Below are 576,716 nucleotides of genomic sequence, written 5' to 3'. Positions count from 1 at the left end.
CTCCCAATTTTTACTGACCCATCAAGAGGTGGGACAGCTGATATAAAAAGGATTGCCAAGAACATGACACAAAACACGAGTACTAGGGGCCCAGGGAACCACAGTCTGACACAGACCGAACAGTGGATATAGCCAGCAAACCTGTGGGCCATTTGATAAGTTCGGAGAAGAAAACAGAAGACAGTGTTAAAATTATTCTCTACTGGCTTTTGTCCAAAGCACAACACTGAGCACAGAGGCCCTTTGCTCCTGAGAAGGCCATGCGACTATAAGCTTTATTTCAAATCCCTGAGGAAACAAAGGACTACCAAGCTGATTTTTTGCAAAACAAACAATTTCAAGGCAAAATTTCAATACACTCCAAATAGCAGCTAAAGGCATATTTACAAACCTGGCAGTTTTCTGAATTTGGCTTATATTATAGCTCTCAATAGATATCAACACAGATATAGACTATATCTAAATCCAGCTGAAATCCTATCTTTCCAGTACCCATATTAATAGCATTAAACCTTAACCTGTGATACCATTTAAGACATACAAGAAAGATACAACTCCAAGAGATGGTTTAATAATATGCAAATTTGTAGCTCCATACAGGAAATGAAATATCCTAAATCTTTACATCACATCAGATTCATATGTGCATTGAAAGCAAATAAATCATTTAAACCATGATACAGAGAACCTTTTTAAATTTGCATTTATCTACAGTAAATACTGCCATGTTCTTCAATAGCTTGCTAGTGCAATCTTAGCAAACTAATGATTCATGGTTTTGACATTTTAAAAATCAGAAATCTGTCATTTTATGACATCCAGTAGAAAGTCAGCTCAAGTTACATTTTTTAACTCAAATACATGAAACACACATAGCAAAGCACTGTACCATACTGTCCATTTCATCATCCCAGCAGTTTCCTCCCTAGCTACACTTCTAAAAGTTATCTAACATTTTTATTTGAATTTGCAAGAATATTTTTTTTCAGGATCCAGACACACGTAACTTCATCAAACACAAAACTTTTTGTCAAGTCTGGAAATAATCACTCATCAGCAAACAAAAACAATCTGCTATACGCTGAGAGAAACAGACTAACCATACCTCAGTCACCAAGCTGCACAGGTCTGCATCCTGTCCTATCTTAATCCTTCCTCTGAAGGAAGGAGCCCAAAAGATAACATTTCTAACATCGTATGAATCAACAACAAGTCCAGAATAGGGAACAAACCATAGTCGGGAAGACTTTACAGAGAATGCCTTGCTTGCGCCTACCTCCCTCAGTCAGGTCATTCGTGTTGTATGCTGCAGGCAGAAGAAAATTCATTCTGCCCATAGGCCAAATCACAGGGGAAAAAAAAAAAAAAAAACAAAAAAAACAACAATACAACAGTGACACCATGCCTGAGCAAATATAACTGTAAGTTTACATATACTTAAAAATAAGGGCCTACACAGAAGTTAGACAGGTAGCTTAAATGAGCAAAGTAGATTGACTCTCACTCCCAGAGAACAGTCTTCTCTTGCAATGAGAAGCGAAAGAAAAAAATTTCAAGTCCAATAATACATTAGGATACACCTAAAAAAACCATTTACCTGAAACAATTTACCCAGGCTTTCTTGTCATTACATTACTTTTTTCTAACCTGCTTAGCATCTGAAAAACTAACAGCTAGCTTTTTTTAATTACTTAAATGTAAAAGATTACCAAAGAGATGTTTTCCTTCAACCAAACTGGTGTGCAAAGGCAGGAATAATAATTCAGTAAGAAACCACTTTAAGATCCTTCCTTTAAACACTTAGTTTTATTAATGACTCAATTAATGATTGAATCTATTTCAATTTGACAAGGAAATCACAGGTGTAATACGCCCCTTCCAATTATAAAGAAGTACACACAATTACGCAATTATTCTTATGTGTACCACATATACTGAACAGGAATACTTCTAAAAATATATATATACACCAATAACAGGTTATTAATGTACAATGACATAATATATTTGACCTGAAAATTGCAGCTTCCTAAGCTATGAAAACTAGAAAAAAAATGTAAAATAATTCTCAAAAAGTCTCCCAGTTCATCCAAAGTGAGGTACGTGCACCCCAGTGGGTATGCAAGACAATCCTCTGGGGTGCAGAAAGAAAATATTTTTTGTATCATCACTAAATAAAATTTAAAAATTAAAAATAGTTTTTATTTTATCTTTATCTCACCCTTTTAAATTTTTATTTCTCTATGGTTTATAATGCCCATAATATACTAATGGAGCAGTACATGTATATAGTTTATAAATAAATAGTTACATATTTATTGGGGGTGCATGCTCAAGAATTTTTTTACTGATGCAGGGGAGGAAAGCCACCACTCTTTACAGAATCTGATGTTTGCATCCTGCAAGTCTTATACAAGCAATCCTTCACATAAGTTTATAACTTTTGACTTAAATTGGATATCTAGTTTGTAATACTTGCAAATTACATCATTAAAAAACCGTGCAACAATGGAATTCTAGGAGTAAAACAAGGTTATTAGTTTATCTCAGGAAACATGTTTGAAAGTGTTTTGCCAGCTTGTAGAGACTAGGGGATAACAGCTACAAGTAAGGGAGAAAGGCAAAAGGAGCAAAGGAAATCACAGAAGAGGAACAAAATAGAACATTTTCCAAGCATGGAATTGTATAAGAATAGCAAAGAATAACCTTACATAAGAAATAAAACGAAGCTCAAAAAGCCACGAAATAATACAAGATGAAGTGAGTTATCAGTTTACTTATAAAGCTCTGGCAGGTTTTATCACATTTAGCAACTATAATGTTAAGTATTTCCTCTCCCACTGAAAATCGCACATGCTAGAAGCAAATGTGTGCCAGCTCCTCAACTGCCATTGCATTTCATAGCTCAGTAGATTAATTGCAGAGAACTTCAGCACAACTAAAGGCACTGGGTTAAAAATTCCAACAGATACCAAGAACCAGCACATCTGTTTCTGTCATTTCTGACACTGCCTCAATCCAGAACAGCCAGAAGGCACTTGCCTTCTCAGAATTGGCAGAGATTGCTGCCACAGCTAAAAGAGAGATGGTTAAGAGTTTGGATGTAAGAAATACTAAATGACATGCTACAGGAAACTTAACACTCAGCTTTCCCTGTTGCCATTTTTTTAATTTTCTGTAGCTGTGATCAACATGGAAGAACCATGAAGATGATCCTGGCTAGAATAGAAGGGTGCCTAGAACAAGTAACAGCCCTTCATTTATTCTTACCAAGAAATGACTTTTTTTTTTTTTCCTTCAGATTCCACCCACCACCCCCCTCCAAATATGTGAGTACCTTGTTTAGAGTTTAAAAAAATATACTACTGGAAGTCAGTGTATTAAGTGTATTGAAATAATAAGTATCTTAAAGAAGGAAAGCACAAGACTCAAGTAGTATATCAGAAGTATTAAAAGATTCATTTTCTTACCAAACAGCAAATCAGTAATACTTGACTGAGCTCAAAGACCCACTACCAGCACTGGCGCTCAATTCCTTTTTTCGATCTAAGCCATGTCCACACACAAGCAGTCTAAACAGCATATCCATATTGCTCAGGGGAGCAAGAGCGAATGCAGCTATCAAACCCACTACAACTAGGTTCAGATGACCTCCATCCACCTGGGCTTTTATAGCAGCAAGACTGCCATGGCTAAACTGATGCTTTCTACTAACTACTAACAAGAAAAAGGTGCCTTTGTGAGAACAGATACATCAGTAAAGCCTCCACGACTAGCCCATTTTTCCTTTTATTTCATTCAATGCCCACAAAGCAATACTGAAAGCAAGGACAGAAGTGTGACTCCACCACTTAATGTTTGTTACAAGTGGCTTATGCTTCTATGTTTGCAAAAACATTTGAAAGCTTCCCTCCCCGCCCTGATTTGCCATAACACTGTTTTCTGATGGGTTGGGGTTTTTTCCCCCTAGTACAGAAGCTACTACTATTACTCTAAGGCTCTACCCCACCTTGATTTCTCTCTGTCCCTTTTGTCAGCATGTGACTGAATGGAAATTGTCTCCAAGGAATAGTTACAACAGTAAAGGAGAGAAAAAACAAACAAAACACAAAGAAACAAACAAGACAAAGACTACTAGTGTTGCACGTTATCACTATCGCCTACAAATATACCCTCCTGTTTATAACGTCCCCACCCTTCCCCTAATAAATTCCAGTTGTTCTCTTGATCACCCTGTTTGACAACTCTTTTTCCCCTTGGCTCTTTCCATTTCCACAGAAAACAACATAATTCTGACTGAGCTATATGACATCTGCCTATACATTTAGCTAAGCAGCTCTACCCATTCAGTTCACACCACAGTTTCCCAGTTCCTCTGGGACAGCCACCTCCTACATAGGCCAGCGTGCAAACTACTTATGCAACACACCATATGCACAGAGGGGGATTATGTTATGACCAAGCTCATTTTAACTGTTGACCAGAGCTGTAATTGAAGTTAGACCAAAAAAGACAAAAGCATCCTCAGTTTACACAATTGCAAACTATGTTCTGTTTGATTTTTTTTAAATTTTGCAACCAAATACCACCAACAGTAACTGTCACGTATTCTTCAGAAAAGCTGGCAAGACTCTCCCACTCCCCTGTGACTGACTGCAGTTTAGACCAGAGGAAAGCAACAACTGTTAGACAAAAGGGGTTTGAATTGCAGATTGAAGCAAGCATTTAGCCAGTAAAGCTACCACTTGCTAAGGCTTGGCCTCTGGTATTTTTAACTTTAAAAGAATTTTTTTAAACACCAAATTCAACAGATTTGTCAAAAATTCCAAGAAAAACACAGCACTAATGGAGTTCTCAACATTCCTTCATCAACATCGCCGCATCATGTATTTGGACTTCTAAGACAAAAAGGCTTGTTCAGGAATTACTGCACTTGTAGGGATTTAAGAATTTAGAAGGATGCTTAAACACCTTCCCCACACACAAATCTGTGAATTAAAACTAAATTATTATCCATGAGTGATGATACACATATCCTGAAAAAGGCTACATGCAAATAATGTAGGAGTATGTGAAATGGTGTTTCTTAGAATACTCTGTGAAAAGTGTGATTAACTGAACAATAAGTCTTGCTTCAGCGAGACAGTGAAGGAAAGAACATCTGCTGCTACAAAAAGCTACTCAACTTGAACACAAAGAAAGTATCATTATAAAAGGAGAGGTTAATGCCATCAAAACAAAGAACAGTATAATCTTTTTAGCACAACCCTCCATTTCATTCCATATCCAAATTATTTTTGTTTTTTATTTAATGTTAACAGCCACTGTAGTCCTACATAATTTCCTTCAAATTCTGTAAGTAGTAAAAACCCACAAAAGTAGAACAAGTAACCATCTTCCTAGTTTCTTAAAATCTGTCCCTCCTATAAAAATTGTATTTATTTACTAAAACAAGTTTCAAAGAAACCATGTAACATCCATCATAGTCATGGATTCTGGGACTGCAAAGGTAACTACAGAATTCATAAATAAAAAACCCTTTGGAAAGATAGAGGAGTTCAATATTTTTCATCTAAACAAACAAATAGAAAAATATCTTCAGCTTGTAAGTAAACCATTTTGATTTAAATTCTAAACCTGGAGATTCACTGAAGCCTCTAACAGAAGAACCATTTCGTTTTCTTTCCTTCTACTGGCCCATTATCTCTAGAAATAAAGTTTTGCCAAGCAAATTCAGCACTATGAAGAATCACAGGCACATTCCTCAATGTTTATCAAATGAAGCTCTTAGTAACAATATTTCCTGTGGCTTTCCACACATGTAAATATTTATTTATAAGAGCAAGTTTTCCCAATACAACAGAAAGAGTAATTACCACAGAAATCATGAAACAAGAAACAAGTTTCAAGACAGCAACCCGATAACACAGTGAACTGTGGTCTCTCAGGTGTGAAGCTGAAGACTGGCACGAGTACCTCCATTATCTCCCTGCAAATATCAGAATGTCTTGAATCCACGAATACATGGGGGGGGGTAGGGTGTGTAGAAAAGAAAAAAAGGTGAAAAAAAGCCTTTAATCTTAGAAGTTTCCTTTTCCTTTCAATCAGTCTACACATTACCTTTTGTTCCCGTGTAACTTTGGAGAACAAAGCCAAAAGAGCACTACTAACTACCATCTGCCCTAGCAAAAACACTGGTGTGTACATATATGCTCTTCTGCATAGTTCACCGTACTTTTCCAATTAGAAAGACAACTTTAAAGTGGTAGCTGTAACAATGAGATTTAATTACCGTTAAAGTTATACCAACTTCACCTATACACTAAGCTTTAGGGGGGTTTTTTGGTCAAAGATTAAGACATACAGCACTGTTCCAAAACTCCAGAGTTGTTATAGTGTGCACATTTCTGTCTAAAGCATATCCAAATTCACTAGTTTCTTTCACACCACACATTCATCCAACATACATTTCTCTACTCCCCTTAATTATGCAAAGTATACAGCTCACAGTATTTATAGTTTTTGCACTCTTCTGTTTCTGCACAGAAAACATATGTTAAAAAAAAAGTCATTTGATCAGTACTATTTCTGTTGCAGTTTCGGAATTCAGAAAATTCTTCCCAAAGACAAGACAAATGCAATCCTGAAACTTACAATTCCACAATCTTTTCCCACCACTTTGGAAAAACCAATTATAGGGAGGAAAAGAGCATTGCTAACTGAAGTTGATACCACCATTGCCACATTTTCTGCTGCTCATCATTGACGGAATTACAAACTTGTCGGAGATAACAGGCCTGGTTTCCTGACATACTGCCCAGGAGACACCTGAGGACCCTACAGTTCTTAGACTCTTCAATTGTGAAAAAGTTGCAACACATGCACTGAAACTGCAGTCCATAGGACTTCCAAACTCCCAGGCTAACCAGCTACTTTGAAACCCAAAGTTCAGAGCTGCAGATTGCCTGGGTTCAGTCTCTCACAGAAGGGAACAAAAAGCTTTGCAAAAAAAGAAATGCTTTTAAGTCACTAGTGATCCATCAGATAAGCTGGAACAAAATCACAGAAGTATTTGATTACAGTGGTAACCCTGTCAGATTGTCATCACGCATTTTTTCTAAACAGAAACATTTCTTTTTGTCAGAAAAGTCAATTCATCTATGACTTGCTTCATTATAAAATTCTGAAGTGCAACGGTGAAAATAACTCGTAACAGGCTGTTGCATATTTAAAGCTTAATTTCTATACTTTAAAAAGTGGAAGAATCCACAGTCTCATCTCTATTACTGAAAAACAAAAGTTAAAATGGGTATAGCAAAAATCAACTATTGCAAGTAATCAATTGTTTTTCAAGCTACACAATATCCTGTTGTAGGGAGGTATTACCAAAAGCACTTTTTTTATAAAGTAACAATAGTTTAAAATGGTTAAAAACAAACTTACATCAAACTTGAAGGATTCCACACACAAACTCGAGTCCAGCTATCCACCTCTGCTACCTGTGCTAGTTCTTCCATACAAGTGATCAGCTTAAGCTTCTATTCATGCAGTTAAACTGTAATGCAATGGCAACCAGAGTAACTGAAAAAAAATCACTTTGTACTGTAAAGAATTAAAAGCGGAAACTATCAAGTTCTATGTAATGTTCTCCCGCACCCCTTTTTTAATTAACCAATAATGGTAAGATGCTTCATCCCATATCCAAATTCCTCTAAAACTTTAAGCAGAAAGTGTATGTGCCATTGTATTTCAAACTTCTATTGCCAATATAAAGTTATGTGGTCCCTCTTATTCTTTTTGTCTGTCTTGCAACTTTCCTAGTGTCTCGACACAATGTTTTGTGTTTGTGTGGTGGGGTTTTGGTAGCAGGGGAGGGAGCTACACGGGTGGTTCCTGTGAGAAGCTGCTAGAAGCTCCCCTGACTCCAAGTCGGACCTGCCTCTGGCCCAGGCCGACCCAATCAGTGACACTGGTAGCACCTCTGGGATAACATATTTAAGAAGGGAAACCTGCAGCGAGTAGGGAGATTGGAATGTGAGAGGAACACCTCTGCAGACACCGAGGTCAGTGAAGAAGGAGGGGGAAGAGGTGCGCCAGATGAGGGGATGCCCCTGCAGCCTGTGGTGAGATGGTAGGCTGTGTCCCCCCAGCCCATGGAGGTGAACAGTGGAGCAGATGCCCACTTGCAGCCCATGGAGGACCACATGCCAAAGCAGGTGGATGCCCCCAAAGATGGCCACGACTTCATGGGAAAGCCCGTGCTGGAGCAGTCTGTGCCTGAAGGACTGCAGTCCACAGAAAGGACCCATGCCGAGAAGTTCATGAAGGACTGCAGCCTGTGGGAGGGACCCCACGGTGGAGCAGGGGAAGGGTGAGGAGTCCTCCCCCTGAGGAGGAAGGAGCGGCAGAGACAAGGTGTGATGAACTGACCCCAACCCCCATTCCCCATCCCCCTGCGCCACTGGGGGGAAGAGACAGAGAAAAATCAGGAGTGGAGTTGAGCCCAGGAAGGAGGGAAGAGTGGGGAGAAGGTGTTTTAAGATTTGGGTTTTACTTCTCATTATCCTTGTTTTGATTGGATTTGTAGTAAATTAAACTGATTCTGTTTTTTCCCCAAATAGAGTCTGTCTTTTGCCTGTGACCGTATGTGGAGTGATCCCTCCCTGTCCTTGTCTCAACCCACAAGCTTTACATTTTCTCCTCCTCATCCCACCGGGTCAGGGGGAGAGATGAGTGAGCAAGCAGCTTTGTGGTGCTTTGCTGGGTTTAAACCACGACACATAGTATTAGTTTAATACCTGCAAAAAAAGAGAAATAAGAGGAGGTATCAAAGAATTATTAGTGAAGTGTCACATGTGGTCAAATCCACAGAGAAACTTTTTTTTTCTTTTTAAAAATACTGATTAAAAAAAAGGTACTGTACCAGCAGGAAGGAATACAAATTGCAGAAAATAAGTTCAAAGAAACAAACATGAACCTGATTAATTTACACACTGTTTGAGGTGTAGGGAGAACTACAAGGTCTTTAAATAGGTTTCCTAAAAAAAGAGTCAGTTTAATATATATAGATGACACAATCAGGATGTAGTACACAAGAAACTGGTACTACCAGCATACTATGATCCTCTTTATACTCATTTTTTATTTCCTCTACTATAATAATTTAGTCACACTATATCATGAAAATATTTTTGCAGTGGACTAACAAAATGCACACTCACTCCTAATTCACGTATTTCTTAAAAGTCACAGTCACTCATAACTTCTAACAGCATGAGGTTGTAGCAGGTGGGTGTCAGTCTCTTCTCCCAAGTAACAAGCAATAGAACAAGAGGAAGTGGCCTCAAGTTGCACCAGGAGACGTTTCAATTGGATATTAGGAAAAAGTTCTTCAGCAAAAGGGTTGTCAAGTGTTGGAACAGGCTGCCCAGCGAAGTGGTTGAGTCACCATCCCTGGAAGTATTTGAAAGACATATAGATGTGGTGCTTGGGGACGTGGTTTACCAGAGGACTTGGCAGTGTTAGGTTAACGGTGGGACTCAATGATCTTAAAGGTCTTTTCCAACCTAAACGATTCTACGGTTCCATGTAGTCTAAACAGAAAATTCTGCCATTTTAGTTTTTTACATTTTAAACTGCTGAAAAACATTATTTAATTGGTAGTGAAAGATCCCCAATCACTTATTCTACACCTGCTTACCATGATCCCTCCAAAAACTAGACAGGCTTGAAATCAAACACATAGGTCAGATGCTTTCTCTGTTTCTCAAAAAAAGAAGCAATTAATGCTGACAGCTGAGTACAGGCATAGTGGTTGGAATAGCAGGTTAGCTGCCCTTTCAAGGAGTAATAAAACATTAAATTTCAGGATACTGCCTTCAAAAATTAGTTACTTTAGTAAGATAATAGTTCATTTTAAATAGTAAGAATAATCATTTGCTGTAACTAGGACAACACTGTTTCACAACTGGCGAACAGGATGGGGCTGTTGACTCCAAACCCTACTTTCACATTAACTACAACACATTATATGCATTGTTTCTTGCAAATGTTTGAATCATGGAAAAAAGCAGTTCTTAGTGTAAAGCAAAATCCACACAGGTACTTCAGCAATCATTTCAGTGTATAGTAGTTATCTTAATGTACAATAAAGAAAAAGTGCAAATCATGTATTTACATTCCCACAAAACTTAAGACTTTGTGTCTTAAGATTTAGTCTTAAATTTAAAACTTCTTCATCAGTTTAGTAAATGGTGATTTTTTTCAGACAATCTGTTTATTGATTATGGTCCCACAAGTTTACATACAGGAAGCTTTTTGCTTGTTTGTTTTACATTTTTCTGTCTTTTTTCCATTTGTATGGAAATGTCCATACAAACAATCCTGTGTAAACAGCGTTGCATTCTAGGCTGTGTGGTATTCCAAGCTGTGAAACATTCATTTCCTCAGAAGTACAACTGCTGTCTTCTTAGAAGAATTATTGAAAGACCTCTGGCTCTCTCTACACTCTTCTATGAGAATGAAAATAGTGATTCCTGGGGAACTGCACTTAAACTTAATTCTCTGAAAATGTACTTTCTTGGAATTCTTCAAGATGAGATTTGTACTCTGAGAAGTATCAGTATCTGACGGAAGATGAGTTTTACTGGGCCATGAAATAAAAATACTTTTTGGAATAAAAACAATTCCTATAAACATCATTTTTAAGAATGTCAAAGTGGTTTAGGTTCAGAACTTGTGTTTTTATCACATGAGTTATAGGCCCACATTCTCCTCACTCATACTGGCCCTACTTCCAGCTGAGCTATTTTTTTCCTGACACCAACACAGCAATCTCCAGGATTTCTTTCACAGTCTATCTTGACTCCTTCCATAATCAGCAACCTCCCTGAAGCACCGTAGCATTATTTCATGTTAAATGAAACATTCCAAAATGAAATCTTCCAATTCAGTTTTCCCAAATGAAAATTCAATCAGAAATTTTCTTCCTCCACTTGAAATTCTCTGACCTAGAATTGGCACAGCTTGCTACAAATAAAAGCTAAAGTAATTCCATAATGAAGTATTTTTTTATTTGAAGAATTAGAAGTATAAAGATATACAAGACTGAAGAGGTGGCAGACAGGAAAACATGCAAAGAAGTAAAGGAGAAAACAACAACAAATCTGAAGACTCAAAGAAAAAGTAATTATATTTAAGGGAGAATAAGTAGAATAAGAATTACAGACATTCATCTCAGTGTAACAGTACGTCGAGAAGACTAAATCTGAAAGCAAATTCTCTAGGTTCTGCAGAGAAGCAAAGTATGCAGGACACAAAGGGTTTTAAGGGAGCAAGGCTGGAGTCTGAAAACGAGAAACTAAGACTGCTTTTCTGGAGAGTTATCTTCTGTTTGTACCTCTCCCTGGTTTCCTCTTCTGCGTACAGAGGTACTTACCACTCCTAGCTTCATTCAGCCTTTCCATAAATGTTCTTACAGCAGAAGTCTCCTTTGTATAGGCTTGTTTGCTCAGTGTGAAGTAGGGTTAGAAAACCATTTGTTCTTAACCCCCTTTTTCATCCTTAAATAATATCTGATCTTCAAATACCACTCATTGACATACATTATCATCCCAACACAGATGATTCAGCATCAATACACAAACGATAAAATTTCTTTCACCATCAACATTATCAAATTGAAAATAGCCAAAAAGACTTTCAGAATCCTCCTTGCTCATCTCTCTCAGTCTCCAGTAACTACTATGCAATGCATCATTTTGGACTGTAATTTGGCATCATTCTAGACTCTTTGTCCCACTCACTTCAGGATATCCAGAAGATGCACAAATCCTTCTGTTCCAGGTGAAGTTAAACATTTCAAAACTATACCTTTTAATTTCCTTTTCCCAAAGGAAATTCAGCCAGAACTTTCTATTATTTTTTTTCTTTTTCCCCTAAAAAAGGAAGAAACCCCACTTTTCAGTTGGTACTTGTCTTTAGTTTCCTCTTTGTACAATGCTGCATCCACTGCTGGTTTTGCCTCCATTTTCTGTCAAGGTGCTTTTCTCTAAGCACTTTAGTATCTTCTATTCTGTGCTGTCCTAACACTGCTTTCAGCAGTCACTGATAGAAAAGAACATACAGGCAATCATAACTGAAGTTTCTTATTTGGTCAACGCTATAGTCGTTTGAAAAAGAAGCAAAAAGCCTATAAAACACACAAAAGAAACATTGATCATAGCACCATTCATAGTATTTGGAAGGGAAAAGAAGTTTCCAGAGGAAATAGATTTTCCTCCATCCTCTTGGTCTGATCTAATTGGAGCAGCCTGTACAAAGACAATCTTTGTACAAAATCAATCTTTGAATACCTCCACTAGATCAACTCATCAAGTTTAAAGCTGTCCTCATTTTCAGAAGCCTGTAATCTCTGCTAATAATACTTAGCAGATACTTTATTTGAATGTTGTCTTAGCTTAGCCAATTATAACAGTGGTGCTAGTCACTTCAGTTTTCATACAACCAACTCTTGTTTTCATACCTATCTATCAATACTGATAAATGAACTCCCAAGGAAGGAGTTATGTCAGTTTTGTTCTCTTCCCCCCCGCTCCCCTAGACCATTCAGGTTACTCCTCTCAAAATACCAATAACAGTCTGAAACAGAATTTGGCTCTACTGTGCTGCAGCCTGCTATAGGTATTTCTGCAACCTTACTTCAGAAAGAAGACATTATACTCTAATCTCTTGCTCTTATTTTGCTATTTTTCTCCCCATCTTGCATCAGAAATTACATAGTACACTCTCAAAAAATGGCACTGGAGCTTCTAACACTGTGAGTCTAGCTCAAAAAAGTGTGTCCTCCCTGCCTTAGTTAATAAGAGTTTAACATTTCTCCCAAGGCCCATTATTCTGTGTTGCTTGTTATAGACTGTCTGCATAAGTCAAGGGGAAAACATAAACAAATCAAACTACTGAAACTCCCACAGAAAGACATTATGGAACAGAACACACTACTGTGGATTAGTAGCAGAATTTTTCTATAAAGAAAATTTTCATGGATCTTTGAGAAAAACAGAAGGAAATAAAGCAGCCTTTTTATCCTTTGGCTATTTAGAAACTCATTTTTAAGAAAGAAAAATTAAGTGGTAATCTATAATTTGTGTAAATTAGCATCAAATCAATCTTCCCAAAGATGAGCAGGGATATCAAAACTGTTTTTACTTCAAAATAATATAGTAATAGGTATTTTGTATATTAATTCAAGATATTGTCAGTTGTTTTTTGTTCTTTTTCTTTCTCTTAGAAAGACAGCAATGCTAACCACTGCATTCTTACTCATAAATCAGAACTATGCACACATCTGCTGCTACACAAAAACAAGACTGATGAGCACCATCTCATGGGCATTTCAGGTAACAGATTTTTAATAGAAAAAAGAACTTTTTGAATTCTCCAGTATATGGATCTATCTTCCAAAATAAATACATTGAAATTGAATGATACACAAGCATAACTTCAAAGTTTCAGATGCTTAGATGTGAAAATATGGCACAAGTTAAGGACTCTTCTAAAAATTAGTCACTGCAAATATATCTGACAGGAATATTGTCACATCCACACAGAAAGAACTTTAGAAGTATTTAGACACCTAAAATAAGTACTTATGAGCAGTTATGTACATACAATTAACCCCACTCCCATCCTGAAGAATGTACTTTCTTGCACAGGGACTCTAAAATAAGTTTTTAAAAAATAAGATGAGCGCAGTACCAACAGAACTCATATTTTCCCTTTTAAACCAGTACGTAATTAAAAAAATAATTTTAAAAGCATGATTGCACACTTCTATATTTTCTTTTCGACTTTACAATAGTCAAAGAGATTCTAACATTGTTTACATCCATTCCTGCAGATCCTAGGATGACTAAAACATGACTCCTTAAAAACAAACAATCTTATGGACCATATTACCTCAAGTCCTTGACATTCAACAATACAGTTCCTCTGTGACCTGAAATTTTACTCAGTAATAGTCATACCTCAGAGAGAACATCCCCTTTCACTTGTCTACTAGTTCAGGTTACAAAGATACTCCTGTTATAGCACACAACATTTTGATGTTTCTTCAGTTAATCGAAAAGTTTAATACCAAATAAATTTCTGGACAACTAACCTCATTAAGCACATTTCTGATAACTAACAGTTTGTTCGTTATGGTTTCTCTAAGATTTATTGGTAAAACATCTTGTAATAATCAGCCACAGTCAAACTAGCTTTACTCCTTTGAGTGCTAGCTTTCACCAGTCCTGCACATCAAATTAAGCTTTGCTTACTGGTTTTTATTTATTGGATACCACTAACAAACAAAAAAAACCCCAAACCAAAACAAAAGACTAATCAAAGCATTTTAAGCTTCACTGCAGAAATAAAATTAAGAGTGAATGCAGATTCTGCTAGCACACACAAAGCTGCTCCTGGCAAAGTACTCCACTACGAAAACTAGATTGTTAATTCTACACCAACATCATTTTTTGAAAGATAGAAAGCACTGTTGTGTCCCTCCCTGCCCTGAGCACAATCTAATCTAGCTCTGGGAAAGGCATTAATTAGAACAGCATGGTCTGCACCTGGAAGAGGCCACAACTCTCCAACCAGACACTATATTGTGTCACTTGCCTGCACCTTTGCAATCATTTCATAGCAGCTGAGGGTCAAACCAGATCTAATATTTCAGATGCAGATCAGCATGACTCTGTGTAATCCTTCTGAGCAAACCCTACAGTGTTTCCTTGGCTTCCTTCCAAAACTCACTACAGTGGTCTCTATACACAGCCTTCTCAGCACTGAAGCTCAGCCAGCTCCCACTCACAATATATTAGTAAATTAGCCAGTCTAGATCCTCTGGAATTGATATGAAGGAGGATAATATGTTATAAATTCCTGTTACCCAATTTGTCTTGCTACCACATGACTCTCTCTGAAACTATCAGAATCAAAACAGGCGTCTTTTTCCGAAGTTCACTTTGACCAAGACAAATGTATAAACTCTCGATCAGCTGAAATAATTCTCCTACTTAAGACAGTAGTCAACACATAGCAACCTACCTGTAGAAATTCGCCACAGAAGAAACTACATTTGGTCACCAACCCTGCCTATCAACAACGGTTACCTGCCTGTCAACAAATATTTCAGCTTCATCCCAAGATTCACATATCACATTAAAAAATTAACACTAGGGCAAGACATAATTTGTATGAAGCAGAACACAATTATCACAGCCAAGACTTTTCAACATCTTTCTGTTACTGACCCAGTCAGGTCCATACCAGTTCAAATATCACATTACTGAGGTTTCCAGGTTTCCCTAACAAAGATAAGAGATTACTGTAAGGCCAAACACACAAAGTAAAGTTCCACCTAATGTATCAAGTCAGTTTTAGCATCTTTGGTTGGGCTTTCGTTACAGCACTGAATTTTTTTCCCTTTGCAATCAAAGTTTATGCATTTATTGCAGTATTTCACAAAACCCAGCTTTTCAAGGTTGAGCTGCACTCCCTAAGACTCAATAGTAATCATTTTAGTACAGCATTTCCAACATCTTCAAATCTCTAGCAGAACCCCTCATGCAAGAAACACTTTACTATTTTTAAGTTTGTGCACTGTTGAACTACTGCCACTCAAACCTAAATGACTGCGGCCTTATTGGCAATTGTTCTAAGCTGTCCACCAATCCACTTTGTAGAGATTTATTATTTACACTTAGTCTGTAGACTAACTGCGTAAAATATTAGTTGGCCTTATGGCTGATGTTATGCAGGAGGTCACATTAACACATTGATTGCTTGGTCTTATATTCTATACTTGACAGCGTTTCAAGGAAAGCTTTTATTGGCAACTGTAAATTTTTAAGCACTATTCCAAGATAAACCTTTCAGTATCTGAATTTTAGGAAGAACATTGCTCTTCTCTCAAACATTTGTATCTTGGTTTTTAACACTTTACATATTTGATTGGTCCACTATTACAACACAACAGCTCCTGCCTCATAAATTTTTATTTTAACCACCACAGTTACGTCACAAAATACTATACTTCTAACTTGTACCATGCTTCTTCAATGGAATTCTAGTAACTGGTTTTGTTATCCAATATTATAGTTCTCTTCTACTTCTATGTAGGATGACAAATTTTTAAAACCCATAAGCATACCTATAGACAGCATAGGTGTGCAACACTATAAAGACTTGCATCATATGCAAGAAGAGTATTTTACAGAAGACCAAAAATTGAGACATGAATCAAAGGGAAAAGAAAAACAGAACTGAGCTGACACTCAAGAAAAATGTAATAAAACAGATATATACTGTAGAGGTAAGAGGAACAGGAAGCCCAGCAGCAAATCATGCAAAATTATCTAAGATGAGAAATCGATGTTAAAGGTATATAGCTCTGCAGACCTACAGCTTTACAATATAGCCCTTGCAAACTCAATTGTGGGCTTTTGCTAATAAGGCAAACTTAAATATAAAGCTAAATAATGTCTGTAAAACATACTATATAAGTTTTTATCTTAAATTCATAAAGTTTGAAAATAAATACTTTCAAGTGCCAATTGGTATGTCTAAATGCGCACTAAGTACATAGCTTTTATACACTTCACTGCAAACCTAACTGAGGTTGGTCTCTAAATGTAAACATCCCCATTGTGTTTTCCAGATTCAGTTAACATAAAAACCCAAGGTAAACCTCTCATGCCCTGGCATTACAGGTGAGCACACAATTTTTATTACAGAACACTTCAATGTTTGCAACTGAAAAATGAAGCAAGAAATACAAATACGGGTTTTGGCATAACCACCACATTATTTCAGCTCCATCAATTGCTAAGTTAAAAACGGCAAGAAAAGAAACCCCGCCTCTATTTACTCAAACACTGGCAGTAAGTGCAATGTGGTCTTGAAAACCCAATTATACTTACAAACCCAAAGTTTTCTGCAATACCCTTAAGATGTTTGGAAAGTAAGGTATTTTCTGCCTAGCAAAGTCTCAATTTGCCTTCTGAAATTCATTATATAGCTGACTTTTTCCTATTTAGTATTTACTTAAGACTGAATTATGCAGTATGAGTAAAGCACATTAACATTTTATCCTCATTAAGCCCTCTTCAAGGGAATAAGTCTGTGGAGGCACATGGGTGCCTCATGTATGACTACTTAGGCATACAATTGTAGCATTCTTATTTTATACATTGACATCACTACTTGAAAATATATATACTGTGTAGTGTTACACACTTACTTTCAAAAGATCAGGTTGTTTTGTTTGGTTTTTTTATCACATGTAAACTGAAATACTGAAAAAAATCACCAACATTGGGGAAAATACAGTGACAATGGATGGAAGATGAAAGGAAAAATTGTATGATTTTCTTCATGTATAATTTTAAAAATGGGTGGGATTGTCTGCTTTTTGTTCATTATTGGATTCTTTTTGCAAAGCATTCAGCACAGAATACAACATTTGCTTAAGAAACCATTCTTATTTCAAGATGAACCTAAAACTTATTTCATCCTTGTTGCCATTCACCTGTTATCTTTTACGTGCAACGCTGTCTTCGGCAACACTTTTAGCTAAACACAACTGGTCAGTGACAGATCTGGAATACGAAAGGCTGCCATGATACAAATACAGACACTATTATTCATAATTTGAAAAGTACTTCAATGTAAAAATTTTAACTCTATCTTCTTTCCTTCCTCTCATGCAAATTTTGAGACAAGAGACAGGAAGAGGAGTTGTGGAACACGTTTATGTTCAGCACAACCAAATCCTAATGAAATGTTTAAGGAAACATTCAGGAAGGAAAGTAAAAGTTACAGAAAGAAGAAACTCAAGTTACCCTCACTTGTAACCTTATGAAAGTATAAAGCTATACTCTAACAAAATACTGTTAGTTAAAGTTTGTAACCTTTGTACAAAGCAATTTACAGACAAGCCAGAAAAGGAAACAGCTTTCAGCATCTAGAATAGTTCTAAGAAATAAGCATTTGACTGCAACACTGACAAAAGAATTTTAATAACTACTCTGTTCCAGTGATTCTACCAATTCATTCAAAGATTCCTTTTTTTTAAATAAGGTAAACAAACCTTTAAGAAGAAATCAAAATTACTTTCAACGTAATTGCCAATCTACTCCATTAGTGAATCACTAATAATTGCTGAATGTCACCACCCTTCAAACTCAAAAGGTAATATTAAGCAAGGTTCTCTTTGTTTTAAACATTTCCCATTAAGACAACTAGCTAGAGTGCTGAGCCCTATATTCATCACCTAGTTTCTTAAACAGTCCCTGTGCTGCTTGCAAAAGTTTGGAGCTAATTTAGCTGTTTAACTCTGGAGACTGATACAACTCCTGATGCCACTACAGTAAAGAACAATCATCGCAGTTGATCTCTCTGCTGTATGTGGGCACTCCAAGCCAAGAGGAGAGCCTGCAGCAAAGGACAGCTAAAGCCATAACACAGTTCTTTACAGAGCAGAAAATACAGATGAAACAGACAGTAACAACATTCTCTCAGAGAAAACTTACCAGTGGCAATCACTTAATTGCCACCATAGTTCTGCACTGAGATAACCAAAGAGGAAAGCAGTGGGTTATGGAAAATAAAGCTACAGATAAAAACCCCTCTCCACAGAAGACTCTTAAACTCCTAAAATATTATATACTCTTTTGCTCAGCGACCATTTTTAATTTAACTGCATTTATCCTCAGCATCTATTATACCACTTTAACTGTGCTACACACTGCACTACAGATGGTGCTAAATGACTCCAGGTAATCAGAAGAATACTTTTGTGAGATAATAACATTTAAGACGTGACAAAATTAGATGTCTTTTTCTTATTATGTTCCAGTCCCATTTCTCACTGTGTTTAATACAAAACTAATTTCAGATTTATAGAACAGTAACATTTTTGGAACCCAAAAATATGTGAATGAAGTCATACAAAAAAACAATACTTCATAAGACTGTCAAAATTAAACTGAGAAATGCATCCATTTAAGGGAGAATTTTAAAGAGTTTGGTGGGGAGACAGGAGTAAATTTCTCTGCTTATGCCTCCTATTACTCAAAAAATTAATAATAGTTTTTATTCATACTGCATAAGAATGTTATATTTATGAAATCACCCAATTTACATATTTCAACATTTAACATGCATTTGGTCCATGAATCACCCTACTAGATTTAATTCTTTCCATCAAATCCACAAGTAGATTCTCATAAATTTAAGATCACCATCCTAGGGGACAAGAGTTCTTAATTTTTTCAAATTACAAGCACTAGTCCAGTTACCAGTTTAAGGAGTTTTACACATTGGGAGTATATAATATAAAAGCTGTTGTTTCTAGCCTCAAATGGTTATTGGCAGTAATCATGGTTATCACCATCTGCGGTGATGGCAGTGACAACAGCTGCACCCACAGCAAAGCAAGCCAGATTCTTCAAATTATAACACATCTATTCTTCCTTGGACATCATCTTTCACACTTGGAGTTTGCTGCACAAAACCAGGCAACTTACAGATTTGTCCACAACCTATCTCTGCCTCAGGTAATGTACAGGAACTCTAAAGAGCTTTAGCTGAAAATAATTACACATTTCTGGCTTTAGATTTGAAAACCTTAGAATTTTCATTTCCATCTTGAGATATTCCTCCATGCAAAGCTTCCTCTTCAGTACATACATTCCAGAGATTTATCAGATAAAATAGAAAAACAATTCCCACTGTCATTTTTAGGGTGTAGCAAATAGGACCGCCTCAGTATTTTCAACATGCTTTCTTTAGTTGCTCTTTGTATGGAAAAATAATTACTATTATTTCTACTACTACGTGTTATTATTAACTTTTTTTCAATAAAAAGAAACATTTTGCATTCATCCAGCTACTATTACTTGGTTTCAAGCAAGTAAGGCACTGAAGTTCTAGCATGAATTGACTTCAGGTTTTAGGACATCCTGCTTCAGAAACTTCTGTCTGCACAACACAGCCCATCTCCTGACTTTACAGAAACAAGCCTCTCACTATATACTGTCAGTCACCAAGAACAGCTTTTGTGTTCATTTCCTCTTTCATAACTAAGCATTATGTAACATAGCAGTTGGCAATGAGGTCTCAATATGTAAAGATGCCAACATTTTCTCATCAATCACTGCAGTTAGCAGGAGGTTAACTTTAGGGGAGAAGAGATTATTTCAACAAAAAAATGGAAGTTTGTCATCTTACTAATAGTTTTAAAAAAAAAAAAGAAAGTTGTAGCTCCTCAGCGCCAATACCAGAGGACTTGAGTATTTACAAATTTTCTGCAGTGAGAACTGCTGTTATGAGACAGGTCAGAACCATACCAGGTCAAAACCCCAGATAACACAGCTTCATATTCCACTGTCTAAAGTTGTAGAACGATACCACCCTCACTATAGCTTTAATATCTATGACCTCATTTCGGGTTTTAGGTCATTGCTGATTCAGCTAAATAATACTTTTCTGAAGAGCTTAAGTCACAGTTGTAACAGTTTACAAACAGCTAAAAAAATACCTATATAGTAAATTACATGCCTTAAAACCTAATCTCTTTTTTTTTTTTTTTCCCTCCCCCCGCTTCCCTTTTATAATATAGGGCAACTACAGTATTACCACAACAATGTCCTACTGGTAAATTGGCTTTTCAGGAATACTGTTGTTATGTTGTTCAGGAGGTGATCAATATAGACACCCAGACTGTCTTAGAACACTAAGTTTAGCTCATTTGACAGTTTCTCAATTTCTAGTTTGCTCATTTGATAGTGTCATTTCAGTTTTAAGACTTTATTTCTTCATTCTAGTTTTCTCATTTGACAGCTTCACTTGTTACTTTCTTGGTTTTAAGCAGGTTTCTACTTTTTGCCATACACTCTGCCCCAAGAACTGGAAAACAAACATCTAAATGGCAACTTACACATACCAAGTACCCCTCAGTGATGTTTCATGACTTTACCTAACAGCAGTGGAATCATGGAATATATCCCGAAATTATATTGACAGATTATCCTGAAATATGTTTAGAGATTCTCTCATTATCACACGATCAGTAAATCATCCCACTTGGTTAAAACACAGGGAGACTAGAAGAGAAGACAAGGAAATCAGCCCTTCATAAGAAAGACAGCTTGATACTCTTTCAGAACGAGAACCCAGCTTCAGCCTTCTAGCTGCCTGCTAGCAGCAATCCTGCTCCTACAACACGCTTCACAGTAGAAATGGAAGGCATTCCTTGTAGACAAGGTACAAGAAAGATGGATGATGCTGCAATTTTATTATTTCATTCCAGTTTGTAAAGGTTCTGTGGCTATTTATTGGAAGAGTCATGTTCTGAGTTACCACAAATACAATTAGAGCCTTAATTCAACATCAGCCACCAAATTCAGAAAGGTACCAGCACGATTAGTTTATTTCTCTTTCAAAAAAAGATCAAGACTGACACTACTCTGCTCGTGACTTGTAATTAGGAATTATAACTACTTGTGACTTCTAATTAGGATAATTTTTATGCTACAATTTCTTTTGGTGAAACACAGGAAGACCAGTTTACTAGGACAAGCACACTGAAAAAATAAAAAGATAACTTTCTCAAAAATCAAATTAGTCTTTGTAATACAAATGCACATATAATGGGTAACTGACAACACTTTCAGCTGTTTCCAGAAAGAACAGGTTGTTTCTAAGGAAGGTTGACCAGTTCTTTCTTCAAGCTTCAAAAACTACACTGGAAGATGAGGATCACCTCATTCACTAAACATTTCAAAATATGAAGATACTTCCATGTCTTTGCACATACAGTGAGGATGAAGAGTCCAATTCCCTAAAAAGGGCATTCTCCCTGTCTAAGCAAAGTTGTCTTTCTCAATACTATTTGGAATGACAAAGAGTACTCTGCTGCAGTAATATGAAATGAAGACGGTAGCAAAAGGCACACAGAGGCTACTATTGGCTCATGGAAGCAGCAAAGCTATCAAAATTTTTAAAATATGACAGGACTCTGGAATGAAACTTAAGTCGGGGTTTGAACCCTTTAAGTGCCACTGGAGCTACAGAAACAAGCACCCCAGCAGATAACAGGACAAAGATAACATCCCAGGTATCACTGGGATCAGACTGTATCATGGTAGGTCCTGCCTCCCTCTCTCTTCTCAGGAGTCGAGGCAACTGCAGAAGAAGGAAAGAGAAACATTAATAGAGCTACACATTATCCCACAAAGATGGCTGTAAAATGCCTGAATTGGATATGATTTCCCTTCTTCCTTTTAAAGGGAAAAGGAGTTCAAGCTTCACATAAAAACACAATGCAAGAAGCATAATGAGGCAGCTCTAGAGCATGGTACTAAACAGTCTTAACTCTCCTTGATTTCCAAGTAGGAAGCATAGTATAACCTGCTGGGCAGAGAATTGGGAAGCCCAATACAATTGCCCTCCTTTTCTAGTTCCCAGCTCCATTTCCTGGGCACCTGACTCCACCAAGCACAAAACACACATTTGCTGCTGCTGCTGCTCTGAAAGCAGCAAGACTCTGTGCATTAGAAGAGTTTATCTAACAAAGGCTGAACTCACATGTGTCTGCGGCACAGTATCATACAGTGCCTGCAAAAAATTAGAACTTCAGAGAAAAACCTTGAAGATTGCTTAAGACAGAAGACATCAGGTAATCTTAATGTATGAATCACGGATTCTTGAGAGCAGCTCTTCAATTATTTTAACATCTTTTCTAGTTTTCATTTTAAAATCCTGAAATTCCATCTTGAGGAACCAAACTGATTCTTCCTCATTTTCAGCGCTTAATCCTGAAGATTTGTAATTTAACCCAAGTGATGCAGTCCAGTAGAAGTAAAGATTGCATTGACTTACATCTGGACCGGTTCACAGGGAGAAGAAAATGGACATCAACTTTCCAAATGTTTCTGCTAAATAGTTTATTCATGAACTTGTAAAAGCTTTTGAAGCTTAAGCTTTTTATTGCCAACACTGAATCTACATTGTGGATTGTAAGAACAAATGATATAAAAATGCAAAGACAGAACTTCTCATTGACTTATGTTGCCATTAGAACGAAGGAGCGACTGTGAAATATCTCTTGATGGAGCAGCACAGAAAGCACAGCCCAGGAGGAAGGTATCTCCCAAGAGCAGTGACTGCTGCATGCAGTTGCCTTGAGACACTGTAGTTTGCATGACCTATCCAAAATTATCACTAGCTTCAGTTCTGCTAATTCTCTGCAGTCCTACACATGAATGCTTCCAAAGCAGCTAGCTCCTGTACTGTAGAAGTAGCTTTTTCTAGTCCTTTGCTACTCTATGTATCCTTACAATCTTGTAGGAAAATCTGGACCTTCATTCCTCTTCCTAGGAAACTTAAATTTAATTAAATGTCCTATATCAGTCATGACCACCTACCTGGAGCAAGTAAGGTTTGATCAAGTCCGCAGAAACTTCATTGCACTTAATGGATGAAAAGGGAAGAGCCCAGCCTGAAACCTAGGGGCCCTGCTACATTTACAGAATTAGCAAATAAAAATAACACTTTCTTCTTGCTTTTATACCACCCATCTTTGTCATGGAAATTATTCAAGCAAGATGCATGAATATATCTCAAAGAGGAATATGCTACTTCATAATACCAAAGACAGTGACTGTATAAATACCTTACTGGTTCACAGCACCAGAACATGGAACCACACCATACAGAGATCATGACTACAGCATTACACATAACAAAGCACTGCCTGAAGACAACAGAAAACATGCTTGGGTAACTAATATTTAATTAATATAGTTGCCATACATACATTTTATTATTGTGTTTTCTTTGACACCACAGTTAATTTAATCAGAGATAGTTAGCTTGCATGCTGGTAATGGACAACAGCTCCTCTTGGTCAAACTATTAACATTTTTAAAACAAAGGCATCTTGGCCTTCAAAATACCGGATTAAGTTTGAAGTTCAGGCATTTTTTAATGCAGGAATTTGCACATACAATTACTGCAATTAAGAAATCCCTTACTCTGCTTCAATCTCATTGTTATAGTGATCAATACCTGTTTTAAGAATCCGTATGTGCTTTCAAGCATTCTTTCCAATGCACACGGTAAGGCCACAGGCAAACCAACCCATTTAGAGGTATCCTTGATAAAAAAAAACTCCTAGACAGAGTTGAGAAACAGAATTCTAACTATATCTCTAGCCTCATATACATAAACAATATATCTATAGGAAATATTAAAGCTGACTCTTAAAACTTGTGAAACTGAGTACTCAGCTGGAAGAATATAAATAAACATTTAAAGCTATTAACCTCCTTCCCCATATACCTACCTTTAACAGGAAATTGAAGCATCAAGATCACTTCTAACTCAGTGCTACAGAAGTCAAAAGCACTGCCAACCCACAGAAGACATACAGTAAGTGTATTCCAAAACCAAAGAGCTATTCCATAAAATAGGTGTCACACATGCCAGAAAATGGTCATTAAGCCTGTGTCTGACTAGTCCTATTGTCAGTAATATGCGACATTAGTACATTGAAATGCATGGAAATATCCTGTTCAGGATGACACTGGGCTTCAGCTAGCAGAGCAGGAACTTTAACAGGAATGAGCCATGAAATTCTCATTAAACCCTACATGTCAGTTAGCAACAGCTACAGGACTAATGTACAGTGTCATGCTACAGAGCAAATGAAAACACAGATACTAAACAATACATGACAGAGACAGGACAAGTTAAAATTCACTGAAATAATTATCCCTCCCCTCGCCTCCAAATATAAGTTTAGTTTAAATTTCTGGCTCTCTCATGTACATCAAAGTGATTTTTTCCCATAGAAATGAACAAAGAATCACAAAATAGTTTGGGTTGGAAGGGACCTTAAAGATCATCTAGTTCCAACCCCCTTGCCATGGGCAGGGACACCTTCCACTAGACCAGGTTGCTCAAAGCCCCATCCATCTTGGCCCCGAACACTTCCAGGGATGGGGCAGCCACAACCTCTCGGCAACCTGTTCCAGTGCCTCGCTACCCTCACAGCAAAGAATTTCTTCCTTATATCTAATCTAAATCTGCCCTCTTTCAGTTTAAAACCATTACCCCTTGTCCTACCACTACACTCCCTGATAAAGAATCCCTCCCCATCTTTTCTGTAGGCCCCCTTTAGGTACTGGAAGGCTGCTATAAAAGGTCTCCCTGGAGCCTTCCCTTCTCCAGGCTAAACGACCCCAACTCTCTCAGCCTGTCTTCGTAGGAGAGGTGCTCCAGGCCTCTGATCATCTTTGTGGCCCTCCTCTGGACCCACTCGAGCAGGTCCATGTCTTTCTTATGCTGGCAGCCCCAGAGCTGGATGCAGTATTCCGGGTGGGGTCTCACCAGAGCAGAGTAGGGGGGCAGAATCACCTCCCTTGACCTGCTGGTCATGATTCTTTTGATGCAGCCCAGGATGCAACTGGCTTTCTGTGCTGCAAACGCACGGTACCGGGTCGTGTCGAGCTTCTCGTCAACCAACACCCCCAAGTCCTTCTCCTCAGGGCTGCTCTCAATCCATTCTCCGCCCAGCCTGTATCCATGTTTGGGATTGCCCCAACCCATGTGCAGGACCTTGCACTTGGCCTTGCTGAACTTCGCGAGGTTCTCATGGGCCCCACCTCTCTAGCCTGTCAAGGTCCCCCTGCATGGCATCCCTTCCCTCTAGGGTAGTAACCACACCACTCAGCTTACTGTCATCTGCAAACTTGCTGAGGGTGCACTCAATCCCACTGTCCATGTCACCGACAAAGATGTTAAACAGTGCTGGTCCCAATACCAACCCCTGAGGAACGCCACTCGTCACTAGTCTCCACCCAGACATCGAGCCGTGGACCGCAACTCTTTGGCTGCGACCATCCAGCCAATTCCTTATCCACCAAGTGGTCCACCCGTCAAATCCATGTCTCTCCATTTTAGAGACAAGGATGTTAGGTGGGACAGTATCAAATGCTTTGCACAAGTCCAGGTAGATGGCGTCAGTCACTCTTCCCTTATCCACCAACGCTGTAACCCCATCGTAGAAGGCCACCAAATTTGCCAGGAAGAATTTGCGCTTAGTGAAGCCATGTTGGCTGTCACCAATCACCTCCTGATTTTCCATGTGCCTTAGCATAGTTCCAGGAGGATCTGCTCCATGATCTTGCCGGGCACAGAGGTGAGACTGACCGGCCTGTAGTTCCCTGTGTCTTCCTTTTTTCCCTTCTTAAAAATGGGGGTTGTTTCCCCTTTTCCAGTCAGTGGGAACTTCCCCGGACTGCCATGACTTCTCAAGTATGATGGATAATGGCTTACCAACTTCATCTGCCAGTTCCCTCAGGACCCATGGATGCATCTCTTCAGGCCCCATGGACTTATGCACCTTCAGGTTCCTTAGGTGGTCTCGAACTTGATCTTCTCGTACAGTGGGCTGTTCTTTGTTCTCCCAGTCCCTGCCTTTGCCTTCTGCAACTTGGGCAGTGTGGTGTGGCTGGAGCACTTGCCGGTGAAGATTGAGGCAAAAATGTCATTGAGTACCTCAGCCTGGTTACCTCCATATCCCAAGTAACCAGGTCTCCTGTTTCCTTCTGGAGAAGGCCCACATGTTCCCCAGTCTTCCTTCACTGGTAACTTTACCAGTCTGCTGTGACTTTTCTAGTATGATGGATAGTGACAAGATCATGACATTTAGACAGTCAGGATTTGGTTTCAAAAGTTTGAATTTGAAACAAATAGTTTATGATCTAATTTTACTACAGAACAGTTACAGTGATTAAACTGTTCATTTGTGATGTTATTTTAAGATAATTTCTCTGGGCAGAGTTAGGTTGCTCCTCTAAAATTTTACCTCTACCTCTATTCATACGATGAATTGAAAGAGATCCCAACAAGTCTTTGCATATCTAATTAAAAACCCCTACAGACACATCCATCTTTAAATTGCTAAGAACAACAGCAAAGGCATCAAGATTATGTTAACTCTCAAGTAAAACTTCAATTATTTTTTTTTGCACAACTTCCACTTCTGTCCTCATTTTGGCTGGGATAGAGTTAATTTTCTTCTAGTAGCTGGTACGGTGTTATGTTTTGTGTTCAGTATGAGAAGAATGTTGATAATACACTGATGTTTTCAGTGGTTGCTAAGTAGTGTTTATACTAAATCAAGGATTTCTCAGCTTCTCATGCCTAGCCAGCAAGAAAGCTGGAGGGGCACAAGAAGTTGGGAGGGGACACAGCCAGGACAGCTGACCCAAACTGGCCAAAGGAATATCCTATACCATAGGACATCATGCCCAGCATATAAACTGGGGGGAGTTGGCCTGGGGGGAGCGTATTACTGCTCGGGAACTAACTGGGCATCGGTCAGCAAGCGGAGAGCAACTGCATTATGCAACATTGGGTTTGTATATTCCAATCCTTTTATTATTAATAATAATAAAATGACAATAATATCATTATCATTATTATTTTCTTCCTTTCTGTCCTATTAAACTGTCTTTATCTCAACCCACAAGTTTTACCGTTTTTCGATTCTCTCCCCCATCCCACTGGGGAAGAACGAGCAGGTGCCTGGTGCTTAGTTAAACCATGACAACTTTGTATCCAGTTTTCCAGGCTTCTCAATTTGCCACACAAAACTTAACCTGAGCAAAAGCCTGAATGGACAAGTTTCCTTGTTACAGTCATCTACATCATCTGACAATGTGAAAATTATTCCCCCCCACCCATTTTTGGGGGGGGGGGGGGAAGGGGGGGGAAGCAGACAATACAGAATACTGACTTGTATCTAGAAGTGTTACATGACATTTTTTCAGCTTGCTCATGGTTTCTCTCAAGACAGGACACAGAAGTACTAAGCACGCTCCTAAAACAAGATCTAGATGGAAATAGGGATAACACTTTCCTGCAAAATGACAGCACCATCCAGAAGCAAGAAACCCAAGCTTCTGTCATCTAAATTCTATCTTTTTGAAATATGTCTAACCAACTCTGGTGATCTTTCAGTCACCAGACAAACCCCTCTACCTGAAGGATATCTGGATTCTGTACACCATAAATAAAACTTTACTAAAAGCCCTAACACGTGGGCAAGAAATCCAGTCTCCCAGCTCCAAACCTTTCCTGTCATATGTGAGTGACTGGAGAATGTTATTCAAACACCTTAACCACAAGGTCTGAGACTTGTTTCTTTCTGTGCCTTCTCTCCATACCCATGAATCTGGCATTCTTTGCTGTATATGAGCCTAGTCTTTGCAGAAGAGGTGTGAGAAACGTCCCCTTACAAGTCACTTACAACACCATCACTATGCACTCCTGACAAATGGCAATTTGAATCTCTTCCTACTAAGAATAGAAATCAGGGTGGCTTTCATTTCCTGCATAGGTGAGACTTTACTAAGCCAGCAAAATTCCCAAAGAGCAATATGCATTTCACTCTAAAAGCAGTACGCAGGAAGGGCGCAAGTCTTCAGTGCCAGGCCTCAGATGAGTCATGGAATAAACATCTCCCCAAAGGCAATACCAGTGCCAATCAGCTGATCCATAGCAACTGCTGCACACAGTGGCATTCACAGCAACCCAGCCCACTACAGAATCCAGCAAGCACTCAGGACTCACTTTTTCAGCCCAGGACGAAGGCAGCAGGTGTCAGGTCACAGAAGAGAGGGGGAGCAGCACAGAAAAGGACATGGCAGAGTGTCCTGGTGTGAAGTGAAACAGTAGATAATCTAGCATGGCACAAGATTGGAACCTTAATTTTGAGGAAGAAATGGGCAAGAAAACAAGGCAATATTTTCCCCATGAGCATTTACTGATTTGCATAAAGACAGGAAGCTGCTGGTGCAGCTTCTGTGCCTGAGAAGCCTTTTCACAGCACTTTATTGTTGAGTTGGGACACCACTGCTACCACATTTAAATCAAGGAAATCTGAAGTGTTAAGAACATCATAGCTTCAGGCTGTAGATTGCAAAGTGGACAGAGAACTTTTTGCAATCCCAATTGAAATATCCATTCCCAGCATCTCAGTGTTCTCCCATTCTATAACATCAGCAATATATTAAACATACATAGCTCCCCATCTCACTTTAGTTATTTGGAAACACATTCTAAAAATGCAGTCACAGTTACTCAGTTTTATACTCCATGTCAGATACCTAAAAGTCAAGCATTATGTTACCTAAATTATACACTGGAACCAAATCCTACAGTATAACTAAGCTCCCACTAGCAGGAGCTGGGGGAGGAAAAAAGAAAAGCTTGCAAGTTCTTCTCAGTCAAGTTCACAACCAAAACTACAGGCAAATCACATGTGTAGTTTCAACAAAAACATTAGGAGGAGGCAGATGCTGACTGGACTGATAGTTTCCATTTGTTTATTTAACAGTCATGCAGCATTACCAACGTTAGTCATTTGTTTCCTATTGTCCCCCCAACTGCAATGCTTTAAGGCTTATCAGCAATTCTACTTCTGTATCATTGGCCATTTTTTTAACTTATTTCTATGATTCCACTTAAAGAACCCTGGGGATGGGGGCAGGTGGGAGGGTTAAGCACTACTTGATTCCAAGGTCTACCTGAATCATTAATAATCCCGCAAAAAACAATTGTCCTTAGGAATGCAGTTTTAATCCCGAGAAGAGCACGCAGCATAACTTAAAGACTTCTCTAATAATGGACTACTAAAACTTAAAAGTTGCAGGAGCTGCAAAGCCTTTATTCAGCAATTCTACAGCAACAGGGTTTACCTTATTCTACCAAACAGCTCCCCACCCACCCCCATCCCAATCATATTTGGGAAAGCAACCAGTACAATTCCCACCCAAACCTGCACAGTTTGATATAGGAACCAATTTGTGAGAAATTTATCAAGCAAACATTCAGCATCCTGGACTCCATAATCACATACTTCCCAGTCCACTGCAAGATGCTACTGGCTCTCCTGCTGCTCTTTTATAAGAGAAATTGCTCTCCCGCTGCAGTGACCATCTTACCTGCTGCTTACTGGTGCCTCTAGCCTTTCAACATTCCCAAAAGAGAGAATAAATAAGCTAAAGGTCACCCTCTGCATTGTTACAGTTACTGTTTTACAGGGCTAGTCCAGTATAAAAGTAGAAATTTGGAGTATCTAAGTGGGGCAAATAGCATAGACTTAATTTCATTAATTTATTTCTGTAACTTCCATCCAACACCACAGAGAACAACTGATGATGGCAAAGGGGGGAGGCGGGGGGGGGGGGGGGGTGACATGAACACCCATAACACTTCAATAGAACAGATAAGTCCTAAGTGGTTACTCTGGTTTTGATTTTCAGTTGCAAAGGAAAGCTAACCCAGTAGAGCTCTAAGTGTTGCTTTCTTCAGCTGCATCAACAAAATAGAACAGCTTTTTGCCTAGACAACTCAATTCCAGCTTTCCAGTCACATCAAAAATAATCTGAATTTGCTGTATAGTGCATATGAAACTTTTTGGCTAGATGTATGTAGAATACAAAAACATCAACAGAACTACTCACATGCAGGCTGCAGTAAAGAGACTTGCAGCTCAGACTCACAGAGCATTTTACAGGAGGCAACAGAGCACATCCTATTCCCACCAGCTATTCTCATTTAAATATCATCTCAAGGTAGCTATTAATAAGAAAATCATGCCTGGGGCGTAGCTGCTCCCAGCTCCTCAGTTATTACTAGAGGAACCCAGTGCAATGAAAGGCATTAGGCTTTCTTCTCCACAAATTAGTTTCTGTTTAGAAACTACTTGTGCCTATTTGTGAAGTTTTGGAGTCTAAAGCACTGTAGCAATGCAAGCTCTTCACAAATTACAGGAAGCTTCCGGTATCAGCACAAAGACTACAGTGTCTCAGGAAAAGGTACCACTGCGACTCATGCAGCATCATTATTTAGCGAATTTGATTACAGCAGTTGTGCAAGGATGCATCTCGATTGCTATCTGCTCTACATATGGAGCACTGCGTACTGGAAACTACAGTCTCCACTGGCCACACGTGGTATTAAAAAAGCAGGTGGCAATAGTATCCTGGTTTATGCAAATTAATTAGAGCCCTTAGACTCCTGGCAAATGGCCAGAGCTCCTAGACAGACAAAGTCTGAAGGTTTCCCAGAGGGAAAAAAATGACCAAACTAGTTTTTGGAGAGGCAATAATATGCCCTAGCATGATACCAAGTCTAAGAGAAAAATCCAGAATCAGTTAAAGCAGAAATGTAATCTAAATTAGGACATCAGTAATTAGGTCAAGCTAATACCAAAAACCATCATGCAAAAATGTTATGAAGAGGGAATGTCTATGGGGAAGACACTTGAATAGCAGAAAGTTAGCTATCTGTAATTAGTGATTATGAACAAAAACTGTCTTCCAGATTGACCCATTTAAAATAAATAGAAGTTCTTTAAAAAAGATATGCATAAATTTAATGCATGCAAGACTGCATTTGACAGAAAAGATTCTTGGAAGGGTTTATACACAGAAACACCAAAGGTAGCAAGTAGCTATTTCACACCCAATGACTAAACTGTAGAGCTTATTTAATCTGTGCAAGAGGCTAAAGCTTCCTCCTTAAGGTTCATAAAGAACTTCATGACCGCAGAAGGCAGAAGCTATAAATGCTTTAAGTTACCAATTTATCTAGTAAAAAAAAAAAAAAAAAAAAATCAGAACACCACATCAAGTGGGATACAGTTCAGAATGACTGCAGGTTCCCCAACAGATGGTATAACAAATACACAGATAGTGAAAGAAACCACAGAGAAAGCTGATTTTTATCTTTCATCAGACTTGAAATCTTCACACACACACAAAAAAAACAAAAAAACAAAAAACCACCACACTTGATTTTCAGAAGACTGGGACTTCTCAGCAAGCTTCAGCATCTGAATGTACAATTGACTAGCCACTGAGTACTGAACACTGTACCAAACCAACGCTGCTTTAAAAAAGAATTAAACAAATACCTCATCTCTGATTTTTCTCAACCTCCAGTATTTGCCCAATACAGCCACTTCAAAAAACTTCTCTTTACTCACACTCTTCTTGAATCTGCACACTTCGGTTCATCCCCCCAATAATCTCTTTCAACAGACATGAATAATTACCTTTTTTATCTCACTCTGCAATGTCCAGCCTTTGTAGCAAGCTTGACATGCCATCTACCTATTTCCCTGATGCTTTTGACTAATTTCATTCTATTCCCTAATCTGCAAATGCTTTTCCTGAGCCAGTCCATATGGCCACTACATTACTGTGCTATCTGCACTACTGGGTCAGGCCAGTGGTCCATCTAGTGCACTGACAGAGGTGATACAAAATACTACCTGGAGAAAGCAAAGCAACAACAACAGATACCTGACACCCTCTCCTTTGTTACAGGACACCAACTAGAAAAATCTGTCATTGAACAGATGTGTTCCCCTCTAAAGGGGAATTCTAAAGTATGCTATGAACACATTTTAAACTGGCTTACTTGTAGAACAGACTGCTAATTAAAAATTGTCTATCAAATATTGCATTATTAAGACATGATATATGTAAATGCCTGGTTCAACCTTGCTTTTTTAGCTTTATTTTAGGTTTGTACAGAGCCTACTAATGGCAGTATGGGATGCCTACGCTTCTAGAAAGCACAGAGCGTGTGTCGTTGTCCTAGTTTCAGCTGGAATAGAGTTAACTGTCTTCCTAGTAGCTGGTACGGTGCTATGTTTTGAGTTCAGTATGTGAAGAATGTTGATAACACCGATGTTTTCAGTTGCTGCTAGTAGTGTTTAGACTAATGTCAAGGATTTTTCAGCTTCTCATGCCCAGCCAGCGAGAAAGCTGGAGGGGCACAAGAAGTTGGCACAGGACACAGCCAGGGCACCTGACCCAAACTGGCCAACAGGGTATTCCATACCATGTGACATCCCATCCAGTATAGGAACTGGGAAGTGGGGGCGGGGAATCGCCGCTCGGGGACTAGCTGGGTGCCGGTCGGTGGGTGGTGAGCAATTACACTGTGTATCATTTGTACATTCCAATCCTTTCATTATTGCTGTTGTCATTTTATTAGTGTTATCATTATCATTATTTGTTTCTTCTTTTCTGTTCTATTAAACTGTTCTTATCTCAACCCGTGGATTTGCTTCTTTTCCCGATTTTCTCCCCCATCCCACTGGGTGGGGGGGGGGAGTGAGTGAGCGGCTGCGTGGTGCTTAGTTGCTGGGTGGGGTTAAACCACGACAGTCGTCCATGGGCTTTCACAGACACTTGAAACTTCAGATTGGTCATGAGAAGCTATAAAAATTGGCCAGTTAGAGGAAGAGTGAGAAAAACTGAACATTTTCCTGCGTGGTCTTAAGATTTTGTTCTCAATATTTTGTCATCCTACAGTGTGTTTTAAGTTGCAGTCACAGAAGTTGATACCACAGCCGAAGTACAAATCAGCTCCTCTTCAGAGTCTAGACAATTTTCTTCTAATCGTCAGCATGTCTGAGTCAAGACTGCCGTTACCATCCCACTTACTACATTCCCTGCCTTTCTCAACTGACCACAAAATTTCCCTGAATTCCTACACTTACTATGCAGGGTGATATTTCCACTAACTACAAAGTAATGTCCAAGTTGCATCAATACCTGAAAAAAACCCCAATACACATCACTGCAATAGTAAGTGTATCCATAACTACTCAGAATACATTCTAACAAGATGGAGGTCTGTAATTCTTACTTTAAGTGAAGGACAAGTGACTTCTGTTACTCAACAATTTTGAGCTAGGTGAAGTCTGGTGAAAGGCATCTCTCAGCCTCATTTAGACAGCTAAACTTACGAAAATCATCATTTACTGTTACCAGATCCCAAATTAGATGTCTTCAAAAACATGAAGATGACTTGGAATCAAGGAGTCTAAATTCATTCATCAAACTGGGTACAAGCCCCCTACCGTGAAGGGGCCAGCAAGAAGTAAGTTTGCATCTGATGTATTTTATAAAAAGGACACTGAGACAGATTTGGAAGCATTACAGATCTTTTGCTGAATTCCACTCATTCACAAAGAGTAAAACCATGCATGATCACTAAGACAGCTGACTGTCCAATTTACTATGTTTTGGTTTGGGGTTTTTTTTTTTAAACTACAAGCTTGACCCAGCTAAAGCCACAGACTTACCTTATCATCTATACTGTAAATGGACAGAAGTGACTGAACTAGGGTAACTGTAGCCAGAGTTGTACTTACTGGGAACCTACTAGGGAAGACTGCATATATTAGGAAATGCACAATATTCAGTGATACTCTAGAAACTATTTGGTTACTCTCACTTATCATCAGCGTTGATAAGTTTATATAGAAAATTAATCCTAGCATTCTCTAAAAACATACAGTAAGGTGATGAAAACAATGCATTGTTACGAAGACATTTATGGTGCATTTTTACTACTGTAATACATTTAATGCTATCAGCATTAGCTTTGGGGGTCTTCTACAAGAAGGTATGTGCAAAAAAATTCTGTGACCAGAGATGAAAAAAGGGGAATTTCTACTTCATAAAATCCATTGTACTAGTGTTTCAGAAGCACTCATACCAAATTAGAAACCTGTTGTATCAGCAGGTGATGCCATTAGCTTTCAATATGAATAATGATAAAGAGTTTATAGTGCAGAAACCATAGCAATGGAGACATGACAAAAAAAGCAGAGGGCACATGAGCAGAAGGCAAACAAGTGGCAGTCCTGACATTTGTCTCAGATTTGTTCTATCAAACAAGCCAAATAGGGTTGGGAAAGAAAGTTACTTTAAAAAGCAGAAACAAGGAAAGTAAACAGTAAGAATTTTAATAAATTATGTTGATTTTTGTTTGTGGTTTTAGTAAAGTCTGGCAGAAGTGAGTGAGGTGACAAACAAAGTTTCTAAATTAATTTTAGTCTTTGCTCCTCAGATCTCGTTATTTTTCCTCCAAAGGTGATAAAAGCTTCTTTCTCATTTGCACTTTGTCACTAGAGGACTCTTGGTGAGGACCTTATAATCCATGAACAGAATCGGAAGCAACAGCACATTCTCCTCACCAGAGAGACAGACAGAACATTAAAAGTCTTTGCAACACACACTGAGGAGGGGAAAAAAAAAAAGGAAACAAAACAAATAACTGAATCTATTATTATAGTCAATAGAACAATTAGAAGTTGTTTAAGCTAAAGCTTTTTAAAACAAAATCAGCTTAAAGCAAGGCATGGCATTTCTTTAGAGAAGAGCAGAAAGTCTAGATTATCTGTTGTCTCTATACACTAGTCAACCTGAGACCTGAGTAAATTCTGGCATGAAGTCCCCAAACTGAATTATACCAACACCACAGAGAAAGACAATAGTTGCACAGTCATCTGCTTGAAGTATAGCAGAATTTTGCCAAATACGCATTTCCCACTGCAAGCCTAATAATGCAGCACAGTTAACCCCTGCACATACAGCATTCATTATGAAAAAAACCACTTGTGAGAGCCCTTTACCTATGGAAAGACAAGGATATCTAGTGACCTACGTTTTATATATAAACAAGAAACTTGCAATAACTTGGAAACAAGATGACATTGACATATGATACAAGACAAGCCTATTTAGAATGGAGTAGACCAGAAGCTCCACCGAGAATTTTCATCTAGAAAAGACTTTGCAGGACTTCCTATATTTCCAATGCAGGTTGTATAGCCTTCAGAACAGAATTCGTTCTCGACACCTGAAAACTTCAGATCCTAAAAATCTTCCTTGACACTAGTAGCCCAGTACTGTAACTAATTTCATATATACATATATACATATGTTTTTAAGTTTTGCCAATTGCTGAATTATTTCTACTACACTATCTGAAAGTTTCTTCATTAGGAGAAGGTCAACTTGTCTTTCTGTTTTACTATGAAAAACGCATAGCTATTTTAAGTTAGTAACAGATCCCACTGTAAATAATTTATTTTTCCATTCTATCATCTTCACCTACCAGGAGGTTTTTTATTTTAATAAACTAAGGCAGGGGGGGAGCAGATATGAGGTAATGAACAGGAATTCACCTGATTTGTATACAAAGGAAATTCAAGGAGTTATTGCTGCCCAAAGTCAATTAAAAATATAAATCACAATGCATGAGCAATATATACCCATAGTTTAGCCTATTGTCTGTCAGAAAAGTAACAGAACAGATTACTACTTGAACAAGCATGTGCTTTCAAAGGTTTTCACAGACTAATAAACTTCTTTAAAGTCAGTATTTTCCTTCTCAATTTTAAGAAGTGCTGAAATACACAAAGCCATATAAAACATGGGCTGGAAAACTAGGTTCTCAGAGAATACTGACCAAAACAAAGCAGATCAATTTGAGTATTTTTAAGAGTAGAATTTCCGAAGACAATAAAATGAGACTACTAGGTTTTTGATGCATGAACTCACTAAGCACGCTCTGTTATACTGCTGGACAGAGAAGATGTTATAGGTAGTTCTCAGCTCCAAGATCCAACACTGCTGGACTGAACAAGTTATTTGCTCAAGTAATCAGTACTACAGAAGCTTAAATTTATTTAATAAGCAGCAGGTCTATTACTGTGCACTTTAGATTTTTGACCTTCTGAGTCTTTCACATATAAAGCATGACCATCTCTTAAATCCTGAAAGATGAGGAACATCAAGACAGCACTTTGGGCTGCTCTTGACTCTCCATCACAAAGAAATTCACCATAACCTCCATATGCTACAGCAAGCTTGAAGAGCACAAAGAGCAACATGTTTGCTCAAGAAATAAGAATTAGGTCAGCTAATCTCCCTTTGTAAAAAATAAACTCGTCATGTTTGAGGATGGTAATGCTATGAAGAGTAAGAATGTAAAAACACCTTTCAACACAGATTTGCCCAGTCCTCCTTCACTCTGGTCTAAAGATGTCTCACTTTAGTGATCAAAAAATCCCCCAAATACCGTACGCCTCCTCCTTTCAAAGTACAAGAAGCGAGCCAGCTGATTTCTGCGAACACCACTGAAGTAGCGCAGTTATGAGTCACCAAACTAAATGAAACCCAATGGGAGGTGATACGTTGGGCTTAACCCCATTACTAACAACAGATCACAGCACGATTCTCATACCCCCCAACTGAACCTGCACACACATGAGTAAACTCGCTCCAAAAGCTATTGGGAAACAAACTACCAGAAAAGCCATAGCTAAGAATTACTTTTTCATAAAAAAGTTAAATCCTTTCTGCATACACACACAGAAGAGTAAGTACACCATTGCTAACCAATACTTCACATGCCTTAAATTCTGATCAGTGTGATTTCAGAGGTATTAACTGACAAAATGAAGAGGTCACAGCTAACGACTGAACGGAGACAGAACCCAATGACAGATGGGTGAGTACTGCTTTGTAGGGAGACCTCATATCCCAGAAAGGTATCCTAAAAAGTCAGCTTAACAGTTTTTACCAAAAAAAAAAAAAAAAAAAATCCAGAAAATAGATGCTTTCTGTAACAAAAACTGTAAGTTTGTTGGCTGGTTTGATTTTTTTTAAGCATTCCAGTTTCAATAAAACCACACAACATCAAGACATCTTCTCTTTCCAAATTAGTCACTAGTAGTTGATATGTTTTCCAGGACTAGAGGAACGAAGGTACCTCTTTTTTTTTTTTTTTTTTTTTTTTTTACATTGCCCAAAAATTTGGATTTTGTTCTCACATAATCCAGGTAAAGTGTCCTTGCTACCAAACTATTGGTTGTTTCGTGATAGCTATCAACTGACTATTTCTGCTCTGATAAAATAACGTGGTGCAGGAGCATGAACTTCAGCCTCCCCCACCGTAGGCGTGTGATGGAACAGTTGGGGAATCTTCTCAGAGAGGTCAGGGATACCGTTTCACTTGCAGAAAAAGTGAAAACAGAGTTTCAAAAGTTTCCAGGGCCAGAAACTCTCCTCTACTTCTATTTGGGAAATGAAGATCCAGGAGAATGCAGTCCACAGGTCGAATTCTCCAGACCTCTGAAATCTAAAATAGAGGATTCTCTGAACCAAGCTAAATTTTTTGTTACTTTCTTGTCCAAAATGGAGCAGAAAAGGAATCCCAGGATCAAGGAGCTTTTACATTTTTAATTATTCTGCTGAACCTCTTTCCACTGCTGCCATAAAGTACACCTCCCATACACCACTCAAAAGACGATGCTAGAAACAAAGTAAAATTTAACACACTCATGAACAATTTCCCCTGACACAAGTGTCCTAAATCGTAAACTATCTACCAGAATTTCCTTTTGAACCTCATGTCCATATATCTGAGCCCTGGGTTTTGTCAAGGACAATTGTCAAGTGGACTCTAAGTACCTTAAATCACTTTCTCATACTTGAAGCATCCATGAAACCTCTGATCTGCACTTCATTTTGCCAGTATTGCAATTCCTCTGTATTGAGACTTTCATCCAAACAATTTAGAGCATTACATTCTGTTAATATGAAAATATTCAAAAAATAAACATTTATTATAACCCAAGAAGATAACATCAAAAAACATTAAACAGACACAGCACACATAAATATTTAGCAACCATTAAAACCTGCATGTAGCAAAGAATACTACTAAGAAAATAACTGAAATGCCAACAGCTTTTAAAAACCAGTATGCCTTTGCTGTCAACTTTCCTTGTTACCGAGCTTTATACTATTACATGCTCTCACTTCCTGGTTTGTCAGAAACCACGCTGTTTTAAAGTCAAAGGTGCTCACTAAAAGGAAGAAGGAGAAACAAATAGTATTTTTAGCAATGTTTCGAGACGTCTGATAACAGCAGAGTATCTTTGTAAACTTAAAAACAGTTTTTCTCCTAATGTTTGGTCTCCTTCGACAAGCAAACATTAACAACCAGCCTACTTGTTTTAAGTGTGGCCCAAGAAGTTCAACAGTATATATTACGTTTGCAGCTTCAACAGGAAAAGTTGTATCCTCAATTTTTAGTGAGATCTGTTATGAAGTACTAAATACATCCATAATGTATTCAAAAAATAGCAGCTGACTACCTAATTCATTAATAAAAAAAGGACATTGAAACCATGTTCTACTCTTCCCAATAAGCAAAGTAAAGCACTTGAATGAACTGCTGCCTGACACCCTCTCTCCCTGTAAACGGAACATGAAAGTTCTGCCTACTTCCAAAGTAAATGGGAAGCAAAAAGGGACATAAACATCTTCATGGGAAAAGTTGTTTTGGCTTAAAACAACAACGTCTGTGTTTTGATGACAGTTTCAGTTGCTAAGTCAACATTTAACTTTCTTGTTAAGTACACCTGTTGAATGTTTAAACATAACAATACACTTCTCAGTTCTAAATAAAGCAACAATTTCTCTGAGGCAAACTAAGGAGGATGCTGTTTAGAGTTGTTCGAGTTTAAATGTGTATATAGAGGCTAATACGCTTTATTTTCAGCTTTTGTGATCCATAAATAAAAAGAACCTACCTGAAACCTAGTATGGTGAAAGTGTAAACATGTAAAAAAACACTGACAAAAAAATAACATCAAAAAAGCATGGGATTCTTCTGCACACGTATACTGTTCTTTTCTCTCATGCCCAACTTACCAGATTAAACACAGTTTCAACTATGTCTCTGTTGGACACTTCACCAACTTCCACCAGTCCTGTCAGCACAGCAAATTTCATCTTGATGCCTCGGATGGGGACTCCTGGATTCAAAGGCTGCAGCACACTTCCCCCTTCAGCAGCATTTCCTTCTTTTCCCGCTCCTCCTCCACCATCACCTGTTGGCTGAACAACTTGTTTGTCTTCACTCGCCATGGCTAGTTCACTTCAGGTTACGACTCGAAACGCCAGCGGCGCGCTCGCCGCTCCGGGAAGAAGGAGCGACTTGGGCTGCCGGGAAGGTAACCAGCGGCCCACTCCTCCCCTTCAGCTCAGGCTCCTGAAGAAAGCCGCGTCCGGCGGGGGAGGCAGGCAGGCAGGCAGGGAGGACGCGCCCTCGGAGTCCCAGCTCTGTCCTCAGCAGGAGGCGTCTGTCAGCAGCTTCCTGCCCTGAGGCAGGTATTTACAGCCTGAAGGACAACCCGAGGTATTTTTCAGTCGGCGGAGAGTGAGGCGCTCCCCACAAGCCCGAGGGTCCCACCTCCAGCCAGCGGCCCCCTGCCCCGCGCCGGGGAGGCGGCAACGGCCGCTGCAGGAGCGATCCCGCCTCTCCCCGCGCAAGTTCTCGCTCCCCCGCAGAGCCGCGCTCCGAACACGGTCGTGAGGGGTTTAATTTTTTTTTTTTTTTTTTTTTTTACTTAATTAAAGGGAACACGCTCCTCCTTCCCGCCCGGCTCCTTGTCTGCCGCGTCTCCGGCTCCTGCCCTTGTACCGCCGCCGCCCCGAGTTCCGGCACGGACAGGTGCAGCGACCCGCCGCCAAGCAAGTTCTCACTCACCGCTCGCTGCCCGCCGCCGCCGCGGAGGGGGCGCGGGCTGCCCTGACGCCCGGCTCCGGGGCCGGGAGGCGGCTCCTCTGCCCCGCTCGCCGGCTGCGGAGAGCGGGCTGCGCAGCGCCAGCCGCCCCTCTCTCCGAAAGGCGCCTGAAGTTTCAGCCGTCGCCGCTTCACGCCGCGGTTTCGATTAGCCCCATCTCTTCCTGCCGACGCTGCCGCTCTCTGCCGCCATGACAGCGCTGAGCCCCCGGAGCGCTGCCGGGCGAGGAGCCGTGCGCCTGCGCGGCCGGGCGCGGGCGGGGCGGGCCGCCGCCGCGCGGGGCGGGCGCCGCCGGCTCGCGCACGCCCAGGTGCGCCCAGGTGCGCCAGGTGAGCGGCGCGCGCGCCCGCGCCCGCGCGGGGCGAGGACGGGAGAGGGAGGGGCCGCGGGGCGGGAGCGCTCCGTCTTCTCCCCTGCGCCTCGCGGTCTGCTCGATCCCCCCGCCCTGCCCCCTCGGCAGCGCCTGCGGGGACCCGGCTGCTCCTAACGCTGTATGCAACTTGTCCCAAACTCTATTGGACCGTTCTATAACTGTCCGAAGTCTACCGTTCCTGAAGCAATGGTTCTTTCTTTTTTTTTTTTTTTTTTTTGGGGGGGGGGGGGTGGTTTTGGGTTTTTTTTCTTCTTCTTCTTTTTTGTAAAGAATAAAAGAAACCATACGCGAACAGCAGAACGGGCGTGCAGGAACGACACTGGCTGCGCGCTCTGCGTTCACGACCCCAGACCGGAGGAAAACCGCAAGCGGGCGGCACAGCAGGTAGCGCCTTTGCAAGGGGAGGGAGAGGAAATTTAAAGGCTCACGCTACAGCTCCTGCCGCCGCAGGGGGGAGCGGGGCGGCTGGGGCGGTCGCCCCCCGTCAGTAGTGATCCTGGGGCGGCGGATGAGCCGGTTTCCCACCCTGACCTCCGGCCTGGGCGGGCGGGCTGGCGTCCTTCCTCCTCCTCCTCGTCCTCCTCCTCCAGGCGCTGCTCTCTGGGGAGCGCAGGGGGCGCGAATGTAGGTCATGCGAGACGCCGCCCAGATTTGACGAAGTGAGGTAAAAGGGGTGCAAGAGGAGGGAGGAAAACTCTCCCTCTTCCTTCAGATTAAAAGCCTTTAAAGGCAACGCTGGTCGTTTCGGGTTGGCGTCGGAGGCAACTCGGTTTACTGAAGGGCTTGCGGCGTCCCCAGGGCTTGCCCCCGAGGAGGTGTTTCGCGGTCGTACCCCCCGGGCTGCCCGCTGGCTTGCAGGCGGTTCCTCTCAGCGACTCGGTTTCTCGGCTGCTCCTGTCAAAGCCCGCCGGGGCCCGACGCGGCCCCTTCGAGCCGCCGGAGGGCTGGTGTCACACCCGGGCGGCGGTCCCCCGCCCAAAACGCCCTCCCGGTCCCAGCGAAGGGGGGCGGCGATGTTAAAAACCGGCGCCCCTCAGCCGCCGCCGACTACCGACGTCCGCTGGCAGCGGGACCGTGCCCCGAAGCGGGGCTGTCTCCGTCCCGGGCGGGCGGAGGCGCGGCCTGCCCTCCCCGCCCCTCGGCCGGGCTCCCGCGCCGCGGGGTGGCCATTTCTAGCGGGTAGCTATCGGGAAAGCGGCCGAGGTAACCCTCCTCCGCTCGCCCAGCGGCGGCTCGGCGGGCCCGGGGCGAAGGGGGATTTCCCGCCAGGCGGTCGCGGCCCGCGCGAGCTGCCGCCGTAGGCCGGCCGGGGTGCCGGCGGCGGCTGGCCGTCAGAGGGGAGCGGAGGAGCTGGGGTGGCGGCACCGGCCGGGCAACGGGGAGCGAGCCTGCGACTACCTCTGGAGGGAGGGGAAGGCCGGGCGTGTGGGCCTGGCCGCGAGGTGCCGCCCCTCCCCGGCACCGCTGCTGCTCCGCGCCGGCCCGGGCGCCGTTCCCGCAGCATCAGTCTCCTCAAATCCCCCTCTTCCCTTGTCCCTCCGTTCCGCTTCTGCCGGGACCTGCCGTGAAGGTGAACTAGTAATTCCGATCAAATGGCATCGGAAAATAGGTCGGATGCACGCTACGAAAGGAAAAGGAAAAAAAAAAAAAAAAAAGTCACGTTTTTAAACGTGGGGACCCGTTTCTGGATGCAGTACCTGTACCTGCCATTGCGTGCGTAAGTTTGCACATGCAAATTGTTAGCCGTTGGTAACCTCCACGTAAAACTGCGGGTCCTGCTTCCTGGTAGTTGTAAAGCACGAGAATTGGTGCCCTTTCTGTGCTTCCTTCTAAGGTGACTTGAGCTGCAAATATGCGCCTATGTTATATCAGACACAAGGAACCTTTTGTTTGACCTTTTAAATGAATCTATTTGTCTGATATTAATCTGAGTATCTGCTAATAAAGATTTAAGAGGGTCTGCTCCTCCGAACTCTTCCTTCAAGGAGTCTTCAACTCTGCACTTCTAACAAGACTGCTTATGTTAATAAGGATTATACATCCTCCCAAGGACTGCGGGATCTCGTACCAGCTGTTTAACAGACAGGCAAGTGTGTGAGTTTAATTAGTAAAGTAGCACAGCAACATGACAGCATCAAAGGTTTCCAAAGGAAGGATCGTTTCAGGGATGTGGGCATAACTTGCAGATAGACAGATAGGTAGAGGAAAAGAATATAAATATATGTACATTTTAACGCTTCAGAAATATGCTTAACATTCTCTGTGACAGAAAGAGCTGTCATTTATTTAATTCTATGGAGGGAAAGGGAAAAGTTCTGTTTTGAAGTCTGACTCTAGTGTAACTCCGAAGAGGCCAAGGGGTGCTTTGTCTGGGAAATAAAAATTGCACCTTATTCTTGATATTGTACCATGTTTGGGACAGAATTGTTTGCATGTATGCCTCCCTGACTGTGTTTACATAAAAAAGGCACAAACAAAATCAAACCACAGTTTTTCTGGAAAATGGCTTTCTGAAGTGACGTGCAGTGTTCCTGATAAGCATGCTAAAGAAGACTGTAATTATTAAATATTAACTATTATTCCAACTGGATGTATTATTATTAAATAATATTTTAACTTGTCTGTGGCCTGATTTGGGAATGCCATACTTTGTGCATGTCAGTATCAAATTTACCATGGTTTTCGGGCAAAAAATAAAAGACACTTTGGAACATGTTCCATTATAATGCTTGTTCCATTCCCTTCCTACATAATTTTCTTACATTGTTATGTTTATCCATAGGATGTATGTCAAGACTAGAATATTTCATAGCTGCTTTCTTGTTTGAATTTCCAAGTCCTAAGAAAGGAGTAAGCTCCTTTTTTTTTTTCTTTCTTTCCTCATCTCAGTTACATACATACATTATTAGGAAGAGATTATAATCTCTAATTTGAGTAGCAAACATCTGCAGTTTCTTCCTCAGAATTAGAAATGTTTACAACTGTAATGCTGACACATTCAGTCTCTACAAAGCTACAGTGAGCTTATGTGGTTATACACGATATGTAATCTTGACATTTTAATCTTAGAGTTTCCTGACACCAGCATTTCTTATGCATGTTTTAGATTTCTCACATCTATTGCTTGAGCTTCCCTGTCTGAGTCACCTGTAGTTTCCTAAAGTATTGTCTTCCGCCTTATGAGGAAGATAAAATTTTTATTTGAGCCTTTAAACTGGCTAAGTACACATTTTCACACATCAGTTTTACCTGCGTGCTTTTAAGTTTTCTCTGCCTCCACGGTTGGCCTTTATCTTTAAGCTCTTTATCAGGCTATCCGCCACCAGGCAAAAGCAGAAATGAAATAATGTTTGGAATTTTTTCTGTACCTAGTGACTTGGAGTATGAGTTCTATTTGTAGCCTCTCCTGTTATCTGTGTAGAATGCAACATTTGTTGTTAATCTTTTTCTGCTTTCTTCTTTGTTTTAACATCACACTAGAAACAGAATAAATAGAAGAAATTGAATTGCTAAAATCCAGCTTAATGGATTTCAGATGTTTTCATCCAAACTGCATACTCCAATAGCCAGCAAATCCAGTTTGCCAGTGAAGACAGCACTGTCACATTGAATCCTGTCAGATCTTCCTATATTTTCTTACGGATAAATGAATACTTCTTGACTGGTCTTGATTGTTAAAGGCAGTGGGGTATGTGCATCAGTCAAGGCAAGTAATGTTCAGCAGACTGCCAGTTTAGGGTTCCAAAGGCAATTGTTTTAATTTGATTTTTCAGCCAGGTAGAGCCAACATTAAATTCTCCAGGTGATCTGTTCTCCATTTGGGCTGGTTTTATGTTCAAGCAACCATCGTACTTGCCAAAAACCCACCACCCAAGATCTGGAGAAATAGATGACATTAGATAAAAGTTATTTAAAGTATAGCTGAGAACTGGGAGTAAACTATGTCTTAATCCTTTGCCCTGAGCTTCCCAAGTGTGGTTACAAGTCTAATGCTGGTTCTGCCTTCCGCAATCAAACTGGAAGTGTTGAGCTAAGAGAATAAAAAACGACGGTTTTCTCTAAACCTTACAACCCAAAAGAATATCACAAAGCATGGGTTAAAATTAATTTAAACTCCAGATTGGGAATGAACTCCGTAAGAATTTATGGAAAGTAACAGTAAAGTCTCTGAACTCGTTTTTAAGAAAAATATACTTTCTGTTTAAATAACCTTTTAAAGTATTACCATGCATGCTGGTTTAGAAGCTCTATTAAAATCTTCTGAACCCTCTATCCAGCACTGATCAGACCCCATCTGGGATGGTGTGTCCCATTCTGGGCTCCCCAGTACAAGAGACACATGGGCATACTGGAGTGGTGTCCTTGTTTCAGCTGGGAGAGTTAATTTTCTTTCTAGTAGCTGGTATAGTGCTATGTTTTGGATTCAGTATGAGAAGAATGTTGATAACACACTGATGTTTTCAGTTGTTGCTAAGTAGTGTTTATACTAAGTCAAGGATTTTTCAGCTTCTCATGCTCAACCAGCAAGAAGGCTGGAGGGGCACAAGAAGTTGGGAGGGGACACAGCCAGGACAGCTGACCCAAAGTGGCCAACGGAGTATTCCATACCATGTGATGTCACATCCAGTATATAAACTGGTTGGAGGGGGTGGGGGAACTAACTGGGTGTTGGTTGGCAAGCGGTGAGCAATTGCATTGTGCATCACTTGTTTTGTATATTCCAATTCTTTTATTATTATTATTGTCATTTTATTATTGTTATTATTATTTTCTTCCTTTCTGTTCTATTAAACTGTTCTTAACCCACAAGTTTTAATTTTTTCCCCGATTCTCTCCCCCATCCCATTGGGTGGGGGTGGGAAAGTGAGTGAGCGGCTGCAGCCCCAGTTTATATACTAGGCATGACATCACATGGTATGGAATATCCCTTTGGCCAGTTTGGGTCAGCTCTCCTGGCTGTGTCCCCTCCCAACTTCTTGTGCCCCTCCAGCCTTCTTGCTGGCTGGGCATGAGAAGCTGAAAAATCCTTGACTTAGTATAAACACCACTTAGCAACAACTGAAAATATCAGTGTGTTATCAACATTCTTCTCACACCGAATCCAGAACATAACACTATACCAGCTACCAGAAAGAAAATTATCTCTATCCCAGCCGAAACCAGGACAAGCGGGTTCTGTGATGGGCCACAAAGATGGTGAAGAGACTCAAGCATCTGATATAGGAGGAGAGGCTGAGAGAGTCAGGACCATTCAGCTGGGGGGAGAGAAGTCTCGGGGGTATCTTTTCAATGTGCATTAAAAGCTAGTGCGGGGAGTGAAGTATAGCAGCTAAGGAGCAGACCCACTGCTAGCTTCATTGCATCTGTTGCAAGAAGAGTAATTTTTGGCAGCTGGAGTCATTAACATTTTTAATTGCTGCAGCTAAATCTGAACAGTGCTCAGGGATCAGATCCTTTATGTAAAAAAAACCATTTAGTTCATATAGGATAAGAAAGCAAGTGTCCATAATAACTCACAACTTCCTTCTGCTTACACAGTCCAACTAAAATGATGTGTTCGGTTTTGTTGGGGTTTTGGGGGCGGCCTCATGACATCCAGCAATGTCAGAAGAAGTTTTGAATTAAGTACATTTTAGCAATAAAATAACAAATGCCTTTAAGCAAAATGAGGGAAAAGAAATAATATATAACTTTTTATGACAAAATGCTCCTTGATCTTGCACTTTGGATGAGAAGAAATGGCCTCAAGTTGTGGCAGGGGAGGTTTAGATTGGCTATTAGGAAAAATGTCTTCATCGAAAGGGTTGTCAAGCATTGGAACAAGCTGCCCAGGGAAGTGGTTGAGTCACCATCCCTAAAGGTATTTAAAAGATGTGTAGATGTGGCACTTAGGGACATGGTTTAGTGGTGGACTTGGCAGTGCTAGGTTAACAGTTGGACTTGATGACCTTAAGGGTCTTTTCCAACCTAAATGATTCTGTGGTTCTATGACTAAGAGCTGCTTTAAAAATCCTTGACTAGAAATTAAAACCCAAATAAAAAAAGCTGCTTATAAATGCTGTTGACCTTAAATGAGAGGTCCTCTCTCTTTCTACAGAGAACATAATACTTCAAAAGAGCAATGTAATCCCAAAATAAAGATTAGCCTTGCCTAAAGAGGAAGTTTTCTTTTGATATGTGTGAAGGCTTTTGCAGTACATGTTAGATGGTATTATTTTATTTTTAAAAATATACTTCAGTGCATGTAGAAATTTTACTTTTTTATAAGGTATTTTTTAAAATGCATATGGTGAATTTTACTTTTGCTTAGAAGTGTAATCAGTATATCTCTTCATTTGATTGCATCACATGTTCAAGATTGGTGGATTGCTGCTATCAGTGTTTTTAAAAGCACTGAATTAAATGAATGCTTAATGAGTCCCAGCTAGGTAGCATTAGAAAATGCTTTTCCATTCTCTAAGAAAATTATGCTGGTACTGAGCTGAAGAAGCTGCTTTAGCTCATTTCTTCAATTCCTTTAGCTTAGAAAGGATCTTCAAAATGTCAGTGTAATTCCTTACACTATCCAAGCCACGCCAGGAAATATCTTATCTCCATCAAAGGAAATATGAACTTTTACCACAGCAAATTCTGAATAAACTTATGAAACAACTCATTGTGCACTACTTTTAATGAGCACTCCTTTCTTTTCCTTTTGAGTCATACACCCTTATTTTGTTAGCCTTTTTTCCACTCCCTCATTTGTACTAATAGATGTAATTGTTGTGAAAGTCCTCTTAAGAATCCAGCTTCTGGCAGTACTGTAAAGACATGTTTACTTTGTTTTCTGCTTTGATAGTGAACCCTATCCTGTGTTTGGGCAAAACAAAGGCGTATGACATTAGCACACAGAAGACACTACAAATCATGTTTCTTCACTAAGGCCCTACTCACCGAAACCCGAGTTTAAATGCCATATTCATCAGATCAGACACCTGTACACTTGCAGAGTGTGCAGGAGGGAGGTGGCCTTGAGCCTGCGCTTACCTGCCTTGCTGTGCTTGACCCAAAGGATTCTGTGAGTTTGTGGAAGCAGCTGCTCCTGGCCAGGCAGCAGCTGTACTCACCCACCTCATTACACCCAGCTTGCACTGCAGTCATTTCTCAGGTACTGTTCAAACTCTCCGGCCAAACCCAGTTTTGCTATGTATAAGTCAAGAGTTGAATGCAAAGAGTCCAAAAGAAGCAAAAGACCTAGAAATAGCTCCATATTAGAGTTTTGAGAGGGATTATGAGAGGTTTTCTGCGTACAACTCTAGTATGATCTCAGAGGATGTTTTGAAATCCCCAACAAATCGCTTTTAACAGAGGCTGGATTAAGATCTGTGGAGTAAATGCAGTCATGGGCCTGTGCTACATCACAGAAAGGAATGAGTAACAAAAGATTGAAATATTATTATTACTATTACTACTGTCATTATTATTACTATGGAAACAGCTCACTGTTGATAAGTATTGTGATGCTTCAGTCTTTCAGCTCTATTGTATAGTTGCAACTACAAAGATTAGAGATGCTCCTATAATGAACATGTAAGATATATAATCTCCCTCTGGCTTTTAGTACTTCTCTGGATCACAATGTTGAAGTAAAAACAGTTAGAAGAGAACAGACAAGCCTGAGGATTTCAGCACTGTTTCCCAGAGACCACGCAGCAACTAGTGGCTACACAGAAAGAAATTGGGGGGGGAGGGGGGCTGCCTCTGAGAATTCATGCTGTATTTGGTTTTCTTCTTTTTAAATAGCTTTTATACATTTTGGATGCTGTATTAATTTTGGCTCACCTGAAACTTTTATATTATAACTACTAACTTTTATTTTAATCTGTCACACATATTTTTTTATTATCTCATTTTCTTTTCAATATAGCTCCCCCTGAAGAGATACTTGGGTAGGATTCAGAGGGAGGAGGCTCTGTTGGACGGAGAAAAATTCACAGGGCTGTGTGTAGGAGGATGAGCAGGACAAGGACGAGGGGGTGATATTCATGTTTTGGAAGGAAGGAGAAGGACTGTATCAAAATAGTGAGGTGAATTAAACAGAACAAGAGAGCAGAAGGTGAAAGGAATGGGGACTAAGAGACTGTTTTAATAGAAACAGGGATCAATGGCAAAGAGGTGTACCAGGGAGACAGTCCATACAGAGCAGTAAAGAATCAAGGGAATCAATGTTTTACGAATGGAATGAAAACAGGAAGAAAAGATTTAGAAGATTGCAGCATTTACCAGGCTCTTCCAAACAGCAGTGTCTTTCATTAGAATATTATAGTAGCCGTGTACCAAGGAACATTCTTTTACGTATTTTCTTACTTTAAGAAATCACAATAAGCTGAAGTGATCAAGGATTGTCTGAATAGATTAGCTGTGGTATTTTACATATCAAGGCACTCAAACTGACTATTTTGCAAGGCAGCCAGGTGCTGGAAGACAGTAGCTTACTGTTAAGCATCAAGCACTGTGGAAGTTAGTAGTTTTCCTGAAGATAAAAAACCTTTTGCATAATCCTTTCTATATTATCCCCTACATCCTATCCGCACTACATTTAAGAAACCAGAGATCCACCACTGATCCAATTACTCCAGTTAGCACCAACTGAAAACAAAAAAATCATACCTCCACCACAAAATGCTGTGAGCATCTAGCTAACTCTGGGGAAATAGGAGCTCCAGAGAAAATCTGGAATCTGGCAGCAGGGGTTGGCTGTGGTGTTAGGACATGGTAAAATTTTGACTGAATTTAAGAATATAATTGAGCAAAGGTAGATCTAAACAATTTCCATGGCATTATGTCCATCTTGGTTTGGTAACACTTGACCAGATGGTAATACGTTGATAAGTGGTGCTACTTAGGACCGTTATAGCAATTAATCTGTTGGAAATGCCAATATAGAACACAAAGCCAGTCATGGCTATTACCTAGATGATTACTCTGTGTGAAATCTATTTTCTTTATGTTAATAAGAGGTGAATTGTAGACAAGTCAAATGAGTTCTGTAGTGACTTGAATATGATATCAAATTATCACCCACAACTGTTGATTATAATGTTACTAGTAAAAGCTAGACCACTACATCTCTGCAGCTGCCAGCCACCTACTCACCTACCTAAAAGATAAGCTGATCTGTTTCTGTTAATGAGGATTAGCCACCATTATGGAAACTATTGATTTGCATATGCACAGATAAATGAAATTAAACTTGTGATATGCTGTTGTACTTTATTAAAAAAAAATCAGCAGTATGCTAGCACTTGGAAAGCTTGCAAAAATTCTAAGCCAGACTTTATATGCTGCAGCCACGTTGTCTTTGACTGAGTATCTGGAATTATCTTTCATTACTGCTACCTACTGCAGAGTTTCACGTACATACTTAAGGATTGTTCCACTGCTCTGGTGCTACAATCCTGATAAATGCAAAAAGGCCCCAAAGATCCAGAGTTTTTTCAAAACTTAGTCTAGTGCGTCTCATAAATGCTAAATTCATACTGAAATTTTCAAGAGAAAACGTGCCTGGAAGACTTTGGTATTTAAATTCATGTCTGGAAGGCTAGAGAGATGTTCAATAGGATTGTTTTAATCAAGGATCTGCATCAAATGAAGAAGCTGTACACTTCAGATCAGTGAAAAATGCCAAAGGAGGAGTAAAAAAGAGTAGAAGGTTAGCAATGCACATCTTTCTTTATTTCTGGTCCATTTAGGAATGGCTATTTTTCATATGGGAGGAGAGATGGGAGAACGTTGCAGAAATAATCGCACAGTTGTGATTATCTAACAGATGGGTAGGCACTGGAAATCTTTAGACAGAGCTTCACAAATCGTGGCATATGCCAGTGGTGGCACGTAGACCATTGCCAAGCAGCGTGCCGTCCAGGAAAGAGCCGAGAGCTGCTGCTGCGGTGGTGGCTTTCAACAGCAACTTCAGCTATTGCACTTCCTCCTCTTCAGGCCTGGCCAGGGTCCCCAGAGCACACTACCAGAGGTCTTTGTATAGGTACTTAGTGAATCCTCCTTTGGTTAACACTGTATGTGTGATCCACTTCCAGATACCTCACGTATCTGAAGGAAGATTAACAATCGTCTAGGCTATTCCATGTTCTACACTTAAATAATTCTGAGGTAAAATCATTATGCCCAAGGTAGGGTGGTTTTTTTCAAGTATAGCTAATGTTGCACTATAATAATATTTTTTATTATTCTTAATTAAGACTCTTGCCTTTTTTTAATTCTAATTTTTTAATTACTCTGTCAAATTCACCACTAATGGGTTCCCTTTATCATAAAAAAGCTAGCTTTCTTCTTCATGTTTCCATTCCTTTGTTATGTTCTTATGAGCTTGCAAATCTGTAAGCACTTTTCTCCATTTGCAGGCCAATGCAGGGAGGTCAGGATGTTTATAAGGACCTGGAATTCCAAAAAAATTCATTTTGTATTTTAGTTTTGATTATTGCCACTTAAGCATAATGACAACATCCATCCAGTTAAAAGTTCAGTTTCATTGGAAATTGCTTTTTTTTTTCAGTGAACCACTGCTAATCAAAAATGTATGAGCAATGTTTTCATAAGTAAAAAAAATAGTAAAATAGTCTCATAAGTAAAATAAAATAAAAAATGAAGAGTGAACAACTTTCTATTCTAACGTGGCCATCTGTCATTTATAAAGACATCACCCCATTAACCTGTCTAATCAACTCCATTCTTTTTTCAAAGTTGGTTAAGTAAGTTTATGAGGAGATGTAGATGTTCTCTTGATTAAATCTGTTGTAAAACGGCCTCCCTGGTGTTCTGCTTTGTGTGCATTTACACATATAAAGGTAATTACAAGTACATATCACTACTGTAAATTCCATGCTTGTCATATTACAGTACATGACATTTTCATTTCCTCCTGGTGAAAATGAAATCTGATCTTTTCTGTTCAAGCAATAATGACCAATTAGAATTTGTTATTAATGTTTGTCCTAAAGTGCTCCAAGTCATGAGGTGGTTTCCTCCTAGGCAGTTGAATTTATAATGTGGAAAAAAGGGGGTTGACATGTTGCTGTACCACCTTCAACCATTCCCTCTCAAGCCTGGTTATTCCTTCAACAAACTGGGAGATCCCTATGGAAAACCCACAATGTAGGGAAGAATATCACTGAGCTCAAGTTTAAAGTGGAGAGTTGAAATAACTGATTCTCCTGAGCCGAAATTTCTGAAGTCTGTCTCTGACCTTCCCTCCCTGAAACTTTGCTTTTACTGCAGGGACCAGAGCTTAGTTCTCTTGCAAGTGAATGTAGCTCTGCAAAAGTCAGAGTCAGTTAAGTTACATCAGTTCTGATGCAATGTGGTCAGCTGTCTTCATTGGGATTTCTTCAGTGCCTTCAGATTCTACCAGTAAGGAGGAAACTATTGGAAACCGACCCTTTGAAGAACTGCCCAGGGAATGAATTCAAATAACTGCACTATACCTAGGAACCACAATAGAAAGGCTTCTATAATACACAGTCAAAGTATGTAAATAGCTGAAATCCTGAATATGTTTTAAATGCTTTACTATTCACTTCGATAAGTTCCAAATAGGTTATATTTGATAAAATGCCAGTTTTATCACTGCTGATTTCAGCATCTGGATAATTTTTTTATTGCCTGAATCTTCTTTTATTTAAAATAAAATACGTGTCCTCAAATCCTGAGATGAGTAGATTTACATGTATGGAGAATTTTTGTAAAGACCCTTCAATGGTGATGGAAAGCACATTTATTTTAAGAGGAGTACTAACCGCTTGGTTTGAGAACCAAATCTCTACATTATATGTGAAATCTTCTCTCTGGAAACTTTCCTCTCTAGAGGTAACTGCAGAGACAGGCGACACACAAATGCACAATGAAGAGAGGAGGAAAGATGATTCTGTATCATATGTGGAGGGAGAGAGGGTTAAAAAAGAGCAAGCAGTTGGAATTATGTCGTGACACATCATATGGTAGAAAGCAGATGACAACTTTTGGGGCGCTCCATTTGGAAGATGAAAACAGATCTGCTCTGTTCTCACTGAAATGCCGTGGAGGAGGCTGGTAAAGAATTGGCTGGGAATTATTACAACTCAGGGAGTGGCCAGCACATCTCTTGACAGATCTCAGAGTATTAGAAATTCAAAGGCAGCCTAAAAATACTCAGGAAAAAAAAAAATACCCACAACCATGTCTCAAGCACAGACACAGAAGAATGGAGGATTTCTTTCTGAATCTGGCTGGCCACTTTTTCCTCTTTACCAGTTCATAAGCACCTGTAGCATAGTCACAGACATAAAGTGGCAACTGTTTCATCACCTTTTTCTCTCCTTGAAGAAAACTGACACTTTGAAAAACAAGGAGTAACCTTATGCCACCTTTTCAAGTCTGAAGGCAACTGGATGTAATACCATGAGGCAGCTAAAATTCTAATCCAGTGTTGGCAATTTTAAAAATTGAGTGGTTTTGCCCAGTTTGATATGTACTCTACTGGCTCTTGCCTTACAATTTTTTTTTTTTTATTTTTTTTTTTCTGAAAAGCCAAGGGAGCTAGTAGTAGCAGTAGCAGAGAGTGGAAGCAGCAGTGGCAGACAAAAAACTCTGAACTTCAGCTTATTCAGGCAGCTAGCAGGCAGGATCTCATGGGCGGGTGCTCTGAAGGGCAAATGGCCACAGAGAGCTGGTCAGTCTTTGAGGCCAGCCTCCTGGAAGCACAAGGACAGTCCACCCTGAACGGCAGGAACATGGATGTGCATAGCCGGCGGCCAGACTGGCTGAACAGGAAACTCTTAATTGAGTTCAAATGCAAAAAGGAACTGCATGGGGCTGGAAGTGGGGATAGGCTGCGCAGTAGAAATAGAAGTATTGTGGATATGCAGGGATGGAGTTGGGTGTTACATTCTGTTACATGTTGCCCAGAGAGGCTGTGGAGTCCCCAGCTGTGAAAATTTAAAAAACTTGAATGCATAAGACCCTAAGCAACCTGACTGAACTTTGAAACTACACTTACTTTGAGCAGGAAGCTGAAGCAAATGGCCTCCTGAGGTCCTCTCCAACCTAAAGTGCTCAATGACTCTATATTCTTCATAGAATCAAGAGTCATACAGGCCAACCTAGACCAATTTGCTCAGGGCACTGTCCATCTGAGTTTTTTGCTATCTCTACAGAAAGGCTACTCGCAATTTTAACTTAGACATATGAATTGAACCTAATTTAAACTTAATCCCTACTGTTTCATTTCTGGCAGTCTTTCTTTTCAAAATGTGTGAAATATATGTACCACTATGTGGGTTTCTTTCTTGGAGGGGATGTCAGTTTTCAAAGCAGAATCTGCATTGTCATGAGGATTTTAAAGATTAAATCAATTAACAGCCTGATTTAATGTAGGCTAAAATTGTTTTCCGAAAGAAATACAGACCAGAGGCTACCTTTTAGTTGTTTCTTTCTATGTGTATAGACAGTTTATAAAAGTATAATGTGATATTTTGAAATGAGGGGTACTTCAGGACATTGTTAAAGATTGTCTCGTTTTGAACATTGGTAATTATAAAAAAAGTTTACAAATATTTTCTGATTCTCGGTCGTATCAGAGGAAAAAAAAAACATGTCTTATCATAATGAAGGATACATGATAGGAGAGTAGCAGTGATTTTCTACAACATTCAGTGCACTCTTTATTCAAAAAGTTATATAAATAGGTCTAAAAAATATTTATAGTAGGTAAGTGGACTAGATGACTTCTTGATGACCTGTAAAATATTTCTGTAATTTCTTTGTCAGGATATCACATTATAACAGATGTGAGCCCAGGGTTAAGAAGTCTTTCTGCATAAGCCCATGCCTATTGAAATGCACTGAGGTATCTTTAGTCAGAACATCATATTTAGCTGAAAGACATCTAAAAAAGAAGGGGTAGGTGCAGAAATAAAGGGTTACATGTTCTTGTAGTGCAGCTGGACTGGTTTTGATGAGAATGCCATGGGTGGTTTTTTTCCCCCTCTTTTTGAGTACACTTCCAGTAGAATGGCAAGGGTATTTATCCATTTCAGAAGGATCTCTTTTTCAACTTAAGTTTGTACCTTAAAAGGATACAAAATTAAAATAGGTGTTATCATTCAGTTACATATAACCTCACTGTTTGAATTCATAAATACTGCAAATGGGAGTCTTGCTTAAAGAAAGGAGCAAAAATTAAATAAAGGGTTTGGGATTCAGCTGTAGAAAATAACCATAAGTATCCACACGTTTTTAGAGGCTTGAATCCCAGTGTTACAAGAGTGTGAATGTCATTAAGAACTGGATATAGTATTATTCTAGTGATAAATCTATTTTCTGCTTTTTGAAAAAGAATTTTCCACTAAGATTATGACTGCCAGCTTTCCTACACCTTTTGCTACCCTCAAATATTTTGGAAGTTCCCATCATCTTAATACAAGATGTAAAAGGGATGATTTGGCCCTGGGACCACGTATGCGCCAGTTACTACGACACTTCAGACAGCTGGTAGTCTGAAGATCACAATTTGAAAACCCTAATGTGAGCAAATAACCATGTTCTCCACTTAATTAATTTAACTAACCACACTGTAAAATTATACCGCAAGCCATTCATGATCCTTGAGATGAAACATGTTACTCTTCAAATAATGCTTTACAATGAAATATTTATTCCTTGAAGGAAAAAAAAAAATCACAGAAGTATCCTAATTTAACTGTGGTATCTGATCTTTCATATTATTAACATATCTGCCTAGTAGAACTGATGATTGGGCAAATAGACATTCAGCCATATGCCTTTTAGACAAAAACTTTTAAAGTCACATTTTCTTAATTTGAAGTGGGTGATGGATAAAATGCATGAGGAAAGTCAGATTTTTCTGCCAACTACAGCATAGTGGAAATCTTCTTGCATAATGAAGTGTTAACTAAGTCATGCTTTTGCAGAATGATTTAAAGTGTGATTCCACCACCAAGAGACTGTAAAAAAAGCAGGGCTCCATGGTGTCTCAGTAATTTCAGCAGAAGATATGCTGAGTTTGCAAGGAAAAAAGGTGGGAATGTTTCATTTGGGAATTTTTCCCCTCCTAATTTCCAGTCCCCCAACCTCCTCCTTTGGGCTTTTTACATCTCATGCATCATTAGCTGGAATAAATTATCATCAGACTAAGTTGCATGATTAACTATAGCTGAGTTGGCAGTAGAGGGAGAGAGACTTTAACCTGCACCATAGGCAAATTTGGTAGGAAATAACCGATAAAGAAAATACTCAATCACCTCACTAGGGCACTTTTACAAAATAATCTTTTGTAGAAGAATCAGAGCTTTAAGAAAAGCATAATAATGAGATAAAACAACCTTGTATAAAAAGATGCATGATATCCCAGTTTTGGGAAAACTCACTACAGTCAGAAAATTACCAGGTTTATGGATAAATTTCAGACTGTTATATAAAACACTGGGGGGGGATCAGAGAATTGAGAAACACGCAGATAAATAAAATCTTGATAATCAATTATTTGCTTAGCAAAAAAAAAAAATATGTAGAGAGAATAGATGTGCAAATAGTTTACACAGAAATGTCCTAAAACAGGTAAATCTGAATAATCCACTGAAGTATAATCTAAAAGGGCAGAAGATTATAGAGCACAGGCACTATCTGTCCCCCACACACTCTATTTAATTTGCAGAAGTAAAAAATTAAGAGGCAGCATATAACATCTGGTCTCTATTCCCTACAGAGAACGGATTTAATTGTACTTATATAGAGAGACCATGATTTTTGTCTAAACAGCTTTCTGCTCTTTAAAAACCTCCAACTATAGTACACTTAGTATCTTGGCTCTGCCTGTGCAGAATCTCTCCAATCCACCCTTCAAAGCAGCAGCACTAGCAGATGGAAATGAACGGTGATTTTCTGGGAGGAGGGCAGATATGGCCCATTGGCACCTCCTTTCCCTGCCCATTCCCCACTGCTGGGGCAGGGGGAGAGCCACAGCAAGTAAGACAAGAGGTGAGAGGGACTGGAAGTGCAGTGTGCTACCCTGTTATTATGAATGCTGGGAAGTGATCCATGCTAGCAGTAGCTTTTTCTTTGTAATTTATGTGTTATGCCATGATGTTTTGCTACAGTGGGATTCAAACTATTCAAAGTATTTTTAATTAATGAGGACCCACAAAGGAAGAAAACTGTATTTGTACAAGGAAATAGGACAACAGAGAGGTTCTCATGTGAGCCAGGGTTCTAAGGAAAATATTGTCAATGAGGCATAAGGCTGCCTGCATCTGGACTTACACTGTGGTGTAAATACTAAGAGCTAGCTATATAATGTAAATTTGAAGCAAAATCAAAAGCAGAACATTAAATAGGCTATAGCAGTGCTATGAAAAAGCATATAACCACCAAGAATGAACACTGCCTGGCAAAGCACTCAGACCCTGATTTATTCTGTCTAATTTACACCTGAACTGTTGACTAATGTTACTCCAAATGAAATTTAGGTTTGATTAATCTATTCCTTAATATCTGCTTGTTGTAGGCAAAAGTATAGAGTTATACAGAACAAACCTAAATATTTTTCCTAAATTAGAGGTTTTTATGTATAAAGTTAACATAAGTGAATTTGCCGTGGAAGCAGGCCAGCAGGCTCTAGCACGCTGTGCTGAGATACAGAGTTGGTTTTGCTTTTTTGCTCTGCAAGTTATTTCTGTAGATTTACCTTGTCTATAAGATTTGCTAAACTGGAAGTGCAAAAACAGCTGTAGGAGTTATCTGAGAAGGGGAGAGGGGAATTTGAAACAAAGAGCTTGTGTTCTACTTTGCTTGTAAGGTAGAAGCAAAGGGAAATTTGGGGATAGTGTGTATTATGTATGCGTTATGAAAACTAAAACAAAAGGGAAGATTGCTTTTTTACATCTAGAGAGAATAATTTTCCTGATTTAGATACTAAGTAAATGCTAGTAATTCCATCCTCAAACATGAGTACATAAATAAGTCATATAAGAATACTTATTTTGTTGTGCAGTATATTCATAAATATTAGATAGAAAAAAATCTCAGTTAAAGAAAGCAACAAAAGCTAGCGAGGTCTCTTGAGTTTTGCTTTTATTAAAATAAATCAGTAGTCTTGCTTGGATTCTTAAAAATAATTTATGTCCAGAAGTTAAACATGTTTCAATAAATTCACTGCATAGATCTTCCAAAGAAAAAAAGGCCCAACACTACAGTCAGATTTTTGGAGAAAGTTTCTTGGTTTTATTCTGGTGGGTTAAAAAGTATATGTTAAATAAAGCATGGTTTCTGTTGATTACTTGATAATAGTTTGTACGGTCTGTGTATAAAAAATTGCAGGTTTCTGTGAAAGAGTCTTTTAGTAGGTACTGCTAGTTTTCACTGGTGGTTTCAAAAAAAAAAAGGTACCACAAGGGTAAATTTCTTAGGAACACTTTAAAAAAAAATCTTTGACACATGTAGCAAGAAGAAAGTGTTATTAAAAGGATGATCATTCAAATAGAATTAATAGAAATCCATTTTGTTTAGACTGGAAACCTGAAAGAACAAGACTGAACAAGACCCTCATGCCATTTTTTTAAAAAAAGTCATACCCTGAAGTGCTGACTGAGCTGTATGCTGTTAGCTCTTCTTGACTTTAAAGGTGCCCTTCACTTTGTCTGCACTGTGTGTCAAGAATAGTGACTTCTCCTTTCTTCTAACCTGTAGAAAGATCCTTCAGACTGATTTGATTTAGGGACGCTGAGAACAGACAAGTTTCTGATACTTAAATTGTCCTTATCTTATGTAACAATTAGTAGAAAAGGGTACTACAGAACCCCTTCTGAGGAAACTGATTGCAAAGGCCAGTAATGTTGGGTGGTAGAGATAAAATCTCAAAACGGTTAAGCAGTTTCATGGGAAATGGAGAAAGCTAGCGAAGGAGACCAGAAATGTTGCTTCCTCTATGTTTCCAAAGATTTACAGGGAGCTACATAAAACGTCCTGGCTTCTTAATTATGAAACCACATTTACTCCCAAGTGGGGGTTCCAACCCCTTATAAGGAGGCAAATACTCCCTTTACCCACAAAGCCTTCCCACTACAAATAGAGATGCTAGACCTTCATAATTAAAGTGAGAACTTCTTTCCACATATCTTTCAAACCCCGTTCTACTACGGACAGACATGTCTTTCATAACCAGTTCTGGCCATAGGAAATTATTTCATTTTACAAGGAGGATATAAAAACCATGTTGCACAGCTCACCTCCTCTTCCTCTGTCTCCTGCCAGTTGCCAGGCATCTCCCTTGTGGACCAGTCTGATGGGACAGTGGACAGGAATACCTTCGCTTCTTTTACAGTCTCTGGTGAAGTCACCTTGCTTGGGGTGGTAGCAAAGTCTAATGATCCTTCTCCTCTGCTCAGCACTGGCGAGGCCACACCTGAAGAACTGTGGCTCAGCTTTGGCCAGCAGCAGGTCCCTCTTGTAACCGGCTGGAACTGGCTCTGTCCACCATGGGGACAGCTCCTGGTGTCTTCTCACAGAAGCCATCCCTGCAGCACCACCACTACCAAAACTTTGACACACAAACCCAATACAGAAACACAGAAAGAAAATTTAAAAAGCAACAGGCAAAAAGAAATAGCAGGAGGAATTCATCAATGATCTGGATGAGGGGATCGAGTGTACCCTCAGGAAGTTTATGGATGACACCAAGTTGGGAGGCAGGGTTGATCTGCTCAAGAGTAGGAAGGCTCTACAGAGAGACCTGGACAGGCTGGATCAATGGGCTGAGGCCAATTGTATGAGGTTCAACAAGGCCAAGTGCCGGCTCCTGCACTTGGGTCACAGCAACCCCATGCAGCGCTACAGGCTTGGGGAAGAGTGGCTGGAAAGCTGCTTGGCAGAGAAAGACCTGGGGGTGTTGGTCGACAGCCGGCTGAATATAAGCCAGCAGTGTGCCCAGGTGGCCAAGAAGGCCAACGGCATCCTGGCCTGTATCAGAAATAGTGTGGCCAGCAGGACTAGGGAAGTGATCGTCCCCCTGTACTCATCACTGGTGAGGCCGCACCTCGAGTACTGTGTTCAGTTTTGGGCCCCTCACTGCAGGAAAGACATTGAGGTGCTGGAGCATGTCCAAATCTATTAGGTTTGTGTGGCAAGGTTTTGGTAATGGGGGGATTACACGGGTGGCCTCTGTAAGAAGCTGCTAGAAGCTTCCCCTGTGTCCGACAGAGCCAATGCCAGCCGGCTCCAAGACAGACCCACCACTGGCCAAGGCCAAGACCATCAGTGACAGTGGTAGCGCCTGTGTGATAACATATTTAAGAAGGGGAAAAAAAAGTTGCTGTGGCATAGAAACTGCAGCCAGAGAGAGGAGTGAGAACATGTAAGAGAAACAACCCTGCAGACACCAAGGTCAGGGAAGAAGGAGGGGGAGGAGGTACTCCAGGCGCCGGAGCAGAGATTCCCCTGCAGCCCGTGGGGAAGACCGTGGTGAGGCAGGCTGTCCCCCTGCAGCCCATGGAAGTCCATGGTGGAGCAGATATCCACCTGCAGCCCGTGAAGGACCCCACGCTGAAGCAGGTAGGTGTCTGAAGGAGGCTGTGACCCCATGGGAAGCCTGCACTGGAGCAGGCTCCCGGCAGGACCTGTGGACCCATGGAGAGAGGAGCCCACGGTGGAGCAGGTTCGCTGGCAGGACTTGTGACCCCATGGGGGACCCACGCTGGAGCAGTCTGTTCCTGAAGGACTGCACCCCGTGGAAGGGCCCCATGCTAGAGCAATTTGTGAAGGACTGTCTCCCCATGGGAGGGACCCCACGCTGGAGCAGGGGAAGATTGTGAGGAGTCCTCCCCCTGAGGAGGAAGGAATGGCAGAGACAACGTGTGATTAACTGACCCCAACGCCCATTCCTCATCCCCCTGTGCTGCTGGGAGGGGATAGGCAGAGAATCTGGGAGTGAAGTTGTGCCTGGGAAGAAGGGAAGGGCAGGGGGGGAAGGTGTTTTAAGATGTAGTTTTACTTCTCATTACCCTACACTGGTTTGATTGGCAATAAATTAAATTTTCCCCAAGTTGAGTCTGTTTTGCCTGTGATGGTAATTGCTGAGTGATCTCTCCCTGTCCTTGTCTTGACCTATGAGCCTTTCGTTATATTTTCTCTCCCCTGTCCAGCTGAGGGGGGGAATGATAGAGTGCCTGCATGGTGCTTAGCTGCTGGCTGGGGTTAAACCAGGGCAGCAAAGCTGGTGAGGGACCTGGAGCACAAGTCTTATGATGAGCGGCTGAGGGAACTGGGGTTGTTTAGTCTGGAGAAAAGGAGGCTGAGGGGAGACCTTATCGCTCTCTACAACTACCTGAAAGGAGGCTGTAGCGAGGTGGGTGCTGGTCTCTTGTATCAAGTAACTAGTGATAGGATGAGAGAAAACGGCCTCAAGTTGTGCCAGGAGAGGTTTAGGGTAGCTATTAGGAAAAATTTCTTCACCGAGAGGGTTGTCAAGCACTGGACAAGCTGCCCAGGGAAGTGGTTGAGTCACCATCCCTGGAGGTATTTGAAAGACGTGTAGACGTGGCGCTTGGGGGCCTGATTTACCGGTGGATGTGGCAGTGTGAGGTTAACGGTTGGACTCGCTGACCCTAAAGGTCTTTTCCAACCTAAACGATTCCGTGATTCTATGAATCGGGACGTGGCCAGGGAGCTCCACAGGAGACACCGGATGACAGATTCACTGCCGCAGGGCCGCCTTTCGGCCACCAGGCGGCGCCGGCAGCAGCGCGCACCCGGCGGGCGGCGCTTGCCCGGGGGCGGCACCGGCGCTGCCGTTCCGCGCTCTGCAGGCCGAGCGCCGGCAGCGAGCAGCCGCTGACACCGCGACCGTGGGGCGCCGGTGGCGTTTCCTTACCGGGAGGCAGAAACGAGGGGGGCGGCGTCGTCGCCTCGCAGGCACCGCGGCACCGCATTGCCGTTACCGGCGGACGGCGACGTGGAGCACGGCGGTGCCTCCACGCATGCGCACCGTCCCTCCTGCAATACCGCCCTTCCGTCGCCAGACGGCAGCAGTGAGCGAGAAGGGCGAGACACCGCCCCCCCCCAGCATGGCGTTTCGGTGGCCAGGCGGCAACGGGGGGCGACGGTGCGCGCCACTGCGCATTCGCTCGGGGGGGGGGGGGGGGGCGGCGGCGGGAGGGCCGCAGAAAACCACGCGAAACCGGCAACAAAACCACACCGGGGGCCGCGGCCGTAGCCAAGACTACGCATCGCCGCACGCGCCCGAGACCACCACGGCCACCCGGCAGCCAGGTGCCGGAAACCCGCCCCTGCCGGCATGCCCCGGCAGCCAGCACGGCCGCCCCGAGCCCCGCGCCCCGGGACTACAGCTCCCGGCATGCCGCGGGAAGCAGCCCTGCCTGCTTTCTGACCCTGCTGGGACACCGTTGTCGTTCCCCGCCGCCGCCCGCCTCGGGGCTTTCCCCCGGACCGGGCGGTCGATCGCGCGGCCCGGCTACCGGACCCAGAGCCCCACCCCCCCCCCCCGCCGGCCATCCCGGCCCCGCCCCCCCTTCTCCCTCGGTGCAACCGCAGCCCCGGCGCCGCTGGGCCCGGCGATCAGCCCCGGTCGGGGCCCGGCCGGCGCTGACAGCTGCCAGAGCGGGGCGTCTCCGTGTTGCACTGGTGACCTTGCCCGTTCGCACCGCTGCTCCCAGTGAGAAGGAGAGTATCAGAAACCGGCCGTTAACAGCAAGAATTTAACCTGCAACAGCCTCTAGAAGGTGCTGCACTAACCTTGTCGCGGAAGTGCATTACTGACGAGAACTGACGCATGGAGCTGGTTCCAGCACCCCGCCGCAGGACATTAAATGTCAGTTTCATTCACCTCTTTGGGGCAGGAAAAACTTCCGGGACCCCAGGGCCAAGACAAGAGGCAAAAAGAATGAAGTGCAGGTTTCACGGTGGTCGCATAGCTCAAGTACGCTACAGGTAGCTTTGCTGGGCAGCATTAAGGGAAATAAATACAGCCTGGTTTCAGAAAGATGCTGCTTTTCGTCCTGTGTTAACAGGTTACTGAGAAAGCTTGCTTTGCGGTACTAGGGAGGCACTGCAGAAAAGCAGCGTCTCAGCCATTTCCTTTTCCTTCAGAATACCTAAGCAAGGCAGACAAGCGTTACAGCACTAAAGGCAGTTCTTACATGGTAATTACTCTGAGATACTTAACTTACTATTACGGTCTTAGTCCCTTTCCCACCTAAGGCGTTGAAAAATTCCTGTTTCTACTAGAGTATCATCAAGCACTTCTTTATAAACTGCTCCTTGGTACAGAAGCACACCACAATGCTGCAGGAGCCCTGCAGTGTTGTTTCTGTCCTGTTACTTTACTTGCTGCGGAGTTTTGTTCTCCACCTTTCTTCCGTAAAGCGGGCAGCGCAAGATGTGCCATCCAAGCAACTTTTTGGGGCTTACCTCAGCTTTCTCTTGTCTTCGTGAGCCAGCTGTGTTGGGATATGGACCCTACACGTGCCTCCAATAGACCAGAAAGCCTGCACGCAGAGGTCACTGTGCAGCAGCCGACCATCAGATAGCTTCTTCCCAGGTGACACAGCATCTTGCACTCACCTGTCCTTAGACCAGTACTTACTAGTGCCGGGTGCGATACAGGGATCTGTGCTTCTGGGTCAAACATACACCTCCAGGGGTTGGCACAGTATTCCAGCCTCCTCACACCTGTGAGGATGGCTTTGGGCCTGCAGTCCAGAGAAGGAAACCTTTTTCAACCTAATCCATAAAAAAAAAAGACAGAAAATAACTACAGGTGGTAGGTACCACTATTACTGGATATTCTTAAAATAAAAATGGCTGGTAGATGTGTATTAATGACCCCTAACAGTCTATCTCAGCACATCTGTATGGACTGAAACGCCTCATTCCTTCAGGCCAGAAAATGTTTTTAGTCTCAAAATGAAGACCTAGCCCAGTCCACCCATATGGAGATGTTCATCTGGAGGCATGATGGTGTTGGCTTTCTCGTGGACTGTTTTCTCCAGAATAAGTGTGATCCAGTCAGCAATGACCAGCCGGTGTGCAACCTTCCCCTTTCTCAGCAGGTCTGTTTCATGACTATGTGCCATCAGCCTATAGCAGTCTCAGAGGCTCTATCAGGGAAGCTCCAAGCTGCTGGCCTGCGAATCCAGAGCCCGTGTGGTCCAGAAATGCCTAAGCAGTCAACCCCACTTCATAGGCTGCTTGACTGATATTTATTTGCCCAGCCGGGCTTTGTAATGCCAAAAGGCCTGCTTGACTCAACATCAGCGTGCCGCTTCCCAGCACAGTAGTTTGCATCTCTAGCCAGAAATCGGTACTTTTCTCCATGGGGCATGGCACAGCACTAAGCTTTTCATTTGGCTTAATGCAGAGCATGCAACCTCACGCTGAAAACACAGCAAGACATGCAGACCAGGAATAAGTTTCCTACCTAGGAGGCATAAGGGCTAATAGCATGGCAAGTGCTGAGAGTGCTGTTTTTCCTCCTTCATTACTGAGCTGCAGTTCAACTGAAGCCACTGTTGGACTAGGAAACAGGCTCCCTCTTCAGCTATTCATGGATGGTTCAACGTGGACTCAAAATCCTGCATGATACAGGCCACAGGTTTGACCTATTTGCCCCCTGTAGTGAGTCAATTAATTTCCATGCAAATAAAATGTCTCTTCGAAAAAGGCATCCAATTTATCTGTGAAGAGGGAGAGAAAAGCTGGCATGCATCTGTAATTTTGTGAAACAAAAAACAAGTGAGAAGCTCGGGAGCGTGTAACACAATGCACCATCTCAGCACGCACAGGTAACATACCTGCTCCTTCCCAACCTATCTGCCAGAGAGATTTTAGTATGAAAAGCTCATTATTGCTATGATTAGCAGTACTTAGGGTTTGTTACAGGAATCATGGATTCTGTGACTTTTTAAACATCTGGGATTTTTATAGAGTGCCAAAAAATGGTACTTTACTACCAAAGCCAGGATTTTATTTCAAATCTTTTGGCAGAAATCATTGTCAGCTGGGCTTTTTGCATGTTTTTTTTTTTTGCATGTTTTTTTTTTTTTTCATGTTCCATGAAAATGCAAAAATTCCAAGTGATCACCTAGTGGTGTTAGCTTTTTTTTTTTTTAAAAAAAAAAAAAGAGTCCACGCTATTAGAGTAGGAAATGAAAGGGCCTATGAGCTAGATGATAGTTTTACCTCTGTAACATTTTTTAATGAGTTTGAGTAATTCCTTCTTTAAGACATGGAGCAGAAATACCACAAGTTACAGACTTTCCCCTCTTGTGGTTTTGCAGCAGGCAACTATGCTGAGGAGAAATTGTGGTCTGACTCCCCTTGGGGAGGACTTGCACCACCTCCAGCCGCTCTGAAGGAGAACAATACTGGACTTCTATGAAGTCAAACGTTTACATCAAACTATCCCAGAGAAGAATCTCGGTTTCAAGCACTGGACAAGTAATCATCTTCTATGAGAACCCAAACCCAAAGGCAAATGACTCCCTGACTGGACTGGCACTTATCCAGGGAGTGGTCCAAGGCTCTGGTGCCACCAAAAAGCACTGCTGCTGAACATCAGGGATGTTTCTGCTGCACCTGAAAAGCAGCAGGAGCAGGTCAATGCACAATACTGCTTCTCCCCAGGTTTGCAAAACTGATCACAAAATGAATCTCAGTTCAGTGAAGCAGCAGCCAGCAGTGTCAGCGAATGCTGGGTATCTTACCTTTGCACAGGAAACCCAAGGAAGTAAAAACATGTTTGAGTGCCACAAAAAAATCAACTCACACTGGGAAGAGTGAGCAGGCAGTCTCTGACTCCCTTGGGTCTGTATGCTGCTGACTGAGGGATCCCTTCTGGACTCGGCTCGCCAAGTTTTCAGCAAGCCTTGAGCCAACCTCGAGTGTTCTGCTGACTTGGTCTGTCTGTCCCTGTAGGACAGGCTTGAGCACATCCCAGGACAGGTTGTGTGAAGCGGCCCGCCCACTGTATTTGGGTGCCCCAGTGGACAGGAATACCTCTGCTTCTTACAGTTTCTGGTGAAGCCACCTCGCCCGGGGCAGTAGCAAAGTCTAATGATTGCCCTTACCCAGATGGAGACCTGAAGCACAGGTTTTGCTGAGGCAGAGTTGTCTAAGAATGGGGTACCCAGGGAAACCAGACACCCGAACTACTGCTGCCTGTGGGCAGCACTACTCCAGCACCACCCTGGGGGTATTCCTCAGAGACCAAACTGGAGCAGGGAATTTAAAAATGGGTTTTCCAACTGTTGGCTCGTGTGGCACTGTATAGTCTCCTTATGAACACTGCTGGGGGGGGGAAACCACAGCCCTAGTGAGGCACAGGACACAACACCAGAGGTCTTGTATGTCACCCATGGGCTGCAGAGAGTCTCAGCAGGACTTGGCTGGTACTTGTGCTTTGTGCTGTTTTCTTCGTGGAGTTTGCATTCACAGAGTCTTTCCAATAAAAGGAAAATAGCTTCTAGTACAAATCCGTGCAATAGAAATTGCAGTGCGACTTATTTAACTGACATGCAGGTCATGTTACATGATTTATTTCTGTACTAGATTCCGAGGTTATATTTAATGTGCCCTTTGGATTCTCTCTGGGAACGAGGAAGGCAGATGAGCGGACACACATCTTAGAAGAAATGCTGTTTTCAGAGCTGGTCTCAATGACTAGCAGCAAGACACAAAAGTAATTTTGTCAGTAATGCATTTACAAAAATACTGCGTTTTCAGTAGAGCAGGCAATGACTCCCCTGTACAGACACGGGAACAAGGGAGGATAGCTCTGTGGGGAGACAGATTGTTGGCCATGTGATGATTCAGGGAAAAGGTATTAGAATAACTTTGCAGCCCATCTGCCATCTCACCCCCAGTTTTTGCTATTGCCCAAGGTGTGTATGGGCAGCAAATACTCAGATACACCTTACTGCAGGTAAACCCATCAGTTTCATTTTGGTGAAGTGCCAAGGACCAGCCTTCAGACTAGCCAGGGAGCACTTACTGAATGGGTAGGGAGGCATGCAATGAAAAGCTGACTCAATGCCACAGTGGTACTGCATTTGTAATTCTATGCCTGGTTCTATGAAAGGCCCCAATTCTTGAGAAGAAAGTGCAAGGAGGTCCCCTAACCACAATGTCCTAACTAAACCTACTCTCCTTTAGCACCCTGCAAGTAAAACCAAATGGGTAAGTTACCTGAAAATCTCCACAGCTGCCTAGTCATTCCAGATAAACACCTGCACAGCACAACAGACAGGTTTTCTTAGTGTCAGGGAATTAAATCTCTATTGAGGTATGAATCAAAACACCAGCTTACAAATTATCATCATAAAACGTTGCTGCAGGTTATGTTTCCCTGTTTTCTACAGTTTACTAACATTGGATCTTGCTGGAATATGCTCTCTTAGATTTGTCAGAGAGTAAGTAAGTCAGAAATTGAATTCAGGTATATGAATGAGTCTTAAAATCTTGAAAATAATATTGTGAACATTTGTTGAAGCTGCTTGTTCTTTCATTGGTTGGATATTATATTCACTTGAATCCATTTCATGTTATTATGTGGATGTATGCACAGACATAAAGCTATTAGATGTGTTACAGCTACTCATTGTGTTTGCCTTTGAAGTGTCTAAAGGTCTGTCCAGTCAGCTGGATTGTCCACCTGTGACTGATAGCCCTCCTTCCCTGATTTATATGTGTTGGGAAAGTACCCAACAAGGACCTGGGCCATCTGCAAACAGGTGTCTCGTCTTGATTTCTTACTGTCATAGGCTGAGGTCTGTGAAATTCAACTTTGCTGCACTACAGAATTACTTAAGTGCATTACCTTGCCCTTTGAGACAAACAAATTAAATTTGCTGCAGATGAGGTATATTGTGTTGTACTGGGCACTCTGCCTTTTCTTTATTCCATCCTTACAACATGAAAGCATTCATTGAAAGAAGGTGGAATCACACTGTCTGCATTAAGTGACGTTTTACCGTGCAGGTCATGCTGGAGTCCTGTTAATTTCCATCTCTCTTATGTTGTTTCTAGTCAGATGTTTTAGAAATGCCAGTAATAAATAAGGATAATATTTTGTATGGCTTTTTCATATATTTTGAATGTTGTTTGTGCAAAGGTCAAGCATTCCTATGTGGTCAACAAGTGATAAGCAACATTTAATAACATGCCATTTAAAATGAGTTAGTTAAAAGGCAGTCTAAAAGTGCTGCTTTTCTAAAGGTTCACAGAGTAATACACTGAATTCAGAAACAGGTACGTTGTGACTGCTGTGGTAAGTGGAGGCCTCAGACAGTGCAGAGGCTAAGCAAAAAGAGACAAGAGGCGCCTGTGGAGAAGAGGAGGTACAAATCTTGCAGAAACAGCAGGCAACTCAACTTACCTTGAATAGGGTATTAATGGTGACCCTAACAGCTGGTCTTCTGGTCTTGGCTCCCCTGAAATGAAGACCCAGGGTCCATGTCTCCTGTGTGCTTGGAGTACTGGTTATCAGCCCCTGCTGAGATGTCTTGGGGAACGGCAGGGTCTCCTTCTCAGCTGCCCAGTGTCTGCTTAGGGACGCTGCAGCATGTAGAAAGGATCCTCTGCTCTGGCTCTGCAGTTTCAGCCCAGACCTAAAGCAGCATATTGGAAAAGATGCACAGTAGCATCTCATTCACTGTTCACACTGTGATTTAGGATTGACAGCTGTTAAGAGAGAAGCAGCAGCATGTGTACATGTTTCTGTTTGTTGCAAGGGCATTTAAAAACAGACCTTGTAAATCCTCAAACAACGGTGGTGATGGCAGCGTGCAACCGCAACGCACTCTGCTATGTGTAAGAGGGAACTCTGTCCAACCATAGCTGGAGCATGATGAATGCAGGGAGGAAGGAAATGGGGCCGGAGGGGGGGAGATTTAATAAAAGTTAAATGTACTTTCATGGAGCATCTTGGCTGGTTCTGTTCTATAGTAAAAACTTTACTGGTGTCAGTAAGAAAATTTGCATTCATTTCACTGCTATGAGACACCCCCTCCACCAAAAAAAAAGTTCTGGAAAAAAACAGGAGGTACTGAGTGTCATTAATTCCCCATGGAAGTACATTGTTGAAGAAACATCATGGCTTGTGGACTCAAGTGCTCAGAAAAAGCACTATACTTAGAGTTAAGCAAGATACACTGGATGCGCCTGACAGTACTGTGTTTTGCTAAAGAATGGTTGCACTTCAATGCACGTCCTGCACCTCTCCAAGATCTTACCTGAATATAGGCTGACCCATGCATGCATTTTCTTATTTGTGGCACCAAGCATAAACATGTTTTTGCTTATTTCAATACATGGATCAAGCCATATTAGAAAAACAGTTGTTTCATGGTGGTGTAGAAAAAGAGGAGCTCTTAAATACAGGCTGGGGGGCAACCTGAAACCCCAAATGAGAGAAAGAACATAATCACACGCAGATGCAACTGCACAAAATTACTCACCTGGAAGGCAGAGACAGAACAGGCCAAACAGCTCACAAGGGTCTCCAAGAGCAAAGACCCAAGGTGCGTGGAGTTAGGACTTGTGAGAACCCGCGAGGGAACACTTCTGTTTACCCAGCTTTTCCCAGTCGATTGAATAACGTCCGGCGTTTCGTTATTCACCCAGGACTACATCTGGGCCAGGCCTGCCCAGATTTAGAATACAATAGGTGACAGACTGAATCAGGATTAGCATTCCCTTAGCTAGATGCAAAAAACAGGTAAGCTCTGCCACCTCTTGTCACAGTAGAGCCAAGAATTAAGGAGCTATTCTTCATTTTTGTTTTCATCAATATTTACTGTTGTATGTGCAACTCTTTTCAAAACTGGCTTCCGAATTACCCTCCACTTGGTCTTGAAAATATTCAAATAATATTCCTAAATATCATGCTAGATAGTTAATCCTGCTCAGGTGAATAGATGCAAGCAGAGTAAGCACAGTCTGACATTTAACAGTGTAAGCATGGCACCTCCACTCCTTGAACAAAGCTAAATGCAGATATTCTCTCCCTCTCCCTGAAAACTAAACAGACCTTTTCCTTCAAATGTTGACAATATAATTTGTTTCTTTGTGCTGAAGAGATTACATGAAAAGACAGAAGCAGGATTAATTTACTGCTGAGGTAAGGGGATGGAGTCCTGTTGATTTCAGCTGAGCTGTGTGCTCTCTTGCATCAGTGGAGGATTTGAACCTGAAGCTGAAGATGCATTTTTGAAGATGAAACTGATCTTCTGAAAATGGGGAAATGCTTCCATAGAAAATTAACTAACTGCATGGGGCTTGATGACTTGGACTTGCCATCAGCAAATCCTTCCAGCTTCAAAACATTTTCAGGGATTTTTTTGCCCATAAACAATCATTATTACTTACTACCACAATTACCGTAACACCTTGAAGACTTGGAAGACCATTGTCTTCGGCACTGCACAGAAGACCCGTCGGAATAAATCCCAAGCTAATGCCTGCTCACTGCCATCCATCAGGATGACAGCAGCTCCTTTTTGTAAGTTTTTTCCATGTGACACTATGCCTTTCTAGCAGGAAAGGGTTGTCTGTCTGGCCACAGCTGGAGAAGGCTGGGACAGTTTTGTGTTAGTGAGCACCAGGGAAGGATCAGCACAAATGGTGCTCCAGGCAGCTCTGGTGGGTTGACCCTGGCTAGATGCCAGGTGCCCACAATTTACACACAATCCACCCCTAGTCCCTTCACCACAATTACAACAACATAAATTCCCCACAATCACTCTGCTCTTTGCTCTCTAGCTGTGTTCAGTCCATGTTTTGCCTGTTACCTCTCCCAGTTACTATCCTTATCACGAATTCCTCATGCTCCACATTGGGTGCCAAAAAGGACCATGATTGACAATGGTTGGATGCCAGGTGCCCACCAAAGCCACTCTATCATTCCCCTCAACTGGCCCAGGGAGAGAAAATATAACAAAAGGCTCATGGGTCAAGATAAGGACAGTTTAATAATGCAAAAGCAAAGGTTGCACACAAAAGCAAAGGAAAACAAAAGATTTTATTCCCTACTTCCCATCAGCAGGTGATGTCTGGCCACTTCCCAGGAAGCAGGGCTTCAATACGCATAGCAGTTGCTCCAGAAGACAAACGTAAATAATGAATGCCCCCCAGCAGCGCAGGGAGACAGGGAATGGGGGTTGCAGTTAGCTCATCACATGCTGTTTCTGCTGCTCCTTCCTCCTCAGGGGGAGGACTCTTCACAATCTTCCCCTGCTCCAGTGTGGGATGCCTCCCACGGGAGACAGTCCTCCACAAACTTTTCCAATGTGAGTCCTTCCCACAGGCTGCTGTTCTTCACAAACTGCTCCAGTGTGGGTCCCCCATGGGGTCACAAGTCCTGCCAGCAAACCTGCTCCACCGTGGGCTCCTCTCTCCATGGGTCCACAGGTCCTGCCAGGAGCCTGCTCCAGCACAGGGGGGTCACAGACTCCTTTGGGCATCCACCTGCTCCGGCATGGGGTCCTCCATGGGCTGCAGGTGGATATCTGCTCCACCGTGGACCTCCATGGACTGCAGGGGGACAGCCTGCCTCACCATGGTCTTTCCCACGGGCTGCAGGGGAATCTCTGCTCTGGCACCTGGACCACCTCCTCCCCCTCCTTCTTCACTGTCCTTGGTGTCTGCAGGGCTGTTTCTCTCACATATTCTCACTCCTCTCTCCAGCTGCAGTTTCTGTTGCACAGGGGAGGTTTCCCCCTTCTTAAATATGTTGTCACAGAGGCATTACCACCATCACTGATGGGCTTGGCCTTGGCCAGCGGCGGGTCTGTCTTGGAGCCGGCTGGCATTGGCTCTGTCGGACACAGGGGAAGCTTCTAGCAGCTTCTCACAGAAGCCAGCCCTGTGCCCCCCCCACTACCAAAACCTTGCCATGCAAACCCAATACAGCCATACACATTAGGCAGGGCACTCCTGTAATCCTCCTCATTCTTGAAGGAAACCAACAGTGGCAAGAAAGGTGCCCTCACATTTCCACAAAGCTTCACATTAGCTATGCACAACACTGACAATATAGGGAGTTACGTGCGATGCAGTAATGAGCTGGCTGCTCAGCCTTACACTGCTCGTGGTCCTGTACCCTCCTTGACAGCTAGCCCAGGAGCTAGTCCAGCCTTTGCTGAACTCATCACAACTGCTCCTGTGATCACCCTTACAATGCTCCCACTGACACTGAGACGCCTTCTTGCCCCCGCTTTGCAGATGAGAAGTGATGATAAAGTCATGACTATGAAGTAAAGCAAGGACTCAGCCACAGGCTTGGGTCATCTCGCTGAAAAAGCTTTAAGTTGATGCTTCACACCTCTGATATCCTAGAGAAAGAGCTTGTTATTGCAACTGAACTGACAAAATAACCAGTTTCTGCATCTTACCTCAACCAGTAAAAAGTGCAATTCCCCATAGTCTCTCAGCAGTAGACTCAGTTGTGGTTGTTCTCAGCATCCTTACTCCATGTGCATCTAGCTGTTTGTCCCTACCATCCACCTTGTCCCCCAGGGATAATAATCTGATTCATGCACTAAACTGATCTGAGTTTTAAAATAACAGAAAATGGCAGACGATGTCAGCAGCAGAGAGTCTGCAAGTGCAGAATCCCAGCAACTACGCTGCACCCCAGATTCCCACTAACTGTAACAGGCCCATACAGAAGGTAGATGGCAACGTAGGCAAAGATCACACATTGAATGCAGCAGTATGTTGCTTACACACGGTACTTCTACATGATGCTCTCATGCCAAAAACAAACAAAAGATTACACACTGCTGAAGCTTTCATTCCAGTGCTGGACGTGATTTTGAACACATCCATCTTCCTGTGGACCCAATGCAGTCCGTGCTAAGTCAGCATGAGGATTCTCAGAAGTTTCCGTATGCTTTGGGTCAGACCCTATAAGCTGACAGGTTCACTTGTAAACACAAGATTTCATGGAATCATCTATATTACAAAATGATGCTACAGGATTTCATTTTGCATGTGGGCCCTGTGCTTTTTGGTTTTTTACAAACACACATTTTAACTTGAGTATTGCCTCAGTTTTTGTCTTACAGAAGAGGCATGGATTTATAACACTGAATGCCTATTATCCTATTCTTCCTATTTGCTCTTAGAAAGAAGTAGTAACCCTTTCCATAATAGCAGGCAGTGGTTGTATTAACAACAACTAAGCAAAGAGGAGTACACCATCAACAGGAAATAAAAACTGCTATTAAGTACAATAATGCCATAGACTGGGTAACACATGAGCTGACTTCTGCATGATTTCTACCTTCAGAAATTTCTGCTGATTTCTGCCTTCAAAACCACAAATACAAAGTAGCAACCACTGTCAAAAAGCACTCTCTTTTTCTGTGTAAGTTCTATAAAAGCCTTTCTCCTGAGAGTTACAGAAAGCATGGCCAAGCAAGATGATATTCCTACAGAGCAGACTTACCTAAAGAAACACAAGTATCAGAATACTCTTAAAGGATGCTTGCCAGGGATTACCTCACTTTACCGGCCTATTTTCCAGGTCACCCAAAAAAGGCCACCACAGCCCAGCACTGAAGGTCAACAGGCTATTTCAGACCAACAGTGCCGTGACTGTCAGAGACATGGGCACTGGCAGTCCCTCTTTTTCCCTCTTGAATACTTGCTCCAATTTTAGCTCAGGCACAGAAGCCAGAGAAGCTGCCTGTCTCTCAAGGCAACACCCTGCTTAGTTCATTTAGGAGTCTATTGGTAGGACTTGGCACTTCCCACCACACACAGAAACCCAGACCTCCTGGGTGCCAGGATAGAGTGAAAGAACTCGCCATATTCAGCACTGTACGCACTGAGGGCACAGCAGGCAGTTTTCAAGTGCTACGCTAGGTCTGCCTCTGTGCCTCTGAACCGTTTTAGAGAGAAGCCTCACATAGAGGCTTTGCACTAACCAAATCCCAAGATAACAAAGGCATAAAGTGAGAAGGCATCAGGAGAAAATGACCCTTACTCCTTCTTATTCTATGGCTGCAGGAACAAGCTCTGACCTTCCAGCCAGAAACAGAGAGAAGTCTGCCCCCAGAGACCCCAGCAGTGCTGGGGCATCTGATCAGGCTCTCACAGGGCTGATGACAAATGCCAGGTGAATGCCCTCCATTAGGATCACTGTTAAACACATTTCCCCTGAGCAGTACTTTAAGATTCTCAGGCCAGTTCTGCTAAAGCTGCCTTAAAGCCCAGATGTCCATAGCAAGTAGGGAAGGCAACCCAAATCAGAATAAATAAATAACTGTAAAGCTTTGGAGGAGAGCAGAAGAGGTGCTTCTTTATATTAATGACACCTCCCCAGTCCTCCACCATTAACCCGGCTAATGGCTTTACATTCCTGTTGATCATAAACACTGAATATGGGATCAAAGGATAAATTATCTGATGCCCCAGACACTTGAGATAAAAGACCAAAAAAAAAGAATATGAGCTGTGCTCAGTTAAGAGCTGTGCTTGATACCTCTTTAAAAGGGAATCACAAGTCACTAGTATTTTCTTGGGGCAGGGGGCGGAGGGGTAGATGAATGAGAAATAAAAACCCCCACTCCTCACAGTTGCTGGATGAAAGAGCAGCCAATAGTGAGCAGGGCCAGCTCCTCCACCCATCGGGGCACCTACGCTAGCTCACCACCAAGAGGTGTGTCCTTGCATGTCTGGAAAAAAGTCTGGCAGGCAGCAAGCTTCCCTCTATGCTCCCCTGGCTGTTGGACGGCAAGGAACTGTGCATGACCTGGCAGTGTATTAAACAAGTGTCTTTAATATTGCAAAGCTGATCTGAACACAGCGTGATACTTAATAGCATGGGTTGATCTCTAATGAAGAGTGGTTGCTACAGAAACCACTTAAAAGCCTGCTTTAAAATATTTGCCACATACTCAAAAGCCAGAATAATTTCCTGCTGTCACATTACAACAGCTCTTCAAAGGTCATTAGGAATATTCTTTAATCATTAAGATAGAAATATGCTTGTGGTTCCTCTCAGCAGACAGATGACTGAATTCTGATCTGGGATATTATCTTTGCAAAACTGAAGTCGCGTCACTGAAACAAAATCAGCTGTGCTACTGCACAGCCATTCTAGATATCAGATTTTTCAGCTACGTATTTCTAATACAAAGTTACCATGTCTGACATCCTAATGTTTTGAAGTATCACAACTTCTAACTTACAATACTTCACAATGGTTCAAGTTCAAGGACAAATTCAATTTGCACAGCTAAAATGCTGTAAATGGAGAATGCCAAAGGCACAATGTGGAGGGCTAGGAACATTCTCTTCTAACTCACTTTTTCCTGCATTTAAGAGGACAGATTCTTCACTAGGGGCACAAAAAGCTCAGGAAAAACCTTTTTTCTGTTCCCAGATAAACTGCCTGAATACTCAGAAGCCATTTAAAGTTTCAGGATAAACAAAACTACCATTTTTTTAATTTTCAGAAAACATGGTATATTGGGTCTGGCTGGGATGTAGTTAACTTTCCCCATAGTAGCCCTCATGGTGCTGTGCTTTGTATTTGTAGCTAGTGCAGTGTTGAAAACACACCAGTGTTTTGGCTACTGCTGAGCAGTGCTGGCACTGCTCACTGGGGAGGGGAAGTGATAGAGCAACTTGGTAGGTACCTGGTGGCCAGCCAAGATTAACCCACCACACCTGGGATCACTAAGTACAGAAACCTGACTTTTGTTTTAATGACTACAGCTAATCCTCTAGGCATGCTTTTGATCTGACTGTCCCAGAAAGTATACAGTGTTTAGATACAGGAGTTTATTTTCCATCTTTACTGGGACAGAAGCAAGCCATGTCATCTGAATTGAGAGGAGTCCTGTGGCAACAGATGTGCAGCTGACTCCTGTCTTTCCTATGAAAGAGAACTGGTTTAGAGTGAGCAGTTTGATCTGGGTGCTCCTGTGAATCTGCTCAAGTTTCAACAACCGTCCTGTTTCAGAATGCCTTCTGTCTCTGTGTAAGTCAGTCATGGGTCCCAAATGAGACAGAAACTTGTTGAGTAAGGTAACAAGAGGAAACGAGACTATCATATCCTAAAGTCTAAGCACACAAGGGAAGTCACATCACCCATAAAAATATAGAGGATGAGTTTGTGAATTAGGCATTGCGCATCATTTGAACAGTGCCAAAAATAATACGGTTTCACCTTTCTGTTTCTTGTTTCTACTCAGAACGCTTAATAGCTTTCTTAGTCATGTTTCAATGTTAACACTATTATTATTTATGCAACGGCAATACCTGGAAAGAGTGCCAAAAAGCGCATTTCCCTGGAAGAAGGAAGCTGCTTTTCATCAACACCCCGAGGACTGTGTGCAGTCCTTGTCAGCAAGGAGAAGCATGGCTGCTCCACCAGGGCAGGCAAGCTGGGGATAAGGGTGGTGGTGAGGCAGGCAGGGACCTCACTGACAGCCTCATGGCACCCGAACAAGGAGATCCAGGCCAGCTGGTGACAGCAACAGGGGTCAGCCACAGTCCAAGGACCACCAAGCCTGACCATAGAGACAAGACAGGTCTGAGGTCAAGCCAGGAAGTTACATTAGCCAGGGAAGCCCAGGATCAGTGAGGTACATGGCCAGGCACAGGCATGCCTACAGCATAGTTCAGGCAAGGGCCTGAGCTTAAATCTGGTTCCTGCGCCAAGGGACAGAGATCTTCGATAAGGTTTCCCGCAGCTCCTTTCCCAGCACCAAGGTTGGTGCTGACAGCCGTGCCGTGCCAGGACTGGCCATGAGCGCAGGCAGCCAAATGCCCACGGCAGGGGTAGAGCCTGTGGAGCTTCTCGGCGCATTTAGGGTCTGAGAGCAGCCATGCATGCCTTTCCCACATTAGCTCACCTGATTTTGAAGGGCTGCCTTTGAAACGTGCCATGAAAAATGATAGCTGTTGCCAATTATTTGAAGGTCAGTGTTAAGAGGATGGCTACTTCCCTTCACCACACCCATGGGATGTTTTCTGGTCTCTTCTGATCTGCTAGCAAACCTAGAGAGTAGAGAGAGATAATTAGCTAGGAGTGTACCATAGGGAACAAATCTTCACTTATGAGGATAGAAAGCATGGTGAAAAAGTAAGTTTTTCCACTTGTAATATCAGGCATTGCAGAGCACGTCGTGCTGGTGAGAAAAGCAGGGTGTTCAGAACCAGTTTGCTCTGCGTTTCTAGCTTGATATGAGATCTAATACATGGAGATTACAATGGACATTTCCACCCACCCAAGAATCACAGCTGCTGTGTGTCCAGTTACAACGCTGGGCAGGACAGCATGCTAGCCCACTGGCAGCCGATCTCTCCCTGCCCCGGGGTAGTTTGGTTTGTTTTCCAGTCACATGAGGCAGTCAATTAAGGTTTTAGAATCCAAAGATGGAAGCATGCAGGAAAGAACAATGAGTAAAAAAGGGAAAATAGGTAGCAGGAGAGAAATAATGAGGAAAAAAAATGCAAATTGTGAAGGAAAAGGAGAACAAAATAAAGCAGAATGGATGGCAGGAGAGGGAAAGGTCAGGAACATGATGGAGAAGCAAAACCAGAGGCAGTGAGACAGAAAAGAGCAAGAAAAATAATCTTGCAGGAGCCGAAATTCCTTGTTAGGAGAGCTGGAATCTAGAAAATTTAACTCATCCTTTAGGGAAAAAAAATGCAAGGGGAAAGTCCAAATTAACTGTTTGCAGTCGAAAACAAATGTTTCATAGTACAAGTACTTGCCCTTCCTGTTTGTGAATTTTTTTGCCTTCTGTCCTCTGAGTGCAGTCAGAGGCCCCTCAAAGTACCAAGTGCTGCACCATGGCCTATCCCCCCTGCCCTGCTCCCCCACCTATTCCCCTGTGGATCCTTGCCGTTGTGCCCTGGCCTCGTCTTCAAGCCTGCTGCCTTCTCACAAAGCTCGTCTTACGCCTGCTGCCTCTTTCCTCCTGCCACCTCGAATTCCTGCTGCAGCCTCTTCAGCTGCCTTGCACTTACTTTCCAAAACCCTGTAAATATAAGAACAGTTCCACTGCACATAAAGGCTTAGCATGAAACATTTATAATTTCCGTGCTGGCCTTCACTGTAAACTATCAAGGGCAGAAATTGCCTCTCAGCACTTGTGCCTAATAGCATAGAGGTTCCTGACACTTCCGGGAAGCCCCTGCTGGTACTGCTCTGTAAACAGCAATACCTGGCTTACAGGGTAACGTACTGTTTTCATTCTCAGTAAATCACTGGGCTAGTTTGGATACAATTCTGTATGGATCACTCCTGCTCAGGAGAACTGCCGCTCTTTACCTCATGCCAGGGGAGCTGGTTTCCACGGAGCATTGTTTTTCCTTTGTCTCACTGAGGACAAACAGGAACCAGGGAACAACCTGCAGTGACAGATGACAGCATTGCTATCCCCAAAAGACTCATAGGGTCAAATTTCATTCTAAATGCTGAGTGGGACAGCACACATCTGGAAACCAGAACAATCTGGTAGGTGCTACCATGCTTACCTACCTAACCCCTTCTCCTACAAGTAGACCCGTCCAGTGAGAGTTCTGAGGGGTTTTCTTGGTGCTTTTCTGGCCAGAAGCCGATGGATTTTGCAGTCAAGGCACATTGTGCTGTGGGCACTAGGACTGCTTAGCTGTCCCCTACTGAATACAAAAGAGAGACAGCTGACATCAAGCTTTGCTCAGAACACAGTAAAGATGGCATTGCAGCGGATGATAAATATTAATGGCAGGTTTGACTGATTAAGGATGCCACCTAATAACAGCACTAGGTATGGATACATAGGTCCAAGTTTTTAAGAATCTGTACTCACAGTCAGGAGACTGAAGAACTTGGTTTCCTGAAATATTGGTGCCTTTGTAAAGTCCCTAGTTGGGAAACTGAAATCATCAGTCTGTAAACCTACAGGTCCAGTATCCCATTTTACAGGGCTTTTTATAAGGTAACGTCAATCACAAAGAAAAGTTAGAGGAGATAATGCTCTTGAAATTTAAACAAACAAACAAACCAACCCCCCCAAACTTCCTTACCTCACAAATATCTGGGATAAACTTGACAGTGAGCTCTTCAGGCTCCTATGGAAACTACGTCGGCTCCTGCTTTTCAGGTTTCTGTTTTCAAGTAGCCTTGTCTCTAGCGGACAGCAGGAGGTCAATGGGAAGGTGTGTTTCAAAGGCTTTTGTAATTAGAGTCATCTGATTTGCCAAATTGCGTCAAAGGTCAAAGACTGTGTCAGTAGCACAGCGCCACGCAAATGATCTCTTTAAACTGCCATTTGGACACGGGTCAAACAAGAAGGAGGCGGCAGGGTTTTTTTCATAGAAACAGCTGCCTCGGAGCAGCACGCTCAACTATATGTTAAATCTATTGCCGTATTTTTCCTGAACAACATGAACACTTTTTTCTAAGGCCCTCTTGAGAAGCCCATGGGCCGTAGCTGCAGAGACCGCCTGCCTGTCCTTGCAGTCGGCCTTGCCACCTGGCCGGCACTGGCTTCGCGGCGCGAGGAAGGCGGCGAGGAGCGAACGGGGGGGGCTGTGCAGGGACACCGCCGGGGCAGCGCCGCAAGCCCGACGCCTTCGCCTCGGCCACGGCCGTACCGGTCTCCGTCTCCATCTCCCTCCTCCTCCTCCGGTCCCTCGCCCCTGCGAGGGGGAGGAGGGAGACAAGAGCCGCCTCCGCTGGAAAGGCGTGGCGTGGCGAGAAGGCAGGCGCGGGGCCGCCACAGCACCCCCGCCAAGAGCCGCCTCAGGGCCTCGCTCTCCCCCGGCCCGCCGGCTGCCGGCCTCCCCTGCCGCGCCCGGCGGCAGCGCCGCCCCCCCGGGCCCCTGGCGGCTGGCCCGTCACCGCCAACGGCCAACGGCCAACGGCCAACGGCCAACGGCGGGGCGGGGCGGGGGCGGGGGGGGAGGCTCGGCCGCCGCGGCGGCCGCCATTGGGGGCGTCGGGGGGGCAGGGCTGCGGCGGGACGGCCCCCGCCGCCGCCAGATTGGCCCGGCGGGCTCCGACCGGTCGGCGGGGCGGGGCCGGGGGAAAAGGCAGCGGGCGGCAGCGGGCGGCAGCGGGGCCCGCGGCTCGGCGGCTCTGGTCGGGGGAAGCGCCGCTCTCGCACCGCTGGGGCGCAGCTCGCCGCCGCCGGCTGTCCGGGCGCGGAAGCAGGTAGGGGCCGCCGCACCCTCGGACCGGTGCCCCGAGGCGGCCCGGCGGCCGCGCCGACGTTTAGCGGCGGGGCCCCTTCACGGCCCAGTCTGCCCGGGGCCTGGGGTGAGGGGAGGGCGCCCCCGGCCGCCGCGGGGAGCGGGGTGGGGATCCAGGGCTCGGAAACTTCTCTCCCCGCTCGCCCGTTGCGGCGAGGGGAGCGGGATGGGCGCGCAGGGCTCCGGGCGGCGGCTGGGGCCGGGCCGCGGGGCGGGGGCAGCGAGCCTGCCCTGGGGAGGAGGCGCGCTCCGCTCCCGCTTACCGACACCGGTCCCTTCCGCCGGCGGCGGCGGCGGCGGCGGCAGGTGCAGCCCCCGGGAGCCTCGGCGGGGGAAGGCCGGCAGCCCGGCCCCGGCCGCGGCTGCGGAGGGAACGGCGGGCGGGAGGGAGGAAACCAACGGACGCCGTCGGTCTCCGGGGCGAGCGGCCGCCGGGGCAGCGTCGCGGGCTGCTTCGCAGGGCTGAGGGCTTACTTGCCTTCTCCTCCAGGCGCGGCTGCTGCGCGGGGGTTCCGCTCTGTCAGCCCGCGGAGGTGTGGCAGCCGGGGCTGGGTCCCGGCGCGCGCTCCCGCCGTTAGGCCGCACTCCGGTCGGGCAGCAAGGCGGCAGCGGAGCAGTGAGGAGTAGCCGCCGGCCTGCCGGGTCTCTCTGCCGACCCCTTCACCGCGGCCGGGGGGGAAAGACTGCAGCAGAGACACCTCTGCCATCGTGGAGGGGCTTGCAAGAAGGGATCGGTGCCGGTCACATCGGTCTTTCCTCAGAGGCTCGAAGGGCGCTGCCTAACGTAACTGCACAGCTTTTGTAGGCGTAGAATAAACCCGTCCTAGCCCAGTCGGTCGATCGTGTACAAATTCGTAAATTAGCAGCAGAAACCTCTTTAAATTGCTGCGGTCTGTGCCGTTTATTATCCAGGCAGGGGGTGAGATTATATTGTCACAGATTAAAAAAACCCTCTGATTTAAGACGAGCTTAATGTACAGAAGCATACAGTACTGCCCACAGCTGTGGGGTTCGGAAAGCATGCAAGGCAAATGCACTTATACGTGTTCAGAGTTTTGGATTCCTTTTTAAATACGTTTAATCCCCTGGGGCTGCAGGCATGCCTTCTCTTTCTTCCGGGTTTCTTTTTTTTTCCCTTTTCTTCTCGCGGTCTGGAAAATTTCCATCTGCCAAGAAGCAGCCAGCCTGTAATAGGGGCACAATGCGTGTTGAACTACAGTTAAATCGTTCACTTTGTTCGCTTTAAGCTTTGTATTTCTGTGTCTGTCTGCAGGAACTATTTCTTTAAGTTAAATGTGTACAGATTAACAGGATCAGATGGAGCACCTCAAAACAGATTTCCATTGACAACTGTCTATCTTGGACTTTGGCTTTAACACCAGTGTCCCCTTTTAAACAACTCGGCCTTGTTTTGCCCAGATAGGTTTGCCCTCTGCAAACGTATCAGTTAGGAAAGCACAGACTGTTTTACATCCAACTGAAAGCATAACTATTTAGATCACAGAAACTAAAGATCAGGTTCCTACTCCTGCCCTGCAGAGACACTTGAAAAGCAAAACCATTGTCAGTATTTATACGTGCCTGGAAAAAAAGGCCTTTTGAGAATTGAATTTGATAGGGAACAAACGCATTGATTAGCTTGGGATTTTGGATTAATCCTCTGATTCATGCTGTGGATACCAGGAAATCTAAATATAGCTAACATTTCATGTCCTCCTTTCAAGCTGACAGAAGTGAAACCAAGTGTGGGTTTTGATAATTGGCAGGCTTTCAATTTGGTCGTGCTGTGTTTCACAGAAGGAAGTTAACATACTGTTGTTATGAGTTGAGGGTAACAGAAAAGAAAAAGCAACTCAAGAAAGTAAATCAGTTTTTAAATACCTCTAAGTATGCTGAAATAAGGGTGTGGTGTTGCTGTCACCCCACAATAAAATGGAAAATATTAAAATTCCAAGTGTTTGGTTCCACTCACCTGGTGGCCTAGCCCACATTCATCTGGTGCAACAACAGTGATTCCCAGCATGTTCGGCCTTTTGCCAAGTTGACAGTTACTCACTAAGTGCTAAGTAAAGAAACATTTCTTCATCTAAGAATTGCATGAAAGGTAAACCAAGAGCTTCTAAAGCAACATTCTTCGAGCTGTGAAGAACAAGTTTAATGGCAGCCTCCAGAAAGCTCATGTCACAGCCATTGTCTACTGAAGCAGCCACTTAGTAAGTTACCTTTGACTGTGTGTTTTTGCAAGCACCCAGATTTTGTCTAGTAATTTAAAATGTAGTTTTAACAAATATTTCAGATCTACAGATGCAATTGTGATTGGCATGGGGAAAGTACAATGGCAAGGCACTCCAGCACAGAATTACAGCGTCTCTGGGGTACATGTATTGCTCTTTGCCGCTCGATTATGTCAGACCACCCTGCTGTCTTTTTTTTTTGGCATTCACCGTTAATCCCTTTATTATGGCATATAATACCTTTCACTCATAATTTTGCTCTCAGCAAACTTTGAGCAGTTAAGTTAGAAATCCCTCACTTAAAATTTAGTGTGGTTAGTTACAGTGATCTAATGGTCCAGTTCAAATTACTCTGGTGTAACAGCATGAGCTTACTACAGACTGCATCCCAGCCTATTGGACTTTCATCAGGTTGGGTGTTACTCTACAAAAGGTTAAATAAGCCAATCTTTCTACATTTTTCATCATGCTAGATGAATCATCATTAGTGAATTTTTATCTGTGCTGAGCCAAGTGGTGTGTTTACTTTATCTGGGCTGGAAAAGAGATCTGAGAAGCCAGTAAAAGATCTTGCTTGCCAGTGTTAACCAAGGGAGTCCAGTTCATGGCTAGGTGACAGAGAGCTTCAGGCCAGACAAAACAGCAAAGAGCTGCATGGGGTTTTTTTGTGGGGAAGTTTGTGTGTGCAGTTGTGTATGTCCATGGATACACTCTTAGTGGTCGTTCTTAGATAGCCTAAGAAAATCACAATTCACTTCACAGGTCTGTGTTGAAAAGTATTGTTCAAGTCCTCAATAAATGTGACAGAACCAAATATCATGTGCAGATGAAAAAACTCTTTAAAATCGAAGCAAATACATTTCTCTCACCTTTCCCCGTGACAGCCACAGTGCAAATGTTTCAGCAGTTGTTTGGAGAGCATGCATTGAACATGCTCATTTTCACGACCTTACCTCATATTTTCACATATTCATATTTTAGCTGACATGGAGCAAAGTCATCACTCTCGTTTGCTCCATCACAACTTCTTCAACCTTTGAAAATTCAGGATATCACTATGCAGGTGGCCAGCAGAAATGCCTTGCCTTGATCTATCTGCAGTACTCCCAATTAGATGTGGTCTGGTCTGTGTAGGATTGTTTCTCAGTGAGTCATGCAGATTGCTCTGTAGTTTCTTCTAGGCAGTGCTGTACTATGCATGATTAGCGGGCTCCGAGGGTGACATTGTTTCCTGAATGATGTAACTGAAAATTCCTCTTCCTGTGCTTCTTGTTTCCTGATCAGTTTTCTTTTTGTTCTTGAAGACATTCCAGCAGCTGCATATCTTTTCTTCCTGATCTTTTATTCCTACGAATCTCTGTGAAGACAAGTTATGTCAACAGCTACTTTAATTAATTTGGTACGAAACGGAGGGTATCAAGTAAGAAGGAGAGCCGTACTGACGTCCCGCCTCTTGCAAGACGAGAAGCGTCCGACAGCCGCCTGCTACAGCTCCACCTCCGAGCGCCGTGCTTCCCGCTTTGATCCAGACGGGAGCGGGCGACCTACCACATGGGACACCTTTGGCATCTGGGACAATCGCATTGACGAACCTATTCTCCTCCCACCAAGCATAAAGTATGGGAAGCCAATTCCAAAAGTCAGCCTGGCCAACGTGGGCTGCGCTAGCCATATTGGGAAGCGTAAGGAAAATGAAGACCGGTTTGATTATGCTCAGCTGACGGAGGATATCCTATACTTTGCAGTATATGATGGACATGGTGGGGCAGCAGCAGCAGACTTCTGTGATAAGTACATGGAAAAATATATTAAGTAAGTGTGCATCAGGTGAATGTGTATCAAATGAATTACAGTAGTGATTCCTTCCTTAGGACTGAAAGGGAACCGGTGGGTCATACATTGTCACTCCTAGGTTATATGGCCACCTAGCCCAACAGGACAGCAGGAACACTGGACTGGAACAGTCCATTACAACGGACACGCTATGAGCTGCTTATTCTGTATGGTGCCTGCCCCATTGAGCAAGCTGGCAAAGACAAGAGAGGAAAATATGATTGTACCCACCTTCCAGGAAAGGGCTGGGAACACAGAATTGACTCTTTTCAGATGGGGTCACTGTGATCGCTGACCAATGGCTTGCTTACACTCTTCTGTATCTCTGTGTCACACTCCTGGGTGTTGGAAGAGGAATTCTATCTATTTGCAAAATTACAGGATTATGCTGCCAGTGCAGGTCATTAGTAAAATCATATTACCTTTTCACTGAAATCCAGCATTATTCAATGCATGCAGGGAGGAGATAAGGCTATGGAAGATATTGATCAAGATGTGTATTTCTTGGAAAGAAGTTTAATTTTTTTTGTTTGCTTGTTTGTTTCCAGAGAATTTCTTGCTGAGGAGGAGAACTTGGAAAATGTTTTGAACAAAGCTTTTCTAGAAATAAACAAAGCATATGAAAGGCATGCTCATCTGTCTGCTGATGGTAGGTAAAAAAGTATTCTACTTGTATGAGTGTGAAGAATAAGGTTTTTCTTATTTGCTCAGTTGTTTTTTAGTGAAATGTCCAGAAAAATACTTGAAAACTGTTTTACTTAACATAGGATTTTGCTCTGAAATGGCAAATGAAACAGTTATGCTTTACGTCCTTAAAATGAAAAAGCTATAAAAAGTCTCAATCAACTTTACTGGGGGAGTTATTAGTCTGAATGTTAGCATAATCATCAATGAATTTCTCTTAACATGATTCTGTCAAGGAAAGTTAGCAAAGAGCTATTTAGATTTGCAAGGAACCTAACTTCATTGTGCGAGAAACCTGGAGGGGGGGTTTGGTTTGGTTTTTTTTTTTTTTTTTAAAGCTGTTATTCCTATGTGTTAGAAGCAACAGTGTCAAAAGTTCCCCTTTCTAACTTGGCTGCTGCACCTGAGGAGGAGTAAGCCAAAATTAATACAATTGATAACTGCTCCTGCACAAACAGAATCACAGGAGTAGCGGAGCGTGAAAGGGAAAAAAGCAGTGAAGAGGAAAACGAGGTTGGCTGTGGTAAAGTTCGCACCAGCCCTTTTAGACTCAATAGTTCTGGCTGTTAATCAAGTTCTTGTATATGTGTCTAGCGACTAAGTACATCTGAAGTTCCAGTTCCAGCAACTCAAGGTTATAGAGATTATGGAGAGTAAATTGGGAAGGAGATAGAGGTCCCCATCCCAGTTTTGTCACAGGAGTTTCCTCAGCCATGAGATAGAATTTTAAGAGTCAGTTTGGCCAGTCTTAAAAAAAAAAAACCCAACAAACCAAACCCAATTAAAAAAAAAAACAAACCAACAAAAACCTGTCCCTTTGCTGGTGCAGGTGATGGCAGAATGACTGAGGTCGTTTCAGAAGAACATAAACTGTAAATGTATTCTCTCCCAGAAGGACTTGAAACGAACAAGCCCTCTAGGAACTGAAGTGATACTGTATTCTCAAGCTACTTTTCTTAAGAAATGAATGAATACAATCAAGTAATGGAGTGGCTTCCTGCACTTTAACTGCTAGATAAATCTAGGTAGACTCAAATATTTCCTTGCAGAACAGGTAGCCTGACTGTTGCAGCACTATGATGGATACACACCTTTACTCCTACCTGATACAAGCTAAGGTATCAGGGGTATCAGGAAAAAAGTCTTAAGTCCTGAAATGCAGTCCTTAAAAAAGGGAGATTAAATCTATAAAGCTCATTTCCCCATTATATCCCATTTTATTTTTTTATATCGAAAGCCTTTAAAAAAAAAAAGATATGGTAAAAAAGTCCAGAGTCACTTTTGACCTACACGGTAAATTTTAACTGAGCTCATGAGAGACACATCAGTAGAGCAGATGTGCTTTTCATCCAAGAGCCTCCTTGCAGATATGTTTTCTTAAAAGCCCACATTCAAGAAAGTATCTGAATACAGGCTTATGTGCTTTCCTGGATCAGGACCTTTCATTTTCACTAACATGAAGATCTGTTATATTTGTCCCCCTCCCCGCCCCTTTGTTAGTAGGACAGCTTTTGGTTTGGCTCATTGAAGTGACCTCTGTTAAGTGTCAGAGCAGCTCCTTGAGGAGAAGGGTTGGGAACTGTACTTGGCATATATACTGCTATTCTGCAAATGGTTTCTGATTATAACATTTCGTACATGAGACTTATGGAACTGTGTGACAACAATATTTGACAGACAAGTTGTGCAGCAAGCTGAGCACTTTGGAACCGCATATAGGATTTTTTTCATATCATTTAACTAACTGGTGCTGCTTAATGAAATATAATGCAAATGCCAGCAAATTTACGTAACAGTTCCCAAGATACTGGACAAACCCTCTTCATTAAAAAAGCATGAGGTCAAGCAAAATAGAGGGCAAAAGTGTTGTGAAACATCCACAGGGCCCACACTCTGGCAAGCACTCAGTGTTTCTCAGGTAGGCTGAGCACCTGCAAGCTCTTGCAGGAGCCAGTTGGATCTAAAAGTGCCCAGCTCTCTGCTCTTGACTGGTTTCCCAGCTGAAAATCAAGATATAAGGCAGAGTGGAGTAACAGGGTGCAAAGACAAGTAGGGATTTCTGAACAAATTAAACTTTTTGCATATCTGTTGTTAGAATAATTCAATACTATGTTGACTGCTTGGTGTTGTTATTTTTGTTGTTGTTGCTGTTTTGAAAGTTACATAAAATTTCAATGCTTGGCATGTATCCTTGCTAGAAGCCTACTTCCAAACTGATTCAGTTTGCCAGCAAAATTTCTGATTAATTGTGGCTATTCTAGATGTGACAGTCAAAACTGTTGCTAAAGTATCTTGAAAATGGTGGCTGGTTGTGTAACATTGGGTATCTGAGATACACTGGACATTCCCCAAGACTGACCTCCTTTTGAAACCTGGCCATAGCTGATGAAGTGGAAAATGATAGCTTAGTCTTGTTCAGTAGATGACCCTGCCAGGGTTTGCTCCTTTCACTGTATCTGAAAAAAAAACAGTGCATGTTCAGGATGTTCAGGTTTTTACCCTACTAACACACAACCAGCTTTGAAAATGTGTGCCTGGGTGTTTGAAGTAACATAAGTCCTGAGACAAATCCCTGTAGCCAAAATTGCATGGATATTGTCTGATGCATTGTTTATAGTACTATTTAAGGGGTAAAAACCTCATATAATGGCACAAATTTAACAGGACTAGAGATGTGCCTTGTTGGAGCACCTAGCTATGTTTTCAAGGGCACAGCCCTTTGTAGGTCACTTTACAACTACAGAATATTTGAAATTATAGGTGGAAAATACATAGCATAATAGTTTCTGTGAGCTTCCAATAAAAAAAAAGTATGTGTATGTGTTCCAGGTACTGCTACTGTGTCTGGCGTGCAGTTCACTAGTATTGTTGGAGTGCTGTACTGGCCCTCTGGAGACTGGTCCAGTATCTGTACCTGTTGTTTCACACAAAAGCATAAGAAACTTGCTGTAGGCAGATCTCGGATAATTTGTCCTCCACCTAAATCCTTTCTAATAATTAATAGCTTAGAGATATGCCTGAGCTCTGAAGCATGGTGTTTGGTATCTCTTCAAAAACGCATTTTCATTCACTTCCATGCATTTAAATATATTCAGTCAATTTTAAATCACTGCTGAACTTAGGTATAGGACACAGTAAAGGAAGCTTATGCCCAACAAATGTGTTGTTATCCACGGGACAACTGTTGACACAGATGGACAGAATTTTCTGATATTTTTGACCAGCCATAAAAACTGAAATGTAAAGGCTGAATAGCTTTGCTCAGCAAGGACAGAAATATGGAAGTGAATCATGTGCTTGAGGAAATTTGAGCACCTCTCTGGAGAAATGTACGACAAACCCTCTCCTGGCCTAGTGCGGTCCTAGAAGGTACTGCTACTGCTTCTGTTGACTGAGATCCACTACTTAGAGAAAACAACACAGAGTCTTTCCATCGACCTCCACATTCGGTGCATCCAACTCCAATGACATTGGCCACTCACTTCTGGAATAGCCACCTTAGTAAAACATAGCCAGGTATTAACTGATATATCTATGTTTGAAAGGCACTTCTAGAATCTTACTATGCTGAGCAAACAGCAAAAGTTATTTAAAAATATCTAAATTTAAAAAGTAGTGGGTTTTGGGTTTGTTTTTTTTTTAAGTTACCATTCAAACATATGATTTTTCTTTCTTTGAATATGTTACCTGCAACACTGAGGAAAAGGGAGAGCTGCAGAAATTGTACTTAAACATTTCATAAATCTGCCAACATTACAAAGGCAGCCTTTTTATCCAAGGGCCCTGATTATTATCTAATGAAGTTAGAAGATACTAATTACAATATTAAAAGAGTGTTTATTATGCATATTTTCCCGTGGGTCAGAACAATTCATATACTTCTATCCAGTGCCTTTAAGATGGCCCCATTTTATTTGGCACAGGTTTGAACTCCCCATTTTTGTGTTATATAAAAATATATATATATATAAAAATAAATAAATTACCTTGAGGAAACAGATGGGGCCATATTCTGTACTGAAGATGTTCTTCCGAGTGGCCGCTCTTGCCATATGTGAGGCAGGTGGCCCTCTAGCACTGATAAAATTCTTTAGTTGATTTGTTGGTTGGTTACTTACCTCCACGGGGGAGGGGGTAGCTTTTATTTAATTTAAAGTGGTTTTGTCACACAGTTTTAGCGAGAAGGTGAGAATGGTGGCAATTCCCCAGAAATACCAAGGCTGATTTATCCGTGGCCAAAGATGCATGTGTAAACCTCAAGTACTTCCTATACAACTGCAAAATACAGTGCAGGCAAAACCAAGAGTGACCCCAGTTCTGCAGCTCTTATTCTTTCATCTCCAGTGTTGCAGGTTTATTTTGTTTGAACAAAGTCCCTGGGTGAATTTCCTATTTGCCTCTGTGTGCGTGTTATTTGTGGCAGACACTGTACCTGGTCAGCAGCTCTAGAACTGGAGGCCCTGGACACTATATGCTGGGCTTCAGTGGAAAGAGAGATCTGCTTAATTTTGTCCCAGGTGAAGGAGTCCGGCGGTTCCTAGCCTGGACTACTGGAAGGTTCCCACATCCTCTTTGTCACATTAGTTGACATGACTTGCAGTAGAAGTTGTCCAGTGAGTGTTAAGAACCTATTGAAAGATTTTAGTTTTATAGTGATATTGTTAGGAAAACAAAATAAACTCTTTAATTGTTAAAACCAATATATATGCTGATGCAACATATTTTGATATTATTAAATAACCTAGTAGCAGTTGTAGTAAAGCATTAGAAATGTTATCCCATCATCATTCCTGTGTTTTTGAGCTGTGCTAGAAATCACATAATGCTTGTAGTCTAGCTACATCCATGTTCTTGCACCCCTACCCAGATCATGAACTGGTTCCAAGGAAGAGAGTGTGAGCAGCATTTATTTTTCTAGGAGTGCTATTTAACTAATAAATATATATAAAACTCAAGTCACTGTGACCATTACTACAATTCTGGACAATATCTTGACTTGTTCTTTAGTACCATCCCTTGATTTTGTGACAGCAGCTCTTTGAGAGTTTGCACTTGAAAGATGCAGATTCACCTGAATGTCCAAATGTTTCCAGTCATTTATGAATTCAAGACTGTGGATCTTAACTTTTTCAGAAACTGCTTATGTTTGTCAGCATAGTTCCAAAACCAAGGAATGAAATGGGAGAGTAGTGGCGGTTTTGCATTAATTTTAACGTCTAAATAAAATGTATTTTCTGTGAAATAAAAAGGTAGTTTTACATAGGTTCTTCATTTCACTTCTTTTAACTGTTGGCTAAAACAGGTATTTTACTGGTTCTACTAAAATTTCTAATTGCACTGGTACTTGTTAGCATCTTACTTTCATAATGTGTCTCAAAGTGAGCCTGCACTGGACTAGTCCTTGCTTCAAAGTAGAAACAGGATGTCAGTGCTTACCTGAATAGTCAGCAGCTACCAGCATCTAAAGTTTTGAGTATAGTAGCCTGCATGGCAGCCATAACATAGTCCAAGGTTTGACTTAGGTCACCATGGTCGGTGTTCACGACTGACACATTGGTTAAGTGTATAGCTAAACCAAGTCCTCACTGCGGTAATAATACCTGTTTTAAATAATAACACAAGCTTAGACTGTTTTGTGAGTTTTCTTGTATTCATCAACTCCCTGCTTTTGCTGCACAACAAGGCTCAATGCATCTTTCAGGGCTTTGTGCACTTCAATTTACTCCCAACCCTGTTTTACTTACAGGGTGCTGAGACCTTGCAGGGTTGGGGAAAGAGGTTGCCAAGATCCCAGAGCACTTGCGCTTCTGTTACTGTAGTACTCTGCGTGTAGTTTGCTGGCAGCTGGTCAGAGATGAGGCTGGCTGGCATTCCTTGGGCTCAAACGCTCAGTCCTGTGTCAGATCCATCCTGCCTCCCTGGGGTCAGGGCTGCAGGGCCAGAGGTAGGAGCGTATATAGTGGTAGCTGAGCTCTGCAGAAGCGGTGGTGGAAAGATCATTAACTGTTAGTCATGTGAAAACAGGATTGTAACTGGGGATTGTCATTCCTAAATTAGCCCAAAACTCCTCTCGAATTGGCTTGCTTTTAAAACCTGGAAAAACTGGAAAATCCCAGAATGCAGGAGACCTACAGAGGGCCTTTCAAGGGGATTTGCATTGGCTGTGAATGCAAATGTGTTCCAGGCAATAGCTTGTCCTGGCCAGACGTTTTACTGTAATAGCTCAAGTCAGCAGGAGTTACTGCTTTCCAGGCACCTCTCACTGGGTTACCTTTGCATAATTTGCAGGAAGGGAAGATACTAACTGTAAAATGGGACTGCTCCTTTCAAAAAGCAAAAAAAAAAAGGAAAGCTGGACAGTTCTGGCATTTCCTTCACCGCAGATAAAACTGCAGATCTTTTCTGAAATATGCAGACTCACATTTCTCCTTTTCAAGCACTTCTTTTTTTTCCAGAGCATTGTAGAAATTGAAATGAGAAGCCGTTAAATTTACTTGCACCAGTTAATCTGGCCAGGTCCCTGAACACAGTCAGTCAGCTCAGCCTACTCCCTTACCTGTAAGAGAAGGAAGACAGCACCTAGGTTCTGTTTTGCCCTCTAGGCAGTCACTGTACACCCCTGTCAAGTGATCCCGCCAGTGGCCAGGGCAGATTGCCTGGAGAGCCACTGGCCAGCTGACTGCATTGGTTTGCAGGCACAAGGCAAGGCAGAATTCAGCTTCACCTTTGCAGTGGGACCTCCACCAAGTTCACGGGGTCTGAAGGGAGCAGCATCCCTTTCTGAAAAAAGCCAGCAGCCTGCTGGCTGAACACTTCCTCTCTTGCCAAGGCTGGGGGGAAGCAGAAGGAGATTGTAACAACTCTTGACAGTAACGGGAGGATGCCACAGACTGACGTAAAGGAGTGATCTAGTGTTTCTCTTGTGGTGAACTACACAGGGCTACTGTACTCACTGTTACTCAATTGCCCACTTCACCACCTAAGAGAAGGGAAGAGCCACCAGTTTTATGGTGGGCTACCCGTGCAGTCACTGTGCCCAGGGATAAGGACAATAACCCTGTAACTTGAGGTGAGCTAGTGGGACAGAAAAACTATTTGCTACAGGCTGAAAGGAAGCCACTGTACCTTGTACCGCTTTTACTCCACTTGCCCTCTTTGCATAGAGCCATGTTGTTGCACAGACATACTTACGCCTTCCACTTCCTCTCTCTCCCTGCAGTCCTACATGCATGTGTGTTTGCTGTGGGGTTTTTTTTATATGTAGATTTAGTTTAAACTTAAAAGCAGTTACTTACTGGTAATGTAGAGCACAAGTTGTCTTCATTTTACCAATTCAAACTGTTGCTGTTATAAATGGTCCCATGCTTCAAGGCAGTGCTAAAACCTCTCTCTTTGATATGATGTTTATAGCAACTCTGATGAACTCTGGGACCACTGCAACAGTGGCTCTGCTCCGGGATGGTATTGAGCTGGTTGTGGCAAGTGTGGGAGACAGTCGTGCCCTGCTGTGTCGAAAGGGAAAGGCCATGAAACTCACCATTGACCATACTCCAGAAAGAAAGGAGGAGAAGGAAAGGTACCTGTTGGCTGATGATGTGGCTTCCCAGGGCACAGGCTCGGCCAGGGTGTGCTTGTGTTCTGCTGTTGGGTTGGGCCTGGAAGAAAGCAGAGAGTTGAACATAACACCCTGAGACCACCTCTGAGCTGGCAGAAAGTGGCACAGCTCCAGTTAATTCATTTGGTTCCATTTAGAGGACTTGCATGAGCATAAATTGTCTTGGCAGTAAAGTCAGCATAGCTAGGACTTGGTACAGAGCCGTAACCACATGGTTCAGACTTGTCCAAGACTGCCAAGTTAGAGCCAAGACCTGAAGAAATGCACTGTGCTTCCCAGGTCGGGACTCAGCCCACCAAGCCACATCCTGTCTGTGGAGCCCTTCAAACAGCAAAAGCCAACCCTCAGTCTCCCACCTTAGGTCCTCTGTACCCCATTCCACATCAGTAGCTAGTGACAGAAATTGTAGATAGAGACAGGTGTGAAGTGTGAATGGTGTGAAGCAATAACTCATATTTGCTTTTTCTTTTGTGCCTCTGGACAGGATTAGGAAGTGCGGTGGCTTCGTTGCCTGGAACAGTTTGGGACAACCTCACGTGAATGGTAGACTTGCAATGACGCGGAGCATAGGAGATTTGGATCTTAAAAACAGTGGTGTGATAGCCCAGCCAGAAACAAAAAGGGTTCAGGTAAAAGATGGCCTGCTTAACAGGGACAGCAACATTTGGGCTAAGGGGCATCATAGATATTTGATGCAGGTGGCAGTACCCACATGACATGTGCCCAGGTGAAGCCTGATGGCCAAGCATTGTCTTTTATTTGTGGTGAAGTAACCAGAGACCAATTCTAATTAAGTCATTTCAGATTAACACTAACAGGACAGAAAAGAATAGGGCCCTGATACTAAATTCAACCAGATCAACTTCTAAATCCCATTTATCACAGTACAATATAGGATGAGGGAAGAAAGATAACACGTGATATCCATTACTGAAATACAAAGGTGTTAGTCTGTTTGGGGCTCGTGGTCAAATGAATAATTTTGAGGTTAATCCTGATACAAAACCATCCCTGGAACTAGGTGGGGTATGGATGGGCTGTCATCGCAAAAAGTAGAATACATAGAGGCTTGCACACTTGGGAGGAAGGGAGGAGGAAAGGGCAGTTGCATGCATCTTACTGTAGCTCTGTAGTTGTCTGGAAGACAAATTAACCACCCAGAAGGTATTCAGCACAGTTGCCTTCACTTCTGCAGGAAGGCTCTCCTCTCAGCTCATGTTCTGTTTGTTGCTTTTCCCCAGTGCACCTCCCAGGGTCTGGGGAACTTATATTCAGTTGGTCCTAATTAAACACCACCAACTAGGCCTGAGGGGTTTAGGGAGATGACCGCAGTGCTATCATGTCTTCCTTGAAATCCTCAGTTTATGGAAGCATTTTATTTACTGGGTGATGTACAGACCTGGTCTTTTGGCCTCAGTGTATTCAGAGGGCTGCTTCCTAGAACTGAGAGCACCTTAAGACACTCTCCTCCAGTACAGGGAACACAGTCTGCGTGGCTGATGGATATACTTGAAGGCTCGAGGGGCAGCCTTTGGCTAGCCGAGGGTTTGCGGGTTCCAGTTAGTCCTTGCACAGAAAGGAGGGCACACAGGACACCCAGAAAAAGTGCTTTGCAACAGAGTATAAAAAAAATGAAGGCAGCTAATTTGCCTTGTGGCACTCACTCCATCATTGTGCATACTGTGTGCCTTTATTGCAGTTGCATCATGCAGACGACAGCTTCCTGGTCCTTACCACAGACGGTATTAATTTCATGGTGAACAGTCAGGAGATCTGCGACTTCATTAACCAGTGCCATGATCCTGCTGAAGCTGCCCATGTTGTTACTGAGCAGGTAATGCCAGGGCTTCTCTTGGCACTAAATACTTGTTGTTGTTTTTTGTTTGGTTTTAAAAAAATGAGTATACAACCACACGTTCAAGTGAATTGAACTATGCTGGTTGAGACATTCACTAGTCCTGCCAGCTAGCCTTTTCTTTACCCTGGGTCTTGCAACATCCTTGCCAGGCATTATTTCAATTAACTTGCTTAGCTCATGATCCACTGAACTGCGTGGGACCATAATTGCAGTTTATTCCTGTGCTGAATATGTCATCAGCATAGACAGAAATGGCCAGTTTCTCACTGGGGTTCTGGATGGTGGCATATCCTATGGAAAGCTCTGGGGCATACCAGAACGCAGCATCAGGGCTGGGAGGGGGCAAGGAAGTCTTGGGCCTCAGGGCATGCTGTCCCATGTGGAGCCAGACACTTGTTTCCTTTTCCAAGCACGATGATGATGCTGACAATTTGTTTCTTCTCTCAGGCAATGCAATTTGGCACTGAAGACAACAGCACAGTTGTCATAGTGCCATTTGGAGCGTGGGGAAAGTACAAAAATGGTGAGATCAACTTCTCCTTCAGCCGCAGTTTTGCTTCCAGCGGGAGGTGGGCGTGAAGACCTGCCACAGCTATCTTTTCCTGCCATAATCTGGACACAGTCTGCTACAGGAGAACACATCCATCTGTTCATAGGTTGACTTGGTGTCTTGTCCATCTCTTCTGTTCCCAGTGTTACAGAAGATGCCACTGCTCCCTTGGTGCGTAATGCCCCATTGTTGCTTACGCCTGATCACATTTTGCTGCGTTTATTTATTCCAGTCAGCATTGTGGCAGCTATTTCTTTGGGTTTGTAGTCCCAGCAGCTCTGCACATCACTTTGTTCACATAGACAAGGCTCTGGGCTTTCACCTAAGGCTGGAGGTGTTGCACAATTTTTTCATACCTACTTGTATTACCCAGGACCCTTAGTTAACTGGCAGCTGTGTAAGTCTGAGTCTCTGAGCCACATGCTTGCTTCTTTGTACGCGGGGGAACAAACGCACAGTGTTCTTAGGTGGACAGAAAGTGGGTTTGTTGTTGTCCTCTGCTGTGCAGCCACTGAAAACTCCCCTGTGCTTCAGGAGAAGCTGGTGAAAAACAAGGGAGAAGTTTCAGATGTGTTTAGGTTCTGATGCCAGTGGCATTTGGTGTAGCCGAACAACTTCTGAGACAGTGCTGCTTTGCAGGGCTTTGTGCTCTCACCACCATCATCTGTGATCCTCTATTTCCAAGGAGACAGAGCAGGCTGGAGCCACATGCTGTTGGACAGAGGGGAACGTTTCTCCATTGGGTCTGAAGCCTGTATGGTCTCTGTGGACCATGCAGCAGCCCCTTGCACTGTCTTCTCTTTGGTGTGCCAGTGCTTGAAAAGAGCACAGAGGAGGGAAAAAGCTGCACATTTTTGATATCCAGAGACTTTCATCAACTTGAATTTCTTTTTTTTTTTTTTAAAGAAAACCAGCTAATTTCAAAGAGTTTACTAATCAAGATTCTTTGGATGTGTAAGACAGGAGAGTGTATTTCTTCATGAATATATGAGGATTTTCCTGCCCTCTGCTGAAGGTTTCTTTCAGTTAGTCATGATCTCCTGTGTCTCTTCATGGTATACAGGGAGCTGTAAAATGCCCAAAGCAAGCAAGCTAGAGAAAGGAGAGAGCATTATAATAACGTAAGGTAATTTTTATAAGTTTTGGGTATTGTTTCTCATAGGTGTCAGATATTCAGACACCAGAAGGTAGTTTTGTACTTAAAGGAAGCGTTTCCAGTTCCCTTTCCGGAGGGAGTCTGCGTCCAGTGAGGCATGGGGGGCCAGAGCTCTGAGCCAGCTCTTATCATTGCTGTGACATGGTCTGCAGGTGACATGTTGGCAGCAGGTGAAGATCTGTCCCAGCATGCCTCGTTCAGACCTCCTTCTTCCTCTGCTCCACATCAGGTATGCAGCTCCTGTGGCCTCCGAGTCACCCTGTTGCAATGAAATACAGACAGAGAAGAATTGGGCTCTTCTCAGGCTTGCCGCAATATTTTTCGTTACATGGATGTTTCCAACAGCACAATTATAAAAACAAAACAAAACAAAAAAGTGAAAGAGAAGTTGCCTGATACTAAATCACCTTGCAATAAGGAAAAATACTTCTGAGATGCCTGGCCTGATTCTCATTTTCCAGTGTGAAGTATGCATCTTCATTACTTTTAGCCCTTTCCTTTTAGCCCAGGGTCACACCTTAGGCAGTCATTCCATATGTTTTTCCTTGCCTCTGGTTGAAGGCCTAGCAGCACCTGGCAGAGCACAGTGTTGTACTGACAACATTAAGTACTAGGTGTTTAGAGAGTACGCTGGTTTTGTCCCATCACCAGGTGTATTACGTGGTGTACACAGTGTGTATATTTGGTTTGTAAGTACAAAGAGCCTGTGAGTCAGTATATGTAAATCTCTGTTGTATTGGATGCTGTTGCCCAGGCCTCCGTAAGGAGCACATCACTCATTTACAATAATAATCCCTTCTCTCTCCCCAGATTTTCCCCAGGGTTGGGGTTCAGTCTTCACCTGAGGTCAGAATGTTTGCTGGTCGTGGTCCTGGGCTCAGCTTTGCTTACCTGAGGCAGAGGGGCACTTTTAGTTGTTACCAGCGAGAGCAGGTTCTCAGTCGGTGGCAAGTTTGAAGAGTCCCACAACCCATGTGCAGCAAAAATGGCAAAACGTAGCCTCTCTCAAGCACTTGAGGAGAGGTCGCACCTGACAGAGGTTCAGAGAGCTGCTTGGGGAACATAGTTATGACCAGTTTGCACTGCAGCATGAACAGCTGACAGCCTTTCTCCTGCCAAAGAAGTGACCTGCTAAAACAGCAAGTCTGATAGTTCCTAGCGAAGGGTTAACCACAGCACACAGGAGTCTTACTCTGGGCACAGCGAAGGGTTAAGAGTAAAGCTCTGGAGAGGGAGTTGCTGTGGGGTGGCTTTGGTATCAAGTGTCAGACAGGCTTGATCGGTGCTGGTGCTGCCGGGATTTGGACAAGCTCCATCGACGGTGTCCTGTTCCAAATGCTGCTCATTTCTAATCGGCTGGCTAGCCTTCTATCCAGACAGAAGATATTAAGGGCGCTGGGGGTTTTTGTGACACGTACACACTGATTTTTTTGAGCAGTGCTGGATACTTGCTGAGCTGAAGACATGGTATTAAATGCAGGCTGCTAATCAAAAACATTGCAAATGAAAAGCAGGTGCTCAGAGGAATGACCTGGCGGTTGGAGTAGCTTCTAAACATTGACCCAGATGTGACATGGAATGACAGGTTTTCTTCTCATTGGAGGTTTTGGGGCATATTTTTGTTTTATCCCTATCTTGTTGCCTGATGGCATAGAGAACAAAAGTGGTTGAGTGCTTTTATTTCTTCTAACGGAGTGGTTATCCTCTCAGAAGAAAGATCCATCCATAACTTCTTCTAAGTTTTATAAAGGAAGGGATAAGACAAAGCTTTGCAAAATAGGAGATGATTAGAGAAAGATGTATTGGCAGTTGCTATTGCTGCCTTTATACAATCACAGAAAAACTTAGATTGGAAAGGACTTCTGGGTGTCATCTAGCCTAGCCTCCTGCTCAAAGCAGGGCTAACTTCAGAATTGCATACTGCAGTGAAGGGATGTCTCCTGACATGGAAATGCAGTGCCTGAAAATGCATGGGAGAAAGAATTTAGCATGCAGTGTGGTTTACCTGTGGAACCACTTAATTATATTGAAGTTGAAAACTTACCAGTATTTCACAGGCACTTTGTATAGCTACCAATAAACTTCACAAATAAATTAGCACGTACATAAAACTAACATATGACCCATTTTGCTCTAAGCAAAAACGAATCAGTAACTGACAGGAAATTACAGAGGTACATTTCTTACGTACAAGTTATTCCCTGGCTGTCCACTCTAGTTTTCTGCATCTCATTCTGAAGTAAATGAGCTACTAATGAAGAGGAAATGCTTTGCCAAGTGGCCCAATAGTCTGCCTGTTCCTTCTTCCATTAAGGACAGAGGTACCTGTGGATTCCCTATTTCCTGCTGCACATGACAAGACTCTGAGTGCCAGCTTGAAAAGCATAGTGTTTTGTAGAAATGCCATTACCAGCACTGTTCGTCTCTGCCTCCTGAACCACAATGCTGCTTTTTCCTACCAAGATGACAGTGAACTCCCCTAAGATTTAGTGGCAACTGCACCAAACCTTGTTTTATTCCAAGAAGTCGGGAAAACCCTGCAATTTCTTGGGTGATGGTTTTTTCGTGATTTGACACTTCTCACTGAAGAGTCAGAATAAGTCCCTGCCCTTGCATCAGATTTTGTTTTGACACTGATACTGTGTTGGCACAGTGAGCTTTGCCCACGCATTCATGTGTTGAGACAGAGGTGTATGGCACTGAATTTGGAGTGTATGGACTATGAATTCAGTGGAGTAAAACCATCTTGGGGAAAATGGAAGTGGTTTGTCGTAGTGGTAACAAGGGATCAAATTAGCAGTGCTGTGGTAACATCTGGCCAGCAAACCTCTTGGCATAGGGGCATAGTACCACCAGAGCTAGCTACCGCTCTGCTGTGATGAAGCTGTACTTTGTGGTGGGTTGACCTTGGCTGGCCGCCAGGTGCCCACACCAAGCTGCTATATCAGTTCCCTCCTCAGCAGGATGGCGGGGGAGAAAATAAGATGGAGAAAAAAAAACCTCATGGGTCAAGATAAAGACAGTTTAATAAAGCAGAAGCAAGGGAAAACAAAAGATGTATTCTCTACTTCCCATCAGTAAGCAATGTCCAGCCACTTCCTGGGAAGCAGGGCTTCAGCATGCACAGCAGTTGCTCCAGAAGACAAATCTCATAATAACGAATGCCCCCCTCACCTTTCTCCTAGCTTTTATTGCTGAGCAGGCGTCATATGGTATGGAATATCCCTTTGGTCATTTTGGGTCAGCTGTCCTGGCTGTGTCCCCTCCCAAGATCTTGCCCACCCCCCAGCCTACTGGTGAGGGGGGGAATGTTGGAGAGACAGCCTTGATGCTGTAGGAGCACTGCTCAGCAGTAGCCAAAACACTGGTGTGTTATCAACACCTTTCTAGCTACCAATACTGTGAGGGCTGTGTGGTGGGGTTTTGGGACCAGGGAGGGGACTGCAGGGGTGGCTCCTGTGAGAAGCTGCTAGAAGCTTCCCTGGCTACAAGTCAGACCTGCCTCTGGCCCAGGCCGACCCCATCGGTGACAGCGGTAGCACCCCTGGGAGAATGGATTTTATAAGGGGAACCTACAGTGGCAGAGGAGATTGGAATGTGAGAGAAACCCCTCTGCAGATACCAAGGTCAGTGAAGAAGGAGAGGGAGGAGGTGTGCTGGAGGAGCTGATACCCCTGCAGCCCGTGGTGAGACGGCAGGCTGTCACCCTGCAGCCCATGGAGGTGAGCAGTGGAGCAGATGCCCACCTGCAGCCCATGGAGGAGCCCACGCCAGAGCAGGGGGATGCCCCCGAAGATGGCCGTGACTCCATGGGAAAGCCCATGCTGGAGCAGTCTGTGCCTGAAGGACTGCAGCCCATGGGAAGGACCCATGCTGGAGAAGTTCATGAAGGACTGTCTGCTGTGGGAGGGACGCCACGGTGGAGCAGGGGAGGAGTGAGGAGTCCTCCCCCTGAGGAGGAAGGAGCGGCAGAGACAAGGTGTGGGGAGCTGACCCCAACCCCCATCCCCTGTTCCCCTGTGCTGTTGGGGGGGGAGAAGAGGTGGAGAGAACCGGGAGTGGAGTTGAGCCAGGAAGGAGGGAAGGGTGGGGGGAAGGTGTTCTAAGGTTTGGTTTTTACTTCCTAATATCCTTGTTTTGATTTGACTTGTAGTAAATTAAATTGATTTTGTTTCTTCCCCAAGTTGAGCTTGTCATTTGCCCGTGACCGTAATTGGTGAGTGATCCCTCCCTGTCCTTGTCTCGACCCACAAGCCTTTCTTTACATTTTCTCCTCATCCCACTGGGGCCTGGGGTGGGGAGGAGTGAGTGAGCGGCTTCGAGGTGCTCTCTTGGGCTTAAACCACAGGCTGCTATAGGGAAAATTAACTCCACCTCAGCCAGAGCCAATACATACTTGTAGGTTTTTTTCTATCATCTAGTCAATAAGCCTCCTGCTGCCTATAGTAGCTCTGTAAGCAACCAGCTTTACACCCCAGGGACCAGCAAAATTCTCTTGCCTAGCAGAGAGCTCCTTTCAACTTGAGGACAAAGAACAAATTGTCCTAACGACAGCAGTTGCTTATCAGAGAGGTTTATTATTGAAGGATCACTAGACATATCTTACACTTTGAATAAAATGAAACAGAATCTCAGTTTGCTCTCTACCTCCCTGTCTTTTCCTGGGCACCTGTTTCAATGGAAAGAATGGTATTTTTGTTTATTACAGACTGAACATTAAGGGTGACCTACTGAGCAAAGTGTAACAAGGGTTTGCTTTTTTCCTGCCTTTTAGAGATGGATTCTGAACTCCACTGGATCTGGTAAGAGTATTTTCTTGCCTGAAGACTGCCCCTGGAGCAGTGATCTCTCTTACTGTGCAGGCACTGCAGGAGGGTGGGCTGTAGGTGGAGAAAGGCAAAAATGCTGTCCAGCTAGATACTAATTTTTACTGTGAGGATATGGAAGGTACTGGGGGTGCCTGGTGTTGCTGGAAGATTTACTAGGAGAGGGGTTGAGCCTGCAGCTGGAGTTCCAGCTCGGTCTTTCCACCACCTGGAAAGAGCAGTTTCACGCTTTGCAGAGGGAACTCGCTAAAATGTCATTTGCAGCCTTGATTTAGGACAGTTGGTATCTCTGGAAGGTGAACATAGTGCAAGAGATTGAAATGGGGATGAGATCTAATAGTTTGTTTAATACAGGGTCCTCGATACAATCAGTCCCTTTTGGCTGGAGAATAATCAGGGAGCACACTTTGTGGTTGAGAACGGGGGTGCAGAGAGAAATCAGCAATATTACTTCTTTTTACATACTTGGGGGAAATGAAAATTGTGATGAGCTTAGAGTCTCTGGACGATTTCTGCTGACTTCCACAGGATCAGGGTATCAGATCACCTTTTCTTGTCTCAGCAGTTGGATGTACTGTGATCAAAGGCATTGGGATTTCTAGCTAAGGGAGAAGCACAAAACAACAGATACCAGTGAAACTGGTTTAATATTAATTTTTCTTAAATAAATTAATTTGGGCACTGCTAGGTCCATTGGTTATTCGCCCAACAAACCGAATGTATGGTATAGCAACACTCTGGGTACTCCTTGGTTCTGAAGCTGCTGTTCTCAATGCAGAGATACCCAGTGGGGTGTCCTTTTGACCCAGGATATCCAGTGGTTGGGCAGCAGTGCGTGTCATAACCTACTACAGACTTCAATGCAATTGCATACCTTCATTACATAAGTTTGCCTTAGGACTGTGTATAATTCCTGCAGTCTGAAGTTTATGTTTGGTGTAATTGGTGTCCATAATTCATCTACTTCCTAATTTTATAGTGGTGTCCATTTTGCCTTTTTTTTTTTTTTTAAATGTTTGTTTGTCTTCATCAACTCAATGCTACAGTGGAGCAGATAAGTCTGTACTGGAATGCTTAAAAGATCTTTTAATAAAGAATTGGCTTCTAGAGTTGTGTCACTACAAATGGATTTTGCTTCTTCCACCACGCTGCAAACTACCAGAAAAGTTTCTGCTTCTCAAGCTGTGTCGTGACTGTCGTGTTAGCTCCAGGCCTCAGTCCCTGCCATAAAAAGCTTCTGATAACCAAGGCTTTGCCTACAAACACATTCACCCAGTGATAACCAGTGCAAAGTACCTTCTATCTCTGTGCTCCATCAGCATCCAGCATCACAGCAACATGTTCTAACTTGCTATTTTTGTCTTTTATATTTTGAAATATTACAATACCAAGAAACTGGAAAGCCCTCTCTCTAAAACAAGTCCGTCTTAAAAAAATAATTTTGTGAAGCAGGGAAGCACCCTAGGTAGCTGTCATCCTGTGACAGAGTGGAAAGAAACAAATTGGGCCTCCTCAGTAAAAGAATATATTTTGGCTTCTGCATGGATTCGAGACTTCTCAGTTATTTTTCTCCTTGTCATTTCTTTTAAGATAACAGCTGAGGGTTTTAACTCATCTACAGAAGTAACACTGAAATCACTTATTTTGAATTACTACTGCTTTTACAGCTGAACTCAAGCCTACTTTTACTCTTTCTCCCTTGAAAGGAGCAGACTTGACGTCAATGAAGTCCTAGCAGTTTCCTACAGCTGAGCCCCAGCCCTTCCTTTTAGGACTAAAGCGAGCCTGTTTTTGTCATCCTTTGTTGCCAATCCACTTCTCAGTTCAGTTCGGAGCTGATCAGCTCTTAGATACATGCATATATCCCGTGGTGGTAAGCATACAGTAATCACTGCTCAGGTAGGTGAATTTTAAGAGCTGGGGTAGTGTGTTGGGAAACCCGCTGGACAGCTTTGCCCTCTCCTCACGCCTGCCCTTTCACAGTAGTTGGGAAATGCCTCCCGGGTTACTGTGCAATCGGAGCATTTGTCCTGTACTGAGCGTCCCTGTGACCTGCTGGTTCATGGACGCCTGCAGGAGAGGAGGAGGGCAGCTGAGGCCCCGCAGCACCGCGGTGGCTCCCTGTCCGACTTCATCAGGATGGTCTTGGGAGAGCAGCCAAGCTTTTAAGAAAAGCAGTCCTTGCTCCCACGTGGGGCGCCCACAGAAGCTGTCCCCCTCGCCAGGGCAGGGCTGGAAGCTTGTCCAGGAGCTGAGGGCAGCTTGTATCACACCCCCCCCCCCCCCCCCCCCCCCACCTACCTGCTCGGGGCGGGCGTCGTGTCTGATGACACAAAGTTTTCATCACTGTTCTTGGGCAAGAGCCTTGCTCTGCATGCATGAACACACAAACCATGCATCAGTAATTACATTCAAAACATACTCTTGCCCAGAGGTCGTCTGCGCTCTTGATCAGTGCTGTAGCACTTCAAGCCCCCTGCAGCTCTGCCCAGCAAAGCAGAGCAGGAGGCGCAGGACACAGTGGCATCGGAAGAGGGGAGGGAGCATTCCCTCCTCCCAGGGGAAGGTGCTGGTGGGACAGCCGAAGGCCCAGCACCTGAAAAGTGAGCTGGATTTGAGCTACCACTGGCTCTTGGCAGCCTGGTTTTACCCTTTATTTTATGTGGTCATTACATTTTTTGGTCATTCCCTTCCATGCAATAATAACTTCACAGCTTTTTCTAGACATCCACACTTCGAGAAACAATGTTGCTTCTCCTGCTGGACTGCCTGCCCCACAGCACAGAGGGCCTCAGCTGCAGCAGCCTGCCAGGGCCTGTGGCAGACTCTTGAGCAGGCACAATTGCACTTATGTTCATCAGCAGCCTTGTTCAAGTTTTGGTCCCATTTCTTACAAATTCCCCTTTTTTGGGGCCAGCCATGCACCCAATCCAATGTCACTCAACTCCCCCAGGAAGATAGAGCAGGATTTGGCTCCCAACACATCAGCCCTGTTTCTGTGCTCACTTAGCCTGTCCTCCTCTCTTCATTGTGTGGCACACTAACCTCACTAGCGAATCAGCACCATGTCCTGACACGGAGACAGACATGTTGCACTGCCAATTCTTTAAAAATACATACACATTTTTTACAATGGTATACAGCATAAAACACTTCTGAACCTAGAAAGCAGACTCCGAACCTCACCTTTCTGAACTGTGAAAGTCATCCCAACTGTGAAAACAATTTGGTCACAGCAAATTGGCCACAGATTTGGTAACAACGGACTGGGCTACGGCACTATCACAGAATGAAATGCTGCAATTTTTAGTGCATAACAACTCCTCCCACCCCGAAACCAGACCTCTGCACACCTGTGAACAACAGGCACAACCAAAAGATGTGTTGGAAGACCTGGCCATTTGTTTTAGCTGCTAAATTGAATACCTGGCCCCAGGAGGTACTTCTGCCTGGCAGAAGCTGTGGTGGAGCCGAAGTGAAAGGCTGGTGCACTTGCAGTGAACTGCCCTATCACTCACTGACTACCTCGTTTCACTCCAAAACTGGCTGCTGGCCTGTCTGATGCCTGTTGGGGATTTTACGGCTCCAACACTGACATTTGAGCTGCCATGAATTTCACAGGGCACCGTTCTTCCTTCTCCTAGACCCAGGTTTAGCGCAGGAACCTCACAAAAGGCTATGGCTTTCCTAATTAATCACCCTTTTGTTTGTCTGGACAGAAAGCAGCCAAACTAACTCTCTCAACACCTGATTTACAACAGGGACTCTAAATTGCACTATCTTAATGTCAACACTGAAACCTGTGCTCCATCAGGCAGGAATGGGACTGATTTGACTTTCCCAATCAAAAGGTCTGTTAGGACTGTGGCCCCTGCTGCTTCCCCGTGCTTGCTCCTGGCACCTCTACTCTCCACCATGCCTGGGGCATGCCAGAAGCAGCAGTGCAGCCCTGCCTGCTGGAGTTCGGCCACAGCACTCGGCCTCTGGCTCCACAACCTGCTCGGAAAACTCAAAAGGCAGGTTTTTTTGTTTCATCAAGGCAGGCTACAGAGAGACCTGTGGAAGGGAATTTTTGGGCACACCACAGGCTGGCAGAGGTAGAGAGGAGCACGTGCACATTGGGGTGCTGAGGATACATAAAGGGGCACAAAACTACCCTGTGAGGCTGGCTCACCTTCCCAAAGCTGAGCAACGCCCTCCATCAGACATCGCAAGCTGTGCAGACAAGGTGCTGCAGTGCACTCTGTAGGCAGGATGTGACATTAATTGCAAGTTCCTTGTGTCATTCAAAATACTGTACCAAGTTAAGCACAAGTTAGCTAACTTAATATGGCACAGATCAAAGAAGTTGGCAGTCACTTTTTTCCCATGGAAAAAAATGATGCACACTGAACGATCCAGCTGCACAGACCAGTCTGGAGCTACTGTTAGGAGGGCCTCTCTCCCTGCAAAGACTGGGCAGCAATGCCAGACCCTACACCCCACAGTTGGCATGGTTTACTGGCTCAAAATGCTTTGAGGAAGTTAATTCATGACCTGCTCTCTGACAGCAGAATAGCATGCTGGGCTGCAGCTGTCAAGTGTCTGCAGGTATGCTGAGAAGTACAGTAATTCCCCCATACCTGTTAAAGAGAAAACATTTTTTTCAGTGTATGTAAAGATTTAAGATACAGAAATCCCTGAGTGAGAAATACTTGAACCTGGGACTCAGGGGGAAAAAAAAAAAAAAGGAAAAAAAAAAAAAAAAAAAAAGAGAGAGTTTACCATCTTTGGAAGAAAGGGCAGGCAACTCAGGAAGAGTACAGGGGTCTTGTTAGGTCATGCAGAGAGGAAATTAGAAAGGCAAAAACTCACCTAGAACTCAATCTGGCCACTGTCGTAAGAGACAACAAAAAAATGTTTTTACAAATAAGTTAACAATAAAAAGAGAGCCAAGGAGACTATCTATCCTTTATTGGATGCAGAGGGGAACTGCCACCAGAGATGAGGAAAAGGCTGAGGTACTTAATGCCTTCTTTGCCTCAGCCTTCAATAGTGAGACCAGTTATCCTCAGGGTACTCCACCCCCTGAGCTGGAAGGCAAGGATGGAGAGCAGAATATACCCCCCATAATCCAGGAGGAAATAGTTAGTGACCTACTACGCTGTCTGGACACTCACATATCTATGGGACCAGATGGGATCCATCCGAGAGTACTGAGGGAGCTGGCGGAGGTGCTTGCCAAGCCACTCTCCATCATTTATCAGCAATCCCGGTCAACAGGGGAGGACCCAGATGACTGGAGACTTGCCAGTGTGACGCCCTTTTACAAGAAGGGTCGGAGGGAGGATCCAGGGAACTAGAGGCCTGTCAGCTTGACCTTGGTACCAGGGAAGATTATGGAATGGTTCATCTTGAGTGCGCTTACGTGGCACGTGCAGGACAACCAGGGGATCAGGCCCAGCCAGCACAGGTGCATGAAAGGCAGGTCCTGCTTGACAAAACTGATCTCCTTCTATGAGGAGGTAACCCACCTAGTGGATGAGGGAAGGGCTGTGGACGTTGTCTACCTGGACTTTAGTAAGGCCTTTGACACTGTCTCTCACAGCATACTCCTTGAGAAGCTGGCGGCTCATGGCTTAGACAACTGTACTTTTGCTGGGTAAAAAACTGGCTGGATGGACGAGCCCAAAGAGTTGTGGTGACTGGAGTTAAATCCAGTTGGTGGCTGGTCACAAGTGGTGTTCCCCAGGGCTCGGTGTTGGGGCCAGTTCTGTTTAATATCTTTATCAATGATCTGGATGAGGGGATTGAGTGCACCCTCAGTAAGTTTGCAGATGACACCAAGTTGGGAGGCAGGGTTGATCTGCTCAAGGGTAGGAAGGCTCTACAGAGATCTGGACAGGCTGGATCGATGGGCCGAGGCCAATTGTATGAGGTTCAACAAGGCCAAGTGCCGGGTCCTGCACTTGGGTCACAGCAACCCCATGCAGCACTACAGGCTTGGGGAAGAGTGGCTGGAAAGCCGCCCAGCAGAAAAAGACCTGGGGGTGTTGGTCGACAGCCGGCTGAATATGAGCCAGCAGTGTGCCAGGTGGCCAAGAAGGCCAACAGCATCCTGGCCTGTATCAGAAATAGTGTGGCCAGCAGAAGCAGGGAAGTGATCGTCCCCCTGTACTCATCACTGGTGAGGCCACACCTCGAGTACTGTGTTCAGTTTTGGGCCTCTCACTGCAGGAAAGACATTGAGGTGCTGGAGCGTGTCCAGAGAAGGGCAATGAAGTTGGTGAAGGGTCTAGAAAACAAGTCTTATGAGGAGCAGCTGAGGGAACTGGCGTTGTTCAGCCTGGAGAAAAGGAGGCTGAGGGGAGACCTTATCACTCTCTACAACTACCTGAAAGGGGGTTGTAGCGAGGTGGGTGCTGGTCTCTTTTCCCAAGTAACAAGTGATAGGATGAGAGGAAATGGCCTCAAGTTGCACTAGGGGAGGTTTATATTGGATATTAGGAACAATTTCTTTACTGAAAGGGTTGTCAGACATTGGATCAGGCTGCCCAGGGAAGTGATTGAGTCACCATCCCTGGAGGTGTTCAAAAAACACGTAGATGAGGCACTTCAGGACATGGTTTAGTGGGCATGGTTGATGGTTGGACTCGATGATCTGAAAGGTCTTTTCCAACCGAAATGATTCTATGATTCTATGAAAAGTGGACATTACCAATGCTATATAACCAAGATATGGCTTAGGAAGGCCATGACAATTGCTTCTATAACTACTGCTTGAGAGCACACTTAAATATAACTAAAAACCCCCAAAAGTTCACGGAAGGAGTTAACGTTAAAGGCAGTAAGCATAGATAGTTAAGTTCACTGGTAGAAGTTCCTTTCCTTTTACAACCAAAGAAATTACTTACTGTCAAATACCAAGAATGCAACATCAGTTGTGGTGCTCATCAGCCAAGGAACAGGGTAGGCCCAACTGCATCAAAGCCTGTTTTTTAGTTAGAGAAAAACTGTTAGCCAGCAGAATTGGCGCGTAATGAACTGCCAACATGAAAACCCACATTCTTTAGCATCACCAGGTTAGAAAAAGGGTATAAAAATGGATTGAATAAGTAGTAAAATATTTCAACATTTGGGGATCTTAGGCTGTTTTCTCACCAGATAAGGTCAAGTTCTGCTCTAGTAGTCATTCTCTCCTTGAGGAAGATGATTTAAATTGGATTTTGATACTTCATCCTGTTCCACTGTCCTCATCCAGCACGACTTAATCATTCTTTTCTGTCTGCTTTCTCTATATTGGTACAGCCTATTCTTCTACACGCTGTCAAATTCTGCTGGCTTCGCACTCTACAATGACACTTACAAAGCAAAGAAGAATAAACAAAGGCACATAATTTCACACTGCATCATCGTGGATGACCGTACTCATGTTCAGAAAGCGAAACCATAACAAGCAACAAAAATTTACTCCTTGTGATGATATAGAAACACGTTACTCATTAGTTACCACTCCCATGTTAAAAATGTTTATTCAGCTGCAAATGTTGCGTCTTTCCAACAAACGCAAAACAGCTTTTTTGGTGGTAAATAGCAGGTATTTATTTGAAATGAAAAAAATACTTCAGTACCTGAACTATTGCATTTAATCATGTATTGTAATTGTGTTACTCTACCTTTTTGCATTGGAGACAAATATACAATGAACATTCAGATATCACAGATTGCACACTAGATAGTAAATCGCCAGGCCTTTTACGCAACCACCAAAAAACAGATATTGGATTCTGCAATATAGTACAAAATTCCACACTCCAGTCTTAGCCAGTTATCTTCAATTTACTCCTGATGCTGTACAAATAAATGGCCATTTAACTAGGGCTTACAAGTTAATAACAGGACAAAAAAAAAATATACATTGCACTGACACAAAAAGTCAGCTGTGTTAATAGTCATGCAACAAGTAACCAAACTTGCTGAAATTAAAAATACTTTCTAAAAACAGTTTTAACTGCATAAGTATTTTATACACAGTTCATTTACTGAAACAAAAAGAGTCTTTAAATGATACAAAGCAAATATAAGTTTCTACCAATTTTATACATAAGAAAGTGCAAAATAACTTATCTAAAGTGTTTCGCTATTGAACTGATGAATGTTGGCTGGAGGCAGCCAACCCCCTCTCATAAGCATGACATTACAGTTGCACACTACATACGAATGTTAAGAGTACATGAATAAGTATACTACAAAGAACAAGGCAGGAGAAGACGTGAGGTACTTGCAGAGAATACAGTCTACTAATGTTAGTGTACATGAGTATATTTTTGCTCAACAGATTTTTACATGGAAAACAAAGCAAGAATTTGCATTAGAAGCTTGAAAGAAATGGAAAAAAACCCACTCCCAAGTAGTCAAAACAGTTGCCCACAGCACCAGCTGCCAGAGAAAATATGAGCAGGTGTGTTTCTTTCCCCTCCACCTCCTACAAGCAAGAAAGTGGTTTTTGGAACAGCGCAACCGAAGAATTAAGTCAGAGGGCTGTGGTGATTTGTTTGCAAAATGTAAACTGGGACTAACCTCCGAACTACAGACTTTGTAAAGAATAATGACCTTGATTTTTTCAGTAAGCTGCCAAACATCAGAAGCATAGAACAACACCCGTACAACGTGCTGATGTAGCTGAACACAGTCAACTACCTCTTTACTGACGGCCCACTATCTTCATGACCCCACATTAGTACTATATGCCAACTGTTTGCTTTAGTGTTTAGTTTATGTGAGTGTTATTGTCATAAACCTTGTTTTTATTAGGGTTTAATTATATGGCTGTGCAAGTTCCAGTCCATAGAAAAGATAACTTCCTTAAATTTGGTTTTGATTTGAAATCTGGAGGCAAGGGGAAGAAAACTCTGTGGACTCAAAGACATTTAAAAGTTGTTAAAAGAGCCTTTTCTTCAAACTGAAAACGTTAAGGCCACTAGCCTGTCTTCTGAATTATGCTGGTTTCGCATCATTTTGGGAAGGGTGAAGGCAACGTTAGAGAGAACAGCTGAACACAGAAATTCCAGTGCTCCGCACATGCTTACTGAGGACCTCTTCTTGTTTTTAGGGACAAATCTGTCAGGGTAGCCATGCAGCACGGCTATTTGATCATCACTCTTTGGATCCAAATTTGGGTCAGCTAATCTCAACAAACCTGCATTTACTCAACAGTGTGCAAGGGCTCTAGAAAAGCCTTTCTGTTCATTTGGGGACCTAGTATACATACCAAAACAGGAATATATCTCATTTTACAGACCAGCACATATATAATAAACAAACATGTATCAAAATACATATTTAACCTTCAGTGCATAAACATGTGATACCAGGGTAAATAGTAAGTGGTCAGTATTAACAAATTATTCACTGCTAGAAGCTCAAATCAAGAGAAGACAGGTGTGCCCCCGCAGTGCCAAAGACCTTCTGGAAGAAGCTCACACCACCGCAGAGGTTCTGACATTTTTGATGGTTCAATTCTGATGACAGTGCCGGTTTTAACCATCTGCTGTCCCAGGGCCAGAGTCTGTTCAAATCATTCTAAGTGAAGGATAATCTCGTCTTGAGTGAAGACACTTACAGAAGTACTAGCAAAGCAAAAGTGGGACCACTTGTCTTCTGTTGGTTTGGGTCATATCCTTAGTGCTATTTAAAAGAATCCATTGTGAATATACCTAGATCTAGATCAGTTTGTCACCCATTTACAAAATATATACACATACGTTAAAAAACAAAACCAAACCAAACACCAGCCTGCCCCCTGCCCCCCCCGCCCCCCCCACCCTAACCAAAAACCCACTGGCAAGACCTCATTCAGAAATTAAGTCCATGGGCCTATCTGATGCACATGTTCCAATCCCAGTGTCTCTACTTCATTCCACATGTAGTGCAAAATAAATGACAGAGTAGTAAAAAAATACTGCAATTAAATTCATATTGGAACTTAAAAACCATAATGGAAATCTACTGCTGTCCTCAAGTTGATGCCATGTGCTGAAACACAAAGATAGCTCTTAGAAGCATTTCTGACATGACTAATATCACCCTGTTTTAGAGCAATGCCTGTTGTTCCAAAAGTTTTTTGCAAACAAGCTACAGGACAGCAGCGGTTAAATTCTATGCACAAGGAATTCATTCTGTACCTATATGCAAGCCAATTGCCATTGACTAAAGAAGGTAAAAGCTGGTTCTTGCACTGCATGAATCAGCTGCTAATGAACATTAAGTAATATTAAGTAATTAACAAAACTGTAGCTCTGACATGTATAAAAGAGGCCTTATTAAATATGAACAACACTGAGGTGGTAAATAGTTTGGTATAAAATGCAACACAAGTGTACAATTTAGTTCCTGGTTATCTTACAGCTAGAATAAAATACTCCAAGTCCTATTCTCAAAAATGTTTTCTTTTGAAAAAATCCATGTAATTCTATGAATAGCCTTACTTAAATTAAGATACTGTGGGCAACTGAAAGAACAAACATGCACAGACTGGATTTTTAACAGAAATACGCATAATGCCTTCGAGTTTTCTGGTTGGTTTTTGTTTTTTTGGGTTTTTTTTTGGTTTTTTTTGGGTTTTTTTTTTTTTTTTTAAACATTCATATTTAAATTGATAGATGAGATAAAGATGCCACACAAAGTATAGTGGTTAATCTGAAGTCCCATGTAACAGGCAGTTAAGTTCATATTTAGATAAAAAGGCTGTTACACCTATTTACAATATACACAGTTGCTTGCGAAGAAGGCAGATTTACAACTATCTTCTAAAAAGCCTTCCCCTCCCCCTCCCCCAGATAAAGATGACTAGATCTACAAAAACAAGACAAGAACGGGTGTTTAGGATAAGTGAGGACTTTCTTGATAGCCACGTCAACATAGGCTTAGGGGTTGACAGTTCTATTGGATTTGTGGTTATTAATCACGTCTTCCTGGGCTTTGCTCTTCACTTAATTATGCTGTTAGCCTCATTTACCTTCTGTCAACACAAATCAATTCAATGATCCCTTTTTACTTTTAGTGCTTAAAACTCAGTATAAACTTAAGTGTAAACAGACAATATTCTAATCCCTTCCAATCACTGCGTGATACTCTCACTAGTTCTTGGAGTGATGGCAGGGCTGGATGGGGTCTCCATTTGCCAGGACCCCATCAATTTCTGGGCCCCTCCTCGGAACCCCGCTCATGCTGCAGGTTGTAGAAGCAGTTCTGGCAGACTCTGACTGGTGACGAAATCTTCAGACGCTTGATTTCAGACTGAAACCTACTGCACCTGTAGAGGAAAACAAACATCACTGTGAATACAGGTCTTCTCCCAATCTGGCTATTTTCTATCCAGGTGTGGAAATTATCATCATGACTTCAAATACCAGAAAACTGTCCAAACTTATCTTGACAAAGAAATAAAATGCAGTGTGGCAGAAGCAGAATTTAACTTGCATGATCACTACAGAATCAATGCAATGACTCTGTGCGAGAGGTAACTTAAAAACAGCTATTGTCACCAGTTTAGACTCAAAGTATAGCTACTTGTAGACTGACAAGAACAACTAGTTGCTGCAAAAGAAGTTTGGGCTTTTTTTGTTGTGGTTTTTTTTTCATTTGTTTTGGGTTTTTTTTGCTTTTTTAAAAAATTTCTTTGCTAAGTTCATTTGTCTAGAGTTTTTCCCAGATGGGCGACAGGGAGGTTTTCAAAGCTGCAAGCAGATTTCATTCCCTCCTGATACCTGTCTTGCTAACTGAATTTATAAAGGGGCTGGTCTGTCTTTTCTAATTCTTCCCTGGAAGTTTTGAGAGTTTTGACGCTTTTTCTTCATCAGTTCTGTTTTGGTAAAGGAAAGCTCAGTCTTTCAGCAGAGTTCTGCAGTATGCAACAGCTTTACCCAGCTTAAAATTCTGTATGGAAGAGCCCAAAAAGAGACTGTTGGCTGACTTACTTCTGGCAGAACAGCTGTCCACAGTTCCTGCAATGGTGACGCCTCTCAGTGAGTGAAAAACGGACTGCACAGCCCGAACAGCTGTCTCCCCCCTCGTCCTTCACCCAGTGATCAGCTGCAGATCGGCCAGGCTGATCACTTACGGACCAGCTGAATACTCTGCCTCGACCATCTCCAATAAGAATTCTGCTGTGATCCCTGCAAGAAAAAAGCAAAAGCATTCCTGCAACAACTCTGGCACAGTAACGTGCAGACATTGATGACCAATTTTACATGTCAGAATATGTAATACGTTAAACTACCGGCATAGTAACTAATGCGCAAATTAGCCTGGTCTGACTGAGATACGGAGCTATAACAACACTCTATGTAACATAGTGCAGCTGAGTGAGTCTACTTATTTTATGATTTTTTTTAAACTCAGTCCTTGAACAAGGCTGCCCTACACAGAAGGACCACAAAACAGCATTATGCAAAGAACAATAGCTGGTTTGTACCACTTCCCACTGACAACATTGTAAAGAAACGTTTTAAGCAATCGCTTGCGAGCTACTCACTTAGAGATGCCAAGTGCAGTGATTTCTGCTGGATGTGCGTTGTCTTTGCGATCAAATGCTGTGTGCATAGTTAGTTTGCTTCTAAACACCAACTGACGCTCCCATCTGTATCCTAGAAATGAGTGGGAAATAGGAGGGGAAAAAGCAAATTTGCTTATTCTCATTTTTGTTCCTTTCTCCCCCAACATATCTGTATGTGTGACTTCGTAGAAAGAAAAAAATCTCCGCACCCAAGATAACTTTCTATGACTCAAGTTTCACTCAGGGAAAACACATTTTTCAACTACTCCCCAGTGCATGTAAGAAAGGAGAGGATACAAAACAAGGCACAGAGCCTCCAATTTCTGTAAGTCCCACTGTAAGTGGGAGCTGCAGAGAATGGTGACATACACAGGGAAGTCCTGTACGAAAGCCTGACAGGGCTGGGATAGCTTCATTTTTTTATTTTTTATTTTACTTTAATTATTTAATTTTATTTTTAAAGTCAAGACTCAGATTTCCAACTGTCATTAATTTTCTTCCTAAATGCTCGTTTTGGGTATTGACTAAAACAGTTTTGATGACATACCAGTGTTTTGGCTGTTGTTCAGCAGTACTTGCAGAGTGTCAATGTTTTCTCTTTTTCACCACTCTGCTTTGCACCCCAAACCTCATCAGGAGTTTGGAGGTGCGCAGTAAGTTGGGAGGGGACACAAGCTGGACAGCTGACTCGAACTGACTGAAGGGTTATTCCACACCATGTAACACCATGCTCAGCAATAAAACTGAGAGGAGGGGTTTTGCGGGAAGGCAGCCATTTGCTCAGAGACTGGCTGATCATCATTCTGCTTATGGGAGGTGGTGAGTGATTGCCTTTGCATCACTTGTTTTGTCTTCCTCTTTCCTTCCCTTCTTAGACTATCCTTATCTTGACTCATGAGTTCCCTTGCTTTTGTTCCTTCTATTCTCTCCACCATCCTGCTGCAGGGGGTTGTGGTGGTGATGGTGAGTCAGCGGGTTAGCTGCTGGCCAGGGTAAATTGACCACAGCTTCTCAGGAAAAGCTTGAACAACATGCAACGTTTGCACACAAATTTTTCTCTTTGCTGACCATTTTGGAATTTGTCAGCCAACCCTGCTCAAAGCTGCACAGACAGAGAGACGCTGCCTTATGGGTCAGTGCTGACAGCACATTTATCTGACAGAGGAAGTGTGCCCAATTTCTTTTACCTGGTTTAAGCTTGCTGTAGTGCCGCGCTTCAGCATAGCTAGGGTGCGGGTGGTTAACCTGAGCATGGGGATGCACTTTTGCTTGTCCCTCAGAATAATTCACAAAGATAAAGCCATCTTTCTCATCCAAGCTGAGCTGGTCTGACCAACGCCTGGAGTCATCAGAGCCGCTGTCTGCTGACCATGCTGCTGCTGCTCTGTTTGATGATGACCTAGGCCTGTGGCTGGTGCTGCTTGGTTGACTCTGGCTCTCCTGCAGTTTCGTGTCCCGGCCTATGCATGGATCATCTGCCTCGGATTCACTGCTGTCCTCTTCGTGGGCTTCCTGCCCTGGATTCACCCAACAGGAGAGAAGACATTGTTAGCAAGGCTGCTTATAACCTGAGCTTTTTCCCTGTTCTGCTGTTACACTACCTACAACCCAATAGGTACCACCACAGCATGACTAGAGGGGAACTGCATGCAGGCATCTCAAAGCCTTTGCAAAGATTCAGCTCCTGCCAGGAATCACACTATTCATCTTTTTTGCACTGGCCTGTCAGAAAACAGCACTCCTTAGCTGAAGCTATTTCCTATGATAGTCCATCTGAGGTAGGCTAGGACAGACATGAGTAAAATTTTCAAAAATGCTCAAGTTAGCAAAACCAAATCTTGCTGCCTTTCAGCAAAACTTACACAAGTAAGCACAGTCAGCTATGCTGAAACTCCGGCTGACTGAGAAACACAATGCAGACTTGCTAATAACAGGTTTTCTTAATACAAAAAAGCAACTGCCGAAGATATTTATATTCCTAGTGACACCAAAAAAAAAAAAAGAGCTGTATTTATATAATAACTATTAATGAGTCTCATGCAATCCAGATCCAAATCCAGATCGTATCTTCAATATGAAGAGGGCAAGAGGAAGATGACATGGCTAAAAGAAACACCCATCAAGCACAGACCAAAATCTTCTGACCAGGGAAAATGTTATGTCCAGCATTGCCTATCTAAACAGCATGCTGTTCCATCAGTAGAGTTTTTTTTTAATTCTTCTGTTATGTTATAACATTTGGGTTCACCGATAGCAGAAACAACCACACACAGAAAAGTTCAGTCTTCACAGAAAAAAAAAAAAGCTATAATGGGCATGATTTTTTCTTACTCATAGCAGTATGAAACTCCCATAAGCAAGGTGGTGAACAAAGAACTCGGATACTCTATTTATTATGCCCACTGGATGTCTACTGTCTTTTGAGACAAAGTCTCCATCGTCCATTCTGCACTGTATAACCATAGGATTTTACCTACGTATAGCAAAGATCACATAAAAGACAAATGCAAAACACTTGTCAGGAGACATACGTATTTGTGCTTCTTGACAATCCTCTTGCATTTCCAGCATCTCCACAGGCTCTGGAGCTGGTGTTTCTGGTACTTGCAAGAACTCCATCCGCCAGAACTGGAGGGACAGGGGATAAGCAAAGTGGCACGTACTGAACTCTTAGCTTTCTTCTGAGCTACTTCTAGAGTTAAGATGGCTTATTAGAACTGTGCCTTTGCACTGGTAGCACAAGAGGTAGGTTACATCTCCATACTAAGCCCTGTTTTCGGGGGCTAGATACTATAAGAGCACATCTGTGTTCATGCCTGAATCACAAGTGAACAAGTCTTGTGCTGTTATTTAACACCTTAGCTGTTCAAATAAAAAAATCCACTCCACATAGCAACCTGACCAGCAGACTCTGGTTAAGGCAGACCCAGGACTGCACACAGCAAAGTACTGAAAATCAGGTTAGACTCGCAGTGATCAGAGATGCCACTAAGTTCCTCTTTTCTTTCTAGGCAGCAAAATGAATTGTCTCAAGGTGTGTAGAACAAAAACGGTGAACAAAGACTACAGTCTTGAGGCATGAAAGCTAGTGACCAAAAATTGACCAAAATAGAGCAGGAAGGAAAATGTATGCTGCTGATTATTGCTAGTTACCACATCACAACAGGTGCCTCAAAAAGGAGAAAGAAAACTGAAAGACTGCATAGGAATGTCAGCTCACAAAGAGTTTTCCATGAATCTTCAATGTCCATCTAACTTGTGGACAGGATACAGTGCACCACCCTGTGCAGAAATGACACAGCTGGTTCCAGCATCAAAACCAGTCTGCATCATCTACCCAGCCTGGACTCCTTACTTCCTGCAACACTAATTGTTCAGGTAGAGCAACCAAGTATAGCAGGACTGCTTTTGGTACCGGCCAGGACACTGTGTGTTGGATAAACATGACTTCTGTAACTACTACTACTACTACTACTACTACTAAGGTGTAAACTTATTTTTCCAAGCAGTGACTCCTGGTACTCACCCGGACAACTCCATCTGAATGTCCCGTTACAATGACATTCTGGGTATCCCACTCATTCATCTCTGACACAAAGCAACACATTATTTGCTGGCTTCGGCCAGTGAAAGTGTTTACGCTTGCAGTAGGGCTGCCATTAATGCTCCATACATGGATGTAAGTGCCAGCACATGATACAATATCCCCCTGCAAAGACAAATAGCACCTTCGTATTTCGATAAAAGTCTCAGGTTTTCTTCAGCAAAAATATAAACCAGGCTTATTTTTAAGCCAAGTTCAGCCATCAAGGCTGGCACTTTTCAGGATGTTCTATTCAAGCTGAGTTTGGCCACCTAACAAATCTTTAGGACGATACGCACTTTTTTTAAATTGTGCATAGAAAACTAGACTTAATAGCAACCTATTTGTTGTATTTACAGCATACAATGAGTAGACCAATTCCTCCAGTTTTCACAGCATAACAATCCAACAGCGTATTTTCAGTACTTTCCCTTCAGTTTTCAAAGACTCTGCTCATGTTGACTCAAGTCTTTTTCACAAACATGTATCAGCAGTCTAGAACACTGGCAACACTACAACCATCAGACTACTAGCAGCTAATAAACTGTGCCTCTTGCTACCCCCTCCTTGCATTACAGCCCCATTTTGTCTTGATTTCAACCACTACATCTGCTCCAGTTGCAGCACGGTCCATCCAGCCCTGATGGATCAGCTACATAAAGTTTCAACTCAGGCAAATTCTTTGACATGCATGGTAGCTGGATAAATGGCAACCCGTAACTTATAGGACCACCAGGAAGACAAGCTTTTTTAGGATATGTCTGTTTCCACTACAATTAACCTTGCATGAAGCTGCAGTGACATCTTCTGCTTCCTTTAAAATAAGCGTAAAAGAACAGAAGTCAACCAAGGTCACATATCAAATCTTTTGTTAGCTCCTATGGCAGGTCTGACAACCCACTTTGAACACCACACTAGCTATACTGCTGCCAGCACTGTTAATAAACCCTTCTGAGCTCAAGCTGCTCTGCATGGAATAAACCCACATGCATCTCTGGACAAAAGATGCAAATTATGCTCTAAACCAGCTAAGTCGTTTTCAGATGAGTTATACAAGTTTTGCCAAACTAACAGAAGAGCCTAGTTTGTTTTTCTTCAGTTTAATGATTTCTGACTCTTACTACTGTTCCCACTGCACATTGGTGAATGGTATTTGGTTCTTACCGTTAATTCATTTATACAGAGTGCTGAAACTGGAGCCCTGTGACCTCGAAGCTGTGTTAGAAAAGAGAGTTTATTCAAATCCCAGATGATGCAGGTGCGATCCCGTGATCCACTCACAATTATGTGATAAGCTAGTGATGCTGTTAAGCATGTGACAGTGTCAGTATGACCCAGTAATGCCTGCAAAACAAAAGTCAGGAGGAACAAGCTGCTATCAGGAGAGAGCACAAAAATTACTATATTAAACCCACTTACGTGAAAAGATAATTGTAAACATGAATATCCTATCAGAAGATCCAACTGACTTACAAGTTTCCAGTTGGCAACTATTTTCATAATTGAAAATGATAGGAGCAATATTTTTTTCCATTTAAAAAGTACTCTCACAAAACCATATTTCAAGGGTCTAATGTTATATAGCCTTCTACTGAAAAAAACAACCCCAAAATAAATTTCCAACCCATTCTGCATCCTCCATCTGCATCAGTAGCCTATTTATAGGGTCAGTGTGTGTTCCAAGCTGCACCTGAAATTACATTCTGAAAACAGAAATTCTTTGTAAATATAAAATGGCTTCTATATAAACTTCTGTTGATGTTTGAGAAAAGATAAGAGAGACAAGAAAGAGCTGCAACCAAAAAGGCAAAGTCAATTGCAAGGAGGCGAAAATTACAAACATCTACTTGTATTAGACCCCGCTTTTACATTTTAGGCTTCACCTAACCCCTGGAACAGGAGTCTGTTTACATACAACACTACAATAAAGCAGATGATTTCACAAAACATACCTGAATAATTTTGTTAACATCACCACCAAATTCCCCATCTCTCCAAAAAACTCCTGGTAATCAACTATCCTTAAAAACGATGCAATTTTAAAGATGCATTTTGCCCACTTTCAATGCAGATCAGTACCTTGACAACTCAGTTCTCCAAAGGTCTGCTGGACTCATGGTTTCAAAGCTTACTATGTGAGCAAAACCTCTTTCATAATTCCTTTGATCTTGAAACATAATTTATGTAAAAGGCATCTTTATTGTATTTTACCTGTTTCAGTGTGAGGGCTTTAGCTTTTTCTTTGGAAATGCCCATTTCCCACACACACACCGCTGTGCTTGTTCCTCCAGTGATAACTAGTTTGGGGCTGGGGCAAATGGCACACAGTATCTGACCCCATTCTGACAAACATTCATAAACAATTACTGCCTAAAAATAAAGAAAACAAAGAAGAATTACTTGAAGGATTAGTGTTTGGTAGGTTAAAAATAAAAACCTGAGTGCTACCCTGCACGCTGGACCATTAAAGTAACTAAGATATCGCTGCTACCCCCTTATGCAGTTTTTCCTCAAACAGAAGCAATTCCAGCCTCTGCCACAAGATGCCTCCCGAGAGAACATGAGAGATGAGCTTTAACTGCACAGATTTAATTCATTGATGTTTTGCAGACCTGGTAAAAAATTATTATTAATTGGTTTATGTCATTCTGCCAGCATTCTGATGAAGCCCACCAGATAGGGAGCAATAAAACATACGCAGTACAAACTTATTTCATTCACACGTGAAATAAATCTCCATTGTTAGCTTTTTCACTACTGAGTACTAACTGCTTTTGGTACATCCAGCGCTGAAACAAATCTCAGATTACAAACCTTGTCTGACTCATAGGTACCCAGTCTACAGCTGAGGTCTGCGTAGCCCCAGGCAAAAGTTTTATTCCATGTAGGTGGGATGAGAACCTTATTCTGTTCTACTGCCAGAATGCCTTTATCAGTACACACGATCTGTCCCACAGGCTCCTTGAGCTCTAAAAAAAGAAGACGGGGTTATGTTTTACTGCTAGTACAGACAAATACTATCTCACCCCATTAAATAACTGATGCTCTGCAGAAGCAGGATATCTGTATTGGCTATGTTATACAAATCTTTGTTTCAACTGCAACGATGGCAACTTTTGCTACATTCCTAACAAATGCAGTGCTAAGCACCATCAGTAGTGGTGAGAACACTCTGAGGATCACAGATAGCTCTGATCCTACCTGTGATGCTGTACAAGGTGTTCTTCAGACAAGATGGCTGTGGTCATTAAAAGTGGTTGTACACCATTTCTGGCACAAGTAAAAATAAGTTTTTGGTACAGATTCCAACATCTCGGCTAAGCGTTCCCAGAGGTTACATTCCTGACTACAGCCCGTGGTGTCCTACCTGTTTCCCCCCCAAGCTTTGCAAATACAGATTAGTGCTTTCTAGTTTCCTGTCTTAGAGTGTAGCCCTGCTATGTCCTGTGTATTAGTACATCCTTCTCTCTTTACAGCAGGCAGGCACAGATTCATTTAATCAACTAGTTAAGAAATCACTGTATAGCATTTGCCTGCCTCACAGACAATTAACTTTTTGTTCAGTCCAATGTCAAATATGAAGTCAAACCCCATCTTTTTTCATCTCAGTGCAGCTACCAACACCACCCTTTCCTGCCAACATTTCTCAGTATTTCTTGGCACTGTGATAAAGAATCCTTCTGCTACAAAAACCACAAATATTGAGGCTATCGCAGGCCCAGAAGCAATGTACCCTGAATATTGTTTATTAAATTAAAACTTTAAAGAGGTGCCTGGGCCCAATTTTATCCCCCCATTTTAAAAAAGATACGTTAAACTGGCACAGATTTGGTGCTTCCCAAGCATACTTTAAGGTAGCTAAGAACATAATGCTGTAATCCCTACAGCATTAGGATATTTTAAATTTGTTTTTCTCACAGAAGTACACCCATTAATAACATTAGAACTAAGCAAAACATGGAAAAGGACGATCTTGCTGAAACTCTGAATGCTCTGGCAAAGAAACAGGTGTAATTACCATGGTTTTGCAGTTTACCTTTCACTGGAGCAAGAGATGGCCGCAGGTTGTCCAAATGATGGAAAAAAATCTTGTCACTTGTGGAACCAGGGAGCACAGAGGTTCCCACAGCCTCTCCATTCAGTCGGCTTCTAACACGCTTCGGTGGGTGTGGTTTTTTAAAGAGCTGAAATTCATCAAGAAATTAATTATCATCAAAAATTACAGGTTTACAAGAACACAAGCTTAAAAAGATCATCAGTATGTCCAATTTACCATCTAAAAGTTCTGCAGGTCAGAAAACGTTACTTAACTGTTCTCAGTATTCACTAATAAGTTATGGCAACCATTTCAATAAGACTTCAACAAATAATACAAAATCCAACAAGGACATAATGAGCAAAGTATTTTTAAAGCTACCTCCAGCTGCAAAAGCAGTTGAAGTGAAGCAAGCAAAAATTGGAGGTGGCCAGGCTACCAAAGAACAGAGTAACAGCATAGGTGGGCATGTAATTGGATCGCATATGATAATCACGCACAAGAAACACGTCTTAGCACCTGATCATCTTCTGCCTAGATTTTCATTATGAGTGACTGAATTTCCATTTTACTGCTTCAGTGACCATTCCTGGTATCTCAGTGTTAAACAAGCTGATCATTGCTTCTAATAAGCCATGATCATCAATGATACACACTAGCTTTGCCACGTGATAAATTCATAATAAACATCATCTTGGATGGTAGATGCTATGTATTATAATATGTAAATGACAAATATAAACATTGAGTGCTATTTTGTAAGATTTCAATTACTCTTTCACAGAGAGGCTATTACAGCACTGAAAGAAGAACTGAAATTCCAAGGCCGAAAGTTATTTTTTCCTTACAGCCCTTCGACATGTGTTACCTGTTGGCCTATCCATAACAGAGGGAACATGCATAAGCGTGAGGTAGCTGAGCTATGAGCATGCATACACATTTCTACAGCTCACACCTACGCTCTGGGTACAAAGGATAACAACAGGCCTATGTACCACAGCTCTCCCTGAACTATAGCATGCCTCCCGTCTGGCTGCGCTGTGAGAAGATAGAGAGAGAAGGCACATCATACAGTGTCCACATGGACAACCGATCTCAAAAAATGCCAGTTCCAGCAAGAAACCCACTCCTCCTTTTCTCCTTTGAGCGACTGTTTCTCTTGCTTGTACATTCTGCTCTGCCCCCTCCCAGGCTGTGGCTTCTCAGGACCCTTGCAGAGTTTGCAAGAGCCCTCTTCCAAATGCAGTACCAGCTCTGGAATGTTTTGCAGCACAACTTTTTAAAATGGGAAACAGTGGTGGAAGAGATGGGATAAAGATGTAGTCCTCATGTTATGCATCCATGCAGCAAAAGAGTGAAAAAGCGCACAGCAGCCACGTCACTGAGATAGCCTGCCCTAGATCCCCTGTGGAAAGTCACAGAGGGTCATAGCAAAACTCTACAATTACACAGAAATGTGCTGCAAGAGCACTCACCATCAAAAATGACTTAAGGAAGGAGTAAGTTTATTGCTGTCTGCCTATTTGCTCTAGCAAAGCATCATGCAATTTCTGGTAGAGATGATGAGATCATCATAGGTTTGTACCTATGCCTAAACATGCCTAACAGGCATTTGAAGATTCAGGGAGATCCTTGGACTCAGCTGCAATGCTCTTCCATTTCCCTGCTCTCAACCCCAGTCTTTATCTGTTCATCTGGCTTTAGCTGGGCCATGTCTGATTATCATCACAATGCAGTGATTGATTATTACTTAAGAGGAGAAATGCCCACAGCCACTACATATTTAGATTACTGAGACAGCGTAAGAAAGGAAAAGGAGAAAAGCAGCCACAGAAGCGTGGTGGTGCATTTCTTCCCCCTCTCTGGGCTAATCTATGAACTCGGGAAGTCTTGCTAGGCCTTAGCATAAGGAGTTGGGTGGTTAAGCGTCCCTTGACTATACCAGGAACTCTTGCATGGTTAAGACAAGGAGCTGCACTGACCGTACCAAGGACTCCTGTTGCCTGGCGGAGGCTGGGGACGGGAGTAGGGATAATTAGTCATTTCCTGACAACCTTGGAACATATCTCAGTCCTCTCCTGACAGCCTTGGAGCATCCCCTATCTGAATCTTAAGTCATTCTCCAACAGCCTTGGAGCCTTCCTTATCTGAATTGTAACTCATGCGAAACAGTACCACCACAACTGGAATCCCAGTAATTTGCTGATGATTAAAGCCAGTCATCTCCCAAACCTATAAACAATGGTACTAAGTGAGACCCTTTGATCTCTCCTGGACTGCAGCAGGCTGTGACCAGCATCTTCTTCTGAGTGGGACACCTCTCAGAGCTCGCAAACTCTTCAGTTTGCAAAGATCAGAGGTCTGTCGCTGAAAACCAACAAGACTTGGGCTGATACTCTTCGCTCCTTGAGGCTCAACCCTTCGCCCGTTGAGAAAGATGCCGAAGCATTTGATGTAAATATTTTCACTGAACTTGAGGGGAATTTTTTAACAGGCGTATCTATTTTACTTGCTTATGTATATCTCTTAGTGTCTTTCTGCATGTCTGTGTGTACTAACCTGAATATTCTATAGCAAGTATATTACAAATACTGCTTATCAAACCTATACATAGGTTACTGTCGTGAACTTTATTCAACTGTGAATGAATCTCAGGCTGCTGTTATACTCATATTCCCTTTAGATATAAACTGCTGACCAAGTCTGGGACTAGGACTTGATCCAGCTGCACCTAGACTCTGACAGGAGTTTAGAAAGCAAGGGGGTCTTCTCCAAACCTTGTGACTCAACAGGAGGGTCTCCCCTACCTTTTTACATTCCTGATCTCTGTACAAATCACGAGAAATCAATTCTAACTTGATTTTCCTTTGTATGTTTCTCTTCTACTCTACTGTGTCTTCGGTCTCTGCATACATAATTTTACCTTGATTCTAACTTAATTTTCCTTTGTATGTTTCATCTGTGTATTAAGTAATAGAGTGAACCCTGCTATCAAATTCTGTGAAGTCGCACTTTTATAAATTCCTATTAAATAATTTTTGCTAATACCCTTGAAGGTGATTCTTTAAGTGGTCTAAACCACTCCTTTTTGCAACAAGAGGATAGATGAGCAGTTCTTAGCCTTCCTTCCAAGCAATGAGAGACAGATAGCTGTTAGTGGGTCCCCACAGGAAATACCCTCTGACTGTCCAGAAACATTATGTGCTGCTGTAGTCTAGAGTCTCCAACACGTGGGTTAGGTTCCTAGTGAATTGTTGAAGGTATCTGTGGTTTCAACTATACCTAGGATTGGAAAAATTCACTGACAACATTTAAAAGTTTCACTGGACAGCAAAAAAACCCTAAAGAAATGCCTAATTAAAAAAAAAGGGGGGGGGGGAGAGAGAGAAAGAAACCCTCAACTGCCTCACAAAACTAAAAACCCACGCAGTAAAACTTTAGATTTAGTATTACATTTAATAATTTAATGTAATCTCTTAAAGAGAACACAAACTTTAAAGCTGCACCAAAAATGTGTCTATATAGCTCCTTAACTATAGCTGTCCCACAAGAGTCAATCTTCTTAATTTAAATTTTGAGGGTTTTTTCAACAGATTCTTCAAATAAAACATGTGGCCAAGCCCTGCAGAATGCCATGAGACTGGTGTAAAAAAAATAGAAAGCATAAGTTATTATAGAAATTATTTCATTACAGGATAACTTAAAATACCTAAACACTAGGCATTACTTCAAAGTTGCACTTTCACTGCTCCCCTCTGACTTTGCAGCAGGAACATACATTATTTTTTTTCTGATGCTGATTTTTAGAGTTGAACCATAATTTATTTTGCCTTTATTTTAAGGGTGCAAAGGGGAAAAAAAAGACACTTCTAATCTCACAAGCAAAGCCCAAAGCTGACCTTCGTTGCATTTATGATGGAAATGTAAAGGATTTCACACCACTGGAAGAGTATTTATGGAAAGACACTCCCAGGAATTTTCACTCCTAAAAGACTTTCCTGTTCTATATTAACACATTTCAATTTGAGTACCATCTGGCAAATAAGAATTCTACAAACGGTATACCTGCTTTGGTATCTGTCCAAAGTTATTAATGAATCCTATGGTAGCTGTCTCTTTTAATGGATCATTGATGTTATATATGTCCACTTGCCCCTCATAGAAGAGATGGTGAAAGACATTTACAGCTTCTACTGCAGCAGGACCTTGCTGTTTATAGCCAAAGATCAAGTCAATCCACTCATGCAGATGTGCACTCACAAAGTCACATTCCAGAGCCTGAAATTCAAAGGGCATGCATTAAAACTATGTATACTGGTCATCAGTTGAGTCTGCTATACCTGCCAGAAAGAAAAATGCAGAATAGACTTTGACATATTCTTGTTATGTTTTGATAAAGCTTTTCATTGAAGGAACTCTTGCCTCAACATACTCCCTAGCCAAAAAGGAAGGGGAGGAAACACTGGTTCTACAGATCTTTGCAACAATTAGCCTTCAACCCAGAACTCATGGACTGGCTAGTAGCGGTGACTGCGTGGACCGAGCTTAGATTAATATGCAGTACAAAGTCCCAACTGACGTTTTCTTTTGTCATTATTAAAATGCAAATTACCTCCCGATGAACCCTGATAAATTCACGAGGATCTCCTTTTGCCCATGGAGGGAGTATTACATCGCCGAGTTTAGTGCCATTTTGTTTGCAACCTATTAAAAAAAAAAAAGAAAAGAAAAGAGAGAAAGAAAAATTTGGAGACAAGCACTGAAACTGCACTGCAACAGCAATGGTGACACAAAATTATAATATATAAAAAAATCAAATTCTAACACCTTTCCTTTATAAAGCAAGCCATATCAGTCTTTTCTTTAAAATATAGTGTAATTTTTAAAAGTCAGGCAATAAAACATGAAAAATTCTGCCTCAGTTGTTCATGTAAGATTGCTTGCAGGATGAAGAATTCAGATATTCCTTGCTAGGACTTTTGAAGATGATGATAGTGTTTCAGCATATGCTCTTCAAAACAAACATTACCCTTCTAGCTAGAGGCATTGATCAGATTACTCCTCCTCAGTCTTCACAACTTCATAATGTACAGTCTGAACTCAAAACTTTTATGTTTCCCCATCAAGTGCTCTTGGAATGTGATTATTTTGCCTTTATGCTTCTATTTAAGTAAATTTCTGCTTTTCTCTCCCTGTCATGGGAAAGACCCACTGCAGTGCATGAAAGTTAATGAAAACAACAGCCAGTAAAATAGCCTTCCGCAATCACTGCACAAGCAGAATCTTGTTATATCAGTATAGCTTGCACCTAAGCAGACAACCCTGCTACCATAGCAGCTCTCCATTTTGCACCCAGAGGAATCAGCACAGCAAGGTTCATTTCCTTATCTCTTTTCAACTTCCTTGTTCTTATTCTATGAGGAACACTGGAATAAATGTGCTAGCCCCAATTTAAAAGAAGACAATTTCCTGTATTTGGCATCTGTTTAGCATGTATACAGTAATGGCATGTCAACTGAGTGTATTCTGAAGAAAATAAATCCCAGTACAAGACAGCGTAACAGCAAACTGTACTGAGAAGCCTTGGTGGAACAGTATTTCATCCCAGATTTATTTTATCTGTATCATTCTGTATCAAGGAATGGAATTATTGTTTTACCCATGAGAATGGCTACACATCACAGGAGTACAGACTAAATATTAATTTCATAACAGTGAAGAGCTAACTGCTATCCCCCAAAACCTTCACACCTAAGGACATTGGTGATTTGCCTGGGCATGGTCTGGCCACATACATTCATCTGTGTCCCGGACAGCCCCCTTTCCACTCTGAACATTAAATGGTGGCATGTTACCATTACTTAAAATGTATTTGTTACAACTTCCCAATTATATTCTTGTTTTGTCATTTGTTGCCAAGAGACAGTTCCATGCTTCCTATTAGCTCAGAGGAACATCAACAAATTTCCAAGTTGACAGGGGTACACAAGTACTAAGTACATTGCTCCAACAGAAACATTGCTTGCATCACCAGACTTTGAATCATCTTCTCTCTTTATCTGAGGGGAAGGGGAGCGGGATTTGTATGAATTAACACAATCAAAAAATATCACATGGTGTTTGACAGTTGTTCATAACAAAACCTTTTCTACTGTTGTTCCAAATGTTCAATGAGAATTTCTAGAACTCTGATGGTCGCAGTCCAAAATTATCAGATACAAAGCTAAGTGGACGAGACCTCAACATTTTTCCGGTAATGGCTGTACTCTGAAATACACTTGGGAGAGGTTTTGCAGGGTCTTCTTTTGGTTTTGCTTTTGTTTTTGTAAGGTTGTGCTTCCAGTCTTTTACAATACATTTTGAATAAAAGATTTGAGGCCATTAAAACCTATGACTTGATTAATCTTTATTATTGCTATTAGATTCACAGCACAGAGCTCAGAAAATAAGAGCTTAATGCCACTGTTAAGAGTGACAGACATAGTAAGGAACATGTATCTCCTATGGCCAATAGGTCTGAAATTTGACTCCTGTTGAATAATCACTCTCACAAAAGCTAACTGCGACATTTCAACAAAACCTTTAGGAATACTTTAAGAGGAAGTTCTAAAAATTAAGACTGTCAAACAGATTTTGCAAAGCTTAAAAAAATATGCAAAAAAGATGGCGAACACTGTCATGGAATAGCAAGTTGCATGGATTAAAATGCAAACCAGAGAAACTCCAAGTAAAACCTGATTATCTGTGTGTTTTGAACTGGTAAAAAAAACAAAAATCAACTAAACCACACTACTCCAAACAAAAATCCTTTTTGGGTATTTCAGTGTCTTGTTCAGCGATTCTAAGAAAAAAGTTTGCATTAACTGCTTAAAACAAACACTCACTGCTTGAGAAAATATCTTAAGTCTGATAAATCTGAAAAAGTAAATCTGACGTATCACAGAGGAAATAAGAATTCCTGCTACACTCTTCCCAATAAAACAATGAGTTCTGAATCATTCAGACTTTCAAACATAATATTGAATAAACATGTAGTATCAGGAAATACCAGAATTAGTCCTGCTTATGCTTTCATATCAGAACATGCAAGTCATCTATCATTTTCTCATGCAGTTAAACAGATCTTTTTCTGCCCATACTATGAGGACGCTTTTCTCATGCTGCACTGTCTGGCACTGCTCTCGCACCCGTACCACTGCAATCAAGCTCCTTCTCCCTACCTAGGTCAAAATTGTTGGAATTGAGCAGGAACTCGGGGAGGTAGAAGAACTCTGGGATGAGTTCCTTCACATCTGCCATGTTGTGCTTAGACGCTGAATACCAAGCCTCCCGTACGCTGTGAAACATTCGGTCAGCCAGGTCAAAGTGACCACCCTGTGGGACACAGTGAGAAGCATGTCAGCATCAGAGTATCTCTCAGCACAGCAGATTTTGCCAAGGTGGCAAATCAGAACATCCTCTGCCTAAAAGACACTACAGAGCATAGCATGTTTCTTTCTCTAACACAATGGATTTAAACAGCTGCATTACTTTTTGATACACAGTAATAGTAAACATAAAGCACTGAGATACAGATATACAGAATTTTAAGAGGAGAGTCATCTAGTCCTATTTCAAAGTTTGGTCTCTTCCAGAGAAACACAAATCTTTTTGCCTAATGGCTTCTGTCTGGGAAAATATTTGACATGTAATGTTACAAACCCCATCACCCATCAAACTGGCAAACAATTCCAGGCTCTGCAAATGTTTGTTTATTTTAACACTCAGTACTAAAATGGCTCTTTGGATAGACATATTGGTTTAAAATAACAATCTTTCAACACCTCCAGCACAGAACTAAACAACTGGCATATGATCCTTTCAACAACAGACAAATAAAGCATGATGAGCAAAGCGTTTTCCACAATAAAACTTGCTTTGGTTTTTGTCTGCTGATATTTTGTTCTGCCTACACTTAGAAAAATGTTCAAACTACTAGAAAAAAATGTGAATTCCATTACATCTTTTACAAAGAAACATCAAAAACCTCCCAGGCAATAACAACTCTGCTAAAAATATTTCTTCTACCATATTTGATGAAAACAAAGCCAATTGTTCGTATTTGTCACTTAGGTCTCAAATGTGCTGCAGGCAAGAAACACAAAGTGAGGTGATGTAATTTTTACCTGTAACCGTAAGAATATCTGAGTAAAAGGCTCCATCCGGACAAGATAGGAAGCCACTATCATGGCCGATGAATAGTGGGTCCCATAGTGATAAGCTGGGGTTTCCCCTGCAGAAGATTAAAAACCATAAACATAGAACAAATAAAGCAGTTCAGTGACAGAATCAGTACTAACTGAAAAAAAATTAATTAGTGCTGCATTTTAATTACTCTGTGACCTTGGACGCATTTAAAATTCAAATTTGTAATTTTCATTCTCAAGAATCTGAAAGCTTTATGTTTTGTCACGGACACCACTTGAGTTTTGGCTGCAGTCCAGTAGCCCTAATTCAATGGCCTTCTGCAGAGCAATAGTGAAAGGTTAGTCATTTTTTATTTTAACCAATTGAAATGTTGCAGCTCAGCTATGGTGATTTCTGCTGAAGAAACTTTTTTTTTTTTTTTTTTTTTTACTTTTAGTCTTATTGCTTACTGTGGAATTAAAGGCTTGGGCAGAAATATGTCTCAGAATTGTTGGTTACAGATTTTGTACAGCTTTTACTTTCTTAATTTCCTGGCAAAAAGTCTGCATAAATACACTTAGAACATACTGACTCATTTCTAGAATTGAATGTCTTTGCCACCTGCTGTTGTTTGATACAGAACAGCACCGCAGTAGTTAAACAGGCTTGTGTCTTCAATAAAAACACACAAGAAGAAATGTATCATATAATAGCTGGCTTGCCAAACACACAAGTTTCATTTTCAATATATAAGGAAGCTCTAAATTCAAGAATACGTAACTTATTTGCATCTCATTCTGTGGGTTTTTTTAGCTAAGAAAATGCTGTTTCCTTAGCAAAAAAGCACTTAAGATAAGAAATGAAAAAGCTAGAGTAGTGCTAATGCAGAAGTACTCCCATTCCTTTGTACAACTTATTTTCTTGCAGCAGCACTCAAACTGTGTTAGGAGCGACAGCTGGTTGCGTGCCTCATGTCCCTGCCCATTCTAGCCTTTAGACAATGTTAAACTGTTCTGAATGTGCACCTGTTTTGTCTTTATTTTTACATATAAACAAAAGCTGTCATTCGGATTTAAAACAAACAACACAGCAAGAAAACCAATGCCCCTTTGCTCTAATTTAGCATTTGTTAGAGAGTCGCTAAAAACCACAGTGGAGTTCTGCATATCCACATCCAGACCTCTTGACCTAGAATATAAAAATCCATGACTCCCTCCCATCATGTGACAGGCACATATACCCCCGCTCCTCCTGCAGGATGTATCATTACTTACCATTGGGATCTTCCCAATCTTTGTACCGCTTCTTGTACTGGGCTAACCTGTCTTCTGTTTGAGCTCCCATGGGCTTGGCCAGGTTTCTGAATGTCTTGGGATTGGTAAGATCCAGTTCCTTTAAAAATAAAACAGACACCAATTTTATAAAAAAAAAAAAAAATCAAAGACCAAAGAAACCCTTTCAACACTGCTGATTTAATATTTAATACCACATACCTCCTAAGGCTGTCATCTTTGCTTTCTATACACACAGCAGATGCAATGTTGGATATGCTTAAAACAATCCTTCAGTCCCATCTAAGAAGTCAGTGTTTCTTATTTGAAGTCACATCTGGGCTCCGGATAATTTTTGCCCTGCTCCCCTCATCCTGTTCCCCAATTCCCTCTAATTCTGTTCTTGAATATCCGACATGCACGCTAACAATATTTTATGTTATGGTCTGGCTGATAGCAACAGCTGCCCACAAAAGCATTAATACAATGTTTCATCTTTTTCAAAAACAAATTTTTTCACTGTGGGGCCAGATTTCATAGTAGCCCCTACCACAGCCTTCTCAACAAGCATGCTTTCTCTGTGGGCATAATGGCCCTCAGGATATTCAGTAGAAAGCTAATGCAAAGACTTACAGGAACTGCTGCAACATAGAGAGGCAACTGCCTTAGAACAAACTATGTATCCTGGCCCTCACCTGGCCAGTAACATCCGTAAAATCAGCACAGGCAAGGACCTGCCCACATGGGACAGCCAAGAATCTCTAATATCCTACTCACTGGTAAGTAGAAGGAACATGACAAAATAGATGAATGCAAACAACTGGCGATAAAGATCAGCCTCAGTTTTACTAAGGCAGTATGAGCCAGCTGTAATATTTGCAAAACTTCCAGCATATAAAAGATCACTGACAAGGCTGACAAGATATTTTATTTACCTCTGAATCATAGTCTGCGAGGATCCAGGGAAAGACAGGGTACTGCATGAGATCATTATAGGATCTGCCCGCCAGAGTGTTTAAGTGCATCAGGTACTGGAAGTTACTGATTTCTCCTCTCTTAAGGAAGACAGATAACAGCACTGTAAAGTGTTCACTTTACAACAGTCAGATGTCTACACTGCCAGACTGTCAAAGCGTTCAGCTCTCCCCAAACATACAAAACTTACTTCAATATTACAATGCTCACTCTATGTTTACTACAGTCCCTCCCCTTGCATTTTCAACAGTAGAACCATTTCCTATTTGATGATGATATAATGAATTACTACAAACTAAAATGCTGAGATACACTTTCTATAGTACTATATTCCACCTGTTTGAATAAGAGGATGCAACTTACGTGCACTGATTAATTACATATCACTACAAAATGTGGAATTTAATTAAAAAAAAACCCAACCAAAATTTACATACTTACTTCCCATCTTTGAGTAACAGATTTTTCTCCCACTAACGTGCTAAGCAAGCCAGACCTAATGGGAAGAAGGAAGTGCATTTTCTGACTTAGCAGTAAGATCTGGGTTATATCTTCACAAGACAATCCAAAGTTTTAAGATTAAAACTTGTAAACTGTCAGAATTAGAAAAACAGGGCTTTGTTCCTTTTTGCTTTAGCAGTGCCTTTTTTAAATTTCTAAACACAGAGTTAAAATGATGCACATTAATTATGTGATTCAGGGCAAGTACAAATGTATCTAACAGGCTGCTGATGAGGAAAATATCTTCTACAACTTGGACAAATCTAATGGCTTCGGCATTCCAATACCTTTCAGAATGCATTTGTATACCGATAATGTTAATCCTGATAGCATATATTAATTAGTAAAAAGATATACCAATGCTGCCAACAATATTAGCACGTTTAAAATAACTGGAGCACAACATCACTAGTTATTTATTTTGGTAATGCCCAATTTTAAATTGAGGTTGCAGTACTCTCCAGTGAACCCCGACCTTAATGCAAGCATCATTTATTTGAAACTGATGAGCTATAGAGCTTGTGAGGAACAGAATCACCTACCCTTGCTCTACACTCGTGTTTGGCCTCTGCCCAGACACCGACTCCGAACTGTCAGTTAGAGATGGCACCACAGCCAAAAACCTGCATCAGCAGTTAAAAGGAGATTAAGATCAGTGTTTCTGTCCTCGGTATGTCTTCTCCTTAGAAACAGAGTGCATTTAGTACAGTTACAGACTTTGTTTTGAGCAGCTACGTAACATCTTCAACAAAATTTTTCCCACTGAACGCATACCACAAGTTTTGCATGCGGGCATTAGCGCTTCCTAGTGGTTCTTTCATGCAGCACTAAGTTGCTATCAGGTTATAAACTGCCTAACATCCATCACTCTTGCAATCTGCTTCTGGTTGTTAGGTCACCATAGGCTCAAATACAGCTCAACACAGGTATTTGCAAATATTCAGATTAAATGTTCTAACTCATTTTACAATACCTTTGATAAACTTTGTTTCTAACCCCTTTTTGGAAAGCTAGAAGATAGTTCCGTCCGTCTCCTGAGAAAACTTCAATTGCAATTGGCTGAAAACAAGAAGGACAAACCCATGTCAACACTAACACATTTGCTCGTCACCTCTGAAGGTCAGGTGCGGACCAGTTTAGTCATACTGTACTACATCTGACATCAAATTGTGGTGAAGCAGACTTTGCTTAGTGTGGCCAGATATTTTATTTTCCGAACATTAAAATTCACTAATACGCCCAATAAACTAAACCACAGTAAGCCAAACGTTCAAACAAGGGTGCCCAACTTAGGCACTTCAATTTCAACACAGTAAACAGCTTCACTTTCCAAATACTGATCAGTTATGTATTTATTTTACTTTTTAAAAATGATATCATCGTCAAAAAATTCCAAAGTTGGCCCCCCAATCCAAATACAACATACAAGTTACCTGCAAAAGGTATCTCCTTTTATGTACTTCCTTGATATCTTCATATGCAAAAATACTGCATGTTCTTTTGAGTTGACTTGGACCTTGCCTTGCTCCCCTAGGTATGATTGGCTCATGCATCCTGTAAATGAGCATAAACAGGCAAGAGAGAAGTGATTAAAAAGAAGATAAATTAAAAGAATTATTGTCTTAGTTCATATGACAGCCCAGTTATAGAAACAGCTGATTTTCACAATATACCACACTACACTGAGCAATTTGCGAGCACAGAAGAAACTCCTCCTGAGGTCTTTCTGGATCTGACATTATTTATTTTGGAGTTGAATCCTCAAAAAATCTCATTAAGTACTTCTTGTTCAGCTATTAAAGATTGAGGAAACTCTATTAATCTACTCACTTTGGAGGCAGCGTCTCAATATCCCGTATTTCTCTGGTAGCTGTCATGGTAAATCCATCAATGACATAGAAGTGCTCTTTCCCAAAGAGAAGCAGCCCTTCACTGGTGTCAAGGCCCTGAACCCGAGCACAGCGGTACATATGCTGAATCTGTGATGAAATGCAGATGCTTAGCAAAAGCAGGTTAACAAGTTCAGGCTCAGACCATTGCTTTGTTAGAACAAGCCCCAGACACTGCCTTATCACTTGTAGATACAGCAAAAATTCTGCTATTTTCCCCCTTAATCAGAGATATACCTAATGCCTGCATTTAGCAATTGGGAAGGGAGTTAAATAAAGCCTCCTCTGTATGATATAGATTTATATATTTACCAACTTATCCACTCACACCATGCTTCTTGAGCATATTTTAGAACCTGTAGCCCACTCGACTATGATCACAAATGTACTTACTGGTATACTTCAGACAGACAAAGTCTGAAATACCAAATACGCAGCGTGGTCGTTAACACTGCTCTTGGGGATAAAATACTAGTTATCAAGTTTTTTCATTCTAATGAAGAGAACAATTAATTATTGACAGTCTGCCAAGTTCAGTATTTATATTTTCAATGTATATTTTCTGTCTGGACTAATTAAGCTGACAGGATAATAATCCAAGCACAAGACAGCTCATAGCTTTCATTTCAAGACAGGTTCTTTTTTCCCTAGCAGGCGGAAGGAAAGAAAAAGAATGTTTCCAGTACAGGGTTTTCAGCTCAGGATCTCTTTGAACCAGAGCACACATTTGGTTTCCAGGAAGAAGCTGACAAAATATTAAGCAAATTCACCTGTAGATCAGGGAAGGTATCTAGGACATTTATTCATGCTTGTGACATGTAATGGAGAAATTCCAACACAGTAAGTGCTTAGCGTGTTTGAAGCACACAGTACCTTCTCTCCTTCTTCAAGAAGTCGAAGCAAAGTTGTATTGTCAGTCTTCTCCTCTTCATCAATCGAACTCCCCTCAACAACCTGATCCTGCGATTGGTCCTGGTTCTCATCATCTCCTCCATCAGGAGCAGAGCGAGATCGTTTCAGGGGAGGCTTGACCAGGCCTGGAAAAGAAGAACAGAGATAGATAAACAAAAACCTGGCAAAAAATTCACTTCGCAAAACCTACTGAACTTTGAAATTACTGATCCAATACTAAGAAAGAAAACCAAACAAGAGTCCTACAAGATCCTTATGCTTATCTTAATGCAAATGTATGAGAAGATATAAAAGCAGATAAATTTAAAGAAAACAGTTCAGGACAGAACAAATGATCTAACCTTTGACTCTTGCAATAGTGTCCTCCCCATGTTCTGGCTCCTGCTGAGTTGTTTCACCCACTGTATTCTCTTCTATAGGATCCTGAAAGACTGCAGGGTTTCCAGAAGCCAGGCGCATGTAGTACTCCTTACTGTCGTAACTTACAGCTCTTCGGTAACGAGCAGGTTTCTTAGAAATAATTGAAGAAATTGCTTGGTCAGTCAACTGCTCACTCACTTCAGTGAATGTGTTTCAGGAATACTGTGTGCAGCACAGTGCATGCCCATCAAGTGTTTTATGCGTGCTCAGTCACACACCAACACATACAGAAACAGAGACTCTTCAGTAGATCTGATCTATCAGCTAATTTGCAAGGGAGATATTCAGCCACTAAAGTAATAACGGGGTTGCAGAAATGCCTGCAGATAAACCTACAACATGGGAACTAAGAAGTGTGGCCAGAACGTTATGAGCTGTCACAAAAGGCTGGGATACTTGCACTTAAGATTGATAGATGAGATGGCCTTTTTATCATCTTTCATAACTCCCTACAACATATGCAGCTTATTCATTAGCCAACTGACTACTTTGCTAGGCAATAGTTTGAATAAAAAATTGCCTCAAGATACAGATATGTGGAAGCTGATATGAACTAAAAGCAGCCCGGGACTGGCTTTAAGGCTCAGAAATTCATAATTAATTCAGTTGTTTCTTTTTTAGTAAAGATTCTGACAGTTTGTGGGCAGGAGACCAGCACAAGAGTATCCATTTAACCAAAGTAATTCTTCAAGCAGCATTTGTACCTTTAGGTGATGACAACGTATTATGATACATTTCATTATGGTGGTGGTATGGTGGGGTTTTTTTGATTTGGGGCTTGGGTTTTTTGGGGGAGGGGGGTGGTGGTGTTGGTTTTGTTGAGGGTTTTTTTTGCAGTTTTTTTGGTTGGGTGTTTTTTTTCCTTTGCCCATCCCGTCCCCCACCACAGGCTAATACTTATGTTCCTCACTTGATTATGGAGGCAACATTTGAAATAGAAGTAAGAAATAAATGAGGACAATAAATATGTCAGAATGATCACAGGAGATACAGGTGAAGATAAAAGAGGTATGAAAGAGCCAAGAGCCCTTCCAAAATTAAAACACTTGATACACGTGGATGGATGAAAACCTGCTGATTTTATACTGCAGTTGAAAACGTTCTTCTCCAACTACTGTTTGACCCCACCCTCTAACTTTAGAAAGCTTTGTGAATATGTTCAGTTCTCCATCACAAACTTTTTTTTGTGTAGCATTATTTCCCATGAATTTCAAAATTAGGTTGGGATAATTACAAAATATTATTATTATAAATCCAGTTCAATGCTTTTCATTATGTAGAATTGCAGAATATCACTGCCATTTCAGTCAAGATTTTCCCTTGCCCACTTCTGCAGTAATAACTGGAAATACGTAAAAGGTGATTTTTTGTTGGTTCATCTGTATGACAGTATAGTGGGAAACTGAATGACCCATAAAATCAAACTAGCTTTATTACAAGTGGATGCTCCAGATGACAAAGAGATTAAGATCAACAACATGGAGATTTATTATTTCAGGTCAAATTGGCTGCCCCCAAAATAAAAAATTTAAGGCACTGTGATCTAATTTGATGCTTATGTTCAACTAAGTCTTCACTCCTTATCACCACAAAAATGCCACTTAAATGATGCTTAAAACTCTGTGGAAACAACTATGTATAGCCTACAAAGAGAAATCCTAACTAGCACTGCTAACATGAAGAAAGGAAAACAGTAACAATTTATATTGGATATTCTGTATAATAGCATTACTTTCACTTATATGTATTAGTTTATTGTTGAATGTAATTCAAAATGAGTGAACGCACATTACACATTGTACTTAGTGATGGGCAAGACAGCGAATGTAATTAACAGAGAAGCAGCATAATACTGAAATGCTTGCAGAGCAGCCACTTCCAAACAAGTCTGTTATTTTCAAGGCAGGATTCGTATTTTTTAAACAAATGTGTATATTTCTTTAATAGTAAAAATGAGAGGAAGAGTCAACTAAGACAAAATTAATCTGGGCTCTAACAAAAGTAGGCCTGTTACAGCCCATTAGGGCCAAAAAGGAGAAAAAACTGCTCCCCAGATCCTCTCTTGGAAAGAAACACTTACTTTCCCAGTAAGTGCTTCCAAGTGATAGTGTTGCCCATTACTAAACATGTTCCACCAACCATTAGTTCAGATCCCAAAGCCACAACAGTTCACACAGTGAGAACAGTGATAACACAGCCCAACGCAGCCGGTTAGTGTGCAGCAAAGAACATAAGATCCACAGAAAGTTTTATTAGGTGAAGGCTGAGGAGAGCACAGTAACATCTTCTAACATGATTACTGAAAAAGCCTTTAGGCCTGAAAATATTTATTGAAAGAGTAAGTTGAAAGCTGAACGTAGAAGCCTTGTTAAGATTGCCTAACATGCAGGAGGAAAAAAGAGTTGTATTTATTTCACATTCTTTCAGTGTACTTGTTTCTTTACCTTTTGAGGAATGGTATCATCAGATGTCTCAGGAACTCTACTTGAGAAGTCAGACTGAAAACAGGGCATCAATTACATAAGCATCAGAGAAAGAACACTTTTGAGAAGAATGTATGATGGCATGTTCTCCACTTTGTGTAAATTAGACTGTCACTACAGCTATTGTGTGTCAGACTGCAAGCAGACAAATATACCTCATGGTTTAAAACTGGCTGAATGCTATTTTTTGTTTGCTTGTTTTAAGTACTTTGACATTCATGCTTAATTTGAGGGAAAAAAATCCTGCACGCATACATGCATGCCTAAAAAGACACAATAAAGACTGCTCCATTTCTTAAAAATGGTGTTCCAAAATTAACAGGAACTAACTGCCAAGCTTTCAAAGGCCACGCACATTGCTGCCACACAGCCCATGTTCATATTCGTCGATGGATGAAAGTACATTTCACAAATGCACCCAAACAAAGGCCCATAGCCTGTTTGTTTTTCTTTTTTTTCAGATCACTGTTTACCACATTATCTAGCATAAGGCCAAGAACTCTCACTGAAACCTCCCATAGTTATGGTACTTCTCAGCCTCTAGAGGCTTGTGAAGATGCCTCTGCTGTCCACTGGCATGATCACTTAGCTGATGCAAGCACACCTCATCTTATGTTGCAACTGCTAGTCTTCAAGTTCACCTAGTTTTGAGCTGAGTGATTCAGTCCCTTCCCTAAATATACTATGAGGAACAACTGGATCTTACCAACCATTTAGGACATACAGACAGGATACGAGGTAATACCAACAGAGTAAAATATGTTTCTTAAGAAAAACTTCCCAAAAAATATGGATTTTACAACAGGGTATAAAATTACTCATCACAAAATCTTGAATACTTACCAGCAAGTTTGTTTCTTGCTCAGCTTCAGGCATGTAGGGATACTGAATATAAAACATGTCATTTCGCACCATCTTTTTCCTCATTCTGCAGGGACCCTCAGTCATCTCCAACATCCACTTGTCAAGATGGGAGCCAATGGGGGGACCCCACAAACCTCGCTCTCGCAGTAACTCGTATTCAATTTGAGACCACTCTTCTGTCACGTATTTTAATGCATTCTGCTGACGCTGAATACAAAAACATATGTATATGCCTCAAGAGTGATGCTTTCAAGCCTGTCTCTGATGTGAACAGAGACATTTTCACTACACTACAGAAAAACGTGTAATAATTCATAATTCTAGTAGCATTGTCTAGTACACCTTAATGAGCTTTTCAGTGTCAGTTACCACAAGAGCAGGGTTCATATTGTTATCTTCTCAACAAAAAAGGAAAAAAAAAAAAAAGAAGTTAAAAATTCTGCTTTTGGTTTGTATCATTAATTCAATGTATTTCTAAATAGCAAATATGAAAGAAATGTAACTTAAGAATGAAAACAAAAATTGTTTTAGAGGCCTTCCCTGCCTGTATTTACACTGGGGAGAGAAGTTAAATGCAGCAAAGTTTGGTGGTTGATTTTTTAACTAATTGCTTTCAGTGACTTGTTTCTCTCAGAAGCTGATTTCTTAAGATTTATATCACGCAGCTCAACAACTAGTTTGAAACAAAGGTCTTTAGGGATGTTTGGAAGAAACTGCAGGGTGCAAAGATATCATTCTAGAAGGCACAGAGTAGCCACTTTCTATCACTGCATAATTTGGGAAAGGTACCATAAAATTTTCTTTGTGTTACGATAAAAGTAGTTTGTACACAATGCTTCTCTGCATATACTCAAGTTTTTGTACCATGTTTTAGAAAGACAGCATATTCTAGCATATTTTTTTCTTTACACTTCTAAGGAAAAACTACTTAAGCTTGTTGAAAAAAACATGTCATATTGCTACAAAAGCTTTCATCTACAACTAGATCAAAATTAGTTTCCTCATTTGTTTATTTGATTGCATTTTAAGAACCCTTAAAAATAACAACTGTATCTAAACATTCAAGCAACCAATGACAACCTAATATTTCACAAGCCCCATACTGAGAAATAGGATTAGTATAACCTAACAGGTCAAAATATCAGTGTCAGGTTAATTAACGCTCTGAACCATACCTCCTGATATTCCTTATACTGCATATCAACCAGGTCCCGAACCACTGCAATGTGAGTAAACATCCACTGGGAAATTTCCTAATACAAAGGTAAGAGGACAGACAGAATGACACTTTATAAAAGAAGATTTTGTTTGAATGAAGAGCCTATGAATGCATCACCTTGTTAAACTTGCTCACAAAGGATAGTTTCTTTAAAAACAAAAAACAAACAAAAAAAGAGATGAATTTCAAAATACTGCATGCAACAGTATTTAAGGTTTTGTTTGGTGTTTTCTTCTTCTCTTTTTTTTTTTTTTTTTTTTTTAAAAAGGCAGTAGATTCATGTATAGGAATACCCTTTAAAGGAAACTAGCAAACATTCGGAAAATATTCCAAACACATGACTAACAGTTCAAAACATTCCCAAAGAGCCAAAGACTAGCACTGACAAATATTACTACTTTTCCCTATTTCCTTTTAAGTAGTATTTTGTGGATGCTGCCTAGTTTGTTGGAAATCCTCAAGACACCCATCACTCCTCATTCTGTACCATGCTATACCTATTTTCACTTATTGCTCCCTCTACCGATAGAGCCAGCAACAGTTCCTGTCAGCACAGTTGGTGAGTTTCTTCCTTTTCATTTTAATGCATATGCCTGCTCACCAGGAAAAGGACTGAGAGCACTGAGAATTCTTTACTTTATCAAAGCCACCAAATAATTTTCAGATCAGAAAAAGAACTGGCAATGTATTTTTTTCACAGGACACAAACTCCCAATTAAGTCAACAGGAGTTACACATTTCCTTGTGGCAGGAATACACCTGCCGCCGTTGACCCAACATATCCCCAATGTTTCAACTGCTAAATACAGTAAGAACTCAATCCTCCAAAACTTTCAAACCCTTCTCTTTCCTTCGTTTTCAATGCCTCAAATACTTTATACTAACTCCTTGCAACGGCCCACCAGGTACTGTCCTACTGAGAGCACCACTGCTGTGCTACTCTGGTCTAACTCTTTTTTAAAAATTTTTTTATTTTTTTTAAGCAAGCAGGTTTGTAAAACGAATATCCAGTTCTACCATCACATACTGTTTTGCTGAACTTTTCTCTGTAGTACCATAAAATCAGTGCAAAGCAGCATTTGTTTAGTCATGGTACAAATACACTCATATAGGGATTTTCCTAAACCACATTATCTTGGGGGCAGGATGAAAAAAAGGACAAGCATCTATCTCACAGCTTCCATTTCAGAGCACTAATGCAAACTGACTTTAAGAACCAGACTAGCAAAGCAATAAAGCATATATGTAAACAGAAGCAGCTGAGCAGTCTCAACAACAACGAAGAGTTTAACCCTTGGCTTAACGTTACAGATACACAGATGCACCTAATAGATTAGGACACACAGAAGCAAGATGTCCATTCTGGATATTCAAAAAGGGGAAGGAAAACCAAGCACCAGATACCACTTCACACACTACAGGACTCCTTACATTGTGATATTTACCACAAACCCTGAATGTACATTGCTGGATTTTAGACTGCATGTTATTAATTGACATAAATTACCTGTGTAGAGAGGTTGTGTTTATTGAGCCCACTCTCCTTGCGGTTTCTCCTGGAACCAGTTAGTTTAGAGAGGCCAAACCCACTGCTAACTCGTGAAAGTTTGGACTGTGTGGTTGGAACCAAAGCCTCCCCTCTACTGATGCATTTCTTCTCATGAGCTGAAAAACAAAGAGAAAGTGTTTGGAGCACTTTTTAGGTGGGGTTTTTTCCTTCCCCCATTATAGCTGTTTCTTTAAATAGAATAACCTTTTCTGCTGCTTTAAAAAGGCAGGTGTTTGGGGGATTAGGGTTTTTGTGTGTGTGTGTGTGGTTTTTTTGTTTGTTTGGGGATTTTTATTGTTTTGTTTTTTTAAGAGTACCCAGCAGCACTCACATTCATGTCAAACATTTATGACTTGTATGAGGAAAGATCCCCAGGTGAAATCTGGGAATTGCTCACATTTTGAAATGAAGCATGACAAATAGATTTGTTACTCCTTTTTTTAATTATCAAAATTGGGCTCCATGAGCTATGAATTCTGTCCTCATCTGAAGAGGTGAAAACCAGCTATGTATAAACAAAATCATCACCTAGCCTCCCTTTACCCCTGCCAACCTTTATTTTGCTGATTTACATCCCTTAAAGAACAAGTGGACATTCCAAAGAAGGGAGACAGCATCTGGAGAAATATTTTTTTCTCAAAACAGTTACAAAGATAACAGGATTTATATAATTTATGTTATAAACAGTAGATACTAGTGAAAAAATTGCAGCTGAGCACCGTATGTCTACCCAAAAAGGAGCTACAACATGACCCCACTAATCAATCTGGCAGCAAAATACGCTGTATTGAGCGGAGAAGCTAGGTGGGCCTACTGCACCTTTTTGTACACATACAGCCATCCCAGGTGATAGTCAAGTCCACAAGACTGGTGTGCTTACTTTAAAACTGAATTAAAAAAAAAAAAAATCACAGTTTAGTTCAACTCTCTCAACAGTTTAATGTTCTTCCAATATTCAGCTAATGGATCGTACTGTATATCAGTTACCTTTGACTTCAGAAGTACATGCTCACATTCCTCACTATTGCTTTAATTCACTCCACCTCTGAGCTTTCTTTTCTTCTTTTAATACCACTACTACTTTCTTATAGCAATAATTTCTCTAAAGGTCCTTCACTCTACTCAAAACATTTCTGCAAATATACTGACTATCAGGGAGATACTGGAAACTTGAGCAAACATCAGTCAGGGACAAAGCACATCTAGAAATACAGAAACTGCAAAACCAAGTATTCTACGTTTCCAAAAATGCTTTCTGTACATCCAGGTTAACCTTAATTGCTTTAGAGCCACGTAATCTTCAAAGTAGTTAGTCATGTGTATGGAATTTTATTATCTGCCGTCTAAAGTCTCACTAATTCTGTCCAGCAACAGTTGGCCTTCTTTATTACACAGGCGCAGAGCTAACTTGTGGTTAACTTGCTGTCCACCAGGATTCCCGGGTCGTTTTCCTGCAAAGCTGCTTCCTATGCTGAACAGATTTCCCAGCCAAGAAGGAGAATTCATAGTATCACTGCTGGTTAAAGACAGCTTGGTCACACATTTCCAATCGTATCACCAGACCAAGAGTTTGCAGGTTGCACCCACACATGCTGAAGAATGGCCCCCGTCCCTGCCTGACACATTCAATCCTGAGAATGGTTACACAGGTCACCCCAATCCAAGTGTTCATGGGAAGGAGCTAAATGACTCCATCACTGTAATCCATAATATGCTGTTTGGTGCACGCTGACTCACACACACAGGACATTGTTGAGACCACCAGTAGTGTTGAATAAAAGCCCTGCGTGCAGTGGAGCGTAAGTATATCCTACAAACGGTACAGTTTCTGAATGAGATGTTAAATGGTGACAGTTTAGAATGCTTAGCTACACAAAAGCTAAACCCATATTAAAACATCCAGTGCATATGGTTCACTTCAGGGAAATCTACCATTCAGGACAGATAAATCCTCAGTTACACTTACCCAAATGATTTTGCCAACACTTTAAACTTGCTTCCTCAATAAAAGGTCTTGCAACAGTTATATCCACTTGGCCACGATCATTGACAGGTAGCGTCACTTTGAAAACTTCTTCTAAAACCTGTTTTTTGCTATGGATCAGTTCTGTCCACACTCTGTTTATAGCTTTTAAAAGAAGCTGGCGACCTGCATAGGTACAAGATCACAAACAATAGGCTCTCTACGGTGCTTACAGAATTGGTATTTTTACAGTAATGAACTGAATAATTTCTTCAATTATACTCTAGTTTCTTCCCCTCTTGCATGACTTGTGAAAAGCCTTTGGCCAGGCTGTCTTTTCTTGCCATTTATATGCTATCAGGAAGCATCTAACAGTTAATTTTGGCATTTTTTTCTCTGTGAATCTGAAGTATCAGCTCTGATTAGTTGTGATTCTTCTCCTACATCCACCTATTCACAAAATGAGATTCAAAAAAATCTTACAGAAGTAGGTCTATAACCACATATAGAATTCCATACATACATTACGCTTTAATAGTTTTACATATGACTGTGTGCATAAGTACATGCCTGCATATTAAATATACACATGTAAGAAAAAAAAAAAAAAAAAAAATCACTGAATCCTTTCTTCCACAACTACTTCATAAATTTCCTTTGAGTGAAAGATCCTGAGGATGCCACTGAGTAATAATTTTACAGTTTATGCCAATTATTTCTTACCTATGCTCATTTAAGATCCAGCTGATACAAAACCATGGTGCACACTTAAAATGACCCATTTCTACTACATTCAACTCAGTGCATATAAAGCAGTATTTTTAATTCTGATGTGTGTACAGAAAACTATGAAGAGCTCTTGGTATTTTAACAAAACAGTAACTTTCCTGGATATGTCTGTCTTGGTATCTCCAAGTGTTTTTTTCATCTATTTTTTATATATTTTTATACACGCGCTCCCCAGCCCTAAGAGTAACTGGGGTAAAAGATTAGTGATGACAACACAGAAGTGGCATTAGCAGACATCTGTGGCTTTGTCACTCTCAGATTACCTTCACTGACATCTTGATTGTAGACTCCATCTGGTTCTATATCAGAGGGGATCATAATGTGCCAAGTTGTCATCCTGGCTTCTGCTTCCAATCCAAACCCATCAACGTTGCTACAAATACACAACGAATTAACAACAACCTGGGGGGGGGTGGGGGTGGGGGAAGTGGGAATCAACATATAAACCCCGCCAACAAGCTAAAGCATTTGATTCCCTGTGACAGTATCACAAAGATTAATAAGTGCTACTACAGCACCATATCTTCACTTCTGTCCACTTGAGTTCTGACAATCTGTGGTCACAAGCTGAACTGAAGGTTTATGAAAAATAACATGCCATGGACACGTCACTAGAGAAAGTTGGTAATATTTGAAGAAACGCAAACCAGATGAGGCCACAAATGGAGAACATTAGGGTTTCTGCTGATGATGCTTCCCAAGTGTTTTTGGATGAAACAAGTTGTACATCTTTTTGGAAAGAAAAAATGAAAATGCCAGGCAGGCATTTGCAGCAATGCAGAAAAGTGGGTGTCCACAGCATTTGTCATGGGCATCTGATTAAATGCCTGACATTACTCAATGCTATACATCCAAGTACTAAGATATGGAATTTGTATGAAATGATTCAACAGACAATAAATCTAGTGACAGATCCCTTTGACTATTAATTACTTAGCACCAGTGTTTCTTTCTACCTTCAAAACATTTCAAATTATCAAATCATAACAACAAAATGATTAGAGAAGCACTTGTGTCAGTATTTTGAACACCCCTGTAAAAGGAGGTAAAAATGTCCTCCACACCTGGGCTCTTCAAACCTAATTTTGTTTCAAAATGAATCACTTAAGCTTGCTTATATTTCACTGGCCAGTAAGTTCTGAACAGTTATCCAGAATTTGCTGACTTATTTGCAAAGGTGAGTGTCATTGCTCAGAGATAACAGGTCATTTTAATACTTCACAGCCCTGGCTCTGGAATGAACTTCTGTCTGAGATATTTACCTTCCCACGTGCAGATTAATCAAGCAGTGAGCGAGGCAGCTGATGAACTCTTGATCATGATTTCCAGGTCCCAAAATTAAGTTTCTGTTCACAGTAAGGACCCTTAGGGAATCAAGGAGAGCCACTTGCTGAGGAACAGTTTTGTGCGCCCTTGAGAATTGATACAAGATGGTCCTGTTCAGGCAGTGATAAATAGCATCCAGCGATAGTCCCTGAGATCTTCTTTTTGACTGATATGAAGTAAAAAACCATGATCAGATAGTAGCAGAAAATCAGTTTACTGGCACACAATCTTACCTTGAATTGACCCATGCTCATTTTTCAAAATCAGCATTATTTTACTAAAAGCATAAATTCCATGAATTTCAAGGACCAAAATGACATTAATACACGATGATACACTTACAATTTTAACATCTACAAAGACACTGCTGACTTCTAACAGTAAAAGTCTTCTAACTATCTCCAATAAAAGTACATGAGGAAGCTTCCCAAAAATGTCAAGGTAAATTTCGGAAGCTTCCCAAAATTCACGCGAGGTAGATTTTGTTGTTTATTTTGGGGGATTTCTAAAAAATAACGTCATCTGAAAGCAGTTTTTATTCAACAGTCCCATACTAAAGCACTCCACACTAACAAGATGTGCTAGGAAAGCTCACTAAAGAGAGAGAAAGCATGGGGAAGAAAAGCATACTTCTATGCTGACCTGACATGCATCACTAGCAGATTGCTTAGTCACATCACTCCATGGATTTTAACGTAACCTGCAAAAATGTTTTCACAAGCAGGCTAACGGAAGAACACTATTACCTGTGCAATAAGCTGGATTATGAAGTCCACAAGAAGTTTGGATTCTTTGTTGAACATGCCCTGCCAAAGCTTATCTACCACACGCTGTGTAAAATAAAACACATTGTTCACCAGCACTTGGTAGCTTCCTCCACTCGTTATAGGCAGAGATGCATCTTCACCTAGGCAACAAAAAAACCCCAAAGTTTTCTTCATTTATCAAAAAACCACATCTGCATAAATATATTCATATTAGTCTGTCCTTTCTAGACTTCTGTAAAAGAGAAAAAGACGCAGTCAAAGGAAAAGCTGAAACTTCATGGCTTTCTTACAATGATCTTTGATGGTAAATGAACATTTGAAATCAACAAAGACCAAAAAAGGCGGGGCTGGGGCAGGAAGAGTCCAGAAGAAATGGTACTCCTGTGGATCCTGAGGTATCATATTTATGTAGGGTCCTCCTTTTCAATTGGAGCTGCATGTGTACAGAACCACCTGTAGGTTCTTTAAATTATACTTTTGCTTTTTCAAAAAGAAAAGAACCTTTTTAAACACCTTGAGATGTCAAGTGATACCAGCTGGCATCACTTCTCCCTCACTGTGCTTCACTCAATAAAACCAAGAGTCAATGGGCATCAGCTGCATGTGTCTGCGTGTAGGTAAATGTCAGCCCAGCTTTATTAAGAGAAGCTTGAAAAGTGCAAGTGCTTTCATAAAACAAACAAACAAACAAAACCATCAGTGGTGTTGATTTTGCCAGAAGTTCACCTACATTTATTCATTTGTTGCCTCATCTGCACATAAAGCAACTGATAGCACTGCACCTGGAGGAGGCTGGCAAAACCTCAAAGAAGGAATGCCTGGGGAAACCAAAGTCCTGCTCCTGGGCTGCACCAAAGTACATGTAAGCACAGGAGACTCTTCTGAGAACCTGACTCAAAGCTTCACGCAACATGATTCTGGATTTATTTTATTAATGCAGTGCACCCAGAGAAAGACAAGTCATTGCTGTGGCAAGAAAGGGGGAAGCCTTACAAGCACTTTTGAACAGAAACACATGCTGCCCCATGACATCTAGGATAGAGATAGAGCAGACCGAGAGCTCCTGGGAAGTCCAGCAGGCCACTGTGAAATCCAACTGAGTACCTGAGCAGCAATATTCCCGCAGGCCATTCCACAATCATCTAAACCCATGCTCTGGTGGGACAGCCTACCATACTGACATCCAAGTTACAAGCTTCTAATTCTCTTCCTATCCATTTATTAACTGGATCAATGGAGTGCTAATCCCAGAGTTTTTTTTCTGGGATGCTGCATTCATAATAAAACTACAGTAGGAGGAAATGGAAACAAAGCTAACTTAAAAACCAAAGTCCCACCCATGATAAATTGACAAGAGCTCCAGATCCTCTACCAAGGCAAGAAGGACAAGAGAGATGATGCAAGATCCAGTTTCAGTTCTTTTTGATGTGATTGCAATTTGTCTGGCTTACATATCCAAAAGACTCATGCTGTATAGTTTTTTCGAACAACCTATTTCACAGCTTTGGCACAGTCAAGCTAGTGAGGGAACATGCAAGCACAGCCACACCATTTACACATCAAAGGAAAGGAAAGGGCAGAGGAAAAAAAAATAAAGACAATCAAGTTGTAACAAAACAGGACAGTAATAAAGAAAAAGTTAAATAGTGAAAACCTTTTGCTCAAATCAATAGATTGATAATTAAACTTTGCTATATTACCCAATAAAACATCAGCTGCAAGTAAGTGGTCCATCACTCCATCCAAAACATATGTCTGAAACTCCTTCTGCTGTGTTCGTGTTGATCTTTCAGGGGAAGCCTGATAAAAGAAATACAATGTTAAGATAATTAATATCTCTGAGCAAAAAGAGGGAGCAGGAGGGTGTTCTAGGTGAATTTCTCTTAGCTCTCATGAACTATGTTTTTTTCTCTTAACATTCTGTCTTGAGTAAGATGTCTTGGCTTTATCTAAAAATTTAAGATGCATGCTGAGTATACATTGGCTGTATGCAGTCTTACAGAGTAGGCATTATTCCTATTTAAATCCAGTAAATTTATCTTCTGCCATAATAGGAACTGGAAAAGACTACATTCCAAAAAGATGCACAAATCTCTAACTAAACATAGGTTTAACACAGGTTAAACTGTGATCTCCTCAGTTCACACAATCACTTCCTTCAGTATAAAATGAGTAAATGGGACAGATCAAACATATAAGTTGATAATCACTTCTGTGTGGGGTTCTGCATATTACTACAGCAGCCTTGGTATAGTCATATAATAGGTGAATGTGCTGAACCTTTATAATTTCCTTTGCGCTTAAAGGGGAAAACCACTTTATCACCTTGTGTTGTTCAATGCATGCATAATCATACCTAACTGAATAATCCACTTAAACAGTCCTAGAAAGCCATATAACATTAAGGCAACCTGCTTTGTCTTGCCCTGTAACAGTTTAGCAGCGTGTACATACCCAATGCTCTGTTTATGCTGAGGAGCCAGTAACATTGACAAGCGAGAACAGATTAAACCAGCAGTAAAGCAACTGCAACCAATTGAACATGGCCTCAAATATGCTTCCTGATGTTTGTGTATAACTGCACCTCTTGGCAATTCATTTTTTGCTTTGTGACACCAAAGAGATGCTCAACTGCTCCAGGAAATTTTTTAGGAAATATACAAGCACGGTCCAAAATTCCTGCAGCTATCAAAAAAATCAGGGAGATTCAGCAACACATAGGATGAGGTAACAAATAGGTAGGTCAAGGGAGAATGTGAATTGACATGAACCAAACATTCAAAATACACTGTCTGAAGAAGGTGTGGGCAGTTAAACAGTAACTGAACTCATTCCTTGCCTCACCATTAACAGAAGGATGCTTTCTGCAGGTGTCACAAACTTTTAAAGGTAATGTACAGGAAGATAACACAGTTATTTTGTGAATTTTTATAGCATATGGCACAATATGTCCTGCCACTTTTTACCTAATATGAATAAAACAGAAACCTTAATGTTTCTGCAGGGATTTGCAGGGATTTTATATTTTCAACAAAGCCAATACAGCTGTCATGGTCTGAAAGGTGTTTAACAAATGAATCATACTCCACAAAAGTAAAACTTGAAGAAAGGTACAACTTCTCATGCTGCACTGTTGAACATCTAGTGTTGTGAGCCACTACCTCTGTTTCCAGACAAAAGGACGTATTGGCTAAGATGCCAAAACAAGATTATGGCTGCTCGAAAGTGAGGACAAAATAGAAATAAAACAATGACACTGCATGCTCAGCAACTAACAGAGCCGTTTGACTGGCCAAATGAAAGTTAAGGAGCCCACAAAAAAAAGCAGTAGTACGGCTGTGGTGTGGAGGGGAGAACAGAGCACAGCAAGAAAAAAAGCCAGGTAACCAGCGCATAGACTGTCAGCTCAAGCACCTGAGATGGTCACAAATATACACAAATGCCGGGGGGTGCAGGGAGGAGAAGTCCAGAAAACATTCTCAAAGGAAAGCTGAGATAAACCCTCTGCATTTGCTTTCTTAGGTTTTTCCAAGCTGTTAAAGAAAGGTGAGCAAACTACTATTTATGAGACACTAGTGTTCCTTCCCCCCCTCATTTCAGGACAATTTACAGGATTCTACTGAATCCCAGGTCATCAGTCCTCTAACTTCGAAAGGTAAGTGGAAGTAAACATTTTAGGGGACAAAGTGTCACAATAAGTTCAAAAGATAAAAACAAAACACAAAGAAATTGTACCTCTAGCAGAAGATCTACTAGTGGAGTCTGTTTGCTGGCTGGTGTGAGACATAAGTTATCAATTATCAGCACACGCATGAAGTCAAACACAAACTTCTTGGCAGGATGGTTGGTTAGGTATGTCTTGGTGCCAACATTGCAGTATTCTGATTGGCTCCTGTTCATGCCAGAATCAGCTGCAAAGGCTTTAAACTCTTCAGCTGGGGACCCAACTTCATCATCAAGATCAGTGACCTGTGAAAAACAGCATGTTAAAACTCAAGATCAGCAAATTAACAGCAGTCTTTTCGATACTCTGTTCTTTACTTGTTTTTCAAAGGCTACTCAATTCACATTCTGCTTCATAAGAAGCCTTTTTACAAGATTATGTTGAGGATCAGTTCCCTAATACACAACAGGAGAAACAACCAAATTCTAGTTTCAGATTCCCAAGGCGAACAATAATCAGTGAAGACTGGCATGAGTTACAGGAGCTAGAAATCACATTTCACATTTACTTACCAACAAGAAATACTTGGGCAATTTCTAGATACTTTGCAAAAATAAATGTTCTCATTGCAAAAAAGAAAAGTTTTGAAAAAGTTATTAACTAAAGCAGTTAAAAAGGAACAGAGCCTTTTCTTTTTTTAATATGATATCTTCATCAGAGTGCAGTATGGGTAAGCCAGTTTCCCAAAACCTCTTAAAAGAAAAAAAAAAAAAAAAAAAAAAGGGGGGGGGGGGTGTCTCTACAGCTTTCCTGTTTCTGACAAACAAGAACCTTTGAGGGGCTAGCTCTTAAGGAGGACTGTAACAAAAGCGCAAACAGTCATGGAAGCTGTCAAATCCAAAAGACTGTCTGTTTTTATGTAACGCCCTCCTCCAAATGCAAGAGGAGACAACATGATTTCCCTCAACAGGCTTATCGCATCACCAGCTTATATGTGAAGTAACCAAATGTTTTGAACATTTGGTCTGCTTCAGTAGGAGAGTTTTCCCAAAAAATTAAGAGAAGCCCAAATGTGTACTCTTTCTGATTTTAATGGCAATCTCAGAAGGGCTGAAAGATCAGTTAAGAATTTTCTCTCAAGGCTGAATTTGGGCTATAGTATTTTGTTGCAGGAACCTGGCTGTTTTTCATCTATTTCACAAGGGATTGATTAGTTCTACACACTTGGGCAGAGGGAAATACTGGATGAATAAACCAATTTGGAGTCAAGACAGCCTTCAAATACCGAAGAGCTCAAGTTGTCAGGCAGCTACACAAAGTTTCAAGGGACTTAGTAGTTAAAGTAAAACCTGCTCAGAGACACAAGGCTCCTCTAAAAACTCTATACAGGTGAACACCAAATCAGGTTTACCAGTTTATAAATGGCACTTTTTTGAGAGAGAAAGCACAAGCTCCTAGCATCTAGTTCAAGTGCAAGTTTAACTTAAAAGCAAAATAAACTATCTTTAGCAGATGCTCATCAGCATGCCCCTTTAAAAACTGATCTCCCACTTTTATTGACAACAGAAAAGATAGCATGCCACCAGTAATTCCTGAAGTATTTTATCATACCCTCCGTAGTTCTAGCATTTGCCAACCTGTAGCCTAACTACCCTTCCATATTCTTAGTAAAATTATTTTTAGATGTTGGCTAACAATAACTGTTTGTTTCCTTTCCATTCATATTCTAGAAATAGTATCATTTTTAAATGACACCAAGCTCAAAGATACTACAAGCAGCAATGCATGCAAAGTTGAATTCACACCCTCTCCTGGCTTGAACTCAGTAGTTCCAGGTAATACAAGAACACTGTTTTGTGGTTAAGGCACAAAAGAAGAAATAGGTAGTGGGAGGAAAAAGAAGTTTTAGATTTTATCATATCCTCCAGAGCAGAGGGCTGAAAGCATAGGCAGACTCCATTTCTTTTGCTTTTGTAAATCTGAGCTAAGATTGTTCATATCATTGAAAATAACGGTCCACTAGAAAATAAATAAATCATGTACATTCCCCCTAAAACACAGTTTCAGATGTCACTGCACAGGAACTGCCCTTCAGTTGAACATGCACTCCTCTCAGTTCCAAAACCCAACTGCAAAACGTCCAGACCAGCCTTTAAAACGACCTCTTTCTGCAGGGTAAGCAGAGCTTTATCTTTGTATGACTGCTAATTCATAAGTCCTTAAAAGTAACATTTGGGGGAAAAACAAAACAGCTAACTAGTTGGATTTCCTACCATCTCAGAGTACGGTCGTATGTTGAAAGGAAACACTGTTGCTGCCAGCGCACACAGGAACTCTGGACTCATCCACAAGGAAATGAGGTCCGGCACATTGTGATACAAATATCGAAAGAACTGCATCAAGGTGACTGGATATTCTCGAAGCCAAGAGCCTTCTTCCTCTGACTGCCAAGGCTGAGTTGAAAAACAAACAGCACATTAGCACAGATGGCACTAATTGAAGAATGCTCATTTCAGAAAGGAGCTGCAGGAAGAGGAGCTGTAAGGTCAAATATGCAATCAAACGCATTGTCAAACATGCAATGAAACAGATGATTATGACAGGTGATCAAAGATGAGGCCAAATGTGACCAACCACATGGACAAGCACTTGTTCAAGCAGAGCAGAAGTGACTGAACATGTGGCCAACCACATGACCAAGTGTGAAAATCACATCCAGAACATGTCAAATGTGTCAGAGCACTTGTCAGAACACATGACCAAACATGTGTCTAGAACACATGACTGAGGACACAGTGTTGGAACATGTGACCTAGTATCTGACCAAACAAGTGACAGAAAAGGTGTTCAAGCACATCACCAACAAACCTGGCCCAATGTGACAGAACTTGTGCCTGAGCATGTCACCGTACGATGAACATCTGAACAAACATGTGACCAAACACATGGCTAATCTTGCTTCCAGAATGTGTGACAATTGAACAAGCTACCAACTTCTAACAAACACATAAACCACATATCCAAACCATGTGCCTGCAACAGGTGACAACAGAACATGTGATAAGAGAATATGTGTCCAAGCCATCACAAACATGTGACTGAATGCATGGCAGCATGTCACCTTATCATAAATACATGAGAAACATGTAGCTGAACATGACAAACACTATGATGATATGTCATGATAAAACAGGCTGGAACAAGTTGCAACCGCATGATGAAATGTAACCAGACACATGACCGAACATGTGATAAACCCACAGCAATAACACACAGCATCCTAACACATGACAGTAACCTATGCCTCAGCATGTGTTTGAGCACATCACAAACAGGACACTGACCACATTTACAACACATGACTGACCATAAGACAAAACGTGTCCTAACACATAATGATTCAAAACATGTTGGTAAACATGACCTGACTCATGTCAACCCAAAATGTGATGGCACATCTGAACATACACCTGATGACACAGCACAAGATAGCAAGGCAAGAGATAGCGCCTGTTGCAAATGTGTCTGAACGGGTGAGGACCAAACACATGACAGAACAGGTCACCAGCAAGAGACAGAACACGTGATAACAGGAATGTGTACAGCAGCAGGTCATGAACATTTAACCAGTACGCATGTCCAGAAGACACTTCTGGACATGTTAACATGGGAGAGACATGCATGTAAAGCAATGCTTCTCAGAGCATATCACAAACACATGATGACCAAACAGGCAACAACCAAACAGGTGCTGCTTTCCAAACAATTCATGAGATAATTTTCGGCAGATAACATACTATGGCTCCAAGGAAATACAAAATTTTCCCACTGAGAAACCAACATTCACTACTCTTAACATTAGATTCAAAGATGAGAAGATGACACGTTTTTCTGGCAGTAAATTAATTTCCTCCAGCATGTGGCTATTAATAGTCAGGGGACCTCTCTGCATGTGGAAGGTTCATGCACGAAATCTGCAACTCACATAGCTCTAAGCAGATGGGATAGAGAGTCTCAAACATTGCCCCACGATGTTAATCAGGAAAGAAATTCAATGATCTCTGCCAAGGGCATTTTATCCTTCTGCTTTCTTGTTTTGTTTTAATTGCAGCAAAACACAAAGCCCAGCCTTTTTGTGAAAAAGCAGCATTAATTTTGTGGCTACTAATATTTATACAGATACTGAAAAATAAAGTAAGATAGAATAACCCACTGACACTGATGGTTTTCACCCAAGTATTATGAGCCTAACTCACAGCTGGGTTTCTCGTGACATTAACAAAACCTCAACTTTTTTAATTTGGCTTTTGACCACATGGCAAACTTGAACAATTCTGTATATTCAAATATGAGCAAAATTTTTTATGCTTACAGAATTCAGCATGCTCCTCAGCATTCCCAATAACAAGAAGGCAGCTTCTGTGCAAACACTATGTATTGAAGAGGTAACGGTGCCACAGGAGGCAGGAACTCCAAATATGAATGTCCAAATAGAGTCTAAATCAAACTGTAAGAGGTGAAAGAGAAGAAAGAAGACATGACATAACCCCTTTCTCCTGTACAATTTGATACTGCTTTTTATTATACCTACAGCATGCTCATTTGGCAGTATCTAAAAAATGAATTGTTTCACATCCTCCAAACTTTGTCCCCAAAAAGCTTCATATGAAGGTCACATGTCACTGAAGAAAATTCCTTCTGACCCTGGGCTAACGTAACTGCAACTCTCACCTTCTCTAAGTATTTAAGTGTTTTGAAACAAGAAGAGACCTGTCAGCACAAATGCTGCACAATCACCTCAGTTTACTTCACTCACATCTAGCAGTAAAACCCACATAGTATCCTAAAGGAAAAAAAAAAAAAAAAGAAAGAAAAAGAACAAAACAAACAAACCAAGTTTGCATTTTCCAGCAAGTCCAAAAAATTAAACCAATTAAAAAATAAAAAAGGACAAAGTGCCCACTTCTAGCATTAAGAGCTCTACTGCTAAATATTAAGTCGTTGAATTTAGTTTTAACAGTGCCATACTTCAATGCTTTAAGCAGGAGGTGAGCTTCATGCCTCTACTTCACTGTAGCACAGTGCTGAATGTGCTGTCAAGTATTCCTCTTGAGAAAAGAGGCAGGCAGAATACCTTCTGGTCTGAAATTTTTACTTTCCAGTTGGCACTGATAAATAAATGTTAGCACTGCATCCATTCTCAACAGGCATCTTGTCTACCTGGAGTGTGGCTTTTCTGCATAAAGCACTACATTAAGGCTTCCCAGGACTCTGTTGTAGACCATGTAATATCTACTCATTTACATACAGTTAAAACATGTCCAAAATCAACCTGTTCAGAATAAGAACAATAAACGTTTTCCAACTACAACTGAGATGCCTCCCTACAAAACCACAGAGACCTTCTGAAATAAAAGCTACCTTGTTTTGTCTGTAACTCCACGATCTCTAACACAGCAACTCCCCACTCCTTTAAAAAAACAAACAAAAACAACAACAAAAAACCAAAGCAAGCAAGCAGGCAAAAAATTATGTCCCCTTCAATGCCCATACCATGTCACCTTGAAACAGGGATCTGCTTCTCATTTGACCCCAAAACAGACAAGAAAGACACCAGCGACAGCTATGCCCTAACAGGCTGGCTTCCACATACTCCCGTGGTACCTTGTCCTCCCACCCTAAACAGCTCAGCATTAAACACATCGTGACTCTGAGTCAGCTGCAGAGAAAAAGGAGGGGGCCTGGTTAATCTGTTATTTTCTTTCATGACAGACAGAATTACATTTACATTTTACTAGATAATCCCTACCTGGCAACCCTGATTACATTGGGTGCTGCTGACAGGTGCACTGACCTGCAGGTTTTCGGGCAGTTCAGTGACTGGCTGCTGCAGGAAAAGGGCCATGAGGAGGAAATAGAGTGCAGGTACGTTAGTGTGCTTCGGGAGAAGGGACTGCAGAACGGGAAAACCTGGGAAGTGACAAGCATCCCGGTTAATCTCCCGGACTGTTGATCTGCCACCAGCGCTCCTGCCGACATTGAACCCTAAGATGAAAAAAAAAAATACAAAAAGCCAATAATGTTAATAGGTAAATGGCTGTGAAGCTCGCTCTTATTCAAGTAGTGGACTCGAGAGGGTACCTCCTCAGAAATTAACACTGCAAAAAATGAATGTGTGCATACAGGCTATCACACACACATTATGCAATTCTGCTTCAGTTGTCTAATATTTTTAATCAATTAAAAAAAAAAAAAAAAAAAGGAAATTACTGCCTTCCAGTACCACAGAGATGACACTGCTCCATACAGACTGCCTAATGCTACTGCATACACACAGAGATCCATTTTCTGACTATGACCACAATTTCAGACTTTTAAAACACCCAAGCTTCTGAAAAAAGATATTTCACTGGCTGAGAGGGAAGTACCACCTTAATATCAGTTACAGATTTATATTACCAAGCAGCAGTCCCATGGCCCATTTAAGTCAATTGACTGCTAATTTGTTTCCAAAGATGTCTCAGGGGCATCTTGTTTCAGCTGTTTTTTTACTGATTAATCAGCTGGTATGAAGCATTAAATGCTCTTACTTTACCTTAAGTGCTGCCAGAGGCACAAAACTCACCTTTTCTGACCCTGCTTCTACCTAGGTATTACATTTTCCTATTTAAAAAAAAAAAAAAAAAATGCACCAGGGCAGCAGAAGCGTTTATTTTCAAGTGAGGAAGGAGGCCGAAAGAGTTCAGTCTCTGCATCAGCACAGAGAGTGAGCCATTCTTCTGACACTGACAGAGATCAGGTTGTTTTTCTGAGGCTCTAATACAGATATCCTTTCCACCAGAAATTGACCTTTTAAACAGAAGACATCTACCAGGAATCAGACTAATGAAATCTTTGCTACAAAGTTGCAGGAAATCCATCAGCAATCTTGAACAAAAATGGCTCCTATTTGGTTTCATGAGAAATCTTGGAGCCGATATGTTGTAATTTATTAAAAAACACAGGGTGTGAAAAATCAGATAATCTGTCACTATCATTTGATGAAACACAAGTTTAAATATATCTGTTTGGTCACAGTCTAGCTTGGATTCAATTAAAGTGATACTATAATAAGAAAAATAGGAAAACTCTATAAATGCTCTCCAAATGTGATTGTAAATCACAATCTTATTCAGAAAGATTTTGTGACTGAAAAAATTGTTTATGTTACTGGACATTTAAAGTAGATACTGAATAAACAACTGTCAATTCCCTAAAATATCAATGGTTTTCAAATTTTAAGGAACATGCATGCAAGCCACATGCATATGCAAAAGTTTTTCTTAAATAAAATACAGGACATTACTCAGAGTTAGCCAAACAACAGATGCTATAGTATGTTATAAAAGTTTGCATGTATTATATGGTTTCAGAAAACCTGTTTTCCTTAACCTTCCTAATTCATTAATAACACAAAGAACCATCCTATGTTCCTAGTTGAATATCCTGAGGGATATATTATGGGCAATCACTGTAAATAGACAGACTTAATAGACAGTTTTATTTATGCAAAAAACAACAAGATCGCATAAGATACTTTGATAGATTTCAAAGAGACAAAGCAGAAGAAAATGGACTTCACATTTTCATTTCAGGAAAAGCCCTCTTCCTGAAATAAGATCACTTCAACAACACTACACAACTATTTCCTTATAATAAACCAATTCGGAAAAATCTTTAGTGCAGAAATAGATCATATACTGCTGCAACACAGAGAAGTGGCCCCTTGCACAGTCATTTTAGGAACAACAATTAAGTTGAAAGTACTATTAATACCACTGCCTCGATCTAAGGCCTACTCAAGCTTGTGAAAGACTCCCATTTAATGTCAACGGGTTTGCATCAGGATCTGAATGGACACTCATCTGTAAAGCACCATCTTATTTTGGCTAAAAAAAACCAGGTCCATGGGAAATCTCCACTACACCTGTCTACACAGAATTGATATCCATTTTTTTAGACACTTGGAGATGCATTTCAGACAGCTTAGAGATGCTCAAAATGGGTCCTGTAGAACTAAAGCCTTATACACTGAATTCTAGATCACACAGGGTAACAGGAAGGTCTGATAACCTAGATAAATGAAGCTGCTTTAAGAACCTGCAAAGAAAGTCTTGACTAAGAGAGAGAGCGTAAGCATGCGTGCGTGCAGAAGAACACAGGAGAGGGAGAGGAAAAGAAAGGCTGAGATGATAACCGTGAACACAGAAATTTCCAAGATAGCAAAAATCCAAACTGGTAAATCTAATTGGCATAGAACTCACTAGACAAAGCAGCTCAGGTGTAACACTGCATGATGCTCTAACTAATAAAAAGTAAACAAACAAGTAAATTTTACTGAATCTTTATTTGCTGTGTACGTAAGGTACTATGCTATGCTACCTCTTTATCTAGCTCAGATGTGCCTGCCCACAGGACATACTTAACTGTACCATGATGGTAACAGAAAAAAACCAGTTAGTACACAGCCTTCATGCAGATGATGAGGTAATACTGAACTACAATGAAATTCACGTAATGTCAACTGAAGGGCTGTTTCGTAAACCCGCTCCCTTTTGCTTAGGAAATCTAACTCTTAACAGTATTTATACAATAACCTCCACCTCGACACATATGCACACGTGCTCCCACATAATCCTTCAGTCATGAGGGGGCTGAGATGCCATACCTAGCACAGTACCAATCTTATTGGTCAAGACAGAATCCGTCTGATCGAGCCAGCCTCCACCACTGAGACCCTCCTTAAATTTGATAAGGATGGACTGATTACTCAATAGGACCACAAGAATTCGCATGGCTGCTGTGACTGTGGTGGAATGCAGATGTTCTTCCATAAACATCATAATCCAGTCAAAACCCAGTGTCTTGACCAGTTCTTCACAAGCCCTAATTAAAGAGAAAAAAAAAAAAAAACAAACTAGTCATATTTTACAGCATTTGGTTTCCTACTACATAGCAAAAATGTCCTCCACTACAGGGCAAACCTCAAGATCAGAGAAAATTCAGATCTATTGAAGAGTTAACTGAATTCTTAGGTAAGTTTGCTACACAACAAGAAGTGTTGCTCACCAAATCTTGTTAAATGGAACAGGTACAGTGTATTTGTTTAGCAGAAAGGGAAGAGTAAACAGCTTCTGGGACTATTCCATTGCATGAGATTTCTCCAATTGCTGCTTTTGATAACAAATGTGGAATGCTGAACAGGAAACATTTGTCCACAAATTATAATTTCCAAATACTTTCTGTTGAGCCATACATAGGTAAAGAGTTTTCACAAGCCTTTTTAATAAACTGGCATTACAAAATAAAGGTTGTTTGGGTTTGGGTTTTTTTATTAAGAGAAGAGTTGCTTGGGAATATTTGAAAGAATATGGTCTTGTTTTTTTTTTTTTTAAGCAGTATTGCTGAAAAGCTCAAACAGGCTCCAGTTGTATGTCAACCAACACTCAGTCAATCACCACATAATCTATATATGCCATACATCCACAAAATGCTTCCAACAGACTCAGGACAGCCCAACGGGCAGTTGCTTGAAAGTTGGATTTTGTCAAGGTTTAACGTGACAGTGTTTCGAAGTCTCTTCTCCAACTCACCATATGACTCCAGTGCCTCATTAAACTATAATATCATGTTGCCTCACGTGCAATTTTAAGGAACTAAGGGGCATTCTAGGGTTAATGATCCTAATGATAACCCCTACTGAACCCATTTGATCTTAACCAAATGAGAAGCTGACTATCCCACTTCTTTAAAACTACAAGTTTTCTCTTTCGACAGATTTTATTTTCTCTATAGCCATGCATGACGTTATGAGAAAACAGCACCAAGAAGTACTTAAGAAGAGCAGAGGGTTAAAGAACTGGCTCTCCAGATAACAAAACTTTAAAACTCAAAGTAGCCAGACATCCACACTTGTTCCCACTGCGTCCTATTCACTCGTGATCCTCTGTCCCTCAAAGTTTTAAAACTAACAATTTTACAAACACTGTCTTTCTTCCATGAAGTAACAATAAGAAGCAAGCAATCTCCCCCCAAATCTACCACACAATTTCCTCTCCTGCTAATATTTACTTCTGTTGTTCCTAACTTGAAGCATAAGTTTCTACTAATGCTGTCAATCACAGTCTTAAACTTTTTTTTTTTAAAGATTCAAAACAAAAAAGAGTTACTACAATAGCTGAAAGATACATGTTAAGTTTCACAGACATCTGCTTAGTACTATCATTCTTACTACCACAACTGACAGCATACAACTCAATAATCATGCATTCCATTTCTGCTAGCATACCCAAAGCTAATTCAGTGACATCTGCATAAATCATTCAATAGTTCCTATAAAATTATGCAATTAAACTAGTGAATCGAATGGGGGCTGTGTAATTCTCCCTCTTGAACTAAAAAATTATATCCTTTCTCTACCTCAAGTTTTTTTGTACTTACTGCAAATTAACGGTTGTCTTTTCTTTAGATGTATATAGAAGTTTCAGAAGGATATCTAAAAGCCTGTTCCGCAGCAGAATAAGATTAGCAGAAACAAGTCCTCCAAAATCATCCTCTGTTCCTAAACATTAAAAAAAAAAAATTAAAAAAAAAAAAAAGCAAAATTAGGGTTTTGGAACTCAGACATTTTAAAGGCTATTCATAAATCCCACACATAAGCAAATGCAACCTGATCGCCCTGCTAAAGTGCAGGCAGCCTGCTATACACTGCTAAGAAATGCTTGATGCCCCATTAGCACTGCCACACAGAGCTCAGTCTGTTTGAAGAATGGGTAAAAGGGAATCCCAGCTTCTCAGACAATAATCTAAACTGAGGTGGTCCAAATTAAACTAGTCACTCCTGGCAGGTAGAGACATAAAAACAATCAAACACGGCCCTGCATCCGCACAACATGGTAGATAAACATTTTGCATGATGCAATCGGGGCAGGTTGGTGGAAGGGGGTGGGGAATTGCAAGAAAAAAACGTGATACTTCCCAACTGCCTCCAAATCTATGAAATGGAGAGAAAAATTAGTTTCCTTTTCTTTCAACAGATCCCTAAACTCATCATCAGTTGAAAAACACTTACTGCAAAACAAGCCAATGCATGCAGCTCAAGACTAGCTTTACAGTTACTTTGCAAATCTCTCCTATTGTACCTTATGCTGTCAAAGGAGGACCATGTTTTTACATTATTCAAACAAACAAACAAAAAATCAGAACTTGAAGCAACATGCAAAAATGTAGACAGATAAATGGACACCTTCTGGGCCAAGGTTTTGTGCACAAGTCAAATACAAAGCATCTTCTATGGCAGAAATACAGCAGAACTGATGGAAGACCAGGGATCATGATAAATCCCATGACATAAAAATCTCATGTCCTTTGCCTCAAAAGCTTCTCTCTCCATTCCTGCCACAGCCTGAATTTCTCCCCAAGGTTCTTCAGTCCCCCAGGTAGGCAAAAAGCAGCTCAGGCTGTGGTTAGCCTGGGAAAAAAACCACTGCTGGCCTGTAGTGAGAAAATCAGGCTGGATCTCTCTCCAATACCAACTCCCTCTTTTTCACTAGAAAGCTCGAAAGTTAATCATCTTCGAGACCGCAATAAGCAAAAGTATTCAGAAGGAACAGGAGAGACACAGGGGGATAATGATGAATGTGAAGACTGCCCAAACCTTGTTCTTCAGGAAACCAAACCAATAAAGCCAACTTTAAAGCAGAAACACTTCTCTCTCACTTGTCCCTGTGCACCAGTATATTCCCAGGAGATGCAGAAACACACAGTCTTCAGGAGCTCCCTTCTAGTTATTTGGGTGACATCCAAATGTGGGGCTAAAACATTTCTGTTCAGGGAGACTGATCAAAAATGCAATTGCATAAGCCTTTTTTCTTTAGGAAAACAAAGGTAGAAATAGTCTCAAAACAATTCAATATAAGCATTCTTGAAGGACAGTATAACTTTTTTTGCCTAAAAAAATAACTAGGCTGTCTTAGTTAATCCTTTTACTTCCTCCACACCTGGATGGCAGATGCACCTAGTAATCCATTTTTTGTCTTTTTTCCTCTCCCCACAAAGAAGCAAAGATGCACAGCTGATTTGAAGGAGCAAGCGGAGGAAACAGAACAAAACCATGAAGTGTTAATGGAAGGAAAATGAAGAGTACGTGGGTTTTGCACTGCTTTGCACACAATACTGAAAACTAAAGTAACCACAACTAACTGGCAGCCAGGTTATAACAAAATTATAATATTGCTAATGACACTATTTCTGCATTATTTAAGTGCAGAAGAGATCGCAAAGTATTTCTCTTCTACTGCTTCTAAGCTGTGCCATCACTTACCACTGTCAAGCTTTTCTTCACTGTTTATTTCCATGACTACAAACTTCTCACAGACTGCAAATGTAGGTAAAGTGGAAGAGATGAACTGTCCAAACCTTGTTGTACAGAGAAAAAACATCATTCATTGATATGACAGATGCACTCTCATCTATCAATAATTCACCCTAAATATAAAAGTGTAACACTAGCGAGAGGGAGATACCCAAAAACGTCAACTTTCTCACATCTGAAGATTGAGGAAAACGGTCTCCATCTAAAGTTACTAGCCAAAACCCAAATTAACATGTAGTAATTAATGGAATCTTTGCATGCAAGTCTGCAGGTGAGGGACCCTGAAAATGCTAGGATTCAAGAAAGGAAACTGGGAGATACCACCAAGTCCTAGTAAAAGGAACATCACAAGTTAAAGAAAGGAGAACAAAATATTATTCTCAAACCATTACAGCGGAACAAGTATTACATCAAAACCAGTGATTACTCAACTGGTATAACATTTATGCCAATAACTTGAGGAGATGTAAAACAAGGTCATGGCTTTCCAAGACAAGACGATGATGTGCTACTCAAAGAAAGGAGATGCAATATATTCCTCTTTCCTCTGGAACTAACCTGAAATGGTCCCTAGCCAGTATAACTTTACCCAAGTTAAACAATATTTTTTATTTTTGTTTCCAGGAAGGAGAACAAGAAACACTCAAGATAGGCATTCTACAATCTGTTCTGTAACCATTTAAGCATAAAATCAACAGTTTTATTCTTGAATAATTTTTTTGTCCTGTATAATTAAAACAAAGACAGGTAAGATGTTCAGGTTGATGCTTCTGATACCTTTAATTGTACTTAAAGCAAGAAACTGAAAACATGACCACTCCTATGCGAAGAACTCACAAGCTCTGCAATATTTTATCCATTTCCATCATAATGAAATGGGAGATGAGAAAAATTAAGTTATCAAGGAGTTGAACTCATTTAAAAGCATTTCAAATATTCCTGTACATATGAATTACAATTATTTATGTAACTTTCGTCAGTCAGAATTAATAGTACTATATCCGACAGCCTTAAATATTTTTTTTTAATACAGTGATGATTAAGAAAAAATTTTGAACTAAACCTTTCATGCAGAAGAGTAATCAAAGCTGCATTTTAACCAGAAGTATCATCTCAACCAATACTAAACAGTATTTAAGAAAAGTGCTCAGTGCTTCACATGAACAAGGGAGCTGCAATACAACACCTTTCGCCTGCAGAACATTAAGCCAGTTTAATCCCTCAGTCATACCTGGTTAGACACACAGTGAATTTAATATGCAAATCAAGGCATTAACAAAATTATTGCCTATGTCTCATTCAGTCTAGCTCTTAGAAGAAAAAATTCAGCACATGAGCATTTCATGTTACTTGCTCCACAGCAGTATGACCATTCAGTATTTTTGACCAAGATCACCAAGATAATAAAACCAAGAAAGCCAGAATTATCACAGGTGTGGGCTACCTGAGCAAGTCATAGCTGCTAGGGAAGCCTTGAAGCAAAAAGCTCAGCACATTACTAATCGCAGCAATAGTAGGCTGGGACAGAGACATATCTCGAAGAGTCAAGAGCAGTCTTGGGATGAGTTGAAATTCCCTCATTAACTTAGCGTTCTTTGCCGCTTCGCTGGAAGAAGGAAAGAAAGGAGGTGGCAATTTAAAATTGGAGCATCCTCTACATATTACCTAATCCTTTAAGTCTCATTACTAGGCTGGCATTGGCTCATACCTTGACTCAGTGAGAAGTTCTATGAAGTGCTCAAATAATGACAGATGAAGCTCATAGGGTGCATGAAGCCAGACCTGAAATAGAGAGTAAACAATGATACATTTCGTACACAAATCCACTTTAAGATTAAAAACTGACATTAATATACCAACGGTTATGAAAGGCTTTAAGAGATTAAAACTGTTCATCTACGTAACTGTTTACCTGACCATTGCACTCAAAAGCTCACTGCAAGGTTCTCAACTCTTTATTCTTCAACTTCAGATAAGTATTAAATATACTAGTGAAGACTGAAGAAACACACATTGGTACCAAACATATTCTCTGTAAGCATACCATGCTGAAAACTTTTAAAGAGTTCTAGACAAAAAAGGTACACACTATCTGGAATTTTTCTTTAAACAGATGGTGCAATGACTCCAAAGGAGATACTGGGGTTTGCAAGGCTGATGTGAAATGCTGTGTTAAGTTTATTTGGCTTAAGTGAAGATTTTCTCTTTGTAAAATTAGCTTACTATTTTCTGCCAAGATTAAACTCAAGGTCTTCCCTGATTTTGCTTTTTTATTTTTTTATTTTTACCCAGCATTTCCTGCACAGTTTTAAATGACTTAGATCCTCTACAAAAATAAAAAAAAAATAATCAATTTTTAAATCAAAAGAAGTAATAAAAGATATAAAAGCCAGAAAGCTCACAGTTACAGCTGCAAATCTTAAAATTGGCTTGCTATTGAACAAAGCATAATTAATACTTGTGCACTGGTGTACAAAACTGGCTTAAATGAAAAGCTTTCTAGCTTTTGCTTTTCTTCTATCTTATCATCTAAAATGATCAGAACAAATCTTTTCACTTCCCTGTTTAGCAAAAGAGTAAGAATATCTAATCTATCCAATTTAAGTGAAATGTTTGGGTCACTGATTTCTGAATACAGAAATAAAATAAATAATTATTAAAAAAAAACAAGCCAAAAACTGAGGCTTTTGGAAGGTTTCTTTTTAGGGACTCACAGACCAATTACTTGCACTTTAAAAAATTTTTTTTAGTCTCTTAACTGTGTTCCTTCTCCAGTTGTTCTTGGGCTTCAGGAAAAAAAAAACAAACAACCAGACAGACAAGAACTAAACAATATGAAATTGGATCTTTTGTACAGTAGTTGCTGTCTGAGTGACTATATACCAGTGATGAAATTTCTCAGCTGGTTCCTTTATGGGGAAGAGAAAAAAAAAAAAAAAAAAAAAAAAAAAAAAGAAGAAAAAGAGAGAAGAGTATTCTTCAGCAGAATTCAAGCCTCACTGTAAAAGGAGCTGGGCTGTGATTCACACTCTTCTCTCTGCTAAATAGTTCATCTACTTTAAGAACTCTACCACAAATATTGCCTCTTGTAGATGTAATAACTTCTTTTAAGTCTATGTTTAATTTTGTGAGCACAAAAGGAAGCATTATTGTTATTTAAAAGGTTTGTTAAAGAATAGCTGTTTACATGATACTGAAGAATTTATGTTTAGACACAGCACAAACTTATTTCTAGTTTTAACATTACACCTCAAGAAAAAAAAAAAGAGGAAACTTTGGTTGGTGACAAGTTTCCTCTGTATTAGAACTCCACTAAGGTTAAAAAAAAAAAAAAGGAAAAAAAAAAAGAGGCTTAGGTCTGCCCTTTTCATTTCCTCTTTCTTAGTGCCATAATTATAGCATATCGTTGATCTTGGCAAGAGGGGCAGGTAGTGGGTGCATTAAAGACGTTTATGTTCTTGAAAAAACGAAGTTGACAAGACCTGTTAATTTTATTAAAATGAAGGCTATAGTAAGCAGCAGAAGTTTTTTAATAGGTGAGACCCTTAAATAAAAGTTTCCAGGAGTGCTATGAAACACGCAAATAGAGATCTAAAAAAAGGAAACAGGTAATTCCATAAAGCCATTTGTGCAAGGCAGACTTGCACTATTAAGTCACTATCTTATAGCTGGACTACCAGTGGCAGTAATATATTTATTTATTTATTTATTTTAGTATATATGAACCAGAATACTTTTAACTCAGTCTGTGTCACGTACAGATAATGCCAAAGGAGAAAACACTAAACGATGAGCTCTACGCATTCTTTATCAGCCGTTATTACATTAGCAATTCCTTCTGAACTTCTCTACTTTCCTTAGTTTAACACAACAACACTTAAATATTTCATAGGTCGTGCAAGCAGAATTTTAACTGCCTTACTATTAACTTGGCAGGAGATATATGATAAAATGATTCCTATGTGCTATGTTGAAAGTTTACCTCCTACTGTTATTTTCAGTACATCTTTCATGCCTCGATATATGTACTGCAGTAGAACACACAGGTTAAAAGAAAATGCTGAACAGAAAACTACAAAACGTATCTTCTAGAACAACAAAAAGCACAAATGTCTGTGGTACCCATTCATTGTTTCTACAGTGATTCAAGCCATTTCAGCAGGAAAAGTTACTAATAATCTTGCTGTTCAGATGCTTTACTGTACTACATAAGAAATAGTAAGTTCTCAGGATAACAGCCTAGTTCAATATTTAAGGTACGCTATCAGCATCTGAATTAATCCCTATCCAACTTCATCATCACTTTTCTGTGCAGCCATACATACTTCAAAATCGCAGAGCAGATCCTGGAAGGCAGCAGAATTTGGAATAATGGACGTTTCATGCCCACTATCGACAGTTCCCACCAAGGAAAAGGTCAGATGGAGTATGTGGCTGTTCAGAAGGGATCGTTTCTTCTTTAACAGCATTGCCAGCAACTTCAACAAGTAAACAGAAAAGGAATTAGTAGCCTATGAACACACCGCAACATTGTCTAAGCACAAGCACAAAGAAGCATGGATGAAATGTCTGTGTCTCTTTAGAGAAGGCTCTTAAAGTATGTCTGATAGTTGATACTCTTGATGAAAAAGCTTCAAAGTGGCATTAGGGTTGATTAGAAAAGTGGCACGTCCAGGACACCCTCCAGCTCATAAAACATCTGTTCTACACTACAAACAGTATCTAGGCCCTGAGGATTAGGCACACACACCCCCCACCCTCAGCTCTCTGGTAGTCAGTCACAGTTTAAGACAGCGTATGATACAATCTCAGATAGTTTTATTCCTGGACAGCAACCATGGATATGGCAGACAGAGCGCCCCTAGAGTACTGCATGCACAAACGAGAGGTATTCTGGCACTGAACAAAAGTAGTCATGATAATGTAAATCTGAATAAGCCCGACTTTCTTTTATCTTGCTGCCCTTTGTTGCCCTAGGCATGACCATAGATGTTGACCTTTCAGGCCTCATTTCTGCTCTAACTTCTTACAATCTGGGTTGGGAAAGAACCAATTGCCAGATGTACTACTACTATTTCTCATCTTCTGATGCGAACTTGTTAAACTCTCAACATACTGGCCTGTTCCTCCTTGAAACATTACTGAAGCAATACAGATTTCTGGAAATCTCTCTCAAACCATGCTATTTGCTGAGGTCGATACAAGTGGAAAGTAAGGTTGTATGTGATGATCCACTGACTGCTTATGGTGCAAGGAGGACACTATCTAGATTTATTTGGTCACAGTAAGCCAAGGTCTGCAACAGGCTACATGGAATAATGTTTTGATGTAACTATACTAGCCATTAGAATTACAAGGTTTGTAAATATACAGCCCAAACCACAGCACAAACTTCCTGCTTCAGTAAAGCAGTCTTCATGAGAAACGTAAAATGCATTGGTCATGTAAAGATCTTCTCAAGTCAGTCAACCAATCCTTCTGCATAACTGATTGCACTTTCCCCATTCCGATGGAGAATTAAGAATTCTTCAGCTTGAAAGCAAACAGTATCACTAACTATAAAGTCTGTGCAGTCTCCTCAAAATGATGATTCTAGGAGTCCACTTGTTTGGTTTTCTTCATGTGTCCCTATCCTCCTCTCTTGCTGGCAGACCATGCAGACAGACGCTCCCAGGCTTGCAAGGGTGGGTTCACAATCACAAAAAAAGAATCATCTAAGTGCCACAGTCGTGCTGTTCCTTGCTATTAATGAAGGCTCAGTTTCAGCAAAGCAGCTAAACATGCACAACTGCTTAGCAAAACCTTCCACCCTCTCCTGTAAAATCCATCCTAAATAACTCAGTTATGCTAATTAGCCAAGAGGTCATTAAACTTAAGAGCAGAAACTCAGGTTACCACAACACAACAAGGAATTTCCACGGGAACTGCTACGACAGATAGTGAAATTCAGTCTGCATGATCTGTTTTAAGACATTTCTTACATACCTGATAACCTCTGATTCTTTCCATTTCTTTGCTGGCTAGTGGATTGCTCTTTACCACACAGACCAAGGCCTTCACAGCTGCATACAACCCTTCTACATCTGATGCCATAGCTACAAGTCCCAAAATAGCAGCAGCTCCACCAATGTACTGCAGTGTAGTGGCAACAGGCTTGGGGACAAATGTTCTTACTCCTGAGCACAGGCACAGAAAACACATTAAAATAGAATGAAATCTAATTCTTGTAGAAATCATTGTGAATACATGCAAGTAATTTGCATTCTAGCATTGCTTGAATTATGAAAATAGTATCACTAGAAGAACTATGACACCTCAGATGAAGAGGTGAAGGAAATATTGCACTGGAAAATAGTCTATGACCTAAGGTAACTAAGTTTATTTTCATAATGATTACTCATATAAACTGAAACAAGCACCCCATATCAATTTTTCTTCAAAAAAGAAAAAAGATAATAGTATGTCCATAAAATATAACAATGTTGAATAAATTTAACAATGTACCATTAACATTCATCAATTACATGATTTATCTTCTAGACCTAAGTTCTTATTGACAAGTAATTAATCATTTTTAAACAGAGTGATTCTCAAGTACTCAACTCACCCAAATATCCTATCAAAGCTGCACCAATGGAGCGCGCTGGCCCATTCAAATGCCCTGCTGAGTTATGTAGCAGCTTCACAGGTGTGGCATTTTCATGAGAAGAAATTGCCAGCTGAACAAAACAAGAAAAAAAAAAAGCAGGGGCTAAAGGGAAGAGGGTTTTTTTATGCAAGCCTGAACATAACTTGTGTATTTTCCTCCTGTGACAGAGTAATAACGTAAAACAAAATAGAACTATTCTAGACTCATTAAGACAGTCTCTAAAGTAAAGAGAAATCTCTAGTCTCCAAAGTTTAAGGAAGATGAATCTAACTTTAAAAATAATCCCACCAGATCATAGAATGATTTGGGTTGAAAGGGACCTTTGAAGATCATCTAGTCCAATCCCCCTCTTGTGGGCAGGGACATCTTCCACTAAATCAGGTTTCTCAAAGCACCATCCAACCTGACCTCAAACACTTCCAGGAATAGGGCATTCACAGCTTCTCTAGGCAACTTTTTCCAGTGTCGTGCCACCCTCATCGTAAAAAGTTTCATCCTTATGCCCAATCTAAATCCACCTTCTTTCATTTTAAAACCATTGCCCCTTGTCCTGTCACTACATGCCCTGGTAAAAAGTCTCTCTCTGTTGTTCTTATAAACCCCCCACACGTATTGAAAGGCTGCAATAAGGTCTCCTCAGAGCCTTCTCTTCTTCAGGCTGAACAACCCCAACTCTCAGCCTTCCATCATACATGGTTCTTTGAACAAATAATTCACTGATTTTAAAGTACTTTGAAGAAAAATATAAACCGATATTCTGGTTTCCAAAGCTGAATCATAGTCAGAGGACTAAGCTATCAGCTTTGTTCATCTGCAACAGTAGAAATACTGTTCAGTGATATAATCTTAACTGGTTTTCAACGGGCTTACAACTGCCATCTACATTAAAAAGCTGAAATACTTCCAAAAGGTGCTAAGATACATAGCTACGAGTAATCTCAAGAATGCAAATAGAATCTAGGAGTGCAATTTCCCCTCAAGTTTTTTTTTAAAACCATGAAAATGTTTATGGGCAACGCTTCTGCATGTACACTATTGTTCCTGGTTGCATTGAGCAAATTGCCTTGAAAGAAGTTAGAAGAAAGGAACCAACAAGTAGTACGTATTAACCAACTCATTTCCCAACATACCTGTTTGGCAATAGCTTTACTATCCAATTTGTTGTAAACTTTCCTTATTTTTGCCACTGTAAATGAAGAAACTGACAGTGCATAGAGACCAAAAGAAACCTTCTCTTCTGGTACCAAAGATACTGGGGATGGGTTGATTCCTTCAGACTTCGAATCTTTGCCTTAAAAACAAAATAGAAGTTCATTTCAGTAATAGAACTGTTTTTCTTTTCAGTTTCAAGAGTAAAATCTTAAGCAAATTATATTTCAGAATAGGTATAGAAGAAAGGTTTCACAAATAGCTGAGATGTGATATTGTCTTTGCATACTTGCTTGCTCTACCGAAGAGTAGTTTGATAGCACACGAGTCGTGGAATAAATCTGCTGTTTAAGATAAAAAGGCAACGCACAGCAAACATTTCCTTTCAAGAAGGTCTACAATATTAACCTGTAATGGCAACTGGCAGCCTATGGCTTGGCCAAGCAATAGAAGATGTGGTGCTTCCTCATCTGAATTTTTGGAAGGCAACATAACTCCTGTACTCAATTTGCATACAGCCTAAGGGACGTTCACTTCCCTTCCCACCTGAAGAAAAACAAAGTAATCAAAAAACAGAGAAGTATTTGGTACATCTGCATCTTTGCCTGTGACAACAGGCTTTTTTACAATGGTTTGCTAGGAAAACCACCTTAGCGAATGGTACAAGAGATGCAAGACTGAATACAGACCAAAAGGCCCAGGCATCGAAGAGAATATATAACTGTATCTTTAATATTTTGTATCCACTGCTCCAAAAGTGGATGCTTCTTGTGAGGTACTGCAAACACTATGATTGACAGCTGTCTACAACGCTCAAAGGAAGTGTGAAAAATTCAGCACCTGAAAGCTCAACATAAAGATTCACTTCTGCATCTTCATTCCAGGTCAAAAGGTGTCCGCAACTCCAGTCAAACACATTAACGGAATTAAAGCATGAAGGCTGTTCACCTAACACTGAAACAAGTGAGAAGCTGGGTGTCTACATAATTTGTTGAATCAGGGTCAAGTCTCTGTCAAGTCTTACTTAAGAGACAATTTCAGAAGTCTTGGCTTCCCCATAAATGAATTCCTTATTGGATCCTCTGCTCACATGGATGCCCTGAGAACATTCCTCCTTTTCAGCAAACAGACAAAGGAATTCCTTCTCCTGAATTAGTAACTGCTCTCTGAGGGGTCTTTCCAAGACTTAAAAGACTATCAGGTTTTTCATTTTGTTTAAACACAGGACAAATTCTCAGAAGATGGCAGTCTTGCTTACTGAAAAAACAGGGACAAAATTCCAAAAGAAGCATTGCATGGGCAAATGGCAAGTCAGACACAACTTCCCTGTAAAGGACAACAGCAGAAGACTACAAGGGCTCTTCCCTTCTCCAGTGTTCCCACAAATAATCATTAAACTAAGGAAAAACAAGCATTTTGGAAACAGGGGCCAAGATAAAATGGTAAGATACACAGTTCATACTGCACACCCTATCAAACTCCTTATGGTTTGGCATAGTGCACATGATGTGAACAGAAGCTTAGCCCCAAATAGAAACACGCCTTTTTTTCTGGAGCAGACTGCTCCTGAAATACAACGAACTGAGCAAAGCTTGTGCAAGAGAAATACACCGCTACACTGGAAAAAGTCAGTATGTTAAGAAATGAAGAATTTTTTTAAGTTACTGTGAGCTTCCTGGTGAACATGGCTTTAGCATAAAGGCAGGAAAATCTTTAATTCTTGGAAGTGAATGAACAAATTCACATTCACAGAATTTCCTTTGGCTAATTCGGTACTTAAAACTTGCACATTGCCAGTCAAAATGCCTTGCAGGAGAAATTATAATTGACTAGCAGATACCTAAATCTACCGTTGCTCACCAGGTTTGTCTAGCTGTCAAAAAAGCAAGTATGTGGCACAGATCTGTACATGACAATTCAATTCCCAAAGTTTTTCACTCAAGATGGGCAAGGAAAGCTACATTCTTTTTCATGATACTTCATTCTTTCACAGCCTGAACATCATCTACATTTGGGGGGGTGGAGGTGTCTGTCACCACTCTAGGGAAAGCTTTCACCATGAAAGGACTCTGTGCACTGCCTGTACATACTTTTGTTTTCCTACCACTCTCATCACTCACTGCCTCTTTCCTTGAGATGGTGACAGTTTCTCTCCAGAAGAGCTGGAAAGCATTATGGTCCTCGTGGAGAAAGACAGTGCAAGGACAAGACGGCTTGGATATGTTCCCCATTTTTATTTATATTTCACTGAAAAGCCCTGCAATAGCCAGGTAAAGCAAAGAATATCTTCTGACATAATACTGATGTTAGCGAGGAGGTACTCTAACTGCGCAGAAAGACAGGGAGCTCTACAGAACAGGAAATTCTCGCTAGTGACAGAGCATCTTACCAGAGCTAATGAAGAATCCATTGCCTGAATATTTAAAAACTGGGCTATGGACACACACTTCTAACAAGGTTATTTACATCTTTTAGTGTTGCACTCCCCTCGATTTCAAACACGAACACTTAAAAAATGTAACAGAATTGCCCACATTTGTTCGCAACAAATGCTTAAAGACTATCCACTGCACCACAATCCCTCAGTTTTATTTTTTTTCCTCTCAGTTGATCTATTTAGGCCCTATAAACAATGACATTTCAAGACAGCTGTCTTTAAAGTACAGAATACATTGCAGATTTGCAGATGAGTGCTATCACTAGAAACTGACAAGTTGAAATGCCTTTCCAATTTCACTTTCTACAGATAAATATAATATATAGTATGAATAATGACAGCTTTAAGCTTTTCTAACTAGTTTAAAACCAAAATGAGGAATACAAGCACTTCTATCATACCTCAGTACAAGAGCTACCAGAAGTATGTTAAAACAGTAATTTGGATTTCTATCATCCTCTTCAATAGCAGCTACTAATCTTCTCCCTACGAACAGCTAGCTTTTCCTCTCTCCTACCGCATACTCTCCTTTCCCACCTCTTCTGTCAATCTGCACACAAAAGATTCCACTACACCCGGGGAAAGTTACTAGCTGCCATTTCATTTGTACTTACATGGTACATATACTGCTTGAAAACTTCCGACGTAATTTGGTCCCAGCTCATAAATGGTGCTAATACCTGGGGCAGGCAAAACTTCCTCCAGGAAATGCGTAGGGCCCAAACGCCACACTAATGAAGAGAGCTGGCGCTGTGCGGGTGGCGTGCCAATATAGGCATAAACAGTGCTGACTACAGGTGGATTGGCAGAACCAGACCCACTAGGACTACTATGAACATAGTGAAGCTGTAAGGGAGAAAAACATGGTGAAGTTATTGAGAGAGCATAGGTACCGTGAAAAGAAAGTAGGCAGACTAGAAATTCAGGAAAGCATTTTGCAAACCAGGGGATGTACCAAACGACTGCTATGTAACACACAGTATTCTGATACTGTACAGCAAAACTCAGTGAAGAACATTAATCAGAAGGTAAATGCAAAGATCAGAAGTTAAGTGGCTTTCTAAAGATGAAGGTGTGTATGGAAACACAGGATGAGAACATGCGAGTTCTGTGCTTAAAAACGCTAAAGAACAAGGCTGTATCTTGATTCTAAAAACATGGTGCTCTATGACGGTCATTATTTTTTGCAAAAGCAGTAAGACGATCTCATAAACTTGTGTTCTTCCTTCTCCTTTTTCAGCCAGTGAAAATATGCCTTTGGTAATCATACCATTTCGAGCTAAAGTGCAAATGTGATTAATTCAATCTGATAAGATTTTCGGACAGCAATAAAACAAATACACGAGTAAGATGCTGGCCTATATATAACGACAATAACAATCTCACAGGCATTTTCTATCTACTTTGTAAAAATTCTTTTACCAGCTATTGAATGTAGTCATGTATGGCCAGATAGATGGCCAGATACATGCTCAAGTATTACAGCTATTAGCATAACAAAGTTACCATAGTCCTCTTTCTGCAAAAGGAATACTGAAAGGTAAACTTTGAAAGTTGAAATATTGTTCTACCTATAGCAGTACAGTAACGCTAGCTAATTTACAGCCCACCCCAGGTTTAGCTTACTCCCTTAAGGCCCACACCTGCCAGGTGTCAAATGCTCTTTGGTTATTGGTTACAGGTCAGGAATACTTTCTGCTGAGTGGACAGGTCCACAGTGCTCTTTACTGCTCTCTGCTTTTGGCCTCCCAGTTTCTTCCACCTAATAACAAAATATTGACAACTAAATGTGTACCATCAACTAATAACATCTCAGTGACTATCACTGACAAGTTCTGGGGTGGCAAGAGGGTTGTGAAAGGAACAATCTGAATAAATTGGCAAAGCTGTCTTACTCTGTAATCTCCCTATTATTCAACGTTAGATCTGCTATGTGGTCCTGGGATAAGTCTTCTTCAGCTTTTTATGATCCTTCTAATTAATCTAGTCAGCAGCATCTCTGTGCCACACTTGCCTCACATTCAATGCAACATGTCTACTTCACTTCAGTGTTACTATTGCTCATGCCTGAGAAAGTATTCATTATCTTCTCCTCTGAACAGGACTAGGGCTGGCTCCAAGCTGTGTATAGTGAGCGAAGACCCCTTTTTGCAAGGCTCCTCATTTTGTGGGGCTTTTGTTTGTGGTGATTGGGTGGGTTTTTTTAGGGGGGGAAAGGGTGCATTGGTTTGTTTTCTTCTTGTTTTGTGTGGGTTTTTGCACATATATATGTGCAGAGAGAGAGAAATCACTCCAACCAGTAAAAATGAGGATATAAAGGTTTATTTTACCTTAACAGTGTTAACAAGCTGTCCATCAAGGTAGAGTGCAGCTGTGCTGTTCTTTAGCATGCCTTTACTCATGACCAGAACTAGGTGATGCCACTGGCCTTCCACGATGAGGTCACCACAGCGGAAACGGGCACAACAGGGAAGAATTTCATAAAATGATGATTCCTCACTGAAGTCATCGACTAAAGGAAAATTACCAGTTAGTGGGCACCAGTAGAAATGTTATAAGAAGCTTAAAACAGACAAATATGTCATTAGACTTTATGTAAAACAATCTACAGCAATACATTAAACCCAAATTTTTAGAAAGCACATAGTTAACAAAAATACAATTAACAAGATATGAATAAAGTCATACGATTAACAAGAATAAGTTTAGACTTCCAAATACAAGAACTGAAAGAATGAAATCACATTTTTTGAGAAGTGTTCAGACCAAATTGTCACAGTTTGACAGGCTAAACGTACTTAAATACTTGCACACTAACAAACTAGTATAGTTTTGGTAGTATCAGTGACAGGTCTCTTCTTCCTTTGCCTTAATTCTTCTCTAAGAAAATTCTCAGGATACTTTTAGACTTTTGATAATTATGTTTTACTTCTCCCCTTTTATCCTCCCTCTGAAATTTTAGCTGGAATGACAAGTTTGCTCAAGTTTTTACTAACTTTCTCATGCCACCATGCAAGTCACAAAGACCTTTCATTGTTTTTCTAAAAAAGTTTTTACAGCAGTAGTCAGCAAGAAATAACAGATGTCTCTCCAAACCTACAGAGCTGTTTTTCACTTTTCTCACACCGTGGAGAGAAAGTTACCCATATTTCCCAGACTTTCTCTTCACACTTTTCCCTGCTCCACCATGGTCTCCTCCACAGGCCCCACTACCTGATCCAGTGTGATCCTCTCCAGGGGCCACAGGGGATCTCTGATCTGGCCCCCTCCCCTCCTTCTGTTCTCACCTTCATGTCCTCAGGGCGCTTTCTCTCACATTTTTTTCCCTTACTCCTCACTCCATGCAGCGTTTCGCCCCTCTTACATGTGTTTTCCCAGAGGCACCACAAGCCTGGCTGCTGGACTAAGCTGTGTCCTGTAGGGGGTCTGCTGCAGAGCTGGCTGGAAGTGGCCATGTCTGGCACGGCGCAGCCCTGGCCTCTTCCCACAGAAGCCCCCTCTTGCTTCCCAGCACCTGCCCACAGACACTCAGTATAAGCTTGCCACTATCATGCTTAAACAATTAGGTCACACACAAAAGAAGACACAAGTAAAAAGATTGCCTTTCAAAGCATCTGTGTCAGAATCATGCTAAATTACAAAGCATAAGTGAAGTTAAAGATGAGGATGAAAACCTAAAACTTTTTTCCTTAATAAAAGCCACAAATACGAAGTCTGGCTAGCAAGACACACATCAAGCACAGACTGGGGGTACTTGTAACTCAAGCCTCAGCACAGTGGCTTCTCTTCTTCCCTTTTTGCAGTTCTAAGGAAAATTAATTTTCTGAAGTGCTGCTAGTGAAGGGGTAGTACAGGGCTGAGACATTTCTGCCCAAGTCAAAACAAAGACTTCACAATGTCTTGCCTGTTCCATTTCAGTACTGTAACCGCAGTGAGTCGCCCTTGCCTTCCCTTCACCCTATCAGCAGTGGAGCCTGGGATGTAAGGCCACTGACCTGACATGACCACCAGCTGCTGTGGGGTGAGGCGAGCTGCACCCGTGGCTCCATTGGCCACCCTCGCACCAACAGTGAGAGCAGTCGGAGACAGATGCCTGCCTTCCAGACACACGGCCAGAGGAACCCACTCCCAGCCTCTCTGCAAGGGCTGCAAACCACAAGCTGCTGACCACCCATCCCCAATTCACCCACCTATACTCTTCAAGTATTTCCCAGGTCTTTCTTCGCTAATGGGTGCTGAATTATCTTCTGAATGTTGAAATACACTTTAGTTCTCAGCACAGAATTCTTTAATTTCTCTAACAGGCATCATTTGACTTCATACCAGAGGGCATGATCAGTCTGCAGGTGCATTAGCTTCTCCATCGCAAAGCAAAATGACCCACACTCTCTTCATTCTTTTATATTGAAGGAAAAGAAACCATAAATCCTCTTACCTCAGCAGCTGCCTACACAGAGAGAACACTCATTTCTTTAGAAATAGCACAAGGAAAATGATAAAAGCAGAGTACTTGGAACTAACTTTCAGATACAAAAATAATCTCAAGTTCTTTTTCTCAGCCAAACACCTCTGAGCACAATTCTCGCTCACAGAAACATCCCTAAACCACCCCATTTATTCTTACAATAGACCATCAGCACTGGCAGGCCTGCCATCTCAGTTCTTCAGGTTCTTACCTGCTCAGCACTTGATGGTACACCACCGACTACGACTTAGCCATGACAGGGTGGCACTCCAGTAAAGCAAAGTATCCCGTTCAATTAAAAACCAGTCTCTGTAGTCAGAGACCTTCAGATCTTCTCTGACAAAGCCTCTTCAAATCCAACCTCTTTTAAAGAGTTGGATAATACGGGCTTACAAACTAAAAACAATCTATAGCTCCAGTGCAGGCTAAAGCAATTAATATGAAGATAAACTTACATAATTCTCTTATAAGAATTTGGTGCAAGAAAACACTGTCAGTGTGTTTGTAATTTAAGAGGTTTAGTTCCTCCCTTATAGTATGGCTCTTCAGCTCCCAAGTTTTCGGTTTTGAACCTGACTTCCAGTAAGAGAAACTACTGCAGTTAATGATGCAAACGACCACTTATCGTGAAAAGAAGGAATATGCTATAATAGTCTGCTTCGCTGTTTTTTTTTTTAAATAACAACAGTTGTACAAATTCTTTATTAGTGCCTGCTACTCAAAAGGAAAGAACAGAAGCAGGAACAGATTTTTGATAACCACTTGTAACCCAGCATGTTGGTTTGGTAAAGAGCTGTTACGGGTTTGTATGGCACAGTTTTTTTGGTAGCGGGGGAGGGGGCCGCAGGGGTGGCTCCTGTAAGAAGCTGCTAGAAGCTTCCCCGGCTCCAAGTCGGACCTGCCTCTGACCAAGGCCGACCCAAACAGTGACGGTGGTAGCACCTCTGGGATAACGCACGTAAGAATGGGAACCTGCAGTGAGTAGGGGGATTGGAATGTGAGAGGAACACCTATGCACATACCGAGGTCAGTGAAGAAGGAGCGGGAGGAGGTGCGCCGGAGGAGGGGATGCCCCTGCAGCCTGTGGTGAGACGGCAGGCTGCCCCCCTGCAGCCCCTGGAGGTGAATGGTGGAGCAGATGCTCCTGAGGATGGCCGTGACTCCATGGGAAAGCCCACACTGGAGCAGTTTGTGACTGAAGATTGGCCCGCGGAAAGGACCCACACCAGGGAAGTCTGGGAAGAACTGAAGCCCACACAAAGGACCCACGCCAAGGAAGTTTGTGAGGAACTGCAGCCCGCGGAAAGAACTCACGTTGGAGAAGTTCATGAAGGACTGTCTGCTGTGGGAGGGACCCCACGGTGGAGCAGGGGAGGAGTGAGGAGTCCTGCCCCTGAGGAGGAAGGAGCGGCAGAGACAAGGTGTGGGGAGCTGACCCCAACCCCCATTCCCCATCACCCAGCGCCACCGGGGGGAGGAGGTGGAGAGAACCGGGAGTGGGGTTGAGCCAGGAAGGAGGGAGGGGTGGGGGGAAGGTGTTCTAAGATTTGGTTTTACTTCCTAATATCCTTGTTTTGTTCTGATTTGTAGTAAATTAAATTGATTTTGTTTTTTCCCCCAAGTTGAGCCTGTCTTTTGCCTGTGATCATAACGGGGAGGGATCCCTCCCAGTCCTTATCTTGACCCACGAGCCTTTCTTTATATTTTCTCCTCACCCCACTGTGGTTGGGGAGGAGAGGAGTGAGCGAGGGGCTGCCTGGTGCTTTGTTACTGGCTGGGCTGAAACCACGACAAGAGCTAAGCCTGAAACATATGCAGAAGGCTGCCCTGCTCTTCTCAGCTCTTCCACAGCCACAGTGCATAAAAGGTCTGTCAAAACTGACCATTTTTGGAGGCTCTGATGGAGGACAAGACAGGAGACAGGAGATGGCTAAGCCTGAAGCCCCCAACTGCACTGACAGCACACTCTAGCAAATTCACTGGCCTCACCAACTTCACTTAGATCTTCACTGCACTTCCTGTAATTCCACCTTTGATCACAGATACTGAATGAAGCTACAAACTCTTTCTGAAAACTGATCACAGCATTAAAACATGAAGCAAATGACTGATTGCCTTCAAATAGCCCTCCAGCATTGGGACTAGTCAGATTGAAAAAGCCTTCACAACCTGTTAGTTTACTATTTCCAAACTTCTTCAAAGCAAAGATAGTTATATTTACACCTCAAGAAATGATGTCTAAAATGAATAATACAAGATAAATAACAGGCAAAAACCTTTCAAAAACAATGATGTAATCCCCTCCTTTAAATTTATAATACTTGGGGTTTGGGCAAAAAATTTTCTTTATATGCAGATACTGAATCTTGTTTAGAAATTGTAAGAGCTCCTTAATTTCTACAGGAATGTTTACATTTTGCATTTTTCCATTGACAAAACCCATTAGGAGCTGGTGAAGCTGCAACTAAAAGTTCCATCACACTCAATTCTTCTAGATACTAGGTTCAAAATAAACTTGCTGTAGCATCCCCACAATATTGTCAGGATCAGCTGATGACATGACACAGCTCTTACCATAATTTTGAAGCAATTCTTCTTTAGTTGAAACAATCAGTGACCGGTCTTTTGCTGAGAGGACAATGGCAAGGCATACATAATGCTGCTCCGAGGAGTTTGCACGCCGCACTACAGTAAGAAGTCTCACAGGATGGTTATTAGGAGGTGTACTAAAATGTTCAATACAAAACCAAGTTGAGTAGCTTAAACCAGATGGCGGTGGGAAAAATCTTTCACCTAAAAACAAAAATGAAAGCCCATTATATAGCTGCAGTAGCCAGTACTTAGGCTACCCTACTTGTTCCTGTTCCTTTTTTCCTATCAGCTCAGTTGATACCAGCTGTGCTTTCTCAAACTTTTCCTTCATGGACTTCAATGTTACTTCTTTCATTTCTGACTCAAGCTTGGAGGAAAAGTCACATAAAGCTAGCTCAGAGGAGCTTTGTTTCAAAACAAAGCAAAGCAAGAATTGCATACTATTGCCTCCTATTCTAAAACCAAAAATCAACTCTGAAGGTGTTCTTGGTCAGAACAACCCAGTTTCAGTTCCCTAGACAAAAAAAGTGGAAACGGATCAGGCCCTCAGAAACTGCTAATATCATGATGAGATGCTTCTTCCATAGGTGTGACTTGCTGAAGAAGCCTTTGTTGAAGAGCTCTTCACCACATACACCTGACTCCATTTCATCTCCTGGGGTGCTCCCACAGAACAATGAGCTCACAGACTTCAAGTACTGCCTAACACTAATTCCGTCTTACTGCAGTAAACCTTCAACTTAGTTTTTAGACTTAACACGTTTTTTAATTAAGTGATCATGTTCAATTTGCACCACAGCACATCAAGTTCCTGTAGGGTGAACAGCCCACAGTGGACAAGTATAAGGGACAGCAAACACATTAGATGAGATTTTTGTGATGATGTGTGTAACTACACCTGTAACAAATTCAGTTAAGAATTCAGCAGAACAAAGCCACAAGTACAGCTTTACAATTCCTTCTATGTTTACTATAGTCTTCACACTACTACCTCAACTTGTTCTTAATCCATCCAGGTTCATTATTCATACGTTTCTCTTGATTACAACTTAACCTGCTGAAAGCCTTGTATTTTAAAGCAATCACACATTTGTATTTTATATTGCTTTTCATTGACTTGGGGGCAAAAAGCAACAGAAACACAAAGAAAAAGTTCTCAATTATGAGTGTACAACATCCAACACCATACTATCACTTCATGGCTAACAGAGAAATATAAGAAAACTAAACATCAGACACAAAACACTGCTGTTACAGAGTAACAGTCATACTCAAGTACTTACCAGTTCCAATTCCACTGACAACTGCACCGTCAATAAGTCCTGTTGTAACAGCATTATTTGTAGGTGCATTATGGGGAGCCAAACTTGGCAAGAACAGGCAGCTGTTAAACAGAGGACCAGTAACACACTAGAGTTTAAGGAAGTCAATATAACCGAAGTTCAATACAAACAAAATATAGCCTAGGAAAACATACCATAAGCACACCATCACTCTCCTTAACTGTACGTATTTATGAGAAGTAGAAGTGAATTCTCAAGATTTCTCCTTGTGAGGCTAAATTATCTCCAGCGCAAGGAGCTTTGGCAGCATATATCTTTGGCGCAAAGGTGCAGGGACTTACACCCACATGGCTCCATAGCCTAAGATGCTCCCTTGTGGGCAATCATAACTCACTGCAGACTTTGAGATGTTCTGGACTCTATTTAGAGACAGATTAGCTAAATATTCAAAGGATCTGGTAATTGCATATTATGTTGTTCTTATTTTAAGTACGTATGCTCTCACAGTAACATCATACTTCACCAAATTAGCTACATTTGGTCCTTACAAGAGCCACCGATGCTGTGGACACAATGGAACAGATATAAGGAGTACCTCCCTTAAGTACTAAAAGATTTTAAGAGCCCAGACCATTTCAGTGACCAGCCTAGCCAAAGTAGAGCAAAACCCCACAGGAGTTCAGCTTCCAGTTTGTATAGATTGTCCTACTAGAGGCAAAATGACGGCTTTTCCACTTGCTGAAGAATCATCATTTTATTGACATTTACACTTCAGCAGGCTACTTTAAGTATACTGTAGCTGAGTTGCCCGACAAAGCTAGGAGTTACTTTGTTCTCCTGTAAGCTATGAAGAGTTAACTTGACCACCCATCTTGAAAGCAACAGCAGTCCATGGTTCTGGTCACTACTATCTTCCTTTTGATTACAGTTCTCATTATATACTTCTTCCTCCCTCTTGAAAATGTTCTTCTCTGGGTGAATCCCCCATGGTCAATGGTGTTACAAGCATGTTCTCTTTAAGCAGATAACTTGCAAGGGTCCACCAACTGTTGAATTCATGAAACACCCTGGTACTTTAAAACAGACCAAGAAGTTTTTAGATTTTTTTTTTTTTTTATTGATTATAGCAGCCTTCTTAGGTGACTTGTTGAAATTACATGAAGTCACAGCTGCATTATGTGGATTACTTCTAGACACATTACCAGCACCTACAAATCTCCTGGAGCAACCAGAGTAACAATTCATTTTGCTAGCCTATTTCAAGTTCTTCTTAGGTCCAAAACATTTTCTTTTCTCTTATGAAGCATGTAAAACAGAACTTTGAGCACCATTTGTTTTCAAATAAAAGTCTGTCCCTGACTACATTGGATATGAAGGCTAGATGCAAGACAGGTGCTGCATCCTTGCTTTGCAAAGCTGAAAAGAGAATGCAGAGCAGCAGAGCTCCCAAATATCCAGGCTGGCTCTACTCTCAGACCAGTTATCCCAAATAAACTGGAACAAGTGCACTAAGATGCAACTGGCTCTGTCAAAGGCCACATCAGAACAGAAATAGATTTAAGAAACACAGTAGTATAAATATAAGGTCTGGAAAGAAAAAGACAAGATGAACGATTCTGTCAGGTGGAGCTGTTTCTGTTTGTATGAAATTATGGTACAGCTGTGGACAACAGATCTACCTCTTCTCATGATTCTTTCAAAAAAAGAGACCAAAAAAAACCATTGAGGAGCTACTCATCTCATACAAGAATTTGTCAGGCTCCTTTGGGCTTCACAGTCGTCATTTTTGGTGGTTCGTGTCACTAAAAACCTTTTAATAAAGCTTCTAGTCAAGGTTTTTAAGCTTTTAACCAAGCTTCTGGGAAATTCTGAACAATTACTTATCATTTGAGGTACCACTCACAATTGTCTGACTTGCATGTATCTCATAACACTACCCTCTCTGAGTTACTGGCTTTCAGCCCATATGCTCTGCCTACGGAGCAGTCTGCATTGGTCTAAATTTTTGTAGCAATTTTGAGGTATTTACCCCTTAGCACAGAACAAAATGAGTGCTTTGAGGTTTTTCTATTCCATTTTTATAACCAAGACGACAAAGCATTTTCCTTAAACAGATGCTGAGAATGGTGTCATGTTTTCATCTTCTGAACAGTCAAGCTAAATCATGTTACATGATCCTCATAAAGTGCCTCACTCAGCAGGTGTTTAATTAAAGAGCAAAAAACAGTAAGTGAAGGTGATACCAGATGCTAAAAGAAAAAAAAACAGGTTAAGCATTATATTCAGGTTACAACTCCAGTTAGTAATAATTTTTTTCCAGTTATTTGGACTCAGCATAGATGCCTTCTCTGCTCTACTTGTATTTCCAATTTGCCCACTTTTGCACTTCCAAGTTCTTCAGCAATTTTAAGTGGGTTTCAGAGCATTTGAGCCGTCCAAATGTCGCACGTAAATCCTAGCAACTAATGAGTTTCTGCAAGGGTATGTTGGCATTCCTTTGTTTTAAAAGGCACATGAAATCCAGAACTGAGAAGGTAACTATCAACATTTAGATACAAACCTACTTCTACTTTCACACACGGCAAGCAAGCATTTGGTTTCAAGGCACTAATGAATGACAGAGTGGAAATTTATGTGGCTTGAAGTAGTTGTTTCGTTTCTTTAAAGAATTCATTTGTTTCTGGTTTGCAAACAGTCCATTAAAAGTCCCAACTGTCTCTCTAAAAGAATAAAGTAAGAAAACATTGCACTGTGCCCCCTGTTAATTTGAGAGCACTGTAGGACCTTACCCAAACCCTTCAAGAGATGTGTCAAACTCAATGAACGCTGGCGTAACTGATGATCCATGAAGCCTGATATCATGTGGGGTTGTCATGGAGACCAAACATTTCACTCTTGTCAGGGGTACTGTGCTCCCTTCTGCTGGCTTGAGTAGGCTTTTGCTTATCCGATAGTGGCTGTCTTCATGCAAACCAAAGACGCTGTCAGAACCCAGACCTTCCATTGAGGTAACCATGCTATCTACAGTAGAAGCCAAGAAACAACACAACATTGCAAACAGGAAGCATTTTCAGACTATTTATTTGGACTTTTGAAGGACTGCTTCCAATGCAATAGCTGAATTGCCAATCATCATTGACTAGTTCAGCCTCTCAGTTAGAAGATGATGAGTGGGGAAGCATTGCTCTCATTATAAAAAACATTCAACTGAGGCAGAGACATGAGTATCTTGAGCAAGGTATTACAGAAAGTCTATGGTAATGCCAAAAAATTGAGCCAAGAGGCCATACCATTACCTAACATCAGGAAAGTGTCCCTTTCGCAGAGGCTCCCTTTCAGGCATGTTCCTGCTACCTGACTTAACAGGCAGGAACAACTCTGCTTCCTGTTTTTCAGATGCAGTTAACTCTGAGCCAAAAGTCTCAGAGCTCTCAATAAGCAGAAAGACTCAGTAAGCTTAGCTTAGGAAATTTAATATAACTTGTATTCAGAAGGTAGCTTTGCCTTCTCTTTCCTAGGTTAAAAACTTTTCAGACTCACATTTTCACAATTTTCATTGTTTACCTTCCCCTGTGATAAAACCCTATTAAAAATAAATAAATAAATAAAGCACTGGCCTAGAGAGAAGTTGAATCTCTCCTTCTCTCTTCTTTTTAAATGTACTGAACCTGATGACAGAACATGAGCTCAGTTATTTTATTTTGTTTATTTATTTAATTATTTAATGCTTGTAATTCAGTACCATCCAGGATGCTTTCTAGTTCCTTTTAAATAATTCAAACATTTCAACTAAGGTATTTTTAGCTATGTGTTACAACTGGCCATACAATGACTGAGTTGACACATAGAAATAAGTATCACGTGCTTTGGAAACTTATTAATAATTTCTTTGTATTACCATTTACTGAGACTCTCCTATACTACATGAACAGCTATTCCCAAGCTCTGCAACTCATGGCTAATAACAGGAAAGAGTGCATCTGCAAGAGAGGTTTGGATCAGCTGGAGGAATCCATCAGTTACAGATATTCAGTGCAGTTTATCAGATTGATTCATTCAATGGCTAGAAAACAGATGTAACTTTCCAGTGTGAAAAATCAGAGCTGATGTGTAATTGCTGATAGAATATGAAGCACTCTATCAGATGGGTGAACTTCCATGACAGGATATCACGCAAAGGTATAATGAAAATTTCCACTGTACACGTGTATGTGTGTCTGTCTATAATCTGGGGATATCTAGTGAATATCCTATCAAAATATATTGTGAATAATACCTTCCCACAGTGTTAATTCCAGGACTAAAACTGAAACTGAGTTATCATGGTGTCCCCTCTGCCCCTTTTTTTTTTATTTTAAAGCTGATATAAGAATTAAGAGTGGGTGTTCCAACTCCAAATTCTACCTCTTTATAAGATAAACAATTATTAGATTGAGATTCTGCCAGATTATGTATATTGTGCTTTTTTTTTTTTTCTTTTTAATTCTTTCTATTTCTTTCTCATTACTAGTGATGCTAATGATGAGCCAGGTTCTTGAGTCTAGCTGAAATAAATGGAATTATGCTTAAGTGTAGGAATTTCAGTTATTTTATCTGACACCTTACTGAACCCATGAGAGACACTACACAGACTTAATGACGTGATGTGCACATGAAAGTATCTGAGAAAATTATTTTTCCTTTTACTGTTAAATAACTACAAACTAATCATCTTCTGAAGACTTAAAAGCAAACTACTGTCATATTTAGTAGTTACTGTTCCTAAAATAAAAAATTACAATTACCTCACTGGATATATATTAAATACAAGTACTACATTCCTTCTGCTTTTAGAACTTTTTCCAATCAAACTGTTCTGATGATTTCACATTCATTCAAAGCCAGGGCGGAGTTAGGTTTTTATGGATGCTTATCTACAAATTTTACAGAAGTATGCAATTGGGGGATGTCAGTGAAGCATTCTTTCTGCAACTTTCTCGCACTTCAGCACCTACTTCTCATTTCCGGTTCAAAACTCAGTGAGCTGGGTTTGTGCACTCGGTACTGTTTCAACAGCTTTTTGTCCCAAGCTCCGCAATTCAAAGGATTTCCCAAGCGTAAAAATTCCCTAAGAGAGAGAATAAAAAAATTTACAAATAATTTTGTCTATTTATTTGCCTAGAATGGCACCAAATCTAATACCGTTTTTAAAAAAGACAGTAATTGTAATAAACATAACTTTAAACTAAGAAAATAAACTAATTACAAGAAACACATCTGATCCATTCGAAACTAAGTTTTGAACACATGCTCTTAAAAGTTGGCATTATTTTAACTAATCAAACAATTTTGATAAAGCTCCCAATTCCCTTCTCTTCATTCCAGAGACTTGGCAGGAGGCTGCTGCATCCTGTAGGAGAACATCAGGACGCTCACTGATGCACATTCAGCAAGCTGAACTCATCTGCAAAGGCAGACCACAGGCTGAAGTGAGTAACTGACCTCAGCTTTGTTTTACCCATGTGTCCTATTTGGCTGAGGGATGGTTCCACAGGTATCAACATCTGTATCTATAGATAACTATAATATCTGTATCTACAGCTACCTAGGCTATCAGTATCTATGCTTAGGGAAGCTTAAGTTCCTGCGATGGAACTACCAGCAAGCGTGCTTCTTGCAGAATCATTTCTGACACGGCTACATGCCACCGAAGTGAACCGAGCAGCTCTTGTGGCTGCATGTCATACACAGTTGTATGATGGTTTGGGTTGGAAGACTAAACCATCTAGTCCAAACCTCTCTGTTGTGGGCTGGGACATCTTTCACTGTACTAGGTTGCTCAAAGCCCCACCCAACCTGACCTTGAACACTTCCAATGATGGGGCATCTACAGCTTCTCTGGGCAACCTCTTCCAGTGTCTCACCACACTCATTGTAAAAAATGTCTTCCTTATGCCCAATCTAAATCCACCCTCTTTCAGTTTAAAACCCTTACCCCTGGTCCTGTCACTACAGGCCCTGGTAAAAGTCTCTCTCCGTCATTCTTATAAGCCCCCTTTTTATATGTGAAGGCTGCAAGAAGGTCTCCCCAGAATCTAGCAAGCAATCCAAACTATCCTACAACTGTGTGGGTATTGAACAAATGGTTCAAAATATACTCATAAACTTTTCAAGCTTGCTTTTCTAGTACTAGCATAGATGTACAAACCTATTTGCATTCATACACAGAAAGATCAACTTTTTAAAGCGATGAATCCCCAGATTTTTCCAGACACCTCTCATATCACATTCCTGCATTTCCTTCACACAAACTAAAGCGCTAAATAAAACTGCTGGCCCAAAGCTTTTCCAATCTGAGGTGTTTAACATTGCACAAAGTCAAGGAATCCATCCTCCTGCTTCCTCTTCCTGAGGACCTAGTCAGGAATGGCATTTTTGATAGCCTCTCAAGATTTGCAGGAAGAAAGCAAGCATTTAACTTCAGCACAATCTCTGTGAAAAACACCAAACAGATTTCCCCGCTCCATACTTCTCCCTCCTCCCCCGTCCTCCAATTCCCAATGTCTCCAGGGTTACACACTGATTAACAGAAGCAAGACAGTCTATCTGATAAGAAATAAAATGGGATCCCATGAGATCACTATCACACAAGGTCACTTATGCTCTCTACCAATCCGAGCCATTTACAGCCAGCCAGCAACAGTGCAGGCAGCAGGCCTCAGCTCAACTGGACTTCAGTGCTATCTTTCTGACCTCAACACCATTGGCTGCAGCGCCTGTGAGGCCAGCCTTTCAAACATCCTTTGGAGTGGCGGATGCAGTGAGTGGTCCTCATCAGCCAGAGCAGCGCTGCATCTTTGTAGAAGCCGTGCATGGAGCCCAGCTTCGCACATGACTTGCTGGTTTCTCTCTGTGTGTACTAGAGATTGCAGGATATTGGCCACTGCCAGCTGAAGATCCAGCGCATGCTGAAAAAAAGAAGAGCACGCAACTTGAGAAGACACAAACTCAGAAGGCAAATAAAAGAAAGCCCTTCTGCATAACAAAGGAAACTACCATTAGCAATAAATACACAAAACTTAAATATATGTGCATGCGTGTGTGTGAAGAGACACTTTCACCTCTTTATGAAAAAGGATAACAAGTTATAGGAAGGATTACTACAACCACTGTAAAGAAAAACAATTCAGGTAGGAATGGTTAAACTAACCTGTCCTTTTCACCAGCAGAAGTGAGTCAGTTTAGAAGTTCTATGCGCTTAGTGTGTACTAAGAACTTTTATCTTTGTGACTGCTAAGCTATTCCTATTAACACAGAATCACAGAATCATTTTAGGTTGGAAAAGACCTTTAAGAGCGAGTCCAACCATTAACCTAACACTGCCAAGTCCACCACTAAACCATGTCCCAGGTCCTTTTCCGCCAGGCAGCTTTCCAGCCACTCTTCCCCAAGCCTGTAGCGTTGCATGGGATAGTTGTGACCCAAGTACAGGACCTGGCACTTAGCCTTGTTGGACCTCATGCAATTGGCCTCGGCCCATTGATCCAGCCTGTCCAGATCCCTCTGTAGAGCCTTCCTACCCTCAAGCAGATCAACCCCGCCTCCCAGCTAGGTGTCATCTGCAAACTTACTGAGGGTGCCCTTGATCCCCTCATCCAGATCATTGATAAAGATATTAAACAGATCTGGCCCCAATACTGAGCCCTGGGGAACACCACTTGTGACCGGCCACCAACTGGATTTAACTCCAGTCACCACAACTCTGGGCTTGTCCAGCCAGCCAGGTTTTTTTACCCAGTGAAGAGCACGTGTCTAAGCCATGAGCCACCAGCTTTCCAAGGAGTATGCTGTGAGAGACAGTGTCAAAGGCTTTACTAAAGTGCAGGTATACAACATCCACAGCCTCTCCTTCATCAACTAAGCGGGTCACATTATCACAGAAGATCAGTTTTGTCAAGCAGCACCTGCCCTTCATAAACCCCTGCTGACTGGGCCTGATCACCTAGTTGTCCTGTCTGTGCCATGTAGACGGCACTCAAGACGATCTGCTCCATAACCTTTCCCAGCACCGAGGTAAGACTGACAGGCCTGTAGTTCCCCAGATCCTCCTTCCAGCCCTTCTTGTAGATGGGCATCATATTTGCTAAGCTCCAGTCAACTGGGACCTCCTTGGTTAGCCACGACTGCTGATGAATGATGGAAAGTAGCTTGGTAAGTAGTTCCACCAGCTCCCTCAGTACCCTTGGGTGGACCCATAGACTTGTGTGTGTCTAAATCGTGTAGCAGGTCACTAACCATTTCCCCTTGGACTACAGGGGCTTCATTCTGCTCCCCATCATCATCATAATCTCTACAATATTTAAGATATATGCAACATAACTGCCAAATTAATGCCCTGAAGACAGAAAGTTGCCATACTTATCACTGGTAGAGGACAAGGAGGAGGAATCAAGTCTAGTAATTCTTGTAAGCTTTCGGAACTTTTTTTTTTAAAAAAAATAAACAATGTTCTCCAGGGAAGACATCTCAAACAAAATATGTCTAAGCAACTTCAAAAAATGCCCAGTAAATCTTTTATATAGAAACCTGCAGTAGAGGTTTTGGTTTGGGGATTCTACAAAGCAGGCAGTACAATTTTGGAACTAGAACATATTCCAGCTATTTCAAACAGCACGTATACACCGAGCTATAACGTCCAATCCCACGTCCTCGTACTATGTGTCAACACCTGATACATCAGGGAAAACATGAATTAATCACAGTGCTTGGAAATTTATCTGATGGCCACTTCAGACGTTTCTTTAAATTTACATTGTTGCCAGGAGCTTGAAAGAGACAAAACAAAGCCTGTGAAATAAAGCAATTTCTATCAGACCTTTATGTCATCAGTTATTCAACTCAATTAGTCTGTGAAATGTGTTAGTTTTCCAGCACAAAATGAGAGGACATCATCGGTTTTCCCTATTTCCCGGAGCCATCCTTTTTCCCAGTCACTCTCAAAGCTTAAGACAGCAGAATTTTTTTCGCTACCTCTGGGTGTGTAGCTGATCCAACAGAAGCCAGAAGATCCAGCATCGCGAGCATAGCACCAGGGTGGATAATGACTGCATCAGAGCTTTGTACAGGTGTGGGTCCTGTTTGGAGTTTCACATCAGCTATGTTTTTCTGAGGGCAAACAGGAGGTGTTGAAACAGAATGATATGCATGCCTGCAGGACAGAAAACATCCCATGGTTACAACACCCATCTATTATGAGCTTTGCATTTTTCAAGCAGCTGTAAAGTTGAACTGGCCTATAGATGTTATTCCCCTCTCCTTTCTCTTCCCTCAGTTAGACAGACCAAGTACTTCCCTCTTCTCAAACCTGTTGGACATGTTTGCCCAAAGACAACCTGGAAAGGTTTTAATTTCTCGACTATACTAGACTAACTCAGAAGTCTTTTCCCCAGGTGCTATGCAGTTTGAAGAACTTAAATGTTGCCTTTATTGCCTCCCTCTTTTCATTCTAGTTGTGGTGGCAGCACACAGCACCAGCAGCATGCAAGCTAGCACTGCTCCTGTTCTGGGGGGTGAATTCAGCTTTGAATACGTTTCTCCCCATTTGCTTTTCATTAACAGCTGATTATTAAAATGCTCTATCATTAAATTCTCAGCAATCCCTAATTAGCCTACAAGAACAGAAAGTTGGTCTTGGTCTCGGTATACGCTCGTGCCAGCAGTCTGTATGCTCTCAGTCTTTCCATGACTGCTACGGAAATTTAGTTTTACATTAAGCTGCTTTAGTCTGATCCAGGGAAAAGAGGCCTAGACACACTGACTTAGAAGCAACCACTTGCGCTGAGGGCTGTAGATGCGTTTCTCGTTGAAACTCTCGGAGGTATCAGCTTGATGCCATTCTTTCAGTGCAAGATTCAACACACAAACAGCAGGGAAGTGGTGTCCAGGGAAGTGGTGGTGTCACTATCCCTGGAGGTGTTCAAAAAACACGCAGACGAGGCACTTCAGGACATGGTTTAGTGGGCATGGTGGTATTGGGTTGACAGTTGATGATCTTAAAGGTCTTTTCCAACCTAAACGATTCTATGATTCTATGAGCAGCTTACTGAACATAGACTTTCAAGATGGTACTTTAGAAGCAAAAGATAGCTCGAAAGGCTCATGCTCACCACAAACAAACAAAACAAAAAAAACACAACCAAAAAAACCCACCCCCCCCCCCAACGAAAACCACCCATATTCTCACAGTATTTATCATACATGCTTATTTGTAAGGAGAAAGAAAAACTCTATGCAGTATTTTTCTTGAAGACCAAATATTGCCTGCCGTTTTACCAGAAGTGAGTCCAGCTAAAAACAGGTCTCTTCCTATTAAATCAGTTGAAAGAGGCATTTCCTCTCTCATTCTCAGTGACAGAGATTTACCTAACCCCTAAACCTAACAGAAATAACACTCAGACTCGCTGTGCCTCACTCACGGGGCACTTCCAACAATGAAATCTTTTCTCTTGGGAGAAACAGGACATAGATGGGAGATGAGGAAGGCTGCAAGTACAATTCTGTCCTAAACACTCTGAAGGTTCCATCTCAAATGCACACACAACCCCCAGCAAGAAATGTCATTTGTGTGGGAAGGCTGAGGCAATGGATTATTTAGCCTAAGACAGGATACTAGGAAGTACAGAACAATCTTCTTGCGCTGGTTGGAAAATGGGCTGGATAAATAATGTTCCAACAAAAGTGTTCCTATTGAAAAGGCTCATGGCAGATCAACAACAACTTGGCATCTGAACAATCCAAGAGCACTTTTTAAAAGAGAGTTTTTGAAGAAAGGTGAAATTACTGATGCTTTACTCATTCAGCTAATACAGCAAACATGAAATAGTGTGGCGATTCTATTGTAATCAACCACTAAAAAAAATCTGCCCATGTTTTGCAAACTCTAGCCATCAATTTCCTAAACTTCTCTAGCAGACTCACCATTTGAAACATCTGGCAGGTAGAGAAATCTTCGTTGTCTCTTTAAACTTAAATGGAATTAAGAACAGCAGAACAACTGGTAATACTATCATAGAGAGATGTTATCTCAACCCTTTTCCCTGTCTTAATGCAGAGATTGAAACATGGGCAATTGTTTCTCATGCATCCTAACAGCATTGTTCTTCACCTGAAGAAGAAAACTGCTACCTCTTTCCAATGTCGCCTTGAGTGTCTCAATGCAAGTTCTACAGGGTACTGTTTAAAAACTAAATATCTATTTGTATTTAAGAATGCTCTTCAGTCTAGTGAAATTCCACTCCCCAAGACATTCTTGAAGATCAAGCTTCTGTCCACTTTTAAGCACAAATTTTACTTCTAAGCATCCTGATCTGCACTATCTCATTCACCTCATTAGGTAAACTGTGACATTATAACATGTTAGTACAGAGAGAGCCTAACAAAAACCTGAGCCATTGCTCAGTATGATTCACGAGCAAGCATGTGATCCTGGCCTCAAAAGGCCTGGACTTCAACATTGCATACAAACTGAAAAGGGGATACAGTCAAGACTAGGCAATTTGCTTTTCTGTCAGCAATCTAAGTAAAAGTTACGCCCCTAAAGCATATGTTATTGAAAGTTTTTTACATAATTTTAAAAATACCTTCCATGTTTAGTTTTTCCATAAGGAGTACTTGTATCAAAACAATGAAAAAAAAAGAACAGTTCAAGAAGAGTTCTCTAGGAAAGGAAAAAACCCAGATCCTACAAAATCCTGCCAAAGTATACAGTGAATGTTACAGGTCTATAGGTCAGTGCAGAACCTGCAATAAATTAATTTAGCCATACTTATACATTCTTTATATGATCCCTTTAAGGTAGAAGAAAGGAGGAAGTGGACAATGGAAAAAGGCAGTGTACTGAAGACAACACATAGATCTGTCTAATTTAACAAAAAATAAAACTGAAGAAAAATTCAAATTGAAATTTTATAATTAAGTACAACTCTTGATGAGAATTATAACAACCATTTTCATCTGGAAAGAAATAGGTAAGATGTATTGTAGATAAAACCCCCGCATATCATTCCCCAAGAGTGACCACCATCCAAATTTTGTAAAATAAATGGCTAACAGTATTTTAAAGCTACATTCTATTCTGTACGTCACTCTGTCAGGCCCAAAGCATCCTCTCAAAAAAACCAAAAAACCAACAAAAAAAAAAAAAAAAAGAACACCCTGTCAAGGTAAGTTTTTTCTGCCAAAATTTACAGCAATCAAACAGCTGGCAAAGCTGTAATTCTTGATTCAAATTATACAGGAGGGGTGGAAGAACAATGTATTCCAGGTAACAGGGAGGACACCTATGTACCGCCAGTCCAATGCATGTGCTGGAGGACTCCTACTTACTCTCATTTACATAAAGGATAACACTTCGAGGGCACCACTCCTCAGGGAAATACAGCTTTGAGAAGTGGCAGGCATGTCTGAGAGAGAATATTAGCATATCTATGTATTCAGAACTGTTCTAGACTGTGTGCATCAAAACCAGAACTGTACGATTTTTGTTTATAAGAATTATTTGTGTGCACAGTGTCTGCTTGCTCTTCTAGCCAAACAACACAGGGCTCCCTCAGGCATCTGTCTTGCGAGTCAAAAGGCAGAAAACCAGGCCACAGCAACAAGAGAGATCCCCAGGAAGCAACGTAAAGGAGACAGAAAACAATAAGAGAAGAGCAAACACGTCTCTCAGAAGAGTCAACTTTGACAGAATCTGACCGTATCTGACATTTAAAAAGAGAAAAAAAGAAAATCAAATAATATTGGACTACAAAACCCAAGTTGCTTATTTTTGCAAGTAGGAAGATCCCAGCTACTGCCACTGAATTCACTAGGAATGACAAACACAATGCTGAACAACCGTGAGAAAGCAGACAGCTGCTCAAACAGACTTTTTTGAAAAGCCTAGCCCTGTCTATTTTTTTACTGGAAAACCAGCTTTTACAGAAAGGATCTGAAAAGTCACCCAGGCCAGCATGATCATTCTTTCTGTCCACTTTTGCTTTGAGTCTTATACAACTTATCACCCAAAGGCCATTTCTGGTTGTGAAGATCCATGTCAAACACACTCCTTTACCTCAGCAAGTAGCCACGTTACTATACTGGTACTTACCTGAATTGCCCAAAGCATCCCACAGGGATACTGACTTTTTAAACTATCCAGTCTTTATTTCACCTTATACCACACCGTTTTCAAATAACTGCTTGCATTTTCAGTACTACAGAAAACAAACAAAGGAAGCCTAACATATACATTCATAATACATCTATTTATGTTTTAATCACCAGGCTGCATCAGCTACCCATCTGGCACTTTTTTATTCATCACACCCTCGAATCAGCTCCTGTTCGGCAGGCATCGTGTGTGTTCTGTTGCAAGCCTTTGCATACCTGTGCATTTGAGTAATTCAGTGAACTTGAGCAGCCATGCCAGTTACACCTGGGAGAACAGCAAAATGTAGTAAAGGAAAGGGCAATCTATAATGCTAGAGGTTAATACTGGGGCTGAAGCTGTAAAAAGCCTCCATAGGAAATGCTGTTTTCTTTCAAGTTTCTTCAGAGTAAATGAGAGGGAAAGGAGTTCGGCAGCTAAGGTTTTTCTCTGTGAACCGCAACTGCTATGTTTGTTCCTAAATGCCTCAGTGTTCTTAGAAAAGAAATGACAGTCTAAGAGGTTCTGAATTATTGGGAAAGTGGCCTTGTCCAAGCCAGTCCCTGCAGAATATCCAGGTATGACTCAGATAACGTCACTCAGCAAGACAGAAAAAGGCTTCTCTTTACTAGCCTGCTTGAGTACAAACATTTCCTTTCAAAGCAGTTTCCAAAAGCAGCTTTGGTTGCTTCCTTTTGCAAATATTTTACATTCCAAACATGAAACCTGGTGTACTTTAAGCTGTACACCAAGCAAGAATGACCATGTTTTCCACACATGGCACCTGCACCTTAGATAACACACAGTCTTTCAAATGTCTTATTAGCCTTCAAAAGCAAATCTCTGCCTAATCTGCATCTTCAGATAATAAATGGCTGCCCCTTTCCCTGGGGCTCCAGGAAAACTCTCCTTTTCATGACTTGCACAGCTCTGTAAGTGACACTGTTGTTGAATCAGTAAACTTTTTTTTTTTTTAAAGAAAAAATAATCTACCAGACACTAGTAGCTTGGGAGGGGAAGTGGGTGTGAGGATTTCTGAATTGTGCCATTTGTGCTTTCTTTCCAAACCTTTTAATTTAGCATGCCTCTAAAACTTTTGGTAGTCAAGTACTGACAGGTTCATTCTTTATTTTTTATTCTGTGCAATTACTAACAAATGAGCACCTTTACAAGCTATCCACCTTCCTACTGAAAGTACCTTTTCTTGAAAAATCAGTCAAAAAAAAAAAAAGAAATCCTGTTGTATTAATTGATCTACTAGCATAGTCTGAACTTTTTTTAACTGCTCCTGTGAGTGTCATTTATGCCTCCCTTAGATTTCTTATACTAGACCTTATTTGTTTTTGAATTATGAACTTAAGTGCTTCAGGAGTCTGGAGACATCTCTGATCTTATCCATTACCATCACTACCTAGGATTCACTATGAAACATACCTTTACATTTATTTTATCCAGTAAACACACAAGTGAAAATGCACACCTCAGAAAAAAATAGCAACTTGAGTGAAAAAAACAAACCCAAACTAAGAAACACAACAGTGAGAGAGAAATCAGAAGCAAGATCAACTTCTCTTTGAAGGGTCGGTACCTTTTCCTGGACAAAGCTGGCGTACCCCAGGGAGAGGGGAGAGAAGTCTCATTTGTCAGGCAAGGAGGAATCTGTTCTGCACGACTACAGACAAAACAGACAGGGGGAGGACAGAGAGGTTAGAGAAGAAACCAGAGGCCGTAAGCTTGTTAGTTCTACAAAAGCACCAATAAAATCGTTACTAGGATCCATTTTCCAGAAACAACAAGGACTACAAAGGATGCTACTGAACAACACGCATCAGGTACACACATGGACATGCAAAGCATGTACTTGTTTTATGGCATGACTCTGCAGTGCTTATTCATTACTCCACAGAGGTTTACTGATATGACCACACTAGCAAAACAGAACATCTTTCAATGTTAAACAGCAGAAATTGAGAGGAGAAAGTAAAGCCTCAGTAAATTAAGTATAACCAACATGGGTAAGAAATAAAATCAATGTAAACTTTACAAAGAATGATGATAGAAGAAAGAATGCAGTCACTGAAGACGACAGCAAAAAACCAGTAACTTAACAAGGTAGCTTATGCAACAACACCATGGGATTTACTTACCCCGCTGATTCCTCAGACTACTGCTAGCCAGTGTTGTAACTTCAACAGTATGTGCAACACATTCTTAATACACATTTTCCTCCTCCTATCTGAATACTTTAATTTAAAATGAGATCAAGTAAATTGATTTCTGTACTTGTCTTTTGGGTTTTTTTTGGGGGGTGGTATTTTTTTTGTTATTTGTTTTTTGTTAAACAAGAGAAAAGCATTAAGATATGCTGCTTCAGAGGTGTTCATCAACAAAAACATGAAGTTTGCACTTTACTAGTCACCTAGTTTAAGAAAGCCTGAGCAACTGGCAGCTCTATTAATATCTCAACATACACAGCCACAGCTTCAACACTTGGAAAATCAGATGCTGTGTTTGACAAACTAGGTGGCCTGTCTTACTAAAACAGGGTCATATGCATTAAATAGCTGGGGTGCAGAAGCTCCAAGGTCCCAGATATGAAGCTTAGGTCTGTGTTTTACTTTTCTGTACCTTAAATTATGGGCAAGAAGTACTTTTAAGACAAGTCAATCTTCAATACATACTTCAGTATGTTTTGTTGTCATTTTGAATCAATTTTAAGACACACATTACTGTTCATTTCAAATCTCAAGTATAATTTAAATTCTAGTTGTTTAACTCTTGGACTGTCTCCCAGTTAAGTTTAGAAAACAATAATTTACAGACTAGCTAGAACTTTAAAGAACATGCCAATCCATCTAAAACAAGCTGTCTAGTCTGGATGGGTTTAGTAAGGAGAAAAAGAGGCTGAGGGGAAACCTCATCGCTCTCTACAACTATCTGAAAGAAGGTTGTAGTGAGGTGGCTAACAAGTGATAGGATGAGAGAAAGAGGCCTCAAGTTGTGCCAGGGGAGGTTTAGATTGCCTATTAGGAAAAATTTCTTCACCAAAAGGGTCATCAAGCATTGGAACAGGCTGCCCAGGGAAGTGGTTGAGTCAGCATCCCTGGAGGTATTTGAAAGATGTGTAGATGTGGCACTTAAGGACATGGTTTAGTAGTGGACTTGGCAGTGTTAGATTAACAGTTGGACTCGATGATCTTAAGAGCCTTTTCCAACTTAAATGATGCTATGATTCTAAATTCGTCATGATATTACCTAATTACTTACTTTATAGTCCCATATCAAAGAAAACATGAAGTTAAGGTATGACATTCAACAACTAATTTTTCATTTGACTTAATAAAAGCATAAAAATCTAGTAGTTCTGTATGATAAAGCAACCAGACAGTCTGCCTATGAACCAACAGGTTGCTTCAACACATCAAATATAACCATATACTGACATCTCTATCTTAATTGCTGCCATGACAAAAACATTCAACATCAGAGAGAATGCTGCATACCCTGGAGAACACCAGCAAGCTAAGTCAATATTTGGTCAGATGTTGACACCTTATATTCCTCTCACTGGAGTGAAGGAACAAAGAAATAGATTAAAATGGAAATACAAAAGCCTGCAATGAACATATTTGAAGAAAACTATTTTGGGGAACACTGGGGGGGGGGGGGGGGGGGGGTAGGGGGGGAAGAGGGAAAAAAAGCAAAAAAAAAAAAAAGCAAAGTTCATACCTGTCAAAAGAATCTGTTGCTACTTTGTAGAGGTAAATAAAAAGTTTGCTGCAGTGTCTTAGTGTAGGTGACACAGAATCCAGGGATATTAGGTCATCCTCCAAAAGTCTTTGAAATAGTTGTGTATTTGAAGGGAAGACATTCAAGGGACTTATTTTTCTCAAGTCTGAGAAGCAGCCAAGTAATCGAACAGCATCTGCCAGTTTTTCATACTGGATCTCTGTTTTGAAGAAATGAGAGTTGGCTGGCTCGTAGCGCATTGCTGCAGTCAATGTGCAGAACACAGTGTGAAGCAGTTCAAACACTTGATTCTGGTTTACTTTCTCCCAGCCATTCTTAGGCGGCGAGCACAAAGATCTTTCCATAGCAACAAGTAAAGATGTGACATACACAAATCCACCAACTTTTCTAAAAACAGTTCGTGTGCGGTGACTTTCTCTCAGCACTGACAGTAGGGCCTATGGACAAAACAAACAATCAAAACAAAGAAGAAGAAAAGCAGCAGCATTACAAACAGCTTGAAAAAATGTAGGAAAGTTTTTGTTTGATATGCTAGCAAAATTCTCATGTCATTTGTCAGAATTTGGTAACACCTGAAGTCTCCAAAGATCAATTTTGTACTGCAAGAGTCCCCATCCTCAAGAGCTTACAAAATAAAGAGTGGGGGAAAAAGTAAAGCATTGCCCCTAATTTAGCAATAAGAAATTAAGGAGATAAATAAATGTGCCAGCAAAAAAAGACTTGACCAAGCCTAGAATGGAACCCAAAATACCCAGGTAACCCCTTTAGTGATAAGGCAGAGAATATAGCTATTGGAAAGGAATCTACTCTGCCATCATACTTCACAAACAATTTCAAACAAGAGAGGGCAAACAACTGCCTGTAGCACTAAGAAAATCTAAACCTTGGAGCATCCTAACACATCCTAACATTTCTGGTCTCCCAGAAATCTACAATGCATAAGCACCTGGCAGCTACAAAGCCACAACAGCACTCAAAGATAACAACGGCAGCAAAGAATTAGCCAAAAAAACCCCACTTAGTTTTACCCTTCCTCTATAACAAAACCCATAAATCTCTGAATTGAGTGAAACTTGACTTTAAGAGTTGATGTTCAAAAATAAGCCTGAGAGAGTGAGAGAGAAACAAAAATGGATAAAACCTTACTTGCTGAACAAATACAAAGCCACGGTATATACAGTGGAAACTAGACAGATCTAGGTACTAGAGAATAATACTCATTTATCTGTGAAATCAGGGGGTGGGGAAGCCCATCCACCCAACCAAAAACAAACAAAAAACCAGCTGTCATGAGAAGTTTGACCCATATGTGAATATGGAATGTAGAAGAAAGTCTCTCTACACGAAGCATCACAAGCAACAGAAAAATGTTATTGATACAGAAAAATAGGCTAGGAGGGTAGGGGGAATCTTTCGCGACCAAGAGTTTACTTCTTCAGAATCATGCTTTTTTGGTTTTGGGTTTTTGTTTTTTTAAAGCACTCAGAAGATGGGTAGTCAAATAGTTAGACTGTCCTTCTTTTGAAGGCAGTATCTCATTTCCTGCCAAGCCTGGATAAACAGTAAGAGACACATCACTGCACCATTCTGGCCTGTCAGTTTCATAACCTAAACTTCTGAAAACAGCACCAATGGAAGACAAATACAACAGGTCAGATCAAGGACAGAAACCCTGACTTTGGATGTTAAATCTGTTAGGGAACTGCAGTATCCTTTCTTTCCCCTTAAGTATCATGACTGAGACATGCTCAAAAATGACTGGAGACCTTGATAGACAAAACATGTCAAATGAATAATTTTATTACTAGCTTTCCTTTCTGTCTTTTGGAATAATACGAAGCTGCTCATCTGCCAGAGAAATATTACAGCTCCTTTTAACAGAAATGAACCTAGATGTCTCAGTTCTCTCTGGTAGGACTCATTTACTTACTACTTGACTCAGCTTTTCTACCCTAAAATAACAGTATTACATCAATTTACAAAAAAACCATTAGCTATTCTGAGAAGAAATTGTGGGTCTAGATTAGCAGCCAAAAAACCTAATATGATAGAAAACAGATGAGAGTCTTCTCTCTTCCTCTTCCACTCACAGCCTTACTTTCCTACCTTTCCACTATTTTGCTTAAGCAAGTTCTTCGGCTTTATCTTCTACTATGGTCACTACAATTTACATTTATATTAACTAATTCAGCATTTTTAACTAATTGGTAAAATAAAGTAAGTCTGCCACAGGAAAATGCATGCCAGCACTGAAAATAAACTTACGTGTTACATGCTTGCTCTTTTACCCCATGTATTCTCACTATTTTTAACTGAATAACACTCTGCCAGGGAACATTATTGTAACTGTAGAACCTCATTTCCTATCCACAGAGGCCGATTACAAATGATGATACTAAAAACACATACTCATTCACTAGCCTTCATCTCTAATTCTGAAACCTGCCATGGACAGATGGAAGAAAATAAAAAACATGCATCAAATGTACGCATTTCAACTCCAGAGACAATCTATCCAATCCAATCCCCTTCTCAGTGTTTTCTTTTTAAAACAGTGCTTAGGAGCAAGAGTCCTGAGCAGTACTTCATTTACCCTTAAGATGTCCGTTTTCAGCTGCAGTTCCGTAGGTGGAGCCGAGTGCATCAGTCCCAGCAAAGTGCCCATATCATCTTCTCCACTAGGTGATAACACCAACTGCTGGATGATCATCAGGGCATGCTGTCGGCACTGGGGATACTTTACTATGTTGTGCACGCATCTCGCACCACCAAACTCCCTGAAAATACCTACTCAGAAAGGGGGTGGTGGGGATAAGCGCATAAAGGAGTATGAAAAATACAATCAGTAACATATAATGACAACAACAAAACATGAAAGGTGTTTATTTTCATTTCTACAGCTTGACTGGCAGGGTTTTAGCTCTATGGATGTTTAATGACTTATTACTATTTTTCCTCTCCTTTTCCTCTCCTACCACAAACAAAAATAGAACTTGAACAATATTCTTCTGACAATATTTTTCACTAAAGGTGTTGAGTACAAAGATGCAGGTCAGTTCTAAGAATTTCCTCAATAATTCTGTTACTCCAACAGTAGTTATTCTTTTCATGCTAGAGCTCAGAGAGTCACAAGATAAAACAAATAAAAAAATACAGCAAACCCTCCATCTTTAGTGAAGACTATATGCTGTTTTGGTTAAGGATAGCATTTATTTTACATTTAGTTCATTGCCAAAAATATAACTAGGCTGCTTCTGGATGAGACAAGCAAACTGGGAGCACTGGTTGAGGAGCAATTCAGTCTATCCACAAGATTTGTAAGAGCCTGCAAAAGTTTTCTTGTGGCAAGATGTCTCCCTGTAGAGATAAAGCCTAAGTCAAATAATGGTTCTCAAGCTTACTGGATACTCAGAAGAACCCATGTGCAATATTGATTCTGAAAACATTGTAAAACTCAAACTGGAATATATATGGCACATATAATGTTTGTTTAGTACAGTGTCAGCACCTAGAATACTGCCTATGTTAATTATTGAAGATGAAAACAGGGTAGGTAATGGATCTATACTGCATCAAAAGGGATCATTTTTCCTTGTGACCATAAAGTAAAAGAGCAGTTCAAATGACCAAGCTCAGGATTAACAAGCTAGTCAGGACAATGTTTATTCTCTCTAATGTACATATACAAACCTTAGTTCCACTATCCATTTCTGATTTCCTGCCTCCTGCTTTTTTTGACGTTCTTTGGATGAGACAAGGACTAAGGCAAAAGGAGAAGCCTCACACCCTGGGACAGTTAAGTTGGTTGCATCCCTTTACAGGCAAAGCGCATCTCCTCAGCGATCAGGTCTCTTGTTTTCAGAGAGACCAAGGTAACATTTTATATTTTTCCCACTCTCAGTCAAGATTCTCGACCACCCAGTGAACCTGTCTGGGTCTGGACACCCAAATTTCTTGTTTGAAATTCAGTTATCAGTTATGCAATATTCAGGAAACCTTATCAGAGATACTGGTTTAAGATCAGTAAACAAGCTTTGAGCGTGGTATGAAGTACTGCAAGGCTGCATAATGCCTATTTATGCCTCTCTGTGATGACCTAAAATCTCTGCTGGCCTCTGGATACAGTGACACTGGGCTTACATCCCAGTCATGCTGCACAGACAGGAACTACAACTTCTCCAAGAAATGGTTTCTTAACTCCTCCTGTACAGCCCTGTCATACTCCTGAACCTGGAGTGCTACTCACAAAATGAGGCCCTTGAACTACCCAGGAGTCCTCAGAAACAACATCTGTAGTGTCATCACACAGTCCTGATGCATTTTACACTACCCTCTGTTGTTTCTCTGGTGGATACTTGGAGACTAACTCAGTACTGAGAAGTAGCAATGAGGTACTGATAGCTGCTTCAAGCTTCCTAGGTGAGATCAGGAATGCTGTTTAACAGCAGCAAAGGATTTGTCACAAGTCAGTTGGACGCTACCATGGTCCAATCATAACCCATACCTCACAGGCACAATGCTCAGGTACCACAGACCCTGACACCACACAGGTACATATAGTCCAGTTCTGTGAAGCAAGACCTGCCACTTCTAAAATATGAGGCAGTTCCAGTCCTTCAGAGATGTTATTGTCACATACTTACACCACCTCCTCTCATTCATCCTTAGAAATCAAACAATCCTGAATTTTGGGGGGTTTGGGTTTGTTTCTCCCACACCCCACACCTCCCAATTTCTCCCTATATGGAAGCCCCCACATGTACCTTCATGCCACTCCTTTCTGACTCATTTCTAATTCTGCCTTTTCTTACATGGCAAAACCAAACCTGAGCAATAAACGTACAACTGTGTAATCGATTCATGCAATTCATCTGTAATCTATACCAATTCCTCTCTAAAGCCTCCTTATTTCAGCCTTATTCACTTGCTTCTTGGTTCATCATTAAACAGATTCATCTAGTAAATCAAAGATCAAGTTTTTTTCCTTTCCACTGACAGGAAAGGTAGCTTGGTGGACAAAAGAGAAGTGGCAAAGGAGACATCTCAACTTCAGCAAAGCTTCTGGCAGTGTCATCCAGAGCGTTCTCACAAGCAACATGACAAAATGGTCTAAACGCAATCATGACAGACTGAACATATAACTAATTGAAACATCAGCTTGGAGTAACCTCTGCTTTGCTGCAATGCGTTTCTGTTTTGACTAAGGGCATGCAACCGGGATTTACCTTGAGTGCCATGAATAATGCCTTTCCTGATGGAATGAAGAACTTACTTATCAAGTATGTGGACAAAGCCAAGCTGGCAGATGTTGTAAATGCTCAGTGGGCAGAATTCAAAAGCCATCTTTGAAAGTGGTTTGAAACCACAAGCTGAAATGCAACAGAACTTGAAAACAAGTGATACAGTGAAATGGCACAGACAACACTGGAGGTTACTCCAACACTGGGCCTAAATTTAAATAAAAAAGTTTGCCCAGACAAAAGCAGAACAGAAACAAGTTGCAAGCTTTATGTCATTAGCCCAGGAACTAATGTTTAAACAGTGAGCTGGCAACCAAGCTGGACAATTTTCAGGATTTCCTTCTTAAGGATTTGTCACAGATTGTAGTTTCTGCTACTTAAATGAAACCAAAACCAAAACCAGAAGTGAGAAAACACCAGTCAGAATTGAGAAAAAGAAAAAAAAACCACCCCTGCTAAAGTAAGGATGTTTCATGGCCTCCAAGGCCAGAAACTTCCTGGTTCCTTAGGGTGGTGTCTGTTTCCCCCCACCTGCTCATCTTCTTCTTTGTCTAATAGAACAGACAAAAAGGGTTTGAAAACAGTTATCATCCTTTCTCAATCTGTTATTTCAAGGTCTTGGAGACAGCTTTTACTAATATGAGATACACATACTGTCTATTTCAATGTCACTAAGTCTTGGCTAATGAAGCATAATACAAACCTGCCTGATTTAGAAAAGGACACTCATAACAGAGCCCCATTTATACATACTGAATGGAAATATGCCTTTGAAAATGAAAAGCCATCTTTCACTAAAGGTGCAAGCATTATTAATCACATTTAAGTAGACATAACACTGTCAGCAGCAAACTACATGTCTAATTATATGCTTAAATTTTTCAATATACAACCTGTGTTACAAGCCCTACTACAAATTATTATAGTACTGTTGGATAGCGATGGGGTGTGGTGGTTGCCTCCAGGTAAACAATAGCAAAGGAACTCAAGTTAACAAGAAATGCTATCTTGTACTCCTTTATTTTATGCACTCTAGTTTATGCTGCCTATTCTCTTTTCTGGAAAAACCTGGCAAGAGAAGAAGTGTATTTCAGTGTGTTTGATTACTTGCCTGAAGATAGAAACTCAAGACTACTTTGCTTCCAGGCAGATTTTCTGAGTTACTTTTTATAAATATTTTGACAGCTGTCTCTCCACCTACCTGCATTTGTGTTTGATCCTTGTAGCAGTACTGTCAAGGTCTCCATAACCAATAAAGCCAGCTGCTTTTGGTCCTCAAATGAACTGTTTCTTGAATCCCCTAAAAAATAATTTCAGAAGCCAAAGTCATAGTAAAAATCACTCTTTTCTAAGATGCTTCTTGATACTTTCCACCAACACTTTTATTTTCTTTGCTTCCCCAGAGAAAATGCAGCCTAACCATATTCCAAAGCAAATTAAAATTTAGTCTACACATACATTCCTGGGAAAGCTTAACTATGAATTGTTTGAAAAGTTAATTTACAAACACAAGAATTTAAACAAGCTTTTGAGCATTGTGAGCTCAGTGGCTGACACTGCAGCTGTATGTGTAGTTTCATATCCCCAACTGTTGTTTCTTGAAGCCACAAAACCATACCATAGTTGAAGACTTAACAGGATCTGTTCTTGTTCAGTATTCAGTACTTGAAAAGAGAAATTCCGCACAAAAGTACAAAACTACGTTCACATAATTATAGTAAATGTGCTGATGATTCAACAGGTTTAACAGATGAACCAACACTGCAAGTGGCATCTTAAACACAGAGTAACACTCCAGAAAAAAACATTTTTTTTAAATTACTATAATAAGAAGCAAGCCACAACACAAGGGCACGTGCATCCAGGTAGCACCCTAATCAGATGACAGCTTGGTCCATTTATTTACAAGAACGAGAGAACTGATGTGTTTTTCAATGGAGTTGCTGGCAACAAAGCTTTCTAACTCTAATCAACTGCTACCACTCACTAACAAAGCTTCAGACAATAAACCCAGGTGAAATATTTTTTAAATCATAATTGTTGGATAAGTGTCACTGATGCACACTAACTCAACTGCAGTTTGAATAAAGAATGAAAAAAAAAAAAACCCCGTCTGTGTGTGTGTATGTATGCAAGTATGGCACTTGGCAGCACTCGCTTTGCAGGCTAGGCAGCTATGTAGCTTATCTCCTAGGTGTTAAATTCTGGAGATAACTAATTTAAAAAAATAATAATAATTTTTTTTTAAACGCTCTTAGAAAAATGTAGACCCAACTTATAAAAAAGTCTGCAAACCTGAAAACATACTCCTATTAAGAGCTCAGATATGTGCTCTATAGTATTTTTTCAAAGCTGGGGCTAAACACAATGAAATGCACAAGTACCTTTTGTGAGGAAGAGTATAGATACTATGTATTGCTCCTTCACTCACTCTTTTCATGTTAAGTAACATATAGTAAACCAATACATCAAAAAAAACATTTAAAAAGGAAAATATGAACTACTATTTTGCATTCATACAGCACCTTTCATTAAAGCTTGCCTCGGGCTTCTCACAGGATGTTAAGAGAGAAGCAATTCCAATGAGCTTTTAAGATGGCACAGCAGCCCCCAGCAGAACTCAGCCCTTGAGATACACGTTGAGACTCTCTCATTCCTCCTCTAAAGCGCTAGCCTCCACCATTCCCAGCCAAAAAAAAGACATGTATTAGTATAATGGAAGAGCACACACTACCTTGATCATTCAGTGCCTGAGTGGGATCTTTCAGAAGGGCTGCATATTTATGAAGAAGATTTACCATCACCTCCAGAAGTCCCACTTCCCTGAAGACATCCTTAAAGATGTAGTCATGACGGGTGAACTTAAGGAGTGTCTTCATGGCAATGATGCTACACTGAAAAGAAGTGCTGGATTTTAAAAGGATGCTCACACTGATCAGTTCTTTACAGGGTATGTAATTCAAGCTGAAGACAACGAATTCCAGCATCTCAAAGTATTTGGTCTGCACTTCCGGAAGTTTAGGAATTTTCTCTGCAAACTGAGACAATGTGTGCTGCGATTCCAAAATGAAGTAGTTGGCATTGTCCGCCATATAAATATTCGTGATGGCATCAAGGATGATTTGTGCTAGATAGTTGGTTTTTGCTCTCAAAAATGCGTTCTGGAGGACCGAAAATGCTTGAATATTCCTCACACTATGACCTAAATCAGGAAACAAAGGGGGATGGGAGGAAAAAGGAAAGAGAAAGTTCTTAATCGTCATAAACAATGAGTACACTTACTAATAATGGTCCATGCATTTTCATAAGTGCAAATAAAATAACAATATATGTCACATATAATAAAAATTTTTATTAAAACTAACTCTTCAAGAAAGCCTCTGCACGATCACTTACATTGCAAATCCTACAATCTACTGTTCATTAAGATGGCATCTTCATCTTTGAAACTAGCAGCTAAATGAAAGATCATTTCTTTACAATAGGTAAGCAAGCTGACCTATTGTTAAAACGTGCAATGGGATACAGTCCTGGAGATAAAACAAAGCCTGCCTGTCAACTACCCAGGCCATAAGAAAACTCATTACAGCAACAGTAACATGTTCTGTACTCCATAATGCAGAACGCAACTCTGTTCTCTACAAGTATTCGGCAGGCTAAGTTTAGAGTAACAGCCATCTGTATCCCCTCACTCAACAGAGCAAAAAGCAATGACAAATCCTCATCAGCTGGGTTCAAAGCTAGACTACATGCATGGCCTCCAAATTATCCTCTTGCTTCCATTCTTTGGCAATCGCCTGTGAGAAGAAGAGAGCTACATGTAGAGAAACTCCACAGGGCAATGTAAGGCTGGCAATTGCCTGCCTTCCACAGAGAGGCTGCTTTTGCTCAGGTCTGGATTAACTGGCATGAATGACCATAGCGGTATCAGAAGGTGGCAGAGAGTTGGCTTTGGGAATCAGGCCTGGGGAATAAGAAAGCTTTGGCAGGGTCCAGTACTGTTAATAATTAGGGAATTAAAATAAAGGGAAAGACTTGTAAAGCGCAAGGTAGCTATAATATTAGCACACAAAGACCTCGCATCTTTAAAAGATTGGTCAAATTTCTTCTTACAAGTACCTTCCAGTTAAATAAAATCTCATTCATTTAGCCAAAGAATGCATTGTTTATGAGTGCTCCCTGCGGCCCCCAGAATTTTCTATGGGTAGATATTTTTCTTATTCTACTATTTTTATTCTACTAAAAAGATGCCTCAAAGCCAAATTTTTTAACTTCTGTAGGAACAGTACAAGTCACGGTGGACAAATCCCATGAAACAAAAAACAACTAATGGTAAAAACAATTTCAAAAAAACCCAAAACAATCAAGAGCGAGAACCTGCAACACATCCTAAACAAGCATTTAGGATGCTCTAACAACAAAATCTTATTTTCAAACAAACTATAAGCAAACTGTTAACCTGATTTAAAAACCCTTTCATAAACAAAGAATCCTGATTTATTACCTATGCTGTGTGGAACGCTACTCTCTTTATTGTTTATAAACTAAGTTGTCCAATTTAAAAGTAAATTCAGTTATCTTCGTGTCTAGCCTTACCACCTTCCCTGCCAGTATTTCTCCAGAAGGCAACAGGAAACTTCCTTCAAAACTAACATGGAACGATTTCACATCCTGGAAGAATATTAATGTTACCTTGTAAGTCACACTCATTTGTTTCTAAAAGGACATTTTTTACATGCTTTCTTTACAATGAAGAATGTTGAAAAGGGGATTTAGAGCTTATTAAATTTGACAGGAGCATAGGCAGTGACAGATACAACTATTTATATTCTAATTTAGTATCAACAGTTGTTCCACGCAATCAAGCAGATTAATAAATTAACCTTGATTATTATGAGGACCCCTGAAGAAACCAAATCTTAACTAGCTCTTCAGAGTTCAAGAACTAAAAGGATTTAAATAGAAGCAATTAAGACAAAGAGCTAATATGGTCTTCATAAAAAAACAACTTGCCAACATAATGAAAAGCAGGTAAAAGGAACTGAGATGTAGTGACAAATACCAGAAAATTAAATAAAAAAATTCCTGTGGAGACTGGAATAGGCCATGGTTCTCTCATGCTATTGTATCAGAATAGCTGATTAACTTAAGCAAAAATTAGGATGTTATTATCAAAACATGGAGAAATTAAGCTCTGAGTGTGGCTATCACCTTCCTTCTCTGTTTAGTACAAAGGGAAAACAATTCACATGAACAATGAACTCTCTCAATACCAGAGAAAGGAAGTCATTGTCCAAGGAACCCAGACATACAAAAGAAACAGTGAAAGTGAATCCATTAGCCTATAAATCTATAAATGTAATCCTATCACAAAAATTTTTCTTGTATCCCTAGCATTATTAAATCCCACTAAAAGTCCAAGTAACAAACTAGGTCCACAGTCACTATAAAATTCGAAACTCCTCAGTTACATACAAGACTTACATGAATTTTAATTTTATACACAGGATGTGAAAAATAAGTTTATTTTTATAAAACCCTTTCTCCCCTCAGACTTCCTCAACCTTATCTCCATATTATAATTGACTGTGGTTGCAAGCACACCACAGACCACCACTCCGTGAACACTGGTGATGAAACAACAGACTTCAGCTCACAAGTTACACTTGCTTAAGCTGACAAAAACTAACAGCAAATCGGGGACAGGGAGGGAAGTCAAACCAGTACATCAGCCTTTCGCATCAGTTTAGTAAGAGCAGCTTAAAACATGGTAAATCAAATCAGTACATCTTTCCATTACGATAATCTCTTAAAATGTCCACATAGAAACTGTCAGCTTTGCAGTGAGAGATGTTTGACTCAGCATTTAGTCCTCAAAGACAAAAGCTCTACGCTTTCTTCTTTGGGTACCAACTCCAAAATAGAACTTTTGAGACCAACAGAACTAAGTATTTGATATGCAATCTTAGTAAAAGAACCTAGACTCAACTGCAAATGGTTAGTGTAGTATACAGCTTCTCTGTACTTTGTTGTTTATATTTAAAAAACAAACAAACAAAAATAATAGAGGGAGAAAGAAAGCACTCACCTTTGCCTGCAGGCTGTGGGACTGCAAATCCAGGTAGCAGGAAAGGTACTCCAGTGGTAACACCAGCTGGCTTTAATTCATTGACACCATACGTTGTTAAGGAAGTTATCAAATTAACTAAGTCCTTCAAAGCATCCTTAGATTCAGCCTCTTTTGCCTGTTCTAACCTAAAGAAAATACAATAGATCAAGTTAGCAGCACTAGTTTATTTCAACTCAAATCACTTTAATATCTCTTCCATTTTACGCTATCAATTTAGAGAACACACTTTTACTGCCCTGTTCCTGTAGTATCTTACGTGTTAACAGTATGAAATATGAACAGACAAGTCAGTCAAACATTATTGGATTTATGACAGCATACACTTATTTGCCATAGAAATTCACCTCATAAATCTTTCCTTGAACTTAATAGTCTGCTAAAAAGCGGCACAGACATGAAAATTTCTTTTAAAATCCTCTTACAAACATGAAGCTATCAGATAGGAAAATAGCTAGTGTTCTGGGTTTGTGTGGTGGGGTTTTGGGACCAGGGAGGGGACTGCAGGGGTGGCTCCTGTGAGAAGCTGCTAGAAGCTTCCCTGGCTACAAGTCAGACCTGCCTCTGGCCCAGGCCGACCCCATCGGTGACAGCGGTAGCACCCCTGGGAGAATGGATTTTATAAGGGGAACCTACAGTGGCAGAGGAGATTGGAATGTGAGAGAAACCCCTCTGCAGATACCAAGGTCAGTGAAGAAGGAGAGGGAGGAGGTGTGCTGGAGGAGCTGATACCCCTGCAGCCTGTGGTGAGACGGCAGGCTGTCCCCCTGCAGCCCATGGAGGTGAGCAGTGGAGCAGATGCCCACCTGCAGCCCATGGAGGAGCCCATGCCAGAGCAGGGGGATGCCCCCGAAGATGGCCGTGACTCCATGGGAAAGCCCATGCTGGAGCAGTCTGTGCCTGAAGGACTGCAGCCCATGGGAAGGACCCATGCTGGAGAAGTTCATGAAGGACTGTCTGCTGTGGGAGGGACGCCACGGTGGAGCAGGGGACAAATGAGGAGTCCTCCCCCTGAGAAGGAAAGAGCGGCAGAGACAAGGTGTGGGGAGCTGACCCCAACCCCCATCCCCTGTTCCCCTGCACCGCCGGGGGAGGAGGCAGAGAGAATCAGGAGCAGAGTTGAGCCTGGGAAGGAAGGAGGAGTGGGGGTAAGGTGTTTTAAGATTTGACTTTACTTCTCATTATCCTGTTCTGATCTGATTGGTAATAAATTAAATTGATTTTGGTTTGTTTTTTTTTCCCAAGTTGAGTCTGGTTTTTGCCCATGACCGTAATTGGTGAGTGATTCCTCCCCCTGTCCTTGTCTCAACCCATGAGATTTTCATTGTATTTTCTGTCTTCATCCCACTGGGGGCGGGGGGGAGGAGCGAGCAAACAGCTTCATGGTGCTTTGTTGCTGGCTAGACTTAAACCACGACGCCTAGATAGTGTGTCATCAAATAAATCCATAATTAACTTGCTAGATTATATCTGCCACTTTGAGAGTTAGTATTTTATGCTAATGAAATGGTATCTTGGCAGAAGCCTAACACTTTGAAGCACACAATGAAGCATCTTCATTAGAACTACAGACCCTCATCTTTGAACGCAAGAGGATGGAAATGCTAACATCCCATTCCAACCACTGTTTCCCACCAGCAACGCACCATCAGACCAAACCCTAAAAACTGACTGCAAACCCAAGAACCATCCTTGTGTTCCTTCTACTTCACCAAAAATTAAACTTTTGTTTAATTACTTACTAAGTCTATAGTCTCTATAGATCTCAAGAGAAAGCTGGGGACCACAATCTCCTATTCATTCATGCAAAACAAGCTATACTTTTCTTCTTGCTGACAAGTGACCATGGGAGCCTTTAGAAGCAGCTCATTCTGCATTCTCCATCTTCTGCTCAGACATGTGGCTGAACCTCCTTCAAACAGCCATTACAGAAGCACTTAGCTCACCTATTTCCATTCTACTAATCCTGCACATGCCCTGCCCTTTCACATCATCGATGTGAAATTACATACTTGCTTCTTTGGTCCTCACAGACCTCCTGCAATTTCTTATTAAGTCACATTCTTCACATGTCCTTCTGCATTAAGAGCTCCAAAGCCTTTCTTCTTTGCAGCTTGATGCCCAGTGTCCAGATTTCACACCCCCATGTGACAGTCATCTTCACAATAGTGCCATAGAGCTGAACAAGTCTCTGTCAGTAGGTTTGAGCCAAAACATGTCCAGGGAGAATACATTACTGTTGTTCACCACTGACCGATATATAGGCTTGTCCAAGATGATTGTTTTTTGAAACAAACTATGTTTTTATCTGAAGATCAAATAAACTAAAACTTAAAAGAAACAGCAAGAGATATGGCCATCAAAACAGCAGTCATGTTTTGAACCATCTTTCATCTCCTCTACAATACACAAATTGCTAACAAATACACACACGTTGGTGTGCACTGTTCACCTTATCCCAGACATTTCTGCAACAGTCTTAGCAAGTTTTCTAGAGCCACCCCAGGAAGAAGTGAGAATAATGCATTCCTATGCTTTTAACCTCTACTGATGTCAACTGAAGAATTCAGGTCTCTCCTTCTTCAGTCAGACATGCAAACCTCTAGTCTTCCTACACTTCTGTCAGGGATGCCCCATTCTTTGATTTAAAGGATGAGCAAGCTCAGGAGAGAGTTTTTTCAAAACACTTCATCAACAGAGGATGACTTTTGCACCTGAAAACGAAATTGCTAATGACAGCGTGTTCCCCTCAAATTCTACCTAATCTCTGGCTGACAGTTTCTGGAAAACAGCTGAGCTTGAATTACATTGCTTTGAATGAATGTGTTAGTAAATGTAACATACTCAAACCCACCATTTATACTACAAGAACAATAACAATTCCTTAACAGTTGTTTTAGCTTTTGTGGCACCAAAGATAATTTATGAATAATTTTAACTGTGATTAAGAATTTCAAATGTCATGCCTATGTCTGACACCCACTTAAAAGAAACAAACAAAAAACCCAAAACCACACTATGTAGTAGAAAATTTAGTTCAAATATTTGGGTGCCAAAATCTAGCATCCTAGCACCCAAAATGAATGGCTTGAAAGAGGGAGATAACAACATTAACACTTCTCATTAATGGCCATTACAGCACTGTTTCTAAGCATCTTTGACCCAAGTATACTTCATAAGGTGTACACTCATAGACATTATTTCCCAGTTTCTGTCTTGGATTTGTAACACACATATATATTTCAACAGCTAAGCATGCTTCTTCAGAACTTCATATCCAAACAAAGCAACACAGACTGACCATAGATTTTACACAAATAATGCAGCAGACACTAATTTGCTGATTGAGAAAGAAAAAAATGAAGTTTCTTTCATGGAAAAAAATAAAATCATGGATGGATCATACATCCAAGGTTTGTTTGGGCAGGCATTTTTTGTGATGCATTAGCAGGTTAGCAGTACCTTTAATACAAAAATACAAATTAAAAAAAAAATTATAGTAACATGGGAGTTCTCTCCAGCACTCTGGTATTAGACCTTATATACAAAACCATCTCTTCAGTACTAAGTAGCATGCACCACATTTATGTACATGATTTTTCATTATGATAGTACATTAAAACAAAACAAAAAAACCCAACAACCAAACCCCCAAATCACTAGTTGCAGTAAAATTTTTTTTTCATTCTTTCTAAATTTTTAGTACCGTTTGTTTTTAAACATCTGCTTTCTAAACACATACAGAAACATTTAGTAATAAACCAGTACGGTTGAATAAAAAGTTAAACAATGTAGTTTCATAAATAGAGAGAAGCACATAATTGCATGTTTTGGTCCTAATACCTTAATTTCATAATAACCTATAATCACTTATTTGTTCAAACCTATTCACCTATTCTTTATTAAGAAATCTTTTCAGAAAAAGCTCACAGTGATCTGTCTGCATTCCTTCAAGCACTTTTGTATACCTGAGGAGGAGGTCACAGAGGAAGTTGTATCCTTGCCATATCCTAAAATCATCCAACAGTGTTTGGGATACATCACTGGAGTCTTTCAGAAAACAAGAAAGTCCAGCAAACATCTCAACTATTTCTAGGGGAGAAAGGTCATCAGACTGCTGCATGTTCTGAACACATGTTGACAAACATTCCTTTTCTGAAAAAAAATCACAATTAAGAAATTTAGGATTTTACTGACATTAACCACTGCAAGAAGCCTAACTTGTGCAAGAATCACAGCAATAGGGTAACTATTATTTAACTATCTCTTATCACATACATTTAATATTACAGAGCACTTGAAGACAAGTAGGATTCTTAAGTGGCTTTGGATCTGAACCAACCTTTTTTTGCCAACCCCTTCCTTGCTTTTATAAGCTTTACTGTTGTAAGGAGGAGACTGTGTAGACAAATACTGGTTTTTACCTAAAAAGTTTCACCAGATAACTCAGCAGAATAAAAAGACAAATACGGCGACTGTAAATAATTCTAAAACATCTTTTTTTCTTTTAAAACACAAAGTTATACAAAGCACTGACTTAAACTGTTACTGATGTTAGGTAAAACCCTACAGATAACCCTTTACACCATGTCTTCTTATTGCTGCTCTTTGGCTGGCATATTTGCTTGCTCGATAAATCTTGATCAAAGACAGACATTTTGTCTCATTCTGCATACCTCTCACACTCCATCAGTTCATTGGTCAGTTGCAGAAAGCTTTCCCATATCTATCATCAGATTTTAGGATGCACTCCTGTTTTAAAGATGCTCCCTTCAATTACCTGCTACTTTAACTTCGCAGCATGCGTGAGACAAGTGCAAATCTTTCTAGCTAGACTGGTAACAAAACTTCCAAGAGATCAAATCAAAGCATGAGACAGTGAAAGGATGCTCCTTTGCATATGATAAAACATCTTAACTTTTTTCCTGAATATAGAATCATAGAATGGTTTGGGTTGGAAGGGACCTTAAAGATCATCTAGTTCCAACCCCCTTGCCATGGGCAGGGACACCTTCCACTAGACCAGGTTGCTCAAAGCCCCATCCAACCTGGCCCTGAACACTTCCAGGGATGGGGCAGCCACAACTTCTCTGGGCAACCTGTTTCAGTGCCTCACTACCCTCACAGTAAAGAATTTCTTCCTTATATCTACTCTAAATCTACCCTCTTTCAATTTAAAACCATTACCCCTCGTCCTATTGCTACACTCCCTGATAAAGAGTCCCTCCCCATCTTTCCTGCAGACCCCCTTTAAGTACTGGAAGGCTGCTATAAGGTCTCCCTTGAGCCTTCTCTTTTCTAGGCTAAACAAGTTCAACTCTCTCAGCCTATCCTCATAGAAGAGGTGCTCCAGCCCCTTGATCATCTTCATGGCCCTCCTCTGGACCTGCTCGAGCAGGTCCATGTCTTTCTTATGTTGGGGGCCCCAGAGCTGAACACAGTACTCTAGGTGGGGTCTCACCAGAACCGAGTAGAGGGGCAGAATCACCTCCCTCGACCTGCTAGCCACACTTCTTTTGATGCAGCCCAGAATGCGATTGGCTTTCTGGGCTGTGAGCACACATTGCTGGCTCATAATCAGTTTTTCATCTACTAATACCCACTTTTTTTCAGTTTTTCATCCACTAATACGAGGTAAGCCTCTTGGCAGATGTTGTTATCTCTTAAGTCAGGTTCATTTTTTTATCAACAAGTGAGAGGGAATGCCAACTGGTTTTCTTTTTAAGGTTTTATTTTGCTTTTTAAAGAACCTAGAATATCTTTTGATGCACCAGCCTCACTCCTCTGTTGACCAAGCTTATAGGGAAGCGATAATGGTGGTAGCTGCAATATGCCAAATGACACAGTCAAAACTCAATTATTTTCTTTACTGCACTTCATAATGTTTTCACATATACACATACACCTTCTACCCTCATCAAAAACCCACCAGAAGGCTGTTACAGACGTAGGCAAAATACCTATCACCTTTTAAGTCCTATCTGAAATAACTTAACTGATGACTATTCTGCGCTTCCAAGTGATACTGTCCATTCACATCTTTGACTGCAACTGGAAACACGCTGCTAGCACAAGAAAAAACACAGACTGAAGTTTTCTGTGAAGTATGTGGGAGCAGGGTGACGTATTTCATAAACTGTCAAAATGGTTTTGTGAAGCCTTGTAACTACTTGCTTTCCAGGGTGTGAAGAAACTGGGTTTCTTTTTTTCCAATAGGTGTACACTGCTAAAATGTATGATAAGGATATTAGTTCACTTCAACAGTCATTTCAATTTAAAAACTACAAATACTTCTATGTGGTCCTACAGTCTAAAATCCCTAAATATAATATTAGAAACATTCTACCAAGTTTCCTACATCAAATCCTACATACCTAAATGTTCACACAGTTTTAAATCATTGCAACACGAGCATTTCATATGCAAAGCTGCTCCTGGGCAGCTAATATCTTCTCCAACACTGGTTTTCATCTCGCTTTGCTCTTGCAAATTCTTTGTCATGAACCAGCTTGGCAGCTGCCCTTGCTAAGCAGACCGTAACCACTGCCTTGTAAAGATACACGATGACTAAAGTACTTCTTATGTTAGCTACCAAAATCTGTAACCAGGTACACAAATACCCCTGTACGCTACAGTTTCCATGCCTGAAACAGTCAGGATGCTATTTGTCTCAAAAAAAGACAGGAGATAAAATGGAATGATTCTGGCTGCTTCAGTCATTTGGTATCTCAGAGGCTGGATTAAGACCATGAGATGATTTTATTTTGGCCTTCAGGATGCACAAAACCTGCAGTCTGTAAGCTGTTATGGCAAGGCGGGGAAGGCAAGGGCCCAGCAGAAGAAATGCAAGCTGGCTGAACAGTCAGCCAACAGGGAAAATGTAGGGGCTGCAAACCCATGCAGCAGCCAGACTCTTCCCTGCTGTGTCTCAAAATCTCCACATTTGGTTGTGACACAAGCTCTAGGACAGGCTAACACGTAAGCTTCCTAGGAGCATCAGTACTGAGAGACCGCCTCCTTCAGGCATAGGCATGGGCCTCAGTCAAGCAAAGGAGAGCCTCCCTGGGCCAGGCCCTAGGGACAACATCCTTGGGTTGGGGACCTCACAGGGAAGCTGGGCTGGACCACAGCAGAAAAAGCCAGTTGGCTGTTCCATCAATCAGCACTTGGAGGTTCGCACTCAAGTGTTTCTGTGCCCATACACCATGCTCCATGCTCCTTGAGCATTTCCTAGTGCCTGTATTACATAGGTTTTGCTGTTATCAGGGTATGCCACCTGCAATGTCCTGGATAACAGAGAGTACATTGCAAATCAGTGGTGGTTATAACAGTCTCACCCAGCCTCCTCCTGCAAAAGCAAGATGTCTGGGAGAAAGAATCTTCTCCCAGAATACCCAAATCAGCTCTCCCCGGTTTGCATAATGCACCAGTATTTACCACGGGCCTTTCATGGGCTTCTAATAGCTCAAACTGCATCAGCAGAACACATGGAGCTGGTTCCTCTTCCTGCGGCTTCCTCAGACGTCTCTACACTTTTATTGCCAGCTAGAGTGGTACCTATAGAAGCAGCTGTAAACAGGACACTGCCAGCTTGCCTTGCACCTCTAAAGGGGGCTGCTGCTGCTAGTTCAAACACAGGACCAAAACCAACTAAACCTCATTAAGAATTAATGCTCACAGCAAAAATAACAAACTTATGCATCTTCTCAGTGAATATTTTTTCAATACAGGCAGTTACTGAAGTTACCGAAAGCCTTTCCTTTTGGTTATCATAAACTCTACACCAAAACATGAGGGGAAACTCTATCCTTGCGTTTAATTGAAATGTGGATGAGGCAAGATTCAGCTACAAACACCTCTCTCACAAGTGCTCTGAAATTTTACCTGTATGTAAATACTTACACATCCAAACAAAAAGCCTGGAAGCTTTTCTTGATCTATTATTTTCATGCCTACTTCCTAGCTAAGAAAGTATGAAAGAAGAAGAACAGGAAAAAAACCAATAAATAATATTAGACAAAGACACATACCATGAATGTATTTCACTACATTGACACTAAGGCCATGACGCGATATGGTCATCAGTACTTCCCCTGCACTCTTCCTCCAAGGCAGATTATAGGGAGGGCACCATGAGGTTATTGCACTGAATAGAAGCTGGAGATCATCCTTTTGAGCCAGTTCTTCCGCCGGGGACACAAAACTGCACAATTTTACTAGGATCTGAAATAGTAAGTCATTCAACATCTAGCATTAATACCCTGATCATTGCTATTTTTGCCTAGACTTAGTAAAAGGCGAAATATTCTTCCATTTAGCATAGACATTAAAAAGGGTAAAGCGCTGTTTTCCCTCTGCATGTTGTTTCTATAATCTGAATTGGAGACAATGTTATTCAACACATGGTTATTTCAAGACCCAGTTCAGTTTAAAACGACTAGCAAAAGATTAGCAGCAGAGTTTAAATCTCTTAGGCTGACACAGCGTACTCGTATGCATACCAGGTTATGTCATTCTTGGAGAATCTGCCAGTTACCTAATTTACACATCTAAATGCTGTGGTGGGGCAGAGGCTCTGTGAAGCAAACTGTTGTATCCCTTCCTAATGCAGGAAGAAGGCTATCAATGGGTTGTTGGCAGAGCAGTATCCATAACATCTTGGCCAAATGAAAACAGCCAAAACAGTAGTGCAGGAGAGGCTATAGCAACACTGTAGACCTACCTGGATAACTGGCACCTGGATCTGAACTTCCAGGTTACCATAAACAAGACACAACGCAGCCATGCAACCAAAGTTACTACACTGGGCTCCTTTTTCTGCATGTTTTGAGGACATACGATGTCCATTTTTTGCCTTGTGCAGGAAAAGCTGAGGTTCCCTCTCAGAAAACTGGAAGAAGACTTTGCAAGGCTGTCTGCATCCAGAAGAGGAGGTTTGGAAGCCATCTGAAACCTCTCATTCCAGCCAGCTAATTTGAGAGCACCACTTTACAGCCCTTGAAGAGGGACAGAAAAGAGCTGAGCAGTAGTATATTACAGGGGACCCTATGCGGTAATGTTGATCATTTTTTAACTCTGCTGACTGTAACACCGCAAAGCAATTTCTGAAAGATAGCTCATAGCACATTGTGATTACTAAGACAAAAAAAAAAAAAAAGAAAAAGCAAGCAAATGGGTATGTTCTCATATAGTGACTGTTACTGGGCAGACAGTGTAGCTAGTAATTGTATAGGAATAAGGCTCACCTTTATTTCTGTAGTGCAGGTACCAAAATGTCTCTGAAATGCTATACTTACAAATCTTAGCACTGCCTTCAAATCCCTGACGGATATGACTGCTGATAGACCTCTATGGTTTTGCATACGTGGCTACAATAACCCTACAGAGAGATGCATGAAACTGGTAGTATGACCACTGACCCCATTCTAATAGTAACTGTCAGCTCCTTCTAAAAGTTTCAACAGGAGAACACATGGGAATTTCTTTGCGATCTCCAACTGAAACTTCAAAAAGTCATTGCAGGTCGGCTGGAGTCCCTGGTCTCCCTGGGAAATCTGGGGGATAATTGTAATAGTAACTGCAAACTCAGATGGTTACCATATTTAAATTGTTTCCATACTCAGGGTTTATTTCCATAATTAAAGGGAAAATAGTGTATGTTAAATTAATTCATAGATTATTATCAGTACTAATGCGTTTTACTCTGTTTCAATCAGTAACAGCCAACGATACCAAAGACTAAGACCAGTTAGATTAAACCTGAATAATAGTCAACATGTTGCTGCTTTTAAGCAGCTGCGCAGAAAAGTTGCATGCATTTTTGAGGGGGAGATATTTGCCAAGGACAGAAACCACAGGGGGAGTGGAAATTTAACCTCAGCTGTGCTTCCAGGAATATCCGTCCTACTCAGAGCCATCAGTTTGTGAAGAATCAAGGAAGTGCAAAACTCGGTTCAAGTGAAAAGTTTCTGGACTTTTCTCACATGAAACATTTCCATTCCTCTTGCAAATTCCATGACCTATTTTACCTTTCTTACCTGTACAAAGACTTTCTGTAGTAGTGCTCGGCGCTCTGCGAGAGGTAGTTCATTCTGTGCTCCTCCAACTACCTCAGGCACATGTGGAAGGTCAAAAAACAGATATAGACATTTAACAAGTGTGGAAGGCACTGACATTGTAGTCATGCAGTCCACAGTTTTCTGGGGAAAAAGAAAACAGAGCAAAAAAACAGTTCAGCATAATACTATATTCTAAAAGTCACGTTCCTATAACGCAGTTGACTCAAATGCTGGTTTTTCTTTCTCACACCTTTAGTGAGGGGTCCACATAGCAGTACAAATTCACCATCTATTCTTGAATGCCTACCTAAACAGTAACCTTAAAAATAGAATCATAATTTATTTACATGACAACAGCATCTAACAGCCACAGTTCAGAGCTGCACAGGACAGAAACAAAAACTGACAGTCTCTGACAACAGAAGCTTACAAGTTAATTACAAGACCTTTAGCCAAGCCCTCATTACCTATCTATTCTTTGTAGCAGTAGAAATGGGAGTAGGAGGAGGACTATTCAATTTATGCTCTCACTTGGCAAGAAGGTATAAAAGCAGGCATAAGGAGCAAGGTAGTAGAAAACATGAAAGCATCAGTGGAAAGAAAAGACAAACTGGCGTGGAGGCTAGCAACATACTAAACACAGATAAGATGATGTGCTGAATTACAAAGGCAGGATAGAGCAGAAAAAACAAGCCACACAGCTGTCCAGAGCTCGGCTGCCAGAGATCAGTTTTCTGATGGAGAGCAGCACCAAAAGCAGAGGCAGTAAAGATTCACGATACCAGCCACTCATCACTGCCGCTGGCTTTGCTTTTCACAACTGCTGTTGCCCTCCTTGAATGGGGAGCCCAAGTTCAAAGTCCGAGTGATTTAGGTGCTGTATGTGACATACATCTCATGGTGCACTAAGCAGCAGCATGCAAGAGAAGCCTTTGGGGAACAATAAAAGTGGTGTGCATAATTCAGAAGAACGTTATAAATTCAAGTTCCAAAATGATGATTTTTTTTTAGGCAACTGAAACCACAAGGAGCTAAAGCAGAAGTTCTGTGGCAGTATAACAGAAAAAGGATCTTAACATTGAAAGCAGAATATAGTTACAACATTTTTTAGCATGTGTTCATGCAGTTAATTATTTTATTGCTTTTGTCTCTCCCACCCCACAATTTATTTTTAGCCTTGCTGTTTGAGACTAACCTGTCCTGATGAAGCTAGTAAATTGATTGTGGTGAGCAGCATCCAACCTCTACTTGCTTCTTCACTTTGATTGACCTCCAGAAACTGGACTATGGCACGACTTGCAGCCTCTGTTGAGGCAGAGGGGGGAACACAGTTAAAAAGATGCAATAAGAATTCAGTCTGATAGTCTGCAGAAGGGAACACGTCCTCTCAGCAGTTCCGTGTACTGAGCATGAATTCACCTCTGCAGTACTACTTGAAAAAAGGGCTATGCTTAGGCCTACACTCTCCAGACACACATTCCAGTCTTCCACACACATTTGGTTTTGACACTAGCAAGGCTGCAAAAAGTACGTTTTTAGGTCATACATCATCCTTTAAACCAGCAGACAGATTTCAGTAACATGCAGCAACTTTTGTTTGAGTATTTTGGCTTTATCAAATACAACACACTCTTTTCCAGAAACATGAAGTCACCATTGCTTAGTGGTCTCAGTGGGAAAAACTGATATTCAATTTCTGAAAAAAAGCACTGCACTGAAACAACAGTACAGAGGATAATAGGAAAGACTGGAGGGAAGGAGAGGTACAGAAATACAAAAGGAATAAAAAACAGGACCAAAAAGTAAAATTAAGACTAAGATCAGCAATTACCACATGCTCATCCTACATTTTTTGGAAAATGAAAACCTTAACAACTTATAGCTGATTCTTATGATCTGGGGACCACTTCTGGAATCAGATGCTATTCCCTATCAGGCAGAGCCAAAGATAAATATTCAGCCTGGTAAACAAGTTACCAGGCTTAATAAATAAATCAACAGAAAATGCAATCCTATTTCAGTGCTGTCTGAATACACACTTATGTTAAGAAATCTATAATGCCAGTCATGATGACTGTCCATTACCCTTAAGGGAAATCTAAACCCATTTTTCATTAATAACTGCTTATCAATCATCATCAGTGCTTTTACTGTCAACTAGGACAGAAAAGGAAGGTGCATAATATTGCTTAAAAAAGGAATTACAAAGGAATTACTAATGGAGCAATAAATCAGCAACTGAAGAAAAATTCAATTTTAATCTTGGTTTGTTTGCTTCATCTTCTGTCAAGATTTCCCAGCACATACCTGTGAAGGAGTTTGTTCTGAAGTAAACACATTTTATACAGCAAAGTACTTACCAGACTTCTAGCACTGACTACACCGAAAAGATAATTTTCTGGAGCACCAGACTGTAAGCTGAACTAGACTAGTAAACCTATGAAGCAGATGATCCTAGAGGATGTCTACAGTTGTTCGCTTTACGTTCCCAACAATAACTTTTCCCAGGAGAGACTACCACCATACAGAGTCAAAGCCAACAGCCACACCAGTGAATCGACATAACAAAACCCAAGGTGTAAAGAATCACTTTTATCAATAGGAGGACAGCTGGTAGATGAAGCAAAGTGATTGCCCCACTCCGCACAATACTTGTTAGATCATGTGTGGAATGCTGCATCCAGTTTTGGTTCCAACGCAATCCAGGGAAGACAATGATCAACAGGAGTTCAAGCTGAGGGCCACTGAGATGTTCGGGAGCTGGAGCACCAACCCTGTGAGGGGAGGCTGAGGAACCAGGGCTTGCTCAGCCAGAAGCAGGGACAGCCTCAGGGGCACCGAACAGCAGCCTCAGTGCCCACAGTGGGAGGAGCTATCTAGAAGTCAGAGCCAGGCTCTTCACAGCACTGCAAGGCTGCAGGGTGAGAGACAACAGACTTAAATCAAGAGAGGTTCAGACTGCATATAAGGAGAAATTTCCTCCCACCCTGAGGACAGAGATGCAGTGAAAGGGGGCCCAGAGAGGCTGTGCTGTCTCCAGCCCCGGAGGTTTTCAAGACACAACAGGATCAAGCCGCCTGCGCAACCTGGTCCCAATCTCACAGTTGGTTTGGCTGTGAGCAGGAGGTTGAACAAGAGGCCTCTCTTATTCTACGATTTTGTCTCACAGGGAAAAAGGTCTATCTGATGTCTCACTCAGGGGGATTTCACGTCACCCACGCTGGTGTCAGTTTCATTTCCTTCCAGTGCAAAGAGGATGTATTTTTCCCTAAAGCCCAGAAACCCTTTTATAGTCACAATTCTAGAAAAAAGATAAAGAAAGAGAGACAGATTTAAGGTAAAAATCCAGATTTGGTTCATTTGTGCAATGGCTATTTTCCCATGATTTTGTTTCGCAGCCTTATTCCCGTAACAGGTTTTTGTACAAACCACTGGCTTTTCCAATGCCGGTGCTGAAGTAAGGAGAGGCACCTACCAAATCCCTGCGTGAGACTGAGATAAAACAAAGCTTGAAATACCAAGATGAAAGGTAAGGCAATTTTTAAAACTCGCACAAATGCGGACATGCAGCAATTTCCCAGCATGCTGACCTGAAGTACCTGGTGGGCACTTCGTTTTCCAAAACCATCAGTGCAAAACATTGGCCGGATGGTTGGGTGTATCAGCAGACCAACTTACAAAGGACAACAGCCATGCCACAGCCACAGGTCCTACACTAGAGGCATACACAAAATGCCAGAATTCCTGGCAAAAGCCACTTTCCTAAATTCTGAGTGTCAAGCATATCTGAAGCATGTGCTGCTTCTACAATGACAGTGCCCCACCAGGCCAGCATTAGGTGATATTTAGTAGGCCCGTTCTCTTTCCATCTGACCACAGACAGAGCTAGGCAATCAGTCTGACTGTAAGGAGGTACAACTGGTACCAAACAGGGTGGGCACAGCCTCCTTTGGGCATAGTCTCCAAAAGCCACCTGTGCAACAGGGGCTCTTTTAATCATTTTTGCAAGTGAGACTCAGGGGTTAAGTACATACTTCTGAAAAAGTTGTCATGCTGCTGGCAACCTAAATGGCATAGCAGTTCAACACTATAAATAGTTTCAAAACTGTCAGTCTTAATTAAGCACTACCTAAAACACAGACAGCATTTTAAGTGCAGGAAGTTCTCTTGTCATCTGCTCTGAGTAAATTTGATAGCACTATCATTTAAGATTAATTTATATCATCAGCACTAGTCTTAATTTATTTCTTGTACCTTTTCCCTGGTTTTGAAGTGCTCAAGTAATCTTTTCAATATAACATCCTCTATGTGCTCCACCCAGATGTCCTCAGCCCTTCAACTTCTGCAGAACAAACCACTAAATCTAGGATGGGGATATGCTAGCTAGTAAAAAAGGCAAAAGAGCAAAGAGGAAAAACCTATAAAATATGTAAGCATACATATTCTGACAGCTGTACAAGCATCTATGCCTAAGCATGACCACGATTATGTGGTTACATGGTTAATACACAGTAGTCAGATTTTTCAGCATGGATTCAGTATATATGGGATAGAGGCTTGGTAGAATAAAACACCAGAATTTGTTTCATACGTAAAAGGTGACATGGGTGCTTTGCATCCTCGACTTCAGAAAAGGAGCAGATGGAAAGCAATGGGATTAGACCCATTCAGATTGCTAGCAAAAAGCAGCATTGCATTACAAGTAACATTATTGCCTATAGCAATAGCACTAAAGGACAAATTCAGTACGTGAAGCTTTTTGTTAGATGTTCTAGTACCATAAACAGCATATAACAATGTCATCAGACTTTTGTATAGCTTATTCTTATCCTAGAATGGAATATTAGTGAAAAAATAACTGCATATGCCAAAGGGGGTGGGTGGGGGGAGTGGGAGGTATGGGTGGGTATGTCAGGAGGTGGTAGGGAACAAGCTGAAGTCAGGGACCCCTCCTCTAATCAACCCTTCAAGAAGTCTCTACTACTTCTCGTGGGAAATGCCTGGAAACACAGTCAGATACCTAGAGTTAAAGAATACAAATCGTTCCAAATGCCTAGATAGTAAGAGAGAAGTATCAACCCAAACAAAAATGGGATGGCAAAAAGTCTTCCTTCCATCATCAGGAACAGTGCAGTGCTGTTGTCACAAGCCACAGATATAAAGTGGCTGATGCCTCTGCAGTATGCAGAAACTGAGAGCTGCTCATCCAAAGATAAACAACTCACCTGTGCCAGCATTTAGCCTCACTAACCCAGCTGACAGAAGATCGGGCTTTCTAGGATCTCCTGGAAAGGCACTATATTGCATGCACTACACTTGCCTTGCATAAGATCTAGTAAAGAGCATCAAAAATAAATTGAAGGTTAACCAAAATTAACAAGATACAGCAGTCATTCATCAGAACTCACTCCTGATGAGTAGCTGATTCGACACTGCTTCCCTTTCAGAGCAATTTCAATAAACTCAAAACAGAATCACCTTGTAAAGCAGAGTCACCCACAGGACAGGAAAAACATACATATATATATATATATATAAAATGGAAAAAAAACAAGACATGTAGTCACAGCATGAGAGACCATTTCCAACATAGTCTCTTCTCAACAGAAAAGTTAACTAACTTCTGAAAGCAGCCCCTAAGTCCACTTATTTTAGCAAGAAAGATCCTCAACTCTTCAAAGAGAAGCACTCACTACAAGTAACTCTATCAAGAAAACTTCAGACTTCATTATGGGAGAAGCCCCAAAGGCTACTTATTAGTAGAAAATAAGAAGCTTCCTTTAACTACCATCAGTAACTTACCCCAAATGCGAGATGCAATTGAACAAATAACACTAACTGTTGTGTATTTAAGACAAACATAAAATTAGTTCTGCTGACGTGACAGAGGTAAACTGCAATAAAAATGAACAATAAAAGCAGAGTTTGCAAATCAATGGATTTTTAAAAAGAATAAAGGTAGGCATAGTCAGAGGCCAAATATAAACCACTGATGTGGTTTTCTGCAATGGTTAAACATTATGATGATGAATGTTTATCAAGTTGGTCTCCAAAACTGGTTTGAAGATGAGATAATGATAGTCTTTTGGCAGATCTGTTAGAGAAATGCCTAAAGAGGTCAAAAGCATTTTCACTGGTGAAACAGTTTGAGTAAATCAGTGAAACTGAGAGGAAGAGAAAGAAGGGAGGGGAAAGACACAACACAAAAAACCAACCAACTGAAAAAAAAAAAAAAACCCAAAACCAAAAACCAAACCCAAAACAAAACCAAACCCGAAAAACCAAACCACCACAACATTCAGACGGTATAAACAGTAACCGAAAATGTTGTTTCTGGAAGTAGGTGGGATTAGCTGAACAGCCTAGAGGTATGGTAAAAATAAATTTAGCATTAAATAGTAAATACTGAGACAAATACATACAGCAAATGTTGCAAATATAGAATGAAACATTGACTGAAATCAACGAAGACACAACTAAATTGAATTTAAAAGGTGCATAAAACAGTGATGTACACAGACTAGCACATATGAAATCATTAAAAAAAAAAAACCAAAAAACCCAAACCCCAAACACAACAAACTTTTGAAATTGACCTTGAAAGGAGGTTAAAATGTTCCAGTCCTGTGGAACTGTTTTGCTTTCTCATTCTTCAATTTTCTACCCTTCTGCAGAGGTTTCATGGATTGTCCCCACATCTGACTGGGGAAGGACCTTCCAGGTTGCAGGATTGCTCATCGCTAAGGGAATCATTCTGAACCTCCCTGTGTATCAAGTGTTTATATATCCTAATGCATTAAATAATGGAAGCTGTCAGTATGTCATCTGGTGTGCCTGAGATGCAGACAACATAGGACCAAGTTAGAAACCAATTTTAGTAAACGGAATAAGCACTACAAGATACCAGATCACACTCAACTGCTGAAACGCTGTTAAGAGTGAAAGAGAAAAGTGTACTCTCTACTTCCTCTGTTTCTTGCTTTCTGTTTGTTGGTGACCACAGCTGGGAACCCACTGCTCAGTTACCCGGGTTCACAGTTTGAACCAGGGGGGACAACTTTATGCACTTCCCTTTAAGTCTGCAATGTGAAACTATTCAATAGTTGGGATTTCTCGTGTACAAGGTACAGGTACTCACTGAAATGATAAACCAAAAGGTCCCAGGCTATTCAGCTCACAGCACCTGTGGCATGCAGACAGCAGCTCTCCTGCCTACCTGCACACCAGCCACCTGTACATAGAGGACTTTGGGGAGCACACTCCACAGTGCATCAGCCTGGCTAGACACCTTGAAACAGCACACAAGTCCCACTATCTGTACCAGAGGGATCGCCTGAACCAACCTTCCCCGTCATATGCTTATCTTTGCATTGGGGTCTGTGCCAAACACTCTAGGACATGCTGTTGAAATATTCACAAAAATCACAGAGGAACCAGGGTATGTCTTTTGAAAAATACATGAAATAGAAGTGTTGCTTTCTCTCCAGCATCAGTAGCCAAAGTAGCCATTAGTGGCCACATTTATTCTACCAAGATTCCAGCTGTCCCTGTCCCTTTTTTAAGAAATCTTTTTCATCCCTGAGCCAGATGCACTTGCTCCCAAAAGAAAGGTTCATTTCAGAACTGAGGCTACACTAAAAATAGATGTTTGAACATATATTTTAGCATAGTACTACCACAACTTTTTGATCAATTCAGACACAAAATTGGATTTATTTGTGGAAAATTTGGCAGCTAAAAATCTCAAGTATATAAAGCTGTCTCAACCATGACCCCACCATCTTCTAAAACAGACTAGATACCCCAGGGCAAGCGAAACCATGCACTAATCTTCACAGATATGGTTATTGCTGTCACCTGCAAATTATCACTGTTGTACAGCAAAGACTTAAAAGTACAAGATAATTTAACTCAATTTTAACTGCTTTGTTTTTCTTACTCTAAGGTTACATCCATACCAGAGAAATAAGATGTGCTCAACTACAGTTTCAACTACCTACAACAGCAACATTCAGAGACTACTTCAGATAGGGTGCTGGAACGGTTACTACTGAATCATGAAATGCTGTTCTGAGAAAACTACTACAGTCTGCCAAGAATAACTGAGATATGTCTCCACCATGGCACGCATTACTCACATAGCTATTAGCATAAATATTCAAAGGCCTGATGAAAAAAAATTTCCCTGTGCTCCATTATGAGATGGATTTTAAAAAAAACCCAAAAAAACCCCAACAACACAGCAACAGGTAAGATTTAATCATACCACATTCCCAACCGTAAAATACTGCCAACACATTTATGTCTTTACAGATACAAAGCAAGTTCTTGTGAAATTTCTTCCCTTTCATTAACTATGTAAAGTTGACTTTTGATAATGCTTGTATGGAAAGCTTGTCTCTAAAACAAGCTCCGCAATTTTGTTGACTTAAACAGAGCACTCCACACCATCAGGAATTTGCACTTGGATATTACCAGAGATGTTTCCTGCATATAGTTGTTACTGAAGTTTTCCACTTTTAAAAACATGCTAGAAGATATAATTACCTGTTAATAGTTATGAAGATATGCTGTATCTTTTTACTTGGTACACAAAAAGAATGGAAGTTTAAAAAAAAAAAAACCAATGCAAGAGCCTTCACAATCCATAGACACAATATTATGTCTTTAACATAAAACATATTCTAAAAAGCCAAGAATTTTTTTTTTTTCCCCTACTATCGCACAAAATGCATATCTAGCTCTAAACAACTGTTCTGGGTTTGTGTGGCAGGGTTTTTGGTAGCGGGGGGAGGGGCTGTAGGGGTGTCTCCTGTGAGAAGCTGCTAGAAGCTTCCCCGGCTACAAGTGCTGGATGGACGAGCCCAAAGGGTTGTGGTGACTGGAGTTACATCCAGTTGGTGGCGGGTCACAAGTGGTGTTCCCCAGGGCTCAGTGTTGGGGCCAGTTCTGTTTAATATCTTTATCAATGATCTGGATGAGGGGATCAAGGGCACCCTCAGTAAGTTTGCAGATGACACCAAGTTGGGAGGCAGGGTTGATCTGCTCGAGGGAAGGAAGGCTCTACAGAGACCTGGACAGACTGGATCGATGGGCTGAGGCCAGCTGTATGAGGTTCAACAAGGCCAAGTGCCGGCTCCTGCACTTGGGTCACAACAACCCCATGCAGCGCTACAGGCTTGGGGAAGAGTGGCTGGAAAGCTGCCCGGCAGAAAAAGACCTGGGGGTGCTGGCTGGCAGCCGGCTGAATATGAGCCAGCAGTGTGCCCGGGTGGCAAAGAAGGCCAACGGCATCCTGGCCTGTATCAGAAATAGTGTGGCCAGCAGAAGCAGGGAAGTGATCGTCCCTCTGTACTCATTGCTAGTGAGGCCGCACCTCGAGTACTGTGTTCAGTTTTGGGCCCCTCACTACAGGAAAGACATTGAGGTGCTGGAGTGTGTCCAGAGAAGGGCAACCAAGTTGGTGAGGAGCCTGGAGCACAAGTCTTATGAGGAGCGGCTGAGGGAGCTGGGGCTGTTTAGTCTGGAGAAAAGGAGGCTGAGGGGAGACCTTATCGCTCTCTACAACTACCTGAAGGGGGGTTGTAGTGAGGTGGGTGCTGGTCTCTTCTGTCAGGTGGCTGGAGATAGGATGAGAGGAAATGGCCTCAAGTTGCGGCAAGGGAGATTTAGGTTGGATATTAGGAAAAATTTCTTTACTGAAAGGGCTGGCAGGTATTGGAACAGGCTGCCCAGGGAAGTGGTTGAGTCACCATCCCTGGAGGTATTAAAAAAGCACATAGACAAGGCACTTCAGAACATGGTTTAGGGGGCATGGTTGATGGTTGGACTCGATGATCTTGAAGGTCTTTCCAACAGAAATGATTCAATGATTCAAGTCGGACCCGCCTCTGGCCCAGGCCAACCCCATCAGTGACGGTGGTAGCACCTCTGGGAGAATGGATTTTAGAAGGGAAACCTGCAGCAGGGGAGGAGATTGGAATGTGAGAGGAACACCTATGCAGATACCGAGGTCAGTGAAGAAGAAGGGGAAGGAGGTGCACTGGAGGAGGTGTAGCCCCTGCAGCCCCTGGAGGTGAGGGGGCGAGTAGATGCCCACCTGCAGCCCATGGAGGACCCCACGCCAGAGCACGTGGATGCCCCTGAAGATGGCCATGACTCCATGGGAAAGCCCACGTTGGAGCAGTTTGTGACTGAAGATCAGTCCGCGGAAAGGACCCATGCTGGAAAACTTCATGGAGGACTGCATCCCATGGGAAGGACTCACGTTGGAGAAGTTCGTGAAGGACTGCAGCCCGCAGGAGGGACCCCACAGTGGAGCAGGGGAAGGGTGAGGAGTCCTCCCCCTGAGGAGGAAGGAGCAGCAGAGACAAGGTGTGATGAACTGACCCCAACCACCATTCCCTGGAGGTAGAGAAAACCAGGAGTGGAGTTGAGCCAGGAAGGAGGGGGGTGTGGGGAGAAGGTGTTTCTAAGGTTTGGTTTTACTTCTCAGTATCCTGGTTTTGATTTGATTTGTAATAATCTAAATTGGTTTTGGTTTTTTCCCCCAAGTTGAGTCTGGTTTTTGCCCATGACCATAAGTGGGGAGTGATCCCTCCCCATCCTTGTCTCAACCCACGAGCTTTTCTTTGTATTTTCTCCTCATCCCACCAGGGCTGGGGGGGAGGAGTGAGTGATCGGCTTCATAGTCCTTTATTGCCGGCTGGCCTTAAACCACGACAACAATTTACCACAGAAGTCTGCAAACTATGAGTTTTAACAGCTTGTTAGTTGATCATTTCTGGAGAGCAAACTGCAACTCCCTGGTCCCACCAAGAGTCACAATGCAATTGCAGAACACGGACCTATCAGGCTTTCTTATGTGAGGTCTGAAAAGGGTTTACTGACTGAAGTAATAGCAATCTTGATAGCAGAGGAAAAATGACTGCTTTCCATTTTAATAAAAACATTGGTACTCATTACATTAAAGCTTAGAAGAGTACGAAACTTCTAAGTCATTGTGGTTAAGTTTCCAAGTGGGCTAGAGAACAAGAAAAACCCCCCAAACCAACAACAAAATCTACCTCCGACTTGTGAGGTTTCAAGGATGACAACTGGATTTTCTTGGAGCAACAAGGAGAGGTATGCCTTAAGTAATAAACACACAAAAATGGCCATTCTTAGCAGAATCCAACTGACTAGCAGGCATAACACATGTTCCCCAGAAAAAAAGGTCAAATGAACACCACCATTCTGCCAGCACAGCTGTTGGACATTCACTTCCCCTAAATACCCAAAGAAAAGGCATTTTTGTGCCTGTTTACCCATAGAGAACTGGTTTTGTCTACGATATCTGTTTAGCCATCTGGAATGTTTCACTGTTAGTCACTCTACTTAAAATGGAAAGAAATTGTAATTGGCACAGTTTGTGACTCCTGACTTCAAGCGTAATAATTTGCACAGTCTTTTCCAGCCCTCTATTCCTTATTTACCACCAAATCCAAACTGAGAAGCCAGCACAGATCTTAAAATTATCTAGTAGACAAAAACTTGATACTTCTCGGAAGCACTCATGTTCAGAAGAGGAAATCAGAGGACAGCTAATGAAACATGCCTTCTTCACACATTGTCCTCAGTTATGCAACTCCCAATACACCCAATACAGGTTCAGACACGTCCAGGGTTCAACAGAACCAAATCTCACCCTGACATATAATGAACAGAGCAAAAGAGGAATCCACTAGCGTTTTTCTAGGGCTGGCTGTATTGGTCCTAACATGGGACTTGCTGTACTTTCCCATCTTATTAGCTTCCAGGCCAACAGCTAATTTAAAATGCATGTTTTTGGAATGTTAACATATCCAAGGGACAAAACACAGCACCAACAGGCACCTCAGGCAAGATACAGCAGCTGTCCACATGCATGTTCTTGGTCTCCTTCTATTAGTAGGTGACACAACTTAGCTCACTCCTCTCTCTTTGATGTGTTGTCAAGTTTGTGGAACTCTACCTTCACCATAACCCAGGGAAGAAAACTCTAGCCACCTCCTCCTCTCTCTCTCAGCCCAAAGAAACAGAAGACAATGCATTTTCACTGCAAAGACTTCAATTTTTGAGCCTGCACAGTTGCTGTGGATGGCAGCTCATAGTATTCTGACTCATCTGAAATTCATTATGCACATCTCACAAAGCCCAAACTTGTGCCCCATGCAATACCTGTGGACTTATTCGATGCTCTCCGTCGAATTTCAGTCACCATCAATCGTGACACTTGAGTAGTAAACTGCAGGAGGTCTGAAAATTTTTCTGTCATTGTACTTGGAGGAGCATTTCCAAACACCTAAAACAATGAAAAATGGATGCATCAAAAAGTCATTCAGTTTACAAGGATCACTATGGACTACCTTCCTTTGCAAAGAAGTATTACTATAGAGATTACAAGTTTTTGTTTTCCTGCTGCAGTATTCATCACTGTATTGGTTTTCACAGTGCATGCTCTAAGATAATTCCAACTATGAATGTAAGTCATCATTCAGGGAGGTAAGATCTAATAAATGAAGGGGAAAAAGGGAATCACAAGTTTTCTTGCAAGATGAAAACCCCAGAGCCCCAAAAGACTGAGATTGCACATAATGGGGTAAAGACTAGATACCAGAGTAAATTATCCAACAGGAGTTCTGTTTTCAAGAGCAACTCTTTTACTATCTGCTGGACCTAAACATCCCACAGGGGTGAAACGCATGTACAGAACAATGCGTGTAAAATCTAGAAGAGACTAGGAAGTAGAACTGCCCTGTTAAGTCTTCCCTCAATAGCCTCCCACATTGCTGGCATCCCAAGGCCTCTCTTGAGATCCTCCTGAACATAATAGCAGTAGTTACCAGGGAATATTTGGGTTTTTTGTAAATTTTCACTTAATTCTCGTAACTTATTCTTCATGATTAAACATTAATTTGGTTATTAAATTATTGAATCACATTTAACAGGGAGAAATGCGTTAACTCTGTGGTACTGCAGTAAGCTACAGAACACAACATTATTTCAAAAAGGATTAACTAGTTGTTGAGGTAATTCACTTTTCATTTAAGATTGCACACAAAAAGCAGTCTCCATCCACACTTCTGATGTAAACCTTGTACTAAAACTGTCACAGTAAAACCACGATATTCATTATGAAACAAAGCATCCAATCCAAATTCTGGTATCATCACTTGTGTCAGTGCTGAAAAAACAAAAGAGCCTGCTAAACACCTGAACAGTCTCAGTACTTCTCTGCTCATTTACATCTGCAGGAGTGTCACCGATGAGCCAGGAAGCGTAAAAGATTACAGCATTTTTCTAATAAAACTTTAGTTCAACATGTTATATTTGCCTATCAGAGGATGTGATCTACAGCAGTACAATTGATTTGGACACAACAGCTGCTCCACACTCAACTGGGTGACCCAGTTATACTATTACAGCTGAGCTGCTGACATACTTGACTGAGGTCACTCTTAAGGCTAGGGACAAGCAGTGAAATCTGCAATATTACAGCGAACAGGGATGCAAGATAATTGCTGTACCAGCTTACCTTGGAACCCCAAAGTTACTGAAGAAAAGTTAAAAGGCAGAAGACAGAATAACCTTTGTCCAAGTTTGACTTCTTACTCCCTTTAGTATCAGTTGCTCTGGCACATTACCAAACAGCCAAAAATATTTTTCCTGCCTACTCACGTTGCAAAGTCATGATGAAGCAGAGCCAGAAATACAACATACAAATCTAACACTCAGTCTCCTCTCAATAAAAATATTTTTCACCAAAAACTTAAGTATTTCTCATACAGGAAATTTCAACCACCATTATCAATAAAGCAAGCAAACAGGGGCCCAGACATTCCAGGCAGACGACTGTTTTTGGCAGACCAAGAAAAACACCCTTTATTTGGATTAGAGGCTATGCAACATTCCCAGTACAGACAATCCAAATTTCCCTAAACCTTTCACAAGACCTCCTTTTACAGTTGTATGCGTCAGCTCCCAGTTCATCCAAGAGCCTCTAGCTTCCACAACGCTATAAGAAGGGAAGAGGGCCTCCCAAGTGTTCACTGGTATAACCTAAGCAAGATTATCTAGACTGGAACGCACATTGGCAGAGCATCTTATCATCGTTAACTGTTTAAAGCTCTTTCACTCAGAGCAAAGAAAGACAAAAAACTAATAGCCCTGTTACCTGTCCTGAGCTTGCCTAGAGTTGTCAGCAGATTCCAGGAAATGCAGAGAGCTCAAAGTTACAGTAAAAGGTTGACTGAGCTGAACTGGTTTTTAATTAGTTGCCCCATAACCAAGTTTGCACTATTAGAACAAGCATCTGCACTGGATATTGATAAACTCTTTGACTAAAGGTGGTAGTAAAGAACAGGAATAGGACACAAAACATTTTACCAGTAAACCATCTTTTTAATAAGGAAAACCAAAGCTCTTTGAAGAAAATGTAAACAATGTACTACTCATTCAAAACCAGCCTCTTCATCATTCCATCCACCTTTTTCATATACTGCAAAAGCATTACTACCACGCCGGTAGAGCAATGCTTTTGCGAACACATTGAACTCTGAAAGGAGCCTTTTGAGTACTCTTCCAGAAGGCCAATCTTTTGTTAATTATGCACTGATTTAGCTTTTCATTACTACGTGATTCATCGTTTCATAAGCCTCCCTGAACAATGAGGAAACAGAAATGGTCTGTAAACCCATTCATTACCAGAACTAGCAAGATGGTTTAAACTACAGCATGTTTGAGACATGCTATATCTATAAACCAATGTTAAGAATGCTTTAGCTCCTCTAGATTTACTGATTAATAATCCTCAAAATATCAAGAAGAAAATGGAACTGCATTTCATGCAAAACTTCCGATACCTCTGAAGAAAGAAAAAATAAAATAAAATAAACAAACAACACAGAAACCCCAAAACTCATACATGGTTAAACAAGAAAGCCTCGAAAGAGCTCCTGGATACACTGGTTATTTAACTGGCTGCCTGTTGCTGGCCACTTGGATGCCTATGGGAAACAGACTTACCTTCCTCCCTCTAGATCTCTGCATTTAGTAAAAATCACGCTTCTTCCAGAACTATTTCCTGGATCTCAGACTCAGACACACACACAGACACACATTCTCTCTCTCTCCCCTCCCCCTCTCATCAGCCACCTGTGACCACCAGAGGGAGATTTCTAAACGTTAACTACATCAAAATCACCTTCTCGGGCTCAAGCCAAGATAAAGATTCCATTGTGCTAATTTACAAAAACAAATTAAGAAAGTCCATAACTAAAGGGCATACAATCCAAGCAGATAAATTAAAGAGGAAGCAGATGAACCGAGATTACTTCTCCCAAACTCACACAACAGGTTACCAGTAGAACTAAGAGTAAGACCTAAGGCAACAGAATGACATTTAGGGGATCTATCCACTAAAGCATGCTACCTAGTAGACTGAAAATCCTATTAATACTATGCCTTGACTACGATTAATTTTTCTACACAGCATGTAAGCAGTTCAATGTCCAACACCATCATAAGCCATACTTTCAACAAAACATCAATCTAAAAAAGAGAAAGCCAAGTTGATTTTCCTATCAAGATTTTGCATTTTAGTTTTTGGATTATTCCAGTTCTCCACGGTAGTGTATACAAGCACAAATCCATCACCCAAGAAGAGCATCAGGAGCAGTGGTTCAGATCACAGCAGGAAAAAAAAGGAAAGCTAGATCTGTACCTACTACTCTTTCAAGACCCTAACACTACCATCAAAGTTAGTACTCACAATGAAGTGGCAGAGTAACTGAGTGACATAAGACGTCAGGAGAATTTAGCTCCTACTAATTCCAGTGACAAGTTGTCACAGTCCTGTCTCCAAATAAAATCTCAATGCCTGAGCACAAGGGAGTAGTGAAATATGAATGGCACTGTACAAGTGGCTATTACATCTTCCCTACAGATTGCTTCATCAAAAGCCCCCTTGTCCAAGAAGAGGGATTCAGACTCAATATATAGGAAAATGGCTAAAAGGCGATGAGAATATAGAGAATTTATCACAAGAGGAGATTAAAATTCTTCAGCTCACGTAGCCTAGAAAAACCAAGTCTGAACAGGAGATATTATGATTGTTATCACTAAATACGCATCAGTACAATAAATGCAAAGATGGGAGAAGAGCTAGACTCAAGGACAGTGCTGTCACACAAACAAGTGGGTATAAACTTGCTACAAGTAAGTTTAGGTTGGAAGTCAGATGACTGTAATAACAGCAAGCTCTGCAGAAAAGCTCTGTGACTGTCTACATGAAACTGTGGATTGTACTTCAGAAAAAGCAATAATAGAAGGAAATCTCCAATGGCAGGGGAAAATTGGAAGGATGCCAATGGAAGAAAAGCTTCTGTTGTGCTAGATCCAATGGTCTTGGGAATACAAAATGGGAGCATTCAATTCAAATAAAGAAAACCCCTCTTGCAGATTCTGTGGCTCACCCTGTTAAACACCGGCAACATCATGTAAAGTTTTTCTTCTTGTTCTTTCTGGGTCATGTGCCGTGGAGGATGACAGAGCTCCGTGAAGAGGCGACGCAGATGCATCAAGCCCAGCGCATTATCCTGGGGGCTACACTCCTCCTGCCGTGGCCGGCCCATGATCCTCTTCACCATATTCATCTTGACTGACTTCTGGAAGCTCCCTCGTATCCTGTTCAGAAAGGAAAATGAACTTACTGAGTACAACAGATTTAGGCATTATTCCATCAAAGCCTTTAAATATATAGCACCCTCTCTCACAGTAAGTACCACACTGCAGTGAAGAGCATTAGCTAATTTTATATGCCAGGCATTGATTTGTATGTGCCTGGCGGATTTAAAGCCAACAACTTGAAACAGGAAAACATCCAATACTCTTCAGCACAAAGCATGACTGACCAGGCTTTGAACACTGCAAAATGCTTTGGTACTTTTTATTAGATGATTTATATGATTTTTATGATTTTTGGTGCACATTCCACAGCATTTACAGCAGTGTTATCTACATATTGCAGAGTATTCTCAAAATAATTCTAGAATAAAATCTGTACCAGTTATATGCTTTAAAATTTAATCAAACAAGACCTTCAAACTCTCTCAGACATTGGTTTTATCATACAGAGGCATGCTTAAATTTCTTCCTGACTTTCCTATGGCAAGTACACAAGGCTATCCAACGGAGCTATCGTTCATCTTGCACCTCAGCTGTTGGGTCTGCAGAACACCTTGGTCTTCTCTGTCCTGAAGCATAAGAAACTTGTTTTAGAATCATAGAATGGTTTGGGTTGGAAGGGACCTTTAAAGATCATCTTTTCCAGCAGATGTCAGGGTGGCTGAAGTCCCCTAGCGGAATCAGGGTCTGCAAGTGTGATGCTTCCTGTAGTTGAAGTAAGAACGCTTCATCAATGTCCTCCCCTGGATATGCAGTCTGTAGTAAAAAACAGCCACGAGACTTCCTTTGTTGGCTTAGTCTCTAATTTTCACCCACAAGCTCTCCACCTGTGCATTGCTGCTTCAAAAAAAAAAAAAGCACTGTGCAATCAATCTATTTTTTAACAGAGGGCTACACCTGCCCCTTTCCTGCCTTGCCTGTCCCTCCTGAACAGTTTCTAGCCATCAACTACAGTGCTCCAGTCATGATTCATCCCACCAAGTTTCAGTGATGGTGGTCAGATAACAGCTTTCCGGCTCCTCCTGGCTGTTACCCATGCTGCGTGCATTGGTATAGAAGCGTTTCAGTTTGACTGTCAACTCTCTCACCTTTTTGGTGGAACCTTTTTGGAGGGTTAGAGCACATTCGTCACTGCTCTGGTAGGTACACTCATCCACCCTGCTGCTTGTGAGTACACAAGTGTCTCAGCTTTGGACCCCATCTCCCAAGCTTATTAGTTTAAAGCATGATTCACTGAATCAGCCAATCTGCCAGCAAAGATTCTCTTCCCTCTTCTAGGTACATGGATCCCACCTCTCCCCAGTAATCTGTATTTGCCAAAGAACCTTCTGTGATCACAGAAGCTAAAGCCCTGGTGATGACACCAGCCACAAAGCCAGGTGTTGATCTGCATAATGTGTCAACCTCTGCCTGCACCCCTATTTCCAATTGGCAAGATAAAGTAGAAGATCAGTTGGGCTTCTGTCCTCTTCACTCATGCCCCCAGGGCTCTCAAGTCCTGCTTGATCTTGCCCAGGTTCTGCTTTACCATGTAATTGGTGCACATGTTTTAAAACATTTCACAGATATGACACAGCATCTGTATTTAGCCCTGTATTAGTCTTCAAAACAACATGGACCAAATCTTCTGAACCTGAGACTGAAGTCTATCAAGCAGGGCCTTGCACAAGAGTTGAGAGGGTCAGAGCAGATAAATCCCTCAACAGACATTGCCAATTGGACACTGTGGCAAAAAGGACTATTCTCACAACTACGTTCAAGTAAGGGAAGGAGGAAGGGGGAAACAGGGAAACAGTTTCAGCTCCATACACGAACTTAAGGAGACCAGAAATTAAATACTCCACAGAATTGTAATGTCTACCTCTCATCACTTCAAGGCGGTTGGAAAAAAGGTCAGTAACAGCTATAAAAATTATTCAAGAGTAGAAAATGCCTCACAGCAAGAAACTTAAAGAACTTAATTATTTAAATTATCAGAGAGGTTACCATGAAGGGTCAATTATTAAAAGGAGAAGTAATGATTCCAAAGGTGCCGTGATTAGAGTAATAGAGGAAAAACACCCATTACTGAAGAACTCGAACCCAGAGATTAAGTTGTGAGGAAAGACAGTATTTCGGTGCTAAAGCCAGGAAAATAACACCAGCTACAAACAAGGACTACACTTTTAAAACTGAAGATAATTAACCACTAGTAAGAAACATTAACAAAAGAAAAATATTCTCTGTCTAACCCAAGAACGAAATACTTTTCTGGCATGTGTTCATAAAACAGCATTTTACTAACACGCAAGAAAAATTAGGAACTGGTGCGAATGAACCTTTTGGTACAATGCAAAAAATCAATTTATGAAACGAGAAGTCATCAAAAAAGTTAAGCTAATGTACAAGCCAGCAATTATCAGCCCATGCTGGAAATTTGCACTGGCTTTCACATTTGAAGAAAAATGAGTACTGTATGTTGCCTTTTAGTGTATTATCCCTAAGAAATAGTACAGGTTACAGACTTCAAATCAGCATTATTCACACAGTTAAAAAAGAAACAGCACAGTTTCTGGAGGTGTTTCCTCCAGAAACCCACACCTTTTCCCAAACTCTTCAGTTTGGGAACTCTTCTCTCACTGTAGTAACATGTAAACTAACAGAATACCACACCTGAGCTCAAAGAGCCAAAACTTCCCTGCCTAAGCAGCAGGAAGTATTTTCTTTTTCATAAAATCTTTTAAAGATAGTATTTTAAATTTCTTTTTATGATTCACAGAATGCTGAGAACTCTAAATCCAACACACAAAACATGTTGTCATTGAATCCACCACTGCTGTAGACTTTTGCTAGCGCAGCCAATTTTTCTTTTAAATCTTACTGCTTTTTTCAGCCTAAGTGCACACCTAGAACAGGAATTTGCACTGGTTCAGCCACACAGTTGTAGTTCCAGATCTAACAATTTTCTTATAGTCAGAGAAGTCTAAATAAATGTTACGCACTATTTTCCCAGTGTAACAGGAGCCTACTGGGATAGCTTCTCCAAGATGTAATCTGTTTACCTCCACTGGGGCAGTTTTAACCCAGATGACAAAAGCAGAGAACAATTAAAGTAGTCCTCACTTTCTCAACACATTCATGGTCCCTCCTGCCTATTCAGCAGTACAATCATGTATTCAACCTCAACGTAAGAGATAGGGTGGAGAGGAGGGGAGAATAGATGTAACATAGTGTAAATAACATCCAAATTAATTTCATTTTGGTTTTTTTTTTTTCCAGAAGTAACCAAAAGACACTACAAAATTCATATATTCCATGTGTGTACTTAATTCAGCTGGAACTCCACCCTGCCCCGCCCACCCCCAAAAAACCAAAAACCAATCACCACACCAAAACACCACAATGCCATGGAATTTCAGATTTCTGGCCCAAGGAAGCCCCTGCGACGCTCAAGAAAATCTTCCTAGAAGACACTGCTTTGAGAGTATTCATTACCTTGATGTTTTTCACAGATATGGAGTCCATGTTGCACTGTATAGAGTGAAGATAGGGGTAGTTACACTGACACTTACACATGGAGATCTTTCCCACATATGCTGCTTTTCTTTGACAATGTTATCAGCCCTCTGGATCAGCTCTTCTGGCAGTATTTTCCACTCATTCTCAGTCTTCAGAATCATATAAAGTCCAACCTCAATTCCACTGCAGATCAACTTGAATATACGCAATATATTAATTTCAAGCAGAGTGGATACTACTTGTAGAATTATTCCATAGTTGAGTCCTACTGTGTTTCTGTCCTGTTAGAAAAAAGGCTAGCATGGGCTTCATGCAACGTCATCCAAAATACATTGTACATGAAACCTGAAAGAATTTCTGCAATTTATTTTTGCCAGTCCAAATACAGTGATATTTTTTTCTGATTACCATAGCACAGATTATCTATGGAAATACAAGGAAGATAGCCGTGGGCTCTGGGAGCTCCAGCATTAGGCCCAAATCTTAGACATGTGAGAAGGATTATTCATGGTTTACAGCAGGCAAAAGCTTCCTCATTGTAAATACTCAGTACCAGAACTTACTTATCCTAAGAAAATATTGAGATGTTTAAATTAATCTAAAATAAATACCTCCCCCCCCCCCCCCAAACCAAACAACTGAAATCTTCAGAGGAACGATACCTTAGAAATACTACACCAGAACATTACACATGTTTGCTGAGTGAAAGAACAGTGGCATGTTGCTACTATGTCCTGTATAAATATTTTGACTGAGGTTTTCTTTGTTTAGGCTTAGGCCTGCAAAAGAGAAAGCAGTACACCTTTTACTACAAATGAAAAATATCTAGAAGAAAGGACCTTCCTATTCTACTAAGCAAAAGCATCTGCACAGTCTTCACAGTCAGCTGTAACCACCACATGACCTGAATTAAGCATTAAAGGCTGGCAGTCTCCTTAATGCCAAAAATGAAAGTATTCCAGTATTTTCAGTAACAGTCAAGTAACCTGTTCACAACTGCTTGCTTATAGCACCTGACAATCAAGTGTCCTGCACAGCAAAAGCGTACAGGAAAAGAACCTTAAGAGAAGCAGCTCACAAGTTAGGGAACAGTTGTCTTGTAATCGCTTGTAGAACTTGAATTTGACCTGCCTCTGCACATGCATTACAGTACAGTGTTAAATTGCACGCTCACTTCCTATCGTCCCCCAAAGGACCTCCTGCCTCTCTCAGCAGACAGGCTGGACACAGCCCTCGCTTCACAAGCAGCTGCTGAGTATTTTGTTACTTCACCCCTCTGACCGTGATGCTACACCTTGGTTACTGCAACCCAGACTGAAAGCCTGCTATGCACACATAGTGATGCATTTCCTCATGGGTTCTTCTGTCCCACTCATCACGGCCAGATCAGAATGCCTCACAGCTATTAAATCAACTTATTTTCATAGATCTGCCCCACAGTACAGGCATGTTAACAGCCTCAATATACACAAAATAAACAGACACACACACTAAAAATCGGTCATGTCTAGTAATCTGGATATCTAGTTTAAGAAACTTTGGAGAGTAGCTACTCCTATGTGGTGTCTTGTAATGCTTGAATCTTTCTGCTTGCTTGCACTGTATCCCTTAGAGACCAGCTGATGTCCTTCTCCCTATCAGCTTGTGATCTCAAAGCTAGATGCCCAGTACACAGCAGATGCAATTAGAGAGCAACTCCAAAAGCCTCATGAGGAGTTTTGTGGAAGAGGCAAGGACAGAAGCTGGTTCTCAGGAGAGGAGGCTCTTTCCTGCCTCACATTCCCTCTTCCAGCACTTACAGCCTGGTGCAGCCACATGTTCTTTACTACATGGCCCTAATGAGTCACTTTCCCCAGCAGGTCCAAGCAGGCACACTCCTCATAGGGAACCTTTGAGTTGGATGGTCCAACTGTTGAGTCTTTGGCTTTTTTAAGCTGAGAAGTTAGAAGTTATTTTAAAGAGCAAACTAAGCAAGTGGAAGCTCTATAACGCAGCCTCACAGTGACAGGCACATGGTTTATCAGGAGGGTTGAAGCAGTTCAACCCACTGCACCCATCTTCTAGTACTTGAGATAAAAAGGTGAATTAATGGCAGCTGCATATCATCATGCTCTGTATGGACCAAAACTAAAGTGAGACACTTGACAAGTACATTTCAAACATGCACAAAGACAGCAACAATAAAAACATTGCTCTCGTAAAACACATTACTGTTTTCTCTTAGTGGTAGAAGTAGAAAAGTCTCCCTGTGAAGAGAAATGAAGGAAGCAGTAAAGGCACACCATGAGCATCCTTACTTAAACAATCCCTTTGTCTTCTTTCACTGGCTGTCAGATGGCTGCACATTTTCCCATGACCATAAGCAAGGCTGACCCAGTTGATCAGCTCTGATATAAATCCATTCTTCAAGTTCTTAACTTTTCTGTTAAATGCATAGGAATCCTACAAGATGAACCCACGAGATTCTCAATCAGTTTCACTGGAGTTAGTTCAAGAGTTAAGTTCTACCCTTTAAAATATTATTTTAAGTGTTTCCTACCGTTAGCGGAAGCTGTTGGACAAACAATCAGAAATTACATTACATAAAACACCACCAACTTACAGAGCTCAAAACCAGACACCATGAGAAAAACATAACACGTACACAAACTCATTAAAACAAGTTAGGGTATGGTAATATATGGGAAATCGTACTAGAGCTATCAAAACATTAGTGAAGAAAAAAAGTAGACAGAAGCTGCATGAGACACACTTATTTTCACAATAGCTATTATAGGTCCAAGCTGTGCATCTAGTTCCAAAAGGGCGTTAGTTTAAAAAGCAGCTAGGTAATTATCTGCTTTGTAATTACAGTCAAGTGTTTCTCCAGGCACTATATTGGTATTACATCAGTAGCTTAGCAGTGAAACAGGAATCAATTTCTCTCTTTGCAAATTATAATGGAACACCAGCTCACACCTCCACCCCAACTATCTCAGGTGCTACAATGAATCACAGAAGTCCGTTAGGATCAGCAAATTCCACCTGTTATTTCCCTCCACACTATGTCTGTTATTTCTTTCCTGATTTTAAGATTCCCTACCCTTGTTGTTAATACTAACATTCCAAAGATGATCATCAATATGCAGTATTAAAAACGACGTTTTCTGGCCTTCAAAAGAAACAATACAGAGCTGTTACAGGCTAGTTACACATCCATTTGTCCTTAGAACTGAACAGGAATAATAAATTCTCTTTGCAGGCAAAAACATCAGCAGGAGAAGAAGCAAGGAACATGACTACTTCCTCCCGTTCCCCCACCACCAAACAAAACCCAGCTACTTACACATAAAGAAAATAATGCACAAGGAAGCTGTGTTGCTGAAAAGGAAGCCATCAGCTCTCCCTGATGGACTGAACTAGCACACGCTCATTTGGGGAGTACCGCCTGGTCCCTGTAAGACAGAGCCTGGAGGAAAACCAGAGTGCCAACTCAGTAATAAAAGTGCCTACTCCTACACTAAGTTTTCCTCTTGTTAAACAGCTAGTCATCTGGTTAAAACAGGAACTATTTCATTGAGAAATCCTCCCAACAGGAAAACACCATCAACACCCACTCCAATTTTTGTATTTCAAAGTATTATTTATTAAGGAAGGTGTGCAGGCAGGGATTTGCAAGGTCACACTATTATTTCAGGGTTGTGGCTTTTCTGGGTTTATTTACCTTTCCACTGAAATATTGCAAAACTTATCTCAAGGAACATTATATTATCACCTGAAAGCTTAACCTTCCCTTTTTTAGATGAATGTAAGCGCAGAGGCTAACCAAATGAAATACTGTTTTGTTTCTACAGGTTGAAGAGATACTTACAGAGGTGTCTCTTTCAGCTCACAGGTAGTGTCCAAACTGGAGAATTCAATACAGTTATTTTTCACTTTAACATCTCCAAAGAAAGCGGGGGGGGGGGGGGGGGGGGGGGGGGTGGGGGGGGGGGGGTAGTGGAGGAAGAAAAGAAAAAGGCTTGCTATCCTAATTCAGGACATTATTTCCTGTTCTCTGAATTCAAATCAATTGAGTATTTAAAGATACAATTCCTTTGTTACTTTCAACATTAGAAATGCTATTCTTATGCTCAGTCTGACCTTAATGCCTTGACATCGCTGCAAACAAAAATTCTTAATACTTTAACAGATATGAAGAACTTTAAGTAACTGGTTAGTGAGAAAGACACAGATATAAAATACAGACTATCAGTCTTCTTTCTAGGTCCATTTCCCACAAATTATTCATGATAATGACACATAATAGCAAGTGCTGATAGAGTAGTTTTCCTATGGTTTGTACCCTCTTGAAGGTTAATGTTTTATATTCAGTGAAAAAGAAGGACAACAATTAAGTAAGAGTGATACTTTTGACCTATGCTGCAGGGATGGAGGAAAGCTGTCTCACTAAAGAATAATAATGTACATATTTCTTATTTAGTATTAACTTAAATGAAAATGAACTTCAGTTATATCAAGTTTTTGCACTTCATTTTGTTCAAATAAGAAAATTAAGTATTGCTTTTTACTTCTGCATATAGCCTATTTTTTCCTGACTTATTAGCGTATAGCTTATGTCTAGAAGATAACCCTATCATTGCGTTGTGTAATGCTTTAATTAATAACTACAAAATCTTATTTCCCAAAGTTACTTCTGGTACTTTAATAAAATATTTCCAAGCTACATTTATTCTGCCACCTCCAAAACATAAAGCCTGTAAAAGAAAGTATTAAATCCTACCACAGCTGAAAACAAGATGTAGTACTTCTCCAAACCACAGTTAAAAGTTGCATCAATTTTCTTTGCTTCTATTTCCATACACGAGAAGCACAGACAACTTTTAAGATCTCAAGTGCAGACCCACCATCCATTATGCCCTTGCAACTCAAGGGCCTACTTCAACTTTATTTTTTAGTGCAATAGCACAGAACAACAGTTACCTAGCATGAAGGACTACTGATGCACATGTGGAGGTAAAGGATGTGACTAAAATCATTGTTCATAGATATTTCGGGATGGTGCTCAAAACTCCTAGCTTTATCAAACAGGAAAGAGCTACAAGTCAGTTTTAGAAAGAGCAAAGAAGAGCACGTGAGGAAGCAAGCACTTGTTTTGCCTTTTCCTAGCAGGAGCAAAACTGTCCACATAATATCTAGAATGTGATTTTTGGCTGGATGCTGATAAAATTGCTTCCCACATCTTTATTTAGCACCCATAAGGATCTGTCACCAGCACAAACACAATTCTCAGTACTGCTTTTCTAAAAGCAAGCTTTTAACAAGACTTAAGGACTCCTATTTTTCAGCTCAGTAATAAACTGATAATCAAGCTAAAGAACTGCAAATGCCCACAAAGCAAAACTGCCAGAAAGCTCAAACATAGGTTATTTAGACCGACCACATATATTCATTTAAGGTTTCTGCCTTTGCATTTTTTACTCTACATCTTTTTCAACTAAAATGAAAGGCAAATTCTCATTTCATGTTGGACTACCACACACTACCCCGAGAACCAAAAGGTAATTGAATAGATACACCCACCACTTGTTTAAAAGTGGCATTTGAAAAAGGTCAGGGAAATTTCATGAGTAATTTTCACATTTCAGAAGTCAAATAGCATGTAATAAATATTGCATTAACATCCAACTAAGAGGTGCAGAAAACCTCATCTTTGAGGTACCTATAATAGTATAGATGGTCCTTCACCTCTTCACAAAACAAGACCAAGAAATACAGTCCATCCCTAAGCCTACCTGAAATCCACATTTAACTGCTGGGTTCTACACAGCTTCATCTGTGAATTTCAATGCTAAGTCTTTAATCACCTCATCTGCATATAAACACAGATGTCACCTCCAAAAACTAGTTTGGATTTGCTAGCCATGAAGGAAGTCTGAAATCCCGTACCCCAAACTGTTCAATTCCACGGCATCTCCTTATCTTGGAAGAAAAAAAAAAAAAGGAAAAAAAAAGGTAGTATTTATGCCAGAAGAAGGTTTCAAATCATTCGTGCAAGGCAAAATATATTGCCATTACAGGGCTGAGGACCAAATAAAACTCTTCATGTGTAAAAGAAGCCTTTCTGCTTTAGGAGATGAGGAATGGTTACTGCAGAAAAAAAACCTTAACATGTTTCATTAACCCTAATCATGGGTTACAGTAAAGATTAAAGTAGTGGCTCTATATAAGTATTATGTTAGAAATGAGAGACCTGCGTTAGCACGTTCAAGTTTGTTCATAGACATTCAGGCTCCAAGAAACTATTTGCTCATGCTTGTGCAATCATACCACTATGGCATTTTTTCCACTCCTTTGACCTGTTCCAGTGTGGTCTCAAGCTGGCAATCCAGCCCTGACTGCAATGAAGTCTGAACTAGTTCTGGGCATACAATTCCTCCTCTCCTTCAAGGAGCGCAAAGGACACTATTTACTAGAGAAACACAGTAACTGAGGAGACAAAAATGTGTGCAACGCAAAAATCCTGACAGGCAGAAGGAAAGTCCAAGTTGGCTGGAGCACAGACACAAAAGATAATGACAAAAATAGGAGAAATTTCTCCACTGACATGTATTTTTGGAACACTCATTTATGGGAAAATTGTGCCTAGTAAGTTAACGAGTTTCAGACTGAAAGAATAAAAATTCTGGTTTTCAGTGTTCTCAGCTGGCATACATTATGAACTCAGCAGATTACTTTTGGAAAGAAAAATCTATCAGATAGTGTTAATTTGGAACTTTGTAACTGGCCACTCTTGCAGGTGTGAATGATCCCCATTCACACCTGCTAGCTGGCAAGACAATAGAAAAGCAAACTCAAATTATCCTGCAAACCTCAATACTGCTGTTAACACCTACAGCTGAAAAACATATTGGAGAAAAGCAAGTACTGAAATATCGTTCTGGTTTTGAACATAGGCTGCAAGAATTGAAACATCTCAGAAACATTTGCACTTCAGCAAAACCATCTGAAATAGAGGAATTGATAAGATTCTTCAGAATCAGAACATTACACCAAAAGCTTATAAAACAAGTAATCTATGCAGTGTCAGAAAAAGTTTGCTGAACACTATAAAGACAGGTAACAACTGGTTAAAAAAAACCAAAACCAAAACAGAATGGGCTATTTACTTCCTCAATATTTTTGGAGAGCAAATTCTAATTAACGAGTTCTTGCTATGTTGCATGGCAAAATACCTTGAGCATCTTTGAATGCCATTTTTCTTAGGATTTTTTTGTTTTCAAAAGGCCTCAATAAACTGATTTGCATTAATTGGAAAAACAGAATGTCAGTTACAGCCCATTGGGAATAGAGCAGAACTGAAATTTTACTTTGCCAACCTGAACTGCAAGGCAATGCCATTCAGGAGAGGAAATGCTGCTAAAAAGCACCTGGGAAAAAAAAAAGGGGGTGGGGGCAGAGCAGGACACAAAACAACAAACAAATAAAAAAGCAAAATAATCTGGATCTGAAGAGATAAGCATGTGCTTGGTTGGCATGCAGACATCAACAAAGGCATAGGGAAAAAACACTGTTCCAGAGGGTGGCTTTTGCATTAGCAGTAAACAAGCTAAGTAAAAAAGCCTTCCTAGAAAAGTTATTCTACTAGAACCAACAATGAACCATTATTAGGAAAGGGGAAGAGTGCTTTGGTCTGTTTGCCTTTCCAAGTAACGGCGGGGTGGGGTGGGGGGAAGAAGATGGGGAAGGAAATCTGTGAACTTGGAACAGGAGACAGGCTGTTACATCTAAGCAGTAAGGCCATGTACGAAACACGGTAGTCCCAAACAACACGTTCAATAATGACAATAGTGAGTCTAAGTACAGTTCTGATATTCAGCTGAAAAAGCCACCAGATTTTTTTTTTTTTTAAAGGAGTGTGGTATTATGCAAAGTGGGTCCCCGTCTGTTGTGGTGGTGGTGGTTGGGTTTTTTCTTCCCAACAGCAATCTAAAGAATGAACTTCCCCCAGCCATGTAAAACAGCCATTTATATACCCAAAAGAAGAATATTTCTTCTGTCTTTAGGAAATTTACATATGAAAGAGCAGTAAGTAGAAGCCCTTTACCTGTAAAATTTGTCTCCATAGAGCTGCCCTTGTTTCTAACAACCTGGATAAGAAAAACAAAATAATGATCCTACCAGCACATGCTTGGCTGATGCAATAAAATTCCTCTCTCTGCTACCACCTAGTCAGAAAGAGTGCAACAGCAGCGTATCAGCATTAAACCCTGGGCACAAATGCTTATTTATGAAGCAACAGGAAGTAAGTAAGGGTGAATGATCACAACCTCTTTCAAGTTGCACGTTCATAGTATTCCTAAGTGCAAAACAAAACAAAACAGCCCAAGACCTTCTAATTAGCAATTCAGACCAGATACATATGGAAAAGCATACGTAAAGCTTTTAAACAATAACGGATCTCTTCCAACTATTGCATTATTCCACTGTGTGTTTGCACCCTACAGGAAGCTGCTGAACCTGACCACCCCCTACACACCCCCACGCAAAGGCCCCTCTGTAAACACCATGTGGAAGCTGGGCACCACGGACAATGGCATTTAATGGACTACTATTGAACTGACTTTTCTTAGATGAGGTTCCCCTACACTGAAACTAGGAAGGTACAAAGACATCCACTGAGCTCCACTGGACGTAAGTGCTGCATACCATACAGCACAGAATCATAGAATCATTTAGGATGGAAAAGACCTTTCAGATCAGAGTCCAACCGTTAACCTAACACTGCAAAGTCCGCCACTAAACCATGTCCCTAAGTGCCACATCTACATGTCTTTTAAATACCTCCAGGAATGGTGACTCAACCACTTCCCTGGGCAGCCTGTTTCAATGCTTGGCAACACTTTTGGTGAAGACATTTTTCCTAAGAGCCAATCTAAACCTCCCCTGGCACAACTTGAGGCTGTTTCCTCTTGTCCTATCACTTGTTACTTGGGAAAAGAGACTGACACCCACCTCGCTACAACCTCCTTGCAGGTAGTTGTAGAGAGCCATAAGGTCTCCCCTGAGCCTTCTTTTCTCCAGGCTAAACAACCCCAGTTCCCTCAGCCACTCCTCATAAGACTTACTCTCTAGACCCTTCACCAGCTTCATTGCTCCAGCAGATGCATTGCCACTGGGAAAACCAGTAAAGATTCCTATGTTTCATGTAACTAAGCAAGTACTGTAACAATGGGGGGAAAGTACTGTCTTTCCTTCTCACCTTCCCTCTCTTCTACTCCTCCTCCTCCTCCCCCGCCCCCTCTCTTGGGTGGCAGAAGATCCTTTGGGGATAATAGTCACCAATTGAAGATGAGACTGAGAAGGGTCAATCTGCAGCCTTCAAACACCACACTGTGCCCTGCGAACTTGAGGCAGAGCTAGACTTCACCTTGGGATTCCAGCCCTGGCTTTGGAAACAGCTTCTCCACATTGCACATGGGGACACTTCTCAGGAGCCTCACAGGGAGTGAAGAGTAAAGACAAAATAGCTGATTGTGAATCTTTCCTTACAGAAAATAGCTCTAGCTCCCCACTAACACACAAAAGACACTGCTGCTCCCAGATGACAGGGTAGAGTCTGTCAAGAGAGCTACCAGGCTTGCAGAGGAAGGCTGGGACAGAACCAAGGCAGAATACAGTTCTTCTGATTTAGAAGGACCCCATCAGAGCCACAAGATTTCCATGCCCCAGCAGCTAACGTGTCAGATAAAAGATTAACTAGAAAAAAAGAAAAGAAAAAAACACAACAAACAAACCCCAAACCGAAACAACACAAACACAAACCTACAAAGCAGACTAAAATTGCAGACTTTTAAAGCAATATTAATTGCTCAGGTGAATGCATTCTTCCAGTTCTCCCCAATTCTTCAGTCAAGCATTTAGCACTCCTGAAATTTTTCTGGTGTTCAGTAGCACACTTACTAAATGACCAGAGTGGGTGTAGATATTCTTGGACATTAAAGCTGGTGTGTCTCATACAGGAACAAAGCAAATTTTCAAAAATCCATACCTATTTAGCTTACTTTTTACTGTCAGTAATGGGGTTGGCGTATGTATTATTTACAACAACTACTTTCAAAACTATTTTTGTTTTCCTCTCCATTACCCATGTTCTACTCCTGCTTGGCAATAATACCAAAATGAAAGTTGTGTTTCGCAGTGAATAAATGCCTTCTCGACAGAACTTTATGCAGTATAGTGCAAGATTAAATAGGATAGCTAGAAATCCCCCAAAAGTGAGCTTCTCTTATTCAAAGAGAAAAAAATCAAGCCTATCGCACTCAGAGACAGGCAAATTACAATTTTAATATGATGGGTTCTTCTCCAACTTTGTTACATTTCCAAGAACGTTGTCTAATGTAAGTCGATAACAAGCTTGCTTCACAGCAGAACTACCGCACTTGAGAACAGGCTTGTATTAGCTATATTTTGAAAACTACGCACATGACAACCTAAAATCAATTATTTTCTTCCTTAGGTGGAATGACAAACGTAATCTACCTATTTTTCACTTATTTCTGTATAGCCAACATCCAAAACAGATAATTATGTACAGTTGCATTACTTACATTATTCAAAATATCACTATATTTTGACTAAATCTCAGCTTGTCATTTGGTTCAGTTCATTTTTATAACAGCAAGTACAACCCCAGAAGAATCTGACAAGAAGTACAACTTCACAGAAGCTAGTCATGAAATTAAATGGGGGGGGGGGGGGGGGGGGGGGGGGGAGTATCATGCAAAGAAATACGAGTAGTTTGTATTCATTTAGGTCTCATCCTACCTCGAATTCTTGAAGTTCAGTGCAAGCATCGTAGTTTCCAAATCCTCTCCTCATAAGATATTACTAATAGGAGATGGCAAGGTCCTCTGCCTACAAGCCACTGCCAGCCCATCGTTAGTAAACATCCTTCCGGCAGTCAGGAGGACCTCCGGAGCTTTGCGCCGCCATCCCCCAGCGCCGGCTGTACCAGCGCCCAGGCTGGTTTGATTGTGGAGCGCAGCTGGTCCCTCCTGGCAAGCACGGGGATGCGGGGAGGAACTGCGAAGCTGAAGGGAAGGGATTCCTCCTTCTGCCTTACAATACCCAGGCCACAGTAACTGATAACAGCTGCTTTACAAAAATAAATCAGAATCACACAAGCAGCCAAACGAGATGAAAAACTGTATAAAGACATCTGGTCTGCAACACAGTCACTGCAAATGAGAATAATGTATCACAGCTTACAAATGAATTTGTAAGACAGCATTTTTCCTACTTATCTCATAGAAAAGTAAATTTGTTCAAATTTCAGTTACAATAGAACTAATTATTCTGGAAAAATAAAAGGAGTACAAGAGACACTTCTTAGCAGAATTTAGATCAGATGCAACGTAGGTAGGTTTTCCCAACTTTAACTTTTCTGCTTTTTTTTTTCTTCCACCACTTTGAACAGTTATTCCTGCATCTACAGGAACATGTCTTTGAGATTTCTCCCAGGAAGCTTTTTGAAGTTATAATCAAACAAGAGAAAGCTCTAAACCTAGGTTTACTGAGCCTCCGGTTTGTTTCAATGCATGGGACCTAGAGTCTTTCCATGGGACTGCCTAAGGCTTGCCTTTCACAGGCTATCACTTACCAGTAGTAGCTCTTCCAATACTCTCTATTTTGGACGTAAGATGGGGCACAAAAACATTCACAGCATTTTTGCTATTCCAATTACACCACTGGTGCACCAGGTCTCTGCTGCTAAGGTGTATGTATTATCAACTTAATTTGTAGTTTTGCTAGAAAAACATTTGCTAGGATACCAAAGAGCAAGAGCCATACTCCAAGAAGTCAGGAAAATGGCAGTAGGGATTACAGAACCAGAGAGCAGTATCTCCACAGAATTAACCTCAATAGAGACAATTTTTTCCCTCGCTATGTTTCACATCCATAAGAGACTATGGCATCACCAACAGACAGGAACATGTCAAAGGGAGTTTCAGGCGTTAATCTATCACTAGCAAAAATTATTGATCCAGTGTGAAATATTGGTGCTTACCTCTAAGGAAGCCAGCAAATTAATCTTTCACAATAACCTGACAACTATGGGGAGTGCATTGTGTATGCAAAAGCACAGCACACAAACATCCCTTTCTATCACAGGTAGCTTAAAACACCACAGTATGTCAGACTTCTCTAACACTATCCCAGATGACAATTACTCCCACATTTCATATCTTATTCCACAAAAGCTCTTAAAAAATACGGTCACTTCTCCCTACTCGTACATTTTCTCTCTATGGCAGACTAAAGGAACTACTACAAATAAACAGACATTAGACTAAAGTCCTGCAAGGAAAAAAGGCTTGAGGTGCTGAGGGAAGCACTGATATCTCCTCCAGCAACCTAGCAGAAAGAATACAGAAGTTACTTTTGCCTCATGTACATCTTCAACAAGCCAAATAATAATCCACATCATGAACGCCTCAAGCACTGCTTCTCCCCGCGCTGCCCCCCCCACTCCATCCTTCCTGAACCTCAAACAACCACTCAGACAGCAGCATATGTTTTGGACTGTGGACACAGAAATGCAAAAAGAGAAAAGGGGCTGCAGGAGCAGCCTGCTTTCAGAGTTCAGACAAGCTGCTTTAGCTGCATTACAGTGACCAAACAGAGGGAGGCAGCCCTACTGTCAGCTGCCTAACTGGATCTGTTGCTTGCCATCGGTGGAAAGACAGGGAGGAGACACTGCTAGAAGCCTGCAAGAGCAGCTGCCTATTCCACAGTGCCTAACCTCCTGTTCCCCTGCGGCACAAGAAAAAAACCCTGGGACTTTCCAAGAGTGTTGCTAACCTTCCACATGTGTAACTCTGGTGTCCTAAGACCTCAAATCCAGATACACCATTTTTTAAGGTAACAACCGTTTCCATTCAAGTACTAGGTTTCAGCGCTGTAATTGTACTAAAGGATAGGAAAGCACCACAAACAAAAGTGTTTGAAGAGGCCCTCCAACTCAGTAAGCTCAATATACTTAGGTTATGTACACTGACTAAGTTACTATGGTATAGCAAATAAATATTGTGCGAGTCAGGTCAAACGAACACATGCAAACACTTAACTTACCCCAATTACAAAGTCAAACACCTTAATATAAACTCTTGGTGGTGCCCATATCACCTACTCCCAAACTGACATCATCTGCACATTTTGTAAGCGGACTCTACTCCACCACCTAAATCATGGATGCCATTATTGATAAATCCAGGCACAGCAAGCTAGTAAGGAAGCCTTCTTCAAATGCCTTTCCAGGTGATCCTGAATCCCTGTTAAATACTCCTCTGAACCATTTTTAATAAGTTTTGCTCCTGCAGTACAGTGATTTAAGGAAGATCCCATTTAAAAAAAAAAAAAATCACTACATGTATTACATTCAAATGAACCTTCAAAACCTTATACACTTCAAGTTGTATCACTTCTATCCCTCCCTCCCTTATGAATCCAATTCGTCTGTCAAGGAAGCAAACTAATTGAGTTGATATAACCTCCTCCTTGACAAATTCATGTTGGTTGGCTGTCTTCCCTTATCTCATTATCTTCTATGTGTTTATAAACTGCATCACGACTTTTACTATTGTCCATGTAGCTGCAGACAAGTCATGCCACAGCTGGAAAGAAACTCAACATGGCCCCACAGAGAGTCCAACCAAATCAAATACAGCAGGCTCAGGTCAGAAAGGAATATAACGACAGCAGCACTAAACCCAAGCTAATAAGCTCTGCCAGTTCTTGCATGTCCTTGGAACCGGAAGAACAGGATGCATAAAGTGCCAAGGAAGTATTTCCTACATAAGTATCTGAACAGCAGATCATGATACTAATAAGACAGTCTTCACAGATTCACAAAACAGTCCACATTCAACAGTCTGCTCATCAGATTGCTTTTACTAAGTCAAGAGTGAGACTAACAAGAGAGGAGAAGAGCCCTTCATCTTTTTTTATTCCCCATAAAGTAGAATATATTTTTAAAAAATCTAAACACAATAGGTTAAAGGGAGCAAGGTATTTTCTATGAAAGTAAAAAAAGGTATATTTCTATCAGACCCCTTGTGGACAGAATTTTTTTTTTGTTAATGAATAAAACATTGGAGACTAAAGCAGCAGCACAGAGCTAGAATGAAAGCACTGATGTTGGAATGCAGGATTTCATACGGAAGGATGTGTTTTGGGGGTTTTGTCTTTCTGTGTGCTTTTGTTAAAGTAGAAGTGATACCTCCCCTTGAACATTTTACAACCCTCAGTTTTATACCAGATAAGATAAAGATGGTGTTAACATATATATAACTAAAGCTCTCCATAAGAAATGGCACCACTTACAAGAACAGTTGTTAAGCACTACATGCCACAGAGCTACATCAAGTAGCATTTCCTTACAGTAACGGGTCTTTTTCCACTGGATCAACCCTTCACTTTCTGTGTCTGTGATGTGCTGCAGCTTTTTTTCCACTGTGTTTTTTTTCTTTTTGCTCCAAAAGGGTCTATATGTTAAAGGCTGTCCTAGCAAAGCTTGGACATTACTCTTCAGTAGCCACACCACACACAGCTATGCTTTTAAAGTAAGCTAACAAAGATTAGAAATCCTTTACAGTAACCAGACAGGTTTAATAGATTTTAACTCAACTGCTGCTATGGAAATTCAGTTGCTTAGAAGCATTTCAACATGCCTACCTCTTCTACCCCCCCCGCCCCATCAGATTTTACTTGCTACATTCATTTTTCATCAGCAAAACAAAGCACTACTGAATTTCATAGTTATATGAGCTTTTTTGACTTCTCTAGTTAAGAAGAAATCAATCCGGTGATAAAGCCACTTAATCTTCTTTAGCTTTACAAAGAATACAAAAGTAAACTAGATTGAATATTCTACTTGCAAGAAGCTGCCTCTTGCAGGCCATAATATTTGTAGCAGGACTATACAGCTATTGGGGAAAAAACACTCACAGCAAGCAGTCTACACAGCTTGTACATAATCCAAAGAAACTAGAATACAAAACTGAAATGCAAGTCACTCGAGGCAAAAGTGGAGATAACATTACCTTTGTGTGGCTACAGAATGGACCTCTCGTAGCCTGTCATTCTACTGAAAAGCAGGAGTATTATTCTCTCAAAGTAAAAATGAGAGACTTGAAAAACTCAAAAAAAAAAAAAAAAATCATGTGTTATGATCTCATTTATTATGATCACTCGCACCTTTTTTTTTTTTAAGCCTATCAAAGAAAACCTCCACATTTAACACAGCTTGACTCTGAGCATGCATCACACCACACAACTTTCTGTGAACACCCAGCTATGTATTTCTACAGCATCTACACAGACAAACAAAACCCTAAATTTTGTTTGGATAGAGTGATTTTAAACTGACCACGTTCTGACAGTGCCTGAATTAACTCTCAGTGACAGGCAAATGAACTGCTTCACACAGAATTTATTGAAATGTGCACCAATTACAAATCAAAAGGCAATTTCTACAAAAGCTCTTAAGCATCCACATCACTAACCTCTACAGCATTCTTGGCATCAAGGCAAACAGCTTCAAGAAAACAGGGCCCATTCCTTTCTGAGGTTTCTCTTCAACACCAAAGCTGTTCTTTCACTAGGTAAAGTAAAAGGGAAAAAGGTTAGAATATAAATGTGACAATAAAATCACAGTTTTGCCACTTTGAAATGGAAGAGAAGAGCAGTCACTCCTATGACAACTGAACTTTCACAAACCTAAGAAATCTTTTAAATAACTCCTGGAAAAGGAGTTGTAGCAAACAAGAAATCGACACACAGCATTAAGCTTAAACAAGCATTATCTTCCCAATTAAATGATACTCACTGAGAGCACATGAATTGCTACAAGAGTTACTATAAAGTGCAAGCCCAGTAATTAATGCACTGACAGCCTGTGATCAGCAAGTGCATCCCTCCAAGGAACTAAGTGATTTCTCATCATTACAGCAAGGGAATAAGAACTAAGCTGCATTGACCTCAACCCAGCTGAGCAACAGTGAAACTACTGAATGTGCCTTGCTTTCCCTGGCCTCTCCCCTAGTTTTTCTGCCTCTTTTTTCAGAGTTATAAAATGCTTATCTTAAATTTGCAAGTGGACACACACAAGCCAACAAGGGGCACAGAGTTTGAGCTCACTTCAGCATGACTCCACAAATCCATCACGATGAGATTCTCCAGCTAACCCAAGGCAGGTGGCAGAGGCAGCAAAACCAGCACTATTCACTGTTGGACCTAACAAACAACTAAGTACCTCAGTGAAATGCTGCACCTCGGTTAATTAGCCATGAGATGGCAGACCATTATTTTACCTCTCATTCCCAGTAAGACCCATCCAGCACTAGTAGTAGTTCAGGTGTTCCTACACTACGGTGCACTACGCAGTACAGACATACCTAAAGTAACTGGGTAAGCTTTATAATACAATTCACATTGTTTATTGTTTTATTATTTTGTATATTAAAAGGAGCAGGGAAGATTTTGGGGGGGTGGAATCGACACAGGTCAAAAAAAGCAGCATAGTATCAGGTACCTTAGAAAGGCTTTGAGAGAGAGATGGCACTAACATGACAAACTTGCTCAGAGAAATGTTGCAGCGCTTAATAATAGTAAAACATTTTCTTACAATGTTGTTGCATGCACTAAATACTTAAGTAATGCACCGGCAAGTGCAAGAGTTCAGCATTAACAGCTAAAGCAAGAAGCTGTCTTCTAACTCCATCCTCCATGACCATAAAAATCCTCCACTACTCCTGGGACAGTGAAGTGAAGTCAGTTAACAAAGTACGCCATTTGAGACTCTCAGGAGGTTTTAAACTATGTTTATTTTGTTGTAAGACTAAGGGCCCTTGCTTGTTGAGTGAAGCCTGCTTTTAGAAAGAATACTGCTATTTTAATCTAGGAAATTGGTAAAGGCATCTGAGCAGCAAACTAGAAAAATATACCAACGCCCCCCAGTACACAGGACAACAGGCTAGCGAGTTTGATTTCTAGAGGGATCCCTCCACACAGGCACTTCATGTGCTCACCCCACTAGCATTCTCAACAGCATCTTTGCTACTTCAACCCACCTACCTCTCCCACCCACAGGCCACACAGCATCCGCTTACAATTATTTTCTCAGGAGATTAGCTCCAGCGACCTACCTGCTGTGGTCACCCTAACTAAAATAATCTAGATAGACCAGCAGATATCCTAGAATCCAGCCTCATGTGTTGCTGCATCCATGCCCATGACGCATATCATATGCGGTATCTTAGATGCTGCTTTGCCAGGGTGAAAGTCCAGGTTCATACCTGGCCTGGGTGACATACCGCAGGCCCATGCTGCCACGCAGAATCATCAAGCCCAGGGAACCACCCTACAGTATCCTCGCCTTATTCAACACGACGTGCCCATGGAAAGCCTTCATCCTCCACTTCTACCCATCTTGTGTCCCCTCACTTCCATCTCATCATCATGCAACTGTTCGTGGGGAAAAATAATGAGTCAGCAGCCAGTACCAAATACTCTGTGTGCACAGCACTTGAAACAGTAGAAACTGGACCGCGAAACTCAGAAATGCAAGAAGTAGGGTAAGCACTTTTATTTTTACCTCTATAGAAGCAAGTAAATATTTAAACTAAGAGGATAAACAAATGGCCCTTTTGTGATAGGAACAGTTACTGGGACTAGCTTGGCAGAAAACCTCAACACAAATAGGGAATTGTAGTTTCTGCTACCTTCAACTGCATTTCACTCTATTAAGAATTTTATTATATCACCAACAACCTCTCAGGTTCAAAACAATAGATTTTTATTTTTAAATACAGACAATGGAAGTCTCAGGTACGGGTTCCAAATCAGAGCAGACCGCAATTAAGCCAAACTTAATTAACACTTACTATATTTGCAAAGCTCAAATGACCAGTTACACTGCAAGTACTCAAACCCCACAAGCTTACTTGAGCAGAAATCAAAGGGTACTATCAGTGTCTTCTCCCGCCAAAATTGTAAAAAATACCACGAGGAAGTGAAACCCTGAAGACAGCTTGCAACCTTCTTTCATATGCTTTCTTTACTTGGTCTAACAGAAACTAGGTACAGTAACAAGAATGAACATTGTGGGAGCACCAAGGAATCATACCTCCAACCTGGTCTTTTGGGACCTGAACTGCCTAGTTTATCTATATTCCCACAGTACACCTGGAATGCCTTGTCTCTAAGTCTTGACTCCCTCACATTTACCCTACTTCGGTATTTTAAGTTTGTTAGGGTCATAATGGCTTGAGAAATACTTCATCAAAAGCATCTGCACAAAATGAGTTGTTTTGACTCGCAGTCTCAAAACCAATTAACACGGGGTGGGGCAGGAGGTGCTGTTTAAACATAGTTAACAAGAACTAAAGCCTTCCTTGGTGCCAAAACCAAACCACTCCTACTCTACTTACATCAACCAATCTTTAGTATTGCCCAAGCTTAAATTCTCCCTGTGGTTATCAGCTGAGTTACCAAAAGTGGCTGCAAAGCCAATAGCACACCCCTTTTATACTATAGCAATGAGAAAAAGGAAGACGTTTTCAACCTTGAATATCCTGGAAGACTGACATCCTCTAAAGAAATATAACTAAACTAAGTAACAAAAAAGCTTAGTTTTGAACCCATTGGTCACAAACAGCAAAACTCTGGAAGCACCCAAGACAGTTCAAGCAACACCAGTCTCATGCAACCCCCAGCCCACTGAAGGCTCAGAAGCATCCCAAGCAGAAATGGCAGCTAGCGTATGTCCTCCAACTATGCTACACTTGGACAAAACCCCTGCTGCAAGTTCTGAGAAAGGACAACCCTTTCTGGTCAGTGCCAAGGGGGTGGCATAGCTTGGTTACCTCCCACTTAAATCGAGTCTCTGCTGTAAAGGAGAAATGCCTCTAGGAAATATACTGGTATGTTAAACACTGAAAATAAACCCCTTTCTCTTCGTGCCTGAGGAAAGGATCTATGTTTTCCAAACAATCAATACACAAAATTTACCTTTCCTAGAAGACTTCTTGGGCCATCCACCCTCTCTCCATCTGACCTAGGTTCCTGATCCTCCACAGGGACAATGGACCTCCTGGTGGCACACAGGCACATAAGGGACTCCATGGCTGCACTGCTTACATGCTTCCTTACCCATCTCTGTCCACTGAAAGGCTGCAGAAAGGGCAGACTGCACCTTTCCAGACATGCAGTGAGAAGACATGTGGCACCTTGCTCTCTGGCTAATGGCTTTCCCATCTGCAAATACCACACTATCCAGAGGCTGCTGAAACCCATAATGGAAGAGAAGCATAGCAAAGAACCAAAGTACCCATTTTGTATTAGCTGTCTTCTCATGACCATTCCAGAAGCATATCAAGTGGCAATTACCTCATGAAAAAGTAAAAGACAAGTAACAAACATAACAAAGAGTTGCCGTGTTTCCACTTGCTGTGCAAAACAAATACCTTCACAATTTCTCATCCACCAGAATACATCTGCACTGATGTACAAGTGTCATGTACAGCGTGTGATTCAGCAGACGCCAGCACAACTGAGAAGCCACGCTGCCGGCTCCCAGCATTGAGTCACTTCATTTTCATGACCCACCACTGAACTCTGGCAGCAGCCACATCTATTATTTTCCAGAAATCAAGTGTCATTCAGAAAACAAGTTTCAGTCACCAAAAACACCCCCACCCATGGCTTACATAAAGCTCCCTGCTGCACTGAAGGGCCTCCTTTGGTTCAGAGTTAGAACATGTCATTTGCAACTATTTTTTCAAAACATAGTATTAGGGTGGCCAGCTTGAGCATGACCAATAAAAACCTAACTGACACTTCACAGCTGTTACCATCAAGTTTAACAGACATTTTCTTTTTCAGACAAGTCCCAGTCTACAGGCATGTATTGGTTTTGTGTGGCAAGGTTTTGGTAGGGGGGGGGAGTTACAGGGGTGGCTTCTGTAAGAAGCTGCTGGAAGCTTCCCCTGTGTTTGAGACAGCCAATACGAGCCGGCTCCAAGACAGACCCGCCGCCGGCCAAGGCCGAGCCAATCAGCAATAGTGGTAACGCCTCTGTGATAACATTTTTAAGAAGGGAAAAAAAGTTGGGACAGATGGAAAATGGCAGCCAGAGAGAGGAGTGAGAACATGTAAGAGAAACATCCCTGCAGACACCAAGGTCAGTGAAGAAGGAGGGGGAGGAGCAGAGATTCCCCTGCGGCCCGTGGTGAAGACCATGGTGAGGCAGGCTGTCCCCCTGCAGTCCATGGAGGTCCACGGTGGAGCAGATATCCACCTGCAGCCCATGGAGGACCCCACGCCGGAGCAGGTGGGTTCCCGAAGGAGGCTGTGACCCCGTGGGAACCCCGTGCTGGAGCAGGCTCCTGGCAGGATCTGTGGAGAGAGGAGCCCACGGAGCAGGTTTTCTGGCAGGACTTGTGACCCCATGGGGGACCCATGGTGGAGCAGTGTGCTCCTGAAGGACTGCACACCGTGGAAAGGACCCATGCTGGAGCAGTTCGTGAAGACCTGCAGCCCGTGGGAAGGACCCACGTTGGAGAAGTTCGTGGAGGACTGTCTCCTGTGGGAGGGACCCCACGCTGGAGCAGGGGAAGAGTGTGATGAGTCCTCCCCCTGAGGAGGATGAAGCGGCAGAAAATAACATGTGATGAACTGACCATAAACCCCATTCCCCGTCCCCCTGTGCCGCTGGGGGGGGGGAGGGGTGGTAGAGAATCCGTGAGTGAAGTTGTGCCCGGGAAGAAGGGAGAGGTGGAGGGAAGGTATTCTGAGATTTGGTTTTATTTCTCATTACCCTACTCTGGTTGATTTGTAATAAAGTGAGTTAATTTTCCCCAAGCTGAGTCTGTTTTGCCCGTGACAGTAATTGGTCAGCGATCTCTCCTGTCCTTATCTCAGCCCACAAGCTCTTTGTTATATTTTCTCTCCCCTGTCCAGCTGAGGAAGGGGAGTGATAGAACGGCTTTGGTGGGCACCTGGTGTCCTGGAAGAGTTTATTTATGTAGTCTGTATAATTACATAAGATTATAAAAAATATTTTTCCATCAGATAAATAAAAGCTTTTGGTTTTTTTAACTGCATAATACATTGGGTCAATATATATATTACAATAAATGCACTTTTTTATAATAAACATTTTTTTGTTAAGATAAACAATATAGTCAACTGAAATTTGACTACTGCTTATCCAAACATTCTTCTTCAGAATTGCTGCTGATAAGTTTAAATCAATTTCTAATACTATCTATGTATGATCTGAATAATTTCTCTTAGCTGCCATTACTACTTTGACCTTGTTATTTAAGTAATTTGCTTGCTCCAAAATAAAACATTTGTGCTCCTGCATCCCACCAGGTATTCCACCAGGGGTTTTAGTTAGGTGTCTATTTTTATTTTGACTGAGTATCTCAGTACTTCTAGGCACTGTTTCTACAGTTTAACAAATGAAATAGAATTTGATTGCTACCCTCACCAGCCATCCCACAAAAAGTGCTGAATAACAAATCTCAGCAATGACAAATCAATTGGTTCCTGCAAAGAAGCAAACTGATGAAGTAACACCATAAAAATCTGCTTTTTTGTACATCTCATTTCTGAAAAAGAAATACAAATGCTATGCAGACTTCCAACTCAGCTGCATTCCCCTCATTTAAGATATTTTGCAAGTATTCCCCTGTGGATAAACTATGTTTATCAAGTTTACACATACCATACTGGTGCCACAGAATATTAAAAAAATGAAAGCCCTAAAACAGCATCAGGTTTCTTCTGTGCTACACACCACAGGTATTCAACAGAAACCTATTCAGACTTAACCAGCCATTTTCCTACCTGTTTCCATGTTTTGCAAAGTTACAAAACTCACTTACATGTTATATCGGAGAGAAGTCAAGGAAGACATTACACACAAAGAAAACGCACATCAGTGGGAGCTGAACAAGGCATTGATGTTGAAGCCCAAAACAGTTGTTGCTAGGAATTACAGTAATTGAGTGCTAGCACTTATTCCATGTTTGACAGAGATAAAATCCTGCTTCTAACTGAAAGAAATCAAAGGGATTATAAACATTACGTGACCCAAGTCCAATTTCTGCCTTTTCTAAGTAGAGATGTGTGCTTAGCACACATTCTCTAGATCACTGGTGCACTTCCAGATGCACTACAAGGGACATGAAGACAAAGCCCATCTTTAGCCAGTTGAGGCAAGAGATCAGGACCATATACCAGCAAGAGCTGATATCTGAATTCACACTATTTCTGCTGTACATAGAATGTGAGAAAAGAAATACAAATTTAGGCAATACCTAAAGGAGGGGAAAAAAGGGGGATGGAGAAAGAAGGGCATGGGGAAAGGGGGAGGGGGTAAAAAGGAAGATATCCAACTCTGTGAGACAACGTGCCATGTCCCATGCCAACCCTCAAAACATAGACACCTTCACACTCAACAGGAAAGGGGAAGACCCTCACAAAAGGGGTCATAATGACAGATCATTACAGCTACCTTACTAGATACTAGATACTTAGTAGAGCTATAAGCAATCAAACTACAGAACCCTTGACAGATGATATCTCGAGCACCATGCACTCCCATGCCTTTCAGACAATAGTCCCTTCTTACTCTGAAAGATTCTAGTCTTTAATGGGTTGCATTTCAGCCAGATTCTTCTCAACATAGCAAAGCACTGAGAAGATATATATGCAAAGTGCCAACCAGGTACAATAAAAGGAGACATCACTCTAGAGAAACTGCTCGAGCTGCAGCTGCATTCACATCTCCTCCAGAAGCATCCTATACACAGAGAGGCAGAATACCAGAAAAGAACTTCAACAATTTGGCACTGGGTAGAATTTAAAAGCAAGGAAAGTTTAACACCAACAACTCAAGATTTTTTAAAGCAAGACAATGAAAGTCAAGGAAATAAATCTAGTCTCATTTACTGCAGGCAAACTCTGTTGGAGAGCCGAAGTCTTGCTTCAGTGTTGCCACAGTCATTTGGAAGAGTCAGGAAGACTCAACGCAACCCCCGATTTCTATGCCACTGAAAAGTAGTGCTTCATAAACTGTGCATTTATGTTAAGTCAAGGCCAAAATTAGACTGAAAAAGGAACAAGAAAATTATCCTACACACCTGATGTTACTTCACTCTTTAATTACTTCCTAATTAAATTTGCATGTGTCATGGTTTAACCCCAGCTGGCAACTAAGCACCACACAGCCTCTCACTCACTTCCCCCTCCACCCAGTGGAATGGGGGAGAAAATTGGAAAAAAAGTAAAACTCATGGGTTGAGATAAAGACCATTTAATAGGCCAGAAAGGAAGAAAATAATGATGATGATGATGATAATAATAATAATAATGGTGATAATAATAAATAACAATAACAATAATAATAATAATAAAAGAATTAGAATATACAAAACAAGTGATGCACAATGCAATTGCTGACTGATGCCCAGTTAGTTCCTGAGCAGCGATCCACCTCCCTCCTCAGCCAACTCCCCCCAGTTTATATACTGGACATGACATCACATGGTACGGATTATCCCTTTGGCCAGTTTGGGTCAGCTGTCCTGGCTGTGTCCCCTCCCAACTTCTTGTGCCCCTCCAGCCTTCTTGCTGGCTGGGCATGAGAAGCTGAAAAGTCCTTGACTTAGTCTAAACACTACTTAACACACTGATGTTTTCAGTTGTTGCTATCAACATTCTTCTCATACTGAACCCAAAACATAGCACTATACTAGCTACTAGAAAGAAAATTAACTCTATCCCAGCCAAAACCAGGACAACATAATAGTAGATATTATCAAAGCATAAGTTGATGCTCCAAATGGAACTAATGTTAATTCCCCCTCCAAATGAACCATCAAACCCATGTACATTTAAATAGGTTAGTAAAATTTATTTCAAGTTGTCTTCAGAATATTCTCATCTACTGTACTCAATCCTCAATTTACAAAAGTCTTTGCCAAGGATGCATTAATCCACTATCACCCATAAACAGTGTTCTGCTCTCCACTGCAAAGAAATGTGCTTCTTGTAGAAATAAATCACTATCTGTCAGCATTAATCTCAAGATGCTCCCTACACAGATATGCTGAACTGACTTGCAGGTTACCTGTGACATAAAATTTTATTAATTGCTTGATAAGAAGCATTATCTTTTTACATAGAGGTTTTCCAATTAAGTAATTGGGTCTTAATGTTACAGCACTATGATTGCTATCATAGAAATACTGGACATTGTTTACATGTAAGTACAGAATGATATAGGCTGGAAGGCGTTTATGAAGGTCACGTGGCCTAACCTTTGCTCAGCACAGGGTCAGCTTAGATCAGGTTGCTCAGAGGTCTGGGTGAGTTCTGAGCATCTCCAAGGGTGGAAATCTCATTAACTCTTTGAGAAACCAACACCAACACCAGTTCTTGACTACCTTCATGGTGTAAGTTTCTATCCTAGTTGTAATTTACCTTGTTGCTGCTTACTTACATCCAGTGCCTCTCATCTCTGTGCATCTCCAAGAGCATAAGGATAGTCAAGCTTTCTACAGTGGTCATCTCTTCTAAAATAAAGATTAGTCACCATGTACCTACTTTGTAAGTTGACCAAATATCAAAAGACAGGGCCCTTAATCAGATCAGTCAAATACACATTCAAATAGTGAGTCTGTATTGTTTATACAAGCTATTATTTTATTTATGAAAGAATAAAACAAACCTTCGTGAACACACATAATATTTTGCTTCATCAAATTGGAAACAAAAACTAGAAAAATAGAGAGGGGTTCTCTGTTTATTTCAGAAAGCTAGTCCTTTAGCTCTCCACAGGAATGAATAAAACCCTCTAGATACAAACCCTGATTATCTAAATCACTGGTATCTAAAATTCTGAAATCCAAAGGTCAGATACCTCCCTGGAGGACAGATGCTCTGGCACTCCTAGTGAACAGATCAGCTGCCTTGATAATATTTGGAGGCTTACAACACAATTTTAAGTACTATGTTCAATTGCCTCGGTGGTGGGGGATGGTTATTTTTTTCTTTTACAGAGAAGTGCGTAAGTTGTTCCTAATAATACACTCAAAAGTAAATAAAGATTTTTTCCCTCTCAATTAGTGTCTACATGCTAGCTTGCTCAATATAGCTACACCCACTGATGTTATATTGCATAATGTAATCAATATATCACTATGCTATCCCTGTCATTAATTCCAAGCTCATATTCATTTTTATTTAATTAATCACAAAGTTACAATTTCCTAACAAGGACTGAAGGCTGACCTATATTAAAAGGTGCCACAGGCTACTGGCAAACCAAAGACAAAGCCAGTCTTTTCACAGCACTGCATGGTGGGAGGACAAGAGACAACAGGCATAAATTGATACAAGAGATATTCAGACTGCATATAAAAAGAAGCTTTTTTTCCCCCACTGAGGACACAGAGGCACTGGAATGGGGCCCAGAGAGGCTGTGTTGTCTCCAGCCTTAGAGGTTTTCAAGACACATAGAATCATAGAATCATTTAGGTTGGAAAAGACCTTTCAGATCATCGAGTCCAACCATCAACCATGCCCACTAAACCATGTCCTGAAGTACCCCGTCTACTCGCTTTTTGAATACCTCCAGGGATGGTGACTCAACCACTTCCCTGGGCAGCCTATTCCAATACCCGACAACCCTCTCAGTAAAAAAAATTTTCCTAATATCTAACCTAAATCTCCCTTGCCGCAACTTGAGGCCATTTCCTCTCGTCCTATCTCCAGCCACCTGACAGAAGAGACCAGCACCCACCTTGCTACAACCCCCTTTCAGGTAGTTGTAGAGAGCTATAAGGTCTCCCCTCAGCCTCCTTCTCTCCAGGCTAAACAGCCCCAGCTCCCTCAGCTGCTCCTCATAAGACTTGTGCTCCAGGCTCACCAACTTGGTTGCCCTTCTCTGGACACGCTCCAGCACCTCAATGTCTTTCCTGTAGCGAGGGGCCCAAAACTGAACACAGTACTCGAGGTGCGGCCTCACCAGTGCCAAATACAGGGGAACAATCACCTCCCTGCTCCTGCTGGCCACACTATTTCTGATACAGGCCAGGATGCCATTGGCCACCTTGGCCACCTGGGCACACTGCTGGCTTATGTTCAGCCAGCTGTCAACCAGCACCTCCAGGTCTTTTTCTGCCAGGCAGCTTTCCAGCCACTCTTCCCCAAGCCTGTAGCGCTGCATGGGGTTGTTGTGACCCAAGTGCAGGACCTGGCACTTGGCCTTGTTGAACTTCATACGATTCGCCTCAGCCCATCAATCCAGCCTGTCCAGATATCTCTGTAGAGCCTTCCTACCCTCAAGCAGATCAACCCTGCCTCCCAACTTGGTGTCATCTGCAAACTTACTGAGGGTGCACTCAATTCCCTCATCCAAATCACTGATAAAGATATTAAACAGAACTGGCCCCAACACCAAGCCCTGGGGAACACCACTTGTGACCCGTCGCCAACGGATTTCACCCCATTCACCACAACACTCTGGGCTCGTCCATCCAGCCAGTTTTTCACACAGCAAAAAGTACACTTGTCCAAGCCATGAGATGCCAGCTTCTCAAGGAGTATGCCATGAGAGACAGTGTCAAAGGCCTTGCTGAAGTCAAGGTAGATAACATCCACAGCCTTTCCCTCATCCACTAGGCGGGTCACCTGGTCACAGAAGGAGATCGGGTTGGTCAAGCAGGACCTGCCCTTCGTAAACCCATGCTGACTGGACCCGATCCCCTGCTTATCCTGGACTTGCCATGTGAGTGCTCTCAAGACAAACCATTCCATAATCTTCCCCAGTACCGAGGTCAGGCTGACAGGCCCGTAGTTCCCCGGATCCTCCCTCTGACCCTTCTTGTAAATGGGAGTCACATTAGCAAGCCTCCAGTCCTCTGGGACCTCCCCCATTGACCAGGATCACTGATAGATGATAGAGAGTGGCTTGGCAAGGACCTCTGCCAGTTCCCTCAGTACTCTTGGATGGATTCCATCAGGTCCTATAGATTTGTGAGTGTCCAGATGGCATAGTAGGTCACTAACTACTTCCTCCTGGATTAAGGGGGGTATGTTCTGCTCTTCATCCTTACCCTCCGGCTCAGGGGGTGGAGTACCCTGAGGATAACTGGTCTCCCTATTAAAGACTGAGGCAAAGGCGGCATTAAGTACCTCGGCCTTTTCCTCATCTCTGGTGGCTATGTTCCCTTCTGTATCCATTAAAGGATAGATATTCTCCTTGGGATTCTTTTACTGTTAACATATTTGTAAAAACATTTTTTGTTGTCCCTTACAATAGTGGCCAGATTTAGTTCTAGCTGAGCTTTTGCCTTTCTAATTTTCTCTCTGTATGATCTAACAAGATCCTTGTACTCCTCTCAAGTTGCCTGCCCTTTCTTCCAGAGATGATAAACTCTCCTTTTTTTCTTGACTTCTAGCTAAAGCTCCCCGTTCAGCCAGGCTGGTTGTTTTCCTTGGCAGTTCGACTTGCAGCACGTGGGAATAGCCTGGTCCTGAGCCATTTAGATTTCCTTCTTAAAGAATGTCCATCCTTCCTGGACCCCTTTGCCCTTCAGGACCGTCTCCCAAGGGACTCTCTCAACCAGTGCCTCAAAGAGGCCAAAGTTTGCCCTCCGGAAGTCCATAGCGGTGGTTTTGCTGACCACCTTCCTTGCCTCACCAAGAATTGAAAATTCTATCATTTCATGGTCGCTAAGCCCAAGACAGCCTCCGACCATCACACCTCCCACCAGTCCTTCCCTGTTCGTAAACAATAGATCTAGCAAGGCTCCTCCCCTGGTTGGCTCACCCACCAGCTGTGTCAGGAAGTTATCTTCCACACACTCTAGGAACCTCCTAGATTGTTTACTCACTGCTGTGTTGTATTTCCAGCAGATGTCTGGAACACTAAAGTCCCCCACGAGGACAAGGGCTCACGATTCTGAGACTACTGTCAGCCGCTTGTAGAATGATTCATCCGTCTCTTCAACCTGGTCCGGTGGTCTATAACAGACTCCCAGCACAGTATCTGCCTTATTGGCTTTCCCTCTCATCCTCACCCATAAGCACTCTACCTTGTCATCAGAATCGTGTAGCTCTGTACAGTCAAAACATTCCCTAACATAGATAGCCACCCCACCACCTCTTCTACCTTGCCTATCCCTTCTGACATGACAGGATCAAGCCCAGTGCAACTTGGTCCCATCTCACAGCTGGTCTGGCTGTGAGCAGGAGGTTGGACTACAGGCCTGCCAAGGTTTCTTCCAACCTGAGAGATCTTGAGAGGTTCTTTTCCCCACTGTAACATATATAGTGAGTCTTAATCCCAGCGTCCCTTTCTAACATTTAAGGTGCAAAGTCAGTTGACTTACTGCTCCGCTTTCCCAAATCTCTCAACTGTATGGATTCTTTTAATTCTGATAACAGCCTTCAGCTTCCTGCCTATTCTGCCACTTTACAACAGGGAAGGTAACCTTTTTACCAGTGGACATAATTTTCTCTCCGGGCCTCTGCTTGGGGGCCAGAATAACAGTCATTAAGTCTGCAGTAAATGAAAAGCAGGAGGAAAAGAACAGAGAGCAGACATACTATAGGACATGTTGGGTAGAGGACAGGCCGTCCCAAGCATACAGACCTCCTGACTAGCAGAATCTTTTGTATTTGACTCGCATCCAGCCCTAGAAGATCCAAGCAGGTTCCTCAAGAGCCATTCCAGCTGCCATGTCCTGCAGGATATAAGTCCTGTGACAAGTTTTTCTCCAGCATCCCCAGCGTGGGGGCAACATTTTGACCTGTGCTAACAACCCTTCTTTAACAAGGTTCACAGAGAATCATGGCATGACAACATTTCAGTGGTCCTACCTGGAGTCAAGTCAAGTCCAGGGTACTGCTCAAAAGCAGCTGCCCTGGTGTCCTGGTTTCAGCTGGGATAGAGTTAATTGTCTTCCTAGTAGCTGGTGTAGTGCTATGTTTCTGAGTTAGGTATGAGAAGAATGTTGATAACACTGATGTTTTCAGTTGTTGCTAAGTAATGTTTAGTCTAAAGTCAAGGCTTTTTCAGCTTCTCATGCCCAGCCAACAAGAAGGCTGGAGGGGCACAAGAAGTTGGGAGGGGACACAGCCCGGACAACTGACCCAAAGTGGCCAACGGGGTATTCCATATCATGGGACATCACATCTAGTATATAAACTGGGGGGAGGGGGTGGGGGGATCACCGCTCAGGACCTAGCTGGGCATCAATCGGCAGGTGGTGAGCAATTGCATTGTGCATCATTTGTATATTCCAAACCTTTTATTATTACTATTGTCATTTTATTAGTATCATCACTGTTAGTTTCTTCTTTTCTGTCCTATTAAACCATTCTTATCTCAGCCCACGAGTTTTACTTCTTTTTCCGATTTTCTCCCCCATCCCACTGGGGGTCTGGGGGGGGAAGTGAGTGAGTGGCTGTGTGGTGCTTAGTTGCTGGCTGGGGTTAAACCACGACACCTGGTGAGCTACCTTTGACCTATTTGCGTGGTGATGTACTTCAGGTAATGTTTTCGTAAGGACAAGAGCTGACCTTGCATCAAGTTAGCTCTTGCATCTGTGAATCTGTGGGTTTTGTCCATCTGTGACATGGAGAAATCGCCCCCAAAATAATGGAGAGGTAGCTGTGCTTCCTGGCCAGGACCTCTAGCCTACATGCATCTCCTCAACAGTGTCCTCACCCAAAAGCCTGGAACAAGGCTTCACAACATGCGCAGCACCAAGCCGCTTGCTCAGTGCGTGTTGACTGAAAAGAAAATCAGGGCAGCAGGCAAAGAGGAAGCAGGCAGCCAGGTAACTGGCCAGCCAGGCTGCACACATTTCCCACCAGTCCTTCTGCCCTGGGCTAAGCACACTGGTTTTAGGCTGCATGCTGCACAGCTGGTGGCCAGGTATTCCCAGGGATCAGAAGAAACAAATTTGCAGAGGTTTCATTTCCGGGTTTCTAGCTAGCTATTTCTGTTCTACAAGAACTCTTTTCTGGTCAGAGACCTTGGACTCGAAGCCTTGAAGCACATGTATTCCAAGAAATTGTTCCCTCTCTGCTAAATTAAATGTTACTGTTCTCAGAAGGTCTCTGGGTCACATTTCTTTTTGCTAGAGAATTTTGCCAGCTCAGACAGAGTTAAGGCAATAAGCAGGCTGACCACCAAAAGTACACATCAGTATATATTTAAACGTTTATGAATATCCTAAAGATTCTGTTCAACATTGCAACTGAACAAGATGAAGGTGATGATATACATAAATCCTAATAATAAAGGTTTACTTATTTATTCTATCACACGCTACAGCAGGAATCTTCAGCTCCCAGAGTCTGTTTCCAAAGCACATGTACAGCTATAAAACATTCCTGTAGCTGTTGTGGTGCTAGCTATCTCATTGCAATTTGCCATCTTTCACCTCTCAGAAGAGTGCTGCAAAATTCCAATTCTCATCTTGCAAAAGAGTCTTTTTACTCAGGTCCTTGAACTCCCATCTGTAACCAGTCATTTGTACTGAGTTTGCAAGGCTACCATATACTAGGACAGCTTTCTCCAAGTCCAAGTCATTTCTAACTTAACTGAGGTAACAAGCCATGTTAGAAAAGGAACATTAAGACAACAATTTCCATAAGTGTCTATTTTACTGCACAGTTTACCAGTTTCTGATGATAAAGGAGATGATGCCTTATTCCAATAGCTACCTGGAAACAAAGAAATCCACTGAACTACTACCACCATCCTGATAGGAGAGAGACCTTCTGAATATCGTCCAGGATTATTTACCATGTTCCTGGGAGAGCTTGTTCTGCAGACTGCCTGCAAAGTCTTCGCAGCTTTGGGTTCTGCCTTTTTGGCAGCTGCCAGGGATCTCACTTTGAATCAAACTCTTCCTGTCTTGACTGGCTTAATACAATTGTTAGAAATAAAATTTTTAAAAATCCCAACAAACACCAACAAACTAAAACAATACTGAATATGCCAGTAACTGTTTCAGCCTGCAGTGTGAAATCAAAGAGCGTCCAAAGTAAAAAGTAATCTTTTAATTTAGTGACCCCCAAGTTGAAGAGAAGATTAGCTCCCACAGCCATTTGTGGGGGTCAGACGTCCCCATGTGGCTCATCACTGGCACTTAATATACTAAGTGAATTGATTTTTCCTTTTTCTTGAACCAAAGAGAAACTAAGGTACTGCAGATCAAGTCCTAAAAAGAAATAAAAGAAGTGTCTAAATGGAGTCACTGTTAAAGTAATCTGCAAAAATTATGAGCAGGTACTTCTTTCTCCTATTCCAGGAAGTAGCACTCAGCACTTGAAACACGCTAGTCTGTTTCTCAAAAGGACTTGACTTTACAACTGGGAGAGCTCAACAGAACACTCAGTTCACGGGCTTTAATTTGTTCAAGCATCATAGCTAAATTTTCATTGTGTGCGTATTTAAAATATTTCCACACAATGGATCTCATGCTGTTAAATTCACATTCAAAATTCAAACCAACGTTCCTCTAGTGTCTCCTCAGACAATCCCTTCATTTGTCAGTTCATTCATTGCTTTTTCCTTTCCTTTAGTCTGAGATGTTAGATCCAAGAGAGGGATCACAGGCCAAAGATATCTCATAATACACACTCCTAATGATTATTAATCAGATTCAGACCACTAAATAATACCCATTTTAATCCTCCAATTAACAGTGTAAGTTGATGTATTCCCTGGCAATCCTAAGAAGTTGAAAGCGGAAGAATGCAGATAACAGATTTAGTTTTCAATGTTTTCTTTCTGTCCAAGCATGTATTCCACACAAAGAGAACTTGTCATGCCAAGACTTCAGACACGAAGTCTTTACACAAAAAACCACAAATGAATTAAAGCCTTCCCTTCAAAGCACAAGATCTGTAAAAAGACTCAGTAGGAAGAAAGTTTCAGATCCAGACCATTTCAAATGGGTAAGTTTTAACACAGGAAAAAAAAATATTAAAAGACACTGAATGACTTAAGGAAATGTCACTTGCCAACATGAAATTGCAATGTCTCTTCAGTCATCCAGTAATCTCAGTATTTGAGTGGTCTGTATGATCAACCATGAGAAATATCTTAAGAGAAAAGTATCAATAGATCATAATTTTAACTCATTTTCCACAGTTATCCAGTTCTCCCTGTTACCATGGGAGAATCATATATTTATTAGTAAATATTTCTAACAGATTTGTAGTTATTGAGTTTGCATATGCATGAATTTTAAGTTTCTGTCTGAACTTGTGTTGTGGTTTGGGTGGGTTTTTTTTTTTGGGGGGGGGGTGGTGTTTGGTTTGGGTTTTTTGCTGATGGAGGGAGAGGGGACAACATTTAGGTAGAGGAATATAGCAACTACTTGATGATACAGCTTAATTCTTCCTTCCCCTTAACACACTCTTACTCAACTTGCCCCAAATATGATTCGAAGAATCTCTTCTTCTTCTGCCTGTAAGCCACAAACAATATCATTCTTTTACAATTTCTTCCTCTACTATCTATCTGGAGTATTTACCAAATGAAAAAAATCCTACTACTCTTATACTAAATGCAATCTTAGTTGGTCACAATTATTTTTCCTATTGCAAAGTTAAAACTACTCAAAAATTCTGCACTAGAAATATCAGAGTAAATCAGAAAAAACATGATTCCAGCTAAAATTATTTGTGCCATAACCAAAGTGTACAAAAAATATGTCCATAATGAAAAAAACTAACAAAACCAACCCAATACCATAAAATTTCATTACCATTCTAGTACATAAGAAACAAGCAAACATGAAGTAAAAAGAAAGCTAAAAACTGGTGAGGTATAAAAGCTGTATGCAAACACTATTTAAAAAACTGTTGTTTATTTCTGTTCAGATTTATTTTTCAGGAAAAAAAGAAGTGTCCTTACCTTACAGTTAGTTTGAAAAATATCATTAAAGACACCAGCTAATCAATTTGATGACTGTAGATTCCTACCAATTCTGTAAGGAAATGTCACGTCTGGCTTGCTGCCCACATCATTAAATAATCATAATAAACAAAAGTTTGTACAGTTGTTATTTTGAAGGAATCAGGCTTTCCACAACACAGTCAGAAGTATTTAGGTTTGCTATGATGAAACAAGGAGAACTGCTGAACACTGCAAGGTACCAGAATAATCGCTTAACCAAGATACTAGACCTGTATGCTTTTCAACTTCCAAACACCACAGATTTTCATATTGCAACCCAGGTCTGTCAGGAGATCTCAAGCTGGAATTAAGTTTCTTTAAAGAGACCAATTTTGGCAATAGTATTTTGCCACCTTTGCAATGAAACATCACCACCTTGGTTCCCTTCCTGATCAAGACCTGAAGTGTAAACAGCCTTTAAATAGTGTGATCAAGTACTACTCTTGATTAAAATTCTTCTCAAGTCTCTCCTGACTGGGTAACACAAACTCTCTTTTAAGAGAATTAACATTTCATGGATATGTCTTTAGTAGTTAGTTATGTAGAAAATCCAAACAGCACTTAATGAAAGCCATTACAGACTAATCAAGAAATTCAAGAACATTACTAAACTTGAGCTGCTGTTCATTTCCAGTGTGTTCCTAACACCACCGTAAATTGGTGCCAACCCTTACCTGCAACTTGATAGAAGTACATGTAGAGTTATCATTTTCCATTGCCTTCAACAGAAAATGAACTCTCCAACAACCAAACTCAACAGTGCACTAAGGCTCAAAATGAAAAGGGAGATTTAGGCAACTGCAACTTGGAAGAGAAACCACCAGATTAAAAAAAAGGGGGGGGGGGGGGGGGAGGTTTAAAAAAAAAATTTTTGTCCAAAGCAGCAAAGAAACATCTTCCTCCTAAATTGTTCAATTTCTAAAACATCGAGCTCAAGTGCTGTCTATTTTGGAAACCAGTAGTAAGAAAAAAAGCCTTTTAAGTTACTAATCCATACCAGACCTTGTCAAACACACCACTACAACCAGAGAGTCACATGCTAAGTTATGCATGTATTCACTGAAACTGCTAAAGAGTGGTTAAAACCTTCTTGAGGATCGCAGCACTTAATGCTAGATGAATCAATTGCAAGAACCACATGTACAAAGCAGAGACATGGAAGAAAACAATAAACACTCCAGGAGCACACTGATTCAAATAATCACCTTTTTTCCTGCAGCAGACAGAACAGACATATATTCTTTACAAATCACTCTACTGTATTTTTTTTAAAGAATCACTATTATTTTGGAATTCAAATAAATTCGTGGGCAAATTCCTGAACTAACAGGTTTGTATTTCAAAAAGCATCTGACATACTTCTCAAGTCCAGGTTAAACTGTGTGTATTAACTTCTATTTCACTGTCATTGAAGTGTTTGTTTTGGTACCTGGAAATACTGCATACACAAATCTGACACAAAGACACTTCATGCAGGGTCATAACCTGATGTTTTCCAAAGTGTTTTGAGGCAGGCCTTCTATGACCTTTACAAGTTAGCTAGCAAGTTACAGACTGATTTCCAAATGCCTTCCATTATTTTATAAAAAAAAGAAAAACCAACCCCCGCCCCAAAACCCACACCCATTTCATGGCCAGTGATGACAATTCGCAAAAGCCACAGAAAGGCAGCTTGGAGAAGTTCTGAGGTCACTGAGAACAACTCTGGGATTAGGACCACAGAACACCTCAGCCAAGAATGTCTGAAGAGTGATTTCAAAATTCTCAATTAAGTTATGGGCCTCATACAAGCATTACTTTTGGGAACTCCACATTAGACCAGGGCATCCCCACCACCATGGTGACAAACAGCTAGCCATAACATCTAGCTATTTTCTTGGTTTGGAGATATTTTTCCAGAAAAATCTTTGCAATCCTTCCCTTCTCATCATTACTTTCTGGGCTTTCCCAATATCAGGAGCTCTGATAAAGTACAACCGCATTTGTAGTGCCAGAACTGTGAGGCTGAGGTATGAACTCTAGCAGAGTCTTCACCAACAACAGAAATCTAATAACTCGGTGACAAAAGTGGCTATCAAAAATGGATTGAACATGCATAGCTGGGTGAGGCTATACTTGAGAAACACAGTATCTTCTAAGCCAGAACTCAATGTTCCTGCCATGAGAAGTTGGAGGGGTAGAGATACAAGTAGACAGGACTGAAGTATACACGTTACATATGCAAAATAGAATGTCTTCTGTATGCCTAGTCTATCTAAAACAGATTGAGGTATATTGTCACTGAAGGAAAAGGAATTCCAACAAAAATAGCTCAGACCAAAAGGACCACAATTTCTTAACAAATGACAGCACTTTCACAAATCCTAAGACAACCTGACATCTCCCCAAATACCTGATCCACAGTACAAACACCATGAGCAAGAAAAAGCATCCTTTGCATTCCCTATAACTTGTTTAACATAAGACTTACAAACTAAATAAGGACCTTAAACCCTTATCCCCAATTTATTTCCTGATACAGGACACTAAGCACTAGAACCTATTTATGACTGATACAGATTACATTTGACATGGAAACGCAAGCAGTGTAGCAGATAGTGTGGTATCACAGATCAACTATTATTTCTCATTTATTGGGACTTGTATATGGTGTACTCAGTTCATCTGTAAGCAGAGAACAGCACTGCAGTCAAAGTATACCATTTCTTGTCCCATCACCCAGCACTGTACAGGCAGGTTTCTGAATGTTTATCACAGATCAAAACAGCCTGTCTACAGTTACTTAAGCTCATGGGAAGCCACGTAACCTGAAATGGAAACAGCATGACAAAATTCTGAACTGAAAATGAAGTGTGAATAGGGTAAGATGTACAGCATTTTTACAGTATATCAACCACCTTTATTACACTGCAGTGAGATCACTTGCTGTAAAAGCATGAGATTTACAACTACCTCATTTTATACACAGGAGTACATTTTATATGGTGATCCCTGGGGGCCATAGAGGGAAAATTAAAATTTCTCTCAAGCCTACCCTTTGAAGGAAGAAAGAAGAAAAAAACACCACCACAAAAAAACCAGCTTTTTACATGCTTCTAATCATGAGAACATGAACTCATAACTCTTGACCTTAGCTGCAACAAAGGCCATTTGCAATAACATTTCATTTAGATCCAAGCAAATGCCTTTTCTTATATACCCAATGCTTCTTCTCATGAAAAAATTCATTTCTCTATACATTACATACTTCACATGATATACAAGGGCAGTTTGATTTTGCAGCATACTGAATTGAATAATAAACCCAAATGAGCCACTGTGTCACTGGCATTGGAGAACGAAGGAAACAGCAACACAGGAAAGAAAATAACTTGTTCACAAACTAAGCAGGGGTCACAGGAGGGAAAAAAGAAAAGGAAAAAAAAAAAAGCAGCAACCAGAACACAAGCAGCTGGTGCTTAGGGACTAGGAAAGACTTCAGCTCCACAATAACAGGATCAGTTGCATAATCACTGCTGCCTGAGAAGTTACACAACATCCACCCTTCTCCTCATTAGGAAGACAAATAAGCAACAAAAAAAGTCCTTTTAGCACACAGCAACTAATAAATGAAGGACCACATGTTAAATCCTACTAAAGAGAAGGCCCTCTGTAGTTTCAAACATTACTTTTTAGCTTACTGGAACATAAAACATTAAATTCTATGTTAACCCTTACTAAAAACATCTTATTTCCCCTAAAAGCAACATGTCCTAATGCCAGTGCCAAGCCACAAGAATTTACCACCTGGCTTTTCCAGCCCTGCTCTCAGAAGACATGTTTGCATTGGAGAAAGCTGTCTCTAAGGCTAAGTTGCATGAAACATGACCTCTCCTGTTGCTGCAGAACTTTGTGAATTCTGTGGCTATCACAACATTTGAACCAGAATCATAAACTACCAAAAAATCCCAAACACTAACACACTTGTAATTCTACAGTTGGATATTTTGCAGATACTTACAGCAGAACTGGCAAAATATTCGTAAGAGAAAAGAAGACAAATCAACCTACGAGGAACCACACATCACTGAAGAACGAGCAGGAAAGAGGTTTTCCTGAGTGGTTATGTATTGTGCAGACCTGTACGCTGTGGCATTGCACAAAGAGTGAAAGTGAGGTTTGACTCAAGCGTGAAAGACCGCGAAGATACTGCATGCTGATTAAGAGGCAGCTGAATTTTAGCTTGCCAGTACAGAATCCATAAAGATAATTCTAGCCTAATTATAGCCCTCTCGTTAAGGACTTGGACCAAAAGAACAAAAGTTTTATCTCCTCATCTAAAATTTGCATTTCTCTGTGATTATCTCTTTTCTGCTCTAAGTCTTGGCCATTTGGTTCTTCTTACCTCTGGGTCAGAAGGTTTATATCTTCCCACCACAAACTGGGCTCACAGCCCAATGCTGCTGCATTGCAGAGTCAGCAAAGACATGATGCAGCAATATTGCTGAATTTCTTTTGATGTGGAAGTACATGTCATTCTGCCAAACCCTGAAAGCCATCCAGATAAAACTCAAGAGGACCCATGGCACTTCAGAAAAAATAAAAAAAACATGATAATGATGCTAAGATGGCCATCTTGGCCATTCTATGCCCTGTTGTTATTTTCTAGCTAGTGTCCAGAATATTGCAAAATTCACTGATTATGCAAAGACAGAACCAACATTCACTCTTCTGCTCATCCATACAACTCCAAGCACTACCCACTGTGCTCAGCACGGACCACTTCCAGCAACAATTGCAGGAATCAGCAGCTCCCCTTGAAGAGAAGCAGAAATACCAGGATCTGTATTGCAGTGGAAGCACAGATCAATTTAAGAAAGGGAGACATCTAACATATACTCCCCATAAGCCACCACTCCAGCCTGTCAGCTCCTGGGTAAGTAGACAGACGGAACAGAACCATCTCTAGTCAAGGGAAAGAGAGAAGCTGCTAACCTGAAAGCCTACACAAATGAACATGCTGGACACAACACACATTGATTCTGTATATCCAAGATATTCAAAGACCAGCAATTACAGAAAGGCCCACTCTTCTCTGCTTAACTCACCAGCCCTGAACTTCCCTCAAGAAAATGATACAGATGCAATTGTGCATACTAGCCTCTTGCTGTCACTACACCTGCAGCAGATTGTCTTGACCAGTTGCAATTTCAGAAGCAGTGGCCAGGTCACAGCAGCATTTCGCTAGCAACCACCATTAACAGGAGAGCAGCACAATTCAAACTCCACTTCCCCCCCCCCCCCCCCATATTAGGGATTGCTGCAGATGGCAATAATACAATCCTTAAAGCCCCTTATTGTGAATACGCTACAAAGCCGCATAGCTTTATCTGTAATGTCCAAGCTCTGAATTAAATAAGCCACTTACCTTTCCAAATGCTTCTGCAACAACTCAGAATTTTGATTAATGAGTTGCTCTGCACCAAGTGCCCCTTACACCAACTTCATCAGCAGTCCCCTCACTCCCCTCCTGGCTCTCTGGCAAACGCTGTGAACAATTCTGACATTCAGAACTCAGGCAGGAGTGAGGGGAGCCATTTTACCTGTTCAAAGAATAAAGCAACTCCAGCCCACTCTTCAGACACTACTGTACACTAACCCGAGTGCAACTGGAACAGCTATAGTGGATCAAGAGTGTGATGCCCTTCCTTGTTGAGAAGACAAGATCTGACAATCCCACCTACCCCCTCCATTCTTTTCGGTTTTGGTGCCAAGGAAGGAGAAGGAGAAAAGCCACAAGCATTGAGTGCTCCAGGACTGGATATCATATATCTGCAATATCTGGCACTGTTCATAAATTTACTTACGAGACAGATACCTAAATGCTAAAAACTAAGCAAGTCAGAAAGGTCACAGCTAAGCTTCCAATGCTACTAACTGTGCCTCCCACTTTCTAATGCACAGGGAAATGGTTTACATAAACACATGTGTCTTATTAGTAAATTTACACATCTGAAAGATAATAAATTTAAATGACTCACTTTCTAGGTGTCTAGGGTTGCTCTATCATTGATGATTTCCAATTAAACAGCTCTCTGGAAGTATGGTCTTCAAACCAACATCTAAGGTAATGGGAATCAAGTACCTGCAAAAGGCAATTATTTCCTCCCAAGGCTATAAGGGCATCCTACACATCTATCTTGATATTGGACAGCTGGCTCCACACACTTAGGAGATATGAACTCCGGCCTCTGCATGGCTCAGTTGATGAGCAGTTTCCTTTAACTCAATCACACACTATCAAATACTCCAAGTCTGTAACAACCTTTTTTTCAATGAAGAATGGATAGACAACTAACTTAGACTCTCTGCAAAACCCTTCCTAAGCCACTAGGCTTTTTACATCCAGGTAATTTGTCTTTAGGCTTTGCAAATATAATTGAGACTCATTCTGGATCCCAAAAAATCTTCCCGATTAAATTAAAAATATCTCTTTCTTCAAAGGGGGAAGAGAGAAAGGAACAAACTAGATGGAAAGAGAAAAACAGAAAAGAAAAAAAAAAAGCAGAGTAATGATAAGCAAAGTAATTATCAGTGATGTGGAAAAAAAAAAAATCACAAAACTGAGCTGGTGAATTCTGGATGCAGGAGGGGGAAAAAAAAAAAAAAAAAAAAAAGAAAGGAGATACATCCAGAAGACATGAAGGACATGCAAAATGGAAGACAGACTGCAGTTTTGTGGACAGACAAGCCCTGAAAACTTATTTAGTTAAACCACTAGAAGCTCAAACTCACATGTTCAAATCTGATTGTTCCTACTTTACAACCCTAAAGCTTAGTTTGGGAAGAGGTCCAAAAAATTAAAGTGGCAATAGCATAAAGCAATGAAAATAATTGTCATTGTTTTTCCCTTTAAATCATTAAAAGGCTTTTGCTTGCTTTGTCAGTAGCATACTCTAGGAAATACCAAAGCTTACTGTGTTTTGGCCTAAACACAAAGATGAACATACCATTTCCTAAACTTGTCAAGTCTTAACAACTACTCCCCTGCCCAGCAAAAGAAACAAACATAAAACTTTCATCCTTACATCATCCCAGTCAAGGTGATTTAAGAAACTAACACAAAGAAACAAAATTAGGATTTACTTATCTTGTATAAAACTGAAGTTCTTCAACTCACTGATCACCAATCCTATGGACAAAAAGGAGTCAATCCAGATTCTCTGAATCAGAAACAATTATGCTGATCCCAAATTACCTGTGTGTGTATACACTGAAACATAAATAACAGCAAAAGATTTAAGTCTACAAAAAGCATTAATATTTGAAATGTCAATGATACCCTGGATTTAGATGAACTGAAATTATCAGAAGCAATTAAGGAAAAAAAAAAAAATCTATTTAGTTTTCAGTGTATTCTCCCTTTGATTTTTAGTGATAATTAACAAGATCTCCATATTTAAAAAAAAAAAAAAAAAAAAAAAAAAGGTAGGGGAGGCAAGTTCTGAGAAGATTCTGAGTGTATCAGCCCCACGCTACTATCCATGGTTTCTCCCCTACTCTGAAGCATTTTCAGGACGACACAGGAGGAATTCTCTGTAGCAATCTTTTTCCAAGCAATATTTTGGTATAAATCCAAAGCACTTGGTTTAAAACTGAAGCCCAGCAGACTGTACCAGCAGTGGACCTGTAGAAAGTCCACAAAACAGTTTTGAAAGAAGAACTGCCTTTCAAGGGCAGATCAGGAAGGACATACAATAGAGATTATGACACACAAAAAAAGACCCCCCAAAAAGCCCAAAACCAGTAGAAACGATAAATGAATGCTCTAGCAAACCAGCACAAACACACACACACACTCTCTCTCCCTTGCGTGCTCTCGTGAGCAGAGCTTTTTGCAAGAGCAGAACATCAAAACAAACCCAAAAAGGAAAGCAAAATAATGCATTTGTTTCATTTAAAGCACTCCCAGGAGCAACAGTAGCATGTGTGCCAGACTTACGGGAACAGACACCACAAGAGAAACACTAACTGTGAAACAGAGATGGGTCACTAACCTGGGTTCTTTTACTTGTGGCAGGCTGACACATTCCTTCCGCCTGCCTGTCCAGACTTGTCAGCATACCGCTTGGAAGCGGCTGAAAAAACTTACAATGGTGTTGATAATGTAGAGTGTACATTTAGACAGCACCTCCTTCTCCATCAACCGGTGGTGACACCCAAAGGAAGAACAATTACCATCCAGCAAGAGGTGCCCAAAAGGGACTGCTAACAAAGGAGTAGGGCATCACTAACTAGTGAGATGAAGGAAGGAAGGAAACAAAGAGTAGGAATAAAAACTGAGGGTGACTGAAGAGCAAACAGTGTCAGAGGTGGAAAACAAATATTCCCTCCCCAAATGCCCAAACTTTTCCCACCAATCAAAAAGCAGGGACAAAAGCTCTGTCTACATCCAAGTAAGACTGACTACTGTTATTCCCTAAGCTAAAAGAGGATGAGAAAGAGTATTGCATCATGACTACAACACAGTTTTCTTAGGCTTGCAGATCCACTAGGATAGTTTCTCTAGAAAGCTCAGAAGAGAAACAGTCTTCCAAGAACTACCACGGCACAAATGGCACTGCTTTGTCTCCACCTCCATCTCCCTGCCCTGTTGACAACACAGCCAGCATAGAGGAAGCCAAAAAGAAACAACCTGTTTTAGTACTGGGAGGACCTCATATTCTGAAACCATCTGACATGTTTAAGCTGGGGGGGGGGGGGGGTGGTGTGCAGAACCCAACAACAAAACACCACACCACAAAAAACCACACACCAAAAAAACCCAACAATAAAAAACACAAAACAAACAAAAAAATCCAAAAAACCAGCTCCCTCCAAGCTGCTGCCTACTGGGTGAAATTTCTACCATTTTGAGACAGAATTGTAAGTGACTACAATAATGTTGTTTAGATAAGCTATATCAGTTCAGATCTTCCAGACATCTTTCTCAAAGACATTTATATTTGCTATCTCACCTACATTATTAAATTGATCATTTTGAGATAAATGTGGTCTCCTCGCATGAATATACTCATTCACTACCAAAGCTGGCATGTGCTGCTCAGCATCATTAAACTGATACCTTCAGCTCAGCAACTTTGCTTAATCACATTAAAGGTACACCAGCTAATACAACCAATATATTAACAAAAGCCAATAATTCATGCACCTGGATGAACACACGGGGGGATATGTGGTAACTGCTGACTGACACTGTTATTTGGATCTCTTTGTAAAAAAAAGCACCTTCTAACATTGTCTATTTTAGTACAAACGCACAGTTACATGCTAGGAACCAGAGTGGGAAGAAGGGATCGGAGTACATGAAGCACAAATTCCAAAAGGACAACCAACAATCCCATGGCAATATGAGTTACATGACCCTTGGATGCAGCAGGAGGCACCCCCAAGTTGGGGAAGATGGGTGGGGAAGGAGAGGAGAGTTTCAAAGCAGGCAAGAAGTATTACTCCATATACCAGAATGCCGACAGAGTACCCTGAGACATCTAAAGGTCACGCTTCTTAAAGGATCTTAAGCTCAAGAGGGCAACTAGAATACAAATAATAACTACCAATCACTTAAATATATTTTATTTATCACTGAAAACTAAATTTATTACTGAAGGTCAAGAGAAAGTTAAAAAGAGACTGGGTCATCTTCTCTGTACGCAAATTGTATTTACATACCACAGGGCTCTTTGACCTAGTGGATAATGGTATTACAACACACACTGGAAGGTAAGCAAACTCACTTTCAGTCTGGAAATAAAAACCTCTTAGGAGAGTGATAATTGGCCAGGAGAACAGATTACTAATCATGTAAGATTGCCACCTAACTCAGAGCCATTCATTACATGGGACATCTTTCTAAAAGAGATGCTTCCATTCAACTAAAAGATGTTGCAACCAATGCAGTGATATGTCACTCCTTATGTGGAAGGATAATAATTTCTTACTGTAAAAACCATTACAACCATCCAAAAGATCAACACTGAAGTACCACATTCTTCAAAAGACAGTTGTTTTTAACTCAGAAAGGACACCACAGAGTGAAAAGATGTCAGGCACTGTAATCATACAGCTCCAGTACACACGTTTTTCAGATCCTGCTCTGGAACGTGCATGTTCTCGGTCCCTTTCTCTCCTCCTCCTTTTCCATGCCTTTTTATTGAAAAAATTTTAATTTAGACTGGGCTAGCTATACTTCAAGATGAATCAACAAGCACAACAAACAGCAGGTCTTAGGAATCCCATCTCAGGAACACTCATTATAAATGGTATAAAGAAGAGTAAGGAGCTTACCAACTTATCAAAATACTTAAGCATAGCAATGAATAAAGAAAGGGAGGATGAGAACACCACTTTCTTTCTGCAAGAGAGTCATAGGGAACAGTATTAACGCAATACACATAAGCACATACAAATGTGTCCTGCCATTTACTGTCAGTTCATAAATAAAAGGGGAAGACACTGAAAATTGGAAGCAGAAAGCCATGAAGATAAATTAGAAGAAACTAATGTAATGAAACTCTACCGCTTTTACTGAGTTTGCTATAATTAAGGAAAAGCACTACTCCTCCACTGGACACAATGAACAGTGCCATACTTCCAACAAATGATGTTTTATAAACACAACTATAAACCCCCATGTGTTGAGGAGACCAGTCACTTAGGCAGCAGTTTCCCCTACGGACAAGTGATTTCACCTATCAGCCACAAAAACTGTCCTTCCTCCAACCTGTCAATCTTCTGGGGCTGGCCAGCATCAGACTCACAGCTGCCTGACAGGCCATGAACGACAGCAAGGCCCATGCTCCACATACCACCCTATATTATTGCCCTAACGTGCAAAGCCTAGAAATGTGTATTTCTGAGCACTAAAGCAATCAAGTGCCATTCTTCTCTCTCGACACAGTTCAGCGTAAGCATTATTCTAACAGTACCTGATGAGAGAGCTGGAGGGGAACAGAAAACTTATTTTTTTACCCTAACACTCAGAGTTGCAGTGAACTGGTTGAAAAAAAATCCTCATAACTTGCTTGCCAGACTGGTTTTTGTTCTCTTCCTACTTAATTGTTGTTACCAAAGAAACTGGGGGAGGAGAGAAGGGGATCTATTTTGCTGGTTTTACTTTTTATTGGTAGATTTTACTTGTTAACTGGCAAACTGGTCATGGCCATGTAAGTAGTCATTAACAAGAAGGGGAGAAGAAAAAGGTAAAGTATTCTTGGCAAAACAAACCTACAAAATTCTTCAAGGTATCTGCAGACAAATACCTCTTGCCCAATACCTCTTGCCCAGTCTAAAGAAACAGCAGCAATACTATATTAATGAGAATATAACAGACAAATAACAGAAGTCTTCATCAGACCTCCATTTTCTTTCCAGGTAGACAAAGCTACCTTCCTGAAACAGTTACACCAAAAACTACTCAAGGAGCATTTTCATACGTTAACAAGAAAATGCAATGCTGTGTACCTACTATGATTTTTTTTTTCCTTTAAACATCAAGACCATCCATTAATCCCAAGCAATGCAGTTCTTCTAAAAACCTAGGTTATTCAGAGATTTCTTTTTCCAAACATTATTTAATGCTTTAACAAGAAAGTATGACTTCTGACCAATGTTCTTGCTACGTTCCAAGTTACTACTAAACTTCAGGTCAAATCAGGGTGTTTCTGATAGAGCTCCTGCCCCCCTCCCCCTTATTAAGTACAGGCTCATTTCCTTGAACATACACCCTGAGCAAAGTAAAACGGTCAAAGGACACTTATTATATTTTTTTTAATTGTATATTTAATTATATAGTTTATAATTAATTTGTTTAAAATCACAAAAGCAGCCTGCTATCTCCTCAGCAGAGGCAAGAGCCTTCTGCATTGCTGTGCACTGCCAGGACCTCACATCCACTGACACCAGTCACTGCTGCCCACCACTCCAAGAGCAAATGCAGCAGAAGTCTAAGCAATAGACCAGTTATAAGCCCAATGGTGAAAAACAGTTACATATCCCATCAAATAACAAATGATCTTACTATCTTCAGTACCATATCAAAAAAAGAAAAGAAAAAAAAAAAAAAAAACACCCTCTGCCTAACTGCCATAGTGCTTCACAGTGCACCTGAAAGATTCACATGTCTTCATTTGATGCTTAAAGCACATCAGAAGCTCACCCAACACTCACCACCTCTTATCTCTTCCTGTAAAAAGTCAGGCCTCCAAACCCCATGGTCCCAACTAAAACACCCTAGCAAATGTCCTGCTTCAAGCAGGACTAGATGTCCCTTCCAACCAAAATTTCCCTGATGCATTCAAACTGTCATAGGTGAACTTAAGTTTTAAGACAAGTCCTTCCTCCCAACTCATAATAAATATCAGTATTCAAAGACAGCAGTGGTTCGTCTGTTGAACCCAAGCCTTTCCCTATCATTAACACCAGAATAAACCCTTCAACGTGGTCCTGATAGGCTCTCTGCTATATGGGTTTCTCAGAGCATCACAGAAATGAATTTTAGAATACATGACAAAATAAGACTGCTAAAAACATCTGGGTTTGTTGGACATTTGGGGCAAGGCCCAAAACATAAAATAATTTTTAAATGCATTTTTGGAAGTGGCAAGCAGTTTACCACGCCTATGTAAGCACACTTTTAAGGATAAGTTTGCAGAGGCAGGCTGTGAAAGTGAAAAAACCTGACATCCATCCATCCATCCCTTCCTCTCTCTCCACACCCACCAGAACAGTGTTAAACTGTAGCTGAATCCTGTGTAATTTAGTACAACTATTCACAGAAATAGTTATAAACACGTATTTCAAGAAAGCTCCTGGAAGTAACCTTCATCCTCTTATAAACATCAGAGAGCAAAAGACACTATTGGTTTCTAGACATGAACATTTCGCCCTCCATCATACAGATTCACAGGCTGGTTAACTTCTCTGGTAACTTAATGTGGAGCTACCGGGAAATTAACCAAAATCAAGAAATGTATTTCAATTGACCGTGATCCTCCAGTGTTTGAGGTGCTCCACTTTCCTAGACAAAGGCAGCATTGAGAGGAGTAATACAGAAGGCAGACAACAAGCAGGTCTTCTAAGGATCTCCACTTCACCACCACAACCTTCAGCTTGATGCAACAAGACAGACCTGAACTGAACTCCACACAACATGAACACCTACTAACGATGGTATCCCTTCATTATTTTTTTTAAACGATTGTGTTGTGATATTATGTTTTTGTTTGAAATGTTCGTCCTTACTCAGGCAGCAAGTTCAACTTCATTCCTTAACGGATGATGAAAAGAGGATGGGCAGAAAAGAGGAGAGTTTTCATCTTTCAAATTTATTCTTCCTGTGCCAGAGGAAGCTAAACCCTTACTGTGGTATATTCTCTACTCAATCTGAGCTACTTCACGGAAACATCAACTATATTGATCTCCTTCTATAAAGAAAGATCACAATTTAAAGACACTTACAGCTAGATGAAAAACATTTTTCCAAGTACATTATTTGCAATACACACACACCTCCTCTGCTTCCATATATTAAAAAAAAAAAAAAACCAAAAAAACAAATAAACCCACAAACCAAAACCCAAACATTCTGATCATTGTGTGTATTTGAAGCATGCATACACACACACACACATATCTGCTTTACTGAAATAAAAATAGGTTATAGCTTTAGGTGGTTTAACTGATCAGTAGGCTATTCCAATTCACACCAAGAAACTGTACAAGTAACTAGGAAGAAAAAAAAATCCAGCTACTAATATAGCATATCCAGATTCCTGTCTCCCTAAGTACAGGGACTTCACCAGTGAAATTGCAAGGGATTTCAAACAGAGAGCAAAGAAGCCTTTCCCCTCACCACCCCCAATCCAACACCGCTAGGAACATGGTTATGTTCCTGGTAAGAAACTGAAAGCAAAATATTTCTGTCTCCAGAAGTTACTACAGTCAAAGTAAGAAGTGTTGCTACTGTGCCTTTACGCTCTCTAATAATGAAAAGCTTGAAGAGGTACTCCCTGGTTACTTCATGACCTGCTCAAAACCTAAATTAAATATTCTTCACTAGCTTATCCTCACTACTCAAAACTGTGAAAAAGAAACTTTTGCAAACCTAATTAACAACCAAATTAGCATCCTCTTAGATCATATCCACAGAAACTTTGTTTTTACATTTCTGTTGTGGCTCACTGCTCAACTACTACTGACTCAATATTAGCATTTAATTTGTGATGCAATTCCAAAACTGTTTCTATGCCTATTCCACATGACTGCTTATAAAGAATGTTTACTTCTGCCTGTTCCGAGATGCATCCTTTCTTCTGCAAGTGTAAAGAAACTCCCAAATAAAATTAATTTCACTCCTCTTCAGTCTCTTGTCATCACTGGTTTTCCTGTCTGATAAAGTGTGTTGCCAGCTCTGACCACATCCTTCTCAATCTTATCATATTTGTGGCATCCTATCTCCGAGCATTTTGCCATGTGAAGATTCCAAAAATGTTGTAGCCCTCACAGCTGTGGGAAAAATTTGACAACTGCATGCTCAAGGCTCAAAAATCAAAAAGGAAATCCATTTATTTTGTGCTTTTAATGCTTTAAAAGCCATAACTTGAGTCAATCTCACAACTGAGGGCCTGCATAGTGACATTTCAACTCTTTGGTTAGCAACCCCAAGAACATCAAAAGGCTCAACTTTTACATTAAGAAATGCACTCATTATCTGCTTTGTCTGCCATTCTACCATGCAATACATTCTGTACTCTGTGCACTCACGCAAACACAGAGCAAGGCCTTGATCTCGTCCCTGGCTCTCACATGAAGACCCAAGGACCTCCATAAAACCCCATAAGAAGCAAGTAAGTCTTGGCAAGAATACAACTGCAGAGACAAGTCCTAAGACCATCAGTAGCACTCTGAATGCTATGGAGGTGATGAATCTTAGCACAAAAACAGTAGATAGCAGTCCTATTAACATCAGCCTGCAGTGAAAGCACTCTTCTCTCCTGTTCCAAAGTCAGAGCACTAAAGCCCACCCTCTCCCATTCAATGGGGATTCAAAAGCTTCTGGCATTAAAACAAACATGCACAGGAAAACCCAAAGTCCTGTAAGTTTCTTCCACTGTCAGAACAGTAAGGTCCTGGTTCTACAATAAGACAACTCTGACAGATACACAGGCTTACAGCATTAAACCTGAAGGAGCTGGGCATTCCCAGCTCTTGGTTCCCATTACTCCTTTGGCTCAGACAACTGCTCAGACAACTGCTTTGTTCCTTTTTTTCCAAAATTAAGGATCATTTCTGAGCTTGCTGCAGTAATTCCATACAACACTTGCTCCCTGCTCTCCACAGTCTGGGTGCAGGAACTGCTTAAACTAGTATCACCACTGAAGCCTCCATATCATCCAGCCAAAGGAGGAAAAAAAAAAAAAAAAAAAAAAAAAAAGGCAGCTTCCACTAGTACAGTCCACCTACTACAAACAATTCAAAGGCCAATACCCCACGCCAGTCTAATAAACCTCAGACAAAAGCTGAGGCTGATTATCCCAAGTGCACTTCTATCTGATTAATCTTCTTAACAATCTTTATCCTCCCTAAGGCATTCTCCACAGTCCTTCTCCTTTTTGGGACTGTCCATCATCCAAGCACTTGAAAACTTTTTAGAAAAAGTTCTGTTACCAAGCCAAGTTGATATTTTGTCATATTTTTAATGAAAAAAGCATATGTATTCTCTATGTGTGCATTTTTTTTTTAATACCATACCTTCTAGACTCCCTAAGCATTTTCCTAACCCTGCAATTTCTCTATTACCCCAACCTCAAATTATACAAAAAAAGGATATACTTACAGTGCCAAGTAACCAAACACAAAATTTAGGAAGCCCCTGGTGTACAAATGCCCTCTTTCTACTACAGCTCATCTGTGAGTTAAGATTTTGGCTCTCAGCAAGAGCTAGAGGCAGCAAGCAACACTACTTATCACCATGGCATTGAAATACAGTCCACTTTCTGAAGTAACATCCCATCAGCTGCCAGTTTACACAAATCAAACCACCCTGCTTTGAATTATAGTGAGATTTTTACCATGTCTTCATTTGAAAATAATAAATCATCAGGCAGTGTAAGAACATAAAACATCATTCACTTGCACCCACACTCCACCTGGCAGAATGATACTTCGAAAAGTAACAGCAAGACAATCCAGGTAGAGCTACCCTCTAATACCCAATGAATGGTGATACCTCTGACAAAATCAGTAGTGAAATAGAAAGCCAGATGAACATTTCTCTCAAGAGCTCCTGATCCACCTTCTCACTGAAGTCACACCATTCCAAAAAATGAAGGACCCTAAAAAACATCTAAGCAACATGCGGGAATATCTTCCCTTTCTAGCCACCTGTCTCTCTCATCAGCTCTGAAGGTTTCGCTTTTCTCCATTTGCTTATTTGACACAGCTGCTTTAAGTTAAGCATCGATTTTGGTAACTCCCCCCCTACTCTGAAACCCTTGACTAGAAAGCCTCAAATGCACATCCAAAACCAAAACTTGCATGGCCATTAGAAAGAAAATGGATAATTCAAGAGAGGGAATAACTTCTTTCACCAACTAGGAAGTTCATAGAAAAAGTTACTGGAAAAAAAGTAGGCAAAAGCCAACCATAAATGGTCTGACTTCTCTAAGATAGGTGTCTTAGAATCAGAGTAAGAAGCTTAAGTTAAGCCTGTAACTGATGAATACCCACCCAACCTGAAAAAGTATGAGTTTAACTCTTACATACTTTCTTTCAGTGTAATGGGCAATTTCTCTAGAGCAAGAGAGAAAGGGACGAAATAAGGCATCCGGAAAATCCTCTTCTACTATGTGTTTTCAAATTTATTATTGTCTGTACACTAAGGTAGCCAACCTGCTCAAAGCTTTTTCCTTGTAGTATTGTAATAAAATGCATGACATGGAAATAATATCTGTGAAGGTATAAGAACTAAACATTCTTTTAATGCATATCTGCGTTATCCATCTTATCTTTCTCCTACATTTATTAACGTTTACCCAAAAATATGAAGCTATGTGTCTTTGTACCATTCAACACCCCTTATTGTTCATTTCTTCCACACAATTCACTCTTTCCTAGTGTAACACTGTTCTATTGCTTTTGAAATTCTAGAAGATACTTGTTTTGCATGTGCTACAGTAAGTTCTGCAAATCTGTTCCTATTCTGCAATATGACAGAAGCATTAGAAGTCACATGCTTAAGAGAAGCAGAAATCCATCACAGGACATTGATGAAACACCAAAACCAGCAAAGCAATCAAAACTGTTTTCCCTCAAAAGGGAAAGATCCCAAAATATGACACGTCGGTCTCACTGGAATAATCCAATTCCAAAGAAACATCAAACAATTTTTTCCCAAATCTCAATACAGACATTTCTATTTCCACAGTCACAGCTTTGCTCAACAGGTAAGGAAAGAAAAAAGAAAAAGAAAAAAAAACACACCATAAAAAAAGCCAAAAAGATTCCCTGCTGTTATTCAAAATTCCAAATACATTAGCACAATTGTCAAAACTTATGTTGATTGCACATTTCCACACAGAGAAGAAATCAGAAAATTCTGCCCCAGAGCTGTTCATGGGAAAAAACAAAAGATGCATGTCATCTTCACTCACAAAAGACTTATGGGAAAAAAAAAAAAAAAAAAAAAACCTCCTGCACATTTAGAGCAAAGCAAATAGCAAAGGAACAAGACCTATTCTTTCTTCTTTGCAGCCAGTGGACAAAGCTGCACTTCACGTCTGTTCTGGAAGCCTCGGTACCAGCCAAGAGCTCCTAGCAGGTGTAAGCCAGTTCCCCCCAACAGTGACACCAGCACCTGAGACCAAAGCCATGGCCCCTTCACCAGGCTGCTGCTATCTAGTCCTCATGGCAGTCATCAAGTCCCTTTTTGTAGCAGCTTCTAGAGAGAGAGAGGAAGAAAAAGGTGCCCAATGTGTGAAACCCTATTTCAGCTGAGCAACTAGCAATCTTTGGTACCTTCTGACTAACCCTAATGAAAAAGGAGGTATGTTGAGCTAGGCGAGGGGCATGGGGAATAACCAACAACTCCCCAATACCCTTCAGCTACCTCAAAGACCAAGTAGAAAAGCTGAGTTCCTGCAACCGTTACAGTTATGTATTTAAACGCTTTATAGGCATGTATACTACAGTCCAATTAGCTGAAGATTGTCCCTCCTTCACCATTCATACAAAAATTCCTTTTAATTACAGGTGAGTAACAAATCAACATAGAGGGTTTAAAAAAGCCACTTTGAGTCAGAAAATGCTACACAATACTAACCCAACAGTTTTATACAGTATTTCCTATTCCTCCTTCACCTGTTAAGCTCTGATACAGTATTAGCATAATGATTGAGCAAGATACGTAACAACTGTGCTACAGATCATCTAACTTTGTTTAAATAATCATCCCCATCATCCAATAGGTGACCCAAACACAAAGAGTTTGTAGGCACTGTGTTATCTTTTACTGTCAAAAAAAGGAAGGTGGTGTATGCACTTACCTATAATATCACAGAAGAACAGGGGACTTGACCAACAAGCAAAAGCTTGCACTACTGCATCATGAAACATAGGTTGCTTGCCAAACAGATGTTCTCAAGGCTGGATCACCAATAACGCATATTCAGTGCTGCAAAGTTTGCAGTGCTATCACCTGAGCCAAGATGCTGCTCTCACATGGGCACCAATGACTTCAGTTAAAGTGTTACAAGCCACTAGCAGAATTTCATACATAACATCAGAAGCTTTGGCAATGAGAGCGCAAATAGGAATATAGGATACGGCAACACTTTCTATACTGTCTGTGGGACAACCAGTTAAAACAAATGTGCATAGGGGACTTACAATTATGTCCTGTTTTCTCCTAGCCAGCCTGGACAAGGTGTGAACAACCCAGCAGCAGGATATCTCCAATAGAAGATAACAGTAACTATAAAAGAGTGAAACTGTTTATTACAAGATGAAAACTAAACCAAATTACAAAGCTAAAGCAGCAAGCTGTTCCAGGAGACATGACAATCTTACGTCAGTGTGCCTCAGTCCCTTCAACACTGAAGGGTACATGAAGGCTTACAGTTATAACTCAAGTTGTAGGTCCCTCGGGACACATAAGTAACATAAAAAAGTATTTTTAAAAACAATCAGAGTTGCCAATAACTCAAAGAAACTAATAGTGTAAGTATTTGTCACAACTTGGGCATTTAAAATGCTGTACTATTGCAATTAGCAACACCAACACCAACAAAAAAAGAGAATCATGGAGGAAACTGGTGAAGTTAAAAGCTTCAGTATTAAAACCATGAAGAAATCATTTGTTTTCCCCCTACACACATACCCAAAAATTGTACTATGGACCACCAAAAGATTCTATTTCCCATTTCAAAATGCAAGTTTCATTCCAGTAACTATCATAAGAATAGACTTCCACAGCTCTAATTATCAGAAAGGCAAGCACTAGGGGGTAAATTGTGACTAAGATGCATGGTTTCTTACAGGATACCATATATGCCGTCTCCAAAATCTGTTTATTTTGGACAAATGATACAAGATTTCCTTACAGCAGGAAGTGCTGCAAGTCAAAGGCCACTGCTGAAACAGTATTTCCACTATTTCACAATAGGAACTTAAAATAACTTACAAACATGAACGAAACTGCTAATCAACATCAGCAGATTTGTCCTTCAGCAATCTAACCATCAGAGGGGGAACTACTGGCCTTTCTTTACCATCTTCAGCTTAGCACATCTTCAGGAACCCAAGCAAATCCCAACCCAACACTACAAAACAGTCAACATTAACATTTGGGAAGTGAAACACCATGTTCCAACACAAAAGTTTCCAAACAATCTCAAGACAGTCCTGAGCATTTCAAAGGGTAAGCAGAACATCTGCCCACACTCACCCCATACTCTGCACGTGAAGCATCCCAGAAGTTTTCTGTATGCTAAAAAATCCAACTGAACACTTGCAGAAAACTATGAAATAGTTAAAGTAAGACTGGCAAATGTGAAACACGTTGCTGAATTCCTCTAACAGCAACAGACACCAGTACATCCTGAAGACCTGCTCACCTTGTACACTTCTTCTGGCAGTTTAGCTCCAGTAAACCAGAGCTAAATACCAAGGTTTTCATACCCACCCAGATGACTGTTAGCATACTTTCTCAGCCAATTCATGTGGCAAGACGCAACAAGGTAATGTAGCCTTCTGAACGAAATTTGTTATTTCCAGGTTGAAAATGTCAAGAATTATAATAATTTTGTTACTTAGCATCTTACTGTTTTGAAAGAAAGAAATGAGATTTCCTTTCCCATAGTACTGATACCACACAATATTATCATGTAGCTGATCTTGATGCACCGAACTGCAAATAAACAATCAACTGGACATACTAACCCTTACTTAAACCTTAATATAGAAATGGTGTAATACATTTTTAAATGGGTGGTGAAGATACTAAAAATCACAGCAGCATTGTGCTTAACTTGCTTCAATTTGAATCAAATAGATGATCAGCTGGCTAAGAGCTGCAATATAATTGTAACCATATAACCCAAATTATAACCATATAACCCAAATTGTAACCATATAACCCATATAAGCCACCTAAAACTGCCCAGCAAATTGGAAAGCAAACACGTCCAGTTTCTAGCAAGCACATACCCAACTGAAGAATACCATTCACTGATCTCTAGTCTACCACGACTGATATTCGAGGCATTCTTCTACCCAAAACATGTTCGTATCAATGGTGTTGAGTATTCCAGAGCTGGCTCCAATTTTTCCAGTACCCAGTGCACTCTACTTCATAAACATGCCTGCCTATAACCTAAAAGCATAGATGCCTGCCTGCACCCTAAACCATAGAGAAGGATTTGGTTGACTTACTGCAATTGACCAATTCACATAGCAGTAAGTTTCACATCTGCAAATGAAGCAAGTCTACCAACACTGCATAGGACAGGCGAAATACTGCAGAAACACCACTTCAAGCAAACTGTGCAGTTTGTTCACACAGCCTACTTCAAGATACTGCTAGCTTGTCACCAAAATGTGCCAAAGATGCAATCAAGCTGGCTCTCTGCAGAAGCAGCCTGGATCCATGGGAGTCTGTGAGCTCAGGAACATCACACAGCTGTACAGTTGTAACTGGGCACAGGGGCATGCACAGGCACCAGGTAGCAACACAGCTCCGGTGCAGTTTATGGCTTAGCTGATAATTTCTGTTCACTACAACATGCAAAATTTACTTTTCTTGACAGGAAACCTACCATTTGTTTTCCACAGGAAAATTTCATGGTCCAATACCTGGACAAGCACAGACCTTGTCACAAACCTACGGTGCCAAATAAACAAAATTCAATCATTAAAATAAGGCCAGGACCTGCAAGCGTAGCTACACTGAAATCTTGGGAGTTACTCTAGTTAGCCAAGAAATTTCAGTTAGATTATTCATGAAACTACAGGTCAAAATACATAATTTAGTCCTCTGCACTATTTCTTTCATAAGTCTCTCATGCAGGCATAGGTAAGCACAGCTAGAAAGTATGGTCCTAATCTTTCAAGGTGAACATCACACAGGGTCTCAGCACCCAGCACTACTGACTGGCCTCTATGCAAACCTACTCATCTATGTGGATCGCCTTCCAGAACTGCAGGACAAAAACCACGTTGAAGACAAGCAACAGGTACCTCAGCACCTCCACAAATCCCCCCACACCATGCTCCGGACCGGACCCCCCGGGAGCCACAACTTCCCAGTCCCCGGGGACGCACCTGGGAGAAACCCACCAGGTACTTTAACTTGAATGTCCCTGCCGCACCACGGGGTTGATAGCTCGATGGCTGCCGCCAAAGTAACTAATTACGTAAAAAAATAAAAATAAAACTAAGGGGAAAAAAGCGACCCGCCTCCCCGCCTGCGAGCCGGGCGCACTCTCCGCGCTGGTCCGGGGCGGCGGGCGGCCCCCCCCCCCGCGGCCCGGCTCCCCGCCGGCCCTCCCGCTCACCCAAGGGCTGGGGCCGGCGGGGCCCCCACCCGGGGCCGGGGCTCCCGCGGGAAAGCCGCCCTCCCCGGCCACAACAAAGGCCGCCGGAGCGGCCCAGAGCCGCCGCAGCGCCCACGGGGCTCCGCCGTCTCCTCCGGGCTTCCCTCGCCCCCCCCCCCACCCCGCGACCACGCCAGGCCAGGGCCCCGGCACAGCCCCTGCCCGCCCCCCTCAATCCGCCGGGGCCGAGCCGCCCGCCCGCAGGCAGCCCTGCCCCGGGCGCCGCGACCAGAGAGCGGCCACTGAAACAAACATTAAAAAACCGAGGGGGAGGTCGCCCGCGCAGTGACAATGATCCATCACCCGAGGCACCTGCGCCGCCGCCCCCCCCCTCCTCCAACCCGGCGGAGGGAGGCGGCCGCCCGCACGGCATCCCCGGGGAGCGGGGCGGCCGCTGCGGCCTGCGGCCGGGCCGAGCCGAGCCAAGCGGGGCCGGCACTCCAGCAGGGACGGGGGCCGCAGCGGGTCTCCCCGCAGCACGGCCAGGCCCAGCGGCGGTGCAACAAAGCGCCGGGGAGCGGCGGGCAGGGCCGCCAGGCACTCACCGGGAGGCGGCGGGGGTCTCCGTCGGCGCCCCTGTGCCCAGCCCGACGGGCCGGGGAAGGGGCAGCGGGCGGTCTCTCTTCTCTCTCCGCTTCTTTCCGCGGGCACGGCTCGGCAGGGGGGGTTACGCGACGGGGTGGCCGCGGCCGGGCGGTGCGGGCCGGGCCGGGAGGGCGGCTCCCCCGCTGCGGCCCGGGCGGGCTCCGGCGGGAGGTGCCGCCGCCGCTGCAGCGTCCGGGCGCTGGGGTCGTTCCGGCCCCATCAAGGCCGGGCCGGGCCGAGGGGGCCGCGCGAGGCGGGGCGAAGGGAGTGGGGCCACTCTCCGCGGCGGCTGGTGGCCATCTTAAGTCCTCCTCCTCCTCCGCGGCGCCGAGTGCCCCCTCCCCGCCCGGCTGCCAGCGCTGCCTCCTCCCTCCGCTCCTCCTCCTCCCGGCTGGCTGCGGTCGCTGCCGCTCCCGCGGCCCGGCGAGGCCGCCTGAGGAGAGCCGGTCTGTAATGGCGGGCGGCGGGAGCAGCCCCTCAGGCACCGGCCCGCCGCCTCCTCCCCTCAGCGGGAAGGCAGAGCACCGAGGAGCTCCTCTCCTCACCCAGACCGGGTGGGCTCGACAGGCGCACAGACCCCCTTCTTAGTTCTGGGGCTTTTCACAATTATCTTACGTTTTAGAGCGGTGGGTTTCCCGGGCAGACGCTTGGTGAGTTTGGTTTCTCCCCGTTCTCTGACAGTAAATCCCGCTCTTCTAGCACTGAAAGCCGGTGTCCTCTCCCCCCTGTCCCTGCCACCGGCCCTGAGCAGCTGCCATGCTACCCAGCCTGCCGAGAGGAGAAGCTGTCCCAGCTAGGAGCCTGTGTGTGTAGGACGAGAGGAAGGAAATGCAGGTCAACGCAGGAGCAAAGAAGCCACCTTCGGGTTGGGATTGAGGTGCTTTCCCTTAGCTTTTCGTCAAGTGTACATCTAGAGAAAGTCCACTGGATATCCCTAGTATCGAGCACAAAAGTGGATCGTATGTGTGTGCTGGCCAACCAATTTCATCCATACGATCCAAATATTTAAACCCAGAAATAGTTACTCTTTTCCTAATTAAGCGAGAAGTTCAGTTAAATTGCCAATGGCCAAAGGACTCCTTTTTGTCAGAGGGACAAAGCACCGGTTTAGCCACGTGCTGGGCACACAGCACAGGGGGTCACTGCAAACCTGGGGCAAGCTTCATCCACCCAGAGACTCCTGGGGAACGGTGCAAAGGTGTGTCCACATGTGCGTGACCAGATACCCTTCTGCCTTTTTCCAGTCACTTATAAACTTACCTCCTTCAAGAACTCAGCTGCTAACAGCCATTCACCCTCTAGCACTTTTGTTTGGGGTATTTTTTCATTTACAAAATCCCTTCTGAAGTCTTCACTGAAAAGACTAAATAGCACTTTGGAAAATCTGGCTGCAGGGGTAAAAGCTGCAATAAAGAATGCACAAACCATCCAAGACCTTTGTGTTTCATGGGCAAATTATCACAAGCACCAGGAACCAGGACCATTGCCTCTTGCCTCTGCTAGGGGGTCTTATCAAATGAAGCAGTGTACTCTGCTGTACTTGAGGACAAATGGAGTAAATACCATTTATCCAGTCTTCCTTCTCTGGCCATTAGCATCAAATATGTAAATCCACTTACATGTTTTTACTGGCTGACGTACTGCTGTTCAGCTGGCAGTGGAAATCATCCTTTTCCCATTTAGGTGGAGGAGGCTTCTGCTTAAGACTCAGGGATGTCTGGAGTGAGCCTAACTCTAATTCAGCTGGTAAGGAGCACTCACTGAAGACAAAAGTGTAACTCCAAACAAATCCTACTTCTCCCAACTCAAAAACAAAATAAGCAAGGGCAAGTTTATAACCTCCTTGCCTACACAATACAACACTGTCTTTACTTGTTAAAGGCGTCTTCAGACACCCCTAAATTCACTATATTAACAGGACCAAGATTTAGCCCAACTCAGAACAGCCCCAGCTACAGTTTGGGTTGGAATGGGGCCAACTGGCCCTTTGCAATACCTGTATTTTTTTCTGTGCAGTATAATCAGTGAAGACTAGGCACCAAGAGAGAAATCATGCACAGTATGTCAGCCATAGTTCTATCATAGCAACTGTAATACATGATCAGTGACAGAAGCTCTTAGATAGTTGGTATTCTTATGTCCCTGGAAAAAACATAAATTTTATGCCATATGCATCTTGTTTTGTCCTTCCTAACTAAATGCCTACTTTTCCTCAATTTTTGGACACAGAGTGTATTAACAACCTCTTCCCCAACCCCTTTCTCTCTACCCAACTGCTCTTTGCAGCCTCCTCTTCCCACATCGTATGTGAACAGAAGTAACTATCGCTGTCTGCTACAGAAAAAAAATACGGTTGTCTACAGCTAAGGCCAAGGGAAAACGAGGAGGGTCAAAACATGAAACTAGGTATTTGCTTTCAGGGGATGCCTTTTGAGGGCACTCACCATGTTTTATATACATCATGGAGTAATGTATACACAGAAGGAAAAGTGTGTGTGTTGAGTTACATTCTATCACATAGAGACTGAAATAATTTGCCCCTGGAGTGAAGGCTAAGCTCGAAGTCGGTGGAGAATGTGCGCTACAAAACAATCAAGGTCTGTATCTGAGTCCATTCAAAGCTACCATGCATGTTTCTTTGCACATTTAAATTTTTACAGGTGCCTTCTCCTCAGTTAGTAAGCCATGCCAGTCTAGAAGCAAAAATGCGATGCACGCTACTAGGCAGAATTTGGCCCCGTTTGGTATGTTTTTATTCTGGACTGCAGCAAGGGGAAGCACCAATTTCATCAGCGTGTTCCTACAGTTATTTCACTTACTGTGCAAGATGCAGTCTGTGAATGGTACGTAGCAGTTACACTTCACAAAACAAACAAATCTTCTCTCTGTAATTTATGTGTAGGAGGGTACTCGCATCTTTCATATGTAAAGGATTAAAAAGATCTATCTTAGCCAGCTCTACTGAGTGAGAATCAAAGCTTACAGAGACGGTGCTGTTCCTAATTCTTTATTGGTAGAGGTAAACTTAGTGAGAAATCACAAAAATCCTCCAGGATGGCAGTGGGAGTTGCACAGACAGCTGTATACCAGATACAAGTTTTGCTGCGTGCCAAGTTATATTGCTTTTTTCTTCTTGCGCAGTTAATACTCATTGCATTCCTATTTGTAGTCCCCATGTTTTGGTCAGTTGTCACAGTTCCAAAATAAATAATGGCTGTAAGAATCCATACTGAGTGACACCAGACACACTTTTTACCTTCTCAACATCTCCTCTCCTCTTGCAAAGCTCATCACAGGTACCTGCTCATCTTTCTCAGAGAAGGTGCTAGTTAGTAATTACAGTGCTATAGTTAGACAAAAGACAGTATTTACAGTTAGTTTTTCTTCCACTTTTCAAAGCAACTGTGCACAAGGGATTGCATCAATCATTAAAAACTGTGGAGATATATTTCAAATTCTTTGCCTCCTTTATTAGAAGGTAAAACCAACACAACTGGCTTTCAGTGGTGCAATGCCGCTCAGCTTTCAGGTGCATTTATTTCATATGTCTTGGGCAGTATAGCTACATCTGTCCTGATTGCATGTATTAGCTAATACCAAAGTACAGGCAAATCCAGAACTGGAAAGAGATTGCTACAAGAAAGTGAAAGAAAATTGAGGGAATTTTAGCCTTTTTTAAATTAGAATATTTTGAACAGAAGAAAACAGCACTGTTTTCCAAATTTATGCAGCCTAACATTTTCATCATACAAGATTCTTACGACTTCCTTTGAGAAGTGCTCTCCCCTCCTTCCTTCCTGCTTGTTTATAGATAAATTTTGGTATTAAATAAGAGGAAGGGTGGAGTTGTGAAGGGTCTAGTGTCCCTGTCCTGTGACACTCATATTGAATTTGGCTTAAATCTGAAAAATTAAAAAAATAAAAATCCCTTGTCACATATGTTCTTCAGAAAAATAATGGGCTGCTTGTCAGAAGTTAATAAATTAAACAATCCACAAATAGTCTACCGCTGAGTTCATAGCATTTGTAAAGCATTAACAGAGTCACCACAGCAGAAACACCAGCAACCTGATGGAGTAACAGTCAAAGAAAGCAGCAGCCAGGGCTACTCCTCCTCCACCCTCTGGGGCCCAGCAATCCAGCCCCATTTTGGATAAATAGCTTTCTTCTGCTGCCTGTTGATGTTAGTCACATAGTTCAAGTAAACAAACATTTGCATCCCAGTGCTGCAGATTCAGAGTTCAAAGGTGGATTATTTATGAGTAGTTTGTTACAGCTGAACATAATGTGTTTTGTTTTTTTTTTCTTCTATGACAAAACCACTGATAAAGCAGACTTGAATTTATAAGCAAGAACATGAGGATGAGGGGAAGAAGCAGGGTGGAGAACGGTGTGACAACAGAATCCCTGGCCCACAAAGCTTTAGGCCACATCTGTAACTGTAAAAGAAACCATAGCCTGCAAAGTTAAGTTCTCAAAATCCCTGCCCTGCCTTGGATTATTTGTGCAGAACAGAGTTCTTGCTACAGAGGTTACAAGCCTAGTTGCACATAACTAGTCATACATAACTGGTGTACAATGAAATATTATTTCAAGATTCAAAGAATAAAGAGTTGATAGAAAAGAACACATGCAAAACTTGCTTGTAAACAAAAATAACATGGTGCATGCCTGTACGTGGGAAAGAGCGGTTAGTTAAACATAAAATCAAAAAACCCTGCATGCTACTTAATAAATATGGAAAATTTAGAGCTCGGAGCCATGTTCGCTGGATCTAAATTTTTACGTGCCTGTATGCTAATGATTCTTATGGACTCTTAAGGCCTGCACAGGCAAAAGGCAAACCACAATTTCAAGGGCCTGGATCGCATCCAGGCCACCTGAATGTGACTCTACACGTCCAGTGAGAGTGGGAAGAAGAGCAGGTGGCGACAGAGAGGGCGCAGGTCCGTTGAGGTCTTTGTGCCTTACGCAGCCTCAAAGCCTGATGATCCCAGGAGTGAATCGAGAGGATGAGATCACACTCGGAGTGAGGGAAAATGCTGCCATCTGGTGCCTCTGAAGAAATTTTTTAAAAAGTAAGAAAAGAGGGTTATCTTGGTGATATGCTTGACTTGCAGTGGTGTCAATGCTGCCGGTTCAGTACTAGAGACCTCTGGTTGTCTTTTTGTTCAAAGGTGTTACCGTTCTGCATGGCATACGGAAGACTACCTTGTGAAGGCATATGTTGAATCTCAAAATAGTCTGAAAAAGTGCATTTTACAGTGGTTTGCCCAGAAGAGAAATATCTTTAAGTATTAACATAGCCTTTAAGACAGATGATTTTAGGAAAGATGGTTTTAAACAAAGTCCCTTAGGTCAGAGCATAACATACACCTTGTTTATTTTGATGAAGTTATACATATTCACACCAAAAGACTGCAAAATGCTCTTCTATCACAAATCCTATATGTACATATTTTATTACTGTGTATTAGAAGAAACTTGAAATCTGTACAGTACATCTGAAAAAGAACCAAGAAGCTGCTCTTTGCTATCAGGTTTTGTGAAAAAGTTTGACAGAACAAGGATTCAATGCGTTTCTTTTGCAGAACTGGCTTTGACCTTGACAGTCACTGCACAACCTTTAATGCCCACTATTTTATCCTATGATCATTGCAGATTATCCTTGGTCAGTACACATCAGAAGCCTCAGAGGATGCAGGTCAAGACACTAAACACTGCTTATTTTTATGATTTGCCTTTTACTGCAGCCTGTTTCGGATTGTTGATACAGCCTCAGAGGATGTGCAAAACATGTACTGAGACACTCCGTGGTGTTAGAATGAGGGAGTGTTATTTTTGTCTAAGATATTTTAATTTTTACAGGCTTTCACAGAAAGCCATAATGGTAGCTTGGAGAGATTGAAATGACTGGTCAAATAAAACCCCATACATTGCTCTATTTTAGATGTAGCGGTAATAAAGATAGCTCTATCTGTGAAATTAAATTTGTTTGTCCCTTGACTGAGGCATAGGAAAAATCCAAGGTGCACAGGTCAGCTTCCCACTGGAAGAAAACTGAGTGAAGTGGGTTAGATACGTTATTTATTTTTAAACACATCATTTTTGGAACAAAGTGGTCACAGAACCTCAGGCATGCAATCCACTCTCGCAGATAAATGAAATCCCACACCACCATCGATTTCCTGGGAAGATACTCTAATCCAAGAAAAGCTTCAAGCTCATGGAATAATCCAAGGACCAGAGAGTCTTCCAAAGGGTTTCTTGTACAACTCTGCAGAGCAAAGAGAAGGAACATGTTTACAAGCAAAGAAAAGGTATTTGTAAAGCTATAACTAAAAGGGCTTTCTCGTAACTGCCTTAACATGTACTTTCCCGCTACAACTAAAGTGTCTGATTTATTAAGATGCAAATTCAGCGCTAACTTTCTCTCTTCCAGTGAGCGACTGATGCAACCAAACAAAACTTTTGCCACCGCGGGTTTCTGTTATGCATATCTGCAGACAACCTGAGTCTGTCATGGCACAGACTTCAGTAAATACAGAAAATTGTGAGACCACATAAATTTAGAACACCCTCATTTCTTAAATCACTAGGGGACTGCTTTTATTCCAGCTTTCAAAGAGCAGACAGGTAATTAACAAGGAACATGTTAATTAAAAATATTTATTATTAATTACTGTTTATTATTATTTACCATGCCCTTTGAAAACAACATGCCAGGTTAACCCTTTGGCTAAATTACTAAAGTTCTGTGGAAAAAAGGAAGTTACTAGATTAGCAATATGAAGCTTGATGTCACTTCAGAAAGGCTGTTTCAAAAACTTCCTGTCTCTACGGTAAGGTACTTCTTCCATTTAATTCCTAGCCTTAATGTATTTACAACCACTTTATACACATTTGCTCCTAAAAACCCTACATTTTCATTCAAAATGGAACTAGATCCTCCTATGACTAATGTCGCACTGGAAGAACTTAGGAGTCCCTTCCTCTTCAATATCATTAGAATTGCGTGTGTGTACATGGAGGGAGTCTGGAGCTCTTAGATGTGTACGTAGCTTACTGTAGAGAAGGAGTAATCTCTTTGACAGTCCCTTGCCTGTGAACAAATCGGGCAACTTGAAGCCCTTCTTATATTATTAGCCATGTCATATAAAACTAGTTTTAAGAAACAACAAAAAATCTTGTCAGTGCCTGTGGCAGCCTTGTTAACAGCAACTTACATCATCAGTCTCCCTTCAAGTCACAGTCTGGGAAGGGCATTTCAATTCAAACATAAAAGCAGTGTGTCCTCTATCTCAAAGTAGAATAATTGTGTCACATCAGCTAGGTGATCCAAAGAGATTTCTCATTAGCCAAACTATTGACTATTCCACAAGTAGATGATGAGAATTTTCTGTACTAGATGGCCAGGTAACTAAGGGCTGCTTCTGAGCAAGCCATGTGAAACATGACTGGAAAGAGCCCATGCTTTGTCAGTAGGCTTAAACCCAGTATACAGGGTCCACATCTCCACTGGATCATTCTTTAGGAGTCTGCCTATTGAGAAAAGTGGAAAAAACAGCAGGTTAAAATAAGCATGACATCCAGTGTCCAAAGAACTGAAATTGTAGTAGAGATAAGCTACAGCCTTGGTATATTTGTGTGGACTCAAGGATAACAAAACACAGTTCATGCTATCTATAATCAGAAGTTACCTGGTGCTTTTCAAATGGCTAGATGTGTTAGTCTCTGGGCCCACGTTACCACAATACCATGCAATTTCCTCAGAACCCCAAATAGTTTCCCAGAATATTCTAGCTATTGGTCTACAATCGTCGCTCAGTGTACTCATGCATTGCAAAACCTCCATTGCAGGGTTAAGAAATAGATTTAATGTGTCTTAGCTTTTCATTGATTCATGCAGACTGGTACTGATAATTATCTGTCAGCAACATTGTACATAGCATACGGTACTTAAAACATGTAAAAATGACACTTCACCTTGAGTCACAAAAGGAAAGAAGAAAGTCCTGGTTTTGTATGGTTTCATCGTTTTGGCCAACCAGCTTTTGCAAAAAAGGTTTTTTAATAGGCAAAACGAATGCTTAACCAAAACTTCTGGAAGAAGCCATGTATGAATGTCCCATGGCAAAACTACAACCAACTCAGTACTTGGGTGTCAGCTTCCTTATGCTCTTTATTTAATTTTTTCATGCATAAATACTGCCTAAAAGAATGGGTTCTTCTCTCAACACCCAATTGCTACTATCAGATGTAAAATGTAGGCTTCTGAAAATGAACTGAAGCCCCAGCTGCAAAGTCTATAAATGTACCTCCTGAGGCAAGAGAAGTGGTTGCGGCTTGATGTAATGCACTGTCGTGGTTTAATCCCAGCTGGCAGCTAAGCCCCACGCAGCCACTCACTCTCCCCCCCCAGTGGGATGGGGGAGAGAATCGGAAAAAGTGAGAAAACTCATGGGTTGAGATAAAGACAGTTTAAGAGGTAAAGAAAAAGCTGTGCGTGCAAGCAAAGCAAACCAAGGAATTCATTCATTACTTCCCATCGGCAGGCAGGTGTTCAGCCATCTCCAGGAAAGCATGGTTCCCATCAGCATAACAGTTGCTTGGGAAGACAAACACCCTAACTCTGAACATCCCCCCCCCCTTTCTTCTTCCCTCAGCTTTATATGCTGAGTATGACATCATACGGTAGGGAATATCCCTTTGGTCAGTTGGGGTCAGCTGTCCCAGCTGTGTCCCCTCCCAACTTCTTGTGCACACTGGTGGGGCAGTGTGAGGAGCAGAAAAGGCCTTGACTCTGTGTAAGCACTGCTTAGCAATAATGAAAATATCCCTGAATTATCAACACTATTTCCAGCACAAATCCAAAACATAGCCCCATACTAGCTGCCATGAAGAAAATTAAGTCTATCCCAGCCAAAACCAGCATATCCAATTCTGAAGTTCAAGCCAGCCACACAGGTCAGTCAGACAGGACGGGGTTTGGACACTACCTTGCCAGATGTATATTCATCCCAACGATATTTGTAGCTAGTGTGGATATTTTATTGCTAATGGATAACATGTCTGAAAATAAGACTTGGGTATAAAAGGCAGCAGTTTCCCTGCATGATTTTAAGCTTACTTCTCCTTTTTCCTTAAATCAACTGATCAAGAAACACACAAACTACCTTGCATATTTATTTTAATCCTCTCATCTCTTCCCCTGCCTCCTTCTCCTCCATCATGTGATCATCTCTTCCTCAAAACACCAGATAGTTTTGTACATTGTCAGCAGTAAGAAAACAAGTGCAGGACTCTCTGGAATTTGACGGGCCTCTGACAGAAGACATTCCTGAGTGTTATTACACACTTGCTGTGACTGCATGTGCCACCCTCCCCTCTCGAAACATCCAAAGAAGGCTTCTGGAAAACAATCCCTTCCCACAAACTCCTCCTGCTGGTGTTCCCTCATTTGGAGTGCAAATCTTTCCTCTCAACCAATTAGCTGTCTCTCCCCATCATTTCCTCTTGTTCCCTCTGAAGAGATAAACTGCAAACCCTGCAACTGATTTTATTTCCACTTTCAGGCACTGATCAGAAAGGCATGGGGATATACTCTTGTCATCAGCAGAAAATGCTGACTATCACAACTGAGCAAAGAGAGGACAGTTTCTGCAAAATCTGTGTTCTGGGAACTGGGAAGTGGCCAACAGAGCTTGAAAAATCTCATTTAGCTGGCTAATAGGAATATTCACTACATGTGTCTAAAACATTACATTTTCCAGCAGATGCTACAGGAAGTAAATCAAGGTAAAGGAGTGATATCTATAAGGAAAATAATGAATGTCATATTCAATAGCTTCTAAATGTTACAGAGATGGACCAGTGCAGACAACACTTCAGCTGTTCCTTCTCCATGTCACCTAATGAAAGATCATGCAAGGAGATTTTTCTTCCCCATTTAAAGGAAAGCCACAAACCACCTTTTTAGGAGAAGAGGACTGTCCTTAGCTTAGCTCTTCTTGTCAAAGCCAAAGAAGTAAGAGGTAATGCTTACAGACACAGTTGCTGCGGTAATTCTATTCTCCAGCTTCTTCAAGAGGTGCCAATCTTTTGGCCACCCAAAGCCTCAGTTATCCCTCATAAGGAGGTCTTTGATCTAGCTTTTTCTATGATTTGTGACACAATATTGAATTATTACCAAAATGACTCACCTTTGGGCAGAGGTAAAGACTGCAGGAGAAAACATGCTGGACTTCAGCTTCTGTGATACAGACTCACCAGTTACAGATGCTTATCTTCTCATTCCCCTCACCCAGGAATCACAGCTGGTTCTTAAACATACCTATTACAAGTTTGAGGAAAAGACTCCCATGAAGTGGTCTTTGGTTCAGATTCTAGTAGAACAACTAGTGAAAAGGAAAAATGAAGCAAATTTAAAAAAATATCAGGGCTAAAGCATAGAACATCCTGAGTTCACAGCACAATTCATACCAAGAACTGAATTTGTGGTAGACTGGCAGTATTGAATTAATTTAGGGGACTTAAACATTTATAAATGATGCAACCTTAAATAGGAAATATTAATTGGGGAAAAAAAAATCAATATAATTTTAAGTTACAGGATTTGTTTTTTCTTCCATGACTGTCTAAAGACTGGGGGAAGACAAGACAAAACAAAAAACTCAAATTACGTTGGCTCACATGCCTCCTAATACTCTGAGAAAGGAATCACATTTCTGTGACAATTTTCCAGTAGTAAAATAGCTTTTAAATTCAAGGTGAGATTGCTTTGTCAACGGGACTTGATGGTATAGTTGTACCTGCTGTAGGGGATTGTATTACTTGACCTACAAATGCTATTCTATTCCTGTTTCTCTGTCACACAAACCACCCATCAGATTTACCTAAAATTGAAAGGTTACTCAATCTCCCTATCCAGAAATAATGTTGATATTTTTTGCATGAGTGTAAGCTGTAGCTTGCACTGTGATGATAAACTCCTTCCTGAGACACCCAAGGAAGATCTCTACCATGTAGGAGTTTCCATCACCATTCCTAGAGGTTTATTGAGCAATTCACATGCTTCCCACGTACCACATTTCCACCATCTGCAGCTTTCACGTGGTTTCCAGATGTCCTATTGCCACTAGCAGCCCTTTGTAAAGCAGCCGCCAGAGCAGGGCTTTCTCACTGTTTCCAGGGCAATGCCAACATGGCCACATTGTAGCCCCAGCACACCAAAACACCACGTCCAGCCTAGGCAGCATCTCGGCACCTTCTCACCTCCAGCCAGAAGGCTAAACTCAGGCCAGACTCATCTTGCTTTAATTGCACAAAGCTGCTTAGTTTCTGATTTAGAGTCACACCCTGCTTTTCTGCCTTTTGCCAGTCCATTTGGCACATTTGGCCTTTCCCAGTACCCCACCCGGAATTTCAGAGCTGACTCTGCCCTGTCCCCCCGGCAGCAGCAGGCAATAGCACACACCGCACCTGGAGAGACGTTTTCCCTCATTGCCCTCCTGCAGGTGCTATAGGGGTGGGATTGCACTGTTGCTGCACATGCGTGCCAGCTTATGTTTTTTTCTGCAGGGGAGCAGTGATTTGGAGCAAGAGGAATTGTGTCTAACAGGTTGCAGAGGGGATTTTTTGGAGGTAGGTTGCGAGGGGAGAGAGCTGCTTGAAAGAACCAGGTGCAGGGAAGGGCACAGAGCTTTATTTTTTTTTTTTGGGGGGGGGGGGGGGGGGGGGGGGTGGATGTTTTATAAGTTGAGGAAAAAAATGGAGGTGGCCTGAAGAGTATCATTTGTGTGCTTGAATAGGTCCAACTGGGCTTTCAGCCCAGAAAGGCTGTGTGCTCCTTCCAAGGGCCAGACACAGCACGCTGGTACATGTGAGCAGGGGATCAGGGGGAACAGAGATCAGGGGAACAGATCTCTGATTCGGCTATTTTGCACAACTGCTTTCATTTTGGCTCATCTCAACCCATATAGAAAAACCTTCATCTGCTTCTTCCGTCACCCCCTTCCCAAAAGATACAAACTGCTATTTTTTTGGCTCAATGAGCAGGTGAGAAGCAGAAGTGGCCAATTCAGAAAGATGGTCTGCCCAAAATTGTAGGAGATATTTGCATGCTATTGTGAAAAAGATGTGGCACCTGGATATGTTACTTTATTTTCAAGTTGTTGCACCTAGAGGAGTCATAATGTAGAAATTTACTTGATGTTTTAAATTGCTACTTCCAGGAAAGTATCATCTTTCCCTCAGGTTTGGGGTTTTGGTCTGTGAATACAGCTAATTTAGGCATTACACTTCCGTCTCTCAACTCTGTGGGTGTTGGATCAGGTGCTCGTGGCTCTGTGGGAACACCAGGTGGGTGCACTCTGCAAGGCCACCCTCTGTGCCGTGGGCTGCAGGCTTGCCTTCAGGGCAGCTGGAACCTGAGAGTGGCAACTCCAGCACCTAACATTCTAAAAAAAGATAAAGCCATTTTCAAGCTACTGGCTCCACTTTGAGGCCTTTTTCTTGTTTGGTTGTTTTTTTTACAAAGCCTTGCAGAGGAGGTGCCTGGCATGGTCTGTTTGACAACTGAACAGGTGAATCCTGCAGCAGGGCTGCAGGTTGCAGACAGTTTGCAAGGGGGGGAGCTGACTGTGTGTAGGAGGAGGGAATTGGTATCTGTTCTGAAGCTGCAAGTAGCTTCTGGAGGCAGCTACACAACCAAACTCCCTCCTCTCCTCTCTTCTACTTGAAAAATCAGGCAGCCTTCAAAAAAACTAGCCGGGGTTTTGTGGAATGAAGGGCCATACTCTAAAGACATTGGGAGGAGGTATAGCATCTAGCTTGGTCCTTTCAGTCAGACAAAAGGAGATAGGTTTCATTTGAACTACCAAAATATATCCTAATTTGGTAGTCCCAGGCAAAAGTACTGTTTTTCAAAATATTGCATTCAGCTGTTAGTCTCTCAGGATCCATGTGAATGCATTTCATTTCTAAGTTTCTCCTTAACTTGTCTCTCAAAAGTAGGGATTGCTGTAGGGATTTTTGCTTTAGTGTTTTGTGTGTTTGTTTTTAAATACAAATAATAAAAAACCCCACAGACAGATATCTTTACAGCCTATCTGAAAAGGCATACAAGTATAAAATAACCTATTTACTAATTGTTAGATAGAGAACAAGGATTAATGCTGATAAGGTTGAATTATAATGCATTTCCAAAAAAACCAGTTACTGAAACAAGAATGTGAGAACCAGGCATAAGCAACGGAGAACTTGCACAGCTTTTATAAAAATAAGTTGCTATATTAATCCTCTGTAAAACAATAGTTTAGTCCTTCTCCACTCTAAAGTATACTAGAACTACAGTCTGAGCAAATGTAATATTATTAACCCAACTGTATTCTCACTTAGGTCAAGTTTAATCAAGACTTGTCTTAATTCAAACAGTAATATCGCATCCCTGATAAAGAGCAAGTTAAACCTCCCCTTGCATCGAACACCATCACGTTCCCAAGAGTTTCAGTGTTAGCTCAAGTTAATTATGTTTAAATTATTTCCTGGTGTACTGATGTAAAGATCATCATCTGACCCCTTACAACAAGAGCAGCGAATTAAAGCTTTCTGCCACTTACAGCAAGCCTGCCTTATCATTGCACCCTCATGGTAGAGTTTGCCTGCCTTAAATTTTAATGCTGAAGAGATACATTGTTTAAAAAAAAATTATTGCTTAGTTATATTGTTTGGCTTCCTACCTCTTAAAATTCTTCCAGGAAGGTTTTCAAAGTCCTCACCTTTCAAATACCTTTGTCTTGCAATGGCATGAAAACAAAAAATTGCTGCAGCCTTCCTTTATGCTTTTGCTCATGGCTTACCACACTGAACTTACAAGCTACTGCAAGTCCTCAACCTTTTAAATCTAGAAAACACATTAGCTGTTGTTCATGCTTTCACCACTATGTTGGTGATTTGCAATCACCGCTTCCTCAAACTTACTAGTGTAACAGCAAGCTTAAAGGCAGTAGCAAAGGGGGTCAGCTGGTTTTCCTCACTGCCTTGATGGACGTTAAGTGCAGGCTGGGTCTCCAGTGAGCTGTCATACTTGGCTATCACAGACACAACTGAACATAAATGTTCACCTGTGGAAGTTTTCAAGCATAGGAGTGTGTAAATTGGAAGAAATTTCTAGCTACAGCACAGTTAAAGACAGAGAGCTTCCAAGTGAGGCAATTAAGAAAAAACCTGGCATTTCTTGGGCACCATTCCTTTTTGTTTGTTTTTAAATGAGCCCTTCAAAAAGGGAAGGGGCAGGAGTGGAACAGACTGAACAAAATTGCTCTCAATTTAATCTTACAAGGGAGTTTTCAAAGTTTTTAGCCTAGGAGCATCCATATTATTAGGCAATTGGGACTTCTTCCACATACTGGGATTATACAGATGCTCCAGCCACAAAACCAAACCAAACAACCATGAAGCAGAAGAATTTGTGTGAAGTTAGTGTTATTGAGCCACTGTGGATAAATCATCCTTGTGTTAAAGACATGCCTAATCTCTGCACAAATTAAAAAGCAACCATGAAGTACAGAAGGGGACCTTGTCTGATTCTGACAAATGCTCTCTTCTGAACTTTTGCGGTATGCGAGTTTCTACAGACTGTAAAAAACTAACTTAAAAAAAGCATTCAAAGCTTTCTAGAGATTTACAATTTGTGATCTGGTGGCTAGGAATGATGCCACCTGCAGCAGACAGGCCATTCTGTTGTCCTGCTGCACACGGATCTTCGCAGAAAAAAAGCTCATAAGCAGCAGAAGTCTACAAGCTATTTTTTTTCTATCTTACAGCCTCTGTTCAAAAGGGGTGGTATTACATTTGCTGTATATCAGATGAGATAAATATGATAACTTCAATGCTGACAAATTATTTAGAAGAACATAGAAGACATATACCATGTTGTTTTCTAGCCAAAGCTTCGGAGGACATTGTCCTTGGTTTGAAGTAAGGTCAAATACACCAACCCATACAGACTAGCACTCTTTTTGATGCCACCCTAGCAGAACCAGGGTTATCTACCAAATCTTACAGTGACTTATTAGATTAGCAAAGATCCTTTTGGTGTAATGGTTAGTGCAGTGGAGGCTTGTGTCCCCACTCAGTGACATTCTTGGCCTTAAGACCTGTTAGGAATGTCAGTCTCTGGGCTTCTTTTATAGCTATGCCTTCTGTTTCTCTTGGGATAGGAAGTGTTTGTAAACATGTATTTTTGCAACATGAAATTACTTTGGTTGCATAATGACTATAATTTGTCAGTTTACAACAGAGGAAGCTAAGGACATATTTACATTCTGCTTTTGAAAGTACATCTGGCATTAGAAGAGGTGAGGATGCTGCAAGGTAAAGGAAAAGCTTCCCCTCGCCTTTGTTCACTTTGCCAAGTGGCCTCCCTGGTTTTTGTTTGAGGCTGAAATTAGCTAGCTTGGGACTGGTTTGGAAACATGTCTTTGCTGGAGACAAGAGGGTCATTCAAGTGTGGGAAAAGCTATTTAATAACAAGGCATTAGATTGCTTTGAGCCTAAATTGAAAACCTAAATTTTTCCTTTCTATTTACTAGGTGTATTTAGTCTCGAAGTACTACTGATTGCATGGGGGCAATTTGGTCACTTTGCTCAAGTGTATGGGTGTAAAAGCTCTTAGGAGAAAATCCATCAAGGTAAACCGAAGGCTTTCAGATCAACATGACGTGTTTTGATTAAGCCAATTCCAGTTAATGTGAAAGCTAGAGTTAGCAGCCTTTGCTGCATGTTTGGGAAGCCGTATTCTTGAAATACATTTGAAGTTACTTTTGCTCAGACAAACAGAAAGGTTATGGGGGATTTAAAAACCCAAATCCAGATTTGTGCACTGCAGGATTTCTGCTCGGCTGCTAACTAACCCTGAAGGTTTTCAAAAACGTAAATGCCTACGCACTTTCCAATTAAAGCTCCCCATGTTCACCAACTTCTGCTTCTGGGACTACTCAAAACACGTGTCTCCTCCAGCCTGAGGATTAGCCTGCAGATCCACACTCATCCTGAACACACCAAGCCTGCATACGGAGCCTTCCACATCCCCTCCTCTGGAGGTGCTTGGCATGCAGCATCTGCCAATGCCAACTTTTTCCAGGAAGGAGCAGGAAGACATGTTTGCTCCCCAGCACAGAAATGGCACTGGGAAATGGGACCGAGAACTGCAGCTTTGGAGGTGAATGCCTTGCCCTTTAGGATAACTAAACATGCATTTTCCTCCTCAGACAATCTCCACATCAAAGATTTCTGCTACAAAGAGCCACTGTGGGAGATAAGGAGGGTCTCATTCCTGACATAGCACAGAGATGCTCTCAAACCCAGCAAGGAGACTGAACCCTGAGCTGGGCAACTACTCTTCCACTGCTGTATGCTACAGTAGACATGGAGGGGTGATGGCTGCACCCCTGCACCTCTCCTGGGCGTGGGGGGAATGATGGTTCTTGCTTGGCTCTCAAGAGAGAAGAATATGTACTCTCTCTTCAGCAGCAGGTACCTCACTATAAATCACTGTCGTGGTCGAGACGGACAAACGACAAGTACGCATTCTTATAGTACAAGCAAAGAATGGGTTCCTGGAGTGGTAGGGCATTTGTGTCTGCACGCGCCCCTTCACGCTCTTTCTGCTGTTTCCCGGCTGGAGGGGTTGACTGTTAGCATGAAATTTAGATTTACATTGCTTTGCAAAGTGTCCCAGCTTTCCGCACTTAAGACATGTAGCTGCTCCCATGGCCACCTGCTCGGCTCCTCCTTTTCTATTTTTAGCGGGACAGTTAGCCTTGACATGTCCAGCCTGCCCGCAGCAGTAACATTTCTGATTAGACATACGCATTACAGACATAGCTGTAGCTAATGCAGACATTTTGTGTTCAACAGAGCCCACCTTCCCGCAAGCCGTAATCATAGCTTCTAGGGTTGGATCCCCAGGGAGCATCTCAATCACCTTTTGACAATCTGTGTTAGCATTGTCACGGGCTAACTGTTTTACCAGCATTTCTCGTATATTTGCATCAAATACCTGCCGCTCTATAGCCCCCATCAATTTCTCTACAAACTACAGAAACAGCTCTTTAGTCCCCTGTTTAATCATGGTATATCTTGCCTTAGGCTCTGCCAGCTCCGCCGTTCGGAGCAAAGCTTCTACACCAATAGTCTTTACTTGCTCCAATACAAGTGGATGCCATTGAGCCTGATGTTGAGGATTATTAAATTGACCAGTCCCGGTCAGAACATCAGCTCTGTTACCATAACATGGATCGGTTTGTGAAAGCTGCAAATTGTGTACTGCTTGCGCCTCGGCTCTCTGAGTCCAGATACTACGAAAAACAGCACATTGCACAGGTTGGAAAATAATTTGAGCAATTTGAGCAATATCATAAGGTGTCATTTCTTCCATAGTTAATAGGCGTATTAATTGCATAACTGCGGGGGAGTTGGGACCATATTGCGCAGTTGCCTTTTGTAAGTCCTGTATAACTTTCCACGAATATGGTCTATGTTCATCCATTGTTCCTTGTCCTGGATCACCCCTTGCCACGGAGAAAGCCATCGCCCCAGTCCCCCTTAAATTCGTTTCACCGGAGTTGCCTGCTGTTACAGGAACGTTAATTTGCTCGGACAGGTCCCAATTTCCTTCTCGCAGAGCTCGAGCTTTCACCTGCTGCCAGAATTTCAGGGGGTTGTGGGGACTGACAGTAATTCGAGCCGGCGGGAGGACCCAGGGCTGTCCTCGGCAACGCGAGCCGCCCTGCAATTGTCCCTCCTTCGGTGTTCCCGCAGACACCCCAGGGTCAGGATCCCCCATATCATTGTCCATGGGATCATCCCAATCCTCTGATGTTTCGGCTGGCAGAGGGGGGTACAGGCATGAGGTCCCCTGTTCCCCTCCCCGCGCCCGTGGGGGGCTATTCATCCCTTCTCGATCCTCTGAATCAGGCGGCACGGGGGGGGCGGACGGGTTAACCGGCGCCTCCGCCGTTTCAGCGGAGCATACGTCACTACCAGGAAGGAAGTCCCGGGGCCGCTTATAAGTTCTATCTTTAATAGTCTGAGGATGTCCTGAGGGCTGCTCATCATCAGAGTCATCAACGAAAGGGTTCTTTCGTCGGCCCCGTGGCTTTGGCTGCCCTGCGCGCTTGCCAGAGGACTGGGCAACAGATCCCACGTCCTCTGTGGGAGAGGACTGCCCTCCCCCCGCGATGGAGACGTCTGGCTCCTTCATCCTATCCCTTTGTTCTCTAATGTCTTTGACGGTTTCAAGGAGCAGGTACCACGTCATCAGGAGGCTGGCTGCCTCCTTAGACCCTCGGGACGCACTGTCAAACAGCTTGTCCCCGAGTCCTTGCCACACAGGCACACTAAATGCAGTCACTGTGTCTGCTTTATATCCGTGTTGCTTGCCCCATAAGAGCATTTTCCGCAACATCAACTCTTCTACTTTAAGTCCTCTCTTTTGCAAAATTACTTTCCACATATTTACAATTCCGGCGTCCTCTTTACTGAGGGTCCCGCCCATGTTCCCGGCAGCTCACCTGTTTATCTGCAGGTGTCAAGTACCGGTCCGCACTAGCAGCTCTTCCCGCCGCTCTCAAGCTATGCCGGGCTCCGTCTCCACTGCTCTCCTCGCAGCCACAAGCATAATTTACAGCATCACGTCGGGGTCACCAACTGTCGTGGTCAAGACGGACAAACGACAAGTACGCATTCTTATAGTACAAGCAAAGAAGGGGTTTTTTATTATTACAAGCCAGCAAATTTATACCTATTCTACTTGTTACCTTGTACTTATGTCTGTCCCTTATTGGTCAGAAAGTTGTCAGAAGTTGTTTTTCTCACCCCTCATTGGGTGGCTTTTTTCAGGTTCCTTATCACAACTGCAAACAGTCACCACATTCCTTAAACTTAGTTTCCCAGTCATTCTTCTCCTCCTTTCTTGTTCGCTCACGGGAACACTGCAATCTTGTCAAGGTCAATATCCTCCCCAGGCCCCTCGGTCCAGCCAAGGTCCTCCACAAATCACGGTAGCAAAAGACACGGTATTCTGACCAGAAATTTAAGGGTCTCTAGGATGTAGATAGAGTTTTCTGCAGCTGGCTTTGCCAGCACCCCCCATTCTCAAATGCCTAATTCTTACAAACATTTCAAAAATTACCTGATGCCAAGATTATCCTGAAGTCCTCGAATACATTGGATATCCAGCCTTCTAGCTCCAACGTGGTGTACCCCTGGTGAACCTGGGAGTCTGCTGAGATACAGCTTCACCCAGTAAAACCTGTCCTTTCTGCCTGTGACCTGTGCCATGGCTGGCTGTCTTTTGCTATGCTTGCCAAGGAGAGCCCGTCGCAGGGCAGTCTTCTCCCCCAGTGAAGGCTGGTCTCCTGGGGAAGCAACCTGAGTGGAGATGGTGAACTTCAGCAGGGTTCATTTGCTTGGGTGTGTGCCTTCCAGCCCAGACAGTCTGCATATCTGCTGAAGCCAGCATGCTTGGTCAGCTCTTTTTATCTGCTCTGGTCTCCTCCATGTGATAACCATTCTTCAGCTTCCAGGTTCTCCTGTTTGTTTTGAGAAAAGGACTCAAGAAAACTGTACAAATGATGGCTCAAAGGAGTAGAGAAGATCCCATGACACAGAGGCTTACACGCCTGCCAGTAAATTGAATTCATTTTTCCCTCTGCTGTTGCTCAAACATCTGGCTTCAAGACTTTGAGCCTTAACAAAAAAATTGACATGTGGCTCACTTTGTTGATGTTTGCAGCTGTTCCACATCAGTTCTGGGAATAAAATTAATAACATGTAATTGAGCCAGCCAGAAGTTTTATAAAGCATTTCTTCTGACAAGAGAGGGTTAAACACACTCTTGGAAGTACAGTGAAAGACTCATCTTCAACCTGAGTTTCAGCTAGCTTCAAATGCCACCATACTCAATGTTTTGAAAACCTAGTCGTTAGAGTTCCTGAAGCAAGAGTTCCCTTCTAATCCCAAAAGACTGATGTGTTAGCATCTCCTCTCCCAGTAAAACACAGGTGATATAGGGAAGCTCCTCTTTTAAAGCACAGCAAGGTGCTTTTTGCTGCTCACATCAATGAAGTAAAAGCCAGTGGTCACCTAACGAACAGCAAACAGGCCTCAGGTGGAGACTATGCAATGCCAGGAGCTTTGTCTTCTGTGAAGGAGCTCAGCCTTGGATATTTATTCAACTCCAAATGTATTTATTTCCTCTGTCCAGAAAACAACTATTTCTTGAAAATAGATTTGGAAAACTGCCTCACAAAAAATAAATCACTATAAGCAACTGCTCAATAAAGCTACTTGCTGCTAGAGGGTTTATGAAAGAGTCACTTCACACACACAGCGTCTGTAGTACTCAGAGCAGGCTTGCTGATGAGCAGCAGTGCCTCCCACATTTAACCAAGGCACAAACTGGACACTCCAAAGGGCTTAAAACTATTAAAAACTTAAAAGTATTTCCCTTATGGAAAACCAAACTAGACATTGTCTCCCCTTACTAACCCCCACCTCCTGCTTGCACCCCTGCCACAGCCACACCATTCTGGTCTAGTCTTCCTGTCCAGTCTTGCAGGCAACCCTACATTCACTGCAGCTTACACCGCAAGCTACAGTTCTGTGAAGACATGACATGGGAAGCAGGGAAAGGATATCACATGCATCTGAGCACCACAGAAAAAGTGCAGTGCACTGCACGTTCTCCAGGACTTACAGCAGGGTTTGTGCCGCAGGCTTGCATGTCTGGAGGACAGTGGGCAGTTAAACGGGTAATTCTGGCCAGCAACATCCCCCTTCACCCATCTTTTTGCACCTCTTCCTTTGCTCAAGTAAGGCAGAAACCTCTTGGGCAACTACAAAAATGTAATGGGAAAAAATCTGGGTGAAACCTTGTTCTGTTCAGATCTCAGGGTTGAAAGGCAGCTATGCAAGGAGCAGGCTTTTCAAGGTCAACACACATAGTACCGACAGTGAAAATTGGCTGAGGGTCCTAGGGCTGGCAGTGGCTCCAGCACATGGTGTGCAGAACAGCATGAGGAAGAGAGATTGCAGTAGCAATAGAAACGTCAGTCCAAGGATACCTGCTAATGCACAGATTGTCTGCGTCACCTCTTTTCAGATCATGGAAACCGATCATAATGCTAGAAACTCCTGACTAGCTTTTAGTGGATTACTCTGCACTACAGAATTAGGGTTTCCAGAACACTGTCTGTTTTAACAGCATACCTTGTTGTCTTGGGTTTTTCCTGAAGCCCACACCCAGAAAAAATAAATGGTAGCAGGACATGCTGTTGCAAACTGGTTCAATCTTAACTGTTAACCCAAGGTAATAAATCAGTAAGAAAATGTGGAGTAAAACAAAATCACAAGTTATTCAGGGCTAACTTTGCAATGGGCAGCACTGAGCATCAGCCAGAGTACTTGTTCTTGTGCTCTGCAATTCGGCTGCACAGTCAGCTAGCTGACCATGTAGTCCTTGCTCCTGTTGGTATTAACAGGAGACTGGCTGGGATGACATGCCACAACTCTCCAGACTGTTACAGCTTCTCTATATTTAAGCTGGTTATATGAGGGGTCTTTTTTTTTTTTTCCCATCAGGGCAAACATAATCTAAGATTGCCTCAGCTAAAGGGCTGTAACTCTTTTCAGCACTGAGCAGCAGGAGGCTGCATCTCTCAGCATCTCTTTTAAGGCCACCCTTGGTCATGCAGTCCCAGCCCTCAGCATTTCCATGTCCCCTGACAGGGGAGAGTCCTATGTCTGCCTGAAAGCCAGTGTTCTGCAGAGCTGGCTTACACCCAGAGTAGTCTCCCTGGTGTTCCCTGATGTTCACCAGCTGCTTGCTTTCTGGCTACTGACACCTCAGGAGGCTTCAGTGCAATAAATCATCTTTTCTGTGACCATAACCACTTCACCTACTAGAAATATGAATTTTGTCATATCCTGATGACCATGCTGCTAGCCAGGCAGGGAGGTGCTCTCTGCAAGGGGTCAGTGCTCTGCAGCATGTGTCTCTGCAGAGCCAGTCCTTCCAGGTGTGTCCATTTGCAAGGAGGCTGGAGGTGGAGGCTGAAGGGAGGACGTGGAGGAGGAGGAGGAAAATAAATGGGTGGCTAGAAGCATGGCAGGACATAGTATTGCTTTTGTCAGTCACTGCAGGACTTACCTGCAGAGGTACTAATTTGTGCCTTGTAAAAATCACAGGGGATATTAGTAGAAGGGCTTTGGTTCCTGAAATCTTCACACTTACATTAGCAACCTCTGCATTTAATCCGAGTGAAGTCAAATATGTCCTTTTCCTGAAGAGCTCAAGCATTTGGGATTACAGACTTCATAAACATCCCTCTGTGTGAACACAAGCAGTTGTATGAGAAACTAGCCACTGAAGCCCTGGTACAGTCACAGCAAAGGTGTTGGTTTTACTGTGCCCAGCAGGGCTCCCCCTCACAGCTCTGGCCCTCTTGCTGCAGTGTCTTTCACCGAAGCTGCTTTCATGGTCCAGGCTTGCCCATTCTTTTTCCAAATTGTGACTGCCTTACTATTTTTGATGAGTTGGCAGTCTTGTCCTATCTAGTCATAGAATCATAGAATCATTTAGGCTGGAAAAGAACTTTAAGATCATCAAGTCCAACTGTTAAGCTAACACTGCCAAGTCAACTGCTAAACCACGTCCCAGGTCCTTTTCTGCCAGGCAGCTTTTCCAGCCACTCTTCCCCAAGAGTGTATGGGGTTGTTGTAACCCAAGTACAGGACCTAGCGCTTAGCCTCCTTGAACCTCTGTTGTGGTTTAACCCCAGCCAGCAACGAAGCACCAGGCAGCCGCTCACTCACTCCTCCCCCTGCAGTGGGATGGGGGAAAGAATTGGAAAAAAACCTAAAACTCGTGGGTTGAGATAAGAACAGTTTAATAAAACAGAAAGGAAGAACCTAATAATGATAATAATAGCAATAATAATATAACAATAATAATAATAAAAGGATTGAAATATACAAGTGATGCACGATGCAATTGCTCACCGCTTGCCAACCAATGCCCAGTTAGTTCCTGAGAGGCAATTCCCCCACCCCTTCCAACCAGTTTATATACTAGATGTGACATCACATGGTATGGATTATCCCTTTGGCCAGTTTGGGTCAGCTGCCCTGGCTGTGTCCCCTCCCAACTTCTTGTGCCCCTCCAGTCTTCTTGCTGGCGGGCATGAGAAGCTGAAAAGGCCTTGATTTAGTCTAAACACTACTTAGCAACAACTGAAAACATCAGTGTGTTATCAACATTCTTCTCATACTGAAGCCAAAACATAGCACTATACCAGCTACCAGAAAGAAAGTTAATTCTATCCCAGCCAAAACCAGGACAACCTCATACAATTGGCCTCGGCCCATTGATCCAGCCTGTCCAGATCCTACCCTCAAGCAGATCAACCCTGCCTCCCATCTTGGTGTCATCTGCAAACTTACTGAGGGTGCCCTTGATCCCCTCGTCCAGATCATTGATAAAGATATTAAACAGAACTGGCCCCAATAGTGAGCCCTGGGGAACACCACTTGTGACAGGCCACCAACTGGATTTAACTCCATTCACCCCAACCCTTTGGGCCTGGCCATCTGTCACATCCCAGTTTCTCAGGATGATGACTCAGGTTTGCTGATTCTCAAATCAGGATTGAGGTGAAACGACACCAGGGATCCTTTAACTCACAAAACTCGATTTTTATTTGCTCGCAACAAGAATTGGCATGCTCACCACCGAAATTGGTATGCTCACAACAAAAATTGGCATGAAACCATGTCAGTAAACTGTGTAACATGTGCTAATAATACATCACCAAACATATACTACAGGCCTTGCTTATTTGGCGATAAGTTCAGGGAAGACAATAAGGAGACCCCTTCCCATTGAGTCACAAGGTTCAGAGTGGACCTCCTTGCTTTCTAGACTCCCTCTCAGAGAAGGGCCTAGGGGTGGCTGGATCCACTCAGTCCCAGACTTGGTCAATGGTTTATGTCTAAAGGGATGAGGTGTAGGGATTACGGAAGAGGAGGGAGAGAGGTATTTTGGCAGTCCTGGATCTAGCGTTGGTTCAGTCAGCCAAGGGGTCCAGTTCCAGTGGGCTGGCACCCAAGGGGCTTCAGTTTGTGTCCTTTTATCACCCTTGCCCCTCCTTCGGGCGGGCACTCGAACTCATTAGGCTAATCAGGTAGCCTTTGGGCCGTGGGCTTGGGGGTCGTTTGGGGTGTTGATTCAAAGAAACTAACACAATAGTTTGATTAACTATTGAGTAGGTATTCTTTATTGGCAGCGCTGGATGCACGGGGGATCGTTCCACCTATCGTGCATACCGTCGGGTCTAATTGTGCAGGTTAAGTACAGGTTCTACATACATATTCACTAGATTTCTGAGAAATGTTATACATATTCATTAGTTTTCCGGGAAACTATTAACATATGCAAATGTCCTTTATGCAGGCGCATTGAAGGTCTCTGGTGGTCTTCAAGAGTTTTCTGGTGGTCTTCCATAGTCTTCCTCACTTGTCCGCTATTTGACACTCCTCAGGTGATTCTGCGCAGTATGGTCCTTTACATGTTTTGATACATCACTACTTGTTAGTGCTAAGCTAAATTATCTACAAGGACGGGAACAAAGGCAGGAGTTCTTCTCTTTTCCGGCCCTACCTATTCAAGCAAGGCCTCTACTTGTGTCTTCTTAGCAAGATCGTAAATTCATCAAACATTTAATTAAGTTTTGTGATCACTCATGGTTCCTTCTTGCTCATCATTCCCAAGTACCAGTCTCTGACAGGCTTAATCCTTGACAAACACCAGTCCTTGGTATGTAAAGTTACAGAGAGACAATCATTAAGCAATAAGTAGTTTGTTCTCTATATCAATCACCCCCTTTTCTTTAAACCTTTGCAAATTCTTTTGCAACTATAGGATTCCACTACTTCCGAGAGACCGTGTAAAGTATTTTCCGGTTTCTACTTGATGTCTGATTTTATTTCGTTTCCAACTTTCGTAATTTCCTACCATGCTCTGACAACACCACACAAAACACTTAAGCATAATGCAGACCATCATTCCTAAAGTCATTAAAATTATAACCATAATAAAAATTTGCTTTAGCCACCTGAAATTTGGCAGCCAGGATGTTAGTTTGTCCCACAATTCTTTAAATCCCCATGGGAGGTCATCCTTTGTTACCTCATGTAGTATTTTGCTCTGTTTCCAAATTTCTTTTAAGTCAGTGGAGATTCTTCCACTTTGATCTATATACATGCAACAACTTGTATTTATAACTGTGCATACTCCACCCTGAGAGGTCAATAATAGATCTAATGCCATTCTATTTTGTTGTACAATTTGAGATAAACTGGATATTTCTAATTGTTGGGCTCTTATTGCATCAATTGTTCTATTCTCAAGGTTTTCTATTACTGCCGAAATGTTAACTATGGCTTTTTCTAACTCACTTACTCCCAACCATGGAAGAAACCATCGGACAAAACTATGAAAGGCAGTAGGCCTCCTTACTAGAGGATTCTCAACATCTCGTCTAATCTTTCGAAAGTGTGTTCGCACCCATCCTTTTGGTGGAGAACTGTGTATAGTCATATTCGGAACCACGGCTCCCAAAGTACATGTTCCCATCCAATTCTTTGGTAAAACTTTCCGGGCAGTGTCATTGCATAGCCAGTACCATCCTTTTCCTTCCGGCACTGGCCATGCTGTAGTATTAACAGAAGTTGATGTTCCAATATCTATAGTTTTGTTACAATCTGTATGATTTCCTACATACGTCCCATTAACACAGTCAATTTTTCCAAGTCCTCTAGGTGGATTACATCTCTGTACACACGTACAATAAGGCTCCTGGCCTCAGGACTAGTTATTTCTAACTTCCGGACTTCATCATTGTCAGTATACCATGTGGTGTTTTCCCAAAGATCAGTCCAGGAGTGATTTCTTGGTATCGGAATACCAATTAGCGAGATTCCTTTTCCCCCATGTTCTGGCATGTGAGTACATATCCAACAGTCAGTTCTGTTCAGGATTTGGGAAACATTTTGGGCCAAGGAAAAATGTGAGTTCAAGTTCCATCGAGCTTCATTTGAACCGAGTAATAACTCTGTTACCATCATGATCTGGAGAATCGCAGACCCGTGGGTCCTGTAGGGATGACTGTCCATGGCCTCTCAGGTGCTCTCTTTACTCTTGAATAGTGAATCCAGGCCGGCTGTTCCTTGATCTTAATGGCAGTGAAGGTCGTCAGCAACACTTGATAGGGTCCGTCCCATTTCTCCTCCAGAGGTTGTCCTGAAAAAAATCTTTATATATACATAATTACCCGGTTTAAAGGGATGGATTGGTTGATCTAACCCTCTAGCCCTGGTTCCTAAAACTTGTTTATTTATATTTTCCAACTGTTTCTGGAGGGATATCATGTAGTCACACAAATACCCTGCACCTAGCTGGGTTAAATTTTCTCCTGTAAATTGAAATTGATATGGTTTCCCATACAATATTTCGAAGGGACTTAAATTTTCCTTTGTTTTTGGTTTCACTCTCATTCTGAGCAATGCCAGGGGAAGAGATTGGGGCCAAGTTAGATTAGTCTCTTGACCAATTTTTGCTATCTGTTGCTTAATTAAATGATTAATCTTTTCAACCTGCCCACTTGCTTGAGGTCTATATGGGGTATGTAACTGCCAGTCTATCCTTAAAGTTTGGCTCACCTGCTGTACTACTTTGGCACAAAAATGAGAACCTCGATCGGAAGATATTGTTGCTGGAATTCCAAAACGAAGAATGATTTCATTCAACAATATCTTAGTTACTTCTCTTGCTTTGTTTGTTCGGCAGGGGAAAGCCTCTGGCCAGCCTGAAAATGTGTCAGTCATGACTAACAAGTATCGGTACCCCCCTTTTCTTGGGAGTTCCGAAAAATCAATTTGCCACTGTTGTCCTGGATAATTTCCTTTGCCAATTATCCCCAACTTTACTTTATTCACCACATTAGGGTTATTATGTAAACAAATTTCACACTGTTGAGATATTTGTTTCACCATTGTATACAGATTGCGTCCTATTAATTTCTGATTTAAGTTTTTGTATAGGGCATCCGCTCCCCAATGCGTCTTATTACGTTCAGTTAAAACTGTTGTCCATATTAAATTGGATGGTATTACTATATGATTATCTGATAAATGAACTCATCCATCTGACTCTACTTTACCATCCAGATCTTCAATTAATTTTAGGTCTTCCTTTGAATAATTTGGTTTCTGATTTGTACTTACAGTTTGGATTTTACCGTCTGATATTAAGGATAATGTCTGTGCTTCCGCTTCTTCCGCCACCTGCCTAGCCTCATAATCTGCTAGTTGATTTCCAATTTCTGAATCTGTGTTTCCTTTCCGGTGTCCTCGACAATGCATGATAGCTACCTTTTCTGGTTGCTTCACGGCTTCTAATAGTTTTAAGATTTCTTCTGCATGTTTTACTTGCTTTCCTTGAGCAGTTAGCAATCCTCATTCCTTCCAAATTGCACTGTGAGCGTGAACTACTCCAAATGCATATTTAGAATCTGTCCAAATGTTTATCCTTTTCCCTTTTGCCAATTCCAATGCTCAGGTAAGGGCAATTATCTCCGCCTTTTGGGCTGAAGATCCGGAAGGCAATGACTTAGATTCGCTTACCTGTTGGGTGGTTGTGATTGCATATCCTGCTTTACGTTGTCCCTGTTTTATAAAACTACTCCCGTCGGTATACCAGGAGTTTTCAGCATCCTCCAGAGGTTCTTCTTTGAGGTCTGGTCAACTGGAATATATAGCTTCTACTGTTTCTATGCAGTCATGTGTCACTGGTTCATCCAAAGTTCCACTAAGAAAAGAGGCTGGATTGACAATGTTAGTAACTACAATTTCTACATCATCTTGTTCTACTAATACTGCTTGGTACTTTAAGAATCTCTGGGGCGAGAGCCAATGGCTTCCTTTTTGTTCCAAAACCACTGAAACTGTATGGGAGACTAACACTGTTATTTTCTGTCCCATGGTAAACTTTCGGGCCTCTTGAATATTGATAACAACTGCTGCAACAGCTCGAAGGCAGCCAGGCCATCCTTTGCTCACCTCGTCCAGTTGTTTGGAGAAATAAGCTACTGCTCATTTATAGGGACCAAGTCTTTGTGCTAGTACTTCTAAAGCTATTACTTGTCTCTCATGAAAAAACAGCCAAAACGGTTTTGAAACATCTGGCAGTCCCAGAGCAGGAGCTCTCATTAGTTCTCGTTTGAGTTGCTTAAATGCGTTTCGTGCTTCTCCAGTCCAAGTTACTTTTGACTGGTCTTTCTTTATCAATTCATATAATGGCTTTACCAATAATCCGTAATTATATATCCAAAGGCGACACCAACCTGTCATTCCCAGAAAGGTCTGCAGCTCTTTTACCGTTTGGGGCTCCGGGGTTCGGCAAATGGCTTCTTTTCGCTTGGTCCCAAGCTCCCGTTGTCCTCCTGAGATTTCAAGTCCCAGGTAGGTCACACGCTGTCGAACCAGCTGGGCTTTCTGTTGAGAGACTCGATATCCACTTAAACCCAAAAAATTAAGAAGATTGACAGTCCATCGAATACAACTTTTCCTGGTTTCAGTAGCTTTTAAGAGATCGTCCACATATTGTAACAAGACTCCTTCATTGTCTGGAGGTACCCAAGTTTCAAGCTCTTTTGCCAATTGATTTCCAAAGATAGTGGGGCTATTCTTAAAGCCTTGAGGTAATACTGTCCATGTTAGCTGAGTTCTTCTTCCGGACTCAGGATTTTCCCATTCAAAAGCAAACAAATTCTGACTTTCTGCGGCTAAGGTCAGGCAGAAGAAGGCATCCTTCAAATCCAGCACGGTAAACCAAACTTGGTTATCTTTTAGTTTTGTTAACAAAGTATATGGATTTGCGACTACTGGATGTATATCTTCAGTAATCTTATTTATGGCTCTCAGATCTTGGACCAACCTATAGCTTTTCCCGTCTGCCTTTTTAATTGGCAGTATAGGTGTATTATATTCTGATTCACACTCAATCAATACTCCATATTGTAGAAACTTGTCAATTATTTCCTTGATCCCCTTCCTATCATCTAGTTTCAGGAGATATTGCTTAACTTTGACAGGTTCTTCTCCTGGTCTCAGCTTAATTACTATAGGGGCTGCATTTTTAGCTTTTCCTGGAACCTCAGAGGCCCAGACTCCAGGATATACTTGATCAACAATTTCTGGAGGTACTTCAAATTTTGGTTCAGCTTGTATTAATGCCAAGCTTAAAATATTAATTAGCTGGTCTTCCTTGACTTTTAATTCCATTTTTCCTTTTTCAAAAACAATTTCTGCTTCCAATTGTTCTAGCGAATCATGGCCTAACAGGGATTTTGGAGATCCAGGCAAATACAGAAATTTATGTATTCCTATTTGTTTACCCAATTTATATTTAAGCGGTTTTAGGAAATAAGCCTTTTTCTGCTGGCCAGTAGCTCCCACTACAGTCACAAACTCGTCATCCTCCGGTATCAGCCTTTGATTTAACACTGAATAAGACGCCCCCGTATCTACAAGAAAATCCACCTCTTGTTCTGTTTTCCCTAGCTTAACTTTAACCAGTGGATCCACTAGGGTGGATTCCCCCGGTCCCCCTCATTGACCAGAGGTAACTTCGGCTACAACAGCTCGTGCTCCACTTAGCTTAGGACATTGTCCTTTCCAGTGGCCTATTTCTTTACAATAAGCACATTGATCCGATCTTAGGGGCTGGCGTGAGCCTCCCCTCCTTCCAATTCCCCGACCCCTCCCACGAAGGGAGTTGTCCTGCTTTCCCAGCGCAGCTACAGTAGCTGCAGCAATAGCTTTTCCCAATTTTCGTCTCTCATCCCCCTCTCTGTTCCGATACGTTCTCCAAGCTTCCTCTATCAATTTCTCTAAGTCCCTTGTCTCAGGCTCTTTCAGTTTCTGAAGCTTTCGCCTTATATCTTCTGAAGATTGTCCTAGAAACAAAGAGACTAACTGTTGTTTTCCTACTTCAGATAAGGGATCTAAGGTAGTAAATTTCTGCATAGCTGCTCTTAGTCGATCAAGAAACTCTGTGGGAGTTTCAGTCTGACCTTGTTTTACTGCATACAGACTTGACCAATTAACTGCTTTCGGTATCGCGTTTTCAATACCAATCTTTATCCATTCTTGATATTTTTTCAACAATCGGTAATCACTGTCATCATTAGGGTCCCAATTGGGGTCTGTTCTCGGTACATGATTATCTACCGTACCGGGTAAAACCCCAGCAGTTATTTGAATTTGGACCTGAGTCCGAGCAGTCTTTATTATTAATTGCTTTTCAGTTTCGGTTAAGGCATCTAACATCAAATCAATATCACTCCAATCTGGATCTTGATTTTTAACAATTAACTCAAATCTTTTAGCAACTCCCTCAGGATCATCCCGATATCCTGTTACCATTTCCCTCCATGAATCTAAATCATTCATTGTAAATGGCACTTTAATCCTCGTAGGACCGGTAGCTCCTACTGCCTGTCTTAAGGGAGCCTGGATTATTGGACTGACCTTACTCCGGGTGCGAGCTGTAATAGGAGTAGAACCTAAATCTCTCGTGCTCATACCTTCATCAGGTTCTTTCGCACCCGTATCGTCAGTAAAATTACCTTCTACGGGTGTTGGAGGTAGTAAGGGTGGTGAAAAACCAAAATCTTCTATTCTTTCCTCAGTTTCCTTTAATTTTACACATCTTTGTCCTATACTACATGCCGAACAACATCTCTTCATCTTCCCTGTAGTCCTTTTCTGCTCCTTTTCCATTGCTAACACAAGAGGATCTTGTGGGGCCAAATTAATACCACATTCTTTCTGCCATTCTGAATGATTTCTTAAAGTGAAAAACATATCTGCGTACATCACCTCATTCCATTTTCCTTCTCGTCTCAAAACCAACATCAATTGTAACAAAGTGTTATAATTCAATGTCCCATTAAAGGGCCATTTTTCATCACCGTCTAACTTATATAAAGGCCACCACTGATTGCAATATTTTATTAAAGTTTTCTTATCCACACTTCCACCTGGCGGTCCCCCTATCTCCTTCTAGTGATCCAAAATACAGCCTAAGGGGCTCTTTTTCAATATTCCACCACTTTGTTTGTGGTTGGAAAGGTAAAAATCTAAATGAGTAATATGGGAGGTAAACAATCTCAACTGTATACGTAGCCCGTTCCCTCTTGTCCCAGGGAGTCCAAACCTGACACTCAGGGCATTCAATATCCCCTCCACAATCTATTTGCAACCTCTGTTTGCACCACACACATTCCAGGACATATGAGGGCATACACGCATTTCCTGGATGTAAAAGACACCATTCAAATACCCACATTTATGCGATGCACCATACAGGGACTTTCTTACACCAACACCACAAAATGATTAAGATAATCAAACTTACAATTACAATGGTAACATATAAATTCAAGTTCCAAATCATCAATGAGTCACACTTCGTTCGTCTCCGACCGCACCCCTTGCGGAGTTACGAAACTGCGGATCAGAACTCCACACACGCTCCACAGCTGAGCTGCGCCTCATTTACTCAAACATTCAATCCGCAGTTTTAATTGTCTTATGTCGTTTCAATTTGCAGTCCAAAGACCAAAATCCGCAAACGATATCCGTAATTCAGTTCCAATAGCCATTTACCACATTCAGTAACCAAAAACGTCAAAATCAAATTCAAAGCATAAACAAAAGCACATGAGTGGGTACCAAACCTAAAGCACACAAAGCGTACAAAAGCATACAGAGTGTACCGTAACAAAAGCACCCAAACATATACCATACCAAATGTATACCAAGGGTGCTAGCTACCTGGTATACACCATCCTGCATAAGTTTACTTTTGTCTTATGACTTATGGATAGTTTTACAAATGACCGGTCCCAAAAATAAAATAAACATAAAAGAATAAAGAATACCTTTACTCCTTTAGATGGTGTCCTTGTCTGCTCCCGCAGTGATCCGATTGAGGCGAGGAGTCCCTCCGGGAAATCCCGGGGGTACCCTAGGGAGTCCTGTTCTCAGCGGGTCCTGCAGCCGAGCAGAGCAGGTCCCATCTGGGTCGCCAGATTGATTCAAAGAAACTAACACAATAGTTTGATTAACTATTGAGTAGGTATTCTTTATTGGCAGCGCTGGATGCACGGGGGATCGTTCCACCTATCGTGCATACCGTCGGGTCTAATTGTGCAGGTTAAGTACAGGTTCTACATACATATTCACTAGATTTCTGAGAAATGTTATACATATTCATTAGTTTCCCGGGAAACTATTAACATATGCAAATGTCCTTTATGCAGGCGCATTGAAGGTCTCTGGTGGTCTTCAAGAGTTTTCTGGTGGTCTTCCATAGTCTTCCTCACTTGTCCGCTATTTGACACTCCTCAGGTGATTCTGCGCAGTATGGTCCTTTACATGTTTTGATACATCACTGCTTGTTAGTGCTAAGCTAAATTATCTACAAGGACGGGAACAAAGGCAGGAGTTCTTATCTTTTCCGGCCCTACCTATTCAAGCAAGGCCTCTACTTGTGTCTTCTTAGCAAGATCGTAAATTCATCAAACATTTAATTAAGTTTTGTGATCACTCATGGTTCCTTCTTGCTCATCATTCCCAAGTACCAGTCTCTGACAGGCTTAATCCTTGACAAACACCAGTCCTTGGTATGTAAAGTTACAGAGAGACAATCATTAAGCAATAAGCAGTTTGTTCTCTATATCAGTGTAGCTTCCCCTTCCCTGCAGATGAGATCTTTCGACATACAGGGTGAGCTGCCCTGTTCAGCATATCAGAACAGCAGAACAGAACAGGGAGCTGTGCACCCTCCAGCACACCCTCCCCCTCCTGTTGCTGATGAGCGCTGATGGGCTTCTCACCTGTGGTTCCTTGCTAGGCAGAGGTCCTTGTTATGCAGAGTTCATCGTTAAGCAGAACCTGCCCCGCCACAACGTTTGAGACATTAACTCCTTCAGTCTCTCACACCATCCCGCCAGTTTTTTTACCCAGTGAAGAATGCACCTGTCCGGCCACGAGCAGAGAGTTTCTCCAGAATGCTGTGGTAAATGGTGTCAAAGGCTTTACTAAAGTCCAGGGAAACAACATCCACAGCCTTTCCCTCATCCAATCACATCCCTTCTCATCTAGTACCTTCCCCTTTGTGATGGCCTTTCACTACTTTCTCTTGTGTGTTCCTGTGAGAACATATTTAGCTAACTATCACAAGAGCATTCCAGATGCCTTTAGAAGGCCTTGAACAGAATAAACAAGAAGACAAAAATAAGATATCAATTAGAAGAACACAGGTGCGCATTCCACGATAGAGGGAACTTGGCACAAACAACCTCAATTCGGCAGTTTATCTTGACCAATTAGACTGAGACAAGTTTTGCATGTTTTAGTTAGTATAACCAATTATATCTTATGTTTATGCGCGTGTACAGTGTTGATATAACCAATCATTAAGTGTAACTAGGCGCATGGACAGTGCGTGAATAATGTGTGTAACCAATAGTAAAATAGCTAAACGCATGTACGGATGTAACGAATGTATAAAATGATGTCTGATGCTCTAGTAAAGGGTCTTCAACTATGATCATATTGATCTGTCGTTGAGTCCATGATTATGCTCCCGCATGTTCCCTTTCAAGTCATCCCTGCCCCAGACTGACTCTGTTGGGGTGATCCAGGCATCCCTTCTAGGCTGCGTGTTTAAACCTTCCTCTGATCATTCTGTTCCCTTGAAAAAACTCAGTCTGGTTGGTGTGTTTCTTGTAGTACCCTGCTTCAGCGTGGAGCGGCCACTCCAAATGAGCTGAGTAGAGCTCAGAGAAGGGTTATTTTGTGCATCCTGCGTATTCCTTTCTGCACCTAGAAACCAGGCGGCCTGCTCCAACTGCTGCAGCCGGAACAACCAAAACACAACAGAAAGCAAAAACCACGACGTGGCCTACCGACAGCGACCTTGTGATCCCACTAGCCCTCAAGAAAAAGGGCAGGAGAAGCAGTTATATGCCACCTACACCTTGCTTAAGCGTGGTTCCTTCTCCTTGCTGAGCTGTCCCAAATAACTTCTGCGTCGTGCCCGGGTGCTGGCAGCCCCCGCCGTGCTTGTGTCGCTTACAGATGCGGCGCCGCTGCCCTCCCGCGCCGTCACCGAGCCCGCTCTCCGGGAAGTGCGCCCGGCTGCAAGGCTTTTCCTCCCGTAAAGGCTCCTGCCTCGCCAGGCCGGAGCCAGAGCCGCAAGCCCAGCGTCGGTGCCCGAGGGCGGGGGGTCCCGGGGCGGGATGCGGCGGACAGCGGGGGGCCTCTAGTGGCACGCCTGGCCCTGCCAGCCGGCCCCAAGCCCAGGCATGATTTGGGTTCCTGCTGCTCTGCGTAGATACATGGTGAAATGCTTGTGGAAAAAGGAAAGGCTGTTTCTTTGGACTACGCGGTCTGCTTTGTTTGAAAGAGGGAAAAAAAGCCCGCCAAGTTCAATGGGAGGGATGGCCACGTATTGCGGAGGGAGGGCTGGCTGCAAACCTGTGCGGCTGGGTCCTCAAAGTGAGGCTGTTTGCGGGTGACACATGCTTGTTATTTAGCCTGACCCTATTAGGGATGTTTGAGTCTTACAAACTGAGCCTAAAAAGGGAGACCAATAGTTAGACAGGAAAAGGAAAGTCAGCAAAAAAAAAGGGCTGCACTCGGTCTGACCAAAGGTTGACCTGAGTGTCCCATGTCCAACACTGACCATAAGGAGATGGCAACAAAAGCATAAAGCCAGAGCAGGTATTTAGGATACTCCAAGTACTATTCTGGCCTCTCGTAATTTTCAGCTCATCCTAGGCCACATACCGGTGTTACCTATTCAACAAACCTCAGTGTTGTCCAAACTTGTCTCAAACCCATGTAAATATTATGCATCCAGAAGATCCTTTGGCAAGAAGTCCTAGAGGTTTTCTGTCAGTTGGCTGAGAAGATATCACCTCAACAGCCATTGTGCCTTGACTCACTGCCTTGCCACACAGCATGGAGACCCTGGTAGATGTCTGCTCAGCCCAAGACATCCCCTCTCACGCATCCCCTGCACCCCTCCAGGAGCCTCCCTATGTCGTGGGGCTCAGGGTCTCCTCCCCACCACAGTGCGTTGCCTTGTACAGAGGGGCAGAAGGCAGAAGAGGATGGGGCCTGCCTGCTGGTTACCTTGTGTTGCCACACATGCACTGAATGAACTCAGTGTTCAGGGTTTCACCCCAGTCCTGGCAAGGACTTGATCTGGAGTGGCAGCGCCCCCCCCCCCCCCCCCCCCCGCCATCTTCTGCTTATGTGTTTCTCAGAGTGGGTCTCTCTGGCTGTGTTCAAGATAAACACGTTTTTCTCCTCCAGTATGTGAAAACCAAGTTAATTTGCCTGGTGTATGCGATGAGCTCGCTGGGTGCAATGCTTCCAGAAAAAGTAGGGTTTTTATGCTCCTTGACTAGAAGCCTGAGGTCCAGCCAGGTTTAGAACCCAGTCACTTACCCAGGTGAGGGCTTAGGAAGACATGAGGGAAGGCTTAGGAGATATACTGAGGGAAAGCCCCAACTTCTCCAGTGACCCAGCACAGACGGGCAGCTCACAAGCAGACCCGCGCTGACACAAGGCTTCTGCAAGACAGACTATGAGCAGGATCAGGCCTCCCTTGCCAGGCTGTATATGTTCTGGGGCAGGTGTCTGAGAAAACCAGACAGCAGGCAGGACGCTGTCTGCTGGGCTCAGGTATAAATCAGGTGGATTGCAATATGGTATATGCGATATCTTAAAGCACCACTAGTGCCAGTTGTGCAGGGGTTGAAAGTTAGCCTGTCCTGCAGGTGTACAAAGAAAAGGTTGTGCACAATTAGATTAAAGGCAGACATGTTGGTTTTTCACATTGATTTTCTTCTTCAAAATAAATATGAGTCAACTGTCCAGAGGCTTGCCTGCATCTTAGCTGCTGCAGGAAGAAAGGACCTGGCCTGTTGTTTTACAGCACTTTCATCTGAATTTGAAGTCAGAAACTTGTTTCGGTGCAGCTGGACATAGCACAGCACGGAGTCTAGCAGAGCTTGCTTCTCACTATCTCGGGATAGCCTACATTTGGCCGGTATGATAGTTTGTCACACCAGAAGCAAGGTCAAAGTACGAAGAGCTACACATGCCCTTCAAGTACATACAAACGCCAATGATTAGCCACAGTTAGTTGATATAAGCTACTATTGGGCAATTAGAGCTCTCGCTATGCTTTCTTTAGAGGTGTGCACAATTCCTGCCAGATAGATAGCACAAGTATTTAATTTCTTGTGATCAAAGAGCAGGGTCCTAACAGCAGAAGTAAAAACCTATCCTCTTGCTCTTAAAGCTGCACATGAGATATTAGCTCAAAACTTGATTGCCTGGTCACTTGGCATGGGAGAAACCACCGCTTGAGGAAGCAAACAGCTGCTATTGCACCTTGACTTAGGCAAGTGCGAGTGAACTGGTGGCACTTAAATGGGGCTGAAGCTTTATGCCTTGACTTCCCTATGAGAAGGGAGTCATATTCACTTGCAAAAGATATGTCTGTGCTAATGAAATCCGAATAATACCAGTCTTTCTCACCTGTTCCTTTAGAGATGAACACATGTCCCTGTAATTCACAGAACAAGCATCATTATTGGGAAGTCGGTGCAATACGTATGCAATGAAGAAATCATAACGTCTGTAGTATTCCATGGTACATTAATGGTTGGACTTGAGAATCTTAAGGGTCTTTTCCAACCTAAGTGATTCTATGATTCTATGTTTATGAGTGATACATTACCGCCTGTTTCTGGAATCCTGTCAGATACAGGACTTACGTCTAAGTTTATGCTATTTGAAATTGCTAAATCATGGAATTGACTATCCATTTTATAATTGAGAAACTATTTGCAAGAGAAAGAGCAATTGTACCTTAGCTATGTGCAGATTCTAGTACAAGCTGGACAAAGGGACTCTGCACAGTGTGGCTTAAATGTTATGTAGGACAACTGAAGTCAACATTTAAAAAAAAAAGTTACTAATTCCCTCTGCTGCAACTGCACAAACAAGGATTACTTTGGCTGTCAGGCCCGTCCACTGCTATGCTAGTATCCCTGAAAGCAGCTCCTTCCAACTGCCTCAGCAAACACGCCTTGAAAGTGTTCTGTCTGTTGGAAGTAAAAATTTCCATTTTCTGTGCAAGTAACAGTCCAAGACATTGTCTAGCAAGAGAAAACCCACCACTAACTTTCCCCTTCCTTTCCTCAGAAGAGCATCAGGATGTGGATGCAGACCACGGGAAAGCTCCCTCTGTGCTTCTCCAGTAGTTTTCTAAAGTCTGAGGAGGTGCACAGCACAGACATGATTTGCTAATTGTGAGTGTTTAACAGATGTTGCAGTCTTCTTTATAACTCAGAAATGAGATGCATTTGTTACCTGGTTGGTTTGAGGCTGCAGGAGGTGAAGGGCCTCAGATCCAACGCTTAAAACGGAAGGAACAGGAAAGCAGGGGAGAGGCAGCTGCCAGCTGCTGCCCCATCGTGCATGGTGAATACTGACAGGCCTGTGCCAGCAGCTCCAGGAATAACGAATGGGAAGTGGTGTTCCAAAATAAGACACTTTCACAACCCCTGTCACCAAGAAAACTGAAAGATTACTCATGTTTCCAGAGGCAGAATGTGCCAGGGTGGGAAGAGGAGTCACTAGGTTCTCCCTGAGCAGGAGCTTTAATCTTGGTGTTGCCGCACCCTCCCCTCTCTGCCATTTCTTTGCAGATACCTGGAGTGGAAGCAAGAGGGACCAGTGGCGGCCGGGAGCAGCAGTACTGTCCTTGTGACACAGTGGGGGCCCAGACACCAGGGAAAGTCCCGCCTGGTCATCTCAGGAAGCGTCCCTACAAATGGAGCTCGCCCGTTGAGCAAGCGCCACGCTCACCGCAGCGCTTCCAGTTGTTCCGTCTAGCCCAAGTGAGTGACCTCTCTTATTGGTTGTAAACCACGGGGAGAACCAAGAGAGCCGAGATCAGGCCTTGATGCCTGTGGCAGCCTCTTCTAGCTTCTCACTGGTGTGCTGTAGAGGCTGTGGGCAGCAGCCACAAAAGTAGCAGCTTCCTACTTGGAGGGAAGTAACCGCAGAGGGTAATGAAAGCAGCGCTTTTCCATTCTGTCAGCTCCAGGTAACTGCAGTAGCCACACTGCATTGCACACTGTGCCCCAACCACCTGGGGGAAAGCACACAATGTTGAAGTGAGCACCTTTTGGAAAAGATTAGAAGTTTGCATGTCTTTGGAGATGAGGCACGTCATACAAGTTGCTTGCAGCAACAGTCAAGGATGGCCTGAATTCTTGAGGGGCAAAAGGTAGGAAATCAATAGCAGGCTTTCTATTAAGAACACAACTTTAAGGAATAATATAAAGGAATATAAATTCTTGTTAAGAAATCTATACCCACTGTGCATGCTATAGGAAATACAAGACAGGGGGACTTCTGTCCTAGTTTTACTTTATTTTTTTTTTTTTTTACAACACCTGCTTCAATGAAAGATTGAAACAGTCAAACTAAAACAGACATTATATGCTCATACCATTTACAATATTTACATAATATACATTTTTTTTTTTGCTCAACAGGTAATTATAGTGCAAGTGAAAAGAATCACTGGTGTAAAAAGTTAAACTTTCCTGCTTGAACTAACAAGTGGGGTAAATGCACTTCACAGTAAGCAAGCGTAGTTGTCACTTCACAGTGACAGGTCCTGCTGAGCTTTATTTACACCAAGCCTAAGCCAGAAAATCGATGAGTGAGTTCACAAGTGATCCCTTCTTCATTCTAACATCGAACATCAGAATCGCAGTGTTGAACTTTCTATTGTGCAAATAGATAGCAACTAATTTCAAATGCTGTTGTATTAAATGCTAAAATATATTTTAACTTCCTTATTATACATGCTATAAAATTACACTAAAAAGTTCAAGTTTCCAAAGTAACAATTAGCTTTTTATATATATATATATATATAGTCTATATATAACTTTTTAATTTTTTTTTTTTAAATACCCAGGATAAAGATATACCAGCTTCAGTATAGCTGTGGTTTTTCATAAGCATCTACCAAAGTACTGTACATAACCAAAGCCTCATCTAAAACTTAGTTTTCCAGGTATGCTACTTTGGTCACCCTTTCGTTCTCCCTTCCCTTCTTTTTAAAGTGCCTTTCCACATGTACTACTCCCTGGCTGTGCTACCTTTTAACCTCAGGCTATGCTGCCCTTCTGGCAGAAGGGCTGAAATTCAGTCCCCTCCAATTAATGAGCCAAGTCACTTGGCCAGACGGACAAGCAGCTGGCGATGCTTTTCACCTCTTGTAGTGTTCCTTCAATAGAGTACTGCAATCTCCAGGTCAGACATAATTTAAGTCTGTCAAATACTTGACATGAACAGGAACTACTTTAGACCCGGATTTCGTTTCATAGCCATGTACAGGGGTGCTTTTCCATACACAAGCTGTACCCACGCTACTATGGCCTAAGTGCAAAACAGAGTGCACGGTGGTCTCAGCTGCATGGTGTTCAACAAAAAGCAGTCAAATTTTACAGATACACCTTATCACCCACCCTAGTTATTTTCTCCATGGTTTTATCCTCAAGTAGCACCAACCATTTAAAATTTTCACCTTTTATATATATATATATATATACACACACCCTTTAATATTTTATATATATATACACACACACAAATATATCTGGCATCGGTACGTTCACCACAGGAGAAACTTATTTACAATTAGTCAGAAAAATTAAATTGTATCAAGTTACAGTATACCAAAAAAAAATTGGCATTTGTGCTTTCTGTTTATACAGGAGTAATTTTTGTCATTTCAAAAAAAGTTTATATTTTTATTTGCATCAAGACGTCACATGATGAAAAAAGTTAGAAAACAGCTAGGATTGAGAATTACAGAGCATCAGCTTTCCTCATATGCCCCACTAAGTCTACAGAATAGCTGCTTTCTATAAAAATTCTCCATTCAAACACCTATGTGGTTACCCAAGCTTGCTTGAGGATCTTCTTAATAAATAATAACACAGAGCAGAAGAACCATGCATTCCGTCTTGCACTGTGCACATTCATGAGATAAAAGTTTCTGCCTTCACTGAGTAACACATCAATAAAACAGCAGTTAAACTTCACTTTTTACTCAGGACCTCAAAGTGCTTTTAAAAAGAATGAAATACCCCCATTCTACGTGGTAGTTAAGAGGCACAAGGAATAAGGCTTGAATTACTGTCTTCAGACACTGACCAGGCCGTGGAAACCCAGGGCTTAAACTCCAGATTCTCTCCAATCTGTTCACCGGGTTGGAGAATCCCATTTTCTCAGGTAATCTCTACTCTTGGATGTAGATGCTTGTTTATAATCCATAACATTAACGAAAAAAATAGTGGCTCCACAGCCCAAACAGCCCAGCTGTACTTCAGTAAAGGTAGTTCTCTCTTGAAAGCATGAAATAGTTTCATAAGAAAGCTGTTTGATTAAAAACAGAGCTACGTTTAACCTTCATAGCAACTTAGTAAATACAGGTAGTCTGATACAGCAGGCATAAGTAGCTCTTTGACTGGGCTAACAAGTATTTTCTGGGCAGTTGTAATTTCAGCACGGGGCTACATAAAAGTGACCACCTGCCTCATCTGTTTATGCTTCAGTAACCACTGGAGACCAAAAAAGTATTGCTAAGATATACAATATTAAATAACTCATTAAAAACTAAAGGTGAATTTTTATTTTTTTTTTTAAATACAAGGCCTGTCAGGCTGGGCGCTGAAGGCAGACTGCTGCCATCCACTTCAGGAACTAAAATATACAGCATGTGTACTGTTACTTTGCAAGCATTTTCATTGCTTTAGGAGTAAGAGATCTTCTGTGTCCTAATAGGGAGTCATTGCATTCACATTCATTTCAGGAAACATTAACCTCTGGCAGACCACAAACTACTCTTCCTTTAGCTATTACCTATGTGCATGTTTGCAATGCTTTTCCACAGACTTCTTGTAAATGGAGGTTTCTTCTAGTCCTCCGTTTTGACAAACTACCCTCTCAGAGATGGCTGCAGGATACCTTTTTCAACGAGGTGAGATTTCAGGGTTTTATACACGCTTAGTTGTTGCTCAGGCTGAAGTATCAACAGCTGTTTCAGTAATTTGCTGGGATTTGGACCCCTGTCAATGAAAAAAGAATATTTTTTTTTGTAAGCAGCAGCTCTAAAGAAACTTTTTGACAGCTTTCCATTTTCCTCTTGCTGCACAAACAATGCCTTCCCTTTTTGGGGGACACCAAGTTACAGATTTCTCCCAGTCTATCTCCTCAGGACGCATGGGTGAGCATTACTGGCAAAGCATACTCCTTAGCTCAATTTGAACAGAAACTAAAAAGCATTTCTTGTATTTGCTGTCAAATGGGGATATTAAGAAGGCTTATGACAAGTAAGATTCGCTGATTCATCCTTAATCACTGTAATCAACATTTTTCATCAACAGATCTTTTTTAGTTTAGTATCTGTTGCCAGATAAGTTGTGTACTATTGAACTAAATGGAAAGTTGTCTAAGTCGGTAAAGAAAACCACAAATTAAACCAAGCTTTTCTAAATAACAGCCTCATTTTTAGCTAGTCACTTATTTACAGTCTACTTCTAAGATTTGGTCCTACTTCTAGGCCAAATATGAGGCAAAGGATCTGTTGTTAATTAGGTATCTAATAATTATTTAGCCATATGCATTTACAAAACTAGGGACATGTATCAGTTTGGACACCCACAGCCCCTTGATCCCCTCCCTGCCCCAGGAACTAAAATGACTGACTGTAAGAGAATTGTCATTCCCATGATTTCTTCTTGAAAGCTGGTGTGGTTCAGGGAAGTTGAGCAGTATTTTTAAGAAGTTGTCTCCTCTCATTAACCATAGTGTTTTCATCTTACACAGAAAATCCCAAGTTAAGTGACTGAGAAATACTGAAATTTAGAGGAAGAACTGCAGTCTCATAACCTACAGGCTCTTCAGGAACCACACAGGGAAAGCAGATGCTGCAGCAACCCTCCTGCCCAAAACCCCATCCTTATACCTCCCTGTAAAGGAGGTAAATTCTAGTAAAACTTCTAAGATGCTGCTATGCAAAACTTTCTGGTATTTAGGGTACACAGGTTACCTTTAACAGTAGTCACAGAAACATTAAGGCATAGCTTGAACCTGACACAAATCCTAGGCAGTGACATATGTTTTCTTAATAGTTCTGTATTTGAAATTATTGCATAAATCAGATTTCGAAACCTGCAATCTCTGCTACGCTAACAGTGCGGGACATTACTCATATGAAGTAACTATGGTGCAGCTCCTATGCAAGCTTAAGCAGTTAATATTGTAAAAAGCCCATACCTTATGAAACTGGTGATATAGACATGAACAAAAGTGGCCATCAAGTACTGACAATCAAAGCGATCCATTATCCCACCATGCCCAGGGATTGTGTCTGCGAAATCCTTTTGGGTGTGAAGGATGGGGAGAGCCGGGGGGGGGGGAAAAATCATGGTCAGTGATTCCGATGAAACACACTATGATGTATCACTTGACAGCAGCACACTTAGGCCGCAATTAAGCTACAGTTTCACTGGATTGAGCCAAAAAGTGCAAGAGCTTCCTTTGCTAAAGTAGTTTTTAACTGCAAAGGTGAGTCAAGGGGTGAGAAGAAAAAGAAGAGATGAAGCACCTTGTCCATAGTATCACACAAGAGGACAGTGGTAGGTCAGGTGCAGGTTTGCCAGTGCTGAGTACACTTGCGTGCCTATACATACTTCATTTTACAGCAAGCCTCTTAAGCTAAAGGCTGTCATCTCTTGCCTCTGCAGAATCTAATTCTCCTCTTTTTTACTTTTATTGCTTTATCCTCTACTGGTAGCTGCCGCTGAAGCACTTGTTACCAGGGAATATACATTTGCTACAAGAGAAGCAGTAACCTGCGGACTCTTTCCACTGTCTAACACTGGCTTTGTAAGTCATACTGCCCATTCACCTGCTGTTTTTTTCACTGGTCTCTTGGTAACCATAGTTAAAAACCTCAGTGTGTGCATACAATATAAATATATTTAACCAAATCTAAAAACCCTGTAGTGAAAAAATTATCGCTACTTAAAAAAAAATATTTCTGATCCAAACAAAGGTCAATACACTACCTTTGTGTTACCCAGTCTTTTCTGTAGAACAGGCTTATCAGTCAAACTACCCACATATATCCTTTTCGTCATCCACACTCACTTGTGCACTCACGGGGTGAAAACCCTGACCTTAGTCATGTGGGGTGGCTGCCAGCAAGTTAAACCAGTCCTGTGATGGTGCCACTCCAGCACTCCAGTGCTGAGCAGGCATGGAGTGTCTAACCTAACCTACGTGCTGCCTTCAGTAATGATTCCACAATACCCCTGTCTTCCCGACAGTCCTTTTGTCACCACCTTGGGGGCCAGAAGTATTAAAAAAAATATCTACTTTTTGATGTTCTACTTTAAGAATAAGTGCTGCTTTTCAGAAGCATGTTTTCCCCCAAAAGCCCTTCTTCACACGAAGTGTTTTGCTACCTGGATGTACAGGTATGACAGCGCATGAGGCTGTAGCTAGCAAAGTGCCGGACAAGCTGCTTGGACCGGCATAAGAAAGAGGGGTAAGTACAAGCTCATGTATGGGGTTCAGCACAAACAGAGAGGTTTATATGCTTCTGTGCAAAGCATGTGCCAAAACTGGTGGACAAAGGGAACAACAAGAAGAACAACAACAAGCAACAGGATAAGAATTACAGCAGTCCTACCAAGAGATAAAGAAGGTCAGAAGAAAATTTGGGGCTGCCCTCTTCCCATACTCCTGCTGCCACTTAATACCAGCCAGGGACAAGACTGCCACAAGCGACAGCACACACCTTGCAATAAACAGAGGTTAGCATGTCACATCATTTGCCAATACACACTTTTGTTACAAGGCGGCACTGTATTGGCAAAGGCAGCCAAACATCTCATGCTTTGGTCAACCTGACAAGTCAGCATCTGTGTACTACACAAATACTATTGGTAAAACACAGCCAGCCACAATCCAAAGGCTAAATGACAGTCGGTGCTTCTTAGGCATCTACGGATTGCCTTTCATGTCAAGTACAGCATCTCACATCTTGCTTCTCTAAACCACTTCTGCAATGTGACTTGGTAGAGTAATTATCAATCAAAATATGAAACCAAATTATTCTTAGATTTCCAACACTAAAGTCACATGTTGATGATGCAAAGTTTTAAGAATAACACATACATATATCTGATAAAACTAAGTACTGCTGCTGATGCTAAAAAACAGCTCAAACATCATCGCACCTTAGTAGGAACACTAGGTACTACAATGAACGATTAAAAAAACAAAACAAACCCACCAATTTATCTAATTCAAAGAGAAAACCAAACAAATTTGGCTTACAGGAGTCGTTACACACCTTGATTTTGAAAGCTCTTTTAAATCCACTGGCAAAGAATCCTCCAAATGGCCCAATTAATGAGGCAAATGTTGACAGTGCAATGCTGTGCATCTGAAATGGGTACATATTCACTGTTTCCTACAAGAAAAATAATTAGCACTGTATTTCAATATGTTTGATTGTAGGCATTTTAAGCTTAAATATTTTTAAATGGGGCTCTTACAGAGCAAATTTCTGCAAAGCTCCAGTTTTTCTGACACAAACTAATACTGTAGAGAAAGGAAAAGTAGACACACTGCAGAAAGCTACTGAAAGGTCTGGTCATGTGAACAGGATGAAGTATTTGGGGTTGCTAGAACAGCTGACTTTAACAAATGATGTGGTTTTCAGCCAATCCTTTAGCTGATCATAAGGAACAATACTACTAATCCCGTAACGTACGATTGGACTCTAGTCTTTCCTGGTTCTGCTTTTCCAGCTCCATTTCCTGTAAACAAAGGAGCTTTCCACAAATTCCTAGTATTGCTCTAGTAAGTGACCCAATGCCCTCCACAAACTTGTCACCTTCACGCAATTCACTGTCACTTCTTTCAAGTGCTCTCACAAGATAGATATGAATTTCTCACTAGTCCATCATACTGTCGCCTTTGTGTATGTACGGCAATAATGGGAGATAAAAGGTTTACCCCCATTAATACTTTTTGGTTTGCATTTAAACAGATATTGTTCCTCTCAGCCTGTTCACAGACTTGAAATTTGTTTTGATCCTTTCAAGTTCTTACAGATAAGAGAGACTTCATTGGCAACAGGTATCTGCTTTCCTTCCTGACACAGATTAGAAAAAAGGGGGGATATTTTGGTTGGTTGGGGTGTTTTGGGTTTGTTGGGGTTTTTTTTGATTGGGGTTTTCTGGCTTGTTTGGGTTTTCTGTTTTGGGAGTTGGTGTTTGGGGTTTTTTTTGTAACTCATCTTTGAGCACTTTCAAGTCACTGGTACAAGCTCCAGCCTTTGAGGGAATGCTATGCTGGCCTCATCCCTGAGGGCAGAGCACACCTCACCTGGAAAGTCTTGATAAATACCATCTGTAGCTGAAAAATCCTGTACCTTGTGTTTCTAATTTGCATGACAGCTGGCCAACACCAATTAACTTCTTGACTAGTTTGTGCTGTTATCTTAAGACACCTTTCTTTTAGGCTAAACTATTCAGTTGGTCAAACAGAAAAGTTTATGAGTTGGAATTAAGTCAATTTTGTTGGGAGAACACAAGGCTCAACATCTTTTGACACCAAGCAAAATGTCTTCCAAACATAACATCTGGTCATACTTCTGAGAGAGAACATCAGGAATTGAGTAACAGAGGGAAAACCAAAACCAGGCTCTTGCCCAAACAAGTAGATTCAATTTTACTTTCTATCTCCTCAAAAGGCTTGTTAGAGCCTAGAAAAAGTACTCCAGAAGTGCCCATGGAACTACAATCTCTATTTGGTGTTAACTGATAGCTCTCTATTAGACTGGCACAGAGCTGGGCATTCCCATCTCATTGCCCTTTACCAAAACACACAATATAGCTGGACACAGTAAGATTTTTCTCTGCTCAGTCCACATCATGTTTTTCTGCAGAAAAACCTTTATTAAATTTGCAATCAATGCCACAGTCCCTGAGGCAACAGTACATTCATTTGGTGTGAAAATCTAAGAACTCCTTCTAGATGTAATCTTGCTTTTCCAAGTACCAACTGTAGCCATTAATTATTTTTAGTCTTAGGTTTGGTTGCTACAGTTTCCAGTTTGTGCTTTCTTCTTGTAACCACATCAACTTTTCTCCTTCAGTGTTACACCCACGTAACCACAGGTAAAGCCCATTCATTGCCTTCCCCAGTGCTGTGCCCTCACTCCCTGTGCTGAGTCACTGCACAGGAGACGGGAGCACTGCAGAACCCGCTTGTTCTGCATTTATCCCAGTCACCTCCTCTTTGCCCTAAAGGAAAGCTAATGACAGACTGCTTTGTTTCTCTTTGGTATTCTCTTCCTGTTGGAGTGCCTCTGGAGCCTGTGACTTCAGAAGCACTGCTTTGTATAGTAGGATAATTGATGATCTATTTCCTGACAGGTAAAGATACAACAGCTTACTTAAAAAGAATTTGCAGGCTGGGTGTGAGGAAAAGGGTTGGTGACTACATTACTCATACTACTACTGGAACTATTACTGGTAGTCCTTTTTCACTCAGCACAGAAATAATGGGACTAACACACAGGATGGTATGTGGTGAAGAAAATACAAGTCCAATCCTACTAACAGCAGTTACACACTAGCTGAAAACAGAATGAACTTCTACAAGATTACTTAAGCTTGCTACTAATTTGAGCCATAACAAGCCTTTGTCCACTTTCCACAAAAATGTAAAGGTTGCTCTTCAAAAATGGGTTTGTCTGCAAAATGCTTAAGGGACATCCATTGCCAGCACAAAGAGAATACCGGCCACAAGAACACAGGTGGGTTTCCTTGGGTTACTCCAGCAATGCATTTAAATTCTGCTTGGGTGACCACCTCCCCTGTCTGAGCAACAGAGAGGCTCACGGTATCGATTCAGTTCTTACCCTTCAAGCCTTACCAGCATTCATATACCTTTCTAAAAAGGTTTAGAAAACCATTCAAGCTGGGAAGTACGATTTCAATTTTAACCAAAGCCTTGATTTTTTTCCTTACCCATCCCAACACAGCCTGAAGCAATGGTGGCACAGAGTACTTCTTCATCTGAAAGAGCTCTGAAGGTTCACACTCTGTCATGAATCTGTTGGTTTCGCTGTTATATTCCACAGGGCAGACAAAGTATTGATGTTGAGCCAAAAAGTAGGAAAACTAAAAAGCAAAACAAGGACTCCTGAAATAGGCATTTGTTGTTACAGTCAAAAATCATACTGTAATGGATGACTTTGTCATCACAAGCTGAGGATAATGAAAATCTTTTTAATAACAAAGAGACCCAGAATGGAGTAAAATTAGCCTGTTTAAGTTAGAGAATGCCTCAACAAGACAGACAAATGTGGACGTTCAATGCACTTAGTGATGATTTCCCAACTTGTTTTCCTTTTCATATCTCTCAAATTCATATCTACTGGACATTTCTGCATTATGAAATCCCAAAATGTTAGCCACTCATCATTTCTTTGCAGTTCACTTCTCCATTAAAACTTGAACTATTGCTTCTACCAAGTTTGGCTGTTACGAGTTCTGCTGACCGTGGTGATAAATTACTTACCAGAACAGTTACTGTATGCTGATACGATCTTCTATGCACATGGTCAGCATAAACTACTTCTCAGGAGAAATGTCATTATAAAGTATGTAATAAAAAAATACTACTTTAGAAAGCATAAATAATGCTATCTATAAACTTCAATTTCAAAATAGATGCAACTAATAGATAAAACAATTCCAGATATATTAACAGTAATGGCAAAAATGGTCACTATAACCTATTCAGGAGAGGTGCAAGCCTTGCCTAGCCTTTCTAGCTAGTTATGAATTGGCAGAATTCTCTAGCCAAAAAACCCCTAACCCTTAGGCTTTCAGCAGTTTGAGATGACCAAATTTGTCAGTAATTTTACTTCAAGTAAAAACAGGAAGTTGAAGACTGAACCTACACAAGGAAAGTCCTGTGGTTACTTACAATAAATCCAAATACAACTGTGGAAAAGAAGCCTCCAATGAACCCTTCCCAGGTCTTCTTGGGAGACAGCTAAGCACAAAGAGATAGCGTTAGCCTCATCAGTTGCATCACTGAACCCTTTTTTACTCTATTTCTGGACCTTGTTTGTGAAAATCAAGCTCCTACTTGGTTTTGCAAAGATATGTGTGAAACACTGAATGTTAGCAGCCGCAGCCACTGAACACGACAGATAGAGGAGTATGGCAAGGACCTGTCCCAGACAAGGAGGGAAAGTGTCACAGTTTGGTTGGTGCCACTGGGCAGCTTGAGGGAATGGAGAGCTCCCTTCCCATCTGCTGCTGCTGTCTGGAGGCTGCTGCCTGCCTCTGGCCACAGCTGACCCTGATTAAACAGCTGAGCTCCTTCAAGCAGAAGACTTGGAAACCTTCATGAGCATGCTATGGCTCTGTTGGAGACCTCTGCTAGCAAGTGCACATTTAGATAGCAACAGAAGCCTGGGTGTTAGACAACTACTGCTAGGGATGCCCCTCGGGAGACACTAGCTTCCTACATACAGACTGGCAAACTAATACAGCAAATAACTGCAGGCCTCAAGAGACCAGCATAGCAAGCTATTTTCTTGATCAAATTCTATCACATTTTCAATTTAGGAGCAGTTTAATATCAGAACCAAGTAAATACCCAAAAGTTAACGTGGCAACATCATGAAAATAATAATTCATGGCCTTCTGTAGGGTCTTGTATATTCTACCAGAATAGGAAGATTACTACTTGAGCCCTTCCCAGTGCTATGTCAGCAAGACCAAATGAGGAACAGGTATCTATGACCTAGTGGCTTATTTCAAATTACAGTTTCTGTACAGTAAGCATGCAGTTAAACCTGAATATGAAATCCAAAAATGTAGCGATTATAAATGATGATGCAATAGACTTGAACTTTATTATACTGTAATGTCAATAATACGTTCACATTAATCCCAGTTTCCCCTTACAAATCTTCAGAAACAGGATAGTCAATTTGGTTTTTTAGCAAAGATGTGTATCATGCAGTACAGCAGAAAGTATTTTTTCGATGAACATTGTTTTTGAACAAGTATCAAAAATGCTATAAATTGTAAAAGCTTGTTAGTGAAGTGCCTAAGTACATACCTTAATTAATGGAGTTCTGCCAAAGAAGAATCCAAAAATGTAAGCGGTAATATCATTGCAGATAACACTTGAAATTGGAACCAGAAACCTAGAGAAAGACATTAAAAGTTTCATGGAGAAAAAGAAAAGCTGCCCAAACCTAATCACAGGACAGAAATTGAAACAGCAGCATTTCTTTCTGGGAAATTTTTCTGTAGTATTTAGAAGGAATTACATTTCATAATGTGCTCACCTTGTTCCGCTATGAGCAGCATATTTAGCTATACTAGTTTTAGTCTTCAGCCAATCAAGACCATTACAAATCCATGTTAGTTCAAGTTAAAATATCATTTTGGTGCATGAGCTTAAAATATGAACAGGCTGGCTTTTTCCTATCAGGCTTGAAGACTGGTACCACAGTTAAGAAGAAATCAACAGATATAAACATGTTAATGTTATTGGTAACATCAAAGCAAGCAAATTCCTTGTAAAGTTTAATGATACCTAAATTTAAAAAAGAAAAGTTTTCCTTTTTTTCCTCTTCTCAGTTTGGAGCAGCCTGTGTTAGCTTTCTAAGTGTTCTTTGAATGCAGACAGCACCTGAATTTGTTACTCAAGTCTGTTAGCCTCTTTTTTTTCCCCTTTTCAAAGCAGGGATGTATTAATAAGCTAAAAGTCAGATTTTGTGGCCATCTGCCAAATTGCCTAGCACCAGTGGAAATATGAAATAGTAGCTTCGCAAGGCAACCAGGTTCAGTTTTTGGCACATGATCATGCTTTGTCAAAGGCTTTGGGTTTTCTTTCTAACTATGAGCATGTCTTTTCTGCAATAATCTCCCCAGTTGTACATATATCAGGAAAAGAAAAAGGAGAACATGCAGTATTGTGTCCTTGGAAGAACACAAATCATCTTCCATGTGCTTCTTCCTTCCTCCTCTTGTAATTTACCCTGTCCCTAAAGAAGTGGGAGGTGGGAAAACATACCCTCTCTTTCAGGAGTGGTGTTAAGTAATCAAGTTTAACTGCATCATCAGAATTTAATATATCACTGGAAACGGGGCATTAAGATGAACGAACAATATCCAAGATTTAAACTCTTAAAATATTTCAAGTAATCTGAATTTATCTGAACAGGGGAATGAGCAGGGAGGGTGGGAGAGAAGGTGGCAGAGAAGGCAGCGAGATTGGGGATTTCAAATTAAATGGTGCAACTTCAATAGCTCTGAGCAACCTGAAGCTCCCAAGTAATTGAAAAAGAATTGCTGGATATTCATCCATTCAGGAAAATGTTATGGAAACTATTTCACCAAGCATGCAAGCAATCCTATTCCTTGCAAGTAAATGAAGTGGTTGTTCAAAACTATCATATTTGTGGCTGCCAACCTAAAGAGGTTTCTCCTTCCTTTCCTGTATCCTCTACCTCATTGCTCCCAACTCCCCTTCCAACTAGACATTAATGGTCTTTTAATTTGTGCTGCTTTAACTGTTCCCACGATTATTCCATAACCAGATCTATGTAAAAGAACCAACCTTTCAATGCAATAGACTTACAAATCAGTTTATTACTGTCCCCTTACCAGATCATGCCTTCAAAGAGATTTTGGATGACAAGATGAGATTGAGTTACAGTGATCAGCAAAGTGACATGAGTCCATGCGAACTGTTAACAATGCAACAACACAACAGTTAGTGAAAACACCAATCCATACACCTTGATAAATACTGGCATGTCAGCTAGAGGAGCTACTTAGGAGCTCACAGGAAAGACCAGTTCTAGTGATAATGCAAGAGATGTGTGCATACAGTATATCACAAGTTAGCTGGCTTTCTGAAGCAAGTACTGAAACTTTAACAGGTTTCCCCATCACTTACCTCCACCCAGAATTTTTTAACATGCAGTTTAACATCTGATTTAATAAGACACACACCTTCAGCATGAAAGCAGCAAAGAAACGTAAGCAATGTGATATTCTGTATATACATATAACAGACATGTTAGAACTGTAACAATAAAATGGCAATGAACTACTCATGAAAGAGTCATGTTACACAGATGTGGATGTCTCTCATAACGGAATACCAGTCCTCTTATGAAACATGAAAATTCTCAGGATTAGCAAAAGCGAACTGTTAATTTTTATGCGCATGGTCATTTAAACAGTCATTTTCTTCACATTACTGTACGTATTTGGTGTTTATTCCGTAGCACCCGTGTACAATAAACCGGTTTCCAAACAGCTTACCAGTAAAGATTCTCAAATAGATTTTATTTTCCAAAAACTTTTAAATGAAGAACTGGTAGTTTTTCCACAAAACACCAAATTTAAGCATGTCTGGGTGATTTAACACTCAGAGAATTAAAGAAGTAGGACATTCCATCATCTCATGTGTTTTCCTATGGCAGCCAGCATCTACTTCCAGTTAAGACAACTCACTCAAGAAGGCTGAAAGGGGCGGGTGCAAAAACTGACTAAAGGTTTCTGAAAATATTACCTGCTGGTTAATTAAAGCATCTCTGCAGCAAAAGTTTTAGTATTTGTACAGTGCTATTGGAACACCACCTAAACATTGCCACCAGAGATGAGGAAAAGGCTGAGGTACTTAATGCCTTCTTTGCCTCAGTCTTTAATAGTGAGACCAGTTATCCTCAAGGTACTCCACCCCCTGAGCTGGAAGGCAAGGATGGAGAGCAGAATATACCCCCCATAATCCAGGAGGAAATAGTTAGTGACCTGCTACGCCGTCTGGACACTCACATATCTATGGGACCAGATGGGATCCATCCGAGAGTACTGAGGGAGCTGGCGGAGGTGCTTGCCAAGCCACTCTCCATCATTTATCAGCAATCCCGGTCAACGGGGGAGGTCCTAGACGACTGGAGGCTTGCTAATGTGACGCCCATTTACAAGAAGGGTCGGAGGGAGGATCCGAGGAACTACAGGCCTGTCAGCTTGACCTTGGTACCAGGGACGATTATGGAATGGTTCATCTTGAGTGCGCTTACGTGGCACGTGCAGGACAACCAGGGGATCAGGCCCAGCCAGCACAGGTGCATGAAAGGCAGGTCCTGCTTGACAAAACTGATCTCCTTCTATGAGGAGGTAACCCACCTAGTGGATGAGGGAAAGGCTGTGGATGTTGTCTACCTGGACTTTAGTAAAGCCTTTGGCACTGTCTCTCACAGCATACTCCTTGAGAAGCTGGCAGCTCATGGCTTAGACAACTGTACTCTTTGCTGGGTAAAAAAACTGGCTGGATGGAGAAGCCCAGAGGGTTGTGGTGACTGGAGTTACATCCAGTTGGCGGCCAGTCACAAGTGGTGTTCCCCAGGGCTCAGTGTTGGGGCCAGTTCTGTTTAATATCTTTATCAATGATCTGGATGAGGGGATCAAGGGCACCCTCAGTAAGTTTGCAGATGACACCAAGTTGGGAGGCAGGGTTGATCTGCTCGAGGGAAGGAAGGCTCTACAGAGACCTGGACAGACTGGATCGATGGGCTGAGGCCAGCTGTATGAGGTTCAACAAGGCCAAGTGCCGGGTCCTGCACTTGGGTCACAACAACCCCATGCAGCACTACAGGCTTGGGGAAGAGTGGCTGGAAAGCTGCCCGGCAGAAAAAGACCTGGGGGTGCTGGCTGGCAGCCGGCTGAATATGAGCCAGCAGTGTGCCCAGGTGGCCAAGGCGGCCAACGGCATCCTGGCCTGTATCAGAAATAGTGTGGCCAGCAGGAGCAGGGAGGTGGTTGTTCCACTGTATTCGGCACTGGTGAGGCTGCACCTCGAGTACTGTGTTCAGTTTTGGGCCCCTCACTACAGGAAAGACATTGAGGTGCTGGAGCGTGTCCAGAGAAGGGCAACCAAGCTGGTGAGGGGCCTGGAGCACAAGTCTTATGAGGAGCAGCTGAGGGAGCTGGGGCTGTTTAGTCTAGAGAAGAGAAGGCTGAGGGGAGACCTTATCGCTCTCTACAACTACCTGAAAGAAGGTTGTAGCGAGGTGGGTGCTGGTCTCTTCTGTCAGGTGGCTGGAGATAGGATGAGAGGAAATGGCCTCAAGTTGCGGCAGGGGAGGTTTAGTTTGGATATTAGGAAAAATTTCTTCACCAAAAGGGTTGTCAGGTATTGGAACAGGCTGCCCAGGGAAGTGGTTGAGTCACCATCCCTGGAGGTATTAAAAAAGCACATAGACAAGGCAGTTCGGGACATGGTTTAGTGGGCATGGTTGATGGTTGGACTCAATGATCTTAAAGGTCTTTTCCAACCTAAATGATTCTATGAAAACCAAACGGCTACTCTCCTTGTCTGTCCAAACACTGTGTTATCACACAGTGGATACAGGCCTTCCCTCTGTTTTTCTGCAGTTCTTAGGTAGTAACACCTTATTGTTTTCTTAGGTAGTTACACCTTAATGTTTTCTGGGCAGGCACCAAGTCATATGACAGACATGACTTTTTTCCTGCCTTCTTTCCAGAAGGGGAAAAAAAAAAAAAAAAAAAAAAAAAAAAAATCATGGAAAATTTACCTTGTGCCAATCTGAAGATGAGGACTTATTTTGCAGGTTAGAAGATAAAGACCACCTCTCCTAGAAAAGCTGCATCTCCCTGTCAGGCAAGTTCTCCCACAATCATGGTAAATTTTTTTGAGTAAAAGATTTTTTTTATATGCTCATACAGGGCTCAGCTAAGTCCTAGTCTAGAATTAGGGATCCTCAATGGTAAAGTGCTACCTAAAGCACTGTAGAAACAGAGGGGTTAACTGCATTCCCGGAGCTTTAGGAGATCTTTAAGGTTGCACAATGCTCTGTCTGGTCAAGTTCTTTAAAGATAGAAGCTGTACTGCATTACTGTTTTACTGCTGCTTCTAATCATTCCTATATATAGGAAGTGGGGAGGTTCAGTGGGACTTTTTGGGTTTGTTTTGGTTTGGTTTTGGATGGGGTTTTTGTGGTTTGTTTCTTTTTACCTGTGATATAGGTCAAAAACTGATTTTGTAACGAGATACACATAAGAAAAAGGTTCATGCTCTTGATTAGCTATTATGCTGTTTATCAGGTGGACAAATAGAAAAGATGAGAACACTGGTTTCTTTCAATAGGTTAATGATCTATTGAGTCACAGCAGAGCAGAAGACCAGAACTGCTGTTAAGTGTCACAGAATAAATCTTCCACACAGGGGTTAAGATCAAGTTCCTTTCATAGTACTTTAGTGGGGCCTCTACAAAGTTAACACTTGAGTCACAAGAACCACTTCCCACGCTATGCTGAACTATATGGCTTCAGACCTGGAAGGGAGATGCACACCCCTTTCTCCAGGAATCTCTTTTGTGTCAGCCTAAGGGAAATGTATCATGTTGTATATGCACAAGGCCTCACCCATGACAGCTTGTATTGACTGAAAGGTCATATCCCGTGATACAATAATAAGCTGCAAGGTGAACAGATAGCAAACAGCCCAACACCACTTAATTTCATGTTACTGTCAGTTTAAGCACATTTTCCACACCCTTTTCCAAGCTATTTTATGAACATAGGGACATGACTGGTTCTAGTGACATTCATAATGTGAGTGACCACAGCAAAGTGGGTAATACACACCATGTAAAACTGCAGACGATAATGTTTCTTCACTAAACTCAAAACAAACATGCAGAAGCCTGTAAAACAAAGCAAGTGTAGTTTGTACCATCTTATATTTAATTACACTGAACTGTGATATACCAGTAATTCTCTTCCCTTGAAGCAGCTTTTAATCCCTCTGCTGCTGGGAGTGTTTGCTTGTATTCAGTTACGTGTACCTATAGAATTATTCTCATTAGAGCACAAAATTTAGTTAACATCAGTAAAGAGCATGCATTTAATTACAAGGCCCCATCGTAGACATCAATTTTTAGGGGAGGAGACCATCACCTTTAAAAAATGCTCAAAACACTCAAAAACCAGGTCGACAAGCTGGTTTTAAATAATTAACAGAAATAATTGAAAGGAAAAAACCAGCTTGCCCCTTTCCCCCAGACAGGCATATGGCTGCATGCAAGGCAAGCGTAAGGTGCAGGCACTGGAGAATTCAGCTGACTGAAGGAAACATTCTGGGGGGCTAGCAGAGCCCCCAGGACAACTTTGTGTGCCAGCAGGGGTCGGAGGCCCTCAAAAGACCCTTAACGCTGGGGACAGACCCTCAGTGACCCCACGATCCCAACGTAACAGCCGCCAAGGGGCTCTGCTGCGCTCTGCCTCCTGCTTTTGCTCATGACTGGTTTGTCTCATCTCTCCCCTCACCGCCCTTCAGTGGTCATGAGGCATTAGTTAAGTTAGTTTCCTCAAGCCAAACCCAGCTGAAAAAAGTCAAGTTTTGCAAAGCTGGTTTCAATTTTGCGATCTAAGCACCCAGTAGAATTTTTATCTGGTTTAAAAAAAAAAATTAACAGTAGACAGACTGACAGTTCATCATGAAGATCAGGTTTCTTAATATATTTTACAAGTATTTGTAGCATAGCAGTCTCCTGTCCCTTAGGCCAATCCGAGTCTCCAATTGATTTAATTTTAAGCTAAAGTAATATTAACTGCATTGCTGAAAACACTGTGGACTATATTTACATGTTCACAAAGCAATACCCCACAAGACTGCCAGCTTATGTCTGTTCTTCCTAGAGATGACACCTTTAAAAAGTCTTTCTTTGGATAAGGAAAAAATCTACCCATGAGGCAAGCATCTGAATATCTTGGAGACAAAATAAAGCCTCAGTCATTTTGAATAATCAGTTTAAAATATATTAGTAAATCTTATTGCTGTAGACCTGTCAGAACACTTGCCCAATAAAGCATCAACCCAGCACAGCAATTACATGTGCAAGTCATCTCCACTGACTGCCAAAATAGCGTTCACGTATTCAGGTACTGAGCCCCAGCTCTTCACCACTCAAAATTACTTAATGCTAACTTCTCTTGAGCACTATTAGCTCAACTTTCTGAAGATCATCTACTTGTTTAGGCTGCTTTCTTCTTCTCAGTGAACGCAAAATTTATATTCATCTTTTCACAGGAAAAATGGAACTGCAAACATCTAATTTCCTTGAACATCGAGAGGAAAAAGAAACTGAAAGTGCATAAAGCTGGGGAACAATTTTTTTTTTTTTTTTTTTTTAAGAGAAATAAGCACAGAAACAAATGCAGCACAAAGTTTCATTCTTGCAGTTACCTTCACTTACCCGTTAAATAGAGTGCAAAAGATATAAACCTGTGGTAACGAATTAGGAATTGAAGCTGTTCTCTTCTCTGAACAAACGTAGCAAAGTAATCAGCTACAGTCTCTCCATAAAAGAAGTAGTTCACACAGAGCAAAAAGTACCTACAACATACAACAGCTAGCAGTTATTTTAACAAAATAATATATATTAATTGTCATTCTTAAAAACAAAACAAACAAAAAACCACAACAAAAAACACCACATAAAAGGAAAACCAGAAGGGTAGAAAAGACATGTGATAAAAATAAAATTCAAATATAAATCCAGTCTTATACTTTTGGGTTGGTGCCTCCTCTGACGAGCCAATTTTTGTAATTTACTTCTTCTAAAGCAACCGCACTAGAAAAACCAAGCACATTTTGCAGGATACAGTTGGAAGATTCATCCATCCTTAACTACAGTATTGAATACTCCACACCTATGCAAGTTCTTTTCAGATATTCTAAAAGTAGAGAACAAGTATCTGCTATCATCAATAGCAATTCTGCATGTTCTTTTCCTGTATGCTAACAAGGGTAGTTTATGATTTCTGCCTTACAAACAGGAAAAAAGTTACTTGCATAACGAATCCTCTGAGGACAGTGAATCTGACATGGGGCTTGGGGATCTGAATGCAACTAAACTTGTCATCTGGCCTGAAGACTCTCATCTGAAAGAGTTACTGCTGCATCTCCTGCTCCACTCCACCACGCACTTTGCCTTTTAGCTTTCTTGAACAACCAATAATCTCACAGGGTTAAATCCATCAACTAACTAGTAAATGCAGCTATGACTACAAGTTTTTCAAAACAATTTTGTGGGAGTAAGTCCACAACAAAGGTTCAACTGAGGTGAAATGTCACCTTCAGCCATCTCTTTTTGAAGGATCTTCAAAGAAATTCCTTTCAGTCAAAACAGTCAGTACACAAGTAATTCTGTCACAGGTTTTCATACAAATTCAGTTACTCAGCTTTCTAGAGTTAAGTCACAAATGGGATCCTCAAATGCCAAGGCAGCACTCAATAAAAACCAATAAATAAATAGCAAATCCAAAACCACTAAGAGATGCAACATACTAGGCAACATACTCTTCAGCTTATTACCAAAGTCAGCCACAGAAGATAAAAACTTGTGATTCAAGACTGGATCTCCAGATAGTCTCAGAATGATCCATACTCATTCTCTTCCCCCTAGTAAATGTTAACACTCACTTCGCAAGGCTTCACGTGTCTAAATAAGCCAAATAGTTGATGTTTGGACAACTAACAGGATTCTCTCATCTCATTGAGATGTCTTGGTATTTAGTCTCAGTGGCAAGGTGTTGGACTGAAAGGAGCTTTGATGTTAACTAGTGTGGCAATGCAGAGGAGTTGATTTTGTGCTCCACATATGAAAGTGACGGTGATCAACTGCCAAAGTAGGCTAAGTGGTAGAGTGCACATCTCCTCCTCTAAAAATTTTGGGAAGACCACAGAATCATTCATGCAGGAGTCTGCTCTAGCTGCAGGTCCAGAAGCCACGGAATAAAGCAGACAATAGATAAGTCCCCCGGATAATCCAGGAGTGACCAGAGGGGAACTGATTAGCATTTACAGAAGAGCCGACAGCTTGAATCCACTACATTACACAGTAAAGTTGCTTCTAGAAGTGAAGAAGCAACGTGATGAGAGACAGGGAATAACCTAGCTATTTCAATTCCTTAAAAAACCAAACCCAACATGAAACCAAAACAAGCATTATGTCCGTAAGCACTTTAGAGACTACATGTGCCCAACACCTTACATAATACTGACTCTAATCAAAAGCCTTTATTTTTCCTCCCAGAGCTCAGAAGAAGAGTCGATTTCCCCAGTTCTATCCAGCCCTATATAAGCTAGACATTGTCACAAGTATCTGGGATTTGCCAGAAAAATTAATCTCATCTTTTGGCTTTCAGAAGATCCCCCAACACTGTATTTATGCAGTCCTGTGATTAAGTGTACGATTGGAAAGGATTTAAAACTTGTATGTTATTATTTTAATTCTCTGTGTGTGTGAAGAGGAGCCTTTAAGGTACCTGTTCTATTTATTTCCTGTGCAAGGTTAACAGCCAAAAAAAAAAAAAAAAAAAAAAAAATCAAAGCAGTTCAGGTAATACATATCAGATGATTATTTGGCTATGCACATTTTTAGATAGCTTACACATGCTCAGTTCTGACTTAAAGCATATATGCGTGCATACATATATGGGTACATATATACATATTTATAGCAAGGAAAAAAAATTGAAGTAGTAAAAGGCCAACTGACTTGTCCAAGTTCACAGGTGGAAGACAAATACAGAATCCTGTATTAGAGACAGATGTCAAGTTTTATGTCTGCACATGACCTACAAAGCTATCATTCCACCATGACAGGATATGAAGAACACAAAGATTTAAGTTTCACATCCTTACTTATTGATGTTCTTGCTTGCTACTCACCAGCTGAGGGATCTAAACCATGGTAAATCATACGAGTGGTAGACTCTGTAACCTATAGTAATGATTTCGTGGTAACACTTCACTTGGATGCTTAAGACCTAAAATAAGAAAAATAAAAAGCTATGTAAATATGCTGCAATTGTTTCTTAGAGGCAGTAAGTAGTACTGCAACCTGCATTAAGGGGAGAAATTATTCTGAATTCAAATTCCACAGAAAACAGACAGCTTTAAAGCAAGTCCAAGGAAAACTAAAGCTCCACCTAAAACCCCCCCAAAACCTCAAAACCACTAGGTATGCTGAGAAAAAACACATTGCGCTAGTTGCAAGAATATGCTCATGAAACAAGGGAAAGCTCCTGACTTTTCTTCATTAAAACAGTTTGGCAGCAGCAGGTCAAAAGTACTTCCTGTAAAGAAGGCTCTTCTATTTCTTTTGGCTAAGTTTTATCTTTAAATTTAGTTTAAGAAATATTTTCTAGCCCAAATGGAAAAAACTAGCTGTGCAACACAACTTGGACACCCAGGTCTTCCACTTGCAAGCATCTCATTAAGGGCAATTAGCACTGACGATTAGAAGCAAAGCTCATCTAACCCAGGTCTGAATGTCACACCCTCCACAGCCTTTATTTTGTTTTGCTGATCTCACTACTTCAGCGCTTGCCCATGCAAGTCTGGTTGTATGTCCTGTCAGTCTTTGGGCTCCAAAGGACTCTCTGCCAGTCCTGTCTAATCCACAGTCACCAAGCAAATTGCCCTGCCCAGATGTCAAGTATTGCCAAACACAGGTCATCAGTAATCCCACGCAGAGGCAGGAGTAAGAACCTACCCACACCGATCGCGCATGTCGGCATGCTAGTCTTTGCAGTATTCTCTTACCACCTGCATTCATTAATAAATTTCATCTTGCTCAACGTGTGAACACAGTTTAAAACAGTCTTACACCACCTCAGCGAGTTAATTTAGAAGCTCCCTTATCTCATGCTCTTTCTTCTACTTAGCCTACGTTAAAAAACTTAAATGGTATACGCAAGAGCAACATTAAGGGATTGCAACTTACAGTGGAAAAGGACACTGGGGTCCAAAGGCATGGAAGCTTGTGCCTGTTACCTTGGTAGCAGGCAAATGTAAAACATGCCTCCCAACTTTTTGGAGCAGTCTCAGGGCTTGTCCTCCAAACTTCACTGGATTACCCTTCCTACAAGTCTCTGAGCATTTTCAGTCTCAGTATTAAGATGTGGTTTTAGCATGACAACTCTTGCTTAAATACAAGCTATCTGATTCCAGTGAAATGAAATTCAACTGGGTTTTCCCTCCATTCTTCTTCTTATGTAGTCTCAGTTGTCAACTTTATGAACAGTTTATTACATTGGAAGACAGAGTTTTTGCTTTATGGCACAACGGAGGAAGAACTCTATTCCAATTCTATACTAATTACTTTTTGGTTCATGTCTCGTTAGTTTTGCCCATGATTGCAATGTCAGAGTACACGATTAATATACCGAATCACGCTGCAAATTGATTAGTTCTTTTTTGTTCCTTATCATCATTCTCAAGCGTAACAGACGACTAAAGGAAAGATTGTGAAAAAAATATCTCTCTGCAATGATCTACACTTTAAAGGGGCTTTTTTTGTTGTTTCTTCACAGACAAAAAAGAAAATCCTCCACCAATGAAACAATGAATTACTAGTTTGCTATGTCATTCACCTGAAAACAGGACATATAAACCAGACTAATTCAGATGTAACGCAGACCGTAATACTCATGAAACAGCATTGCAGTCTCTCAGGACAATACAGGCAAAAAAAGGGAGTTTATGACCTTTGGAGGAAGGGGCAGGCAACTCAGGAGGACTACAAGGATGTTGTGAGGTTATGCAGGGAGAAAAATAGAAGGGCCAAAGCCCAACTAGAACTGGCTACTGCTGTGAAAGACAATAAAATTTGTTTCTATAAATACACGAGCAACAAAAGGGTGGCTAAGAACAATCTCCATCCTTTATTGGATGCAGGGAGAAACATAGTGACAAAGCATGAGGAAAAGGCCGAGGTACTTAATACCTTCTTTGCCTCAGTCTTTAATAGTAAGACCAGTTGGTTTTGGGGTACCCAGCCCTCTGAGCTGGACGACAGGTCCAGGGAGCAGAATGAAGCCCCCATCATCCAAGGGGAAACGGTTAGCGACCTGCTACACCACTTAGACAGACACAAGTCTATGGGGCCAGATGGGATCCACCCAAGGTTACCGAGGGAGCTGACAGAACTGCTCACCAAGCCACTTTTTGTCATTCAGCAGCAGTCCTGGCTAACCAAGGAGGTCCCAGTTAACTGGAGGTTAGCAAATGTGAAACCTATCTACAAGAAATGCTGGAAGGAGGATCTAGGGAACTACAGGCCTGTCAGTCTGACCTCGGTGCCAGGGAAGGTTGTGGAGTAGATCGTCTTGAGTGCCATCACATGGCACAAACAGGACAGGTGATCAGGCCCAGTCAGCAGGGGTGCATAAAAGGCAGGTCCTGCTTGACAAAACTGATCTCCTTCTATGAGGAGGTAACCCACCTAGTGGATGAGGGAAAGGCTGTGGATGTTGTCTACCTGGACTTTAGTAAAGCCTTTGGCACTGTCTCTCACAGCACACTCCTTGAGAAGCTGGCAGCTCATGGCTTAGACAACTGTACTCTTTGCTGGGTAAAAAAACTGGCTGGATGGAGAAGCCCAGAGGGTTGTGGTGACTGGAGTTACATCCAGTTGGCGGCCAGTCACAAGTGGTGTTCCCCAGGGCTCAGTGTTGGGGCCAGTTCTGTTTAATATCTTTATCAATGATCTGGATGAGGGGATCAAGGGCACCCTCAGTAAGTTTGCAGATGACACCAAGTTGGGAGGCAGGGTTGATCTGCTCAAGGGTAGGAAGGCTCTACAGAGACCTGGACAGACTGGATCGATGGGCTGAGGCCAGCTGTATGAGGTTCAACAAGGCCAAGTGCCGGGTCCTGCACTTGGGTCACAACAACCCCATGCAGCACTACAGGCTTGGGGAAGAGTGGCTGGAAAGCTGCCCGGCAGAAAAAGACCTGGGGGTGCTGGTTGACAGCCGGCTGAATATGAGCCAGCAGTGTGCCCGGGTGGCAAAGAAAGCCAACGGCATCCTGGCCTGTATCAGAAATAGTGTGGCCAGCAGAAGCAGGGAAGTGATCGTCCCTCTGTACTCATTGCTGGTGAGGCCGCACCTCGAGTACTGTGTTCAGTTTTGGGCCCCTCACTACAGGAAAGACATTGAGGTGCTGGAGCGTGTCCAGAGAAGGGCAACCAAGTTGGTGAGGGGCCTGGAGCACAAGTCTTATGAGGAGCGGCTGAGGGAGCTGGGGCTGTTTAGTCTAGAGAAGAGAAGGCTGAGGGGAGACCTTATCGCTCTCTACAACTACCTGAAAGAAGGTTGTAGCAAGGTGGGTGTCAGTCTCGTCTCCAAAGTAACAAGTGATAGGACCAGAAGAAACAGCCTCAAGTTGCACCGGGGGAGGTTTAGATTGGCTAGTAGGAAAAATTTCTTCACCAAAAGGGTTGTCAAGCATTGAAACAGACTGCCCAGGGAAGTGGCTGCGTCACCATCCCTGGACGTATTTAAGACATGTATAGATGCGGCGCTTAGGGACATGGTTTAGTGGTGGGCTTGGCAGTGTTAGGTTAATGAATGGACTTCATGATCTGAAAGGGTCTTTTCCAACCTAAATGATTCTATGAATACAATCCAAAAGGTTTTTCACAGGACGCCATGAAAAAAGTAAAAGCACATTTTGACAGTTAAACAAACTTAGAGTCAAAAAATCAAAGCAGTTACCCAGAAGTACCAATTTCAATGTTTTAGAAGCCACATCCCTGCCTGTTACTTGCCGTGACTGCGAAAGACAGTTAAACCATTATTAAATAAAAATACCTGCAATAAAAATGATGGAAAGAAGCAGTAAAGTCTGACTGGGTATGCAGGGTGTATGATTATTACTATTATTATTATTATTAATAATAATAATTTCACTTCATAACCTAAAAATGCACTTTATCTCTGTACCTTGGAATGGCATGTAGCTCCGCTCTACAGATAAACCCAAGGCCACAAGGCAGCCCCGTAGAGAAGTAGGGAATTAATGGAGCTTGCCTGAGGAAAGCATTTCAGTGCCAGTCACAGACAGAAGACCAGAGCTGCCTGCTTTCCTCAGTCTCAAAAATGAAACTCTTGTGTCTTTGGTTTTTGTTTTTTTTTTTATTGTTGGGGTTTTTTTTCAAAACAAACCTCAAAGAATGTAACAGTAGGTGATGGGAACTGGACAAGGAAATGGATGACAGTAGTTTAGTAAACTTCAAGGCAACAATCATTCAACTTCTTAGAGTTACTTTAATTCCTACTTAAAAAAAATAAAATTAATTACAGCATATAAATCCTTAATCCACAAGGCCTAGTTGTGAATCTGTCCAATGTTTTTCAAAAGTATTTACATTTACACAAATAGACAAATTGGTCTAAATTGTCTGTGCAGTTTGCTTCCAGCTGTCTTAGGCACGATGAATGAAGAGATCAAGTAACTCTTGTATGGCAGAATGTATTTAAACAAACTTACCAGAAGCATCAGCATAAATGATCCCAGGTATATGATCAGAAAAAACACAGAAATCATAGCTAGAGTGAGAATTCCACGAATCCACCAATTTTTCCATCTATTTAAAACAAAAAGAATAAAAAGCACACAGTTATAAATGAAAATAAATGCCACTTCCTTTACTAACTAGAGATTAAAGTGTATTAGAAACAATGGGAGTTCCAGAAACTTTCATGCTTAATAAAACACATAGCAAGAAACACAGAATCAACCAACTATCCAACTAAACAGGGTACACAGTAAAAGGAATTAAAGGTAGCCACCTTTCTTCTTCCCCCATGCTCCCCCCATTCCAAATGTCATTTGCAATTAAATGGATCAACCCCATATTGAAGCTGCTGTGAAAATAGATCAGGACCCTCAAAAAGCACCACATAATCAGCAATACTGATGGGTGCCCAGCCATGTAAAAACTTACATATGAAAGAAAGGCTGCCAGGTAAAAAGCATATGATTCTTTGTGGAGTAACAGTCAAAAAAACTCAGGCGATCACCAACTATTTTGCCAGGTAGAGGGTTATCTATTGAAAGAGTCCTGTGCTTTTGTAAAGCACTGGAACCAGGACAGGAAAACATCTGACAATGAGGGGTCAAACTAGCTGTACTCTTTTACCCTCATAGATCTTTGCAGCTGCTTGTGGCTACTTAAGGAAATCAGAATAGAAATTCCCGTTACCATAGAATCATTTAGGTTGGAAAAGACCCTTTCAGATCATGAAGTCCATTCATTAACCTAACACTGCCAAGCCCACCACTAAACCATGTCCCTAAGCGCCGCATCTATACATGTCTTAAATACGTCCAGGGATGGTGACGCAGCCACTTCCCTGGGCAGTCTGTTTCAATGCTTGACAACCCTTTTGGTGAAGAAATTTTTCCTACTAGCCAATCTAAACCTCCCCCGGTGCAACTTGAGGCTGTTTCTTCTGGTCCTATCACTTGTTACTTTGGAGACGAGACTGACACCCACGTTGCTACAACCTTCTTTCAGGTAGTTGTAGAGAGCGGTAAGATCTCCCCTGTGCCTCCTTTTCTCCAGATTAAACAACCCTAGTTCTGTCAGCCGTTCCTCATAAGACTTGTGCTCTAGCCCTTCACCAGACATGCTACAGCTTCTCAATATCTTTCTTGTGGTGAGAGACCCCAAATTGAACACAGTACTCAAGATGCAGAATGCCTTCTTTGAAAAAATAAGAGTTGCCTTTAAAAAAACCCAAACAACTGGGAAGTCTTTGCTGCTGGTTGGTTTTTTGTTTGTTTGTTTGTTTTTGTAATTTCTAGAGCAATCAAAATGTGATTTCCAACACACACCCCCACTACCAACACCCTGCCCCCAAAGGCCACCATCCCGAAAAAAAAATCAAGAGCCTAGTTCATTTAAAAAAAATAAATTAAAAAAACTCATCACCTGCTCCACTCTGCCATGAAAATGTTTCTAGTTGTCAACAGTCTGTATTTTATTGTTCATATTACTTTTCAGTAAGTTTTTCTCCTCTTTTGCCTGTGTTTTTCCCTTCAGGAATTTTGCCTCTAAAAGTACACTGAGCCAAATAATCATAAGTTACTGCTAAACACTGAAAACCCTACTACAGCTTAAAGAAATTCTGCCTAATGTTCTGTTTTATATCAGTCTTGTGTTTCATTGCTGCACCAGGAGATACACCTGATTCAGGGGCCACTGTTAGTTTTGCATCATACTCCAGTTTTAATGTAAACTTCAACTATATCAACGTGATTTTCAAGGATGTTATTCATCAGCAGGTTAATGGCAGCTAAAGCCACTTAACTGGATTTGCCCTAAGTATCAGAACAAAGGCACAACAGGCTTAATCATAACAGATGCTTTATGTTCCTATATGATGTGGGCTATAGAATAGCAGCTTGCTTCTAGTGGCATATGTATAGCGAGCAAGACTTTTAGAAGAATTCAACTTCCCTTAAGAATAATGTTAAAATACCACATAGTAACTTGAGGGTGTTGACAAGCACAGCACTGGAAGGATAGCTTCAGTAAGAAAGACAACAAGCTCCAGAATCTAGGAAGCCACTATTGTATCCTAACTCTCTACTGGAAAGTTATGGATACTATTTCCTCTAAAGGCCAAATACAAAAAGAAACAGTATTTCTGCGAGTTACAGTACAATTCACTCACGTTATGTATTATGACAACAGCTCTGGTGGGACTGCTAGTTACAAAACTAGTGGGTCATTTTGAATCTAGCATTCATAAAGCACCAAGAATTTAATTTTGCACTCAAAGCACCTTTGTGCAAACACTCCAATAAAGAATTTCAAGCATGTGAAACAGGAAAGGTTTCACCTGCATCTCTTAGTTGCAGGCTTTGAGGTACCAGCATGAAAGTGCCCTTTGGAACAAGTCTGATTTGGAGACCTAAGACTTCCACAACATGGTAAGAGAACTCTGAAAGTGATAGGAACTAGATACTCTTTGCAGTGTGATGGCAGTAGAGAACGTCACATTCTGCTCACAGCTGGTGCAGTTTAGAAACATGCTTTTTGAAACCTGGGAACAATATGTTTGTTTATAGCTCCCAGACATCACAAAAGAAACAGACAACAGATGAGAAAAGAAGCAAGTCAAAAAACTGTAGTTTCACGCTGCTATTGGAGATACCTACTGGAGATAATTTTTTTTTTTTTTTTTTTTACAAGGACTTGAAAGTTTTTAATTGCAGTCTGGATTGGAGGTCCTTCCTCTGACTCCTGCAAGACCTAAGTTGCATCTAAAATATACATTGTATTGGTTTGCCATGTTGAACGTAAGTTATATATGATACCAAAAAACTACCTAGTAAAATGAATGTGCGTATGTGATCTATCACACACCTAAATGCTCTTTCATTGCATTAGTGAAAAAAATGTAATGCAAATTGCCACCTCCAAAAGGGTTTGGCTGATCAAGTGTTGTAGAGGGACTGTATAAAAAATTATACTAGGAACTTTATTCGTTAGCCTCCATGAGTACACAGGTCCCCATGATTATCTGTCTATCTATACACATACACACACCCCCGCATTTGCTAGCCCTTAAGCTCCTGTGAACAGGGGTTGAAGGCAGAAACCTAGGTTTGAAAGGAGATAGCTTTTCTTTTCATACTTTTTAAACAATGTTTAATTTTTTCCTGCTATGTTGTATTTAACTGTAAATAAAAATTATTTAGAAGTGGAAATGCTGTCACAAAAAGCTAGCAAAGCTCGCCGAGAGAATTGATACTTCTTCCCTTTTCATTTATGCACAAATACCGCCTGCCCTTAACCTTGGACATAGGAAATCAGTTTATTATAACCCCTAGAAATAGTTATTCTAGATATCAAACCCAATGACTATTCTTTAGCCCATTTTATTGCAATGCTCAGACTGAGCAACGACAAATGTTTACATAAACCATAGCTAAACATTGCAGCAGCTGACTTGGAAATGCATGCAATGGGCAATCTTCAGGTATATGCAAAAAATATTACACTGAAGGGACTATAAAAGCATAAATGAATCAATGATATCCAGTAAAAATTTATCCTTGAATTGTCATGTGTATCATATGATTTTTAAAACTGCAGTACAATCCGAAAGAATTAAAACTGCAACATAATCTGTAAGAATTTGAGCCAGCAACTATCAAATTTGAGAGCTGTTTGTTTTACTATACCTGGCAGACAAGCCTGACAAAGCCCTTTTCAGGATTTCTGGAGTGCTGTCTGTTGGTGGAGGAACATCAGGAACATCTGAATCGCTTCTAAGATCCAACTCATCAAGTCTTTCTTCCAAATCCACTTCCTATGGAAAAAAAAGAAAAAAAAAAAAAAAAGAAAACAAACACAACATGCAAGATTATTAGTTATCATGTCAGAAAATAGTATTCAGAGTCATAAACATTACTTTAGGAACTGATAATATCTACATTACTTTCTAAAAAGACAACAATGCTGTACTAGTGAAACTGTAGATGTTGTAGGAGACAAATGTATCCCAATAAATGTTTATAAGAAGGCCAGTACTCAGATGTTGTGACATTACCTGTTGTGCTCAGGAAACTTCACATTCTAGGCATTTTTTCAACCCACGTACATAAGCATGAGGATATATGTTTCCAGAAATATTACAGCTGACAGAGAACACATGAGTTTAACAGAAATCCCCAACCCTTTAACACATTCCCTTACCTACATCTCAAACTAACCTTTTATGGAATAAGGATAAGGGTCTTCTGGTGGTTTACTGTCACATTAAGAAAAAAAAAAGGAAATGGAATGCATGAAAAAAACAGCGCCTTTGTACAATGCAAAGAGGTTGCTAGCACAGTCTCATACACACATATGCTAGGACTTGAACCCTCTAGCTCGAAAAGAATGACCCAAAACCAAACTGTGAAGTCACCAAGTGTCCTACGGACACAGTATTACTCAGAATAATTTCTTGTATGACTCCAACACTGCAGTTGTTTCTTCAGTATTCACTAATGACCACTCAGGAAGACATCATCTAGACAGATTGTGTGTCTAACCCAAATGCAAAATAGGCAGTACATATTTTGGTGACAATGTACAAATTGTCACCAACGGTCAGAGTAGACTGTCAAGACTATTTTTCCCTCAGTTAAAGCCAACACTAAGGGTGCTGTTGATTTAGTTCACTCGTTGTAATGTTACAAACACAACTGCAGGGAGTCAGAAGGCTGCGCTCAGCCCTGGTGCAGCAGTAAGGCAGAGAGCTGTCTCTAGTTCAGTGTCTGGCTCTCTTGAGACCTGAACTTCCTCCTGACCTCCCTGACCTGCCTCACCTCCTTACAATCCCAAACAGCTTCCAGCCCGCCCTGCCACCTCAGGTTCATCAGTTCTTAACAGCTCTTGGGACTGTGAAGTAACTGCGCTTGAAAACTTTTTTCACCACTGCTATATTGCTATTTCTCAGCGCCCCTCTCTTTCCAACTTCCTCATTGCAGATCTTGGTTCTTTCTCCTTAATCTATTTCCATGAACATGACTGCTTTTATTTCCTACTTTTCCTTAACAATATTTTCTTCCCTTGTTCTAAGTAGTTTGGGCATTTTGGAAGACGGCAGAGGTATATCCTCCCTCTTGGCTCCTCCAAAAGACACCCCAGAATTAAGGCGGCCTCCAATCCCAGCCATCACAAGGTTACTCTGCTTATAGGCCATAGCCTTTTCCTCTCAACCCGTTGGCCTTTTCCAGGAAGCTACACTTCAGTGTAACCATTGCCTCAGTGACTGACCTTTGTAAACAACACAGGTGGAAAAGAGAAGGCTTTTCAAACCTCGCCTATGCCCAGCAGCTGCGCCGCAGCGGCGGCGGGGAGGGGCTGGGGGTCTGGCCCCGGCCCCGGCCCCGCGGCGGCCGTGAGCTGACCAGGGTGCTGCTGCGGGCGGGCTCTCCCCGCAGCCCCCGCGGCGCTGGGCTCTCCCCTCGGACCCTCCCCAGGCCCCAGCCACCCTCCACGGCGCTCTCTCCAGGGACACTCCTCCGAGGGAAAACACCATCCTCTTAATTTTTAAGTTGTTTTGACCTTTTCAGAACCCGAGACCGTGAGCTGGCACTATAAACATGCACAAGGGAAACAGGGAGTGACAGGAAGAGCAATTCTGGTTTTTTAACGTTAGGCCTGTGTTTTTCTCATTCCTTTTATGTCCCACACACGCACCCAAGATGAAATTCTTGAATGGATTTTACATCATTTACTTCTTTGAAAAACATGATCAATACTTTCCCTATTCCTTGAAACCCCACAGTTGAATAATTATTAGGCAGACATTGTCTACAACTGATACAAATAAGAAAAGCAAATATGCCAACTGTGGTCCAGACTTCGGAAAGTCTGTAGAACACCTGAAAAAGCACATAAACAAATAAAAAATTACTGTGCTTGCAACCCTGTTATTCAGAGATGTTTCTCATAGTGTTGTACCATAGCTCAGGAAATAAACTATAGATGCGATTGGGGGATCCCAAAGCCACGTTCCAACTACTGTGACATGTGCTGGAGTGCAGCAAGCTATCTGTACAGTTCTAGAAGACACTACTCACTGTGCAGATGATAGGCAGTAATGCCAGCCCTAAGACCACGACTTAGTGTCTTTAATATTTATCCCTGCTTGCACATAGCAGAGATGTTCTCTCTTTTAAGCACTCTGAACTAAGAATACCCCCAAACTTTTTTGTTCCATTTTTGGGCTTTTGCTATTGCAGAAGATGTTTCCATACTCAACTGGTGTTTAAATATAAAAAATAAAATAAAATAAAAATTAAAAATTCATAATTAGTTTTATCCCCCTGATATTTAACACACAACTGTCACTTACAGACTTCATTAGAAGCAATGTTTTACATTTGCTATTTCCAACATCTGAATTCACAGGTGCATGGCATTTTTCAGAGTATCTGAACACCTTCAAGAAGGAGTCTGTGTTTATCCAATATGTTTTTCAGTAGCTCATGCTTCATACTGCTGCTACTGGGAGCTTGGCTGGTGCAACCTGCAAGCTGCATAGAACTTGGTGCATTTGGTCATTTTTTAGCTCTACGTTGCTACAACAACCAGTGGGAGACAACCCCCCAAATATCTTCAACTTCCCTTTGTAACATACCTCAAAAATTACTTTGAATACTTTATTTTCCATTTAGTTGCTATAATGGCCACAATATAAGGCGTTTAGTTTACAAAGTCAGAAGCCAAAGAGGAAGCTGTTCACTAAAAGCTACTTAATTGTCTCCTGCATCATGAAGTGCTTAGAGAACCCCATCACTGGGGCACAAGTCTTTCTTGCTAATTGTTTTCTTCATTATTTTACATGATTGATTATAAACATTCCAGTTCATAGCCCTGAATAAAAACAATAATTATGGAAGTAAACACTAAGCTAATCACTATCAAAGTCCTCAAAACAAAACAAAACAAAAAAAATCAAGAGTCTTGCTACTTCAGCTTGACCTTGTAGAAGCAGTTTTGGAGTTCAATATAAAACCAAGCAGCCCTTTCCTCTCCTGTTCTTCAGGTTTGGGATTTGGCCAAGCTGAACACACAGTAACAACAAGGACCTGCAAGGGGTATTAATTGAAATGCCATGGGTTTCATACCATCAGCAGGTATTTACAAGGTTTTCAAAGGTTAATTGAAAACAGCATAAGTTGTACTGTCCTAAGTGACTAAGACACTTTTCAACCCCAACTCCAAATTAAGTGTTTGATCAAGGTGTTTTCATTTTTTTCCAGAGTTCTCAAACTGCAGGTGACAGAGCCTTTTACATGCAGAATGTGTGCCACTCCCGTCTCCTTGATTCACATCCCAAGTGTCTGTAATGGATAGATGTTGCAATGAGGTCACTGCCTTGCTTTTCTTCATTTAAAGGCACATGTTCTTTCAAGAGAACCTATCTGATCAGCTCATAGAATACAAGTCCAACAAGGCTGAGATGATGCAGGCCTAACAAGTACAGGGAAGAAGGCAAACATGACAGTTATTCACACACTACAAACAGCTCAGCGCATAATAAACATGCCTATCTAACACACTACAATGCTCATCAGTTTTCATCATTTCCAAAGTACCGCGAGACAAAGGTTTATTTAGTTGCAGGGGTTTGTTTTGTTTTAATTTTGGTGTTCTTAAAGACAAGACTTTCATCCTTAAGCTAATCTTCTGTACAAGACCACAAATACTTGGCCATACAAAGGAGGAATTCAAACAGTCAAGAGCCTGAGCCTCCTTAACAGTTCAGAACATGTGACTTCTTGCCACAAATTAAGCTTCCATGTGGATTTCTGCTTGCTGGCTACTTTGCAACAGCTACCAGAATACAGCCATGTGTCATGCAGAAAAAGAGACATGTCAACCTTTCATCATCTAAAAGGACATACGCATCTGAATTGTTGTTTTGTACCACACATCCTCCACTACAATTAACACGTGCCGAGTGAACCACGCACACGAATTATTCTAGTTACAAACGCACTTGCAATATTTTGCTTGTACTGCATTTTTTCCAGGACACAATAAGGAACTCCCAAGTAGAGAGCAGCTATGGTTTTTCTTGGAGAACGCAGCATCTACACAAAGAACAACTGAGCAAATAAAGACATTTCCCAACATCTTATGTGAAAAAAGTTAGCAAGCAAATGAACTTAATTATTGTCATTTTACCTGTGTGTTACTTAAGTTTTCTCCTTCAGCTTTGACTTGTCTGCAGTCTGTCCCACAAGGTTTACAATGAAGTCAATAGTTCAGTTAGACCACATTGTAGCATATTTAATTAGATGTACCTTGATACCTTCCCCTGAAGTCAAGATATCAAAGTGTCAGAAGATCCTGAATAATGAAACCTTTTTTTCCGAACTCTTAAAGCCTGACATATGCAAAAACACAAGCGAGAGAACTGCACACACTGAATCAAAGACCAAAACCTACAGAACCTTTACTATCTGCATTAGTACTAATTCACCACTTCCAAGAAAACAAGAGGTTTGGAAATGGTCAACTGTCCTGGTTTTGGCTGGGATGGAGTTAATTGTCTTTCTAGTAGCTGGTATAGTGCTATGTTTTGGGTTCAGTATGAGAAGAATGTTGATAACACACTGATGTTTTCAGTTGTTGCTAAGTAGTGTTTAGACTAAGCCAAGGACTTTTCAGCTTCTCATGCCCAGCCAGCAAGAAGGCTGGAGAGGCACAAGAAGTTGGGAGGGGACACAGCCAGGACACCTGACCCAAACTGGCCAAAGGGATATTCCATACCATGTGACGTCATGCCTAGTATATAAACTGGGGGGAGTTGGCCTGGGGGACAGATCACTCTCGGGAACTAACTGTGCGAGTGGTGAGCAACTGCATTGTGCATCACTTGTTTTGTATGTTCCAATCCTTTATTATTATTGTTATTATTATCATTATTAGTTTCTTCCTTTCTGTTCTATTAAACTGTTCTTATCTCAAACCACGAGTTTTACCTTCTTCCTTCCAATTCTCTCCCCCATCCCACTGGGGGGGTGTGTGTGAGTGAACGGCTGCGTGGTGCTTAGTTGCTGGCTGGGGTTAAACCACAACATTAGTAAAGAATGCAAACAGCTGGAATTTTAAAAGAAGCATGAACACACACAGATCAATCTCTAAAACTTTAACTGACTTAATATGTATAAGTATTTGAATGCCAAACCATTCCTTTTGCTCCCAAGGGCCACAGAGTATTTATGAAGGCACCGTGACAAGACATTCTTAGGAAAAAAGTGTCCAGGGCAAGCAGCAGCAAATAAGAAAGGGACAACCAAAAGAATCACTCCTGCATGCCACAGGACAATGCAAAGAAACAACAAACTTATGAAATTGCAAAGCCCTACAGGGCAAAGGCATGTTCAAGGGAATTTTGCAAAAAGTCATCAGCTCAACAAGCTAGTGAGCAATTGAAGACACCGAGACTTGCAGAGCTTGGGAACTTCAAGAAGGAGCTTCACAAAGGGCGTACCATATTGCTTCATGCAAAACCAGGGAAGTTAACTTTTATTTGAAATTATATGGATGTAGAAATGGCTACCAGTTGTTTCCAGTTAGTGGTAAAAACCCATGCAAATGAGAAAAAACCTAGCTTCACGTAAATTCAGTAGGAAATGAATATCTACGGACATAGTAAGCGTAACATGAGAAGTATCAGATTACATACTGAAAACAGGACTAAAAGTAGAAAAGATAAAACCTTCCATACATATTTAGTGTTTGTGGAGTTCTTCAGCAAACACAGAGCACTTCTCCACTTGGGCAAATGAAGTACTTTAAAGCATGTCACCTTTACATATCTGGAAGTCTGAGTTAATTGGGTCAACAAGAGCAGAAGCAGCACAAAGCAGTTACCATATGAAAAGAGACAACCAAGTTTTCTCCTTCATTACAAGTGAGGAAGAGGGTGATGCTTCTGAGCTGCGTACTAGGAAGCAGCGGAAACCCACTGCATCATGGCCATCCTGAGTAGTTATGAACAAAAGAACAAGTTTTGGGTCCAAATACTCAATTACCACGCCAAATAGGTCATCTCAAAATGGCCAAAGGATAATAAGCGATCCACCTGTTGTAAAGTTCAGAAGAGGTAGAGCAGAAAGACAACCATCTAAGAAGGCGTATAATGTAGCATCTGTGAATCCAGATGACCAGATGCTTCCCATCAAATCACCTACAGCAGACATTACCTGTGTACTCATATTCAAAACAGAGACCCAAACTGTGACCCATTGATAGAAAACTCAGTACAAAATGCTGGTTTATCTTTATAGTTACCAACACTGAAGACAGCTTAATATATATAAGCAATCCTTAACATTACTTGTGAGGCACAACAAGAGTCACCGGTGCTGTGCACATTGCAGATAGGTTGAACAACTCTTAACGGGAACAAGAAGGGTCCCCCAAATAATCCATCAAAAAGTCTTCTGTGTGGTGGAAAAGGCTTTCCATATGTAACAGTTCAAGCAATCATCATAAATGTATGTGTATTGAAATGTATCTCCTGTAAACAATATCCTACCTGCATACACAACAGCAGAGTCCTTCCTGTTCAACATATCTGAAACTGCATGAAACACTGGACTGTTGAGCAGCTAAACTAAAAGCGCAGTAGGCCTATAGGGAAGCACAGCGTTTTCGTCTCTGGAAATCACGCAGGTAAACCAAGAATAATATTAGCAAGTTTTAGGTGCACACTTTTGAGATCCAGCAAGTAGAGGCTTTGAACAGGAAGATTTCTTTGAAGGCAGCTCACTGCGCACCTCAGAAACGAACTTAGCCTACAAAATAAAGCAAACCTGAACAACGCTACAGAAAAACAGCTTTTTGAGCACACTGCTACAGGAAATAATGTTTAAAAGTTAATTCTCATCTACAGAGGAATACTCTCTGCACAGCTATAGTCTAAACATTACCTCATTTGATCACAAGCCCTCAACACAGCACAGTACTGCAAATTTTCAAGTTCATTGGCTTTGAGTTCACGCAACCAAAGCACAGAATAAAAACCGACTATCAAGTTTCACTTTCCAGTTCCTTGCCACAACACCTAAAGCAGACTGCACACTCTGCATCTTCGAATCCATGCAGGTTTAAATAGTCACCGATTTGGGAGCCCTCCACCATGTATTGCAAACTCAATGTAGCAATCAGAAAGCTTTTTTTTTTTTCTTTTTAATTCCAGTTACCAAAATGAGAACATCTCTTTCATTTTATTCAGACAATTAGCAACCATGATGTGCTTAGCTTTTGTAGAGATAAGCCTTAACTCCACAGCAAACAAAAGAACAGCACTGTGGCTGTTTTGCCACTATAATGAACCTGATGCATAGACATAGTATTTCGAAAACCTCCTGCCTTAGCAGAAATGTTATACTGTAAGTCCTTCCCAGGCCAGAGGTGAATGCCTATCACTTAAAAGGCCATAAAACAGAAACAGTTGCTGGGGGAGTGCTGACACAGCCTTTAACCGGAGCAGATCACCATTCCGGGTTTGCTTCTGTGCTGCCACTGGCACAACCGCGCTGAAGCACGCTCTTTGCCTGGCCCAGCTACTTCGGCAAGGGGTGAACCCCAACACACAGCCCGACAGGTCAACGGCGTTCAGCTTTTGCTGCGGGCCCGGAGAGGAAACAGGACGCTCCCATTTCAGCCTCGCCGGAGGGGCGGGGGGTGGTGGCATTGGGGCAGGACACGCGTGGGCCCCTAACGCCGGCGCACCGGGCGCTGAGGCCACTTGGCACGTCGCCCGCTCCCCGCTCCCGCCGCGCAGAACCAACAGCAGTGCTACAGCGCGGGGAGGGGCGGGGGAGGATGTCTTTCCGAGGCAAGGGGCGCAGCGTGGCGCCCCACGCGCGTCGCAGTCGGGGCCCGGCGATCCGAGGGGGTGGGGGGCAGCGCCGCTCCCCGGCTTCCGCTCCTCCCCTCACCGCGCTGAGCGGGAGCGGCGCGCACCCGCGCACCTGCCCCAACGGCCGCCGGCCCCGCGCCCTCACCTTGTCGCTACCCGCCTCCTCCTCCTCCTCCTCCTCCTCCGCTGCCGCTGCCTCCTCCTCCTCCTCCTTCTCCTTCTCGTCGGCGGCCGCCCTCCGCCGTCGCGCCGACATCGCGCCGCGGGAGCCCAACGCCCGCCCGGCGGCGAGCGGGCGCAGGCGGGGCCGGGCCAATCGGGACGGGGAAGGCGCGGAGGCCGCGCCGCGGAGCCCGGCCGCCGCCGCCTCCTCCTCCTCCTCCTTCTCCGAGAAGCCTGGCGCTATACCCCCCCCGGGGAGGGGGGCGCTCTCGCTGCAGACACCGCCGCCACAGCTCGGAGGCGAGACCGGACCCCACCGCCCCGGGAGCGGAGAAGCGCCCGCGTCCCCGCGGCGGCAGCTGGGGCAGAGAAGGCGGGGCGCTGTCGCCCAGGTGCGCCCGCCGCTCCGCCCCCGACACTGGCCCCGCCCCGGCCGGCGCAGGGGCGGGGCGGAGCCGCGCCCGACGGGTGGTAGCGCGGCGCGGGGGAGTGACCGGCCCGGCCCGGCCCGCGGTTCTCCCGGCCCGTTCGGCGCCCGCGGCGGTGCTTCCCGTCGGCCAGGGGCCGGATGGCTGGTGCGGTGGGCACCCGCAACCGAGGCGGACGCCCGGGCCGCCACCCACTCGCGTGCCTCCTCCCGTGCCTCCCTGCAAAGCCCTGCAACACGGGCGTGGACCTCAAGGTTGTTTTCTCCCGGGTGTCGGAATAGCCCCGGCATGCTGCGTGCCTGCAGTCCATCGGTGAAATCCTCAGGGAGACAGGGCAGGCATCTCCACGCAGCCCTGGTACCAGCTCTGTGTGGACACCAGCGGATGCCGGTGCTGCAGCCCACGCGGGCATTGCTGGTTGCCTGTGGAGTGCTTTGCTTTCCTCTGGGATACTTAGGTCCACCCGCTGGATGTCCATTTGAAAAGGCAGGTTCGGTGCATGCCCCATTCCTGCCCCACCATGCCACATGCCCTGCGAAGCATGGTGCCACCGGCTTGTACAGAAAAGTAACACACCTGCCTCAGGGTTCACAGTCATGAAAAATGCTCTGCAAGGGCAGTTGCATGTGCTCTGTGATAGATATTACACTCTCAGCTGTATCTTCCTCTTAAAATAGCCCCTATTTACTAGACAGGGAACCCCAGGAGCTGTGCAGGGAGTGGCTGTGAAAGGCACACAGTGCATGGGCCCTCTTCACCAGAGCTGCACCTGTGTGGGAGACATCAGGGGCAGGCCTGGGTGCGCAGCAAAGTGGGACGTGTCCCTGTGCAATGACAAGCAGACCCTGCTGAACCTGACGAGCTGTCCAGAAATCACCTGTCTGATGAAACTTGCTACAATGCAGTGTCATCCTGGCTCTCTGGTCCAGTTCAGATGACAGCATTGGAGCACTTCTCAACTCTAGCACACTGCTGTCAGGTGATCAGGAGAGCAAACACTACCTTCACTTCCCAAAGCCTGCTGAATTCCTCTGGCTGCCCTGTTACAGTGCCCATCCTGCTCCGCCATGTTTGTATGTGTCCTGGTTTCAGCTGGGATAGAGTTAACTTTCTTCCTAGTAGCTGGTAATAGTGTTATGTTTTGGATTCAGTATGAGAAGAATGTTGATAACACACTGATGCTTTCAGTTGTTGCTAAGTAGTGTTTAGACTAAGCCAAGGTTTTTTCAGCTTCTCATGTCCAGCCAACAAGAAGGCTGGAGAGGCACAAGAAGTTGGGAGGGGACACAGCCAGGACACCTGACCCAAACTGGCCAAAGGGATATTCCATACCATGTGACGTCATGCCTAGTATATAAACTGGGGGGAGTTGGCCTGGGGGGCGGATCACTTCTCGGGAACTAACTGTAAGAGTGGTGAGCAATTGCATTGTGCATCACTTCTTTTGTATATTCCAATTCTTTTATTATTATTATTGTCATATTATTATTGTTATTATTGTCATTATTAGTTTCTTCCTTTCTGTTCTATTAAACTGTCCTTATCTCAACCCACAAGTTTTACTTTTTTTTCTGATTCTGTCCCCCATCCCACTGGGTGGGGAGGAGTGAGTGAGCAGCTGCGTGGTGCTTAGTTGCTGGCTGGGGTTAAACCACGACAGTATGGCTACTGACAGTCTAGCCACGGCAACAGCCAGCTGCCCCAGAGCATTCCCATAAAGACACTCAGTCTAGATGTCACCTCAGTGTCCACATACTGGCTTACTGTGTCTGTAAACACAGGGCCAGCACCTCTTGCAAGGCAGTGTCTAGCTGTGTCTGCTGTCATTTACGTTACCCCCATGGTGACTAGTTTCACTGAGTTTGATTGGCTTTATTTCATTATTTAGTTTTATTATGTAAACAACATTATTATTATATCCCTCTGAAGGTATGCTTGGCATGTTTTTAATGACAACACCAAGGTTCAGGAAGTTAGAGTGAGCTGCTGTGAGTAGGCATGGATTATGGCGTTGATAAACTGACTCGGACCTTGCTGCCAAGAAGCACGGACCCTGCGGTGTTCAGGAAGAACAGCCGTTTCTGTGAAAATGTTTTACCCCTTCACGGCTGACAGTGTCAGGAGGTAGCATGCCTGCAGCATCCCCAAGCACATGCAAAAACCTGGTGTGCTAAGAGAAGGGCTGCTCCAGCAGAAGGCAAACCAGAGAGCCAACACCAGACCAGACAGGCCACAGAGGCACAGTTTCTGCCATTGGGTCTTTTATGGACAAAGGTGACAGCAGCAGCCCACTGCAGATCAGCGATATGGCCATGTGGCCTGGATCCTCCAACACTTTACTCATACTAAGTATAATTTTAAATGTGTTTCTCCAGAAGTTAAATATTATAGGGGAAAATTGAGTCAAAACTCAGCTCTCCTTCCTGAGAATATGCGAGGGTGGGAAACAGCTCCCCAGCAGGGAAGAAGCCTAAACCATACAGGGTGAGCTGGGTGCAGAGTGGATCCCAATGGGTAATGAGGCATCCTTTCCACTCGCTCTTCTTTCAGTATGTTTCTACTATTGAGTTTTCCCTTGCAAGCGTTTCTCCAGCAAAGCTTTCAGAAGAAACCACGGTTTCCCTTACTTCAAGCGCAAGATGTGTGTTTACTCTGTTGGCCCTGCAATGCAAGTAGCTGTCTAGAAGAAAGCATAAAAATTTATTTTCTCTGCACAGAGAAAATAAGAAGTGGTTTGTCTGGTCTCCGCAGCTTTGCCACCCATACTGGCCTCGGTGCATGGAGCAGATATCCAGGCTGTTTTCCCCAGCGCACAGATCCCATACGTGGGTCCGTAGCCTGGGATGGGGTGGACACTGACTGCCCTACAGCCACCACGGAGCAGCCGGGTCTAGCTGAAGAAGTATATGCCTTGTTATAGACCTCCCTGGTAAACCTGGCCTAACAAATACAGGGCTGAGAATGATTAGATGCTACGCTTTTGCCACAGAAAAGGCCCTTCTGTGGTCAAGAAGACAGAGACAATGGTCCAATACCTGCATAAAGGTCATTAAGCATATCTTTATGTCCCATCCAGAAGAGGAGTAAGAGCCTCCATTTCTCCTACATCTTTGCTCCACCCTTAACCTAAACAGTAAAGGGGAAAAGAATTCACCTAGAAAAGCTCTGAGGAAAAAAATATTTGTTTAGCAAATGGTGTGATGGAAGAAAGTAACAATAATGGCAAACGAGGAAAAGGTGAAGTACTTGAAACGTATTAATGAGCAGATGCAAGGCGAGTGCAAGAAGATGAGTCACTGCATTTCGGGAATAAGAGAAAGAGCAAGCAATGAACAACTGGTGATGGTGGGGTGTGGGAATGAGCAATCTTCTAGGCAGGGCCACCAGGAGAGAGAGAATTAAAAACAAGGACCAGGCTCTGGCGGGATCAGGCGGGAACCCAGCCCCAGCTTCGCTCCTTCTCTCTCCCAGCAAGGTGCTCCTGCTGCTGCCACGCACCTTTTCACCTGTGGAGTGCTCAGAAATGTGAGGAGGGTCAGCAAAACAGCTGTATTGCAGCAAAGCGTCTCAAGCCTCTCCAGCCCAGAGAAAAGAGGCAAGGGGCTCCCAGAAGAGCTGCGAGGCAGGGGGCTTAGAGACCAAGCAGCGTGTGGGAGCATGGTTGTCCCACTTCTGGGTCACAGCCCCTTGCAGTCATGGGAGCCCAGTGTGTCTCTTGAGTTGCAGCTGGTTAGACTGGTTGGGTGGGAATTTTCCAAGTCGACACCCTGTTACTCAGGTTCCTTTGGGGCAAGCAACTACACTGGCTGGAATGTAACATCACTTCTCCGAATGTTGTGACCCTGCGTGGTTTCACAATGTGTGGCAGAAACCTCTATGTTCTCCGCGCAAAGAGATATTAGCGTCTCAGCTGCCGGCTTTTCTGATATGCAAATATTATCACCTCTCTTGTATGGAAGTTCAGTATCTTGACGTGTGAGGCCTTGGAGATTTTTGTTGCTCTGTCTTGCCTTTGCCTTCTCCTTGTATTCCCACATGAATTTAGTGGCTCAAAGCTGCCAGCAAACAACCCAAACCTCAGCGACCTGGCGCAACATTTTCTGCAGCGTGGGAAAGCCCCTAACAAGCACATCCCTGCACTTCCCCCAGGGGCCCAAAGTTAAGAAGCATCAGCTGCCACAGCCACACTCCCCTCTGCCTCACACTCCAGTTATCCACAGCAGGCAGATCTGCCTTGCCTGCTTAGCCGGGAGCTGCTTCTCTGCTGTGTGCCTCGACCTACGTACGGAAGGGGGAGTTCTCCGCAGGCAGATGCAAAACTAAAGCCCTGACATTAAAACAGTTATATAAGCCCTGCGTTAAAGCACTTACATAAGCTTCATACAGCATCCTGTCAGAAGAGCAGCTGGCTAGGGGCTGCTGTTGTCTCCACTGACCAACAGAAAGTCGCTTGTGCAGGAGAGAAGCGGAGCGGGGCTGCTTCATTGCTGCTGCTGCACGAGCAAATGGAAGGAACCGGTCCCCTCTCTGCTTGGAGTCTGAGGAACAGAAGGTACTTGGCTCAAAACGCATGCTGGAAAGAACAGCGCATTTGCAGATGTAACACTGAGAAGCCCTATTGCTGTCAGTCTCAGAAACAGAAGTTCTTTGCAGATTTGGGTTTTTTGAAATGGATTTCTACTAACGCACAGAACAGGAGAGACAAATGGAAAATGTCGATACCTACTGGTCAGCATAGACGGCAATGTCAAATGATGTAAACAATGGCTCGGTATCCCCTCAGATAATATTAATTATGAATTATATTGTAATGTGCTGCATTTAATCAATTTATAATCTTTCCCCACCCCTAGATCATTATAAATAGGATAACCCCAAGCCAGAAAGAAGCAGAGAGAACAGTGATACAACAGCCTCAGATCACGCTGAGTGTTTGTTCTCCAAAGCACAAGGCAAGCTATTAATAGCCTGTGCTCCCCTGACAAAACTGAGAGCTGCAAAACACTGCCTGGCGCTGCCTTGAGATGGTGCGTGGGAGCAGGACGCTGGAGCCCAGGTGCTCGGGATATGCTCAAAGCTGAAATTCCAGGTCAGAAGCTCGTTATTACACAACATGTGCACTCTGAGATGAATCCTCCTCCAGCTCTAAGCACTAGACTCAGTTGCTGAAAAAAAGGAAAGCCGCACCAGAGTACAGGAGTGTATAAGTCAACCAAGAGGCTGCTTTTCTCCCTCTAAATAAGTACAGCATGAGCTCTAATACTGTCTTGCTGCGTTTAACATGGGTCAAAAGCCAACAATGCTTTGCCAAGGTATCCTGAATAGAGCATATATATCCATATTTTAGTAATTTAAATCCACTGACAGCACGGAATTGTTCTTTTGTGTTTAGTTAATATGTCATGTAACCTGTTTACATTTGCTAGTCTGGCATAAAAACTTCATAGGCCATGGTATTTGTGGTTGAGAATTATGTGCTTATTACTTGCACATTTGAACTTTATAAAAAGTAGGCCACTTGTATGCCAGAAAAAACAAAACAACAAAACAAACTGACCTCATTATTTCCAAATTAAGCACCAAAGTCTGAGGAACATAATCTAGTGACCACTGTGAAAGGTCTGGCTGCAGAAACCTTTGCCCCAGGCAGTTGTCACCTTCTGTTTGGTCCAAGTGGCTGAGTGTTGCACAGCTACTGAGTTATTCTTGATCCTTTCTTCCTACCATAATCCCAGGGATGCTCTTGCTTTTTCTCAAAAAAGGGTTCATATGCAGTGGGTGTTTGGCAAGCTGCTGCTGTTTTCATGTAAGATGTGAAATTAATTCTTGAACTTACTTGTTGCGGCTGTCTGAACATGCCATGAATCTGCAACACACCCTTCCTGTGTGATTTCACATGCACTGTATGTTATATTATCCATGCAGATCTTTAGTTTTATTACAAACCTCTGTTTGTAATACCATACTTTATTGGCTTGCAACTCTTCACTGCTGGCAGGGGTACCTTTTGCAAGGAGTGTGTGGGCATGGAAAAAGGTGGGGACAAGCCTGATGAGGAAACAGATTGGCTGATGCCAGGGGTAGAGACTATACCTTTGCAACTCCAGCTGGATAAGGCTGAAGGGGTAATTGTTTAAAGGGGCTTAAGGCACCACTCTGTCAAAAGTGACTGCCAGAGAGAAAAGATGAGCTGGCTCCATTCTAGACAAGTCCCATGAAATGTAGCACTGACGGAATCAGCTGTTCCTCACTGAATTCACTCTAAAGTCTTTGGAGAAATCAGCTTACTCCCTGGGTGTTTTGGGCAGGACTAAAGAGCAAACCACTCTCCATGAAGTTTTATAAGATGCTTTTAAAAAGGCCTCACTAGATACACAATAGTTCCTTTGGCTGACCCCACAGCTGGGGCTAATGCACAGCAGCTCACCAGCACCTTCAGAGTGGTACCAGCCTGGTAGAGACTCAGGGGATGCTGGGACACCTGGTCCCTCACAGGACAAGGTCAGGAACCCTAACCCACAGCCTGCAGTGGCCAGGGCAGGAGGGAGGAAGAGGAGACCTATTGCCTCCTACACAGCCCCCACCACTCTGTTTGGCAAAACCTCCTTGACAGGAGAAACTTGGTCAAGCAAAGTCATTGTGCCCAGTGCACTGCCCAGCGGTTTTACTGGAGGTGGAGACCATTTATGTTAACATAGGTATGGTTGGCACCAGCTTTAACATCGCAAGTGCCTGCATCTAACAGCCAGCTGTCTTCATCTGCAAGAGATAATCCCTTCTGCATGATCTCAAGTGGACTGTGCCTGTGCCCAAACTTTATTTTCCCTCTTCAGTCTCAGGTCATTCTGATTCTTGCTGTGTAACTAAGACGACCACAAAGCTCTCTGATGTCTGGGCTCTCAGGGAAGGGGCCTATGATCAATCCCCATTTTGTCCTGTTGCAGCAGACACGTGCTCCCCCACATGCTGGATACGAGGCTGAGCCTCAGTCCCATCAGTGGGTATTATTTTACCATCTTACACCAAGGCAAAAGCTGTTCTGCAGTTTCAGCAACATCTTCTCCCATTCTCAGGTCGGAGTAATGCTTCCACATGAAGTACTTGTTTACTTGATTTGTGGTGCACGGAGCACAGCTTGCACTTTTTCTCTGCTTTCTGTCACTGGATTTGCTCCCCTCCTTTTTATACTGCTTTCAAGAAGTTTTATGTCATTTCATTTAATCGAACTCTAGTATTACCTACCCTATTACTTTTCAGTTCATACGAAAAGTTCATCTAAGGTATGAGCAGGCATATCACCATTGATTTTTAGCAGTTTATGAAATATCACTCTGTTTTGCCAGCAATACCATCTTACTGTCTTATCTCAAGGGACAGGCGGAGCATTATGGCACACTCAGAGTGTATTTTATAAGTGGCAAGCAGTCAGCAGGATGCAATTAAGCCAAGTATTACAGTCACGATCTGGAAAGGTTGCCCTGTAAAGTCCTGGTTTGCTGCCATTTTGTTGTGGTAGTCTTCAGATTGAAGTACATCTTGTGCTTTACAAAGGTGCTCCTACATATTCACTTAGGTGAATTCTCTGAGAGTTATCTTCTGGTGGTATAGTCATAAAAATACACTAGAAATTACTAACTGGTTATTCCTTTGGCATCTTTGCCATCTTTCTCCAAATCCTGTGGACTGGAATTGTGTTACACAAAATTCTGAGCTTTTTACTAGGGAGATACAGGTTGAGAGAAGCGTCTTCCCCTCGCCTAAAAAAAGCCAAGAAAATGTGAGCTACAAAAGACAGAGACTCATGGCCTCTTCTCTTTTTTATGTTTTCAGGGTTGTGGTTGAAAGACCCTCAGCAAATCTTGATTAGTGACTTGTGGATGTATGCCACAGCACTCCTGTTCCTGATCTCATTTCTCCCTAAGTTGCCAGCACACAGAGGCACAGCTGTTGGCAAGTTCTTCTTATGCCTCTTTTTCTTACCTGGAGGTGCCAGATTTATTGGAAAAGTACTTGATCCTGAACAGACAGCTTCTAGAGACATGCTCTGTGCACTAAATGGGCCAAGAGAGCTGGGGTCAATCAGCCTATCATCCCCCAAACCCCTCAGCTGGCTGCCTGCCTCATGTTGAGATCCCAGTGAAGGAGGGATCTGCAACACCAGAAGGATCAGGTACTGGTTGCCCAAAAGAGGCACCAGTTCTGCTTCTTAGCATTTTTAGCTCCCTCTGGGGCTCTGACCAAACTGGCCAGTCCTCAGTCAGGTACTGCTGGAAGAGCAAGAGCTGAAATGGGAATGGAGAGCAACCAGAGCAAGTGGCTTTCTACTGCTTCTACTGTTGTGCCAGACAGCTGCCTGCTTATCTGAAGCCTGCAGTGCAAAACCAAAACAAGAGAAAGCAGTGCAGAACCATATCTTCAGGCTCACTCCCTCCCTCTTCAATCCAGTTTTTTTATCATGCAATTGCAAACTAAAGAAATTCCCTGTTCACCAATACAAGAAGACTTACTTTCAGCCAGCTGCTGTACCAACATGCTCAGAAGGTGCTTTCTGAACAGCATCCTTCACGCCAACATGACAGCTAACCAAAGCTAATAGTGGAAGAAATTATTTCAAAATAGCAAAACGTCAAGAACATGCCTGGAGGTAGAAGAGACAAAAACCCTGGGTATCTTACTGCAGCCAAGCATTCCCTGTTGCCCTATCCCCAGTACCACTAGAAGTTCATGCAAGATGCAGAACATGACTCCTACTGACACCACTGGTTACAACAGATGAGAAGGAAAGCGTGAATGTGAACAGGAGCAGGAGCTGGTAGAGATGACTGAGAAACCTGTAGAAAAACAACAGTTTCCTCTGTAGGGCAAGAAATGGCAGCATGCTTTATCCCAGGAGTCTTTGGCAATGCCCCTGCAAACTGAGGTGGGAAGTTGGCTTCAAACTCTCACAACAGGAAATTGCCCCTTCTGGCTGCAAGCTTTTTGGCGGTCTGCATCTCCTAGAGAAAGGAAAGCACAGGGAAAAAAACAAAACCCTGAACAATTCTCCTCTCCTAAGGATTTGGCTTATTACAGAAAAATCTGACCATCAGCCTTCCTGCTTCTGTCAGCAGCTCCCAGGTTCCACAGCATTCGCCCTGCCTTCCCCATCACACCTCTGGAGAGCAGGTCCAGCCATCTTGCACTTCCCTACGGCCACAGGGCCAGACTGGCAGCCCTGAGTGGCTGTGCACCTGCCACCTCTGTCGAGCAAGGTGCTTTGTCCTCTCCCCTGGAGAATGGGGTTGAGCCTGGCAGAAACCACCACACCTCTGACGCCTCTGAAGGTGCCACTCAGCTCTCGATGATGTAGCACTCACAGCCCCTGTAACAAAATGCCATGCTGTTGTTGGGGCCAGTGAGGTGACCTGGAGTGTGCAGGGCTGGATGGTGCTGCACGTCAATGGGAGGGAAGGAAGGAGGGAAATAATTCCTTTCCTGCTGCTCAACCTGCTGCCAGGCTGCTCTGCTCCAGCAAATCCCAAGGAAAGCAATGGTGCACACCTAAAGCAATGGTGCAGCTCCAAGAAGAGATAGAAGAGATGCTCTTGCCCCTTCTGTTATGGCACAGCAGCTTCTGCTGGCGTGGGGCAGGCAGAAGCATCATGTCCTTCATGATGATACAAATAGGTTTGTATCTTCCCTTATTACATTCTAATAAAGTTACAAAGCACGCAGCCGGCCTCTGTGCAGGACATGACATGGTAAGGTTTTATGGTGGTGGGAAAGAGAGCACAGGGTCTGCTCTGCTGCTCTGCTGGGGCAGAGGGACCGGCCCAGGCAGCGCGTAGTGACTCCCCTCGTTATTTGCCCATGCACTGAGACTAACCGGCTGCTTGTCCTCTTGCCACTGGTATGTGCCAGGCCAGGGCCGGCACGTCCAAGACAGCAGGGCTTTGCTGAGCCCGCCTGGGTTCAGGGAAGAAGTGAGGCAAGGGGCTTGGAGCAAGGCAAGCTCCACGTGACCTAAGTGCATTACAGTGATTCACAAGCAAAGAGCTTAGGGGTGGCAGTGCAGATAAAGTTCATTATTGAGATAAAGCCCCTGTAGGCCTGTTGAGGTGTTTTTCCAGCAGGCTGTAAGAGAGAGGCTGAAAGCATCAAGCCTCCACCTCGTTCCTCGTGCCCTTCCCTGAAAAGAGCTTCTCCCTCCCAGCCTTGCTCCTCAGGAGGCTCGGCCAGGAAAGCCGGGTGCTCGAGGTGGTCCTTGCCGCTGCGGGGCTGGAGGAAAGCTTGCCTCCGCCGGACCCCTGGCCTGGGTTGGTGGCACCGGGACTGGGGAGGATGGGGAAGCCGGGGAGGATCCGCCTTGCCCTGTGGACATAGCGCTGTGGTTTCCAGCGCCGGAGGGCCGGCGGCGAGCCAGAGCCGCCGGCCGGGGAGAGCGCTCCTCGCTAGGTGGAGCTGCCGGAGCGAGCACCGCGCTGGCAACCAGCTGCAGCCCCGGGAACCCGCCGGCTCGGGGGCAACCGCCCTGAGCTCCCCAAGACACGCCGTGTCCCAGCCCTGCGCCCCGAGCGCTCCCTACGCCTGCTCACCGCCGATGCTCCTCGACGTCTTGTTACACTGGAACTGAAGCGAAGCAAGCCAGATCTTTCCTTCAACAAAGTCGTGTTACGAAGTATACCGCTCTCGGTAATTTTGTCTGTCATTTAGCCTGAATCTGCTAATCAATGCAGGCCTGCCAGCCTTCGATGTGATGCAAAATGCTGAAATATGATTTTCTAAAAATCATAAAAATATGCACATAATGATAGCTACTGCCGCTGCTTTCTCCCTCCCATCCTCATCTAGATCATCAATTTAATGATTTCCAGTTCCCTGACACTGGACCACCCTGTGCCAACAATTTCTAAGCAAAGCTCTCTCTGCTGATTTCCATGGGGGGCTGCTTAAAGATCGATAGCCAGCAATGGCCTATCGTACATATATTTGTCTCATGGAGTGAAAGAAACTATATAAAAGCTCCAGCTACGCCAGTTAAATTTCCATACATTTTTGCTGTTAATGTGAAACCAAAGTAAAGCCAGACATTAGTTTTAGCCTTACAGCATACCTGGTTATCCACATCAAGAAAGTGCTTACATTAATGCCAGGGTAGTGCCTGGACCCATACCCAACAACTGCAGCTGTGGGGACACTCACTGCCCTGCACGTGCTTGGGTGGCTCGACTGGCCAACCGGGGCCAGGGGATGATGGGTGAGCTTCTGTTGGGTCTAAATTAGTATCTTTATCCACACCTCATGGGCACATACACTGCACAGCAGGAAATTTCTGTGCAGCAATGTACAACGGAAAGAAAAAGGAAGGTAACTTTGGAAGGGTGGCACCTTCACAGCCCTTAGGCAAAGATAAATGAGGGAGATGGAGCACCAGTGCTCCTTGTCCCTGCTGTTACACATCTGGCCTACAACACGTACATTTCAGCATGACTGTGAATAGCAGGTTTCTAAAATAGTTTCTTTGCCTGTGTCTGATCAGCCGCGTGCATCCAGTCCTCATGGGGTTGCTCAAGCTCACCTGGAAATGGAGCAGGCCACTCAAAAGCAATCACACTGCAGACTGAGGTGGGCAGAGGCAGCAGCAGTTCCCGGCGCTGCTGCTCCCATTTCCAGTGAAAAGAAGGACCATCCCTACTGCAAGGACTGCAGTCCTTCGCAAGAATGTGGCTAGAGGGAAATACCTTGTCTGAATGCCACGGCACATCACCGGCACATCTGTGCCAGCTGCAGCTCTCGGTAGCACCAATCAGGAATAGACAAACGTGGTAATGTTGAGAAATCTGTTGCACGCTAATTAGTTAGGATAAACGGAGACCTGGCAATCAGTAATACCACACAGCTATTGCTAGCAGGGCTTTGGAGCCTGGATGCCAGCAGAATTCTGCGTGCACCTGCAGCGGACCCCTGCCACCACATTAAATAGATATACGTCGCTTCCACACAGCAGCGTTAACAACAGAGCTGGTGGGCAGTCTTTGGAGCTATAAGCTGGACAAACCTCAGGCAAGGCTTGTACAGCCGAGAGGGGAGCGTGCAGTGAGGGCAGAGCCTGAGCAGGGCAGGGGCCTGGGGGTGGGAGAGGGGTTCAGAGTAGGACTGCGACAGGAATGGTCTCTGGTGAAGCTGTGGATCCCGGACAGATGGACACTCTGCACTTGTAATCCTCTCCTCCTGGCTTTTCCCCAGCAGGGGTCAGGCTGGACCAACGATCACAAATCAAAAGTAAGAGTAACTACTCTGCTCCAGCATCAAATATTTTCAGTGCTCCAGAAAGGAAAAAAACATTTTGCCTTACTGAGGATACGGAAAATACTTGAACATCTCATTTAAGAAAAGCAAAGGAAACACTGAAATGGCAACAGAGGTGACTGTAAGTAGCAGCCTGCAACACCCTCCTTGTCCTTGCAGCTGTCTTAAAAAAGCAATGACCAGGTCCTGTTTCCACTCAGTCTCATTACAGTCTCAGCCTCCATTCCCAGTTATTCTGGATACACTGCAGTGTAAATGGAAACAGAATTCGGCCAGGATGTGGGGACCACAGCGTTAGAGCAGCAAAGTGACATGAGCATGTCCTCAGAAGTGACTGGAAGACCCCGGGGAAGGCAAGAGCTCACAGCATCCGCCACCGGCTGGAAAGGGGAAGCTGTTACCCACAGAAACCATTCCTGTGCAGTCAGACAAAATAAGTAACACAAAGCAATACCAGTCCTAGGCTGACAACTCCAGCACACCCCCCAGCTAGACCTGGCAGCGTCTCATGGCCCTTGGCACTCTGAAGAGCAAACCAGGCGGTCTGCAGCGGGGTCACCCATGCAGCCTCTGCCTTTGGCTGTCACCAGAGGTCTGCAGGCAGACACTCTGGGACAAGAATGCTAAAAAGCAGGTGAGATGTATCCAAAGGCCTGGCTCCTGAAAAATTTTCTGGCCAGCTTTGCCTCAGTTTATCGCCTAGTGAGAGGACACAGAGGATGGCATTTCCTGCATGGAATTTTAATGATAACTTTATTATATTTTAGCGTATTATTGGCTTGTGATTTTGTAGTCTTACAAGAAATTTCCGATTCCATATCTCCATTAAATGTCTGATTCATTTTCTTGGCTCCTGGTAATGCCTCAAAGCTACATCACTAAAGAATCAGTGCTCTGCATTAGATAAATATAAGACCGAGTCTGATTAACCTATTAACTATTTTTAATTAGCTTTTACTGTTCTTCAGATATTCCATGTTTTTGAGGAAGCAGAAAGAGAACGAGAGCATGCTGGTACTATAGAGCTGTATAGAGCTAGCATATGGACCGGGATTATTCATCATCATTGGCAGGCACTCTGCTGTAGGGAATCTTGCAACAACATCACAATTTTCCTGCTAGACCGAATGCCATAATGGACACATTTGCAGCGTGAATTATGGGCAAGATAGAAAAAAATTAAATCTTTATAGCATTTTTATGCTCTGTCTTCCTTTTTGGTAATCAGATCTTGATTAAGAGTTGGAATTAGCACCCAGAAGAACATTAGGCTTTCCTGGCTCAGTTCCTTTCCACCATGTAGGGCAAGCAACAAATGATTCAGTGGCTTTACAGTGCTGCTACAACAGAAAGGTGTCTAAATACCTATCCATCACTTTAAGAAAGTAACCGACTGCTTGCTTGCAAGGAAGAACATAAGGTAATGGCAAAGCACTTTATTTGCTAAATAAAGCCATTACTCGATTTAGTTCAGACAGACCCGTCTTCCAGTCACGATGACTTCCCGGGGCAAAAGCTGGGCAAGGTGGGGTCCCTGGCATCTGTCCCCGCTGCTGGAGGGCTGAAAGAGCTCTGGGCAAACCCTCCCTTGGAGGCACAACCCCGGGCACAGCTGGACACTGCAGGTGACACAGTGCAGCAAGCTGCAGTTCGGGTCCCCGTCTCATCAGCTTGAAGAATATCTGACCCTGCTATGCCAAAGCACTTTGGACCTTTTAATTTTAGGTGTTCTCATGGGGTTTTTTTTTGCTTTCAGGTATGCTGGGACCATTCCAGCCAACGTGAATTTTTCAGAGGCGCAGCTGCTCCAGCACTCGCACTTCCTACGCCTCGACCGAGCAAACAAGTAACTGCCGCTTTTTCTGACAACGCTCCTTCTGTATACCTCCTAATTCATACCTCTTCTTGGCCTCCGCTTTGTGTGACCGGGGTCTCCATCGCAACTTTAGCCCCCTCTCCCCTCCCCGCCGCCTCCTCCGGCCAGACCTTGGTCCCTCGCTGCCCGGGCTCCCTCCGCAGCCGCTGCCTCTGCCGCCCTCCGGGGGGTCCCTCCCCGAGACCCCGCGGGGTTTCCGCGTGAGCTGCTCTTCTCCCGCGGCTTTGCCTCCTTTCGGGTGGCTGCTCGCCCCCTGCCCTCTGCTGCCCCGTCCCGCCGGCCGGCTGCTCGCTCCTCCTCTCGGCCCGCACCCCCCCGCCCGCTCGCTCGCCGGCTACTCTCTCTTTTATTATTTAACTTGGTAGTTGCTTTATCTGCAACAAGGCGGTGAAGCGCTTATGGTGAGACCTAGTGAATCTGGCGAAACGCAGCCGGGTATTAACGTGCAGCCCCCGGCTGCAGCGGACCCGTTCAGTAGCCGCCTGTGCTCAAGGAGTAATTCGGCGGCGGCGTTTTCAGGCTGCGGTTTGTTCACCCCGTTAGCGACGTTTGTTATTGGGGTGGTTTTTACTCCCACCTCTGCCTAGCGCGCTCACGATGCCCCCCCCCCCGCCCGCTGCTTAGCTGCTGAGCGGCACAACACAGCGCCCGGCCGCCGTCTGAGTAACTTTCCCTGCCTACGGCTGTGCTTAGGGAAAACAAAACCTGAGTCTGCAAACGGAACTAAATGCCAATATTTTCAACTATTTCTGGATGGCAGTTATTAAAGACACAGAAAGGAGGTAATGTGGACGGCTGTTTTTGAATCCAAACTATTTCTCGAGCACGGGTCAGCCCTATTGGCGCCATCTCACCTGTGCTGCTATTTTTAGGAAAGAAGTTGCACGAGGCGGCCCCCAAACACCCGCTCTTTTTCCAGATGCTACCCGTTCATTCCAGAAGGAAGGAAGGAGAAGCAGTTTGTGCCGGAGGGATTGTTTTGTTTTGCTTTCCCTAGAAAACAAACCCAGAGGTGCCGGGCAGCGAGCTCCCGCTCTGGCCGGGAAGGACGCGCGGAGCGAGCGGAGCTGCCGGTGACGCTGCGTGTCGGCCGCCGGGCGGGGGAGGCTGCGCACGGCGCTGGCACCGCCGGCTGCCCGCAGCAGCCCCGAGCGGTACCGCGGCCGGCAGGACCGCACTGCAAGAAGCAGGCGCAGGGCCGCCGGGTCCGTCCCCGGGGACTCAGGCCGCGGTTCCTCCCCGCCGCCAGCGCGGAGCCGCGGGTGAAGCTGCCGCCGCTGCCGGTGGCCGCCCCTGGCAAAGCTCCCTCGGGGCGCTCCGAGGAGGGAGGCAGCGGGCCTGGGGCGGCGGGAGGAGCCCCTGTCCTCCCCCGCCCAAGCCACACCGGTGCAGACCCCGGCCCCCGCACCGTCTCCTCCGCAGACAGGAGGAAAAGCAGCTCCCGTGGGTGCTGCCCACACAGCGGGGCCACCCCGCGCCTGCCCCTGCGCTTCCAAACGCTGTTTAATTTTTCTCCCCCCAATTAAAATGCAAATCGGTCACTTTCAGAGGCAGGCTCCCCCCTGCCCACGCCCGCTGCCCGAGCCGAGCCCTACGGCGCCGGCGGTGCGGAGCTGCAGCGGCCGAGCGCTCGCTGGCTCCTCTGAAACCGACAGAAAAGGACCTTTTTGGTTTTAGTTTTCGAATATTTGAGAAGTGACCCAAGGACCAGGGAAAAAAAAAAAAAAAAGCGCAAAGCTGGAGACTTAAACGTGAGCTTCTCGGAGGCGCAGTCTGTGTGGCGGTGCAAAAGTTACGGCGTGGCGAAATCCTGCTCTACGCGCCCTTTCTCCAAGTGTATTTTTTCGCGGCTTTGTAAATTAAACTAAAACAATTCCGAGCAACACGGGATATTTAGAAACAGACGGAAACACCGTCGCAGGTCGAGGATCAACATGCTTCCCCTTTATCTAAGATCCGTAATCACAAAAAAACCCAACCCAAACCTAAATTCCACACCAGACCCTTTTTCCACGCTCGAGGAAATAGAGTTCCCCAGAGGCACACGGACTCGGGCACAGACAGCACAGGGTAAAAACGGTTTAGGGTGATTTTGCACCGCTCTTCCCTCCGTGGGACGCTCTTTTGGGGTCACAGGGGATTTTTTGCGTTCCAGCCCCAGGCGACGGGAAGAGCCGCGAGCAGTCGGGGGCGCCGGGGACAAGTGTCGAGGGGGCCCGTTACCGCAGGCCTCGGGTGTACAACACCGGCCAGTGGCCGGGCAGGTGGGACCGGTGGCCCGGCGGAACGAACACGCGGTTCTGATGTGCAGCGGGTCCAGAGAGAACCCACGCGGGTCCAGAATCGAGCCAGGAGGGCCGGGCCGGGGCGAGCTGTGCCGCCCGCCACCGGCTCGCTGCGGCCGCACGGGTGAGGCGCCGGGGCAGGCCCGGCCGGGAGTCGAGCGGCTCCGCTCCCCGGAGTCGTTCCCGGGCCACAGAGACAGAGGGAGGGGGAGAGAGAAAGAAAGGAAAAAAGCAGAACGAAGGAAGGGAGGAAGGGAGGAAGGAGAAAGAAAGAAAAGAAAGAGAAAGAAAGAAATATAGAAAACAGAGGGAGCAGGATATGTGAAGAGAGAGAAAGAGAAGAGGGGAGAAAAAAGAGACGAAAAGAGAGCAAAAAATGAGAGAGGAAAAGAAGAAAAAAGAAAAAAGAAGAAAAAAAAAAGAAAAAGAAAAAAAGGAAAAGGAAAAGAAAGCCTGAAAGGAAAGGGGAAAGGAAATAAAAAGAAAAAGAAAAAAAAAGGAAAAGGAAAAGAAAGTGAAGGAAAGGAAAGAAGAAAGGAAAAGGAAAGGAGGAAAAAAAGAAAGGAAGATAAGCAAGTAAAGGCAAAACAATGGAAAAAGGAAAGGAAAAAGGAGAGAAAAAAGTGAAATAAAAAGGAGAGGAAAAAAGAGATGAAAGGTCAGGGAAAAGAGAAAGGAAAAAGAAAAGGAGAAAGAAGAGGAGAAAAAAGGAGAAAGAAAAGGAGAACGAAAAGGAAAAAGAAAAGGAGAACGAAAAGGAAAAAGAAAAGGAGAATGAAAAGGAGAACGAAAAGGAAAAAGAAAAGGAAAAAGAAAAGGAAAAAGAAAAGGGAAAAGAAAAGGGAAAAGAAAAGGAAAAAGAAAAGGAAAAAGAAAAGGAAAAAGGGAAAGGAAAAAGGGAAAGGGAAGAGAAAAGGAAAAGGGGAAAAGGAAGAGAAAAGGAAAAAGGGAAAGGGAAGAGAAAAGGAAAAAGGGAAAGGGAAGAGAAAAGGAAAAAGGGAAAGGGAAGAGAAAAGGAAAAAGGGAAAGGCAAAAGGGAAGGCAAAAGGGAAAGGGAAAAGGGAGAGGAAAAAGGGAGAGGAAAAAGGGAGAGGAAAAAAAGGGAGAGGAAAAAGGGAGAGGAAAAAGGGAGAGGAAAAAGGGAGAGGAAAAAGGGAGAGGAAAAAGGGAAAGGGAGAGGAAAGAGGGAAAGGAGAAGAGAGAAGGGGGAAAATAGCAGAAAAGGAAAGAGGAGAAGAGGAGAGCAAGGCGAGACCCAAGTTGGCGGCAAGGCGGGCGCGGCGCGGGTGGGCAGGGCCGGCCGCCGCCCCGCCCCCGCCCGCCGCCGCCGCCGCCGCGCCCGCTGCCGGCCGTGCCCCCGCTAAAGGAGGCAGGGAGCGGGGCGGCGCGGCGCAGTGCGCCCCGAGCCTCGCCCGCGCCCGCAGCCCCGACAGCCGCGCCGGCAGCCAGCCAGCGGGAACAGCGCCGGGAGGGATGTGGGGCGCCGGGAGGAAAGCAGGGGCGGCGAGCGCGACCCCCGCGCCGCTGTGAGCCCCCGGCTCCTCGCAGGCACAGAGAGAGGAGATTATATACGTGCGTACGCCCGGACCCTGCGCATATACACGTATATATACACCCGCCGAGGGCAGCGCCGCTTTTCTCCGCGGGAGCGGCCGCCGAGGCGCAGCCCTGATGCCCGGCGGGGCGGCGGGGCCGCCGCTCGGGCGCACAGCTGCCCGCTAGAGGCGGCGGCCCCCGCGGGCTGGATGCGCGGCGCCGGTGCGGGCGGCACCCCCGGGCCGGCCGCCGGGGCCCCGCGACGCTAGGGGCCGGCCGGGCCCCCCGCCCCGGGCCGGCGGCGGCGGCGGCGCGGGGATGCTGGCGCTGGGGCAGATGGACGGCGCGCCCCGGCAGGGCGCCTTCCTGCTGGGCAGCCCGCCGCTGGCCGCCCTGCACAGCATGGCCGAGATGAAGGCGCCGCTGTACCCCGCGTACCCCCTGCCCGCCGGGCCCGCCTCCTCCTCCTCCGCCTCCGCCTCGCCCGCCTCCGCCTCGCCCTCGCCGCCGCTCGGCTCCCCCGGCCTCAAGGCGCCCGCCGTCTCCGCCACCGCCGCGGGCGGGCTCTCGGCGCTGGGCTCGGCCCCGCCGCAGCTCTCGGCCGCCACCCCGCACGGCATCAACGACATCCTCAGCCGGCCCTCCATGCCCCTGCCGGGCGCCGCGCTCGCCTCCGCCTCGCCCTCCGCCTCCTCGGCGGCGCCCGCCGGGCTGCTGGCCGGACTGCCCCGCTTCGGCAGCCTCAGCCCCCCGCCGCCGCCGCCGCCCGCCCTCTACTTCAGCCCCGGTGCCGCCGCCGCCGCCGCCGCCGTGGCCGCCGGGCGATACCCCAAGCCGCTGGCCGAGCTGCCCGGCCGGACGCCCATCTTCTGGCCGGGGGTGATGCAGAGCCCGCCCTGGAGGGACGCCCGCCTCGCCTGCGCCCCCCGTGAGTACCCAGCGTCGCGGGGCAGCGGGGGGAACGGGCCCGGGGAGCCGCGCCGGGAGTTCGCTCCCGGTGCTGGGGAGCCCCCGCGCGCCGGCATCCCGGCGAGACCCTCCCGGGCCTCCCCGGCCCCGACCGTGGCCGAGGGGACTGGCTTTGCCTCACTTTCTTTTTGTTTCTTAAGTTTGCTTTGCTTTCTCCCTCCCCCCTCGGGCGGCGCGAAACCCTGTAAACGGTCGGTTATAGGCGGCGAAAAGAGGAGTCCTCTCGGGGGAAGGCGGCCGCGCTGCCGCCTGCTTCACCGTCCCCGCTGGGGACTCCCGGGGCCGGGGCTGGTTTTAGGGGCGCGCACAAACTTTCCCCGAGCAGGACTTTCCGTTTCCGCCCGCTTGCACTGGCCGCAGCTTTTCTAGAAAACACTACCGTTTGCCCGCTCAGATTTTCGATCCTTAAAGGAAAAATAAACAGGGGGAGCCGGGAGGCCGGCGCCGCCGCGTTCCCCAGGCAGCAGTTTTGTTACAGACGCCCCCACGGAGAGACACCCCCCCCGTCCCCCAGGGCCGCTTGGGAGCGAAGCACTTTCCCAAATCCATAGATTAACGTGTCTGTCCCTGCCTTCCCTTTCTCTCCCCCCCCGCCAGATCAAGGCTCAATTTTGCTGGATAAGGACGGAAAGAGAAAACATACCAGACCCACTTTTTCTGGCCAGCAGATTTTCGCTCTGGAAAAGACTTTCGAGCAGACGAAATACCTGGCGGGCCCGGAGCGAGCCCGGCTGGCCTATTCTCTGGGGATGACGGAGAGCCAAGTCAAGGTGAGACGAGCAGCTCACGCACGGAGCGGTGTGGGGCTGGGGCAGGGCAAAGCACCCCTCTCGGACCGGGGAAAAAAAGGGCCCCGCCGCGGAAACCGGGTCTGTCGTGGGTGGCCGGAGATGCTGCGGGCAGGGGCCTTCATTACCTTCAGTACTGGTGGGGCCGAGAAGGATATTTTAAAGTGTATCTTATTTAAAAAAAAAAAAAAAAACACCCAACCAAATAAACCCAAGCAAGACTGAGAAGCCCGGTGCGTTCAGCGTCTCTGGCCCGCACCCCCCACAAAATTGCCTGGCCCCGCTCCGCGGCCCTGAGCCGTCGGGCAGGGACCGCACACCCCGCTCGCGCTGTCCCGCCCCAAACTCTCCGGTTTTGTTCCAGTCCAAGCTGCGGGCAAAGTGGAGGTGTGAGGAGTTGGGAGACGGGGCTGAGCCCTCCAGGGGCATGCGGGGAGGCGTTTGCTCTGCGGGCGCGGGGACGCGAGGCAGGCTCGGCCGGGGGGGGCCTCTCGGCGGTGCTCACACTTTCAGACTGATCTGGAGACCCTCCTTTGTCACTGCAACTATGTCCCAATGGCTGCGAATAAATTATCGCAGCCTCGACAATGAAAATAACCCCCTCCTCTGGCAGCACCCTGCCAGAGAATATAGACATCTGGGGGGGGCAGGGGCGGCCAGGGAAGGATTCAGCCCGAAATGCGTGTTTGCCCCCCGCCCCGGGTAGGAGAAAAACACAGGGAGGGAGGGCCCCGGGCCCACCGCGGACCTCGGGGAGGGGGGGCGCTGGGGGCGGCTGCTCGCCGGCGCTGGGCGGGACCCGTGCCCGGACGGGTGGCTCGGGCTGCGGGGAGTGCGGTGCCGCGGGGCTTGGCTGCTTTTCGTTGACGGGGAAATCGTCTGAGGGCTGGCGAAGCGGGAGTCGCCACCGCACGCTAGGGACGGGGAAGCGCAGGGCCGCGGGGCGGGGGCGGGCCGGCGGGGCCGCGCCGGGTGGCGGTGATGGTGACGGTGGCGGCGGGGACAGGTCTGGTTCCAGAACCGGCGGACCAAGTGGCGGAAGAAGCACGCGGCCGAGATGGCGACGGCGAAGAAGAAGCAGGACTCGGAGACGGAGCGGCTGAAGGGCGCCTCAGAGAACGAGGAGGAGGACGACGACTACAACAAGCCCCTGGACCCCAACTCGGACGACGAGAAGATCACGCAGCTACTGAAGAAACACAAGCCGGGGGGCGGCGGGCTGCTGCTGCACCCCGCCGAGGGGGAGGCCTCCGCCTAGCGCGCTCCGCCCGCCGCCGCTTTCGGAGATGTACAGATCTATTTTTCTAGACTCTACGAGCCCGGGAGGAGGAGGACGAGGAGGAGGAGGAGAGGCCGGAGGGGAAGCAGAGAGGACTGCGGCGGAGCGGGCCCCCAGCGGGCGCGCCCGTCCTCCGGCGCCGCGTGTTATTGTAGGGTCGCGGGCGGCGGGGAGCGGCGGGGGCTGCCCCGGCCCGGGTCCCGCTCCCGGCGGTGCGGCGGCCGCCTGTTGACGGCTCTTTGTAAATAAACCGTGAGTCACCGCGACCATAGGCGTTCCTTACTGTGAATATTTAAAATGTAAAATACCTTCTTTTTTTGTACAGCGGGGGCCGGGGGCGCCGCCCCCCCGCCCGGTCCGCGCCGCCCCGCGCTCCCCGGCGCCGGGCGGTACCGGGGGGCACCCCCGGAGCCCCGAGACGGGCGGCAGCGGGGTTGCCGAGGAAAAAGCCGCCGTGGTTGCCACCGGCCCCTCCCTCGGGCCGAAACTGCAGCGGCCCCGCGTGCTATTTATTAGTATTTTTAAAACCCTTTCAGTTGCGGTCGTCGTGCAGAAGGAGGGGGGAGAGGGCGAAGGGACAGAGTTTGCTTTCACTCACACCGTTTCCGATCAACCGCGTGTTGAAAAAGTAGCTGGTGGGAATTGTCACAACCACTTTCAGTCAAAATATAAAATTCATTTAGTTGCTGTAATTGAATTTAAAGTGTGTTTTCTTTTGTATCATATGGAATACTATAGAATGTAAATTGTTTTCTTTTTTTTTAAGCTAATAACGATGATATATCGTGATATAGCATCTTAACATTTATTAATTTATATTAAAAATAATTCGGTTTGTAAAGAGAAGAAAAGCCCTTTGCAAGACCAGTTAAATGTAATGCACTTTCTGTTTAAAAAAACGATAAATCAATTAAACCAGTTTAAAGACGTCTGCTGCCTTCACTAAAGGGTACAGATAATCTGATCTCATCAGAGATTAAATAATGAAACCACGGTACAGGAGGAGAAAAAAAAAAAGGAGATAATTTTCAGGATCTTTTGTTCAATCTCTGTAGTAGGTTTTTTTTTTACTTTTTTTTTTTTTTAAACGATGGAAGTTGTTCACTTTGTTGTGGGAGTTGAAGAAGGATACAAATAAAATAAGCGGCGGCTTCTTTGGGGACAGGGCTGGCGGCTCCTGCCCGCGCCGGTCCCTCCGTGAACGGGGAGGCAGAGTTTCCACCCGGCCCCCGGAGCGGTTCGCCTCAGCCTAAATTAGGCTGTATTAACTTTTTAAGCGGCGGGCGATGCAAGATGTTATCGAGGGCAGAGTGTTACCATTATTATAGGAAAGAAACTGTTTTCCAAGAAGAAAACGGCGAATAAAATAAGAGCCTGGCTAAGGGTCTAGAGTAAATAGTTAGACCCAATACCGAAACAACTGGCTTAAATTGAAACTCGTTATCTAGACACGATCATTTCCATATCTAAACAGACCAGAAACAATCGCTTTTTTTCACGGCTGCAGCAGACCAAACAGAAGCGTTGACATGACAGAGAAAAGGGCCAACTATTCTGGAGGAAAAAATAAATAAATTGGTATTCTTCCGTAAATTTGTGAATAATTTTCTCCCCCGGGCGGGGGCGGGGGGAGAATAAAAAAAAAAACAAAAACAAAACCAACAGAGCAGGGTTTTATTCCGCTTTCGGCTTAGACAATGCCGGGGCCAGGAGGAGGGAGCGAGCCCCGGCCCTCTGCGGCTGCCTCGGCGCGGCTGCCCGGGCTTTCCCGGGCCGGGATGCCGGGGGCTGCCCACCGCCCACCGACCCCCCCCAGTCTTTCCCGACGCGTTGTAAAGGCAGGAAGGGAAAGGCCGGGCGGTTTCCGGAGCGCCGACTCGACCCTGCCGGCACTCGCCGTTACGATTTCCCCGCGGCTTTTTCGGGGCCATAGGAAAGAAATGAAAATACCGCGGGGCTCGTACCGCCGGGGCGGGGCCCGGCCGCTGCCCGGCTTGAGCCCGGCCGGCGGCAGCGGAGCCCGGCCGGGCCGCTGCGGCCGGGGGGCCGGGCCGGGCCGGGCTGAGGTCGCCAGCTCGCCCTCAGCGCTTTCCGCCGGCGGCCGCTCCGCCGCCACCGCTGCTGGCGCCCGGTGCGGAGCGCACCCGCTCCCCCGGCGGGTACCAGCGCCCTCCCGGCTCCGGCGGGCAGAACCCGGCCCCGGCCCCGGCCCGCGCTCTCCCTCCCGTGTGTACCCCCCGGGCTGCCACGAGCACCGCCCGCCCCGGCGCACCCCGTCCCCGTTTCCAGTTGACCGAAGCACCGACTGAGGCTTTCCAGTTAATTTACTTCTGCACAGAGACCCAGCTGGCCACCGGTTGAAGTTGGCACCGTCAAAGTGGAATCGCAGGGAAAAAAACGCCCAGCACTGATCGCTTGGTTAAGCTGGTTTTGTCCGGGGCGCTGGAGAAAAGAGCGGGTTATTCACATGAGCTCACTGCCCCCCCTTTTCGGGGCAGGTTTTGGAAACCAAACCCGGCTCGGCGGAGAGGCACAGCCTGCCTCTCCTCCAGGAGAGGACTTTTTAGGAGGCGATCCAATAACTTCACGTCGGGATCGCTGCCATGAACATCGCGGCGAACAATTAGGAGACAAAATGTCAGCGGGCTTCACGGGGCGTGAAGCTCCCCCCGTGCGTGGGGCCCGGCCAGATCAGCCGCAGTTTCAGTTCGATCCTCCAAACATGCAGGAGTTTGTTGCGTGACGGTATAAACTCACGGATAACGACATTAAAAAAGTACTGCACAACCATATCTATTGAGACAGGCGGCCCAGCAGAGCCGCTCCCCGGCAGCCGCCCCGCCCCGGGCCCGGGCCGAAATCTCCGCGGGGAGTAAGCGGCGCGCACACACGTGGGAAGCGGCGGGCGCCGGCTGTGCGGCCGGGTAGCCAGGCTGGGAGTCCTCGGTGAAGCGGTGAGAGACCAGCGCGGGCTGGTCCCGACAACACCCTTCGCAAACAGCTTTTGGTTTTCCTTTCTTTCTGTAATCGAGCCCTTGGGTTTAAACCCAGCTACCTTCCGCGTGCATGTGCGGGATTTCCCGGCTCAGGGGAAATAAAAGCGGCTGTTTCTGGGTCTACCCTGCCTCGGTCCCTGCCATGTGCCTTCTCTGGGGCGCAGAAGACACCGCGGGAGAAACTCCTGGCTCCGCAATCCCAGGGTGCCGAAAGCATCCCTCCCTCCTTTTCAAACGCCGCTTCTTTGCCGAGCTACTTCGCAACGGGAACCCGCTGCGGTCCCTCTCCAGCCTCAACGAGCACTACCGCGGGAGGAGGAAACTTTTTTTGCCCACAGAAACGCACCAGGCGCAGGTCCCCGCTCCGCGCCCTGCAACAGCCGTCGGCATCGGGGGGTTTCGGGGAAGGATGGAGGGTGGGAGGGAGAGAGGGAACGCACGGAAAGGGAAAAGGAGACAGGGGGCCAGCCCCGCCGCCCGTACCCCGCTCCCGGCTGCAGCCCGCCGAAGGCATGCATATAGATGCGGGACATATGGACGCGGGCAGGATCCGCACCGCCGTGCCACAGGTCCCCGAGCCCGGCAGCCCAGGCTTCGTCCCGGGGGACGCGGGTTACAAGGGGAAGCCCACGGCCGGCCGGCGGGCAGGAGCGGCTGCGGGGGAGGAAGGAACGGCTTTCCCCGTGCGGGATAACGAAGTGGTCCCTCCCCTCCGGGGCATGTGCGTGGGGGGGGGGGGGGGGTCCCAGTCCGTACGCCACCGTCACCCGGCCTCCGACAGGCCCTACACCAGCGCTGTGACAACCCCGAGGCCTTCGGGCTCTTTGATCCCGGCAGCAACTCCCACCCAGAGCCCCCAGCGTAGGCAGCAGGCGAGGCAATGCCTGTACCCGGGCCAGAGGGATGCCCAGACCGACAGCCACGTCGGGACAGCCCGACCATTTCAGCGAGTGCTGACCTCTCCCACCCTTTCCCTCACGCGTGTTCGCCTTTTATGAGCTCCTGAAATCCCGTTATCGTTCATCACTTCTCAGTGATATTAATTTGTAACGCTTCCCACATCAAGCACACGCCGTTTTCGCCCCCGGTCTCCCGCTGTTTGCCTCCGTGATGTCGTTTCCCGCAAGACTTTCGTTATATCCATGCCAGCCGCTCCAGGGCTTTGCCTTCGGCACTCCCTCCCTCGGGACACGAGTTGTCCCACACCCCAGAGACCCCGGGGTTTAAAATGCGGGTGGTGGGCTTTCACACACACACCCCCCCCCCCGCCCCGAGGTCGCTTCCCGTATCGAGGCCGCTGGGAGAGAGAGACAGGCGCCTGCAGAGTGATCCCGCGTTCAGAGCCGGCGTCGCTGCACGCTAATTAAAAAGTAGGATTAACTGCTCCCTCCTAATTGCAGCTCCGCATTTACCTTCTGCACCGATAGGTATTTTCCAGATACATGTTTCTGGCAGCGTTTACCAGCTGTCTCGAACAGCGGTTACAAGTCTCCGGGAGGGACGCAAACATCTGCCGGGGAGCGGGAGGCGGGCGGCGGCGCTGCCGCAGGGACCGGCCGGCGCTCCGCACCGCACCCGCACCGAACCCGCCGGGCGCCCGGCAGCAAGCGTGATTTGTAAGAACGAAGTTCTTTATACCACAAGGACAGAGGCAGGCAGCACCGCACCGCTCCGCATCCCCCGGGGGTTTAACTCCTGCCCGGCGGCCGGGGCTCTGGGAGACGCCGGGCGGAGGCAGTGCCGCCGGGCCGATCGGTGCCCGCCCTGCCCTCCGGGGCCGGCGGGCTGCGGGGAGAGCCTGGCGCTGGCCCTCCGGCAACAACCCGCTGCCGCACACCCAAGTGCATCCCTGTAATAACGTCCTCGATCATTTATTAAAAGTCGTGTCAAGCGAGCCCATATAATTCATCTTTATGCAAATACATCAATGTCAAGCCATTAGTGTATTGCTCGGGTTTTTTATTAAAGTGCATTCTTTTTAATTCAGCTCAGTAAAATACGAGCCCTATTGCTCAAGAATTATAGCAACTATTAGAGTAACATATGGGCAACATGCACTCAGAAAATAAAAATCAACAGATAAAGTGGCAGGGTCACAACGGGGAGCAAACACTTAACAAAATGGCAGCGGGGTAATAGATTTTCCTCCCGCGCCCCAGCGCTGGGGTGTCAGGAGGAGCCCGCCGGCGCGATCGCGGGGCGGCCCTGCCCGCAGCCCGGAGCCCGCCGCCCGGAGCCCGGAGCCCGGAGCAGTCGCCGCCCGGCCCCGGCCCCGGCCCCGGCCCCGGCCCCGGCCCCGGCCCGTTCTCCGCGGGGTCTGCGGGAGCGCAGCGCTGCCCCACCGACACGCACCTCCGCGCCGCACCCCCCGCCCCCCCCCCCCCCCCCCCGCAACGCTATCCCGGATTTAATGAGAGAGTTGCCCACATCCTCATCACCCCAGCATGGTAATTGAGCAGATCTATTAACTTGTTACACTAGATTTGTTTAAAGAGACTATTACACAGTCATTTAATCAATTTGTTACACTGGAGGTCCTGACTTATGAGACACTTGCCGTATGATTCCTTAATGACTGAATTAATTTGTTTTAATAAAACCAACATTGTGTACAAGCACATTTCGAGAAATGTAATTTTGGAGACGGAACAGTCCAATGCTTCATCTGATTAGGTCTTTTCTATGGTTTATCAAAGTCGTGAGTTGCCGTCATAAACTGCGTGTATGGGGTATTTTTCTTTTTTATAGCGTCATTAATTTAATATGGATCATTAGTTCTTTATACACATGCATGTTCTGACAAATGTACCCAATGAATAATGCACCTAATGTGTTTGGGCTCAAATGCATCACGCCATAAACAGAAACTGCCGCAAAATAAATAATAATAAATAGTAATAACAACAATTAATATCGTAGCCGCCCTGTTCTCTCCCACCCCGCTGCGCTCAAGGCCGGTTTTCCAGCGGAGGAGCCGGGGCGCTCCCCCACCGCGGCGGCATCACCAGACCGGGCGCGCTACGGCGGGAGTGCAAACAGATTTACGGTGAATTAAGGTTATCCCGAGAGCAGATGTAGGACAAGAAAATCGGTTTTGCTCCTGATGGAAACTGACGTGTGCGGAATAAATGTAAATAAACACGAGGGTCCCCAAGAAAAGGAACTTGATGGTATCGATTATGTAAAATAATCGCCACATTACAAATGTTAATGTACTATGTTAATGTACTACAAATAGCCGGCGTTTAAGGTCCGACTTTGCGCACAAGAAGGAAGGAGCAGCCTCGAAAAACGCTTGGGGAACCGGGGGCGACAACAGCAACGCAGACAACGTTAACGACAATAATGTCGCTGGTGACGATGGTAACAACGTCCCGCCGCCACGGCCGCACGCCCCGTGCCCGGAGGCGGCGGGGCACCCACGGGCGGGCTCGCCGAGGCGGCGCCCAGCCAGAACCGCGGCTCCCTGGGGGTTTGTGAAGGAGGGCAGCGCGGAGAGCTGAGCCTCCGCCGTGCGAGGGGCCGGGAGAGCGGCAGGGCAGCCCTGCTGCTGCGGGCTGCGCATCCCGGAGTGTCACACGCAGGGCAGCGGCCGGGCGTGCAGACGTTAAGTGCAAAAACGACTTCTGTACAGAACATGCCGGCGCCTTAATATCAATCAGAGGAGGCGTCTGAACAGATTGCTTTCATCTAAATTCTTACACGTTGCCTTTGAAATTCTTTGCTCTGATAGTGTATTTTTTTAAGTAATTTCCACCAGTGACCTTGAGATCCAGGAATTCAGCGGGGCATCTACTTCTTTTTACACACAAGCATGTATTTCCCGGACCCCAGTGGAATGTCAAGCTCAGCCCAAAACATGGCACTGCTGCTACAACGGGCACCTCCTGCCCCGGGGTGAGCAGCCGTGAGAGCAGCGACCAGCCTCACGCCTTCCTCTGGAAACGGTAACGCCAGGTACAGAGCCCACCGAGCAGCATTGTTTTGCACACTGCTATACTTTGCACATAGCAGAACTTAAAATGAAAACCCCAAGAGGCTTACTGCTGAGAAAGTATAACGAGATGGTGAAAACGCATCTTCAGAGCGGTCTTTCCTCCTCCTCACACGATTTCTCACAGATCGACAGCCCTTTATCTTCAAAGCTACACCTTCTACCCCCTTAAAAAAAGTAGGCAGCACATCCACCAGTGATGTATGCAGCAGGTGTATTTAAGTAAATGGATTCGACCTTTTGCCCATTTTAACAGATGCTGCTCCTGACCACCCCAAAAAGCTTGTTTAAAGTTAACAACATTAAGCGTTGGAGGTCACAAGGCCAATTCAAGGTCATTTTAATTCTGGCTAAAGGTTAATTAGATCACTGCATTAAAGCAAGAATAGACTATACTCAACTTTACTCTAATGAGGACAGACAGGTTTTTTTATATACCTCTTAACTGCTGCCTTTATGATAAGGATATAGGGTATATATCAGGGGAGAAATCTTGCTGTCAGTTCCACAAATCAAGTTACAGGAGCTCCTCTGGCTTTACACTGGTAAGGCATAAATGCAGTGCTTGGTCCATTTTAATTCTTTTTTCCTTTGTGAGGTGGGCCATCTGGGTCTCCTGTTACTCTTTTCCCTGTCCGTCCACCCCACCCACCCCCCACCCCAGGGAGCCTGGAGTTGTTCTGCTCTGCTTTGAGGAACACTGGCCTCGATGTCCAAACGTGCACGGTGGAGGCATGATCATCGGAGCCACCAGAACTCGTGGACAGCGAGGCACTTGCCTGGGAATGATACTCAGATGCCAACTCACAGAGGCAACAAGCCTCATTTGAAAAATATCACAATATTGTACTTATGAATGCTGAACCAAATGGAAAAGTAGTTTCTGATCTGGCAAGTGTTACTGAGCTTTCATAATACTTTGCACTCTGCACCACGGCAAATCCAAATTTATGGAAGAGTTTATTTACAAAAAAAATCTGGATAGATGAGACCATGGAAATAAGAGGTTCAAGCCTGATTAACCCTTCTGAGGAAAAGCAAGGACCTCTACCTGTTTCTCCTTCCTCCCAAGCAAACCCCCTGCTGCTGGGCTGCTCTGGTGTGGACTTCTCTCTGGATGGAGCTGTTCAGCTTTGAGTCAGGAACTACATCAGAGCTGAGCACAGAGGCCATACGTCCCTTCTTTTTAGGTAAATACCCTCGCTGCTGGGCCTCTAGCTAAACATGACTCTTAGCCCTCATATCTTCCCAAATTGGATGTGTAATTCCAATCTCCTTCAGAGAAACTTTCTAGGGGAGAACTTAATCCAAATTATGGTTTCTAGAGGAAAGTTGTGGCTTGACAGATATTTTTGCAGCAAGAATCTGTTTTGTAATGAATATTCCTAATCAGTTCAGCATTTAAAATCATGCCATAACATCAGGCTAGAAATAAGTGTTCATATTAATTATTAGACTATAGGTATTGGATGAATCACTGACACGGAGGGATAATGGTCTGTCTTACAATCCTAGTAGTATCAGTCCACCAGAACAATTGCCCAAGACTGCCAGGGTTGAACATGCTCTAAATGTCCCACTCTGACTCGCTGCGGGAGCATGACTGGAGTCACCGGGAAAGGCGAGCCATCCCAGGGCTGAGAGATACAGAGACACAGCAAGGTGTCGGTGCACCAGGAAAGTCACTGGAGGGAAAGAAGTGAAGAAGAGGGAGCTGGAGAGCTTACGTACCAGACAGAACAACGGAAAATGTGAATTGCCGGTTCGCAGCACCCGGTCACTAATGCTATTTTCAGCTTAACAGCAGGGACCATGAACAGCACAATAATACCTAGTGAGGTACCCACAAGAGGAACAGCCTGAAAACAGCCCCTTCTTCACATACTTCTGGGTACCAAAGACATTTACCGAAATCAGGATCAGGTTGTTGGCTATTTATGATTAGTGAAAGGGCTACATTTATTGGATAATTTATTTATAATGAATAATTCAACCAGTTTTATATGGAAGAGTTTCATTTACTTGTGCTGTTCACTTGGGAGTCAGTGAGACTACACCACCATGCATTTTTCAGCCAGCCTTCACTTCCTAAATTTGGTTGTTCTGCTACTGAAGTTACAATACAATCACCAAGTTCAAAGCTATTTATCTCTTTTTTTTTTTTTTTGTCTCGATACAGCGATTTCAGACACTCATGGCTTCCAGACCACAGCATAAAATATCAATAGGAGAGAGAATTGCCCTTGTAGCATTTTTGGGGTTTGCCCTGTATTTTTAAATGTATTGCTTTATTAAAGCAGTGTTATTCTCAGCACAGGCTGCTGGCCTCCTGCTACCACTGCATGCTACATCACTTGTTTCCTGGGCTCTCCTCCCACAACCACCCATTGGATCTCACCCTGAGACTGCCTGCACAGCCTGCAACTGTCTGTGTGCAGACCCTTTGCGGAGCAGGGTTAGCTCCTGACTGGGCCAGCCACCTTCTTCCCCAATACTTCCATCAGGACTAATTCAAACAAGCACTTGCCCCACTTTCTACTTCCCCTATAGTGCACCGATTCAGCACAAGCCACAGATTGCACCTTCATTGGACTTTCCCTCCCCAGTTGCCTTAGCTTATCAAGAAGCTCACTTCAGTATTTATTTTTTTTAGTGATATGATGCTCCTAGGCAATGGCCCTCTGGAAGAGGAGCTCTATGGACTTTCTTCTTGCTCATGTCCTGAGGAGGTACTTATAGAAGACTGTTGCTTGGTTTCTCTCCTGATTTTAAGCATTTTTTTCACAACAGTACAAGGTTTTCCAAAATCTCACTAACTCCCATACTTAAAAAAAATTTTGATAAAATTAATACTTGTAATGGATGATTGTGCAATAAATAAATAAGCCGAGCAGTTGTGAACCTGATTCTCGGCTAGGAGAAATTACCCTTGCTCTGTCAGGCCACCCACTGAGGACCTTGGCAAGTGTCTTCTCCCTGGGGCTGACAAGCTCCTGACCAGAAAGTCCTACAATATCTTTGTAATTCTGGCAGAACTGTGTCTTCCATTGGAAAAAAAAAAAGCCCAGGTCTTTTATATATATATATATATATATATATATATAAAATACATATATATAAAAAACATATATATATATAAATATATATATAAAAAATAGACATGTATGTAAAATAAACTTTTACCTATCTAGGCATATCCCTGTTTGCATCTTTATTTGAATAGCTGTTAATCGCTGACATTCCCCAAGGAGGCCACCAGAAAGAATGTCAGGGGCCCTGCTCATAATCCAGCTGAATACCTGACTATTTAAGGTACTCTGGAGCTGCATGAATCAGAAAGAAAACAGCTCCCCCTACCCATTTTATTAGAAGGCAATAAAAACTGGTGGTGTCTCATTAAATTTAATGAGCCTTCATAAAATAACCATTACACTGTGGAGGTAATGAAAAGAATAACTATGATGGTTAGTAAATAAACCAGCAAGGGTGATACTATTAGATGTCCCAGATACCTACCAGGTACCAAACAGGTAAATGACTCTCAGAATGAATCATGCTACCTTACACCCCTTTGTACCCATTGGTATCTTCTTCTATATCAGTTTTGTGGAATTTCTTTCCCCTCTTCCCATATGACATAAGCATCTTTGATGCAGTGCCATTTGTTTTTATAGCGCTAGGCTGTACCTGTAAAACCCTGAACAAATCAGCACATAGATAACCTTAAAACCTAGATGCAAACTCCCATGAGTGGCCATGGGTTCTGTGCCTCCCCATTTCTGAAGTTTCTTCTAAACTAGCCACCACTTCTGAAAATGTGACTGCAGAAGTTTCTGGGACAAAATCCTCATTTGGTATAAATCAGCGCCATCCCATTCTGCACATTCTCTAATCGCAGCGACAGCTGCAGGCACTAAGGTTTAAAAAGGTGGCCCAAAGTCCAAGTCTTTCTTACCTGGCTCATGCATGCTGCTGAAATAAAAGAGTTAAGCTAATTACGGGATCAACTCTACTGAGAGTTTATGACTGCCCATAAAAAAGCAAGAAGAGGGGCTGAGTAGAGGCTAGCATAAAACTCCAGAAGGTTGCTGTGGGAAATGTGACTTTTGCTTTTCCCATGTCACCCAAAAAGGCACAAGGAAAGGTTTCATGGGAGCAAACGAGGAGAATCTGATCTGCAGGCTTATTTCTATACCCGTGCTTCCTTCTGAGACTCTTGCTCCTACTGAGGTCAACTGTAAGATTATTACTACTTCAGTTGCTAAACAGACATTACGTGTGGGTGTGATGTGTCAGAGCTATATTACAATATCTGCAGTGTTTATTTATGGATTTAATTGTGGAACCCAAATACAAATACTGAAGCCTAATCTTTGCCTACATTTTTTTTTTTACATGAATGCATCATACAGGATCCAAAAGAGGCTGAGTAATAACAGGGCAGAAGTTGTACTCTTCCATGTAGACCATTTATCGAGAGATGACTGTTTTCCTGAAACTTACAGCTTTCACGTCCTGGAAGGACTTAAAATTGTGTGTGTGCTTCTCTTCTGGGACATGCCATGTACAAAACTGGACTGTGAGATTATTAATTTTTGTTTGTTTCTATATCTTGTTTCTTGAAACAAGCACAGTGGCCAACTTCCCAGATCTCTCCCCATCCAGAGATCTTATACTGCCCTATGCAAACCAGGGGCAGAAGTCTAACCTAAAACTTCTTGAGGATGCAATGTCCAAACGACTCCACTGAATCTTATTCCCCACTACTGCCTGGCTGCTTCTCTCCTGCCCCAGCTGAAGGGGATACAAACTTTCCCTTGGTCGCTGTTTTCCTGCTTCCTTATCCAAGAGAAAGATGAGCAGAGCTGGACCATCCCCTGGTCCTGCTCTCTCTGCACTGTTGCGTGTGTGCTTCTCGCTCGCTTGCTCTAGGATAGGACTCAAGACAGGAGTACAGCACTATGCACCCCTGGGCACAGACTTCTCCACTGTGGGAGGAGACCTTTGTACCAATGTAGCGGCATGGAAAGTGGTCTTAATGGTGAGCCCTTTGGCTAACCCAGAAGCCATTTCTTATCAATTCACAGTCATTATTGTTATTTTATGATAGAGGCAGTTCAATTTTTGTTGAATTATAAATATTGCAGATCTATTTCCTGCCCCCCCCCCCCCAGCAGTTCCCAAAGACATGTAAACCCATAGTGTGATTGCTCCCTAATCTAGTTGAGGTGATGAAATGGTGCCAAAACTCTCATTGCAATTTCATTAGCATATTCATGAGTCGCACTTTTGCAGTGTTGCAGAAACAACACAAATTGGTTTGTGAATTGTGAACTCCCCCTTCTTTGCCGCCGTTGTCGTCTTTTTCTTCAGAATCACAAATTGCGGATTAGCAAGGCAAGAGTGCTTGGGTGACTTTGGGGCCCGACCACTGAAGTTTGTTAATGTACCTCTCTGGTTTTCATTGTAGTTTTCCCTCTTGCCTGGCATTTGTGTGCATGCGTTCTGTTAATGGAGGAGTGAGAAGCAGGACAGCCGCAGGGTTGCTAGCTCTGCCATCCTGGCCAACCTGCTCCACTATCACAGCTCTGTTTTCTCAGTGATAACCATGTTACTTGCAAAAAGGATTAAATTCAATGGGCATAGGCAGTTCCAATTTTCAGATGAAAGGTACTAAAGACCACAAATTCTTCTTATCCAGTTTAAAAGCAAATGCATCCTGCATAAGAGTGCAGCAGGATCGGCAGAACCCTCCCATGACAAGCTACTACAAATCTCCAAAGCTGCTGTCAAAAATGGTGTCAGCTTACTGGCAGAAATCCCCCCCTTCAAGGTTGAAAGGCAGGCTGGTACAGGCCGGTGGCAAAAGATGGCAGCTGTTGTGGAAAAGGCATCAGCCTTTACAGGGCCATTGCTGGGCTCCTTGGAGGGATTACTTGGCACAGCTGCCATGTAGCCTCGGTGGGTACAGATGTCTGTACTGACCCCCCGTTCACTATATGGGTGGTAGGATCCCACGCTAGGGATGTGATCTCAAATGAAAGTTACCTGAAGCAATGGGAAATGTTTTTCCACTTCGCTCTAGGATTGTATAAAACAGTAATGAAAAAAACACATTGTAAGAGCACACAGAGAGGTTGCGTCAGATGAGGACAGTTATGTCATCTTGTATGCAATGTGACGTTAATGGCACACAGGGTTCTGTCTGGAATGAGAGCTTGAGAACCACGCAGGGCACCCGGTGTTGCACACCCCTCTGCCCCCCGCACTGTGCACCTGTGACTGGCCCATCCCAAGAGCCTGGCACCAGCTGGGGCTACCAGTGCTCGGCAGCTGGGACATGCTCCTGAAAGGTCTTCTCTGACCTGCCAGCAAGGTGTCTGACACTTACAGGGGATACCTGCAGGTCACAGCTCATGGGACAGTTTGCCTCCAAAAACTACAACAGAGCTCGAGGTACGGGTCTCCCTGTGGCTTGCTTGACAGTAGGTTTGGATGCTGTAAGCTAAACAGTGTGGATTAGTGGGGGTAACATGTTTGCAGATGAGACACCAGCCCCTGCCTCGCGCCGAGTCGCTCCAGCAGTACAGTCATTAAAGCACATTGGAATATGGTACCCGCTCCCTGAACACACGTGCCTGCAGCTGAATTTCACAATAAGCCATCAGCTTTTAAATATGTTCCACTCCAACTAAACATCCAAAGAGACCTATTCATTAACTTAGCAGAGGCTGTAATTACATCTCTTACAGGGAAATCACTCTTGTATCCATGAGATGTTATTCTGGTACTGTGTTTGGAAAGCCCAAGGAGCTCCCAAGCTCCACGGTGGGTGCCAGTGAGAAGGGGAGGTGGGAACGTTGTTTCAGGGGGCTTCTCACAGCTAACGGTCCTCTGCTGTGCAACCCAAACCTGTTGCGAACACTGGATGTGAAATACATTTGAAATGGCAGACTTTCACATGGAGCTTGATTTAATTTTTCTGTGGAAAGATTACTTTAGACTTGCATTGTTCAGATGAAATAATGAAACGTTACTGATTTAATTAGAGCTCAGTTTTTGAGTCTGTGCTTTCTATATTGTTGAAATTGCATTTAGCATAGGACAAAACTATCAATAGATAAAGCAATTTAAAAGACACAGCTATAGAATATATTCTCTTCCCCTTTTCCTTTGCCAGTTTCAATTCATTGCTCAATTTAAGTATGGAAATAAAGTTTGTCAAAGATTTCCTGACACATGAATTCCACACAAAAAAAAAAAAAAAAAAAAAAAGAGAGAGAGAGAGAGAGAGAAAGAAAGATAAAAAAAGATCAGGGCATCGCCTGCTTGTACTCCTAACCCATTTATAGTACAATATACAGATAATCCAATCTACTGCTGAAAACAAGGTTTGTGCAGTTATACTCCGCTACTTCACAATGCTTCACTTAAAACTTGATAGTTTTCTCATATTTTCTTTCTCCTTGAACTGACAAAGTGGATTGGGCAGGTCCTAGCTGATGGAAATAACTGTTGACTCTTGAGCATTAGCTCTCCAAGGTTTTACATGGGGGCTGTGAATTAAATTTAGGGAAAACAAGAGATCAGCTTGTGAGATCGCCACATGCCCCTGAGGGCAGGGCAGGGCAGGGCAGGGCAGCAAGTCCCACTGCTGGGCCCCAGAGCAGAACAGGAATGGGTCAGGAATCTGACAGCCAGGGTCTGCTTGCTCCAGGCAACACTCCCACCAAAGAGCCAAAGGAGCACAACCAGAATCGTGACTTCCGGTTTTTGCTCATTCAGGAAAAAAGCACGAAATACAGTATTTGCCATTCAATTAATGGATAGTTCTTTCATTGCTAGTGCAGGTGGGAAATAACTACAGCACACTAGCAACCTAGGAATGGATGCTCAGCTCTTTGGTAAGACAGTTGGCAGCAGGGCCAGTGATTTCGACACGCAAGCCCTACCAGAAAACCAAGGCAATTCTCTCAATTTTCTAGCACATATTCAGGCACAAAGTGGTGACATCCCAATTTGATGCAAATGGGGTGAAAACTGAAATAATCCCACTAACTTCACTAGTGTCATGTGAATAGTAAAGTGAGTCCAAATGAGGGGAAAAACTTCAAGCTGTGAAGTCCTTGAAAAATTACACCCTTGATTCAGGGGCATAATATGGTCATATAGCACATCATCTATAACATCACCGCTGGCAAAGTCAGCTTGTTTAGACAATAATTTATCTTGATACTGATATTTGTGCAAGAATGATGGCACCAGTTTTGTTTCACTGCCAGAGCCACAGGATTTTTCTGTCGGCACCTACAGGGACTAAGGGGAGCTTTCCCTAGAGTAAGGTTTTTTCATGGTCTTGTTTGCAGTAAAGAAGCCTTTCCAAGCGAGTTGTCATCCACCCTTAAATTACTTCCCTGTGTAGAGTGTCTGTGTCTGTGCTGTATAGTAGGATACTGCTCATTTCTCATATTGATTTACACAAGGCAGGGTAGTGAACATACAATTAATAGTTGACTTCATTGGAAGCCAGCTGTTAGCCCCATAATTTACAATGGGAACAGTCTAAGAATAAGAAGAATTATACTTGTAGAAACTGTATTTCTGGGTTTTAAAGGTCAAATCCAGCTTCTGCTAAGATTCTTAGAGATCCTAATGGTCTGAAAATGATGCTATGTGCTGATGCATACAGCCACGAGTTTCATGTCTTACTGCAAGAATGACTTATGGGACACAGGATCCTTAGCATAGGAACAGGTGTTTTCCCCAGGCCAGATCAGAAATGGTACTGTGAAATCTGTGCATCTTTGCTCCTGAAATAGGTCTGAATTCCTGTGGCACCAATCCAACAAAGTTTTCTTTCAGAAAAACACTGATGCCTATGTCTAAATCCCACTGGAGTTCAGCATCTGCTTAGCTGCTTCTGCTTTCCTGCAAGGAGGGCATTCAGGGGCATACCAGAGGAATGGTAACGGCAAACTCGGCAGTGCCGATCTCTAGCCAACCTGAGTTTCAAACATATGACTTTCTGCGAGAACAAACTTGCAGAGACTTAAATAAGCGCCCTTCTGTTCAGAGACAATGAGTGACTGTAAACAAGCAAAGCTGCTTCTTTTAACTTTTACATTTACCGGATCTGAGGAGCTAAGGGAAATATTGTTAACAACACCCAGGTCTTGATGTAAACCACAGCCTCCCCAACTCTTCATCACAGCTGAAAACCCTCTGCCCAGCTTCAGACTGCAGGCCAAGGTATGAGGGTCCGGGATGCAGCATCGTTCCCTGCACTGCCATTTCCATAGGAAGGAACTGGACACGTGGGCTAGAAAGGTGCTCATGGGCAGTCCAGTTGGTCCCCAGCACAGAGGCTTTGTTGCCCAGCGCCGCTCAGGTGCCCCCTGTAAAAGCAGCATAGTGACTTTTCAGCGACCTGCCAGAGTTATCTATCCTTGGGTATTACTGAAATTTCACCCAGATGTGATATAGGTACTGCACTTTTGTGAAGAAACGTAAGTACTAATTACTGCATTTCATTATTCTTACATGTATTTTCCCATATATGCAAAGAAATAATGAAATGTACCTTATATACAGCAGAAGCTATATGTGTGTGCTTACACACATGTGCATTTGTATGCTAACAGACATTTACATTCACATATGCATATCTACATACATATATGCACAAGAAACAAAGGGAGAAAATTTCAGGAACTTATTAGCAAGTGCAGTAGAAATAGTTGGTTGAACACAGAATAGTGCCATGTGCAATGTCGCCATGCTGATCCCAAACCAAGACACAAGTTCAGACTCAGATTCCAAAGTACTTCGCAAATGTCAGCTATTAACTGTAAAAATACCTACTGCAATAGGTCACCGGTATTATATTATGGTTTAGATAGATGCAGGTAGATGAAATGAGATTAAACGCAATGCTTTCAAAGGTGTGCATGTGAAGGTATGTTCTTCAAACCCTCTCTTCAAGCCCTGCTTACAGGAGGCTGCAAGGTGAAGGAGGCCTTGCTGGAAATACTGGGTATACCTCTGCTCTCTGCACAACGTAAACAAATACTTATTTCCCAACCATTAAACCAAGCTGTGTTGAGCAGCTCATTTCTGAGCTTCCACACTAAAACAATGCATACTTTGTATTGCTTCTGTTTAAATATTGTTTGTATGTGCTGAAATAAATCCATGCAACACAGCTTAGCTTCACAACTGACAGATTAATTTATTGACAGAGCTTTCCTCAATATATCAGGTCAAATATTAAACAGCATTTAATTTGCTGATGACATTGAAGCTAAAACATTATTTCCATGTGTCGTCATATCAGGAATTCATCCTAGATGTCATGCATTAATACTTTGTGTACGTTCTGAACACCCTTTCCGCAGCCTCTGTAAATATAAGTGTTAGGAAGTTAAATGCTCTGCACTGCAAATAAACTGGCCTCCGTTCCCAGGTCTGATAACTTAAAGGGTGCCATTCCCTTCACATGTTCTTTCACATTCACACATTCTTTTTCCTGGTGTCACATACACCGCAGGGAATACTGAAAAGAAGATAAGAGAAGAATGTACCTTTCCCAGGACCAAAGGACAATACCCTACACCTAGGAAATGAAACATGTGAGAGTTTCAGGGGTTGGCAAAGAAAACCCAATGATCCCAAGTTATCTAACATACCAACCTGTTCCTATGCAACTTTTCATTTCGGGATTTTTAACATGAAAGATACCCTCCCAAAGTACCTGTCATGCACAACAGTGAATTGAGGCCAGGCTTTGGTGTTCCCCGAAGCAGCTGGTTGTTTAAATTCCTTTGTGTGGCTATTTCTGGAGGTGGGCTGGGAAGAAGATGAAGTCCTGCCAAAGAAGACTGAGGAGCACCTGAAGATTTTTAGCCTTATGTGGTAGACTCAAAAGCACTGGAAGTCTTGCAGGAGGCTGGGATCAGTGTCTGCTCTTCGTGGCTCGCCCCAGCCAGGTTTGAACCCAGGGGACATTGTCCGGCTTGTCTGCGGGCAGGCTGCCTCCAAGGGCAGCATTCGTTAGCAGTGTTGGGGGGATGTCTACTCCCTTGTGTCTGCGCTTACGATCAGCTGTTTTCAGCACTAAACTGACTGCAGCATTTTTTATCAGTTCAGACAGTTCTGGCCAGGTGCACAGGCACGTGATCAGAGAATTTGCTAATGTCCCTGGTTTGCACAGGAGAATTATGATCTCATTAGGGAAAATTCCAGCTTAACATTACTTATACAGCGTTCATGGCAGGTGGTGCCAAGATTCATGGCACCCAAACCTTTAGGGCCAGATTCAAATCGTAGACATCTACAGTTCCCTTGTCTTCAGTAAGACTTGCCCACAAGCCAGCTGGGGCTCTGAACATGCAGCGCTGCTGAGCTTGGTGGTGACTAATGCAGGGCTGGGAGGGTAACCTGGCCTCACAATTTATGCACCAGAAAATACAGAACTAGTAACAGTGGTGCTTGTTTTGTATTTGCCTGTTGTTTTGGTTTTGTTTTTACAAACACAGATCATTCTTCACACAGCACTCAACCCAAACCACCCAACTCCTTTGCCATGGGGGACCACACTGTTATCAGGCAGTGCTAAGTTTCTGCAGCAGCCTGAACCACATCAGTGAGCCACAGCAGAGGAAAATGCTTTGTGAGAATGACTTCTCTCCAATATGGTTACTGCTTCCGTAGCAGACTGAGAAATCCCTCCATTGCCCTTAGCCTTCAGTACAGCTTAGACAGGAGTTTAAAAACTGAAGCAGAATGAACCCTGCAAAACCCCTTTAGCTCTGGGGAAGGGCGACTGGGTGTTTGCATGGGTGCTCTCTGCTGCTAACTGCCAGGATCCTGCAAGGCTATGGGACAGCCAACGAAGCCAAGTGCAACAGTCAGAATAACAAACAGAGATTCCACATGATTAAAAGAAAAGTTTCTCAGAGTTAATATTAGGATGAGCAGCACACTGGGTCACAGGCTGAATTAACCCAGAAAGAATGGGGTAGGATTTTAAATAACTTTCCAGTGCCTAACTACAGCTGAATGCCCCAGCTGTTCAGGGGAAAATATGTATGTTCTTGCCATTTATGTCATTATTTTTGCTGTTTAACAGTGTCGCTCATTAAAGAGTTTAAACCTTGAGGCAATGGGGAGACCCAGCCTCTCCATTGACTTTGGTGGACTTTGTATCAGCCCAGTTTAATGACAAAAGGTGCTGCTTGCTCACTAGCCCCACGCTTACAGTGTCAGCCTCCGGGAAAGAGCACCATTATAGCATTACCTGTTAGGCTGCAGGGTCTGGTTGGAGAATGGGGAGGGATGCGGCTGGATCCTTATCCTTCTGATTTGACCGACAGCCCTAAAAAATTCAGCCTTAGTTCTGCTTGCCAGATAGTAAGAACATGAGAAGAAATTATCTTTTATTGCAATGAAAAGTTTCTGTCCAGAAGACAAAGCTGGACAGAAAACCAACCAGGTCTAGAAAGACCCTTTTCAGTCCTTCTGTTGCCCTCTTCAGAGATGCTCGATTTGGGGCACAGGGAAGAGACAGCAGAGGTGATGCATCAACAGATTTCTTGCTGCATCCAATGGATGCTGAATCAACTTATGTTTGTGGGTTTACCTCAGAGAGGCTTCCCTTCAAGCAAGAAAATGAGAGATGCTGTGGTTTTGTCTCTCCAAGCCAGCCGAAAGACTGCAGGGGTTTTATAACCATAATGATTATTTTATAATCATTAATAATCATTATAATAATGATTATTTTATAATCATTAACAGTGAGAATGGGGGGATTAGCATAGGAAAGGAAGTTCCTTGTAAATAAGATTAATAACATCAACTCAAAACAAGCATTCCTGCACTCCAGTTCAAAGCCTGTGGCTCATTCTTTGGATGTATTCATCCAGTTAATGTAAAGCAGACTTTTGTTTAGAAAAGTATGAGCCAAAAGCCAAAGTTTTGGTGCTTATGTTGTTATCCTTTATTTGGGGATTAGGTCTTTTTTCTGGCACTGGAATCATGCTACTTGCTCTTTCACTGATTGTTTTAGGTTCTTTACTGATCTTACTCCAGATCCTATTTCGGGGCTTTTGCATGACTTAAACAAGGGATGTAAGACTGCCTTCTCTCAGAAGTCCAACCTACGGTAGGATGCATGGCTCTGTTGGACAAGTCCTGTGATGGTTAAACTGCCATTTTTCTGTAGAGAAGCAATGACAATTCACAGTAGCACAAGGCTCATCGCTGAAAGTCTCCCGGGTGCACAACATTAGGGTATAAGATAAAATTGCTCCAGTCACCCCCTTACCTGTACTGAGGAGAGGTACAACTCCGCTCCACTAGTGGTTATTTGATTCCAGTGGATAAATTTTACCAGCCTGAAAGAAATTTTAATTTCTATGACCATCACTCAGACAAGTTGCACGATCACCTCCTAGCACTCCTTGATTTTGGCAGCGTTGCAAGGACCATACTTTCAACAGACAAACAGTTCTTAAATAGTTTTGCCAACCGTACTAGGCACAAACAGTATATGCTTCTACATTGGGCTTGCTAGCCCTCATGGAAGGCCCTGCATGATTTCATCTGGATGCGACCAGCAGAGTTGCACAAGGACTTTAAAGGTCTCCACAGAAAGCACTTGACAGGATGGGGTATCCGATTTTTCAAAACTGTCCCGTGATATGGTGGAAGGGGAAACACTTCACAGATTTCAACTACCCACATGCTGCATCCTCCTCCGCTTCTCCCAGGGCTTGCCTCATGTGTTGGAGAGCGGAGCCCACAGCCCTGGCCACAGGCTTGCTAACTCCATTCACTTGCTCTCCAGACCTACACTCTCTTCGCCAGGCCATGGGAAAGTGGGACAAGATGAAGCAGAAAAGGCAAAGATATCCAATAAAGCCAAATCCTATTGAAACCAATGTACATCCTGAATTAGAGGAATCAGAAGAACCCTGTAGAGGAATCAGAAGAATTCTGTAAGTGTGAAAACAGAGAGCTGGACCCCGCCCTAGTGCAAGGTGGTGTGGTGTTGGGGGGTGCAGCCAAGCAACGCTGACTCACCACATCAGTGGGGAACCTAGTCTAGGACAGGGTCTGGGAACCCAACCCCAGGCAGTGGGAGAAGCGGAGGCGACCCCATGAGGGCTCCCACAGACAGGGCAGTTCCTAAACTGCAGTCAGACAGATATCTGAGAGGAATTTCCTTCACTAGACCACAGCAGATTTTGGGGAGCCCCCATGAACAGGTGAGAGGCAACAGACAGGAGTAGCAGCAAGGGCAATCCCTACTAGGTGTAAGAAGAAAACATCTTATGATGGCCGGGGTCAAACACAGGAAGAGGGGCACAGAGAAGCTGCGGATCTCCGCCCATGGAGAGGCTACTAGGCAGGATGAGGCCCCAAGCAGCTCAGCCTGACTTTGATGGTAGCCCCTCTCTGAGCACAGGGCTTGACTGGATGACCCCCAAAGATCCCTTTGGCTAAATTGTTCCCTGATTCCAGCCAAATACTTCCTGAATCCACGTAAAGCTCACAGAAAAATTTTGGTTAACATTTGGTTAATATTTTTCAACATGCTTACATTTTTTTTTTATTGGAAGTATTTATTTCTTTAAAACATATTTCATTTGATTACAAAAAGCCTGATAATGAATGAAATTAATTTTTGGTCAAGAAGAACATTCTGTTCAATCCCACAAGACTTTTGATGGATCTTTTCTCATCTGCTGAAAAAGATGTACCTTTGTTTTTGACTAATCCAAAATACACTTTTAATACTCTGCAGCAGAGGGGAACCAAAGGAAGGCTAGGTGCATAGTTTACCTACAATATTTACTCCTGCAAACAGCACTTCTGGAAGAGAAACTGAAGTGGGAAGTATTTTGCCCAAAGCTTTGTGTTGCTCTATGTCAGATTCATTTGGCTTCCTTATTTTTTAACATGAATTTGAACTGCTTGCAGGGTACCTGCACATACCCACATACGCACCACCAACACCCTTCACACAGCCAAAATAATTTATGCTGGCTCCCTGCGCGGCTGGTAAAGGACTAAATCCAAGTCACCTGCTGGGTAAAGAAAACTAAATGCAAACAACCTGACAAATGCAAAAATTACGGCAGGGTGTTGGAGAGAAGTGAAATTAGCACAGCTAAAAACCCCTTTGGGGAGTGTGCCATAAAGAGATGCTGAGTGCTCACATCCCCGTCACTAAGACAAAGGGCAGCGCAGGCAGGGGCACAGGCAGGACATACTAACGAGGGCAGTAATGACCAGGGAGCTGCCTGCTGCGAACTGAGCCGTGGATCACACCGACAGTGTGGGAGTTTTTCCCTGTCTCTCTCTTTCTTTTCAAGATTGATTTTCTTCCGATTGTTCAATTGTTGTTCATATTACAGCATCAATGCTTCCTCCGCTGACTTACAATTGATCAGGGCATATGATCCCTCCTAACCCGGTGTTTTCTTTCTCTTCGGCATCCAACCTTTAGCTTTGTGTAATGGAAGAGAAATACCCGAAAAATTTACCTGGGGTTTTGTTAATCTTGTTTGCTTGTTTTGCTTTCTCCCCCGGCAACAAAAGAGTTGTCAAAAGTAATGTTTATAATAATTTAACGGATTATTTGCTTATTAGATATTAATCATTCTGCTGCAGCCGGGGTCCATGCTGGTGCTCCTCTACTAGAACAGCGATTCTGATCTCAATTAGATTATGTCTCTCTCCTTTACCTCCCCATAAATCATTCCAGCAAACTGAAATTAACAGCTACTGGAGCGCATTAATAATCTGCCTCACACATTGGAAAATGCATTAGCCGGAACCCTCCCATCACTCTGACTGTTAAGCACATCATTTTGTTTATGAAATATAAACATTTCATGGAAGAGCTCTCCCACATTTCTCTGGGCCTTGTGACAGCTAAAATGATTGCCCACAATTGCCAGTCAGTCAAGCGCCCAAATAAAGTTTGTTTAAAGCCATGGCTCTGTGACTGCCCTATTTTCTCAGGCATTAAAACCCCCACATTTAAAATAAAATTCCTCTTTATCTGGGGAGAAAGGAAAAAGAATAGCTGTGTATCTGTTGGAGTTGTTTGGAGACAGATGTACAGTTTGCAAAGGCTCTGGGGTTTCAATATTTGGTTTTGCTTCACGTAGGAGGAAGCAGTGCCAAATTCTTTGCAAAATAAAGCTCCAGAATAATTATTTTAAGGATGATCTAATCAAAACGTTTCATTTCTGACAAACTGGTATTTCGATCAGCATGCTTAGTAACTTTCCAACTTGCATTTTAAAAGCTCAGTATCATATTATAAAGCATGTTAAAATAAAATAAAAAACCTCAAGAGTTTTATTTCATAATGAAATATGAAAATGCAGCATGCAAAGAACATCTCAGCGGCATGTTATAACAACACTGGGCTTTCTGGTAGTTTTCTTGCAAAGCAAAAATCAGCTGATAATTAAATTGCTTCCAAGCCTGCTAGCTACACAGCTCAGCAACACTTCCACTGCAGTGCCTCTTCCACCCAGCTCCAATTTTCAGATTTGCCACCAGCTGGGAGTTTGGGATTTTCTCTCTCTCTTACATGTGCATCTGGCACCTCAGGAACACAGGCAGACGCACAGTGATGGCATTTCTCCCCTTCTGGGAAGTGGTAAGTCCAAGCCTTTTGCAGGCTGTAGTTTGTTTTCATTTGATCTTGGATGAGTTTGCCCATCAATATAGTATCTTGAATATATTGATAATGGCACTACCTTACCCAAAAGGTTTGATGCTCAGCTACTGCTAGGGTGAAGACCATCTAGACTAAATTAAGTAGCAAAAACCAGAGAATGTACCATTGAAATATAACATTAAGCCTTACAGGGACTCTAAATTGGTATATGTAGTTTACAAGGAATTTATGTCCATCTACTTGCAACAACAAAACCAGGATAGCACCTGCTGTATAAATGAAGATTTCACACCTGGCTCTACCTAACAGTCAGAGATAGCACTTGAAGGTAAGCAAACTAATGGTACTGGCACCACCTTCACTTCCAACTTTGCCGAACTCTTGATCTGAAAATGAGCATTAATACTGTAACTAAAGCTCTGTATTAAAATAGTTAGGCATCTGTGACCGCCTTTACCAGCTCGGAGGACTGCTGTCCACGTATTCTCTCAGCTGTATCTGGGGAAGAGTATTCAAGGCTCAGACTGAGCAAGATTCTTGAAATGCGTGCCTGCTCTAAGCTTGGGCTTCTGGGAGCATGCTGCCCTCCCAAAAGCCAGGCACATGCTCACGGCCTTTGCTGAATCAGAGCTCATGTGAGTGCAGCTGCTCAGGTATTGGTATGAGAACAGAGTTTGCGACTGTAAATTCCTGGGGGTACAGGCTGGGTCGTTCTTGCTGGGCTGCAGTCATCTGTGCACTGATAAACAATAAATAATTGTAATGAACGGCAGTATTTTTTAAATACAGGAATGAGCCCATTTAAGATTTAGCTGAGTTTTGTTTATTATTCTCAAAATGCATTCGCAGCATATAGAGTAATGTCTCTAGAGGGCTGTTCTGCCATGGAATATTATGCGACTCTCTATCAATAAATGACACAGCTTTTTACATGTTTTAAGTAAAAGAAATAATTGCTGCTCCTTGTGGAGTTAGGCAATTAATTGCCTAATTATTTTGTTAAGTGTCACTACTAAAAGAAAAACATTACTGGAGCTTTATGGGCAAATTCTCATCTGAACTGAGGGTGAAATTCTCGGAAAGAGCATATATGCTGTATATCTGCACCATACCAAAGTACTAAACTCCTAATAAAAATGTCTTTGACTTGGGAAAAACTAAATTTGTTTCTTTATCAGTAGCTCAGTCTAATCTTTCCATACTTATATTTTTGCTGCCTCATAATTTTTGATCTCTCCCAGGCTTCCTCCACAGTGCTGACATGCATCTTGGCAAAGCTAGGCTAGGAGAAAGGCAATGGTGACTTCTGCCACTCGCAGCATGCATTGAGCTTTTGTAAATCATGGGGCCTTGGAGCCCCACTGTCGTGTGCACACATTGTAAAACATGTGTTGTGATGAGGAGCAGGAATCGCAGCACGTGTAAGGTAAATAAGCATACAGCATCCTTCCTAGCACAGATTTAATGCTGGAACCCAGAATTTGGGGTGCTCGATACCTCAGGGCAAGTCATAGTGCTGCTATCACCTATTGCCTCCTTGTAGTGATGCTGTCTCACGGATCTCTCCCAAGTTACCAAACCTCCTAATTAAATAATAATTAATTAATAACTTTTTAATTAGGGATAAAAATGAAGGTATGGTCTGATCCCTTGCAATTGCTGCCAGTGATGGCAGCAGGGGCCTGTCAGCCCTCAGGCACATAATTGCAAGTACAAGCCCAAACTACAAACTCCCGCTTCCAGTGCAGCTGTTGTTCTTTCAGGAAGCGCAAGTGACTCTGCTCGCCCAACAAAAAAGGCTGTGATGAAGGAAAACAGAGGGGAATAAGGCTACCTTGACTTAAAGTCCAGGTCCCAGAGTAGCAAATCATGCCTCTCATGGCAGTACAAACACATCCTGATGGGCCCTGACTGGCCCTGCCTGGAGCAGAAGCCTGGACAAGGACCTCCAGCATCCCTGCCCACCTGCCTCGTCCTGCAGCAGGATTTTTCAATTGCTGCAAGAAGGGATCCCAGAGGCTTTTGCCCCCTTTGTCAGAAGTCACAATGTCAGGGTCACTTTGCATGGCCAGAGCAGTAGGCGTCTCCCCATCTGCTGAGGATGACAGAGTTGAGGGTCCTGGGTTAACAGGACCATGGCCACAAGCAGTGGCTGCCCATGTGTTTGTCCACTGATGCCTGCGGCTACATGCAAAATGCCTCTAAGGAATCCAAGAGGTTCATCTCCCGAGCAAGAAAGGGGAAAAGGAAAGCAGGGCTGAGAGAAATGGGGACGTCTATGAAGCTTTCCTGCAGCCCTCCTATGAGAGCCCCTGGGAGCACCAACAGGAATTTCACACCTCACCTACAGACCCCATCAAAACCAACTTTCCCTGTGGGCATGCTTTGGGCTGGAAGAGGCAGCCGGGCCCATGAACCCAGCCTGCAGTTATTGAGAGGGCTATGCAGGACTCTGTCATATAATTATCTTCATAAACCCATCAAGCTTCATCTTAAAGCTGGCCAGGGCTCAGTTCCTTCTTTTCCTATTAGAAGGCTCTTGCAGAGTCTCGTTCCTCTGCTGGTTAGAAATAATGTAATTGCTTAAATTTATTCACAGTCAGTTCAAAGCCATTTGTTCCTCTGCCAATATTGTTCTTTAGCTCAAACAGCTCTTCTCTGTTGCGCAACGGGCAGCAAATTTCAGTGTCTCTGAACCCAATGTTTGGGACACATAAGGATTAGGCAGGGGCCAGCTGCAGCAGATTCAGAGGTTACACAAACAGATCTGGTTTGCTGTACTATTACCACTGTTAGCCCACGTTACCAGGTGCTGCCTTATAACTTGACTAAAGCTGGCTTAGCACTATTTCCTAAAAGCCTCCAAGGAAACAAGTTTCACCTGAAATTCTGGGGGAAATTTTAAGTTCCATGTTAGTGCAGCAAGAGACTATTTATTCTAACACGTCTGTTGCCTACCCTCAGGAGGAGTGCTGGGGAAAGGTCACTACTGCTTGTAGCATTTCACCTGAAGCCCCACACTTTAAACAACATAATACAGTTAGATGTGACAGACATCAGCGCTTTATTCCATCTCCACCCAAACTGAAGTCAAATGATTTTTTCCACGGCCTCCTACATGCTGGATGTAAGATGGGCAGAGGCATGGGGACAGTCTGTCCCCTCTAATGTCCACTCCCATCTACTCCTTCCTTTGGCCAGCTTATAGTTTAACAAGTAGCACTTGCTTAGTATGTATTTTTCTTCTTTTCCAAGATCTGTAGGAAGCTTTTGAGAAATGGCTGGCACTTGATGTTTATCAATGTTTTTCTCTCACTATGTAGGAGAAAGTATGAAGGACATATTTCATGATGTAGTGGGTTTCTAGTTAACAGGACAAAATGAAAGCCAAGCCATAGATCAGCGTAATATGTCAAAACAGAAAAGAGTTCCATTTATTGTAAATGATATCCAAGTTAGAAAAAAGCACAATGCTAGAAATCAAGATCCTGATTTAGGAAAGTACTCCAAGATGTGCTTAAATATCAGGCATGCACTTAAGTTCTACTGAAGATAAAGGATAAAATTGTTTTTTTCCATTAAAAAGATTACAAAATATTTTTTATTTAGACACTTCTCTGGTGTTGCACTTATCGTGATGCACGTTACGTTAACAGAGACAGCGTGGCATTTTATACCCCTTGTAAAATATTCTGAAAAGACCTAGGACAAAATGCAAGTTCACAAATAGTTTCTGGGCTGCATTAACATCCGGATAGTAGGAGATGGGTTGTAGGGCTGCAACATGCACAAGGAGCAGGGCTGAAACCCCAGTGTGTAGTTGGGTTTTTATTGCACGATTTGACCCTGAAAGGTTGAGGAGAGCTTTGTGCCTTCTGAAGTGAGCAAACACCGGGGTCACAGAAGAACCGTGGTCATTGTGTTAGTTTTCACAAGGTACGGGTTTTTTCCCACAGGAAAAATTTTGCCTGAAAGTTTTGCACTTCATCACTGCACGTCGTCTTTGTCAACCTGGGTATTTACTGCAGAAAACGCAGAGCACAATCTTCACAAAGTGTGTGTTGTATCACTTCAGCTATTTTTAATATCTGCTGGGGGACTGAAGGTGTGGAAGACTTTGGTGAAAGTCTCCAACTAAAGACAACAGCTACCGAGAGCACACAGTAACTTTTAACCTGCTATTTGTAAACAAATACAACGATAAGCCTATGGACAGCAGCTGTAATTTTAAGGGAGTCTATTACTAACTGCATATATCAAAGCAGCTACATCTACCATAGAAATAAATAGGATTTGATATAACTGCATCAGGATGGAGAATTCATAACAACTTATCAGCAAACAGCAACATTATTTTAATTTACAATAAGATAACTGAAGTAGGAAATAATTATTCTAGCTCTACATAGTACCCAAGCCCAGGATGGAGAACATCATTTGACGTTGGATTTCAAGAAACAAAACAAGTTGTGGGCAGTCTTCTCTTCTCAGGCAAGACTGAGCTGTGGGGTCGTGTTTTCCAGGGGGACACAGTCAGTGGATGAAGGTGAATAGATAAAAAAATGTGGAAATGATTGACTTAGAGTAGCTTCCCACAGCACAAAAAAAAAAAAAAAAACAAAAAACCCCTACAAATTTTTTCACCACCTCTGTGGCAGCAGCAAAGGGCGGGATTCACATCCACTGATTTTCAGCGAAGTTAGATCAATATACAGCCATTGGCTACTATCTCCCTATCACAGCAGGATCTCCTCCAAATAATATACCCTCTCCCTTTAACACTGCTTGACAGCCATGGAGCTGAATAGGATGGGAGAGGCAATATCTGCACCAGGCTTAGATTGGCAAGGAAGGGTCACACATGACTGCATCTTCCCCTGCAGAACGTTAGAGGACAGCCCATATTCACAGTACAGACCAAATGAGAGCACCACTGCAGTAATTCACGTATCTAACATGCAAATATCTACCCTAACATAGTTTCTGAGCTTTATACAATAGAGAGCTACAAAGCAAGATAAAAAACCTCATAACTGCATCCTCCAAAGTGGATGCTCTCGTGATGGGACTTGTGTCCAGCGCAGGCTTCACTAGAGAGGTGAATCAAGCAAGGTGTTTGCACAGAGACACGGCAGAGGCATTTCCCCAGCTGTCGGGGACCTGCACCACCTCCTGCCCAGCCCCAGGTGCTCAGTGGGCCTTTTCCTCTAACTGTTCCCCCCAAATGAAGGACCATCAAAGCCTTCACCACAGGACGTCTTTAGCAGCAGAACAACTCTGGGAGACCTCTGTGCTTCTTCAGACCTCCTCTCCCACTCCTTCCCCCACGACTGCTCTGATTTATAGGCCTAGTTTGGCCTTATATGATTAATAAGATGGATTTTTTTTTTTTTTTTTTTTTAATTTATTGTCAGTGAGTAGGTGTCTCCTGACATTCAACCAAACAGTCCACGTGCAGCCTGGGGTGGTGAAATTAGCTTGCTAAGCTGGAACCACAGTTTAGCACAGGAGCTCATCTGAAGCAAAGCAAGAAATCCATATTCCTACAGACGTAATTACAGCAGCAATTACAATCCCTACCACAGTTCTGGCTCAGGAGACCTCCCTGAGACCTAGGAACACAAGAACCGATTTGAGGCATGTGACCTTGTGCACAGTCGTGGAGGAGACTGGGCAACCCAGGAGCTCCAGGGTTGCACTCGAAGTATTTCCTTATGGAAGGGCAATCGGATATGTCCCATTTAACCTGCAGGCATTAGCCAACATGGACACAGACAACTCTGCCATTGGCACCGATAAATAACCCGACTTTGCCATTAGTAGAAGCACTGGTGGTCTAACTGCTATGGAAACTATCAGTCCACCTACGCCTAGGTCCATCAGTGCTTAGTGGGTGCAGGCGCAAAATTTCAATAGTGTTGGGAAACCATAGCTTTGTCACAGGCTGCATGTGTGTGGGCAGGCATGGCAAGCTGCGCAGGGAGGTGTGCAATTGCACCAGCAGCTGTGCTCTGTGCCATCCCGCTACGCTTGTTTTAGCTGCCATAAATAAAAACATGAGCAGAACAGCGCCGTGGAAGTATTTACAGAATAATTTTCAATTGCTGACACCACCAGGCTAAGCACTGAATGCTAAAGTTTATGATGTGTAATGCCTTGGGCTACCACGGCCCCAATTTGGACAAACCTGCCATTAACACCCGTGTGGCAGTTATTTTACTGGGGGTGACAGATTGTGAGGTAGGGAGAGTAATTCAGACTATTACACAGGTGAAGGCATGAAAGCTCAGTGATATATGAAGACCACTTAAATTCATTGTATCTTGTACATCACATCTTTGATAGATTATAGCTGTGGCATTAAAATGGAAATGGTTTCTCTGAGGCCTGACAGGGGCTGGGGTGACCCGTGACCTCCCTCTGAGGAATGTGACTGACCGAATTATCAGTTAAGAGAAAAATCTATGGGGAATAGACTCACAGTGATGGAGAATCCACCATGCATATATATTTTTTTTAACTTTTGCTTTGATTGAAAGCTGTGGTACTCAAGCACCCTCCCTACCCCCGTCTCTCTGCTCCCCCCCAGCCAATCCCAGACTCCTCCGCTCTGATTCCAGATCAGCCGGGCCCCCGATATTGATTGAAAAATTGTTATTAGAGATAGTAGGTCTTCCTGCATGCTGCCTACTGATTTAATTTGGAAAACATTTAATTTTATGAAGCGGTAAATGATAGTGGCACGCTCTCTCGTGTTAGGGAGCAGCTGGCTCTTTAGCTGTTTGCCGTCACTACTCCCAGGTGTCCTCTTTGCAATCATGTGTTCCCTTCCCCTTTGCTTAACAAGTTATTTCAATTTCTAAACGAATGCTGAACAAGAGAAAGACAACATGCAAATTGAGATCCCAGCCGCCATTCACACATGAAAAAGTTCCCCTGGAATTCCCTCAACTGTGCCTGTCTCTCCCGCCTTCCCTCTGCATCTGTCAGGAAAAAACAGAGCCCTTGTTCTCATCAGATTGTTTTTACCAATGACCTGACACCACCATCTATAATTAATTACATCATTTACATTAGGCTATTGACTAAACAAATACATAAATCATAGGCTGAGTCAATAGACGCAGACATATTTAATCATGTTCTAAATAATGATTACTGCTCCCATAATGCAATAATTATTTTCAGCAGCTGACTTGAATTAATCTTCTGTCAAAGTGCCATCTGAAAAAAGAGAGCGGACCACGACGAAGATGAAGGCGGCAGCCCTGGTGATAGAGAAGCCGTCTAGCACTTCACCTTCATTCTCCCGTCTCCCTGCCTGCCTCTCTGTCCCCACGAGGTCTGCAGGCAGCGGGTCCCAGAGGATGCTCAGCACTGCCCAGCCAGCACCCCCACCTCCTGCACCCACCCACTGCTGTGGAGTCCTGCCAGGGCCCCAACAGCACACTGAGCATCCCATGGGGCCAGCCCCAGCCCCCGCTCGACTCCCACATGCCTCAAAGCTCCTAGCAAGCAAAAGACAACCTCTCATTTACTCCAGCGGGTGCCCACACTGTCCCTCCGCACCTCACAGGATTGGGTCTCTGCTTGGGCACCCTTGCACCGATCCTCCCTCCTCTCCATACAGAGGAACCTGGTTTGCAAGGTGCCGAACACATCTGAAAATCAGACTGACGTGACCCTGAATAGACACTGCTCTCCACAGAGGCTAATGCAATTAGGGTGAATTTAACTCTCATTTACTTAAAAGCATTTCAAAAGGCATTTCATTAATTTGCAAAACACACATCTGGTCTATCGTGCCGATCCGCCTGGCACACTTCGACCATGGCACGTTTTCAAAGGGCCTTGAAAATGGTGCTGTGCTCCTCCCCCTCGTTTCCGTAGCAGCCGAAAGCCTCCTCCCAGCAAAGTCCATCCGACGTGAACAGCAGGAGGACAGAGCCCCAGCTCCCCAGAGGATCCCGTCCCTAATGGTTAGCTTATGGTGCCATGATAATGGAAGCACAGTATTTGACTGGAGAGAGGGGCTTAAACATTACAAGGGCTGCTGCAGATCTCAGTAGGTATCCTTGGAGAATAAGAAGAAGGGAAAATTCCCCATGCAGGATAAGTAGTATCAGAAAAGGATACCCCGGTTGGAAATCCCCCAAGGAGGACTTAAGCCTGTCTTGACAATGGTCCCTGCTTGAAAACTCAAACCTTGTGGGATAACAGCTCTATGTGAGAGCAGCAGGGACAAGGATTTCTAGCTGGGAGAAGTTTGGGTTATTTAGGGGGTTCTTTATGTTGCTGCAGGCACAGGAGTGGTTTCGGGGAGGGAGAAGAAACCTTTTAACAACTTTCCTCCTCCTCCTCCTCCAACTACTGACTAGACTAACAGGCTTTTGGTTGACGAGCTATTTTGATAACCTGTGGCTTCATAAAGCAGGATTGCACTGCAGATAACTGCAGCAGTTACAGTCATTTTGCTATATTGCTGTGCACTGGGACAGAAATTACTCTGCACCTGATGCTGGATGAGGGTTTAACAGTTCTACAAGAGACAAACTCTCCCACCTCAGGTGCTATCGAGCTTCTAACAGAAAGGGGTTAGCATGCCTCTAAACTGCACACTGCCTAGTTTTTTCCTGTCTTCTTGCATTATCAAGATCCTACACCCAGTAAGTTTGATCCAGCAAAGCCCTTCTTCTGTTCCTGAGGGTGAAGGAAGTGCAATAGCAAACACCAGACAATTTAAGATACGGAACTGTCTAGGAAATTCAATTGTAAAATCAAAGCCTCCATTCTTTTCCTAAAATAAAAAAAAATAATAATACAAAAAGGCAAACTTCAACTCTCAGATTTTAATTTCCCAAGTAGGAGGTAATTATACTGTAGGCTACTCAATAACACCATCATTATACATGTACGGATGATTCTTCCTATCAGTACATGTTTGTCATAACACAAACCTAAATCAGCCTGAGGAGATGTAATGAATGGCACTTGGATGTATAGCTTAGTATTTCATAGGACTTCACAACACAGCACTTTTGAACGGTTTTCTAAAATAGAAATATTGGGCAGACTACACTGAAATATTCATGAAGGATAATGAAAAAACAGCCATCAATGACAGTGTTATAGGTTGGTTAATATTGTATGATGAGTGTGTTATAACCATAAATAAACAATAAGTATAAATGATAGTGAATATAAATAATCATTAATACAAATAATAAATAATAAAATATAACCTCAAGAGGGTGATGTGATAGAATCAGGACAGGCATCAACTACTGAATGGTTTTCCCTCCTACTCCTCAGTCTCTCAGAAAGCTTTCAGAGCCAATATTGTTATTCTCTCCTATCAAAACCAGAACAATGCAGTATGCTGTGCTGCTTTCTCTTTCAACGTGCACTGATAGCATTTCAACAATATGCTATTGTAATAAAAAATAGCAGTCTTGACCTTCTAGAGGGTACAAACCTTAACTGGGCCATGGGCACAAAAGGAACGAACCAGAAGAATGTATTGCCAATAATGTTATTTTCTTCCCTTGAACTGAAAGGAAAGAATTTGTGTGAGCCATCTGTAATTGCAGTTTGCTTAAATGCAACCTTCAGCTTCAGACTTTAATCATTGAGAAGAAAATGCTAAAACAATTTTATTGGTTGCACATGTAAAACATTAAATGCAGAGACGAGGATGAGAAATCTTCCAAAGAGAAAACAAACAAAGAAAACAAGAGATAAAAACATTTCTGTGCCTAAGAGCCTGGGCTGGATGGCGACATAAGAGGTGCAGATGCTCCCTCTCAGTTTGGTATGTGTCTTACACGAGAGAGGGAGCAAGTCAACCAAATCTCCAAATCTCTTTTCCCAGCAGTATAATAGGAACAGAAAATTCCTGATGCCTGTCTTGTCTCTCTACATTACAAGCTTTAATAAGAAAAAATTTAGCATCAATAAAGACAGCAAAACTGAGCAGAAATGTTGCGCGCAGCAGCAGTCGCACGATGCTGGATCACAGTGGCAAAAATCAGCTTCGCTGCTGTAACCTGATGGGTCTGATCTAACACCCTCCCCCAGAAAACTCTCTCACCCCTAGTGTGCACAGAAAACAGCGTCACCCTTGGGAAACTTTCTGGAGGTGCTATATCCTTAAACTGGTGCTCAGTATTAACTGGGCGTCTTGACAAGCAACCTGCAGGACACTGGTGGAAGCTCATAACAAGTTGGAGAGCTTGAATGATTGCCCTAAGACTGCGCAGGTGCCTGCACATAGGAAAACATGGAATACTCCCACCAAGGAATTCACATCTGCTCCCTGTTTATGTGATGCCTTAGTCTTCTGGTTTTATCTTATCTAAGTAACCTGCTGTGTCACACCCAAAGGCCATACCTTAATTACCTGATTATACCCGGGCCTTTGAACCCATTTATCTTGGCCAATCTTCTGGTCCCCCTACCAACCTGAACTGTAGATGGTGGTTGAGAGGCTGCAGTGCAGATGGAGACTTTCTCAGGGAGATGCCTTGTCTAAAGTAGCTGCTCAAAGCCCATTAATCAGAGCCATGACTGAATTCAGATGAGAACTGCCCCACTCAGGAGCAAATTGTGCTACAGCACCCCTGTCGCTCCTCACTAGCAGGCTTTCCCATGTCAGGAGCAAGTAAAGCAGCCAGCAGCACATCAGTCACACTGTTTCATACAGCACTACAAGGCACTTGGGTGCTGTGTTACAAAAATATTCTCTGCAGAACAGGAATCCCAGTCACACCTTCAGCCAGCTCTATGAGTCCTACACATCTTTTTTAGCACTTCCCTTCTTGCAGCCCTTTTTTGCTATGTCAGGGTTAAAGCACCTATCTCTGCTTGCCAAATCCTGTGCATATCCCTGCCCTATTTCCCCACTAAGTTTTCATCTCAAGAAGCCAGTGTGCCAGTCCACCTGCCACACACACCTGCCATCACACCCCCAATTTCTTCCATGGTGCTCCCTGAGCTGCCTGGAGTTGAATACTTTACTTTTATTATTTGATTTTGGAAGTACAGTTTTTATTTTACATGTGTTGTTGAAAGGATTTTCCACACTATCCGGAGACTTTTTTCCCCATAAAAAAATCCTTAGTAATTTCTTTTTAAATCTGGCTCTGGAATGATATTTATTAGGGACCACTTCCCCTTGATTTGTTTGGCTTTACAACAACTAGATTTTTAAATGACTCCTCCATTGAGGTTTGGCTTTTCAAAGCCAGAAGACAAGTCATGGCCAAGCTCCTGTTATTGGAGATAGTGACCAAGAGTTGGAGAAATCTTCTTGCCTTCCTGTCACTTGAACGTGATCCTGGGGGAATGGTTACCCTCTGGTGTAAACAGCAGCATGGATATGAGCTCACAGCCAGCCCCAAAATCTTTAATAAAGAAATAAGGCTCAGTTATTACAGACAGAGGTAAGTAGCCAAGTGATATGGTTATTTATAAACTTTTATTAAGTCTGTCATTTTTAGCTATACTTAAAAGCAACCTTTTAAAATGATGTTTCAGGAACACAGTCAACAGCAAGGCAAGCTGGTCTTTGGCTTGATTAGATTTTGCTCCCTTTACCTTGATGAAACGATGCCTTATTAGCATTCCAAAATGAGAGTGCGCTCTAAATGTAAGTGGATTTTAATACAATCTTTTTGAGGAAATGTCAAACTACATTGGGTACGTCTCCTCCCTGCCCCCCTTCTCTTCCTTGAACAGCAGAGTTCAGCAAGGAACCCTGCCAAAATAATGAGCAAGGGACAGGGGGAATTTCAGAGTCAAAGTAAAAGATGAGAAATAAATTTTGCCAGTAGTAACATCGCTGTGCTTCTGCTGCCACTTGCTTAATTCAGTGCCTTTCCTTTGGTTTTTCTCCAGTGTAACTGATAAGGCTTTGGCTCCATGCATCTCTCATGACTACTCAATTAGTACTTAACACCACATACCAAAAGCTGGAGGCTTTGCTGGGTAAAGTGGTACCAACTGGCACAGGTATTTATACCCAAGCAGTTATCCTCTGTTGTGCACCCTGGTTTATTTGGGATTACTGGAGCTGTGCACGCATGGGCCTTAGGAGATTAAAGGGCCCCTGAAAAATTGTCACACAAAGTTCCCGAAGTCTGGAGTAAAAAAAAAAAAACCAAAAAAAAACGCCCAAAGCTCAAACAGGCAGAGCATACCTGCTTAAATTAAATCGAATATTAACATCCCCTGCTTTAGAGTTGCACTGTGAATGTAATATGTGCACTGTTAATGAACCGCAATTTATTTACACCTCAAACAAAGAGTATCCTCACTGCCCTAAAGTAGTTAAATTGCCCTCTTCCTAGTGAAATTTATTGCCATTTAAACATGCCAAAAGGCCATTCTGCCGGTCATTACAATAATCTATCATTTCTGCAACTGCTGGTATCCTGTTCTGTGGTCAAATTCAATCTGAGAAGGGTCAACAGAATTTTTCCACCAAATGCTTCCCTCTTGCCTGTCATCAATTTACTTTTGTCAACAAAAAGGGCATTACTAGCGAATGAAATAGAAGATCCTCTTAAGACCTCTGGCAAACAGCGAGAGCTTCTCTGATGTATCGCGTCTTTTCTGCTTGCAGATATGTGTGTGTGTGCTAGGACCATAACTGTACTGAATGCATGAGCAGGAATTCTGTAGCTTGTCAAGCTTCTTTTACTCCAATAAGCATTCACATTTCTAACTACTGTGGGTAGTTGCACAATATTTTCAATTTTTCTCTATGAAAATAGTTTTAAGATTACGTTTTCCATTAGGAAATTATGACTGTATTAGTAACTCAGCTTTTTGTGATGTGGCTCTTCCACTTTTCTTGTATGCATGCAGTCAGAGCGCACACCAAGACTTGTTTAACCTTGTGTCACATCCATCTGGTAGTGATACAGTTCCACCTAGACACACACACAAGGGCAATAGAACCACCAGTTAGAAAAGCCAGCAGATGACATCCAAAAGTGCACTTTGCTACTTCATGCTACTTTTGCTACTCCTCAAGTCAGAGATGCTGCTATTTCAGCCACTAAGGCAAAGTGAGTTACTCGCTGCACGTGGCTGAGGCCATTAAACAGTCACACACACACACACACACACACGCACGCACAAAGGGTTAGGACCACCATGCCACTGACTTTTTAAATTTTATATGGCTAACGTCCTTACTGGGAGCACCACATTGAAAACCGACTTCATTATAAGTGCTATGGAACTATTTATTCCATTGAGAGCACAGCTAGATTTTGGCTAGATATCTAAAAATCCTAGGGAACAGTCTAGTACGATACAAGAAAAGTAATACTACTAATAAAACCACCATAGTGGCCTTAAATGATTTTTAATATACCCATGTCAGGAAACACAAAGCCAAATTAAGCCAATTAGGTCACTACTATTAATCAGCATCCTCTTCATTTAGTTGAAGGACACCAGCACTGTGCCCTGTTCTTCTAGCATACTGTTAAACACTTAGGAGGTATTATTATACATAATCCTTGTCACAAAGAGCTAGGAGACTACCTTTTTATATACATATAAAACAGAGGGAGAAATGAAAGGCAAGGAAGAGAGCCAAGTGTGTAGCTTTGAGGTTTCCTTGTAACAGGAATACTGTATCACCTTGGTCTGCAAGCAGTTTGTCCCAGACCCTGCAGGGAGCTGAGCCTTGGAGAGAAGACAGGGAAAGGGCTTGTGTGCTGGCTGGAAGAAGGGAGTCTGAAAGCGTTTGTCAGTGCAGGAGGCAAGTAATGGCTGGACACACAATTACCAGAATAAGGAAAAGCACAAGTGTGTAAACAAAGTAGTAAAGAACAAAGCCGCAAAGCCCCTGACAACACCGAGTGTCTAAAGCATCACCTATCACACTGGCTTCAAGCAACACTGCTCAACAAGCCATTTCAGGACACACTTTCATTCTAGAGTTATTTGCTCAGCACCAGTGGTACTGCTGCATTTTCAGCTGGATCCAGCTAATTTTCACTGTGTTTTCAGTTTGTCACCATTTATCTGCAGACATAACAGACATGACAGTTTATTCATACCATCTTATTTCTCCTCTGTTCTTTTTTCATGTGGACAACATGTAGGTATCGATCTGGAGTGAGTTTTGGTGCTTTCTTCCCACCTTTGACCTCTCTAGGGTGATCACCCAGGAGAAATGCTGTTGGTGTTGGTCCCTTACCAATAGGAAATGGAAAGTACCATTTAATTTCCTATAACATCCCACGGAGCTGTATGCTTTGATGAACCACTGTACAGATTCAAACAGCCACTTTTTTTCAGTGACTCAAGGAACTAAAGTCACATGTAGCAAAGAACATGGCTTCTCTTTCTCTCAGAGCAAAAAATAATCCCTGTACTCCATCCTCCATCTCCCACATCACTTCTGTGGCCAAATGATACTGGATTTTACTTGGAAAAGCTCTAACTGATGTAGCGTGTGGGCTTTTCCAAAGCCAAGCACTTTCCATATGCTATCACTAGAAGAGCATTCAGATGAAGCATTCAAGCTAACGTCCAGACCAACTAACAAAGAAGGGTTGGTAAGGGCAAGAGGCAGAGAGAGAAACAATAATAAGACTACATTTTTTAGTGAAGAACTACCTGAGCTTTGTCCAGTTTTCTTCTTCAGACTGTTCTCCTGCATGTGAATATGCAATGATCAGACACTCCTTCTCATGATGACAGTGAGGATACTGCAGATTTGGAAAACTGGTCTGTCTCATCATTTTGTTTCTGTACAGGAAGCCAGAGGTCTTGACAGGCACATTCAATAAAAAAAAATTCCATGCTTGGAGTCAAAAATTCACTCAAACACTCTTGTTAGAGCTCTGAAGCAAAACCGCCTCTCAACTAGCCTCCAAAATAATTGTGTCAAAGTTATACAAACGCTAACGATGTATTCCAAGAAAATTAAATCTGCTGAGGTGAGGCTGGGAGGTGTTAAGACTTAATGAACATAAAAAGATATAGCCTTCCTTAAACAGAGCTGAATTTTCTTGAGCTGGCTACAGTCCTCAGCATTCCCTGTTCTGATTTTTAATCACTTGGAAACATCCATGTTATTTTTGCTGTGCTGGAAAGATGAAGAAAGTTGTTCCCCTGTTTGAATACAATGTAGGTGAGGAGAACAGCCTGTGACAGCTTATAGCAAATAGTTATCTTGACTTTTAAGGAGAAGAGTTGGCCAGCAAAGCAACACAGAGGAGAAGAGAGATGTGAGGTGCCACTCTCTTCAAATGACCTACAAATATGCCTTGTCTCTGTATTCAGGGGAACAGCTTGCACGTGGGCAGAGAAAAAGGGGAACGAGCAGACCTTTATCTCCACTAGCCCCACTGTATCAACCAGGAAATCTGTACTAGTAAGCAGCAGCAGAAGGAATAAATGAGCCTGTTCTTAGTATAGGCCAAATTTGTATTCTTTTCCACTTTAAGAGAGATACCAGGAAAGGCACTGAGATTCTCTAAACATCTCTGTATGGCTATTGCCCTTCAAAGCACCAGGCAAAGCCATCACTTGGACATTCAGAAGCAACTGCTGCAACAACCCGTATTTTACTGAGCAATATATGGATTCTCCACCTGGGATGGGGTAATCTTGCTTATACATACAAATTGGGGGATGAGAGCCTGGAGAGCAGCCCCACAGAAAGAGGTCTGGGGGTTTGGGTTGATGGCAAGTTGAATATGAGTCAACAGTGTACCCTGGCAGCCAAAAGGGCCAACCATGTCCTGGGGTGCATCAAGCACGGCATATCTAGCTGGTCAAGGGAAGTGACTGTCCCACTCTACACTGCACTGGTGCAACCCCACCTTCAGTACTATGTGCAGTTTTGGGCACCTCAATATGAGAAGGACATCAAACTATCTGAGTGTGTCCAGAGGAGGGTGACCAAGAGAGTGAAAGGTCTCAAGGGCAAGGCTTATGAGGAGCAGCTGAGGTCACTTCGCTTGTTCAGCTTGGAGGAGAGAAGGCTGAGGGGTGACCTTATCACAGTCTACAACTTCCTCAAGGGGGGCAGCAGGGGAGGAGGTGCTGATCTCCTCTCCCTGATGACCAGCAATAGGACACAAGGAAATGGAATGAAGCTGCATCAGGGGAAGTTCAGATTGGACATTAGGAAAAGGTTCTTCACTGAGAGGGTGGTTGGTCAGCAGAAGAGGCTCCCCAGGGAAGTGATCACAGCACCAAGCCTGTCAGTGTTCAAGAAGCATCTGGACAATGCTCTTAGTCATATGGTTTAGTTTTAGGTAGTCCTGTGAGGAGCAGGGAGTTGGACTCAATGATCCTTATGGGTCCCTTCCAATTTGAGATATTCTATGATTCTATGAATATGCAGACTAGCCAGGTTGTCTGCTAAATCAGGGCCAGTACATGAGGTTTCCATGCCCACATCTATGAGACATGGGCCAGGGTCTGTGTGACATTCAGACTACATGCTGAGATTGTAGACCTCATAATTGCACAGAACCCCCTAGCTCCCTTGTCTTATCAGCTACCAGTAGTTTTAAGAGGAGGAACAGGAACTTTTATTACCTCCAGAAGTCCCACTGCAAAATGGAAACAAACCAACGTAATAGCTTTTTTCATAGGAGAAACTTGCTGTAGCTTTCTGTATCTATGTGGTAAAATAAACTGGTACCATCTGCTTCCACCCAGGAAACATTCAACCTTGCAGAATATTGCCCTGCTGCTTCCCTTGGTCTGCCTGTCCACACAGCAAACAGCTGCAGCTTCTGGCTGCCCTTGCAACCATTTGTTGCTACCTTCTGGAAGGTGCTGCAGCTCCACAGGAAGGTCAGCTAGAGCCCAACACAAGTCTGGCTCCACAGTCAGGCATTCTAGCATGACCCATCTTCACCTCCCTGCAAGTCCTGTCCCCCAGTGTATGGGCTGGGGCTCAAGTCTGCTTCTAGCAACTCAACTGGGGCAGGTGCTCCTGGTGAAAGGGCAGTAACAGCTTCAGCTGGTGAAATCAGATCTGTCAGAGCTCACCTGGCAGAGCCAGAGTGGTTTTGCAGGGTTTTTCTTCACAGTTTTCCTACTCAGTACCAGGAATGTAACTTGGTTCTGGCTGGAGCTTTTGCTCAGCTTGATCTCTGCTGCAGTGGTTTGTATTGCATCTGCATGACAAATTTTGAAAGCTGAATTAATGTGAAAGGCAGAAAATTAAACATATTATGAGAACCTAAGGCAAGCATGAAGAATTTTGTCTCTGTCAAATAGGAAGACCTCTTCCATGCTCATCCTTGCTTCAAGACATGAGGCATGAGATGAATTTGGAAAAGGATTTTCATGCCAGGACAAATTCTCAAGTAAGCACTTCATCCAAGAAACAATTTGCTTCACCAGTAATTTTTCAGTATTTCTTTTGTCATTGTTGAAGGTGTTTGTGTCTCAATACAAGTTTTGTTTTTCACACAGGTCAGATTTGGTTTTGTGGCTTACAACTCAAGTGAAACCCTTAACTGTACACACGTGGCATCATTCTTAAACTATAAAATGAATGGGAACCTCGGAAGTTGATACTGAAACAGAGACTACCGAGTCAGAACAGGATGTAAAGACAGACTGTGTGCAAGGGAAAAAGCTTGCATAAACACAAATATGTATGATAACTGGCAGCACAGTTAAAATCATACAGCTCATGATGGCCTTATGCAAAACTCATTGAAACCAGTTGAGAACATGCCTACACATCCAAGGGTCATGATTTGTGCCAGTGAGTCTTATTTTACAAATTCTGTGGCTAAACAGATCCTGCATTATGTTTCATCTTTTTTTTTTTTTGCCCACAAGGAAGGTGGAGTGCTGAACAGTGTCTACCAAACATAGCTCTTGGGCATTGATGTTGCAGGACAGTTTCCCAGCTGGAAGAATGATCCAGTTGTAGTACCGGGATTTCTTGCAGATTGAGAGGAGCCAAGAGAAGGAAGTGAGACATTGTCACAGTCACACAGATCGTGACAGCCTTTCAGTTTTAATCCACTGAGTATGTCCAGTGTTGCCAGATGATATAGTCCATTGACAATGGTTATTTTACACAAGTCTGCTTGTTTCTCATAAAAAGAAAAAAGCATGGCTTGGCCACAACAAAATTTAAAGAGGCAGTTTTATTCAACAGGGCAAATAATGACGTATGTCTCCCTGCTTAATAATCAAAATGCCCGACTTGAAAAACTGAGTTGGGTAAACCTACTGTATTTTGCAAGAAAATATTTGAAATTATTAATCTATTTTTAATACTTTAAAAGCTTCAAACTAAACTGCTCTAGCACATCAGCTGGGGAGGTAAAAATACCCTGGATCCAAGGGACTGACAAATAGCACCATGCTTTATGAAAATCCCATGCCTCGTTTTTTGTCACTGCTGTCTAGGCTGTGACAAACATTGGGCCTCAGGCAAACAGGCACAAAACATTTCATGTCATCAAAACATGAATCTGAGCTTTGCTTAACATTCTTCCAGGGAAGGAAGGACCAGAGCTGCCAGCTTATGGGCATACAGAATTATTGCTTGCCTAATGTTGAATAAGCCCTCACAAATCAAGTCTCACTTTCCAGGTACCCTAATAATTCACCACATAGCAACTTTCTTCCAATGACTGTACGCTAAGCCAGAGAAGCCAGCAGTAGTTCTTAGAAGTGCTTGGCATAAAACCACATCTGACACTGATCATATTAAATGTTTATTTAGTTTCTGGTGTGGATACCCAGCAGTTAAGATCTTGATTCATAGCAGGCCTTGCAAGCAAAGCATGGTCCAAAGGGGCACTTGGACAATCAATCTCCAATTAACTCTGCCTATTATTTCCCTACCACCAAGCCAAGAGCTGAGAACTTCAGTACAATACAGCACAGCATTGTAGCTTGTTACAATGCAAAAGACACTATCTTATGCCTAAAAAAGCGCAGGGCTCTGAGTTCCTTCTGAAGTTCAAAAAGATGCTCTGGGCACATGTAGTGAGCACAGGATTAGCAACAGTTGCTCTCCAGGCAGCATGTGTTTGCTGGGTTCAGTTTTTTTGTTGATGCTTCTCACGGTGCATTGTGAAAGTCTGCACATCACGTAAACCCAATGTATTACTATCAAGTAATTAAAAAAGCCATCCTACTCTTCTGTGTCTTCCTCAGTTGTGAAGTTAAGTAGGGAAACATTCGTACTGCTTGTGATTCCTCAAGCTCCTCTCTACTTTCAGTACATACCTGTTGGGAACTGCCTTGCAACAGTTTCACTTACAGATGGGATTTCCATCTCTCCACAGGCTGATAGATGGCTTTGTTTACAGTCTGCATTACCACAGTACCAACAAAGAACAGGAAGGGTGACCCGTATACTTTGGGAGAGGGAAAAAATGCAGGTCTTTTTCCCCCAAATGGATGGGTGAATGGAAAGATAGCTTGTGGGTCAGACATGGTGACAGTTTATATTTCATCATATCTATACACTCCCTACACAGAAATTCTCCAAGTCAGACCACTGTACCAGACAAAGATCTGACTGTAGAAGCTTTTTTCTCTCCTCTCCTGCAAACTGGTATTTATTTTCTGTTTAGTGTTACTTGGCAAGCTCTCATTGACATTTATTCCTGAATTCCTCTAATGCAACTATCATCATTTGAAGTTATGCTTCTGAAGCCAGTTTTTGGGACTGAATTCCCATCCAAGAACAGATACATAACAAAGGTGGGAGGAACTGGTTTTCTGGAGACACTTCTCTCCCTCTGCTCAGGCTAAAGCCAGCCTGAACAGCAAGGTAAGAGATGTAGAGCAGAAAGACTTTAAAGATGTTAAAGAGCAACAAGAGGAAAAAAAAAAAAGACCCAAACCTTCCTTTATTTTTCAAGTGAGCTGGTGACAGGATAGGTGATCAGATGGACTGCCTGCTCTGATCAAGTCTGACAATTTCTACAATTTTATCTTTCTCCAGAACAGAAACCCAGGCTGAACTGATACTGGCAGTCAAGACAGCTCCCTGAAACAGTCAAGGGAAACAAATCTCCAGTTATTGACACACCAATAAATTACTTTAGAGAAATCAGACTATATTAATATTTTTCAAGAGGCAATTAAGTCAATCATTTAAAATATTCCGCTATTTACTTTGGCTCACAAGCACATGCCAGGCGCAACTCCTTTTTGTCTGGCAGCAAGTTACAAAGCAAGGAACCCCCCTCCCTCTCTATCGGGAAAGCCAGGTTTTCCACATGTTTGATGAAGTTGTTCACTGAACTCCTCCTTTCTCTTTCTGCCTGCCACTATACTTTAGTTGCTGCTGATGTCTCTGAAAGGTGAGTCTTCCTCCTTGCCAGGCTGAGCACAGCTTGAACCAGGTTCAGAAGCTCTACTATGGATGATTGAGGTGCCCATTCTCACCAATGCTTGCCCTGCCGCCTTCAGGGAATTACATCTTCTTGTAGCTGAGCAAGTTTCTGCAGTCCACTGTCTCAAGTTCCCTGTGCATAGCTCTTAATTAAAAAAATGAATACATCAAGTGATATCTATTAAGTTTAAGAGGTCAAGATCCTACTGACAGGACTTGATGGAAAGTGATAGCTAGCAAAACCTGAAGATGTTTTGAACTAAATTCTGCTGTTCTGAACACAGGGGCCTAGAAAGTTAATTTTTTTTTTTTCAAGGTAATGTTGGATCAACACTAAGAAAAGAAATTTGAAAGAGTTCATTCTTCAACTCCGAGATCTTCCACGGAAAGGTGAACAGTAGAGCTCTGAAAATGAACAGTGGTGAATGGGGCTGATTCTCTGCGGGCCAGCAGGGAGGGCTGCACCCAGCTGAAAACCTGGACCTACACACAGGCACTCAACTGGTTTGTTTTTTTTTTTTTTCCTTCAAAAAAAGGGTGGACCTAGAGCCTATTGGCCAGCTCACTGCTTGCGGTTGCAAAGTATTGCTGTTACCCTTCTGTTTCTGTCATCTGGCAATACCCTGTAGTTATCTGAAAGTTCATTTTAAACCATGAGGTATTTTGGCATTACATCTAACTGCTGCCACTGTTCCCCCTCCCATGTAGAGTTCTGCCGTGGGCACTCACAGGTACAAGGAAAGAGAGACTCATTATGTTTCGCAGTCCATTAAATGCCCAGGAACACCAAACATTTGCATGCATAAACAAAAACTGTTTTTCAATATGTGCTTTTAGGTACTGCTAGAAGATAAGCCTTATACTTGGAAACTAACAGAAATGAAACCTCCATGTTGTTAACAAGGCACAGATCTTCTTATGGACAACATGATTTTGAAGAGAATTGTTTTCAGGGTGAAAAAATAAAAAAAAAAAAAAAAAGAACCTAGATTGACCTTTCAGTCCATCCTGACTAAGGGGCAGGACTTGGCTACCCTGCCCTGGAAAGTGAGAAAGGAACAAGTAAATCACATGCACAGATTAAAATTAGTTGACTAAAGTGGGTGTCAGACTGTCTGTCTGACAAAGCATCACCCTGCACCACAAAAATGATTGAATACTCATGAAACAGCTCCTAAGTGTCCAGTTTCATCTTCAAGTTTTAAGGCATCAGCATGGGTTTGGCATAACACAATGGCCCATAAGCTGCAGCAGCTCAGAAGCCACTTCTCCAGCAGGTCAGACCCCTGCCATGTGGTGGCAACCTCTCCCTTTCCCTGTGGGTAGCAGCATTTGAATCACTCGAGTTTAATCCAGGATCACAGGCACATGAGAGCTCCAAATGACATGCTCTCCTTGCCTCCTTTTTGCTCTGCAACCAGATGATGTTGCATTATGCCTCTGGGGAATGGGTTATGCCCAAGACCATATCGTGAAGCAATCATAAGTCAAAGCTGGGGATCTGCCCTGCCAGCACCCAATAATGCCCCCAGCACCTACTCCCCGCTTGCTCCAAAGGACCAACAGGCAAATGGCCAGCATTTCTTCCGCAGGCCCAGCTCACAGAGCTCTGAGAAGGTCCAGGGAGGAGAATGGGAAATGTTTTTTCTTCTCCTGTTCCTCTGTGCAGCCAAAATGAAATTCAGCTTCATGCAGAGACCCTCTTGTCCACAAAGGCATAAGGAAGTCACAGCTTAGCTGCAGAGCTAAACCCAGCTGGTGCAGCCAGCTAGGGCTGGCAAGGAGCCCTCCTCTGCTCACACGCCCAGGTTTCCCCCACATCACTTGATCACTGAAGCAGCAGTACCATAGCTACATGGCTGAGCACAGGCTAGAGCTCCCAGAACTCATGTGTGTTGGAATGGGGACATGGCAGCGATACTCAAAATACCTGCGGATGTACTTGTTCAGATGTGGGAAGAATGCAAGCTGCTGCAGCAAGGAGACCGGCAAGAGCTGCTGTACCCTGCTCTCACTGCACTGCCATGTGCACACAGGTACCAGCCAACAGAAGCAGCAACTTCCAGTATGGCTATGCAGAAATGACTCCTCTCTTGCTGCTGGGTTGAATATCAGTGTCATCTTGTTTCTCCATTGCCATTCACTCCCAGGAACCCGCTAATTTACTATATATCCTTAGTAATGTTTGACTCTGATATCGATATTTGATCAAGGAAAACAATATTTACTATGAAGCAGACCCTTTGTGTTCAAAGCCAAAAGATATTTGAAGACTAGCTTACAACATCTAATCATTTTTCAACACAAAAAAAATCCGAGAAACAATGTGCGCAAACATAGTTCAAACTGTGAAAGCTTTCCACAGGGTCTCTCACTGAAATTCATTCTTTTCTCACAAGATCTGTGTCCGACTACACAGGACAACACCTGCCAAAGGGCAGAGAAATACTTACGGGATCCCCACCAACTTTCATAGCCCAGGATTTTCCTGCACACCATACTCATGCTAGCCAGCTCGGCCAAGGCAGAGACCCTTCCCAAGCACATGAATGCCACCATCTGTACCACATTATCAAAACAGTGCCAGTGAATAACTTGGTCAGTAATTAATACTTAATGAAATCTTTGCTGTCTAAAACATTTCCACTCCTTGAGCAAGTCGACCTTTGTGTGTCCTATCTTTAGGCTTTCTTGTATCGTACTCTTTCTTCAGTAACTGTTGGGCAAATATTTCTATACTGACAAGACCATAATAGTGCCCATAATTTGTGGTTTATGCACATTACAAATTACATATTAAAACTTAAGTTCTATAATTAATATCTGCAGCTTATTAGTCATATTTTAATCAAGTGCAACGTATAATGAAATTACCTGTCAATGTGGTTTTTGAACTTTTCATCCAGCTGTCACAAGGTTTTGTTTTGTAGGTTAGTTTAGATACCTTATTCAACAAAAGCAATAAATACAACTAATCCACTTAATTATGATTGCTTCATATACTATTCTGCATATATATAGGCAAATACTTGATCTACTATACACTGCAATAAAGGTCATCTATTTTCTTTTTTTAAATTCCTAATAACATTCATGTGGCTTTGCAAACGAACCTCTCAACACAGCAACATTGCTTCCTACACAATATTACTTTCCACTGAGATACCTCCTTTTAAAACTGTTGCAGTTGTACTTACTGGAGTCTTTGCAAAAAACCCAGAAGCAGCCTGTGTAATGCGATGAGGCTGTAGTCAGCAGCCCCATCCTTATCTGCAGAAGGAAGCAGCTCTACAGCTTCCGACTCAGAGTTCCTGCAAAATTATAAACTGACTGCTGGCATTTAATATCCTTGCCAATTACCCATGTGGTCAATTCTACCACATTCAGACACTTTTATAAATCAAAAGTGAGGATACTTGCATAAATTAAAGCTGGAATTTGATTGCATCAAATATGATTGCCTTGTTTCCAATTGTGTTTGATACAGCCATCTCCAAGGTCTGAATCTGCCTGCCTTGAACACAAGCAGCAGTTAGAGCAAGCACCTCTGAGATGACAACTCTATTGTATTTTAACAATGTCATCTTCCCTGCAGCACACTGTGTTCAGGGCACTGCTGCAAGTGCATGACAGATGGGGGGGGGAAATGGCATAGTGAACATATCACCCCAGTTGTCATACGGCTTTTGGATGAATGCCACTTGAGATGAGTAGCATGGGAAGATGAAGTGGAAAGAAGATAGGGTGATGGTGGCTACAAATACTGACATATACCTGCACCCTCATTTTGAGCACTGGCTGCGATTCTCAGAAGTGGGTGTAAAACTGCACTTGGATTGCTAATAAATGGCATCCAAAATGCAATCATCATCTCAGCATTCTGCTATGCAGATAGGGTTGTGCCTTCTGAGCAAAGCAGCATGCTGCCCTCAACAGAAAGCCCTGTTTATCACTTGGAGATGCAATAAAAATAACAAATGTCCAGAGTAAACCTAATTCACTGTGCTACTTAGTATTTGAAATACATAAATATGTCAAGCAAAAGACCTCTAATAGACCCTTTTATCCTGGTAATAGTGTACATATAATTTTCCTCTCATTAGTACAAAAACTACCTAGGGAACTATCGGCCCATCCTTCATCCATTTAATCTGCATTAGTTTACTTTTACCTTGTGTTTAATCTGCTTTCCCTCAAGGCATTTTGAATAAATCAATAGGAATACATGATTGTTTAATGATTTTTAGAAGAGCTCCCTTCGACCACAGCTGCATGATTTAGAATGACTAATTCCACTTTTTACAATTGATCCCGCCGCACACGGCCCATCCATTCCTGCCACGTCTGGCCAAAGGGACCAGGAGCTCCATGGTGAGGGGGGTCTTAAAGGGGCCAGGGAAGGTCCCCAACAGCTTAGGGGGAAAAACAAGTGAGGCAACAAAATATTCAAAAACAAATGCTCTTAATTCTTGGCAACAGGCTCCAGCTCCCTAATGTAGCTCAGCACTATAGCCTGATCATGCCTCTCGTATACCTGGGCTTTCAGCACACCACTGTGCCTTGCTCTTCAAAATTCCCTAGGGTGACAGAGGATTTTGCAAGAGGCAGCAAAGAGAAGGCCCAGTTTGGGTGCAGCAGGAGGGACTCCTGACACCAGGATTTTGGCCTTGAGTACGAACGCACATGCTTGCTGAAGCTCAGTGTACAAGCAAAGCTTGCTTGCTTGCTTAACAACAGAGGCAAAGTCCTCCTGATTTGACATGCAAAGGTCCAGTCAGTTCTAGCTTCTATCTCTTTTTAACCTCAAAGTCATTTTGACAGTGTGAATACACCAGTGAAGAAGAAATATCACTGAAAAGGGGAGGTTATACCTGTTTATCCCATCCACCATGAATGAGACATGGTATAGTGTGTATAAAACTAGGGCTGGGATCAAGGGAGTTCATAGCTATACACATTTCTGCCATTGAGCTCTTGCCTGACAGGGGATGTATTCTCCTCAGCTCTGTTTCTCATCTCACCGGTTGTCTGATCTTATCTAAAAAGGGCATAAATTCCCACAAAAATCTCCAAACATATATTACTACATTTTAACAGAGCTCTGAGCACAGCAGAGCCCTCATGTCTGCTAGAGCCTCTGGATACTCGATACAAACAGCAATAGGTACAGCATGACCTTATTTTATTGTGATCATGGAGAGAATAAACCAGTTAGCAAGTGCACAACCTAGTGCCCTGTGCCCTAACCACACTCTTCTCCCAGGAGTGGGCCTGATATTCCTCTACAGAAGCTTTTCAGTGTGCGGCCCTTTCTCAGCCTTGGCACCCTTGTCCAGCATTGGGACCGAACTCACTTCCCTCTCTTCAGGGATACTTAGCATGTAGTTCTTTAAGTACAGAAACTATGGGTAGGAAGCTATCTGAAGTATAAAGGTATCCACACCATGGCTGAAGAGACAGCCAGCACCTCTTACGTACCTGTATCGCCTACAAAAGGACACAAGCTCCCGCTAAGGGCGATATCTATGGAAACCGAGATTAATAAAGACTGGTCTAAACCCCAAGCCTTGTGTGGTCCTCCCAGAGGTGGTGGCTGTCTTATGCCAGCCTGCTTTCTGCTGGGTCTTGCTCCACTGCCAGAAATGTCTCAGTTTTGGGGGCTGTTTTGGAGCTGTCAACATAGGGCACAGAGGTCTGGGAACTGCAAGAGAATTATCAGCAGTATCACTAACAAGCCCCACCTTTTAGACAGCTGAATTCACAGGACATAGAAGTCCATACAACCTCTCCTCCCCCTGACCCTCTCTCTTTTAAAACATTGGTGGGTTCTGGATTAGGCCATCCATAACATTCAACAGTCCTGTTAAGACTAAATTCACCTTATTTCAACAGTGAAGCTGCATGATATATGAGCACATTGGCAAACAGACCAGCATTGTATCAACACTTAAAGCTGACACTGCTACAGCACTAAAGGAAAAAATACTGGTAGTTAGCTCCAATAAGTTAGAAATCTTCTTTGATCAAGACACTGAAAGTGATTGAGACGGGCTGTGTAAGAGTCCTTACAAAGTGCCAAGGTACAGAAGACATTACAGTTTATGGTAAATAATCTATTGCTCTAGGGTTTATAAGTTGACTGCAGTCAAATGAAGACTTGTCAAGAAGGCTAGCAGCTGAGAACTAGGCTAGCATTTATTATTTATTCTTTTCCCAGCTTACTTAATCAGTTCCCAAAGCTCTTTGCAAGATGGTAAGGACTTTTGGGGAGATAGAGAGCTCTCACGTAAAGATCAGAACAGCATAATGCTGTGGAAACTGGAAATCCCTGGGGATTCAGAAGAGGTACCTACACTCTGCACTGGAAAACTGTTCCACACACTAGAGGAGCATCCTCAGAGTACAGAAGGAGGCAGAGAGCAGAAGCCACAGTCAGTAGCTGTCACTGCTCACCGTCCTCAGCCTGTCCTCAAGAAGAAAAATCAGCTTGAGGTTTTAGGAAGAGAAAGTAGATGTTTGTGCCCACATGACAAGTTTCATAAGATGATGAAAGGGTCCTTGATAGCAGGGGGCTGGGGGGTGGTGTTTGATACCTGCTGCCAAATGGTTAGAGCAGCGTATTGAGAAGTCTGGCAACTGACAGACATCTCCAAGCAGCCCATTCTCAAGTGTACCAGGACTGTCCCTGGCATAACATGGCACTCAGTGGGACTGGAGCATATGTTACTCAAGCCACCTACAGACACACTCCCCCACCCCAGGCTCCCTGACCTGGCAGGTGCAGTCAACCCCTCCAGCAGTGAGTGATCCCCTGCCACAAGCCAGCTCTGAACTCCACTGGAGATACAACACAACAGGAGCAACAAGAAAACACACTATTTCTGCTCCAGATACCCTACCCACAGGTCAAAGCCTCTCCCATAAGCAACAACATACCCAGTTCTTCTACCTGCCTCCCAAAGCTTCAGGCTGAGGTTCCTCATTTACCCCAATAAATATTGGTGAATGCTCTAACTGAAAGCTAACTTGAACAGCTCCCCAACCCAGCGCCACAATTAGCAGATTGGAAACTGGGTTACTGTGCTGGCAGGATAATCCTCCCCATTCCCTAGGGCTTAACCACTGAACTCAGAGCACCTGGCACTGGTAACACACACAGATCCCACAGGAGACTGAGTGAGGGTCTCTGCAGATGAAAAGTAGAGGGAAAACCCATCTGACATTGAAGGATTTTCACTTTTACACAGAGAAATGAGGTCCAGAGACTATTGCCCAGTGTCACAGAAGAACATGAGAGATGTGAAAACTTAGTACAGGTATTCTGAGTTGCAGTTCTGTGCATTAAACATAGTCCCACTCTTCCTCATGCACACACTACTTCTACATTAAAAAGAACAATTACTGAACAGGACATAAATATCTTGCACCTCCAGACATACACTTAAATTCACAAGCCTATGCATTTTCTCCTCTTATATTTAAAAGGAAAGTGTGTGTGGGAATTTATTTTTCTTAGTGGTAAAGTAACACCTTACATATTTTGTTTACCAGCACATGTTACTTTTTGGCTGTTTCAGAATATTATGTCAACCACCTCAGAGTGTCTTTTTTTAGCTTTCATGCAAGTAAAACATTTATAATTTTACCAGTTGACCAAATGATAAAAGTCTGTTTATATCAGTAGAGCCAGAGTGGTCAACCTGCAGCTGGAAGGGAAGAAGGGAATGTCTTTGAGAATGCAATACTTGTGAGCTGAAACGGAAAGAATGATTTTCTGTTTCTTTCCCTCCCTTCTTTTATCCTCTGTCTGTCCTCTAATGACTTGCTGAATTTTTCCCAACCTCATTTGGTTAATATTACTTCTGATCTTTTTATTCACCCTTGAACTAAACATAAAGGTCTTTCTTGTGTAGCACACTCTTGTAATACGAGCCCAGCATCAGCAGGCATTCCAGGCATGTAACTATAGGCTCCTACAAGTTTTAAAGCACCTCAAATCTCCATCAAGTGAAGACGTCAGCAACTTAAACTCTAAAAGTTCATCTGATTAAATCTGCAATAAAATAGGCACCATGTAAATGATTTTCCTGCTTCCCTAGTATTTTCCACTACTGCACCATGAGACCATTTCTACATTTGTTGCTTCTGTGTTAAGATATGAGTGTGTTATAAGTTGCCTAATTATAACTGCATTTTTTTAATCAGCACAAAATATACGCCAGTGTTTGACTGAGGTCCAGCTCCATTAGTAAATGCAGAAGCATCTAACTAGAGCAAGGTGCACCTATCTTCTGAAAAGCAGGCTTTTCCAAATAGCCTGACACATGTGCCAAACTCACTTGGCTGCCATCAGCTTTGAACTTTGAGCACAGAAACTAGCCTCACAGTCCCAGAGCCAGGAGCTGCCTGCTGGCCCTTGAAAAATCTTGCCCTGACTGGGGTGCCCAAAAGGAAGCTGGTGAGTTTTCCCCCAATCTAGGCATTTAATAAAACCTAGCAAGTTAACCTGTCAAGCTTCTAGTGAAATATGCTTATATCCCTAGGTTAATAATATGTCAGAGGGGCTTTCAGTTTGTCTCCAGGATTGCAAATCCTTAGACTATATATGCTTTTGCTTACACTGCCAGCTTTTTGGAGCAGCACTTGTTCTGGCTATGTGTGTGGGCAGCAGCGAGCACAGCACTGGTGCCACTAGGACACAATCGAATATTAATAACTACACAGAGTATGCCTGCATTCCCTCATTAGGAGCTAAATATGTTTGTGCTTGAATTGAAGCGACTGATGGAGCATTTGAGTCTTTCACCTAACGTCATCTCATGGCAAGCTTTAAGGAGCAAGTAAACTACCACTTCTCTGCTCCCTTACTCTTAAACTGGGGAGATTTGATCTTTCTTAGCTGAAGTTAGAGAGATCATGCAACATTGGGTTCAGAGGCACCAGTTTAATAAGCCCTGGGTCACATCAGCACATTGTGGTGCTTCATCTCTGTGGCTTTCTAACAGAGAAAACTTAGTATAGATCTGCCTCTGTGGGCACTCCCTCCCTCACCATGAAGTGAAGACTATGCTTTTCTGTGCCTCACAAGCCTTGTGATAGTAATTTCCAGACATGCAAAGAGGAAAAAAGCATTAATTGTTCCATAGTTGTTTTCAGCCCAAAGGTCAGGGGTTCCCCCCTGCCCCATGTGTCACAGGAAACATAGGTAAACTTCTGTTCTTAGCAGCAAACCAGAAGTAACTCTTCTGACCTTACAGCAGTACAGATGTAGTAGTTAACTTTGCTCTGGGCCAACAAACCAAATATCATGAGAGCCCCCCACCTGTTGCAAAGAACAGAGGGGAAACCAGACTGTTACTCTGCATCACACCCTAAGGCAACACCCCACATAAGGCTGACGTGTCACTGACAAGCAAAATAAGGTGCTATGCTACTGGGTGCTGTCTTGCCTGTCCTGGGAACCATTAATCCTATTAATTGCATATAAAAAGTCTGGTAGCAATTCTACAAATGAGTAAACACCGAGATAAAAGTGTAATCGTCCTAGTACAGCAAATTGGATTCAAGTCCTCATTGAACAATCCTGTTTCATTTCAGCAATTTTATTATCACCATTACTGGAACAAATTACTTTATTAAACAAAAGGGGCTTTTGTTAAAGAATTTCTTCTTGTGGGCAATATCATGAAGCTCTGTAACACAAAACCAGCAATTACACTTGTCAGGGGATTTCTTTAAGCAATTCAGCTAATGACTTGTGACAGGTAAGACTTAAAATGTTCATTCAAGCCTTCTGTCTGCTATATAGATATATTTTGTCAGCACAAAAAAGCACTTTTAGTGAAATGAATGCTTTGGGCAGTGGTTTGGTTGAAATGCTGGAGAAGGTAAGAAGGCTTGTGGTAGGCTGACGTGCGGGACAAGGGGACTGGGCAGGACTCCTGGTTTAAATTAGGAATAAAGTCTGATGACAGTTACACAGTAACAGAGACACACAAATACCTGGAGAAATCAAGACCAACCCCATTGCTGGGGGAAGTAGAATAGAAAAGATTGCTTTGCTGTAGCATCAACCTAAGAAGTATGCCAAGGCAGTCTTCTAGCTCTTGATGCTTTCACATCAAGATGGAAGGACAGCTTGGACTTAAAAGATGTTTCCATCAAAGACAAATTATCAGGCTCATTGCAGACATAGCTGGATGACCTTTAACAGCCAGTGTGTGTTGTGGTTTTGGTTTTGTTTTTTTTTTTTTTTTTTTAAATGCAGTTCTGCAGGCTATACCATTTATTATGCATAAACAGAGTGGTTGGAAAACTGCTGTCCTGACAAAGCATACTTTGACAAAAGGCTGCAGGATCTAAGGAAGACAAAAGTCCTATAAACAAAGCCACCAAAAAGCTATTCTAACCAGTATTAAATGCTTAAAAAGAGTGTCAAAGACAGAGCCAAGTGCCTGAACAACACTGAAACTTGTATGCACTTATGTCTACCAAAGCTATTAGGAAGCTGATACCTCCAAGAAATTAGGGCCAGGGTGCCCCAATAGTATGATGGCTTTGACAGTGTCAGCCAATGCTGTTGGTTGGTTAGTTGTGCTGAGACATTAGACATAATTTCCCTCTACTCTGCAATTGCCCTCCCCCTCTCAGGTTCCCCTCCATGCTTCTGGAAAAGAGTCAGCCATGATTTGACTATCACTATGCAGAATGGGTAAAAAACAGAAAAACACATATCACAATCATAAATATGCCACCAGAAGTAAGAAAACCATACTCAGTCTTGGGCATCTCTTCTACCTCAGGGTTAACCCAAGAACACAAGGGGCTCCCTGATGGCCAGTAGACAAGGCGGTGTGACTATTTTGGACACTTCACCTTTGTTGTGCTTCACTCTGAGTTTCTCTATTGTGTATGTCATGAAGTCAAAAGTCCACAAGAGTTAATATAAATCCTTACATTCTCATTCCCCATGTACACAACTATTTGAAATCAATAGCTGGGGCTCCTAAGGACTGATGTGGATCTCAGCTTGGAGATCTGTGCACAGCTCCATTCAGCCCTGGTGTCCTCCATCTATTCTTAAGCCCTCTAATTCCAAAGGCAAACTTTTTTTTTTTTTAAGGTCACCTCACCCCGCACCTCACTCTCACACACACAGTTCTTCAAAAAGGGAGGCCTACACTGGCCCTGTTTACTTAGAGCACAAACATATTCAAGCCAGCAATGTCAGATTAAAGGAAGAAAGGGGAGAGAAATCAAAGCCTCTAAACTGCACATAAAAGGCAATCGCTGGCAACCAATCTGTTCTACTTCCAACTCTATGCACTTTATGAATAAAGGTCAAGCTGGTATTAGCACCCAAATGTTAATGTTCTTATAAGGATTTAAGCTGCTTTAACAGCTGAGTAAGTGAGAGTGATCCACAGGGCCACACCTAATCATGCCCTTACAGCAAGGAAAACCTCTGCTTCTCAGAGCTGGCTGTCCACAGGGGCACAGGGAGACTTACAAGAGCGAATTACTTACCGATTGCCTAAAGAAGACTTGAGGTTAACTAGCCCCTTCACTGTTATTCTTCCATCCACTGTGCCTGCTGGTTGCTCTTTTACCTTCACCTATTTTGTGCTTGTTTGGCTTGTCAGGCTTCTTTCTGGCTCTGTAGTGGTGGCTTTCAGGACATGAACTGGTATACAGAAAAAGCACCCTCAGATAATTCCCACATCTGACTCACAAGGAGTTCATCTACCTTTCTTGTTTTTTCAAAATGACACACCTCTTTTTAAGCACCTTTTTTTTTTCCATTTAAGGCTAACAAGGCACAATTGTCCATTCCCTTCTTCCACAGCAAAAATTTTGGGCCAACTGGCAGCCAGACCCAATTCCCAGTTTTCTTTCAAAGTTGATGATGCCACCATCTCTCTATGTAAAAGGTAATGCAGCTCTCACTTTTGCAGGCTTGCCCTAAGTGTACTGGAAGTACCCAGCTCCCCAAAGCAGCTATTAAATTCTCTCACCTAACTCTCCAGGCGGCAGCAGAGACCTAGCAACTTCATGTCCACATTTCCAAATGCGCAGCGTGCTGAAAAAGCTTCAGAATGACTCAATACCTGCTCACTGTACCAGACAGAGGCCTCATCCACCAAAGGAAAAGAGGTTTTACTGAAGAAAGAAAAAGTCAATATTTAGGATATGTTTTCATAAAGTCAGGACAAGTGCACTGCTAAATTAATTCATGTCTGGCATTTACAAACAGTAACTTGATCTTTCAGCTGGTGCCCTTGCCAAGTCAAGCAGTTTTTAAAAATTAAATTTTTGTAAAGGTGAATTTAGTGCTAATGAAATTGAAAGACCAGAAGCAATAGCTTGCGCAAGGCACTGGCCTGCCAGGCTCTGCAGGAGCTTTCCCTCTGCTACTGACAGGGCATCTAGATCCTGAGCTGTATAACATTGGTTGCTCATGTCCTAGGCCTCACCCCCTCTAGCACAGCCAGCTGGGATTGCTTTTTGAATGCAAGAGTTTAACAGGCTACCCTAAGGCAAGCTGCCCAGCACTGATCAAAGTTATGCATTACACTTTTTGGAGTCACAGTAGAGAAGGAGTTACCAAGTGTGTCACACTAAGCTGGCGCTTGCCATTCAGTATTGCATTTCTGCAGTCCTATCTGAAAAGGGATGGAGATGAGTCCATCAGCAAGGGTTCAGTCGACATCCAGCAAAATAACTTCTGAACTGCTAAGGTTCAACAGGGACGCTTCCCCGAGGCTGAGCAAACACCTGAAGTGACAAGGGAAGCCACCCCATTTATGGTGCTGCTGTACTCCCCCTCCTGTGGCCCTGCGCAAGGCCAACCCTACCCATGAACTGCCCGATCTCAGCAGGCAGCACCTCCAAGCCAAACCCTACTGATCCCAAACAGCTCTCTTCTGGGGAGCAGAGTCTTTCTCTCTGGCAAACACCCTCATGGCACATGAATTATTTTCTGTCAAGAGAGGATTAGGCAATATTATTTGAGACCAGTTAACTGGCCAGTCTCCCAGTGAAAGCTTGGCTTTGCAGGCTAGGTCCTCCCTGCTTCAAAAGGGCTGCTGCACACAGTCAGCACCAGGCTGTTAGTGCGCTCAGAGTCACCCTACGCACCACTGCATATCTTTGCGCAATTTTTTGTTTCCGAGGCATTAGCTGTCCATAAATTTGCTTACGTTCCTGGTTTTTTTATTTGCACATTTATAGTAAAGAAATCCTCAGTCAGGAATACCCTCCTCTTACCTCTTCCTCACACAAACTCGGCCAAGTCTCAGCACCACTTGATATCTGTTGAACTGAACTTGTTTTCCACATCATTAACTACAATTACCTATCCAGCAAGGGGATTAAAAAACAAGCTCCAACTTCTGGCTCCGGCAGACGCACAAAAAGGAGCCCTATTTGCATATTCCAGCTGCCTTTTCGCTACCGACTTTGCAGAGCTAAAGAGCGCAATTAAGTTAAGAAAGAGAAGGAAAGCGCAGTAGCGAAAAGCAGGCGTATCGTCTCGATTTAGACCCCCTCGAGAGAGGTGGGGGCTCACTCGGCTGCATTCTGCGTGCCCCGGAGCAGGCCCCCATCACCCCCCCGTGTTTACGGGCCCGTTTTGCTTGCTCCCCTCCCCAGCGCTTCCCAAGCTGTGCCTCGGGGGGCCTCCCTGGTGGTCCGCAGGGTGCCCCCTCCCTGCGCCCCGGGGTCTCCGGGCTGCCGGGAGAGGCGGCGGGGCCCAGCTCCGAGCGAGGCCCCCGCGCAGGGCAGCGCTTGCAGGGCTGCGGCCGGGACGGCTCCCAAACGAGCTCCAGCCCCAGCATTTCCATTTTAAAGCCCCAAGTTGGTTAAACACACCCCCCCACCCCCCTCCTCCCCCTCCCCACCCCGGCGTTAAGAAATGCAAATGTGACCAATCCTATTTTATGTTAAAAAGCGAAAAACATTTCAATGTATTCTTGTCTTGTATGACTGGCTAAGAGCCTCTAAATCCCCACCATTTACCAAATTAAACTAATTGAAAGAGCTTCCAAAAGCCACATCTGTAGGCTGACGTCTGTCCCTGCCTTTCGCTTTAGGCTGGGGGAAACTGTTCTCCATCCCATTGATCCCTGAATAGTCACGCCTGTCAGGAAGCCACATCAACCATTATCATTCTAATTTTACTGCCTTTCTTGGTCCCTAATCTAATTTGCAACGATGCTTAAGCATTTCGCAAGGCCATAGCACTTTCTTCAGAATTTCAACAAGAGCATTAAACCCCCAATTTACATTAATGAAGTGCACATTTAATTAGGGGAGAGGGTAAATGGAGGGCTCTTCAAGAGCAGTTTGCGTGATATGATAGGCACTTGAAAAACGAAGATGTACCTGATAAAAGACTCTCAGTGCAGCCTTCGTGCCTCATTTCATTTCTCAGCTTCCCTTCCCCACCCCAAAACCACTGACACTGAGCCCGAGAGAACAGGGTCTGGCAACGAGAGGGGGCACTACCCCTCTGGCCCAGAGGGTCGACCGGTGTGCACCTCCCACCGATGGGAAGCTCTGGTCTTGGGGGTCAGCTGTGCTTCAGGCCCCATCCCGCACAAACCTGCATGGAAGCCGTATCCAGCCAACTCGGTGCTTTCACACATTCAAAGCCATACACTTGCACCCTCAAACCGGTTGAAAACAGCCCTCTCTAGCTTAGGTTTTCCCTCCTCAAGGGCATCCAAACACATATACACAGACACAGACCTCAGTTTCTGGGGGCAGAGACTGCCTCTCACTGAAGGTTTTCCCTATCTAACACAGCCAGACTCTGGAGCTCAGGCTCCATGTGCTACCAAAGCACTTCTCAACCAGACACCACTCAGAAAAGGGAACAGAGGACAGATTCCAGTGTTTAAAGATCAGTTCAGTACATTTACATCTGCAATTTTCTGCTGCTACACTCCTGTCCTGCTACACCTTTGAGTGGCAGGGAACACAAATCTCCTTCTGAGCCTTCTCCTCTGAAACCAAGGTATGAATGAAGAAATGAAGTGCCAGCTGGAGTCAGCTGTGAGATGCTAGCTGGGCATCCCTCTCCTCAGCAGCTCATCAGGCACTCCTTCAAACCAGCCCTCCTCTGAGGGAGCTGGCAACTTCCCACGCCTCACTTCAACCCTGTGTGCTCAATCCAGTGGCGTGGGGATTTCCCCAAGGTCCAAGTCCCTGCTCTGGGAACATCTCCCTCGCCTCTCCCACTGCTGCAAGCCACCCAGCTTACGCTGAAGCATCTCCCATAGTGAGGCACTAACTGGACACACAGGCTCTAACTTGCGTCTCTGTCATCACACTGAGCAGAGAAAATTACTCTGGAGGAAGGTTTGGCAAGTCACATGGCATTTTTTTTTTTTTTTACATTTCTAATAGAGGACACAGCACGGATGTGATCCTCCTAAATCTCACAATGCTAGCAGCAAGCGCTTTCAGTACTGTGCCACATCAGCTAGCCTCATCTCTCCTAGCACTTCTGGTGTCCTCACCACCCATGCTCTCAGTGTCAGTGCAGGCACAGAACTAGCAGTGCAGAAACAGCCACCAAGAAAATGGGAGTTGGGAGCAGCCTCTGTGCTGGGCTGCAGGTCAGCAAGAGTTAAATACTTAAATACCTCCTTAACGGAATGTGTGAAGCAGTTCAATATAAAACAGTTTCATAGAGAAGGCTTATGTGAAAGTTTTCTTTGAATTGAGGTCTTTTCTTCAAAAGCCTTATCAAGACTGCAAAACTTGACAGAGGAGAAGGGCAGCAAAGATGACATGTATAGAACAGAAAAGGACCATCCAAAATCTGTTATAGGAGATAACACAGAACGTGTTATAAAATAATTTCTTTGACAGAAATATTGTCAAAGAACCAGCAGGAGGGAAAATGTAACAGAAGAACACACACAAATACATTACTGTACAAGTAGAGGAATCCGAGAAGTAAAACAAAGGAAGTGATTTAGAAATAAGTAAGTAGCTGACAGAGTGAAAGCAGAGTGATTTCCAGCAGCAACGCAGCAGGAGATGAGCCTGAAGAAGGCAAGGATGAGGGTGAGGGTGAAGAGGTTAAGCAGCAGAGAATGAAGACATGAGAAATGCCTCACAACGCGAGCAAAGACTGTTATGTCAGCTGAGATACTTTAGGGAGCTACATTTTAGCAGCAATTACAACACAAACAAATATATTAACATTACAGACTACCACCAAAAACTTTTCCACCAAAGTATACACCTGCTCCCCAATGCTTTTCTCTCCAACATACAGTCATCTCCCCTCCAACCGCAATGTTGTGATGTTTCACTTTGGATTATCCCCTTGACTGAAGGCAGAAGCAATGCAGCAGCTGCCACAAAGCACAGGACAGCCCCAGCCCTGAGGCTTTCTAGAGGGAGCAGGGCCAGGTGAAGCAGGCACCTCTGCAGCCCCAGAGACCCTACAGAGTTAGGGTCACACATCTATGGCCTCGTCCTCCCCCCTTCTCCCCAAACTCTTGATCAGCAGGAACTCTGGCTACCATCCAGAAATACTGGAAACGAGACTGTGCTGCCCAGGGTTGACAAGCCAGCCTAAAAGCACAGAGCAAACTCAACTGTGTTCAAAACAATGCAGGAACAACACAGCATGCACTTAAGTAAACCACACTTGCACATCAGCCACATCCGATCAAAGCATTGCCAGCATGGTCTTCAGGTGTCTCTGACACCTGATCTCACAACCCTGCTCACTGACCACCCCCACTTACGGTTTGTTGTCTTGCTGGGGGAAAAAAAGGAAGCCTGGACATGGACACATCTCTTGCTGGGAAGCCCCATCTCACCCATGGGACCTCACAGCCTGCCAGAAGCCCAAGTCCTCTTTCAGGTAGATCAGGCCCCCCTACCTCACCACCCAAATCTCTCCTGCTCCTGGAGCACTGCTGAAATAACCTCCAGGACCAGCCCCAGCCAAGCACTCTCCCTCAGGGCATGCCATGTGGGCCAGGTGCCTGTGATGAGCCAGTGAGGCAGCAACAACCCCCAGCTGTGACCAGGGAGGCTGACCCCCAGCACAGGGCACAGCTGCAGCTCATGCCCTCGTCCCCTGGCACAGCAGCATTGGCTGGATACTGCTAACCACAAAGTGGGGCATGCCAACCCAGGTGGGGGTCTGGCCTTCTCTGATGAGTGCCCATGTCATTTTTGCTGTTCCAAATTTCACTTGCAGGCCAAAGTAGCACTTTTGTGGAAAAGTCTGCACAGGCAAGGATGGGAGGAATTTCTAGGAGAACAGGCAAACTCCAATGCTGCTGTGAGCCTGCTTCAAGGGTGTGTTGCAGCACAGCAGCATCTTGCTTACACTGGCTGGGGATATCCGAGTTTCCAGACTTGGGTGACACAGGTCTACCACTACAAACAAGACCTTATGTTTAAATGCTTCCCCAGCAGATCAGGATTTAGTTTGTGTGCTTCTGGTGTGGCTTTTGTAAATTAGAATGGAAGAATTGGTTCTTGTTTCTAGGAGTTTATTGTAAGTACAGTTCTAGAGCGAGGGTCATTTGAACCCTCCCCTGGTTTGTTGATATCAGCATTGTTTCTGCTGCATTACTAATACAAGAGGGTTCACACCAGGTAATAAGATAAAGCAAAAGTACTTGGCTAAATTCTGATTCCCCTGCTCGCTGAGCTGTTATACAGACTAGAGGATGTGTGACATGGACATAGAGGATGTGGATAATCTAAATGAAACTGAGACCTGGTGCTGCAGTTACCTTCTTTCTTAGTGTGGTTCTGCTTTGCTATCCCCAGCCGTCATCCCTCTATGGGTACTGGAAAGGAGTATCTGAGTTTGGACTGCCTTACTTGACAGCGTTGCAAATGAAACCTCCTCAGTCACCCCATAAAAATGTTCCTGTCTGACCTCTGGAGCAGCCAGAGCTGGGGGCAGCAGCAGCAAGAAGTACTCACCTCAGCTCCTCATTTCTCACAGCTGGGATGAAAAGCAGGTCTAAACATCACTGCCATTAAGTGTCACTGTCACTGCTATTCTGTGACCTAGAGACAGACTGCTGTTTGCATGACACGGGCGAGTGCTTAGAGTCTGCCAGCATCCGCCAGTACAGATCTGTGCAGCATCAATTGCCCCTGCTGGCATTGTACTGGCAAACTGAGCAGCCCTGGAAGAGCCACAAGGAGTGGCTAGTACCTGGACCTGCCAAGGTCTTTGTTGCCTATGTTCTTATTGCTTGCCATTGGAAATTTGCCATGTTGCGTACCCTGTGGGGGATTTTTGGCCCAGGAGTTGGCAGAGTTTTTGCTTTACAAAGGACCATGCTATTGGGCCATGCCGTCATCCATCTGTGCATACAATGTGCTGCCTGTGCGTGAGGATGGAGATTTCCCATTGCTGGAAAGCAAAGATACTAGAGTGGCTTCTTTTTTCCTCTCACTTCAATTTCATGGCACAGGGATTGCTTTTTACCCACAACTGTGAGCAAAAGGTACAACAATGTAAAAAACACAGAGCCTTTTTTCACTCTTTTTTCCCAGTTTAGAGGGATTTTTTTCAGTTCACAGCAGAGGAATTTGGCCCAATTTCCTTGTAAATAAAATGCTGGATTGAAAGCATGTTTGTGTCTCCACTCACAAGTAGCACATGAGCAGCAGGATCACAGAGTTGATGCAGTATGGAATCCCATTTCTAAACAGAAGAGTAGCATCCAGCAGAGTTGTTGAAGCCTAGATAAAAACAAACCATTATGGTGGAATCAAGCATGTTAACACAGAGCAAGAATACAAAAGCAATAATGAAAATAATGAATTGCTTATAAAAAGTCAGAATCTGGGAAACTGTTCACTGTTTAAACATCATTATGCCTTTTTAGTCACTTGTTCACGTAGTATGTTAACGCACTGAAACTGTTCTTTTTTGATGGCCATGTGAACTAGATCACGTCATAGACGGCAGCTGTGCTAATTCATCCATGCCAGCAGCCTGTCTGCTGAGATGATAGCAAGCTTCCTTCAAAACTCCTACAGCTGTGCTGGTTTTGCATAGGAACTTCAACAGAAATGCCCCAGAAGGGAGAAAGAACTACCAGAGTTTTGTAGCCTTAAAAAAGTCAACAGAAATCTCCATCAAATAACTTCAAACACCTAATAATTCATGGTACTATTTTCCACAGTGCATTTATGAAGCATCTGGATGTTATACTAATGTAAGAGTGCCCTTCCAGCACACCAGGAAGCTTTCTGAAGGCATAAGACCCTCTTATAGTTCTAATTCCTCTGTCTCAAAAACACTATGTCCGGTTTATATCAGTTTAACCTTATTTTTTACCAAAATATGCTTATATACCAGAGAACCATGAACAAGACATTTCAGATGCTTTAGTTTCCTTTTGGCAAACTTCTGGAAAGACTAAGTTATCCAAAATCATCAGAGAAATTTACTTGAAAAATACTTTACTTTTAAAAATGCCCACTCCCCGTTGTCTGTAGGACCACAGGAGCTGCTGACCTCTGGTAGTGCTGTTATAAACTTTGCAGATCTGAAACCCCTTCTATAAATTTAGCTTGTGACCTGAGGTTAACAAAATACTTGAAACATGATTTCAGTAATCTGACAGTCCTGTTTCAGTGGCCTCCAGAACAGGGTTGGTTTCCACAGATTACTGGAAGGCTACTCAGGCTGTGCATGGTGTCAAAATCAAAGTGATCAATAAAACTGAATGTTTGTAGACTTCATAACATGGGGCATAATTCAAGCATTTCCCAATCAGGGGGTAGATGGAAAGTGCACTGACAACATTTACCACATTTTACTGACACCCCAACCAGCTCTGTAAAGAACTCCAGCCTGGAGACTGGAAGCAAAACAGTGGCAAAGGTCAGAGTTTGGCATATGCTAAGTAACCTGTCTTTTCAGCATCTTAATACTGTATACTTGGGAGCGATAGTCAATACCTAAATTCTTGGGCTCTCAGTTGCACCTGGAAGATCCCCTTTTTTTCCTGAATTTATGGATCACTTATTTTCTTCTGAGTTGCACCTGAATCAGTTCTTTAAAACCAATGGATGAAGACCTCACTTGGAGAGCAGATCAGCTCTCTGCATTGTACTGCCACGAGCAGCCTTGGCAGGGACTATTACCCTGGCTAGGTCTGCCATGCTGTGCACTCTGCACTTGTTCTGCAGTCACTCGTGGCACCTCCACCTCAGGCAGGAGATCTGGATGACAAAGAGGCAGGCACTTGCATTTTTAGCGTACCTTCTGTGTGGTTCCATGGTGGGTCATGTTGTTGTACATGTTTCACTGATTAAGAATAACAGTTTTGTCATTTGGCCCCTTCCACTTCTACAAAAGATACCAGGTCAGTTACCTTTGAATGCTACCCGGCATTCAGAAATGTAAGCAACAAAAGGGAAGGCAAAGTGGTTTTGGTCTGGAGGCTTTCCAGGGTCTGCAATGAGCTTTGAAGCAGGCGCTTAGCGTATCGTCTGTACTGAATATTGCTCCAAGGTGACGGCACAATAGAAAGCAAGTGCTAGTGAGAGTGGGACCACCCCATCTGCAGGAAATCTCAGCTTGTTTTATGTCGAAAGGTGCAGACATTCACCACTCTTTTGCCATTTATTTGCCCAGTGTTTCGGAGGAGTTAACTCTAATACGAATCTTTGCCATGTAACATGGTGTAAATGAATATAGTGCCATGTAACCGTAAATGAGACTCCATGTGATGCTGCCTGTCACTGGGTTGCCTGTGGAAATGAGACATGTGTAATCACCAGAGAGGTATTCTACACATTCAGTCATAAATAATTAAGACTAACCTGCCTTCTTCAGCCCGCTGAAAGAAGATAATGTCATTTGGCTCAGGTTTGGGGAGTTTTCATTTCCCTTTGGTGCAGCTTCAAAAAGCCTTATAAATACATTGCACTGAAACAATCACCTGAGGATAACTCCAGCAAACAAACTGATTCTTACACCTGAGTCTTCCAGGCAGGGACTGTAATTAGGATGACAATCCGTGTGACAAAAAATTATATAGTAACAAATAGTAATTGCTCACTGGGAATGATGTGGATCGGGAGATAAAGGGAGAGGATGAATGAATTGAATCCTTTAACCATTCAGAAAGGGTGGTGGGAGGATAAGAGCAGAAACAGAAACACATTTAGGATTCAGTTCTCAAGAGAGGCTGTAACAGGTTTGTTAGCAGAAATGCACTCCCAATCGGCATGTCGCTGAAACCATACAAAACCTGGTGCACCTGCATTTTTCAGTGCACAATTGTTTCTTGGAGTCACAGCCTCCTGATATGCTATTCCTAATTCTAGCATGTCAGAAAAACATTTCTGAGCATACGCTGGCATTTCTGAGCATGCATCTGTTGCATACTCTTGAAACACTGAAATTCCTGTAATGTAACATAGATATTTGTGAATGTTTTTCCACAGCACAACTGGGAAATGTGACCTTTTCAGATATACACATTCCACCATGCTTCAGCCAGCTAAGAAATTCCAGCAATTCCAGGATATTACCATACCAATTTAAAATTGACTATATGTGTAGGTAGCTATTTTCCTTTCCCTTCTTTTCCATTCTTATCTGCATATGCTCAGCTTTCAACAAATTTACTTTTTTTTTTTGCTTTTTCCAATCTTCTGTTCCCAGACAATTTTAGCTTATGGTTTGTACAGCTTTACACACACTCAAGGCCGTAAAACATTCACCACACCTTCAGGAGCCTGTAAACCTTACGGTGAAAGGCATTAGTGAGTATTTTATTGAAGACAGCATATTCAATTTTTGCCTTTTTGTAAACTACGGAGCTTTATTCCTGTACAAGCTCTTGCCATCACTAACAAATAAAAGACAGATGTCATGTGAACCTGTGGCCTTATCGAAAGTCCACTAGTGTCACTCTGAAGAGCTAAGGGGAGCAGATTAAATGGTTGATGGTTATGTGGATTCCTGAGAGGAAGAAAAGAAGCCTGATTTGCCTGCAGAGCTGGACTTCACCTGATTATTTCTGCGTATTTCCTCCTGCTTTTGCTTATTGTTTCCCTTGCCCTTTTTAATTTTTTATGCTTCTCTCTGCTTCATGTTTCAAGTCTTGTTTCAGTTGGGTGCTATGTGTAAAGGAGAGCCAGGCTGATAACAGGACTGCGTATTTGTCAATCACAAACTCTTTCACTGAACAAAGCAACTGAAATATTACAAGCAAATTAATGATAACATTCACCATTAGATGTCAAAGCTGGGGCCATAATTATTATGTTGTTTACTGGAAACCTAAAAAGTAGGAAAGAAGAGAATTATTTGACCTACACTTAATGCAGAGGATCAAGTGGTAGAAATCTGAGTGCAGTGCTCAATTAATTGGCAATTTTGGCTACACTGCAGCCCCTCCCTGACCCAAGGTTCCTATTTAAAATTTAGATAATGCTTAAAATATTTCCCAGAGGTATGAGTTTTGATGTAGTCAAGTCCTTTCAGGAGTTAAGAATACACTACCACCATGGGAATTTTTCCTCACTGTGGCAGTGGCTGAAATTCAGTCTTGAGCTGCACCCATTAGATACACTTCGTCCTACTCATTCCTGCTTCCTCCTGCTTCACACTTTGCCATGCCCTTGGTCTATCAGGAGTTCCTCTTTGACACTTCCACCTCTACTTCCCCCAAATCCATGGTACATACAAATCTTCCTAATCCAAATATTCTCATGTCTGCATCTCATGGTATCTTTGGTCTCTGCTAGCACAACTTCTTACCTAGTGTTGATTTCCTCACAGTGAAGGTGAGCCTCATTCTGTGCTGTACAAATTGCAACTACTTAAAGCATGAGGGTAAAAAAACCTTCTGTGTGTATTTTGAGGCTAAACTGCTGATTGCTGCATGGTCCTCAAATACCGTGGTGGCAGCTGAGAATGCCCAAAACAGAGGATACAGTCTAAAAACATGAAATATTTACTCTTGAGGAAAGATCCCCAGGTATTAACCAAATTGGGAAACAGTTTATCTTTCTCTCTTTCTGATTTCATTATTTCTTTCATTTACACTTGTTTAACACTGGGTTGTCACTTCTCTACAATACTGCAATGCAAAAAAAAAAAGAAGAGATGAGTCTAGGCTGAGTTTTCAGGCTTCCTCACTCTTCACCTGTTTGGGAGACTTGTATGGGACGAGCTGCCTCCTGGAGTATCTGCTTGTTAGCATTTAATAAGCATTTTAGCCAAGATGCTCCATATGTAGGGAGCTCCAGGTAGCCTCACCATGTCCAGCCAAGGCAGGTGAAGTCTTAGCAGAGCAAAGATCCAAATCAGACTCTTCCTGCAGCTTCTGTCACAGGAGGACAGTAATTAGCAGCATTCAAAGCAAAGCAAAGCAAAGCAAAGCAAAGCAAAGCAAACCTATTTTAACACTTACAAGGTATTACTTTTAGCCAGATACCTCATTACCAACTAGGGAAATAATTCTATATCCTTTTCCCAAAATCTACACCCCCACTCCATCCCCACTTTCCACTGCTTAGCATACTCTGAACCTGGTTCATTTGCTCCCTTTTGTCCTCACAGCCTTAGGCCAGAAAGGAAAAAAATTTTCTATACTCTGATCAAGGAGGGTGTTCCAGTGAAATCAAGCTCATGTGCTTTGTTCTGAAATAAAGAATTAGGAGAGGTTTTTAAAATATTCACTTATGAGAACCATAACCTGAGAGCCAAGGGAGAAATAGTTTAAAGGGTGTTGTCATTTGATGGACTAGAAATAATCTGCGATGCAGAAATAATTTGTTATGAGGTTATTTTGAGTTTGCTGAGTGTTCAGTGTTGAATTAGCAAATTTATCCACATTTCATTTACAGAAAATGAGCCAGACAGATTTGTGGAACCTCTGTTACAAGACCCCCCCCCAAACCAACTGGGAATACTCTCCAAACCAGACTGTTTCTCTCCCTGTTCAGCAAAATGCTACTTAGTTCTAGGCTTCTACTTTTTTTTTTTTTTAATACCTAGGCTTTCTGTGGAGATCGCACACTTGGATTTCAACTCTTGGATGCATCTGGGGAAGGGAAGAGAAGAGAAGAGAAGAGAAAAAAAATGGAGAAGACAGAAGGGCCTGGCAGTTTGGGTGGTATTAAAAAAAAAAGTATTCAGGCAGAGTGTAGTGAGAATAGTGGTTTGAAAATACAGCCCTGAAGGAAGAGTCTCCAGAGAAACAATGGGAAAGGAATAAATAAAAAGAAAGTTATAAATTCATCTATTTGCTCTTCCCTGACCCTTGCTTTTACTCCTCTTCACAGCAACTACCCTGGGAAAGGAACAATGCTTTCCCCTGTCACAATATTGAGAAAAATTGAAATGGGGAAGAAAGACCACCAGATGCTTTATTGTCTTAGGCGTTTCCACATAATTAGCTGGGAATAAAGGTCCTCTGCATGGTTTCATTGCATTGAATGAACTTGGATATTGCTACACAGTAGTGTGTTTTATGATTCATGCTCTGTTATCCAGTGGCTTTTTGAAAACTGCCAGCTACTTTATCACTGACGGCCAAGCCTAGGCCTACAACTTAAAATGCAGCAATGCAAAGTTAACTGTGCATGACAGATGTCCATGAAATTGTTTAACACACGCACGCATGCACACACCACACACACACACACACACACACACACTCTCACAAAGCTGTCTCTTGCCCTCCTGCTCTCTCGTGCATCTCTCACTGCATAGTCAATGTCAGTTTAAAATATAAATAGAACCTGGGTAGTGCAGAACAAATTGTGAGTGCATGGTGAGGACCACAGGTTACTGCAGGAATCATGTGCTCTGCCAGCAAACTTTCCAGAGAGGGTGTGGGAATCACGAAGCCAGCTCCTCTAAGTGTGTTGAGAGGGGGTCAGGTTCTCTCCTCTCCCCTCCTTGCCCTAATCTCTCCCTCTCCTCTCCTACCCACTCCCTCCTTGCAGCCCTCCTGCAGTGGGAAGTTGGGGGGTGAGGGCCCCAGGATGTTGAAGTTCTTGTTGGGTTTTCAAAACCACCAGGATTTTACCTCAGGAGCCCCACCTCCAAAGGAGAGACTCACAGGGCATAATCTTCCTGCTGTTGTACCTGGTTCCTAATTGTCCATTGACTTCCATGGCAGAGGATTAGGATCACAGGTTCTACAAAATCTTCACACAAGGTGTTCCTCCTCTGAGGAGAACAGGGGGTGCCCTCCGTGGAATTACTGCCTGTATGAACTGGGCCAAGAGAACCAGACTCTCAGAGAAGAACTAAGTTTTGGGCATGCAGAGGAGTTCACTCCAGCTCTATGCAGGGAGCTGCCCAGTGCCTGACATTCCCTCCTGGGAAGCACGGGTCCATCCCTGCTCCCCAGTCTGCTTGTCAAGTACCATGGCATAAAGTGAGAAGGGGGTGAGTGTATCCTTCTCCTTTCTCTGCCTTCCATGAACAGCTCTATTGATTGCCATTGCGTTATTAGCATGGGAAGGTGGTACCCAGTGTGAATGCAAGTGACAGCAGTGAGCCAAAAGAAAGGAAATGGGGAATTGGCTCCCCTCGGAAGGAGAGGCGAGAAGTCCCCTGACTCTGCTTGGACTTACTTTGTATTCTGGAAGGGACAAGCCCTTTCCCCAAGGTTTACTGGCTTCTCTGACAGGCAGGAAATAAACCATGAGAAACCTTCCCAGTGCTCAGCAAATGGAGGCTGGGGGGACACAGGAGAGCATCAGATGAGTCTGTCACATTGCAAAAAACACCCACAACTAATGAACATGCAAAAAACCCATCAAACCCACAAATAAAACGGAGAGGTTTCCGCTCTCCATTTTCTTATGTCTAAACAAACATGTAATTTACTTCTGTTTAACGTCAAGGTATTTTGCAAGGAAAGCAATAATTCTGCTATAGAGAATATTGGGCCAAATTCTCTGCCATCAGACAATACTTCTGTTTTCACAGAGGTGGCCCAGCTTATGCTGCTCAGTGATTTGGGCTTGTGCTCCTGCCTTATGGACATTAAAAGCAGCATAAAGCTCAGTCTCCAGTAAACTACACCCAAGTCCAGACTGAAGAGGATGGTCACTATTCACAGCAGACCTTGGTGGAACTTCTAGAAGGGATTTCAGAATGGGAACCAAGAGGCTGGAGTGACAGGTGTCACTGATGCAATTTGCTCATGAGATTTCTTTTTAATGGGTATTTTCCCCTCTGACACCCACTAGCAACTCAGACTTATTTTCAATTGTCCGAGTAACCAGTTCCATCTTTCACACTCAAGGCTAAGTAAAGCTTATCTGATACAAGGCAGTCAAGATCCTCCAGAAACGTCAAGAAAACGATGCGCTTTTGATCTTTACTAGGGAAAACAAATGCCACGGCTCCCCATCAAAGTTTTCACTCCTTCAGCACAGCATAAAGCAGCTCAGCAGGACACCAATTAAGCGCTGCGGGATGCCGTGTGTGTTTCTGTGTGTCTGCATGCCTGCATGCCTGCCTGCGTGTGTGTGCGTGCGAGCGTGTGGCTGGTGGGTGGCCTGCTCAACATTTTGGTGGATGTTTCATTCCCACCCCTTTTACTACGACCCTGGTCAGGCCACTTTTATGCCAGTGACAGCTTCATGAAGCACAAAACATGGAGCAATACATGGCATGAAATTGGCAACAAAGCCGAGCAAAAGAAGGAACAATTCTCTGGCAGGATGTGATCACAATATGGCTGATTGGATCTGGAAGCAGATGCCAGCAGCGGGTATTGTCCCAGTGACTGAAAAGACATGACCCCCGAGGTACAGAAGACAACGAGGCCCTCCTTATGAACCACAGGGGGAGGGGAGAAGAGGTGAAACCAATGAATAAATCAGGCGATGGAAACAGGGGAGAAAAGAAAATGCTAAAGAGGACTTTTATGGGGGACAGGGGCAGCTCAATATGCAAGAGCGTTGCCTCCCCAGCTAGCTGAACACTTGCTCAGACAATGGCTTTTTAACAGATGGGAGCCCTGCTGAAAGGGGCCAAGTTTTGTGCAGTTGAGAATCCCTGTTTGTTTAGTCTGCTGCTCAGGCAGGTGTCTGCAGAAAGGCAATCCAGCAGGTTAAGTGTCTCAGGGGCGGTTTAAGACAGGCAAGCCGGCATATCCACGAGGACTGGTTTTATTGGCAGGGGACTGATCTTGTTAGACTTGTTTGTGAAGCCCTTGGGAAGGAAAGGAAAAGAGACCTCTTTTCTCCTTTCCTTCTAAGGACGGATTTTCTCAGTCTGGGCAATCAGGGCTCAGTAATAAACCCTGCCAGTAGGGCTGCTTCATGTCACAGGTACTGACACAGCACGAAATGTTGCAGCTTGCAATGTCACAACTCTGTGCTCCTACACACATTCATTCTTTTCCTCCTTTCCTACAATAAATTTGAAAACCCAGCTGTTTACACTACAGTTTTCTGAACGGCCTTCTTCATCTATTTCGGCATTTACTAGAGATCATTGAAATTCGACTCACATGGCTCCTGACCTCAGCGATGTGCAGTTCTCCTCTGCAGTAACAGAGATGCTGCCATTCTCCTCAGTTAACGATGACATCCAGCTAAAAGGACTGGTGGGGTTGATTTTTCCACAGTCACATAAACACACAGACACGAAACACCACGTACAGGATCGGGAGAGCCCAGCATGTAAGCGTGGAGGGGCGTGTGAAACTAGCCCTGAGGAGGTGAAAGCCTCACTCACTCACAAGATACTTGTTTCCAGACTGGGTAAGAAAGGGAATGTTGCAAGAAGGCCAATGCCAGAGGATGCTGCTCTGAGAATGCCTGCAGCAGGGTTACAGCCCTGAGCAAGCAGCAGCGGGCACAGCTTCTCCTCGCACTGTGAGAAACGGAACTAATTGCAAAATCCTGACCTGTGCCTGGTGGGGGTAGGCAGCAAAGCAAGCCGGCTGCTCACACAGCCAATGTGCCTTTCTCCCTGCCCATAAGCAGCCTCTGATAATGCCAGCCCTCAAGTCTTTCACAGAAGAAACCACCCTCTTTGTTGAACCACAAAGAGTTTAGTGATATACTTGCCAGCGCCCAAGATGAGAAAATTTTCTTGCATGACCCTACCCAAAATGGCAATCTTATAACAAAATGGATTGTCCAAGGAACACAAAGCATGGGGAGAAGGGAAAGGAAGGAAAATACACACAGCAGAATGCCTGAGTGGCAATGGGAGTCTCACCTCCCCTCACACTGGATCACGACAATCGTGATAGCCTTGAATCTCAAACAACTCAAGGAAAGGTTGAAGAGACACCTACATGGGTTAGACATAATCTCACTTGGTCCTAAAGCAGTGCAGCTGTGTTCTGGACAGACCCAACTCCTGGCCCATACTGTGCTGTACCCAGAGCAGTTGCAGTGCCAATTGTACCAGTGGGGTTGCAGTGCAATGTGACCATCAGACAGGCATGCAGCCATCAAATGAAACGTCCACCTTTAATTCCCACCTGTGCTATTCACTTGCTAGGTAACTTCAGACAAGGAACATCACTTCTCTGAGCTCCCATTCCCCTCTTGCCCTCCATATCCCTTCTCCACTTAAAATGCAAGGGCAGTCAGTCTCGGTAAGAGTATGGCTCTATATGCCTGACAACTTCCATCCAGATCCAGGTATTTCTAGCTATTCTTCCTCTCAGGAGTGTGAGACAGTGGCATTTCCTATGCTGTTTTACCTCCTTATTTACTCTGAAACTTCTCTGTAGTCATGATTCATATTAGGAACAAAAACATTGCTCTAATTCTACGTAAGCAGCCCTCCAGAGGATAAACAAGGATCATTATTTTTAGGGGCTGGAGGTAGCACCATGGTTCCATGACTAAATCAGTGCCTTTCTACCCTAGACCCCTCTCTCAATCTCTCCTCCACCTCCAGATCTGTTTTGAAAAGAGGGAGGTCAAAGCTTGTTTCCTAGATATACTGGGTTGCTGCATGGCTACTGAGCCCACCTACAAGAGATCTGCAAAAAACCGTGAAAGCAGTACTCACTATATTGAAAGCTTCCTCTCCTCCTTTCTACTTTTCTTTAAAAAAAGCCAAACCTTTCTCTGGCTGGATTGGGTTAAACGCATAAAATATTAACCTCCACACACAGTTGCACATGCAATTGCATCTTTGATATCTATTTTCTGGCATAAAAATTTTGGGTCTTGAACTAGCAACCTAGACACAAAGGTTTTTCTAGTTACTTTCCAGCTTGCAAAGCCTCTTATTTTAATATTTTTGATACAAAGCTAAACAGTATTCTTCAAAGCGCCTAAAGACAATGCTAATGCTCTTTCTGAATTTGCCTCTTCCCATTTAGTTATCTTGGTACTATTCATTTTTAGAGGCTTAAAGTAGAGTTTATGCGGCATTAGTATTCATAGGCACATGCTAATTTACTCTTATGTTCGGATACGTAAGTAGGTTTTTTCAGACGAAACGGCGGGGATTAGATCTAGATCACTTGCTCTGAAGAAAAGTTGTAGCGTGCCTCAACTTTCTATTCTTTTCAACACAGCATCAATTACTAAAACTAGACTTCTTATTCCTGAAAAAAAAAAAGTCTCCGCTGCAGTCTCGGAAAGAGAAAAAATATTGTAACCTGGTATAAGAAAGTTACAAAGTCCGCAACCCCTCCATCTGCCCTCCTCCTTTCTCCACAGGGACAAGGGATTATCACCACTGATCCCTAATGCTACTCTCAGTTCCTGGGCTTTGCACTGTTGCGGGGGTCCCAGGTGCCCTCCAAGCCCTCTGCTGCTCAGGGAGGTGGGCTGGCCACCTGACACTGAGATGCCAGACCCAAGGGCTGTGCTCTGGCTGTCAACTGTTAGCTGTTGCATCTGGAGGGAAGGCAGTGGTTTGGGTCTGGCCCGGCCAGCTAGTGCTTGGGGAATCACGCTTGGGGAGGGGAGCATGCTGTAAGGTCAGCATGTCCCTTGCTTAGGTTTCACAGCCATAGAAATTTGCTTCAATCTACAAATGTGGCTAACTGACAAACTCATAGCAAAAGCTTTTTCTAAGTGTTCAAAAGCATATGGTTGGAGAGGAAACGTACTGCTTTTTTGATTCTGTTTTTGCTTTATAACTCAGATTTTAAACATTATTTCTGTTAAGTATATTAACATTTGAAAGTAAATCCAATTTTTCATCACTTTTTCCTGTATTTTTCTGTTTGGAAACGAGAATCACCTCCCTAAAATCCATTTTTGTTGTGAATTTGATTTGGAATATGTAATCCTCCATGAGACAATAGTGCAGTCAGAGGGATATGAGCAAATGCCCCATTTCCCTCTTGCGCAGCTGTAGGGTAGTATGGACCCAGCCCTCCTGCAGACCCCCACCGCACCCTGCAGAGCCTGCCTTTGGCCCCACACAAACACGGACAGCCCAGGGTCACTCCTGGACCAGCTTTGATGTTGCGTTTCTTTCTGATGCCCTCCAGCGGCCAAGGCAGTACCGCTGACAGGTTTGATGGGCCGGTGGACCACGAGAGCGCTTAAGCAGCCAGGGTGGATGGGGTGGGAGAGGCAGGCAGTTCAGCAAGGTCTTCTTCAGACTGCTCTACAGGGATGGCTAGGGAGGAAAAGGTTTCATTCCAGGCACACTTTTTTTCCAATCACATGTATTCAGTATTAAGGCATATTTGGGTTTTTCTTTCCGCCTTAGAAAGGAGGAGATCAAACTATATCTCAAGAGATCAGAATTCACTGTGGGGTAAAAACAAAGAGGTCAGCCGAGTACCTGTAGCTACATGCCATTACTTGAAACGTGTAAACATAAACTACTCAAATGCTTATGAGAGTATATCAAAGCCATTTGGTGGTGCTAATTACCTAACACTGTATCTCAGGTGCCGTATGACTTTTAATGGCTATTCTATATTTTGCCCTAACTGTGCCACTAATTTGCATCAATAGAAGTCACATAAGCACACGGAAATGACTTTCCAGACAATAACTTTATACTAACTAAGTCAACCAAAGAAATGTAACATTTTCACTGAAGCTAAAGGATGACTGCCTGGCCAGACCACCAGGACCTGGGTCAATTAGACATCAAGGTTACATCAAGATGAATGCATTAAGCAGTGGCAGGGCACAGTCCTGGGCACGAGAATGAGGTTGTCTGTCCCAACAAACAGGTACAACTTTCCCTGACACTGTTTCCCTGGCCCATGTCAACCAGCACCTTCTTAAAAGATGCCCAGGCGCAATTCCAGAGGGTGCACCTCTGTACCTGGGATCGTTTGCAATAAGCAATGTGTGTGCTTCGCCCTGCCCTGGAAGCTAAGCGGATTTACAAGCAAAGCTGCAAGCTGTTCCTCACCACTGGCCTCTGTGCCTGGGAACACTCTGGGGCATGTTTAATTGTGTCATCTCGTGTAACCCAAAGGTCCACTTTCCCCAGGGACTCTGAAATTATAGCTGTTGCTTGGCATCAAACTTTAAGGACATTGCACTGCTTGTTTTATATCAAGTTGCAATACAATTTATTACATAACACACACAGAAGTAGGGGCTGCAAAGTCATTCCTGAGAGAGGAAATTTTGGTTTTAAAGCTGCACAGACAAATTCTGATACAACCTTTAACCATCATCACTACCTGAGCCCTTCACAAGCATTACTGAATTCACTTCTGTGAAGTCTTCATGAAAGGCAGTATTTTTAGTGCACTCATTTCATACATGGGAAACAGGCACTGGGAGATTCAGATGAAGAATACTCACCCTTTCATTTTTTTATCAAATTGAAATATTTCTGCTTGCTTTTTCCTGGTATTAAAGTTGTCCAGTTTTAGCCCTGTATACATTCGAAGTACAGTTCCCTGTTGACTTCAGCTATTGAACTTACTGTAGGGCTATTCTATCGGAAACATTACATCCCACCTCAGGCCCCCATTCCCCTTGCTCTTTTATTCTTCTTGGTGGCTCCCATGAACCCACTGTCCACCTTCCTGTCCCGGCTCGCACTCACTCCGTTGCCCGGGAAGTTCATGCATGGCCCTACTACTGACCTCCTCCTCTTACTCCTTCTTGCAGTCTCAAGTCTCTTCACCTCCAGCTTTTTTCTGACTGCTGCTTCCCTTGTTCCTTCCTCACCCAGGTCATGGGGCGCTGAAGGCACCAAATGCATAGGGGATGTACATTACCTGCTCCAGGTTGCTGTGCCCAGATGGGAATAACAAGTAAAAGGAAAGCTTTGCTCTTAGTTTTGTTCACATTTAGTCTTGGATTCAAGCCCAGGAAGGACAGATACTACAAGGAAATCTGATTTTCTATTAACTGCATAAAATATGTTTTTTCACTCATCTTTCCCTTAGAAATGTACAATCTGCTTAGACTGAAACTGCACACAGTATTCAGGCATCTATGACAGAAAAGCTGCTTTAGGGCTGGCAGGTGCAGAGAAAAAGCTGGTCCTGAGAGCCTTCACAATGGCTCTACTCCTTCCAGGATTTCTCTCCAACAGCTGGGATTTGCCTGTAGCCAGTGAAGCCTGCTTTCAGGAAAAAACTGGCTAATGTTGCTGCTCCTGTTTAGGTAGAAAGGGCCCTGGGCGGTGTAAAATAAAGCATACAGAAAGATAAAATTTGCAAGGAAAAAAAAAAGAAAAAAGTGTCATTTAATATCACTGGAACTGCAGTCCTGCCAGCCCTCAATGTTTTAGTGTGAGTTTCATGAAATACTCCAGATAATGAAATACTCCAACGGGGGCTGGACTGCACAGATGCCTCTGGTTTTCCATGGAAGAACAAACCAGAATATCTCAGTCCTTCATGCAGCAGGGAGAAGCTCGAAATCACCGCCCCCAGGCACAGGAACAGCTTCAAAACCAAAAGGCCCTTTCTCCAGTTCCCAATTTGTGATTTCTGAAAAGTTTGCCATTTCTAAACCAGCTTTGAATTGCTTTGGTCTCTGCTTATGCAAGGCTTGGAGCTGCAGATCCAAGCAGGGACCCCCTGTCATGTCACTTTGCATATGAATTATGCAAATATTGCTGTTCATGAACCTGTTCACAAGCGAGAGGGAACTTAAGCCCCCCCTGAAATCAGTGCAGCACATCCTAGTGGCATCTGATCCCAGCGAGCCTCCCCGGTGGACCTCCTCTGGACTGGGAAAGCTCATCTCCTTAGCCATCTAGGGCCCAGTCTGCCTGGGGTAGCAATGTCTGCTGAGTGGTGTTGAAGCGTAGAATGGACTGAACACATTCTCCTCTTTGTAAACTGGTTTAAATGGACTGAGTGCTTGACAGACTGGGGCTTCCAGCTCTGCTTGTTTAGCAAGGAACGCTCTCTTAATTTCTTATTGTGGCACACAAGATTTAGTGCAGATCCTTTAATTTAAATGTCAGAATGTGAGCAGTAATTTATTTCCATAAAACAAAAAGCAATAAAGTCAAATATATTAAGCTCTGGCTGTGAGAGCTCAGATTATACAATTTATAATTGTACAAAACACAAACAGCAAAAAACTACTCCACAAAGGATGAGTTATTATCACTCACTTAAGCATTTGATTCAGGGCTGGTGAAAGCAGTTGCAAGAAATCAAAAAAAAAAAAAAAGGAAAAAAAAGGAGAAGCCAAAGCATATAGGACACTGAAAGGCCCTTTGTGGCAGCTGAATGTGGGGAGCAGGAGCAGCTGAGGTGTCCTTACACCTGCTAGCCTTCCCAAGCGCTCCTCTGCTGCTCCTCTACTTTGCACTCTGACCTCCCATTTTCATACGGTGGGACTAATTCTTGGTTACACCCCACCAATTTTCATATGTGCATTACACCTCTAAAATTACACTCCCTGTCAAATGATAAGATATGCAAGGCACTAAGATGCTGTATTCTTTGCAGCAGCAGGGAGCATCTTTTTTCAGCAGTCAGTACCTGGGATAGCCAAAACCTCGTCCTCAGTAAGACCTTATCAGACACAACTCACAAATATAATGTGACGTAGGAATTCAGATGATGATTAGCCGAGCCGAATCAGAATGACTCCATATACAAGTAAAGTTAAATTGTGAAAACACATCTCTCTGAAAGGACCGGCAGTCTTTCAGCTAGTACCTGCACCAGAACTTCTCCAGGAACTTGAGCTCTGATCCCCATTCTGTCAATCTAAGCTATCCATAATGTGACCATCAAATAATGAGGAATATCTAAATTATCCTGGCAAAACTTAGTATTTGGAGGAAGCATGTGAACATCAAAGAGCACAGTTAAAACGTACAATGGGTAAAACAGCCCTGCTGTTGGTATTTAAGTGACAGATGAGAGCCAGAACTGATGAGAAAACCACAGAAATGCCATTCAGAAACTCTGCTTTATACCACAGTTAGAACTATTACAAAAGCCACTGAAGCAGAACTACAGAAACAAAAACTGGTGGCCGCAAACCTTCTGCCAAGCCTCCCCACTTTCATGGCTGACCCTTACGCTATGCGCTGTGGTGAGGCTAAGGACAAATTTGCCCCATGCATCGGGGTCCACATGGTCGTTGGGGCTGGCGTGTGCTGGTGCACATAATTGTTTTTTTCCCTTTTGACATAGTAGAGGCTGGAAAAGATGTAGTTGAACCAGGAAGGTCATAGAATAATAGAACCATAGAATCATTTAGGTTGGAAAAGACGCTTTCAGATCATGAAGTCCATTCATTAACCTAACATTGCCAAGTCCACCACTAAACCATGTCCCCAAGTGCCACATCTACACGTCTTTTAAATATCTCCAGGGATGGTGACTCAACCACTTCCCTGGGCAGCTTGTTCCAATGCTTCTTTCAGTGAAGAAATTTTTCCTAATGGCCAATCTAAACCTCCCCAGCACAACTTGAGGCAGCTTCCTCTCAACCTATCACTTGTTACTTGAGAAAAGAGACTGACACCCACCTCGCTACAACCTCCCTTCAGGTAGTTGTAGAGAGCGATAAGGTCTCCCCTCAGCCTCCTTTTCTCCAGACTAAACAACCCCAGCTCCCTCAGCCGCTCCTCATAAGGCTTGTGCTCTAGACCCTTCACCAGCTTTGTTGCCCTTCTCTGGACACGCTCCAGCACCTCAATGTGTTTCTTGTGGTGAGGGGCCCAAAACTGAACACAGTACTCGAGGTGCGGCCTCATCAGTGCCAAGTACAGGGGAACAATCACTTCCCTAGGCCTGCTGGCTACACTATTTCTGATGAAAGCCAGGATGCCGTTGGCCTTCTTGGCCACCTGGCCACACTGCCGGCTCATATTCAGCCGGCTGTTGACCAACACCCCCAAGTCCTTTTCCTGCCGGGCAGCTTTCCAGCCACTCTTCCCCAAGCCTGTAGCGCTGCATGGGGTTGTTGTGACCCAAGTGCAGGACCCGGCACTTGGCCTTGTTAAACCTCATACAATTGGCCTCGGCCCATCGATCCAGCCTGTCCAGATCTCTCTGTAGAGCCTTCCTACCCTCGAGCAGATCAACCCTGCCTCCCAACTTGGTGTCATCTGCAAACTTACTGAGGGTGCCCTTGATCCCCTCGTCCAGATCATTGATAAAGATATTAAACAGAACTGACCCCAATACTGAGCCCTGGGGAACACCACTTGTGACTGGCCACCAACTGGATTTAACTCAATTCGCCACAATTCTTTGGGCCTGGCCATCCAACCAGTTTTTTACCCAGCAAACAGTACACCCATCCAGGCCTTGAGCAGCCAGTTTTTCCAGGATGCAGGAAGGGCTTCCATGGCCAAAGATGTCTGCAGTGCTTTTTGGGACAGGAAGGGTACGATCTGACACAGCTACAGCACATGCGAGGGCTTATCAGGACCAGGAGGACAGGGCACTAAATTTTGGGACCTATGTGACTTCCTTGCTGTTTCTACTTGCAATAGGCCAGAGCTTTAAGAGCAGCTCTTCCAGCACCACTTAATGCCATCACTCGCAGGCTTCACTGAAGCCTGAGGAAATACTGATTAACAGTATTCATCCTGGACTGGAGCTTAGGCACTCCCCTCCTTTTTGCTAACCCTTAATGTATTCATTGCCTTATTTTCATACATGCTGATTGAATAGCGATTTATTCCTCTGGTGCTAGGCTAGTCCCCCCATACTAAATGTGAAATCTTTATTCTAACCAATGTCTAAATCATTGTTTTCTGGCGGCGCAGATCATGTGGCACAGATTATTAATAGCTCTGGTCTCTACACCACTTGACACGGCGCTCCAGCTGTCATTCTGCTCCCTGGCTCGTATGATTCTTGCACTGGTGAAGTGCCAGGCCCAGGCCGAGCCCATCAGTCACTGTCACCCACCACCCAGTGATGAATAGCCCTGCGAGCGCTGTGGCGAGGCCCCGGCTCCCGTTCACACGCGCCTGACTTTTACCAACTCCAGCACACCAGCTGAGGCCAGTCCCTGCCGAGGTGGGCTGCGGTGACCTGGAAAGACCACCCCCCCCCGCACCCCAGATTAGTTAAAAATGAAACAAATCCTAATGCGATCATGTCACTAATTATGCATTTAATTCAGTTATAAGGAGCTAATGGCTCCCTCAGTGACAGCTTTTACTGCTAAAAGGCAATTCATTCCTGAAACTGAGAAATCTAATTACACAAAATGCTTCGTCCTAATCCTTTCAAAGAATAATCTTATTTGTAGACATTAACATCCCAGATGCTGCTGCTGTTTGTCCATTATGACAGTGTTTGTCCTGAATAATGTATAAATAGCTCTTTCTGGACAGTTGCATGTCACTAAATCAATACAATTTGCTGCCTTCTGTTACATTAAGTCAGCCTGGGCAAGCTGGAGAAAATTAACCTTTTGTTTCCCACTCAAAAGGGCCTTTGAAATTAGAAACAAGAAAGGGTTGGAGGGCCTATGGGAATCATGAGGTCTTTTTTTTTTTAAGCCCACAAAGTATTCAGCAGATCTGCAGGGCTGGTGATGGATATATCTTCAGAAAAATTGGCAAAACATTTCCAGGCAGCAGGGGCAGTGCAAAAGGCAAAACTGGCTTTCTCATCTCTTCCTTAAATGTTCCAAGTTTCTTCTACCGAAGCAGCGTAATTGTAGAAAATTCTCACCATAGTGTTTTGTTGTCAAGGGAACGGTACTGCTGCTAAGATGTTCCTTAGCAGTTGTGGTAGTTCCCACTGCTAGCGAGGTGGGAAGTATCCCCACGGAGTTGCTCTCTACACAAAAAGCCCTTCAAACACACAGAAAACCCTAGAGAATGGGAAGTCTTTCTCTCATGCAGCATATAACTGAGAAGATGAGCTGAGAGCACGTAGATTCGAACAGAAACACCACCAAATGCAGAGCTGGGCTTCAGTGTTTTAGCTTATTTATCTTATGTATTAAGAAATAGCTGCCCGCATCTATTGCTGTGTTAAAGTAACCAGCTCTCCCCTAGTTTTAGTAGGAGAGTTCCAAACTTCCGTGTGATGTCCTGGGAGTATTCTAAGGGACACTCCTAGGATTCCTTAAAAGTTTCTCATATTTATGAATGTCTCTCACTCCGAGAGACTTGTTTTTAACCATAAACTCAAGCCTCACTGAAACCTCTCTGCCTTTGCCAGGCACCAAGAGTGCAGCTGAGCAGTGCTCAGCATGGAGAACAGAACGTGGCTCTGAGTGGAAAGGAAAACATAGCTCCTACCAAACCCATAACTCAACTTAAAGTAAGAAGGGTACGTACTCAACGTTCCACTATAAAGTCATTAGGAAGCTAACTTATTGGAAAAAATCCAGCACTAAGAAATTATGTCCAAGCTCCTCAGAGTAGAAGTGACACTTTCAGGTCTTATTCTGTCCTCAGCCTCCATGCATCTATTCTGTGAGCTTACCAGCAATGTCCCTAATTGCTCTGACTTCTTGAAACAGCAGAGAGGGAGCTCTGCAGGCAGAAGGATTGGGGGAAATTAAGAAGTAATCTGCTATTCAAAAAGTGCAAAGTGCAAATTAGGAAACACCAGGTTTCCCCATTGTGATTTGGGTTCTGACTTAGTAGGAACAGCTTCCACAGGCAATCTTCAGGGGACTGTAGGGGATAAAAAAGGGAAACCAGACCACAGCTTCACTAGCACAGAGGCACATACCTGTCCCTCAGATGCACGCTTGCACAGAAGTAAGTGCAGAAACACACCCCTTGCAAGCACACAGCTCTAACAGACACAAAAGGCAAAAGAAAAAATCAAAAGCTTGCTCTTGGAACCAAAAATCAAATAACAGTCTATTTACCCAGAGAAATAACAGTACAATAAAGCATTTGCGTCTGCCATTCTGTGAAAGGATAAATGAGGGAGCTCCCTGAGGCTGCACATGCACTGCATAGCATTAGGAAAGAGTCCCTTGCATGGCAACAGGGCTATTCTGACTGCTTCCTATACAGATAAACCACATCTGGTGGTATTACTGACTTCACTGCAATTTCAAAACCATTCTCTCTGTGTTTTCTCATTTTGAAGATGATTATTTCTTTTCCACCCCCACCTGGGTTGCTTCATTTTACTCTTCAAAAAAGTCTTCTAGCAGGTTTCTCCTGTGAGGGCTGCAATTCAGCTCTCCAGGACTTTTTGCCATTTGTGGCTTCCTGGACTAGCTGATGGCAGCTGCTTTGCTAAACTGAGCTTCTCTTTTCTTCCTCATTCTACCAAGAGAGTGGATCCAGAGAGCTACCAGAACAGTTCCCTTCACTGCCCCACATTGCTGTATCTCCATTACTTTCCATGGAGATGGTCAGATTTATGGGAGCTGGGCTGTGTTACCTTTGGGGTCCCCTCATGAGAGCAGTGATTAACCTGCGACATCACAGATTTCTTCCAGAAACACATGCCCGTGAGGTATGCGCAAAGCTGGCCTCACAGAGAGCCCTGCAAAGCCTATTTGCCCTGTGCCAGTGGCACCAACCTCTTATCCTAACCACTTGCTCTGGCTCTGACACTTGTACTGAAGCAGGGGCTGGGAATGGTGTGTGGCAATGGTTTTAAACCGATCACACTGCTACAGAAAATGTGAAACCACTTCTTTAGACTCCCTGCTGTTACTGTTCTGTGGTTAGGAAGACATAGATACAGTTATGTCAGGTCAGCACTTTCCACATGTACTAAATGTATTTAAAATATTCAATGTATCCATTTGAATATTTTTAGGGGGATTAATTGTTCAAATCTAAAAAGTTTATGCCACTCTAATGGACTACTAATGGAAGAAGCTTTTAAAAAAATCTCTGCATTGTTCTGAGACCGGACTGTGACCTAGCCACCAGGTATAATATGTACCAGTATCTATCTTACACTGTGAAATTTAGATTGCAAATCCATTATGATAGAGTCTGTGTCTTTATGTATTGTGCGCTGCTGAGCAAGCTCACAGAGCTCAATAAATAATAAATGGTAGGAACTTGACCTTGAATATTAAACCTGATCTGAACGATTCTTCACCCAGGAATTCGGGTTCATTTTCCCCAGAAGCTTTATCTTGGGGACTGAGGTGCAGCTGTGAGAGAAAGGCGAAGCTAGCACTGTCTTCTGGCTGGGCTGGGTCTGATTTTGAGTCCCAGCTGGTTTTTTTGCTGACAGAAGCAGGCAGACAGCACTGCCTGTCCTGGCAGCTAGCAGCGCATGCCAGCTCAGACGGTTCACCCCTGCCATCTCACCCACAGTCGCCAGCTACCTTTCCAGATGGCAGGTGCCTTACAAGTGAGCTCACCTGGGGCAGAAAACGCAGCTTCCCACAGGATGGCTTTCATATCCCTAGGCCAAACCAATCTGATGGGTTCTGGCAAGCAAATAAAATTAGTAAAGCTGATTTGCAGTGTAAAACCCAGATCTCACACTCCTTAAACAGCTACAGAGAAAAAAGGTCATGATTTTCTCAAGTAAGGACCAAGTATTTCAAATATTCCTGGAACAGAGACTATTTCCCTTTGATCATCTCAGAAATAATTCCTGTATTGGTTAAAGAAAGACAGAGATAAAACACAGAAGTACTATCTCCTGACCACAGTGGTTTAAGCGGGTGCCTGGAACCTCATTTAGTTTTCAGGATACCATGAGGTTACTAATTTATTTCTGTTAGTGAGGAGGCCACATAGAAAGGGGTCTCTTACAGCTCTCATGATAAATAATGGTTCCCTCCTGCTTAGTCAGTAACTATTGCTTAGGGGCGGGTTTAGTTTTCATTTAATTAAACAAATTTGACATCACCTCTGGTTATCTGTAAGAAAAGAACACAGAAACTGGAAGATGCAGAGTCAGGAGGGCAAGGAAAGAAAATTATGATCTATTTTCCTTCCCAGAGGAGTCATGGGTCTTCAGAAAGGCCTTTTCATCCCTCATTGCATGCACTGACACCCTTTTTTGCGGTGGAAAACATTGCTGAAAAGAATAAAACATTCTACCCACGAAAGAGACAAGGACAAGGGATCACAGTGCGACACAGATGGTCTTAAGCTACTCCTGGGGAGATGAGAAGCTTACACTACTTTGCTCACAGACTCTTTGGATAGCAGATGATTTCCCTGTGCTATGTTTTACAGTACATGGCTTAATGTAGCTGGCCTTCTGTGGGGAGCTGCTTTCTGCTTCTGAAAGACTAAATCCTGACATGGTAAAGCCAAGGGTTTCTCCACTGCCCTCAGAGCTGGCCCAGATGACGTGGGAACGATGTCTGCTACACGATGAGTTGAATTAGAGATCTGGAGCAGAAAGGCAGGTATGGAAAAGTAGTACATCGGGAAGTGATAATGTCTCCTGGTTAAAGAGTGCATTACAACTGAACTGATGGGTGAGATACGGGAATTCCCTTTAATTATGCGAGTCTTTTGAGCTTTCAGGTGCACTTTGAGAGCCCATCAAGCCAAGGCAAAGAACCGAGCCCATCTTGTCAGAGGAATGCAGAGACTTGTGTCCTTCCAGGAGTGCACATGTGCCCAGGGACAGCTTCAGGAAAAAAGCAAGGTGGGAGGAAAGAAAGAGAATGGATGAGTTCCTGACCTTTCCTTCAAGGTTGCTGTTCTTTTTTTTCCAGAGTGAGAGAGGATTTATTGAGAGTAGTGTCTGAGGGTATACCTGGTGTTGTCATCACACATCTGAAGCAAGAAATTAATATTACAAAACATTTCCTGTTACATTAAAAAACAAGTCTTATTTTCACACTATGGAATAGCATCCAAAAGGAAAATCTATCACCATGTAATTTAAGATGGAAGTGAATAATATCTCTATTCTTCCCCAAAATATACCTAGAGAAATTGGTTGGGTACTGGCTACGACATACGGCATCCTTTCCAGCCGTACTTTTATGTATTCTAGGATTCTTAGACTTGCTTAGACTGTTTCAACAATCAGTGAGAAACAAGAAGAAAATCATCATGTGCTCGACATCTCTTGCCAGGATGGGACGAACAGCATCAGTTTCAGAGCTATCGAAAAACTATAGATTCATGTAAGAAGTACTTTTAAAATGTAAAGTAATAAATGTCATGTTATTGCTGACCAAACAATCAGGGCAGCAATATTTTGATTCAAGCTGAAAACTGCAAGATGATCCACGCACAGTACTGGAAGGCTTTGTCCCTTGGGATTGTCATTTCAGGTACACTGCTTGCACTGCACACCCAAAATACCAGTTACCTTAGAGGCCTTTTGAGCAGCATCTGAAGGCAGCAAAGGAAAGGGAAAACCAGCGCCTAGCAGACCACCATTAGCTCTGCTTTGCCACTTGGTTCATTGGAAAGTTTGTGTCTGCCTGAGCAGGCCTGTGTGGTCAGGCGGAAAACACAGCTGAGCAGCAGGGCTTAGGCACCCCTCCATCATTGTCAATAAGTGAAATGGAGGGCCCTTACATCATTTAATTTACTATTTCAATGATTACATAGATCATTGCCTTCTCATTGTTTCAGTGATAGATTTAATTAACTTCCAATTAATCACAGAGGGTGATATTTAATGCTCAGCCCTGCACCAAGCACAGTGTCACAGACCAAAGAATATATTTTGAAGGCTTCAGTAATCAAGAGGTCATGGAAGATAGATGTTCTTCACCAAAAGAGAGAGAGAGAAGATAAATTTGTGTGTCCACTCTGCTCTAGCTAACTGTTTTAGGGTAATTGTTTCACATCCAAATTATAACTTTCCAAAAGGTCCATCCATGCACAAAGCTAGATAAAAGGGAGGAAAGGGGACAGGTAATAGGGTCATGTTATAGAGGCTTCATAGGGCTGTAATTCCCATCTGCAGGCAGCAGTGATGTTTGCAGCTATAGTGGTTAAGGCCCTAACCAATGGGCAGAAAGACATTTCCTGTAAAGATACTTCCATTTAGATAGAATGACTTAAAAAAACCAAACTCAAATCAATGACAAAAAGGAGAGTTTCATTACACTAAGGGTGATTACATGCAGTGCAGACCCTACATCTCATCTGCTGCTTTTCTGGAAACAGGGTGTCAGTGTCAGGGCATCTGCTGGTGGCCTTTTAGAAGGGGTTCAAAAGATTTCCATTAGAAAAAAAATGCCCTATTATTTTAAGCAGAAACATGTAATTGATAGCACTTTCCTGATAGGTCTAGTGAACATACTTGGGGTGCCTGTGTCACTTAAGAGAAAATTAGATGGTACGTATAACAGATCTTTTGGACATTAAAAGCAATTTTGTTTCTTTTTACTCTTTTGACAGCATTCACATCAGGCTTTCACCTGAGACAGTGCCCAAAGGTACTACTGTGATACAGTGACCAAGTGACCAACGCTGAGAACCCTCCAAGTCAGCTCTCTGTTTACTAGGCAACATCTGAACAATTCCAAAATTTCCAACTGTGCAGGCTGGAGGATGTGCTCACCAAGGCCAGGGCTTGCAGCACATCAGCTCTGCCCTGGGAGGCAGAGAACCTCCCCAGCTCACCAGTTCATAACTTCCCACACAGCCAACATGCCCTAAAACCCCTGCAAGCACAATGCTAGTGCCTTAAATGACTGATTATTCAGTCTGAAAGAAAGGATAACAGCACTGAAATGGGAGCATAAGGAGAACCCAGAGAAGCTGGAAGGACCAGGAAGGAAGAGGAGACAGTTGTCAAGGGAGAGCACCGCAGTCTGGTCTGAAGGGGCCAGAGCATTTGTGACAATAGCCATGAAACATTTCAAGAAGTCCCTGAAGAGGAGGTTGGCTTAGTACCTCTCCCTTGCTAGAGCTGGTAAGGTAGACCGGTGCAGAAATGCAAAGAGCTGTTGGTGTATATACTGAACTTGCCTTGAACATGTGGTTGGGATGACCTGGTCCATTCTTGGTTGTTCAGTCGTGCTTTCTTCTGGCCTGAGCAAGTCCCTGCACCATTGCCTTCCTCACCATCTCCAGAGACATGCTGCCCACTGCCTGCTTCAGCTCTTGTCCTGCCTTTTAGAAATAGTTGTGAGAATGGGGAATGTTTTCAAATCCTCAGAACAAGCAAACCACCTAAATCCATCCTGTCTGGGGCAACTTCTTCTGCAGTGTGTAGTGTAAAAGCAAATACAACGACAAAGAAGTTGAGTGCGTGCTCGCTGAGAAATGTTCCCATAAGGATTTCTCCTATGCTGGCAGTCCTGGCTAACCTGACACTGTGACAGTAAATTCAGCTGTGTGCATGTGTGTGCATGTGTGAGTGGGATGGAGAGATAGCAGGAAACCTTCTAACAAATGCAGAGTATAATTCTTCCCTTTCTTTTCCTACGGCTAATCTCTGAGTGCAAAGTAATTATCTTTCTCATGACTTTAAATCTCTCTCTCTGGTATATTCTTGCCTGTCCAACATGACTTTACAACTCCTTCATCTGGCACACAGCTGGCATGCCTCATGGTGGATTCCTCTAAAGAGTGATTTAAAGTTGCTTTCCATCAGTGTAAAACTAATGAGCAAGAAACATCTTGACACATGGTAACTGTAAGCAACACACTTGGTCAGCTGCATACAAGAAAGACACCCTCACTTAAGGCTTTCCAACTGTTCTCTTACAAGCACTCACAAGGCTCAAAGCCCAGGATGCTTATTTATTAGTAGCCTCACTTACCCAGGTGTCTCTTTTCAGATAGACACTCCACAGTTCTAATGCAGCTTCCCATCTGGAAGTACTGCTCCTGTCTCCCTATGTGTCTAGAGATGCACTGGAACCTCTCAGAGTTTTAAATCACAGCACATGCTCACTGTTTTCAGTTTTTCAAAAAACATTAACTTGAGGCTTTTTCTGCAGCACTCAGCACCACAGTATCTCAGCACCTTGTCACAGCAGTATGAATACAGCCAGCCTGCTAGCCGTGATCCCAGAATTACCTCAGCTGAACTGAAAGTAGTGTGAAATTATTTCAGATTTACCAGGCATATGTGAGAAGAGAGTTTTGACCCCATCTAATTTATCTTCATTTTTCCCCTGTGAAACAGAGAAGCCTGAGCAGCATTTTCTTACACAAATAACCAAAGCGAGACTCCAAGCAGGTTCAAGCCTCTAAAGGAAAGCATCCCCATTTACTTTAATCTAAATAACTGTTGGTTGTCAGGAGTTTCAAGAATTCAGCTCAGTGGAAAATCAGCTTCTTTATTTAGTACCTGGATGTGATTTTGTGGTTGTTTTAAAAAACATGAATGCAACCGTGGTGATATATACTCACTCACTATTGGAACTAACTAACACTCGAGTGCTTGCAACTCCATGCTTTGGGACCCAAATTTTTCATAGCCAGAATTTAAAAAATGTTGACTGTAACACATTCTTAACACAAAATCAACTGCAGGGAGAGAAAATCTTCTCCTCATATGTGTGTAACACCACTAAGTAAATAACAGGGGAGTCACAAGAGTATCTTAGGACATGGTTCTGTCTTACCTGAATACATGTAAGGCAAGGTTTGTAGGAACCCAAACAGATGTACTTGTGGGAAACAAATAAAACAGAACAGGAAAAAAAGCCTTTGCTCACAAAAGGTTTGAAGATAAGCTGAAGAACTTTTGTGCCTGAAAGTTTGCTTTTTCCAAAACATAACAGACTTCCTCGGAAGAGGCTTACAAGCCTGGAAGACGGTACACGCCAAGCAGGCCAACATTACCAAACTCAAGCATTTTCTTTAAAGTACTGGAATTTATTAGTCCTTAATTTACTGTGCACTTTCTGCCTTCCTTTCCAATGCATCCTGAACCTTAATTACAAATAAATGCTTTCATCTCTGCCCTTTGTGCACCCATGGCACTTCTGGAAGCTACCTATTTGTTTTTAAAAAAATAAATAAATAATTCTGCAAGCTCTATGGGCACCAAAAGTAGTCTTCTCTGCAGTGAGGTTGAGATGGAAACATCCACAAGGTGCTGTAATGTACATCAAAGGCTATAAATGGTAAAACTAAAAGAAACTGTCAACACAGAGAGCAGAGCAGCCAGAGAGGAGATTCATGCCTCCGAACAGCTCTCTGCTACCCCAGCTGAGAAGGCAGATCACATTACAGAGACCAATGGTCTTAAACAAATCGGGGAAGATGCTACTAGGAACAGGGAAAAGATTTCCATAGTATTTCTGCTCCTCCCAAAATTAAAGTGTATCCGTCCCAGGTCTACTGAAAATAGATGGACTCTGGCTTATGAAGTTCAAGTGGCCTTTTCCTAACATCCCTCTCTTGCAGATGACAGTAATTTCCTATTAGCTTTGTTAACATGTGAGGAGCTCTGCAGCTTTTCTAGTTTTCTGCTTTCTTCCTGCTCCCTGAAGGCTATTTCCCTTTCCCAAACAGAACTCCCTGCCTCTCAGATCTGTATAAATCTTCAGCAAACAGGGCATCCTCTGTGCTCCCCTAACACCATGGGAAAAATGCTCTCTCCATCCCTCATATAAGCTACAGACCTGGCTGCAGAGAGCAGTGACTTGAAATTATATTTAAAGTTCTCCCACCCTGTAACATCTTGGTCTACATGCCAATCACAGCACTCACCACAAAATTGCCAAGGAAAAATAAACAAAGATCAGTCCCTCTCACATTCTAGCCTTTCTGCCCCATTACAAGAGCACAGTATGAGCACTTCTTCAAAAGAGACTCCATCAGCACCGAGCAGACATTAAACATGGGGGGAGAGAGAGAGAAAGAGCACACACACATGAGTGTGTGGGCACACATGTATGCACCACACTGTCCCCTTGCCAGTGTACTAACTGACTACAGGAGGGAGGTCTAGCAGTGAGCCTGGAGTGGAGGAGTATCCTTCACTTGTTACTTCTATTATTTTTAGCAGCAGCAAATGCAGCCCCAGGCCACCTGGCCAGGTGGGAAAGCTGAGTGTGCCTGGGGCTCTGGCATCTGTCGCTGCCCCAAGGAGCCACCACCTAATCAAAAACAAAGGGACAAAAAGAAATACAGGAAAGTGGTGCAGCATGATGAAGCCACCTCCTCACTTGGCAAGCCTGTGATCAGGCTGAATATGAAATCTAGGATTTCCAGTATCCTGGCCACAATGCCTCTGAAATACTAAATGTAAGAAGGTAAAGGCATTTTTGTTAGGACCCAAAAGTACCTTCTGCACAGACACATCAAGATACTCTAAGAATAAATCAGGTTCTGTTAGGTACTTTCTAACAAAGCTAAGTCACTGCTTGCTAAAAGGCTGGGCAAGACAGAGAAGTTATTAATATTTTGTACAATACTACTACCTAGCTTTGTGAACAGCAACATTACCTAGGTACAACAGTATTCCCTGGAGGCTGAGTGTCTACTGTGCTTGGCAGCACACAGGCAGTTCCCTTCCAAACAGCGAAGGCTGAGCATTGTGGAAAGGAAGATCCAGATGTGCAGAAACATCAAGACATGTCCACATGTATCTAAACAGAGGCACAAAGAAATTACTGACTTATCCAAAGTCATGAAAGCAGCCGGTGGCCAGAGTCCTTCCCGAGTCCCATCCCAATGCCTTCAGCTCAGTACCCTCCTGCTTCTTATTCCCTTCCGCAGACAGGAGCAAGAAGCAACGACACAGCCAAAATGGAAGACATAATTCTGGACTTATTTTAAAGAGGCAGTACTGGATTTTGGATATGCCTCAGCTTTGAGTGAAGGCAGACACAGGGAACTACTGCACTTAATGTATTTCAAGAGCACCATGGTGGGAGATGATTTTTTTCCAAAGAACTACCCAGCCCTGTGCTAAGCCTGAGTTAAATGGTGTTTATTTCTCAAAACTGGCTAGGATCCTTCTCTGATTAACTTTCATTTTCTCTGGCCCAGAGACCTGTGTAGCATGTAGGGATAAATCCAGGTCATGCTCTCTGAAGGCAGATCGATAACTCAATCAGAAATGGGGAAGATCTGTGTTTGACACGCACATTGTCAGTGATGGAATTTGTCGATGGGGCCGGCGCACTCTTAGAGCAAGGCGCACACTGGGCAGCAAGGGCCCAGAGAGCTGTGGGAAGCAGACATCCATCCTTGCTTTGCCTACAGGCAAACCCTCCTGACAAACACTTCTCAGAAGACCTGGAATGGGTGTGGAGCCCAGAATTACCTGTAGGGACACCGACACAGACAGACTGCTGGCAGGCAGCGAAACAATGCCACAGTGCTGTGTCCGACAGTGACAGAAACAACCCGGACAAAGAAGATTTCTCTTTCTGCCTCCAGCCTGTATAAGATGATGGTTAGAAAAATTTGCTGTCTGAACTCGGCCCCTGCTCATAGCTATGAATCATGCAGGTGGCTGTTTCCCAAAAGTTACAAAAATTAGGGGCAAATCCTATTTGCAGTACAATGGTGCTCTGTAGACCTTGCTGAAAGTCTTGCTTCTTCCTTAAAAATATCTGGTGCTGGCCGCTGCTAACACTGGAAAAGAATTGCTGGTCAGATGTAAGGCAATTCTAAATCTTTCCAGCTGTCTATCTTTCCATTTACTTTCGGAGGTTATAAACCACCCAGGGTTTGAGGAAGATGTCCCTAGAGCTGAATGCTCCTGGAGATGAAAGCAATGAGGACAGTGAGGAGGAGTGACTTAAGTCCTAAGCAGCTGCACCCCAATAACCTGGAGAGTTCAGGTTTAAATCTTTCCCTCTCTTTCTCTACAGATACTGGAATCTGCCTATTCTTCAGGAGAATACTTGCTCTCCGTTAGCAGTTAAACATCCTGAAACCAGAGAGAGCAGGCTACAGCTTTCTCTCTTTTTTCAAGATGCTCAGGTTAGGGGTGGACACTGTCTCTGCAGCACACAGGCAAAGGCAGCGTGAGTGAGATGAGTGTGTCCGCCCCTTTCCAGCCACACTCTTCTGTTCCTTACAAACTACAAATCACAAGGGGCTGAAGTCCAGATGCCATAATCACCTCAGGGGATTTTGTTTATTTCAGGGACTTCACAAGAGGGCTGTCTATCTGAATGAAGTAAAAGTTCAGAAAGGATGTCAGGATGAAAGAAAAGAAAAAAGAAAAAAAGGTTTCAATCCTTCAGGAAAGGAGAGAGAACACTTTACATGTCCAGTACTGGAAAAACATTTTGGAAATGGATCCTTAACCTGCCTAATTGTCTTGAAAGAGATGACCACCAGACTGGCACCGATTCTCAGCTCATGAGAGATGTGCCCACAGACCCTGCTCATGGGGGTCACATCGGGGCTGCTCCACAACATCCCTCACCTGCCCCAGGGATTTGGTCGGCATCGGATAGATTTCTACTGCACCTGTGGGGAGTGCAGCTAAACCCACAGTTTAGACGTGCCCATAAGAGTGCCAGATACCAGTGTTCATCACTTCTTTCTCTCAGACTGCTCAAAGTCTCGGCCTAAGGTCCCACCTCTTAGTATGGCATGTTGCTCCGTTTCACCTCCTAAAGTACTTCTTCCCAGTTGCGGTCCAGCTCTCCTTGACTCTCAGATTTCAAATAACAGAATTACAGGCATGTGGGTAGGTGGGAAGGAACCTCAGGGGCTCCTCTGCTCTGGACCACCCTTCTAGTTCTCCCAAAACACTTACAGTGTTCATTTCTGTATAGTTGAGAGCATTTTTACAGTGGTCTACACTACTGAGATGGAACTTTTCAATATCCCCATCACCTTAGTGTAGTTTCCTTGTAGTCTTCATAAGGTGCAGTTTTGCTTGACTGCACTTCGTAACTCTACTGAACGAAGACCTTTTATTGTAACAGAAAAATAATATATTTCTATATAATTATGTGGCCAACCCCCCTAGCAAATAACAAACAAGTTAAGAGGGCATCTGTCGACACGGTGTCTTGATGGATTTCAATCTTGCAACCTCTGCATCTCTGTCTCTGACTGCATCAGCTTATTTGGCCTAATTAACCTGAGTTTTCCTTGCTCAACAGAAATCATCCCCATGAAAAAGACGTAGCTTGCAGATTCTGAGAAAGGTTTTTCTGTTTTGAAATATGAATGAGAAAATGCTCTGGGCCATCTGGCGCAGGCCTTAGTAAATTCCAAAATGGATTTATTACAAATTAAAAAGGAATTTTGGAAGTTTTTTTTTTTCATCTCATTGTAGCATTTACATATAGCTTGAGACTGCAAAACTGTGGTGATGTGCAGTCAATATTTGAAAAAAGGTTGCCCCCCTCAGTCTTTCTCCACTTTCTAGTGATTAACCCTAAGGGCTGGGGTATTGGTGTCAGTGTAGAGGAATGGGTATCATGGCTTCTCAAAGACAGCGTTCTTCTCGCATTAAAACAAATGCCATGGATAATTAACGTCTGGACAGCATTTGCTGTGTTCGAGTGGGGAACAGAAGTACCTATGGAAGAAGTCAGCAGGACCAATCTGAACAACTCAAAACCCCTGGTGGTTTACCTGAACTGGTTCCCATTACAGTGGTGACTGGGTGAAATACCAGCATGCTGCACACTTACTATCACTGCCCACAACTAAGGTGCCATCATGCAATATACTGCAGTGGAGAGATACCTGATTTGCCACTAGCCAAAGCAACTGCAGGACTGGGAGCAGCATACCAAACGCATGTGATGCCTAAGCTAGTACAGCTGGCTTAAAGGCAGGAATTATTAGTCCAAGCACCATGAACATAATGCAATTGCACTGTTAATGAGACCTGAGCAAATACCTTCACATGGTGATGTACCTAACTCTACGGGGACCTCAACAGTGCACGTGACTGCATGGCATAGACATCCCTTGTGCAATGCTCCCAGGACGTTTGTTTCCTACAACAACTTGCTGGAAATATGCTTGTTTCCTTGCAGCTTGGTAATACTAATCTGCCAATCTAGCAGCAGGCAATGGGTGTTATCACCTCACCGAGGAATGAGAGCGGATTTGTTTCACTGCTCGCTTGTTGTCAGATTGGAGATAAATTTGGCCTTTTGAGTGCAAAGGAGAGAAATAAAGATGGTGGTAAACCAACCCTCAGATACTCCATTGCTGCAGGAGTGAGAGCTTTAAGCTGGCAATTTTAAAAGCATAGTTCTGTTAAATAAATAATCCAAGAAATCAGGAAAGCTGATTTTCTAGTCAAAGAACAAACTTATTTCTGAGTAGTTTCATTCACTTGGGAATGGTGCATATTTAATAGAAAAGAAATATCCACAAAAGCCCAGATGCAAGATTTACATTCAACTGAATGACAAAGGATACTGAAAAGAATTGCTACATTTTGGTGGAAATCTTTAGCTTTCAGCATTTGTGAATTTAGGAATACTTTCATTTTAAAAAAGCTTTCACTGAAGCATGGTTATCCCTAAAAAAATGAAAAAGCAAACTTGCTGAAAAAATTAATTTCCAGTGGCTCTGTTCTATTCCCTCAGGTCTTTAAAAATCTCAGATTGAAATGGATGAATATGCAAGTGCCACTTATTGATGGCCTCCCACAAGCAGTGAAATCCTTTGAAATCATTGTGGAGGTAATTGTAAAAGAAGTTATATGCATAAAATTACTTCTCTGGTGCAATACGGATCATAAATCAGTTCACAATCAATCTATCCACAACTATTTCAATCTAGAAGATTTAAAAATATATATCTACATATAGAAAACCAAAGTTAAATGACCAGTAACAAAGGAATGTGTGATTGAAAGATGTATTTCTCTCTTGATGCAATACAGCACATAGAAGCTATACAATATTTTCATATTCATTGGATTTAGCATGGACACTCACTGGCTGGTGGTTTTTGTGTTACTTAATTACACCAACAACATGGTGAAAATGTCTGGCCAACCCCAGCCACAGCTGTTACTGCACTAGCTAAAAGAAAATGTAAAAGGCAAGCGTGAGCCACCAGACACCAAGATCCCTGGATTTTGTCATCTTCTCATCCCACGGCCATGTTAATGGTGGCCAGATCTAGACTTCTGCCTTGCTCCTTGTCCGCAGCAGATGCCACCTGCTTCATCACACATGGGATTACAAGTATGGCCAAACCTGCAGTTGGTGCTAATCCGCTTCTGCTAACAGGGTTGGTTAAGGTTGGGATTTCTTTTTGTTCCTGTCAGATTCTACTTCTGGGTAACTTCAGAGGTATAACACAATATTCTTTTATTTTTCCCTTAAATCTCTTTGAATGTCAATAAGCTACCCATACAGAAGCACAAGGGCTCTCACTGCTGCTTTACCTGGTCATTCACTGCAATGCTGTAACTGGTTTTAATGAGCTGGTTTACAGGTGGGGAGGAAGGGAAGGCATCATCTGCATTTGCATTGGACAGCCTTAGTGATAAGGGGAAAGCTGAGTTTTTCCAAAGAATTTGACAAGCTACATATCACAAACAGCACTGAATGGTGTTGAGGCTACTTTCCAGCTAATCTGATAAATATACAAATCTCTGAAAATAATATGCTCCGTTTAACCGATCCTGCACTTCAACACAAGGATTTTTTAAAATTCACAAGAAGGAACAGTGGGGTGGGCCAGGATGAAATGTGGAGTGGGTGTCTCCCCTCAGGTCCACACTCAAATTTTATTTCCTCCTAAGGAAAAAAACCTTACAGCAATCTCCTAGATCAATTGCTTCATTTTGTAAGTAGAAAAATATTTGAAAATGTGAAATAAATATGTTCAATGGACCCTGCGCTTAGCAGAGGAAGAGAGTCTGCAAAAGGATATTTCCAAAGAACAACATGAGCAGGCACTGAGCAGATTCTGACTGTGTTCACATACTTACAATAACAGTAGGTGAAATACATTATTAGTGACGGTTGATGTTGACTTTTACATTTTCCAAGGGTAAAGTTTATGACTAATGAGTCCCATAGTAGCCCCATGTTACAAGAAATAACACCATTATAATATCAAAGCAGTAACCAGAGCGCAGAGGAGACTGCAATATAAAGCTGGAATTGAATCATGCTTACACGGTGGGTTTTCTCCCCTCTGCTTTAAAGAGATTAGTTTTAAATAAAAAATGAGGACACTACCTTTTCACCTCAAAAATGATTTGGAAAGTTACTTTGGCCTACCTAAATTTCCCTGTCTCGTTTGCGGAGCAGAAAGATGTCACTTCCCTTTGTCTCGCAACCTGCTGGACAGCACCTCTCTGCACCAATAACCAGATGCCATGCTGTGTACCAGAACAGTTGCAGTCTCCGAAGCATGGGGAGCTGGGCTCACATCTCTGCTCCAAGTCAGTGACAGGATCCAGGTCATTTGGCTCCCTGGCCTGTACTTTTAGAACTGGATGCTGTCCTTCTGCTCAAAAATAGCTGGTTGCTGCTTCTGGATTCTCAGATTAAAGGATTTCAGCTTAATAAATTTGATGGGATGCACTGGCCACTTGGACCAAGTGTAAAAGAATCCTACCACCTATCCATGGGTTTGTGGGAATTTCTTGCATTTACCATTTCCAGCAAACATCTCTTGATACCTTCAAGAAATGTCGATGTCCTAGACAGCTAAGGATGAACACTTATGCAATGTGCCCACAACATATCCTTCTAGAAAGTGGATACCCAGCTGTCTCAATAATTTTAAAATTCTGCATTTGCTTCTGTTCCAGGGGGTTTTCACTTTTTTTTTTTTCCTAGTGTCTGTAAATTATTCCTGAAAAATTGCTTCTGCTGACTTGAAAGGATAAAGGCTGTCCTGGGTCTCTTCCCTTCATGCACACCCAATTTTTATTTCTCTTTTTTCATCTCTCTCTCATATTCTTTTTGTTTTTCAAAACTATCTTGACATTTAAAGAGTTAGTATGGACAAAAAAAGAAAATGAATTCTTCTATGGTCAACTTTTGAAAGTTGAAGCAGTTGTGAAAATTATATAGGTTATGGGTAAAATGTTGCATGAAGAAGCCTTTTTCCATTCCACTGCATGCAGTGTTAAAAAGGGAGTCAAAAGGGAAAAAACAAAGCCTAACCTGTTGAAATTTTCAAACCCAAATTTTCCATTTTAATCAGAAGAGGCCTATCTGGTTGCATTGTAAAATTTCTTGTCGAGAGTAATCAAAATGACACATCCTGTGAGAAATATAACTTTAAAACACAGTCCATAAAAATAGAGTATATGACATTCCTGACATTGTGATAAAATGCTCACAGGAATGGTAAGATGCTCTTATTATAGTTCTCTCAGCATTATCAACAAGGCTCCTATGATCTCCACATCATGGGAAAGCTGAGAAGGATCATAATTAATTTGCTTTGTGCTATATTTATTTATCTTGCTGATATAACTAGATTTATTAGAAGTACAAATCATGCCCAGAATGGACATGACTATGACAGCAAACCTCAGTAACAGGTGCCATTAAAAATAATAATAATAACCCCCGCCTCTTTGTAAGTAGGACTTACTACTTTTCACCCCGTCATTTTGAGGCATCTGAAGGTTTGTTGTTAGAGGTGCCGGGGCTGGGCATTTGCAAGCCTGGCTCTCCCTAGGCAAGCAAAGGTGCACGCGTCCCTGCTCTTGGGTGCAGCCCACATCCTGGAAGATGCCCAGGAGGGCAGATGCAGGGGTACGGCACAGCGCCAAGCTGCTGAGCACGAGCTCATGAACTCAACGGTAGAAAGGCAGACAAAGCTCAATGTAACTTTACTGACAGAAACTCCCTTACTTTACAGAGTGTTACAAATGTTGGTGTTTCCCTTTACAGCAGCCGAACTGTACAATAAACTCAAGTGTTTTGAAATATAGGCTGAGACAATTTGGAAGTTTCTATTCCATCTCTCATGGTTGCACTTTTTGTTACTGCTTTTAGACAGCAACAGTCCTGCTGGCTTCAGCAAGTTTTGAAGTTCATACTTTTTCCACACACGCTCTTGTTTTAAAAAAATGCTTGCATGAATATCCATGGCAATAAAATACACACGTCAAATCAAACAAAACCTCCAAGCCAAGTAAATGCTTCCTAATGCCTTTGCTCTGTCACCTGGGCAATGCTTCTTATGTGACATGGGCCACTCCACAGCACACAGCCTTCCCCTCCTCAACTAACATTACCATTGCTCAGCTGAATAAATAAATTCTTGCAGTTCACTATTTTTATCTTGGGTCCATGTCCATTCCCAGAGATCATTCCTCTTTTCCTCTTGCTACAGAGCTTTCACAACCTCTTTTTGCAGGAGGCTGTTGGAGCCCTGACGAGCCCACCCCAGCCTTTCCCAAGGGCTGCCCCTCTTCCTTACTTCTCTGAGTTGTCATCAGGAAAGGAAGGCAGGAAAATATATACAGCTGGTCAGGGCAGCACATCTTTTGCCCCATTTTCAACTGTTTACATTTTTTCCTTCTATTATTTTAAGTTTCCAAACCAGTCATTACATTCACTTTAAAACGGTCCTGGAAGCACACCAAAACAGGACTTGACTGCTTTGCATGATTTTCCCTTATTCAAACTCAGAGCCTACCTAATCAAATCAAAACTCTTCAGAAAGAAGCTGAAACTGCTGCTTAAACTGCTAGCACCCATAAGGGGATCAGATCAGACACCTCTGACAAAGTCAGTCAGTAACTGCCCCTTTATAGTGTGTCCTCCTCTGAGGTTTATCTCCTCGGCACACGTTACGAGGCCCTTACTTGCAAGCTCAAAGGCTACCTGATTTTTGATTTCAGAATATCGGTGCCTTAGCTATGAAAGTAATGAGAACATGGGCATCTGACCAGCTTTCCAGTCCTCATCAGCCACCTCTTTCCTGAAGCACTTCCCTTTCTCATACCCACATCCCCGCACTTGGGGTATATTTCTCCGACAGCTCCACACATACTACAAAAAGCATGTAACTGCTCAAGCAGAGGAAGAAGCAGGGCAACATCAAGCTGATTTCATTCCCACAAAGGAGGCTGGCTTTTTCAACAGCTACAAATATCACAAGGAATTTAACAGGACAAATTAACTGAAATACCATGTGTAATTCATCTACCATTTCACCTGATTGATGTGTGTATCCACCCACTTACTATTACCCTAACAAAGGTGCCATAAAAACTCTTAGTTACTTAAAAGCCAGTAATTAGTACAGTTTAAGGATGTATAAACTCAGGACCTGTCATGCCATCCACCCAGTGGGGTAGCTATTAGTGAAATGGAAACAGGGAAGGCCCAGCGTGCAAAACAGGGGCTGTGTGATCTGAATAATTCAACTTGTGTGAGCAGTGGCACATGGCACAGCCTGATGGATATTTCCATTGGCAAGGCACCCAGCCTCGTCCCTGCTTTTCCACTACAGTTTTGTGCCAGGTTTGGCTCCACATGGAGCCCACCTCTCTCAGCTGCCAATGGGGCAATCCAGAGGCACTGGCAGGGGGATCATCTGCTGCACTGTCATTAACAGAGTGTGGGCAAACTACACTGTTTGAGGCTTAAGCTCTATGTCAGTAAAGATTTATAAGATTAACCTCTTTTTCTCGACCATTCTCTCTATTTCCAGACAAAACTGAGTTCAAAGCACCTGTCAGTAATTTGTGGGTAAGGATCTATCCAGGAGTGCTGGTGTTTATCTCGGGAACAGCCATCTCTCCTAAAAAATTCAGAGTTGTAGCTTTCCATGAGAAACTGCCCTTTCACTAGCAGAACTTTCAGGGAAAGCAACTCCCTTCCACCTTGCAAAAAAAAAAAAAAAAATCCCCAAACTCAAACTGTTCCTGTTTTTTCAGTGCAAAATTACTTTTTACTTTTCACTAGTATAATGGGGACTTGCAGAATGAAACCATTCCTATGAACCCTGCCCTGTTATGACATGATGTGATAACTACACCACTGTGATAGTTCGGTATATCAGATAAAATAGCACAGACTGTTATACCACATCACACTAGGAGCAGGTTATCAATCACCCCTTAGAAGAAGAATTTTAGTTCATTAAACCAGATGGTGCTGTATTAATTTAATCCGAGTGCCACATTAATTTAGTCCAGCCATTCAGTTTATAAACTGAACCCACATCAGTTCTAAGACCATGATAACCTTGGAACAACAGATCACCTTCCCAATGTGGGGTGATATCTTGAGGAACACCCAAGTGCAGCCTCCCTACACACCACAGGTGAGTTGCTGCTGTAATGCAAATTCATTGTCAACTTCACTGCAAATTCCAAAACAACGGTTTAAATGAAATCTCCGTACCAGAGTAGTCCTCAACATTTGAAACATGGATCAGCATCTGAATTATTCAGCTGAGCTCATTCTTTTATTCTCATCTATAAAAGCCACAGTGTTCAGAAACGGCGCTTTTTGAAATAGGTCAAAATGTGGTTCATTGCCAAGTCAGTGTATTTGTTTTGATTTTCTTTGTGGTTTTTTCTCTTTTTTTAACATGACTAATATGGAACCACAAAGATCTTGCAGAATAAACAAAAGAAAGGTTGGAGGTTTTTTAATAGAAAATTTCATAGTGATGATTAGCAGGCTGCGGAACTTTTATTTTACAAAGAGACGCTAAAAAGGAAGTGGCTGTTTATCCAGTTCCTGGGAAAATAACTAAATGCTGGCTGGTATTTATTCAGCTGAATTATTAGAATAGCATTTGCTCCCATACTTAAAGTTGTGTCAGCATTTCCATTATGAAACTTAGCACTTAAGAAAATCAACCCGGAAAAAAATTGGTTAATAAATAAAAATAACCCCAATAAATCAAATTAGCTTTTTATAAAGTTAAATTGCTTTTTAAAATTCTGACTACTTAAAAAGATGTTGAAAAGAACAAAGAGGCGCTAGTAACAAACTGTACCAGAAAGCCTTCAGGATGCTTTCATACCGATAAATATATAAAATGTCCATTGAGCAGCAGTTAATATTTTTTTCTCAGTACGTATCAGAATAACAAAAAATTGGGAATTATTTCACGGACAATTTTGTCACTTTGAAGTTGTTTTCCTGTGTAAGGACAGAAATGAACACTTATTTTGAATTTCTGATAATTTCTGTATTTTTCACAATTTTTTTATTAGAGGCTGGTTTCGCGGTATAGAATTTCAGTGAACTGAATATCTTGATAAGGATTTTGACTAATATGATTAAAAAGCCTTTTCTCAATAATTACAAAGTACTGTTTCATTTGAAAGATATTGACACTCTCCCAAATATTTAAAAAATAATAATTTTCAGTCACTATGAAAAATTGCCATATGCTTCTACTCAGGCAATATGTGTGTATCCACACTTTCAGTCCTATTAAATTGAGGCTACTCTGGTGTGCAAATTTATGCATTTGAACAGTTTTTTGAAAAATTTTTGTCCATTCCTTCTTCTGTAAGCAATAGCTACAAATCCCAAGTACTGAAATTGCTAAATCTCAATGTACAGAAGCATCTTTGCCAGAAGCACATCTGCATTTTCCGCACCCACAAAACAACAGCACCCTAGCTAACACAGGTGCAGAAGGCTCAGGTTAAAAATACTAGAATTATGTGGGGAGCATGGCCCTGATAATCTAGTTGCTTCTTGGGATGCCAGTTTGTTCACTCTAGGCATCATAGGCTAATCATGCAGTCTTCACCCTCTTCCTCAGCCCCAAGTCCCCACCACCTCATCCTCCTTAGTGGGAGATAGCTTTTTCTTCTCTAGTATTTAGTTAACTTATAATACTCCTCAGCATGTCCCCCTAATGATATTCCTTCTTGTATTGATGCCAGTACTTCTTTCACTCAGTATGAACTGCCCACAGACTAGTCCACAGGACGAGAGAGACAACCCACAGATGTCGCTGTGTCAGCGTTCCCCATCACTCGCTCCAAACCAAAGCACGAAAGCCCTAACACTTGTAGTTACAGAAAGGTTCACACACAGGACAAACTCATTGTGCTGCCACAATATACACCCTGTTATTATTGATAACATTATTACATAGCCTAATGCAAAGCTCTACCTCGCCATTCATGAAACTGTGTTAACAAAAACATTCATAACATTGGTCCTGACATCCCTGGGATTACGTTTAATGTGTATGTGACCTGAAGTAACCCCCTGATACATGATCATGATGCTAAGGTGTTTATTTATTTATTCTTCCTCATTTGAAATGGTGAAGATGATTAATGCTGCTACCTTTACTGCATTGACCTCTGCTTTCTGGGGCTGTCCTTGAAGGACATCCATTTAACGAAAACGCTGATAAATCTAATCTCTCCTCATCAGGCTGTGCAAATGATGACTCTGTTGAAACCTGTGAACGCCTACTTCATAAGTGTGAAAAGCCACTGAAAGAAACTTAGAGACTCCAGTGGACACAGCAATAATCCTTCTAAGAAAAAAAAAGGCTCCTATAGCCAACAGCAGTGATGCAGAAACACTACACCTTTGAAGAATGATATGGCACAGTTCAGATCAGCTGATAGAGAAGTAAACCACAAGCAGGAACCTAGAAGTTTCAGGGTGTTGTCTTTAAGATGAGGATGACCTGGGGAGCATTTCTGGGGAACACCAGCAAACCCACATGTTTTACATAGGCAGCACCTCTATATTTGATAGCTGTTACTGCAAGATCTAGAAGAGTATTTCATGTTAAACATGTGAGGCAGGTTTCTTCATTTCCTGTCCCCACCCTCTAATTCTCAAGCAGATTATGATTTTCTTGGACAGTATTCATCCATCAGAATGACTTGCCATGCCGTTCCTGTGGACAACCCCTGCTCTCTACAGAGTTTCTCAGAAGCTTGGTTAAAGCTAGACTTGACAGTATCCCATTTAAACACTTGTGGAGAGCATATCTGAGGTTTCCCTTGGGATACTTTCTACCTTTACTGGCACCCTCTGCTCCAGATACTGAACACACTTTCTGCAAAATCAATGCTGGCCGCAAAAGCACCCAGATCTTTACCAAATATCCATTTGCAAAGTCAAAATTTTGCTCTGAATAAGTGCAGGGGATGGTATTTTAAGAAGCTTGTATTAATTTAATTCTTGTTTTCTATACACTTCCACACGAGGTGCTTAAGGCGAAAATGTAGCTATAACACACTGTCATTTTTGTGTTGGGAAGGCTTTTTCAAACAAAGGAGTTCAGTATAATCTGCAAAAAGCAGACAGACTAGATGAACTTATTCATCTCTGGTAAACAGCAGCATGTGCTAAAGGCTAAGTAGCAGTACTATTGTCACCATGGTGGTCCAAGCATATAGATGAGGTGAAGGTAGCAAAATGTAGTATCTTTTCCAAGTATGACTGAAATTTATCTTTGTTTTTCCAAATGTTTTTCTTAGGAAAGAATTAAAAATTAAAGATAGTCTCCTGTTGCAAATCATGCCTTGCTTGCAGATGAGACTGCTCCTTGTACAGACAGGGCATAAAATGCCTTTTGCCTTCATTTCTTGCAACAAAGAACAAGGGGAATGGTGGAAAAGATGGAGGCACAAGTTAATTGCTCCTCATTGACTGGGTCATGGTTACCTCTAATATGTAATGTAGTTAATGCAGCATACCAGTTAGGATATGATATATAAGAAGGAGCCAGAACTACTAGCCAAAATTTGTTCCAACTCAATCAAATTTAATGCTAGGTTGCATATTTGGTCAGCTAAATTATGTCTGTATTTAATTTGCACATGCCTGTGTGTTTCTGAGTCAGCTGGACTAAGAAATGAGACATTATAAGAAAGCTTTCTCTTGTGGTATTCCCAGCTGAGTCAAAAGTAGGTAGCATCCAGACCTTCAGAAAAATCCACTGGGTGAGAATTCCCTCTTGCTTTCCATCCAGACTGAGGAGGTTCCAGATTTGTAGATCCTCAGGTGAAATGAAAAGGAGAACTTGACATTTGAGCCTAAAGTTCACTGACCCAAAGGGAGCCAGCAGAGGTGACCCCATGCTATATGTCCACTTTCTCAAAAGAGAGACGTGGTGGGAGGGACCTGCCGGGGATGCTGCAAGTCTGGGTCCCCGACAGGACTGAACATAACCCTGCATGAAGGGGACAGCTTGGCTCCTGTATTTGCCCCACAGTCCCATGTGAGACCTCTTCCAACTGACGTACACTGCTCTTGCACAAAGACCTCGGCGCAGGGCTCACTATCACCTTTCAAGCCTTGTGACTTCTGTCAGGGACACTTACCAGCCTCCAGACTGACTGCTTCACCTCTCCATTTCTTACAGCCATAGTTTCTGAGCAGCAGGCTTCATACTTTTGAAGCTTTGCCTTGTTATTTCAAAGAATGAAATTACCTGTCAGGGACATTTGCCATATAGTTTTACCACCACAGCAGAACTATTTTAAATACTACTAGATTATTAAAGTTCTCCTTCAGGAATACTTCAGAAATAATTTTGCTGCCCTCTAGCCTACTGTTGAAATCTCTCTAGCATGTCAGCATTATCCTTCAGGAATGCTTCTGAAATAGCTTTACTCTCTTTACTGTCCTTTCCATTACTACTGAAATCCTTCCAGAATGCTAAAGTTAACCTTCAGCAAAATGCCAGAATAACACTCACATTCTGGAAGGGTTTCAGTACTGATTTAAAGGATATCGAAATGCAGTTTTTATATCTTCTTTTTGTTTGTTTCAGAGTAAGGATTGTGGTGGTAAAAGATAGATGTATGCACTTCACTATGTTGTGTTTTGTGTTTATATAAACATGTATAACCACTCAGGCTGCAGTAATAGTGGTCCTGGAACCCAGAGAAAGTTATTTTTAAAAAGAGCTTCTTCTAAAAATTGCCAAAGCATGAACTGAGGTGACAGCAGGGAATGTGGTTTTGTTTGCTTAATGGACCTGCAAGTGAATTCTGCTGATCTTACTCTGACAATGAAAGTTTTGAGGGCATGAGCCAACTTCTTTGATTAAAACAAGAAAGATCACAAACCTTTGGCTCAAACTCTGACTGAACCCAAATTAAATCTATTTTGAGGTGTGAAAAGTTCCTTTTGTTTTTTGTTGCTGTGCACGTCTGGGTTCAGCAGGGGGAAATGTTCAAATACTGCAACAAAGACCATGCCTGTAATGTTTCCAGCTCAACAGAATCAGAAAATCCCAGAGTCCTGGGAGATATTTATAATAAACTCATGAGCACCTGAGATTATTTAGACTGTCCTGTGTATCTGATGCAGAGCAGCTTCCATTCTCATTAATTCCCTTGATTCAGGTCTCTGTATTAAATCGGACAAAAAATATATACCAGCCTGAGATTCCCATAGCTGATCTAAAAGCAAAAAGCAAACTTTTACTGGTTTTGCAAACAGCAGAAAGACTTCTTGTGTTTCATGGGGAGGGCGTGGTGCAAGCCAAAAACCCACCCCTTGTGTAATTTGAATTGAATGCCAGTGAAACAAGAACAGGAAGAAACATTCTTTTCTAGCTGAGACTCACCCTCAGAAAAGTGAGGGGCATAAAGGCATCATGCACCTTGGCACCTCCTCCTGGTTAGCACATTGGTGCCCGCTCAGCCTGCTGTCTTTTATGGGACATATTCTCAGGCTCATCACCTTCACCAGGCATCATGGCCAAAGAGAAAGTGCCTTGTAGAGGGCTGTAGGACGAGCGAATAATTCTCGTGGTTGCTGGCATTTTCATGCTCTGGCATGCAATCTTGGCCCTGCTCAAGTCTAAAGCTCTGACCAGAATCAACAGAATAAAAATAAAATTATGAATGCCTAAGCACTCACTGATGGTTCCTTTGCATCATTCTGTTCAAATAGATTTTTGTCTATCACTGATTTTTCCATTTTTCTCTGCAATTGAATCCATGGCTAGTGGAGATCAGCTAGGACTGTGGGGTCACTTGTACTTCTCAGCAAGAAGTCCAGAGAGTTCTGATTTAAAACAAAATCTGAAAAGATTTCCTATTGTGTCAATAAAAAGTCTTATTAAACTTTCATAAGGCATCCAATGGTGTTTTTAAAATGGTTTGTCATGAATGGAAGCCTGTAGCTAAAGCAATACACAAATGCATTGACGTGATTTTTTTGTGAACACCTTATATGAATATTTGTAACAATACTACTATGTGGCTTAGAAATACAAATTTTAGGAACCTGATCACGTTTCTTCTTTCTGTCTCAGAATAAAACAGAGACTCTACATTCTGCACAGGAGAGTCAACATGCTTATCCCCTAAAAACCCTCGGGCAACAAGGTTTTTACCCCTGTATGAAGGTCAACCCCAGGCACAAGGTTGCCTGCTGAACAGCCAAGCTGCTCTGAAAAAAAACCCCAACTGTGTCTGTCTCCACCATGATTGCGCTTTGAGGCAGTGAGCTCATTTAACTGAGAACGTACCTGCATGCAGGCAAAGGAAGCACCTACAGTAGTGTCCAATAGCAGATGTTTCAGTACAGCTAGCAAGGTTCGGCTCCTGCAAAACTCTTGAACATGAGCTGAATGCTAGAGCACATGAGTGAGACCTGAGGATTAAAGTGAGAAAAAGTCTCACCTTCACACAAGTGCTTTTGCAGGATTAAGGTCTACTCAAATGATATAAAGCAGCGTCGGGTTCTCCTCTCCAGATCATGAAACTGCCTCTTGGATTCAAAGAGGACTTGGAATTCCTTGCTTTATTTCATAGCAAGTTCATTTAACTATTGGAGGCAAAAACATTTAATCTTTCCCTTGTTAAGTATTGCATCCCTGATTTGTTTTTTTTACAGCACTGTTGCTGGAAGTTGTAGAGTACAGTGGTAAAAGCAGTCTTGATCATATTCCCCACCCCACCACGCATTTACACTCTTTCCCAAATTTGCAGTTGTGAGTACCAGCTATTCCTCATCACAAGGGGACCTTTACTACAACAAAATATTATTTTAAAGCCATACTAACAGTAATTAGAGGCAATTGAGTTTTATCAACTAACACAAACTGTGGGATTTCAGACTTGGATTTCAGCTGGTATTTTAATGAAGTGTGCGCTAACAACACAAAATCTTCTGTCACTCCAGCAGCTGAGTTTCATATACAGACCTTTGATAGGGAGACCATGTGTTAACACTCAGATGGTTCCAGCACATGAGCATACACACCAGCAGGCCATAGATCCATCACCCAGGTCAATTTTCTACCCCCCTTCCCCACCCCAGTGAATGATCTGATGTGGCGGGTACGAGCTCTTGTTCAGGCACTAGAAAAGCCGATTGCAAAAAATGACCTTTTCTGTTCCGGCCCATACGTCTGTGTTCCTGGTGTGGCACCCAGTACTTTCCCCTAGTGTGTATGCACATTACAAATGCTGTCGTTTGCTATGGACATCAGTCACACTGGGGGCAATCCTGTGTCCATCAAAACAGAGGAAAATTTTTCCACTAACTGAAGTGGGTGACTAGATCCTGTGCCTCACATTGGCACATTCCGGAGGAGACCAAATTCTGGACCTTTGTCAGCCTATGGTGCCTTCTAGATTTCAAGCTACTTGGATCAAATCTGTCAATCAACCTGATTTTGGTCTCTTACATAATGTTTGATAACAAACTTTCTACTGGCTAGAAATATTTCACTGTGGGGGCTTCACTGAAAATCCTTCAAAGCATGTAACCACCTTGATGGAAAGCAGATATTTAAACTCAAAGTACCTAGAGGAAAGAGTCAGGAATGGACAAAGCTGTCATCGATACTCAGCAGGCTCCTGCACTGTAGATGAAAAGAAAATGTTCTGAGTTTCTGTGAAGATTGTCTATAATTTTGCACAAACATTTAAAGGTATATTCATGATGATTTTTCCCTCCCACTCCAGTTAAGCAGATGATTTAATATCATGCTTTATGCATTCTCACAGAACCTCAAAGCATGTATGATCATGTTATCTTTTTTACCTTTTGGTGAAACAACTGGTTAATAGATTAAGTCTGGAAAGAATAACAGCAAAATTATATTTCACTAAAGCAAAAAGTTTCGTATATTTCTTAAAGGCATCAGAAAACCCACAGGCTCCTTTAGACTGGTCTGTTTCTTCACTGAGCATGAATTTTATCATTCAACTTTAATTTCTGTGGGTTTCTCTCCTCTAAACCTTATCTTGACACAAATCACAAATCTAACTAGACTACAATTTTGATGAAGACAAGGCTTTCTTTTTTAAGCAGCTGACCATAAATGATCTTACGAACTTGAAATTGAAGATGAACTACCAAGCTCATCGGTACAACAATTTGATTAACTTGGAATTCATTATCTGTAGTATTGCTATTTGAATAATTGCAAATTATGCCAGAGAAAAGCAATATGACTTTGCTCAAGTTTAAGCTTTGCTCTTTATAAATGTGAGATTGGTGCTGAAGATGAGCTACTCAATTGAATTATGTTGTAATCTGATTAGTCTAGAACATACATCTACTATATCAGATTTCTCAATAAGCATAAATGAGGCAAGAAAAACTCCCTTTAATTTGTTTTGATGCCTAGTGTCCCAACCTGTTTTAGGCTGAGACATCTTTCTCTTACCTTAGCAAAGCTGTAAACATTTTTCCTAACATGAATTGTTATTGATGCTGAAAAGTAATTCCACTCTTTGGACCTCTCTGCTGACTGGGTCAGCTTTAGAGAAGGTGATAGCCCAGAGATCAAAGAGGGCAGGATTTTGGAGAAGAGAAGAAAGGTGCTCACTTATTGCATGGCCCAGCAATATGATAGTGGAGAACAGGTACAATTACAGGAAAGGTGGAGCAATGTTTCAGTTGAAGTTGACATTTGGTACAATAATGCCTGTATATACACTCAGGGCAGGTTGTCATTCAGGCTGGAAACACAGAAGCAAGATTATAACTATCAGAAGAGCATGGTTCTGGAACAACATTCCACCAGGCAGACTGGCAGCTAATTAAGTAATTTGTTTTACATTAGAGCTTGATGAAGGTATGACTAGGACTATTGGATGCACAACCTATAACAGCTGTAACTTGAATGCAATGGCATGTGAGGGCTCTTACAGCATGATGCTTCAATCCTCACTACTGAAGGACATATGACAAAATGATTAATAATATTTTAAAACAGACACAACTGTGGCCTAAGGGCTCAAAAGTGAGAGATAATTTACAAATTACCCCATAAGCTGGCACTGAATTAAGAGTGAAATCCTTAGGTGTGCTTTCATGACAGACACAAATGAAAACAGACAAACTCAGTACAGACTAACAGTATAAGTTTTCTTAGGCTGCATGTTCTCCTGCCTCTGACACAAGAAATCTTGAGAGTATTTCAGATATCAGCTTGTAGAAATTATGGTCAAATACATTTTGAGCCTCTGTTACTACAGCATCTGTGCAATAGGAAAACATTACTGAGACCTATGTCATTTCCTTCCCAAACATATGGCAGGAAGAAGTAAAGTTATTCTCATGCAAATGCAGACATGCACAGATCAAGTTGGAAGCCTGCTGTCCTACGAGAAGAATTTGGAAGATCAAAGAATTCAGATCAGTTTTTCCCAGGAAAAGGGAGATGTTCAAAGTTAAGTGGGTGGATAGAAAAATTTGAGGAAGCATGAACTTCTGCTCAGAAAATTTAACAACTGAGGGATGGCTGGAGAGATGGACATACAAATAGACCGATGAGTACAAATACTTCATGCAAACAAGCATTTCTGGCTGAAGGCTGGACTAGATGATCACAATAGTCTCTTTCTGTATCCTAATCTGCAAACCATTTATATGCATGTAAATACAGGATTTGCATGTATAAAGATGTTTTCATGAGTATATAAACCAGACTCTATAACAGTGCATAGTTTAGCACACTTAATTATAGCAAGCTGATTTCTAATGCTTTTATCTCCTGTGTGGTGTTCACAAAAATACAACATGTGTGACTAAGTATTTCAAATGTAGTCAGAGGAAATTATTTTAGGATTATATGTTGGTATTTTTAGTACCTCTTATCCCACCAACCAGGAACCATTCAGTACTGGTTGCTTCAGTGGGATACCCTACCATTTAACAGTCACAGTACAGCAGTCAACTGTCTTCAGCTTCTTTCACTGTGATCATATTTGTGGCACGAAGAATATACTAGATGATACTTAAATGACAACATTTATTTCACAATAAATAACCTCTTCTAATAACTTCTCTTTTTAATTCTCGTGATTGCATAGTGAGTTTTTCTAATTGTTCAAAATTAGTTGATGAAGTTATTTCTTGAACATCAGTGACTACAACGGGGTATGCAAGCAGCATTGGTAAAATGCAGTTGGTCCTTTAAATCACATCATCTTGTTTCTAGTCTCTTTCTGAATCATTGTAGCTCTTTTGAGTAGGTTCTTCCATGAGTCAGAGCCACATGAAGAAAGGAAAATGTTTCAGAAGGATTTCAAGATTTTTGAAATTTATTTTGTTCCAAACTGGAAAAAATGTCAACATATTTCTAAATTTCCCCATAGGAAAATAGTAACTGAGAATTAGTTTAGGGCTGTCCAGTGAGATTTTGGCCTCAGTAAGTTATATTACCTAAATTTACTTCCTAAGCATGGGAAAACGAAACTTTTCTAACAAATTTTCCTCATCCAAAGCTCAATAGGAGCAAAAGAGGAAGGATATTTGCTATAACCTGCATGTACCTCTGCAGATGAGTAAGATGCAGGAGATATGATTTTAACTTAGATAAGCATGGGCAGATACATTTCAGAGACTGTCCTGCAAAAGGTACAGATCAAAATAAGATGACAGCAAGAAATGGTTTTAAATTACAAACTGTCCATGCTATTTCACATGGCAGGGCTTTATGTTGCTTGGCTTTCTACATACCAGCATCAGAAGCACGTAACTGCTGGCAGCTGTAGAGACCTTTCAAATGAAGAACAAAGGTGCCTCTCCATAGCTTCAAAACCTTTCCATCTCTTCTAAAAACCCACACTATTCACTGATCAGATGGTGAATTTTTTTATGGGAGGACCAGAGTACCTGAATACAGGTGATAGATTTCTTAAAGGGACACCTTAAAAGATGGACAAGAAGAAAGATTGCAATGATTACTGTCTTTGTAACTACTTAGGTAGATATTATCTGCCAGTCTTTCTACAGCAAATTACTCCACAGACTTTACTTGGAAAACAACTAAAGTCTCCAACAATAAATTGAGCAAGAGAAAGAAAACAGGAAGAGGGAACAATCCTTTAAATGTACATTATCAACTCTTCCCCACAGGACATTTGGAACTCTTATAATAGAAAGTGCATCAAGTTTCTAATATCTTACTTGAGGTAATGATAACAAAGGTACAATAAGAGAAAATACATGCATTAAAGAATAAAATTATTTTGTTAAAAAAAAGGAATAACTCCATTGTAAAAAAAAGAGTCAGAACTTAAGGAAATTAAAATAAAAACAACGCTGAAATAAATGCAAAGATCATGACAAAAAGGAGCAAGTATTTTACAGAACAGCCACAAAATGGTTACAATTGGTAGCCAATAAGCTTATGACAAAGTCATTCTTTTCCATTGCAGAAGAAAATACTTGTTAATGAAGAATAATGCCCTGAAAATGTGATGTAAGTGCAGAAAAGTGGTGTTTATCTTTGGCTTGTGATGCTGACATCAACAATAGAGTGCTCATATTAACCCACTGCCCTTAAAAATAAACAGAAGTTCACTTTAATCTTGGTATTTCTACTTTTATCTGAGATTAGTCCCTCTATTTTGTTGAACTACAATTAAAGGGGGAGAAAACATGTAGAAATTAAGCAAAAATTATGAGTACTTTTTAGAGCACAAGAATTTTATTAAATCCTAGTTTAGGCTGTTATGTCAAAACATCTCTAAGATGCATGAAGCCCCTGCGCTATTCCAGCTTTATGGCAACAATCATTTGTGTTAAACATTTTAAAAAGTATTTATGTTCCCAGTGTTAAATATTAGTCCTTGCAAACACAGGTCTGGATGCTTGCTCCTCTGCAGTTCCCATCTATTTGTTATTGGAGTTTCAAAGTGGGGCAGCCCCCAGACATGTTGACTTCTTCAGGCCTCCGTCCAGCGCTACAGAAACTGGTGCAAGTTATGCCTTTGATTTCAACTGGAAACTGATCCAGACCTTAATTTGGTGATTAAATGAGTGCTCAGTTTTTGCAAAGGTCTCCCTCAGAGTGAAATTCCCTGCAGGGCAAAGGGTCACAGGGAGGCCTGAGTGTGGTAGTGAAGGTCCCGTGTCAGCTCTCCTGGCAGTGTTTACAGGCTCCCCTGTGGCTGTACACTGCAGCACTCCCATATGGTATTGAGCTGTTCCCATCCCTAAAGAAGAAATGCATTTTTTCTCCATGGCTCTCTTTGCTGAGTACCCATCTATCCTCTTATTAGTATTGAAGTCCCAGTTTCTTCAGCAGTGGAGAACAAGCAGAAGCCGAGGAGAGATTAGATGGAGACTGAGATGACCCCAAAGATGGCCAACGATGGAAAAAAGAAAAGCAGCATCGCATGCACTGTACCTGGATTACAAGCAGGGTGATGCAAACTGATGCAAACTCCTGGGTTGTCATTATTTCAGTTACAGGCCTGGATTGAGTGGTTTGCTTATCTGCTTGTGCTTCCTGAGTGTGGTGCTTAGCAGCTCCAGTTGCTGCAATGGAGTTTTGCCCTGCCTACCTGGTTGGTATGTGCTTTACCCTGAACAACAGTGGCCAGAAGTTTGCTCTAAAATGTTGCTGTGAATCCTTCAATTTAAGAACTTATGATTACTTTGCTCTGAAGAGACTCTTAAGGAAGAAAGGTAATTTTTCTGTGCAGAGCTGATCTAGCACCAAACGCGTTGCACAAAGCACTGAAACGCAAACAAGTTAGAATAAGTGAGAGTGACCTTATCAAGAAGGGATTACAATGTCGTGAAAAGTTTAAGCCCGAAAACTCCGGTTAACAGTCTCTAACTTCTATGAAAATGTTCCACTGGTATCTCTACCCACTGAAATGTGGAAAAAAAAGGAGAACAAAATGAAAGAAAGACTTCTTCAGTTACTCTAAACATGAAGAAAAAAGAAGCAACCCTTTCAATCCAAACAAAGGAATCTGAAAAACATGTGTTCAGTTAACAAACAAGCTCTTTTATATCTGTTTATATCTGTTCACAACTTTTGGACCACTTCAAGTGCAGCCTTTTCAAGCAACAGTTTGTTCATCTCTGCATCTGCTGCACATTAGAGAGTCTAGGTGCTGTTGTAAAACAGTATGTACACCAGTTTGTGTGCAAGTAAGCAGTGAAAAAGAGAAGACCACCAAATTCTATCCTGCCAGATCGTTACAACTGAAGACCATTCCTTTACTTTTTTCCAAGTTATTCAGTGCTCAGAGCCTTTTTAGAAATCACTCTGCTTTATTTTACCTGAACACAAATGCCAAAACTCAGAATGACTGCTGTACCTGGGAGGTTTCAGAGCTGAGACAGCAGCGAGCTGAACACTGGTTTGAAAACCCATGTTGATTCTCTTTAGAGGAGCAGGGTGGCAGAGAACACAGAAAGACAGTATTTCCTCCCAGCAGCATGTGTGTCAAACATACAAGCATCTTTCTGGGGTGTTCTACCTTCACACAGCTCCATCGATGGGGTAGGATGAGATTTAAGAAAGTCAAGGACCACCTAAGAACAGCACATGTTCACCACACTAACACTGCCAGTAAGAGAAATCAGTGGTCAAATAATGAATGAGATGGTAAATGCAGGTGATCATTTTAAGCCACCGAAAGGAAGGAAGGGAGAGGAGGAAAACAGGAAAAATTTGTTCTTTCTTCTCAGGTACAGAGTAAATCTGGGATGTACCCAAAGGGAAAGACTTGCCATGTACTTCTGTGATTTTTCTTGAGGGTTGGAGTAAACAGGTATGATCTTCAACATCAAAACAAGTTCTTTTAAGATGGATTTAACTGAGAATAGCCCACATACTTGTAATGTTGGTGCATTCAGAATATTGAGCAAATCTGAGCAAGATCCTCCCATCTAGACAAGGCTTAGTTAAAACAAGCCTGGAGGAAGAGCTGTGCAGTGATTGCTGTAAAGAGCTTCCTTCATCCTCTTCTGCTCTGCAAGAACAAGCTCCACAGCATGTTGTGCAGTACAGATCAAACTCAGAATTTTTGCAATGTGCGGCTTCTAAGTCATGAAACTTCAGGAACCACTGTGGCAGGTCTGAGGAGTTGTGCTTTATCCTTGCTCTGGGAAGCTGGTAGTCGCATGGAATCCACTTCTCCGGCAGTTCTAACATACCATCCTTTGATTTCCTTTCATTTGGCCAGCATTAGAGAGGGCCTGGCTCCAGTGAAGAGCACATTCCACACTCCTTGCTGGATGTGTCAGGAATCTTTCTTCACTGCGGGGCTGCCCGTGTCCTGCCAGGACTGTACGTCACTCCCTTGCACTTGGTTTACTCACATGGCATTAGCTGATTGGGCCTGTACAAAGATGCATTATTCCCCAGATAGCCCAGTTTTTAGTAATTTTTGATAATTTCCTATTGCTCTTTGTATTTATCAGGAAACAGGTAAGGAGGCATGCACCCTCTAAAAGATCTGTCTTTTCCTGTAAGCCAGAAAAACTCTTTGGAGATGAAAATACGACAGTGAAAAGATGTTTCATCTCCCACCAGCTAAAGCAGGAGGTTTACAGCTTACTAGAACTCTTCTTCCTATATGCTCAGTCATCTCTTGAGAGTTCAGAAAGCTGTGCATGAATACGTAGGTATGTGCAAGACAAGCAAAGTAGATGTTGCACTGATCTCTGCTGGGGCATCTTAGATCACAGAAGCTAACCTATGGCATCTTTTCCAGCTGCAAATTTAAGCATCCCCTCCTCCCCTCGAAAACGCAGAGCTCTCCCCTGCTGCAAGACTGAGCAGCTTGAGCTTAAGGAGTCGGCTGTGCTGACAGGGCCCATCCCCGTGGCTTTCTCTGTATCTGTGCAATAGGCTCTGGAAGCACAGCTCTATACCACCAGCCTACCACAGCTGTCACCTGAGCATCCCCACGTCCAGAGCTAAGGACATTCATTTAGCCCTGAGTCTCTCAAGTGAGGCTGCTTCTACTAAGCCACGTACCTCATTTGGATTACACTGAGTTTGCCAGTTAATTCTACATACAGAGTGCAGGAGAATCACAAGGAATCAAAACCTTCTAAATTAATGAGCTACAACTGGAAGATTTTAGTCACTGCCAGTCCCACCTCTCTACCCCCCATTCAGCAAGATTTCAAGAAATAGCTGAAGTATTTCCCATGCTGTTTTGCTGGTAGGGAAGAGCTGTCAGCTTTCCATGTTGGCTAAGGCAGGACATGGCCCCATGTCTCACCACATTTCATACCAGTCGCTAAGTGGCCAAGCCCAGAGCAGCTCAGAAGGGACCTGCACTGTTGTGCTGGCAGGAAGGAATTGCTGTCAGAAGATTCTCAGCTTGTTAGTACCAGAGGAAATGCAGCTGCAGAAGGCAAGGATGAAGGTTGCTGGCTACAGAAGAGTCAGCTCATATCCCTGTCAGCTCCTACAGATAGCACCCACTTCCCTGTAAAAGCAGGCTGCATTACTGTCAAAGCCAGAAGCCACCACAGTTTTTAGTAAAATAGTTTCTCACTGTGTACAATACATCACTCCTAACCTCATCCCTATTAATAAAAGCAAAAATATTTTCAACCAAACCAAAGTGCAAGTAGCCCACTGAAAGTGAGAGCTCTCCTAGTATCAGAAAGCACCATTGAGCTTGCACTGGAAATGCAGTGAGTATACAGCCTGATGAGGTCCCTCTACATTAAACAGCTTATTAAACCATGAGATAAGGAGGACAACTCTGTCACTTTGCTCCATGACACACACACAGACAGCATGTGTTTGATAGCTCAGTAAAGAAAAAGCTTTCATTCTTCTGTAATAAGGACATAAGGAAAATCTGACAGCAGACAGCGGCTTGTACAAACTGCTGCCCTGACACTGTTCTCTGGCTAATGATGGTGGCTAATGATAACTGTGCAGCTTAAGAAGGATGAAATCAGTCAAGATGTAGAAACAACTGAAAACAAAATCAAAGATCAATATAGACTTCCACATATCTTAATATTTGCATAAACATTATCTCCAATATGTGAATGAGATGATGAAAGAAAAGCATGGGGAGTCAGACCTGGAAAACACTGGGAGCTAGCTGCAATGCCCTTCTGCTCAGAGATGAGCGCTCAGCCCCTTCAGGCTCCTCTGAAAATCTCAGCTTGTATTTAGACACGTGCTGGGTCATTGTTCTATTTAACCACAGTTACTCATAAGATCACGTTTTAGGTTTCAGCCTAAGCTTTAGAAAAAATGAATAGAATAAATGGAGAATGATGTTGTCTCTTTTCAGCACAGGACACTAAAAACATAGTTTAGTACCTTCTGCTAGCACAGTTTCCTCTGTCTGTTCCTTTGGGGGCATTTTTGCAGCAGAGATCACTGACCACATACAACTACGCCAGCCATTTGTGGTGGTGTTACTTTCTGTCTGGTTCATGTAAGAGCTCACAAGTCTACAGCTGTTGACAAGCTAAGAGAAGCAATGGGGTAGCTCAGGCTGGGAGACTTACATTTCCCAATGCAGAAGTCCCAGAGTTATTTCCCAAGGATGACCAACCTTACCAAACTATATGATAGTCTTGACTAGCATTATACCAATCAGCCTTTGGGCATGCAGCATGCAGAGAGGTGAAAGAGTCAGCACTCAGAAAGAATGCTTCTTCCTGTGCGGGGTCCTAACAGAAAGATAAAGACTCTGAATGTTTCCCTCTACTGTACCTGCACAACATCCATAGCTATTGCCTTGTGGCATCTTGTGTGCTTCTTCCAGGGTAAGACTGTGAGGCTTGCTAGTCCCTGTCCTCCCGCCCACCCTCACACCTTGCCGGCAGGCTTCTTATCAAGGTTGGGTGATTTTGTATCTTTCTAAAAAAGACAGCAAGAGACACAAGGCTGGACTTCTCCAAACAAATGAAACCACACCAGTATATCCGCAAGGACATGTCTATTTGAATCTTCAGTGTTTCTTTTGTATCCAGAGTGTCCACTGAAAGTAACAAATAGATTATGGTGGGGTTTTTTTCTACCAGGGCTAAGTCAGAAAAGCTAATAATTTGAGGAGCTGGCATTTTGTGACTCACTTAGACCAACCAAGGTAGGCATAAACTGTGCGCTAATGCAGATGTTTCAAGGGGGAAAGAGCCATATTTTCTCTGGAAGAGAAGGAGGAAGTGACAGCCATTGAGATTTAAATGACAGCATGTGGCATTAGGAGCCACAATTAAAAATCATTATGGGCTTCACAGTAACAAATTATCATTGCATGCTACTCCATCCGGAAAACAGTAACCAATTAGTAGATAGACCAGTGGCTTAAGTCAGGTGGGAGAAAAGACCAGAAGAAAAAAAAAAAACAACAAAAAAAGCCCACAAGCAACTCTCTGAGCTAAAGTGATTTGAAAAGGAAGGAAAAGAAGCCCTGGATGGCTGACACCAGCCTGTCATTCAATCTCACATCACTGATCTGAAAGTTTGCACCTGGAAGTGATGACAAGTTACTCCCATTGCTGGCTGAGCTGCATGGGTGTGCTCTGCTCAGCCCCTAAGTCTAAGTCTCTGCTAGAGGCAGAGAAATTAAAAAAAAAAAAAAAAAAAAAAAAAGAAGGACCAAGCATATCCAGAGACTGAATGCTGCCAAGACTAGGGCTATTACATCCTGGCTGTGCCTGAATAGAGGCACTCTTCATATATGGGTGTGAAAATCTCTTGCCTTGAGAGCAAATAAATGTTTAAAAAGGAAACGGCAGAGCAGAAGAGCAGATGCAGCTTCTTGCTAGCAGTTGGTATCCAACCTTTCTTATGCCAGTTGTTATGTTTTCTTCTCCTTCACTGATCAATCTGTTACAGCACTGCTAAAAAGAAATGCTGCTGTGTCAGAACCTGACACACAAACTCCTCGTATGCTGTAAGCAACTACTGATATAAAGCATGATCTGTACTTGTAAACAGACAAAAGCATGAATTTGTTTCAAAATTAGAGATTTAAATTATTATTTTATATATCTGAACAGCTCCCAGCAGTTCCTTAAGAAACTGGAGCCCTGCAGTGACAGGTGAGGTTGGATTCTCTCACCCAAATTTAAGATGATTAATGTCCAAACAAGAGCTAATCACAGGGGATTGCCTTTCTAGTCACTTCAGGAATTTCTCAGAAACATATTTGTTTCATCGCAAAATAGGACATTGAAAACAGGTCAGATGAATTTTACCTTGGGAAAGCCCAATTCATTCTGTGCACTGCCTACAAACAGGGCCCAAACAGCCACCTCAGGTGCAAACACCTCTGTGGCAGATGTTAGAAAGCTACCCAACCATGCAGTCATGCAATGCAGTTCTTCCCCTTTACACACACACATCTCCAGAATGACAAAGGAGCACCATGCTTAGTCCAACCTGCACACAACACCCCTGCTCTGGTTCTCCAGGCCAAGCACCATGCTTGAGATAGTACTTTTTAACCCATCGACCTGCCGTCAACTTATTTGCCACTAGGTCACCACACTACAAAACCTTCCCTGGAAAAAAAAAATAATTAAAAATCCTATTGGTCAGGAAGCTCAGTAGTGGACCCTTGAATTTCTCATGACCCAGTGTACAAAGTTCTTTTATTATATCCAGAATAGATGCTCAGAGGACTTCACAGAAAAACAAGAACTTACAGCACTTACCACTCCTTCACACTCACATAATCACAGTCTGTCAAACAAGCATGTGCAGAAAATGGCAAAACATTGTTATGAGTGGCTCCTAATTTTTGTTCCATTTATTCATACAGTTTGGCTTTTGTATTAATTGTGTTTTGCTTAAAACAGTCCCTGTGTCACCAAATCTCTTCCACAGAGCCAGCAGTTTCCCTCTTCTTCAATATATAATTAAAACCAGCAAATGTAATAACAATATGTAGGTCTAATATGTGACTTGTGTCACATCTAGGAAACAGCAGATTTAACGGAAAGATTATTAAAGTATATTAAAAGGCATGAAGAAAAAGAGTAGGACCTTAAAGCCAGATGAAAGCAGCTGATGTAATCAGAAATAATGATTAGAACATGATTACATGATGATTATAATGTGTCCTAAAATATCAGTAGAAAAAGAACATAATGATGGGTGTTTTAACAGCATGAGTAGCAAAAGACCTGTATTGACAAAAAACTAAGTTACATCACCATAAACTGAAACAGAGAAATGATGAATCAAATGAAAATCTCTAACTTTGTGTAGGAGAATACCTTTGCACATTGCAGAGATGCAATTAATTTCATTTCTTTTATTACTGCATACTGTGCCTTATTCTAACTTCTTGTATTTATTAGACATTGTTTGATGCAGAATGGTTCAGTCATTTTCTGGGGGCTGATCTGCTTCTACAGAGGCGGTAGTGTCTTTGCACTCAAGCAAGTATGTGTTCATACTACTGTTCATACTCATCTTTAGATATCTGCTCTTCACTGGAGTAAAATGGGGTGTGCAGAGACCAAATACAGCCTAGCAAGATGTACAGAAGGCTAAATGAGCTGGGCAAGATTTGAGAAAAGCCAGTGGCCAGTACCTCGTGATTTGCTGAACTCTACTTCTGGATTTTGTTGTACCCGTTGGGGACCTGAAGTACTTCCCCTTGTTAACTCACTTGTGGATGTACTGTGAGCAGAGCTCCTCCTGTGCCACCAGAGAGTTTGTGCTGCTGTTTGCTGGGAGAACCTCTTTGCTCTCCCATTGCAGGCAGCCCGCAAAGCACTCCAGAAAAACATAGTATCCAGATCAGGGGTAAGCCTCCGGCACAGCAGAATCTGGAGGAGAAAAAAAAAAAAAAAGAAAAAAAGAAAAAGAAAAAGAAAAAAAATTGGGGGGGAGGTATAATATTTTTTTTCCCCTTTGAAAGTTGTTTCATTCTCAGAAAACAGCCTGGCAAAAAATCCTGTCCTCATCCCCTCGCAGTTCCTCCCCCTAGCTCCCATCATTCACACCCGATGTATTTATTCTTTTTATCAGATCAGAGGGCAGCATTTGGATTATTTCAAACAGCTAACGTTAATCATCAAGACAGAACCTGTAGTTTTTACACGGTAGGTCTGTGCTGAGCTGCGAAGCATTTCTGCAGGCTTCTAGCATGAGCAATAAGCTGAGTAAAAGCAAGATCATCAAAGCCCAGGCTAGTGTCACAGACATGGCTGCTCAGTCTGAGACTCCTATGGCCCTTCCTTTTCATCTTTGTTTAAAACAGAGATGCTAAGACAGAAACATCTCTCTTGAGCCATTCAACACATCTTCAATCACACAACAGGATGTCAGTAAACACAAAATATATTTCCCCACTATTCAGATGAATCATTACACTATAGTGACTATAGTTATGTAGGTATCAGGCTATTTTCTGCATGCTGCACCTTTAAGTATAAATCTGGCCCTTTGGTAAAGGCATTCCCTTGTCAGCTTGAGATGGCTTTTCATTACTGAGTTATTCAGATATTGAATAACTGAGATATTGAATTGCTGAGTTATGCAGCATATTATATATGCTTCCCTATTTCTAAAATAAAGGTTATGCTGACTGAAAGAGCATCTGTTTGCCGAAGGGAAAAACAACACTTCAGTGGAAACTAGGGTCCCAGAAACAACTTTCCCCAACATGGAGCCATTCACTTGCTCTTTGCAACAGTCACATCATTATATCTCCCTGTCTTTCAAGCTGCTCTTCATTTTGAGGGGCCATCATTCAGAAGCAAGCCTCAGAGCACCAGGTGGTCTGATATAATATTTATGGATTTCAACCTTTTCACTAGCTACTCTTCTGTAGCAAACTACATATAATAAATACAAGTTTGCTCAGGAAAACAAATTGAACCTTTAAACAAATGTAGCCTACATTATACACAGGATCAGGGAAGGTGTGCGTAATAGTCCCTTCCGGCCTGAAAAATCTAGGAATCTATGAATTTTGAAATAGCTGCATAAAATACTACACTCCGACCCTAAATTTTGCAGTAAACCTTTTCAAATATTAATGAGAAGCTGTGCAGCTGAGAGAGGATGATGCCCTTGGATCCTTGGCTAAGGGACGTTTGCCAACCTGTCCTGAAAAAAACCACAACCTTTTAGTTTCTGAATGAACAGAAGCAATTGCCTTACATGCGGGAGTAGTGAGTAATGAATGTATTAGCTCATTAAATGATCGTCATCATCATCTACAACACCACCACAAAAAAACAGGACACGTTATGGTCTGAGTTACCTACCAAGAAATTAATTAAAAAGCATAGATGACACCTCTGAGGTTGCTAAGGCCTCTGTTTCTTTGCTGCCACAGTGCTTTTCCAGGTGTCACATATGCAACTTGGTATCAGCAATGATGCTCTCTTTCTCAAAAGTCCAAGTGTAGCAACGTCACGTAAGCCCTGGACTTACATGGATACTAACCAGCAGGGCTTGCAAAAGACCTCTGGCACAGACCCACAAAAGTACAGGCCAGTTGTTCCTGTTAACTCTAAAGCTGTCCCCTACTCCAGCCTGGAGTTGGGGATGCCACCACAATAGTAGGTGAGACCATAAGGACCACAGCAGCATTGGCCACAAGTCCCCTCTCAGCTGTGGTTGTGGTGGCTGAACATGTTACTGCTGCTCCACCACTTCCCGCTGAGCTGCTGCTGCAACAGCTCTCTGCCCTGTGCCAGCTACTATGAAAGACTTTAAATAGCAGTTCTTTGCTGTTTAGGGTGAAACAACTAGTGGGCTTTTACATGAGGGAGAAGTGGACTTGAGGATGCAGTACTCACTGGGAGGAAGGCAGGGATCAACAACTGGAAACCAGATGAGGCCAGGTGCCTCCTCCTGCAGGATGGCTGTAGCTGTTGCATACAAACATTGCATAAACCCAACCTTGCAGATGCAGCCAGCCTACTCTTACAGCCCAGGAACAGAGAGGTGAACACAAATGTACAGCCTCTTGAGACACAATAACTATCATCCAGTGAGCAGAAAGAAACATGGCTCCTCATATTTAGTTGGGTTATGCAAGGAGACAGTCTTCTCTGGGTATGTTTTGTTGACCCTGCTCTCCTTTCTGTGCATTCCCAAGTATAATCTTTATTGCAATATATGTCCTTCTGTCTCTACCCATTTGAATACACACTGCACAGAGCTTCCGTACAGCAGGACTCTCCCATCCCAGGTGCTGCTGTGAGCTCTTGGTGAGATTATGTTTTAGCATATAACCTCTACGTACCTTAGCTCTCCCTTGTGTAGATGATAATTTTTTGTCTCTCATCAGGCTTCCGCTAATTAATTCATGTCTCTGAGAAGTGCTGAAATGTTTCCCTTTTGCCTCCTAATACTCCTTGAACTTGAAATGTGAAGAAAACCTCACAGACTGGCATGTGCATGTAGCTCAGGCTCATCCTGCTCTTCAGGACAGTCACAGGACCCTTTCAGACAGCATTCATTTCCTTCTTATTCTCAGCCATGAGGCCTTGTTCACTCACAAGGAATAATAAAAAGTCCTTTCACTGCCTGATATCAGTATCATAATGTTGGTATTGAATCCTGAAGAGTCAATCTGAAGAAGCACCCAGGAAAAAACATATGGTTGTCTTCCTAGCCTAATTCAGGGCACCAAGTGGTTTAAAACATCTAGGGGAGCCAGAGAATATATCATTGTCTTAGTGACAACAGTTACTTGCCTTCTGGCAGCGAGAAGGAAGGAGAGACAGATGGCAAGGGCTTGAAGTAGCTTCTTCCAGTAACCCTCTTCTCCTTTTACGGAGGTCACAGCCCTCCTGACCACAAGTGAAGGTGGGCATGACAGCAACCACACGGGACCGTGAGGAAGTAGAGGGAGGTGTGTGCCACTCTTCAAAAGTACTGGTGCAAATCAGGGCTCTTTACTCTGCTGAGCTGTTTGGTTCTGGAATAGGCTGTTGTCCAGTTCCCATGGCTGAACCAACATTGCACATGTGATAGACATACACACGATAATCTGTGCCTCCTCTTTGAAACGTGTCATAGTACATGTGGAGTCTGGGCAGATAAAATCTGCTGAGCTAAATTCTGCTTCTGGGTCTTTTGCCGACATGCTGGAGGGACTTGTGTCATGGGGTTGCTGTGGCTCTTTGTTCTTGGAGAGGAGGTTTGCTTTAGAAGTTGAGCATAAACAAACCAAAATTACAAAAATAGCAGCAGCAGCCGCCACCATCTAAAAGTTGCTTTGCATTTGGCTTGACCACATTTGAGCTAGGCAAAAATGGAACAAAGTTTTGTGACACAAACCACCAAAAAAGCAACTCAGTCCACAGAAGTTTACATGGTGGCTTTACTGGGCAGCTCCCAGAGAAGCAGGAAGGACTCCTGAAACAGCCTTGTAACCTCAGAGAATCTCCGTCAGCTCATACAAGGCTGACCAAGGTAATTCCCTTCACTAAAGACAAGGTGTCTGCCTGGATGGAGGGCTCCTGGCTCAGGCACAGCCAGATCCAAAAAGCAAAGCTCTTCCCCTGCCGCCCCTGCACATTTGTGTTGTAGCCATGTATGCGATGTGAGCTGTCAGACCGCTTGAGTGGGCTTGCTGTTAAAAAGGCTTTAAAGAGAATAGCCAAGAAGCATAGTAAGGTTATTTAAAGAACTTTTACAATAAAGCCCTCCCTCTTTATTTTACTTTTGGCTAAGGCTCTCAGCTGCGGGGTCGGGGGGGGGGGGGGGGAGTGGGGGGTGGGGGGTGGGGAAGTACATAATCACATTTCTTAGCGAACACTTCTTAGTAACTTAAAATCCTTTAGGGTACAATACCTCCCACTTTCCTCAAACAATTAAGAACAATGGTGAGATTAACATTTCTGAAGATTGTGTGTGTGAGCAGAACGAGATAAGTCTTTTAAAAAACTTTAAAACAATTGGGCAGCCATATCCCCCACAGTGAGTCTAAGATTGTCTTTCCACCATGAAAGAATAGAAACTCTCCACAGATGCATCTCCAGAGCTTGATTCTTCTTCCCACTGTTTGTCCCATTTCTGTAGAGGGCCACACACAGCCAAGCTGCTGTGTCATCTGAGACGGAGCTGCTGGCACAGCCCTGCACGGAGGGTTACTTTTGAAACAATACTGCATGTGGATTTATACCTTCTTGGGGCTTTTCAAAGCAGTGAGCATTCACCTGCATACTTCCACAAGCTGTTCTGAAAACTTCTCAGAGCAGCTGGTGGGGAAAAAAACCACAAATAAAAATGGTGCTGCAGGCAGAGACTTCTACCTGCAAATCACACATTCAATGTTCAAGGCTTGATCAGGAGTAGTGGTGGACTATAGGGGGGAATAACCATTTTACTTTGGCAGAAATTACAGAAAAGAGGTTTTTTTCTCCTCCATCAAGCAATCAGATTCTTTTCACTGTATTCAACTCACTTATCCTTGTCTTCAGCACCATTTAGAAACAGAGTGAAGTCTCAGCTAAGGACAGTTGACAAAGATCTTGCTGGCTTCACTGCCATGAGGATTTTATCTATGCTCCTGGCAAACAACTATGACAGCCCTCCCCACACCACTCGACTTCTGTCAATGACAAGGTGTTGCCTGAAGTTCTGCAAAGAAGGGAAGCAGTGAGAAGGGTAGGTTGAGGTGATGTGGCATGGCCTTAGAAAACATACAGATAGTATTGCTATTACAGCCTCACCCTCCTCTCACGAAAAATCATTTAAATGACAGAAAAATAAGATAAGAACTGATCTGGACAGGGTGCAAGCAAAGAATGTTTGCTGCAATAAAAAAGTTATCTGAAGAAGAGAGTGCTGAATGGTACTGATTGTGTCCCCACACAATACCTGGAGGATCCTGTAATAAGTGAATCCTCCACCACTCACCTACCTGCAGGGATGGCTCCACCTAAAATAACTGTAGTAACTAAGAATTCTCAGAGGCTTTTGAGGTCTCCAGTACTACCACTATTATTTATTCTTTGCATTGCCTAGCGCCCAGCACCCACTGTAACAGTCACTGTACAAATACAGAGCAGAAAAACCTTCCCTGCCAACGGCTCACAGCAGAATAGAGCTAACAATAATTTAAGCCCAGAAGCCATCACACAGTAGTAACCTCTATACACAAGGTCTGAGGTATTCTCAGATTTGCAGATGCAAAGAAAATTTATTTATGTTGAGCACCACTAGGAAATGTTTTCTTTAATGCTTCTGAATTTGAGGGGAAAATCATTATCAGTGCATTTCTCTTTTAAAATTCTGCATGAAAAATTTCAAAACAAGAGGCCTGTGATGGGAGATATGGGATTCATAGTCAGGTATGACGTGATTATCAGAGGTCCTTAGGTGCTAGGTCATGGAAAAGTGCAAACTGATTGCTCGTTTGTTGAAGAACATAGTAAAAACCCAAATCTTAGAATTTAAAACAACAGGGAGGTGGGACATTTGCACCTTTGTTCCCAAATGCATTAAAAAAAATGAGACTGGTCATATTTTAGGCAGTTGCAGTGCATCTGCACTTCTTTTTAATCTAGCATGGGTCCTAGGACCCAATTTACCCACTCTTCAAATGCTTGCTGCAAAAATTAGACTTTATGGATGGTTGAAAAGGCATCTGTTGGGCTTTATGTGTGTGTCTCTCTAACTCTTGTTCTAAATAGATACATAACAACAGAGTGGTATGCACATGCAAAAAAGTCCATGAAAACCTGTGCTGATAAAAGGGCTTCAGATGGCATGAGCTGGGGATAACTGCTTTGGCCACAGGAGGGAGGTTTCTCTTCCTCCCTCTTCCCTCCCACCCCCAAACATGGCAGTGTCACAGGAAAAGAGCAGGGCAGGTGAAAAATGGATAAGGCATTGGCTCCTCAGCTGGAACCATAAACCATGAATGTAATGAGAAAAGGGAGAAAGAGTCAAGGTTACTGGAAGTCAGTCACATGTTCCTGTGGTACCTAGCCTTCTCCCCCTGCAGGGGACACAGCATGGGCTCTGCCTTATCTGCTAATACTGCTAAGATTGGAAAAAGTGGCACATCTACTGTATTCAAATTTGAATGCATTTTACAGCATTGTATGATAGATTCTCCACTAACATCATCAGCTGCACACACTGCTAATTGTAGAGGCTGCTAATCCGTCTGAGAAGCCAAAATGATATTAGCTTTCAACAGGATTTACATACATTGTCTTATTTCTGCATCAGCTAGCAATTACAGTTTAAACTGTTGAACATGCAGCTTGCTGTAGGCCTAAGTAATATTTAATAGCATTAACAATGCACTTCCCAACAAGCCTCCAGGTCTCTTTACAGGCTCATCGATTCACTAGCCTTGCTGTGCAGGACCACAGCCATTTGCTTTCATCCCAGCAGCTCCGCGAGGAGGCACTGGCCACAGGAAGCACCACCCAAGTGCCTGCTGCCCCAGCCCAGGCAGAAAAACTTGGCATCAGTCCTCTAGTAAAAGGGGCATCTGTATGTCACTGCAAAGTGGACTCACTTGAGGAAAGCACTAACAGTGTGATAAACATAAATGCTCAGAAGATGGTAGGGGCAAAAGCCTGCTGAGGAGGGAGGGCTGTGCACTGGCTAGTGAAGTATTTGCTTTCATGGCACATTGGCTGAGGTCAGCCTATGTCCTTACCTCTGACCCTTCCTGACCTTTGTAAAGCTACATGATCACACCCAGCAATGAGATTTCACTGCCAGGGTCCATCCTTTGAGCAATGCATCAGAGGAGGAACAAGGTATCCCCCCCACCTGAGAAACATGCTTTTTTTCTTCCTAGCACTGTTTTCTGGCGAGCTTAGGAGAACTGATGGGCCAAACACACCCCTTGGACTCCCATCGCCTGCTGATGGCTCCATGGCACACAGCATTTTATTTACATTCAGAAGCTGATAAATTAGGGATGGAAATGCCATCTGGATTGCACGGATGATACGCCCATACCTGCTGTCGTCAAAACAAGTGGCAAAGCTTTCATTTTCTTGACATGGAACAAAAGTTGATGTGACTTAAAGGTGGGCTTAAAACTAGGCAGAAACACAAGTGCTTCTCTGAAGCAGGGCCAGAACTGGGCTGCCCATGTAAAACGTGCAACAAATACAAAATAGGTTTTTTATGAGTATTCCTGCAAATTCTGTATGACTATTCCTGCCTATAAACCCTTTTCCTAGCCTTTTCATAGAAACGGAGCATGAAATGTTCCATGTTTGTTCACAGGGAAGCCATTATAAGTAGATGAATCGGATGACTCTGAACGACCATTTGTTAATTCTTGTGCAGTATTCACTCTGCTCTATCAAATAGTTACTTTCATTACCAAAATGATTTAACACAGCTGATCTGCAGTAACATAGTCCTCCATTATTATATCATTCGCACTTTATTTTCATTGTCTTGGCAGCAGAAATCAGACTTATTTTCTTTTTCTTGAAGCATTTTATACTTTTATATGTTATTATATAAAATATTGGAAGAGAAAGGAAAGCCAACTTTAAAATAGGGCTGTCAGCATTGCTTTACCTTGGTTTTCTACCTCTGTGATGTACTTAGTTGACATCAAGTAAAATCAAGTCAATTCAACTTGAGATTAAGTAATCAGTTTGGGAGACAGTCAAGTAACAGGCATATATGCATACATCCAGGCAAATATGGAGAGGTATAAGGAAGCCCTCAATCAAATAAAAAGAAAAAATAAAATACATCAGAGGATTCAACATGTACTAATTTGCTGTAATACATTGCAGTACTTAGATACCATAAGAACATTTTCCAGCTGAAGGTCTTGCAGTACATTACAAAAGATCATATTCTCTCACAGATAGGGAAACTGAGGCCTAAAGAAATGAAACAATTCTTTCAAATTCATCAAGTCAGTGGCGGAGATGGGAACTGTACCCAGCTCTTGTGCATCCAAGCCCCAGGGGATGCTGAGTGAGAGTGTGAAAGAGGGAGAGGTCACAGTTACACAAATTCTTTTGTCATCACAGCTAGCGGCTCCGGCTCAGCTGCTTTTTTGGTGTGCTTTTAGAGATCAAAGTTAGGGACTGGCTAGACAAAGGCTGAGTGGGAGAGATGAGGTGACAAGGCTTTCCCAGGAAAAGGAGCAAGAACAAGCAACTAGAAGATTGTTGGTGGGCATTCGTTTGTCCTTCATCAGAAAATACCAGGCTGAATGAAGTGGTTCTTCATGTTTATGCAAGTTTCTGCTCCAATGCAGGGGGACTCCAGTGTGCAAAGATGCTAGCAGGACACTGAGTTATCTAAACAGATAAGAACTCGCCTACAGAACAAGCCATCGTGGGTGCCGCTCTATTGCTGGGATCCCTTGCAGACGTGGCAATGCTCTAATAGGATTCCACTGGCAGTAGACTGCAGAACAAACAAATTCTCTGAGACCTGACTATGCTGCTGCAGAGGATGCTGACACCAAAAAAGAAGCTCTTAGAAATTACAGTAACCTTCATAATTGAAACAATTTTGGCACCTTCTTTTCACTGCTATTTATGAGTAGACAGTTATGAGAGTGATTTTTGATAGTATTTTTAGCAGTTTAAGAGAGATTACTCACAGAGACAAAATGCCTATCACCATCCTGTAACACAATTTACTTTGTTAGTGGATGTTTGAGCACCTCACTGATGGACCCCCAGCCTCACTCCGCATGGCTGAGAACATTTGCCCTACAATCCACAACAGGTAAGTCCAACATACAGCTATAATCAGGGCTGTGTTGTCACTGTAGGTCTATGAAGCATCCGTCCCTAACCTCTATCTGATTTCTGGCAGGTCCCATGACCAGGTAAAAACAGTACCTGGCCCTGAACTTGGGTACTGGAGCTACTGCAGCTTATAGCAGCCAAGGGCCCAGATCTCGAAGAACAAACGTCCCTTTTCACGCTGTGTGTGTGTGTGCAAAAGCAGATTTATATGTGGTTTTGGGCAGTGCAAGATAGATGCCAGCTGACCTCAGAGTTTAAGAAAAATAAAAAGCAGATGAATGGCTTTCTCCAAGTTTCTTCTTGGCTGTATTTTGTCAGGCTCCAAGAGCAGATGAAGCTTCTATACAAGGATGACTTAATAAACTGATTGGCACCTTATTGCTGCCTCAAAGTCACTCCACTTTTAGGGGTGTCCAAACAGATTAAATATCAAAACCAAACAGGGCAGTTTAGCTAGCTGCAGCTTCTGTCAAGATCAAAGAGAGGGTTTACAGATAGTCCTCGAGTTCACCTGAAGACACAACAGGAGGAGGAGTAAGGAAAAAAAAAGATTATTAAAAAAATTCAGCAAATTTGAGCCATGAGAAGCAAATATTTTTCTGCAACAGAAAGACAACAGGCCCCCTACCTTACATAAAACATGCCCGCAACTGCGTTACATCATTAAGGAAAACGAGGTGCATTTAAGGGAGGAAAAAAAAAAGTCAATTATGAACAGAAGAGGAAAAGGTTGGAAATCTGAGAAAATGACAGGCTTGTATTTTACAGCAGCAGATGTGAAGCCAAGGGTTATAAGGTGTGGGTACATAAAATAAAATTATATACATTTGAGTGAATAAGGCAAGAAAGGCATCAAATTACAACACTACCTAGCCTTGCAGATCTGTACTGGTGCCAGTAGCTATATCAATCCATTATGAAGGCAGTATTATCACAGCTGTATTTACACTCAGTACTTTTTGCCTCTTCAGGATTTTTATCCCAGGCTGGTGGGACTACCCACATGGTATCAGTGTTACTGCTAAAGCCACTAATGTTAAATACATCGAGTGATATTTTGCATCAAGGGGCTTGGTCTCACAAGGCAGCAAGCATTCTGGCCCCAGCAGGGCTCTACTACTGAAGGAGGAGGTAACCAAATACATGAATTTTCCCTTCTTACGTGAACAGCATGTCAGACTATCATGTTAGCTCTGGGCTTGAACCCCTGCATGTATCTCAACTCCCTGGTCACCCATATTGCCTAGGCCTTGCTCATGACTCTGGCTCTTCCCTGGCATGAGCTGACTCCTTGTTTGTAAGGGGATCCAGGTTCTGGCCGGCCTGGTTTCCACTCCATCCCTGTAAGAACAATGAGCACAACAAGCTTAAGCTCCCAGCCCTGATATCTCTTGCACAGCTACCAAAGGCACAGTGGATGTATATACTCCACTGACATGCCCCATACTGAATGCATACTCCAGATCCAGTCTAGACCAGGGCTAGAGAACATGCCTCTACAGCATAAATGTGTTATAAATGACAAAGCAGAGCTTCAAAACCCCTGAGCTGCCACTAACCTTAGTGATGTCTTTTGCTTGCTCAGAAGTTTTTTAAAAGCAGAGGTGCCTATCCCTCAGGCACCCACTGGTGAAACATGTGCTAGGCCCTTAGGAAAGTTATCCATTAATCCTTGAAGTGTCCTGAAAACCAGCCAATGAAACTCCAAAGTCTGACCTTGTTCCAATTGAAAATGGTGGGATGTAATGGAAACAGGTTTAGTCACTAAATCTTCCTTTGGGGGAAGGGGGGGAAGACGATATTACTGAAAGTATCAATAATTGCTCAAAGCTGTACTCAAGTTTGCTTTTTATAAAGTGAATTAGTTAAATTTATATGGAGGTAAATTAGTACCAAATATGTGCTGTATATACTGAATGTAATACTGTGAGATTCTATAGCTACCTGTCTTTTTCTATGGACATCTCAATTTACAGAAGTAGACACCAACTTGGAGCCCCTATTCTCAGGCTCAGAACATTTGGTGAGGCACAGAAAAGCCTCTATAAGCTTTATTAAACCCCAGACATTATTTGAGGCACTATACCATTAAATACATACCCTCCCTAGACCTGGTGCTCGCAGTCTGGCAAGGATTTCTTTCTAATGATACCTCTGGGCAAACTGCAATATACAGAAGATTCATACAAACTCTGGCGTATACTGCAGGACAGGAGGTCAACACATTTGGCATAGGATTAAAAGATTTTTCATCACAGGTCAGTGGTAATCCACTGAGTGACTTTAATGGGCTCTGGATAAGGCCCCATGTAGACTGCCAGATGTACAGGTCAGACTTGCATCTAAGCAGGTCTTCCACCCTGTACAAAATAACTCTTCTGAAAAACCCCACAGTGTTTAAAAGCCACAGACTGGAAAAGCTGCCTCTCATTTGCCTCATGTTAAAGACTGTAATCCTAGGAAATAATTCATACATCAAAAATTAAGACAGACACTGATTTGCTTTTAAAAGCACACTGTAGAATACATGCTAAAATACTCTGAATGGCCATAATTTATACACAGAGATAACTATTGTTTTTAAGTGATGAGTGATAAAGCAAGCCATGGCAGAAAACCTCCCTGACTTCATGCTGGTGGGGTGAGAAGAAAAAAAAAAAGGAAAAAATTATTCACATTATTTAGGATAGCTTCATCCAGTATTTACTGCAAAATTACTGTAACACTTTGTACCGAGTGTGTGTAACAGGATGTGCTGGAGGCAGTACAGCAAGTTTGGCTTGGAAAAGAAGAGAGGTCCCTTTCTGAGAAAGCCATCCCGGATCACCTGCCTTCCGGAGCTGTAAACCTTCCTGACTGTCTGTCGATGTAGATGCTGAACTGCTGCAGCAAGGTGACTGAATTGAAGGCTGCTATGAGGCTCATGAAAGCACAGAAACCCATCAAGGGAATCCAGGGCTGCCTTTCACTTGGCAGCAGTTCAGTTACTTTGTCATCATCTGACTGGGCACCTGTCTCATCTGATTAATTTTCCTTTTTTGCACAAAACCCACTCGCTATCTTCATCTGTGAAATTTGAGGAAGTTTCCGCTGTGTATTCTGCCTACCACTAAATGCCTGTGACATCTACTCATGACCTCTGGCAAGGCTGTATGTGCTACAGCAGCTGCAGTGGTGCGAAGAGACTGCCACGAGACGGCAGTGTTTCGGAAGGCTTTTGCTCTGTCTGGACAGACAGCACTACAGGTTTCGGGGATACATGCTGTTTTATGTTAAAGCCCAGGAATAATTCACTGCTATAGAAAGAAGACCTCCAGAGAACTAGAAAAGAAAAAAAAGACAAGCAGTGCAATTTTCTCTTATTTAAATTTGGTTGTTCAAGCAAAATTGTGTGTCATCTGCTTCACATTTCTCATTGTAATGGTCACTTCATTCTCATTCGTTTCTTTTGCAGCATTGGTGTCAGTGAGCTTCGCCTGAAGCCATGTTATATTGCAAGCATGTCTGAGATGATTGGAGCTGCTGTTCTCTCTAGATAACATTGTCAGAGCTGAACATGTTCATCCCTAAAGGTGAATGACAAAGCTTTTGTAACAGCATATTTTTACAACTGTAAATGATCCCAAGTAATTTAGAGAACATGGGCAAATGCCTGCCTTTAATCAAGAGGGTGAGGTGCAGGCAATTGAACTATGCCAGCTCATCACCTGGCATCAGAGCTTTTCTGCAGCTGCAGAGCTGATGTGTAGACAGTAGTCCAGCCTGAGGGGAGCTATTTGCCTCTTGCATTTGCCGATTTTGCTCTGCCCTTCTATCAGTGAGGAGGACTGGGTACACCCCGCTGGTTAGTGCAACAGTGACAAGGCCTTTGTTTGTGCTTTGCCACCACAGCAGTGCTATGCCTGAATCCAAGTGACCAAAAGCCTGTTAATTTCATCAAGAGTGCATTATATGAAGGGAAAAAAAAAGTCCAAACAAGGCCTGAGTGCAACCACTTTCCTAAGTATTTATCAGTAAAATATTTTATCTGAATAATTTTTGGACCTTTCAATTTGGATGAAACAAGCTATTCCAGATAGCCCTTAGGAGGGATTATGCAGTTCTGGGAACCTCATGCTACTGTTGGGGTTTCAATGCTGATGAACAGTCAGCTCACCTGCTCTGCTTTTCCTCAGCTGGGACCAATTTTTGTTCCCTGGAAAGGGGTAAAAACAGAGAGTGATATTGCCTCTGCCTTTAGTCACCCAGAGAAAAGCGTTTGAGATGACCAAGCTCAAAAGGATACCAACAGGTCCGAAGATGAAACACACTAAACACCACCACTAACAGCAACTACTAAAAAGGCCAAGCTCTTAAATGCGAGGGGAGTGAAGCAATGCCCTCTGAAGTCCATGACCAGACTAATAGATCATACTGTAGCTTCTAATGGTCCAACCTTTATTGTTGCTAATGTGTGAGCCAAAAGCAACAGGGTTTGACTTTCAGCTTCCGGGGAGACTGTGTGTTACTGACAGTTAGGAAAACCATCAGATTGCTTGTAGCTAAGCACCTTTGATATGAAATTGCTGGAAGAGGAGGGCCACAAAATCCCACAGTACTATTTTTAAAGTTGCTTTTCAGGGTTAGACCTGCACTGCTAAACATGCAGGATTTTGCTTTTCTGTCTGTATATTAGAGTTACAAAATCTATAGCTTTTCTGTTTTCATCTTCCAATAAAATGATCATCTCTCCTTGTGTCAGGTGTACCAGCTAATTGATATACTTGTACTGTTATCAATGAGCTTCAAAAATGCCCTTTCATCATCATGGCTGTTGGGGAGTTTGCTGTTAAAAACAAGTGTAAACAGCATAATCAAAGCTCTTACTTCCTACCTGCCTTTCTGTCAAGCCCTTTTGCATTCAAAAGCTTTAGATTCTTTCCATTATTACCCAACTTTTCCATTTATGCTTGAATTGTTTAGTAGAATGCATGACATACATATTAAACTCATAGCAAACACAGAGCATGTATATTCAATAACTATAAACCAGACCCTTTTCTGCATATGAGCTCATTGTTTATGCTTGTCTGGTATATTAAAACATGCATTTCTTGAAAGCTGCAATAAAATAAAGTTTAGTAAAACATACTTCATCACAGTGATAAAGAAAGAAAGTTGCATCTGGACTGAAAAACTATTCTAAGTAGTGATGGAGACGATTATATCTTGCCTGGTGGAACAGCCAGGGAAGCTTAAGCACAATGTTTACCCTGAGTATTTGCACAGCATTTAAGAAAATTAGGTCCAAATTCTTTTTGCAAGACAAGAACGGTTTTGGCAGAAGTATTTTTGCTTTCTGCCTCTTCTACCCCTCCCCATAAAGCAAAACACAAACACCCTCATAGCTGTATAGCCTTTTTGGAGTGATGCCCATAAGGCCTTGGCCAACTGAAATGTACATCCTAGTCCATTACTGTATATCATACCTTCATATATATGTAAAACCACTGTCTTTCCTAAGACCCTGCCTTCTCCCTGACCTCACCAGAAACACACAGTTAGGGACAGACCATATCCACAAACACGCTATCACATTTTTAAATAGCACGGGGTGAAGTCTAGCTGGCTGGTAAAAATATATATCACTGCAGAGTGGTTAGAGAAGGGGCCTAGGACTGCAACAACGTGGTTCCAATGCTCATCAGTGACCACAGTGTGAAACTTCTGGAAAGGTCCAGATCTGACTGACACTTGGTTTACATCATTGTAACTGTGCTGGAGTTAGCACTCCGGATTTACTCCACATTTCCAACAGGGCTGTGGAGTCAGACCTTGATCCTCCCATGACATCTCCCTGCCTCAGTGCCCTGCCATTATTACCTAACACTGTACATCACCTGCCAATCCTCAAATCAGATGTGTTTTTCATGAAGACTAGATTTAGCTCTGATACTGCAAACAGTCTATTTCTATTAGTGCTAAGGTCTGTCCCAAGCTAGAATAGCTTATTTCTTCTCATTATATCACCTAAAGACAGTCTCAGTTCTTTGGGGGAGCCAGTATGTGTGGCGCACTGAGCCCATTGTTGATGCTATGCAGAAGCAGACAGTACAACTCACTAACATGCATACTGGCATTCCCTTCTGGGGACCCCTGCTTCTCATTAAAGAGATGTGTTACCTTTTGATACAGCAAATATTTACCTCTAATTTGCCCCTCTTCAGCCTCTGTTTCTCATTTTCTCTTCTTTTGAAATCTGGTGCTTTGCAGTGGTCTGTCACCGTTTCAGTGTCAGGCTAAGATCTATGCTTCACAGCTGCCTGTTGCTCATTTGTTCTGTGGGTCTCATTTCTGGATAGATATGAGCATTTTCTGGAAAGAGATAAGCACAGATACTGTCAGATAGATAAACCCATTAAGTATTTAAGTTATTTGGCTTAAATCAGCTGGCATTGCTGGTGGAAAGATAAAAATACTAGGAAGATGAGCATGATATCAAACTGGCTTCATGCAGATTGGGCAATTTAATGTTTACACCAATTGTAGAAGTGGCAAAGCTGCAGTGTTCCTCTATAAGCTAACCTTTCCACATTGCTTTTATAAGGTAGCATCATATTGTTATGACTTATGGCAGAGTTGGAGTTGCTGAGGAAGAAACTACCCTTTAAAATGAGCTCTTCAATCTAGTCCTTGATTGGGTCACCAAAAAGACCTAAGATGAAACTGACTGAATACTGACGTGGAATGTTTCTCATTACTAGTCATGTGCTCCTTGTTCTGTAATTTTCTCTGAATGGCAGTTCTCAAACTGCAAGATACAGGCAGTAATAAGGTGATATGTTTGAGGCATCAGCATAAAAGTGCTTTATAACTATATTGGCTAAAGTTACAGTCATGCTTTACCAAGCCTGTTGGAGTTTAACTTGCAGTACATCAGTACATCTTTGCAAATCCTTGCTTTTAAGTATGCTTTCTGAAGTTTAACTGTGCCACTGCAGTTAGCTTTCAAAAAACCATTCAAAGTGGAAAGCACTTATTTGTGGCTTTGTGGTTTATTTACATGTGAACATAAGAAATCCCCAGCTAGAAATTTGAAGAATTGCTCTACATGTTTATAGTTACCAGTAAACTGAAAAAGCAAGAGACATCTGTCAACAAAAGTGCCTTTTTTCCTATTTTCATAATGATAATTTTGAAACCTTTTATTAAATTAGAAGATTTTGTCTGAACATATTTGAAGTTGTAGTTCATGCAAAAACTTACTAAAAAAAAAAAGCCCAACAGAAAATGTCTTTTAAGATAACTTGAGTAACTTCAAACAAAAATTCTGTTCCCAGACCTGGCACATTGCACTTGTGTCAGGCCTTTAAATTGCCATGCAAGTAGAATGTCTAGGCACCAGATTACAGCCACATGTAAATTCACCAGAAGAAAAAGACAAAAAGTAAAAATTAACGGCAACCGGGCAGAGCCACTGGTGTTGGCTCACTCCAAGCCAGGCTGCAATGCAAGAAAAGCAAACTTTGTTCTGTACCCACACTACCAGGAGTACACAATCCTGGAGCTGGACTCCTGCACAGTGTAGAGTGTATCTACAGCCAAAAAACTCACAGCAACACAAATACATGCAGATAAGTTGGAAGTTTATTCCTTTGGATGTTTCTTTTGGAAATAAGGTGTGTTTGGGGTTCTTTGGGACTAAAAGAGACAGATGAATGGCCTCTGAGGTAACTGCTTGAATCCAGTTTTGGATTTTTTTGTTGGTTTAGACTATTCATGTGATCCACAGGAAAACTTTATGAAATTGTCAATCCCATTCTGTTTTCAAAAGCTATCCTAAACTGCAGCTTTGAGAGAGCATTCCCCTTAGAGCATCCCCTAGATATCAACACACCTGGGTTTACAGGGTTCTTTGCAATTAATACAACATCCAAACAAATCATGTTGTAGAGCACAATATGGCATCTTCCATCACATCCCTCCTGCAGAAGGATGTGTCTTAGGTTCAGATGGAAAGGTGTAGACCAAGCAGCAGAGTCAAAACATGTGGAACCCCTTAGAGTACAGTTGCCATGGGACACTATTGTCACATTTCAGAGTAATAAACATATTTTGATCTTCATATCTTAAATATTGGAAATTATGATTTCCCCCCATCCCCACCCACAAAGAAGTCTTTTTCTCCAAGGAGGAAGATGAGAAGGGAAATATTTTAATATAGCTTCAGGTAGAAAGATTTCATTCCCAGCACTGCTATCGAGACTGGATGTTTCATTTCATGTTTCCTTTAGCATTTTCTGGATGTCATAAATGTCATTGTCTCTGTTTCTACCATCAGGAAACTGTAAATTTGGATTCTCAACCATTTGTGTTTACTTTTTTTCCCCTCCAACAGAAGATTTTTCAGCTTGCTTTCAATATTTACGGTTAAGCTGGTACCTTCCTGCCACCACTGAACAGAAATAATGAGTGCCTGACAGCATGAACGCCACACTGCTTAGGAAGACTGCTTTCATTGGATAGCAGTTTGGAGCAACATATTTTATAATTATTAACACATTAGCATTCCAACAAAAGATAGTCTTCTTTCTACTTTCAGAGTGCACAGCAATAACACCACCACTGTAATAGTTAAAACATTACCCTGGCCTGCCAGAATCACTTGCTCACCATGTGCAATGCTGAATTAAAATGTCCCTTCTATTCTCACATACTTTACAGGTTATTTATGTTTAATTTAGCTTTGGAATCATAAACTGTAACCACACCAATACTACCCCTTCCTTTCCTCCCTCCTCTGTGTGCATGAACCTCAATTACTAGCTTCCTACCCTAACCATAGCTAGGCTTTAAGCATCTTTTGTGCTATCACTGCTATAGGGCAGGAAAGCATCCATCTTCTGTGTTTGCCAGCCTACCACAGAGGACACTATGAACTTCAGCTCTTGCTGCTCCCAGCAGGCACTTGCTGGTGCATGAAATCTCACAGAAACATGAGTCAAGTTAGGGTATCCTTGTTATTAAGCCTGCTAAATATTGCTGTGCTATTCCATTTTATAAGCAAAAAGACTACAGTCTTGGGTGTAATTATTGCACCTCTTTCTGTGGCCTTGGGCAGGTGATTTATACAGCCCAAATACAGCAAGTAAATCACAATCATATCATGCTTTTCATTTTGGAAAGGAAATACTGTGGAGGTGCCACAGCACTGAGGTGAGACAGGATGGTGAAGCAGACTGTAGGGGATCTGAGCCTGACTTCACAACTACTACATTTTCCTCAATAATGCTCGTCGGGTTGGTCAGTGCGATGCCGAGGGCCAGCATCCATTCATTCACTGACACTTGTCCAGTTTCTGTGTTTAGACTAAAAGCCTCAGATACTCCCTATGCATATGTGGAGCCCCTACTACAAAAGAGGCTTTGATCCTCTGATCCAAATCAGACTCTGATCTTGGTTAGGGCTCATAGGTGCAAATGCTGGAGAAATAATAACAGATGGAATATCACAGTGATATATTAATTACCATATAGGACCTTATAGAGCTAATAAGGGAACATTTTTGGGCAAAGATCTCATAAATAAACCAAATGTGAATGCATAAATAAGTAGAATGCAAACACATAGGGCCATTATAAGGGCAGATGTGTGAAAATTTTTTTGTCTGTACGTTAAGCAGTCCTTGACATCTTTTTAAAAATTTATATATTTACACTGGCAAAAGAACAATCCTTTCTACCTAAACTACAGAGAGAAACCAAAAACATGCTGGATAGCTTTACCTTTCAGATCTATTTTGTCTTTCTTTTCAAGTATAATCAAATTTCTTCCCATGCCTACCTGCCCATTACATTTCTGAAGAACTATGTATTGGAGTCCAAGAAAGGTATTTGAAATCATATGCATGTGCTGAAGGTAAAAAACCAAACCCAAGTAATATCTTCCTGGAAGTAAGGTAAATCTTACCAGAAAAAAAACCCCAGAGATCAGGCAAATCTTGGTCCCTACAGAGATAGTGAGCTTATTTTTCTCACTATCCATTTCATATCAGAGGCTCACGGGACACTATTTTAAAGGTCAGCTGGAGAAGCAAAACCACACAGTACCCACCATAAAAGTAGCAACGACTGACCAGACACCATCAGTTCCTGTGCCAGGAAGGTGCCGGGCGCAAGATGGGGCCAGAGAAACTACAGCAAAAGTACCAGCATAGACGATCCAACTCACTTCAAGTAACAAGATCAATATACCTTAAGAGAAGAGAAGGATTAGAGAAAACTGGACCCCTCGACTCCTGTTCCCTTGCCTTTCTCTATCCTGGGTTTGGGGGTGATCATCTCGACCACAGCTCTCCAGAGGCTGTCTGGCCAAGACCTTGCTCAAAGCAAAGGGCTCCTTGTGAGGAGTCTGACCCCTCCAAAGTATTGCAGCTCAGGCAGACGCTTATCCTGGGGGTGCTCGGTCCCCAGCAGTGGCAGCACCCAGTGCTGCTGAGCCCCCACAAGCAGCAAAGCTCCTCGGGTAGGCCATCCCCATCACCCTGCTCCTGCTCTCCCCTCATAAATTAATAATTTCAAGATCCCTCCCACTCAGCCATGGATCTACTAGGTAAGCAGTGGTGCAAATATGAACGTTAAAAATTTCTTGTAAAACCAACAAGTATTCATAGTCATACAAACATCGGGGCTAGGGCTATTTAACTAATGTACATTTCACAATGCAGGGTTTTCCCTGATATTCTGGAGCAATAAGCTCCCTCAATTAATTGCGAAGTATATTTTATCTTTTTTTTTAAAAGAGAGTTTCCTTTAAACTGTGTAATATAGCTGGCAGGCTACTATTAATGGCTATTTTCAACCCTGGCAAAGGATTTTCATTATAACTGCTTGTCCTCTATTGCTTGTAATTTTCCTTAAGTTTCACCTCTCAGGCTGACATTTTCTAAGCTTGAAGTCTGCCCTGAAAGAGAACTTTTTGGAAAGGTGAAGAAACTTTCCCTTCAGTTCAGCAGTGCGGTTTTAACAAGGATCCCTCACACAAGCCTGGTAAAACTTGCCTCACTGGAACCAAAACCAACACACATTTTGGTGCCTATTGCTGCAATCACGATGCAGAAATGGGACAAAAGAATTATTCAGCCTTAGTAAGACTGTTGGACCCAGTAGGCTAAAATCTTCCATGGTGTAAGCCCTTGCAATGTCCCCAAAGCCAATGGGATTACACTGCTTTACACCCCGGCTGAGTATAGCCTGCTCTCTTCCTGTGAGTGAGCAGCTCAGACTTTTTCTCATTGCTCTCCATGTTATTTAAAGATCTGTTTTTTGTAGCAGGCAGGCTCTCCCTTTGAAGCCTTCAATCCACAGAGAGTTCCCCTGTTGTGAGTTTAAAATGTTTTTGTGCCACACAGGCTGTTAGTCCCTCCATGTGGGGCTGTCCCCCTACACTTCCTCCCTCCACATCCAGACGATTCAGGTCTCGCCTCTCTTTTTGCTCCATTCCCACTATTGCACAACCTCAGGCAGAGCAGTTGGCTGTCTCTGCAGCTGCCAACAGCACAGAAAATGAAGTGTAATTTTGGGAAGGAATGAAGGCAGTGGAAGGCAGTATAAATGCTACTTAGAAAACTACACAGATGTAAAAGAAAGATTGAAGGAAGAGGAACACTGTCATCATCACAGAACAAGCCTTAACTGCTCTGAGAGCTGTGTGAAAGCCAAGTGTCATAAATGAAACAAAAGCAGTGGAAAAGGAGGACTTAAAAGGCAGGTTACGAGAGATCTGAGGAGAACTAGGAACACACCTAAAACCAGAGCTGCTCTGGTGGTCTCCCAGAGGAGCCACAGACACCAGCCCTGTCTTGCAGACCTGCCCCAGCTGAGGCAGCCACCAAAGCCATGGTCCTGCCAGCCTTCACCTTGGCCTGCTGCAGGCAAGGCCAGCCCACCTTTTCCCCTACAATCCCCAGTGCTGCAGAAAGCTGGCTGAAAGAGAAAACCAAGCCCTTACTGGGTTCACCACTGAAGAGGAGTCAGGACCAAGGAGAAGCACTGGTGGGAGCAACCCTCAGCCCTGGCAGACTTTCTGGGGAGCACTGCTCTGTTTTAGCAGACCAGAAAGAGAATTGCTCTCTCATACCATAGCTCACTGCACAAGCACTTCTAAACACAGGAGAGCTGCTCCTGTTTTTCAGTAATGGAAAGGCAGGGGGACTGACAGCAATTCCTCAAATCTGACAGGATCTTGAAGGGCAACTAGAAAGGAGATATTCTCTCCCGAGCAACGGGAATGCAACACCCTTTTGTTTATCTGAATTAAGAGAGATCTCAGCTGGTCCTGCTGTCAGGAGGCAGATCCTGTGCAGGGAGAGTACCACAGAGGTTCAGGAAGATCATTAAAAAGTGGCTGGGCTTTTACTTCTATACACTTTTCTCTGTACCTTTTTGGCAATGAGCCATGTTTCTCAAGGAGTAGCCCTTCCTCCCTCACAGACCTCTGTGCTTTTTGCTGAGATTCTCATGCCAAGGCTCCCAGTCAGAGGCAGCCTGCAGAAAGAGCCATACAAGGTCTATCTGCCCTGGGGGAGCTCTGCTTCTGGAGGTCTCAAGGGTCCTGAAGCACCATGTCCATGGAGATGGGCTTACGTGCCCTCCGCTGGCTCTAGTGGCCAGCTGTCCTCTCCTGTCCCCACGTCTACAGGGTCATGTCCTGGCTACCACTTCTGCAGGGTCTTTTGTCTCAAGAAAACAGATCAAGAGCCCTTCTTGTACCAGCTGTGACTCTGCCAGACTTTCATCAGGAAGGGCCGAGTGCTTGCACTCCCCACTCCCATCCTCCACCCTGCCCCCCGATAAGACACCTCAGACATCCCTCCAAAGGTACTCAAAAACAGATTCATAGAAATACCTGAAAGAGGTAAGAGGTTGAATATTACTGGCTCTGAACGGGACTCCTGACCTTAAATTCCTGAGGAGATTTTTTCTATTTTCTTTTTTTGGTAAAAAGTTCTCCCCTGGTAGTACTTGCTCCAGTGAAAATCACCACCTTGCTATGTTTAGAGAAATGGACTCTTTACAGCTATTAATTATCTGCCCTTTACACACAAGCCTTCACCCAAACGTGTGTTTGCCCTGTGGGAAAGGTGTGCCTTTTTCACACCTCTCATTGTAAACCAGGCAGGAGCTCGGGCTGACGACAGACAATGGTGAAAACCACCTGCTCTTATTCAACAAGATATATCACCACAACACCCCATTCTAACAACCCTGCTGAGCAAAGAGGAAATAAGGATCCTATGGATGTATTTATTGGAATAAAAAACCACACCAAAAACTAAACATGAAGCAAAATCACCACCCTACGAACTCCAAGATTAATAAAAATGATTACTCAACGCTTTTCCAGCAAATTCAGACCACACTGGCAAACAAAATCCCTCTTTGTCACAGAGAGAAAACGGTTCCCTCAGTTATGCGTACAGGATAGTGATCCCACTTGTCACTTTGAAAAGAAACTAAGCAATTACTGACACTACGTTTATTACTCAGTATTTTTTGCTCAGTATTCTGTTTTGAACTGTCCCCAGTTTGGGGTAAAGATCTGGATGAACATTGTTAAAAATAATTACCTTGCTCATCCTGGACACAGTCAATTTATTTATGGATGCAACTGTGAAGAAGAGGATGCTAGTAAAGAATTAAGTATTTTCCCACACTAAAGGCCTGATTCTCACTTCAAACTATCAAGAGGAATTATGTGTAAACAGCAAGACTTAACTCAAAATTAGAATATTTATGGCTGTTCTCTCTCCTTTTCCACGAAAAGCTCTGGCTATTTTGCTCGCAGAAAGATTATGGTGTCAGATTCCATAACCAGGAATAAAAAAATTGTGACCAATGTGTCCTTATCACAAATCTCCTGGGACTGCCACTGAGCTCTTTGGTGCTCCCAGGAGGAAACAGCACCTTCTGAGCTGCAGAAGGGCTCAGCAGCCACCAGGTGACACGAGAGGTAATTGCAGCAATAGGAAAGTTCAGAGAGACAAGGAAATAACTCCATCACACTGGAGGGCTTGGGTTTTTTTGAAAATGTATGATGGGTACATAGGAAGGAGTGCATGCAAGGAAAACACTGAGGTGTCACTGCCCTTATCAGAGAGAGTGTGTATGCTAGAGATATTGGTGCAAACTGAAAACTCCCCTTCAGTACAATGAGATTGTATTGGTAATGACAACCTATTCTAAGTTAGTACTGCTTTTTCATAGAATCATAGAATGGTTTAGGTTGGAAGGGACCTTTAAAGGTCTTCTAGTCCAACCCCCCTGCAATGAGCAGGGACATATTCAACTAGATCAGGTTGCTCAGTGCCCCATCCAACCTGACCTTGAATGTGACCAGGGATGGGGCACCTACCACCTCTCTGGGCAACCTGCTCCAGTGTTTCACCAGCCTTACTGTAAAAAAATGTCTTCCTTATATCTAGTCTGAATCTACCCTTTTTTAGTTTAAAACCATTGTCCCTTGTCCTATCACTACAGGCCCTACTAAAAAGTCTGTCCCCCTTTATAAGCCCCCTTTAAGTACTGAAAGGCCACAACAAGGTCTCCCTGGAGCCTTCTCTTCTCCAGGCTAAACAACCCCAACTCTCTCAGCCTGTCCTCACAGGAGAGGTATTTCATCCCCCTGATCATTTTTGTGGCCATCCTCTGGACCCGCTCCAACAGGTCCATGTCTTTCATGTGCTGAGGACTCCAGAGCTGGACACAGTACTTTAGGTGGGCTCTCATTTTGATTGATTGTTTTTAATTGCTCCAAGTTCTTTGATTTCTTCCCATGAGTAAGGACAATTTTGCCATGTTTTAGGAACAAATCCTTTAGAATTCCTATGGCTCCTAGCAATCTCTGGAAAAAGATGGCTTAATGTGTGTTGTCCTTACATTTTAGATACTGGCACTGGTGGTCTCTTTGGTAACTCTTCCACAGTAGCTGCACATGCATATGCTACCCATATCATGGCTCCAGAGCAGAGATCTTCCACCAACTGAGATGTTTTTTTCTTTTTATTTGTCTGCCTTACTTATTTTCATGCTGGTGTTCAAGGTAACGATTTTAGTCAAGGAGTTACATCTGTGGAACCTAGAAAGCAAATGCACAATGAAGGACTTAACAGACTGGAACTCTTCAGCCTGGGAAAGAGATGACTGAGGCATAGACAAGGCTGACAAACATGAGAAAGTAGTTTGGAGAAGGTGTATAGGAATCAACCGTTTCTTCCAATACAAGAACTTAGGACTGAAAAATGAAGGTAGGAGTCAAGTTCAAATCAGAGAGAAAGAAATGGCTCTCCACACAATAAGCCGGAAACATGAGGAACTCCTGGACAAAGGACAATGTAGGTGCAAGAACTCTGCATAAGATACCAGATAGGCAGCTAAGAAAAATTTACTGGAAGTTAGTCAACAGGCAAACAAGAGGGGGTTCATGAAATCACTTCACTGAGCTAAGGATGGGAGATCATTGAAGTGTGCTATCACATCTGTGCTTACCCCTTTTACTTATTTTAACTCTTCCTGAGTGCCTGTTTGTGGTGTATGGTTATGGCTTTCCAGCTTGAATTCCTCTCTGGCACATGACATATCTTTAGATACAGACAGAAACAAGAGTGGAACAAGGCTGCCCTCCATAGCAGAGTTACATAAGGAAAATTACAGATCATTCATGTTTCTAGAGTAGAAGCCAGCTCTAATGAGATGAAGGAGTTAGGTTTGCATGATCTGATGTGTTCCTCTGATTCAAACATCCTGTGGTCAGTAAAAGGTGAGCTCACTGTGCAGATGTAATATTCATTCATGACTGAAATGTGTCTCTGCATCTAGCTCCACTTAGCCCTCTTCCCAGACGGAGAGGTCATCTGGATTTTTTTCCCCTCTTGTACATATTGTGAAATGGACATCTGAAATACCGCATCACCTATACCACATTAGCATTGTTCCTCTGGACAAGAGCCACCATACGCTTTCTAATTCTGCCCTGCACTTGGTGGATTCACATGCTGGGGTCAAGGGTCTCAGGCTTGCAAATTCCTGACTGTTAAGTCCGTGAGAGGACTACAAATCTCTCCTTCTCCTACTCTTCAAAGTATCAGAGCTCATAACAAAGACACAAACTTACATAAGTACAAGGAGAAGGCACACAATAAGCTTTTCTTTTTCTTTCTTTCTTTCTTTTTTCCCCACCCCCCTAAACAGTAGAAGAAACAGAATTGCCAAGGCTTTCCTCTCTTTACAGCCTTTCAGAAGCATACTGTATGGAACATTAACATAAGAGGAACTCAGACAGATGCTTTGCTTAAGTAGGTTCTTTTGATCCTGAACCTGGGAACATTTGAGTTAATGGGAAGTAGTTAATGCTTAGGCTTGATGAAATGAAAGTGGCAGTTTATGCTGCCAGTGTAAAGGAAGCTTGTACAATTTCTGGGACAGTTACACTGCTATCAAGGTGGAAAAATGTATGGGCTCTGTCTGCTGAGATTTCCTCAATGGAAGGAGAGAAGTCTTTATTATATCCACAGTAACAGGAGCAAAAGTTTGACCAGTTTTTCATTAGCTGCAGAATCTCCCCTTGATTTAACTTGGTACTTTGTTTAACTGTTCACTGTCAGCTGAAACACCTAGTGCATAGGCTATGTGCTTTGGTAGCAGCATGAGGAATGCTTAGCCAACTATATTGATGCCCTCTTTCTAACACTGACTTATGCAACTTTCAACAGGTCTCATAGCCTTTATGTAATTCATTTGTCAGTCTAAGACAAATAACACCAGATTGAATTCAGGGGATCTCATGGAGCTTTGTAAAAGCATGCTAGACAAACTTAATCAAAATTCCTTTGCAGCTGCAAATTTTATTAATTCTTTAGGCCATCTCTTACGCCATAAAAATGCAGGTGGTTGCTACTATTGTTTCTTCTACTTAAAATGCAAGATGAAAAGCAAGATGTCTAAACTTGCTTGTGAAGACAGGGTAAAGAAGTGATAATTGAATTCAATTTATGAAGAAAGTGGGAGATTCATTGCCACTGAAAGAGCTAAGATCAAGTAACTGTGTGTGCCTGCTAAATAGAGTGGCTGAAATTCTGCACCACAGCACAATACTATTGATGTGAAAGAATTTTGTCCAAGTGATGCAAAAAACTGCTAAACAGGCAAGGAATATACTACTGGCTCTGAAAGACATAATTTCAGCCAAGATGCTTTCGGAGGTGCAATGCTATCTATCAACAATGCCCAAATAATGGGAAAGAGTCACAACTTTCACAGGGTTGATGGAAGAACTGAATCCACAAATTCAGCATGGCATTGAAGTTCCAGGATAGTAACAGGTCCCTAGGAGTCCCTAAGTGACAATTAGACACACTTAGTCTTAGAGACTTTCCCTGAACAGAAAATAAAAACAAAAGCATTTCAAAGGTGAATACTCACTGGAGGCAGGAAATTTTCTTCCAGCTGTATTACCAAGGCAAGATGATTTTATGAACATTTTGCAACTTGCATGGCAAGTGCAGGCAATTTGTTTCCGAGATGCTGTCAAGCCAGAGGATCTATGAGTAAAACGGTGATGACAGATGTGGAACTGTCCTTCCTGGTTCTCTTCCCTCAGAATATCTGAGGTAATTTGTAAGGACATTCAAAAGAAGTGCCCTCTAGTATACGACAGCTTCTGTAGACCACTGGCTTTTTCTTTTCACATAGGCAGGCACTGTGGATTGGCTGGGGACCAAAGGAAGATGAATCTCACAAGGTTAGAACCAAGCAGTTGCCACCCCTGAGGTGGTTCACCGATGGCTAGAAATGAGGGCCAAAAATAACTTCAAGCTATGTTTGTTGGCCTCCTGATCCTGAAAGAAATTAGTCACTGACGTAGTTCACAGCATAAGATAGATTCACTCTTGTCTTCCTATCTCCAAAATCCAGAGCTCTTCCTGTCTTTCAGGCTGCTGGGAAAAAGCAGTATCTGCCATAGACACTGTTCATTGCACGCTACTCAATGTTTTTCTTCAAACACATATAATACAGGGAAAAAAGGCAACAAGAACTGAGAGGGAAAGGAGAAACCCTATGGCAGCCTTGCTGTCTTGTAGTTCCCTTCTAATACAAACGAGCCACACTCAGCATGGTAAATGGCTGCTTTCTAGCAAAGCATTAAACCAAACACAGAGAACTCAAATGACGAAACTGCTGTCTGGCTTCAGGCTGAGACAGCAAAAGTTCATGAAGTCGCTCCAATTTCTGTAACAGGGAGGCTGAAATAATGAAGCAGTCTGTATGGTAGTCCCTTACACAGTGGAAGAAAGAGAAGACAGACTATGGAAAGCCACTTTCTTGAGCATTAAGCCCATCATTTTGCTAACTGTTTTGTACATCATGCTTGCCAATCCTGTGCTTAAAAGTCTGCCTGCTCTGTAAGCCATTCATCTTCAGTTCATGTTCAGTATACGGTACCTTGGCATGCACTTCTTGCTTCAAGTGCTTTTGATGACTTTGAGAAGATTTTGGTTTTACTGATATAGGAAAGGTCAATGATTTATATCCTTACTTTGTCATTGGTGGTAGGCATACAGAACATCCCTTCTGGACATAAATTAATGGTTCAATGATCATTTATATCCATAAAACTCTCACAAACTTTTCCAGACAGGAGAATGGGACAATGAGGGGGTGGGGGAAGGGGCTGAATCTTCCTCTCAAATGAGTCTTCAAAAAGCTGGTCACCAGCTACCCTCTGGGTGCCCAAGACAACATAATTGAATAAGTGGAACTCAACCCCGAACACCTGGAAGCTTGCAATATCCACAGTTCATTTAAATTTGTAGCCTGAATTAAGTAACAGTCAGCACATCCGGAAGACAGTAGTCAGTATATGTGGCCAATCCTCACTACCAAATCCAGCCTGATGAAATGTAATTCAACTGATTTCTTCTCCCCCCAAATCACTCACTCTGGAAGTTAGCTCTCACGAGACTTCACTGATGCAATTTGTTGGCACTCTGCAGGGAGCAAATATGCTTCTGCTGCTTGTCACTAGTACTGATTTTTTCTCAATGACAAAGTACTGTCCTCTAACTCGGGTAAGTTCTAACTCTTCTTCAGTCACAAGACTATAGAAAAATCAAATTCTTTAAGAGCTGGCATCTTATTCTAGATCGTCTTTTCCACTTCTCCACTCATTTCCACATATAAAATGACCAACACTCACTCTTATTCAGCTAGAGCCACATAAACACGCATACAGATTGGAAACAGCAAGAAGCAAGAAGATAAGGAAATGAGAGGAGGAATTAAGTGAAAGCAGCTGAAGCAGTAAGATTATTTCTGATTTGGAAGATGATGATAAAATTTTGGTAAGGGTCATGAAGCCAGGAGGGGGCTACAGGGGTGGGAAAGTTAATTATCCTGAGCTGTGGGTAAGGAAGTCTATTTTGGCAAGTATGTTTTGGCAGATGGCAGGGGACAATATGACAAGCTGTGGAGGTAGAGAGATTACTTTAGTCTGGTAGGCAAGACCTCGGCATGGACACAGAGTTTAACAGTGGGTGAGTAGGAGGCCAGAGGATGTATTTATCTTAAGTTTTGGAGACTGTTCCTGTAAAGACAGAAACCTGTCCCAGCCTAATGCCTTTTCCTGCAATTCAGTTCTTCAGTACCTAAGGGAAGCACAGCCATGTACTCCTCCAGTTGCCAGGGTCTGTGATTCCCCACAACTCCTCTGTGGTATGTACCAAGTTGTTGCTGTCTGTATCTCTGAACACAATTCTGGGCAGGAATTATTCAGAGAAGAGCTTGGACTCTGACAGAACAGTATGGATGGTAACAACAGGTGCTTGTCTGTACTTGCAGTCCAAGGTAGGACTCATGTACTTCTACTGAATGGATTTGCCTGACCTGAGTTTCTGTATTAAGGTCCCAGCAAGTATGCATGAAGTTGCTGTGAGCCAGGACATAAATGGATCCACAGTTCCCCAGGTGTCTGATCATGCAACTCAGCAATAGCAAGAGGCATAACTTAACACAGAGTATTACTAATGAAGTAAGATGCAGTGGGGATGAGCAGTGGGAAGTTGGCCAGGAGCCCTAAAGTTCAGTAAAGAAGTTGGAGAGTGATAAGAGTTTCCATGGGATGTCATATTTTCATTATGAGTTACCAATTTATTACGTCATACTCCAAATCACCAAATTAAAGCTCTTCTAACGCAGTGTAGATGGTAGAAGAGGGAAAAACCTAGCCACACTTCTTGGGACCACAGACTTTCTCATGAAATTTCCATTACTTTCTGCTTCAAAGCAGCATGTCAATACCACAAGCAAATAATTTCTGGGAGCTTTAATTCGACCCTTCCTTGTTTAATATAATCTAATGCCAACACAAAGGCTTTCACACTAGAAGTTATTATAAACAAGGCTCAATCAAGTATGTAATTTGCCAATGGCTTTTGAAACAAATCTGAGACCTACCTCTCGCTCCGAATGTCCCTTCGGCATAAAGACTTTCAGAAACTGCATTTTGTGAACACATGGAAACAAAGATCAGAAGAATACTTCAATGCCGTTACAGGCAGTTGAGCAAGGCAGAAAAACAGAAAATGAAACTAAATCAACAGGGGAGCTGATGCCACACAGGCTGCATTCTGTGTAGTCTGCAATCCTCCTCACTCACACACACCAAAAAAGCCAATTATACCAAGCCACAGCAGGGCGTTAAAAACATCAAGCATATCAGCAGTACCACTAATTCTGAATTAGATATAGCACAGCTCATTCTTTCATAGCTAATGGAAAGAAAACCCAAGAAATCATCACGTCTTCTCTAGTAAGATTTTGGCCAAGTAAGGCCAAATTTTTGGCCTTAGGTCCATGTGCGCAATCCTGTTGCTGCCAGTGGGCATTCACAACTGAACTTTGGACTTCCATCACCCTTCGCGCAGAAGGAGGAAAACATCTGAATGCTGGTGATTGAGCTAGAAATTAATAGCAAAATACTCATCTCTGATATTTCCAAGCTGGATTTTTATAGTTATGTCCTATATCTATACCACATATATATTAGACCCTCTCTCTAACACTTTAACAACCCATGCTAGTGAAATATTCAGCTGCTGCAGAGTTCATCTCAGCTCCCTAACAAGATTGGTAAACACAATCTCTATTGATTTTGTGATAGGGCTGAAAAAGGGAAGCCTGTCCAGGTTGCACAACAGACATCAGAACTCCTCCACCTTTGCACACATGGACCAGGAGACATGCTAGTTCATGCTCCAGCTCTCTTCTGGTCCACACATCAAAGTTCTCCTTCCATGGAAACGAGAGGCAGGAGATGCAATGTGTATGAGGCCTGTTCCAACAATGCATTTCTCCTTGGTCCAACACTACAGACACAGCCCAAGTGATTTGTCCAAGGTCAAACAGCAAACGTGAGGCCATCCATAGACCCAACCCAAGATCACGTTCTACTGCTTTCACCACTGGACAGTACGTCCTCCAGTACAGTTATAGAAGTTTGTGGCAGAGATCCACTTCAACTTGAGTTTGCCTAGTTTAATGAACATTAAAAGCTAAGCAGGACTTAGATGGATTTTTTTAATGGAGTGACTCTTATTACAGGCCTTCTGCACTATTAACACAGCAGCACACAGTGCAGCTTTGAGTGCAGAGTTCCCTGATTCATTTTCTTGTCACAGCTAAAGCTACAATCGTCATCACTGGTTTGAAATTGCATATTTTGAAAAACAACCTGTTATGAAAATATTCAAGTAGGAGCAGCATTTCTTTGCTCTCTCTCTCTATTTTATTTTTTTTTTACAGTCATCTTGCACCTCCCCTTCTTCTCTCTTTCTTCATAAAAGCATAGGAGGAGGAGACTAAACACAGGATGTCCATTTGTAATATTGTGGGTTTAAAACCATAAACAAAAATACTTGGAACAATATTAATTCAAATAAATTGGACAAGCAGATTCCACTACATTTTTTTAACTGGTAATATAGTCATAAAAACTTATCCATAAACACAAGGGCAAACCTCCCTATTAGAAAGCTATAAGGACTTCTGCAATTGTCTCAGCTTGTTCTAGTTCACATACACTTAGTTTCTCAGCTTTGTATTACATTAAAATAATAATTGGTCAATATTTTTCTTATATTATCTTTGTTTACAATGCAGGAGCTGGAAGACAGTTCAACTAACATGCTGCTAAACAAAAGCTAAAATTATTTAATTCAACTAGGTTGCATAATTCTTTTAATTTTTTTAAGCATATATTTAACAAGATGAACAGATGTTGTCTTACTCTCCTTCCTCACAGACAAATCTATTTAAGAAAAATATTCAGGGTGAATTCTCAAAGCATCTGAAACTACCTGCTAGGTACATTATATGCTCTTCTAGAAACCTTGTGAAGATTTGAATGACATATGCTCCTTTTCCCAGCCCTTACCTTCCCGCATGGAAAGCAGCAGGTTTGGAAGTAGTTGTGAGGACCATCTCTGCTGTGGAGTTGCCACTAGAAGATCTGGTTTATGATATGCATTCAGAGGACTCCCAACTCAGATGTGAGGTGCAGTCCTGAATTGCTTTCAGTATCATCATATTCAGACCATCTTCAGCAGCATAATGAACCTAGATATTACATCCAAAACACTAATATTAATGGGTATAGGGTTTCTAGCCTTAGATGACATGACAAGGAACCTTTCTCAGCATCGCACAGTTACAGTGCAGGCTTCGCTAGAGCCAACATATGGAAAAGGTTGCTAACAAAGGTCTTGTGCAAACTACTGTGCTTAGTTTTTAGACTACAACTCCACATATCTTTTAAGTCCCCATAAGGCTGACTGAGGGGAGATTTTAAGTTTATCTGGGCATGATTCAGTTGCCTAAAAGACAACATCTAGCACCATTTAAGATAGTAAAGATGCCCACACTAGGCTGGCTGACATGACACAGCAAGGATTGGAGAACCTTGTCCTTTGAGTACAGCTGCTGGAGCCAGGCAGGACACCCGATGCATCTTTTGGGGGGAAGCAAACTCTTAAGCTTTTGGTACCAGAAGTTTTAATTTGCTTTTGCGGCTACACTGCGCTACACATCATTCACTGACTGCATTAAAGGGAGTTCTACTTTGCTTTCTATCTGCCTTCCTATACTGCTCTAAGTTCCCTACATCCTCACCATCTATTGCAAAAGAAAGGTTGGAGGGGAACGTCTCTGGGGAAGGAGGATACCAGATGGTACCCATGCCAAATTAGCCATTTAACAGTGAACTGTGACATCCTATGGCTACCAGAGTCTCAAGTGTTGTAAAAATCTCAGTGCCAATAGCAAGGTCATCAGGAAGAGCCTGCCTTTCAGCAATGTCCAAACAGGAACCTCGACTGTGGTGGTGATGATGGTGGTAAGAGGCAGCCAGCACATTGCCAGCCTGTGATACTGTACTATTGACAACTGGCCTTTCCAGGTGTCTGGGGAAAACTGAAGCATAAAAAGGGTTCTAAAAAAGGGTGATATTCTATCAACCTATTTTTGCTCTATAGTTAAGATAGAGAAATCAAATAAAATGTGGGAGAACACACATGAAAGACAATCTAGGGGAAGACGCCAAATAACCTGTTACTGAATATGCTGCTGTCATGCAGATAGCCCGTGGCATTGTAGCCTGGGTCATCAGAGCCCAGAACCCATAGCATCAATCACCAGGCAAGATTTGCAGTGCTAAATTCAGGGTTTGCACTTCAGTTTAAAGATTTAGATGTGTTATATAACAAAGGAAAACAAGAGCAAACTAGGATCTCTCAAGAGATAGAGAAAACTTGAAAAAATGAAGCAACTGAGTGTATTCTTAAAAACCAACAAAGAAACTGTTCAATGCAAGGAGAGAATCAGCTCAGTTTTTGCAGATTTCTTAATGGAGTAGCAGGTCGTGCTCTGCGATGCCCAGAGCACTACAGAGAAAACAACAGTTGCCTTTAAGTTTGACCTGTGGACACACAGAGGAAAACATCCGCTGAAATGTTGCACTCCTATTTAACAACAGAAAACAAGAGATAGCAGAGCCGACCAGTTTGTATTGGCTGGAGCCGCTGCAGTACGTTTTGCAGTGAAACAACTTGTCTCCCTGCTTTAAATAGTTCCTGTCACATTAGTATGGTTATTGGATACTATGATACTACAAATAACAAAATGACAACACATGTAACACAGTAAATCATAGAAAACTGGATAAATGGAGCTTTTCAAAGCTAAAGAAAGACATAAGAACAGCAGACTAGCTTCTGTGTGACAAGCCAATGAAAAACAAAGCCTGAAAGAAACCAGTGCCCAAACTGAAAAAGTACTGTTAGTATACTAACCTGAAAACTCTTAGTAAATCAGTATACACACTGATTTATTCAAACATTAACTAACTGTATCTATCTGGATCAAAGCTGATCAGAATTTTTTCACTTAGGCAGTTTCATGAAGAAACTACTTTTGTCAAAAGCAAAGCATTTGATAAACATACAGATTGTGACACAAACCAATGCTTTGAGAATATTCAGTTTTTAAATCTCAAATGTCATTTCAGCTTTTTTGTTTGTGTATTTCTCATCTGATCTCGTAATTTTGTATCTGGCTTGCTGAGTTCTCCTCTGGATGTAATTGTAATAGCTGTTTGCATTCCCTGCTAGGTATGCCATTTTGCCTACACTTGCCGAAAACATAAGCGTGTATGTTTGTGCTGTAAATAAGAACTGGACAATGGTTTTCAGCTGTATCTACTCACTTGCCCCACCCCACCGTCCCACCATCCCCACCCAAGCATTAACACTCTCTAGAAATGCAGCAGTTTGCCAGGACTAATACATCTCCCATCTCTAACAATGTTACACATATCATAGTGATACCACTGTCAACAGCATCCTAGTATTGCCCTTAAGGAATTAGTAGCTCCATATTGGTCTTTACAGGACATTTAGCAAGAAGCTGTGTCTTAAGGCTCAAGATAACATTCACTCCACAGCTCACACACTCTGCCTTGCCTGTGAAATGCACAGAATTGATGGTTCCATGAAGAATAAATGATGCTGCACCTACACAGCCTTGCAAGTGTGCCCGAGGGCATGGCCCACAGCCAGGGTCTCACCGAGCACTTAGGCTGAGGGTCTACAGAGCATGGCTCAACTCCTAATCATTCCATGCAGCCAGCTGTCTTCCCCTTGCAACTGAAGTACAATGAAGCGGTGGTTGCTTTGCACCATCCATCCCACTGTAGGATCAAGAAGTGGCCAAGGACCCACCTGGGCTTGGGCGTACTGCAGCAGTCACTCAGGTTAGATATAGCCTACCAATGACTGTGCCAAAGTCATATATATATTTTATATATATATATATATATATATTTGCATGGAGGAGCAGAATTAAGATTATGTAAGTTATCTTAATGATGCTGTGCTTTTTTCATGTTTGGTTTTGTGGGATTACTTACAAGCTATGGAAGAAACAGCAAAGCACAAACGATGCACTCATCTGGTGTAGCCAGTAGAAAAGAAAGGGAGTCATGGACTGTCAATAATTGATCCTGAAAGCTTTCAGACCAGGTACAATCTCATACAGCTGCAGTGATAAACTTCGTATTCCACCACAAGAGAGTGTGCCAAGTGACTGCCAAAGGTGAGCAAAATCGCAAGGCACTGAGTGAATCTATGCCAATGGCCACAAAGTCTATGGCAGCCAGACTTTCTTCACAGCAAGAGGTGCCAGATATATATAAACTCTGTAATGCAACCCACTCTAATCGGGCTTTACAGCAAGTTCAGTTTTCAATTCTCCCAGACTATTCCATTTATTGCCATGTGACCTCACCCAAAAAGAATCAAAAAAAATACATCCAGCATTTTTTTTGTGTAGTTCTTATCCTTTGATTTTTTTTCCCCCTTCCAGATATTGCCAGCATAAGTAAATACTCGCAGTGTTTCTGTTCTGTAAACGGTTTCACGCTTAGCAGCAGGCAGCAAAAAGGTTCAGTTCTTGCTCTGATCATGTGTTTATACTGAGCTGGAGGTGGATTTAAACCATCTTCCATATTTGGAGTCTACTCAGAGCTGAGTGACCTAAGGGCAATCTACTGATGCTCCATCTCCTGCATCTACAGAGGCCCTTTTGAGCCTTGACCAAGTAAAGAACAGCCATAATATGCTCCCTCTCTGCCTCGCAAGAACTAGTGCAGAAACTCTGTTCTGTACACAGACAGTATCTCTGCCCTGTGCCTGCCCATAGAGCCACAAAGCAGTCTTGCCACGACTGACAGGCCCAGGAAATAGAAATGCGCAGAGGGAAAAATTCCATTTCTCTTTCCATGCTTTTTGGATAATGGACTGAATTGCCTGAAACAATAAAAGTCTCCCCTGAGACCCCTAGGACTCAGAGGCATCTATAAGACTATTCAGATGCATCACCATGCTAAAGGAATACCCCGATTCTTCTCAAGGCCTGTTTGCCTTTCGTTACGTGTCAGTAATCCTTCACACTATGGCGGGTGCACTAAGCAGAGAGGGGCAGACCAACTGCATGACCAGCCCACCGCTGTCCTGGCAGCCTCATGGAAATGAGCGGTCGTACCTCAAGAGGTTATGCCAATGAGCAGCGCTACGGAAGAAATAATAAATTGAGAAAATCTTCCTTAATGGATGCTTAAAAAAAATAAGAGAGAGGAGCCACTTGAGGCACCTAAAGCTGTTAATAATGACAAGAGAAGGGATTTCTGGTTAATCAACATCAAGGTCACAGTCCTGTGGAATAAATTTCATATACAGTGAATAACTCACACAGGGTGATGGCATGTTTAGCATCAACTCTTGGCAAAGATTTGTTTGCTTAATGACTTTTCTCTTTTTTTTTCAGGGCAGCCACCTTTGACTGGAGAGAGCTTGTTAAAAGAGCTAAATGTCACTGAAAATGTGCTGTTAATCCTACTCATCCGCAAATGTTAACCACGAAGTGATAAAAAGGAGAAAAAAGAAAAGATGTGGCTCCAATCAGGATTATGCTTGGTAAGTGCAGAGACCCCCATGACTCTGTAACAGGCAGCTCTCATACTGTTTCTCCAAATATATGTCACCATCCCTGATTTTGCAAAAGTGCTTTGATGTTCATTTGCAGATGGATACACTGTACTTTTCCTTTGGCTTGTACAAACAAAGAGAGGCATTTTGGTTTTCTCGGCAAATACTGTCAGATGTTTTATGTGCAGCAATGAAAATTAAGTAAATCTTTGATATTACAAGTCTTCCCCACTTGAAATAAGCTTGGCTCAGCTACTGGTGGATGTAAAGAAAAATCATGTAATTTTTTTCTAGATAAAGAAGTTTACATGTCCATAATGTTTTGAAGATCTCAGCATTCACCAACTTTAATGATCTTTGTAGAAGCTCTTGGGAAGCCAGAGTTGGGGAAATGAGCACATAAAACTGGCCTTGAGCTTTTCCCAGATTCTGACCTTTTCTGCACACATCCCTCCTAACTCTAAATCATCTCATTGATCAATGTAATTAAGTTGTGTGCAACTGTTCTTCTCTCAAGTGAAGTTTGCTGCTTTGATTTCATGCTGAAGGAGCATGTGAGCCTTCAAAAGCTCGCCTGTTCCTCCAAACACGCTAGTTCAAATAAAAACAACAAAATATCACATCTAAGAAAAGTTACTGCTCCCCCATCAGTGCTAACCTCCCTCAGGCTGTGTTGTTCTATTTTTTCCTAAGGAAAAGCACCTTGCAATCTCCTCTTTATATATTCATTTTAAGATCAAGCAGTAACATTCTCAGGATGCCTGAAAAAATTCTGACTAAAAGTAAGCTTCACAAAGTTGTACATTTTGTAAAGTAGTTTTTGAGCCTTGAAAGGAGTAATTTTTCATAGGTAGGCCAATAGTGATTTTTTTAAATTACTTCTACTAAAAGCAGTAACAGAATAAGCCTGAGGATCACTGCAACAGAGCAGATTTCCTTTTTCAAAAGCTTATTTTTTTAATTAATGATTTTGCCGAAGAAAATTGCGTTTCAAAGACTTGCTTTTTTTTTGCTCATTAGATATTATAAAATAAAATAGATAAGTATACCTAGGTGTATTATAGATAAGCCTATGTATAAGAAGGTATAGATAGGTACGAAAGATCCTTAGCCTCAATCTCTTTAATGTCTGAAGGTCACTCAGAGTTTTGCTGCCTTTTCATAACATTTATGGGAATAGGAGTGCTTTTTTTGGCCATTTCTGTTGTGTTTTCCTTCAGTGTTGAGTAAACCAGTTCCTTAATATCTTGGAATCTGAAGGAAATGACAGTATAGCTACATATATATGTTTGTGCATGCTTTTAGATTTTTGGTTTTATCAGGGTTGGAGTAATTTTAAGACACTTTTACAGATCCACTAACATTTTGTTTTACTTGTGTTTTTATACTAGCTGCCACTTACTGCAGCAGTCAACGACAGTGAAGCAAATACAACAATTTCTTTCTAGAAGAGTGCTTCTCACATTCTGCAGTTTCAAAATATTTGGAAGAAACATGTGCAAGGTTTGTGAACCTTACAGAGCATTGGCTCCGAGGTGGAATGGAAGACATGAAGCTCTAGCTTGGTCCCACAGGGCTCCCTCTTTCAGAAGCTCTCAGATCTTCCACTGGTCCTCAGTTTCACAAGCCTACGAAATAGTTCATGGTTTTATGAGCAGTGCATATGGTGTAACAGAGTTTCTACACCACAATTTTAAAGGTATTACTTCTGATCCCATGAAAGCATGAAAAGGTCCATTTTTTTTAACCTTCCTGTTGCTGCTCAAATCAAGCAGGGATTTCAGCTGGGTGCCTGTGTGTGTGTTTGACCATTTCCCACAAGCATCCAGCATTAATATAATCACAGCTAGCACTATGTGAAATTAATTATGTCTAAGACTTCAGCAACACAATCTGGAAAGAGTGAAACCCATAGAATTTAAAGTGACAATAATTCAACTTGTTATGAACACAACAGCTGGGAGCTCCGCTCTTTGCACTGGCTTCCCAACCCCATACAGAGTCCAGTTTTAATGTCCATCTTCCTACTCTGCAGTCATCATGCAAGTGGTCCTGTCTCACTGAGCGGTGTTTCACAGCCGCATCCTACTGCAGTCATCATGCTGATGACAAATAAAATGAGATATTTCAGCATTCTGGGAAGTATTGGAGAAATCCTCTCAGAAAAAGGATCTAACTAAAATAATTTATCTTTCTTCACACCCTTCAAAATAATGGTAGTCTGCACTGTTTTCAATAATAAATGTAAAGCTTTTCCTGAATTTTGACAACCTTTAATAAATTATGTACATATACAAAGACTTCAGTAAATGAGTTCATCTACTACTGCAGTTGTACAGGAGAAGAGAAAAAGGAAAAAAGGATTATTTCTTCTTTTAAGTTTGTATGAAATGTTAGGTTAATCAATGAAGTGGAAGCAATATTATTATCTCCACAGAAATGCAGATTACCTCAAGATCCGGGATGAGAACCTGTTGGGTTTGGATTCTTCCTTTCCTACAAACACTTAGTTCAAAGCAAAGTAGAATCACAACTTTGAAGAAGCTTCATTTCACACTTTGAAGAAGCTTCATGTCACACTTTTAATAAAGATGCTTTTTTTTTTTTCTCTGTAGGTTAGATGCTATCCCTCAGCACATCAGTCTTTTCCAAAGGTCAAAATAAACAGTTATTACATGCAAGCGTTATTAGCCACTCACTTTCATCTGAAATAATGAACAGTGAAGAGCAGGAGACCCCTGACAAAGGACTATACACTCTCCATTTCAAAAGGAAATTATGCTCTTGGCATAATTTCAGTAGTTCTGTATGTTCTAACGTCACCCCTTACAGTTTCATCATTCATGAAACAACTCAAAATTCTTGAAAATGTAATTCACAATCTCACTTATCACCACTGTATCTCATCGTCTCTCACTTACTGAAACTGCATGTATATGTGTACACCCCCCCAAACGTACTTTTGCACGTGAGCACACACTCATCCATATTGTTTTACATTTAAATATATATTGCTTTTAAATTCTTAACATATATTTGTCTGAGAGGATCTCTGGTAGCAGAGAAATTAGATTGTGAAGTCAAGTGAGAAAGCCAGAAAATACAAAAACATTAAAATAGCATTTTCTATTCAATGGGGGCAGACTTTGGTCTTCTCTTTTCCAGTATAAACTCAGAGCAACTCTACTTAAGTTGATGAGTCTTAAGTGGTTTAAAAAATGGAACAGCCAGGACAACATGCCTCTTCTTCCTAGAGAGCAAGAGTCAACATTTTAAAGCTTAAGCCTCTCTTTTCAGTGGTTTTGAGCATTTGTAGGTCTCCTGAATCCAGATGGACTGTCAAATACTGTCAAATAGTCATGGTAATAATGAAAAACACGTTTAAAGTAGGCTAAATCCTCCTTTCATGAACTTGAGATGTGCTGAGTACTCCTGGTTCCTACAGAAACTTGTTGCAGCTCCAAGGTAATTATCATCATCTCACTTCTCTATTCAGCTACCCATTAGGACGGGTGTTCTCTACTGTCTTCCCTAACTTCTTGTTCTTCCCAAGAGTTACAAAGTAAAAAAGGACATGTGAAATCAGGATATCAGGTTAGTTGCACTTACAAAGAAATCCCCCAAAGTTGTCAGATACTCAAAAGGGCACATTTCCTTTTTATAGATTTAGCTAGGATCCACAAAATTCTTGCATGTGTCTTCCATGTGCAGCCAACTGCTGACCCAAAATATCCAGCTGCGTTTCAGTACACATCACAAAGAAATTAAATTGAGGGAAGGATGGAAACTTCCCCTCTGCTTTTTAGAGACATAGTTAAGGACTTGATTTTTATGTTGCAATTCTTAAGTAGAAGAATTAAATCAAATCCTCTGCACCTTGGCAGAAGCACCAAAGCATAAAATTCTCAGTTAACCCTGTACAGATAGAGTACGCAGGGTGGGCTTTATCACCACACATTGTTCAGCAGGAATAAAGTAGATTGTTCTCCCCGTTCATCCACTACTCTCTCATCAGATGCTTCCGCCAGGAAATACTTAAAGGGGAACAGCTATGCTTGCACATGTGACATGAGATCCAAGCATGCAATTATGCAAACTCATTTTTGCATGTAACAGACTGAATTATTCCTATAGCTACTGAAACCTACAGGCAGACAAATCTTACAGGTGTTTTGCTACTCGTGCCTTTCATGCTGTTGCCAATGTTAGCCAAATTGCTCACAAGGCATTGCAGAAACTCAAGAGAATTAGTGAGCAAATTACCATTTGATAATAGGGAGTGGTAGTCACTGTATGACAAAGCTGGGTCACTCCACAATGGAGAGTTAGTAAGTAATTTGCACTCCAGCGATCCACTGCAACATCAAGACTCAAAGGGCCTTGCTCTCCTGCTCTCGCTACCCTTCATATCATTAAATCAAACATTCATGTAAGGTATTTAGGACCTGCTTGCCAGATTGCAAAGGTAGATGTTGTTTTTGGCTCTCCCAACAGAGTTGAGCCCTGAAGTGAAGCCAAGACCTGTAATCATTTGCCTTGGCTGAAACAAAAATAAACATACCCTGTACTGTATGCACTTCTGAGGTAATTACTGCCATTAGATCACAGCCTGGAAATGAATTTTAAACCACGCAAAGAGACTGAATACAAAACCGCCCTATGTTAAAATCATGTTAAATGTCTGATTATAACATGCCAAAGCAAGGAGAGCTCAACTGAAAGAAGGAACTTTAGCTCCAGCCCACCTTGTTGGATCCAGCCACTGCAACCCACATGGTGAAGTTAAACTGTCTCTTGGTAGGGGATGACCCGCAGGCCCAGCAGGAATGGGTCAGCTCCCCAATTTGAAGTAATATTGCCTCTAGAAAAATAGACATTGTGTTCCTTTAGCACTGCTTAAAGTGTACATTGCATCTACCATGTGTTCTCCCCTCTGCATTCTTCAATTTCTATTTCTAACTGACTATCTCTACTGCCACACAAGCACTTACCAGCTGAGCGTCACCCAGTCAAATCTCATTTCATCCAGTTAACTCCCCCCAGACCTCAACAGCCCAAAGAGGGAGACCTTCATTTCTTTGTAACAATCGCTGGAAAAGGACACAATATATCCAGAGGGCAAGTGGATTCTGTCATTTCCCAATTTCTCAGGATGACGACTCAGGTTCGTCGATTCCCAGGTCAGGATTAAGGTGAAACAACACCAGGGATCCTTTAACTCACAAAACTCAACTTTTATTTGCTCACAACAATCATTAGCATGAAACTACATCAGTAAACTGTGTAACATGCTAACCATACGTCACCAAACATATACTACAAGCCTTGCCTATTTGGGGATCGGTTCAGGGAAGGCAATAAGGAGAGCCCTCCCGTTGAGTCATGAGGTTCAGAGAGGACCACCTTGCTTTCTAGACTCCTTCTCAGAGAGAAGCTTAGGGGCAGCTAGATCCACTGCTAGTCCCAGACTTGGGTCAACAGTTTGTGTCTAAAGGAATGAGGTGTAGGGATTATGGGGAAAAAAAAAAAGAGAGAGAGAGAGGAGAAAGATTTCACCAGTCCTGGGTCCAGCGTTGGTCCAGCCAGCCGAGGGGTCCATTTCTGGAGGGTGTGCGCATGTGGGGCTTCAGTTTATGTCCTTTTATAATCTCCTTGCCCCTCCTTCAGGCTGGCAGTCAAACTCATTGGGCTAATTAGGTATCATGCGCGGTTTGTGCTTCCAGAACATTTGGGAAATGGGTCAGTGGGCTTGGGGGTCATTTGGGGAGTAACTTCTCCCTCCCTGCAGTTATGACCGTTATTTGACCTTTGGCCATATACGGAGAGCTGCCCCGATCAGCGTATCAGAACACGGAACTGCGCACCCTCCTGCCTGCCCTCTGGGCCCCATTGCTAACTGACTTCTCACCTTCTGTTCATTGCTATGCAGGGTTCGTGGTTGTGCAGAGTTCACCATTACGCAGAACTTGCCCCACCACAATGTTTGAGACATGAACTCTTTCAGTCTCTGACAGATTCCAAGCTCTCAATCAGCTTGGTAGCCCAGCAGAGAAGCTTTCATGTAATGTCATAGCACCTCCCCATTTCAATCCATTTCAATGTTCAATGTTGTCAAGGAGACAAAAGCCATCCTACTCTCCTCCAACCACCAAAGACTGCTGGGCCTCAACGCGTGGAATACCCACAGGAGTCAGTAAGAGCTCTGGGCTGTGACTGCCCCAGGAGGAAGTCTTCTTGCACCAGGACTTCCCACTGAGCCCTCTGCTGACCACTTCACATACTGGTGGCAGAACTCACAATTTCACACCAGTCCACCGTTAGGATCACGTATAGCCCCGGCTCTTCAAGTCGAACTTCTGTAACAACTCTCTCCTACAATGAGATTCATGAATTGTTGCACCATTCTACCCTTTAAAGGCAATAAGCAACAAAAAACCCTGTTCTAGGGTCGCACATGATGCACTGGGAAGGGATTTATCCTGAAGACTTGGCTGCCATAAACACCCTGCATGGCCACATCGGTGAGACTAGGTCACTGTTAGCTGTGTTTGCCTTTTCCCTGACCTTGCTGTTACTTTGAAGCCATCAGAAGCTGCTGCTCACAGTGGTTTCAAGGTCCTTTGTTAGACTTACTGCCACTGACCCAGTGACAGTGACACGATGTCTTTAACTTCTGATTCAGAAAACAGTCATTCAAATAAAGGATACACTGACAGCCCATTAACTACAGCAAAGATTGTTGTTGCTGCTACAGTTTCAGAGAGACCTATTTAAAAATAGATTAGGGTCTTGGAAACCACTCAGCTTATTCTGCCTTTTTCCCCCTCTTCCCTGCAAGACAAGTTACCAAACCAAACCTGGCACCTGCTTCCTCCCTGATCTAGTTACAACTTCATTATAGCAATATTGGCCAGCAGCAAGTAACTTATTAAATAAATGCCATTTAAGTGCTTCTACCTGGATAGTTGATTCAGATAACAGAGAGATAGAGAGAAGGGAGGGGATAGCCTGGCTCTGCCCACTTTCTGCCTTCCTTTGCAGCAGCAGGGCCAGGCAGGCCACTCCAGCTAGCCAGGCAAGGGTGAGCAGCATCTCCCAGTGCTGCCACAAGAGGACAACTGATACAGCCCTTTCAAGGCCACATCAGCTCTTTACAACAGTCACAAAAGAAAATCTTCATTCTAATTACACAATCTTGGTCCTGGGCTCTTTGACAGATGTAGCTTTGTAGAAGATTTTTTTTTTTTTTTTTTTTTTTTTTTACTTTCTCAACATAAATAGCTTTCAACTCCTAAAATTATTTTAAGATATTTTTTCCCCCACAAACTTGACAGCAGCACCCAGGGAGCTGCCCTGCCTGTAGAAGGAAGAGGGCAAAAGCCTCGGTATAGACAGTGCAACACTCACAGCGTGTTACCAGAAGAGTGCTGCTGGCTTGGTGCCAAGGAGAATAGGTACTTCTTTTACTCACCAGAAGAAGGAAAAAAACCCCAACCTTCTGAAATAAATGTTCCACCTCAGGTGCTTAAAACAAAAAAGACTAGCCATAACCACAATACTACAGGCTTCTGGGGATGGCCTGCTCTTGATATCACCTCTTGATGTGGCTTCAACAGCATTTAAAGAATAGCTAAACATTTAATGAACATACAAAAGAGTGATTAGGACCTTCATTTTTGTCCACAAAATGCCAAGAGACTTAGTACCTGCTACGATGATCATTAACTATACAAATCACTACCACCACCACCTTTCCCCTCACCCCTCCTATGGGAAGCTACCCCCAGAAGAACTGTTGAATGCAAATACGGTTTGCGGAAAGCAGGTGACTGTTTCTGGTTATTTCAATGAGGTGGCCAGAGATGACTCAACTAGACCGGATTGGGTTTTTGTTTGGTTGGGGTTTTTTGTTGTTTGAGTTCTTTCTAAACTTTGAGAGGTAGATAGGCTTTACAAAGGCATTTGAAAGAAAATAGTCTGGGGACCATGAATATTTGACTCAACATAAGTGTACATATATGTATATTAAAAATATACATATGCATTTATGTTTACCATTTCTTCAGTATTGTTTGCAATGAACAGATACTGAAATTCTGACATAGTAGAACAGAATGAGATGAATGCTCAAAGTTCATGACATGTCTTAAACTACCAAATTCAGACCCTTTCAGGGACAATGGGGTTCAGAACATTCACAGTCAAGACCAGTTAGCATGCTACTTATGCTATTTCGGAAGATACTATCTCGGTTTCTTGTAAGTATTTATTTCTCTGCCCAAGATCACAAGCCTTAACCATACAGAGTCATTCAAAATAGAACACTTGCAACTGTCATCAGATCTGTGAGATATGAAGTTTATCAAATCTGTGATCCATCATCAGCCCCCCTGCTTTTCTTTCCTATAGAAATTTCAAAAGTACAATAAAAATTTCAGGGTTTTTATATTTTAGAAGGATCATTTGAGGTAGTCTTCCATTAAGTTGGATGTATGCCTCCTTCAATGATGTAATATACTGAACATCTACTTCCTGACCCAGGGATTTTGCAAAGAACACTGTATTATTACAAGAATGTTTACTTGCCATCTAACCTCACTTTAAACCAAACGTACAGTGAGTTTTTCCCCCTACAAAGAGAAATTGTTAAATGACCTTTTCCACAGGTCCACAATCAACCCTTTAAATCAAACTTGAAGAACAGACTTCCATTTATCAATTGATCCACTGTTTTGGGTTTTTTTTTTCTTCCCTTCACTTCTTTGGGTGCAGCAGATAAAAGACCCAGTTGTACTATCATAGCCCATTGCTTTGTAATCAAACTGCATGAGAGAAATATTTCTCTTTTTTTGTGATGGGGAGAGAGGGAACAGAGAGAAGGAGAGTTAAGTATTTTCCTCCTCATTTTTCCTCCTATGCTTAAGCTTTGTTATTGTCATTTTGAGGCTTTGGGAGGAGGGTAACTGTGGTGGTTGCTGTTCCTATAAAATCTTTGAAAGCCATTGTGTAGGCAGGTCAAAGAGAAACCAAATTAAAAACTAACAACTTCTGAATTTCAGCAGCCAAAGTTAATGTTGACTAAGAACCACAAAAGAAGGGGGAGGAGGTAGGTAGGAAAAAAGTAGTCCTATGGAAAGCGAGGGCCAGCTGAGAGATCTAGAGGACAGCAGGCTCTGAAGGGGCAAAGCTGCTCCTTTTGATGTGGGAGGTCTGCAAGTAACCTACTGGGACACTCCCTGGGCTATCTCATTAACCATGTCACCAAAGCCCCCCAAGGTCCACAGAATCATAACATTATCTCTGACATTACCACACAGATACAAGGTTCCTTAGGCAGTCTATAAACATGCCTGTACTAACCAATTCATTGTGGCTTGACACCCCTGCAAGGGCTGGATGCCCTTTAGTGAGCCACATGAATTGCCCCAGTCATTCATCAAAGTTTCTCAGAGTACATTTCACACAGCATTAAATTTAATTAAAGCAACATTGACTGCATTGTAATCCTCTGGAGGCTCTTTGTCAGAAGGAGCTGGAACACTTTCTACTTAAATATCTATTGTTTAGGTGGGTTTTTTTTTTCTTCCCCTTCCGTTGTCTGAACCCAAATGATTTGCTGCCTCTCCCTGGTTTTTATTTAAAAACTCATATGTCATGAAAAAGTTCTGCCGTGCAAACAGGAATCCCAGCCTGACAAACAGTTCAGCTCCTATGCACTTGTCTGCAGATGCTGGAGAATATAGAAGATTTGTTTTAAAACTAACCAACATATAAAAAGCCAATCCTCAACACACACAGATTAGTAGCAGAATGCAAGCATGTAGTAAAAGCTACCTATTTTTCAGCACACATCGCTGTGCATGTCTTCCTGCTTTGGTGCGTAAGCCATGGGCCACTATCACCTTCTATTGGTGCTGTAATGAATGGTGGCCGCAGATGTGCTTAGTGCTCCATAGTCAAGGCAACCCTTGTCAAGACCAGTGGTTACACCAGAGCCCCACATCAATGCAGGGCTCTAGCAGTTTGCATTCATCTTGGTGGAGAACGCATCAGAAACCAACTGTCTAGGTCTCCCTGTTGCTAGGTCTGTTCATCCACACTGGAGTCCCATTGGTTTCATTTACCTTGTATTTTGTTGACCCCTGCTAGATCAGCATCAAAAGACAAGTTTTGTTTCCATCCTGATAGTCGTCTCTGGGTCCTTTCTGCCAGCTACCAGCAGTCTAAAACTCCTACTCTTCTGTTTGGGGGAGATATTTGCCTGGGAGAAGACATGGAAAACAGGCCACGCAAATCTCAGAAACATAAAGTTGATTCCAATACTGCATTGCAGTGAAAACTGTAATGGAAACACAGTTTTGCACAAGTGGGGACAGCTGTTGTGCCCACTTTTCCTCCTCTTGACCAGAAGCAGTTTTTGAGAGCCATTTCTCTGCATGCAGTAGGCAGAATGAGATCACATACCTTTCACAAACTACAAAGGTCAAAATGTCCTTCACTGTTGCAAAAGCAAACTGCAGAATAGACTAAGAAAATCTACCTTTTAACACAGTCCTACATTATCTGTAGTAAGATTTATTTAGTGGTTAAACCACTGATTTTGCTACCCTAGTATCTCATCTCTCATATATAACTTAGTTGGCTTCTGTTGTGGTGGTGGTGTTTTGTTTTTCCTGTTACTGAATAATTTTAGATGACAAAGACAACTTCTCAATCTGTCTACAATGGATACGCTAGGAAGAGCATCCTCTTTGCTTTATTCCTACAGGCAATCCTTCTGAAAAGTCAACCTCGTTATTATTACTCCAGTGGCCTGGGAGTTTCAGTTCTTTCTATTTCTTTGTTTTTTTAATGAGGAGAGTAGAATAGAAAGCACTCACATTGCCATCATTCACAGTTATCAGTAAAGGATAAAAAAAATAAGTCAAGTATAGTTTTGTATTTCTCCAAAGAAAAGCAACTAAGCAATTCTGCCCAGAAAGAGACCTGCTTAGGCCTTGAGGTTTCAAAGGACCCGAACAGGGGGTCTTGGGAGAAATTCTGTGTTATGCTCGGCCAAGATCAATGTTATTGTTTATCTCAGAGAAATATTTGTTTCCAGTTCTCAGTACTTCTCATGGCTCCTCATGTGAGATTCTCTGCTGCCGTGCAGTCATGGAAATGGTTCCATAAAATAACAGGAGGTTCTGAAGAATCAGATCATTTTCTTCACAGGATGCACCCATCTACACCATAGATGCATGGACTATGGTGTACCATCACGCCTACCATCTCAGAACTAGTTTCTTATTGTTTGCCAGGTCTATGATTTAAGAGAAGACCCAAAAAAGAGATCAAAGCACCGCACAGGTCCCAAGCCTCAGGGCACACCCCTCACCTAGGTAAAAGTCCATATACACTTAAGCAGAAGTAATACGAATTCAAAAGCAAAATTGCAATTCAAAGCTGTAGGCTGAAAGCTTATGCAAGTCTTCAGCTGATGAGAACTGAAGATGCTTTAAAGAAGGTACAGAGAATCTAGTCAATTAGCAGCTCTGGAAGAAACAGCCTCAGCTCTGTATCTCACTGTAACTCTGCCCTACGGCAAAAAGAAGGAGTGCAGCTTGTGTAGACATATAACCAGATTAATTCAACCAACACAACTTCACTGGAGTGCAGACACCACCTTTCCATTCTTCATACACACTCACTAACTGATAAGAGAACCTTACTAATGCAGCACATTAGTAACTATATTCACCCCAGAAAATGTTTTTCAAAGTCAACATTTTTGCTTTAGAGAAAGACACAGCTGAAGAAAGAAATAGCCTCTATTTTTATTGCTTTCATATGAATTTTGCCTTGTGCTTATTTGAGTGGGACGGAGCTAAATATGGAGCTGAAATAAAGGTACAAGTCCTCTATGTCACACACACAGAGGCCATCAGATAGCTGTTAATGTTGCACTGGGATTCTGCCATCTGCAGAGTGCAGGATTAATTATGCATGGCACACCGATTTTACTACTGTAATTGTGCACATATTCACACCCCCCCATCACAGCCTCGATGGTAAAACTTGTGCATAACATTATACTTTAGATGACCTCCTGCTGGCTTAGAAAGAAAAACTCTAACTTTATTCTATTCTCCCCTGGTATTTACTTCAGATCCCTTTCAAGCTTCTCAAACACACAATAAGCTTTTGATTATCAGGGTTTTAAGTGCTCCACTGGACACCCAGTGTGTATTTATGAATGGAATTAATAAAGAAGCAATCCGACTCCATCAAGGGAGCATTTGCAGCTACTCTTAAGCGTCACTGAGCAACACAAGTAGAAACTGAAAAGAGCTAGAGGTCTCTGGCCTTCAGTTTTTACATTTACTTAGTCACACCCAGTAAAAGCCTTAGAAATTCATGTTTGTCATTTGGGGATCTCTGTACAGCCAATTCATTTACTGAACTGAAAAAATAGTAGAGGCTGCATACACAAGCAATCCAAACTATAAAACTACTTGCCTTGCTAAAGAAAGCCAGTAATATTACTGCTATTTAGGACAAATAATTTTGGTTTGTTTCCCCCTGCTCCTCCACACAGATTTTCAAGTCACATTTTCACCCTTTTTGTTGCAATTGTCAGTGAATTCTCATTCTTGAAGCTCAGACTGCAGGTTCCTTATCAATATATCATGAACTGAAATGAGTTGTCCCAAAAAGAGAAAGGAAGAAAGGGGAGGTGTGCTAAACCTTGCCTTGACAATACATGCTATGTCCTTAAGATTAAGGACAAGAAGTTTGACCTTAACATTAAATATTAAGTGATGATGAATATTTTCTTTACCATCAATGGGTGTATTTATACACATGCCTAAAAGCAAGCTAGTTTCTTTGCAAGACACCGCCTTCTGTCCTGAAAACAGTAGCCTACCCTCTGCAGAGTTAAGTTTTTTTGATGCACCAGAAATCAGGAAAAAAAAAGAAAAGCAAAAGGGAGGTTGGGGCATTTCAGGTACAATAGGGATCAAGGACTAGTTCAAATCTCTCTAAAGAAAAGTGTTGGGAAGAAAGATTTCCCAGGCTAGATGAGGAAGAGTATGTAAGCCTTCCAAGGACTTACTCAGATACTTGCACTGTGCTCATGCCTATGCTCTCTGTGCAGGCATGCATGCTTTTCCTAGTGTGCTTGGTTGCTGGCATTTTTCTAAGGCTGATCTCCAATCACCTCCCTGCTTTTTTTTCCAGAAAAGGTGAAGTTCAAAAGGCTCCTTATGACAGTAACATGCATCTGGTGTTCAGTACAACCCAGCTATTTCTAGGGCAGCTCTTGCCCTGACTACTACCTTTAAAATGAGACTACACATGAAAAAGCAGAAAGATAGGAAAACTATTTTGTTCTAAAAACAAACAAAACCAATCTCACCCCGAAGAGGGCCTCCAGTGAGCAACCACAGTACAATCCTGAAAATGGGTAAATACTCAATTGAAAAATTCCCCCTTCTTTGCATCATGACAGCTGTCTGCACTCAGCAGCTGTCACAGGACCAGGGGTGCAGGTGAGCCACACTCTGCCAGACAAGAGCTTACAGTGGAAGGCAAAGCGGGGGAGGTATGGCAAACCTTCAGCTGTTGCTTCCACAACATCAGACTTCCTCAGGTTTTAGCCAAAATCCCTTTCTTTATCACTTTATAGGTGAGGCCACCTCTACAAGAAGAAATGAAATTTTTATGTCTGTCAGTGTCAAGACACCTACATCCTTTGAGTCATCTAGATCTGGAAATTTAATGTTTCTTTGCATTAATCCCAATGTCACAGCTAAAGAGCAACTGTGTCTTAGGAAAGAAGCCCTAAAATGTAATGTGGGAAAGAGTAATAAAATTGTGGTACATCTTTAATCAATATACTCAAACTGAGGAGGACACACTCCCACACAAGAACTTAGTTCAGGCCTTCCCTTACTTTTTCCACCTAGGGAAGTCCCACTCAATTTGCTAAACCTACCTTGCCTGAAAAAGTAAAACGTGTGTCCGGCCAGTTCCTCCTCTGCAACAAAGCCATATAACACGCTAGATGCTCTCCCTGACAAAACGCCCATGCTGTGCAGCCACAGCAACAGTGCTACCTCCTGATTCATTGTAAATGCCCAGACAAGGCAAACAGGAAGACTAATGGTTATTCAGGAAAATTTGGGCCACCATGATGGGAAAGGTGCAGAGGGAAAACATTACGACTGGAGTTCTTTTGAAACAACCTGACAGTTGAAAGATAAGCATCCATAAAATGACAAAGGCTCCCTGTGTAAAGCCTCTTGCTACCAACTTTTTCTCCCTAGGAAACTAATTACCCTGTACTGTCAGTGAAAATACTATTTTTCCGGTAATTATTTTCCCTTTCCAATGACAAAGTGGCCATGAAAAGTCCCCCCACCTCTCATTTTTGGCCATACTTGAGTTAAAGACATCATGCAATGTTGTTCACATGATTTTAGCTAATGGACAAGAACGTTTTTTTATGATGCTGATTTCCACTTGCTGTTTGTAGTGTGTGTACTGGGAAAAGCAGTGGAGACAGCAGAGTTTACCTCCAGGCTGCTGTAGCAGTAGTGAGAGAGGAATAACAAAGGGCTATCTATTAAAATGCATTTTTAAAAAATTTTGGGTGGTAAAGTCTTTTTCCTCAAGTGCTGAGTTCAATCTGCTTTGATTAAACTTACATCGTAAATTTGTCCTCACAATGCACACGTGTGAAAAAGCAGAGAGGGTCCTAATCCAGCCCTCAGGTTTAGTTAATCCCAACCTTCAGGAGGCTCGAGGTTCAAACTTATGCCAAAGTTTTAAGTGTTACTTGACTTTTATATATGACCTGATTTACATGCTGTAAGATTTACAGAGCTTGAAAGCTGAATTTGGCTCCAAAAAGTGATTTTAGGACAAAGGGAATCAAATTATGGTGGTTTGTTTTTTTTTTTTTTATTTCAAGCCATTGCAGAGTCTGCCATATTCTGTAATTCTATGGAAATAAATAACACTAAGCAAATTCTGAAACGTAAGCCTCAGACCACTTTCACATTCATTAGTGCTAGAAGAAAAACTTCTTTCTTCACAGAAGAAAACAATTGATTTGATTATGCAAAACTATCTGCCCAACTCAAGTTTTTAGTGTTAATCATGAGGTTATCACAAGAAAAACAGGTTAACATAATAATCCAGCATCTAGCCACAGACATACGGTCAAAAGTTTCCTAATCTGAATTGACAATCCATTAGGCATTAGCTCTCCTGACAAAACCAATAAAAAGGAGAAATAAGGTGTCCCTCAGCTAAGTGTAAAGAGGAATTTTGGTCAGCCACAGCATCCCACATTCAAGAATTACACAAACTGTAATGGACTAGCTCAACCTGTGTGTGTTACCCAGAGCTGAGAACTGTGCTGCTGCTGTTGCTTCAGAAAACCTGCTTTCACCCCCAGCGAGTAGTCACTGCTGCTTACTGCACTAGCTACCATCTACCTCTACCAGTCCCATAGGACCAAGGAGCAGGTAGGACAGGCAAACAGAAGTGGTTGACCAACCCAGAGAGGAAGAGCTTCTAGAGAGAAGTAGCATCTTTTACCAGACTTGCTGACCCAGTCACCGTGGCCACAAGGATCCAAGTACAGTTAATTAACTCTATTACTCCAACTAATAACTGATAATCCCTCTCTACAAATCTTGCTTTGATAGTAAGATACACACACAGGGCTATTTGAAGAGACATGGTCATTTGCCACTGGCAATTAAATGACCAGTGTCAACAAGCAGTTCAGTCTGGTTAGAAACAGCTAAGGTCAGAAGGAGCCTTCTGATGATCGAGTTCAATTCAAAATCTTGTTCTCTCAAACAGCTTGACCGAAGCTTTCATGTTGTCAGCATAATGTGACAGTCTGGGATCCCCCAGTTGCTGCATTTCATGTTCAAGTTGTTGTTAGCTTCCCCTGGGTAACATTATCATCCCCAATAAATATTTTCACATGATCTACTAAAGACAAAAGCCTCTGTTTTCCTGTATAATTTCTTCTACATTGCAGAGCACATTGAAAAAATCACCATTCTTAACACCTCTGGGAAAAGCCTTATTTCTTGCTACAGCTTCATTCAGTAGGGAACAATAAGGAAGAAAAAGATAAGAGCTTCTCTGTTCATTTCATTCTGGGACATCTTTGCATGAGTCAGGATGCAAAGTAACTCAAATACTAAATGTCATACAACTATGCACCACAGCAAGTGAAATAATCAGCTCTGATATTGTTTGGACAGACTTATTTTTAGTGGAGAAAGTATCTGCTTTGCAGGTTTCTTATGAAATGCTATTACTAAAGTATAAGGGTCTACTCTCTGTTGATTATGAAAAAGCTAAAAAAGTAACAAGAAATGCTTATTTGAAACATTTCAGCCATAAAAGTAAACTTGGAAAAGACACAGGTTACTTACATAAATATGCAATATAGTATCTGTAAGAACTTTCGTCCTGAGAAAGAGAACCTGTTTAGATAGCCAAATCAAAACCCAATCATTTAAGCCTAATTTGTTCTTCACTCTTCCAGTTATAGCTTCTCCTTAGGAGGAAGCTTCAGTGGTCTCTAACCTCATGTTACAGTCCTGCTCACCAAGACCTTGCATCTGTATGTGGCAATCCATTCTTTTAATTCACCACTTGTCAAGTGTTCTAGATCTCATAGCACTAGTCTTGCTTTAGCAAAGTAGCAAGAGTCAGCTGATGGACACTGCCAGTAGGGAATTTAATCTAAATTAAATATTACATGGACTTTGCTCTGTTAAAGAAGGACCATCCAGATAACTGCAATGTGAACACCAAATTTGATTCTCTGCTCACACCCGTGTCAGCCAAGAGTCTGGGGGGAAGCCACTAAGTCAAGCAACTGCAGAATTAGTCTGAAGCCCTCTTACCAACTTCAGATGGTGAAGCAAACCTGCCAGTGCTCGAAAGATTCATTAAGGTTCTGAGGACAGGTTTATCTTTCTTCACTAAAACTACTATAGCATTTATTAGGTATGACATTTATTCAAAAGGGGTACAGAGTAATTCAACCCAAGGGCAATAAAGGTTTTCAGCCACACAATACTTTATGTGCTGCAACAAGAGTTACTCAGTTGGAAAGAGTGCCTAATCTTCTCTTATTTTGTATGGACAAAGGTAGAAATCCAGAAATACATCTTTGAACTACAGCCAGGTAAATAATTCAAAATATTTCCCACGATTATTCACATAAGCTTAAATTAAAAAAAAAAAAAAAAAACCAAACCAACAAAAACAACCTATTGCAGCCATACTTACATTCTTTTTGGTTTGTTTCAACAAAAACCCATGAAGTCAGGTTTTACACCTTCTCTCATAAACGAAAGATTAACTTAAAATTTATTTTCACTGAGAATTTGAGTGAGAAACTGAATTTTAGGGCTTAAGTTTCTCCATTTACAAAAGACAAACAGTATCACGTGACTTATGAAACCAATAAAAGGAAGGTCAGATTGCATTAGGTTTTTAGTATGAGGTATCATGTTGCACTGCACCTTTGCTAAAGCCAGACAGTATTTTAGTCCCAACTTTAGTAAAATTTTTTCACTTCGGTAGTGTAAGCATTTCACACATTGCTTAAAGTATCCATAACCTTCAAAGGAAAAATCAATGGAGACTTATTTCCTGCAGCCTGGACTGTAAAAAAAGGTGCTTTTTCTTAGCCTGGTTGTTTGCCACCCCAGTAGAAAGCACTACAAATTACTTTTTACAAGGCATTTGGTACAACTACCACTAAAACCAGTTGAAAGGTACAATAGAGAACCCTCTTATCAGCCATATTGTACTTTATTTAAGCAGCAGCACACTTAAGTGGGGGTTAAGGGTATACACTTAGAAGTATAACATGATACTGTTTCAGTCTTCTGTGTCAATGACAATAAATCAAAGTCCAGTAAATGAAGAAACGTGCCTTCTTTTAATGAGTGATATTTCTAGCTAGGCTAGAAATTGTTTAAATTGTTTAATCACAGCTTCTACCATGCTTCAAAGTAGTACATAGGAGGTCAGATGACTAATCACAAAGAAGAGACACTTGCCATCTACATAATATCATTTATGATATAGTTATCAGGGGGATGAAAATGTCTTCAAGTACAGATGAACTGTTCTCACAAAGTTTTTTTTTTAATAATAAAAATCTTACCTGCAAACATTGCAGGGTCCATCGTAGAAAACACTACACCACTATTAGTGAATACTGGTTAGTAAGTTTTGCCAGTGTTACCTGCAATGATTAGAGCCAGGCTCAAGGTTCCAATATTAAACAATACAGTTTTTACCTTCTCATATATGTCAAATCCATCTTTTACCCACTTTTGTACTAGAATTACCATTTATTAGAATAAAGCTCTTCAGGGAATAAAAGACATTAAACTTGAGTTCAAGGCAAGTCTTAAAGCTCTCTATTGTTAAACAGTGACGTGTGACATGGTGTGCAGGCAAGTTTTGCAAAAAGTCACAATACGTTTTTGTCAGAAGGTCTAACCTGTTCAAAGTACATGTCCCGTTTACACTACATTGATTTGAAATTTTACAGCTATATAGATCCCAGTGACCGGGAAACATAAAACTATTACTTTTTTTTTTTCCTAGGGAGGGGAAGAGGTTCACATATCATATCATTCATGCATTCATGAAAATGCAATGGGAAATGAAAATGGAGGGATTCATTTACCAGACTGGAAATTTAACAACTGGGCAGTATAGTTCTGCGACAGGTCATGATCTCAAGAAAATCACAGCTAATTAACTTACTTGGCAAAGGGCCAAAGAAAATAACTTTAATCCTTTGGAACTTGATAATCTGATCTATAATCACAAGGGCAAAATCCACATGTAGAGTTTCCACAATATTAGCTACATGGACTATTATCCTAGCACAACGGGGAACTACAAAAGGCTGATCCACAGGCCAAAGCTAAATGTTTAAATATGCCTTCAATACATGCCTGGGAGATGGGATCTATTCCAAGAAAAAGTGACCCTCTCTTGGGGAGGAAAAAGAAAAGCCTTGGCACAAGCTACACATGTATTTCTGAAAGGTGCCACAGCAAGATTTGGAAATTCTTTGAAACCATTTTAAATACCATCTGTGGCCTAGAAGTTGGCCTCTCCAAAGCAGGTGGTTCTCAGTAGTCCTTGCACAATAAATAAAACTTTTTTTTAAAATAAAAAACCCAGTTAAGACTGTATTAAGCAAGTTCTTAGATTAAAATTTCCATTCTAGACAAATTTTGTCAAATGAAACATTAAGTCAACTTTAGTTCTTAAGTTTAACTACCTTGAATGACAAGCGATGGAATGAAGCTTTGAAATGTTCATTTAGTTAAAGTGACTCCATGTAATGTATGTTAAATGCCTGGGCTTACTTTTTGTGCTGCTAAGCAATAGCTTGCACACATAAACCTGACAATGCAAATTGAATAGAGGGTTTCTAGTGAGGGAGAAGGGCTTACAATCTGACATGCAATAGCTGGAAAGCTCATGACAGTCCTGGAGAGGAAGATTTTAACGCTTACTATTTTCTCACCATCCAGCTTAATTCTGAAGACCTCATTCAGCCTTTGTGTATCTCAACATTCCCCTTACTGCTTATAACATTAATGCAAAAGGGATGAGATCAGACACTCAGGCTGCTGGCCCTCTCAGAGTTTGCAGCCTTTACAAAAGTCACATTTCAGAGATCAGAACAAACAGAGAAAACAAGGACAAAATGAGTTGATGGTGGTCCTGAAGAAGGTATTTCTATGCTTTTTGCTATTGTAAACTCCAGAAAGCAATGAGTAGAGTTCACAGCATCTATGTATGAATGGGGTACTTCTACACTCATAGCTGCTGTAATCCCCACAGAGACAGAAAGATTATATTACAAAGGGCAATGAACTACTGTAGTAATTGCTATTACAAACTCCACAGAGAAGACAGAGTGCATAATGTTGATGCCCTCTGAAAGTCATACTCGTAATACCAATATTATTTAGTAAATGTTAATTATTTCCAAGTGGTAGAAATCTCTTTCAATGCAAATCATATCATCATAGCAACTATTTAAGACCTCAACTCTATAGTCTCTAGCCTTTCTTCCATAAAACACATTTCCATAGATTTTAAATACTATTTTAAAAAATTCAAGGTCAGTTTATTTTTTCTTTACTTGCCGTGGTCCAAGTTTCATATTCTGCTGTTGCTGCAGTAAAAGACATCACAGCTACCCAAAACAGTGAAGGCTACAGAGTTGCATATTCATGATATCACTGGCTGTTAGGAGACCCAAGTGGGACCCTGAAGGCAAGTCCTTGCATGCAGGTAATGAAGGTGATAGTGGTTTTCAAATATAAACCCTTTAATGGAGAAACCAACATTTCATTACCCAGACAATAAACAGTTTGTTTGTCTTTACTCATTAACAGCACATTCCCCAAAGGTAACTCAGCATTTACTCTTATTCTGTCCCTGCAGCAGCCAGCAGCACATGCCTAGGGAAGGCCCATAGCACATAATCCACCCTATAAAGCCTTCTCCAACAAGAAAATATTACTGCAGTGTATTCTTCTTAGGTTGTGTACCTAAGAATCACTACAAGTAGTATGGGTGACATGAACATCAGAAAGGGAGGTAAACACAAAGCATGTAGGGTAAATCATAACCCCCAGTGATTTAAAGGACTCCTCACAGGATTTGCAAATACCTATCTACATTTCCTTCTATGCTATTCAGATATATATGTACACACAGAGAATGGGGTCAAGAAACTGAATGAGTTTGAAAGCATCTTACACACATTGTTGATTCCTCCCAGTCCAGCATGCATTTTTCTGTTACTGTGGCATTAGTGCTAATAGTCCCTTTTCAGATGTGCTCACCCCATTGCTTACTCAAGAGCACATGGAATAAATTAACTGGAACCCTAAAAAACAAATAGTGTGTACGAGAGACAATGAAGATGTCTTGTGAGCATCTGATCCTCCAATTAAAGTCCTCAAGCCTATTTCAGGTACCCAGGTGAAAGCTGTTTTCATCATCAGAACCATGCAAAAACCATTGTTTGGCATAAACCACTTTGTTCCATTTAATCTGCTGAATCCTTCACTAGTACTTTAGCACATCCAAGTGGAGCTATGGTCCATCTTAAACGTTATCAGAAGATATAAGACAACAGCTGTTAGACTTACTGCTCTTATAGGCTCCCTTGTTGCTAACTGTCATTTGAATTTCTTTCAGGTCAAATTCAGTAAGCAAACGTGCCATCATTTCCACTTCACTGATACTGAAATTGGAATTTTACATAGCAAACCGTCATTTCTCTGTCTCTGGGCACACACAAAATACAGTTTCTTCTGGTTAGATTATAGGAATGGATATACTGCATCAGACCCTAAGTCTCATTTAGTCCAGTACACTGTCTTCCACAGCAGCCAAAAGCACAAAGTTAAGGGGAGAGTAAAGAAAACAGAAGTATTGAATTATTTTGCACACACAGGCATCAACCAACTGTGTCTTAACAACTTCCTAAGCTGGGGGTTACTATACCGTATTTAAAAACTGTGAGTGGACCTTGACTTACTTTGTCTAAACACTTTGATACATTTATTGTTTTACATCCACAGATGAGTTAAAAAAGGTAAACATGCATAATTTTTTTTCTTTTTTTTTAAACCACATCCACTTAAAGAGACCAAAGTCTTGCTATCAGTTCATTTTCCTGAGGTGACATGATAAACAGCTGTTCTCTCTTCACCTTCCTCACTCCATTCTTGAGTCTACACATCTATTTGACAAACCCCACTGAATAATAGGATAGAAACAGCATACTTTGATTTACAAGGAGGACCCCCACCCCAAATCAAAAAAACAACCAGGAGAAAAATTCTCTTTGGCCTAACCAGCTTACTCCCCATATAGTATCCTCTGAGGAAGGCTGCATGTTTATTTTTCTAATCATTTAAACAGATTCATGCGTGGGGCAGGGATCTGGATCTAGGACAAGTTGTAGGTTTGGGGGGGGGGGGGGTGTTTGCTTTATTATAAGAAAAAGGTAAAGAGGAAGGGAAGAATTTCCTTCCATTAGGAGAGCGGAGAAAGAAAATCCTTGGATATTAGGTAATTCGTCTCAGTGTTGCCCGCCACCATTTTTCCTCTCCAGACCTCACAAGAAAAAAAGGCATCTTGGAGCAAAAAAGAAATGCTGGTGGATGTCAAACATTTAGAGGAGAAGATCACAGGCTGCAGTGAAGATGGCAGGCCTGTGAGCAGTGCCAAGAGCAAGTGATGCATAAAATCATTAAATGTGAAGGGCTGGGCAACAGTGCCTAGACTTATCTGGAAGTTTAATCAGAGAGAAGAATTGCAAAAGAAAAGAATAGAGACGGCTGAAAGCTGCAAAGTTATGTGTTTGACCTTTTTATAACAAACTCCCCCTTCTCCCCCCAGCCAGGAAGGGGGGGAGGGGGGGGGGGCGGAGAAAAAGAAAAGAAAGCCCAGGTAATCTCGGTGCATTATTGTGGTTATTATAAATGAGTATACACTTATTTCTCTCTCTGGCTTTCTCAGGAATGCAGATGTGGCTAGAGTACAGGCTGACAGCTGTTTACTCAACACTGTGTCCATTAAGGGAGACCGGCTTTCAATTTTTAGCTCACAGAAGATAGCAGATAGCTTGCCAGGAATGCTTGGGCCAAGTAACACGTCTCTAAGTTACGAGCAACACGGGGTGGGCTTTATATACCAAAATTCTGCAATAAGATTGAATGATTTCATGCTGAAGGACCTGTAAGTCAGGCAGGCTGTATCCCTTTCCCCCCCAGTCAGTAGCTACTCTGACATTCACCAAATTCTCCATACAAATATAGTGGCTTCTCAATGGACACTGACTGTGAAGGAGACCACACTACCCTTAGAGAGGGGTAAAAATCTTCTTGTCCTCTGTCAAGTTCCCTGTGGCCACACTGGGAAATAAATGACGAATGAGCTTTGTCATTCTGATCTTTGAATGCCATCTTCCAGAGAGCCAGTCCCACTCAAAAGGAAGACTTGGAGGCCCATCAAGGCCAAGTGGGACATAATTTAACACAATCTAGCTGGTTTTCTCCATATGGAGGACCTGGCCTGAGATTGAGTGGCTTAAAATAGTTGCTGTTGAAATTAATAAGAGTGTTCTGAATTACAGTTCTAGCGCTAAAAACCCAAATAAATCATTGCAATCTCGTTTCTGAGGAAACAGCAAGCTGTGGTTCAGGTCAGTGTTTAGCACATACTTGGCAATCCCACTTTTACTTACAGAGAAGGCAGTGCCTCATGTGATAAACTAAAAAAAACCCCAAAACCAAAACCAAAAAGCATTCCCTAACAGTGGTGTTTTAGCCTGGTACATCACTTGCATTTCAAAAGTCATCTTACAGCCTGCAAGCAGCAATGAGCCCCCATCACTGACAGGCACCCAGTTGTGAAGGGCTACCTTCAAGTGTTAGCAGGAACCACGCATGGAGTGGGCAACCCAAGAGATCTGTTCACGCTCTCAACCCTGGGTCCTGAAATGATTCTTGGTTAACAAGGACTGCTTGTGTAAAATAACTTCAGGAAGGGCAGTGGTGGATCACTGAGTCCTTACCGCCATGCAGTAAAAAGCCAGCTGCTCACATAGCACTCAAGCAAATCACAAAAGGGTAGAAAGAAGAGCATGTATATGTCTGAGGCAGTCATTCTTCTTTTCTCTATCTACCCCAAGCAACACAAGATAGTACTAATATCATCAAAAATTTCTCCTGTGTCTAACTTAAGAGAACAGCTTTTTGAGAAAGCTTGATTCCCAAGAACTCTCCTTATTCTCCATGTGAACTGTATGCTTTCAAAACTGCCTCATGATGGGGGGAAGTAGGAACTGAACCCTCCAGAAACCTTGACCTGCTCCTCTCTCCTTATTCCTTCAATCATTTATTTACTTCCATGAGGCACAGCCAGCTCCACAAACTTTGGACTTTGTCTTAATCTTTTCCTGTTGGCAGAACCAGCTTCATAAACTTGCAGGTAATATGCTCATGCAGCTGTGTAATAAAGTTTAAAGAAAAAAGTGTCCTGCAGGTCACCTTGTGGTCAACCAGTCTTCCTGAACACAACAAAGGTGTAGAAAAACAGCTGACAAACTGAAATTAAATCCTCTGATGTGGAATGTCTAAATATCCCTTTAAATGCTAATATCTGTCCAGACAGCCTGTTTCTCCAGGACTCTGTTAGCTATGAATCTTACTGATAGCGACACCGAAACAGCACTGTCCATGTTTAGCTCTGAGTCATGGAGACTGCCACTAACACAACCAACAGCTTCCCCAGACTCCAGCACTGCATTGGATACTGACCATCTAGCACTTAAGTGAAGAGGGCGCTCCTTACCTTGCAGACTCAGTTAGGGCTTCAACAGCTGGACTAAAAGACTCTTCAGATTCTTGCAACAGGACAAGGCTTCTGGTACAGAAAACAAAGAAACAATTTTTTATTTCGTATGCATAACTAGACATCTGAGTACAACACTAGCTTCTATGATTCTATGATTAATGAGAGTCACAGAAGTAAGTTGGACAACATGCCTTACTTGTAAAGGAATTTGCAGTAGTGTGTTCCTCCTAATCTTTCACAGAAACGTGTGGGGATGTACAAACTGTGAAGCGTCCACAGGCTCTTTGTCAAGTGGCATTTTCATATCAATGGCCTTTGAAAGGTCTTCCATAACAACAGGAATAAACACAAAGGGTTTAATCTCTCTTGCTTCCCCCAGCATTTACGCAAGTGGTTGACATGCAGCCTGGGGTATTTTGAGGAGACCTGGTTTTCAGCGACAGGAGAGTTAAAATTCAGAGCCTCACAAAATTGAGAAAGATCAGCTGAGGCTTCTAGGATTAACAGCTAGGATCTGCAGGGGTTTTTTCTTAATATTTTGAGGGATCTTATGATACTACCACCTTAAGGGATACTCTATAGGAACATATTTGTGAGCACCAAGGTTAAGTGAGAGCTATGACTCAATTTTTCTTTTTCTTTTTTTTTTTTTTTTTTTTTTTTTGGCTAAGTAATATTATTTGTTCTCTCTTCACCAGCAATGTTTTACTTATTCTTTTGGGGAGCATGTTGCAATTCTAGTATGTCAGAGAAACTGCACAGCACCATACACAGCATGAGCTGAAATTGTGTTAAAAAGCACAAAACTAACATCACAGATCTTGAGAATTAAAAAGGTGACTGAAAGCACCATTTTTTCCTCCCTTTTACAGGGTAACTGTTGAGGCAGCACACAACTCTGGGGGCAGTGGCTGATTTTACTATCAGTCCCAGGTGCAAAGGCGAGCCCGAAGCAGTTGTGTGTTCTTCTGAGGATGCTGCCTTCACATCCCAGCTCTGAATACATAGTGCACAGTGGGCTCTGTTTGGTCACTGGCCCTCCTTGCAGCTGTGCCGATTGCTCAGTGGGGAACATGTCTGTTCTCACAAAGAATTTAACAAATTAACTATGAACAAAGTAGCCTGGAAACGACATAGATTAACACATGCTGTGTCATGCCAAGCAGCAGCTTGTCAGCTTGTTGTTTTCTCAAATCTGAAAGGAAAATTCCCGGGACCCACTAAATATATGGAACTGTTTCCATGCTTAGCTGTGTTAGAAAAGAACACAATCATTGCTGAGGAGAAATAAGAAACACACAGCCCAGATAAAAAGAGTGTATAACAAGACTCCTAGGAAGCATCTGCAGCACAAACAAGATCAAACACAGGAGAGAATCTGTCTTCTTTATGTAAACTCCACAACTAAAGGAGATGCTAAGGATGAATTTGGAGAATATCACCTACATATTTTCTGTCAACAAGCATTAAAAAAACCCCACCACGCGCCAAACCGAAAGCTCACGGATGTTTAGCCCTCTCTGCTCCTATCCACGAAGGAGCAGCTAACCGCTCTAAGAACCCTCCTGGCTATAATGTGAAATGGGTGTCTGCATTAGCCCACAGCGTGCCTTTAGCAAGTACAGATTTCCAGGGGGGGCTCAGCACAGAATAGTCCAAATCTCTTCAAGGCAAAATAGACAGATGAACCCAAAATGTTACACATAATCTGAGATAAGGTAATTATTAAGACATAATATAAAAATTAGCTATCTTTTAAAGCATTAATTAAAAATATTGACAGGTAGATGAAAAAAAGTATTTAAGCAAAGTACTGCTTAGAAAAATGCAAGGCTTATCACTTATCTGCTACAATATAGGAGCTGCATGAAACACATTTTGAAATTGACAAGTCAGACTGAGTTGAACAACAAAGACATGTTTTATAAATGTTTTAACAAATGCAAAACATTAGGAGACCATCTAGTCCACTGCTGAAATACTCTAGTCTATGACAGAGAAACAGGAGTTAGGGCATGGACTGAAAATCACAGGAAAATACTGGAAACTGATCAAACTGCAAACAACTGTGATTCTGTCCAAATCCTAGAAAAACTGATAACATGTTTAAATGGTCTTCTAGAGTATTTCTTCAGCAAATGATAATATGCATCTTTTTTAAAAAAGCTTATTATAAAATAAACATTCCTTACTAGTTCCAAAGTTTTTTCAATTGTCAAATTTTAGCCATATAAGCAAATGTCAGCCTAAAGCTTTTTTAAAAACAACTGTCTAGTCTTTCAAAGCACTTGTGTTTTCCACGTCATCGTATCTCAACATAAAGATTTTGAGTTTCTTTCAGGACCTACCTTCACATTTTTTTCATACCATAAATAGCACACTGGACTTCACTGTCAAATTGCCATTGCAGCAGTATTAAGCAGATGTGAAAACAGAGCCTGAGTCCCACCCCACAGCCAATCTGGATTTGTCAAGAACAAAGCTCTACGCCAAAACCATCTGAAGTCTATCAGTGATGGGCAATGGGTCTAAAAGGTAAGAAAAGCAACATCATGTGATAAATAATGACTTTAATAAGACTTTTGACACATTTCTTTCATTTGACAACTGTATCACCAAGAAATAGGGCCTTGAAACTGCTTAAGGTGGGAATAAAACTAGTTGGCTAGCTGTAGCTATGGTGTAACAATCAGCAGGTCACTACTGACATGGAAGGACCTATTTTATGTGGTTTTACAAGTGTCTGGTGTTGTTTGATGCTCTCTAGTTTTTTAACAACTTGGACATTCGATTTCCGTCTGCAATTAAATCTGCAGATTCTATAATAGTGAAAGGGACCATATATTCAGGGACAGCATAGGATTTTAAAATAATCCAGACTTATTGGATAAATGGTCTGGAAAAGGAGGTTGACATTCAGAAAAAGTATTAGTGAGGCAAGATGCACAAATATGCATTGGGCAAGGGCTGGTTAGGCGTCAGGTGTTCAAGAAAGGACCTAAGATAAGGATCACAAATATCAAGATCATGCTGCTGAAAAACAGTAAATTGCCATGCGGGGATGTCTTAATTTAGTTTACATGGCCCCATGAGGATGTTCCTTAAAGTCTACATCACTGTCCTGGTTTCAGTTGGGATAGAGTTAATTTTCTTTCTAGTAGCTGATATAGTATTATGTTTTGGATTTAGTATGAGAAGAATATTGATAACACACTGATGTTTTCAGTTGTTGCTAAGTAGTGTTTATACCAAGTCAAGGATTTTTCAGCTTCTCATGCCCAGCCAGCAAGAAGGCTGGAGGGGCACAAGAAATTGGGAGGGGACACAGCCAGGACACCTGACCCAAACTGGCCAAAGGGATATTCCATACCATAGGACATCATGCCCAGTATATAAACTGGGGGGAGTTGGCCTGGGGGAGGATCGCTGCTCGGGAACTCTCTGGGCGCTGGTCGACGGGTGGTGAGCAATGGCACTGTGCATCACTTGTTCGGTATATTCTAATTCTATTGTTGTTGTTGTTGTTGTTATTACTATATTATCATCTTCCTTTCTGTCCTATTAAACTGCCTGTATCTTAACCCATGAGTTTTACCTTTTTTCAATTCTCTCCCCCATCCCACTGGGTGGGGGGAGTGAGCAAGTGGCTGTGTGGTGCTTAGTTGCCAGCTGGGGTTAAAACATGACAGTCATCCTGGTAATGCCTTTAGTACACAGTGACCCCTTTCAAGCACATCAAAAGATGGACGTGAAAGAACTGGAAAATACTCCAAAAACAACTAGGATGATGCAAATCTAGGAAATCCATCTATTAAGAGTGAAGTCATTGGGTTGTTTTAA

The 576,716-nt window shown here is 42.4% G+C and overlaps 6 protein-coding genes and 2 long non-coding RNA genes across 29 annotated transcripts in view; 2 read left to right on the top strand and 6 right to left on the bottom strand.

The window, feature by feature from the left end:
- Positions 1-40,748, bottom strand: part of LRBA (LPS responsive beige-like anchor protein) — a 431,577-nt gene extending 390,829 nt beyond the window's left edge. For all 4 annotated transcript variants that reach the window (XM_030023944.2, XM_030023959.2, XM_030023952.2 and 1 more), the window contains exons 1-2: positions 40,489-40,748; positions 39,651-40,120 (exon numbers count right to left, since the gene is read on the bottom strand). In XM_030023944.2, the coding sequence (XP_029879804.1) occupies positions 39,651-39,866 (216 nt within the window). In that variant the 5' untranslated portion in view covers positions 39,867-40,120; positions 40,489-40,748. The remainder of the gene's footprint in view (positions 1-39,650; positions 40,121-40,488) is intronic.
- Positions 40,749-62,645: 21,897 nt separating this feature from the next.
- Positions 62,646-79,534, bottom strand: LOC115345440. Of its 3 annotated transcripts, XR_005931982.1 has the most exons (7): positions 78,984-79,534; positions 78,457-78,596; positions 78,247-78,326; positions 76,823-76,967; positions 68,332-68,563; positions 64,378-64,633; positions 62,646-63,680 (listed from the first exon to the last, which is right to left on the bottom strand). It is a non-coding gene; the product is annotated as an uncharacterized LOC115345440 (long non-coding RNA). The 3 variants fall into 3 exon arrangements; XR_003924831.1 differs by lacking the exons at positions 62,646-63,680; positions 64,378-64,633; positions 68,332-68,563 and having other exon boundaries at positions 71,777-76,967; XR_003924832.1 differs by lacking the exons at positions 62,646-63,680; positions 64,378-64,633; positions 68,332-68,563 and having other exon boundaries at positions 71,777-76,967; positions 78,457-78,593.
- Positions 79,535-79,987: 453 nt separating this feature from the next.
- Positions 79,988-98,195, top strand: PPM1K (protein phosphatase, Mg2+/Mn2+ dependent 1K). 4 transcript variants are annotated; one of them, XM_030024065.1, is made up of 7 exons: positions 79,988-80,112; positions 83,689-84,196; positions 84,766-84,866; positions 92,312-92,477; positions 93,001-93,145; positions 94,216-94,350; positions 94,822-98,195. In XM_030024065.1, exons 2-7 carry the CDS (start codon positions 83,757-83,759, stop codon positions 94,951-94,953), a joined length of 1,119 nt encoding a protein of 372 aa, XP_029879925.1. In that variant the 5' UTR covers positions 79,988-80,112; positions 83,689-83,756; the 3' UTR covers positions 94,954-98,195. The 4 variants fall into 4 exon arrangements, with proteins under 4 accessions (XP_029879925.1, XP_029879915.1, XP_029879933.1 ...); XM_030024055.1 differs by having other exon boundaries at positions 83,669-84,196; XM_030024073.2 differs by lacking the exon at positions 79,988-80,112 and adding an exon at positions 80,748-82,363.
- Positions 98,196-108,391: 10,196 nt separating this feature from the next.
- On the bottom strand, positions 108,392-295,426 carry WDFY3 (WD repeat and FYVE domain containing 3). Of its 10 annotated transcripts, XM_030023894.2 has the most exons (69): positions 295,054-295,426; positions 254,893-254,987; positions 239,324-239,628; positions 236,378-236,686; positions 235,639-235,849; positions 231,344-231,467; positions 220,341-220,450; positions 219,125-219,286; positions 217,118-217,310; positions 213,056-213,242; positions 209,049-209,215; positions 205,695-206,162; positions 204,162-204,260; positions 200,314-200,507; positions 197,700-198,157; positions 195,559-195,642; positions 189,815-189,992; positions 187,538-187,752; positions 185,800-185,912; positions 183,595-183,826; positions 180,806-180,906; positions 179,505-179,723; positions 174,796-174,977; positions 173,080-173,311; positions 170,010-170,170; positions 168,838-168,949; positions 168,216-168,406; positions 166,556-166,708; positions 163,939-164,012; positions 163,675-163,836; positions 162,180-162,274; positions 160,298-160,418; positions 158,526-158,743; positions 155,628-155,863; positions 154,191-154,325; positions 152,092-152,271; positions 149,890-150,123; positions 147,855-147,954; positions 146,134-146,294; positions 145,324-145,553; positions 144,325-144,434; positions 143,276-143,458; positions 141,268-141,425; positions 139,717-139,794; positions 138,521-138,748; positions 137,639-137,692; positions 135,116-135,284; positions 134,736-134,899; positions 133,804-133,952; positions 133,407-133,527; positions 132,947-133,032; positions 132,516-132,596; positions 131,914-131,968; positions 131,433-131,552; positions 130,501-130,618; positions 129,226-129,332; positions 128,281-128,434; positions 125,673-125,764; positions 125,126-125,338; positions 121,061-121,208; positions 119,839-119,993; positions 119,236-119,394; positions 118,189-118,368; positions 116,968-117,150; positions 115,973-116,069; positions 114,629-114,958; positions 113,421-113,532; positions 112,864-113,061; positions 108,392-112,199 (listed from the first exon to the last, which is right to left on the bottom strand). In XM_030023894.2, the coding sequence occupies exons 4-69, from the start codon at positions 236,425-236,427 to the stop codon at positions 112,079-112,081; spliced, it is 10,665 nt and encodes a 3,554-aa protein (XP_029879754.1). In that variant the 5' UTR covers positions 236,428-236,686; positions 239,324-239,628; positions 254,893-254,987; positions 295,054-295,426; the 3' UTR covers positions 108,392-112,078. The 10 variants fall into 10 exon arrangements, with proteins under 10 accessions (XP_029879754.1, XP_029879763.1, XP_029879781.1 ...); XM_030023903.2 differs by lacking the exon at positions 239,324-239,628; XM_030023921.2 differs by lacking the exons at positions 236,378-236,686; positions 239,324-239,628.
- A 2,688-nt stretch (positions 295,427-298,114) lies between these two features.
- Positions 298,115-314,576, bottom strand: LOC115345438. 2 transcript variants are annotated; one of them, XR_005933457.1, is made up of 5 exons: positions 314,289-314,576; positions 305,296-305,490; positions 302,320-302,635; positions 301,176-301,370; positions 298,115-300,151 (listed from the first exon to the last, which is right to left on the bottom strand). It is a non-coding gene; the product is annotated as an uncharacterized LOC115345438 (long non-coding RNA). The 2 variants fall into 2 exon arrangements; XR_003924829.2 differs by lacking the exon at positions 298,115-300,151 and having other exon boundaries at positions 301,164-301,370.
- Positions 314,577-320,029: 5,453 nt separating this feature from the next.
- LOC121233606 (endogenous retrovirus group V member 2 Env polyprotein-like) lies at positions 320,030-322,277 on the bottom strand. Its single transcript, XM_041126931.1, has 2 exons — positions 321,839-322,277; positions 320,030-320,663 (listed from the first exon to the last, which is right to left on the bottom strand). Exons 1-2 carry the CDS (start codon positions 322,205-322,207, stop codon positions 320,070-320,072), a joined length of 963 nt encoding a protein of 320 aa, XP_040982865.1. The 5' UTR covers positions 322,208-322,277; the 3' UTR covers positions 320,030-320,069.
- Positions 322,278-333,724: 11,447 nt separating this feature from the next.
- Positions 333,725-400,905, bottom strand: CDS1 (CDP-diacylglycerol synthase 1). Of its 3 annotated transcripts, none has more exons than XM_030021525.2 (13): positions 400,834-400,905; positions 362,531-362,658; positions 358,823-358,919; positions 354,215-354,312; positions 351,735-351,874; positions 350,125-350,183; positions 346,111-346,193; positions 344,555-344,642; positions 343,406-343,474; positions 342,442-342,594; positions 339,753-339,872; positions 337,667-337,770; positions 333,725-336,456 (listed from the first exon to the last, which is right to left on the bottom strand). In XM_030021525.2, exons 1-13 carry the CDS (start codon positions 400,888-400,890, stop codon positions 336,327-336,329), a joined length of 1,326 nt encoding a protein of 441 aa, XP_029877385.1. In that variant the 5' UTR covers positions 400,891-400,905; the 3' UTR covers positions 333,725-336,326. The 3 variants fall into 3 exon arrangements, with proteins under 3 accessions (XP_029877385.1, XP_029877395.1, XP_029877376.1); XM_030021535.2 differs by lacking the exon at positions 400,834-400,905 and adding an exon at positions 375,687-375,719; XM_030021516.2 differs by lacking the exon at positions 400,834-400,905 and adding an exon at positions 370,871-371,265.
- NKX6-1 (NK6 homeobox 1) lies at positions 389,162-393,929 on the top strand. 2 transcript variants are annotated; one of them, XM_030021559.2, is made up of 3 exons: positions 389,162-390,228; positions 390,938-391,039; positions 392,064-393,929. In XM_030021559.2, the coding sequence occupies exons 1-3, from the start codon at positions 389,619-389,621 to the stop codon at positions 392,363-392,365; spliced, it is 1,014 nt and encodes a 337-aa protein (XP_029877419.1). In that variant the 5' UTR covers positions 389,162-389,618; the 3' UTR covers positions 392,366-393,929. The 2 variants fall into 2 exon arrangements, with proteins under 2 accessions (XP_029877419.1, XP_029877409.1); XM_030021549.2 differs by having other exon boundaries at positions 390,867-391,039.
- Positions 400,906-576,716: the final 175,811 nt, after the last annotated feature.

This window comes from Aquila chrysaetos, chromosome 1 (assembly GCF_900496995.4).
Source record: "Aquila chrysaetos chrysaetos chromosome 1, bAquChr1.4, whole genome shotgun sequence".
Taxonomy (NCBI): Eukaryota; Metazoa; Chordata; class Aves; order Accipitriformes; family Accipitridae; genus Aquila; species Aquila chrysaetos.
This window is presented reverse-complemented; position numbering and strand designations above follow the sequence as displayed.

Bases quoted from the DNA above. Each gene is read 5' to 3' on its own strand.
- PPM1K (XM_030024065.1), top strand. From the start codon at position 83,757: ATGTCAACAGCTACTTTAATTAATTTGGTACGAAACGGAGGGTATCAA. The intron at 84,197-84,765 runs GTAAGTGTGCAT...GTTTGTTTCCAG, and splicing joins TACATGGAAAAATATATTAA to AGAATTTCTTGCTGAGGAGG. The intron at 92,478-93,000 runs GTACCTGTTGGC...GCCTCTGGACAG, and splicing joins AGAAAGGAGGAGAAGGAAAG to GATTAGGAAGTGCGGTGGCT.
- WDFY3 (XM_030023894.2), bottom strand. From the start codon at position 236,427: ATGCTTCAGGACAGAGAAGACCAAGGTGTTCTGCAGACCCAACAGCTG. The intron at 145,554-146,133 runs GTAATAGTGTTC...ACTTCATATCAG, and splicing joins TAATCCAGCTTATTGCACAG to TCAAAAAGAAGATCTCAGGG. The intron at 132,597-132,946 runs GTATTGTAAAAT...CTGCTGATGCAG, and splicing joins AGAAACAAAGTTTATCAAAG to GTTTTTGGCTGTGGTGCCAT.
- LOC121233606 (XM_041126931.1), bottom strand. From the start codon at position 322,207: ATGGTGAAACAAATATCTCAACAGTGTGAAATTTGTTTACATAATAAC. The intron at 320,664-321,838 runs ACCCCATATAGA...CTAGTAAGGAGG, and splicing joins GGATAGACTGGCAGTTACAT to CCTACTGCCTTTCATAGTTT.
- CDS1 (XM_030021516.2), bottom strand. From the start codon at position 370,981: ATGTCGGCGCGACGGCGGAGGGCGGCCGCCGACGAGAAGGAGAAGGAG. The intron at 354,313-358,822 runs GTAAGTTTGTTT...TTCTTATTTTAG, and splicing joins CATTTATGCTGATGCTTCTG to GTCTTAAGCATCCAAGTGAA. The intron at 339,873-342,441 runs GTAAGGAAAAAA...TTTTTCTTGTAG, and splicing joins TTCAGGCTGTGTTGGGATGG to GAAACAGTGAATATGTACCC.
- NKX6-1 (XM_030021549.2), top strand. From the start codon at position 389,619: ATGCTGGCGCTGGGGCAGATGGACGGCGCGCCCCGGCAGGGCGCCTTC. The intron at 390,229-390,866 runs GTGAGTACCCAG...CCCCCCCGCCAG, and splicing joins CCGCCTCGCCTGCGCCCCCC to ATCAAGGCTCAATTTTGCTG. The intron at 391,040-392,063 runs GTGAGACGAGCA...CGGCGGGGACAG, and splicing joins TGACGGAGAGCCAAGTCAAG to GTCTGGTTCCAGAACCGGCG.